The 576,716-nt window shown below is 37.0% G+C and overlaps 5 protein-coding genes and 2 non-coding genes across 14 annotated transcripts in view; 5 read left to right on the top strand and 2 right to left on the bottom strand.

Annotated features, from left to right (window-relative positions):
* sls (sallimus) overlaps window positions 1-48,363 on the top strand; it is a 249,950-nt gene extending 201,587 nt beyond the window's left edge. For 5 of the 7 annotated variants that reach the window (XM_071587293.1, XM_071587296.1, XM_071587295.1 and 2 more), the window contains 30 exons: window positions 4,923-4,970; window positions 5,092-5,214; window positions 7,480-7,632; window positions 8,935-9,107; window positions 9,215-9,408; window positions 10,326-10,644; window positions 11,442-11,754; window positions 14,793-14,903; window positions 15,997-16,129; window positions 16,296-16,475; window positions 16,696-16,949; window positions 17,445-17,714; window positions 18,083-18,349; window positions 19,390-19,504; window positions 19,591-19,745; window positions 19,831-19,988; window positions 20,087-20,222; window positions 20,903-21,044; window positions 21,409-21,684; window positions 21,855-22,018; window positions 22,749-23,033; window positions 23,765-23,812; window positions 28,007-28,161; window positions 29,627-29,774; window positions 31,866-32,174; window positions 32,693-32,797; window positions 36,401-36,595; window positions 37,498-37,703; window positions 41,650-41,749; window positions 46,986-48,363. In XM_071587293.1, coding sequence (XP_071443394.1) covers window positions 4,923-4,970; window positions 5,092-5,214; window positions 7,480-7,632; window positions 8,935-9,107; window positions 9,215-9,408; window positions 10,326-10,644; window positions 11,442-11,754; window positions 14,793-14,903; window positions 15,997-16,129; window positions 16,296-16,475; window positions 16,696-16,949; window positions 17,445-17,714; window positions 18,083-18,349; window positions 19,390-19,504; window positions 19,591-19,745; window positions 19,831-19,988; window positions 20,087-20,222; window positions 20,903-21,044; window positions 21,409-21,684; window positions 21,855-22,018; window positions 22,749-23,033; window positions 23,765-23,812; window positions 28,007-28,161; window positions 29,627-29,774; window positions 31,866-32,174; window positions 32,693-32,797; window positions 36,401-36,595; window positions 37,498-37,703; window positions 41,650-41,749; window positions 46,986-47,197 — 5,447 coding nt within the window. In that variant the 3' untranslated portion in view covers window positions 47,198-48,363. The remainder of the gene's footprint in view (window positions 1-4,922; window positions 4,971-5,091; window positions 5,215-7,479; window positions 7,633-8,934; window positions 9,108-9,214; window positions 9,409-10,325; window positions 10,645-11,441; window positions 11,755-14,792; window positions 14,904-15,996; window positions 16,130-16,295; window positions 16,476-16,695; window positions 16,950-17,444; window positions 17,715-18,082; window positions 18,350-19,389; window positions 19,505-19,590; window positions 19,746-19,830; window positions 19,989-20,086; window positions 20,223-20,902; window positions 21,045-21,408; window positions 21,685-21,854; window positions 22,019-22,748; window positions 23,034-23,764; window positions 23,813-28,006; window positions 28,162-29,626; window positions 29,775-31,865; window positions 32,175-32,692; window positions 32,798-36,400; window positions 36,596-37,497; window positions 37,704-41,649; window positions 41,750-46,985) is intronic. The other 2 variants (XM_071587292.1, XM_071587291.1) reach the window with 2 other exon arrangements.
* A 4,355-nt stretch (window positions 48,364-52,718) lies between these two features.
* On the top strand, window positions 52,719-128,660 carry MnM (myomesin and myosin binding protein). Of its 2 annotated transcripts, XM_071587169.1 has the most exons (10): window positions 52,719-52,877; window positions 61,830-61,984; window positions 103,332-103,463; window positions 104,977-105,257; window positions 113,594-113,816; window positions 115,483-115,815; window positions 121,057-121,250; window positions 123,892-124,064; window positions 125,634-126,025; window positions 126,107-128,660. In XM_071587169.1, exons 1-10 carry the CDS (start codon window positions 52,846-52,848, stop codon window positions 127,636-127,638), a joined length of 3,447 nt encoding a protein of 1,148 aa, XP_071443270.1. In that variant the 5' UTR covers window positions 52,719-52,845; the 3' UTR covers window positions 127,639-128,660. The 2 variants fall into 2 exon arrangements, with proteins under 2 accessions (XP_071443270.1, XP_071443271.1); XM_071587170.1 differs by lacking the exons at window positions 52,719-52,877; window positions 61,830-61,984 and adding an exon at window positions 64,129-64,645.
* Window positions 128,661-134,219: 5,559 nt separating this feature from the next.
* Window positions 134,220-504,354, top strand: LOC139690900 (titin homolog). The gene is made up of 48 exons (XM_071588519.1): window positions 134,220-134,584; window positions 149,102-149,270; window positions 171,706-172,060; window positions 192,492-192,723; window positions 194,219-194,525; window positions 197,559-197,656; window positions 198,698-198,931; window positions 199,847-200,029; window positions 202,374-202,574; window positions 203,307-203,443; window positions 205,382-205,537; window positions 209,755-209,941; window positions 211,422-211,739; window positions 212,722-223,742; window positions 225,660-225,837; window positions 226,296-226,874; window positions 227,978-228,211; window positions 229,435-229,607; window positions 231,402-231,540; window positions 249,631-249,791; window positions 251,135-251,356; window positions 251,986-252,260; window positions 257,826-258,070; window positions 261,650-261,965; window positions 266,000-266,254; window positions 267,592-267,724; window positions 399,340-399,544; window positions 425,647-425,692; window positions 436,906-437,038; window positions 449,986-450,154; window positions 452,106-452,249; window positions 454,329-454,364; window positions 459,101-459,454; window positions 460,547-460,730; window positions 462,439-462,737; window positions 469,782-469,988; window positions 471,005-471,153; window positions 472,303-472,569; window positions 479,391-479,559; window positions 494,676-494,877; window positions 495,259-495,395; window positions 498,109-498,359; window positions 500,359-500,582; window positions 501,571-501,712; window positions 501,809-502,008; window positions 502,536-502,688; window positions 502,814-502,937; window positions 503,880-504,354. Exons 1-48 carry the CDS (start codon window positions 134,569-134,571, stop codon window positions 504,012-504,014), a joined length of 20,454 nt encoding a protein of 6,817 aa, XP_071444620.1. The 5' UTR covers window positions 134,220-134,568; the 3' UTR covers window positions 504,015-504,354.
* TRNAW-CCA (transfer RNA tryptophan (anticodon CCA)) lies at window positions 242,191-242,262 on the bottom strand. Its single transcript has one exon. It is a non-coding gene; the product is annotated as a tRNA-Trp (tRNA).
* TRNAW-CCA (transfer RNA tryptophan (anticodon CCA)) lies at window positions 247,982-248,053 on the bottom strand. The gene has a single exon. It is a non-coding gene; the product is annotated as a tRNA-Trp (tRNA).
* A 9,657-nt stretch (window positions 504,355-514,011) lies between the features above and the next one.
* eIF1 (eukaryotic translation initiation factor eIF1) lies at window positions 514,012-515,774 on the top strand. Its single transcript, XM_071587846.1, has 3 exons — window positions 514,012-514,185; window positions 514,488-514,645; window positions 514,728-515,774. Exons 1-3 carry the CDS (start codon window positions 514,158-514,160, stop codon window positions 514,872-514,874), a joined length of 333 nt encoding a protein of 110 aa, XP_071443947.1. The 5' UTR covers window positions 514,012-514,157; the 3' UTR covers window positions 514,875-515,774.
* A 277-nt stretch (window positions 515,775-516,051) lies between these two features.
* Larp4B (La-related protein 4B) overlaps window positions 516,052-576,716 on the top strand; it is a 64,362-nt gene continuing 3,697 nt past the window's right edge. Inside the window, exons 1-15 of the mRNA XM_071588170.1 lie at window positions 516,052-516,285; window positions 517,885-518,041; window positions 519,375-519,492; window positions 520,388-520,684; window positions 534,677-534,813; window positions 536,997-537,109; window positions 540,835-540,975; window positions 541,166-541,654; window positions 545,201-545,367; window positions 547,240-547,758; window positions 556,211-556,543; window positions 562,778-563,164; window positions 568,733-569,078; window positions 571,305-571,605; window positions 574,531-576,716. The exon at window positions 574,531-576,716 is cut by the window's right edge and continues 3,697 nt beyond it. Coding sequence (XP_071444271.1) covers window positions 516,052-516,285; window positions 517,885-518,041; window positions 519,375-519,492; window positions 520,388-520,684; window positions 534,677-534,813; window positions 536,997-537,109; window positions 540,835-540,975; window positions 541,166-541,654; window positions 545,201-545,367; window positions 547,240-547,758; window positions 556,211-556,543; window positions 562,778-563,164; window positions 568,733-569,078; window positions 571,305-571,605; window positions 574,531-574,760 — 3,969 coding nt within the window. The 3' untranslated portion in view covers window positions 574,761-576,716. The remainder of the gene's footprint in view (window positions 516,286-517,884; window positions 518,042-519,374; window positions 519,493-520,387; window positions 520,685-534,676; window positions 534,814-536,996; window positions 537,110-540,834; window positions 540,976-541,165; window positions 541,655-545,200; window positions 545,368-547,239; window positions 547,759-556,210; window positions 556,544-562,777; window positions 563,165-568,732; window positions 569,079-571,304; window positions 571,606-574,530) is intronic.

The raw sequence follows: 576,716 nt of genomic DNA, 5'->3' as shown, positions 1-576,716 counted from the left end.
TTACTTTTACAGAGGACTCATTTTCAAAAGTATCTCTGTTTATTGTGTACTTTATTTTTTATATTTTATTTTCTTTATTTTGCATAATTGATTTTCTGTTTTACATTTTATTTTCTACTGCAATATAAATGCTATTAATATATCCCAAGCTTTTTTCAACCTTAGCTTTTACATTAGATTTTATTTTGACTATTGCAACTAAATAATTATTTGATATTGATTACTAATTTTCATTCATAGAACATTTGTTTTTATCTGAAGTAACATTAGGCATAAGGAAATTTATCTAACAACTTTGTTGTAATTTAATCATATATCACATAGCTGTGATTGAATTGTGGCCATCAATATTTCATTCCTATGGATATTCCAATGATAATTGCATTTCACACAAATATATCAAGAAGGCACTTTCTTTTTCAATTTATCAAGTAGTCACTTAGAGAACACTTAAAATGTGATGTGTGACCTCTATATTCCTCTAAGACTCAATATATGTGACAAAATGGAATGTTCATCATCCATGTCTAGTAAGACAGCTTTCATTCATTCATTCATTATAAACATGTAATTATGCTACTTAAGTATCCAGTTAGTATATAAGTACAAACCAATGGCAAGTTTTATTAAGGGGCCAGGATTTTGTAACACTGTGCTATCTTCAGGAATATGTGTTTTCGTAAGCATGGTCCGATAATTAGTCACTAGATGTCATCAAGGGGCAAGAGGAAGAAAGGAGAAGAGATTTTAGTGTCCTAAGGAAGTAGTAGTCATTAAACAAATATTTGTTGACCAGTAATGTACCCATTTCAGCATGGGTATTAACAATTTTAAGATAAATATTCATTGAGTAACCAGCTACAGTGTTCACAATGGAGCCCCAATGGGAAACAAAGGAGCTATCAAACTTTCCTCATGGCATATGGTGTACAACTCAAGTTGGATCAAGTATAGTCACGTGGTGACCTATTCAACAAAATTTTTCAAATTAAATCTTTAGGGTTAGATCTGGCAATATCCTACTTCTTTTCTTCCTCCTCTTTCCCTTTGATGAAACTCATTGCACTTTCATTGCATGAGCGGTTCTTGAGGATAGCTGAATTGCAGGAATCACAATAGTGCACAGCTGTGGTAGCAGTAGTGGAAAATAACTACTTATCCTTATTGCTACACAGAATACTGAAGGAATTCCATTGCTTCATATACTCTTGTCATCTCATCCTATCTTGCTGTCACTGAATAAAATTAGCATTAATAATAATTATGTTAAGGGCAAATGTATGATATTACAATAATTGCATATTTATGCAATTTAGAGTTTATTGATAACTCAGAGACAAAAATACTACTAGGTCCTTTTAATTATGCCGGTATATGTACTGCTAATTCAGCCCATAACTTAGGTGTGTATGTATAGCAATCATTACCAGTAATTAAGACCTTCTAACAGCTTTTTCTTAACTTGGCTCTGTTCATTATTTTTTCTTGATTGTCCGGGTATGAATTATTGTAGGGAAATATTTTAAAAACAAATTTAGAGATATGAAAATTTTTTTCTAATGATTTTGATGGTTATCCCAAACCAGTGAATTCTAATTTCACTGAGGAAAAGAGATCTTCAATATTAAAATACCCATTTGCTTCAAAATTGTTCCTGCAATGCTCATACTTGAAATTTTTCCTCAGCGTCTCATCATATACCTGGAAAATACAGAGTTGAGAATTGTTCTGTGGTAATATTCCTGTATTTAGAAGAGCGGCTGGTGCCTGATCAGATACTTTTGCTTATGATCCACTTGAATTCATTTCTTCTTCCTTATTACAGGAAAATAATTGAGTTGAAAAATCTTTACCACATAACTACAGAATCTGAACTTTTAGCATCCATATTCAGAAAGTCATCCAGATCCATTTCATCACTTTTGGCTTGAAGAGGCTGCACCATTTTTTAACTTCAGCTATTCTATAACTGAACTGAAACTATGACTTCATAAGTCAATGAATACTTGTTCCCAGCCTACTTGGCCATTATCACCCTAAGTATCAACATAATATCCTTTCAGCTATAAACACTTTTCCCAGCGATGTTCAATAAGTTTGATGCCCTTTTTATCATAAGAACTGTCTTGCTTCTCAAAATAGCCGTTGACTGACAACATCACTTCTTCACTGTTGGGAAATCTTTAACCACCGAGCCATTTTTTTCTAGTTTTCGAACAGAAAATAATTGGAGGGGGCTAAATCTGGTGAATAAGGTGTATGAAGTAGCAATTCAAACTTTAATTTATGAATTTGGGCCTTTGCAATGACTGATTTGTAAGCTGGTGCATTGTCTTGATATAACAACACTTTCTTCTTAGCCAAATGCGGCTGCTTTTGCTTGATTTCTTTGCTCAAACATTGCAATAAGTTCGTATAACATTACTCGCCGTTGATAGTTGTTCCTTTTTCAAGATAGTCAATGAAAATTATACCACGGGCATCCCAACAAACCGATGCCATGACCTTGCCTGCAGATGAAATGGTTTTTACCTTCTTTGGAGCCAGTTCTCCCATTTGAACCCATTGTTTTGATTGTTCTTTTGTCTCTGGTGTGAAATATTGGACCCAAGTTTCGTCCATGGTTATGAAACTGGGCAAAAATTCTGATTTGTTGCCGTGAAACTTAGCTAAACACTCAGTTGAAACATCTTCACGCCAATGGTTTTGCTCGAATGTAAGCAAATGTGCCACCCATCTTGCACACAGCTTTCTCATGTCCAAATTTTCTGTAAATATGCAATGTAATTCACTTATTGAAATGCCTTCAATGTCTGCTATCTCATGCACTTTCATTTGATAGTCCTCCAGTATCACTTTGTGGATTTTTTTCACTGTTTCTGGAGTTGTCACCTCATTTGGTCGACCAATGCGATGCTCTTCAAGCTTGAAACATATGCTTTATAGATTGCATACTTTCCAATACAGTGATATTTTTCAAACAACCACCGCCACCTCTATGCCAGGCCAGGTACTTTGTGGACTATCCTAATATATCAAATGCGGCAATATTATTTACTTACATAACTTTTGGCTTGCATAAAATCATTGTGGCTGATAAAACATCAAAAAAACTACAAGGATTGCCCCTCTACAAGTCCCAAGTTAAATTGGTTTAGATTAGCAATTATAAGAAAATCTTATTTCATGCTTTTAAATTAATCATTATAATTCTATGTGAAATGTTTTTAAATCAACCCGTGAGCTATAGTAATTTGAGAATGCAAACAAATGTCTAGTTCTGAAATAGCCATCACATTATATCATCATCTGTAGGTACACTTAATGGCCATTTTCAATGTCAACATTTCCAAAAGTGCTTTCATGAAGGCTAAAATTTACCTATTAATATCCATTCTAACTAGAAGATTGACCATTTTTGCTTGCTTGCCCATGCATCATACTGCTCCACCTATTCTTGAAGTAGAGAAAATATTGCTGAATGAATATTTTTTTAGATTTTATTCTTTGGAATTTTTTACTGGGCAGTGTTAAGCTCAAGTACCTGAATCACCTAATGACTAAGTTGGCCAATCAATGTGTGATATATGAATAAATTGTTTTTTAAGTACATAAATGCCTAAATTGTAAATTCGGCTTTTATTTATTTATTAAGTTTTGCTTTTGCAATGAATTCTTTCAGTGCTGTTTATTATGAAATATATTTTTCAATGCTAGCCATGGTTAAAGTAATTCTTATTTAGTATGTATACGCTAATGGTATTGATGAAATCCAAGTTATTACTTTGAATGAGATAACTTTTAATTTCCATACAATTTGTAAAACAAGGCACTATGATTAACTGTTAAACATATAGATGGTTGAAGTTGGTGTTATATATTATGTCTACACCCAACGTGTAATGATTTGTTATAGTTTTAAATGAAATGGGTGTTAGTGACAAGGTTGAATTTAAAGTTATTGGAATTCTCTTGCAGTTACACTATGATGTACTTGCTTCTACTTTCAGTCTTCATATAACTGCTATTGATCAATTTAGCCTGATATTATCATTGTTTCATTCACTCTTAATCAGTTCAATCATCTATTGTATCAGACAAAATTTTTCCATGGGGTACTTAATGTCCACTTGCAAAATTAAACATGAAGCTGTGTATATTTTAAATGAATCCAGTCAAATATTTTGATGCTATTTTTTTACTCTAAATGATTCCAAAAGAATTTCTCCTGAATTTGACTGATCATTTGTGTCTTGATTTATTATATTCCACCTCTGTTACTTGCAATTAAACTAACTTTTATTTGTCTAATTTTAGGTAATTTATGATAAAAAATTTAATTTGATCATCAAGTCATCTTGTTCATATTGCATATGTGTATTTTGGATCTTTCTAGTTGAAATTTCAATGATCTTTCTGAGTAGCATGGTGGTTTAGTGGATAGAGCACTCAGCTGCTGACCTGACGAGCATGGGTTTTTATCTACATGGTACTCCTGGACACCTTTAGCTAAATCCAAGCGGTGTGATTTTCTAAGCACTAGATTCATCTGGGAAACTAAGGAGGAACTGGAAAGGCCTGACCTATCTGTTATGAATAGATAACTTTCATGTGTTTGTAGGCCTTAGAATGAGATGTGCAGTAACTTTTCACCATTTGAAACTGTTTGTGTAATGGATCACTCCAGGATATTAAATAATTTCATGTCCTTCCCATGTTTTGAAGATAAATGTGATTTCCCAAAAAAATATTGTGGTGACATTGTTAAATGTACTTGTATCATGCATGTTTCTTATGTCATAACCTGTTTTACTGTATTGTGTCCTTGTATCATTATGATGATTTTTTTGGGTCTATATTGTAATTTAACAAATGCGTTGCCTTACTTTGTCATTCAACCTAATAGTCTATGTAATTTTCAGAGGATGCTTCACTTCGGATAACCCAGGAAACTGTCTTATTTGAGGATGGTACGTGAAATTTATTATGCTGTACGCAATTAAATTTTTAGTACATTATCTATGCACCTAACATGTTATGCCCAAATGAAAAAAAGTCCAATTTTGAGTTTGATTTTTAACCATTTTACAGATGAAAGGGAGACAATTGTTACAGAAATCAGGGAAGGTGATATGTTATTTGCAATTTGCTCCTATGTTGCTGAAAATGATGAAGCACTGAATTTGGTGGAGGGAGAGAGAATGTATGTACTGGGTAAGTAGTATCATCTTAATAATATTCAATCTCTTTGATAATAATGATGGAACCCCCTACAAATGAAAATATGTGTGATGGCAAATAAATATATTATTATTGTTGCAACTGCTATGGAAATTGGGGTGTAAAAGAAACACCAAAGAGCAGCAAAAAATCAGGACAGGAACATTTATTTTGTCCTGGTAGATTTAGCGTTAAAAAATAAACAAACTCCCATACTTTCCATCTGTTGATATTAATTGTTGGCAGTGTTACCAATACAATATGCAGTAATATGTGATTTTAGTAAGGAAGTAGCACAGATGATGCTCAGTTAACACCATTCATACCTTCCATGGACAGTGGTGAATAGTTGAAGTGGTGTATGAAGTTAGTTTTCCTACAGTATTTCATGACATACAGGAGACACTCCTATTTTATGAGATGGTGTACTTTTATTCAGTGAAAAATATTTTGAACATAAATGCCATCTTTCAATATTTAATGCCATCAATTGAATTGTATTTTTAATTTTTCCTAAAATAATAATTAAGCATCAAAGAAGGAGGGCATGAATTACATCAGAATGAACTCTTCTCATAATTAAGTGTTATTTTGAACAAAAATGAGCATGGTGTGAGGATATTAGGAGAAGGATAGTGTTAAGAAAAGAAAAACCAAGAAAGAGGAGTGAAACGATCACATCACTCACTGTCTTTGTTTTCCTTGTATTAATCTATTTGTAGTTGTTCAGTGATTGAATACCTTCTCTTTAACTTTTGGAACTTTTCTTGTGATTTGAATAATTTTATCCTAAGGATCATTGATGTGTCATGTAAATAGTTTAAAATTGCTGCCATGTCATTTGCAAATAGGTTTTTTTCATGTTCAGCCTCATCAGTGGATTTAGGTACCATCCTTAGCTCTTTCTTCTCCAGGGAAATGAGGATTTCATTCATTAGATCTTCAGTGTTTGAGTGTATTAGGTTCTCTATTGCATCTCCATCAACTCCCTTACAGTAGACCATATCAAGAATGGAATTACTCTCAGTCTCCAAAGAATCAAAGTTGCCAAAGACATTGACCTCTACCTCCGGCCAAACTTTCCTTTACACTCCATTTAAACAGTTTAATGAAAATTATTTCCAGGAATCACAGATAATATCAATGCTCATCTAAGTCTTAAAAGTCATCCAAATATCTTTAACTTTAAGTTTTGTTTTTTTTTTCATCCATATCTCACACAATCTTGTCCAAGACTCAATGAAAATAATAGGCTTTCAATGCAGCAGTATGCCCCTGATTCTTCAGCTGAATCATGGAGGTAGTGTTAGGGTGTAGAAAAAATTTTAATGTTATCACTAAATTCAGTTCTATTAAGAGGGTGACAGAGAGTGTTGTCAAGGTGCAGAGGAGTGGTAATCTTCCTTTCCTAGTGGGCCTTTGATTATGGCTTGAGGTGGAACAGCAAATAATCAGTAAAAATGGCTGGCCATTTAGACCATCTTGTTGGAATCTCATATGACTGGTAAATGTCCTTTGGCATAATTTTTCAATGCACTGTGATCCTTCAATCAGAAAATCGCATCCATTTCTGGAACAACCTGATTTCATCTAGGTTTAAACTTGATTTGGTGAGCTATCAACCAATCTTCTTCCACTAATGTAGTTAAGGATGATGGAAATCCACATTCAGCACAAAATCTACCTCTGCAATTTCTCCTGCGAATTTTAGAATCAGAAATCTATAATACTTCTTAAAGCTACAAAACCAGTTATCACTAAGCATAAAATGAATTCTTCTGTCAGATTATATTTCAATTCTTCATGTCAACTTCTTGCTTTCCTTTGAATGATGGTTGTAGACAAAAGACTTCTGCTGATTTTGGTGTTCAATCCACTCTCTATTATCTCTAATGCATCTTTTGTAATGTTTTTAGGACTGATTAAGTTGATCTGTGATCCATTTTACATTACTTTTAGCATTGCCACGAAATGTTCTTATGGTGCTAATCACTAAGCCCTAATCTGTTCCAAATATCAGTGTTTCTGTTACCATGATCAAAACTTGTAAAAACTCAATTTTAATTTCTAGGGATAGAGATTTTCCAGCCTCTTCCTTTACTTGTCAGAATTACGTCTAATTCTTTGGAGTTCATTCAACTCATTGCTGTTGACTTTTCAGAATAGCAGTGATATCCCAAATATGAAATTGGCAGTGCTTATGATTTTTATAGTAGAACAAGAATGATAATTAAATAACTTCATATATTCTCTTTACAGAATGTCACAACTCAGACTGGTGGTTTGTAAAGAAGCATTTGACTGAAGAGAAAGGCTGGGTACCAGCCCAGTTCCTTAAAGATGAAGTTAGCTACACCCTTTATGTTCAGAAGAAGCTGAATGAAAAGATTGATAAACTACCTGTTCTAGAAAGTAAGTGTGCATTAATGCATAATCCAGGAAGTTACTTATTATTTACTCTATGGTATGAACATTTTATCTCTGAGAAATCGAAAGGGAATCATAAGCATGCTGTAGGTAGGCTTTGACATTTCAGCAATATATAAAAGGCAGATGTGTGAGAAGATAGGAATAATGAGAATAAGGAGGGTCATATGATTTTCCTCCTTATGACTTTACTTATCCCCAATGAGGATAAGGAGGGTCATAAGGAGAATGCTTTAGTGTCTGTGGTGTATCACCCCAGATAGCAATGCAAGCTGCACTCAAACTGATTCCCAGCTGGTCATTTCAATGTGCAAGCTGGAATTCATCAGTATGTATTCAGGGTGAAAGCTGGAATCCAGGTACAGTCCAGCTAAGTTTTTCAAGAATCCAGCTGCTATGACCCTAGATTCCATCGTGAAATTTAACTGTTGGAATTCAGCTATGTTACTGGCTTACTTGTCCAGCTGGATTCCAGGTATCAAAATTAGCATGGCTGCTGGAATTTATCATATTTTATAGCCTATTGTCAGACCTGCACATGCAGGTTTTGTCATGCTTTCTTTATCATAGAAATCAATGTCAACAATTAAAATTATTCATCCTTGGAGATAATATGAAAATTGTTATTGCACTGGAGACCCCCGTGAGAAAATCTACTAGGATTTCAATTAAGAAAGCATTATTATTATATTGCAAGATCTTTTGTTATCAAAACTCACCGATATTTGGGAAATTCTCAGTATAATATTTATATACATGACAAGTATAAAGAGAAATCATATACGACAACTTACAGTATGGTTTTGGGTTGCTTGTAACCAGCTGGATGAGGTGGCTTAAAAACAGCTATATTTAAGCTTGTCTTATTCAGATGGATGTGGTATCCCAGTCCAGCAAAAATCCAAGCTGAATTTAGCTTACATCCTCTATGGAAGAGGATTTTAGAGAAAATGTCAGAGTAAGAAAATGAATCTTACACAGTACATAGTCTTTGCTTTTTCCTCTTTTCCAACAGTCATGCAGGCTTACCTCATTTCGTACATTACTCTTGCACAGTGATCTGACCTCACCTTTTCACAGCAATCTTCCCATACTGTCGGCACTTTTACATCAGTTCTGCAATTAGTTAACCAAGTAAAATGTATTATATAATGCATGTTAGGAACTGTAAACCTATTCTTCTAAAAGTCAAGAACTTAGAAAGCCTTATTTTCTTTGAAAACTTACAACATGATGGTGTTTGTAAATATATTGCAACATATATTATCTATATTTTTCTAAATATAGAGCCTACCACTGAGGAAAATGTATCTGCTCCACAATTTACTGAAAAGTTGCTGCTTAAGCATGTTCCAGATGGTTCAACAGTTCAATTTCAATGCAAAGTTGTTGGTAACCCACGGCCTTTAATTACCTGGTTCAGGCAGACAGCCATCATTAAACCATCGCCAGATTTTCAGGTACGATAAATGTGATATAAGTTATATGATGTATATAGCCAATTGCATCTATAAACCATTATTATTTATTTAATGATGTGCTACAAAAATAAACTATTTACTTGCAGATGTTTTATGATGAAGACAATGTTGCCACACTTGTAGTAAGGGAGGTTTTCCCTGAAGATGCAGGAATGTTCACTTGTGTGGCTAAAAACGCAGCAGGTTTTGCATCTAGCACTGCTGAACTCATTGTTGAAGCTCCACTGTCGGATCATGGTTCTGATGTTGTTGGTCCAACATCAAGAAAGAGCTTGTCCAGGTTTGAATCTTATGCGATTTTCAGTGGTATATTGCTTACTGTAAACACGCCCCAATGTAAATTCTATGCATCACAAAACATACATGAGTGACAAAAAATTTTGGAAAGTACAGGAAGCAATCTGGGTTCATGACCTTTCCTGAAAGCATAAAAATTTCAAAATAAATTCCAATATTATTGCAATAATAGAAAGTTCCACCTTATATTTCATATTTCTTCTGTAAATTTACTCCTTTGTACCCATTCACAAATTATGCCCGAGCAATGATGGAAAATTTTTTTTGCTAGAATATGATGACCTGCTATATTGTAGCCATTTTAACTCACATCAATTATAAAATTGCATGAATCATCAAAATAACATGAATGATGAAAAGTTAAAGACATCTCTGATATACTTGGGGAATATTTTTAATTTTTCTAGTTTCTGGATAGAAGCGTACACCTCACCTTTTTCTTGCTTTGCTCAGTCAATTGCCATTGAAACAGCAAAATATTTTTCCCAGTATTGTATGCATTAAATGGTATATGCAATAAAACCTCCATATTATGAACCTTGATTCTACTAAGACCTCCATAGCACAAACTCTTATCTCGGTCCCAGCCCCATGACATGTTAAATGCATGCAGAAAAGCATCCATACAGTTGACCTCTCTAATTATAAAATCCCTTGATACATAGTCTACATTTTTTTATGGTTTATAGTCTAAATGTAGATGGCAACATGAAATTCACCTCCTCATGATGGAATTGACACAAAAATAAATCAAAAACATATACTTTCCCTGAACTGTACCAGTGTGATATTGTGATTGATATATTATGAAAGTCTAAAATCTAATTTAAGGTTTATCATGGTTCACAGTATGTGATATTAATATACTCTTTCCTGTTATTTTTCAAATAAATCTAACAGGGAGTCATCCTTGGCTGACATCCTTGAAGGAATACCACCAACGTTCTCTCAGAAACCCAAAGCTCAAGTGGTTGATGAAAAGTCTGATGTTACTCTTGAGGTCAGATTGGTTGCAGTGCCTGAACCAGTTGTGAAATGGACTTTTGAAGACAAGGATGTTCAAGAAAAAGAAGGAAAGATATTTGTAACCACTGTGTCGGACATGCACATGTACACCAGCACCCTGAAGATAAAGAAAGTTAAGAAGTCACAGGAAGGAAAATACACAATTAAGGCCACTAACCGAGAAGGTGAAGCAAGCGTATCCATAGTTCTTAAGGTAAGATTGCCTTTTAAAATATTTTGAGGTTAAATTGATTGGCATTGAGCTAATAAGCATTGTATTTATAACCCTTAATAAAAATTGGTATTAAAAATTCAATATTTTTTCAACTACTGATTTGTTAGAACACATGGTATTAAGCATGGGTATTTTTTTAAATTTGAGAATGAAAATATATAAATATGTACTTGTTTTAAATGAGAGTAGTAAGTTGACCATACATGAATATGAACAGAAAAAAAATCTGATAGCTAACATTTTGAAAAAATATTTTAAATGCTGATACCATTTTGAAATCTAAAGTTAGTCACTGGAAACAAGGGAACAATTCATGAAAAATTCCTTTTTCTTTAAATAATAAATTATCAAAATTAATGTTGATTTGATAAGTGAAGGCAGAAGTCACCTAATAATAGACCTGAGGGCATAGTTCACACATTAGGGTATGGGGGCTAGCTCCTTTCCCTGCATCAGCTAAGGTTTCCTGGGGAGATCTAGTACCTGAAAATAATAAGATTTTGTGGAATTGAGGGTGCCTAGAGACATCACCTGGATAAAAACCAAGGTCCTCCAGCCAATAGCCCCATGTTCTTTACCCATTGGACTGTCATATCACAAGCCATTTTATTATATCCATAAATAAAATTAGCAATTTTCTAAATGCATTGCTTAAGATTCCTAAAAAAGTATAAGTTATTCTTCCCCATGTACCCAGGATCCAAAAATGGTTAATTGCTGGTAAGTTTGAATGATTATATTAACTTCATTGATATATTCTGTACAACTCAATTTAGGTAAGGACTAGTGCCAAGGAACCTCCAAATATATTAGAGCCATTACGCAGTAATACAGTGGAGGAGGGTGATAGCGTGGTGATGAATACAACAATTGTGGGTACTCCATACCCACGCATCACATGGATGAAAGATGACAAGAAATTCATGCCACCTGAGGGAGATAAAAATATTCAGATAATTAAAGATGAGAAAACTGGAATGAACACACTAACAATACATAATGCCAAGAAGAGTGATACTGGTCTCTACACAGTCAAGGCTGAGAATAATGTTGGAAAAGCAGCAACATCTGCTACATTAGGGGTGGAAGGTATGCTCACTCATATTTATACTCACATTGTTTATGACATAACATCACCCTTTTCTGTAAATAATCTGTGGTAATAATTTGTAATGTGCATGCAAAGGTTATCAATTTAAGTTTTGTATGAAATAGACCTAAGTTTCTGGATAAATATGTAATGATACTGATTTTATAATTCCAACTGACCCCAATTGCAAATTTATCAGTGCTTTTAACAAAATTTTAGTCGAAATCAAATTGGTTTATGGTTTGATTCTATTTCATAAGAGGCATGAGCCACCTTGATATTTCATGTGACATGGACTCCATTTGAAAATGGATTTGAATGAGTTTGATTCTGTTTAATATAATTATGTTGCAGCGCATTTATGTTCACATATGTGTGAATATGGTTATATAATTATTATTTCATTGATAGTGTGATAAAATTGTAAACCAGGATTTCAATTACCTATCACCTAATTTAAAATTGTTTCCACATTAATTGGTCAACTCTTTTTATTACAGAGCATTTCTAATATTCATTGAACAATGTACAACAAAATAAAATGTTTTCGTTCAGTAGAGTTGAGAGAATATTAGTAGTGTCATATTAGCGGTAGGAAAAATCTCATATACATTTGTCCATTGCCTAGCTTATTGACTGGATTTGGTGTTGTATACCATATCTGGTATTTTTTTACTATGCTTCTAACTTTATATACATGAGCGGTAGAGAGTTGACACATTTGAGAAGAGGATTTAGGTTTCCCTCCAACCACGTAACCTTTTTCACTTGCCTATCCTTATTGTCAATGAATTAATTAAAGCAAGGCTAACCAAATGAAGTCAGAGAAAACTTGATAAGTGCCCTGATTGATTCTCTCACTCTGTTTGGTACAACTGTTTGGTACAACTTAGTATTTACATGCTTATTAACCATTTGCCTATCATTATTTGAGGAACTGAGATCTAGGAAATTTATGGTATTTTGTAAAGGTCCCTGGAAATTTTAATCAATGCCAGCAGATAATGCACCACAGGCATTCAAAGAGCAAAAAAAAGAGCTAAGCTTTGCCCAAGTGCCAACAGTGATTTTTCAGATGCAAAAATAAATGTGTAGCTATCACAAAGGTTCACAGAACTGCATGGCAGGCAGAGGGAAATATGAAGGGAAGGAAGTAGAAAGGCAGAGAGTAGACATAGGGGTTGTGAGCATGAGCAAAATAGGGAAACCAAACCATTAAACTATTGAGGTATTTTTTCTGTTGAGACAAAACCAGAAGGTAGTGGTGAACGATCTCACTTATTGAATCAGTTACATATGTTGACAGTAACTGGAAAGGATTCTTGAGCTGAGCCTACAATGACTTCAATTACTTTCCTCCCAACACATTTTCTGCTGCAAGCCATGCACTTCTGTTTCATGAACCTAAACAGCAGCTGTTGATCAATGTATGTATCTGCAAAATCATTGATCACTGTACCCAATGTAGAGGCAATTACTGGTTAGGTTTGACAAAAAGTATTCAACCAAACATGAATGCAGGTCTCTTAGCTCAGTTTTCATCCAAGTAGTTTACCATTTAAGTCACCATGCCACTGACTGTAAAATAGAATCACATCATGAGCCATTTGCATTTCTATTAGTGTAATATATGATCGAAGAAAATAATATTTGATGGGGCATGCCCAATATACTAGTAAATATGCTTCAATATGCTCTCTGACACTAATATAAAGTATTAATTTTTTTAAACATGTGTAATTTGTGTCTAAAGCTTTTTATAAAATATAATCCCATCTACAAATGAGTGGAATATTAACATTTTGCATCCAGAAAAATATTTCAGCTTTTTGACTACAATTTTCAACTGTCAATTTTTAATTTTTGCTAGATGCTTAAAGCTTTGCTTTTGCTAAAAATTAATTTTGCAGTTTTCTTTGGTGATTTTAAATTTTTTATGATATTGTTTTAATTTTATTTTTTAAGTTGAATATTTTGTTTTAATTACATGAAATGCTTTCTTTCTTCAAATTAATTTTGCCATTTTTTTCATTTAAAATTTTTTTCGTACAAAATTAAAAAGTTTTTTGTGCTACCACTGCTTTTACTAGTCACACTCTTAAATTACAATTGAAATATCTTGCTGTACAGGTGATGATTGATTTATACCATTCTCGCATTGAGTATTTAAGTACTTTCATTTTAATGCCATTCTCAAGTACATAAAAATATTATAATCCTAATACCTCTGCACTATAGGCTTAAAGTGACCACAGTCCAATTTACTTTCTCTAACACTAAATATTACATTGTCAAGTCAATGCAAAACCTATTGTTAGACAAAAAGATATGACATGTGTTTTATACATATGGGGCCCACAGTTAGCATCATTTACGTGTTGTGTATGAGAAACAGTCCCCTTGGTTACCGCAGTAAGACATACCTACATGGTGGATTTAGCCACACTGTGAACAGTCTATACATTGTTCAGGGCTGAAATCTCACAGTACACATTGCACTGTGTATGTATTTAGTAGACTTAGGTACAGTTCCCATCACTGGGAGAAGTGAAAGCAAAAACTCATAAACCAGTTCAGAAGTTTGTATTTTACAGTGGTAACATTTGTGATTTAGCTATCATGTGCATATGGAAGTTAAATTCTCAAATTTAATTTATTAGCTTATATGTTGTTGATATGCCCTGATCAAGAATAGGTAGTGATTGTGAAAAGGTGAATAAGAATGTGGAAAAAGCTAAAAGTCTCCTGCTTCTATCATGGACTTCAGCATTTCCACAACCACTCAGTTTATCCTCTCTCAACTTCATCCATCTTTGAATCTCCCCAAACAACATCTTCTCTTCTCTAACTATAAATAAAACTACTTGAATATTTGACATATACTCTACTCTGTTTATTTTCTTCATTCTTCCCCACACTTGCATCTCAAAAGTCTCTAATTTTATCAATGGCATAAATCAAGTGTCACCTGCACTTGAATAACTCAGCTTATTACTAATGCATGAGCTATGATCACTAACTATTAATTTATTCACAGTTACATGTATTGGTGTTGAATCTTTAATGCCCAGCAATGAAGGGGAAAGAGTTGATGTGGAGCCCAAAGCTATGGAAATTAGCCCTTCTCCAGCAGAGGTGGTTGCAGATGGTATGAAAGACTATAGAGAATTAACGTGATCAGTGGTTAAGCGATAGTTTTATCCTCAATTATTGCAATACATGAATAACAATACATATGTATTGCTTACAGTTAGATTGAAGGGATTAGGTGTAATTTTAGGTTAATATGTATTATGTTTCAAATGTGTTTACAATTAAGCACAGCTCTCTTTCTATAGAGCCTTTTCAAAAACTGACTTTATCATCACCAATCTTGGTCTGATATTTTTTTGTTACTTGCCCCCCTTTGGTGTTATGTCTTCTCTTCATATCAGCATTTCTATATTCAAATCATCATTCATTTCTACCATTCTTTGTATTCCCTTTATATGGCATTATATTCTCAATGTGTGCCCTATCTACTGTTTTCTCCATGATTGAATGGTGTTCAGCTGCTTTCTTTCCTCTCCCATGCTCCTTAATACCTCCTCACTTCTCACTTCTAATCAAGTCATCTGATGCTGAACATTCATCACTCTTTGTCACTCTTCAGTAATGAAGGCAGGGTTAAGGGTAACTATACATTTTAGATTACAGGAAAATTTAATATCTTGATCATATTTTACCATTTTAATTGAATAAAGTGCTCATTTGGGTGATGGTTTCTTACATTTAACCCCGATATATTATGCTGTTAACACTAAAAAAGCATAAATAGAATGTAAAGTTTTTCTTTGTAAATATCAATAAAGAATTATATCTCAGCATATACCAAATAATGCTTCCAATGAACATTGTATCATACTCTTAGTAAATCATTCTCATTTTTAAATGGCTGCCCTTAAACTTGAAACAAATAATTTTTCTTTATAAAATAACTTCTTACGTTTAGAGTTTACTGTTTTATTTTCTTGATTGTGAATTCATAAATCTTATAACTTATTGATTATAATGAATTTTAAAAAATTCCAACACTAATCAGCCAATTAGCTTTTTCCAAGTTCATGACAGTATCTGTACATACGTACTTTATGCGGTTGAATACTCCAGATTCTCATTCTGAGCTGAAAATACTTTTAGACTGAAAAGTTTTTCTGCCAAAATGGAACTTACCTTGATCAATGCGCTTAACTTTCTTTCAGAAACTCCTAAACCTAAACCTGAGGCACCACTTTTCATTGAAAGATTCCAAGAACAAACAGTTCCTGAGAAGAGCACTGTACAATTAACAGCCAAAGTTACAGGTTATCCACAACCAGAAATCACATGGTTCAAGTAAGTTCTCCACATTAATTTACAAATACTTATTTTCTTTATGTATTTTATCATATTTCACCTTTCATGACTATCTGAGATTAACACCTAGAAATGCATCACCAGTTAATAAAGTAGGTCCTATAACTCTGTTCATTGTATTGATTAATCAATTGCTTCTAAACAGGAACAACAAACGTTTGAGACCTGCTCATAATGTAAAGGAAATATTTGATGGGGAAAATATCTGTCTAGAGATAACTAATGCTGATGCAGAAACAGACACAGCAGATTACAAGTGTGTTGCTAGCAACCCTGTAGGAAAGGCATCACATGGTGCAAGATTGACTGTAGATGTAACTTCTGCGTAAGTTTATATTTTCTGAATAATGTCATATTTATATCCATATTTTTTTTGACATTGAAAAAACAATAATCAATGATTGGGATGGATTCCATTCCTAGTATTTATATTAAATGCTGATGTGTCTTGGGTTATTACTAATGCATCAAATGTCAAAGTTACAAATAATGGTTAATGGTCCAAGTTATCGATAATATATGAATCACAAATCGTTTTCTTACAGTGCCTTTACAAAGACTTTGAAAAATATGGATGTGGAGGAAAGGTCCACAATGATACTTGAATGTGAAACTTCTCGCACTGTGTTCACCACTTGGTATTATAATGAAGTAGAAATCACTCGAGTTGACCGTAAAGAAACAATAGATGATGGTAGAAAACATCGTCTGATTGTGAGAAATGTTAATCACAGTGATGCAGGAACTTATGCATGTTCATTTAAAAGCAAGAAAACAGAGTGCACTATAAATGTCATTGGTGAGTATAAAAATTTTGCATTTCCAGTGAGGGTATATAATATGTAAAATCTTATTTTAAAGGATACCTGTACCTTTTCAAGTGTGACCTCAATTCATAAGTTTGGTTGTAATATTATTTAGCTAATGGTGTCAGTACCAGAATTAAGATTATAGCTGCATTCAGGCCATAGAGTTGTCTTATGTCATAAAGTTGATATTTCATTCAAGGGCAATGAACCTATCCCACATTGAATGAACATGTCGAATGTTCATCTCATGTCTCATGAACATGTCATATCTCAACTACATCTCATAGTAAACAGCAGCATTTACTGATTGTATTTTGGTGAAAAAGTGAAAAGTCAATTAGATTTAAAAAAGTAGCATACATAGACATATACAATCTTTACTACAATGTGTAATGTCAATGATATAGTTTTAGCCAAAATTGAGAAACAGCATTTGTTGCTCAGTCAAAAGGCCTATTGGAATATATTCTTTACATTCATGACAGATGCTGGTCCCGATTTTGTTCGCCGATTGCATGACTTCGAAGTGAAAGAAAGGGAAATGGCAGTATTAGAAGTAGAATTGTCTGCACCTGAGGCTGAAGTAACTTGGCACAAGGATGGAGAGCAATTGGTGGAGGATGATACACGAGTGGTGTTTGAGAAGGAGGGAACTGTAAGGAAACTCTTGATTCGAACCACATCAGTGCATGATGAAGGGGAGTACACTTGTGTCTTGGGTGAACAGGAATGTACTGCAGAAGTCACTGTAGTTGGTAAGTATTTAGTGAAACAAATTTTAATATTAGAGGTGTATTTGTTAAGCTTTTAAGTAGACTCTAAGTTATCGTGTTTAATGGTACCCTTTACTAGCCTGTTTGCTAGGATTACTCGCTTTAATCCAAATTTTTCTGAATTTCATATATTTTTAAGGAGAAATGTACCATTTGCTGATATATATTGTTAGCTTTAGTTAACATTAGCTTCATATGCTTTCACCTTGTGGTAAATTATTTATTCATCAAATCATTTATATGCATAGAAGCTCTGATTAGTTATTTAAATATTATCATTCAGAGAATTAACCAGCCTACTGGTAATAAAGTATGTAATAATCTAAAATAATAATTATCCACTTAAACAGAACTCCCACCAGAAATCATAACAAAGATGCAAGATGTGACAATTGCCAAGGGAGAAAGAGCTACCTTTGAGGTGGAACTTACCAAGGGAGATGCCCTTGTGAGATGGTTTAAGGATGGGAAAGAATTACAGTTCTCAGAACATGTTCAGCTAGCCATTGATGGAAAGCGTCAGCGTCTCATGATATATGACTCAGTCCTTGAAGATGGTGGCCAGTATTCATGTAGTGTTGGAGATCAGGAATCATCTGCAACATTGAAGGTGGAAGGTAAGTGTAATGGAAATAAGTATACTGTGATTTCATCTCACCTAAAAAATGCAATAAATAATTTGACTATTTTATAAGTATGTAGTGTATAATAGGTATAGCTCCCTCTTATTTATAGATTATACCATTGCAGCTCATGATTCAATTCAAAATTATCATTTAAGCAAAAAAAAAGGTTGTGATAGAAGGGTAGAAGTGGAAGTAGAGATAGGAGGAGAACGGGCATTATATATATTGCATGAATGGGGACAAAAGTATGAAAATATGAAGAAGTAAATCAAGTAGAATGATATAGGACAAAATGGAGTTAAATTGAAAGGAAGTACTTTCAAAGCTTCGGCTGGTGGACAATAGGATAGTACAATTAGTATAGTATCAGGGCCCATATTATACATACCTTTTATAGATACTGCCTATGATATTTTGGTGCCCTTTCACTTTTAAGAATTTAGTTTCATTGAAAATTTCAATGTTGTACTGTTTTGGATTGGAGAGGGTTAGGATAGGAGAGGCCAAAAGGTTCCTTTACTGCCAAGATATCTTAGACCAGTTATATGAAACCAAATTCTATTCAAATGAAGAATATCAGCTACAGATATCAGATTATAAATATAATTACTTGCATTATAAAATTTTTCGTCATGTTTTTTTTATTTAAGCATTGCATTTTCAAGAATCAAAAATGTATTGATTATGTGTGATGTCAAAGTCAGTTATTTGGTGAATGTTAATGATGCTTCTTTAACTACTTGTTCTAATGCTTCTGAACTTGTGTTCATAAATTTTCCATAAAAGAAACTTCTGAAATACAATGAGAGTGGGGGGATCAGAACTTATTGGCATGATTATTGTGATGCTTCTGATTCTGCATATTCAAGTATTCAAGCATCTGGGATTTAATACAAATTTCACAGAGTCCATGCGAGACGTCTTTTGAAGTTAATTCTATTTTTGCTTTCTGTATTATATTAACAATATCTATCTTGAATTTTACTTACCATTAAACATCTTACTTTTATTTTAATTTCATTCAATCATAGAACCTATGATTGATTTCATCACTCGTCTGCCTGATGTGACCTTGGTTCCTCAAAATACCGAGGCTGTCTTCACTGTTGAACTGTCGCGAGAGGATATCGAAGTGAAATGGCTGAGGTAATCATACAAATATATGTATTTTATGATATCTTCAGCAGTGGCAACAATAATGCTATCACAAATTTATTTTTATTCATACATAGGAATGGGAAAAACATCAAGAAATCAGAGAAATACAAATTGGTATCTGAAGGTGCAGTGAAGAAACTTATTGTAACAAACTGTACTCTTGATGATCAAACTGAATATACATGTGTTGCCGTTAATGTTCGTACATCATCCAAATTGAAAGTCGAAAGTAAGTGGATTATAGTATAGATGTGATTTTTTATCGTAAAATTGTCTAATTTTTGTGCTAATATATAACATTTATTATTCATCAGTACTTGAAACTGACCCCAAGATAAACTTAAATACTCTTCAAAAAGAGTTTAGAGTCAAAAAAGGAGAGAATGTCACATTTACTGTTGACTACACAGCCATTCCACCACCAAAAGATGAGTGGTTTGTCAATGGAAAAGTCATTAAAAAGTCAAATCGGGTAAGTATTATAACATTCTCTGTAAAAAAACAGCAAAAATTTAACCTACTGTCTCAAAATGTTGACTGGCTGAAAGTAATAATCCATTATGTCCTTAGGTGTCACAAACTCTTTCTGAGAGTTCAGCCAGTTTAACCATAAACAAAGTGGAAGATGTTGATGCTGGTTCATATCAAGTGAAACTTAAAAATAATTGTGGGGAAGCCTCTGCAGATTTAACATTGATAATTTTGGGTAAGTTGTCTTTAAATTTAGATGCATGTGTGTTGTAATCAGAGGAGGTAATTAAATGAGGGAAAAATTTTCACTGGTTATTTAGACAGTATGCATTCAAATTAATATGTTATTTATGTTTTGCTCAAATACATGGTATTGTGTAAAATTAGATCACATACTTAGGTAAATTGCCTTTTTAAATTCCTTAGTAAAAACCATAGTGTAAACTCATGCGTAAATATTTCTGAAATCATTTTGTATTCAATTGATTCATATTGAACACCCCATTCCTGCAAAAGCTGATGTGTTGCTTCTCTTCACCTAATGAGTATCGTTATAGTATGTGCTAAAATAAAAAAAAATAAAACAAACACCTCAAGTGACCCATTCTCTTGCAAATCTACTTTAATGAGGGATGGCAAACATGCTCAAAATATCCTTACACCCAAGTGCCATTTTATCTAACCCAATTTTTATGTGTCTGAAAAGAATAAGTAGTATTAACTCAGACTTTAGAAGAGTCGTATATGCTTTTTGGTCCTCTTCAGCTTGTTGAAAAAAGAGGTTTCCATGATATTTTAAATGTGTATGTATGAAGCTGTGAGAACTTTATTTTTATCTTGTAAAACTTATTTCACCTGAGGACAAATGCTAAAATGTCCATAGTCATCTTATAAAAATCTATTTTAACTTTGCAGAGACCCCAAGTCAGCCAGGTGTTCCAGAAATGATAGAAACAGTGGATGACAGTCTTACATTGCACTGGAAGGCACCAGAAAAAGATGGAAACTCTCCTATTATTAATTACATTTTGGAATACCATGATAAAGAGAACTTTTCGTGAGTTATTATTCAGCTTCAGTTTCATTTTTACCTTTAATTCCTACATATTCAATAAAATGTATAGGTTTGTGATTAATGATGTTGTTTCTACACATATATTTGCATATCATGCCATTAATACTGATGTACATATAGCTATATTATTAATATCAAAAACGATTACATATCTTATGATTGCTATGCACCTGAAAAGAACTAATGGAAGTGGTATTTTTTGTAATAATTTTGCTACTCCAATCCCTTCTTAGGCTAATCTAAGATTTAAAAAAAACTGTGGGAAAACAAAATTAGTATGGAGGTATACATTATATACAGGTATGTCCTGAAACTGAAATTCTCCCTATGGCCCTTTATTTTTCAGGTGGAGCACGGTGAATGAAGGCTTCTCAATTGTTGACACTGCTCACCGAGTTACAGGGTTGGATATTCGAAAGGAGTATATGTTCAGGGTAACAGCAGTAAATGAAGTTGGTCCTAGTCCTCCGTCACACAACACTAAATATATTCCAGTAGGTACTCCCATTCCAGTTGAGCCACCTTCCATTCAAGAGCCTCTTAAAGGCACGGTAATTGGTCTCAACCAAAGTGTAACATTGTCATGTGTCATTGGAGGTGTGCCAACACCAGAGATCAAATGGTAAGTAGAAATAAAATATATTGAAAATAATAGTTTAGACCATATCTAATTTAAGTGTAGTGAATTTGGTATTTTACCATCAATAAAGCACGTTTTCATTGAAATAAAATGCCTCTTACTATTTTTATATTCTGTGAGTAATTTCAAATAATTTTCTTGAAATTTCCCAGGCTCAAGGATGGGCAAAAAATAAAAACAAAAACTATGACTTATGAGAATCGTGTTGCTAAATACATTATTGCTAAAACATCTGAGAATTCCACTGCAACATATACTTGCCAGGCAAGAAATACTGCTGGATTTGCTGAGACATCTTGTCAGCTTGTCGTTCAAGGTAAATAAGTTCCTTTTTAGTGAATTAATTGATGTATTGATTTTGGAAACTCATTCTTAACATTAATTAAAGACTTATTTAATAATTGAAGTTTTCAAAAGATAAGTTACTGGGAAATCTGTGAAAAGGAAGGAATCACTGGAAGAGTAGTAGCAATCAACCCGATATGATAGCATTTTTCATGAACTGTACCAGGTTTATTCCATTATTTTTATTAGGATCCTGAATATTTTATTTTCACAACAAATAGCTATTATTTATTTAGACATTACTTCTGGGTTAAAAAATAGTCATCATCCAGGTTATATTTTCATTGTAATATAATTCAATTTTCTTTTTGATTGATAAGTAAGCATTACAAAGTAGCGTGATTAAAGAAATGAAGTTCATTAAAATTCAGTGAACTAATTTTTAGACATTAAAGTAGTTTGAAGTTCTTTTCAAGGGTTCCAGAGCAAAAAAAATCATTTTTAAGATTTCACACTAATTTCCAGCAGTTTATCACGGATTGAATATAATGGTGAAATGACCAAAAACATGAAAATGCCTTTCCTTGGTTATTGTAATGCAGCTTATTCACCTTTATTAGAAATTGTATCATGCAATTTTGACTTAATTACTTAACCCCTTCATTTTATTGTGTTGAATGTATTTTATTGATTATTATGTGCATTGGATTCTTTATGAAATTCTTTTAGGATATTAAAAAATAATGATTTTTCCTCAACAGAGCCTCCCACAATTGAGGTGGAAGAAATCTTAAGGTCACAAAAGCTCAAAGTTAAGGAACAATGGAAGATTGAAGTGAAGTTTACTGGGTATCCTAAGCCTACTGTTTCATGGATTCGAGATGGGCATCCAGTGGAGTCCAACAAGCACTGCTCAATTTATACAGATGAAACCTCTTCAACAATAGCAATTTATTCTCTTGAAAGAAATGATACTGGAGTGTACACCATAAAAGTCATCAATTCAGCAGGTTCAGCATCTGCAGATCTCTCACTTCGAGTCATAGGTAGGTGTCTTATTTGTGCTAATGGCACATTCATAAGAAAATGTATTAGATATTTATTAGATAGTGATCTTGCTTTTTGTCTGACTGATGCATTTTATGCTTCATAGATTATAATTTGGACCCTATTGAGCATTTCTCTTTTTAATTTAATTTTTAGGAAACATTAATCTTTTAATCTTACTCTGATTTTCTTTTACTTCCCCTAAGATAATTGTTTACCTATGGTGTATCCAGTACTGTGTACCTACCGTAGGTATTGATGTCAGTGGAAAACTTTTCATTTAAGAAATAGTAGTGCATTTATTTTAAGGAAGTTTTTCAATTTGACTTTCCTGTAATTGATATTTATTTGCCATCCCATCTCTCAGCCTAAGTTTTCATGTTTAAAATATAAGTGCATACCTGTTTTCACTTCCTCAACTCCTACAAGCTTTCTTCCTTTGCAAATATATAGCTGATTAAGCTCTGTGAGTGTGCAAATGTCAAATACTTAAAAAGATCTCTGAGAACCATGCCAGATGGCTGGAACTCAGCGTTAAAATTGTTGCTTCTTAGTGCTTATTTAATGCCATGTTTATAGGAAATAGAAGCTTACTTTTTTTCCTTTTTCTGGTAAACATTTGAGTTCATGCTGTGTTTATTTGATATACACTGCTTCTTATATCGCTTTTTTGTTAATTGTTCCTTTATTGCAGTAGCGCAATAGACTAATTGTTTTTACTTTCAAATAGATGACACACTTCGAAGGAGTAAATCTCCATCTGTGCAGGAAGCCATTGGTAATGAATTCATTTGCTTTGCTTTGTGTATGTTCATACCCCTCTGTGTGTCTTTAATGACATGCCATTTTCATCTAACTTTGTGATATTTTAGAATTGTGTTTTTGTGGGTGAAAAATAGGCTCCCTCCAAATTTATTATGCAGTGAATGGTATAAAATATGTTAATAAGCTTATTTACTTGTACGAGGGTCATCCGGAAAGTAGTACCCGTTCGTGAAATAAAGACACAAAAGTAAATATTAACAAACATAAAAAATTTTATTTGAAAGAGGATACTTTAAACTACTTCTCAACATAATCTCCAAGCAAATTAAGGCATTTGTCATAACGTGTGACAAGTTTCTGTATTCCTGCTGCATAGTCCTTCGCCGCCAGCTCATTGAGATACGCGAGGGACCCATCTTGCACAAATTTTTGCATAATGCAGATGGTGTTTAACAATTTCATGAACAATTGTTCGAGAAACATTGGGAAAATGCTCACAGATGTCATCAATTGTGACGCGCCGATCGTTCCTCACGAATTCGTCAACTGAGCTCACCAGTTGGTCTGTAATGACAGACGGTCTCCCCGAACGCTCATCGTCGTGTGTGTTCCCCCTCCCCATGTTGAAGTTGCGACACCACCGCCGAACAGACGACTCGTCCATTACATTGTCTCCATACACCTCCTTTAATTGGCGATGAATATCACATGGGCGAACGTTTCTTGCATTGAGGAATTTAATCACTGCCCTCACTTCACAACTGGCGGCGTTCTCAATTTTTTTAAACATTGTAAACAATCACAGAAACAACACAGGCAATGCTAGCGTCACGCAACTTGGCTCAGAGAAGGCAGACAAGCCACTGAAGCTATCTGACCTCGTCCAGCGGCTACTCGCGTCGTCAGCACTTCATGCGGCACGAACGGGTACTACTTTCCGGATGACCCTCGTATGTTACAACTTGCAATGGTGGTCACTGATGCATATCTGTATTCAAATCAAATAAACTTGTGCCACATACACATTACACAATAAGCTAGCCATAGATTTATTTTTGCACAATAATTTATGCAAATAAAATGTATGATCCTTCTTTATTGAACATTTTTTAGAAAATTTTATCATGATTTTATAGAATGTTATAGACTTTTGAATATTTTTGGTAGAGCTATTTCTCCTGAAACTGTAGTTCAAGCTGAACCTAGTCCTGTTTGCTAACTGTAATTTGCAGTAATAAGATAAAAATTTTAAAACTTAACTCTATCAGACATATGACTGACAGTGAAAGTGAATTTATCCAGGTTATCTACTGGCCACAGAGATTTTATAAAACCTCTCTCAGCCATATGGTTGGGCTTTCACATAAGGTATTCGTAGAGAGAAAAGAGAAGACTGAAGAACCTACTTCTTAAAAGTTCAAGCCCAAACCTGTAGAATTTATGAAGGATCTCAGGTTTTCCCAGCGTATGGTATTCAAGAAGTTCTCTCGGGTTTCCCACCGGGTCAGATTGCAGTATACCGACATTTCAAAGGCTGACTCTGCCATCGTCTTCAGGGTGAAGTCATCATCTTCACCCCGAAGACAATGGCAGAGTCAGTCTTCGAAATGTCGGTGTACTGCAACCTGACCCGGTGGGAAACACGAGAGAACTTCTTGAAAACTGTAGAATTTAGTTTCAGATAGTCCCCTTGGTAACATACCTGTGGATCAAATGGTAGACGTAACATACCCAGATGTAAAAACTTGCATATGGTTTTGAATATTGTCCTGAAAATTTCGTTTACCTGTTCAAACCGCTGTCTCCAGGGTAAGAGCAGTTAATAAATGATGAATAATGGGAGTGAGAGTACACAGGAGGGCAGAGAAGTCTGGAATTTGATATGAGGGTTAAAGGGCAATATAAAATTAGAATGATATTGATGCATGGATTGAGCATGGATTTGAATGGCGAAGGGCAGGAGGGGAAAATTTTTAAATCATTCAATTTAGTCCAGAATGTTATCAAGTTATGAAAGGCCAAATATGGGTTTGTTCTAGTGTTTTGATTTGATGGGACTGTAAAAAGATAATACAAGATAGATACTTGAATTTCAAAAGCGTCAAAGTCCAAATTGTGGATAGATGCGTGTTTGAAAGATTGATAACAATAATTGGGGAGGAGGGATTGAAGAACAGTCAGGGTTTCTAGGGGTACAGGAAGAGGCAATAAGGGATGAAAGGAGTTTGAGAATATTTACTTGGAGAGGGATTCTTTTACAGTTGCAAGTAATTATTGGGATATTTAGGGTAGGAGCGATTAAGAAAGGGATGTTGCAGTTTTAAGAATATGTTGAGCAAGCTGGTGACAGTTACTAACATTGCTATTGGTTGGATTGCGGATAAGCGATTTTAGAGCTAGGTATTGCACTGTGAAAGATCATATTTTTAGATGTGAGGTATGGAGTAAGAACTGTTTGTTGTGTAGAATGACATAAATCAAGATCTCCACAAGATAATATGGAGGAATAAATTTTGTTTCATAAGATCATAATTTAAATCTTAGAAGTTCAGTGCATATGGACTTACCCTGTTCCTGGAGTAAATGTGAATTCCAAAATATGTACCTGATATCTAAAATTGAGGTTATTCCTGATATGTGTACTTCCTTATTCTACCCTTGGGTTTAATCACGGTGATTGTGTTTATTAGCCCTTCATTTAATATATTGGGAAGTTCAAACTCCCTCTCCCTACTGTCTATTCTGAGATGAGCACCACCCCCTTTCCAGCCCCCTCGAGATGCATGTATTCTGACATTGTTGCCCTTAATCATTACTATGATCCCCTTAACCTTGTGACTATTATTATGTGATTATAATATTTCATTTCAAGTCAGCATACATTAGAAAACATTTGTACTGATTTTATAAAGTTTATACTCTGCTACTTTTGAGTATTATCGCATAAATTACATGAATGTGCAAGCCCCATTTTTCTGATGAACAGAAACAAATGCATTTTGAAGGACTGATACCAGTGCAATATTTCTTGCAAGACTCACTGGATCAAAGGACATACCACAACTTCAACTAATATAATTTATGAAAAGGTGCTCTTTTATGGCATGTGATGGAATTAATTGATAGCAGTGCTGATATTACAGATAATGCAATAACTGAGGGCCCTCCCAAGCTGGACCCATTGACACTTGTGCTCTTCAGATAGTCAAATGAGCAGGCCTGCTCCTGAGTACAAACAGACACTAAGCTTAAGTATAGATATAATTCAATATTATGGTAGAAAGAATGGGCTCTTATTGATGCTCTATATTATATTATATATTTTCTTAGTACCCTGCAAGCCACTGCTAGGGTGTGTGGCAGAGGGTGATTACACAATACTTATTTTGACCCGAATAGTTTTTACCTTGCTGTGATCAGACGTTATTCTGATCCTTTATCATTTGTTGAAAAAATGACATCTTAAATCTATCTGTTCTACACTTAATCTCTCTAATTTTAATGATATCATTTCACCTCCCTTAGTATGATGGGGTAATAATACATTTTGAACATCATTGCTAAAGAGATATCCTTCCAATTTATGCTAGAGATTTAATCTGTTATTTAATGTTCACGCTGTGAGTGAAACCCAGCATAGTTCCTCTAATAATTTTGATACCCCACTCATTTTATCATAGCAACATTTTACAAATCTGGCTCTTCTATGCTGCACACAATCCAATTCAGCAATCAATCTAACTTCATTAGGATTCCATGTACTAGCAGCATATTCTAAATGAGGTCTAACCAGAGAAAGATAAAATTTCACTTTAACCCTTTCATCACATCTCATTTCACACATCAGTACTCTTATAATATTGAGAAGTGCAGGAGAATGCACCCTTTTTATCAATTATTTTCAACCCTTTTGGCCTGACAGAAATACAATCTCTCTCCCACAGCCAAACTTTCCATCTACCCCACACACTTGCACTGCTAGAAGGTGCTATATTTGGGTTAGCAAAAGTTTCTGTCACTCAAGAATTTATTATTTGTTGCCATTTATATATTATAATATCTTCTTGAAAGCAGAAAAATACTCATATCATGAAGTACCCAACTGTTTGAAATACATTTTTCATTGGTCATCCAACAAATAATAAATATATTGAGTGTTCCACCTATAATTCTTTCAATTAATTGCTAATGGTGGTAATTTTTGCAGACAAACCTGCCAAACCTGAGGGCCCAATGGTCATCAAGGAAATAAAAAGTGAATCTGTCACAATTGCCTGGAAGCCACCGGTGGATGATGGTGGCATTGATATTTATAAATACTCTCTTGAAAAATGTGATTTAGAGAAGAAGGTTTGGATGAAGGTAAGTGAACATTTTAAGCTGAAAAAAATCAATAATCTGTTGGACAAATGGCATTAACTCCTTGGTTAAATGTAATGTGTATTATATAGAGTACGCAGTTGACTTTGTTGAGTAAGGTAGTGAATTTTTTCAACAAATCATTCAGTCACCTGCAGGTACAACCTCAGAAAATGTTGGCACATGTATGCTGAACATATACAAGGCTTCATCCCAACCGTTTATGTATTCAACCTCACATTTTACAGTTTTAAATACTCTTAATAATTCACACAACTGCAATTTCATTTCATTAACTACATAATAATATCATAGAGTATGACTGTTAAATCTGAAGTCATTTATAAAAACCTTAAGTAATATTAAATCTTAAGCAATAGTAAACCTTAAGTATTACAACTATTAAGCAATAAAAACATACATAAGAATTGATTTTGGATGCTGTCACTTATGTGTTTAAATATTAGATTCAGTAAATACTATGAAACACTATAACATGCACATGAGAAATTCATTTTTCCTATCTTGTCATATGGGAAATATTTCAGGCAATCAGGATTTTTCCTCAAGGTGTTTTGATGAGGTATGACCTATCACAATTGTTATAAAAATATCTTTTTGGAATCAACAATTTTCAATTCATTTGCTAGGAATGTAGAGTAGAGCTTCTTTTTACAGGGCTCAGTGCAATAAGTATACATGGGCTCATATAAACCCTGAACGTCATCTGTTTATTTTTACTATGTAATTACTTTCATTAAATTCCAGTGAAGACACTTACCTTTCACATTAAAGATAAATTTTAGTGAGCATTTGAATGTACAAACATTATTTATTTCCATCCTTTCTGCATTTAAAATTAAATTCTTAGTATTTATAAAAATTCCATTTTTATATGAACATTTTTATGGGCTAATAAGTGTTCGTAATAGATTCCAATTATGCCAATTTTTGCTGTGACACTATTTCAATTGCACCGTTAAGCTAGCACATTCATATATTTTAGGTTACCTGTGCTTTGGTGCATGATTACTACTCTAAGACATATATCAACGTAGAAATAATGGTTTAAATAAAGCAATGCAAACACAGTCCAGACCTTTGAAACCATTTAAGCTATGCAATTGAAACCACATTTTTAAATTACGATATTGCAGATTTTTATGGATGGGCGTGTAGTATTCAATTAGAAATGAAGCTGTACCACATCAATGAAAATGTAAAATGAATAAACAAGCTCTTCTTTTGCCAAGTATGTACCTAATTCCCTTTAAAGCTTCTCTTGTGCTGGCTGGGAGAAGTGCTGCTATTGTCTTCGATTTCATCCTCCAGCTGTATGCCAATAAAACATCACATAGAATACAAAAAGCTGTAGTAGAACACAAACGTTAACTGTGTTAAAAAACTAGGTAAATTAATAAAAATGAATTTTATTATTTTTACTCAACTGTTTGAGTTTGTATTACAGGTTGCCGATATCCAAGGGGACATTACGTCTTATTCAGTTCAACGTTTAAAAGAGGGGTCGGAGTACATGTTTAGAGTATTTGCTGAAAATCCTGTTGGAGTATCTGAAGCATTAGAAAGTGATCCAGTTACGGTCAAGTGCCAATTCGGTAAGTACAGTGTTGAATAATGTCCCTAGTGATTCATACATGAGGTATGTAAATATGACCACAAATTGAACTTATTTCGTCATGGAATTCAAATTGCCGTATGTTCCCATCGATAACGCGCGCGTTATCTATACAAAAATGTTCAGATGATCGAAAAAATGACGATGCGCGTTATCTAACGAAAATTGAAAAAATCCAAACAGACGTTTTAACACACACTATATATTATTTGTACCGGCATATATATATGCCTGTATAAACAAACGTATAATTACTTTTATTTCTTCCGATGAAGACGGGCCTGAATTCCGTCGCATTGATCAAGAAATAACGTGTGAGTGATCTTTTTAAGTGTTCTTATGTTGTTTGTTGCTGTCCAAGTTTGTTATTCAACACTTCCGTGTTACTTCGACGAAATCATATATATATACATACATATATATATATATATATATATATATATATATATATATATATATATATATATATATATATATATACATATATATATATATATATATATATATATATATATATATATATATATATATATATATATACATACATACACACACACACACACACCGATTCGCGGCATCTATACACGTTCAAGATAACTATGAAGCCTTCGGCGCGCGGTATCTATACGAATTCATGATAACTACAAAGTTCTGGGTGCGTGTTATACATAAGGTGTGCGTTATCGATTGGAAAATACGGTAAATGGGAACTATAGAGTCTATATTTATATTTAGCTATCAATTGAGGATTATAATGCCTGCATTGCTTCTTCGAAGAATTTATTGATATAATTATGTCATTAGTTTTATTTCATGATTGTAGTAAATAATTGTCTGCCTTTAATGTGCACTAGTGAAACTTAATAGATAAATTTAAATTTTATGATGAATGAAAAAATATCAAGAAAAAGATATTTATTTGTAACTCTAATGCCCTTTTACAATATTGGCGCAAAGAAATTAATAAACAGTTAAAAATGTTAGGTAGTCAGCACATTGTTTTCTCAATGGTTTTCCTTATGATTATTGAAGGTAAGGATAGCATTTAATAATGGAGGCTAACACAATGCATGGCTTAGGTCTCTTAAAAATTTTTGTTTGTGCCTCTGCTAGGTGAAATGAGTGATCATTTTTAGAATCATCTCTTCTTATAATTTATTCTAAAATACATGTATAGTTTTTTAGAAATCTCTTTTCTTCTGGAATAGGATTTATTTGGCATTTTTCCTATTATAGAGAATGAGTAATTTGAAAGAATATCAGTACTAAAGTGACAAGCGTTTCTATTCAAAAGATTTGTAAAAACACCAAAGATCCACGTATGACTTCTTTTTTATGGCAACGACTATAACATTTTCTGATTGTTTTCAATTTTTTCTGGAGAAATACAGAAAACACAGACCGCAAATAGAAAATTCGATGCTTCAACCATATATTGGTTCAACCACAAGAACTTGATTCTTTCATTTTATATGAGAAAAGTAAAATGATGCTTAGTGGAAATTTGTATCTGTATTCTTTGAAATTTCCAGATCTCCTGCTCTTTTTAAACTTTATATTTTTGGTTGAGTCTACACCACATGTTGAAATGTTAATTTTTAATTATTCAAAATCTTATGAATATCTTGTCTAACACTGTTAAACAGAAAATTACATGCTGCTCAGGATAAGTTTTTCAGTATTATAATAAAAAAAAATGGATCCCAGACATGTGGACTGGCATCCAGTAAATGTTCATGGTGCTTCAGATATGTAAATATTTCTGTTGAAATATTGAAGTTGATTTATTTCATGAAAACAATATGTTCCACTACATGGAGAAAGTAGAAATGAGAAATGTTTAGAGGTGAGGGACACCTGAGGATGCCTTTAAATTAAAATATAATTAAGTATAGATACATATTTAGAGTAAGGTTCAGTTCATCGCCCACTTGTGATCACCTCTAAACTAATTTAACAATATACAATCAGTTAAAATTGCTTCAAATGTATATATACAAATTGAGTTCTTCTGGCTAATAAATTTTTATTATCACATTTACTAACTTCTTTGAAATCTGTATTCTTTTAGACAAACCCACTCCTCCTCGCGGACCATTTGAAGTATCTGGGATGAATCATTCTTCTCTCACACTGAAGTGGCAACCACCCGAATGGGATGGTGGTACCCAAATATTGGAGTACCTTGTTGAGAGGCGAGAGGTTGGCAAAAAGGCATGGCAGAAGGTGGGGACCACAGATAATGGCAACATTACCAGCATCCAAGTTACTGGTTTGAAGATAAATATAGCATACCACTTTAGAGTAACAGCTAGAAATGAAGTTGGTTCAAGTATTCCATATTCACAAGAAGAGTCTATCACTGTTGGAAAGAGGATAAGTAAGTTTATTCATATACTTTTTATTTTGACAATATTCTTCCTCTTTGTATCTTAATTAATATGTTGATTCATCAAATTATTTATTGTTAATATTATATTTTAAATTATTACATAATTATTAAGTATTTTCCTGGTGATTTTATTTTGTATTTATTTTATTGGTAAGTTTAGTTCTTATAACTGATATTTTGGATATTTATTCACTGTAATGAATTCACATGTGTATTGTGAATGATCCCTGTGATTTAACAGATGATTGTTCAAGTTCTTTATTCTTTTAATAGCAATTTAAACTTTGAGTTCATGTTTCCTAGAGACAATACAAAATAATAATATGAACATTTGAAAGAAAAGCAACCTTATTTTTGTAGGAATGCTTCCAAAAGTGCTGTACCATGAATTAAATATGCATATTTTGTCATTGGGTGGAATTTTAAAATTGAAATCAAACCAGTCTTCTGGATGAATATATATAGTTCTGTCTTGAAAACTCATTAAAATTATTACTTTCTTATAGCTGCACCATCTCCTCCAACATCCTTGTCAGTGTCTGATATAACAAGCCGCAGTGCTACAATCCAATGGGGACCACCTTTAAGCACAGGAGGAGCTGAGCTTACAGGTTAGTCAATTAATGACTCTTCTGTAATCAATTCATTATGTATAAAAATATTTGTCTGTGTATGTACATTTCTATAGCCGCTTTTGTTGACTTGGTTAAATTATTTATAAATATGCATACAGCTTATTAATATGTATATAAATATAAATGAATAAATAAATAAATAAATAAATAAATATATATATATATATATATATATATATATATATATATATATATATATATATATATATATATATATATATATATATATATATATATATATGCAGGGATGGCACAATAGAACACAAATAGAATAGCAACATTTAAAAGGCCTCTCACATGGTAAATTGTTTGAGCTTTCGGCCTTCTCCAAGGCCTTATTCAAGTAAGACTGAAAATATGCTGGAGAGGGGAAAGGGGTATGGGCAGGGAGGGGAGGTGTGGTGCAGGGAATGCTGGGAGGGAAATTAAAGATGGCAGTTAAGGGTGGGAATTCTGAAAGATCAGAAAGCTAATATATACGCGGATTCTCGAGTTCTCACCTCTATATTGGTGGCTGAATCGGGTAGGGATTCTAGGATGCTAAGAGCAAAACACTGGTCGAATGAAAGGCTGTGGGAATTGGCGTGTAAAGGGATAGGAAGAGAAGAGAGAGAGGCAGAATTGCAGGAGTACCGGTGATTGTTCATTCAAATGGATAAGGGGGTAATGCATTCGCCTATGTAAAAGGAAGTGCAATGTTTGCATAACAAAAGATAAATAATGTTTTTTGAGAGGCAATTAGCATGGGAACGAGGTGAGGGGGCAATGAGGGGATGCAGGGAGAGGGGAGTAGATCTAATAAGTAGACAAGTTTTACATCGGGGGCGGTTGCAAATAGGGTAACTATTAGGAAATTTGTCACTGGGGGGCGCCAAAGGGTTGGTAGATCTCAGAAGGTTTTTGAGATTGGCAGGTCGTCTGTATGCGATAGATGGGCATTGGGGTAGTAAGGATGAGGTCGCGTCATTGTCATGTAAAATTGGAAACAGTTCTTTAAGGAAGGTTTTCAGTCTGTGTGATGCGGGGAAATAGGTGGTGCAAAGGTTGAGTCCTGCGTCAGATGTGGACTTGTTTTTATGTGGTGTGTGTGGTCGGGTAGAGCGGTGGATTTTATTTTGTGGGAGCTTTTCTGGGTAACCGCGTTTGAGGAGTGCAAGATGTAGATTGTCAAGGTATTTATTGAGAGTGGCTGTGGTGTTGCAAATTCAGTGTCCGCAGATAGAGAGAGAGTTAGGAATTGAGCGTTTCGTGTGTTGAGGATGACAGCTTGTGTGGTGTAGGTATTGCTGATGGTTATTGGCTTTGATGTGTACTGAAGTGGCGAATTTATTGTTTTGAGGTGAGATGTTTGTGTCAAGAAAGGCGATGGTAGAGTCTGAAATGGAAGAGGTGAATTTAACAGTGAAAGATGAATTTAAGGCAGTTAGGAAATTATTGAGAGACTCAGAGCCATGTGTCCAGAGAATAAAAATGTCGTCTATGTAGCGAACCCAGAAAAGAGGTTCGAAGGGTTGCTGTGACAGGAAAGTCTCTTCGAGATGCCCATGAAGAGATTGGCATATGATGGTGCCATCCTCGTTCCCATCGCTGTGCCTTTGATAGATAGATAGATAGATAGTGGTCTTTATTTGGGTGAAATTGAGACCAAATGGTCCCTTCTTCCATTTAACCCATCGTCGTATACATATTATATTAGGCATTAAACTTATAGTTACATTCATAAGTACACATAAATACATATAGACAGACATCAATTCATTTAGCACAGATTTGCACATCGAAAAGAAAAAAGTATTTATATATACACACACACGTACACATCCGTACACATACATACACATACACACACATACATATATATATGCATACACATACCTACACATATACATACATATCCACACACACATACATATACACATACACACATAAACATACATACATACACATACATAAATACATTCAAAATTACACACATATACACCCATACATACATACATATACATATATAAATTAAGAATACACCTACATACTATATACTCAAATTAAATGACAGTGAAGATGGAGTACAATAAAATGAGGAAAGCCTAAGCAAAGAATGAGGTTTGTGGGAAAAGCTAGGGAGAGCGTGGCATTGCTCAACTAGCAAAAACCCAGGCAGGAAAAACACCCACGAAGAGAAGGGGGGTGTGAAAAACCTGCGAAAACCCTATTAATTAGAGGAAAGATACATGTACATTGTAACAATCATTTTTACATAGTATACATATTAGTGCCTTTGGTCTGTAGATTAAATCAATTTTGGAAAGAGAATGCATTTTTAGTCAGGACAAAAGTGACAAGATTGAGGAGAAATTCAGTCGAGGGGTGCTGGGGTAGGGGGCATAGAGAAAGATAATGCCGGAGAGGGGATAATCCTTCTGCATGGGGAATAGATGTATAAAGCGAAGTAACGTCAATGGTGGCCATAAGTAGGTTAGGTGTGGATGGAATAGAGACAGAATTTAGATGGTTGAGGAATTGGTATTAGTCTTTCGTGAAGGAGGGCAAGGAGAGTACAAGTGGTTGTAGGTGATGGTCAAGGAATGCGGAGATTCTTTAGGTGGGAGCATTGTAACTGGAAACTATAGGACAACAGGGGATGTTGGGTTTGTGTATTTTTGGGAGGAGATAAAACTGGGATGTTCTGGGGTTTGGGGGTGAAAGTAGGGATATGCCTTGGGAGGTGAGGCCTTCTTGTAGTCCGGCGTGGAGGAGAAAAGACCCAATTTCGGTTTGAAAAGTATGTGTTGGGTTTTTGGTGAGAGTGGTATAGGTAGATGTATCGTTCAGGTGAGCGAGGGCTTTGGAAATATAATCATTGGTGTTTAGAATTACAACAGAGGAGCCTTTATCGGCGGAGGTGACAATGATGTTGGGATTGGAGTGCAGGGTTTTTAGGGCATGATGTTCGTTCGTGGAGAGGTTATTTTTTGGTCTGAGATGTTTTCTGAAGGATTGATTGGAAACTTTTTCGATAAGGAGACGAAAAAAATTTCGACAGGATGGTTACTAGAAAGGGGTTTTGGGTTGTGTGTGTGTGTATATATATATATATATATATATATATATATATATATATATATATATATATATATATATATATATATTATAAAATCAGGAAGGAATCTGTTTGTTTCAGTAAATCTGCAAAGCAGTATAGATAGACATGAGAGCACATGAGATGGTGCATATCTGGGCGCTTCAGTCATTCAAGCCTCCTGGACTCCCTAATTAAAGCCTCCCCCCGGACCATCCAATAGTCGCCTACACATCCCCTGATTTCTTACTTCCTCTCCCCTTCTCACCTCCCCCCCCCCCCACAATGCATATCCTCTCCACTCTCCCTCCAAGAATGGCATTCTGATATTGACGGCCATGCCATCAAAATGTGGACCAGATATGCGGGTATCCTTTCTCTGTGTTCCATGCATAAATATTTTAACAAATTTTTTATATATTTATGTTGTTCCTGAAGAGCATTTCTTTTCAAGTATATTTATACATGGGTTAATTATTTTTTTCTAATTTTACTCTTTTTAGGTTACATAATTGAAAAGAGAATTTCATCTAGTACAAAATGGGAAAAAGTTATCACCTTGGAGCCTTCAGTTACATCTCATTGTGTCATGAATTTGAAAGAAAAGTCAGAGTACTACTTCCGTGTATATGCTGAGAATAGTATTGGATTAAGTGAGCCTGCAGAGACAGATTGTGTCAGCCTTAAGACACATGCTTGTGAGTATAATTTAAATATCTTTTATTCATAAAAATGTTATTGCAAACATTATCATATAAATAATAAAGAATTGAGATAAATATATTCATCGATGTTGGTCCAGTAATGCATTTACTTTGTTAAAACATTTTAGTTACACATACTCTTGCCTATATATACCGATGAAACATTAATGTATATTTATGGTTAACTAGTTGTAATAATAATGTACTGAACAGCTAATTACATAAGGGAATTTTATAGAAAAACAAAGAGTACAAATCTAGCACCAACAGACATGCATTTAACAGTTCCGAGGAACACATAAAATAATTTAATGGCTTGTACATAAAACTAACAGTAATCACTTTCTTATACTTGGGTAAGGAAGAGAGAATAGGATTAGTAACTATAGTCATCATTGCAATAGTTTAACTTTTTATCAACTTCTCCAAATGATATTTGGACAAAATCAATCCTACTTATATGAAAATTATTCAAGAATAAGATTCAGATTGATCTTACCAATAAGTAGTACAGCTTTCTGTATAATTAAATGCTGTTGCAGTATCTAAAAATGAAATATGATGATAAATAGTGTTGAGCTTTTATGTAATTGTAATAATGAGGGAAAACTAAGGTGACAGTGAAACAGGTATTACTCTCTTGACTTTGATCCTGGATAACAGACTCATTAGGCTCCCTTTCAGTCCAAATTGATAATGATATGAGAGTCTGTTCCTGTGTAATAAAACAAAATAGGATTTATCAATGTTGACAATGTTTATTTGTCATATTAACCCAATTTAAAAAATATATGTTTATAAATTGCAACTTTTTATGAAAATAGTTGTTTTAAAAATGTAACATTCCAGCACCAAACTTGCAATGCTCATTGTATACCTCTTCTTCCTTTTCAAAGCACCTCCATCCCCTCCCACCGCACCATTGGAGATTCGTGGTATTGGCCCTAATGCAATTATTATTGAATGGGGTCGACCAGAGAGTGATGGTGGTGCTCCACTTGAAAGTTACACCATTGCCATTAGAGATGTTAGGAAAACAATGTGGATGGAGGTTGGACGCGTGAAAGCAGATGTTCAAAAATTGACCATTAAAGATCTACAGGTAAGGAGTATCAAAATGAGAGCAAAGAGAAGAACCAGTGTAGACGTAGGTTTTAATGCTCTGTTTTAAAGTATTGATATAACTTTGTTTGGTAAAGTGTTATTAAAATAAATTTCAGATGCACAGAAAGACAATCCTTAGGGATTAATTTATTATATCATAATTTAAATTACTTTTTTATGTAATTTTGACTACCTTAAAACTTTTCAAAGCCAGTTTTCCTCCTGTCAGATCAAGTATTTTCAGTAGCTAGCATGATATAACTCAAGTCTGGCCTTCTCTTAAAATTATTGATAATAACTGAGCCAAATATTGCGTCTTGTCATATCCCCAATCACTGCACATGATTTTTATTGAATACATATCTATGCAGATAGGAATTAGCTGGAAAAAATATGTGGATAAATTCATAGCTTGAATATTTATCAAAGTTTATTGTGTAATGAAATGTTCAAATGTAGCTTGAGTTGGAAGTCAGAATATTGTCATGTTATGTGATTTGGTAGTGCTTTTGTGTTTTTACTTCATTTTGATGAAAGGTCTCATGCAGCAAAACTTTGCTATGTGTTGACTTGTAATCTTACAGGGGGTATTGGTTAAATTATTCTATATGAATTAATTTCTTTTCCTGTCATATGTTCCAAAAAAATCAATTTGCATAGTCCATATTTTGGTAACAACTGTATTTTCAAAAAGTATCCTTGGCATTATTGACATCAATGATATTTTTCACTGATGATAAATATAACATTTTAATAATAGATTTAATAAGATGGAAATCAAGAAACTGTGGGAAATGGTGAAACATTAGCATTGGTGGAGTCATTAATTTACATGAACAAAAAACTTGAAAAATTTATTGCTGGAAAAATCATTTGTCTTACCTGGGATCATGATCTAGGTGATAAAATTTCCATTCAGAGATTTCTCAATTTTTCTGTGTCAGAAAGTCTTTTTTCAGCAGAAAATGTTTCAACTGGCTAAAAATATTTTTAAAACCTCATGAAACTCTTTGAAAACTCTGAAAGGTTGCTGGAGACTTCCCCATAGGTCTATCAGAGGCAATTCTGGAGACTTTTAAATATCATATCTGAAAATAATAATATTAATAAACCCTTTCATAAATGAAAATATTCCTTTTAGTACCTTGGAACCATTCTAGTATCATTTGAAATATTACATTTTTCGCTTGAAAAAATGTTTGAGGAATAGAATATAAATGTGAATTTAATGATTTTTACTTTGTGGAATTGCAGGCAAAATCTAATCAGACAATTTGAATTATTTTTATAGTTTGCATTAGTTTATATGAAATGTTATTTGTTGTCTCAGCCGTAACTTTGTGGAATTTGCATAACATATTGAAATGTAATGAAATAATTGACTTTGTAATTCCACACACTTTATTTAAAAACACACGACCCAGGTTTCGACGTTGAACGTCATCATCAGGTGGTCCTCATAGAAGCACGCTGGCTATATATACCTTCTGATCATAGGAGGGGGGGGTTGGTCAGAGAGGGAGGTCGGAGGGGTAAAAAAGGTTACAATGTAGCTGGGAAGAAAAGAGAATTACATTTTTGATTTAGAAGAGTGGTAGGTCTAGGAGTGGGGAGTGGGAGGGATACAAAATTTCGTTGGCAAGATCATCTTTCCAACGGACACATTTCAAAATTTCTAACTGCTCCAAAGCATCGAGCCTTTGACCTTTTTCTTCAAAATGAATAATTTTTGTCACAAAGTCACTTTTGTGATCACTTTCGATGAGGTGTTTTGCAAAGAGGGATGTTATGTTCTTATTTTTTACACATGTTTGGTGTTCTTTAATCCTTTCTTTAAATTTCCGTCCTGTTTGTCCAATATACTTTGTGCTACAATCCGAGCACTTTAACTCATACACTCCACTCCTCTCGTTTTCGGGGACTTTGTCTTTAGTGTGAGAGATCAGGTTCTTAAGGCATGAACGACTGTAAAAGGCACATTTAATTTTTTTTTTTTAGGTAAACTTTTAATTACTTTTTGAGAAATAGTCCCAAGATATAGTATTCTCCGCCATTTGGCAGTGGGATCTTTTACATGTTCGGGGTTGTAAATGTGGCTTAAGGCTATTTTTGTAAGTTTATTCCGGTAAAGTTTATTTATTAGATCTTCTGAATACCCATTGTTTACTGCTAACGTTTTAATTACATTAAGTTCCTTATTTACATTGAATTTTGACATAGGGATAGCGGTCAAATGGTGGATCATTGCATGAAATGCCGAAAGCTTTTGGGTGAAGCAATGCCTTGAAGAGGAATGAAATAATTTTTCATTTTTAATTTCATTCGAAATTTCATTTCATTTGAAATTTCATTTTTAATGGTACCTATTTCCAACAACCCAATGGTTTAGCCATGGGCTCGCCCTTGTCCCCACTCCTGGCCGATATGTATATGGACAATTTTGAAAAAGTTTTGTTCTCCTCAGCCTACCCTCTCATTAATAATGTATTTTGTTGGTTAAGATATGTAGACGATGTCTTCTGTGTGTGGACAGGTTCTGATAGGCAACTAGATCAGTTTCTAGCACATCTAAATTCTATCAATTCTAATGTACAATTCACGTGTGAAAAAGAGGAAAAAGGTTCCCTGAATTTCCTCGACCTATCCATTTCTAAAGACAAAGATGGGTTACAGTATTCCATTTTTAGGAAAGAAATGTATACAGACCAATTAATTAATTCCTCTTCAAGGCATTGCTTCACCCAAAAGCTTTCGGCATTTCATGCAATGATCCACCATTTGACCGCTATCCCTATGTCAAAATTCAATGTAAATAAGGAACTTAATGTAATTAAAACGTTAGCAGTAAACAATGGGTATTCAGAAGATCTAATAAATAAACTTTACCGGAATAAACTTACAAAAATAGCCTTAAGCCACATTTACAACCCCGAACATGTAAAAGATCCCACTGCCAAATGGCGGAGAATACTATATCTTGGGACTATTTCTCAAAAAGTAATTAAAAGTTTACCTAAAAAAAAAAATTAAATGTGCCTTTTACAGTCGTTCATGCCTTAAGAACCTGATCTCTCACACTAAAGACAAAGTCCCCGAAAACGAGAGGAGTGGAGTGTATGAGTTAAAGTGCTCGGATTGTAGCACAAAGTATATTGGACAAACAGGACGGAAATTTAAAGAAAGGATTAAAGAACACCAAACATGTGTAAAAAATAAGAACATAACATCCCTCTTTGCAAAACACCTCATCGAAAGTGATCACAAAAGTGACTTTGTGACAAAAATTATTCATTTTGAAGAAAAAGGTCAAAGGCTCGATGCTTTGGAGCAGTTAGAAATTTTGAAATGTGTCCGTTGGAAAGATGATCTTGCCAACGAAATTTTGTATCCCTCCCACTCCCCACTCCTAGACCTACCACTCTTCTAAATCAAAAATGTAATTCTCTTTTCTTCCCAGCTACATTGTAACCTTTTTTACCCCTCCGACCTCCCTCTCTGACCAACCCCCCCCTCCTATGATCAGAAGGTATATATAGCCAGCGTGCTTCTATGAGGACCACCTGATGATGACGTTCAACGTCGAAACCTGGGTCGTGTGTTTTTAAATAAAGTGTGTGGAATTACAAAGTCAATTATTTCATTACATTTCAATATGAAATGTTATATTGCCCAGATCCGAAGTATTGTAGGGCATTCACAAAATGCAAATCTAATGTATTTTGTTGTGTCTACAAACACTTAATGGAAAAATGATCGCTGTGCAGTGGATCTCAGTGTGTACATGCCTCTATAAAAATCTTGTAGTAAATTTTTCATGAAAATAATACTTGACATTTATGCATAACTAATGTGCATCACTAAAATAATGAGGTAGTATAAGTACTAATAAAAAGGCTTAAGGATAAAATATGATACATTTCTGCTCTCTTCTTACTTATCCATAGGAGGGGCATGAATATCTGCTAAGGATATTTGCACGAAATGAAGTTGGACTCAGTGAACCTCTGGAATCAGATGAGCCTCATAAAGTACTTCGCCCTGCAGGTCAGTTTTACTTAATTCAATGAGGGTTTCAGCGCTAATTAGGAAAGAATTATTTCCTTTGCAAAATATATATGTGGTCTTTTTTTCAAGTTGCATTGAAGTTAAATTCAAATAATTTTGTTAGCCTGCGTAAAGTAATGCAGATACATATTTTTTTAAATAATTTTCTGAATAAATACAGGCTGTCTTAAAGTTTTATTCATAGACATATATTTTTTATATCTACTATGTAAAAACTGAAAGTAATTATCCTATTATCCCATTGATAACAGGCACGTTATGTAATGAAAATTGAAAACATCCAAACATAGATGTATTTTTACTCATACTCATCCAATACAGACATTTATTTATTTATTTATTTATTCAGTATAAGTCCGAAAACAGCACATTTTGGCCTTTACATCGAACTATTAACAATGATAACAATGGTCACATTTACAAACACCCAAGCCCTAGATGGAGGGAAACTCACCCAGGCGGGAATCGAACCTGCGACCCTTAGAATGGCAGACGAGGATGTTACCCCGCCGCCACATACTTTAGACATATTTTTATACACACTATATATAATTTTTATCAGCATATATATAGATTTATATACAGATGCACGGCCTCTATACATGTTCAAGATAACTATGAAGCCCTGGGCACGCGGTATCTATACAAATTCATGATAACTACAAAGTTCTGGGTGCATGTTATATATAAGGTGCACATTATCGATGGGAAAATATGGTTGTTGTAAGCAATTGGTTAATATTCATTATATAGCATTAATTTTTTAATGACACATAGTAACTCCTTCAGCTTGCTCATTAGTAACTCATTTTATATCGGAATATTACATTAATAAAATAATGATACTTCTTTGAGTTGCTTTATATTATTTAAAATTAGAAATATATAATACATTTTTTTAGTTATTTTGCTATTACATAGAGAAATTCTCTAACATGAGTTGCTGAAAAATAAAATTAAACTTTCGGTGGTACAAATTTGTGTTAAGTTTTATACGAAGAATGTTGGAACAAAACTTCTCCTAGTATTTGTTTTTCCTTCACGTGTATCCTCTGTGATTTGTGATTCTAATAACTCTATTTTTTTGCTATCTTTGTGTTTCCTTCTTTTGTTTTTGCAATTTTTCTCAAAGTTATTTTTGAGGAAAAATTAAGCTTGTCAAATTCGATGTGCTTGTCATTCATTATATCCTATCTGTCATTTCAAAGCATGGCCCATATGCTAACATAGTAGATTTACTTGTAGAAAATATTCTGTATATTTGCATAAATCCTTTTCTATGTTGCATGCATTTGTGTGCCATTGACCTTCTTCTCATTTGGTTCCCCCATGATAGTCATTTTCCATCAAGTATGGAAAGTATTTAGAATATAATTTTAATCATGTCACACATGAAATGAAACTGTGAAATTTGTGGAAATCACTGTTATTACAAATAGGAAACCAAACTAGAATCGACATTTTATGAAACTAAAGGAATGAGAAATCTATACATACTTTGAAAACCAATGGATTGTTTGAGAATAGAGGATTAATTCAAGGATAGTATCGAAACAGTGGTTGGCACATCTGGTATGATTTCAACTGTCATAACTTACCTCTAATTGGCAATGAGAAAAGTTTGTTTGAGTTTAAGGCTTGGAAAATCTCTACAATAAGGTACTTGCAGAGTTGTCAAATCTACTGTCCTTTAAAACAATGTCAGGTCACCCAAGTTTCAGTAGCTGATAGCATAACAATGGCATAGTTGACCAACATGATTTGGAAATTGAGAGTAAACCATAGATGGGATTGTACGCATTCCCTGACACTCTCCCCTAAATTTTTACGCCTCCCATTTATTTGTATTTGATTATAGTCTCTCAAAAAATAGTATATTAGACTTCAATCTGGAATCTGTTTCAGAATTAATTGAAAATGTTGAGTATATGTATATTATATTGTACCATTTAAATTTGAATGTCATTGAATTTAAATAATAAAATGTCTTGTCAGATTAGGGGTGGTGTATTATCGTATGGGTTGAGATCATTCCTATGACTCATTAATTAGTACATATGTGTGTTGTGCATAGCATTTCCTAACCATTTTATGTCTGCTTAATTTGTTGCTTTCTTGAGTTGTAATTGATTTACATATATGCATTTTTTTGCATGTATTTCTAAATTGGATTGGTATATTTTTATATTAAGACACAAATATACAATGATAAACATTAAATGGCCAGTGTGTTAGGATTAAAAAAAAGCTTCATTCTTGGTTAAATATTGTTGTGCCCAGTTCCCATGTGAAAGTGTGAGTTATATGGAAGAACAATTCATGGGTCCTATTTAGGTTGCTTTTCTCCACTCTAACATTTTGAAAGTTTACCTAATCCTTTTTTTCTTCTTCCTGCACTGATCTGCTTAATGAGAGAATACATAATGTTATTTTTGATGAGGCCTGTCAGACTTATAAATGATAAACTGATAAAACAGAAATGGTAAACATAATGGAATGAATTCAGGATTATCTTTATGAAAATGGTCCATAATGCAAAATGAACCAAAGCTTAGCTTAATTAGTATGTTTATTGTAGCCCTAATCTACTACTGGATTCTTTTATGCATCTACTTTAACTCTAAGGTCTTCATTATACCAAACGAGCAATGGGAATCCACAAAAGTTGAAATGCTCTGATATCACTTCAAGGTGTGGCCAGAGGAGTGTTAAAGTAAATGTCAGTATCTCATGTTGACAGAAATAAATTTACTGAGTGAAAGTTCACAATTTATCTCTTATTGCATATGCGAAAATAGTTTTTATTTTCTATAACATGAAAATGTAATTACTAAATATTTACATATCTGATAATTTTTGGCTATTTTTTCTTCTTTTCTCTTGTAATATAATTCTCTATATTCTTTGTTGTACCATTGAAACTCTTATTTAAGTCTGAATTATCTTTTCCTAATTGGATTGGGCCAAAATTTTAAGTTCAGTAAGATTTCCCTTATGATTTTATGTTTCTATCACCTTTCAATGCTGAATATAAGTCTTCATATGATTCACTGTCTGGATCACCCTCTTCATTGCTGACTGCTATCTCACATTCATTTCAAGTTTGAAATGCATCATCAAAAGTTATGAAGTGCTCAAAACCTTCAGTGCTGCTGTCTAATCCTTAAAAAAATCTCCCCCCTCCACTTAAGAGTGAAAGTTCAAACAAATATGTAAAGATAGCTAATTGTATTTTATGGTTCCCTTAAAGAAATAAATAAATGGTTTCAGGTTAATGGTTGAGGTGAGACCTGCTTGAGAAGTAATCTTTCTCTCAAATGCCATCCTTTGGTTGAAATGTTGTTGTTTGGTTGGAGTTTACTTTGGTTTATGCGTGTGATAATTGATTCCATTTCCATGTCAGATAATTTCCATCTAACAAGAAATGGGAATACACAAAAATCCTGGAGTATTTCAGGACTAAAATATTTTTTAGTGGACACAAGTTTTCAACAGATATATATTCCACTTAAGGCAGTTTTCATTGCAGCATATTACACTTTTAAATGAAGTAAAAGAGAAGTAACAGAGAATGGGGAAGATTTGGATGGAAAGAGCAAGAATGATATCCCTTGGGTAGAAAGAGATTTTGCCCATTGAGCATGGTAGAAGTTGGTAAATTAGTTACCTTTTTTATGCAGGGGTATATGTATCATGCTACAATGCTTAGGTTATATAGATTCAAATTATAAAAATTTTAATCTAGGTCTTGGATGTGATAGTTTAAGAAGGGTTGAAGATTTGTTACTTTGGAAAGGAGGGGTCATTCGAAAAATGTTATTCATGTATGTTTCATCATAAATGCATTACTTTTACATCTTTAACAAAGAATGATGGATGTGTCATGGACAAATTATTCTCATCAATTTAAGATGGTTGCAAAAATTGGGGCTGATTTTCATTCGCAAATACTTCTCATTAATGTATTCTAAATATTTATGCTAAATATATCTTGAAATGTCAACAAGACATTTGTATAATTCTCCAAAATGTTATCAAGATGATTTAAGAAACCAGAGTCATTCCATTATATATCTGAGAGATAACAAGGGACTAGTCAAAATATATTTCTCTGATAGTGTTCAAACCATAAGTTGTTGTCTCTTGTAATGATACATGGAGATTTGTCAAGACAACACTTAGGCCTCTTTACATAGAATACTCTCAGTAGCTTGGCTTCAAATCTGATATATTCCATGATTTCACCATCTGACAATGAAAAATATTGGGCATAAACATCTTGGCTTTAAGGCAGAAATCTTCTGATTTAGGTGAAGAAACACTCCAGACATCCTTGCTAATCAGTACTATCAGTCATTTAAAACCCCTTTTAATGATTTTTGTTACTAACTATTTTTACAGCATGACCTTCCTGGTGGATAACTGAGTTCCTAAAACACATAAATTGTCATACAATTACTTATGATGCCTGACAGTAAAATGTCTATATTTTTGAAATTTTATTGAAAAAAGGATTTAAAGAATTGAAGATGAAATCTGTAAAAAGAAATGCCAAAAAGGTCAGACAACTGCAAATCATGATGTGATTGCCCATTGGCTAGGTTCTTGAATTACGATATCATGAATCAGGATAAAATAGTGTGAAAAAATGAAGGCGAATGCTCTTAAGAAAACATTAAGTTCAAAACGTACATACGTACATGTTTAGGGAATTCTGGATTTCTCATTTTCTCTGCTTATAGCTTATGCTTTATTTAAATATCTTTAGTGTTGCTTTTTCATTCAATCACAAAGTCAGCTAATAACATGCATGTAGTTGTGTGTGCACTTGCTCTAATTGCCATTATTTGGTTAATTTTCTTTTCTGGGAATTTCTGATAGTAATCTTGGTTAACTCAAAAAAAATTCTTTTAGTAAAACCATGCAAAGTCATGTTTCGTGTACATATTTGCACTGTTAGGTTTGCTAATGTTTAATTGATGTTCTACTCTTACTAGTATTCCTCATGATGGAATTGTATTTCCTTCGCTCATTAATGAAATCAATTCCTACCTAGACTTGATTTTGAGGGCTGTGCTTAGGATATGATCCACTCTAATACCTACTTATAAAAGTAATAATAAAAGAATATATTTTATAATGAAGAATTTTTGTATCATTCATTGAATGCTATGCATAAATTTAACTTGGGGGCCTGTGAATATATTATGAACAGAAATGGATGCTTCTGAGCTGGCCAACGAGGAGATGCGCAGGGAGAGGGAGAAAGAGACACCATCTCTCAGCTTCAGCACAGAGACAACAACTTCCTGGATGCGAGAAGCAGGCATGGATGCTGACATCCATTCATATGCACGTGCTTCTCTTCTCAGGCGGGATGAATACTTCTTCCGTATCTGGCATTATGCTAAACAGTTATTCAAATAAGGAGTATACCCCAATGCTCTTCATGAGCTAATTGTTTGAAAAGGCATATCTTACTCTTGCTTTCATGGCAGTTGAGTTTAATTATTTTACATATCCACATACTTAAATCCTAATGCCAAGCATAAAAATGCTTGCATTGCAAATGCTTTTTTACTTTTCCTTTTTCTATATCCCAAAGATTGTGAATAGTTTGGGTTTTTTAAAATAATTTATTTTAACTTTTATTCACCATTGACCTGCAAGCAACATAACTTTCACCTCTCTAGGTAGGCTACCTAAAGACAGGGCAATGGAGTATATATACAATTGGGAAAATTACCTCTTATTTTTACTCTGGAAGTGTATACATTGAAATGATATACACTAAATAAAAAGTTGAAGGCTATGAAGTCTGGGTAAAGTTAAAATGTGTCACATGCTTTCTGCTGCTTGTCCCAAGAGCCACTTCTATGCAAAGCAAACCCAGGGAGCAGAACTGACTGTGATCATATTTTAAACTTTGAAACAGATGTGCCTGAACAAACAAAATCATAGAGAGACTATTTCTCATGGACCAAAAAATTATTGTTTGGTGTATGTTTACCCTTCATTATTTTTGTAAATACTGGCAATCAGAAAATGATGTATTTTATATCTATCTTTTAGTGATGGAATCTTTTCATGTGATATGTTTTGTTTATTCCATCAAGAGTAAATGAAAAGATGTTATATAAAAAACACAATTTTGATGATAAGACAAAGATATAATTTATCCTATTTTCCCAGGATGCCAGAAATTTTCATAATTTTTATCATAGTAAAGTCTAAATGTGAATATTTAATTAGTTATATGAGGATATCTTCCTATACCTTTGTTGTGATGATCATGAAATTGATTGCCTGTAGAGGAAAATACTGTGATATATTTCTCTTTGTTGTTGCCATCGGAATCTGAGGTTATCAAAACTAACAGAAAACAACTGACGATGATATATTATGACTGAAAATATATTATACAACCTCCACACATTGGACTCTGTAGCGAACAAGGAGGAAAATATAGGTGCATACAATCAATTCCAGTTGCTTGAGTCCACTTGTGGTAGGTCATCAATATGTATTTATAATGTTTTCATTAGTTTTGTGCCATGTACAGATTGAAAAATAAAACCAAGGAAAATAGAAAAGCTTTTGTATTTTTATTATTTTCCTCGTAGGTATTGGCTAGTATGGCCTCATTTATAGTAGGCTTGCAGAATGAGTAAATGGTAAAAGATAATATTCAAATTGCCTGCTTCATATGTTTATGTTGTTTCATATTTGTGATGGAAATTTTTCGTTTGTGACTTGTGATACTCTTGCTGTGCATTGATATGGAAATGATACCATGAAGGATACCAGCTCAGCTGCTGCTGTCATTGCTTATCATCTCATAACACCTTGCATTATAGTATATATAATTGACAAGGATGCAAAAATATGATATACTTATTGATATATACTCAGATTAATTATTTGAACATGCTCAAATGATTTCAGATACAGTCAGAAGCATCGTAAGTTCAAAAACCTTGCTCTTAGGATAGGTCCAGTGAACGAAAAGAGTGGAGAACCTTCTTTATTGTACACAAATTTGATTTTACTAACACCCTAGGTCATCCTGTGTTCCTTCTGATGGAATATTCTCCTTTATTGTTGCAAATCAAACTTAATAACTGTAGCCACATGCAGTGAATTATATTTCAACATTGCACATTCAGAAACATTGATAAAACTCCAAAAGTACCGATTTTATTTAAAAGGCATCCCGTCATACTTATATGCTCAACAAGTTCAAGTTCAAAGTATTAATTTATGCTTGCAATTAATTTGTATGATTTGTTGATATATCCTACTAAAAGTAAGAATGACTATATGTAAGGTTTTGTAATTATCAATTTATTGGTTAAATTAAATTTTCAAATGATCATGAGAAATATAGGCAGGGGTTTTTCCAAACATATGAAAGTTTATTAAGTATCAAAGGCCCTGAATACAAAAAAACAAGGATAGTTACAGTACATTTCTAACCGCTACAGGCCATGAATCTATCCCCTTTTAAGTGTAGCATTAAATATTAATTAAAATTATGAATGTGTACCCAGACCACAATATCCTCATTAAGCATGAAATACTTAACATCTCTAGTCTGCCTTCATTTAAAGCGTCTGGTTTAACACAAGATTGTTGATTCTCTCTTTTTTGTGGGTCTTGGCTCTTTTGGACACCGGTCAAATCTGTATTAGTAGGAATTTACAGTCAGATAGCACATATTAGTCACATTTATTTAGAATTCTACTTGGAGATATTATTTTTGCCTTCCATGCAATTGATACATTTAAGAAAAAAATCATTCCTACAACAATATATGTTCTGCTTCTGGTGAAGATATTCATTAGAATAATTTAAAACTCCCTCTATGTTCATTGTGACATACAAATATATCATAGTTGCTGTAGATAGTGAAATATAATCCATCTTTTACAGTTATGTTAAGCTACAAATTATGAACATTTACATAAAGTTGTAATGTTAATATATATTGTAGAGCTTTGAAGGTGGAGCTTTAGGACCAATGATTACAGTTATTGGTCAGAAAGTTTGTTGCTCGTTTTATTGGATTAGATGGTAATTTTGATCTTATATTTCAAATGATTTACACTATTATCATAAAAAGTTATTTGAATTAATATTTCATCCTTCTTCAGCTTTGTAATTAGGCTTCTTGTCTTATAGTGAGTACATATTGATGCTAACCCATACCATATAGTGTCATAATTATGAAAAAATTCAAATAATGACAAGGTGCAGAATCAGTGGATCGTTGGGACACGAGAGTGAATCAGCAATATTATTTTAAACTTTGCTTTATAGTAAAGCAGTATAAAATAAATTCGATTAAAAACCACTCTCTGGATATCCTTCTGAAGATATCCTTACATTTGCTTCTCACTTTGCTTTGGCGATGATGCGGGTGCCCTGAAGTAGATAGCATCTACATAATTAAAAGTTTATTTAGTTTGGTTTATTTAGTACCCTGTGAGCCACCCCTAGGGTGTGTGGCAGGGGGTGATTACACACTAGATTACCCTCTACCGAAACACCTTTCCCTCCTAGCATGGTCGGACAAACATTACGATTATTTTTATCCCTTTTGATCTGTGGGAAACATGGCATCTTAAATCCATCTGTTATACGCTTAATCTCTCAAATTTTATTAACATAATCTCTCCTACCATAGTACAATGAGGCTAATAACACATTTTCTGCATCATTGCACAAGAGACATACTTCCAATTTATGCAAGAGATTTAATCTGTTATTTAACCTTTGCTACTTGATTCTCACTCAAGCTCCTCTAATAATTTTGATGCGCTCCTTAGTTTATCATGACAACACTTTACAAGTCAGGTTCTTCTCTGCTGCATGTAATCCAATTCAGCAATCAATCCAACTTCATGAGGATTCCATCTACTAGCAGTATATTCTAAATGAGGCCTAGTCAGTGAAAGAGAACATTTCTCTTTAACCTTTTCATCACATTTACCAAATACTCTTCTAATAAATACTAATATTTTCGTTAGCTTGTTCCCATATTTTCCATATATGTTTCAATCAGGAGAGGTTTGGAGTGAGGATAAAACCCATGTATTTAATCAAGTCTACACTTTCTATTTTGGTGTTCCTGATCCAGTAGACCTTTGGGGGGGAATTGCTCTTTTTCGAAAGATTCATTACTATGCACTCTTATAAGCTTAATTCTAATTGCCATGGGTTACACCAGCATTTAGGTCTTCAATCGTTTCCGGCTCAACTTTGTGGAAGTTCATGTTAATTAAATGTAGAATAAAATGTATCTTTCCACTGCCCATCCAACACAGCTCTTGCTCTTGGCACAGTTCCGTGTGTAACAGGAATCTGTAGTGGTTGATGCTGTTTCTAAGGACAGTGGAAAGATACCTTGTATACTTCATTTAATAAGCATTTAGGTCATCTAATAAAGCTGCTTGGAGTGGAGCATTGGTGATTAACCAATGGCAAAAGATTATGAAACTAAAAAATATGTGTAGGTGTCCAGGTGGCACAAATTCCATCATACCTGATTTGTATTAGGATTGTATCCATGGATGAAGGTGAAGCAGATGATCATTGGTTTCTCTGTCAATGAATAGTACTTATGAATGACCTTTATATTTATGACGGAGATTCTGTGTGTGGCTTTTTCTACAGATGAGATATGAGAGTATGCAAAAGCCCATCATCAAGAGGATCGAGATGGTGCGGGGGCTAATGTACTGGCTTCCCACCCAGAGGGCTTCAACCCGGGTTCCCGGGAACCCGGGTGGGACCTCAGAGGGCCCACCCGGGTTCAAATCCTGGTGATGTTGAATATTTTTCAGAGATATCTTGATCCTTACTTGAGGCGCTTAGTGGAGGGCACTTTGAGTTAGTAAGTACGCCGTCCGTCAGATGGGACATTAAACTGCGGACCCCTTGGCACCTTTCATAAAGAGTAGGCTAATGCCGACGCCAGGTTTCTCTCCACCCTTCATCCTTTCCTATCCATCCCCTATGGTGCAGATGACCTCAGCTGTTGGTTGCCTCCTCTCAAAACTACTACTACCCATCATCAACCTGCAATAAAGGAATGCCTAGTATGAAATAATTTTACTTTATTGGAACACATTATTAATTTATGTAATACAGGGAGAAAGTAGTTCTTCCCTGTTTGAAGTTTATGATCACTGTGAACAATGAAAGTCTTCGATGATTGTTTTCATGCTTCTTGTCATTGGCACCTGAAATAATATTTTTACTTTTCATCTTAGTCTGTGCAGAGGTTGAAAAAATCTTTTGTTGCAATACAAGTGTTTTTCTACAGTAGTTTGTTTGCTTCCTTGCTCTGATTAAACATAATATTTAAAATTTTATGTTCTGAATGGCCACATTATAAAATTGGGTGCACATAATTCAAGTCAATCAGTCTTAAACCCTGCACAAGTACATACTAGGATTTGTAATTTACAATGAAAACTAGACTAAACCAAATACATGCTCTGAACACAAGCATTCGACTCATAAAAAATTGATTACATCAAATTTACCATTTAAACACGATTTGATCCTATTGTTGTTAATTACTTATTGTGTTGTCCCATGTTGTAATCCAACTCGTGGAAAAATGTGTATGCATACTTTAGGGAGAAGAATTCACCGTATGCTCCTATTCCACACATATTGAACAACCTAGCATGAATAATTTTTTTCCACTTCATCTGGAATCCTTTTTATGTTTCCCCATGCCCAATTGTGTTGTGCTGAGATAACTTTTGTTGTGATACAAATACCTTGAAATTATATCCTGGAAAAGTTTAGTGTGTGGAAGTGAAAAAAATTAAGTATTGATGAAAGAAACAGCTATGTGATTTTTTCTCCTTTGTATTTTTATGCAATTAAAGATATTCCCACCAATTCTATCATATTGTTAACTCTTACTAGGATCTTATTTTCCTCCAAGTCTACCCCAAGGCCCTCTCAATGTGATTCCATTGTCTGGAGATTCTGTTAAATTGTGCTGGAAGTCACCGTTAGAAGATGGAGGCAGTGCAATCTCTCTATATATTATTGAAATGATTGTATTGAGTGGACATGACATGAACAGGTAGGTACTGAATTTAATTTATTGGGAGGAATGTTAAAAAAATTGTTTTTTTATAGTAGTGTCATCACATTTATTAAAGGAATGCATTGTAATTTAGACTAGTTAACTTTAACCAGTATATTGGTTAACAATCTATATATTTTTTATTTTTATAAACTGAAATCCACACCATAGTTTTTACATAGGTACCTGCATTAAGATAATTGGGAAATCGATGATATAATTACTTTTACAGACATTAAGAACAAAAATATGTGAATTTCTAATCATCTGCTTGGATATTTGCAATGTCAAATTAGAGAGACTGTGGTAGCAATCCAAGCAAAAATTGATAATTTTCCATAGATACAATAATTCAAATAATGCCCTTATGTCAGAGTATGTTGGTTAAGATAACCATTCTGACGGGATTGATCTAATAAAACCCTGGAATTCATAATCTAAAGTTAATTTAGTAAAGAATTGATGCTCTAGGTAGATACTTTATCAATGCTAGAATGATGTAGGTATTTTATAAATAGAGATAGATACAACTGAGGAATGTTCTAATTTACATCATGCAAACTTGGTGTAGGGCAGCATTTCAATGCAAGAATGCAATGGAGGGAAAAAGAGTTTCTAATAATAAATCCTGTTGTTTTTAATGCATATTTCAGTATTAAATCTGTATACAATTTGAATGGCAACTGAGATTCAAGCCAAGTACCGATGATATCTTTAATTACTGAGTGACCATGCTGAAGAAAGGTGTTTAACTTGTAGGTGCGAACTATTTTTGAACTGAAATGGAAGATGGCAACCACATATCAACAAACATAATCTTATTGTTCTTCAAATTTTGTCACTCAACTGGCTCCTGTGCCCTGTGATGTTTGGATTTCACATTTTTATAGGGTTAAGTATTAGGTGAACTCCTACCATAACCTATCAAACCAACCTCCCGGTCAATTACTTTGGTTTTTTTGTCATTCAGACCCTTGCCCTTGCAATTACCTGAACACTAACAGAATTGATGGAGATATTGTTTGATGCTGTTTCTAGCTTATATAGTCAAAATTAGACTATATAGTTGAGTTCATTTGGGGACTATCCTGTGACATGCAGTTAGTCATTAATAAAGTGGAGACTCAAGCGGGTGCCCAGAATAGGGTCCCCTTAATGAACTGCTACTGGGGACATAGCCCCAGATGTTCACCGCCAATCCCCTCAATCCTTCCTTTCTTCTTAGGTTCAGAGGAACCAGGAAGAAAGAATATTTTGAAACTCTGAGTAATGAGTTTAGTATCTAGTAGATACGCTTTCCTCTATTTTGTAATGTGTCTAAAAAAAAATCTGAAAAAATAATGGACCTCCTGGTGGAATAACGGTTTGCCATCCTGTCTTCTTTGTCAATATAGCCTATGTGATATATCTAATCTTCCAAATAGGTTGGTCAGCTAGCATTTCATAGTTATCACAGTAGTTTTCTTATGTTGGTGGATGCCGAATATTGCTGAGCATATAAACTTTCCTCTTGTCTTTCCATTCCATTGCTGTCAAGTCAATCCTTACCCTAATAAATTGTTTATTATAAATATACAGTTAAACATTTCAGTTTTGGTCTAAGTCTCTTGGCATGTGCCTATGGTGAGTTCTTACAGTGAAGTGGCAATAAATTGTCTTTGTTTTAAGATTGTGAATGAGAGTAGGAGAAGGGAAATGTACAGTTTATAGCTAATTCCTTCAACTCTCCTAGTCAGTTGTCTTGCTAAATAAAATAATTCCTGAATTATTTCATAAAATTTTTCATGAATATATTTTCATGCAATCAATCAAATAGTTGTGCCTGCCAAGTGAGAGGGTTTTGAAATTTTATATCAAAATATGTTGGTGTTTTTGGAGATATATTGCTTGAATATCACTCTTCACTTGAAAAGTATGTTTACAATGCTTTGAAACAGTTCCCAAGCATCCCATTGAGTGATAATAATTAGCAAAGCTATCATTGAATTTTCAAAGCGTGTTCTAATTTTTCACAGTCTTCCATTATTTTTACCGAGTTTTATCTGCCCAACATCTATTTTGAGGATGTGGGTTTTGGGGAAGTGTGTGAAAACTAGTCACAACAAATCACCACTTTCTTCCACTTCCTCCTTTATCCGAGGTTGATGTACTGGAAGTTAATTAACTGGTAGGTTACATAGCAATAATTTCAGATTGTAAAAATCATTTGCCTTGACCAGGATTCAAACCCAGATCCCTTGGTTTCCGGCCGAGTGCTTTAGCCAGTTAAGCTGTCAATGCGTGCTCTTATACTCTGAAATTTTGGGGTCTTTAAAGGAACATGATGTTGTGATGAAATACTGTACACACAATGTCACAGGCATTTGTACTCATGTGCAAAGTGCCACAGCCCATGAGGTTCGTCACAACATCATGTTCCTTTAAAGCTCCCAAAATTTCAGAGTGTAAAAGAAGAAACACAACACGGGCAGTAATCTACTTCATTCTTAATATTATATATTTGCATATAAATACTCCAGCTAGGTCTGAGGGAGATATTACATCTAACTTTGGATGTAACATAGTAATATGTGTAATACTATGGTAATATTCAACAAAATACCTTCCATGATCAAGGCATTAGCATCGCTCCAAAAGAAAATCCTCAATAAACCTCATGCAAAAGAAAGCATTTGACACCTATATGGATTAATAGAAAATGGCTATGTATTACTAGTACATATGTATACAGTACTCATATGTGCTGCCTAAGTAAAAATTTCTGACTTGTATCATATTCAGTCTCTTTATATCCATGAACATCTTGAACTGTTTTTAGTCTGTATTAATGTATGTTCTTGTACACTATTGCATTTATTTGGATGATTACTGTGTTATTTCGTAACAAAAAAATAAAAGCTATTATTAATGTAACCTAAAAGCTTTCTCTGCCGCATACACTTAATTAATCAGGAAAATCTAAAATGGTCATCAAATGCAGAAATGGAGGAACACCTCAACATATTCAGAGCAAGTATGTCGAATGATTTTGATGTACTAACCTGCAATTCAAAAGTAATTCAAGAAGAAATTTTTCTTGAAAATACTAAATAATGATGATACCGACAAAATATGAATCTATTATCGAGGATGCATTAGTTTCTCAACTTTTTTTAAACATATTTTTTGTTAATATTACCGAGGCCTAGGTAGTGTGAGATTGTTGGAGAGGTTAGATAGAATAAAATAACGGCAATGAAATCAAAAGACAACTTCTTAACTATTACACACCAATCTGTTTTATACCCGGAGCACAGAATTAAGGCTCACAAAGCTTCAAACAAAACTAAAAATGGTCTTATGGACAAAAAAATAACGACTAATAGGTTACTCGACCTTTCGGCCATTTAAATAGGTACCAATTGAACCACGGACATATAGAACTTTCGTCGCCTCTAATTCGATACAAGTAAACGAAATCATGGTTACACGATCATACCATGGAATGATATTAATTTTTTATAATATTCTTGTAAGTATTATTCTATGTTAAAACCCACCAAATTCATTGCATTCAGTAATTAGACCTAGCGTAAAGTATATCGAAGGTATCGACGAACGATCGACTATCGATGGTTATAGCAATTCATTTTGAAAAGTGGGATAATATTTGGATTGCTGGGAGTCAGATAAATATTTACAAGTATTATGCCTTTTTCATTTGCGGTTTTTCTCTCTGTGTCGATATACTGCGCTTTATCCTGTCTTCTGGTGCGTAGCAATATTCTCTTTCATATTTTCTTTTTCATTCACTGTATCAGTGCCATAATGTCTTAATCGTCGTTGCTCTTCACGAAGTCGGAATTTTGATATATGACACCTAACATTCTTTTCCTAATGTAAATTTTCCAGTAATGTCCTCACTTCTTTATTCAGCTTCCATATCAATTCTAAATAGGTTCACTGTTGTTGTGCTCAAGTGAGCCCCTCTCAGCTTTAATGTATGTCTTAGTCTTCATATTTCTGGGGAAGCTAAAGACGTTCACTTCATATTCCAAATTATCTTTGGGAATAGGAACTTAAAATTAATGTAATGCCAGAAATCATGTTGTAAACATTTGATAGCATGTATATGAACTGCACAATAGAAATTTTATACTGTGGAAAGATATTCTATATTCTGGCAATTATAACTTTTATGTCAGTTGGATAAAAAGTAGCGTAGAAATTCTCTAAATTAATTAAATAAGTAAAAGAATATAGAACATACATATACACAATCATCTAGATGAGAGGAAACAAGCACATTAGAATACTTAATTCAATAACAGATAGAGCATATTATGTTGTGTTAATCATTTAAAATTTGGAGCAATTAATGTTTTCAAGAAAATCGGCAATTTTTTTCATATTTTTCTTGCAGTTTGGGAGAGATATGATCAATTTTGCTTTGGAAGGGATTTTATTCTATATCATTGGAGGTGCATGGTGAGGGCGTTTCTGCCATAGTGTTAAGGAGCAGTTATTGGTATGCACGTTGCCAATATTTTGACTATGGCAGCAATACATTTGATGATTGGTGGGAAAAAGTTTAGAGTTTGATAAATGAGGTGCAGTTTAGTGTGTATAATGAGGGAATGGATGAGTATAGCATGTTTCTGAGATAGGGTTCTATCAAGGAAATAGGAATGTAGGCTTAATAAAACTAAGGGCCATTTTTTGGAATGAGAATTCCATTATTGTAAGGCTATTCTGTCCCCACATTATATTGCCATACAAGTTATGACTAAATTTTTGCATGGAATATGAGTTTCAGGATGTCTAGGAAAGCAATCAATTCCAGCTTTCTAATAAGGAAGGTGCCAGATGTTATGCTGACAATAATAGCCCTTATGTGAGGGAATCAATCAAAGTCTGTGCTATCATGTAACCCAAGAAACTTGATGGCATATGATAAAGTAAGATGGATATCATTTTTCGATACAATTAAATTTTTGCCAAAGGGAAAACACCATACGTGTTTAAAGTTGGCTTTAACCTCGTGGACAGTGGTGCCTCGCGCACGACTACGAATGCATGTGACATTGTATGTATGGTATTTCGTCATAACATCTAGTTCCTTTAAAAGCCCCAAAATTTCAGAGTTTAAGAGGACGCCTCGGTAGCTTAAGTGGCTAAAGCACTCGACCGGATATTGAGGGATCTGGGTTCGAGTCCCAGTCAAGGCGAATGATTTTTACGCTCTGACATTGTTGCATTATGGATATCATTTATTCAGAACAACTGGCTGTAAGATTTTTTTTACGCAGGAACTATAGTTATTGAGATTTTTTGGCATTTTATGGCTTGCATGTTGGCATGGCACTATTCAGTCACGTTAGTAATGGAATTATTTCTGAGCTTAATAACTGCTGATGCGTCCTTTAATTTTAGAAGACATGAGATGTCATCGACACAGAGAAACAAAGTTCTATTTGGGATTGAATATAGAAGGTCATATAAATACCAAAAAAAGTAGTGGTTCCAATATTGAACCCTGGAGGATGCCTTGTTGGATTTCAAGTGGTTTGGAGAAGGTGATTGATTTTGTACCTAATACTGTGTAATATTAAGAATATTTGACGTTCTTCTGCTTGCTTGTCAGAAAATATTGAATCTAGCACTGGTTATTGTCATTAATACCCAGCCTTACTAGTTTGGGGAAGAGCAGTTTATGGCTTTCAAATGCTTTGTTTAAATCATAGAATAAACCATGTATGGTATTTTTTGTTGTCTCCAGCTTAAATTTATGGAATTTGAATAACTTATTGAAATGAAATGAAATTATTGACTTTGTAATTCCAAACACTTTATTTAATTTAAAAGCGTCATACCTGATGATGATGTTCAACATCAAAACCTGGGTCATGTTTTTAAATAAAGTGTGTGGAATTACAAAGTCAGTAATTTCATTTTATTTCAACAAGTATGGTATATTTGCTGTCTAGCATTTGTAAATATAATATAGTAACTGAAAAGCAGCCATGATGATTAATTTACCATTTCAGAAGCCATGATTTGCCACATGTAATAGTTGGTGGAATTCCAAAAAACTCATTAGGTGATTGTAGAAGTTTTTAAAAAAATTTAAACAGACTAGAAATAGCTGAAAATGGATGATAGTTGTTTGAATCGAAAAGAGGGCATATTTTATGGATAGGAGTACCATTAATTATCTTGGTGTAGACAGAGATAAATCCTTCTAATGCATTCCTCATAATTATTGCATTCTTAGTAAAGGATGAATTAATTATATCTACAAGAGTGCCTAATGAAACTATTATCCACTTTCAAAATAGGTATGGTACCTCGTTGAGAACTACAGAATCCATTTCCTTTGAAATAACTTGATAACTTTTTTACGCTTATGGATTGGTTGGAAAAAGAAAGAAAGAGACAGTGAAGGTTGATGTCTTGTTATTTAGTTTGAAAGATCAGAAGAGGGTTTCTCTGATAAATTAGATAAATTAAAGTTGATAAAGATGGCATTTGCTTGGTCATTCTGATGGATTGATGGAATATGGATATTGCATAGGGAATGGTTAATACTCATTTGGATTAATTTCCAAAAATTCTTCAGCTTCAAGTAGGTCTTCCTTTGCCCTGGTGATGATAATTATCTCCACATTATAGCTGAATTCCAACTAATATTATGTATGTGTAATATTATGTTTTTACAATGATGTCTTTTAGGTTTAAATAATATGTTACAGAATCTTTATGATGATCCTTAATTATGTTTACTATCTGTATTATTTCATTTGAAACTTCAATTGTCCCTCTTTCAAGAAATCCCACAGTTTTTGTACCAGTTTCCTCCCTTAGGGCTCATTCTGGATTTTTCCTCTGCTTCCTGGTATTCCTTTCTTGCCATACTGGTTAAAGCTCTTATATTCCATTTTCTTATATTTATTCCCTTAGATATTAGGATTTTACATCTTTAGGTATGCTTAAGGCTTGAGGAAAGTCATTATGTAATATTAAATAGTTGAAAAAAATGTATGAAGATCTTATGAAACGGTTGTTGGATGCCAAAGTCTTTTAGAGAAGGAAGAATATTTATTGTATGAGAAAGTAAATTGGCAGTTTAAAATGTTTGAAGAGGGAATGTATGAGGAAAGAATAACATGGTGCAGAAGGCATTTAGATTGTGATAAGAACTTTTTTAAAGAGAAAGAAAGAAATTCAAGAGGTTTTGAAATAGTTTTCAGGATCCAGCCAATACCTATTTTTAGTTAATAGAATAGTTCAAACAGCCGTTTTTGAAATAAATGCATTATGACCACTGATAAAAGCTATAGTTCAATCTTGTATCACCATAGGTTACTCTTAGAAAGATACTCCTACCTCAGAAGAGTATGTATAATTATTTTTTGATGTGATTGATTTCCTTCTCTGACTGTATGCATTGAAACGTGGGTAGATATTTTCTTTGTTCTTCTTTTCATTCATTCAAGATCTACAATATATCTCTTTTGCCCCACCATTCTAAAATTCAATGAATCATCCTAAAATTCTTCCTGCTTTGACATCTGTTGATAATACCATAGCATTGTGTGAAGAGTGACTAAGATTTATATGACAGAATGAGGATGACTCTAACACCGCTCCCATAATGTACATTTATAAGAGAATTGTTGGTAAGTATTCAAAACTATTTTGGTATATACTTTCAAATCACTAATAACTCTGGATTTGATACATGGTTTCAGAAAAATGTTGGGTGAATTCTCAAAATTATACATTTGCTATCTATTGTTTACCTCATTTTGTTTTACATGTCATCCAGTTCATCTTATAACCTTAATTTTTCTCACTTATTTATATGAAATGGCCTGAAATTATGACATTTCAACTAAATTTTAGAGATTTCTAAATCAGTACAGCTGTGCAATCACTACTAGTTCACTAAAAGAAAAAGATATTGCCTACTGGGAAGAAATCGTGATCATTATGCTTCATCAGGAGACTTCATAAGGATTATTTCCAGATGGTATATAACATTTGATGTGCCTGAAGTTCTAGGTTATGATGGAGAGGAATTTGAGGAAAGAGTTGCAAAAATTGTTTGTATAGAAGCTAACTGAATGCTGCTAAACATTATGTCAAAATGTCTTCATTCTAAGATAATAACATTACTAATCATTACTTTTATTTTGTTTTTGAAAAGCTAGTCTGCAAACATTGTAGTCAAGTTCAAGTCAAGTTGCTAAAGACCCAGTAGTAATATAGCTTTAAAAAAAACCTTTCAAGAAATTCATTCATCAGTTTGCCCTTTATGTTCATATTAAGATGAGATGTAGTGATTATCTTATAATGTCTAAGAATCTGATGCATTTTACGTTCTCCTCTAAATTTTCTCTAATGTTTATGAATATGAGGAATATAATGATTTACTTTGTTATATCAGCCCTTTAAAAACAACCAAAATTAGGTGTATGAAGAAAATTACTTTTCTACAAGATTGGTCGGGGGAAAAGAAAGCTGGAACATATTCTTGAGATAAAGGGGCTTGGCAGGGCAGTTCCTTTCAGTGTTTCCTGTTGTTCCCAGGAAGGTCTGGTTTCCAAAAAATCCCACATTTTAGGTTAGACCGATGGTGTCCGAGGCCTCTCATTCATTTTAACCCCAAACCTCTGGCTAGAAGCCAAATGTTCTACTCACTAGACCATCATAATGCTTTGAAGGACATTATTATTCATTACATTGCGGCTGATTATTTCATGAGAATTTCTCTACTCATCTCATGGAAGAGAAGACCTTTGGGTTAAAAGCTTTGGTTTTATGAGATAAAATGACACCTAATGTAAAAACTTTGCTACATATTTTACGATATAGTAACTTTTAATCTACCAGACCTTAAATGGATTTTGTTTTACCTGGTATAGCAGATTGTAAAATTTATTGACCAGTCTCTGTAATTTTTTTCAGGTGCAAGTTTTGTGTGGATCCAATGTTCAATGAATATATAATCAGTGGAATTCCTGCCAATGAACTACTCATGTTTAGCGTGTCTGCAGAAAATGCAGCTGGTAAAAGTGAAGCTTTACCCCTGAAAATGCCTATAAGAATCTGTCCTCGACTCAGTGAGTTTGACTTTATATCTCTTTATTTATGATTTTTAAATCAAGTGCTTCAATGTTGCTTGGACCAATATTTATTATTATAAAACTTTGGTGAAATATTATGAGTGTCTGACTTAATCAGTATTATCAGAAAATGCATTGATTGATATAATAGGCTTTGAAATAATTTAAAGAAAATGATTAAAGGTGCATAAAAATATCCTTAAGAACAATTGTTGAATTGGGTCATTCTTAGTGATTGTATTGTCATTTTGAATCCCTGCTAAACAGAGTAGGTTTGGTAGGTAAGCTATCCAGTCATTTGCTGCAATGAATGGTGTCCAGAATATTTATTTGATAATGTTTTTTGGTTAGGGCTAGGATTCACCCTAAAACTCCTTAAATTTGTTGTTGTAAAAATAAAAATTGCACAATTGTGGTATATTTGAACTTTTCCAAGCCTAAGATGTTGTGCAATATTGTGAATACTGATTAAATGAGTTGTTGGTAAAATATTGTAACTATGGTTAGTGAGTAGCATATTAACATTAAGGCAGGATTCTCATGACCTTAGCATAAAAAAGTCCAAGGTGTACAATTAAAATCAGTATTGATTCAAGGAAGGGGACTATGAAATACTATTTAGAGAGTACTGTATCATAGATGCAGAAAACTGGAATATTGAGGAAGAGTTTACATATGCATTGTTAGTATGAAGTGTACACACATTGAGGATTTTAGCCATATGGTAATATTTAATTGGGAGGGGGGACTGAGAACTAATTAATAGATCCAGGGATGGGGTTTTTTTTTAATATTGTTAAGAGAGAAATCATTAAGGTTGCAAAAAGGATAGCTCACTAGATTTAGTACCCACCAAGAAGGAATTTTGCATTGAAAGGTGAGAGCGAAGGGAAACTGAAATGGAAGTGATTTGTGTGAGGAAGTAGAAAGATGATGAATCCAGATGCGAGGCAACTTGAAGGTGGGTGAAAATTAAAACACAGAGGAAATGACTTGATGATAGGAGTAGTTGGAAATGACAGTCCATTGAAATTTTAGGACCTGCTGCTGAACAGAACACTAATGGAAAATAAACACACATCTTCTCAAAGGTTTGATTTGATAGAGGGGAGTAGAGAGCACATCTCACTAACAGTCTCCCAGGAAATCGCTTGGATTTTAGCTGAGGTATTCATATGCATCCCCGGGATTTAAACCCATTGTCCTATTTGCAACCGAAGCTACAATGAAATCCGAAAGTGAAGTAATTTTCACATTATTTATTTGTACGGTAAGTTAATCCCCGCTCACGTATGTTAATGTGAAATATTATTGTATTAGAAATTTCTGTGGCATAACGAGTTAGACGCTAAGTATTCATATCGGGTTCTTTAACTCTGCTCCCCTCTCTCCTCTTTACCGTTGCAACGCTGCTATGTGCCATCCTCTGGTCTTCGCGGATTCATTAAGCTTTTCCCCAATTTTCTTCCGCTTAATTCCCCCTCTCTCAGATCAACCCCTCCCTCGTCTGTCCTTTCCCTCCATCTGCACTACTGCTCCTTTCTGCACTCTTGGCCGCACGAGCTTTGGCGCCTTTCCTGGTATGCTCCTAGAAACACAAACCTTAATCGTGTCTGTCGGTCCCATGGCCGCCGATCGCGGCGTCAGAAGTACGACCCAGTAAACGGGAGAGGGGAGGAGTGGGGCGCCGCCGACCGAGAGAATGAGAACTCATGTATGAGAAATTCTGCGGGTACTTTATGACCAAGAGGGAGGGGCAGGGAAGGTGGAAAGGGAGAGTTGTGGGTGGGAACGAGTTTTTAAATCATTCCCGGGGAAACGGTCCAAATGGACCGTATACGACGGCGAGGAATTTTTTCGCATTTCAGACGCAGGAGTTATTTTTGTCTTCTGAAGAGAGATTTTTTAATGGGTTCATTTCCCTTGTAAGTAATTCCTATCTAGTTGATCCATTACCTTGCTTAATACGTTTCGACCGACTCCCAAAAACTGGTTCCTTAACTGACTGTCTCGTCGTTTTTCCTCCTGGATAAGGTTCCCTCTACCGGAGTGCGCTATAACTTCTCATTCGGGCGTCCGCTGCGTTCTATATCTAGACGAGGAGTAGGAGAGATAAGGAAGCAGAGAGGCGGGGGAGAGAGTAGAAAGAGAGTGAGAGAGAGAGAAAGAGCAGAGTTAGGTTTCTTCAACTGCCAGGGAGACGTAACTTAGACGAGTCGCTTGTGATCCAGGAACCGGTGGACTCTCTCCCTCGCACAGTGTGAATTTGGGAGCCCGCGGCGTTGGGTGGAGTAGGTCGAGGATGTTCTGTTATGGAGAGCGGGAGCAAGTGATCTCTTGATCCCTATGCAAGGCGTCAAGAGTGAATCTGAGTGTGTGTGCACGATACTAGGAAAAGGTTGAGTGTGGAAGAGAAGTTTGGATTTCCCTTTCGCCGTCTGCCGAAAAATTCTGCCGACTGCTTGGGCCCGATTTTGCTGAACGTTCTGAAAAGAGTAAAAAAAACAGCAGCAAATGGAAAAGGCGTGAGATGGATTAATGCCACATCCTGGCCACCAAGGTGTTTTTAAGTGATAAAGTCATCTGATCCAGTCATGGGAAATACCACCGCGAGACCTGTAAACGATCGAACATATGACTTCCGAAAGATTCCTGCTGGTGAGTGATGTACAACAAAAAGTTAGTGATAGTGTCGAGAGCGTTTTGCGGATTTTAATGTGGGAAGACGGGGTAAGGTTGAACTGTGGAAGATGCGACTGGGGCTGGGCACTTGCTTGGATCTCAAGAGAGTGAAGCGGAGGCTCAGCACTGCATGGGCTTGCGCCCCTCGGTTATGCTACAAGCATTGCTTGAAACTGAGATGTTTGATCTAGCTCCAAGGCGCGTCTCCGCACGTCTTTCGTCACTTATTCTTAATCTAATTATTTTGAGATTAAGATGAATTAAATTATACTTCTTGGTGTGGAATCATCTTATTTTAAGCAAGCTGTATAACAGGTCCTCTTCTGCCTAGGGGGTTCAACCATTCCAGAGAGCAACAACTTAGGACACATATGTAATCAAATTTTTTGTTGCAATATAAGCATATAATTTACATATCCCTGTATTTTCAATGACGCAGAAGACAATCGTTTACAAAAACTAACCTTTATGACGATAATTATATTTATGTACCCATTGTCATAAATATCCATAATGGTGATAAATACTAAGAAAAAATTTAGAAAATCTCTGTACCGTGCGGAAAAAATATATGAATTATTATGATACTCATACTCTAATCCTAACCATATGCATAGAGTGAGTGCCTTGACTCATGGTATCCTCGGGACAACCCTGCTTTACTTTTATGAAGACGGCTGGGATATCCCTTTCATATTGTACTCTCTCTGTAATTAGGAGAAAACGCGAGGTTTTTAGTTTCATAACATTGGCTACCCTGAAAAGGTACGGCGAGCAGGTTATGTATGTATGTACATAGGATGCATTGCCATTTTGAGAGTTTTATGTATTTAATTTTGTTTTTATCATTAATAAAATAATACCAGTTTTATCAATTTTTCGAGATTTTGTGTTCTGGTGCGTTTAAAATTCATTGTTCTCTAACATTTAAGGGTATCGGTTACTACTGAGTCTAATAAATAACAGCGTAATCGTTTGCGTAAAAAGCAAGTTTTTATTTAATAATGTGGTTTCTTCCGGCACGTCGTAAATTTATTTCAGCGTTTTGCTCATTGTTGTATACGTATAATTTTACGAGTTTTTGCAGGCGCCACGAACATGGCTGGGGAATACGTTAGTTATGATGGAATCTCCACAAAAATTATTCTCGTCTATATTGTTTGTTTTAACGTTCAAATCTGACTTTCAACCCTTAAAAGTATAAAGATGATTATTTTCAAGTATTAAAAATGTAAATATACTTTTACGTCATAAGCATCATTTTTACCTGGAATATCAAATTTTGCATTATTTTTATTTGTGAAGACATACTATTTCATTTCTGTTCATTCCTCAAGCCTATTTATTTCATATCATATGTATTTTCATGTTCAATAGACAAGCATATATGGATGTTTCTATTTTTGCTTTAATAACCTTGCTAGTGGCCGCCGATCATCTGATTTCTTACCTCAAATTCTGCAAATGACAAGGAAATCTTAAAAAAATGTTTGAATCACTTTTAGGTGACAGGAAAATGCCTAATTTATTAGCCATTAACCAATGAAAAAATGTATAGCTGAAATTTGAACTATTGTAATATTGACCTTTGAATAGTATTTCACTGAAAGCAATTGCGATAAACTCACTACGATGTTTTAGTTAATTTATTAGTTCGCCATAGCTCCAATTTAAAATATTTTCGAATCTTTTAATTAGCAGTGGAGTTGCCAATTTTTAATTTTAACAGAAATATGCCGGTCGGGGGGTAAAATTTTTCAGTAGTAGAATTACCGGATTAAATATTTGTCAGAATTATTAGGGATTATGCCTAATAGTACACTATTCATTTTCATTCCTCTGCAATTTTTTAATCTGATGACTCTGTTAATGCTTCTCGCTGATTTCTTGTGTTGTTTTATCCTCGCATGCATATAATATGATACCACTGGATTAAGTGCGTATCCCGGAGCGATAGTAATTCGGATATTAGTCAGGCATTCAGCTGTCATTAGCGATTTGAAATTAAGATTAATCTGAATTTCGGTGAATACGCGTAGCTCGCATGTTAGGCTTATCTAGCTGTGATTATACTCGAGTAAAACAGTACTTTTCGTTTCCAAATATAGCTGTATGCGGAAACGCAAAGTGTTACTTTTAACCTGGTATAATCATTGAGTTTCTCGAAGTAGGTCTTTTGGTTGAGATTTGTTTGGGATGACTTCCCTGATTCGCCGTAAAAGCGAAACAGCTATACTTCACATTTTATAAAGACAGCTGGCATACCAATTTTATTTGTTGAGAGAAAGCACGAGTTTTTCACTGTTGTTGGTAGAATGATAAACTATTTTTAAAGAAGCAAAGACACGTATGATAATTGCAATGGCGGAGAGATGCGCGACTGATGTGGTAATTCGAGTAATTTTGAATAATTGGGTAAATAATGGATCTGATAAGGATATTAAGTAAACGCTCCATAAGGCGAGTGCTATGCGGAGGTTCTCTGTGGTGGGCTGGTTACACTATCTGCGTGTAGATGTAAAGAAACAAATTCAAGGTTATTTCTTACTTCGAGGTTGGCAGCTATTCCTGTTGTGCCACTAACAAATAGCCCGATGCTCTGAATTTATAGATTGATCCAATGGTCCGAAATAGTTCGATACTCTATCATTCTACCGGCTTCATATCCGTTATCTTAATTGCAGATTTTTGCAAATTTGCCGTCTGGATATTTTCATTTTATCGTGATGTCATAAATTCATTGTTTTCGGAAGAAGAAACGCTGTTTTGTTGAAATTAAAGTAAGATTCCGGGTGTCGGGTGACTTTGGTAACGTAAACACCTCCATAGAAGATCCTCTTCCGATGGGTGTTGTTACACATAAGCTTAATGTAATGCCAGATTGATGCGGGAAATAGCACATATTTCCTTCAGTTCATTTCTTGAGTCTGCCTGACGTCAGGTCTGAACATCTTACCTTTGGCATCGACTATCGAGTAGTTAAGAAGGAGAATATAATTTTATCTCAAAATTATGAAATCCCAAATCATGGAATTCCAAAATACCGAATTTTCAAGGGTCACGTGTTTGCCACATTTCACCGAGTTTATGATGCCACCATAAAATGAAAAGGAGAGAAATGTGTAGGGTGTAAGAGTGGGCGTGTCATTCATCATTACAATCATTTCGCTGAAAATGATCCCCTGCGACTGCTAATCTATTGCGCTAATATTTCACAGGTTTTATCAGAGGGTTGCGGCACTGAAGTAATTAATAAATCAGCCCAAATAATTATAATTCTGTTCCTATATTTTTTGGAAAAAATTAAATGTTGTAGTGTAGTGTACGATATCCTTCTTTTCTTGTTCATGACACCCTAGATCATGGATGGCGATTGAGTGCCAACGTTTGTGTTCGTAATAAGAGTATGCTCTTGACTCGCGTGCCAACCATCGAGTGATCTTCGTCGAATTGCCTATAGACCCTCCAAGCTCTGCGTGCCAAAATAATTTCTCTGCTTGCCATACGTTCGCCACCCCCGTCCTAGATCAACCTAACATATACCAAACTCTTCTACTCTAACTCTACCTAACATATACCAGTGCTCTTTCTTCCACAGTGTCTTCTTCCACGTCACACTACTAACACTACCGTGTTTTAGTTTATCCAGGGGCTATTGTACTCGTTAATTATTATCTAATAATCGCATGGTATATATTTACAACAAATTACTTCATTGAATCTGCAATATTAAAATTCTCACTTTCAAATCTGAAAGTTTGCGTTTATCTCGATCAATATGCCTTTAATAATTTGAAATCAAGTTCGTAATGCCTACATGGCATCTTTTCAATGCAGTGGAAATAGGACGCGGAAATATTTTTTTCCTACTTCGATGGCAACACATTGAAATGGTTAGATTAAACTTATATTAAACCGTGGCCGTCCTTATTAAAATTTTTATGCATAAGCGGGATTTATAATGAATGAACAATTTAGTGTTAATTAGTATGATTAGATGGCATTATCTTCGATTATAGGACTTCCTAAGAAATGCCATGAGACAAAAGCTATTTTTCTCTAAAAATCATGGCTAATTCAAAATATAATATAATAAACAGGACACATACATTATACTAACACCAGTACGTTGCCTCTTTTTACTTTGCAAGCCGCTAAAAGCAGCAAATTTTTTCTGGAAGCTGTATGGGTTGTTTTCAAGCCATTCCCAGCCTCCGGAATCGTTCGTTTACCGATGAGCAAGGTAGTAAAATAAACGACATCTTAGCATCACTGGGAAAAAAGTGGACAATGTATAGCACTTTACTGTTGTTTTTCTAGCCTAGTATCACTTCGACGTGTCCATCCGTTGCTATGCTACGTGTATCAGAATATCTCGTGGTGAACTAGATACTTAAAAAAGCACTAAACTTATTTCTTTCAGTTCATCAAGTATGCGCTCGTGCTTTCCCGACGTATTGAGAGTATAAATTCCTCTTGGGTCTTCTACGGGGTTCTTGAGACCTGGGAGTCTTGGAGAACCACCCGGTGAAAGACCCGAGAGTAATTTATGTATTTCAATTCAAATTTTAAATAAATGACAATGAAAAAGTGACTTTTTTACATGAAATTGTCACGTTTTACAAGTTATTTTAAAAAAAGAATGATTATATTTTTTAACAAAATACCTGTACTTCAATGTTACTACAAATCCTCAAATATTTTATGATTCTTCTCAAAATAATCCTTATTGGATGTAATGCTCATGTCCCATCTTTTTTGGGCTCTTCAAATCGCCTCATCAGCCTTCACAATTGCTTCTAATGATAAAAAACGCTTTCCACCACGGCGTTTCTTCCGTTTGAAGAACAGAAAAAAGACACCCGGTGCTAGATCTGTGCTGTAGGGATAATGAGGAACACATCACATTAATTTTACGAGAGAAATTCCGTAGCAATATTTGCAATATGCGGTCGTACATTATCGTATTGCAGCATCCTGACTCTTGCTTGGAAATGTGGTATTTGGCGATTGATGTGGCCTTGGAGAATTTCTTATACCTACGTCCCTAGACAGTCATTTACATTGCTCCATTTAGTGTTGGTACGCCATGCTGATAAGGACACAATTTTAGAATTTTCTCCTTGATGAAAATGTCCCTGAAAAATGGATTGACCGTAAATATCAGGGCAGAAGCCACCACTTTGGCATTTAGGCAAGTTTCACTGGCAGTAATAGCCTTCTAGAGAAACCAATCATCTTCCTATAACATCAACCTCAACTGTGAACAAACCTGGGTGCGGACGAACTGCTGTTCGGGTATGAGTAGTCTCGAAACTCACCACACAAAGCACGTTTCACGCGAAATTTTTCTTGTACCATTTGTGGGTAATATCCAGTGAAATTTTCCATATTTATCACAGTGCTCTTTAACGCTATTCGTTTGACGTTTATTCGTTTTCGCGATCTTCTCTCAAAATGGTAGCAGCGGTACTAATGTATGTTTAACAACAATGACTGCAGATTCCTTTTAAATTGAGTGCCTCCCCTGTTTCAATGTAGCTTCGCGTGTTATCTCTATGGTTGCCTTAGGCGAACTGAAAATGTTTCAATTTGCGATTGCTGCAACTGTCGCGATAATGAAGTTATATGAATGAATTGAAAACCACAGGTACGTAATACTAATATGATTACATTATTGCAAGTTTTAGTACAATTAGTATAGCAATTCAAAATGTTATGATCACTTTTTTATTTAACACTCCTTTGTAGAAGGGTGAGCATTTTTTAGAACTTGTCTCTCCTTTTTAATCTAGATCATAAAATTGAAAATCAGCTAGAATATGAGTATATTCTAACATTCTTTCATATATTTTAGGTAGGTATTTATCTTTATTCGATACGGCAGAATTGTAAATATTCCAAACATTTTGAAACAGCATGCAGAAGCAACTAATAGTTTCAGGCTATGACGGATTTTGTCCACGTTTTTGCATCTTCATGGTTTTCTATAGTTGATTTTCGGGTCCATTTGTTAAGTGAGTGCAGTGCCTAAAGCAAGAAGCTTTATTATGAAAAAATATTTCATGTGAATTATCTCTTCGAATCATATGACGATTAGAATTTTTAGGGATCCGTAGTCGCACGTTGGTACTCCTTGGTGGCTTGTTTCGCCTAACTTTAAACTCTAAAAAATAATAGTTTTAATGATGTAGTTTTAATGGTGGCTTGTTTCGCCTAACTTTAAACTCTAAAAAATAATAGTTTTAATGATGTACTTGCTTCCTACATCATTTGTGTCGACAGCAAATCAAATATGTATTACTTTCATGAGGGAATAAAGAAGTAAAAGGTCCTACGTTCTTTTTTTGCTATTTTTTTAGTATAAGAGTATGAGATCAATACTAAAGATATTTGGTAGCGTTATGCATATGTACATGGAAACTATTACCGCTATCTTATTTCAAGAAGGGTAATTGTGGCAATAAAATATGAATGCTTTATATGCATTATTTGGGCCTTATGACCTATATAATGTGTATACAACTCAATGAGAACCCCTGAACACCATTCGTGCCCGTACAGATATTCTCCCCTTATTTTTGCTTTTAGTTCAGGGGATCAGCATCTTATATTTCTTCAACTTTATCAAGAACAGATATTATATCGGTCTTTATTCAAAGGTTTATCAAAAATCTCTAATCACATATTTGTTGATTTTGTAATTTCAGGAAAAATTTGTGTTTTTTCGTTTGGGGTCATCTGGCGGAATTTCGCAATTTAAAAAACAGTTGAAGATTCTTTAAAATTTAATTTTCATTATTGCTAAATAGTTGGATACATTACATGTTCTATTGGGTCTCATGTGCACGGTTATCTTTATTATTGCCAAAACCTTTCTGGCAGAAAGCTCCGGTTTCACGTGTGAAGTAATGCTGGCGTATTATTCCAGAAAACTGACTGCCGCTGGAGTTATCTCCAGGGTTATGATTCTTGAACTGCTATCATTTATTAGCCACAATATTCATATGCATCACCCATATTTCAAAAGTGAATGAAGGAACGGTTTCTAATTTCCATAATTCAATCGTTGACTTGGCAACAATCATTCAGATCAGCCATCGCTCTCAAGTCAGTATTTGAAAGTATCGTTAGGAAAATTTCAAAATTTGGCCGTACGAAAGTGTCTAATACCAGATAGTAAATAAATCCTTAACCCGCGCTACCTTATTTGTCGTTTCTATGTACCCCCTATACAATATATCTTAGTTCAGATTTGTCTCTTGTGATGCGGGGCAATAGAAGCACCCCCTTTTGACTCTGATGAAATCATTATAGTTAAAAACGCTTATATGAGACGTTTTAAAATGCTTGAAATGTGTTTTTCCAATAATTTCCTGATATCATATCAATAATAATTAGTCTATCGCTTCGCACCTCTCATTTGTAGTCTGTGATATGTCAGTCTCGTAATTAACCTCGTGGATCTTTATCCGTGGTGAAAATAACCTTTGTAATTCTCCACGATTTTCTTTGGGAGTCGCACGACGTGTTTCGTCTGTGTGGCATACTAATTTGCTCCTTTTTATGCGAAGGTGTAGTGAAACACATAATGTCGCTGCCAAATAAAATTATTGAAAAGCACAAAGATCCTTCTCGTTATCGTTATCAATAACTGGAATCCACAGCAGACTCGGTTGATTCATGAATCCTTGTAGTTCTATCTTCAATAACGTGTTTCTCGCATTTCGTTATTGAATTCTCCGTCTTTCTTTTCACGGTCTTCAGAAACTATTGATGGTAGTATGAGGTCAATTAGTTTTTACTTTTCTTCTTATCCGTCTCCCTAAGGCAGATTATCAAACTCTTTCTTGAGAATTTTGCTAAGTACTTTGGTCACATTATTCGCACACTTCAGTAGTCATTCGTCTATTTAGATGTAGCTTAATTTGACCGTGTGTCTAGGGTTGAAACTCTGTAGGATTGCTGTTGTAGCTATCTTTATAAATATAATTCCAGGGGTTTTCATCCTAAATGAAATTGTACGGGTTTCTTTCTACGCTCTGTAATTTGCACCTAAGTCGATGTGTGTCAGGTAGCATTTATGCCATGTGTGAATACAGGGATTTATGTCTCGGCAGCGCAAATGTAATCCTTGAATTTGGCAGTTAACCTGCAGATCATTCATTCATTCAATTAGAAATCAACCTGGGTGACCATTCAGTTGGGAAAAGCTGAACATGGTCTGGAATTTATTTCTTCAAACATTCCGGAAGAAATAAGGAAAAGGGCCATTTTAGTAAAAATGTAGTGAATTTAATGTGCAAATCGGGAATTCCCGTTGAGAGCGATATTCCTTTTAGTTATGAATTTCGTGTCTGCCATAGGACATCGCTCGTGTAGGCCCTGACAAAAACCAAAAGTATATTCGGATCGACTTTGGTTTTATAAATTGTATGGGAAGCGATGGGTGTCGGTCGAGTCACAATAAGTAACAAATCGGGAAAAAGGAAGGCATGATGGTCGGCAATATCAGGAAAAATTCGGCATGGGGAGTCTAGAAGATGAGTTGCCACCCTGACAACCCAAAGTACGAAGATACCTGCCAGTTCTTAATTATTTTCTCCTTCTCACTCTGGCTTTTTTTTAAATTGTATGCAGTAAGCGAAATTTTCAAATGAAAGAATTTTTCTTACACATGGAAGTTATCAAGCGTACATCTGTTGCCTGATTAATTGTTTATGAAGTAAAAATTGCAAATATTGAAAGTGTTAAACATATATTTAAGGAACATCCGATACCTACACTTTCACGGCTTATATGCTTGGATGAAGGCTTCCTCAGAGTGGAGCCAATGATGAAGATTGCGGTCGGAGATATTTCATCCGCAAATATTATTAAAATCACTTCAGAATATCTCCAGCTTCCGTGGATGCTTCCTCACCTGAAGAAGATGGGTAAAACGTAGACAAAACTTTGGCGTAATCTTTAAAATGGGGATTAAACCCCGAGGAGTAAGCTACTCGTTTTTATGTTAAAACATTTATAAACAATTAAACTAATTAGATGAGATCAATTTCAAAAATCTCCTTTTAGTATTATCTTTTTCAGATGATTTCTGCTTTATGAGGTGTATGGGTGTTTATGATTCTAAAATAGTTCAGACTGCATGCTTTTCATACATGTAAAATGTGATTACAACTATGATAACGAAGGTCTGGGTTAAGTTAAATTAGAGAAGAGGGTATTATTAGCAATCTCGCATTATTAAGTGGTATATAGTTTGAAGAAGCTGAGGATACATTTATTCTCAACAAACAACGCAAGTGTATCCATCATAACGGCGCAAGCAGAGGTAAAATTATTAAGGCATATAAAACAAATATTTTTGTGAAGGCTAATTTGGAGTGAAGGGCTTTTGTTTCCTAATTTGCTCGGACGGAGCGTTCATTAAAAACCTTCATATAACGATGTGTATGTGGTTTCATAATGTGATCTACTGTAAGTATCTTACCGTATTAAAATCTAAAAATTAAAAAGAATGAGCAGGTTACGGTATATTACGTTTTTGCCATTTGCTGTTCTGATTTTACGAATCGGACAGCAAAGAAAATGGCGAAGGGAATGAGAAGGATTTTACCGATGGGTGTAAGTGAACATGAGATATGCCAACTCACTCTTGCTGTCATGAATTTTGGTGTTATGATAAACTTAGTAAAGTGTCCAAAATGTTAGAGCAGCTAGGCTGGGAATCACTCACGGAGCGAAGGTTAAATTACCGATTGAAGCTCTTGTATAAATTGGAAGGGGGTCTCTTTAACAGTGATGTTGAAAATGTATTATTACCCCATCGTCCTACGATAGGAGGGATCGTGTTAGTACAATGAGAGAGATTAAGTGTAGAACAGATAAATTTATGATGTCATTTTCCATGAACGATAAGGGATCATAATAACATCGTTCGACCGAGTTAGGGTTATGTCCAGGTAAAATTATTCTGGTATGTATTCACCCCCTGCCACATACCCTAGCGGTGGCTTTTAGGGTATTTAATAAAAATAAAATAAGTATGTAGATGGCGTGTGATTGAGAGCGATTACAGTGAAGCTCGGTGGACGCTCGGCGCGGCGAGACTTATCCGATCGACACACTTGAATACAAAGTAAAACACAAAGTAACACACAAAGTAAACTCTACTCTCCACCAACAAGCTGATATTTCGCACACACAAATAGTAAACGATTGTTATGCACTCAGCTCTGTAAAAGAATGATATATTAATACAATAAAATATAAAACACTAATCGCTACAGCTACAGAACAACCTGTAGTCAGTCAGCTACTATACAACTGGATCGCTGGTAAAGGGCAGGTGAATGGGAAAGATTCAAGCCAGAGATCGCTCAGACAGGCCCGTTTGCATCAACAGCCGAAAACAGAGTGATTAATTTGACCAATGCAGTGCAGAACATTCTCTAATTCATGAAAATATTTTCAGCATTTTTATAGCTGGGGAGATGAGAATGCTGCACACATAACATCAATTTTTAAAGACCAATTATGAGTACTTCAGGTGTTTGATGATAACACCTGAATGCAACTTAACTCAAAGCACTTAATGCAACTTTAATTCCTTTAAAGCCCCAAAAATTTCACAGTTTAGGAGGACGCCTCGATAGCTTAACTGACGAAAGCTTCTTAACTTGGCCCGACGTCGAGGTATACCTAGTTCGAATCATGATGAAGGCGAATTATTTTTACACTAAAAAATTGTTGCATTGTAATGCGCACTTAGCGGATGACTCCGTTAAAAGTTACTGCTGCATATTACACAGTTTCTTGGAATTTATCTATTTTTATATTTGCCCCTAAGCGTTCTGATAAATCAATAGAAAACCATATTCGAACTGTTAAGTCAAGGAAAATTCAGGGCGAACAGTGCAGGGCAAATTCCAGGTACAATCTCGCTCGTAGACCATGTAAGGCTTTCATCTATTTCACTATTCATATTGTTTGGATAATTCTCCTAATTTTGTCAATGTCTAAATGGCATTCCCTTCAACTATGGGATATACGTGATGTACGTAGGCAAAATCTTTCTCGTCAACACTGCACGGTTGGCTATTTATTTGTAGGATAAAGAATCATGGAAAGCATATTTTGTTATTTAAAGAAGTAATTTAGGGATTCAAAACGGCATATGAAACTAAATTTCTGTGAAGAAAGCAATTTGAATACTAAGAACGATATTACTCCATGAATGACCAATATTCTCAAGAATAAATATGACCCTATGTCATCAATTTCCGTTGCAGTGTGCGTGTATACTATAAATCGGTGTATATGCCTGGCGAGTCAGGTACGTCAATGGTTTGAGGTGGGTTTTGATTATTGAGGTGGGTTCATCTACATCTACATCTAAACCCTGCGAGCCACCAAAAAGGTGTGTGGCAGGGGGTGCAGCACCCGGAGGAAAGGGTAAGGGATGAGGGGTTAGGGTTTTTCAAATAGATGGGGAAAGGTGGGGGAACCTGCAAAAAAATATATAAATATACTAGTAAAACCATGCGCAGTCGCTACCTTGTAGGTTAATACTTATTCTGTCGAGCCGACTCCTGGGGGATTTCGATTACAAGCATTCTGGTCTCTTATTGTTCTTGGAAAAAATGACCATTTAAACCTGTCAGTTTGGCAGTCAATCTCTCTAATCTTATATTCTTGATCCCTCCGCCCGTAATACATCGGATGGGTTTGATCAGGGTAGCCTTTCAGTCGATTATTCGGGAAAATTTCTGGAATAACTCAATTTCTTTTAAAAACGTTCAAAGGGCTGCATTAAAAAATGGGGTTTATAATAATCGGAGATATCCGACGTGGATGATATGCATTGTAGTGGTGAAACCGGTTAGTGTTCGGCATTAACCATGCAGGCCCTGGAAAAAAACCGGAACTACAGGAGGGCCGACGTTAGTGATAGCAGTGGCGTGTACAGCGATGAGAAATCACTCTTTAGAAATTTCTACCCAATCAGGTGTGAAATATTTGGGATAAAAATCGTGAAAAGGAATCTAAAAATTGAATGGCGAACCTATTCAAGGATTTCGGAGCGCCAGCGAATCAGATGGTTGGTCTGTTTCTGCATTACCGATCTAAGCTTTTAAGTTATACGAGTATCTACCTGACATCACCTTTGTTTATAAGGCGAATTTACACGCCCAATGCTGCCGTATGGGCGCGATCTAGAGCCTCCAAACGGTGATAAATCAACTGCGCAGTACACCGGCGTAACTCATTGTCGCACAGTTACTTCCATGTAGACAGGTTGTACCGAGTGTCGTTTTTGCTCTAGTTGATGTCTGCGCGAAACACAAAGCTAAAACACTCTGGCTAGTCGCGTTTGGATAAAGAATAAACCAGAAAACGAATTTCAAAGATAGCAGGAGAATGGCGTGAAGTGAGGTACGTAATTGGAAGATACAAAAACCGAGTAAAACCAGTAGCTGCGACGGAAAAACACGCCACAGAATTAGAAATGGATTTCAGAAAACGGTCTAGAAAACTGAATAAATTCGTACGCAATTGAAGTACTAATGGACGAGGCGTCTACTGAACGCTTTCCAAGTGCGCTTGGGAGTTATTCGATACATTTAGTTTCTTGATTCTTCAATAATTCCCGGAAATCTCGGGCATTAATGTTAACTTTGTTATAACACAAAGTTTGCATTAATATTTATTCATTGTTTACGCATTTATTCTTTACAGAGTCGATAAATTAGTGTAATCGCAAAAACTTAGGGGCATAACCCCTTGTATGTCCATCTAAAATTGTATCTTGTATTGCCATCTAAAAGATTGCGTCTAAAAATAATGTAAACAAATTACTGATCCAAGTTCAGTGCTTTAACGAATACGTTGGGTCATATATCTTGGATCATGTGTATGCTACGTTATATGCCTGTGTATTGCCAGGGTACTTCTCCTTCTGGAGAAAAAAATATTTTTTGAATTTTCGCTAATGTGCATACAGTTATGATGTATATTATTTTTAATTGTTGCTCCACTGGAAAAATTTGGCATGTTTTCCTTCTTTCTACAATTACGATGTGATTTTACTACGATTTCTCCGTCTCTTTCATCAACAATGGTATGCAATGCTAGGTTTCATCAATATTATTCCCATTTGGTCCGGCATTGTGTTACTTCCTTTAATTATTTGTGATTCCTCCTTATCATTTCACATTGTAAAGATTCGTGTAAATCAACGGAACAATCCTCCTAACATTAAGAGATTCCGGCAATATTTATTAACTTAATGTTATCTATTTGCAATTTGCCTTCCCTCTATTTGCATTTTTTACAATTCGTCATGCCTTTAATAAATGTAGCTTTAACTTAATTTGTGGATGCTTGATATCTATATATATATGAAAACCATAAAGACCATAATCAACCCGAAAATCGGTTTAGTAGGTGATGGTAGAGTTCACCCCGTAATAAGCCCGACGGCGTGTGAAATTCACACATCAGGGTAGGGGGGCCGGTTCCTTTCCCTGTGCCGGTTATGGTTTCCCAGGAAGATCTGGTACCCGCAAAATCACATAGCTTGGGTGGAGCTGCAGGTGCCCAGAGATGCTTGCCCGGGAATCGAACCTGGGCCCTCCCGGGGTCATATTGTTGGTCAGTAGTACAACGCTCTGCCCCTGGACTACCGCGACCCACTTATATGTGTATTTATGCATATATATATATATATATATATATATATATATATATATATATATATATATATATATGTATATATATATATACGAGGTATATATATGTACGAGATATATATATGTATATATATATATATATATACGAGGGTCATCCGGAAAGTAGTACCCGTTCGTGCCGCATGAAGTGCTGACGACGCGAGTAGCCGCTGGACGAGGTCAGATAGCTTCAGTGGCTTGTCTGCCTTCTCTGAGCCAAGTTGCGTGACGCTAGCATTGCCTGTGTTGTTTCTGTGATTGTTTACAATGTTTAAAAAAATTGAGAACGCCGCCAGTTGTGAAGTGAGGGCAGTGATTAAATTCCTCAATGCAAGAAACGTTCGCCCATGTGATATTCATCGCCAATTAAAGGAGGTGTATGGAGACAATGTAATGGACGAGTCGTCTGTTCGGCGGTGGTGTCGCAACTTCAACATGGGGAGGGGGAACACACACGACGATGAGCGTTCGGAGAGACCGTCTGTCATTACAGACCAACTGGTGAGCTCAGTTGACGAATTCGTGAGGAACGATCGGCGCGTCACAATTGATGACATCTGTGAGCATTTTCCCAATGTTTCTCGAACAATTGTTCATGAAATTGCTAAACACCATCTGCATTATGCAAAAATTTGTGCAAGATGGGTCCCTCGCGTATCTCAATGAGCTGGCGGCGAAGGACTATGCAGCAGGAATACAGAAACTTGTCACACGTTATGACAAATGCCTTAATTTGCTTGGAGATTATGTTGAGAAGTAGTTTAAAGTATCCTCTTTCAAATAAAATTTTTTATGTTTGTTAATATTTACTTTTGTGTCTTTATTTCACGAACGGGTACTACTTTCCGGATGACCCTCGTATATATATATATACGCGACCCATATATATACTCGTATATATATGGGTCGCGGTAGTCCAGTGGGTAGAGCGTTGGACAGCTGACCGGAGGGTCCCGGGTTCGATTCCCGGGCAAGGCACTCCGGGCACCTGCAGCTCCACCCGAGCTTAAGTGATTTTTCGGGTACCAGGTCTTCCTGGAAAACCATAACCGGCACAGGGAAAGGAAATGGCCCCCCTACCCTGATGTGTCAATTTTCACACGCCGTATAGGGCTTAGTACTGGGTGATCTCTACCATCACCTACTAAACCGACCTTCGGGTTGATTACTGTGTTTTGTTTATTACTGTGTGTGTATTAATGTATGTATATATATTTTTGCATATATATGTATGTATGTGTGTGTGAATTAAGTTCATTTATATCCACAGCTCGCGACAAGGAACAATTGTGAAATACGTTCCTATCCGACATTCTTTTGGTAGAAGAGACATTAATATAATAAATGAATGAATCTGTAATTTTCGTCAACCATATACATTACAATTATACTAATATAACTCTTGTAATTGTGGTACTCGCTTCAGATATTATTCCAGTCGTGAATTTTGGTAGGGACTTATTATACTAGCCCAGATTTTAGCGTTTTTTAACCAATTATTTAACCTAGTAGCATCTCTGTCTGATTTCTGTAGCATCCCTTTTTTATTGATGCAGCTGCGATGCCAGTATACCTCCGTCTTTCACGATTTCTCTACTCAGAAGGATACACCGGATCTAGTTCAACGAAGGTTGGGACGTACCCTTGTTTTTGAAACTGAATTTACCTCTATTGAGACTTTTTGAAAACTTCACATTTCTAAAATTTTATCGTAGAAGTTATTAAAACAGAGAATTTTAGAATATTAAAAGCATATATGGAATTCGCAAATTCATCATTATTTCGCGTAGATTCGTGCATAGCAAAAATATTAGTGGCCTTTATCTACCCTATAGTCACTCCACCTAACGATTCCACAACGCCATTTAAAATTAGTGTTCCAGTTGAACGCAGTAGCGTCCGATGATAGCTAGTATTAAAATAGCGGAATATATCATTTCTCAATTAGCTAGTTTTAGCTATGGGCTGTTTTAATGCATCAGTAGCCGCGTGTCCAGAAGGTAGTTGGCAGGTTGACTAAAAACGCCTCAAGGATCGATTTTACGCTTGTTTTGCTCCATTATTGACTTCTAGTAAAACATCAACATACTTTTTGAATATGCATCCATAATATTGATGCTGCTGGAGCTTTGCGAAATATGATCGAGATTTCATTTTAATAATTCCGATTAAACAACGAGCCGTGAAATTCAAGATAAAAACTATTAGCTAATTCACGTTCTTCAATTAATTCATCATTTACCTTTTCTTCACTCTCCTCTCGATTTTCTGAGAGGTAAAATTTGTCGTACAAAAATTAAATGTGTTTTGCGAGGTGTAGTAAATATCAACTTTATTTTTCTCATTATAAACCTATTTTGATACTTATGATTTTGAGACTTATTTTCATTTTGGAAAAAAATGAATATCGAATACATTAAGTCTATCATTAACGGAACACACTGTTCTTTGTATGAGACTGTAATAGGGACTGTTCAGTAATACATACGATAATGGTTGGTTTTGTCAGAAATTTCCTATTATGACGAAAGTGATGCAATGACAATATCTTCTGGCATATGTTCGGTGAAGATGCTGAACATTTTATTTTTCGTGAGTCATAACATATAATGACGATAATTGCAACCTTTATATTAGAAAATGCATTTAAACTTTGATACCAAAGACTCTGCTTGATCGGTTGCCAGGTATGCTTGTTAAACCTCCGGTGGCACAGTTGGAGACTATAATTACGCACAGGCAAGACTCGAGCAATAGTGAAACTTTTCTGTCAACACAACAGCCTTGAGGAACCGAATTAGAGTAGGAAAAGTTACTTTAAAATTGGCTCACACTCTTTAGTCTCCTTAACAGTGTTTCATTTATCAGTCTTGGTTTCATTTAATATAATGATCTGTCATTTGCTTAGTTGGACTATTTTTCATTTTAAATCTCAAAGAGTATTAGCCTAGGATTTTTCTTTCTATGATGTTGGGAGATATTTCAACATGCGGTAGTGCATCATTGCAGTAATTGTGTTGGTGAGATGTAATCGTTCTGGGATCTTCCTAGACACAACTTGAAAACAGGTGGTAAATTATGTTTAAAGGACATCTTATGGATATAGTAATTATAAGGAAAACAAACCATGTGGTAAACAATCCTCATTTTAATTCAGAAGTACATGGTTCTCCACGCTTAAACGCTTGGCTATGTTCGGGACCTTTTCAAATATGTAAAAACTAAAACATTGAGCCTTTATTATGTTATAGATTCAACACTCAAAGATAAAAGCTACTAGCGACCACCGCTTCTCTAACCTCGAAAACTAAGGGGCAGCTTTCGATGTTTTGGAACTTTAATGGTAAACATTTAAAAAAAATGGCGGATGTGGGACTTTTGAAGATAAATTAATATTGTAAATACATACACCTCTCATACTCAAGGACTAAATCTACGACAAGATTTTTTTAATCACATAAATTTAGTAAATGTATGCCTTAGGCATCGAGTGAGTGGCATCACGCAGCTGTTGACCATTTTAAACACGCTTTATTATCGTCATGCTCCGTCGCACTAAAGTGCCCCCTCTAAAAAGATGTCACTATTGATCTGACCTCCCACTTAATTTTTCTTTATTTCGGCCTTATCACACACCTCAGGTGTCGGCGCCAGGTGAGAACGCGGTCCCATCTTTGATCCTTCTTTTTTCCCTGTGTAGGACTTTCTCTCTTCTCCACTCCTCTCTCCCTCAGATACATATTCTTGCTACCGCTTACTGTTGGGGTTGTTCAATAAAGAATGAGCATGGTTTTTTAACAAAATGCATATACTCATCCTCAAAAATTTAATGACCCTTCTCAAGTAGTCCTGTATGTTGAAATGTACATGTAACAGCATTTTTAGGTCATTCAAAATCTCCTCCGCCGTTTTCACCACTGCTACTAAGAATGAAAACTGTAAACCGTAACTGTCCGAGCAGAAGCCAGCACTTCTAGGTTTGCTGTTTTCTCTCAGGATCTAAATGATGTAGGGAAGTTTCATTCGCAGTGATCGACTTCGAAGGAAGCTCCTCATTTTCGTCTAACATCAACCTATAACGTAGTGTTATTTAGGTATGAGTAGTCTCGGAACTCACCGCGCACTTTTCTTGTGCCAACTTTTTTTCAAATATTTTTTACAATTTTCCTTGTAACAGCGTGTGAGTAGTGCCAATAAAATTTTCAATATTTATTATAGTGCTCGTAAAGATTTTTCTGCGAACTTCTCTCACAAGAATATGAGCAAAGTTAAAGCTCACTTCCGTAATAGCTGTGACTGGATTTTCGTGTCCACCTACTTTGAAATTTACTGTCTCCCATCTTAAACTACTTAAAACCATTTGCTTACTGCAGGAAATAACATACTATCCATTAATCTTGCGACATAACATAGGTATTAGCTGACAGTTTGTTCAGCTGAAAGAAAAATTTCAAATGTCGAAGCGTCGAAGGTTTTCTCCATCGTTGCCGTTGACGTTCATATCATGTTTCAACTTGAATTTGCCACCGCTGACATTAGTCATTCAAGTCAAGAAAATGAAACTTGTACTACATGTGCGCCATGTGTTACTTGAACAATTTAAATTTTTGCATAGCAAATTTGACGAATAAAAAATGTATTATTACTTTTTATTGAATAGCCCTCGTAGTTATTTAAATGTGTTTGACCCCGCTTAGTGGTTTTCTCGCGTAACGCAACCTCATATATGATATGCCTAAATCATGTGATTTATTATCAATATGTATCTATTCATGGAAGTCAATGAAAAAACGATGTTCGGATTGTTTGAATAAGTTGGTAGTAAATAAAGGTGGATTTCTTAAAGCGTAAGCGTCGTCGCTTAATGTGGGGAGACTAAATAAATATTATAGAAAAAGCCCGAATTGGGGAATAAGCTCTAAAACTGAATAAAGATTTTCAAAAAACGAAAGTGAGTGAAAAAATTAGAAAACTTTTCCACTATGGTCCAAGAAATGTTTAAAAGCGATAACGTTATAATTCAATTGTTTAAAGCGCACGAGCGCATAACATAATTTGAGTATTCTCACCAGTGTATGCTTAAACGTGTATTCACGGCATGACACGCTGTAGCTAAGCAGTTATACCGCCATAACCCATGATTAATCACTCAATCAATTTAAACCCATGCCAAAAGTTATATTTGATTATTGCAGTATTTTAAACATGCTCTCCGACATTTATTACTTTTCTCAAATTTAAAGTGTGGATTGTAGTGAGAAAATAAGACATTATCGTTCTAGCGCTCGAGCTCGTCCTACGATACGCTCGATCACTCTTCGTATTGTTAGTCGTAACATTACGTACAAGCTTTGACCGCAAGAGTGTAAAAACAGAGTTTTGGTCTTCCTTCTATTTATGTTGTTGTCTGGCGAATGAAGACTTCAAACTGCATTTCTGAAAGTTTCAGCTTGGTGTATGGTTTTAAGAATCCGCCTCAATGGGCCAGGAAGCTTTACTATTCGTGTGCATGTGTGTGAATATATATATATATATATATATATATATATATATATATATATATATATATATATATATATATACACACACACACACATATGTACATACATATATATGTATATGTGTACAGATATAGATATAAGGGAATAGGACAGGAACACACTACCCAAAAGGGACGTGTGGATTCACATCCTATCCTTTTCCCTATTTCCTTGTGAATGAATAAATGTTCACTATTTAGCGGGTTTTCAGGTTTTAATGAATGTGTGTATGTATATATATATATATATATATATATATATATATATATATATATATATATATATATATATATATAACTTGGGCAGCAACAAACAATTTAAGAACACATAAAAAGAACACTCACACGTTATTTCTTAATACCTTCGACGGCATTTAGCTCCGTCTACCTCGGAAGAAACAGAAGTACTGATATATATATATATGTGTGTGTGTGTCTGTGTGTGTGTATATATATATACATACACATATATATATATATATATATATATATATTATTATTATTATTAGGTAATCTACCGGTTAAGGTAGGTTTTTGGATGAGCACAGCTACTAAATAATACATTTTGTGACTCCTAACAAAACACAAAATCCAACATCCTACTCTATATCAGGTCCCTCTTCATCTCTGAGTACTTTCTTCAATCCCTTCATCCCGTCCAACATCCCTATCCTGTTCCTTCTCTTTCCTCGTTTGCCTAACATTCTCCCCTCTATTACAGTCTTCAACATCCCACTGCCGGCCAATACCCCCTTCATCCACTTTTCCTGCCTCCAAAGGATTTCTCCCGACAAACCCCTCTCTTCGCCCACCATACCAAGTACTTCCTCATTTGTTTTCTTCTCGGTCCATTTCACCTTCTCCATTCTTCTCCACACCCACATTTCAAAAGCCTCCAGTCTACGTCTATCCTCCTGCTTCAATGACCACGTTTCCGCACCGTACATAGCTACGCTCCATATCAAAGTTTTTACGAGTCTTTTCTTAATATCCTTACTCAGCGTTCCCGTCATCAACTCCCTCCTCCTTGTGAAAGCCTCTTTGCCTAGCGCAATTCTTCTCCTTACGTCCCTACTACTTTGACCGTGTTGGTCCAAAACAGTTCCGAGGTACGTAAACTGTTCTACCTGCCCTAGTTTTTGCCCTAGTTTTTGCCCTCCTATTTTAATGTTTAGCTTAACCTTTTTCTTTCTAGAAAATCGCATAACCTTTGTTTTATTAATATTGATTCTCATCCCATACCTGTCTCAATGAATTTCCAATTCACTCAGCAATGCTTGCAACCCGTTGACTAACTGACAAACTAAACCTTGGTCATCAGCAAACCTAACTAATTTTACTAATTCCTCGCCCACTTTCATTCCTACCTCCAGTTCCTCCAATGCCTCTTTGATCATTTCCTCTGCATACAGGTTGAACAGAACGGTGATAACGGGCAACCCTGCCTTACACCTCTTCCTAACATGGCCCATCCGGACTCCCCGTTCCCCACTCGCACCTGAGCAGTCTGAGACATGTAAAGGTTGCGGATCCGCCTCCTGTCCCTCCAATCTATTCCTATTTTCTTCAATATACTCATTAGTTTTTCCCAATTCACGCTATCATGAACTCTTCTGCTGACATCCTGACACTTGGGCGTCAATCAGAATTTAGTATGTCTCATTTTTTGCACCTTTTCATCACACTGTATGGTTGATGAATGTCCAGGGTATTCCTCATCGTCAGCCTCCTCCTTTCCCTCCCAGAATATTCTGTGCGAGCAGAAAACCATCACTTGGAACATTTCTATGTCTACATAAGCATCCTTAACCATGGTCATGGTCTCCGAACCCAATTTTCTGAGCTTAATGCACAACTTTATCGCATATAATTACTCCATGGAAAGTAGCATCGTGGTTTCGTGACATTACCGTCGAACAGGGGTCCAGTATAGCAGCAATACACACTCTGTAAATGCCCACAGTTAACTGACTGGGGTCACGTTTTTCTTCCAAGATCTCCCATTACCTTTCCCACCACAAATCACCTCACTCCAGCTATCTGTATTAATGGCCAAAAATCATTCTACTTACTTTTGGGACACCCTATTTTTCTCATGAAGTGAAAATAAGGATAAGTGAAGGAGGAATTTCATTGAAGTTTTTGAAAATGCTAATATCATGTAGAAAGATATCCATCTTAGCATACTCCTGATGATGACTTCAGCAGTGCAACCGAGGCTTGTAATTGAACTGAAATATAGATAATAAGATGTACTATAATTTAAAATTCCATGTTATCATTCCGTGCAGAATCTAGGCTGTAACTCTCAAGCTTTAATCTTTACTTTCACACGAAATGCCAGTATCGGAAAATGGCACGTTATTATAAATTTCATGACATGTGAAAACTCGTTACTAGGAACTCCCTTTTATTCGTGGCCTTAGGGATTCGTGATACTACGCATGTACTACCCTCCAGGATAAATCAGCCCAGCGGCAATTCCATATTATTGTACATTGCCAATGTTTAATCAATAGCGATTCATTTTCTATGGTCTTACCATCCAAAAAATGCTTGAATAAATTAAGTGCTGTAGGTAACTAGTGAAAGGATAAGAAGCTATTCTTTTAATCCAACCTTTTTATATGTATTTTTTTATTTATTCAGAGGCAGTAACTGGGTATCAATCTACTCGTGTTGCATAGTGTCATCTTGAAACTTGGTGTTATTTATACTTCACCTAGAGGCATTTCTTAATATTTGTTCCATTTTAACCTGACCTAACCTATTGTTTCTAATGTTCTCATTCCTCGCAACTTACCCCACACATCGTACCTTTTTAGAGGCTAACGATCCATAATACAGAATCAAAATGTATCATGGGAATCGAAAAGATCACGAATGATTGTGTATTGGTTTTATTGATTGGTTGGCTTTTGTCGATCAGCTGAACCGATAAACACGTGCTCAGAATCGCGTAACGTAACTGGGAAGACGTTCCTATTTGCAGCGAGGATCTAAAATTAGAAATACCACCAATTATTTAGGTCTCCGGGTACCACGGTTGTAATAAGTTCTGCTTCCGCGCATCCGAATCAGAGCAACGTTCGTTCCAATTTTTGTTAAAAAAACTAAGCATTCAAGGAATATTTCGTTAAAGCGCCAAGTTCAAGCAAAAGACAACAACAGGGAGTTATTAAAAAAATGAACGGGCATGTAATAGTGGAGCTGGTGGAGGCGTGAGCCGGGTAGAAAGAGAGGAGAATAAGGGGACGGCGTTAGTTCTGAGAGAGAACGTACCGGTAGAATGGGTGGCGGAGGAGGGCCTTCGCTTTATTTTAGTCCCTCCTCTGTCCTCCCTCCAGGGATCTAGCCGCCCCCCGCCCATCCCTTGTGTCTTATGCCCTCCCCTTTCCCCCAATTTCGGCACCGGCGCTTGGTAGCTGCAAGAGTTGTCCCCACCCACTCTTCCTGAGGGTGTAGTGGCGTCATTGAGTGAGACAAGCGCTTTGGGTCTGAAGGAATCTTGCCACCCTCACCTCTTGGGGGATTACGTCACCAGACTTAGTACCGCCTCTCCGCTTGCGGGCGCTCTCCTTGGCTCGAGAAATGTTGAGCAGGATTTCCCAAGGCAGTTGAAACATTCTTCATGGGCTTGTGGCTGCCATAACTTCTCAAATGATAATCCAAGTAATAACAGTTTATTCTCAGAGGGAGTTCCTTGAGACGATATATTTAAAAAAAATACCCCAAAAGCTAGTATGATTACTAATAATTAGTCCTATATTATCATTGAAACAATATTGCTTCATCGTTCTGAGCCTATCGAATGGTCACGGAGATGTAAAAATACGTTAATTAGATATAAAAGGTGAATCATTTTTATTCCACTAGTTGATTTGTGCCAATTTTCATTTTGCAGACACGTCCAAATTTGTAACAAATCTTTATTATACTGAAGGAATGATGATCACTTTTCAAGCCATTTTAAGCAGTCGGTAGAAGAGTTTCGTCGCATTATGATATTTTTTGTGTGTTTCTTCTTGTGTCTATTCGTCGTCTGAATCAGGTTAGAGACGTCGGCAAAATCAGGTTACTTTCCGATCAGTAGCTGAACATCTATCGTTATAATATCTTCAGTTGCTGTATCTTTAAATATATATATATATATATATATATAAATTCTATATCGTGCTGCATTACACCTTTCTGGACTATACAATTATGCTTAGTGCTTATTTGGAGAATAACCTGGATTTCATTCGAATCGTTTCTATAGCTACTCTTTTTAGTTTTCTGTCATTATTTTATGCACTGCAGCCTCTGTATTCAGTTCAGTAATGTAGAATTTATACAATACCCTCTTTTTTTCCAGTCTTCTTATTTATTTAAAATGACGGTTGGAAACTGATTTGAAAAAGGTTTGTCACTACCGTGTTGATGGCAGTTTTGTTCCAACCGATAGAATCTACGATGAAAGGGAAATATTAGAGTACGTTTAGATTTGCAGTTTAAGTATATTTATCTTGCTGTAATTTGCTATCGGCATGAGCGTATTTTAATTATTTATATTATGGAAGAATTTTACAATTCGTGTAGTTTACCAGAAAACAGATAGTAAAGGTATTTCACTAGAAATAAATGTCAAGCTGTAGAATACTTCAGTCACTCTATTTCATTTATTTGTAATACTACGTTAAGGTTATAGTGAACTATTAAATGGCTTAAAAGTTATTAAGTGTAAATGGTCACCTTTCTTTAGCCTAAGATAACTATTTCTTAACTCAATAACTTGCGTGGTGTGATTCGCATCATCATATCTTGGTCCAAAGAAGTAATTCTCAATTTACTGCTGTCATTAGTAAGAGCATCGCATAGCCTGACTGGATTTCTACCTGAGGAATGAATAATGTGGTGTACAAGTAGGCACAGAAAAATCGTACGAGCCCTAATTTTTTCAAGACAATTTTTAATGTAAAAATATAGGCTAAATTTTGAAAAAGAACCCATTGCAGCATTAATCAAATAGAATTTTAAATTACCGAATTTAATTAACTATGGATTTTTGGATTATACGAGATAAAACTTCATTGCCATTAATCTAATATTGAAGGTTTAATAAGACTAGAAGTCAATGGCATACAGCCTTATAATTTATGATAAACAAGCTTGAAAATGCCTATGTTTTTAATTGCTTAAATGCCTTGTAGAATGTGGAATGATTATATGCTGAATAAGTTTAAATTTTTATCATTTATTCTGTGAACACAGTTAACTAATTTTAATTGGGAATTATAACATTTAGCGTACTTAGCCTCCCTTAGGGAACTATTTTTACCAATATGACCAGTAATTACATTTCTGAATCTCAGAAATGGTATAAAACATTTTTCCTCAAATTCTTATTAATTTGTCAATATTATAGACTTTCCTAAGAGTCTAAGTCGGTATATTTTCTGAATGTACGTGTAGTCATTTTATGATACATGAGCTTACTTTTGTTCATTTTATCTGAAAAGAAAACTCTGCCCAAGATATAGTGGATGTATGGTTGGATTTTTTATTAACGTATTGCTAAAATCATTCTGCCATGCATTGCAAATATTGACGGAAACTATAATACCGTTATTCAAAAGTTTCTAAATCTGTCCGTAAAATGAAATTGATAATTCGGGACTGTATCGATACTGATACTTTGGGAAACTTGATATTATGACCCAATAAAAATGTGTAAAATCTCGATCACCACCTGTGAGATGTGTGGTCTTTTGAGATGAAGTCGTGAATGAAAATCTGGCGTTGACACTAGGCCACGAAGGGGGTTGAAGATTTATTTCGTGAATGTGCAGGGACCAGCTAGTTTGCAGTAGGCAGTGCTTAGCCTCTCGAAAATTCAGTCGCTCTCAGACCCACGCAAAGTTTACGTTTTGAATCTGCGTGATGTGTTCCCAAACCTCCGTTTATTTAGGTCTCTTGATATTCCCTAATGCTTTTATTCGTTCTAGCCTTTTCCCGTTCTAAGTGCTTCCTACACTTCCTCATGTCCGTGTTTCCCAAGTTTTCTTGTTTTTCTCCCATTCATCTCTCATGTACGTTTCCTCTTCTTCTTTTCACTGTTGCCCTTTTCTCCACCACTCTTTTTACGCTGACCTCACGGAGGCACCTGTTAATTATCACTGAGATTGGTCCCGTATTTTTTTAATAATTTTGAAAAAAATGTTACTATCTTCATCAATGTAATTATTGTTTTCTTTTTTGTAGGAGAGAAATGCGAGTTTTATATTCATAAGCATTAATTCGGATAAATAAATTTAAATGTTGAACAGGAAGGAATAGGAACATTGTTTCGGATATTTGCGACTGAAAAGTAGAAAGTTTGGGGATATTTTGGACAAGTAAGGTAAACTTCAGATTCCTTATTGATGATCGCCCGGACGTATACTTTGTGCTCATATAAACTGAAATAGTTAGTCCACATCATTCGTCACCATCTTCGTCTTTTTATTTATTAATCTCCAACAATTATAAAAAAAATGGAAAATACTTACGGCAAGATAAGGCGTTGAATGCTAAAGACCGTGAAGTAAGTTTTAGGATAGCACGTTGACATCTCATTGCACGAGTAGATATGGGCAATACGAGTACTAGCCAACGGTCGACCTTCTGACTGGTATGTGTGCGCAACCATATGGTCTGCCTGGGAATTAGATAGCCTATGGGTTTCTTCATCTTAGGCATTGGATTCGCCCCCCTCGCGTTAGTTATTAACTGGAAGGTATTCAATTCGAAGTGTTTACTACCCTATCATTCATGAATATTAACATCATAATCATCTCAGTGTTTGATCTGTGTATTTACTGTAATAAGTCATAATTATGACATTCGCTCCGAAAGAATATATGTATACAGGGTTCGTCCGGAAAATAAGTGTACTGATTTTTTTCCCGCCGCTCCAGGCGCGCCCAGCACCGCTCTGACGGTCTGCGATTGGAGGGGGGTATGTTGGCAAGCGACGCTGAAAAAGGCAGTCGGCTCTGAGCTGTGGAGTAGTGAGGAGCTCTGTTAACGCGAACCTCCACGCTCGACCCACGTCACGGAACGCGATGCCGAAGTTTTTGGAGCAGCGTTATTCCATCAAATTTGCGGTAAAGCTTGGGAAATCGTCTACCGAAACTGTCGGTATGATTAACCAGGCTTACGGGGAGTCAGCCATGTCCAGAAACATGATCTTTCGGTGGCACAAGATGTTCGTGGAGGGCAGAGAAGAGGTCGACGACGAACCACGGCCTGGACGCCCATCAACGACACTCACCGACGAAAATGTGCGAAAAGTTCGCGATGTGCTGAACTCTGATCGTCGTCTTAGTGTTCGGATGATAGCAGAGCAGTGTAATGTGCCAAAAACAATAGTGCACGAGATTATTAGGGAGCAATTACAGATGCGAAAAATTTGTGCAAAGTTGGTGCCGAAAGTGCTCAGTGATGATCAAAGACTCAATCGTTTGGAAATCGCGACACAACTTACGGATCACTGCAAAAATGATCCGCATTTTTTAGAGAACGTTGTTTCGGGTGACGAGACGTGGATCTTTGAGTACGACCCGGAGTCGAAGAGACAAAGTGCGGAGTGGCACACCCCATCATCACCCCGTCAAAGAAAGCTCGCATGAGCAAATCTCGGATCAAGGCGATGCTCATTGTCTTTTTTGACAAAAGGGGAGTCGTCCACTACGAATTTGTACCTGAGCGACAAACTGTAAATGCTGCATTTTACGTCCAAGTGCTCGACAGGCTTCGAAAACGAGTCGCCCGCGTCCGGCCAGCGATCAAAAACATCTGGCGGCTGCATCACGACAATGCGCCGTCTCACACCGCGCTTGTCGTGTCGGACTTCTTGGCCAATCACGGCGTGGCAACGCTGCCGCACCCGCCCTACAGCCCGGACTTGGCACCACCGGACTTCTTTCTGTTCCCGAAGATAAAGAGGAGTTTGAAAGGAACGCGATACGGGACTTTGGACGCCGTCAAAGAGGCCGTGACGACGTGTCTTCGAGAGGTTCCCGATGATGCCTTCGCGGGAGCGTTCCAGGAATGGGAACGCCGCTGGAACAAGTGTATCGACTCACAGGGTCCTATTTTGAGGAATATTAGCTTAAGATATGTAAAAGTGTAATAAATTTTTTTTCCTGAGCTCAGTACACTTATTTTCCGGGCGAACCCTGTATTTGTCGCATATTAGAAGACTGATGGCTAAAAGTATTACCCATGGTCCCACCAGAGAGTGAAATTAAGGGTAGTAGTCGTATTCTATTCCATCTGTTAAATAGAGTGATCATAAATTTATTATTCACTAAAGTTATGGTGCAAAAATTTAATTTAATATTATATTGTTAAATAAAATATTTGTGCTACAACTTTCATTGAGCAAACTCCGGCATTACAAAAACGAAAACTTCGAAAGGGGAACACCCTTCGCATTTATTTTCGTGAGATAATCGCGATTATACGGTGGGTTTTATGGAACTCACCACGCAAAAACACGTCTCATATGTACGAGGGTCATCCGGAAAGTAGTACCCGTTCGTGCCGCATGAAGTGCTGACGACGCGAGTAGCCGCTGGACGAGGTCAGATAGCTTCAGTGGCTTGTCTGCCTTCTCTGAGCCAAGTTGCGTGACGCTAGCATTGCCTGTGTTGTTTCTGTGATTGTTTACAATGTTTAAAAAAATTGAGAACGCCGCCAGTTGTGAAGTGAGGGCAGTGATTAAATTCCTCAATGCAAGAAACGTTCGCCCATGTGATATTCATCGCCAATTAAAGGAGGTGTATGGAGACAATGTAATGGACGAGTCGTCTGTTCGGCGGTGGTGTCGCAACTTCAACATGGGGAGGGGGAACACACACGACGATGAGCGTTCGGAGAGACCGTCTGTCATTACAGACCAACTGGTGAGCTCAGTTGACGAATTCGTGAGGAACGATCGGCGCGTCACAATTGATGACATCTGTGAGCATTTTCCCAATGTTTCTCGAACAATTGTTCATGAAAACACCATCTGCATTATGCAAAAATTTGTGCAAGATGGGTCCCTCGCGTATCTCAATGAGCTGGCGGCGAAGGACTATGCAGCAGGAATACAGAAACTTGTCACACGTTATGACAAATGCCTTAATTTGCTTGGAGATTATGTTGAGAAGTAGTTTAAAGTATCCTCTTTCAAATAAAATTTTTTATGTTTGTTAATATTTACTTTTGTGTCTTTATTTCACGAACGGGTACTACTTTCCGGATGACCCTCGTAATTTTCCATGCCGGTGGGTGGGTGGCACCCACTGAAATGTTCCATATTGTTTACAGGTATAGTGCTGTTAATGTTATGTGGCAATCTTCTCTCACAATGGTATTAGCGGTGCTAATATTGACTTCCAGGGAAACAGTGACTGATGCCTCTGGTCCGCCTTCTTTTTGAGTGATTTTCTCCACTGTTTAAAAATTTTATGTCATTTTCTGGCAGTCATGTAGGAAAGAACAGATTCACCATGAGTCTTCTGCTGACCCATATGCCTCGGCTGACGAGTTGTTTAGGCGAAAGCAAAATTTCAATGTGGCGTCGCGAGTTTCCTCGACAGTTGTCGTAGGCGAACTTAAGGTGTTTTCAATCGCAACGATTGCTGCTGGCGCAATACTGTAGTTAAGTCTTTTAAATCTATGCCTCCTATACAGCATGTTATGCTAACAATAAGACGCAAAATTACATTTTTGTAAAATAAACTGTACGAATTTCTGTTCACTAACTATTGAGCGGACGCCGTTTGTTACTCAGATGTGCCCCTGCTTCTATAGTCGGGAACCTAACATTAATACCGATGGAAATATGGAATGATTCCAGTCTGGCTTCATGTAAGAAAGAATCCTGTTGTAATAACAACATGAAACTTGAGCGTCTAATTTCCAATAATTGTGCTTATAATATGGTTGCAGTGATTTACATTGCAAATAGGTAGCAAAAAAATCAATAGGGGCGAGTATGTTACAACATTACATGAAAAGAATATGCCGCTGTGACCGGGAGGTTCTTCTCAATCACATTCGGAACGGTGTGTATCCTGTGAACTAGGCTAATCTCTCGTCTTGTAGGCATACAGGCAGAATCATTTTACAGGGGCAAGGAATTCAAAACGAGCTTTATCGACATTGAGTAAAAAGAACAGGGAGTTATTGTTTCCCATGTTGTAAATCAAAAAAGATTTTAGAGGTCCACTCTTTTGTTGCCTTGCTCCATTATTGAATGTTTAGTGTTGCTGCTGAAATAGCTGGAGGAGTTTCCAAATATGCACCACTAATTCATTATTGCTGTTAGCCAATAAGGTTGTTTCCTAAAAATGTTTGCGTGTCTTAATCAAATAAGTTTACTACCTGGTTGGTAAATCTAGAGCCATTCCACTAAATGGCGAAAGTTATAGGTACTACAATCAATTGAAAACTGAAAAACTTCCCAGAAAGAAAATATCGATAGGAACTGGGAATATTTTGAGGTAGCCCCCATGGTATCACAGGGACTGTCTTCAGTGTGCTGCTGCTAACTTTCAGCCTCTCAATTCAATAAAACACATTCCAAAGTTGTGAATGCAAGCCTTTGAAAGTGAAATCGTAATTTAAAATGCATGGCACACAGTGATGTGACACTTCTTTGGGGTGAAGTAATTTTGAAATTATGAATGGAATTGATCTCCACAAACTCTATTTTTAAGTTTTTCTTTTGACTGTTAATCATATTCTGATATGCACTGGACTCACTCCCTATATTATTCCTGCAATTAATAGGAGGAACAAATTATTGCACTCAATTTTAAGTACATAAGTACTCAACTCCAGCGCTCAACCTTGGAAATTTAATGATTGCCTGAGAAAGTCATTACAACTCATGCTGTGGACATTAGAGATTAAAGCACTTGCAGGTGGTAATACGTACATATTAATATTTGTGGAAAGTGCAGACCCTGTGCCTCAAGAGTACACAACACTACATAACATTACAATTGGTAATGCCCTTGCTTACATATGAGTATGCCTCTGACTTGTGCACCATATGCATATGCTGAAATAACACTGCAATATACATGTAGCTTTATTTTTCATACTCATGAATTTGCTGTTGTGCAACATCTGAGGTTATTTTCTACCTGCTAATGTTGCATCATATAGAAACCATGTTCGTGGAATATTAAAGTGCAGGTGGAAATTGCAGTCTTTTTTCACCTAAGTTTGAAGCACCAAAGATTTCCACAAAGCTATGTTTGACACTTTGATTGTATAAGTATATGCAGTTACACACTCTAGTGAGGGCCATCCTTCCCCAAAGGCTTTGGGGAAAAAATAATTGTGTCCCTGCCAGATAGGCATTATAGGCAACTTTTTTCTTGTATTAGCACCCCATGAAGATCTGACCAAGCCCCTCCTGTTATTACCACATGTATGTCCTCGATAATTTTTATTTGCAGAACTGCTAAATTACACATCATGTCTTGTTCTTATTAACTGCCTTTCACTCCATAATAATCCAGTACAGGGGTGGAACATAACAAAAGAAGTCTGAAGATTGACCCTTGACTAATGCCCCTCTCTCCTTCATTCTGTATGGGTATACCACTGTAGAACATAACAAAAGAAGTCTGAAGATTGGCCCTTGACTAATGCCCCTCTCTCCTTCATTCTGTATGGGTATACCACTGTCAAAACATTACTATGAGTGTGAGGTGCTTTCTTCTGCCATGGTGAAGGCGATTTCCAATTTATCAATTATTTTGGGCTGCAGTTTCACTAAACAACCTTTAATGCGCCCCAAAATGAACATCTACATCCATCAATAAATGACAAATAAAGTTGTGGTTTCAAGCTGCCAGGAGACCGTACAAACCAATCAACAGATATAATCATTGCCACTGTTGTACAGATCAAGTAAATGTCAGTGTCATTAGGCTACTCCTACCTGCATTATAGGGCAAGATGAATTGATGATGAATAAAGCAGCAATTATTTGTACGCATGCAGTACAATACAATTAATAAAATATTTATTTTGGCCTTAAGATGTTTCTGAAGATTTTATAAGATTCATTTTTCTTAAGAAAACTCCTCCAATATTCTTGCATCTAATTGGGAAGCTTATCTGAGACTCCTCTCATCAATTCAGAAACTAAACACATTTAAATTGCTTTGTGGAATCCATTGACTAAAATTCTTGTCGATAAGCAATCCTAAATGCAATGCTTAGCAATATAAATTTGCTCCCTGATACATAATCAACATGTCCACCAGATGTCTGCTAATAAAGTGGGATTTTCAAACTCTTTAAATAACTTCAATGTTCTCATCATCAAGCTTTTCCCTTTGCTATTTGAAGTATATGAATACATTTACATTACCCAAATAATTGCACTAATCCAAGTTGATGTTCTTCAATGGAGGCAACTACCCTCATTGCTCAAAATTTTAGGAAATAGGGGAAAGATAAATTATCTCATTTAAGGCATCTTTAAAACCATAAAAACAGTTACCAACCCAAAGGTTGGATTACTAGGTGATGATAGAGTTCGCCTAAGACCTAGCCCAATGGTATGTGAAATCCCCACATCTGGGTATGGAGGCCAGATCCTTTCCCTATGCCATCTATGGTTTCCCAGGAAGTTCCGGTACCTGAAAAATCTCACAGCTTGGGTGAAGCTGAGGGTGTCCATAGAGGCATGCCTGGCGATTGGAACTAGGCTCTCTGGTCAGTAGTCAAATGTTCTACCCCTGGACTACCATGTCCTCCCCATAGTATGAATGAGGGAGGAATTTGGCTAACGTACATCTTTAGATCAGCATTTATTCCTATTCAAAAGAAGGGAATTGCAGTAATTTGTGAGGGCTAAAGGACATTAAGTTTCACATTGCCATTTCCCTATCCAAACTGCCCATTCAGCACTACCAGAATTTTCAAACTGCTCAGTTTGAAAAATTTCATAATTTTTCATGGCATCCTATTAGGAGAGACATCTGCTAAAATCATAATTAAGTTCTGGTGTGCCCTCAAATATCAGTAACATTGAATGATATAATCTGGCGTAATTAAAGACTTCATTGCTCATTTCATTAATAAACTCAAAATACAAAACTTTGAACCTCTGTTGAGAGAATGGCAGAAAATATATTTATTGTCCTGACGAGGTTTACATTTCTACCAAGAATTTAGTTTTTTTGTTTGAATGTGATTGAAATCAGGTGGAAATAAATAACCATGTTATGCGTTACAGAATTGGATAAACCTTTCTAAATCTTAATATAGATATCTAGGACCCGAAAAAAATATAGTGAAATCCCATCAATATTTTTATAAGTATTAATAGGGGTTGCAGCCATGGATGTTCCAATTATATTACAAACAACTATGGCTATAAAATCTTTGTACCATTAGGATAATACTGTATATGTGATCATTAAAAATTCTTGCAGTTCTGAATGTGATGAGATGCTTAAGACACAAAAATATTTTATCATATATTTAGGAAAATGACTGATGCACTACCTCAGGGGAAATGGGATTCAACATTCATATCTTCTCATTCACTTTTAAAACTTATCTCATAAGAAATAAAATGATTCTTCTATCACATAATTTGAAAAGGCATATAAACTCATACAGTTCCAGATCAATAGCTGTATTAATTTGCTCCAAATTTTTATTTTATTTCTCACGTAGGTTCGTTCATAGAAGTGAAGTCATAATTTTTTTTGCTGTCACATATGGTCATAAAATTCCTTTAAACTTTTGTTTTTTTTATGATGCTGTACACATGGATATGCAATCTCTATCACTATCCTCTGTGGTAGTTTTATTATAATAGATACTTGCAATAGAATACAAATATTTTCTTATGAATGCTCAAGAATAACAATTAATATGGAATTAAGAATTCTGTACTCTCAAGAGTCATCCTAAGTGAATAGTTTTCTTCTCAGAAAATGAAAGATATACATTAAAAATGTGTAGTTAATGTGAACTTTGGTCAAATTTGTTGTAGGAACATTTTATTTGCATTTTAAATGCTTTTATAACATGTAAAGTATATAGAGAATGGCATAAACAGTTCTTGGTTTAGATGTAATGTGTTCCTGAAAATCTAGCTTTCCTAATTTCAACTATGGCAATGTAACAATGAATTCTATATTATCTCATTATGTACTAGTATTGCCTAGTACTGTGTGGGAGTGCTGGAAATTATATTAGCGCAGGCGGTGCTAGGAAATACTAATAAAGCACATATAAAGCGTTTGAATGAACAGCAGATTTATTCTGAGTGCTGTGGATACCAGACCAAGGTCAACACGGAAAGATATATTGCCATGGGCGCAACGTGCACAAGAGGGATGAACACTCGGCTGCGGTTGAGAAGTGACTGGTCCCATGTGGGTCAAAATGCTTCCTCCCGGGAGCAGTCCTAGGGTGACACCTCGCGGCACACCCCTGAATCGCACAAACAAATGAACTGTTACATCAACAAATGAACCGCCACATCACCCCCCTTGGTAGATGCGGAGCATACTCTTGCAAAGAGAGAGAAATTGTAACTGGCACTTCACGAAGTGATTGTAAAACACACAAAACACAAAAATTACTTAACAAATGCCAGGTACATAATACCACACAACAAAAAAAAAACACAAATACTGTTATACAATAACACATCAGCAAGTACAAAGTAAAATCAGATAACATACAGGAGATGGAAAAAAAAAATTGAAACGCCCCTAAGTCACAAAGTCAGCTAAATGCTTGGGAAAATGCACTCTTCTCTGTGAACGTCTAGGTTGCGGTAATATGGGAGGCTGCTGAGGAACGGTAGGATTGGTCGCCCTAGGTATGGTAGCAGCAGGGCAATGTGGCACTAACCATGGAGTTTCATCAAACTGGGCACAAGAAACGTCATCATTAACAACATATGCTGGTTTGATGCGGTCAATTGCCACAGATACCTCCCTACCCTGGATTTTAAGCTTGAATGTCTTGGGACCACGTTGGATCACTGGAAATGGCCCATCGTAAGGAGGATCCAAAGATGGATGGAGCCTATCATTTCTCAAAAATACATGGGAAACAGTTTCCAGATCTTTAAACATGAAAATGTTGCGGGCTCCGTGTCGAGAGACTGGCTGTGGCTGGAGTCGGCGAAGGCCCTGCCGTAGGGTGGTAACATAATCTGCAGTAGCAGCAATGGCACTAGTGGAAGGGGAAAAGAATTCTCCAGGAAGCCGAAGTGTTTGGCCGTAAATGACCTCTGCAGGCGTTGCCTGAATATCTTCTTTAAATGTGGACCTCAGGCCCATTAGGACCACGGGCAGGACATCAGTCCATTGGTTGCCACCATGGCAACGGATAGCTGCCTTCAACTGGTGGTGAAGGCGTTCCACCATCCCATTGGCTGCAGGGTGATAGGCCGATGTCTGCAGATGCTTTGCCCCCGTCAACTGCATCAGTTGCCGGAACAAGTTACTCTGAAATTGCCGCCCCTGGTCAGTGGTGATGTGAACGGGAGTTCCAAAACGCGAAATCCACTCCTGGAAAAGGGTCCTGGCGGCAGTTTCTGCAGTGATGTCTTGAATTGGAAAAGCTTCAGGCCACCGGCTGAAGCGGTCAACACATGTCATTATATAGCGAAAACCATGGTTGCATGGAAGAGGCCCAACAAAATCTATGTGAATATGCATAAATTTGGCACTGGCAATGGGAAAAGCACCAATGGGGGGCGAAACATGTCTTGTGATTTTGTTCCTCTGGCATTGTAAACATGAGCGTGCCCACGCATGGCAGTCTTTCCTCATGGATGGCCAAACAAAGCGCTCAGCTACTAGGCGGGTTGTCTGTCGAATGCCAGGGTGGGACAATCCATGCATGCTGAGGAATACCTGTTTTCGGAAAGGCTCGGTGACCACTGGCCTGGCTGAGGAAGTGGACATATCACATAACAGAGGGTGTGATGAACCAGGAAAAGCAACTTTCTTCAAAATTAATGAGGAATTCTGAAGAGAATTGACAAGGTCATGATCAGACTCCTGAGAGGCAGCTAGTGCAGAGTAATCTATGGAGGCAGAAATACTCTGAATGCGGGACATGGTGTCTGCTACGATATTATCTTTACCTGCCACATACCTGATGTCAGTGGTAAATTGACTTATTAAGTCCAAATGCCTAAACTGCCGGGGGGAACACTTCTCATGCCTCTGGGAAAATGCAAAAGAAAGGGGTTTATGGTCTGTATAGATGGTGAAGGTTCGTCCTTCCACCATATGCCGGAACTGGAGCACTGCCTTATATACTGCTAACAGTTCTCTGTCATAAGCGCTGTAACGCGTTTCAGCATCACTCAGTTTCTTGGTCCAGAAACCAAGAGGCTGATATCCTTTGGAAGTGAGTTGTTGAAGGACGGCGCCAACCGAAAACTCTGAAGCGTCTGTGAAAAGGGCCAGGGGTAAAGACACGTTCGGATGTGCTAAAACGGCACTATTGCATAAAGCCTCTTTGCAGGCTAGGAACGAAGTCTCTAATGCTGGTGTCCAGCTGATTGAGTCCTTGCCATTTACCTTGCCCGCCAGAAGGTCGCTAAGGGGAGCCTGGCTATTTGCGGCATTGGGGATAAAACGGCGGTAGTAATTTACCATCCCTAAAAATTGCCGTAGCTGGCGTACGGTAGCTGGTAGGGGAAAATCACGCACGGCGTTAACCTTCTCGGTGAGTGGTTTAGTTCCCTCCTCCGACACCATGCATCCTAGAAACTGTACCTCATTCACACCGAAAACACACTTTGAGGGATTAATAACCACGCCGTGATCCCTCAAGCGGCCAAATATTGTCCGCAGATGCTGCTCATGCTCCATAGGATTACGTGATGCAACAAGGATATCATCTATATATGCATACGCGTAAGGCAATCCCTTTAACACCTCATCTATAAACCTCTGAAAGGTCTGCGCAGCGTTTCGAAGGCCAAATGTCATAAATGGAAACTCAAAAAGGCCGAAAGGCGTTATTATGGCAGTCTTGGGAATATCTGCAGGGTTGACAGGTATTTGGTGGAACGCCCGAACTAAATCAATTTTTGAAAATATGGTACAGCCACATAACCCCTGCGCAAAATCCTCGATATGCGGTACCGGGTAACGATCGGGCACGGTTCTGGAATTCAGTGAGCGGTAGTCGCCACACGGGCGCCACTCGGCGCTCTTCTTCGGCACCAGGTGTAAGGCAGACGACCAAGAGCTAGATGACCTCCGCGCAGTACCTGTTTGAAGCATCAGCTCAAATTCCTTCTTGGCAATGGCAAGCTTGTCTGGTGCGAGACGGCGGGGCCTAGATGAAACCGGAGGGCCAGGGGTGGTCTCTATAAAATGAACCGTGGAGTGCTTGACTCGCCGGGGAGCTCCCGATGGATTTGTTATCTCCGGGAATTCGGCAATAAGGCGGGAATATGGGGAAGCACCACTGACAACTTTCACTTGACTTTTGCTGGAAGAGGCGACGGTGCCCTCAACCGATAGCGTCATCACATTGTCCACCAAACGTTTACGTGCAATGTCCACAAGGAGACCGAACTGGCGGAGAAAATCGGCCCCTATTATTGGCTGCGGCACATCGGCGACAACAAACTTCCACAAAAATTCTCGCCGGAGGCCAAGGGAAAGGGAGAGAGTGACAGATCCGTATGTGGTGATGGGAGTGTCATTGGCAGCGAAAAGCTGAAGATCCGACTTCCCTCGACGATCACTAAGCCGCGTGACTGGGTAGAGAGAGATATCGGCACCAGTATCTACAAGGAATTTGACGCCGGACGCGGCGTCAACGACAAAAAGACGGTTGGATAGGTTTGAGCAGTAACCTGCCGCCCTCAGGCACTGCCCGCTTCGTTTCCCGCGTCGTATGAACAGGGAAGGGTACACTTAGTGGCGTTACTCCCCCAACGGCGGTGGTACCAGCAGATGCCTTGGTCTCGCTGGGAATTAATGGAGGACTGGTGACGGGGTGGGGTTCGGCCGCGGCTGCGGGAACGGGGATGCGAGTGTGGGCCGCGCTCGTTGGCGAGCGCTGCCACTTGTTGAGAGAGGTTTTCTATCTTCTCCATCAGTGCACTAATAACCGGGTTGGGGGCCACTGCGGCAGCGTACGGCGAATGAGTCACCTCCGCTACCTTGTCTGCCAGGGCGGCGAGATCTGTCAAGCTCGTAGACGCCTGGGTGACTAAAATGGCGTGGACAGGACGCGGCAGGCGGCTCAACCAAATTGTCCGTAAAAGGTCGTCCGGAACGGCTCCGCCAGCCAAAGAGCGAAGATGTCGCAGAAACTGCGACGGTCTGTGGTCACCCATGTCCTCATTCCCGAGGAGTTGCTTGATCCTTTGCTCCTCGGACGGCGAAACCCGCCGAACCAATTCTTCTCGCAACCGCTTGTACTTGTCCGTTAAGGGAGGGTTGACGATTATGTCCTCGACCTCTTGTGCGTAACGGGTGTCGAGATTCGCCACAACCACCCAAAACTTGTCATTGTCCTCGGTTATGCCCGCGAGGCGAAAATTTCCCTCGAGTTGGGCGAACCAGAGCTGTGGCTTCTCCGGACAAAATGGCGGCACTCGCGTGGCCACGTGGTTGACGGCGTGTGTATTTTCGGCCATATTCCAGTGAGGATGCTTGATTAGCTAGCACTTCGAAATTTAGATAAACGGCGAGCACTGAAAATTTCCGTTTCCACACAATAAATATAAAAACTTTTCGCGCGCAACACTTGAGTCACCTTAGCGATCACGTCGGGGTCACCAATTTGTGGGAGTGCTGGAAATTATATTAGCGCAGGCGGTGCTAGGAAATACTAATAAAGCACATATAAAGCGTTTGAATGAACAGCAGATTTATTCTGAGTGCTGTGGATACCAGACCAAGGTCAACACGGAAAGATATATTGCCATGGGCGCAACGTGCACAAGAGGGATGAACACTCGGCTGCGGTTGAGAAGTGACTGGTCCCACGTGGGTCAAAATGCTTCCTCCCGGGAGCAGTCCTAGGGTGACACCTCGCGGCACACCCCTGAATCGCACAAACAAATGAACTGTTACATCAACAAATGAACCGCCACATACTGCTTGAGATTTTCATTGTCATTTAATCAGTTTTTTATTATTTTTACGCATAATATTTATGTTATGAAAGTGATTTTTTATGATACATGTTATGAAATTCAATTCATATTGATTGTAAAATATCATTTGTTTCAATTGATGTGATCTTAACGTAGTTGGAATCAATGCTCATTTTTTACCTTTATTTTCAGTAGTAAAATAGTAATGTACTTTTTGACTGCAGCGATCTGTTTAACTTTTTGCAGCACGACCATCACCTCCAGGAAAGCCAGAAGTTGTTCCGGATGCATCACTAGGAATTGATCCCAAGAAAGGCAGTGATGTAGTCAATCTCAAATGGATGCCACCTCGTCACAGTGGAGGGTTTCATTTAACTGGTAATGTATTTTGCTTTTTTAAATATGGGTTTACTTTTATTCTGAAACAATGAATTATTATTGCTTGTGAATATTTTATTATATTTTTAATGGAATAGTTCTTTTTAGCTCTCTAATGTTTTTCTGGAATAGTGTGGTCTTCCTTATAAAATTTAAAAAGTGCCCAGTGTTTTCTGATGGCTCCTTTCAAGAATAAAAATAAAATTTAAGATGATCGTGTCCATGATATAATAAAGGGTGCAGCAACATACCTTCCTGTTTTAAAAGCATTTTGCCAATGAATAATGGAAGTTATGTTGCCTCACCCTGTATTTAAAAAAGATATCTTACCCAAAAGTGATAAAGAAAACTATAAAGATATTTTATTTTGCTGTCTGAAGAAGAACCATTATTATGTGATTTCTGTGACTATTAACATATTTCTGTCTGGACAAGTACCAGACACTCGAAGTAAAAGAATTTTCCAAGCTCTATAAAATCTGGTACAGATTTTCCAAAAAAAAAATTGCCAAAAATTTTTATTTATTAATTCTACGAAAAAATCTATTATAGTACTGCAATATGCAGAAGGTCAATTTCTATAGACTAAAACTTGGAGACCAGGTTTGAAACTATTATATGATGATGCAAACAAGAATAAGCAGGATTTCAGAAACATTAGTTGACCTTATTGATTGTAGTGGTGAACTGACGCTGAATTCATTCAGCAATGAAGAATTGGCATAAATATATAATAAATATGCTGTTGAAAGTATAATCATACTTGAAGAGTATACAGCAACCTAGTTTAAAAAACTGTGTAACTAATATACCATGAAAGATTCAAAATATAAGACTTTAAAAATTTACCTTGATGAAAATTAAAGATCTGAAATAAATAACATGTAAGCTAAAGAATGGGAAAGCAAGCTGAGATAATATTGGTAGGGAATATTGAGCAGAAATTTGAGATATGGTGAAGCATTAGTAAAAGTAATAAATCTATTATTGAGTACTGGGAAAGTTTTTAAAGAATAGAAATGCTCAGCTGTGGTGACAGTCCCATGGGTTGACAATCCTAAGAGAATGGAAGATTTATATGCAGTTACTTTACCATAAAAAATAATTGAGATATGAGGACATAGAATTTGATAAATTCTTTGAGGTGAAAAATTTATTTGCATTTATAGCCTGTTTTTTGGATAAAAATTTCAACAGAAAATGCTTAACTGGTTGTAATATCAACATGAAGAGAAGAGTTAAACAAAAATGTAATTAGAGTTATGCTTAACTTGAAAAGAGCATGTTCAGTGCTCCATTTTCTGTTATATTTTCATTTGGTGGCATCTGTTTTTTATGTTGATATATTGAAGTGTAAGTTATTCATAGCTGTCAGAGAATAGTTTTAGTCTTGTGTCAGTTTTACAATAATGCCATTGGAGAGGTTTTAGTTTTGTGTTTGAAATATTCCTCACCTGACTCATTTTGATGTTAGAAAATTGTTTTAATATTCATCTTCTCTGCAATTTTTCAGGCTATCTGGTGGAGCGGAGGGAGCTTGGATCAGGTGGGGTAGGACCTGGAGTTTGGGTTAGAGCAAATGCTGTTTTAGCAAGGGCACCAAGATTAGCAGTTGCCTCTCTGGAACCAGGGAGGCGATATCAGTTCCGTGTCAGTGCAGAGAATGCTGCTGGTGTGTTGTCAGAACCAAGTCCTCCATCTGAGCCCTTGGCAATCGGGTATCAGGGTGGTGTAGCCACTCCTCCACGGTTCCTCACCAACCTTTCAGACACCACTGCTATTGAAGACAAGAGGGTAAAGAGAAAAAGGGATATGCTTCATAATGGTCTCCATTTTGTTTTGTTGAGTCAAGTAGTTCCTTTGTTGATTTTGAGTAGCTGGCTTGAATCCAGCTATGGGCCTGCACATTTATATTACCTTTATTTAACTACTAATAGTAGAATGAGGCAAAATCAAACTTGTGTCATGTTTCAGTAATGGGCATGCCGTTGTCATAAAGTTTCAATGTTATTTGCAAGTACACAGGTGCTTTCTAGAATGTTTTTAGGACTAAAATAACTCTTGCTCTCCTCTTTTATCTGCCATTCTTGAAGGACCAAAATTCAAGAAACCCAAGGGCTCAAAAAATTCCATCTATGCGTCTCAGAGCAGATTTGAGACATGAACTCCCGAGCTCAAAGTTCAAGAATAATGAATGATATCTTCTCCAGCCCTTTCCATGGCCATATTACCATTTCTTCCATGTAAACTTGAAATATACTGGTGATAATGGACAGGAATGTTTCACCCTCTGCCTAACACTTCCCATTCCAATCTGCCATCTGCTATGTGCACCTGTACAGTCTGAGGCATGTACGGATTTAGGATAAGTTGCCTATCCATCCAGTATTTTGCTTATCCGTCTCTCTATTTTGCTTATCCCTCCACTGGACATAACTCTGGACATAGTTGCATCAAATGAGATTTGTAAAACAAACAAAAAATACCCCTTCAATGTTTGTTCCATTGATAGAATCAAATTTTAGTTTTTAATAACAATCCTGAAAATTTATCCATTCAAATGCTACCAAGAAACATGCTTAAAAATATAATACAATCTTGTGTTATCTGTCGTTGTGTCTTTGGTGTAGATTATTTTCCTGCTCATAAGAATAAATTGTAGCCAGCCGTACGGAGCTGTGCATTCATAGCTATTCAAACTGGATGGTGAGGTAATTCCACAGAAAACAGTAAAACAGCCGCAAACCCCTTTGACTATCATAGTTGCAGTTTTTTCATTTGTTTTCTATTCAATTATGGTAGCTCATCAAATCAAATTATCAGGGTAACTATTTAAACCAGCACAGTATATAAATATCAATAAATTTCACATCTACATCTACATAATACCCCGCAAGCCGCCGCAAGGGCGTGTGGCGGGGGGTGTTAGGTCACCAACCGTAAAAACGAAAAATACCACATGCGAAAAACAACACGGAAAATTACACCCCAGCAGCGCACACACTCATGCAAAACTCCCTCCATCCAATACTCATGCAAACACATACACCGCAAAACAACAAAAAACTGCACCCCAGGATACAGCACGAAAGCCATCCTAAAACACGCAAGCCAGGACACAACAAGCAAGAATGTGAAACATCACTACCACATGAAAATGCACCACAAAACACTCAACCCCCCAAAGAGACAGTAAAAGGAAGGGAATTCGACCCAACGTTGCAGGTAGCAGGAATTTCCCCCCGCCGGGAGGGAAGAGGGACTGAAAGGGAAACTTAAAAACAGATGAACAGAACACGAATGATATCATGCGGAAAGAATGGGTTATTATAACAAAACACATAAGGTTAGTGGAGGAGCATGCATTTAAGTAGAACTAATTATTTTTTAGACACTGAGGGTGGCAAGTGGAATTTTTACTATCTATAATCCTACAGTTGCTATCCCGTATTGTCCGTGGGAAGAAGGAGTCCTTGAGTCGGCTAGTCCTGGCATCTATTTCCCGAATTTTATATGCATGATCCAAGCGACCAATGTATGTAGGAGTACGAATAATCTGCGAGACCTCGGTGCTGAAACATGCGGATCTGAATTTATTTAATAATTTCAGTCTTGCATTGAATCGTCTCTCTTCTAATGATTCCCACCCCAAATCCATGAGCATTTCGGTAACGCTTTGCGTTTTATCGTAGGAATTTTTTACAAAACGGGCTGCCCGGCGTTGAACCTTCTCAATTTCCCGAATGAGACCTTTTTCACTCGGGTCCCACACGCTGCATGCGTATTCTAAATGAGGCCTTACAAGAGCGTGGTAACAACGTTCCTTGACCTTTGAGTCACTTTTGCCGACAATGCGTCTAATGAATCCCAATTTTTTATTTGCTTGACCGCAGACTTTACGTATGTGAGTCCCCCAAGTTAAGTCTTTAGTGAATGTGACACCTAGGTATTTTACCGTATCAACTACTGCTAGGTCACCTCCAGCTAATTTGTAAGCAAATCCCGTTGATCTTTTAAAGAAATTTACCACTGAACATTTATTATAATTTAGAGTCAATCCCCAGTTAGAACACCATTTAGTAATGCAATCTAAATCCTGCGCTAGAATAAAACGATCCTCATCCCCAGATATCTCCCGATAGATCACCGTGTCATCCGCAAACATCCTAATGTTACTTTTCACTTCGCGGTTCAAATCGTTAACAAAAATCAAGAAAAGTAACGGCCCGATCACACTTCCCTGAGGTACCCCCGACGTGACTCGAACGCTGTCGGAACTAGCGCCATCAAGGACTACCCTCTGTTCCCGCTCTGAAAGAAAATCTTTAACCCAACTTATAGCGCCCTTGTTTATACCCGCGACCTTTAATTTATGAATGAGTTTACCATGTGGGACCTTATCAAATGCCTTTTGAAAATCTAAGAAGATGGCATCCACTTGCCTACCTCTCTCACCAGATACAAGTAAATCATGTGTAAATAATCCTAATTGGGTTTCGCAGGAGCGGGTTTTCCTGAATCCGTGTTGATTGTCACTTAAAAAGTTAATATTGTCAAGGTGTCTCATTATTGAACTGACAATTATGTGCTCTAAGATTTTACAACAGATAGAAGTGAGAGATATAGGTCTGTAATTACTGGGATCCTCCCTGTCACCACTTTTAAAAATAGGCGTTATTTGCGCGGTTTTCCAAATCTTAGGTACTTTGCACTCTGTGAGGGATTTGTTAAATATAAATTCAAGGTACGGGGCAATTTTTGGAGCTAAATGTTTTATCACCCTAGCTGGTATATTTTCGGGACCCGGGGATTTGTTGGGTTTAATCTCATTAAGTAATTTTAGAATTCCTTGTTGGTCCACTGTTATTTTTTCCATGGGTGGAGTATGTATTGTTTCTTGGAGATATGCGGTGGCAACATCATTCGAGAAAACGCTTTGGAAGAATGAATTTAAGATGTTAGCTTTAACCTCGCTGTCTGTATGAATTACATTGCTACAATCCCTTAAGCAAGCCACGGTTTGTTTACTCCCATTTACTTCCCTAACATATGACCAGAAAGCTTTGGGGTCAGTGTCCAAGTGCTCGCAAAGTACTTTGCGTTTAAATTCCAGTAAGGCGCTACGTAATTGTTTTTTGGTTTCAATTTTAGAGGATCTATATGTGTCCCATAATTGTGTATTCTCAGGAGATGATGTGTTCACGCCTGCCCTCTTTACCCTAGAGTGTAGCATTCTCTGCTTTCGAAGGGCTTTTCTAACGTCTTTATTGTACCACCTGGGGTCGCGATTTGCTTTAACGTATTTTATAGGTATGAAATCTACGATTCCTTTTTGCATGATATTGACAAATTCTGTCCAAGTTTCTTCCACGTTGGCATGACTTAAGCGGGTTTTGAACTCGGGTAGTGAAGAGTTTAATTGATTGGCAAAAGATTCAAAGTCTGCTTTATGGTAATTATAAATTTTTCTTTTTGGTTTAACAATCTTTTTTATTGCTATGTCCAAATGGACATTAATTGCTTTATGGTCACTCAAGCCCTCATCAGTTGATACACTAATAATACGTTCCGGCGTGTTTGTAAGAAATAGATCCAATATGTTCTTTCCACGGGTGGGCATGCGTACTGCTTGATGGAGGGAGTTTCTTTGAACCAATTTTATCATGGAATTGCAAGATTCGCGATCGCGGGTCCCAGATTTAACGATATTGCTGTCCCAATCTATACCAGGGAGGTTAAAGTCGCCACCAATTATGTTTATGCTGTTATTATATTTACGTGTAAACTTGTGAATTTGATCGTTGAGGGTGTGAAGTGTTTTCAAATCTGAGTCTGGAGGTCTGTAGAAAGAGCATAAATTTATGTTGGGTTGATTGGTCCGTAGTAAGGTGCACCAAACACTTTCTATGTTATTATTTTCAAATGAAACTTGCCTGCTTTCAAAATGACTTTTAACTGCCACGAAAACCCCTCCTCCGGGTCTTGTATCTCTATCGTGTCGGTAAACTTTGAAATCTATTGGGAAAATTTCTTGGTCATTAATATCATTGCACAGCCAACTCTCTGTGCCTAATACTATATCAGCGGAATGAGTTTGGATTATGTGTTCTAGATCCGCTGATTTGTTCTTGAGGCTTCTGCAATTTATAACAAGTATAGTTAAATTATTTTGATGTTGAATAACGTCCTTATTAGTGTCTGACTGTAATTTAGGATGCCTTTGTGGGGAAGTGCGTGTCAGATGTCTTCCTAAATCATTGCCAGTGTTGTCAATGACTTTTATATTTTTATTAATAATATTATACGCGCTATCCCCAGATGTTATTGACCCACTAAGTGACCTGCTCTCTATCCTAAAAAAGGCCTACAGTGGTCGAGTATCCTATCCGCTACCTTACTCGCCGCTTCCGCCGTGTAATGGACCCCAGATCGGTTAAGGGGAGTCCCGCAAGATCGGAGGGTTGGTCTGAGGTCGACGAAGGAGGCTCCTATGTCCGAGCAGAATCTCGATAGTCTCTGGTTTATGCCTTCCACTCGGCTCCAAACCAGAGACCCGCGATCCTCCCTCGGAACGATGCTGCAGACCGTTAGTCCCAGCCAAACCCCCTCGACGCCCTGGACGCGCTTCACCTCGGAGCTCAGTTCCCTAAGGGAACGGAGGACCTCCTCGGATCCACGGTCCGTGACGTCGTTGGTGCCCACATGGGCCACGACCTGCAGCCTAGAGCACTTCGTGCCTTTGACCGCCGCCTCGATCGCCTTCGTCACCTGAGGGACTCCTCCGCCTGGTATACACCAGGCGGTCACCCGTTGATCGGCGCCTACGCGGCGCGCCCTCTCCCTCAATGGGACCATTACACGACGGACATTCGAGCTACCTATTACTACAATTCCCTCCCTTCCCGTTCCCTGACGTCTTACCCTAGGCAGTGCCCTCGGAGTAGGGGTAGGGGCTGCAGGTACGGTGGTGCTGTCATCCGACAACACCTGGTACCTGTTGGAGACGGGGATGGTATCTGCCTCCGCAGAGTCCAATCCACGCCGCAGCGTTACCTTCCCCTTGCCCCGAGAGACAACCCTCCAATCGTCTGACCTACGGACGTGAGACACTCCCTCGTTGGGAGATGGGACACGGGGTAGGTCTCTAATCGCCCAGCCACGTGTAGCATTCGGACGAATCCGTGCACCCATATGGGCGTGGCGGGTTTTCGTATTCCCACCCCGAGCACCATCTCTCCTGAGGGGAGTCCTCCGGCCAGCGATCACCGATCGAAGCTCCCGCACCATTCTCTCCAGCATGACAATACGGGCCCTTAAAGCCGTGCATTCGCCAGTGCCTTCGAGCATGGCAACAGGGGACCTAGATGAAGCCATCCTAATTAAACTACTGAGTTCCCAATAAAAGCTAACCTGTATACACTATGCTAAAATTTCTAATAGGGGTTAGTTAAATTTAGCTCAATCAATAAGTTACGCTTTGTAAGTAAGTAAAGAAAGGAAAGAAAAAAGATGGTAAAGAAAATAAAACACTCACCGATAACCAATTAGATTCGACGGACAAAAACCACCGCAAGCCACTAAGAGTACCCACAAGGAATACCACCAAACTATTAAAAACTAATAACAAACAGCACAAAAACTAAATAAACTAACTATTTCACAAAATTAAAGCTAACACTAAACTACACTTCACTAGGGAAGAACAAACACAGAAGTAACAGCAGGCACGCAGGTAGTCTCAGGTAGGGTCGAACCGGTTCTAGGGAGCGAGCTCGAGCACGTCTGTTCTCGGCAGAAGCCAGGCAGAGAATGACTTTTTAATGAAATTTAATGAATTAATGCATCAAATTCAGTTATTCCCTAGGGCATATCCTGTGTCTGATGTAAATATTGGGAAAGAAAATTTTCTTAGTGCAATTTTGTAATAATATATAAAACTAAGTGAACTCATCATTTTGTACAGTTGTTCTTCTTTGCATTGATCACATGATCATTCCCATCACTCTGGATGGGTTAGAAGATTCAAAGGACCTCCTGAGGTGCTTGAAGTCATATTCATAACTCCCCCTTGCTCTATGTCGAGTACTATGATAACATGAATTTTGAGAACTTCACCTTAAGTTATCCACTTAAATGAGGTGAAGTTTTTGCTAAGCATTTCAGAGCAAGGCTGTATGAAGTTTGGGGTTTAATGTAATCACCCCACGAGAAAATTAAAAAAACCAGACTTGAGGTTACCCTCTAAAAACTCTTCTTTAATATAAGCATAGAAATACTAATGCCTAAAATCTCTGGGTGTCATTAGTTTTCAGTTTTAGCAATTACCCTTATATGATGCTAGGTGTTTGCAATTGTTAGACTTTGTAGGGCAAACATGGTTCTATATTATTGAGTAGGTAAAGCGGCCATATAAGTTTGATTATTACGTTATTGTAAAATAGTATCAAACAGTTAGGTATTGAAAATTTATTATGTAGTAAATCAGCATTTATTTCTTCTGATCACTTATGTAACTTTGGTTTATTTGCTAATGATTCAAGGTTAAAGTAAGTGTCTGACTTTGGTTCCGTAGATATTACCATTCAGTGGGTGTATTGAAGCAATTAATGGTAAGGGGAAAACTGGTTAAATTTCTATTCTAACTTTGCTCTTCATTATTCTGTCATAAAGTTGCTCCCTGTGATTTCTTCAATTTTGGATTTTTACTATATTATGGTATTATGAAAGCAGTTGGATATTGATTGTTTGTTGTGTTGGTATATCGTTAGCACATTTAATTATAGTAAAATCATAACTAAAATACAGTGAAACTTGCCTAAAAAGGGCCACAAAGGGATAAAAATGTTGACCTCTTTATGATACATTTGAACACCAAAGTGAGGTACTGTGGAGAAATCACTTACATACATTTTCCTCTGCATACATAAGGGCAAAAACTGTACAAAAATATATGTACTTATTCTTTATGGAAAATAATTACAATTTTATTTTTTATATCTGCTTGGTTGCACCTTAACTTTGCTGAATAGAATTTGAATGGTTTGATTAATTTTTTAGCATATCTCTTTCTTTTCCCTCTGAACTATTTATCAGGTCCATCACCAACAGATCGCAAATCATGGAGATTTTCCTTAAAAGTTACAGGTTGTTTGTTTTCAACTTCCTTTTCTGAGTTTGTTCCCTATGTAATTTTCCACTATTCTGATGTGCAAATACAGTACTTCCTGTGGAAATCACCAGTGTGATAATCAGACACAAAATGACTGAGTGAGCCTATTCCGTGTTAGAGAATAATGTACCCAAATTTTGCTCAAAATCTTTCAGTCAAACATACAAGTATTAAGCTCAATATTCTATATTGAAGTTGTTGAATGGTTATGAATAATGCATTAAATATTTGACAGCAGATATTAATTAGGTCAGTGGTCCTAATTTTCCCTTATAGAGTGTACATATTGAATTTTAATATTTGCTCAATTTTGTTAAATGCTGGAATTATTTTTTTTACTTTTACAAATAAGCTGTGCAATCAGAATAAAGGAAAAGTCTGTCCTTAAAATTCTTCATGCAGATGGGCCTCCCAGTCAACACAAGTCACAAAAGCTCCAATTTTTCATCCACCTCTCAAAAGTCACCGAGGACTTTTGCAAGCACCCTAAGCTTCATTGCCATCTGATTCTATTTGACATTAATGATTCATCTCTGCTTTGCAGCAAAGTCATTTTTTTAAGCACTGTTTAATTGTGCACTGACTGCCTGCCATGATGCTTATGCCCAGAACACATTATTACTAATATTTACTAACTGACTTAATATTGAGACATTCTCCACTTTGTTCAGTCTCACTACAAGGGATCAGAAAATTTGCTTACAGTATAAAACTTGAACAGATGTATAATTCCAGTCTAGTTTTATACTTGGGAAATATGGTGGGTTCCCAAAGAAAGTGGTTGCTTGCCAAGGTGACTCCTGCGTAAAAGTGGCCTTTGAATCAGGTTTCACTGCAGTTGCTTTAATTATAAGAACTTCATGTAACAATGGATTGAATATGCCATTTTTGGATATTAAAACAATTTTTTTATTGCAGCCAGGGGACTAGAAAATTTCTTGAATTTGTAATTTTATTCTAGGTTGATTTTGTTGTGGATTTAACTGGGACCCCAGCACCATCTATATGTTGGTACAAAGATTCTAATGAAATTTTTAGCACCCGTCGAACTCGAGTTGCCACAGGAAATGGCCGTAGTTCTTTGACTTTCCATCAGGTGGGATTGGCCGATGAAGGAGAAATACGATGTACAGCTACAAATAAGGCAGGACATGCTGTGACTAAGGCATCACTCAAAGTTGAAGGTGAATTACATGTTTACTTTTTGCTGCATTATATTTAGTTCTATAAATCTGATGAAATAGTAATGTCTAAAAAAATTCAAGATTTTCATTAAATGAGTGCATTAGCAATTCTACTGCTACTCACCTCCTCTTTTATAGAAATCCAGGGCTCCCACTAAAATTTCCAAGCATTGGAGGGATATTGAAGTGGCAAATATAATGCCACAGAGTATCACTTCAAAAATTAATCCATATTATCCAGGGATTTTAAATAAAATTTCACTGTGAAACTTTTATTCCAAGAAAGGGAAATAGCAATTATGTACATAGTGTTTACTGATTTTCATAAATTCTGAATATCACTGCAGAAACTTAATTTATGAATAATTTAGACTGTAGCCTCAACAGTTAAAATTTGTCATTGGAATAATTGCTGCAAGATAAATTTTAGTGACATCTCAATTTCATAATAACATGCAAGTTCATATTAGTTGTATGAAATATTTAATTTTCTTAAATCACTCAATAAATAATGCATTGATTTAATTGATTAATTTTAAATTAATATTGTCTTTGAATTTCAATTTTATGCATTGGAATAACTAATCTAATGTACATTTAAACATTGGTAATGATGTAATTCCGAGAGAGAGTTGTCATATTAGTAACTTAAAAAAGCATTCCATTGTTCGCATGTGATGCATTAATGGAATGTATCCCATTGACATAAATCCACCCAAATATCTCTTCCAAGCTGAGAAAAGGCTGTAATTTAAAGCTTGTATTATGTTCAGGGATATAATATTTATGACATGATTCTTTAAACAAAAATTCACTTTTCCTATTAATTCTTGTATATTCAGATGAGTTGATGTCTATGAGTTAAAAGAATTCAGCCATTGCTGCATACCTGCAGATTTTTCAGGGAACTTTATACTGAGGTCAGAAAAAATTATGTACAATTCCCTGAAAAAGAATATCTGTGATTATGATTGATTTTGGATGACATTTAATAGATCAACCTTCTTGCGGTCATGACTAGCCCCCATAAAATGAGGCAAAAATTCTTCTCTGGTGTTTCTAATTGATTGATATAAATTACTTGAGTAATTACAGATCTATTAAGGATTCCATGTGAAAGTCAACATGCTTTAATAAAATGAAGAACTACATTAAGTTTTGAAAATGTAAATGGAGACCAATGACCGTCTAAACCTGCAAAAAATAGTCTTTATCACCCCTTCAATATCCATCAACTTTTATGAATTGTGTAGGTATAAGCTGCATTTTGAGAGAAGTTGGAGGTAGAGTTCCAAGCAGTTCATGTTATGTTCCCTTCCATGTGTATTTACATTATGAAATTTAGGTATTCTACCCTTCTCTGAAGATAGTTTCCTTAACATTTCTAAAAAGTGTGCGATTCCATTTCAGTGAACATTGAGTATGCCAAGATTGAATTTTCTAACTTGAATTTCTTGAAAAACTAAAATGATCACATAATGCCCAAATTTATGTTAATGACTATAATTTTTGCAAATTCACTCTGGGTGGTGAATTACAATGATGGTATAGATAAAATTAATATGATCAAAGAAAATCACCAAGCAGACCAATATTTTTATGGATTAATTATTTGAATTAATTTTCTTATATACCAAAATATTTTTATTTATTTTACGTAATAAAGCACGGCCTCGATTAAGACTCCCACGCAACCTCCACCAAGAACTTGGCCGCAGTGAAGCATCACCTGTAGGTGAAGATGGTCTGCTATTCCACCTTGATGAAGTAATAAAACTGAGAGTGGGTGTTACTGGTCGTCCACAGCCTGAAGTTACATGGTATCATAATGGAGAGAAGTTAACCCCTGGGCTGAAGGATAGAGTAGAAATCACGGACTCTGGAAAGCACTCATCTCTCAGAATATTGGCTGCCCATCGATCAGATCGAGGAGAATACCGTGTAACTGCTGTTAACTTACATGGCCAAGATACAGCATCATTCCTAGTTACAGTTACTGGTAAGACGTGTTTGTTTTTAACAAGAAGTTTGGAATTATATTGTTTTTGTCATTGATTGCATTGTTTCAAAGATATATAATTTGTATATATATATACGAGGGTGGTGTGAAAAGTTTCCGATCTAACAAAAAAGTCATTTTTTCTGAAATTTTCTGAGGTCGGAAACTTTTCAGACCACCCTCACCCGGAACCCTCCAGTCAGTAGTCCAACGCTCTACCCACTGGACTACCATGACCCACATATATATATATATATATATATATATATATATATATATATATATATATATATATATATATATATATATATATATATATATATATATATATATATATATACACACACATATACACACATAGTAATACCATAAATACAGTAATCAACCCGAAGGTCGGTTTGGTAGGTGATGGTAGAGTTCACCCAATACTAAGCCCTATACGGCATGTGAAAATTCACACATCAGGGTAGGGGGGGCCAGTTCCTTTCCCTGTGCCGGTTGTGATTTCCCAGGAAGACCTGATACCCGAAAAAATGGAAGTTAACTCTTAATATGAAAAAAATTGAATTGTTATATTAAAAAATAAGCAGCTACTCATATGTCAATGTTCATTCATCTTTGAATCTCAGAAATTTGGCATCACTACTGCTGAAAAATTTCCGCAGTTATTTTCACAAGGCTTGTCATGTTCCTCTCACAAAGCCATCTTCACATCCAAGTAATGCGTTGCTAATATCACATTTTTGAAAAGGCATTACGGTATGATCTGTTAACTCTCCACCAGGACTTTTTCAATCACAAACACTGGAAATCGACAACCGTTTCATTCTTCCCATCTGTGTGATGTCATGAGTCGGTGCCTTATAATCTTTTTTTCATATTCAACTGGCAGTTTCAGTGAAAGCTTTGACCATTTAGGAGTACATGAACATAAATATTTTTACTCAAATCTGCATTTACTAAATACACCTTTTGCTACCTCTGAGCTCTCTCGTATTATCCTATCAGTCGAAGATGGGCCAAATGCATTTGAGCTTCCTTGTTTCTGTATTCTGAAGGGTAATGCATGACTTTGAGTTTAAATGCAATACTCAATGACAATCTTCTCTCTTAAGATCCCATGAGGTTATCTTCATTTTAACTTTTTATGCAATGCATGGTCTTTGTTATTTTTTGATATTATGGAAATTTGTTTTAAAAGCAGCCATTTTTATTGTCTTTACGATACTTTCATACAACTTGAGGTTGAATGCCTGTAGACTCAGAGTTTATAAGGAGAGATAAAATGTGTCTATTAGCAGAGGGGCAACATCCCCATTAGCCAAAGGCATATTTTAAGTTTCGTGGCAGCACCACATGTGAGATGAAAGTAAACGTACTGCAGTATATTAATTTGTGATTTAATTGGGGGAAGTACTTTTAACAAAATATTAAAACTCTGTTGCATACTACTCACTCTAAACAGTGATATTATTGAAATTTGTAATCCAGGCATCCTGAATTGCCTTGCACTTATAGTTCAAAGTTATACCCATATACCACTGGCCCACTGGCTGATTTTAGAGCACATTTTGGAGTAAAAAAGTTGATCTTATGGGCTGGGAAATTGGTATACATGTAAACATTATTGACAGCACCTTCAGTCTTCAGACACTTATAGATATTCTCAACTGCTATTGAAGAATGTATTGTGTTATCAAAAAAATCATTCATGAATACAAGATATTGTAAGGTCATATTACTGAGAATAGAATTATAAAAGACACAAAATGTGTAAATGGGTTAACAATGGAAATGACTATGAAATATTTAATTCTTGCCTTAATGTAGAATGTTAGTGTTAATTTTTGGGGGGTAAATTACCATATGAGTGATAAGAGCAGATTTTCAGGGTACTTTTCTTTGCCAGCAAAAAAAAGTCCTTTCCATCTAAAAAAACTCACATTTTCTTTTGAGGAGGTAGGAAGAAGAATGGACTTATAAAAAGTTCAAGTATCTAAAGCATGAGACTCTTATTATCCTTGAGCTAAACAATTTTCTTAGTCAAAATAAAAGTTCAGCCAAATAAAATGCCGACAGCTTTATTTTTGCAAAGAATAGTACTTAAAGTAATTCACATGCGCACAGCCAAAAACATGCTGCTGTTAGTCCCCAGTTAACACATACATATTTTGACTATGAAATGATCACCATTATATTGAAGCTACCACTTAGATTATCCCATTAAATGGAAGGCATTTTTTAGGAGAAATATGCAAAGAATAAATGCGAATAAAAGAAATTATAATGGCAAGCCCCTTGTGTGCTGTCATTCTGCTCAGCAGCTCTGGCATTCACATATACTTTCGAGAACTCTATTTAAGCATGCTTATGATATGAGTTGGCTCATTAACTACAAAATATGGGGAAGTGTCTTAAATTTTTCCCTCTTGAAATATTCACAAATTAGCTAACAAGTAAATAATTATCGTGGAGGAATGTATGTTGAGTATCAAATGAAAACTGTATATGTATTAGGGTTTTAAAGGTGTAGGTGATGCTTAATTTATTTTCAGAATTAATTTGGCCTCAATTACTCAAGACTTTCTTAATCTACACATTTCTCTCAAACCATCGACTCTTCATTGATTGATGGAAAGTTTTTCAATGCATTAGAATCAACTTCAAGTGAGACAGACAATTGATATGAGCTTGACATTATAGAACTGCTAGGCTAAGTTGCTAAAAAATCGACATGACTGTAGATCAATGCAGAACAACTAGAAATTTTTAAAAGAATTGGTGACCCTGAAGTGACTGTTGTAATTGAATACTTTTATCATGCCTTTTCCCACATCCTTGAAGAAATTGATTAGTATAGCCCCTCCTCTCTCTTCTTATTTTCCTTCCCTCTTTCTTCATCTCTTTTTCCTCCCCTCCTTGCTGAGTATAAGATAGAATTTTTGTTTTCTTTGCCTTACCCAATGATGATACTAATGCACTGAAACCCCAGTCCTATGATTTTGTAATTTATTGTGGTTTGTAAAGGTTTTCCATCAATCAATGAATTGCAAATCATTAGCACAAAGTTTTGAATGTGCAAATTTTAATTATCTTTTACTCTTCATTTGTGTGTCTGTTTGGTTATTTGACTCTCATCCATTTTCTCAATGTGCTTGAACCAGTGGAGTACACTTCCTTTGCACTTTTCTTCATCACTGGTGTATGCCAACCTCATTTTTAATAGCACAATCATTAATTTCTCGTATTTCCTATTTTTACTGCAATTGAACACCTTAAACCCACTGCGTTTAGTTGACACATATTTACTGTAGCTCATTGAGTTTTCACTTTTTTACCATGATTTTTGGAGAACTGCACCTTTATACTCTTGCCTTTTTTTGCTGCCTTTTTGATTTTTTGATGGGCTCCACATAAGCCAACCACTTTTCTGCTTGCATTCCTACCCTTGTAATTCTTCTACCTTCATCAATTCACCATCTTTCATGAACTTTCTGACAATATTTATTAAATTACCTGTGTGTTCAGTTATTTTTCCACTACTCCCTCTCAATCATTCTTCCCATTCTCCTTATAAAATACAATGCCTTAAATTTTGAAGAAATGTACTCTCAATTTAATTGTAAATGGTTTCTATTGTCTCATCCTCATCAAGCCTATCTGAAACTTTTGGTAGGTCTTGTTAGCTCTCATCCAGCAATATTACATTTTTATTGCATAGAAAAATGGGTACATTTATATCACTAATCGTTTAACCTACAACATCCATGCAATAATATATCACAAATTTTCTATATTCATGGATGTGCTGAACAGCCATGGTGACATTAGGAACCTTTGTTTTACCCTCTTCTTTATTTCAAACTTCCCATTTACGTTCCTGTTCACTCTTACTATTGTCATACTTTTCTGTGATGACATTCAATATTAACTAAATCACTTCATTGTCTTTCAGAAACTTTCATAAATTTCTTATATGCCTTTTTGTGTTTACTCTACAAATAAAAAAATCCACATCACTTTCTTTCTCACATCTACGTCTTTCTGGAGTACATACTTGCTGAAATATAAAACTTCTCTACCAGGGATAAAACCACACTGCACCTCCAGATATTTTTAAATGTAATTTTTTCACTCTTAATGTAATTTCAACACTATTTTCACTGCATGTACCTGCTAGTGATGGAGTGTAGGAAATAGCATGCTGAACATAAATGAATCTCTTTTGATAGGACACTAGCTTGTCATAAATGGTGACAGTTGACTAGGGATATTACTAAATTTTGGTTTTCCTTGTGGTATGTAAACAAAAATACATGAAAACTGACCACTAGGATGCAATAACTATGTATAGGAAATGCTACTCTTGTCTTGTTGGTGGCCTTTCTTGTTCTCCTTTTCATTATTTGTTGCAGTCATATTACCGTAAAATAGTGAAGCTGTTATTTGTGGTATAGGTCATGTAAGGCTGGAATAAGGCTTTCTCCCTATGTTTTATACTCCCTTACATCATTAAATATTTGCACTTTTTGATTTATTTATTGCCATTTTGTGTGTTTTCATCCATATTTCCACGTTCTGAATATCTTCTTGTCGGACAATAAAATCACAATCACTGTTGGCTGTACCTTAAAGTATGCAGTCACCAGAACAGAAGTATACTTGGGAGTTAATAGTGTCACAACTTTGATTTGTTTCTAATACAAATAACAAAGGACTTTTTTTCTGTAAAGGTGAAATAAGTCCCCTCATAACACCCTCATAGAATTTATTCATGGTTGAGTATGGAAATTCCATTTCAAAATGTAAGTCACTTGCTGTGAATATTGCAAAGCTGAAAATTAGTCTTTTTATGAACACGGAATATATCTCCAGTTTGTTATTTGTGGATTCAATTTTATACACTCAAAGAAATACATGTATCATCCTCTTCTGAAGAGATCTGAGGGAATCTTGTAAGTTTTCGAGGGGAGATGCAAAAGTTAAAAAAATAAATAAAGATGTAGTTTGAAGTTGTCTCATGAAAGTAAAGACGTTTTGGAGGGAATTGATAAGGAATCACCACCTGAAGCTGTGCATATATTTGATGGACACCCTGCACAAACATGCTATAAACATCCAATAAACACCTATCTTTTCTCATTCTCATTGTGCCTCACACTAAACCACATCATTCATATTATTTGTGTTGAATAATGTGTGCATATAACTAATAGGCTATGACTTACAATCTTTTGGTAGATCGCCCCATGCCTCCATCTAAAGTTGATGTGCAGCTAATGCAGGTAGGGGACACTGGCAGTAAAGTGAATGAAGAAGAAGATGGAAGGGAGGAGGCAAAACCATCTTCTAGATACTATCTTAAGCTTTCCTGGTCACCTCCAGAGGATGATGGGGGATGTAGGGTTGGAAGCTATATCATTGAATATTATAGGGTAATTATTTTTATGCCATTTCCTTGTAAAATCAAGGATTAAAAATTTTAAGGCATGCCCAAGGCAGTCAATATGATAATATTAATGAATTTCTCGTCAGGTGTAAATGCTTATGGTTTTCTTCAAACTGTTGAAGTGGCATAATTTAAAAGAGAGTTGTGTGATTAATTGATGCTTCTGATGAATTTATCAGTTTTAAACCAGAAACTCAATTTTGTACCCATAACAAAAGCATGGAAAAGTGTGCAGTTAATTTTCCATTTACATTTTTCCTATAATTCTAACTCAGATTTTGATCCAGAAATTTAATCGGTGCACAGAATTTCATCCAAAGTACTTTTTTCTTTTTTTTCTCTCTCTTAAACTTCTCAGGATTGTAAAATTTTTGTTATTTAGTTGCAAAATCAAAAGTTTTAATCCATTTTTGTACATAATTGGCTTCAATAAGACCCATCCCTGCACATTACGTTACCCAGCAGTTGGATTAATGCATGCAAAGAAAGTGTTAGACCAGGTGCACAATAAATTAATTTTTTTGGATGAAGGGAAATGATATCTTTAGTTAATTATCACCTAATTTTGATGGGATTTGTTGAACATAAGCAGAATTGATTATATTTTCAAATTAGTCATGTATTTATAAACATTTTTAGATTAAGCCATTGGCAACTTTCCCAATACTAATACTTCAACACCAGGTTTTAGTTTCAATAGCTTTATTTGCAGTACCTTATGTAAATAATTTATATCTTTTGGTAAATGATCAATTTTAATCTCGGGGACTTAGCTGAATAGCTGTAAGCATAATATAAGAGTATTTAATAATAAAAATAGTACTATGCTGTTAATTACTTTTTATTTTACTATTTTTAAATTTTATCATTCACTTATTTCTTCCTCAGCATCCTCTAGTATAGCTTATAAATGCTGAACATTTTGTATAGTAGATTTCTCTACCAGTAACTCATATCCTTTAAGTGTACTGTTTTTTTTTCTGACTGATTTTCTTTATTATCTGTTGTGATATTGATTGGATTTGAGATGTCGTGTTATTTTTCCAAGGCAAGTTTGATTGTACTACGTGGGACTTGTGTGTCTCCTGACATTGTCTATCTGCACATGTGCATTTTAATCATAATAATAATAAGAATAACAAAATTCTCATAATACCTTTTGATGCTTTCAATACCACATTGAAATTAAATCATCATCACAGTAGATATTTCAACCATTGAATAAATTATTAAATCATTTAGAATTCTATTGAGTAAAACTTCCTCTACTCTATCCATTTCTCAGTCCAAACACTTCTGCTAAGCTATTCATGATTAAATTTTAGCTATATACCTGAATATTGGTCTTGCACTTCTATATCACATGGGGTAAATATGTAAAAAAGAGTAATGACACATTTAGTCCAGAGATGATGATTGGACAGTTCATACAAAAACCTTTTTGCCCTTCCCTTTTCTGAGCTGGGATGGGTTTCAGTTTCCTGTATGGTGAGCCGAATGTCCATAAGGCAGGGGAAATGCATCCATGCTCCCTTTGTCAATGGCAACTCAGGTCAGAAAGCGGTAACCACACTTTACTTCATCTTGGAAGTAAGGGCTCCACAGGATATAGCAGGATTGGGTTGCTGCATTGATATAAGTTTCATATAGGGAGATGGACTGGGAGGGGGGGGGGTGAAGGAAAAGATCTCATTTGAGGTACTTGTTCCGGAGGACGGATCTCAATCATGTTGCTGGCTTCATAACTTTGACCTTTTAAATAAAACTTGGGTCAAGGCCTAGATGCAATTTCTAGTTTGACTATTTATGAATTTTTATTCCACAAAAAATTTGTATATAAATATCAAATGAACAAAATTATTTTGTATGGTTTATACTTGATACTACAATACCACTATGTGGTTCTGATATAACAGCATCATAAATTTCCCCTCAGATTTTGATAATACCATTTTTTTCAATCCAAAACATATAATAGGCTTTAATCATGTGAGTGAAATTAACGTTTTTATTATCAATTGCTCACATGTGCTTGTATAGAAGACTATGACTTAAATACAAAATGATTTATTTTCCTAAAATTTTATGTTTTATAGCTGTAGGAAGTCACTTAAAGAATGAAATGAAACTTACTATGTTATAAATCTGCTTTAAATTTCCCAGTAAAATATATTTACCCATACTTTATGTTGCTGTGTAATTTTTTAATGCTATGTGTCAAGTTTCAACGCAGTAGATATTTTGAATTCACAATGGCCTTGCATTTTATTCATTTCTTTTTGATTTATTACTCAGATTTGTATATCAAGAAGTTACTGCTTGTTTAATGATATGGTGTGGAAAATTCTTAGTTTTGATATGTGCTTCAGTTGTTCTAATATATGTAATAACAGTAAAAAAGTGGGTGCATTAGTTTGGTTTTGGTTAATTTTTTATTTTGGATTTCATTGTTTCTTTTGATTTTTTAACGTTTCTCAGATTGCTTTGATGCTACTTGTTTCTAAAGGGTCTTTTGTGCTATATGTATGTGCTTTTTGGAGCACAGAGAAAAATGATAGTCTTGTAAATTAATATTAATGGTCAAATATTTTGTTCAAAAATGATGAAATATGGAAATTGTTTTCTAGATCGGATGGAATGTTTGGCTTAAAGGATCTACCTGTCGTCAAATATCTATGTCTCTTGACAATCTTATTGCTGGATCAGAATATCGATTCCGTGTAAAAGCTGAAAACCCTTATGGCGTGAGTGACCCAAGTCCTGAGACAAATACAGTTTTTCTGCCTGACCCAAAGAGAGGGTATGTATTGACTTTGTAAAAGTTTTAATTGCATTTCATTTGTATAATTACTATTAGTTTGTTGGACTTACTATTTTAGGCATAATAAAATTAAATGTGTACACATATGAAATCCTACCTGCAACGTTAATCTTACCCCGAGACTATATGATTATAAATGCATTGCTGTTCAAATACAGATGTTTGTCAAGTTACCTAGAAGTGGGAACTCAAGCCCAGAATGACAATGTTACCAGTGTGAAGGGAAAAAGAGAATAATGTTGAGTTATAAGAAAGAGTACTCTTGCTTAAAAGGAAATTTGACACCATTATATCAAAGTTTTGCATAAATTAGGATCCAAAATATTCAGCAGCATATGCAAAACTCATTCCCACTGTGTTTGCATCTCCTTCTGTTTTGCACCAGCCCATTCTGAAGAATTGCTGAAATTACAAAGGTGGTAGCAGCACAGTGGGATGTCTAACACAATACACTTATCCCTGTCCTCTCAGTTGATTGAATTTTCTTGAATCATCTCTTATGGATCCATGTCTCAGAAACTGGGAGCTTCTTTCAGTAATGAAAATATGAAGATGTCACTGATATTTCAATCTTTAAACAGATGAAATATTATTGAAACACATAAAATGACCCAATGGTTTTTCTTTACAGTAATAAAATCACCTTCTTGTAATGATGAGTTTAACTCATTATCTAAAGATAAAAACTACAGCATTGTCTTTAAAAAATGATCCAAATATGTCTGTTCAGCTCTCTTTTGAAGTAGTCTAAATGGTAGTTTGAACTGGCGTTCTTACATCGACAATTCTGTATTGACCTATGTGACCTGTAGTAGCATTGAAGAAATATGTAAAACATTGATCAGTGATTTAATAATGTTTCTGAGGTAAAGCCCTCTCTCAGTTCCTTGGAGAAAATGAACTTCTCTCTAATAAGAACAAATGAATGAATCATCCTGGGGTGGTATACTCTCTCTCTCATCTTGTGCCACTCTTCATCCAATATTATTTCCTGCTCATCACTGGTAGCCCTGCTGTCACACACTATTACTGCTTACATACGACCTCTCTCTGATTGAACACCACTGCTCAGGCGTCACGTTGTGGTCACAAATGACCTTTTTATACTATCTTTGTGGCAAAGAAAAAGAGAGATAAAGGAGATGAGGCCATTTTTTAAACTCCTGGGTGATTTTTACCAACTATTTAACCAAGGCATCTTGCTTTGCAATGGTAATATGCATTGTACATACACATTTAACCATGGGTGTTTAAAGTTTCTGATAATTATTTACATATTTGCTTTAACATGCATATTTGGCACGTTTCAGTTTGAAAATGAGTTATTGTGTATATCATATTTAGTAATATGCCCTAAATAAAAAAGTATCACAACCATTTAGTCCTTCATCTCAATGTGCCTAATTATTGTCCATTAGGATGGTTTCTGTATTGTTGAGCTCATAACCATAATTGCATTTTTGATGATTTTTTTGCATGAACTTGAAGGAATCTTTAGCTGCAGGGTGGATATCATACCTAACATCATTAAAATTATTTTGAATTCAGCCTGATGCATGCTCCAGATCGAGGGCTTGAGCCTGCTGATTCTGAGTGGCTGTTGGAACAAGAGAGGCACCAAGGAGAAGAGGAGCAACGAGAGAAGAGAAAGAGGGATGCTGAGGAGGATTATGAGTGGAGGGATGAAATAAGAAGACGTAGGACAGACACAACTCCTTCCCCTGGCGTATCTCCTATACCTTCTCCATCATGGGGTGGAAATACCAGCCCACGGTCTGACTTTGCCACTGACAAGAAGGGACCTTTCCTTTCTGATGAGAATGATGGTAGCGGAAAAGGGAGAATGGGGAAAGATTCTCCCAGTGGTGGAGCAGAAGGTTCTGAGTTTATGTTGGTACTGGTGCCACCAAAGGAATCAAGCACACTACACGAGGATGTAGGTAAGTTGTTTTTCTAATTTTTTTTAAGTAGATGAAAACCTGACATCTGAATTCAGTATTTTTTGCTATTGATTTCCTCAGGATATTTGGAATACCGAAGGCAATCTACCATGAGTGAAGATCCTAGAGAATTAGAACCGATGGATGATGGTGAAGAAGAGGAAGAAGTTTCTATGGCACCACCAATGTCTCTGTCAGCACCAGTCATCAGTGGGATGGAGGGGGAGGGTACTGATTATGCAGCTACAATGAACATGACTCCATTGAGAAATGCTGTCAGCTCAAGTGAACTTTTGCATGAGAGAGCAATGGCTAGAATATACCAAGATGCTGCTGATGAGGAAGCAGCAGCTGCTTCAGCAAGAAGGGGGAGTGCCGGGGCATCTTTAGTTAGACGAGGGAGCTCTGCATCTGCCAGGCGAGGGTCTACCAAGAGGAATTCGCGGGAACTGGAGGGGAAGATTAAAACTGAGGTGAAGCAACCAAGTCTGAAGGAAGGGGTGGTGGAAGAGGAGGAGGAGGTTGAAGAAAAGGAATACAGGAGAGGAATTCAGAATATAGATCATGAGGAGAAAGATGAAGAAGAATGTGATGAGGAGGAAGAAGCTGAAGAAGAAGAAGAAATTGGAGAAATGGATGAGTATGATGAAGAAGAAGAGTTTAGGCTCATAGAGGAGCGAGATAGGAAGAGGGCAGAAGCAATCAGGAGGCAGGAACTAGAACTAACTGCAAATGAAGAGAGGGAGGGTGGCTTGTCATTTGGTGTTGGTGGTCGCTCTGGTAGATTGGTGATGAATCAGGTTGTGTCACAGTCACCGCATAGTTTTCAGTCATCTGTACCCACGACAGCTGCTGTTCCAAATGATATGAACAAATATAAAAAGGTGTCCCCACCTAGGATGACTCATGAAGGTTCAAGAGATGTGACTTTGAGACAAATTCCAACCACCAGACCTCCTATTCCAGCTCTTCACATAAGTACTATTGATGATTTTTCAGATGATGGGAAGTCATTGGACCCTACATCTGTGGTAATTGGGCACTATGGAGATATCATCAAGGAGGTGACCAGTAGGGTCAGAAGGGCTTCTCCCACCATATACTTGAGCAGGGAAGAACTCAAAGCTCAGGTGGAGGAGGACTTTGATCCCTTTGAGCATGGATTTTTGCTTGGGGAGACAGAAGTAGAACGAGGGTTGGACACGACGGAGCAGAAGATGGTGGATGAGGAGGAGGAGGTAATAAAGGCAGAAATTGTGGAAGAAAAAGTTGATGGGGAAGTTCCAACTTCATATGTGCCAGAAGACAAACCTGAAAGAAATCAAGACCCTGAAACTGAAAATATTGCTGTAGTTGAGGTAACTGACATGTTGGATGTCGTTCCAGTAACACCACCTCCACCTCCAAGGGTCCCAACTCCTAGGGAAAGGGCTGTGGAGGAAAGGGTTCGTCTTATTATTGACTCTTTAACTACAGCATGTCTCCTTGGAGTTGCATCTTGGCTTCTCATGAATGGTTGGGATTTGACAGCTGCGGCACTGGTTGGATTAATTGCTGCGAAGGAGATGTACAAAGCGATCATAAGAAGGTTTCCATTTCTACGGAGGACCTAAATTGAACCAGGAATGAAAAAGTTATGGGTAATGATTTTTTCAATTTAACTAAGTTGGCAAACGGAGGTCTTTTTGAGGTTTCTGTTAAAGTCATCATAAATGCTGCCTCAGAGTTTCAATGAAAGGCTTCTGAGTGTCTTTTATTTTAAAAATACACTATTTCATTGTCCACATTCCCAAAGCTGTGTTTTTATTCTACAGGTTGCTATTGAAATTGGCTTCCTTTCTTATATGTTTACTTTTTGATCCTGTTTTACATAAGAGATCTTGGAAAATGCCTTTCAGCAGTTGATGCTGACTAAGCATTGGTGGCTTTCTGTATTAGAGCCATCAGTGTAAATTAACAGGAGAAATTTCATAAGCATTAACAAAAAGACATCACTGGCTGTCTTTGTCATTGTGATTATTAGGTGATTGGTGGAATTGACATGTTATTTGTTTTCATTGTTATTGTTGAATGGAAATGCTTTCCAGCCTGTTTTTATTCTTGCAGGAAAATGTTTGTGGCATTGAATGATGTGAAAAATATTAATTTCAATGATTTTGCTTGTTCAGCAAAATTTTTGTCATATTTTTCAAAGTAAGGGGCTAAGGTCACTTACAATCGTTTAAATGTTGTCAACTTCTCCATGGTGGCTAAGGCAGAAATTTATTTCCCCTATTTAAAATACTCATTGTTGATTTAACCAACTAAAATATGCAGTTTTACATGGGCTTGAAATATTGTCATCTTATTTTGATGTGCTTTTCAAAAGCTCAGGAAAGAAGTTGGCTCAGTTAGTGTAATTATCTTTATCCAAATAATCTTTTATTCTGATTTTAATTCCATCATTATTTCTTTTTATTTAACCCATCATCTACATATTAAAAACGTTGTTAAAACCTTATCTGTTTAACATCTGTCGTATATTTTGCTTCTTTCTTTCTTATTCTGTAGTGCAAATGCAATTCTATTGTTATTCTAATTTTCGGAATGAATGTACATTAGATCATGTTACTATTAAATTTTACCTAAAGTCATATATGTGTAATGGAAAGAATTTTTATTTTCTTATAAATATGCCCTTGAAAACCTTTTTAAATTTACCATAATTTAAATGCACCCTGGCTTTATAAAAGTAGTGAAAAGTAGAAGTGAGAAGTAAAAAAAGAAAGACATAGAGGTGCAATAATATATGTGTATGCTGAAAACTCTGATATCATGAAGTCGGAACATCAGGAAGTAGTGAAGAAATGCATTCTTGAATTTTGTTGAAAGAAAAATTTCTCTTGAAATTTATTCATTTAGAGCTCATTCGTCTCTCTTTTCCTGATGCACTCATAAATATCCTCAATTAATTGTATAGCTACAGTGAAGGTGGAGGTAAAGGGTGTCCATTAAGTCTCAAGTGGTGAAAGAGGGCAAAAATATACTTAGAAAATATGTCATTCTGCCAGTAATGTCATGAAATGAAGTCCATGGGCCATATAATATTTTAAAGGAACATGTTAAACAGAACTCTGATACTGTATGGGATTTCTTAAATATGACCTTCAATTAATCGTTCATGTTGTACAATTGCACTTTTATGCTAAATATTGTACTGGCCAATCTTGAATTAGGGAAAGTTGTGAAAGTAAAGTTAATTATGTGATGTGACTATTTGGGGTAGTCATTTTTACAATTGTAGTTATTAATTATGGAAAATCTGTGATTCTCTTTTCTTGATATATAATCCATATGCGTTTTAAGTTACACCCATTTGTGTGTAGCGAGCGTTGTAGTGGGGGAGCCGAATGTTTGCTGTATTGACATACACAATAGGGCAGTATGCCTCAAGCTACCATTCATTTAATGATAAGGTTTTTATTGGCAATGAACTTCAAAGCTGCTGACATTCATAGGGAAATTTATGCTGTTCGCCAACTAAGTGATGAGTGACAGTGTTTTGCATCAGTGGTGTTGTTAGTTTAAGAGGGAATGGACAAATGTCCATGATGTCTAAGAACTGGCCATCCGTCAGTTCATCTGTCACAATGCTAGGCCGACCATTGTGGTCCTCATTGTGAACATTAGGGTGGCTATTTTTAAACTGAATACGCCACTGCCTCACTCCACCTTCACTCTTTATTCCATCTCCATAGACTTCAAAAAGTTGCCTTTGAATTTCAAATGGCTTGTGGTTTTTTCCATTAAAAACCTAATCACAGATCGCACTTCAAAACTCGTGGGATTTTCTATTGCAGCGCACATTTTAACAGTTTGCAGTGAGCAAAGTAGATGGACCACAACCTGTACACTGCCACAGCACGATGGGAACTGAGTGTAGGGATGTTAAGACACAAAGATGGTGGCTCTCCCCTACCTATCACCAAGCTGGGTCAAAATGTAAGTTACTTTCTTGATAGCCTTCATATATTAAAAATTAGCATTGGAAAAGAGTGAATAGTTGAGAAATATTTACTATTTACTGGAGAAACTACTGAATCAACAATTAGCTATGTCTATGCTGTGGGCATTATACCTTGAATACTGAGTACTTCAGGATCTATATTTTTATTATAATTTTACAGATAGGATTCTGGAGGAATTACAATGGTTTTTGCCCCTGTAATCTAAGCCATATTGATGGCAAGCAAGATATAGCACCGGAGGACTGGTATTAGGAATTCTCTTCAGAAAAATATCATAGCACTTTCCTCTGCTGATTTTCGAATTATAGTTAATACTCAATGATATCACTTGCAGGAAGGTAGCTTATGGGGGGGGGGGGTTACGTGGTGCATGCACTGAACTTAGCAAAGGAAATTATAAGTCAGGCGATTGAAGTGAATCTGTTTTGCCAAGACAATTCTACTTAATGAAAGTGGCTTTATATCACTTTTGCAAGGCCAGAACAAAACAAAGTCTGAGATCCAGAATGTGCTTCTAGTGGGTATTTCTTGATTCCATTTGGCTGGGGATAGTTTCAATGTTCAGTACCATAGTAAATAGAAAAACTGTGTGGTGCTAAATTATTCACCATCACATTAATGTTTGAAACTTTTTAATAAATTGTCAGACATTATTTTATTGAAATTTTGTAGTCCTTTTATAAATAAATTCGAATTGTACCAATTAATTTTATGTATATTCAATTAAATACAATATAAGCTCCATTTTACATTGTTAAATGACAGTGAAAAATATGTTATATCAAGGTTTATGTGAACTAGAGTAATAGTTTTAGGGGAGGCGACTGACAGCCAAGGTCATTTGTGTTGTTAAGGATGGATGGGAAAGGAAGGGTGGAGAGAAACCCGGCCTCGATATTAGCCTACTCTTGTCAAAAGGCACCAAGGGGTCCACAGTTTAACATCTCATCCGAGTGTTGTCATACTCACTCAAGTGCTCTCTACCAAGCACCTCAAGTAGGGATCGGGATATCACTGAAAAAAAATCTGCTGCCTCCAGGATTCGAACCTGGGCCATCGTGGTAGGAAGCCTGTAGGTTAGCCATCCAACCACCCCGATCACTCATGTGAACTAGAGTTGAGGGGAAAATGGCATGCATATTTTAATATATAATAAATACAAAATTTCATAAATAAAAAATATGATATAATGCTCAATTTAAATGCTTTTTTTGTTACATTTAGGTGCAATGAAGGTATTCAATTGTTCCCGGCTCAATTTTGTGGAAGTTCATTAAATGAAGAACGCAATTTATCTTTCCACTTATGCTTATGCGTCATCATCAAGTCACACCTGATTATGACGCTTAAGCATTGAAACTAGTTGTATGTAAATAAAAAACAGTCGAAAGATACATTGTGTTCTTCATTTAATGGCAATAAAGGTAAGTTAAAATCCCAATAGTGAAAAATTGGATTCTACTTATGATAAGGAAAGGTTTCCTTTATACCATCATGTTTCCAATATGAGCATTTAATTGTTCCAATAATAGCAATCTTATGCTTGATTTTTAGATTTTTCAATTTCAACTTTTTCAATCAATGTTGAAATGAAATAACATGTAACTAAGGTCATTCAACAGGTGTGGTGTCATTTTAAGTGGTTTAAAAAATCCGCTCTGCTGGAAAAAGAAAAGCTCAACATTTTGGGCAATGTATGTAGATTTCTGCATGAGCAAGTAGTCCAATGATAATTTTAAATTTGATTAACATGCCCCATAAATGGCAATTTTGCAGGAAAAACTAATTATAATGGAGCATTGAACATTTTATAAAAACTTACAGTGATAAATAAATCTGGAAAAAGTACAACAAATAAGATGGCTCATCATCTTTGTGGGGTGGTGAAATTTTAAGTAAATTCTACATTGCAGGAGCGCAAATTTGGTCTTTTGATTGCATTGATTTTGTGCCGATTTATGACTGTAAAACAATGTATAAATTCGTGGATTATCACAAAGAGTATATTAACCTTGTGGCAAAATTGCATGGAAACATGGCAAAGTTCCAAAGACAAAGTTGCAGAAATGCAGCCACAAAAAATTTTCTAAAATCAAAAATATCTTAGTGATGATTGCATGCATGCATAAAAACTTCCAAGCTTGCATGTACCAAAGACTTGCCAAATAATTACAGGTATGATAGCGACAGACATTAAACATTTTATGCAGAATTATAACCCCATTGTTTGGTTATTATAATCATGAAAAAAATAAATTATCTATTTTTGTAGAAATTGTATTTATTACTTATTTAGCTTATTCCCTTTGAAGATCCGTGCTCTAATCGATATCATCACCTATACCATATCACCAACTACGAAATTCGATGATATCTTCTCTATATTAATCATTCTCTACTGACCCGTTGCCACATCTTTCATCAAAGGAAGCATCCTTGAGATGGCAACCATCTTGGACCCTTCATTCATTTTCACCCTCTAATCAAAACGTTCTGCATTGATCTTGCAATCATAATTATTCCTCACCACTTGCATTCTGGCAATCTACAGCGAAATTTTGATATTTATTCTTCACTCCCGACATCATATTCTCCTCCATTTTTCTTCCCGTCTCCGGGGCTCCCGATGCTTTCTCGAACCGGTCGCGGGGAAAAACCCTGATTCCTTTGTTCCTCTCCTTTACTAGTCTCCCTCCACACTCGCATCATCCGTTCCTCTCAACTCCCATTCCCTCAGCTTCCAGCGCACCCGGTGGTTCTTCTCGATCTGGAAGACGTCGATCAACGGAAATACACACACTTACGAACTGTGAAAACAATGTGCAAAAGTACTCTACTGTTTACTCTACAACTCTCGTATTTGGACCAGATTGCATTTTTTCTGCGCAAAAAATTATTTTAATCGCATTAATATTTTTTTTATTAACGCCGATTCGATAGCAAAGCGGCTATAAGTGCATGCAATGCGAATTAAGGGAAGTAAATTACATTTTGATTTAAACAATCATTAGAAGCGAGAGATTTCCAGGAGTAGTGACAAAGGGAAGGCTTAATTAATGGAGTCATATCTTGCTGAGACACACGCACCTACTGCTGTATAGAGAAGGTTATTTTCGTAACGATTATTGCAGTCTATAAGCTATTCTAGTAAAGGCACTCGGAAGGAATTCGGACTGCTTTCCTCATGCGTAAAATCGATATGTAGAGAAGTTGATTTGGGAGAAGAATTTTCTTAGCAATCCTTGAAGCCTCAAAACCTGGGAATAGCTGAGGATGGGAAAATCTTTGAAATAACTGTAAAAATCTTTGGAATTGCATAGTAAAATTTAGAATTGGGAGAGTAAATATCTTTTAACAAAATATGGTGTAAGAAGTTAAAAGAGCGATTATCATGAATTTTACTTCATCTGAAATTTTCAATTAATTGAATTAATTCATAGATTAGAGCGGGCACAAATGCAGGTAAGGAAATATTCTTTCAACAGCTTCAATATATTTTGAAAGAGGAAAATATCTCTGACTCTAAACAAAGATTCCTTAACACTTCAAACTTGGAAGAAGCCTGAAATCGGACTTCCAACCATCCTCTTCTATGCTAATGAATCGTTAAGGATCGATCCGGGGGATTAGGGGACCGTGAAATGATGCTCTCATCAAGAACTTTCAACACTTCCTCGGCGTCCTCACCTGAAAACATCCCGAAACAAATAACCACATCCTCTCCTTTCCTCTTCACGGAGTGACATTGACAGTACAACTCGACGCGGGCATTCATTTTAGCTTCACCGTTTTCCCTCTTTATCCTTCCCATGAACGTACATCGCTCATCCGAATTCAACTTTCTTTAAGCGGCTACCGCAACCACTCGCTTCAGACGACTTCTTGTTTTAGAGCTCAGCAGGCGGCAGCACGCGAAAATCCCCCACGTCTTCTCCACTTCCTCCTTTTTCTCTTTCACTTACTCTTAGCCCTGCTCTTTACTCCTCTCACCCGCCCTCCGCCACGCTCCCCTCGTCATTCCTGAATCTTTCTCTCTCTCTTTACTCCCTTCTCCCCTCATGCCACATTCCCCTCTCTCCCTCCACTCTTCTCTCTCACTCCCTTGCGTCTTTTCCTCTGGCTCCGACTTGCTCTCTCTCTCTCGCCCCGTCCACACTTTCACTCGAGGGGGACCGCAACACCGCCCGCCCGTGAACGAGTGAGTTCGTGCCGGCAGCATCTCGTGGAGTGTGGGCGCGCGCGCGTTTTGTCCGTGCGCCCCCGGTGCCAGAGGCTCCAGTGAGTGTTCTTTTTTTTGATCCGACGACGGGTGGTGCCCCCGGATAGCGAATTGTGAACCTTGGGTTCACGGGGAGAAGAGAGGAAAAAGAGGGAAGGAAGGGATCAAACCGCACTTGACTATCGAGTCCGTGCATTCACTCCACGCCCACTGTCGGACCTACTCCGTGAACTTATAACCTCGACACCACCAGTGGCAGGCCTCCCACGGGCTTACCCCGACCTGCTGATGACCGAGGAAGGGGTCAAATTGCTAACATGACTGTGGTATCAGGTGGGTGATGTTTTCGTAATTTTATTCGTTGGCATTTGTCACCGACATTTCTTGCCTCCGACACGTAGGGATATTCTGTTAGGGCCGTTTTGAAACGAGTCGTGAATGTTATGAGAGTTTGAATTATAACGCAGTAGGTAATGATAAAAAAAATGTACATTAATGAGGGAATCCAAGAGAGGCCGTGAAGGAAAGGAGTGGAATACGTAAATCATATCTACAGTTTTTGAAACCCAATTCTTTGTCTGAAGACTTGAATTTTCCCGATATTTTTTCAAGATATAAATGCAGGAACAGGGTCACACTAAGTTGCATTTTACAGTTTGCAATAATCTAATCTCAACCAGATACCGGCCTGAGTTTTCTCTCTTGTTAGTGCTTTAAACCGATCTTCAGTGCTCTCAGAAGAGGATGTCGAAGGGCGACAGCCAAGGTTTGACTTCGAAGTACTAGCGTTAGTCTTCTGTAAATCTCACATTGGAAATTTATAACACACTGCTGAATACCGTGTACTAATTAATATTATAATATAACGAAGTAAAATAATTTCAATAAAAAACCCTTTTCAATTAATATTGCTTCAATCACGTGCTTCGGAGACAATGTGTTAAACGTAATACTTGCCATAATGTCTCTAAGAATATAACACATACCGACAAAGATTTCATAAGAAGTATTTTATGCTTTTAATTCTTTTTCCCCCTGAAATTTTTTAATAGGTTAAAGCTACAATTGTCTTAGGAGTTAATAATGGTAGCTATATGAAAACCTTATGGAAACATTAAAAGCTTGATTCTTTAACCAATAAGTACTCATTTAACATTTGAAGAAACGTTATGATTTCCCGCAATCTCCTCTGAGCAATTAACGAACAGACAGTGAGTGTTACTCCATCTGATTCAGATGCACAGTCGGTTAAATGTTTGCTTTTAGAAGTCCAATTCAGTTAAAAAAAATGATGAATGTAAGTAAACTGTAGAATAATAATGGAGATAGCTTCCAGATGGCCTACCATAACCTCATTTGAATTTGATTCTCCTTAAGATGGCGTAAGTTCTTGTCGTAATGCGTCCCAAACTTAAAAAAAATTAAGTGATTTAGAGTTTATTATAAATGTACTCATATGATGGAGATAGCTATTTATTCAGTAGCCTTGATTTGAAAACTATGGCAGACACAATGCAGACGTCGGCAAATGTTATTTGGCCATCTTGCATATGAAAGAAGTACAAAGTAAAGGCAGCATTTGAAAAATCACTTCTTGCATATGCTCTATTGATAAAAAATATGCTTGTGATTGCAAATGCACGCTATGCTTCCATGTGAACTTCTTTCATTGATACTCTTATGATATATTGTATGAACATGGACAGTTATTAAAAGAGAATAATTGAATTCATTGTACGCGAGATATTATTTTTTTCTACTCTATTGAAGTGATTCATATTCTAATTTTGAAGCCGTGGCTAAACCAAGACACAAGCTTAAATATCCTTCTCTCTAACTAATTTCATGGACTGTTATAATTTATACCGCACAGTTTTACTATAGTTGCAAACCTAACTGGAAACACTACTTTTGCCGTCTCATTTATTACGGGTTACTCAATGGGATTTGATTTCAATGTACCAGTCAGTTAAATTTGGATGGTTAATCGCTTTTGATAATTTTTTAGTTAGACATGCAAGACCAACTTTATATAACTTAAATTTTCAAAGTCTAGTAGGTATTCAACCATAGTAATTGCCATTAGTACAAAGAAGAGTATTAGGAGAACATTTTAGAATCTTTCGAATGTGACACGAGTACTAATATTTCAGACTAATATAAGCCAGAATTATTGCTATTTGTATTGATGGCCTAGCTATAAACAAAGGCTATGCACACTTTCCGATATGAAAACCGGGACCAACAGAAAACGTGTGTTAATGCTAAAGCTAGGGTTTTGATTCATTCCTGTATATTTTGGTGCTATTCTTGCACAATCTTCATTACCAATCGCTCATGGTCATCGACTCTCAGTAGAGTATTTGGTTTTTCTTGCTTGATGTATGCTCTGCCGTTCAGGGCGCAGGGATCGACCGGTTCCTTGGCTCTATCAGTCGTGTTCCAGGAGCGCCACAGTCCGCGACTGCCGCAGCTTCTCCCGCCGAATATTTTTAGCCCCCAGTGGAGGTGACGAGGAAAGAGAGGTTCTGGAAAGGTTTGCAGAGAGCTGCGGAGGGAGGAGGGTAAAAAGAGGACGGAATGGTGGGGAATGGGAAGACACGTGGGTTTTCGTCAAACACGATTCGCCGGCACACGTCTGCGGCAGCTAGCCGAGTGCAGAAGAAAAAGGATGCAGCGACAAAGACGGGGGCTGTCGTTTTGCTTTGTTTCGAATTCATTTTGGCCCGGGCTTCCGCTGTATTCGAGGCTATGGCGGACTTAATTATTTCTTGCGCGGGGAGCCCTTGAACTTATAATTATGACCAACGTTTTATCTTTAGAAAATTCACTTTATTACCTGATCATCATGATAATGTTCAGTCGAACGTTATCATAGCCTGCAGTTTCGTTTGTCTGTATTGTTAAAGAAAATTAGACGCTAGAAAGAAATGCGCTATTTATTTAACTTAGGAAAATTCTTGTGTTTATGAATTGAGTACTATCTTATTTCTCTACCATCACCTACCAAACCGAACTTCGGGTTGATTACTGTGTTTTTTTAAATAGTTCTATGATGAGAGTTTAACTTTCTAGTTGACGTCGAACTTGAAATTCAGCCATTTTAATATTATCTGTGGGTGTAGTATTCAATAGTATTCTTAAATATGACTGCGAGTTAAATTATAAGGTTAAGTGGTGTGGAGCGTTTCCTTTGACTGACTTAGCATGAGACTATTAGTATTCAACTAATGTAATACCAGAAGAGAAGCAGGGATTCATTTGCCTTCCGTAATTAATCGTATATTGATTTCTATTTTCATGGATGGATGCGTACGCTGTGAGAGTCCGATATTGAGGTAATTTTGCTTTATATCTTTAAGCTAAATGTCGCCTTTATCGTGAATTTCTCTTTTTTAAGTAGTTTAAAATCTTGCTTGCCGTTATTAACTGATAACATGAGGTAACTTGTAGACGAGGTTGGCTCGGGATTTGTGAAGCGGGATAGGTAATGTCGGTGACCTGCCTACTTCCAGAGCAGAGGGATCAAGACTTTTCTACGACATTCGTCCCCAAAATTTGGGAAAAATCCGTAGTTAAATGCGATGAGATATGATTTAATTACAAAGATGTCGACACATTTTTAAACTATGTATCATTAATTTTTTTCCTTTGGAAATATTTACCGAATTCTTGACAACCTGTGGGGGTCAATAACCCCTGTCATCCCTCCATCCATTACTGTGCGCCTTTTTTTAGCTTGGAATATTGTTGGTGCAGAATATTTCCGATTTTATGCTTCTTATAGGTCAGTGACAACAATAGTTGTTCTTTTTCTTAAAATAAACTTTTGTTGTTTTATGTTACATGCAGCCCTTTAAATGTGAAGAATGACATATGAGTATACTAACCGTTTACAAAAAACATCATAGTTTCCTTTTTTGCTATTTGTGGGAGCCTCACCCTCGCCCGGGAGCCATTGAAAAAGTTTGCGTTGCACAGCGGGCGTCTATGAGGCTGCATGCTAAACACGTTTATTAGATATTGAGGTTTGCTTTCAACAACATAAATCGTCACGTTTCGTGCGTATCAGTAATTTATAGTTCCAGTTAAAGAGAGATACAGATTATCTTCTCTGTTATCTCTTCATCACACTTTCCGAAGCTGGCTGGTATGAGGCCAGCCAAGTACGTGAAATACTGGATAGGTAACCACAAGATGTTAATATGTCCCACCTTAATAATCAATATCAGTATTTAGTCAAAGATGTTTTTTTAATCGTCATATTGAATGATAAAGAATAAAATGAACAAGCATGAGAGTAGAGTAAGTGGTATCATGAGGACGGGGTAGACCGAGAGTCGTGGGTAAATGTGGCCGACGATTAGAAATAATAGAAGTGGGGAAGATCATGTATGAAATGAGGTGTGCGTGTGGCGAAGACTTACGAAGCAATCAAGGCTGTAATAATCAGAAACCGCCTTACAATTAGGAATTTTGTTACTTTGCGTACCCTGAAAGGGAACGGCGAGTGGAGGGGATCATAGGTACGTGTACTTAAGATAATTGAATTGACACCTATCTGATATTTTTACAATATAGCAAATTTTTAAAAACTGATCTCCCTTCTGCATGTACTTAGCGACTTCACCCAAATATTCATCTTCTTGGTACCACTTTTTTGAATTCGTTGAAAACTATCAATCATAACTGTTTTAACTTATAGTTAAGAGATAATAATATTTGATCAATAAAATGTTACTTCTCTGTTGTGCGGTCTAGTATTTAAATCATCAGCCTTTCTGCGAATCGTATTGCGTTCAATAAAATTAAAAGAGAAGAAAAGATTCATTTGAAGATGAAGAGAAAAATAAGTGGGATTGGAGGAAGGGAAATGGGAGTATGTAGGATGAAGGAAAGATTATAGAACTTCACAGAAGACTCCGTATACATCTTAAAACGAACACACTGGATGAAGATCGTTGAGAAGAACTGTCACTTATGCCGTTTGGGTGTTAAGAAGAGTATAATATCTTTAAAAAATAATGGGTTTGCACGGTTTGCGAGTAATTAGGTGGAGTTTAAGGGGTAAATGGAGGAATAAGGTGCAAGAAGGGCATTTGATGAGAAGCGATTAGGACAGAGGGGTTGGGTACGGAAGAAAACGTTTAAGTTTTGTGAAAAAAGGAATATTCATTATGGCATCTCCATCAGGCAAATTAATTTTTATGGCTGCCATATACAGTTGAGAGACAACGAATCCGTTTTGATGGGGACGGGTGGAACTGGAAGTGGGGGAAAATGAAGCATTGAGAGGGTGGATAATGTTGGTAGTATACAGGAATTTGTGTTTTATGTCGGGTGGGGAATGGTATAAAAGTGATGTAAAAGTGGGAAGATGGTAAAAGATTCGGTGTTTTCCCGGCGTATCAGCTGCGTAAATTCCTCTCGGGTCCTCCACCGGGTTATATCGTCCATCTCGGCCGACGTTTCGATGTCCGACTCGGTCATCGTCTTCAGGGCTTCTGAATGCCGTTTGCCACTTCACTTTCACTTTTAAAGGTCTTTATTTCGGTAAAGTAAAATCTTACAAGAATGTATATAAAATATATAGTTGAAATATAATAAAAACAATACGGAAACCCCGTAGGAATTAACTCCTCTTCGGGGTGGAGACAACAAAATAGGAAAGGCTACGAAGAGGGCAGCGGTTGCGGAATAACCCATTCCACGGTCCAATCAAATAACACCTGATTGGGCGGAAAATCATATATACAGTGTATATATATATATATATATATATATATATATATATATATATATACGGGGGAAAAAGTGGCAAACGGCATTCAGAAGCCCTGAAGACGATGACCGAGTCAGACATCGAAACGTCGGCCGAGATGGACGATATAACCCGATGGATGACCCGAGAGGAATTTACACAATTGGGAAGATGTTCATGGGTTATGTTTAAATTGAATAGTTTTTTATGTACTTATTTTATAGAAGGGGAAAAATGATTTTTAGTATTTAGTAAAGCATTTAATTAAATCCGTTGGTGGATTTTGGATTGATGGGACATTTACAGGGATTAATCAGGTAATCTGTGGAGTTTTTATGGTACTAAAGCCAGAGTACCCACTAAAGTTACTAGCAATTGTTTTTGTTTCCTTTCGCCCTATTTATTTTTCTTGATATATCAACATATTTTGGAAATGAGCAATTCCCATGCATGGCCATTAGGAGAACAATTGCGTTAGCAAAAGTCTTTTACAAATTAGGCGCTGAAAAGAAAAATTGGAATAACAAAAGAAAAATATTAGATAGGGTAGGAGGTGAGAGGAAGCTGTGGTGGTAATTCAAAGGTGGCAGAAATAATGAATGAAGGAGATGCCGTCCCTTGCTCGGAAAAATGCGTGCGGATTTTTTCGCCTTTTATAATTTATTTCTAGGAAAAATAAATTTTGATATTTTAAACACAAAGTTATCGACACAGATTCCATGTTCCTCTCATTATACTCATTTTTTCATGCATTTAATCAATTCCTTATAACACTTGCGTATATTTAAAATACTAGATGTTCTTTGCCATATCTGATCTTTGAAAGTGTGTGTAATATTTCATACAAGTAACTACGAGTTTAGAGTAAGTACTTAAAATGAATAAATTAGAGTAACTAACCATCGATTGATTGTTGGCGTTCCGGTGAATCAGCTGTTATTTGTGCCCATACGATTTTCAGTTCGTAAGATTTATAAAAAAATTTTACTATCATGAGAAGGTCGAAAACACACTGCAATTTATAAGTTAGCTTTGTTAAAAGCCGGATCGAATAACTAATAAAACTATTATTTTTTGATAAATCGAAATTAGCGGCGTTGGTCGCTCGTGAGATTAATTACCAAAATCCCCGTTCCTGTAAAGCATTTTGCATCATCGTAGGAATCTTAAGGTGTACATAAAAATGATGTGTACATATTTACAGTAGGGTGCCTCTTCCTTATAAACGCAGCCAATGCTGCAAGGATATTTTTGATTATGTTTTAGCAATTACGTCATTTTATTTTATTTTTTTGCCTAGAACATGACTTTTTGTTGTATTTGATCTTCATTTTACATTTTCAGCTATATTCACCAACATTAGACCGGAAAAAACGTAATAAACTTCACCTGAAGTTCGCATACCATATTCAAAGAAATATAAAGTAAAAATTTCAATTAATATTTTCGTAAATCACCGCACTATTGTTAAAATTAAAATATTTCTAAAAAGGTGGACCAGTGTGTGGGTACAATGTTTCTAACAATTACCTGAGTGGAGGGCTATTGTTTGCTTTTAAAACATTCCAGTATGCTATAGTCATGTCATTCCGAAAGATGTTTCAAGATGTAGAGTGGATAAATACACGAATTCCGGATTCGTATAGTCATATTCGGGAAATAAGACCCTCTCGATAAGGTGGTGGTAAAGAAATATCTCACATTTCTTATTACGTAAGTCTGCTCTTTTCTTTCTATGATTTATTTTGTCCATCATTCAGCATTGAATATTAGAATACCACGAAAAATCCTTTCGTATCAAGGAATCGAATACATACCAACACATATATATATATATATATATATATATATATATATATATATATATATACATATATGTATATATACATATATATATATATATATATATATATATATATATATATATATATATATATATGTATATGTGTGTGTGTGTGTGTGTGCGCGCGCACACTCCCCAATCCCCATAGCAAAATGTATAACGTGAACTGCGCATCATCAGCCAAAAATGAGAAGTATTTTATTTGGTTATAGGTCCATTTTTGAACATTTATGAGCGTATAAAAATTATCTTTCAATCTACTTCTATCATTTTTTATAAATTTTTGCGGAAATGTTGCCATTATCTAAATAATTATAGATTTTCAATTTGAACACCATTGATAAAGGAGGTGGTGAATATTTTTTCTCTTAAATTAATGTGAGAAATTGTGATTCAGTAGCGATTCAATTCGTATACAGCGTTCTTTTGTGTAATCAATGCACATATATTGGAGGTATAATTTATTTTTTCCTAGGGTATTATATGAATGGTAATATTTATGATATTTTTACTCCGAATGGTTAAGATTTAATGATTTTCTGCAGATTCTGTAGTTTTTCTCCTCAATTGTGGATCTTAGATATATATTTGAATGCCATTTACATAGTGATGATGATTCAATTTTTGGATGATTCGAGGTTGTGAAAGAACAAGGGAAAAGGACTAGGAAAAAAACAAGAGAAAGACCAAGAAATAAGTCCCTGGATGAGATAAAAAGTACTCGGAGAGTAACAACATAAAATGATTTGAAAACAACAATAGTGGAGAGAGATATATGCAACTAGGCCTCCACTTTAGAAGAAGAGATCACCTTTCAATTGGCAGAGTAGTACAACGGTTTCAAGGGTAAAAAGCGTAGTGCATAGCTTCAATTCAACGCTATTTGACCTTTTTCTGACCAAGTGTTTCATGACCAATATACTTGTAATAAGGTTTTAAAATATATATTACGTCTTTAGCAAAATATGTGTGCCATGCATAGTGTTGTAAATGAGTTCCACCTTCGAGTATTAATTTGTCCATTAGTTGCGAAAAGAACTTACCCCAGTTTCAGGGCAATATTTTAATTCCTAATATTTTCCAATTTTTTTCATCATTATTTTATCCTGTATTTTCTTTGTTAGTATGTATATCTTTAAAATCATTAGGCTCATCAATGTAATTTTTATAATGTGAATCAAATGACCAACTTGCACTGACATGATCTCAGAAGGTCGAATGAGAGTTAATTGAAGTTGTTTACTCTCCGCTCATCCTAGGAATTTATTTCGTAAATACATCGTGTGTTTTCTGCCACAGTGGTGAGAGCCAAAATGTACTTGTTGCGGTGCCAGTGTGTACACTCCATCACCTTATTCTACGTTGCCATATTCACAAATACGTGCTTATTCACCGAAGCACACACATGTTCAAATTTAAAGTGCTCTTAAGCGAATAGAAATTTGTCTTTGCCAAGAGTCCTCTAAAATTATTATTGTTCTACATATTTCTTGGAGATTTTATTGTTAATTTTTCAAGTTCTGTTCATTATTCTGCGCAAACGTTTACTTTCAAATGTAAAAAGGATATAATTTAATATTGGTACGGTTGAAACGGTCTATGTATTAAAAGTGCAGGAAGAAAAGTGGAAGGACAGGAAGGTGTCGAATTCATTCAAATATGTTTTCGAGACGATTTTATTCATTTAAATACCTTTCCAAAAAATGTACGACGTTTTAAATGGAGTTGGGCATAACTAAGCTCTGTTAGGATGTCGTCGCGTAGGTTTCGGAAAAAATAGAATGAAGTCTAAAATTCTCCCTCTATATTATTTCTGTGCATTTTTTCAAATGTTCCAGCGATATTCGAACTGCTACCATGTACCTCTGCCAGAATAGTTCAAAAATAGGAAATTTCTAACGTTGGTGTAAAGTTTTGAAAAAATACTCATTAGTTATTTAATATATTCTAAGAAAAACCGTAAATCTATGAAATTTCGAATACATACAGACATTTAAAACGTGTCATTCGATAAATGGCCTTGAAAATCTTAAATATATTCTCCAGATCTGTAAAAACTCTCTATTGAGGTCATACATTCTGGTGCCACTGTTTTTAACCTGAAATTACATTGAATGTTACAATGAACTGTTCTTTGACTCTGATTAAAGTCAAATTTTAGAATCTTACCAACTTGCTTATCGTTAGGAATTCAAGAGTATCCCTAAAAAATAAAATAAACAGCTAAGCAAGACGTTAATTTCCCATTACAATGTAACAATTTCAGAGGGTAAAAATCATTAGCCTTGACCAGGATTCGAACCCGGACCCCTCCATGATCGGCCGAGTACTTAAGCCAGTTTACCTATCGAGGGCCGCAAAATTTCGGAATGCAAAAGAACGCCTAGACAGCTTAACTGGCTAACGCACTCGGCCTCACATCGAGGGACCCGGGTTTGAATTCCGGTCAAGGTGAATGATTATTACCCTCTAAAATTGTTGCATTGTAATGGTGTACATATATTGGGTGACTCCAGGTTTGTTAATACTAATGCATGTTACATTAATTATGTATGGTTTATGCTCTTCCTCGCACAGTTAGTCTATTACTCAAGTTATTTAAATCAAGACGATTGGCGTGTCTCTTTAGAGGCCTCTTAAGAGACTCGTCAGAGAGACAGAGAGAATTGTGGATGATTTACCATCACGTAGGCGTGGATTGTGGCGTTGTCGAAAGAGGTGAAAAAGTAATTTAGAATGGTGAATGGAACGAAATTAACTTACTTGCTTGATAAAAAAAATCGTATGTATTTTCAGTTTCCAGGTAGTAAAACTTTTAGGACGAACTTTTTGTACCACGTACGATATAGGTACAAAATAAGATTATTTAAATGTACATTTTCCCAGTGTTAATTTTTTTAAAACACGTCGTTCATCAAATTATCCGGAGAATACTTTGTAGCAAACGTGTGTCCTTGATTATCACCGTAATAAACTCCAAGGTTTGTTCAAAATATGAGGGTATAATAGCGCTCACCGAATACTAAGCCGAACGGTGGGTGAAGTTTACACGCCGCTGTCCTTGAGTGACCTTTTAATAATGTGCATTAAAATATCTTGGAAGATAGCCATTTCTGTTCATTTTTGGCTACATAAAAATCCCTAATGATGTAATGAGTTGAATAAAAGGAAAATTAAAAATATTTTCATTAGCAAGAATTTTGATAAAAGGACTATAGCAATAGTATTGCATGTTTTCTCAACGAAATGTTTTTACTGTCGTAATTATTTTAATTTATTTTTCCTCCTTTCGTTTAATATGCACAACTACCGCGAATGCCCTATGTTCTAAAACTCGGATTAAAAGTATCTTTCGTTAGTGTTTAATCCTTTAGGTAGTATTTAATCCTTCATTTAACATTATCAACAATGTTGATTTTTGATAATGTCAAATGAAGGATTATCAACATTTTAATGTTGATAATCCTTCATGAAAATGTTATCAACATTATAAACAATCTTAATATTTAAATTTAATAAATCCAACTCGAAGTTTTCGATTTTATTTTATCAAATTTTCATGTTTTACTATGAAACCTGCCGTTTGATTTTTTTAAGACTAGGTGTTTTTGTTGGATTTTCTCCGATTTATTAAACGTGTAAAAGATTTTCTAATCATTCTTTCCAAAACGTTTATTAATAGGCTTCTCATATGTAGATTTCATTCAAATGAAAGCAAACGAATGATTACTTGTAAAAATATATGAAGTATGGATATGTCTTGTTAGTTTCACGTCGTATATTATGTATTTGACCTGACGTAGGTTTAACTTAATGATAACAGTTTTGCCACTACCTTTACATTGCCAATGTACCTGTATGAATTACTTGACGCCGAACAAAAACTAACTTGTTAAATGCGGAAATCATACTTTTTGAGTTTTTATTAATATGTATTTTTTTAGCCTACTGTACTCACTACTAATACTGCGCCATTATATGCCACGAATGAAATATTTGAAATAAAAAATGATAATTGGCTGGCTTATGAAAGAAAACCACAGTAATCAACCCTTATGTTGGTTTAATAGGTGAGGGTAGAGCTCACATAGTATACTAAACCCAATTGTACGTGAAATTCACAACAGGTTATGGGGTATTTTCTTTTCCTCTGCCATCTGTGGTTTCTCAGGAAAACCTGTTGCTCGAAAAATTACAAAACTTGAGTGTCCAGGTTATTTGCCTAGAACGAAACCCAGACCCTACAGAGGGCCGAAAAATAAAAGAAGCACCTCATTAGCGGAGGCGCGATGGGAATTTAACTTGTGCAGAAACTCGCCTGGCTCAACCCTATGTTTTAGATAGAATTAACCGACAAAAATTATGGCATATAATAGAAAATAAAATATACCACTAGCATTTTTAATTATTCATAAAAAGTCCATAAAGCAAGACAAGTATTATAATGGAATCATAACACATAAAAATCACACGAATCAGGGATTGCGATCTTGATGCAAGCTAAACTACAACACTATTTACAATATACTACCTTGATCAAAAATTTCCCGGAATTTATTCAGAAAATTAAAAATACAAGTTTATTCATCTAAATCTATATTGTCCCCTTCAAAGTAATCCCCATCGACTGCAACACACTTATGCCAGCGCTTGATCCAATCCTCGAAACATTTTTTATATTCGGTTTTCGGTATGTCCATCAGTGCTTCCTGCGATTTTTCCATTACTTCCTCTCGGCTGCTAAAACGCGTTCCCCGTAATGGTTTTTTAACTCGATTGAACAGAAAGAAGTCACAGGGAGCCAAATCAGGTGAATTCGGTGGCTGTTGGATGGTATTTGTTGCATTTTTCGTCAAAAAATTACGAATAATGATAGCACTGTGCGACGGTGCGTTATCATGGTGCAAAATCCACGAGTTTTCTGCCCACATTTCTGGTTTCTTTCGGCGAATTGCTTCACGCAAACGTCTCATAACGCCCAAATAATACTCTTTGTTTACTGTCTGGCCTTCTGGCAAAAATTCATGATGCACTACACCGTTGTAATCCATGAAAACCGTCAGCATTGCCTTCTTTTTTGACTGAAAACGACGTGGTTTTTTTGGTCTCGGCTCATTTGGTGAACGCCATTCACTTGCCTGATGTCTGGATTGCGTGTCGAACTCATAAACCCACGTCTCGTCTCCAGTAATGATCCTTTTGATGAATGTGGGATCGGATTCAGCCTCGCAAATCATGTCTTTTGCGACGTCAACACGGTCTCTTTTTTGCATGAAATTGAGGTCTTTTGCTGCTACACGACGGAAACCCAAATCATTAACCACAATGTCTTGGGCGGATCCATAGGCAATGTTCAAGTCCTCCGCTATTTCTCTGATGGTTAATTTGCGGTTATTGACCAACATTTCTTTTACTTTATCAATTTTTTCACCGACTTTCGATGTCGATGGTCTGCCACTGCGTTCATCATCTTCGATTGACTCACGACCACTTCTGAACCGCTCGTGCCACTGGTAAACGACCGTTTTTTTTAGAGAATCGTTGCCGAAACACTTTTCCAACATTTCCAACGTCCGTGCGCCACTAAATCCGTTTTTTACGCAAAATTTAATGCAAGTTCGTTGTTGCAAATTTAAATCCATTTCTGAAATTGTAAAAAATCGCCAACACACACAGAGATAGATGTACTCTTGGCTACGTAACTTTTGCAAATGTCAAGTTATGACACTAAGATTTAAAGGGAATATCAACAACAGATGTACCAATTTAACAAAAAAAAACAGAACTCAAATCGGAACGATGGGAGCGCCACACGGTGGTTATTCCGGGAACTTTTTGATCAAGGTAGTATTTAGAGGATTTATTGAGAAATTGGATACCCACTTTTAATTTTGGAATATAAATTACATTAGAAACAAAGTTCCATATTCTACTTTTTGCTGATAACCAAGTTATCATTAAAAGGTACTTAAGGGCAAATGCAAAGATTTGTCTTATGAAGCCATAAGCACCTCAACTTTTCTAATCGGGGATCGAGATGGTGCGGGGGCTAACGTACTGGCTTCCCACCCTGAGGGCGCGGGTTCAAATCCCGGCGGTGTTGAATATTTTTCAGAGGTATCTCGATCCCTACTTGAGGTGCTTTGTGGAGGGCACTTTGAATGAGTACGCCGTCCGTCGGATGGGACGTTAAACTGTGGACCCCTTGGCGCCTTTCGTAAAGAGTAGGCTAATGCCGACGCCGGGTTTCTCTCCACCCTTCATCCTTTCCTGTCCATCCCCTATGGCGCAAATGACCTTAGCTGTCGGTCGCCTCCCCTCAAAACTACTACTACTACTTTTCTAATCGTAAAAAATGACAGTTTTAGGTTGCAAACCAGTGAGGATAAACATAGTTATAGTTAAGGACAAGCATACGATTTCCAATCATATTCATAGCCTAACAAATAATGTTCACAATGTAGAACAAGTATCAAATTTTCAGTATTCATGAAATGACAGAATTTGACAAAGGAAAAGGTCTTGCTGATAAGTTATATCGTTCTTAAGTTTTTGTGGAGCAATATTGACGACAAACAAATACAAAGAGAGAAACACAGATTAAGTTTTGTAAGATTTTAACGGCCTCTCGTAAGTGTTCTAATTTCTAGATACACCAAAAGAATCAGGAAAGTAGTGCAGACAGCGTAAATGGATATCCTTAGTTCAGCAAAAGGTGTTGATTTTGGAACAAGCTTATAAACTAATTTTTGAAAGAAGATGGTGATTATGATGCCTTTATTTACTCTAATGAAGGGTGACAGCAAACATAAGCGATTCCTCTTATTAAGCCAAATGAAAGGGAAAGTAAAAGATTCGCTCATTTGATTAAAGCTCCTTGTTCAATTGAAATAATTAATCCATTCTACGTATTGAAAGTAGTTTGTGACTTAGAATAAATAAGACGAAGAAAAATATGTCCAAGCTAATAATTTTTCTGGATTAAGGATTACACTATGGATTTGTCGCTATATGAATTCCTTTAATTTGTACGTATTTTGTTGCTATTAATCGGTTAAATTTTGTAAAAACAAATTTTCTATGTAGTTTACGATTTAGGGATAATTTAAGACGTTGAATTTGCTTGGGAACCAAAATAGCTGGAAGATTCATAAAGGGTAATGCTTATTTGTTCCACATTTCTTATAACGAAAGTAACTTGAAAAACATTGTACACAGACGTTTTCTTGATTTATTAATTTCACAGCAACATCTACTGGTGAATCCGAGGAATCTTGCGGCGCAGCCACTGGAAAATCAATTGCACCCTGTATCCTTCTGCCAACGGTCCGAAATGTTACAGTTCGTCGCGGTGAGGACGCAACACTTAGTGTCACATTAGTTCCTGGAACTTCCACTCCTTCGTCTTATACATGGTAAGTACTGTCCGTTTTTGTTTGGCGTCTCTTGGTAGAGCATATCTGTACACATCATACACGTCATCGACACAATGGAATTATCAATCCGCACCTTTTCGTATTCCTCTCGTTTCACTTTGAAAAAGGAGGGAAAATCCAGGTATAAGCCAATGGAGAAATGTTTAAAAAAGCGAATCGTTATAAAAAGGCTGCTCAGCGTATGGGTTTACAGAGAATTGACTGTTACATTATTTGAAAAAAAAGGAACTCTTTTATAATGAAAAAATCGGGCACTACGTTTGTATTCATTCTGTGGCCGTTTGTCTGATAACGTAAATTTTACGTGAGGGAATAATGTACCAACTTGCAGGAATCATGAGACGCTTGGTCTTTTCCATTATTTTGCGTTAAACAAAAATAGCGTAGTATATCTTCTGAGTTGGTGAGTGAGGGGCCGGGAATGGGAAAACAGCGTCTAGGTGCCAGGCCAAGTGACGGGGGCAGATGCAGAAAGACAATGAGGAGGGAATGGAAGAATGGGAACGGAGGAGCAATGACGTTTACGAAAGGGAGTAGCAGTGGTGTCAGCAAGTTCTAGGGGCTTCAACGGAAATAATTTTGGATCTATCTCCTCCTCGGCCTCGCCTTCTCTCCTCCTCTCCCTCATGTTCTCTCAAACCCCTTCGCTCCTATTTTCTCTTCCCACAAAATCATGCGCGTAGACGTGCTCACGGCAGTTGATGCATTCTACGCCTCTAGAGTTTATAAACCTATTCTTGGGAGGTTGGATTGATCTGGTGGTGTTCACCAGGGTGATTAATTCACGACTTTACCGTTTGCTGAAATGTTTAACATGGCGTTTATTTCCCGCATCCCTATCCTACTAGTTTAGTGATACTTGGTGAATTATACACTTTTACCAATTAATATATCTTAATATTCAGAAAATCTATAAGGCTCCTTAACTTTAAATTTATTTCCTTTGCTTTAAATTATCACGCAAATGAATATTTATGGAATCGTGATTATACTTCTAGTTCATCGTTAACGTAACTAAACGGTGCACCCCATTTTAAATTAAACTTATCTATTGCATTCTGTATTGCGTCTCTGTATAGGCTTTTATGTATGAGTTTTTTTACATATTACGTAATTGATGCTCTAATTTCATACTTAATAACTCATATCTTCTTGAAGGGACAGTATTGGTCAGTGGATTGGATGCCACGATGAACTAATTCGAGTTTAGTTAGCCTAAGTTGACTGTTTGTGCATTCTATGTAAATAAGATTTTCCCATTATCTGCTTTTCAATTATTTTTATTGTAATGCCGAAGAATGCCACCGTGCATCAGCAGTTGTGATATTTTCATACATTGTAGCTCATATTGCTGGTTTCAAAGAACCACTTTTGTAATTTTGGAGACTATCTTGCTTTACTTCGTTGTTTGAAGAGGATTTTTGAATGCCCCTCAACTGATTTCATTCATGAAAGGATTGTTTATTCATATATACTTATATTTTAGTTAGTAAGGAAGTATTTTGGATACCTTCGTACAAATTTCCGAAATATTGGGGTGACGAGCTTGTAACAAATGCAATTTATTCACCACATAAATATAAATCATATGAGAAACAATTATACAAGTATTTAAAACTGTTTTTAACTTAACGTTTCTCCTTGAAACTACCATGGGAACACGAAAACTTGGAGTTAAGACTTTGCAATGAATTCCATTTAGTAGCTGTTAAAGTTATAAACCAAAATGGGTAACTAATTGTATCCTTACAGAAACTACTATATCAAGTAAGGCCTCAAATCTATGATCTTAAGTTAAGCCGGTGCACGTTTGACTACTGAATTAACCATTTACCTCCACATCACAAGGACCATAACTCATAATTTAGACTTTAATTATTAATACTTGAATTAGTATTAAGAATTTATACTGCTGTCTCTTGCTGCATGCCAAAATCTCTGTACAAAAGCACCGACATTTTTCTTGAGGATAATTAAGATGCACGCATTTCCTTTTGAAAATAGGATTGAATTGGTCAAAAAGGAGCATTAGTTTCCATTCTGAAAGGTGTTTATTTGATTTTACTCAGCCTAAGTCATTCACTACATTTTAGGAGTTATCGACTTTTGTAGGCTAAATGAAGTTGATTCCATGCCACTTGTTCATAAGAAATTACGCTGTATGCTGTGCACGGCAAAGTTCAAACTCGATTCAACTCCGAGACGTTTCGGTAAGACCACGTACATATTAGCCTTTATACTAACTTGAACGGCGACAGATTTGAGAAAGAAGATTTGGTGAGTTGATTGGAGATCATAGTAAAGATTTCATTCATAGTAACATTTAAGTTACGTAATGCTTCGAAACACTGGCATCTAGTCACACAAAACAGACTACATAGCGCTACCTAGATAAACCTGAATTGGCCGCATTGTATTACTTTAAATTCGGTATCAAAAATGACACCTAAAACTTTCTGTCCCACGTCAGCGATATCCATCAGTGCTTGTTTTTTATGGCTTCATGCGTGCATTGTCCCCTCTCACCTTGAACTTGTGACAGGGTTGAGTTTCGCGCCTTCTTAAAAAATATTTTTACATTCCCCTTTCAGCGGGGTCCTATTTCCTGCCGGTCGTGTTTACTTCTTCCTCCCCAAAATACCCCTTTCACTTTGAGCGTTGAATACATCACATCTTTTGCTGTCACCTAAATGATGACGTCAAGTAATTCTATGTCTACCATTTTATGTGGGCGGAGCTGGCAAAGGTTTTATTCGACTTTGACTGCGCAGGCGTGAGTTTCGATGTTCCTCCATCGCGCATGCGCGCCGATTTTCCCCAAATTCTGTTTGAAAGAAAAATTTTGGTTCCCGCGTTTCATTGTTCACTCATTTCCGAGTTTCCGCCGTTGTGGGCTAAATCTCTCTCTCACTCCGCCCCCCCCCTCCTCAACTTGCATCATTGACGTTCGAATCGCGGTTACCCAACCCCCCTCGAACCTGGAAATCGTCTCGAAAAGCTTGCCAGGTACAGAGAGTAGGCCACCTCCTTGTGCAGATATGCACCTTGCGACATTGGCACCCTCGTATGAATTTGTTGTGCTGACCAAGCTACCCGTTTAACGGGCTGTCACCAAACCTGACATTTCCGCCAGCAATAAGGTGGACTTTGGAATTTTAGAATGAGGGAAGAAGGGCACAGACGGCGGTAGAATTGAGGAGGAAGGGCGGGGAAGAGAGGTAGAGAAAGGAGGGCGAAAGGAAGAGGAGGGAAGGAGAGCAGAGGGGAGGGAGCTAGGGACGCTCTGCCTGGACGTGGGATGGGGAGTGCAAGGAAGGAAGGGGTCTCCTGACGAAAATACTCACCAGATCGGACGTTGAGGGCTGAGGGAAGAAGCAGGAGGGAGTTTGGGGGAGCGGGGCGAGGGGAGAGAGTTTGAGAGCAGACGTGATCGCGAAGGAGCGCAGGAAGTAGGGCCGGTAGGGGAGGAGAGGTGGTGGTCCGTCATTGGGGGAGAAGAGGGGTCGAAGAGAAAGGGAATAAAGGGGAAGAGGGGGACGCCAAAGGGGGTGAGGATGCTGCCGTGCACCAAAGCCCGAAGAAGTTTGTGTGTGTGTCATTATCAGAAGAAGAGGAAGGTTTAAACGTCGGCCGTCGTCAAAAAAGACTTTCGGATTTGAGTGCGGGTGGAGAACTTTCGAAGAGGACGTGATATTTTACTTCTAGTGTATTTTTTGTGAAGGAGTTGTGGAGCGTCGTGCTTGATGAAGACGTTGTGAAATTAGAGTGATGGGAAGTCAGTGCTGCAAGTGTCAGTCGGGAAAAAGTGCAGCGGGCAAAGGGTGAGTTCAACTGAAGGATTTGGAATTAATGAGTAAATGAGAGTTTCTGTGTAAACGGTAATCAACGGTAGTTGTTTCCCCTGAACATTCGCAATCGACTAAACTCCAGAGTTCATTCGGTGGCATATACGATAGGGAAACACCAAGAGAACTTCACATAGGCTACCGCCTCTCTCTGCCGCTATCACTATTTCGCTGGTGTTCCGAAGTGCTAATATCTTATTGGTCGATTAAAGGGATGAAGGGTCATCCATTTCATTGCCGAGTGATTTTTTGCCCTCCCTTTCATCAGTGAATCCCTTTCAAGAGCGTCATTCATTTCCCCTGCAACACGGATTTATGTTCGTGACAAGCTCGCTCTCTACGGCAACGATTTGTTGTTTACATTTCCTATCGTAATATAATTTATTGGAAACAGATTGAAACGAAAAATTGAGTGAAATATAGACAGTTTTCCCAAATCAATTATGAAACAAAACATGTTTCATTCTGTTGCGTGCATTTGACCTTAGGTGCACGGTAGGAGGCGTTGCTGTGTATGATATGATTGTGATGTTTAAATCTTTGGCCATATTGCTTAAGTTACTAACCAAGCAAAGTAGTAGAAGCATTTAGCATCTGAAAAAGAGGTATAATGGTTAAACAAGCAAACAACTGTATTTATTGTACTACTACTTTATATTTTATGTAAATCGAAAGCGGATGATCATAGCTGTCACGATATGTTCTTGATTGACAAAACTCAAGTTTCGTCCTCATTTTTACTCAATTTGTTGATTTTATCTTATAGGTGCCAAAAGAATGAAATTTGTAATTGCACTTTCGATTAGGAATTTTTCATAGGTTAGTGAATCATTTAAGTTATTCGTGAATTATTATTACTTACGATTTACAGCAAAGCAGTAGGGATAACAGAGGCAATGCCTTTGATGAAGAGATAGTAGAGGCATAATTAGGAAGTATATTTGGTTAGGTTTTTTATTCCTTTCCCCAATTTCGCCTACTGGGATTAGCATTTGCAAAAGTTAGATCGTATTTGGTATGTTATTTGTTATGATTGGAATAAAGAGTAATATCTTATTATGTAATAAAATCGTTAATTCAATAGAAGAAATGATTCGGAATATCAGGTAAAATGGAATAATGCTGAGTGATTTGTTTCATTTACTCTTTACAATAATCAAATAGACAAATGTAGTGTAGCTGTGTCTTAGTTACATTTAGGATGAGATATATTCATAGCCACATATCGTTCATTGTTATCTCAACCGAAATCATGCTTGTCTTGTTTATATTTAAATCTTCTTGAATCACCTCGAGTTTTTTTATAGAAACTCTGAAAAGCTTGAGGCAAAAGCTTCGTTAATTTCTTATTGCTTCATGACAACTTGGTTTTGAATGGAAAAGTTAAATGCCATGTCATTTTCAAATTTGAAGAGTATTAATGACTGCCTAGTATATTATCCCTTAGCTGGTTGATATCGTCAGAGCCAGACTTACTCCTTCCATCCACCTTTTGTTCGGCCTCATGGCAAAAACCCGACTGCGATAATTTTAGAAGCCCGCCTTTCAGTCATCGGTTCTTTTGCACGGCAGGTGTGGGTAAGGCGACAGGAATGCAGGTAAAAAAGGCGTCAGGAAAATTTTTCTGGATTTTTTAAAATACCGGAATGTTAAATACTTTACTAGTTTAGTACTTATGCGTTGAGATAGATGACCCTTTCGGAATCGCAGGCGCGATTTTATTTATGAGCTCTAGTTGAATTTCTTCAGTAAATGTTTAAATTGTAATAATAGCTGTTTTGCGTTGAAAAAGTAGCTATGAACCATATGTAACAAAATATTTAAAGTTACACGGATTCATTACAAATACACATTGCATATAAAAGTACACAATACTTAAAATTAATAAACAGTGCAGGTACATGGAATAATAGCAGAACATAACTTTCGTAATAAAGTATTTAATCTTCGATTGTTAAAACTCCAACTTGAGTTAATTTAAAGGAAGGACTATTTTCTCGAAGATTTGTATACCATTTACAAGAATATTAATATTTATATAGGGTTAAGTCGAATTTCAGTTAAACAAACGGAAGTTTCTGTGGTAACTGTCAGCAATGATCGTGTCAAATCCTAGTAAGCAAGCAAGCCTGGTTTTCAGTTGCGTGACATGAATACCTGTTAAAGGTATTGAATTATGTGAGTCTATAATTTCGACCACAAAGGATTCGAAAGGAGAAGAACGAAGAGAGGGGAAGGAGAAGTAAAGAAATTGATTGTACAAAGTGAACGACTGAATATTCGAGGAAAGACATTTGTTCTAATAACTTCCGTGAGTTTCGGGCGTTGGCGACTTGGAAGGATTTCAGTGAACTGATTGATAACCAATGGCTACATTGGTGTGTATTTATTTTTATCAGCATCGGAGTTAAAATGTGCCGAGATCAATCTTTTTCGTCCATTCAAGCGATGGCGTCAATTCTGTGACGCACTAAGATTCCTCGCTCATCGATATATTTGGCAGGGATTTACCCGAGGGACACTATTCACTATACCCAGTCTTTGAGAATGTAACACTCCTACATTATTATCTTTCTATTGCATTATCGTCTTCGCCCAGGAATTAACACTTGCCTGAGCTGCTCTGGTTCTGGAATATGGCCAGTATTTTGCAACGTGTGTATTAATCTGTTTGTAGGTCTGGTATTTTTAATCAATGGTCTTCACGCCTACCTTAATTTTCTCTTATCATCTTCCACTTTTAATAGCTCTTAAGGATAATTCCACCTATTTCAACATGCTTTATCGCGTAAATCTTGAAAGTTGATCAAGTGGTAATTGTTATTATTCCAACGGAGTAAGGTTACGGGCTATTTTACTCTTTTCGACTTTCAAGTTACACGATATTGCATCGCATAACAGACATATGAAGGTTTACGATACCTAATATAACGTTATAGAAACTAGAATTTGAAGGGGTTTTGTTGATTACAGTGATCAGGTCGGTGGAAAACCGGTCTGGATACCTAATGGTCGTCGGTTCGAAGCGTCCCTACTGCACCGATATGAAGTCCATCTCAGTATTGTTTATTTATGTTAAATTATGTGATATAACCTTCAGTGATTTAGTAACCATACCCGAAGTTTTTTTCTTTCACTGGGTACGGACATAATTAGGTGTCTTCCAGTACTGAAAAATACTTAAACATTTCGATAGCGGTAAAGGTAATAGAGGAAGGGAAACAATTATGAGTAGTGATGCTTATTTTTACGTGCATTTATGAATTGATAGATTTGAACAATGCAGATTTTGCTCTCATTACTATTAACCAAATTATATTCGGTAGCTAGAATTTTCATTTAAAGTGAATAAGTTTCTCAGATGTTGTCCAAATTCGACGAACCAGTTACGATATTTGCTTCGATTACCTTAGCTGTTTGAATGGTGTTTTCAGTTAAAAAAAAAGGTTTGTAGGCATGATATATAAAAAGTTATGGAAATAATTTTTATGTCTAGCATATTTTCCCAAAAGTTAATTATTTTGTAAATATTTTTTATTTTTTTCCCTATAATCAAATATACCTTTTGGTCTCAAATTGACTGATGGTTTAGTAAAAAAGCTCTGTAGATGACGTAATTCCCCACACATTTTATTTCAAATAAACCTTCGTAGACAAACAAATGTCTTCACTTGGAATTCAACAAATATGGTTTACGTTATTGTCGCAGTAGCAGCTAAATATGTACTTTTCTCACAAGGTAACTATGAAAGAGGTATTTTTGACATGATATCTGTAGGCTATTTCTAAGTATTAGTTTTAAAAATGGGAGTACCGGAAGTATGGCAAAGTTAGTGGGTTAGTCATATTAGATATTTAAACCATGACAAGGCAGCCTTAATACGTAACAACTAGGAAATTGAAATTTCCATTATTTATTTATGTTAAAACGCGAAAGGTGTTTCTGGATGGATTGAAATGATGTGAGAGAAGTAAACATATGTAGGTCGTAAAAAATTATGATATTTAAAGAATTATTTTAAACCGATTAGATTAAGCCATGGGTAGTTCAGAGTTCGAAAGAACATTAATAAGCTGAACTATCATTACTAACATCCCTCATAGTTTCATTTATGGCACCAGACAACATTTTATCCGGAGAGGGGAGGAATTGGACTTCACGAGTTGAGGTGCTAGTCGTATTCTCAGATAAATGACATCATCAGTCGTCTCCCAAAGGAATTTTATTTTTGGAAAGTAGCCGATTGGTCCAAAAATGTGTCTCATATCAACAGGTGTGCAAAGGAGGTAGCCCCCAGAAAAAAAATTCATCTTCCGTAAAAATTAATGGTAGCGGTTCTCGCCAAAATACGGTTACTAGTTGCCAGAAGGTGACGACGACCATGGATGTGATATTTCTTTATTGAGGTCTATGCAAACCCATGCACTTCATTTTATGCGGTGTATGTTGGGACATGGATTTTAAACACGTACAGATACTATTCTAAAACGGAATATGGCGTGGCTAACAAAGTAGAGTGGTATGACAAATAGATTTTGTTGTTGAGGGTAGTGCTCACGTCACATAAAATTTGGTGTATGAAATTTATGCATACCACCTTTGAGCCTCATATTATGGGTTTTCCCAGAAATATCTGGAAACCGAATAAATCACTGTTTGGGTAAAGGTGGAGTTATCCAAAAGGTGCCTGTCGAATTGGAAATGGCACTCTATTGTCATTACTCCAACACTTAACACACTTGGTCGGGGCACATAGTGTGTCGCTATAGACTACTAAGTTATTAACTATTTAACGAATACGAGGAATTAATATGCTGAACTCCAAAATTTTGAAATTGTTTATACATACTATTGGTTTAACTCCTGAGTTTTATTATTAAGGGCTATTTCGTGGTAGTTGGTCGAGAGATGGAACGTCTTGGGTCATATTTTTTACGTTTAGTGCAATCATAATGACATTTCTTAGTGACTCGAAGTTCCTTCCGACTCAAATAACAGAGAATCGCGAAAATGTTGTTTTAATCTACTTGATTTCTAAATTTGATTTTAATTTTTTTATGCTAAAGATCCAGTAATGTCATTTCCACGCTTAAATAGAGAATAATTGCTGGAGCAGTCCTCTAAAAATTAAATGTGAGGTCACGTTTCAACATTGTGGCAAATTTTGTGTTTAAAAATACCACCAACCGAAGTCTCCTGTTTTTCCTCATACTCATGGATACACGTTGGGTGGTGGAAGTATTAATATATTTAAACGAAAGATTTTGTTTCACTAAAGAATGAGCCAGCCAAATAAACGCATGTCCACTGTTGCATAGCTGCATATTTTACCGCCACCGTTCATTTTATCTCCCTTCTCGATGTCTTGCCTTGGACGGTAACGCTTACATTATCTTTCAACTTTAACTCTTGGATATTTGTACACACCCCATTCACATTGTGGATTGCTTTCAGTGTAGTTCAGCGGACTTTATCAAATATCTAATTGCCTCTATATTTGTATTACAAGTATATCCACAATCATTCTTCTTAGGTCTTTCCTTTACTGGGATGTTACGCATACCAACTGGTATCCGGATGCTCGGTCTCACCACCATCCGGCCCAAAATGGCTCACTCATCGATATTATGGTCCAACTGGCCTACATTTAGTACAGCAAGACCTCAGTAAAACTACCCTACGGATAATTTATTATTAGTATACAACGCGTATACCAAGTATTAGAGAATTTAGACGAGATAGAATGTAGGAATTAACAAAATTTTAAATTGTATTACATTCCACGGCTGAATTTCTCATTGAAATGGCATTAGCTTATTTTGTTATTCAGTCATCATTAGACTTAGTTTTGACGAAAAAAAGATCACAATATACCAAGGTGAATATATCTCCTAACGAATAAAACGGATAAATTACGGCAAATACATGACGAAGAGTATTTACATGCCATTCTTAAAAGCCGAAGATTATTTTTCCTCGAAAGAACATTCGATGGTAAACCTCTGGCATGAGTTTCCTTAAAAATTCAAACAACCGATTCGAAAACTGAATTTTGGACACATATAGAAATTTAATGTGTTCCATATATAATTTTCAGCCTGCCGTTTTTAAATACTTGTTTTCCATACTTTGTCTTCAACCACCATTAAGTCTTGGATGCCATAGGCTCACCTATAAATTGTATACATAATAAACCATATAACCATAAACACAGTAATCAACCCGATGGTCGGTTTGGTTGGTGATGGTAGAGTTCACCCACTAATAAGCCCGACGGCGTGTGAAATTCACACATCAGGGGGGTAGGGGGGCCGGTTCCTTTCCTTGTGCCGGTTATGGTTTCCCAGGAAGATCTGGTAGCCGAAAAATCACATAGCTTGGGTGGAGCTGCAGGTACCCAAAGACTTGCTCGGGAATCGAACCCGGGACTCCCGGTCAGTAGTCCAACGCTCTACCCTGTGGACTATCGCGACCCATATATAAAATAAATAAATATATATATATATATATATATACACATATATATATCTTGAAAAAGTATCGTTAAGAAGCGGTGACTGAAATGTGTAACAAAGGCTAATAATAAACATAGAGAACAAAAAAGGACACTCATGCATCGCTCGACGTTTCGACAGCACTAGCTGTCCTCCTAAGAAGAGTAAATAGTACTGCTCTCAGGTGGGATGAAAGAGAGGGAGCGGAAAGGAGAGGGTTAGAAGGGAGTGGAAGGGGTTGCTTAGGGGAGCCTAAATTTTCACACATTCCCCTCCCTTTTCCGCTGACGAACTTGAAACCGTTCGCGATTCAAATACTGCTTTATCCTCCACCCAGAAACGTTATCTACGTACACCACATACATTAAAAAAATTCAATTTATAGTCTTTCCTGCAACTTTGACCCCACGCTCTAACGTGGGGAAATGCTACTCTCCTTCTATCCGCTTTACTAACCATTAGCACTATATCTTATCTCCTACCTTTTACAATAATCCCATCCCTTCACGTGCGGCCTCTAACCGCTAATATTCTCATAGACACTTACCCCTGCATTTAATCCCTTCCGGAAAGGGCACGCAGCATTAAGGTGAGAACCCGTGAGATGGCCCATACCTCTTCGTCTGTGCATTTGAAATACCCGGGCTCAATAGAGCTCACTGATACTCCATCACCCCTCTTCTCTCACCTCTCCGGCACCATTTATACCCTATACATTTCCCTCCAAACTTTCCCCTTCCGCACCACGTCTCTTGTCCAGTCCGAGAGTAGTGCCGTTTACTCTACTGAGGAAAACAACTTGCGCTGACGCAACGTCAAGCTGTGTATGTCCTTTTTTTGTGTTCTATGTATAATATTGGACTCTTATGATTATATATAAGCTGACCGGAGGGGCCCGGGTTCGATTGCGGGCGAGGCTTTCTGGGCACCTGCAGCTCCACACGAGCTACATGATTTTTCGGGTATCAGATCTTCCTGGGAAACCATGACTGGCACAGGGAAAGGAACTGGCCCCCCTTCCCTGATGTGTGAATTTCATACGCCGTCGGGCTTAGTACTGGGTGAATTTTACCTTCACCTACCAAACCGACCTTCGGGTTGATTAGTGTATATATATATATATATATATATATATATATATATATATATATACTCTGTGAGATCAGTTTTAGTTCCTATTCCGAAAAAGGTAAAGACTACATCTTGTGAAGACTACAGGACAAAAAGTTTGATATCCCACACAGCTAAAGTTGTTCTCAGGATCATAAACAAAAGGATAGAGAGTAGGGCAAATGATTACTTAGGGGATGACCAGTTTGGGTTTAGGGAGGGGAGAGGTACGCGTGATGCCATTGCAGTAATGAGATTATTAATCGAGAGGAATATAAAATATAATCAGGAGGTGTTTGCCTGTTTCGTAGATTTCGAAAAAGCGTTTGATAGAGTGAATATGGAAAATAAGGAGTACATTAAAGAAAATAGGAATAGATTGGAGCGACAGGAGGCTGATCCGCGACCTTTACATGTCTCAGACTGCTCAAGTGCGAGTGGGGAACGGGGAGTCCGGATGGGCAGTGTTAGGAAGAGGTGTAAGGCAGGGTTGCCCATTATCACCGTTGCTGTTCAAAATATGTGTGGAGGAAATGATTAAAGAGGCATGAGAAGAACTGGAGGTAGGAATGAAAGTGGGCGAGGAATTAGTAAAATTAGTTAGGTTTGCTGATGACCAAGGTTTAGTTTGTCAGTTAGTCAACGGGTTGCAAGCATTGCTGAGTGAATTGGAAATTCATTGAGACAGGTATGGGATGAGAATCAATATTAATAAAACAAAGGTTATGCGATTTTCTAGAAAGAAAAACGGTAAGCTAAACATTAAAATAGGAGGGCAAAAACTAGGGCAGGTAGAACAGTTTACGTACCTCGGAACTGTTTTGGACCAACACGGTCAAAGTAGTAGGGACGTAAGGAGAAGAATTGCGCTAGGCAAAGAGGCTTTCACAAGGAGGAGGGAGTTGATGACGGGAACGCTGAGTAAGGATATTAAGAAAAGACTCGTAAAAACTTTGATATGGAGCGTAGCTATGTACAGTGCGGAAACGTGGTCATTGAAGCAGGAGGATAGACGTAGATTGGAGGCTTTTGAAATGTGTGTGTGGAGAAGAATGGAGAAGGTGAAATGGACAGAGAAGAAAACAAATGAGGAAGTACTTGGTATGGTGGGCGAAGAGAGGGGTTTATTGGGAGAAATCCTATGGAGGCAGAAAAAGTGGATGAATGGGGTATTGACCGGCAGTGGGATGTTGAAGACTGTGATAGAGAGGAGAATGTTGGGCATGCGAGGAAAGGGAAGGAACAGGATAGGGATGTTGGACGGGATGAAGGGAGGAAGAAAGTACTCAGAGATGAAGAGGGACCTGATATAGAGTAGGATGATGGTTTTTGTGTTTTGTCAGCAGTTACAAAATATTTTGTTGGTAGCTGTGTCCATCCAAAAACCTACCTTAAGCGGTAGATTATCTAATAATAATTTTATATATATACACACACACACGTATATATGCATACACACAAAAAACAGAGTATTCGTAATAATATTTTATTTCTACAATAAAACAGTTATATAAATTGAGAACATTGAGATCATGTAAGAATAGTAGAATGTTTCGTATCAATGAGAGCAAAACTCGCTCGTAGATTTTAAAACAGCGTGTAAAGGGAGATGAACAGGCAACAAAGTCTGGTTTTTCCTGGCACTGAGTCAAAAAGATCGCAAGCTACCACCCACGCATTTTACGTCTGACCTCTTTTTGCTGAGAAGAAGAAAAATCGTTTCGTTCTTGTACCAGCTGATTTTTCGCTTAGAACATTTTCAAAATCGACATTTGCTTCAAAAAAGATTATTTAGATGTGGAACTTATCAGTTAAATAATATCCAAATTTCTCTTGTTTTTTTGGCACGTCTATTTAAATGACTAGTCTATATATGATTCAATACTATATGACTTTACTACTACAACCGCGTAGTGAGAGAAATTTAGTCGAACGTACTAGAAACACAATTTTCTTAGTTTTGGTCGCACTGAAAGTTTTTATCGTTGGTTATTCTTAAGGTGTTTCATCTTTGGGTAAACTCTTATAAGTATAATTAAGCTAAGATATTGAGTTAACTCAGGATGCCAAGTTTTCCGTGTTTAATGATTCACTAATATTGTCAGGCCTTTCACTTTTGTCTGATATTTTACATTTACTTTTTTGCTAAATTTAGCCGATCTCTGATATTATTACTTTATCAATTAATATTGGTGTACCGGTGGTGTTGTTAAACAAAGTTAGTTTGCTATGTTGACACATTGACGATAAAGAACTTTTTATTAAATGGTGTTTGGTTCTCATATTGACAGAGTAAGATGAGGAATATTACGCCAATATTTGAGGACATTGGTATTTCGCTGTTCAAGTCTTTTAGCCTATATCCCCCAAAGTAAAAACTCTTCAAAAAGGGTTATCCAAGATTTTAAACGGTAGCAACTGCGTGCAGAACATTTTACTAAACAGTAGCACGAAAAATAATAGTTAGTGAGACAGTTGTTTAATGTAATATTTAAGAACTGAGGGAGCGAGTAACAAACAATGCTAACTTACATAATGCCCTACATCTATAAATTCAAACTATTGACAATAATTTCTGTTTCTTTTTCATTAAGGAATTTAATCTCTTGATGCGAAACGTGGGCAAATTTTGTGTTCGTAGTAGTAGTAGTTTTTATGGGAGGCGACCGACAGCTGAGGTAATTTGCGCCGTCAGGGATGGACAGGCAAGGATGAAGGGCGGAGAGAAACACGCTGTCAGCATTAGCGTCTCGTACTTTTAACGAACGGCGCCAAGGAGTCCGCAGCTTAACGTCCCATCCGACGGACGGTGTACTCACTCAAAGTGCTCAATTCCACAAACCACCTAAAGTAAGGATCAGGATACCACCGAAAAATGTCTGCCGCCGCCGGAATTCTAACCCGGGCCCTCTGGGTTGGAAGCCATTACGATAGCCCCCACACCATCCCGATCCCCTTTTTTGTTCGTTCTAAATTGATGAAAATGATAATTATTTATGGTTTTATCACTTTAGCTTAATACGCTAAATTTTGAAAGACTTTGAGAATATTTTGCATTTAAAATGTGGTAAAATACAACGTCTTTGGGATTGGTACCGTTTTTAGCATTTTTCTCCGCTTCATAAAGTAGAAAGGGATGGAAATTTAAAGCTATTCTATTCTTGGGTATAATTTTATAAGTATTTTAATACAACATAAAGGGTAAACTTCTTGCGTTGTACTTTATTAATAATGAAACGTGGATTAAAATGCTAGAGGAACTAATTTTGCTCTGATCGAAAAATAAAATGCCTACATTTTTGAGAACCAATGGTGGACTATGGGACAGGAAGAAGGGGGAATTAAGTACGGTGGAATGCGCCGTGCCACTGAACCCCTCATGGAATCCACGTGCGATGCCGGAGCGAAAAGGGGAGACGCAAGGTATTTTTGGGCTCTTCGATTTTACTCCGTTGCCGCGTGAGAGACTGACTTTATTAGTCGGCTTTTGAGTCATTTCTATTGCATCCTAACTAACGCATGCTAGTTTTGTTTTGGAAATACCGAGTTAGTTTCGGAAGAAAATTATTTTTTATTAATGTTTAGACTTTGTGGAAATAAGTAGTCTATGAATACGGATGGTATTTTATGTATAACTACTAAGTTTATGAATTGCTTGCAAGGGGATATATTTCCACTATAATACTCAAATTATATTCTTGGAAAAATCACAGCCTTTATAAATTCTTCCAGAGTATTTAAGAAATAGCCATAGCTTTAAATTTTGACCTTTATAATTTAAGCAAAGGTAATATCATGAGTAATCTATGGATGGGCGAGGCAAATTTTTATATTTAGCTCAGGTCTTCAGAGAAAATGTACAGTCTACTAGCATCTTCGAATTTTGGTATTTACAAATATTTTTCTATAGATATACATTTTATATTGCTGGTACGTTTTTTGGTTCACTTGAAACGTTTATAGGATATACTCTCGACTTTGTAATAGGATCTTTTAAAATATACGTACAATTGATTTTCATGTTGTGACTAAGAGAAATGTCCTTGAAACTTTTCTATTCAACGGGGAAATTTAAATTAGTTGACTATCGAGATATATGGTGTTGATAGTACAATTAAATACTTTGATCTCCCTTTCGTTTCCTTTAATGGTGTATTTGATTTTGAATTCTTCGGTTCCCATCACAAAAAATCCTTGTACAGCGGCATTGGTAACTGCTGGAAAGATGACGCAGAAGAGGGCCGCCACTGGAAAACTAAGGAATTTTAGAACGGTGTTGAGATGAAGGTATTTAGACAACATAAAGCAAAAGAAGTAGAGGAGAAATAAAGATATGTCAGGGCGTTACGAGGTGAGATGTAAGGATAGCGGTATTTATTGGAGCGATTGTTGCAGGGTAATAACTACAGAGTAGCCAGCGTAAGGAGTTCTGTTAAACAAAGAATTAAGAATAAACGTTTTAAACAGAAAAAGTCAGATATAGAGTATTATAAGAAGTAATAGGAGCACAACAAAAGAACTTGCTTGTTGTTCAGGTTTGCATTTTGACAAATAATCATATAAAGGATGGTGATAAATAAACAGTGTATAAGGTCAATTTGAAGAAATGATTGAGGATTTTTTGGGGAGGCACAAAAAATAGTAGCAATGAACTAAGGCAAAGCGCCGTTGGTTGAAAGGAAATATGGGGATTATTGTTCAGGAACAAGGAATGGCCGCAGGAAAAAAAATCCGGATGAATTTTGTCCGAAAAATGTATTTTTTATAATTAATGTCTTCTTTAAACAACACCATAGATATTACACATGCATACATAGATAGGTACACGTGCAAACGTCGGGAAATAAATGAGTATATCAGCTATATTACGTATATGCATTATGATTGGTTATAGATTTATGAGCAGCATTTAACTTCGCACTTTTTTTCCGGAGGTCATGAATTGAAATGCCAAATTCAGATGGATTGAAAAGAGAAAAAGTGAGATATCATGGATGTCAAATATTTAACTGGTCCGAAAAGTAAAGCAAAATGGGGATGTAGTTGACCAGTGGGCAGAGCGTTGGGCTACTGATCGAAGAGCCGTAGTCGATTCCCGGGACATTCTGCCCAAGAACCCTCATTTTTACCAAGCGTTCGTAATTTTATGAGTGCCAGATATTCCAAGGGTGGCACAGGGTAGCAGAGGGATAGGAACTGTGCCCTCACCTACTCTGAAGTGTGAATTTTACATGCCGTTGGGCTTAGTACTAAGTGAACTATGCCCTAACCAATCTAATCGACCTTCGGGTTGATAAATGTGGTTTAAGGCAAAGTACCCGAAAGTAAATGACAATATCCCAAATGAGAGCCAGGGGTTGGGTTCAGCAGAAGGAAAATAGGACTTTCTTGAAACAAGGATAATAAAAGCAATGAGAACCGAAACAATAAGAACGGTCAATGGGAAAAGGATTTGAAGTCACGGACAACAGAAGGTATGAGTACAAAAAAGGTGAGGGAAGGAAATGAAGGAGGGTAAACAACAAAGCAGCACAAAGATCTGAGAAATAAATTAAGGAAATAAACTAATATGGCGAAAGAAACACGACGCAAAGAGGAAATCGAGGTCATGGAGAGATAACAGAGAGAGAGAGAAATAGGTGTGCTCTGTGAGTTAGTGAATGAACTGCCAGGATATGGGAGAGGAAAATCTAATTACACTATCATATAACAGGTAAGAATAGAGGAAGCAGAGAGTAAGAGGTAAAGAAAACTTAGAAGAATGATATTCCAAAGATATTAGGCCAATAGTTTAGACATAGAAATACACAATGAAGTAGATGGCTATGCCTTTGATCCAGCCCTACATAGGATCAAAACTGAATATTTGCATTAAAAGAAATGAATTTTAAAAACTATGTACATGGATGAGATTCCTGCAAAACTACCCAAAGATTTAAGAAAACGTGGAAGTTAATGGAATTATAAGAAGCATTGATGTCGGAGGTAACTGACCTGAGGAATTTGTTGTAATATTCAATCCAAAAGCAAAAATTGGTAAAGCAGCAATATGCGAGATATATAAGACCTTAGGTTTGATTTCACAAACGGCAAAGGAGGAGGATTTTAGCATCATCAGTAAAAGGATGAAGAAGAGAAAATTATTCCTTGGGGAAAATGAATTAGGGCTTTGGAAGGGAAGTGCGCGTAACGCTGTTTGCAATGAAGTCACTGATAGAAAGGTATATAGAGTATAGCCAGAATGTATTCATTAATTCATGGATTTCGAAAACTCATTGGACTAAGTAAATTGGGTAGAATGAAATGAATATATTGCTGGTAAAAGGAGTAGACAGGAGGAATAGGTGACCTACCACAAACCAGTACATGTCTAAGACTCCACAAGTGCGGCTACCGCATGGAGATTTGGTGGGATAGGCAGTGATAGGCTATCTATTATCACTGGTATTTTTAACATACGCGTGGAGGAAATTTTGAAAGTGGCATAAGAATGACTGGAAGAGTGAAAAAATAGGTGGGGAACTGATGAAGTCAAATTTGTGGTGATTAAGGTTTAGTTAGATAGTTAGCTAAGGAAATGCAATAACTACTGAACACTTGCATAATAACTGTGATAGTAAAGTGAGGAGAATCAATGAAAAGATAATGAAATAAATAAGGTTCCCAACAAATTGGAAGGCTAAGTTGAACATTAAAGTTAGAGTGCATAAACTGTAGTAAGTAGAACAGGTCACTTTTTACGAAATGCTTTAGGCGAAGGTGGAAAAAATAGTAATAACATTGATAGATGAATTGACTTAGTTGAGAAAGCTTTTTCAAAGACGAGGGAGTCGATGGTAGGTACCTGCCATTAGATGGGAAGATTATTATATACATATAGAGGGAAGTCCTCCCTTGGGCTACAACAGTGACGTGGTGGAAGGGCTTGTGCGTTCCGATGACCCCTAGAGCTGTGCTGGCGGGAGCAAAGATAATTGCTTCTGGTAGGGTCGGACCCGGAGCGGATACGGACTCTAATCACGATTTAGTAGCTATACTTGTGAAGTGTTGGGGAGGCGGGTTAGGAAATGAAATGTAGAAGCATTGAGTGGACTGATAAGAAAGGAGTATCAGTAGGCCGTATAGAAAATAATGAGTGAGGAAAAGAAGCTGAGCACTAATGTAGAATAATGGGAATATATAAAAAAAAAGGACATCGAAAGCCGCAAAAGAAACTATAGGAACTGTGGAATAGAACGGCCACGGCGTCAATCTGTGGAAGCGATTCATATCGGAAAAGAAATTCTGAAGTATTTCTTTTCCGATATACGAACTGTTAATAGGGAAAATACAAGTGAACCATGGATCACGGATGAGATGATTACAAACCTAGATGAAAGAAGAAAATGGAAGGATGATATAAAGGGTTGGGTGGTAGGAAGTACAAAGAGTTAAAAAATAACTTGAGACGGGTTACAAAAAGAGCAAAAGAAGCTTGGTGGTAGACGTAGTGCGAGGATATGGAAAGTTCACAGAGGAAGGGTGGAATTGGTGCGCAATATAATAGGGTAAAGAAACTATCGGAAAGTAGTAGGGAAAATCAGTGTTAACAGTTGGAGATAAGTCGGGTAAAATAATAGTTGAAATAGAAAAGATCATAAATAGATGGAAGGAATAAAAAGAAGAATGGTATGGTAAATAATTTAGGCCAGCAAGGTTAGAAATAGAAAGAGGATATGACGTATTGCTTAGATTCAGGCATACTCGACGATGAGGTAGAAAGGGCATTAGGGTAATGTAATCACAGAAGGCCGTGGGAGTAGATAACGTTCCTGTGGAATTACTTCAAGGCTAAGGAAAATGTAAGAGGAAGAGTCTATATTGAATACTTTATAGCATCTATGAGGAAGGAATCCGGCCGGAAGACTTGGTGAGATCAGTGTTAGTTCCATTTCTAAAAAAAGGTAGAGGCTACATCATGTAAGGGTACAGAACAATAAGTTTGATATCCTACGCAGCTAAAGGGGCTCTCAGTTCATCAACAAAAGGATGGAGAGAATGGTAAATGCTTACTTAGAGGATGATCAGTTTGAGTAGAGAAAGGGGAGAGGCACGCATGATGTCATTGCAGTAATGAGGCTATTAATAGAACTGAATATACAATACAACCAGGGCAAATACAACCTGTTTCGTAAATTTTGAAAAGGCGTTTCATAGAGTAAACTGGGTAAACAAAATGAATATATTGCAGAAAATAGGAATGGATTGGAGGAATAGGAGGATAATTCGTAATCTGTATATGTCTCAGACTGCTCAGGTGCGAGTGCGGATGGAGAGACCAGATGTGCAGTATTAAGAAGAAGTGTAAGGCATGGTTGTCCATTGTCACTTGTACCGTTCAACGCATATGTTGAGGAAATGATAAAGAGGCACGGGGAGAACTGGGGGTAAGAATGAAATTCGGCGGGGAATTCGTAAAATCAGTTAGGTGTGCTGATGACCAAGCTCTAGTCTGTCAGGCAGCCAAAGAGATGCAACCATTGCTGAGTGAATTGGAAGTTCAGTGCGTCAGATATGGGATGAGAATCAATATAAATTAAACAAAGGTTATGCGATATTCCTGAAAGAGAAATAGAACATGTGGAACAGTTTACGTATCTCGTAAGTGTTTTGGACCAAAATAGTGAAAGCAGTAGGGACATAAGGAGAAGAATTGTGCTAGGAAAAGATTCTTTCACTAGGAGGAGGGAATTGATGACAGGGACGTTGAGTAAGGATGTTAAGAAATGGCTCATAAAACTTTGATACGGAGCGTAGCTATGTACGGCGCGGAAACATGGTCACTGAAACGGTGATAAACGTTGATTGGAGGCTTTTGAAATCTGGGTGTGGAGAAGGATGGAGAAGGTGATATGGGCCGAAAGGAAAGCAAATGACAAAGTGCTAGGTATGGCGGGCGAGGAGAGGGGTTTGTTTGGAGAAATCATAGGAATACAGGAAAAATGAGTGAAGGGTGTATTGATCGGCCGTGGGATGTTGAAGGATGTAATGCAGGGGAGAATGTTAAGCAGACGAGGAAAGGGGAGGTATAGGATAGGGATGTTGTATGGTATGAAGGGAAAAAGGAAGTACGCAGGGATGAAGAGGTACTTGTAGAGTAGGATGTTGGGTTGTGTTTTGTTAGGAGAAACAAAATATTTATTTGGTAGTTGTGTCCATCCAAAACCTAACCTAACTGGTAGATTACCTTTAATAATAAAGGAAAGATCAGTGAAACTCAAATACTAAGATTAGTTTTGTATGTCCGGATACGTGGTCGATAAGACAAGGGGAAAAACCTACATTGGTAGGTTTCTAGATATGGGTGTGGAAAAGAGTAATAAAATAAAATTTTCAGGAAGAAAAACATAAGAAGTTTTAGACTTGAAATGGGAGAAAAGGGTGCGGGGAGAATTAAGAATAAAGGTAAATAGAGTAGATAATACGTGAAGTTTGGGCAATTATAGTGGCAGCTACGCCAGTTTATTACGGTCTTCGGCACTGTATTATTGAACACTCATCCCGTATAGTAGCGGGGAGTACGTTGGATGAGCGAGTTAGGGAGAGTTCTATTCAAAACCTACCTTGACCGGAAGAAAACGTGTACAAATATCTGATGACAAGAATCTATGCACATTTAAGTCTAATTTTTGGTTTACCCAGTGCCACTGTCTCTATGTCTATGCAACTCACCGTCGTTCTTGGTCACCTCAGAGAGTTGACTTCACTCAGTGAAACTAGACTCAAGGGTTATTTTTTCAACGATTAATAGTGCATGACTGCTACCAAATATATTCAGGAAATACATGTAGCTATATTCCTAGGTTACGATTGGAGGAACGTCTCCATACAAGTGAGCGACACGAAGGCCCTACCCACGACTCAAATCCCTCGAGTCTTATTCTTTCATGTAATTAATTTAATGTATTTGTAGCTTCATTTTTAGTTTCACATTAACAACTCGAGTTTAAAAATTATATAGCCGATGCTTAACTAAATCTACGCCACTTAACTGCAAGGGAAACAAGTTTTACTGATGGTATGTACCCCTAAAAGATTGGTGGCCCACCGTCACGCCCCTGAGATTCATTTATGAATTGCAGAAAGTTATGTAAATACCATTCATAACCATGCCTTCGACTTCCTCAATGCAAATTTTCGGAGACTTGTATCCGCTGGTGGAGAGGGCTAAGAGTACTCAAAATCTGCATGTATTTCGCAAATTTATTCGGAATTCTATTAAAACTTTGGAGTTCGGAGTGGATTTTGTTTCAAGTGTCATATTTTACGCGAAACTGACAATCATTTCATCTAAGATTTCAATAATAATTTTATTAAGGATATTCATAATCATTTAATTTAGAATATAAATTTCAGCAATCATTGTGTTGTCCGTTACTCACCCAAGATGTGAGCGAAAGCTGTTAAAACCTCAACAATAATTGATATTTCTTTATAAACAATTTTCAGGTCCAGAAAACTTCTTTGAACATAAAAGTACGAGAACACTATGGCAGTAACGACGATAATGGTATACCACTATTATCACAGGAAACCCTGTCTCTGTATATACAATTGATTGATTATTGACTGAGTATGCGTATATTTTTAGTTTTTCTATAAACTTTGCTTTAGTAAAAAATGTCATTGTTTTATAACTAGTCCATGAGTAGCGATGTGTTATGCAGATCAGGGATAACATAGTGAAATGACACTCTAAAATGTCTCTTAGTTCCCAAAAATGGTAGTATTTTGTAAATATCTGAGAGAAAGTTTCTCATTATGCATTTTTCTCTTTTTTTAAACCAATGCGGAGTTTGTGCTTATAGTAATTTTGCATATTTTTTCGTTTAATAGAGTGATGCCTCAGGAAACCTAGCGTGTCATTCCTAAAATTAAAATTGCATATTGCCCACCTTAAATACACTCAAATGCTTTCTTTTCAGGAAAAAAGGCGGGCTAGGCGAAGAATATGAGGTGGGCGGAGCCCCAGTCGACCGCTATCGCATTACGGAGAACAACAACGTTATATCTTTGACGCTCCACCACGTGACATGCGACGACGCCGGCGTCTACACTCTGGTTGCTAAGGGGGAGCCAGCGGGGGAGGAACTCCGCTCGTCACCAATGGAACTGAGCGTCTTGGATGTGGACGACGACGAAGACGCAGCTTCCGGTGTGACCTCAGTGGCCGATAAAGGAGAGAAACCTACCTTCCTGAGGACCCTGAGTGACTTAGCCGTCAAAGTTGGAACAAGAACGAGGTTTCTGGTAGAAATCAGGAGTGCTTCGGAGTTAAAGGTTTGTATATTCCTTTATTCTACTATTATTCCTTTTTTTTGTTCTTAGCTTTTCCACTTGTTTACGAACAAACGGAAGGTATCATTGGAATGTACTTATTGGGTTTTTTGCCGAATGGATTATATCTAGAAAAATACAGCGTAGTGAATAGAGTAACGCAGATATTCCACATTTCATTTGAATAATCTTCGATTTCGTTCGAAGTTTCTTGTCCACTATGAATTTTCTTAAGATAAAATGAAATCTGAAAATGCATTTGTGGTAAAAATAGTAGAGATAGTGTTAGAAATCACTGGCCCATTAAATTCTTTGGATTAAACTCACCAATTATCCAGAAGTATGAACGAAATGTGCCACGCAGGTTTAATCATGTTAGGAGGATGAATGAGAGTTGAATCATCAAACACGAAGAAGAAAATTGTGTGGCTTAAGAGGAAGATATATTTTAGTTCGAGAAAATCACGGTTAAATGTGATTGAATGACACTCAAGGGAGATGGTTCAGAAGCAGAAGCAATGAAACAGGGTATCCAATGTATCCAATATATGAATGTGACAAAAGGAAATTGAGTATGCAAGGATAGGGCGGTGTGGAAGCAATCGGTCTAAGCGAAAGTTTCAGCTCTTTACCAAAACCAGGCTTTCCTTGGCAATGTGTGCCCACAAAAGTAATGTCTCTAAGGATTTTCTCTTCACTCTAGGGTTTCAGACGTCACTTAGTCGAAGTATTTTGTATCTATCCATATTTGTATTAACAGAATTAATTATTCATTAAGTATCCATATTAAAAGAATTCTGTTGATAAGAATAAAGTCTTTTAATATGCGTCTTTCAGGGCGTCTATATATACTATATATATATATATATATATATATATATATATATATATATATAATATATGTATATATATATAATATATGTATATATGCATATATATAAATTTGTATATATATGTATGTATATATATATATTTAATTATATATATATATATTTTAATATGCGTCTTTCAGGGCGTCTATATATATATATATATATATATATATATATATATTCCCTCCCCGGACTACAACCTTGACGTGGTGGAAGGGCTTGTGCGTTCCGATGACCCCTAGAGCTGTGATGGCGGGAGTAATAATAATTGCTCCTGGTAGGGTCACCCATGCCAGATAGGTCGAAGATTAGGAGCCAGACGAAAGGTAGTCCACGCAGCGTCTGTTCCTCAGTGAGGCGGCTGCAATGGCGTCTGACCCCAGTGGGGCGGCCAGTAAGTGATGGTGTCACGTTAAAAACACTATTGAGGAAGGCAACGGGAAACCACCTCAATTATCATTCCCAAGAAAAATATGATGGACAATAGAGATATTTTGAGTCCTGGCAACCACGGGGCTCGGCCCAATCGGCCGTGTGTCGTGCCCGGCAGCGGGGGAGGCAAGGCTTCCGCGGTCGTCATCCCACGAAACCCTTGCAAGGGAAAACCAGCAGCAGCAGGACAGAAGACGCAGGGGAAGAAGACCAAATTAGTTAGAATAGGAACGTGGAATGTTAGGACAATGATGAGGACGGGGAAATTGGAGAATGTTAAGCGAGAGATGGAAAGGGGAAATATAAATATTTTAGGTCTATGCGAGGTGAGATGGAAAGATAGTGGGGATTACTGGAGTGATACGTATAGAATAATATACAGCGGTGGGGACGAGAGCCAACGAGGGGTTGCCATAGTATTAAATGAAGAGGTAGGAAGAAGCGTAGTCAACATAGAGCACGTAACGGATAGAATATTACTAGTAGAGATAAAAGCAGAACCGACGAACTTAGTTATTATTCAGGTATACATGCCACCGAGCAACCATAAGGAAGAAGAGGTCGATAGGATATACGATCAGTTAGAGGACATGATCGCGTGTGTTCCTGCAGGGAAACATTTAATAGTGATGGGGGATTGGAATGCGACGGTAGGCGAAGGAAGAGATGGTGACGAGGTCGGGGACTACGGTTTAGGCACGAGGAATGACCGCGGGGAGAAAGCAGTTGAGTTCTGCAGGAGACAGGGGTTAGTCATCACCAACACTTGGTTTAGACACCACAAAAGACGCAGGTATACATGGAAAATGCCAGGTGACTCAGGAAGATATCAGCTAGATTATATCCAGGTTAGACAAAGGTTTAGCAACAGTGTGATAAATTCCCACAGCTTCCCGGGAGCGGATGCGGGCTCAGACCACAATTTAGTTGTTATGAAATGTAGCGTACGTATCAAAAAGATAAGGCAGGGGCGGCGAGTTAGAAAATGGAATGTAGAAGCATTAAATGGGTTGAAAAGGAAGGAATACAAACAGGCGGTAGAGAAAATCATGGAGGGTGGCAAAGGGCTTAGTACTATCGAAGAAAAATGGGAAATGATCAAGAAAGGGTTGTCTAAAGCCGCAATAGACACTATTGGAACCGTTAACGCTAAAAGGACTAGGAAACCATGGATCACGGATGAGATGATTACAAAGATGAATGAGCGGCGAAAATTGAAGAATGTAAATACAGAATTAGGCAAAATGAAGTACAAAGAATTAAACAATAAATTGAGGCGGGCAACAAATAAAGCAAAAGAAGCATGGCGGAAGATGCAGTGCGAGGATATGGAAAGTCTGCAGAGGAAGGGTGAAATCGGTGCGCTGTACAGCAAAGTTAAATCGTTATCGGGAAGTAAGAAAGGAAGAGCTATGCTAACAGTTAGAGATAAGGCGGGTAAGGTAATAGTTGACGCATGAAAGATCCAAGAGAGATGGAAGGAGTATATAGAAGAACTGTATAGTAAAGAACTCAGACCAACAAAGTTAAACATTGAAAAAGAAAATGACGTAGAGGAAGACAGCTTAGGTCCAGGCATACTAGACAATGAGATAGAAAGGGCATTAAGGGAGATGAAACTAAATAAGGCCGTGGGGGTAGATAACATTCCCGTGGAACTTTTAAAATGCTTAGGAAAATGTGGGAGGAAGAGGCTATATGGGCTGATCCGTAGTATTTATGAGGAAGGAATCTGGCCGGAAGACTTTGTGAGATCAGTTTTAGTTCCTATTCCGAAAAAGGTAAAGGCCACGTCATGTGAGGACTATAGGACAATTAGTTTGATATCCCACGCAGCTAAAGTTGTTCTCAGGATCACCAACAAAAGGATAGAGAGCAGGGCAAATGATTACTTAGGAGATGATCAGTTTGGGTTCAGGAAGGGGAGAGGTACGCGTGATGCCGTTGCAGTAATGAGATAAATAATCGAGAGGGGTATAAAATGTATTCAGGATGTATTTTCCTGTTTCGTAGATTTCTAAAAGGCGTTTGATAGAGCGAATTGTGAAGAACTGATGGGTATAATTAAGAAAAAAGGAAAAGATTGGAGGGAAAGGAGGCTAATCCGTAACCTGTACATATCTCAGACTGCTCAGGTGCGGGTGGGAAACGGGGAGTCCGGTTGGGCAGTGTTAGGAAGGGGTGTAAGGCAGGGTTGCCCATTATCACCGTTGCTGTTCAACCTGTATTCAGAGGAAATGATCAAAGAGGCATGGGAAGAACTCGAGGTAGGAATGAAAGTGGGCGGGGAATTCATAAAATCAGTTAGGTTTGCTGATGACCAAGCTTTAGTTTGTCAGTCGGCCAAGGGGCTGCAAGCATTGCTGAGTGAATTGGAAATTCAGTGCGACAGGTATGGGATGAGAATCAATATTAATAAAACAAAGGTAATGCGATTTTCTAGAAAGAAAAAGGCTAAGCTTAACATTAAAGTAGGAGGGCTAAAACTAGAGCAGGTAGAACAGTTTACGTATCTCGGTAGTGTTTTGGACCAACACGGTCAAAGTAGTAGGGACGTAAGGAGAAGAATTGCGCTAGGCAAAGAGGCTTTCACAAGGAGGAGGGAGTTGATGACGGGGACGTTGAGTAAGGATGTTAAGAAAAGACTCGTAAAAACTTTGATATGGAGCGTAGCTATGTACGGTGCGGAAACGTGTTCATTGGAGCAGGAGGATAGACGCAGACTGGAGGCTTTTGAAATGTGGGTGTGGAGAAGAATGGAGAAGGTGAAATGGACAGAGAAGAAAACAAATGAGGAAGTACTTGGTATGGTGGGCGAAGAGAGGGGTTTGTTGGGAGCAATCCTATGGAGGCAGGAAAAGTGGATGAATGGGGTGTTGACCGGCAGTGGGATGTTGAAGACTGTGATAGAGGGTAGAATGTTGGGCAAAAGAGGAAAGGGAAGGAACAGGATAGGGATGTTGGACGGGATGAAGGGAGGAAGAAAGTACTCAGAGATGAAGAGGGACCTGATATAGAGTAGGATGATGGATTTTGTGTTTTGTAGGAATAATAAAATATTTGTTTGGTAGTTGTGTCCATTCAAAAACCTACCTTAACCGGTAGATTACCTTAAAAAAAATATATATATATTATATATGTATATATATGTATATATATTTGTGTATATATGCATATATATATATATATATATATAAATTTGTATATATATGTTTTTATATATATGTATGTCTCGTATGTTGCAATAGTTGCGGTGAGCATGTTGTTCTATTTTCCGATTTTGTGTCAATTCCACCTGAGGAAGTGGTAGGTATCTTTTATAAAGGAGGGTAGGGAGTGAACTAAAGGTTGGAGATAGTGGTCCACGAAGGCGGAAATTCTTTCGGTCGGAGAACTACGCGAGGAGACTATAGGGCGGCCTGGGTTGTTGTGTTTGTGGATCTTAGGAAGGATGTAGAAGTGAGGGGTGTGAGGTTGGGAAGGGGAAAGGAGGGAGATGTCCCTGGGGGAAAGATTCTCCTTAGGGCCGTTGTCTCGGAGGAAAGCGATTATTTCTTTTTGGAATGCGGGGTTACCATTCCTACACCCACAAGCGTGCCTCAACCACAGACTCCCAGCCTCTCTCAATCTGTACTACCAACTTCCCAGGCATTCAGTCTCTCAAATTCATCCTCAAAGACCTATTCCCCATCCTCAAAAATCACAACACTTCCTCCAACCTTCTCCCCAATTGCCCCTCTGTCACCTTCAAACGTCCCGCCAACCTAGCAGATATCCTCAAATCCACCAGGCCACTCTCAAAATCCCCTCACACCCCCAGAGCCATACCCACTCCATGTCATCGAGCAAGATGCAAAACCTGCCCTATTTTCACCACTCCACCCCACTCCATCCCACCATGTAACTCTCTCCCGCCCTTCCCCTATTCCTCTTGCACTTCCAAGAATGTTGTTTATCTTCTTACCTGTAAACTCTGCCCGTCCTTTTACATAGGCCAATGTTCCACACCACTTAACATTAGGATTAATAACCACCGCGCCTCGTGCAATCCCTCCTCCCCGTCCGCGGGTCTTCCCATCCCTAAACATGCTTCCCATCATAATACCCCTTTCAACCAGTGTTACAATGTTTCCGTCCTAGCGTCCCTTCCCACATCCGATAACCCTATAGAATTAAAAACTCTTGAAATGGCATTCATTTACTACTGTATGGCCTATCAGCATCCGGGCCTCAATGTCGTTCACTGATGGGAGTGGCCTAAAATTGTTACTTTGTGGAATCAAAGCATATCGGGGGGTGGACAGTGTGTTTTTCCGAATGAGTTTTGGTGTACGTGGCCTTTGTTTTGACTCACGTGGTCTTTATCAATACTTTGTGGGTTGAAACATGAGTCTCGTATGTTGCAATAGTTGCGGTGAGCATGTTGTTCTATTTTCCGATCTTGTGTCAATTCCACCCCTTCCCTCTCCCTTTCCTCTCCCCAACCATTCCTTTCACCCCTCCTTCGCCTCCCGTTCTCCCCTTCCCCTGGCCCCCTTCCCTTTCTCTCGCACCCCTCACCTCAACAATTCCAGCAGTAATTACTTCTATATCTTCAGAGGAAGACGGATTGTTTCCGTCGAAATATCAAGAAAATACGTGTGAGTGTTCTTTTTTTGTGTTTCTATATTGTGTGTTACTGTGTATTATACTATTCGGCACTTCCGTGTAACGTCTACGAAAGCATATATATATATATATATATATATATATATATATATATATATATATAATTTGATTTTTGTAACATATCTACGTCCGCGTGCACATATTCGATTCGCCCCAGTGGGATCCACACAGATCCTGTTCTGCTGAACGATCTCGGAGAAATTTGGACCTTGAAGAGCTTACGGCCCGTGCCGAGTCTTTTCTACGAAGCGAGCCGCTACTAAAAGGATATCTGTACGAAAGTCGTAAGGTTCTCTTTTCCGAGGGAAGTCCACACGAAGAAAGCAAAGGTAAATAAAGATCGGCTCAGAGTTCCCTTCGTTTTGGCAGCTCGAACAAATGAAGTCTCGGAATACTAAGGGGGCTTTTTTCCACTCTCGGCACGAAGTAAGTGCAATCACGGCGAACGAGTGCGAAAGCAACCTTAGATAGGTGACTCTCGCAATGGGCCTCAGACCCATAGCAAAAAAGCGGCCTTTTGCTGTGTTCGACCATGGCCTTAGGGTCGAATTGAGTTCGTCTTGGCCAAATGGCTGGGCTATAGTTTTATAAATAAAAAAAGCCCTCAAGTTCAGTTATTCTTAAACTATTGACGTGGTTATATATAGAATGATAAACAAGTTAGTTCATCAATTCGAGCGACTCCATTCTCTCCACGGGAGAGAATGGAGTCGTTTGAATCTAATTTGGTGGCGCTGTTTCATATGTGAAAAGCTGAAATGGCTTTTTCTTTTAGTCTAGTGCAACAATTGAATTAGGTAAGGTGTAGGCATGCCTTACTTGATCTTTCTGGGAAACCATAGGTGGCAAAAGAAAATTAACTGGCCCCCATACTCTGATACGTGATTTTCACACGCCGTTGGGCTTAGTATTCGATGAGCCTTTGCCTTACCTACCGAATAGACCCTTGTGTCGGTAACTGTGATTGGCGGTTCGATAGGTTTGCATAATTAATAGATATAACTCTTAAAACCTGGAAAAAATTATGTGAATACGACCCAAGCCTGCCAAATATTTTTTATTTGGATCTAGGACAAATTAAATATCTTAATTGATAATGCAGAAGATACAACGTCCATTTATTATGGTATTTCAAAGTTGATCGATTTAAATACGGTAAAATGGATGCATCTATCGAAATATTTTTGACAAAGTGTTAATTTCGTTTATTATTTATTCAATGAATATTTCCGGAAATTAATTTACTTTGATAAAGTAAATTCAAAGTAAAAAACAATGAAGATATAATAAATAAATCATACAAATACGTACGAAACAGTCATGCATGCAAATAATAGTCGCACGTAACTGAGTTCTAAGGCTCGAGCGCAATGTGGATCAATTATATTAGTGGAAACTACATCAAAAATTGAAGTTGATCAAGAAAAAGTTCCAATAAGATATCATGGGGAAATTAAAGAAGTCATGGGCTAGATATAACCTGATATACTTGAGATATTGGCTGACAGGAAATGACTAAAATTTGGCATATTATGACAATTACTCTTAGTTGGGATATATTAAACATATTTGTGATACTAAACTTCGGTTTGTAATTGATAAATATCCACAAACAATAGAAAAAGTAAATTGAATGGCAAATCCTGTTGAATGAAATTGATTTACATTTAGATTCTTACGAGGCATACTTACGATAGATATTCTTACGAGGAACTCTACTGAAGAAATTGTAGTGATTTTTCTAATGAGCCGAATTTAAACTATTTTCTTTCAAAATCGTTTATTTTTGTGAACTCTGATTCATTTCATCGAAATTGTATTGTGTACCAACATTTTATTCGAAAACTATGTTATTGATTTTATATAAGGAAAGTAGAATAAAGAGTCATCATACATTTTTATTTGCATTTAATGCGAATAAACATTAATATTGCATTAGAAAATTTTTTATTAATGTTATACGTTAGATCATTAGCTTAATGTATATTATGCATATGGTAAAAATTTCATTTTTTTAACTCCAGTATCATGTTAATGGCAGCCGTTGCATGTTGAAACATGTTCAGTTCGCGTACAGCAATGGCGGAGGCAAAACAGGACATGCTGCATTGACATTTTACTTTCGCCTGAACAACTCGTTAGTCAAGGCCTATTTCATGCTATAGAATGATTACGAGGAGGCTGAGACTTCCAACAGAACATCTATGTGATGGTTGAAAATGTTTCAAGTAGACGAGACAATTTCAAAGGGAAATGAGCCCGGAGCTCCAGTCACTACTCTGCAGCTATTGAAGAAGCTCGTCGAATAATGTTAGGAGTACACGTACTGTCAGAAATATTGCAAATTCAATTTTGGTTTTCTTGCGCGGTGGGCACCGGGGCACGCACCAATAAATTGATTTTATCTCAGGAATAGCAATATGAAGTGTGTTCATCACCCTCCACATAGTTTATATCTAACCCAATCTGACTTTTCCTAGTTCCAAAATGTAAAGAAACATCCTTGTGGAAAACGTTCATCATTATCAGTAGCAGTTATAGGTGAACCAAATACGTTTAAACTTTTTACGGCTGTCACTAGGGTAATTCTGAAGTCAAAGTAATGAAACATGTACCGTATGTAGGTTATTTATTAAACTAGCCACATAAAATAAAATTGTTTTGCTCAGTACATTTTTTAATACAAACTTGTTAACTCATTGATCAGCCTTCCTAATGTTATGTGTCAAAATTCAAATTGGTAGTGTTAGCAAAAATTATGTGTCATTCTTGACCTTAAAGAAAACATTAACATAAAAATGGGGCGAAAGGTGCGTTGCCATTTCTGAATTATCATAATAAATAGAAGTGTACTGATATGAGAGAAACTACGTGTCATTTAGACATTAAAAGGACCTATAAATATAATGGGTAAAAGAAAAGGAATTTTCTGTAGCTGTTGGCATTTGTGGGAATTCCATTCATTCCTCACTTGCTTTTGTTTTTTGGAGACTATTTCCATCACTAGTAAGCGGACTCTCCTTCCCCCTAGTTTCTTTTTCTCATCGCTCTCTTCCCTCTCAATTTCTTTCTCTGGTAAAGCGCTCGGTAGTTTCTTTCTCCCATCATTCTGAGATTTTATTGTATTATAAAAACATAAATTTGATTCTTCCTAGCCAAAGCTTCCAATTAAATTCTTTTGTAAACAGTTTGCATATTTAAATGCATAATACATTTTAGTGATAACAAATAAAATAATGATAACTATCTACTAACCTCCATAGTATATCTATTGTGCTTCATTAGATACGGCCAGTCTGTAGTTAGACTCATAGTTGGTCTACGGGAAACCATTCAACACTGTTTCAAGAAGGTCCCCTCCACAGTGCTCTTCAAGAATGAAATTTCGCATCGTCACTTGCCCCCAGGCCTCTCTATCCACAGCTGCTTCATTCAGGCTAACATATGATCTGAAGTTCATCTAATCCTCCATGTTCTTGAAGAAAGCAGCTTTGGGACGTCTTCTTTGTTTCTTCCTTACTACTTTTCCTTCAAATATGTTCTAAAGGAATCGGTTATGCCTTAGTAAATGTCTAGTAAACTAGTTTTTATCTTCTTTGTCCTATTGTTGTTAAGTGAGATCTATTTTCTTTCACTTCTGATAACAATTTTTTATTATTTTCTCTTTTTACCCAGCTTGTTTTTGTTAGTTTTTCACATTTCCATTTCCTCAAGCTTTTTTTCTTTCCGATTCGCTGATTGTCCATGCCTCACATCCAAAAATAACAATACACGCCAAATGAAAGTTAAAAAAAAATATTTTCTGATTTCTATGCTTATATGGATAATGACTGGTAAATTCTACTTGTTTTGCCAGAGCTACAGGGTTCGTCCGGAAAATAAGTGTACTGATTTTTTCCCGCCGCTCCAGGCGCGCCCAGAACCGCTCTGATGGGCTGCGAATGGAGCAGGGTATGTTGGCAAGCGACGCTGAAAAAGGCAGTCGGCTCTGAGCTGTGGTGTAGTGAGGAGCTCTGTTAACGCGAACCTCCACGCTCGACCCACGTCACGGAACGCGATGCCGAAGTTTTTGGAGCAGCGTTATTCCATCAAATTTGCGGTAAAGCTTGGGAAATCGTCTACCGAAACTGTCGGTGTGATGAACCAGGCTTACGGGGAGTCAGCCATGTCCAGAAACATGATCTTTCGGTGGCACAAGATGTTCGTGGAGGGCAGAGAAGAGGTCGACGACGAACCACGGCCTGGACGCCCATCAACGACACTCACCGACGAAAATGTGCGAAAAGTTCGCGATGTACTGAACTCTGATCGTCGTCTTAGTGTTCGGATGATAGCAGAGCAGTGTAATGTGCCAAAAACAATAGTGCACGAGATTATTAGGGAGCAATTACAGATGCAAAAAATTTGGCGGCTGCATCACGACAATGCGCCGTCTCACACCGCGCTTGTCGTGTCGGACTTCTTGGCCAAGCACGGCGTGGCAACGCTGCCGCACCCGCCCTACAGCCCGGACTTGGCACCACCGGACTTCTTTCTGTTCCCGAAGATAAAGAGGAGTTTGAAAGGAACGCGATACGGGACTTTGGACGCCGTCAAAGAGGCCGTGACGACGTGTCTTCGAGAGGTTCCCGATGATGCCTTCGCGGGAGCGTTCCAGGAATGGGAACGCCGCTGGAACAAGTGTATCGACTCACAGGGTCCTATTTTGAGGAATATTAGCTTAAGATATGTAAAAGTGTAATAAATTTTTTTTCCTGAGCTCAGTACACTTATTTTCCGGACGAACCCTGTATTCTTCTGTTAACCTTAGTCTCATATGTATTTTCGTTCTTAACAATATGCACGTGTATTTATTTTATGCATATATATTATATGATTAATGAAAGCAAACTAACTTGTGTATAACAAGGCTTGTATTCTTTATTTCTCGTGCCACAGCCGTTATGTAGACAGCAAGCACCAAAAAATATCGATTTTTACCGAAAAAAAAACGAAAAAGAGGTCAGTAACAACTTTAATCAATGTCCATAGCACTTTAAAAAACACAAATTGCTATTTATCACGGAATATGCCTTGAATGCATTCGAATTTTGCGGAAACTTTGGGTCGGAAAAATACCTCACGATTCTTCTGAATGGGAAAAATAAATGTCGGCATTTTTTTGCGATGATGGCCAACGTAAGACATCTAGGAAAATGATAAGTCGACATAACTCTCGGCGTTGCTTCAGAAGTGACAGGTTGAGCTTAGGGACGGTCGGAATAAATCTTTGGATTGGCCATTTTATGTAAAGAAATACGCCTTGAAAATAACTTTAGGAGTGTGAAGGCTGTGAAGCTAAGCTTTGAATATGGGCCAAAAATGTCCGTTTCAAAATTTTTAGTCTTAAAAGCTCAAGCACCTCTCATCGGATTGCGATTAAAATTACATCAGAAAAATTTCATTATATGCTATATGAAAATATTCCTTTGTCTTTATATAACGTAGAATGAAACATGATTTAAGGTTAAAAGTTACCGAATAACTTATAATAATAATAAGGTTAAGGTTACCGAGTAAATCAATCAAAAATCCACGCCATGATTCTCGCTGATTGACGAACGAAAGTGCGCGAAGTAGCAGAGGCCGTGGGTGTGTCGACCGGAACGGCAATTAATATTTACATAATAAATTCTATTCGTAATCCGATGAGCTGTTTTCCAGATATTTACGAGGGCGGTTCAATAAGTACCCGTGTTTGACGACAAAGGGCGTTCCTGAGGGAAGTTTATGTTATCATCGTGTGCTGCCATCCATCAAACGACGGTGAAACACATTTCAGACTGATTTAAAGGTTAATTTGGATTTGGCAGCCATTCGAGTAAGACGTGTTTCGTGATTTTCGCTAAGATGGAAAAAGAGCAGTATCGTTCGGTAATTCGCTTTTTCTTTTTGGATGGGAAGAAATGCGAGGAGATAAAAGCATAGTTGGATGCTGTTTATGGGGACACTTCGCCATCTATGGCCACAGTTATATATTGATGCAACGAATTTAAACGTGGGCGAATATCTGTTTTTGATGAGGAGCAACCAGGACGCCCGGCAGACGTGGTTACCGAGTAAATCAATCAAAAATCCACGCCATGATTCTCGCTGATTGACGAACGAAAGTGCGCGAAGTAGCAGAGGCCGTGGGTGTGTCGACCGGAACGGCAATTAATATTTTACATGATAAGTTGGCGATGAAAAGATTGTCGGTCCGATGGGTGCCTCGATTGCTCACGGTGGACAGCAAGCTGATCCGGCTGTCAACTTCGAGGCAGTGTTTGCAGCAATTTAAGCGAAATCCGATGGTGTTTTTGCGTCGAGTTATCACTGTTGATGAAACCTGGATTCATCAATACACATCAGAAACTAAGCAACAATCAAAACAATGGATTTCTCCCGGTGAATCTGCTCGTAGATGGATCTGATGGATTTTGGACAATATACTTTTGAAACAGATATATGACAATTTTGGGCATCTTATTCATATTTCGGTTGATATGAGTCGTCTCTTGATTAAAAAGGTCCCTATTAACTCACTGTGCCCTTCCAGTAGTATGTGTGCTTATGAATAAATTATTATTAAAATCATAGAAAATATTACACATTTACGTGTACCAGAATGTAAACTTCATATGAAGTAAAGATTATTTCTCACCATTGCATCGATTAATATAGTGAAAACGTCTATTGAAATTTTTGTTAGTTAGAATATAAATAGTTTTCATGGATAGTTATTACTAAATTGTCTCATAAATGTGGTGGAAAAGATCAAAAGAGAATATACATTTATAATTAATTTCATGTTTGAGTCATGCATATGTGGTAACATAATAGCTTGTGATGAAAATGTAAATATACCATTGTAAGAATTCAAGAAAAGTCAGTAAGAGTGTAGGAATAAAAACCACAGTCTATTATAAGGTTAATGCTTTCAAAGATTAGGGCTCGAAGAAAAAATTTAAGAATTAAAATAGAAAATTTAGGTAACCGGGAGACTGCAGAATAAACAATGAATTACCCCACAAAGCAGGTGGAGAAAATTCAGAAATGGAAGGTAAAATAATTGTTTTAATTTCATGGTTATTCTTAATGATACATCACTAATTTCAAAGCATGAAAGATGTAATCAAGACAGAGGCATTTATTGCGGTTTCCCAATCACATGCCGATTATTGCGTTCGGAAAGGAGTTTCTTCGGTAGATAGCATTTGGATTTAATATTGAAATTATTCGAAAGAAAACCCAACTTAAGGCATTCACGAAAAAAGAGCTCAAAGGTAAAAAATTCATTGAAACTTTTCTCCTCTATCAGCTACGCTACAAGCCGTCAGGCATAACATTCGGCAGTTGGATAAGAAAACAAAACAAATTCGGATATGAAAGGCAAAACGGGAAAAGTGAAAATAAATGGATTTAAAGACGATCATTCAAATAGGAACGATGACTGAATACAAATACGTTTTAAGTTAAAGGTACAATATCACTACTCTAAGGTAAATGTACTTTACTTGTATTATTAGACTTTTATTGTTATTATAGTTCGTGTCGTCACCTCATCTGGCATTGGGCATTTCGTATGCATTGTTCTCGTTGCTGCTGAGAAGCTCCTTGCACCTAGAATATCCTGAACATTAGAGAAAACTTCCTCAAATTGAAACTTAGGCAGTTAGCCTTGTATTTTTTGCATCATTGTGCTAAGGTATAGGCGGAGTCTCTGAGCTCGCTTCTTAAACAGATAATGAAAGACTTTCTCACTATACATTTCATTTTATGAATATTTAAACTAATTTGGGTTTGTCTTTAATATGCTTATATTTTTTCACTTTTGCGCCCATCAAACGGTTTAAAAAAATAATATAAATAACTTCAACTATAAAAAATAAACCGTTTGGTAAGTTTCTATTTTATAACATAGTGGTCTATTTACACCTATATATGGAGCAAAACTTAGGACAATGTGAGTTAAATTCTCTTAAGGCTCTCAAATATTGGGTCTGAAAGCCTGTCGCCAGAGACATGTATTCTCATATATATGCCTTTCATGATACTCAAAATAATTAAAAACGATGGTTTAGACTCTATATGTATAACTTTATCGAACTTAATCAAAAATTCGAAGTCTTCATCTTTCAATATTTGCCCAGTAGTGACCGCATACTCTTTGCATTTAAATTGAAGTCTCAACAATTACGCCTAGACTTAGCTAATGGTGTACCCACAAAATCGATTTCCTTGAAACAAATATTGCAGTTTAATATTGCACAATATATTGAAGTAAGCTATGACCATTTTAATTAGGGCGTTTTTTCACAGAGAGTTTAGCAAAATATATAATTTTGTATAGCAACAATAATAATGTTTCAAATATTTTTGTAATATTGGAAATATTTGTTTAAATATAGAAATAGTGCTTTGTAATACTGAATCACTGTTATAATTAACTATTCATGCGATTTGCCTACCCCGATTCTATCAGAATTCACATCAATTACGACCCTCAACAGGGGTTGAAGCCAATGAAGGAATGTCTTTGTCAATAAATTGCAGTATTTGCTTTTCTTCTCTTATTGATTTTTATCAAATGAATCAATACTAACCATATGAAAACTAAGAAAAACTGAAAATTAAAACTTTGCCCGTAATAGATCGTGAGGGAATTTAGGGAAGCCATCTATGGATATCCTACAGAGAATGATCGCATTTGACGATAATAGGTAATGGAAAACAATTATCTTTTTAGGAAAATACATTTTGTCTGTAAGCTCCATGCCCTAAAATGTGATTTCCATAGATATTGGTTGGACCAATATCATCCCTAAAGTTAAATGGTTAAGTATAATAGGTTATAACGTTATTTGTTACCTAAATCTTATCTTTGAGATGACTTTCAATAATTAAGAAAATGCGACATATCTTATAAGATCGTGAGCATTTTATTGGTCACTTAACAAAAATGCGATGATTTGAAATTTGACAGGAATAAGAATTGCCAAATTTTGTTTTTTTTTTAAATTATACATTCGTTCTTTGGCCATCGAATTGTGCGTAGTCTAAGACCTTCACATTTGAGTTACTTTTACATAGATAGATGCCCGTACATTGACCTAACGGAATTATCTTTAACGTACTCCCTCTGCCTCTGCGAACCACACTTAAAGCACAGGCCTCTTTTAGATGCTTACTTGAGTGCAAGGCTAGCACGAAATTTAGTACTCTACGTGTTGCCAGAAACATGCCGATGAGTTTATATCCGGATAGATATGGTAATGCTCCAAGTATTCATCCCTACATCCAGTTTTATCGCATGCTCTCGAGAAGTGAACACATCTTTCGGCATAAGTATTCCGTTAGGAGTAATGTCTTATTCTAATCAACAGCCTCTCGGATAATTTATAAAAAATAACTAGAACCTCTTGTTATACTCATAAAGAAACTCTCCATATTTCGCTATAACCTTGAATATAAGTGTGGCAATTAGTAGATACAACGAATGGATAGGAAAATATTTATTAGAGATGCCCACCCGAACAATTCACATCAATCCGCCCTACTCCTCTAACGAACCTGACCGCGAGGCATTTTGGACCGAAGCCGCTGAACTGCATTGCATACTGCTCTTGATCCTCTTTCTTAAACGCAGTGAAAAAAATAAAAATTTTTGCCTTCGAATTGATGATTAAATTTAAATGAAAATGTCAAAACAGTGAACAAGATTACTCGAATATATATAATTTAATCTACAATGAGATATTCTATCAGTTTTTTTGATAAATTTGACCACCTTATTGTGATATTTTATAATCCATTTTTTGGAATTTTTACTTACCAAAGGTAAAATATTATTGGTGAAATTTATTGACGTAATTCACATATTCCTTGAATATTTGATTACCTTTATTATACCAAACAAAATTTATTGTTTCTTTTATATTATACATGAAAATCATGCGCTTTTAAAGAGATTTTCCTCTTTTTAAAGAATAGGTTCGAAACAAATTTAAAGGCATTCATGTATCCCGCCACAAAATACATTATTCTGGGATAGCATTTATTTTGGAGTCATCACTTGCCTATTTTCTCCTCAATTCCCCCATCTCTCTCGCACTTTTCTTTTTCTCCGAGCCATTCCTCTTTCTTCTTTTCTTTGCCTCCTTTGTGTCTCTCCGTACTTTTTTTGTTGTATGGTGCGGATGCCAGTGGCTCGAGGGTGAGGCAGTCGCGCGTGTTAAAGATAGAACCTTGAGAGAGAAAATGTAGAGAGAGGTCGATGGAATAGAAAACGAAGGGTGAAGAGGGTGTCTTCGATGTCGCATTTGTGGGTGTATTTGTGTTCGTTGACTTGGTCAAAATACCTCACCTTTATGTCCCCTTCTTGATTCACTCTTTCGACGAAGGGTGATAGGTAGGAATAAAGCGCCAAAGATATATTTCTCTATAAGTTTTGCCAAGCATAATCTTTAATGATTTCAGTGAATCAATTATACATCATGCAATTCTAAACTAGCTTTAAGATTCGGTTCTATGAGTTGAAAGTTTTTGACTAATTCGGGAAAAATCAATTATCTTCGAGAGAAAGAAACCTTCCCCTGAAAATGTTCACCCCCAATTTTATCACATGAAGTCTCACTTCCTATTTTTAAATATTCATTCCTTATAAACGCAGCCGACCTGCATCTGAGACTCCAACGCGGTCCTTGAACTAATTCTCTGTAGCGTTACGACCTCTTAGGAAATTAAATGTCTTTGCTGACTGAATGAATTCGCAGATGGTTCATGAACTCGTCAAGTCATGAGATATTTCCGTCGTGAATTTATGTAATTTAAGATACTGAGTTTTGCCATTCTAAGCTGTCTTCTTGCTTTTGCCACTGGGTTACTGCTAACTTGATCATGTCATCCTGAATCGAGTTTTAAACATTATTTCAAGCATAGTTGTGTTAATTAATTGGGCCCAAAGAGGGAATGTCTAGTTAGTGTAAATAGTCAGAAAGAACGTAGCGAAGGAAGACTGCTTGAGTGTTAATGATCAATCCATCACCGACTCATCTCCATTTTTTTGCTATTTAAATTTTATAACATATTAATTAATTAACCAAATTAATTAATTGGTTAATTAATCAACATCTAAGTTATATTTATAACATAATTAATGTTGCTTGAGTCGTTCTATTTATACACATATTTCTTGAGTTCCTTTTAGTTAAAAATATCCGTTGAATGCATAACTGCTTGCATTATGTAAATAAAATTAGAAAATATGTCGTTATAGACCAAAGTTTACATGGAGTCGCAGGAAGCAACTGTCAGGTACAATGATTGTATTATTGTGATATCCGAAAAATATTATTTATATTATTGTATTGAATCAACATTTACAGAGAAATCTTAGAACATACATTTAGTATTTATATTAAAACTTCTTATTTTTTATGATTAGATATTAAAGTGGACTTAGTGTGCAGCGCAAATTCTTCAAGTCCACTCCTTTGCCATATTTTCCACATTTTTATTTAGTAGCCAGAGAATCTTTTAATATTTTTTAATTTCATTGCATCTCATGAAGTGGAGTTATTTTGGACTAATTTCCTATACTTTAAATTCCGTTCACAAGTTTCTCTCCGTTTTGAGCTGATATGCACTTTCAGTTCATTGTTAACAAGAAAATAAAATGTCTGTGCACAATGTGGATGATGGTCTAATTTAATCAAGAGTTGAAAATACCTTCTCCTTAATTAGCATATTTTAACAAGAATAAATATGTGACCAGGTAGAAAATGCACTCCCTTGTGTTTATTTATATTTTTATGTCATAATGTTATAAAAATGCCGCGTCATTATTTCTAATTCTTTGTATACATGCTACAATGTTATTGTCATGAAATGAGTTAAATTTGAATGCAGGAATAAATATGTAATATTAGAAAACCCAAGAAATGTATTAGACGTATTTTATTCTGTTACCATATGAAAAACTTTGTTTATGTTGAACTGTGAAATTTTTTATCTTTCTAGACGTTTGAAATACTTGTAAAAGTTTTGCGTTTGAGAAATTGAAATTAGAATTGGAGAGAACTGAAAGTTTCTTAGATAGTGGTGAATAAACATGGGTGCCTTGTGTAAGTACAATTATATTATTCAATATTTTAAACTACCTGCACATTATAGGAACATTCATTCAAATAAATTACATTAGGCTCGCACTAAAGGAATGAAAGTCGCCAGACGTAAGAAAGCTTAATGAAATATTGAAATGAGAGAGAACAAGCGAGAGCAGGAGGAACACACTAATTATTTGGAAATTATTTAAAAGTTAATTGGGCATAGTAAAGGAGTCATTAGGAGAATTATTGCTTTGAAAAATCAGTTATATACTAGAGGAAGGGAACTGATTACAGATATCCTAGAAAAGATCTGAGGAAAAGATTAATGAAAGCTATAAAATAGAGCTCATCCCTGAAGAGCTCAGGAACATGACCTTTGAGGAACGAACATGAGCACAGGTTAGAAGACGGCGTATCACTTCACGGTTGTTATTTTCTTCATGTATCAATGAAACGTTTTTTTATGTTATGAAAATACAGATCTTTAATTTTCGAGGATGAGAGAGGGGATTAGCATAATCTTACCAGAGCCATATTTAATTCTGAGGCGAGAACTCATAATTTCCGATTATAGGTTATCTTCGTCCTACTTAAATGAGGCTAAAATAAGTACGCACACAGGTCAACTTACAAGCTCTCATAGTTTGCATAGTGTTCTCCTTGGAAGGAATGCATTTCAACGTTAATGACATACTTGCATTTAGTAGCCTATGATTATATAGATTTTTATCAGATATAACTTCTTTCATTAGCCTTAAACTTTTATTTGTGAGATTAAGTTGATTTACGATTCTCTCTCGAATTTTCTTCAATGTGATTTTACGTGCTTTGAAAATTTCAACGTTGGTTTTTCGGAAGATGCCTGGTTATTCATGATAGATCCTTCTCCCATGGGTTAACGGTTTACTCATCCTCTTGAATCGAGTCCAAATGTTTTTTCAATTACATAGACGAAGACCTTGCCCTCCCAATTTTCCTGTATCTTTTCTCGTCTTATGTAAGGAGCTGGCGTAGTTCTTCCGACTCAGTTCAAAGCTACGTAATTTGGAGATTCTTACTAAATAGCATCCACCCACGCTAGTTCGAATGAAGACGCCCTTAATAACTCCCCTCACCCTCCCTACCATCATGTGTGTCCACTACCGGCAAAATGCAAGCGCAGAAACATCTATTCTTGACTGTTGAAGAATTCCGCTCCTTGGATACTCATCATTTCGAGTGCTCATTCGGAGAAGAGAGTGAGGATATTAGGGCCGTGGAGATATGAGACTCATTAAAGAGGTTTGGAGTTCTTCCCAAATGGTATTCCAGGCCTCAGCAATTCATATTTTGAACCTTTAAAATCCTCGATATCCGTAGCAATTTTGGAGAATTCAATTTTTCATTCGGATTCTGTATTCAAGATCCGCATGAAGTACTAGGTTTCTGTTCTTTAAACTTTCTTTCATTTCTGTCGTGTATTGACATTTTCCCCATTTTTGGAACACGTAAAAATAACTTCAAAATTTAATGTATTTTTAGCCATGGGTACTTTTTGGGAAGAAATTAATTCAGAAGTTGGGTTGGAATATCGTCACTGGTTTCCGTAAGATATCATTAATCAAAAATTGATGTATCTAATGTAATTTAAAAAAACAAGTGGGAAATTAACTTCATTTAAATGAAACAGGTCCCTAATATGCCATCTTAGTTTTAACTTTTCCTCGCAATTGTATATCGTTTACCTTAATTAAGTGCTTCAAGGGAAAAACTTCATCTGTCGGTTGAAGAGCCGTGGATCTGTTGACCTTTTGATGCCATTTGTTAAGAACAAGGTAATTGTGACACTGAGTTTTTCTTGAAATTCTCTTACCTAAATATCGTACTCCCGTGGCATTATTAAGCTATTCCTCGGAGATCAAATAAATTAAGCTATTGACTGTAACGAAAACCCCTGAGTGGTGGTAACATTGAGGCCAATGGAAAAAACTCTATCTTATCATTCTATCTATTTTGATGAAAAATGCTTTCTGTGTGAATGACTAACGGCATCCTAATAACTAAACTCCATAGAAATTCACGGAATTTAGTAATATCGATCCAGTTGACTTCACTAAGAATCATCATTAAAATAATTAGTTTGCCTTGGCTTCAATATCAAACTATACTTCAAAATTTAAGGAATAAATTAACATTTATTATGCTGGAGGCGTGTTAAAGAGCAAATGAAAACAAAAATATTGTTTCTCCTTATATCTTAGCAGTCATATCTTCAAAGCTTGTAAATTCTAACAATACCTTAAAGTCAATCAAGGTTTCTGAACAGAAAATTTACCTCTTTGTATTATAATTTAGGTCCGATGGTTGCACGGTGAGCGTCCCGTAACTGGCGTGGGTGGAGGAGATTCTGCAGTGGGTGTAGCCGAACAAGATGATGAAGAGGCTTCGAGGTTCCGCTTACTTCACGAAGGGAACTTCTTCTGCGTAGATGTGTCCCCCGTAACTCCTGGAGATGGCGGGAAGTGGACATGCGTCGCCGAAAACAGGAGTGGCAGGTCCTTGTGCTCATCCCACCTCAACGTACTCAGTAAGTGTGTAAGGACAAAATGATGAGTCCAAAGATGATGTATTCCGTAATTACAGCAGTGACCTCTCGAGACTCCTCGAGCAAAGGATTTTATTTCACAACTTCCAGAATTAGCTATTAAAACTTAGTTTCCTATTTACAATTGATTGGGTGACTTTGGAATTTAATGCCAATATCATCCCCCTACTGGCTACACGAGTTGGACTGTGGGAGAAAATACCTCTAGAAATGTTATGTTGTCATGTCATTACGTTTTCGTCGCTGGTGTAAAGCCAAGATAATTGAAAAGGATCAGTTCTCATTTTTCTATTTGTTATTTGTAACCGTAATGACATTATACAAAAGTGCAATTAGTGCAGATTATTATAAGATAAAACCGGTACAATTCGTGATAATAATAATCCAAAATGATCCAAATAAAACCGGACAAAATGATACGTAGAAAGAAAAACTTACTCCGGTTAACAAATCTTCAAAAGAAAAATAGCTTGAACATATAGAAGTTAATAGGACATGCACTCTTTTATTACACAGGTGCATTTTTGACCCGATGAAATTATTGATTTCCCCGTGCTTTGGCTGTTTAGAAATCACTAATAAATTGAAAATTATCCTCCCAAATAAATTTGTGTAAGTAGGTACTGGTCTAATTCTTACACAGTTCCGACATAATAGTACAAAACATCAATAAAAAAATCGACATCAGCGGGTTGCTTCCGCGTTATTCCATTTGACAGGAGATGGTTTCGCCAATCTGCTTAGGCCCTGAAGTCGACAGGAACGCCAGCGAAACGGTCGTCTAATCAAGTGGATCAACGCTGGATCAACCGAGGTACTGATGACACCAAGGTATCGGGTTGCTCCCGCGTGGATCCATTTGATTGGAATACGATGTCGCCGGCGTTTCTGTCGGCCTTCATGGACGTAGGAGACTGGTGAAACCATCGTCCAACCAAATGGATCAACTCGGAAGCATCCCAACACGTTGGTACCATCAGTGCCTCGTCGCGAAAGGCTTTGATATAAACCTTAAGTAAGGGCTGCCATTAGTGATCCAGAATCTGTGTTTTTGCATGAGATTAGAATACTAGGTAATTTCCACAAAACATTTTATTTGATGCAAATAGTTGCAACGCATAGACGTCATTTTCAGGTACCTGAGAATGACACCTATGCGTTGAAACTAGTTGTACCAGATAAAAAGTTTAGTGAAAATTACCTAGTATTTTTCATGCATCCGATAATGAATTTCCACGCAGTCAAGTCTGATAACATCGATGTATCTTTGTTTCTGTCCACACTTTTCTTTTGGTCACATTTCACAAATCCAACCGAAATGATTGGGTTTCTAAAGTGGTGTTTTGTATATCCTAAGAATGCGACAAATAAAAAAAATATTCTAATATATATGGTATGAATGTGTTGCAGTAGTGGGTATGTGCGGAGCCTCTTAGTGCTAATGTCGCATTTAATGGTGCATTATGTATTCTTGCAGTTCCAAAAGCTTATAAAGCGCCACAGTTTCTCGAGGAGCTACGCGCGGTCCTCACGGAGGCTGGAACTGTTTCCCTTGAGTGCAAGGTGGTGGGGGTGCCTACTCCGCTCCTTCGGTGGTACAAGGATGGACGCAGGATACGTGCCGGAGACGTGTTCGCGCTAACTGCGGCGGCAACGCACGACGACCCTTCCTCCTCACTCGGCACATACACATGCGAGGCAGTCAACTGCATGGGCAGGGCCCGCTCGTCTTCCAGGGTGTCGGTGGTGACGGGGAAGGAGGATGCGGGAGGAGCCACGCAAGTGTGAGTCTAGCCGAAGCCGCTGAGGCCTACCCCAAAATTTTTGTCCTTGAGCGCCAACTATAAATTACATCACACCCAAAGAAATGCTTCTTTTGCCTCTCCCATTCCTCTTCGCCCCCCTCTGCCCATTCACTCGAAGTCAATTATGGGTGGTCACGAACTGCCAGTCCCAGCCTTCCACGTGATCGTGAGGCGAAGGTGAAAGCGATCTGATTAGACGAACGGAGTGAGTTAACTCAGTGAGCTATGTGGTCATCGAAGATCACTGTTACGGATTCCGCTGTCAACGTGAATGTTAAGTGTTACTTAATATGTTTTACTTAGCTGCATTTACACTAATGCCATCATTGGACTGAACCAATTAAACATAAACCTTGAAGTATCGGAATGGTACCAATGATTGTCGACATTAATTGGGGTTCGGCATTAAAAAGGTGCGGTTTCGATAACCAGAAATGGCTGAGTTTTGGAGAGTGGCTTCCTACGTCTCTCGCTAAGGGCACTAAAATGCAGCTTAAAATGTAACCGCCATGTCTACTTTCACTGGGAGAATGCATATTAAAAAGCTCAATTCTTTCATCAACAATAATAATTCGGCATCTGCGAGCAGAAAAAATGCTCAAAGTCACGCCCCGTGCTAACCATAGTCTACAATAATGTGTCCATGCGTAATCTGATCGTTTCTATGTGAATTTATAAGCCTTGTTATCTAAATTTTAACGGTTTTACGCCTAATTTTCAACTCTTGATATCACTGACCGAAACTAATGCTATTTTTCAATGCCTAAATTAATCCTAGATTCCCATTAATCCTATGTTACTTTGTCCTGTCCTGATATTTATAGATGTACACGAATTTCAATATTCCTAGCGACCCAAGAAGGCGGAACTATTTTAACAGAAAAAAATGTTAAAAGATAATATGACTTTAAGATGCTAACTATTACTTTTTTATGGACATTTTATGTGATTTCATACAGTCAAGAACAACGAACGTATCAATATGATATTCTAACCCTCATTATTCAGAGGTGTTTTAAAATCATGATCCCACTTTAGATGCAATGAAATCTTAATATCTTTGCAACTTCACAAAAATCCAATTGTTCACTTAAAATATTCATTCAGCGTTAGAAAATGTTTGCTCAAGTGATATAAGAAAAGGAAATTATAGCATTAATATTCTATTTTTTGACAGAGTTTGAACAAAGGGTAGAAATCACACCGTTTGATGTTTCAAAATGTTCCTATTTTGTGAATAGGATTAATATTATGGGGTCGAGTGAAAATAAAAATTCAATTTTTTAATATGAGATGGAAAATTTTATGTCCAGTTTCAATTTTGCGTTCATTATCTTTCTATCTTGAATTGCTTTCTCTTTTTAAATGCCTTCTGTTTTTATTAACGCCTGGAGAAGAAAATACAAGGAATTTTGGAGGTCTATGGCCTTGGCGCAGTGCCTGTTATTGCTGAAGGTCAAACTTTTCTTTAGAAGCTGGCACACTTTCACTGGCTCGATAAAGAAAGTGGAAAGGTGTCTGATCGTCTTTCTGCAACTTAATTCTATCTCGGAAACTCTTGTGTCCAGCAATTAGCTACAATTATATTTGAATTATATTTCGAATATTCAAAGCTGATTAAGAGCACAGCCAGTCTAAAGTATAATCTCGTAGAGCCTATATTTTCAGAGATAGAAAATGGAATCCGATTATTAGGGAAATTATATTTTTTATATTTCGGCTCTATTAACTTGGAAAGGGAACTTTTTTATTTCCTTAGAACAGGAGTACCTACTCTATTCATCATAACTCACTAATGTTGTGCTGATTGACTATGTGAAATACTTTACATTGGAAGTGGGAAATGAGTGGTCAAAGATGATTAGGAAAAAGTGACGAAATATTATCGTTAAAATAGATTTGAGAATACTTCAGCGGAGAAAATTAGTGGTCTGACGTATAAGTGGAAAGAATTAATTGCCCGCCTCCCGCAATTGATAATTGGGAGGAATGAAATGTGGAGAAATGGCCTCTTTAATCGGAAAATACAAAGAACTACTTTGTAGGTGACCTTTTTCTGTTTCTATGAATATTATATTATCTATATGTAAAAAGTGAATGTGCCATATAGTAGGAAAGTCACAGGCCCAAATATACGTCTCGAGAAGTGTACGAAGTTGTAATTCCATGGCTCTCATTAAAATAAAGAGAAGAGAGGGAAGACAAAATATTAGTTTGAAACCACTTCTCCCCGTAGAATAAGCCGCCTGAGCCATACACATGCGTAGTTCTAGACCAGAAGTTCTCAACCAGAGGGGAATTGCGACTACTATCCAGCTACATGTGAGGGTCTGAAGATAAAGAGTATCATAAAAATTTTTATTGCTCCTAAATGTATAATAATCTACCAAAAATATTAAAAGTAATAAATATGCAATTTTATAGGCGAAATAAAATATTAACAATTTTATATGCATATTATTTTATATGCATTTTCATTTGTTTTCGAAAATTATGGTTACATTGGTTCTAATGTTAACTCTGTAACATACCTAAATATTTACTGTACACCAGTTGCCAATCAAAGGTCAAGGTGTCAACTATTAAAATAGGTTCTAAAATAGAAATCTTATTGAACTTTTGACCGGGACACTTTGATGATTTTCAATCTTTTATTATGAATGTGATTTTAAACGATCATTTGAGTAACAGTTTTTATTATTTTTTATTAAAACGGGCAAATTATTTTAAAGTTTTCATTAGACATAAAATTAATTTCTCTAATATATATTATCCCCATCTTTCAAGCTTTCATGCACGGAAGTGTAAAAATGTCGTTACCACTTTTTAGCCTAATTTCTACGCATTGCAACATTTCCCTATCAACTAATACTCAACGTGAATTAAGTGTGTCACATGGGTGTCATTCTTTAAGTCAGTTCATTCGTTTGGCATATTAAGTAATAGTAAATATTTTGATGCAAATATTTATTTATTTTATGGAACTACAGTATCCTTCTTCTTTTTTTGCAGTCAGAAACTTCAGACATCTGGACCTCCTCCTGTATTCGAAGAAGGCTTACGAAACGAAATGGTGAAGATTGGAGAGACAGTTATCCTGTCATGCAAAGGTAACTGACGATTGGTTGGATTTAGTAACATAGCCCTAAAATTGGCAAAATTTTCTTCTTATAAAAATGTTTTGCCATTTTCAGTCTGTATAAAAATAGTGCAGCCCTATTTGTCAGATATTTTTCTTTCATACGCCAAAAAATGTGTTTTTTAAAAGGAATTTTCGCTTTCTCAAGACTTATCGAAATAATTGGGGAGAATGTGATCACAAAGCTTTTTATCAGGTATCAGTTTCATTGACATGGTAGCTCTAGGGTAGATGTTTGTTAATTACTGCGGAAAGGTTGTTGGGGTAAGTCTGGGGATGAAAGAATTCAATAGAATTTTCGTGGGTAGAGTTTATATCTTGAGCTGATTGCTCAATGAGCGTAAAATATTTGTGAATCAGGGAAGTGCAGTTAAAAACAGGATGGAGAATAAAATTAATGCTGTCAATCTAAATGCTAATATAAATGAATCATTAATTATGTGTGATTTATTTATCCCAGCAACTTATTGACCAAAGTAACACCGGTGTGTGAGAAAAAGTAAGTTTTATGCCGGCACATGAAAAGTTTTTAATTCTGAAACATTCTCAAATGGGCATTGCCAGTGAATGAATTGAAAAAATTGTCTCAAAATAGTTTTGAGAAGATAACGTTACAGCCGATGAAGCTGAAGACAGGAGGTGATAGTACTTGAGAAATAAAAACAAAACCTCATGAAGTAGTCGTGATTTAATGACTACTATATATTAGAGAAATTTCTGAAAGGACTTGATAAGTATAAAGGAAAGGACATAAGGAAAAATATAAACGTGTGAACTACAATTATTTTGATATGCCGGTGACACTATCAAAGGAAGACATAAATCTTAAGAAACAGAAAATGTTGCTTGCTTTTAGGTGTCTCCTAGTTGTTATTTTCGTCTTATAGAATCTGATTTAATGCCAGATTTTCTTCAACAGAAAAATTTATAAATACAGGAATAACTATGGGTTTGTTGAACCTAACTGCATTTCATAGAGGTAATGACTTTTTTCTTTCTTGTGGATGTTTAGTTCGAGTCCCCCCGTGGCCTCGTAGCATCGAATGGTACAACGGCACCAGGCGTGTGGATCCGGAAGCTATTGTAGAGGGTATAGAGCAAAGGTACCGGGCAAGCGAAGATGGAATGGGCAAGTACATGCTGGAGATACGACCCTTAGAGGCGTGCGACGACGGAGAGTGGAAGGTGGTGGTGATGGCAGAAAACGGTGCAACAGCAATCTCCAAGGCTCACGTATGCATGTCCAGTGAGTAACATGGCCGATTAATATTCGAGCTACAGATTATGTTTTATAAAATGAACGGTGATTGGCTTTTAGGCTCAACACTTAGTAGAGTCCAATGGTGAATGAATTGACAACTATTGCAGAACGGGATAATACATTTAGCTTCGGAATATAACTGGAAACCTGGAATCGCATATACGTAAACATTGCTAATGATTACTACTAATAATTATAATTGGATTATTTTAAGAAGCATTAAAAAATATAATTTTGTGAGAGAAAAAAATCCTTTATGGTAAATGCAATGAAGTGTCTTATGTCACCGGTGTCAAACTTTATGGCCAGAAGAGGAACTTTACGGCATTAGCGTGCCAACGGGAGCACAGAATTGAAAACTATTATTTCACAAAGGGGTTTCATTGAAAATTTCTCAAATTGAATGTGGCATTTATTATTCTTGAAAATTATTTACCTCTTTTCCGTATTTTTCATATATTTTATGAAGATAACATAATTTATGATTCTTAGAGACATCTTTAGCTCTTAAAGGAATATAAATCTAATAAGCATATCACATAAACAGAGACCTTCATTGAATATTTTCAAATATCATATTGTAAGAAATGAATGAAATATATGACTTTTCCATTCACAATAGTGCGTGATATTTAAAAATATTTATAGTTTTCTGTTGCTCATAATTTTTTCAATTAAGATTACTAAATTAATAATTTTATTCGCAATTATTTCTAGTTACCCACGTTTTTAACCACTCAATATTGAAATAATATTGACTGGTGAGAAAGTAGGTGATGGCACTAATAGAATCAATTATTTGAAGTTGTAAAACTTGTGAAATTTTTAGCCCAATGGCGTCTGATTTGGCATAATTGATAAATTTGTTATTGAAATTATCTTTTTCTTGTATTTTTTCAGTACCAAAGAATTATAGAAAGCCGCGTTTTCTCGAAGCTCTGCGAGCAATCCTATCAGAAGAGGGGCTTGTCTCTTTCGAGTGCAAAGTGGTTGGATTTCCTACCCCGCATTTACATTGGTTTAAGGATGGTCATGAACTCAAACCAGGTGATGTGTATCAACTCACGGGTACAAACTCATTAGGTAAGTAGCTGCTATTGTTTATTGCACTGGTCCCCATAACCCCTCTACGTCAATAAAGGCTTTTTCCTTCGTTTAAGATGCAAAGAGGCAGTTGCATATTTACTTCGGACTTATCAATACCTATGTTGGATATGGTTTCACCATTTTTTTAGGAATCTAATCTCCATAATGGCGGTTCAATAAGTACCCGTGTTAGAAATGAAGAAACCATTTTTTCAAAAACATTTTTTTATTTTTAAACATAGTCCCCTTTTGGAAAGATGCATTTCTCCCAACATTCCGGCAATTTTTTTAACCCCTCAAAAAAATAGGATTTGTCGAACTCTCCAAAATACGAATGTCTCGGCGATAACTTCCTCCTTTGAGCTAAACGTTTTCCCGCGAGTCATTTCTTCATGCTAGCGAATAAGAAAAGGTCGCAGGGAGCCAGATCGGGTGAATACGGGTGATGTGGCAGCAATTCATAACGTAGTTCATGCAGTTTTCGAAGTTGACAGCCTAATCAGCTTGTTGTCCACCGTGAGCAATCGCGGCACCCATCGGGCCGACAATTTTTGCATCGCCAACTTATCATGTAAAATATTAATTGCCGTTCCGGTCGACACACCTACGGAATCTGCTACATCGCGCACTTTCGTTCGTCGATCAGCGAGAATCCTGGCGTGGACTTTTTGAATGATTCCCTCGGTAACCACGTCTGCCGGGCGTCCTGGTCGCTCCTCATCAAAAACAGATGTTCACCCACATTTAAATTCGTTGAACCAATATCTAACTGTGGTCATAGATGGCGAAGTGTCCCCATAAACAGCATCCAACTTGGCTTTTATCTCCTCGCATATCTTCCCATCCTTTAAATCAGTCTGAAAATTGTTTCACCGTCGTTTGATAGATGGTAGCACACGATGATAACATAAACTTCCCTCAGGAACGCCCTTTGTCGCCAAACACGGGTACTTATTGAACCGCCCTCGTACTCCTCAGCAAAAGCATTGTGTATTCCTTTTGTAAAGGACTCATTTCGGATAGTCACCGATACTCTTCAATCCGGAAAAAAAGTGTATAAAAAAATGAAGAATGTTCCTACTACAATTTTCTGTGGCGCAAGTGGCTGGCCTCATGGAAAAGGTCAAAGGTCACTCAGTAGGAATAATATTTTCCCCAAAAATTCGCATTTAGATAATCGACGCCATTAATTTATTTTTCATGGAGATAAATTAAACTAACTCACACTGGTTTAAAGCAAATATGTTGTCTCCAAGTCCAGATTTAATATGTTGTGCTTTTACTTTGAAATGTCGAACTCTTTTTACTCACTTTAATAGTGAATTTGTAAAATACCGAGTTAATTTTGGAGATAATTTGCTCGCAAACAATCAACATTGAAAATTTCTCACTCTGCTTATAGACCCAAGATAATTAAGTGACTTTTTTACCACGTCACGAGTTTTGCCTTGAATTGAAAGAAAGAAGCTCGAAAAAGTATGGACAGCTTTTTCATGGAAGCCATTCATGGTGGGTTCACATTTTGCAATATGATATGAAGAAGATTGTAGATATTTTTGGGGCAATCTTTCGAGAATAGACTCTCACTTCTGTTTTCTTAAAGAGCACATCAAAATAATTATTTTGTTTTTATGTTAAAATGAAAAACAACTCATGGATATGGCACGGCTGGTAAAAAGATAAAGACATTTTGTATCTATGTTATAATCATAAAAAAAGGGCAAAAATATTTCTCCGGAACCCATTTGTGTATCAAGAAATTCAGTATCAACTGTCCGACGTTTGGCAAAGGACAGACCTTATATTTTACTTTGGAGCACTTTGGTAATCCTTTGTATCGATTCTTGTATTTCATAGTTTTCTGCAGCCTTCACTTGTTCAATAAAATATTACATGACCTTATTAAGCTCTCTTGAGTATTAGAGAAAAAACAGTATCAAAGTTCTAAATACGTTTTACTTATAAAATTCTCACTTTCAAAACGTTGGAACTAAAAATATTTGTAAAACTGTTCCCATTATTTTGATCTGGAACTTGCGAAACACTCACAATCAATATGAGATAATATTATGAGGTAAACTTTCATTGGCCATAGGATTCTAAATCTGAGTTTTTATGCTAAGTGTATGAGTATCAGTGGCTTTCTTATCTTATATAAACCATATTAAGTTTTTTCGTTGGTCATGCCTTGTATAGCAGTATCAAAATATTTTACAAGAGAGCCCTTTTTTATTTGATCTCATTTCTTCATTGAACGATACAAAATGTAATTTATGCTAAGATAAAATCTAATTTATAACAATCCTTAAGGGAATCTGATCAATCGCGGACATCTTTCCAGGATCATACTCCTGCATAGCACGCAACTGCATGGGAGAGGCAAGTAGTAGCGCAGAGTTGACTGTGGAGGACATCCGAGCACAGCTGGATGAAGAGGAACGACGGGCCCTCATCTCCGGCGACGACCAACCTCCAAAATTTACTCGAGGTCTTGCTTCCTGCGAAGCAAAAATAAACGAAAGTTTCCGACTGTCTGTGCAAGGTAAGAAAGCGAAAGGAGCCACTTTAATGTTGCGATAGCATCGGATGAAAGATAAATTTAATTGGACTTGACTCCTTGGAGCAAACAGACAAAATATTTATACGCAATGTTCCACAAATCACGCTGTTTTAACCACTTTTCACATTGTTTCTTCTCATTCCTTGACCGACTATGAAATGGGTCTTAGAGTAGAGTGTCTTAGGTCTAAATTTCTGTCACCGGATATTGTTGTCAGGCAATTCACCTAATCAACTAGGTATTCTAATCCTTTAAGACACTCTTTTGATTGATTCCTGCTGTTGGGCAAAAAAAATACTCTTCTATGAGTTTTAATCTTTACTTATTTATGATAATAATAGATAGCAGTAGCCCTAGATAAAAATAGATATTATTAGTACTATATACATGTAATCACCATGAGAAAAGGAAAAGATTTAAGATTATTTTCTTTCCACCAAAGGAAGATGTTTTGACGTTCAACTGGCTCAGAGGCCTGTTTTCACTCTCCTCTAATACACGTGGTAGATTGAGTGGTTAATTGCTCGCCTGATTCGAGTCGGGCCGGAATCTTGTGTGTTTTATTCTCCGAGTTAACTGGAGGAATTGCCTGCAACTAGAGAAAGTATTTTATACATAAATGAGCACTGTAAATTAGATCTGCTAACTGTGATTCTTCATTTCCAATGGCGTTAATTTTATTCAATGTAATTGAAACTTCTTATTTTATTGCAGTAACAGTATCGCCAGAGCCCAAAATATCTTGGTACCGAGATGATCTGCTGATTGAAGAATCAACGAAATACCGCTTATCGAAAGAAATTCTGGGTTCTTTTCATCTGGACATTAATCCAGTAGAGATTGAGGATCAGGTGAATAAATTCACATTATCTCACATATTTTCAAAATTGAACTTGTTAAACTTTATAAGTTAAACACTTAGGTTAAGTAGTAAGTGTAGAATTGAAAATCATATAATAATTAAAACAAATATGTAAAAATGAGAAACTTTAATTTCACTGAATGGTAAAAAGTTGAGTACGCATTAATCAGGGCTAACAGAGCAGGTCAAAATTCTTTGATTATCGCCTATTCCTTGTAAAAATTCACAAGAGGATTTTTCATTTATTTCTATTCAATCATTACTCATGAAGAACGCTGCGTCTTGTTGATGCCCTTAATCTGGAGGGTCTGGAGCGGTGAACGAGAGGGCTTTCAATTTATAAGCAGCATTGACTTAGCCGCGAGTGTCGTATGCTTTTGCAACTCCTACACACAGAGTGCATATACTAATAGATTTCAGTGAATTTAGGCCTGAAATTTCCATTCAAATCAAAGCAGTTCTTTTGATTATTGATTTATATTTTTTCCTGAGAGAAAAAAACAGCAATGTCATAAAGGATCTCAGGTTTTCCCGGCGTATGGTATTCAAGAAGTTCTCTCGGGTTTCCCACCGGGTCAGGTTGCAGTACACCTTGTTGTTGTACTGCAACCTGACCCGGTGGAAACCCGAGAGAACTTCTTGAAGAGCAATGTCATATTTTCTCCCTTATATGAAAAACCTTTGGATGTATATGGGTTGAAAATTTTATGCAAGTGATCATTATTTTCCTTTAACATTTGATTTTTTAAATAAGATAAGTTATTATTCCATTACCCTCTATTTCCTCGTGCTAAGTGAGTACTCTTGCTGAACAACAGTGATACGGGTGCCAAAGATCTGGCACCCTTGCCCTAATAGTCTGATACTGCGGTTTTTAGAGGTCCTGGCTAGAATATCATTGCTTCATATTGTAATTAGCATTCATGTACTGAAAATAATTGACATAGAACCTCGAATAGCTAGGTTGACTCTTTCACAAGTACTTTATCTGAAAAAACCATATCAGCAACAATATGGGCATAATATACTATGAATATACAGTGAAAAAATAAAGGAAAAGGTTCCCCACGTACCTCCTTGGCACCAAAAATGAAGAAAAAACAGCAGAAAACCACAAAAAGATGAAATTGAAATGACGCATCCAATATTCTGAAGTTAAATACGAAATGTTGGTGACCAAATTGGAATCTGATGTTAACATAGATTTGGGTGAAATTTCACTGTAATAGTAGATAGTAATCTCATTTCATGGGGTATGTATCGGTGTTTTCTCTTGTCAATGCTGATATAAAATGTTGCGTGCATAGTTATTTTACTTTTTGCTTAATTTTGTGTGGTGATGTAATGGTTCTAATATGACACTTAGAGTAACTAATATCCTTTTTTTATTATGATTTTAGAGAGGTTACCGTAATTGCCATTCTTAAGAAACTTACTCACTGGAAACAATCTTTTTTGCATTTATGGCAAAGTTCCACTATCTTGCTATTTAATTAGTGATTTCCTTTTGGCTCTCCATTTTACATTTTTTATGGAAAATGCTTATGGGATAAATTTGAAAATATGCTATATTTTTCACCTAAAATCTATTTTTTTTAATGATCCAAACCATCATAAAGTTAAGCCCAAGTGGCACTAAATGTGACTCTAAACCTAAAGTTGAGTGACAGTCACCTGCGTCGACTATGTTTTCAAGTGATGACGTTTTGAAGTACTTTCCTGATGCGACGTACAGATAAAATGAAACACAGCAATGCCACAATTAATATTTTTCTAGTACTGTGTGGCATCATCAGTTGATCTGTTAAAAGTAAAAAACTTGCCCCTTTTCATATTTTCTGTACGATGGAAAAATTCTACCAAGTAACTGCTAAAACAGTTTCACATCATACAATTTAGTTTTTAAAAGTGCCTTCTTTTATTTCAGGCTGAGTGGAAATGTGTGGCCATAAACGAAAATGGTGAGAGCATTACATCATGTTTTCTCCGCCTCATAATCCCACGGCAGTATAGAAAACCAAGATTCCTTGAATGCCTGCGCGCCATCCTTTCCGATGAGGGGGCAGTCAATCTGGAATGCAAGGTGAGGAAAGGGTTATACACTGTACATATGTGATAGAATATCCATTAGCCTAGCATCATCTATATCTACATAATACCCCGCAAGCCGCCGCAAGGGCGTGTGGCGGGGAGGTGTTAAGTCACCACCCGTAAAAGAGAAACCTGTTTCATAATGAAACGAAGCGAAAACGAAACGAAAACGAAACGGGAACGAAATGAAAACAAAACTAAAACGAAATGAAATTAAAACGAACACCGAACATAACTTCTCCATCATTCAATAAAACTAAGTAACATTATTTTGCCATTGCATCTCTAGTGTGGAATTACCCCTGCCACACCCCTTAATGGTGGCTTCCAGAGGAGAGAATCTGGATGAAAAATAGATTATTCAATGATGATTCAAAGGAAGTCAATAGTTTTATGATCCCGACGAGCCTGTTTTCGATCATTCGACAATTTTCATGATTGGAATCGAATCTTCCACATGGATCCATTTTATAATAATTTTTTTATTTCCATTGTTTAAGTAAAAGTTTTACCATGGAGCAGCAGCATAAGTCCATTTAAGGAGCTAGCTGCCCACTCGCTTCGCGACTGCCATCAAATATTCATTTTCTTATTGATCACTCCCTTCTTCCCTACCAATATTGAGGCAAATCTGTTCGATTTGTGAATGAATAAGCTTCAGTCATCAAGTCAGAAAAATAATTAAAATCATTGAGTTATGCATCACAGGACAATTGAAACAGGCATGAGATGGTATTATATACAATATATTTGAATAGATACGCCTCTGCATGTGCAGATTGGTATGAATTTGCTGGCCTTGCATGCGATTTCATTCTCTTTTATGGGCCGTGACCCAACACCCCCCGCCACACGCCCTTGCGGGGTATTTCAACACCTGCATCTATATAGAACCGAGCAAGGGTGCGTGGCGGGGGGTGAAAATGTCGTCGTCGTTCTCTATAGTCGTTGGAACGTTAAAGTTCTTGCCTTTTAAGATCCATTTACTAAAATCTAAAGATTAACCGTAATTAGTTCAAACAAAACCTAATTGTATCTCTAAATTTCTAATTTGTATCTCTAAAAAGTATTTATGTATTCAGATATATTTTTAAATATCCCATCTTCAAGATAGATAATTACAACAACTCTTTCCCCTTAGCTCTGTGGAATCAGTCACGCAGGCTATTAACTTTGGAAAAACCTCGGTTGAAGCCCATCTTATATATATGTTCTTTTACTCAACATTTTGGGAATTTTGAGACGATATAGTCACATCATCAATTTTGCAATGAGGGCAGCCTCACATATTTTTTTCATTTCATCAACTTCAGTATGTTAACTAATTATGTGTGATTAACAATAACCACTACCTTCTTACCAGTTCCTTCCATATAATAATATCTGATTAATATTCCTCAATAATTAAATTAATTCGGATCATCAAGCCACCTTCCTATTTTTTTATATATATTCTGCAAGCCACCACCAGGGTGTGTGGCAGGGGATGAATACACACAAGAATAATTTTACCCGAACACAACCCTACCGCAGTTGAACAATGCTATTATGATTCCCTATCTTTCGTGGAAAAAATGGCATCTTAAATCTATCTGTTCTGCACTTAATCTCTCCAATGTTATTAGCCTGATCTCTCCTACCTTAGTACGATGGGGGAAATAACATATTTTCAACATCATTGCTAAAGAGACCTCCTTCCAAATTGTGCAACAGCTTCAATCTGTACTTAAACCTTCGCTCTGTGAATGGTTCCCAGCCTAGCTGCTCTAATATTTTGGATATGCAACTAAGTTTATTATAACAACATTTCAAAAATCTAGCTCCTCTACTCTGCATGCGATTCAATTCAGTAATTAATCGAACTTCGTGAGGATTCCATATACTTGCAGCATATTCTAAATGAGACCTAACAAACCGCAAATAACATTTCCTTTTGACCTTTTCATCACATCTACGAAGAACTCTTCTAATTAAAAACTCTTTGCGTGGTTGCAAGCCTCTTTCTTGAATAGAATGTGATATCTTCGTCTGCATTCTTTCCCATTTAGTTCATTTCCCATAATTATATTCAGCAAGACTTTAAGCCCCAAATTATGCCAAATAACTTTCTTCGAACATCTCTCTTTTCAGCAGCGTTTTCATAAGATTTCTTGATTCCAATTTACCTGATCTGTGCGTTTTACCTTCATCATTCCTGTTTAACAGTTCATTTCTATTATTTATTCCTATTTCCTTTCCATTTCTTGCAGGCAAAGGAAAAAACTTATGTCTTGAAAATGTGCTTTCTAATTGAATAGCTTAAGTTTAGTGCTGCAATGTTTATCCTCTTGTAAGAGTTACCACTTCCCATATTCTTTCAACCATATGCTAATTGCACTTCTCATCAACATTGGACCTACTCAACTATTAAAAAACTTTTATGGTCTCAGGTTTGATCTTTGTTTCCAAGGTCCCTGAACCGCATTATGAAATTTCTAGAATAATTTTACCTTTGATTTTCATCAAAATGGAATGTTTTAAAACTGTATCCTTATTAGTAATTTTCTTTTTCATAATCCCTTCTTTTTCTTACACTATAGCAATTCTGTATGATAGAATGATATTTTCCCCATTTATATAAGTTGAGCAACTTTTATTTAGTTTTATTCATTGCTATTACTTATGTTAATGTTAAACGCAGTGGTTTTTAGTTCAAATACTTTATTTATTTGTCTTTAATTCTTCACTATTGAATAGAGGTTTAATTACAGCTACTTGATCTTTATATACACCACTTTTCTATCACTAAAGCACGCAGTCATGTTCTTTTGAATTGGAAATATTCTGTTTCTAATGAAATTTTTCTTCCACCCTGTGAATTCACTGAATTTTTACTAACAATTTTGCATTCTCTTCTTTATTAAGTAATGGTAGGATAAAATGGCTTCGTCATCAAAATGGCTCTCTTCTAACTTGAAACTCCTCCAATATCTACCCATTATCAGTAAAATACTATATTTCTTTCTATTGCGTCTTTGTTTTTATGTTATTTCCAGTTATTTATTTACATCTTGGATTAAACCAGTTTTCATCTCCTTTTCCTGAATATATTTGAGTGTCCGTTTTGTGATATTTTTCTTCATTTATTCTTAATTTCCATACTTCTCCAGCTTACAGTGGACTAAACACACAGACACACCAGACCTCCTACAATGTACCATCTGCCCAGCCTTCTATATTTGCCAATTCACCTCGCCCCTTAATGTTATAATCAACAACCATAGAACATCCTGTAACACATACTTCCCATCTGCCTCCCTCTGAATTTCCATTCCCAGACATATAGCTACCCATTACGAAAATTTTGACAGCTGCTACATAGTATCCATTATTGCCTCCCTCCGGCAAACAGCCACAGCAATACAATGAAGGGCTCTAGGGTTAGCTTGTCTTTTAGTTATCTTTAGTTTTGTTAGCTATCTTTTTAAATCCTGCCACCTCCCCCCCCCCCCGGACTTGTTTCCATTACCTGACAACTTCCCCTCAACAACCCATCGTCGATTAGATGTACCCTTCTTTTTAACAGTCCCTCCACCCCCAATATTCCTTTGCTCCCATCAGTAACTTCTTATACCATGATGAAGGTGGTTGGGACTACCAAAATGTCAAAGTGAGTGATGTTTATTTTTGTGTTTATACTTTTTTTACAACTATAGCTAAATGCTAGAGTGTATCAATGTATTAGAGAATGCCATGAAGGTACTATCTACACAAAAAATATGTGTGTGTGTGTATATATATGTACATACATACATATATATATATATATGTATATATATATATTTATATATATATATATATATTTATATATATATATATATATATATATATATATATATATATATATATATATATATATATATGTGTGTGTGTGTGTGTTTGTGTATATAATATGTGTGTGTGTGTATATATATGTACATGCATACATACTTATATATATGTATATATATATATATATATATATATATATATATATATATATATATATATATATATATATATATAAATCAGTCACAAAATATTTAGTTGGTAGCTGTGTCCATCCAAAAACCTACCTTAACCGGTAGATTACCTAATAAATAATTATATATATAGAAATACATATATATATATATATATATATATATATATATATATATATATGAGAAAGGTATCCGTAAACTATTTCAGGTAATTGGAGTGCCGCAGCCAACACTGACTTGGTACAAGGATGGCAAGGAACTGAAGGCAGGGGATATACATAGAATAACATCAGGTGCCGGGGCAGATGGCACGTGTTGCCTTGGAACATATACCTGTGAAGCGAGAAACTGTATGGGTGTTGTTGCATCCTCTGCCTCTCTCCTCGGTTTTGAAGGTAAGGCTTGCATGTTCAATGGTAGAGCTAGTTGTTTAAAGTTTGAAAGGTAAGCAAGCATACTTGCTGAGCATCTAAATGAAATCTTGATGTTAAATGAATGTGAAGGCAAGTTATTCGACTTAGTGCAGTGCCAAGTTTCGTTTAACAAACTCAGGGTGTTAATTCTGGTGTTGATTTATTTTATTTGATGTATTTATTATTATTTTTATTTTTTATAATTTTCATTTTTACAATATTCAAAATGGTAAATCCTTTGTCGTATTTTCTAATTAATATTTTATAGGCCTAGTTAAGGGAAAGGAGTTTCTACATCAAATGGTATCCTCAAAATAATGGTTTAATAAATGATAAGATGGTTTCCTCAAAATATTTTACGTTAAACCAATACCAGGAAAAAGTAGATACATAGAAATACATGCACTTTAACAGTGTAGACTTCAAAGATGAAACAAAAAAGATTTTGTAATTACATTGATTCATCTCACTATTTTTCACAACTGAATTCTACTAAGATACAAGATATGAAATACTCAGTGCTGATGACAATCGCCCTTTTAAAATACGGCATCATTCAGCTGAAACTTTTATTTTTGTAAAATTATAGCATAATTTTTCTTTTTAGGCATGGCAAACATTCTCTCTTGTTATCAAAATCTCAGATCTCAAGAGGCAAAGTTGGTCTGACATGTGTGGAATCACCCCATGATTACCTTACTAATCTGGATGCCCTTTTCATATTTGATTTAAAGTCATAGCCCTATGAACTTAAGATTACATTTGTCAAAATAATACTTGTCAAAAATATTGAGTAAATTAATCATATTTATTTTATTTCTCTTGCGGTGCCCCATTATCGTCAAAGAACTCTTCAGTTATTTCTTGTATGAAGAATGACATCTATGTTTGAGAAAGTGTTCTTGCAAAATATTTTACCAGCATTTTATGATTTATTTCCACCAAAAGGTATTTTTAGATTAGTTTACATTGCATTAGATTCATAATACACATACCTTAAATGAGTGGTTCAAATGAAAAACCAGGTATGTTCATGTTTTTTATTTGCTACAAAATGGCTACTAGGTCATACAGCTGCAATACAAAGTGGAACTTTAAACTTAAGATTTAAATTCCTAAAGAATATCCCTTCTCATAAAGAAATAAGATTACACAAACTGATGCAGAGTTGCAGAAATATGACCGTTCAAATATAGGTATATTTCCAAAACTCGTTATTCTCATCGCAATGGTCCAGATCATTGTGATTTATTTTTCAAATATTACGGATTGTATTATTAATTTTTCAAAGTAACGCTATCATATTTTTTATTTGTTTTTAAAAATCAAATTCCAAAGCTAGTGTCTTAGAAATTCACACTATTTTTTTGAAAAATCTGTTTCAATGGATAATGAGTTCCGCAGCTGTAGAGATTAAAGATAAATGTTCTTACAAATTTTGTTATTGTTAATTCCTTTCCAGAGAGAGCAACAGTTAAAGGTGCCGCTGGAGCAGGGACCCAGCAAGCTCCAGAAGGACCTCGTATTGCGCGGTATCCTTCTCTTTCAACAATTCACGAAGAACGTACCTCCCAAATGCACGATTCGCAACCCTCTGCCTCAATGGCGACGGCCATCGGTGACGAAGATGAGGCGGAGGATGACGGAAGAGCAGAAGTGAGCTTTTCTTTCGACGGAAGGGAGGTTTCTGTGTCTTTGTACGAGACCCCTGATCTCACGGAGGAGGAGGCATTACAAATAGTGGAAATGTTTGCAGAGGAGCTCTCGGAACATGTCTCCGGTGAGTTTTAATCTCAAATTCTTGTTCGGAATGCAATACAATTTCCTCCATCGATAGAATATACGCAGTTCCTCAAGATTGAGTAGTTCGTGATTGCATGAGCTCGTATTTTTCTTTTTTCATTGCATTAAAATAATAATCAACCGGTTGCATAATTTCATAAGTTTGTAAACATTTTTAAAAGGGAGAGTCAACCATTTTAATGCAATAAGTTTATTTCTGAAAATTAAAATTAATTTTTGCCGAAATAAATGAAAAAAGGTGTCATAGTTTAATTACTCTTTTGAATCTAGCATTTTACGTGGAGAAACGCTCGGTGAAAGATGACGGGAAATTAATTTTCGATTTAATTTCAGTGGATGAAAATTACCTTTTTAAATTACAGCTTGTTACGCTACTTTATTTGAACACGAAGATTGTAGAGGGAAAATTACACTAATGTAATGTTTAAGATTTACCACATTCTTTTCCCAATATTATATTAGTACCATAAAAGTACTTTGGAGGGGGTAAATTGATCCTCTCCTTGATCCCACGGGGTATAATATTCACTCACGGGGTGAACTTCATTTTAATATGGATAACTGGTGATTATTCCTCTGTAAATAATTTATAGGTATATTTGGAAGTCATAGTATTTTTTGTTAACCAGTGATTAGTTCAAGATGTTATATATATTTATATATATATATATATATATATATATATATATATATATATATATATATATATATAACATCTTGAACTAATCGCTAGTTAACAAAAATAATAACAAAAAATACATTTATATTTAGAATGGATTGCCAATTCTCACGGAGGCTAAGGGTATTATTATTTGGTATTACTGAGGTATTATTTTTTTTAAAACCAATCGATTAATATTTCATGTTAAAAATGTTGGCCTTAGTGTGCTTCTACTAATATGCATGACGTCATAAAGCTTCCAAGTTCACCAAATATAATTACCTGTTCTCTTTTCTAGAGCACAATGTGGTGGAGCTCCCATCATTACGTTTTGTCAAGGAGTCCTCGGCCTCCGGCAACATTCTCATGGAAGCTGTAGTTATAGACGTCCCGGGACCAATGGAGGACACAGTAGCGACGGACGTAGTTGGAGAATTGAAGACGGAGGCTGATATGGACGAATTTTCTATGGCCGAGGAAATACTATCATCTTCTGGGCGTACTTTGGCTTCACCTTCAACCCTTCCTACATCCCCTGCGTCTCCTGTATCGCCTTCCTCCCACGATCCATTTGATGCCGCATTTTTGGAGAGAGCCCTTGCACCAACCGTCCCTTATTGGAAACCAGGCTCCGAAGACGAAGCTGATGTTCGACCAAAGAGCTCTGACGATGCAAGCTTCCACACTGCATCCCAAATGACGAAGGAGAGAATGGCAGCAGCGGCAAAAAAACTTTCCGATTCACTAAAGGCGGCAGAGGAGTCTACTCTTGATGATGACGACGAAGGTACCTTTGTGAGTGCTCACGGAAGTTTCGGAAAAGGTAAGGATGAAATGGCTTTTAAAGTGCATGCTTTTGAGGAAATCGGAGAAGCAAAGAAGGCTCCATACTTAGAGACAAGCTTTGAGAATGGGAATGACAAGAGTAAACATTCTGCCAAAGATACGAAGAGAAAAGTGGAGGAAGAGAAAATCGATAACGGGCGATCCCAGAAGGCAGCTAAGTCCTCTGCAGGAGCTAGAAGGAGAGTAGAGGAAAAAATGGGTGCTGAAGAGGAAACATCATATCATCCGGCATTCTTTTCTGAACTTAGCTCAAGGCAGGACTTAAAGACACAGGCGAAACATGCCATTGAGCCTCATGTTGGTATGGAGATAGAAGAGCAGTTGGCCCTTGAAGGTGGAGTTCAGAGTCTTTCTGAAACGGAACCATTATCTCTCCTAAAAACTACGGCAGAGCCGTTTCTCACACCCCAAATGGGAGTTGCAACACTTCAGCAACAGGGTATGCTAGAAGGAATATCAGAGCGATCCTATGGAATCAAATTATCTGCTATGAAAGCTAAGGCGAGTTCAGAGGTTGTGCCTCAAAGAGGAGTTGCCGTTTTAGAGCAGCAGGATATTTTGGAGGCGTTGTCCGAAAGATCAGATAAGGATAGCTTGTCATCCTTAAAAACGGAAGCCCAAGCAGGACTAGCATCCCAAATGGGGGTTGCAATCGCCGAACAACAAGATTTACTTGATGAGAGGGGAAGGTCAATGGCCGAGATCACACATGCTTCAAAGAAAGGCGCTGCGGCTAAAGTTGCTTATGAGTCTCAAAGAGCTCGAGCTGCTGCAGTTGAAGAACACGGGCAGATCGACGTATCCGCTGAACCCATTTCAGAATCGGATTCACTGTGGCAACTTGAAACACTAGCTAGTCAAGAGGAGGTCTCCGGTTTGGGAGTAGCAGTGGCAGAACATCAGGCCTTACTGGAGGCGAATGTAGAGCCTATGACAGAAAAAGATGGAATTTCGGGGGCGAAAACGGTCGCCCATAGTATGCTTGAATCACGCAAAATGGTAGCTATAGGGGGGGAGCAGCAGATAATGGACGCAGGAACTGAAAGTATGGCGGAATGGAGTCTGCCATCAGATAATAGGACACATGCAATTTTGGCTAAAGAGACGGAGAGAGGAGTGCCGATTGTTGAACAGCAGGCTCCTCTTGAGGCAGATTTGGAGGATATGTCAACTTTGGCATCTATATCACCGTTAAAAACATTCGCAAAGGGAGAACAAGTGGTTGCTCGTGGAATAGCCACCACTGAGCAGCATGCTATACTAGAAGCTGGAGGAGACACGCTTTCTGACAAGACATCGATATCACAATTAGAATATCATGCCCATTCCTCCGAAGAATCAGCTCGAGGTATTGGGATGATGGAAGAACAAGCACTACTCGAAGGTGGGCTAGAGTCGATATCGGAGTATAAGTCTCTCTCTCAACTTAAGTCGAAAGTTCTCTCTGGACAAGAGCCTGCTAGGGAGATAGCAACCGTAGAACAACATCCATTGGTTGAAGAAGGCGCAGAAATGTCTGATATTAGTGAAATTTCGAAGCTTAAAACACAAGCACACTCCAAGGAGGTATTTCCAGCAAAGGTACTAGCGGTTGCCGAAGAGGCAGATATAATTGAGGTCGGGGCTGATACACTATCAGATCAAAGCTCAATTACTGGTTTGGAAACCCTCGCACAAGGGCTTATTGAGTCCGAAAAGGTTTACGCCACAATAAACAGACAAGAAGCCAAAACACATGAGGGGAAACCCACCTCGTGCACAGAAATGGTGGCTCAAATTGAAACTTTTGTCAAAGGCATAGAGAAGATGGTCAAAAGTTTATCTTCTGTCTTACCCTTGACTTTAATGGAAGCGAGATCATTTATTATTCCTGAAGAGAATGCAACACAGAAAATTGAATCTCTTGCCAAGTGTTTATTGAATGCAGCGGATGGTGTTCAATCAATTCTTTTACAGTCAATTCAAGAGTCAGACGCCACTGCTCTGTCCAATATTTCTACCATTATTAAACTCGATTCCTTAGCTAAAGCTGTGGAAGAGTCAGCATCATCATTAACAAATGGCAATCAAGCTACTTTTTTGGAATCCCACGCAACCAAAAGTTCACTTGGTACGTTACAACAACTGGCTAGGGAAGCACAGGAATCATTGAGTGGAATGGCTCAATTATTGCAAAATATACCTTTAGAAATGTCAGTCAGTATGATATCCAATGAAAATGCTTCGAAAAAAATGGAATCCATGGTGGAAAGCATAAAATCGTCAGTTAATGTTTTGGCGGAGGTCCTTCAACAAGGAAAACATGGTGATTTTGGTTTATCTGCGGAAAGCACTGAGTTAAGCATTTTAAAAGAGACAGGCAAAGAGAGTTTCGAAAAAGAAGCCGATATTCAAGTAAAATCTTCACCAATACCCAAAACTGAAACTCAGTTGCTTGCGGTAAGTACTTCTAAGCTTAACTCAGTCGCTAAAAATGTAGAACAGTCATCACAGGCATTGGAGTCCTCAATGGAGTCGTTCATTTCAACCCTTGGCTCAAATGCTGCTGAGGATTATGTTTCAATTCCAGAAGTCATTGCCATAGCAAGGTCAGTGAATGAATCAGCTAAAGGAGTAGCTTCCGTTATACAACGAGCAGTAATAGAAGAGGAATCAGAGAAGGATTTGGACGTGGCTACAATAGCTCATTTAGAAGCTCATGCTATGGTCGTAGAGGAGTCATCAAGGAACTTAGCAGCCGCCTACAGAAAAGCTGCCGTTGAAGCTCGGAGACATGAATACTCCGCAAATATGGCTGAAATGGCTAAAAACGTGAAAGGTACAGTTGAAACGGTTGCAAATGCTCTTAAACAAGTAATTTCAGATGCAGACGTTAGTACGGTTATGAAAAAGTATTGCATTTTGAAACTAAGAAATCTCGTCAAAGATTTAGACGAGGCTGCTTCAAAAATATCAGCAATAGTTGATAAACCTGAAGCACAAAAGGAAGTTTGTCATTCTCCTGAAAGATTAGAAAAGTTAAAAAACCTATCTCACAAAATGGAAAAATCTGCAAAATGCATGTCTACAGTCATGCAGCATGCAGTAATGAAAGCTAAAGACCACCCATCAGCGGATCGGCATTTTATAACACAGATGATTGCTGTAGCACAAAACATTCTAGACTCTACAAATGATGCCAGAAATTTAATGCTGTATTCGGCAACAGAAGGTGATCTTGAAAGTGTTTTGGATGAGATTGGTATTGCTCACATCGTAAAATTCGCTCAGAGTATTGAGGATTCAGCAAATAAAATGGCTAACATTCTGGAAAAGAATGTTATACAGGAAGATGTCATTGACTTAACAGATATCACAACGATGTCCAGAATGGAAGCACTCGCTACGAGTGTAAACCTCTCCGCCAAAGAAGCGGCCACAGTACTGCAGCATACTGTCGTTGAGGCAGAAGAAGAAATTTCACGGAAACCCTACATTTCTAAGTTGGTTGCTGTCGCTCAAGAAGTCCAGTTATCTTCGAAACACATTGCAGAAGTGATTGAGAACGCAATTCAAGTGGCAAATGTAAGTACTGTGCTAAAGAAATATTCTGTTTTAAAGCTGGAGAATATTGCAAAGAGTATCGAAGAATCTGCGGTTCGCGTAGCTTCTGTATTGGAACTAACGGGAGAGGAATCAGAAGTTAGTGAAAAAATGTCGATTTTTAAGCTAGAAAAAGCAACTAAGGGAATAGAAGAAACCAGAAAAAGTATTGCTACCGTTCTTGAGCAAACAGCTCTGGAGACAGGAGCTCAAGCAATTCCAGAAGCGAGTCCACTTTTTAATTTAATAACTTTAGCAAACACTGTGGACGAGTCCGCTAAGGTTGTGGCGACAGTACTGCAAACCGCGTCCTTAGAAGCTGATATAGGGCAGTTTTCCAAAGAAAACTCCCTAGCCGAATTGGTAAATCTGGCTGAAAATGTCGACAGAACAAATAAAGATATTGCCATTATTCTTCATCAGGCAGTAATGGAAAATGAAGAGTCGACCATGTCGGAGCAGGAGTCTGTTTCACAGCTCGCAAATCTCGCACACCATGTAGACGAATCGGCCAGAGTGGTAGCCTCCGTCCTGAAAAAAGTCACTATGGAGAAAGAAGAATCTTTTCTTGCCAATGAAGAATGTTTGACAAAAATTATAGATGTTGCGCAAAACCTTCAAAAATCTGCAAAATGTGTGGCAACTGTTCTTCAGCAAGCAGTTTTAGAGGCTGATGGTAGTACATTATCTGATCAAAATTCGGTCGCAGTGTTAGAATCCATATCCAAAAGTATATGTGAAACAGAAAGAAATGTCTCAAATGTAATAGATGAAACAGTAGCGGAAATAGAACAAAAGCCGAGCAAATCACAGACGGGCAAAATGAATTTTGTCGCTGTTAGAATGGAAGAAGCCGCCAAAGGGGTTGCATCAGTAATACAAGAAACAGTGATGGAATTAGGCCCTGCAATGCCAGAGAAAGGATCTATGGCTGAATTGATCGCACTTGCCAAAAATGTTGAACAGTCTGCAAAAGAAGTTGCAACTGTGATTACTCATACTGTTCTACAGGCTGAGGGTGGAGCGCTGTCTGAAGACAAAACAATGAGTCAGTTAGTTTCACTAGCAAATAACATAGATGAATCTGCTAAAGGAGTAGCTATTATTTTAAACCAGGCTGCTGTGGAACCAGGCTCGATTTCACTCTCTGATGAGAACTCTGTTTCTAGGCTTAAAGTTATAGCAAAGAATGTGGATGCTTCAGCCAAGGGCGTTGCCAACGTTCTTCAACATGTAATTCATGAAGCGGATTCAGTCTCCTGTGAGGATAATGACTCTATTTCTAAGCTTACTGCTGTTGCTCATAGTGTAGAAGAGTCAGCAAAATCTGTAGCTAGTGTGATACAACAAACTGTAGTGGAAGCAGCTACTGAAAATCTATCGAACCAATCGTCAATAGCCCAACTTGAAAGAATAGCAAGAAAAGCTACTGATTCAGCCAAAGCTGTCGCTGTTATTCTACAGCAACCGATTCAGGAACCCGAAACTGAACCCATTGTTACAGAAGTTACGAGCGCTAATTTGGATACACTTGCGAAGAGAGTTGAAGACTCAGCTAAAGGAGTGGCTACGGTTCTCCAAGATGTCGTCATGGAGACAGAAAACGTTAGCGTTGTAGATAAGATTAAGCTGGCTCAGTTAGTCAGCCTAGCACTGAGCGTAGAAGAATCAGCAAAGGGGGTCGTCAGCGTACTCCACCAAACCCTTAACGAAGAAGAAATCAGCTGTTTTCCGGAGAAAACTTCACATCCTCAGTTGGAAGCACTTGCTAATAGCGTTGAAGAATCTGCTAAAGGAGTCGCTTTAGTACTTCAGCAAGTAATCGTAGAACCAGATGTTATCTCTCTTTCTGAAAAAAATGCAGTGTCTCAGCTTCAGATATTAGCTAAATGCGTTGAAGAATCCGCCAAGAGTGTGGCTACCGTTCTTCAAAATACCATGGTTGAAGCTGACGTAGCAGTTTTTTCAGACCGGCCTTCTTTATCAAGCCTTGTTGCTGTAGCCATGAATTTAGAAGAATCAGCTAAAGGTGTTGCTACGGTTATCCAAGAAGCTGTGCTTGAGGCGGATAGTGGTAGTATTTCGGAAAAGGCTTCGATTTCCCACTTAAAGACTCTTGCTGAAAGTGCTGCGGAATCTGCTCGGGCTGTTGCTTCTGTATTACAAGAGGTGGTTTTCGAACCAGTTGCAGAAAGTATTTCAGAAAAGCCCCCACTCTCTAAACTCATTACTTTTGCTGAAGGTAAAGAAGAGATAGCCAAGGCCGTCGCTACAGTGATCGATACAGCTACCCTAGAGGATACGAAATCCCTTTCCCAAAAAGAGTCTCTAAGTAAACTAATGGCAAAAGCTGGTGTGGCCGATGTACCTGTGAAAGGAATAGCATTATTAGAGCAGCAGACCGTAATGGAAGCGGAAGATAGTACTTTATCTGATAAAACATTTGTGTCTCAAATGGAGTCCATTTCTCCAGAACTGGTTTCTCAACAGAAGGACGTTGCCATGGCGGAACAACAATTTGTTCTTGAACCTGGTCTTGTCTCAATGCTAGAAAAAGAAACTGATCTTTCAGGCACAGCTACAGTTGCAAAGGAGATTACCATATCCCATATGGGAGTAGCAGAAGCTGAAATGCAGGTACCGCTTGAACCCGGATTAGATTCACTATCTGGAATGTCAACATTAGAGTCTGCTGACACTTTGACATACCAACCTTCATTCGGAGTTGCGGAAGCAAGCGTCCCTGGTGCATTACAGGCAGGTTTATTGGAATTACCCGTTTCACAAGCCGAAAAAACTACAGCGGAGTTGAAAGAGGTTTCCAATAGGTTATCTTTTGCTACTGTAGAGGAGAAACGTCTAGCATTACAGGCAGGCATTGTACAAGAACTTGATGATGGAACTGAAGGAATTAAATCGATCGGCACACCTGCTGAGGCTGCACTTTCTGCAATGCCACAAGAGGTTCAGTCCAATGGATTGCTTAGGGCTATGAAAACGGCTGCACCCGAGACCCGAGTAGAAAGTACGACTATTGCTTCGACAGAAACTTCCGAAACAGATGACTTGGAGTTCCTTTCTGCTGCAGATAGTGTAGAAGCTGTACCAGTTGTAAGAAAGGGTTCGCTCCAAAGCTTTGCATCAGTAAAAGGAAAAATCCAAGAATTTCTTTCTGCAGCAGACACGCTCTCACAGGTAGAGAGTATAGAGCGGCTAGGAGGAAAGGGAACTTTTGACGAGGAGGATGACGTCACTCTTCATGAAGATGATAATGAGTTGGAAGAACTTGTGGAGGACCTGGCGGAAGAATTTTCTCCTTCCCAAGCATCCGGTATCCTAAGAGAAAAAGATGCAAAAGGAACTTCGAAGCATGAAGAGAAAAAATGTATCTCTAACATTTCTGACACATCACTTGGAATTATGATCGAAAGTAATCCTGATGTAGCTCTTGCATCTGCAGAGGAAAGTTTGTCAGAGGGTATGAATAAAGCATCCATAGAAGCTGTAAAAAATCGACTCGCGCTTGCTGAAATGAGAGATGAAGGACAAGAAGGATTTGAGAAAATTGAGGAAATAAGTGGGCAAGAGTCAGGCAAGGCTAAAGTAGTTGAACTACAAGGAGCAACGAGTAGTGAGGATGTAGTGGATAGCGTTGCGATCCTTGGTAGAGATGTTAAAAAGCAGCATGAAGGAATTTCGGAGGTTCCGGAAGTTTTGGAAAAGCCTAAGGAAAGCTTTAAAGCTTTTGAAGAGGAAGAGGTGAAAAAAGAAAAGAAACGCGATGAAATGAGAGAAACTGCAGACAATAAAGAGACGGGAAAGGAAACCGTGCAGCTGGAAGAACAAATAAATAAGAAGGCAGAGAGAACGGAAGAAAAGGAGGATAGAGAGAGGATGAAAGCAGATGTTGAGGAAAAAGAAATCACGAAGAAGGGAACAGAGAAAATCCATGAAGGAAAAGAGGAGGTAGAGAAACTTGAAGCAGTGAAAAATAAAAAGGAAGAAGAAAAAATAAGAAAAGATGAAGATGAGAAAAAGGATAAGGAAAAGGAGGGAAAAGAGAAGCTGAAGGTTGAGGAAAAGAAAAAAGAAGAAGAGACGAAAATGAAGGAAGAGGTAAAAAAGACACAGGAAAAGGAGGAGAATGAAACACTGAAAGTGGAGAAGATGAAAAAGGAAAATGAGGAAATGAAGACGAAGAAAGAGGAGAACAAAAAGAAGGAAAATGAAGAGAAAGAGAAGCTGGAAGGTGATAAAAAGAAGGAAAAGGAGGATAAAGAGAAACTGGAAGCAGAAAAGAAGAAAAAAGAAAATGAGGAGATGAAGAAGCAGGAGGAGGAACAGAAAAAGAAAAAGGAGGAGAAAGAGAAGCTGGAAGCTGAGAGAAAGAAAAAAGAAGAAGAGTTGAAAAAGAAGGAAGCGGAGAAAAGAGAAAACGAAGATAAAGAGAAACTGGAAGCGGAGAAGAAGAAAAAGGAAGAGGAAGGAATGAAGAAGGAAGAGGAGAAAAAGAAGGAAAATGAAAAGAAAGAAAAGCTGGAAGTGGAGAAGAAGAAAAAGGAAGAAGAAGAGAAAAAGAAGCAGGAAGAAGAAAAAAAGATAAAGGAGGAGAAAGAGAAAGAGGAAACGGAGAAAAAGAAAAAGGAGGAAGAAGAGAAGAAAAAGAAGGAAGAAGAGAAAAAGATAAAGGAGGAGAAAGAAAAAGTAGAAGCTGAACAAAAGAAAAAGGAAAAAGAGGAGAAAGAGAAACTTGAGGCGGAGAAAAAGAAAAAGGAGGAAGAAGAGGCGAAGAAGAAGAAAGAGGAGGAGAAGAAGAAAAAGGAAAAAGAGGAGAAAGAGAAACTTGAGGCGGAGAAAAAGAAAAAGGAGGAAGAAGAGAAGAAAAAGGAGGAAGAAGAGAAGAAAAAGAAGGAAGAAGAGAAAAAGATAAAGGAGGAGAAAGAAAAGGTGGAAGCTGAACAAAAGAAAAAGGAAAAAGAGGAGAAAGAGAAACTTGAGGCGGAGAAAAAGAAAAAGGAGGAAGAAGAGAAGAAAAAGAAGGAAGAAGAGAAAAAGATAAAGGAGGAGAAAGAAAAGGTGGAAGCTGAACAAAAGAAAAAGGAAAAAGAGGAGAAAGAGAAACTTGAGGCGGAGAAAAAGAAAAAGGAGGAAGAAGAGAAGAAAAAGAAGGAAGAAGAGAAAAAGATAAAGGAGGAGAAAGAAAAGGTAGAAGCTGAACAAAATAAAAAGGAAAAAGAGGAGAAAGAGAAACTTGAGGTGGAGAAAAAGAAAAAGGTGGAAGAAGAGAAGAAAAAGAAGGAAGAAGAGAAAAAGATAAAGGAGGAGAAAGAAAAGTTGGAAGCTGAACAAAAGAAAAAGGAAAACGAGGAGAAAGAAAAGCTGGAGGCGGAGAAAAAGAAAAAGGAGGAAGAAGAGGCGAAGAAGAAGAAAGAGGAGGAGAGGAAGAAAAAGGAAAAAGAGGAGAAAGAGAAGCTGGAAGCGGAGAAGAAGAAAAAGGAAGAAGAAGCTATGAAAAAGAAGAAAGAGGAGGAGAAGGAGAAGAAGGAAAAAGAGGAGAAAGAGAAGCTGGAAGCGGAGAAGAAGAAAAAGGAAGAGGAAGAGGCGAAGAAGAAGAAAGAGGAGGAGAAGAAGAAAAAGGAAAAAGAAGAGAAAGAGAAGCTGGAAGCGGAGAAGAAGAAAAAGGAAGAGGAAGAGGCGAAGAAGAAGAAAAAGGAAGAGGAAGAAGTGATGAAAAAGAAAAAGGAAGAGGAAGAAGTGAAGAAGAAGGAAGAGGAGGATAAAAAGAAGAAGGAAAAAGAGGAGAAAGAAAAGCTGGAAGCGGAGAAAAATAAAAAGGAAGAAGAAGAGATGAAGAAGAAGGAAGAGGATAAGAAAAAGAAGAAGGAAAAAGAGGAGAAAGGGAGGCTGGAAGCGGAGAAAAAGAAAAAGGAAGAAGATGAGATGAAGAAGAAGGAAGAGGATGAGAAAAAGAAGAAGGAAAAAGAGGAGAAAGAAAAGCTGGAAGCGGAGAAAAAGAAAAAGGAAGAAGATGAGATGAAGAAGAAGGAAGAGGAGGAGAAGAAGAAAAAGGAAAAAGAAGAGAAGGAGAAGCTGGAAGCTGAAAAAAGGAAGAAGGGTGAAGAAGAGAAGAAGGTGGAAGAGGAAAATAAGAAAGAAAAGGATGAAAAGCAGAAGTTGGAAGCAGAGAAGAAGAAATTGGAAGAAGCCGGCAAATCGAAGGAGGAATTGGAGAAAAAGGAGGAGAGGGAGAGTTTTGAAAGAAAGAAAGAAATAAAGGATGACGCTTCCAAGCCGAAAGAAAAGGAAGGAAAGGAAAAAGAGGATGATGCTCGGGCTATTAAAGAGAAAAAATCCGAAAAACTTGAGCAGGAAAAACTGCACGATGGGAAGACAGTTTCAAAGAATGGAAAAGTTAAAGAGGAGATGAAGAGTGATTCAAGGGTTAAGGACGATGATAAAGGATCTTCTGCAGACGTGAAGGTGTCCGATAGCGGAACGGTTCAAGGGAAAATAGGTGAAGCTAACAAAGGAGCTGAAAAGAAAAAAGTAAAAAAGAACGGTATCAAGAAACGTAAAGGCTCGAAGGAGGAATCCCAGGAAGAGACATCTAATGGCGACCTCACGGTCGAAAAGTCAAGGAAAAGCATTAAGGGAAGTGATGTGATCGATCAAAAAGCTAAGGAACCGGCTATATTAGAGTCGGATAAGGTCGATGCCCTGAAAACTGACAAAAAAATAGAGTCGTCATTAGGGAAGGGACCATTAGAAGTATCCTCCATGCCCAACGGGGGTGCCCACTTGGATGCTGATAGTCTGCAGTATTCCAGCACAGTATCGACAGGGTCAAGTGTCTGGGATACTGTACTTGCGCCGTCAGAAGAAAAAATTGAGGTGAGCATTTTAAGCGTCATTTAAAACATTTTACTCTATATATTTATGTGCATGCTTTGCGTTTGTTCTTTAAGGTTTTCTCCATTCTTTCCAAAACCTATATCCTTCAAAATGTGTTTTCTCCTGTTGTCCCCTTTATATACGTATGTAGTTTATTCTTTTTACTATTTGTTCCCTGTTGGACGGATTTTCGTTTATGAATTCATGTATGTGAATTTGTGTGCACAATTTGACGTTTAGGAAGCAAATGATTGCTTGCGGAATGCTATGCTATTGCGATACTTTTTATCAATGCATTTCTGTCCCCTGCATCTATCAAAGTGAATTCTAAGGCGAGGAGTAGTTAATTTCTTATGCTTTTGCAGATTATATTGGTCATTTTTTCAATTTTAAATGAAGCTATCTGTCAGTACTTGTGTGTGATTCTATCAGCGTAAATAAGATATTTTAGGTACAGAAATTAAAATATTACCTTTAGGGGCAGAAAAGCTTACCTATAACGGTTTTCCTTTGAATTAAAAAAGACTATTTGAAATTAACCAATGCTGGTATAATATTATTCTGATTTCTAATGAAGACCAATATATTTCCACCCAAGTCGATTTAAAAAAATGAAAGTATTTAGCTATGCTAACTTTTTTTCGACTTAAGATAATAGATAAGTAATAGCTCACGTTTTCCAACATATTAAGGTACATGTAGCTAAAAGGACCAAAGTTGCCATAAAAAATACCACCCTTGTGATCAAATCCGGATATATCTCTGCATATGGTGAAAAGATTAACGTGGTAGCGTGATTAACGTGGTGGTGGGATATTTGTTTCATTAAAATCACTAGTTAGTAGTCAACGCCATTCAAAAATGACGTTGAGGTGTAATGAGTGCACTTTTTGTAGCGGAAAAGAATGCGATTAAAGAAAGTACTATTATGTTAATTTAAAAGGCACCTCAAATTCAAATCTACGAGACCCGCAGATATGGGCGCTCCCCACTTGAATATTAGCGCTTAGCTCGATGCATAGCAAAATTATAACTACAAGTATAACGTCTGTAAATGTTAATAAATAATATTTAGGATAATTATTGTATAGTTAAGTCGGTTAAAAATCTTAATTCCGATGAAAACCGCACTATATTTGTCAGGGATTCGTTACAGAAGTTATCACCGATATGAGGATGTAGTCAATTGATATAATTACTACCAAAATTCCATTAATATTCACTTATTAAATGATTTAGCATTTAAGTCGTCATCAAGCGATTTTTTTTGGAAATGAATTCCAGAAAGTTAAGAAAAAAGTCCAATTTATTTTGTATGTATTAAATGGTATTCAGCGGAATTTGGTACAAATGCAAAAAAAGTCTATAGAATAGTTCATTCCATGTAAATCTAATTTTTTCCTCTTCGTTTTACTTCAAGTTTGCTTATATTAAATATAAGATTTAAAGATGAGAACTTTAGGGAAACTGCAAAGCAATTGAAATTTTACATCTAAAGCGAGTCTATCCGAACCAGCGAATAGTTGCTAAAAATTCTACTACTCATAATTGCTGAACTCAATGCTAAGCAATCCAGATCTTGTAGCAATTTTAAGTTATTTTCAAGAGTATGAAATAAGCTAAATTGGTCAATTGCTAAAATTTACAATGCATTATCGGTTAATGGCGGAAAGAAATGATACACTGCTTGAAAAATATTCAAGCCGAGAAAACGGAGTTTTTAGTTAATAATTATGGCTGTAGGAACCCCTAAAAACTGACGCACAACTTAAATGATATACTTAGATGTGAATGAAAATACTAACCACTTCAAATTCCAATGACATAGTGATAATTTAGACTTAATGAATTTGTCATAATTTCATTGAAGATTTGCAATATGCCTACTCTAATCCTAGTATTAATATTTTTATGCAGAGAGCTGATGTTTTGTATCGCAAAAAGCCACGTTTTGAAACGCATCTAACCGACCACACTGAAGCTGTTGGCTCATCGGTGAAGTTAACATGTAGCGTTGTGGGCAGCCCTGACCCCCAAATTACATGGATGAAAGACGGCAAACTACTATCCTTGGAGACAATGCTCAAGGGAGTAGGTAAGTAAATTCGATTTTTAGCTTTTTCTACTTTTGCTTATCGAATTATCAAGCCTGAAAGCCTGAAAAGGCTTAGAGGTAGAAAGATATATTTGTTTGATTAATTTAGAGGAGAAGCTATATAATTTATGATACAACAAAGTAATTGTAAATTTTTAAAGTAGTTACCATTTTATCACGCTGAGTTTATGAAATTTATGTATTAAATAAATTAATTTAATTCGTGGAAAAATGTAAAAATAAGAATTATGCCTATGATCAAAGGGAAATATTTAATATTTATCAAAGCATTAGAGCTGAAAATAACGCATTATTTCAACATATTATGATGAAAGAGAAAGAGTTTTAACAGGTGGAAAAATTACGTTACAATATACATTTTCTCAGGATTCGCCACGAATAGTCTCAAATGGATATTAATAATGACCTTAAATGCTTCCAATTTAAATGCTATTTAGGTTCAAGCGGAAAATCTCGGCGAAAGTACAAGACCTCAGTAAAAGATGGTGGAATTGCAACGCTCACAATAAACGACGCTCAGTTATCGGACGAAGGGGAATATGCCTGTGTGGCTCGTAATGAACATGGCGAGATAGTCACAGTATCATTCTTGAAAATCTACGACTCCCAGCTCCCTGATGAAGAAGTGGCTACAGAAAAGATTCCTAGAACTAAAGAGGAGATTGCAGCTACGGCAACAGCGGTGGCTTATGCAGTTGCTAAAGAGGAAGAGAAAAGGGCGGAACACGAAATCCAGCGGCACGAGATGATGGCGCTAAGTAACGCTCGTCGTCGGTCCCTACCGCCCTTGTATAGAGCAGCTGTCAAAGCCGCGGACTGGGAGGATACGGGCCGGAGGCGTGGGCAAAGGTTCCCATCTCTGTCCGGTTACATACCCCCCGCGGCACCATGGGAGCCCTTGCCAAGAGATAGTTCTCTCGAGAGGCCCTGGCCAACGCACGAAATGGATGACCCAGGCTGGATCGAGACACCCAAGATGAGGCGCCGTCATCGAACTCCCGTCATCTTTGACTCGGGTTAGTTTGCCTGATGGATTCTATCTTCATTTCATGTCCATTAAATGCATTCCTCCTAAAAACTTAAGTAAAATGTGTTCCCTTAATAAGAGTGTGAAATTAAGGTAATAGTAAACCACAAAAATGAAAATGATGGCTTATGCGTTGAACAGAATTCCGTATAGTGGGGTAATGTTGCATATTTTATAGAGTACCCGACGTTAAAATATTTCTTCCAACGTCGGTAGTTCTTAAAATTTCTTTATTCTTCGCAATTTAATCAGAATAAAAAGTTGAATTTCCACACGTCTCTATGTAGGTGCATGATTATTTTTTTCCCAATTGGTAAAACTGTGATTTTGGATTGAAAAAAGAAAAGAGTGAAATCATAATTTACTTATCAGTATCCACAAATTCTATGTTTCAGTAGATATAGCTCTCAGGTATTTATTTTAAATTTATTTTACCAGTTTTCAGGATTTTATTATCTTTCTTTCCTTTTTTTTACTTAGGTATAGAATATATTTTAATAAAGGTTTAAGATAAGAGTGTCAGCTTTCCTGTCAGATTTCTTTCCATTAATTTGCTGTGTTTGGTATTATATTAAGTGAAACACTGTAACTGAATTTCTGTTTCCATCAGATTGCATCGGTTACTGCTAAAATATTGAATTTTCGATTTTGGGTATTCTGACGGAAACCTTCTCTTGGTCATGTTTAACCATCTACAAAACTATTCTACTGTACTTGTATATTGCTCGAATTGCCCGAAGAACTATTTGTTCAAAATTTAACTTTGCGAGTCAACTTCAGAGGTGAAAAGAGAAATTGATTTCATTGCATATACGACTATTATCCAGAATGTATTTGTTGAAAAGGTTTTCTATTGATATTTGAGGCTGAACAAAATGTTCTCGAACGCTCAATAGAAAGTTAGAGGATCCTTCATCCTTTTGAGTTTTATTAATTTTGGAGCTTATTTATCAACACATCAATTCTATTTTATAGATTGCTAAAATATCCTTCGCTTAAAACACAATTCTTTTCTGTTTCTCATTTATTGCTCTTAATTTTCAATCCGAATCGCCACCAAAATTCATTTTCATTTGCCTGTTTGTATTGAAGGGTCACATGAAAAGTTGGAGAGACTGTCTGGGACGCCTTACTGGGGTATGGCTCCAGATTCTTTGTCTGGCTCCAGGACGGACGGTCACGGACCAGCAGGCCATGGGCGTCGTCGAAGTTGGACTCATGGAAGACCTGCAATGTTCGTTGAACGCCCGACGAATGAATTGGATGTTTTAGTTGGTGAAGACGCTGTCGTTTCATTCCGAGTCACTGGAGAGCCAAGACCCAGAGGTAAGAAAGACGTAGGCGTGTGATTGTGAAAATATACACCCACGATCAGTTTGAAAATAAGTCGTGTTGAAACAAAAATTAAAAATGCAAGAGAAAATTATTGATGTGTTGGGTCCTTTATCTCATACGTAAATAAAAATTTATCCATGTATCTTTTCCATTAAACCTTAATTTGATGTGTCAAATCTTTCGTTGACCCACTTGTAATTTTTAGTTAACAGGTATAGGTATACAGGTAACAGGTACAGGTATATATATAAATAAATATATATATATATATATATATATATATATACCTGTATATATATTCATTCCCATTGAAATAGATATTAGGAAAAGGGGTAGGATCACATATTACAGACGAACACAGGAGAGGTGGGGAAAGCGGAAACGAGCAGATCACAAGTGTAAAAATATTTCCTTGACCGGGACTTCAACCACGGCTCTTTCAGACCGGTAAGTCGAAAGAGCCGTGGTTCACGTCCCGGTCAAGGAAGTATTTTTACACTTATGATCTGCTCGATTCCGCCTTCCCCACCTCTCTTGTGTTCGTCTTTTATATGTGTTCCTATCCCTTTTCCTTATATCTATTTCCATGTATATGAATATTTATTCGCCATAAGGCGAGTTTTCGTGTTTGAATGTGTGTGTATGTGTGTGTATATATATATATATATATATATAATTTTATCTTTATTTCTTCAAGTTCTTATGGGTTCCTAATAACACCATCCTATCCCCTAGAATTCTGGTTTAAAACATTAAGCCTATCATTTTGCGCCATTCATATTCCCTATAATTGATAACCTGTTTATTTAATTTTAGAACACACTCAGAAACTCACAAATATTTCTACGTTTATCCATTTTACTATTCTAAATATTTTAGTCATCACTCTAATTGCTTGTGTATGTTTTCATCTTTCTTTTATCATCATCTTGTGTATGTTTTCATCTTTGTTACCTGTCTTAATCACCTTGATCCCGCCTGATTGATATGGCCCTAATGAAATTTAATTATTTTGATATTAAAGTCTATCAAACGGGTCTTTATTTTTCACTTGAAGGTTAAAATGCGGATGTATGCTTGGGTCTTAAAATATTTGTAAATTATTTCGCGTTGGTGTTAAACATTTACTAATAAAATTCGTCACCCGGAAATCATACATGAACTCAGCATTATCTTCCCCTGTGCTACTGACGTGCTATTTCATATATTTTCAGTGACGTGGCAGAAGGGCACAAGAGACGTTACCGATGGATCGAGGTCTTTGAGAGAGACTTTGGACGATTATGTTCGACTGACCCTTAAGAGGGTCATGCCCGCAGACGCTGGGACGTACCATATCCTCATAAGGAATGCGTACGGCACAGATCGTGCGTTCTTTACCGTCCGGGTAAGTAGTATGGCAGCAGATGTGACATGCAGATTTTAGGGTGTGCATTCATTTGGAGAATAGAAAAAATAGCAATATGGAAAAAATCATTCAATGACGATTTTATCCAATTTAATGGAGAAACCAATCGCCGTTATTTGTAGTTCCTCTGGACTTAGTATATGCGACATTGTTTCTTTTATATTTAATTCAACCTCCAGATTTCAGCATTAAGGCAGATTAGAGATCTTTTGAACACGTTTAGAATATGTTCCGAAAAAGCAGGACATCTGAGAACTATTTCTTTCTTGCTGATTCGATATTTTGGAAATACGCATTTTGTCTGTTCACCAATTATCATATCTTCCAGTATACTTAATAACATGTTGTATAAAATGGTATTCACATGTGGGTTCTTAGTGCTTTTTCAATGTGGTCGCCATGGAAACGGCATTGTAGGCACCCGCTAACCCTTCTTTATGCGGCGAAAGCGAATCCATCCTCCCCTGGAATAGAAAAGGTTTCTAAAAATCTGTATATTTAGGAATAAAGCACAAGGAGGATATTATTTCGAGAATACTTAACAATTTCCTCTTGTAAAGGCACATAGAATAATTTAAAATAGATTTATAATCTTGTAATAGACCTGAGTAATTCAATGAGTAAATTAGTTATAATGTCCAACATACTCGTATATATTTCATTTATAATTTTTTTAAATTCCGTCTCTTCAAATAAAGACTAATAAAAATTTGTTTTTAAGTTAAAAACCTGCACTCAAATTTACATTTTTCAACCATTGACCTTTGTCGCAATTAACTTACAACACTCCACTGGCAATTGTATCCTCCTTGCAGGCATCTCAAAGTAAATAAAAAATTGAGATTGATATAAGAGCAATCCCTCTCTGCAATATAAAATTGGAGTCCAACAATATGAGAGGCGCAATATGCATGCGTATAGTTTACATAGTTGGAAGTGCAAATTGTAATAAGCGATCTTATGCACCACACAACACCATGGGACGCACATAGTGCAAAGAAATATTGAAGTAGCAATGAAAAAATATATAATTACAATGGAGCGCAAGATGTTTGTTAATATTAACTTAAGGTATGGTGTTAACTCACGTACCAGTTACAATCAGTTGGTCTAAAATTAAACGAGAATTTACTCTCTCTTTTTAATGGTGATATAAACAGAGGCACAGATAAACGTTGAAAATTACCGTTGGGTTGACGTGGGCATAAAATAAAATTCATCATATAACTTACTTCAATGCAACAGTTTCAGAGTGTAAAAATCATTCGCCTTGACTGGGATTCGAACCCAGATCCCTCAATATCCGGTCGAGTGCTTTAGCCACTTAAGCTACCAAGGCGTCCTCTTAAACTCTGAAATTTTTGGGGCTTTTAAAGGAACAAGCCTTTGTTCTTAAGTGGCTTAAGAACAAAGTGGTAAGCTTAAGTGGCTAAAGCACTCGACCGGATATTGAGGGATCTGGGTTCGAATCCCAGTCAAGGCGAATGATTTTTACACTCTGAAACTGTTGCATTGAAATGCACATTAGCGGATGACTCCGTTAAAAGTTACTGTTGCGGCATCTCCCGCAGTTTCTTTGGGATATAACTTATTTGATCCAAACACGAAGCATTTCTCCACGGGAGAAAAACAGCATAATGAGTGAATTACCTGAACATAAATTATTTTTGAGGTGAGTTGTTCCCAAAATCTGGTCGGGTGACCGCTATTCATATTTTAATGCCATAATCCATGAAATAGTTGTAAACGTCGATGATTCATAACTTCTGACAGGTCAGGCAAAAGGCGCGCTCTCTAACGCCTACCCGTGCCACGGAGTGGACCTCCAGTTTGGAAGAATCACAAGGCGAGCGCATCAGCCGTTCGAAGACCATTTTCAGGGAGACTCACCGCGAGAGATCGAGAATCAGAGGTAAGGATGTCATCTCTGTGTACTGAATGACAAAATCCCATTACTTCATAAAGACATATAATTTTTATTTCCTACCCTAAAGTGCAAACTAATATGTAAAATTGCGAGCCGCTCTACGGGATTTATTTTAAGAAAATAATTCGTGAGAGTTCCCGGTGTGCCATGCGTAATGCATGATTCTTCATTGCCTCCTTACATGTGCGCCCTTGCGCGACTGCCTTTCGAATTGTTGATGAACTTTACAAAACCGTCAATGATATCTCTTTACTTCACTTGAGGTCGGTTTTTGGAACCGTTTAAATCAGTAATCAAGGATACACCTCCGTCTAATTTTCATAAGAGATTGTTTAATAAAATCAGCTCTCATATTTGTTCGATATTAGTTGTCGTTATAGATAGATTTGAAACAGTCCCTGAAAACTAGTGTAAATAAATGCCGAATTCCGAAAAACTTAATATTATTAAAACCTCTCTGTCTGATACTATCTACCTCTCAATATTTCATTGATCAAGGTGTTTTGATTATTGTTATTAACGGTTTTAATTACTTCTTTGTTCGATATTTTGTCATAATTTCGGTACTTTTAGACGTACAGAATTTGTTGTTTGATTGAGTCTTCCTTCAATATAAGTTCAGCAACGCGACTTTTTTGAGTTCTTCTTTCCACTAACATTCTTCAAAATTTCGAGTTAAGATACAATTAAAAAAATTTAAAGAATGATTGCTGTAATGCGGGATACAGTATTAGAAGGGGACGCGATCGATAGATAAGGCCATTTGCACAATTTGGGATAAGTGGTTATTTAGATTGAGATATGATATTCAGGGAATAAGGGAAGGGTCAAGAGAAACCCGCTGTTGGTCTCATGATCCCACTCTAAACGAAAGGCGTCAAGGGATCCACAGTTTTAAACCCTATCCGGCGGGTGGCAACCTCTACAATAAGCGCTCTCTATAAAATATCAAAAGTCGGGATTCCTCCAAAACATTTTGCCACCACAGGAATTTAAACCCGGGCCCTCGGAGAAGGGAAAAAATCACCAAACTGATCCTCCTGCTGAAGATAAAATCTCAAATCATGCATATAAAATCATACTTACCTATTATATCATTTAATACATTTAATAGTCACAATGTCTTCCGTCTCAGAATTCCTGTTTGATTGATTCTATCGATAGTAAATGATGGACGACTCGAACGGCATTTTACGATATGGGGAACTACCTCAATGCATGTGTGTGTGTATATATATATATATGTATATATATATATATATATATGTAATGTATATATATATATATATGTATATATATATGTGTGTGTGTATGGATAATCACAGGCTTATACAGGGTGCGGCAACATATGCAACTTCCTTTTTTCAAACTCAAAACGCTTTCGAAAAAGGAAGTTATGCTGCTGCACCCTTTATATTTATACGCATTCATATATATATATATATATATATATATATATATATATATATATATATATAGTGTGTGTGTTTTTTTTAATGTTCTCTTACTTACTAAAAGACCGTATGTAACATAGTGGAAATCAACTTTCTCAATCGTAAGCCTGAAGTTTTTCACCTGCGCGTTGGCTCCCTGACTCAACTTGGCAACTGGTAGTCATATGCTTGGCACTAAATGCAGGGGAGACTTATGCTCGGTTTCTCATCATTCCTTCTCAACCCCAATTCCTCACGATTTTGCAGTTCTCCGACTCCCGTGAATATATTCGTTTTTCTCTTTACTTACAGAAATCTATTATTAAAGTCTACATATTTACTAACTAGCCGTTTCTTAGCTGACTGGTTAAGTCATATTTTTACATGATGACTTGGCACACATACACTTCTATATCTAGAGCATTTTTATTGTTAGCTAATATTCTCCTGAAAAATAGGTCAATTTTCTAAATACGACAGTAAGACGAGTGTCAACTGTACGTAGGATAAAAGTTGCTAAGTATTTTATAAGACGTTAATGAGCAAGAGCATTTAGTTTTGAAAGATTTCCACACATGTTTCAATTTATAAACGCTATATCTCATTATATTTTTCATTATTTTTGTCCAAAGCAAAATAACATTTGAACAGAATTGGAAGGTTCGTAAAAATGAGATGATTTTTTGTCTGGGATCAAAGTTGAATTAAGTACAATGGAATTGAAAACATTCCTTTGTAATCTAAGGGTCACAATAAAATATCTAATTCAATTCTGTTAAATTTTTAATGGCTACGGAGAAGTTTTTTTGTTTATATTTAATATTCTATACGAGATCTTCAATTTAGCGATGTCAAGGAGTACATAAACATTGCAACACATGAGGTAAGGTAACAAGATAATTTTCAGTTAAATGTTACCAATGATTTAGAATGTAGTTATGCTGTCGTTTTGTGTTCTCCTGCTATTGCCTATCAATCGATATTTCAAGTCTTGGTTTCTTCACTATTATAATTTTGTTCCTTCTCCTTTCTTTATTTTTTGTTTTACCCGTGGAAAACATGAATCAGTCAGTAAGGAGAAACAGTTTATTCCTTTCTTGCTTGTATTTATTTTTCCTTCATCTGACTCTTTTCCCAATTTTTGTATTCTTCTTCTGCCTTTTACCACTTATTTATGTTGTTTCTTTTCTCCAGCCTCCTCTCCCATTGCCTCCCGATATGCTAGAGTAGTAGTAGTTTTGAGGGGAGGCGACCGACAGCTAAGGTCATTTGCGCCATAGGGGATGGATAGGAAAGGATGAAGGGTGGAGAGAAACCCGGCGTCGGCATTAGCCTACTCTTTACGAAAGGCGCCAAGGGGTCCGCAGTTTAACGTCCCATCCGACGGACGGCGTACTCACTCAAAGTGCCCTCCACAAAGCACCTCAAGTAGGGATCGAGATACCTCTGAATATGCTAGAGTCTCCACATTCCATGTCCACTCTACTCCATATAAATTATTCCGCGATCGAACGCATATAATAAATTCATAAATTTATTTGGCGATTACTTAACTCTTTAAATGGGTTATCCGAAGTGGGGGAATTCCTCCTCGGAAAAATTAGATTGTCTTATTTTCATTTGTCGAAGGAAACAACGGCTTAAAGATGGCAAATGTTTCCAGATAATATGCAAATGAAAATAAAATCTTTGATGACCACTCTATTTCGGTGATATGAGTGAGATTTGAACAATACCCTACGGCTATTGTTTTTTTTAGTACGACTTCAAAGAGATCAATTCTCATAGCGTAGTTGCCTCATCTCCCATGACTTCTCTTCCTTCTCTCTTCGAGCTCCTTTGTCCTCTCTCCGTCTCATGCTTTAGTCTTCCTCCTCTTTCCACGGTCCTTGCTTTCCTCACAAACTCCTCTCTGTCCACTCCCCCTCTTCATCCGCCTCTCCTTAACCTCTCGCGATGCTGGGCTGCTTCTATTCCTGAATGTGTTACTCTTCTTCCTCTCTCTCTCCGCCCTCTGCGGCCCTCGCCCACCTCCAGCGTGCCTCGCCGACCTTCTGCCGCCTTTCCACCTCCCTCCCTTCCCCCCCCCCTTTCCCGGCCCCCCACCATCCTACGCCACTCTCCCGAATTCTCCACCTTTCCGCCACGGTTCTTGAACGACGGTGGCGAGGCAACACCCACGCCATTTCGCCGCCTCGACTCCATCCCCCAAAACGACTGGTTTTAAGGGTCCGGTGTGTGTCTCTTTACACCTCTTTTTCCAGCCTTGTCACTTCCGCTGAAAGAACTGTTTCTGTTTTGATTATCTCATAAATTGTTATTCCCTCCGAGGAGGTCAGTGAGAAAGTGTATCCACTTGACGCAACGATTAAATGGCCGTAACTTCTACACTTCTTGAATATGACATATATTCTCGTTTACACCTGATATTAACTGTTTTTTGACTTTTGTATTGACATTTACAGTAATGTTGTGCGTTCAAGTTTAGTTGAAACCTATTTCACTTTGTTCTTTAATTTATGACATGTATGTAATTGTTTTTGCTTAAATTATCAGTTGAGGAGCATTCGACTGCAGTGTGATAGAGGAGATTATATTCTTAGGAAAACAGAGTTTGGACAAGCCTCTGGTGACGACAGTTAAGTCAGTGCGTCCTTAAAAACCATCTAATCATGCATGCGTTATTTTTCATTTTCAATGGGGTATATCCTACTGTCTAATATCTCCTAATGCCCAATATTTCCTTTAGGTCTCATTTCGGTGTTACAAGATTTAGACTTCATGAGTTGTCTATCATGGACAAATGTCGTCCATTTCTATTGACAGAAGTTCTCCTAGGGATTTTTACTAAATTTCCTTTGCATTACTTGCTTCAGATCAACTATTCGCTAATATACGTCCGATATACTCGTGTTTTTCTTAATAAAAAGAATTCTTAAAGGTGTGGCCAAATGAATTTCACGAATATGTCTCTCGGTTATTTTGCTCAATTATGAGAAAAATACCTATTGTAAGTGTAATTCGTTCGTAGTGCGGTATCTCATTACTTGACTTGCGATCCTTACGGTCTCTGCAAAGTTTGATGTAATTTTTGACCTAGGAAAATCTCTTTCGGGCTTTTATTAACTAAAGAAAACCAAGTCGTGATAAGCCGGGTATTTGGGGCCGCTAGTTGGTGAAGACGTTTCATACTGGAGTGAAAACATTTCGTATTTCCACGTTAAAGTATTTTTACCGCAGTAAAATGAACCTTGCGACGGTGTGGGTTAACGTGGTGCCCATGTCTTGCGTAACCGTTATTAATAATCCGGAGGAGGAGATTTGGGGAAAAGCAGCTTTGAAATTTCGCTGCACTTGTGTTCTTCACGTGAGATGCAACAGTAGTCGGGTGAGGAATGAAATGGAAAGGGGTGAATTTTGAGCGGGAAATCGTGAGGATGAGCGGGACGGAATGAGTGAGGGGACTAGATGTGGAAGAAGGGGTGGGCGCGATAATCCTCAAGGAGTAGAGTTGGCGAGGGGAGTCGGGGGAATAGGGTAGAAGAGAGAAAAAGAGAGCGCGCACGCGTCTTTTCTTCTCCCGCTGCCACCGGTGGGGGTTTACGCGCTACGGGAAAGGAGTGGGACCCTGGACCTGAGGCACTCAGTGAGAGTTTGGGTACGGCAGGGGACGGAGTGAGTGTGGGTAGTGTAAGAGGAGGAGGGTGAACGGGCGAGTGAGGGAGCAAAGGAGGCGGCGAGGAGGGAGAGCAGTGCGTGCGAGTGAGTGATACTGGAGAAGAGGAATAGCCGTGTGGGTGTGTGTGCGTGTGTGTATGCGTCCCCGTGTGTTTTCATCGCCGTTGACATAAGCGCACCCAAGGGGGAGCAATGCACCTTCCCGCGATGGAGGCGACGGAGGACGGCTGCGTTGTAGTAATGGGATCCCTGAGGTTGCCTTCCCTCAGGCTGAGGGAGGGCTGGGCTGCGCACCACATCCTCTTCCCTCTATGCCCGGACGAGGACGAAGGTGAGGGCGCTCGGTGGCTTCCAATCAGTCTTACGGGACGTGCGTTTATGAAATTGGGTGGCGAATGGGGTCTAAACCCACCGCTGGGTTTATAAAGGTTCTTTTTTTAGGTCAACTCCTTCTTCTTCTCCGCACTTCCCTCGTGTTGTGTGTTTCTTTGGCATTCCTGATTTTCTTCATGCGCATCATACACCGGTCACTGATGGGCCTGCAGCAGTCAAATATAAGTTTTCTTCAACACGAGAATAGCAACAAATATTTTGGTTACCTCAGTTTTAAACTTACTTAGTGCATAATATCTCAATTTGGATTGTCGAATCACAGGGAAAGCATTATCAAGGCTAGTGCTCCAACTAGTGGTACGTTTTTGCACCTGATGAATCAACTGAATTCTGTAAAAACACGATTCCTAAACCATACAGGTTATGTTAGTTCTGGCTATGGCTGCCCAACTACACCAGTAGACCACAAAATATAATATATATTTTATCACCGAACACTTCGAAAGGCCAAGGATTACATTATTAATGTGGCATTGTTCATTATTTAGATCACTTTCGTTTCTTAAAATAAAGACTTTTAGGCATCGTACATATATTTCGAAATCACAGGACTCAAGCCAGACTAAACAGGTTCTATGCTCTCAAATGTCAGTGGTTGGCAATAGAGCACATTAAAATGTAATAATTATATTATTTTACTCATGACTTAAACTCTCTTTTCTTCTCATAATTCCAGAATATTCATGAATAATGAATTATTTTATCTAAAAAAGGGGCGGGAATTTGTACTTTGAATGATTATTGAATTGAATGAACAGCTAACAAATTACCTTAAATTGTCAAACCTTTCCACGACATTTTTCATTGCTCCCATTTAAGCGGTTTTTAATTTAAACAGATCATCCTCTAGAATTTCTCTACTTTAATGGTTAGTATGGCAGACCACGCTATTATTTTAACGTGTGAAAATAAAAATGTCTCTAAAGCTTTGTGCGATGATACAGTTTTTCTTTCCATAGATTATTCATTTAACTGCTGGTATTTTATGCCTAACCGAAAATAACATGGGGATAGGATTGTAGGACAGTGAATCCAGGCAAAACATACGAGCTGCCAAGATTATGAAATCTGAAGTCAATCCCTAGTGATAGTGGAAGTGGTTCGGATTTGGTGTAGCTTATTATAAAAGATTCTTTCGATTCCTCCAAAAACTTTCTCTTAATTCCTCGATAAAAACGAATTCAAGCGGTGAAGTCATATTCCTTGTAATAGATTTTATCAATATTCGGCATATTTTTTTGCAGAACTACACAGGATCTATACTTTTAAACGGTACTTCAACCGTGTATTCATTAAGTCCAATTTTCCCATGGAATTGATATAGCACGATAGTTGTTATTTTTATGATTTTAACGTATTTTCTCCATATTATTTTATATCAGGATATTATAAAATGAATGAATTTGTGGGCTGATTCTGTAAATATTACTTTTAATTCGCACACAAATTTTAATTCCAAAGGCACCTATGATATGATATCCAAACAATAACCTCGACCCAAAAAATAAATGCACTGAAATTGCCTGTACTAAAAATCATGTGTTGTAGGATTCTTAGAAAAACTTAGATAACATTCATCCGACCCGCATGGTAAGAAAAGATTAGAAATCAATTAACATGCTGATAACTTAAACTTACCACTTAAATTAGTGATATATTAACACCCCTAATCATATGAAAAAGTTCGAAAGCATTCCGATGCAATGAGGGAAACAGAATAGCGATTTGATAGGTATTAATTATATATTTTCATTTGCTCATTTCGACATTAAATGCTGCGAAGAAGACAGATACACAATAATTATATGCTATCAAAAAGATATTCGTCGTAATGTCTGTAATTTTCACAGCTGCATAAACGCATACTATGTTTCATTAAACGTGAGTAAAAAGAACATTAAGTTACATTTCTTGGGAAGTAAAACTTAACCAATCCGATTTTGTAATTATTCAAATTATGTCATCCATACAAAATTAGTCATTTCAATTTTTATTTGCTTTAAAATAAATTTTTTGAAAAGTCTCATTTCCTTTGTTATATACGCTTTAGATGAATTAAATATCTTAATTTTACATTTCCTGTTTTATTCAAAGAACATTGTTTTGAATGTGACGGTTGCAGTATTAGAATGTACAAAAACAGAAAGGGAGTCAAGTAAGTATGGGGTGCACTCCTTTGGTTCCTGAAGTGAAAAGAACGTCTAATGTAAGAACATTATTTTTTCGTAAAAAGTGACAGTTTTCGAGCGTTGGGTTTCATGATAACACAAGCCGTTATATTGCAAATAATTAGAAATATCAAACATTTGCTCATGATTTTGTGACATTTAATCTATAAATAAATTAGTTTTGGCCCAAGTATTATTTTGCGGACGTATCAAGGCTAAGGGCTTTAGAAAAAATTCATTTTCATTTCGTGCAAACTCGAGAGAAATGTTAAAAATGATTTGGTTTATTTAAAAATATTTTTTAATTCTAGTTATTAATTGTATGCATTAAGGTCTAGATTTATAATATCTTGTTTAATCCAATCCTTAGTGAATGTGAACGTTAACTTGTCGTGAAAATTACTGAAAAATCTGATTTTATAAACAAAAAATATAGCTCATTAGTGGTTGTGAATTTATATCTAGTTTAACTAAGATCATGCATAGATAATGCAAGTAATAAAACATTAAGTACCTCAAGAGTATGCACTGTGAACATACTTGTGACTATCATAATGGAATGACCCTGTTCTTTACTTCTAATAATTTTCATCAGACATTTGGGAATTCTTAAAAAAATAAAAATATGGCAATAATAAATTAAAGTACTGGATGATAAAAGGGATTGAGAGCTTTATGGTGGACATTCATGTTATTATACTATGCAGATACAGTCTTTCATGAAAAAACTTTAACGAGAACAGTAATCAATCAGACAATGCAAATTTTGTAAGTTGAATTTTTGCTAAAGCTAAAAGTTTTAAGAAGGTATATTCATCCTTTTTCTTTGAGAATATTGCAAAATTATTATATTCAGAAGAAGTTATCCTAATGAAATATCTTACTTTTGAGAGAAGTTGATGTACATTTGCAGAGAATACCGAATAGTGTAGTGAATAGAGAAGGGTAAAGGAGATATTTTTTATAGTTTAGTTGTTAAATTCATAAATACTTTGACCTGGGTGCAGTAACAGGCCTTTTAGCGTGCATTAGATAATTTTTATCGCGACTTATTTTGATCTATCATGTAACATTTTAATGTATGGCTAAAACTCAGATTTCATATATTTAAGTTTATTCGACGAGACTTTGAGTCTTCACCCACTATTTGAGATCATGAATTATTATGAATATTATGAGGCCAGATATCCTCTTATCTTCCCGGTTGGTCTGTTAGAATTTGCTTAAGATGTCTGAATAATTCAAAAATCGGAAGTAGGACCTTAAAGTCTGAGGACTCATGACCTATAGTACTTCTATAGTAGATCTATAGTACTTCCTACCCACATATACACTCACAAAATAGTTTTTTATTTCATAAGGTTTTCCTCTGTTTAAATGGTATGGAGTAATATGTTATTGAAAAATAAATGAGACCAATAAAGGATTTATAAAAACAGATTAGGAGAGTTTCTTCAAAAGTATGTGAAATATGTTTTATTAATGTACGTGACCCACTGCTGACAAAAAAAGATTTTATGAAAAGTATAAAATTGAAAAAAACCGATACGTGCACTTCACAAAAACATGGTTTGCTCTTTTTCATACTTCAAGGCGTTGTGGAAATAAATATTGTAGCAGAATTGTGATTTCCATCGGGGGATTGGGTTTGCTTCATCACTGCCATTTATTTCGGCTGCGTTTGTGAAATATTATTCAGGGACGTGAAAAAAATATCAGTGGGAGATGCACGATGAGATAAAACGAAATCACTGTCAATTGACACTGATACTGTTTCGTCTGACTTGGGTTTTCAACCATTGGTTAGCCATATGGAACTTTCATCGAGATATCGTCCGGGGTATGTTGATAAGGAATCGGAGATGGGTGGCGGCGATCACAGGAGGATCTCCAACTCTTGAACAGTATCGATATAGTTTCGGGGAGGATGTGTAAGCAAGAGTGAGAGCGTTTTTGGGTAGGAGGGGTAAAGCCAACTGGATGGCCGCGCGAACCCAGAGAGTGGGAGGCTGAGGGATAATTTTGGCGCACCCCACCGACTTCTTCCCCCGTCCCGCACCAGAGCAGGCGGAGGCCTCCCACACGCCTGACTCCATCCATTCCAGTCCGTGGCCGCCCTCCCCTCCTCCCTCCCCCCCTCCCACCTTCCCCCACCCTCTCTTCGCACGCTCATTACCGTCATCTTCCCCTCCACGTGCTCACTATTCGACCCCCTCCTCTCACAAATACTTCCCCTTCGCGCAGTGTCCCGAGAGATGAAGGGCGCGATGTTCCTTCGTGTCGCGAATGTCTTCCGTTTTATTTTTACCGTACGTCATGCGAATGCACCGCAGATGTTTCGTTCCACACTAACCCGGATACTTATATATAAGTTTTCATATATAATTGCCTTTTGAAGTCCTTATTTTGGTTAAAAAAATCCATAACTGTGTGGATTAAAGCTAAATTAGTAACCTAACGACAACATGAACTGACATTCGATGAGATTACAGATATCTTATATATTTTTAGAGACTTTGATGTTTATTAATTGATGCTTAGAAGGACTTTATAATCTAATAGGAAGACTATTGGAGGAACGAGAACTGCCTTGACTTGCATTGTTCAATGGCACAAGTACATTTAAACAAATGTTTAACGACTATGACAAATCTTACCACTCAATGCTTTTAAGGCTAGCGTTCTTCGAGGGGCAATTTATTCAGGTTTATAATTGACTCCCATTGTACGACCTTCAAGAGGATCTCGTTTATTTGATTTAATCGCAATAAATGCGGTTTTTTAATTTCTCCTTTGCACAAGGATAAATTTAGCTCGGTCAATTCGTAGAACCGATGAAAATGGGCAAATTCATGTTCTGAGCCGTGAAAAGAATTATGACGAATGTAAGATGTAAACACAGTTGGCGTATATGGAATATATTAGCAGGTTATTGAGGCTAACGTAGCAGGGTGAAAAAATTTTGACCCCGACGTGATTTGAACACGCAACCTTCTGATCTGGAGTCAGACGCGCTACCGTTGCGCCACGGAGTCGTCATATAAGCGTGGGAATTCTCAATTGAAGACTACGAGGTTTTGCTTAAACAAAGGAATTTATTGACCGGTGCGCTCGGTGACACTCGGGTGGAGGAAGAGGAGAGTGAAAGGGGGGGGAGACGGAAGAAGTGATGTGTGATGTACCGAATTTATGGCTGACTTTTTGAATATATCTTTATCAAGGAGGTGCATAGTAAGATAATTTTTATCTTAAAATTAGCTTATGATATATTTATTGCTTTGTTCTTTTCGATATTATCTTTTTTCAATTAGCAAAGTTTTGTTACGTCATTTATCATCTAACTTGTTTACGCTAAAATATTGCTCGAACGAGCTGATAACCTTCGCATCTATTTTTCAAATCAGCTATAGTATTTTTAGCCACCGAAGTGACCTAGCTTACATGCATGAATTACTATCCCCAAAAGCTTATTTTAACCCTTTATCATAAATAACCACATTCCAGTCTTCGACCTAAAGGTCGGTCTAATGGGTAAGTTCACCTGGAACTAAGCCTTATTGGGTGAGACGAGCATATTCAATATTGGAGAGTCATTTTTCTTATTTTTCTCCTCCAAGAAAGTTGTAGTACACAAAGAAATGCACGACTTGGGTTTAGCTGGGAGTGTCCGGTAGCAGAACTCGGAATTAGCGCAGGACTCTACGGTCAGTATCCAAACCAACTATCCACAGCGCTCCCACGCAGTGAACAGCCGTGGGCGCGTGCGCATGTTGCCGCGAAAATAGAAATGTACGAACTGATGTTTTTGCTGAAACCAGGGCTCTTTGTTATTCGTTTCTGTTGGCGTAACTTGAACTTGGAATTGATTTGTTATTAAGTGAAATAGTATTATGGTTATCACAGTTGTAACTTCTCATGACTCGGGTTTTGTCATCAACTGGTGAAGATTCTGAATCCTAAGTTCCCATTCTCTCGACACTAAAAAATCCCATCCGTCTATCTCACTTGTCTCACTCTTCGATTCGGGTGATAGATATCTTTCAAGTACCGAGGAAGTTTGATTCATCCTCAAATTCGTATGCACTTGAGGAAGCGTCCGTATGCTAACTCGCACGGACTAAGCGAAGTGATTACTTGAATGGTTGGTGTTTATGTGGAAATTTTAACTTTAAGATTAAACTGGAAAAAATGAGTGAAATGATAAATCTTATGTAATTCAATTAGATAACAGATTAGTAATTATTTTGGCAGTAGTAATAATTATCATGCATTATATTCACTACTGGTTTATGCTGTAAAAAAATTATTTTCGCAAAGTTTTGACTGAATTTCCATTAATGGTGCCTTTAATCTTTTAGACTTATTATTGATGGATTCAAAGTTTATTATTTTATAATCTTCTGTCAATAGACCATCAGATGAGAGCATTCAGTCGAGGAAGAAAATGACTGCCTCAACGGAATGAATATTTAAAGCCAGAATAGGTTTGTTGTTCTATATATTTGAGGAATACTACACAGCGTAAAATACTTTCAATTATAACACCTTTAATGCATTGCAGTAGTTCAATGATAGTGTCAAGATAAATATTCAATACTTATCCAGTTCTAATGTATAGTTGATATTCAGTGCCTTATACTTCGGATGACTGATAGCAATATTAAATCATCGAATCAGGAGATAGATAAAGCGTAAGATAATTTCTGTATGCTATGTTCACTAAAAGTTAGTTTATCGGGTAGATGACCGACAACGAAGGTCATTTGCGCCATTAGGGATGGATGAGAAAGAAAGGGTGGAGAGAAACCTGGCGTCGGCATTAGCTTGCTCTTATCAAATGGCGCCAAGGGGTCCACAGTTCAACGTCCCATCTGACGGACGTCGCACTCACTTAAAGCACTCTCCACAAAGCAACTCAAGCGGGGATCGGGATACCACTGAAAATATGTCGTCTCCAAGATACGGACCCGGATCCTCTCGGTGGGAGCGAGTACTTTAGCCACCGTCCCATCCCGATGCCCCCTGTAACATTCTCCTTTTCTTCGAATACCTAATGTTGAATTTCCAATTTCAATTATTTTCTGTCGGATAAATTTTCATTGAATTCTCTGTATAGGACATGTATCATTTTTAGTTGTTTTTTAATAACCATAGATTTCAGGTAGTTAGTATTCCGGTTGTTATTTATGATTCCGTTGCTATTTGAACAGCTAGCTAACATCTTGAATGGATATTGTCTCGGTTATATTTCATCGTAGCAGGTTGATATTAATAATTCCTCATAAAATTGGTGCTAAATTCACCAAAATAACTGTGAAGTTGTCTGTACTCTTTTTTGTAAACAAGAGAGTTTTTGATGTGATCTTATAACCCATATCTGTAAATCAACCGAAATGGCAGAAAATCTTGGATGCTAATGTCACTTAACTTCGGTTTATCAGTTTCAGTTAATGCCAAACGCATTTGCAAGCAATGAGTGACGTCGGGAACGTGGAGTAGTTTTCCTCCACTCCGTCGTTGGGTCAATATCAGAAAAGGCACACAAAATAGTCGCCTGAATCTCATAATTAACGATTCGGTAGAATTACCCGAATCCTTATATCCATTTCTATTTTTCTTTTAAATGTTTCCATGAATAAATATAACTGTCTGCCATATATTGCGCGTCACAAAAATGTACTTAACCGATTCATTTATTAGTCAATATATACCTAACTTCAGTTATCAACTCCAAGGTCGATTAGATAGGTGAGGGTAGGGCTCACCCTTAGCTTAGACCAAATGCGTGTGATATTCACACATCAGAGTAGGGGGGTTAGTTCCTTTCTCTGTGCCAGGAAGACTTAGAAATCGTAAAATGACACAGCTTGTGTGAAGCTGAGGGTGCCCAAAGGCTTCTCGAACCGGGTCCTCAGTAGCCCAGCGCTCTACCCACTGGAGTACCACGTCCCTCAGTGTATACAACAGAAGTATAATTGTCAACCCTTTCCCTTTCGAGCTCTATCGTATTTTTGTTCCGAACGAAGGATTGGAATGTTTTGGAGTCTCCTTTCTGGCAGCCCTCCAACATTCTATCGGGCGGGCTTTGAGGGCGTGCGGAAAGGAAACAATATGAATGGCGACTATCAGAGACTTATTTCTCATTATTGAAGTTGAATAATGATCATTGTGTTTCAGAGTGCTCTAAACATTTGCCTGTCACCTTGAAGTCCTATTATTATAAAAGCTATTTGTTGGCTTTTTTAGAAAATATTTCACGTTTCGTTACTGGTGTAGAAATCGGACAAAATAAGTCATGGTCTATAATAAATATAGCTGAAATAGTTACTGCAAACTGTTTGGAAGTACTATGGAATAGGGCATATTATTGGTGTAAAACACTATTGCGCATGTCTATAAATGTCGCAGCTAAGACTGTAGTTTAAATGCATCGTTCCAGTTGAACGCTAAATGCCAAGTAATCATCATCCAAAACAATGATGTGCCAACCGAAAAGGTGTTGCGTAGTAAACAGGAGACAAAGAGTAACAACTCAACGGAGAAAATATAAAGGTTGGCAATGATTGGTGCCAAAGGAAGAATTTCAATTTGTTGCAGCCTACAGGTGGTAAGATGAACATATATATATATATATATATATATATATATATATATATATATATATATATATATATATACACGATGTGCGCGCCTTAATTTGGATTGATGATTGCCAATGTTTCAAAGGCGAGTGTTTGTAAGGATCTGATCAAGGTTGTTACTCAATCAATTTTGAGGAACTCAATCAAAGGCATTTAGTCCATTGCTGCTTTAGAAGTGCGAGAGGTCTTACCTCTATCTGAGGTACTCTCCTAATCCAAAATTTAGGTGGATTTTTCAAATCAGTGAATCATAATATCATATTTAGCATGTGTGGGATATGATATGTCTATACAGTCTTATCATAGCTGTTTTATTTTATTGTGGGGAGCACATACCGGTGACCGAAGGATATAGTTTGTGGTGCGAAATGCTGAACGGTTATCAACAGACTTTATCCAACCACTAACTTCGTTAAAATTTTAAGCATCCCGATCAGTGATATACGCTCACCATGCCTCTTTACGTGTTATACGAAACGGTGAAGAATGCCTTGAAGGCAATATGGGATATGTTTGGTAGCAGCAGATGTGAGTAATTAGTCAAATGAAAGTTTGGGTAAAGATCATGACCACCCCTGGAGTAAAGTTAATGTGTTGGCAATATATTTCCTTGCCTCTACAGTGATCGAGTGAAATTATTTGAAAATTGCATTTTCTCTGTCCCCGGAAAAATTGGTAAGAAAACAATGTTTTCATCGTCTGAAAATGTCTCTGCTTATGGGAACAGCATTTGAATCATTTCAGAAATATCCTAAAATTGAGCATTTTCATAACTTGCCTGCACATATCCCAAATGTATCTTAAATCTGAATATTAAATTTCCTTTTTATTACTGATTCAATTTAAGACAGGTTCCCCAAAACAAAACTGAAGCAAATATTCTAGTCTCTTTCATACACTCTTGCTTCGAGTTTTCAATGACTCAATTACATTGTATTTTATTGCAGTCTATCTGTTCTCAAATCTCGTTCCTCCAATCGTTGTTATTACCATACCGTGGATCCTCAACATGTATGGCGTGCACAGTGTTACAGCTATTGCAATATGTTGCGATAATTTCGTTGTGCTGTGGATAGGTCTTCACTACATGGCTTTATTTTCCGTCTAGCCAGTTCACTTCACCTCCGGCACGCGAGTCTAAACCATAAACCAGTATCCGTATGCACCATATGGATCATGATCATTGTGGCACGTGGAATTTGCGACATGAAATATATTTTCAAATGGTGTCCGTGTCGTAATTCTGCTGTTTCTAACCTTGAATTTATCCGTCGCAGATATGACGGTAATAATGTTTCTGTTTTATTGCAATGTATTTTATTGTCCAGTTTCCCTTTTCTTATATATTTTTATAGTCACTGTTCAGTCAATGTATCATAATCTTCAGGGTACTCATCGAAAATAATAGCTGTTGAACATGCACTTTACATGAACGAAGATTTTGTAAAGAATATGGGAAATATTTTGGAACTTGTGAATATTACCATTCTCGCTACCAGAACACGCTCCAGTTGGATGTGACAAGGCCAGACCTAAGCTAGAACTCGATTACCTTCTCATGCTGCTGCATGAGCTTGTTGAAAGCGCCTGTTTTTTCCGAGTGGAATTCTGTGGTAAACTGGATTATATGATTTTACCGCATGGTCAAGTCTCCATCGAGCATTTCGGAAAACTGGCTGTCATTACATGTCGGTACTACTGCATCGTTCGATAGCATATTAGATCCATTACAGTGTTGTTTACAGAGAGAGAATTTTTAATCCAGAATAAGAGGATAAGAGAGAGCAGATTTTCGTGGAAAGTGGCACACATTACACACAGGGGGTTTCACTGGGACGAGAATCTTATTCTCATTGTGACCGCGATTTTTCTGAGGCAATTCCGTCTTCGCTTGACTCATGTAATCTGTAATACCTCTGGTTTGGGATTGAAAGACTCCACATATTTTTACTGTTTCAGGCACGAACTAAAACCTAAAATCTTATTTAGAATCTGTCGCTTGAAAAAAAAAATATTGGCAGAGGCGCTCAAAAGCGGAATCCAGCCCACACTGAGACAAGTGTTAAAAAATCATGTGGTTGTTATGTATAGAAAAAACCTCGAAAAAAGACGTTGACCCCGACGTGATTTGAACACGCAACCTTCTGATCTGGAGTCAGACGCGCTACCGTTGCGCCACGGAGTCCATATGGTTTTCTAGTTAACTTGGAGAAGAAAATGTTATTTTACTTGCACGGCCGACTGCATATAGCATATTGAGCGACCCCACCAGTTCGACAGCAACAAGTGGTCGATCGTCAGACTCCGGATCGTGGAAATCGAGTCACGAGGCGGGAGTTCGAAGTACTGGAGCGTTTTTTTAAAATAAATTTTCCTATTTTATGGATTTTGTCCTGCAGTTGAAATTTGTAGAATAATAACCATTTTATTTATACCCATTTGGAAATAACTGTTGCCATTATCTATCCTGGGTAAGAAATAACCAGTGATGATTATTGTAAACAGTTGACTTCGTAGTCATTGCTCGCTGACCGTCAAAGACAAAGTCTCCAATAAATATACATAAATAATATGTTATTTTTTATGATCTCCCAATATTGACTGTTCATTCATGTTCTTATGCAAAACTCCTGCAAATTTGTGTGATCCTAGTATTTAAGAAATTTAACTGTATCACCCACTTATGTCACACAGATATTTAAATATGAAAAATTCGCCCAATAATAATCTCTTTGAGAGAAAGACTAGTATATGATTTCCCTTCCTCGGCATCAATGTTTTTCACAGGTATTTGGCCATATGGCAAAATGAGGTTACTGTCATTGGAGAACGGTCTCTCACCTCTCTGTTTGCCTCAAGTGATACGATAATTAGATTTTTGGGATTAAATTAATGAAATATTTCACATCCAATCGAAAACACAAATTTGGCATGTGTTCTAAAGATGGACATAGTTGCAAGGTTTCTTTATCTTTTCAACGGCATTCATATAACATATTCATTTAAATATGAGAGAAGATGTTGCATGAAAATGTAAGTAAATCTCTTCCTCATTAAGACCTACGATATTGATATTAATAGGGAGCTTTAACTTTGATGAAAATAATTCTTCGTACAGGACCCAAGATAAATTTGCAAATACTTTGAGTGTACCTAGGAGCAGAAACAGACCAAGTAATCCAGAGTTGTTCATGATTCTCGGAGTTTTAATCGATTTTTCATTGTTTTTGAAGGGAGTGAACAGTGACGGTTAAAGCAGCACGCCCGCGGTACTAAAACCCTGGGTGTTGGCAGGCGGGAAAATTGCACATCAGACAGACTTAGACATTATATGGCACTATGGTGCACGTGGGCATGGTATCGAAATACATCCTCCACGTGTGATTCACTATCTGTAAGCTGTGACATATTCATGATCTAAATTTTCACGCTAATCACTTTTACTTAACCTTTTAAATGTGCCCTCATTATGAGTAGGCATTGATAGGTGCTGTCCACTTATGATGAAAGAAGAGCTCCTGTACATTATATTTCACCAAAATCATTTACATCCGATAATAGAGAACTTGTTTGTGGAAAAATGATTCCATTCATGTCATTGTTTAGCACTGAAGGGATGAATTTCCAGATCTGAGGCCTGTATTTTCTTTATGTATTATCATATGTTTCAACGCATAAATTAATTATTGTACTCGCAGCATGATTGATTCTTTATCAACATAAGCATGGTGATTCACCAATTATTTTACATTAATTTTCTAGATGTTCCTGGACCCATTGGTGGAGAGCCAGTTGTAACAGACAGTGGAAGGAATTGGGTGACGCTTTCATGGCCCAAACCAACGATACGAGCCGATGTTGCCCCTGTCCTTGCCTACCGCGTGGAAGCGTGGATTGTTGGCGAAGGAGCGAGATGGGTGGAAGTGAGTGTCGCAATAATCACCGAGCATAACCAAGCTATAAGTGTTTACGTACCATGTACTCTGAATTTTACTTCAAAATCATTAATGCGACCATTGATGCCCTTCCAGTGGGGCATTTGATTAATTCTTCCAATTTGCCAAATTAAAATTCAGGGTCGTGAATATTTTGTATATGAGTGGAATATTTTTTCAGTGATAATTTTTGCATTTCATCAAAAGTGTCATATCGATTCATAATTGATGGTCGGCCACCGTTACGGTATTTAAAATTAATATTTCAACCAACATATAGCTGAAATATTTGATTTACGGAAAATAAACATGTATGAGCTCTGTTATCGCGGTAAGTTCTGACAGTGCCTTAAAAATCCTACTTCCTTAATGGACTTTTTGGGATTAGAATATATTTTTGAGAACTCAAATGGCTGACATTAACACATCCACACCCGACCGCAAAACGTAAAATTATATCAGGATTTCATAATTCAGGAGACGCCTGACGTGGGATTCGTATCCAAGGTATTGTCTACTGCGACCTTACCTTAAGGTCTGCGACCTTAGCCGGTCTTATCCAATCAGACATCTTTGTGAATCCGCAAAATATTAAGAGAGGGCAGAAAGAATGGATGAAAAAACTAATAAGTAAAGAAATTCGGCTGCAATGGAAATTTATATAAGGGTATGCGAGGCAGCTGAGGATAGATTTTCGCTCGGAAATTAAACAAGTTTGAAGGGAAGTTTCAAAAACGACAAGACTAGTTTTCCCATATAATTAAAGAGACATAAGGAAAAATAAATGGATTAAGTTTTTTTTTTGAGGTTGTGAACAGCGTTGGCGAACATTTTTCTTTAGGTAAGACGTGTATCTGAAAAGTATATTCAAGAAATTTCAGCCTTAAAATCACCATTTGAACCTTAGTTAATTGTGCGTGAATACTATGGAGATGGTAATTAGAATTATAATAAAAATCTATCTTCGAACTCTTCTTAGTAATAAATTAGAAACTAAGAAAAAGGGTAAATTTTTAGCTCCATAATTTATTTTATATTGTGAATTTGGACTGCCCGAGGACAGGGATACTCAGGTAGTATGTTTGGGAGAACTTGAAATACCTCTAAAAGTGGGTGTGAAAGTCATGAAATTCAAGTATATAGTGAAAGGAAGGCATGCTGAAGAAAGTAGTGCAATGGAAGCACTCCTTCTAAAGGATACATTTTACTGACACGGAAAAATGACTGGAAAACTTCGACAATGACAATACTCGACGTCCTATTACTATTATGGCTGGTAGTTTTGTTATAATTCAACTACTCGTACTTAGGTTATTGTTATCTAATTCTAGCTGGGCATGTCTCCCATCGCAAGTTTCGACGCATTTGGCCTTCAAGGAGGGCGAGAATACCTCTTCCGAGTAACTCCACGCAATCGCTATGGGTGGGGAGAGTCAGTGACGACTGCAGCGCCGGTGGCTCTTGGACGAGCCGTTCAGCTGCCAGAGTTCGTTAGCATCCTTCCGGGGCAGATGAAGGTCTTGCGAGGCATGGCCGTCAAACTGGAATGCCAGGTAAAAGTAAAACCGTGTTTTATGGAGTTATGATTAGTTGATTTACAAATCGTCGTCGCTCACTTGTATATATGATCCAAACCCTTATCTCTGTAATCCGAATGTGCTCAAGTTGTATATTTTTTATGTTGTACCCTCATTTACAATGCTTATTTTCATTTAGTTTTTGTGACTGATACGGTTCATTTTTCAATTCACATATTTAGCGTAATTAGTTTTAAGTAGCATGGTTCATTATAGCAAAAACTGAGAATAATTATAAAAGCATTAGCTTTGACTGATCAATCTTAGAAAAATTTCTCTTCAGCAGTTGACGGTCAAATTAGTTTGAAGGGGCTAGAATATAGAGGTGAAATTTTTGTAATGCGGTTTTGTTTGATTTTGTTAGATGATATCTTTTTTTACAAGTCTTGCTCATTGAAATGATTCAAAACCAAATGTGTATAATCTAAAAGAATGTTTTTCCAACAGATCATTTTTTAAAGTGTCTTTGTGAGAAATAAGCCATTTCGAGATCAAAAAGTGGAAGTAAGTTTTAGTAAAGATAAAAGTAGTATTCGTAGGGATTCTCTGTGTTATGAAGTCAGTTGTCAGCAAAACTAATCACTGCATTCCGTCCACTACACCAGGTTCGCGGCGAACCCATACCAGAGGTTCGTTGGTATCGAGATGGTTTCCTGCTCTCAGACAAAGACGGAGTAAGCAAGATCGAATGGCAAAAGAGAATTTCGACGTCTTTCGATGGGTCCAGGTGCATTTTGTCTATTCCCGAAGTACGTGAGTCAGACACGGGGCGGTTCATGTGCGAGGCATCCAATGCCGCGGGCCGAGTGTCCACCTTCGCCCGCCTGCTCGTTGTTTCCGATCCTAAAGTGTGGGCTGCCGACGGTAAACTCCGCAGATGGTAAGTCACAGATTCCAAAGATTTATCGGTAGTTCAGATCAAAATTAGCTCCATTTTACGTTTTTTAGGTCTCAAGGTTCCGTGGGTCAGTTTTATTTTATTCTCCTGGACATTTTACTTATTTCTTTGAATATAAATTCATTTCAGTAGGTAGTTTAATATTTTTTGGATACTCCGTTTAATTTATCAAATAGTAAATTTTAATTGAGATAAAATGAATATGCATGTTTTTGTCTAAAAGTCACTGTCAATACCATAGCTGGGAACTAGGAAATATTGTCAGCACTCATTGGAATATATATATATATATATATATATATATATATATATATATATATATATATATATATATATATATATATATATATATATATATATTTAAAGGTAATCTACCGGTTAAGGTAGGTTTTTGGATGAGCACAGCTACTAAATAATACATTTTGTGACTCCTAACAAAACACAAAATCCAACATCCTACTCTATATCAGGTCCCTCTTCATCTCTGAGTACTTTCTTCAATCCCTTCATCCCGTCCAACATCCCTATCCTGTTCCTTCTCTTTCCTCGTTTGCCTAACATTCTCCCCTCTATTACAGTCTTCAACATCCCACTGCCGGCCAATACCCCCTTCATCCACTTTTCCTGCCTCCATAGGATTGCTCCCAACAAACCCCTCTCTTCGCCCACCATACCAAGTACTTCCTCATTTGTTTTCTTCTCTGTCCATTTCACCTTCTCCATTCTTCTCCACACCCACATTTCAAAAGCCTCCAGTCTGCGTCTATCCTCCTGCTCCAATGAACACGTTTCCGCACCGTACATAGCTACGCTCCATATCAAAGTTTTTACGAGTCTTTTCTTAACATCCTTACTCAACGTCCCCGTCATCAACTCCCTCCTCCTTGTGAAAGCCTCTTTGCCTAGCGCAATTCTTCTCCTTACGTCCCTACTACTTTGACCGTGTTGGTCCAAAACACTACCGAGATACGTAAACTGTTCTACCTGCTCTAGTTTTAGCCCTCCTATTTTAATGTTAAGCTTGGCCTTTTTCTTTCTAGAAAATCGCATTACCTTTGTTTTATTAATATTGATTCTCATCCCATACCTGTCGCACTGAATTTCCAATTCACTCAGCAATGCTTGCAGCCCCTTGGCTGACTGACAAACTAAAGCTTGGTCATCAGCAAACCTAAATGATTTTACGAATTCCCCGCCCACTTTCATTCCTACCTCGAGTTCTTCCCATGCCTCTTTGATCATTTCCTCTGCATACAGGTTGAACAGCAACGGCGATAATGGGCAACCCTGCCTTACACCCCTTCCTAGCACTGCCCATCCTGACTCCCCGTTTCCCACCCGCACCTGAGCAGTCTGAGACATGTACAGGTTGCGGATTAGCCTCCTTTCCCTCCAATCTATTCCTATTTTCTTCAATATACTCATTAGTTTTTCCCAATTCACTCTATCAAACGCTTTTTTGAAATCTACGAAACAGGCAAATACATCCTGAATACATTTTATACCCCTCTCGATTATTTATCTCATTACTGCAACGGCATCACGCGTACCTCTCCCCTTCCAGAACCCAAACTGATCATCTCCTAAGTAATCATTTGCCCTACTCTCTATCCTTTTGTTGGTGATCCTGAGAACAACTTTAGCTGCGTGGGATATCAAACTAATTGTCCTATAGTCCTCACATGACGTGGCCTTTACCTTTTTCGGAATAGGAACTAAAACTGATCTCACAAAGTCTTCCGGCCAGATTCCTTCCTCATAAATACTACGGATCAGCCCATATAGCCTCTTCCTCCCACAATTTCCTAAGCATTTTAAAAGTTCCACGGGAATGTTATCTACCCCCACGGCCTTATTTAGTTTCATCTCCCTTAATGCCCTTTCTATCTCATTGTCTAGTATGCCTGGACCTAAGCTGTCTTCCTCTACGTCATTTTCTTTTTCAATGTTTAACTTTGTTGGTCTGAGTTCTTTACTATACAGTTCTTCTATATACTCCTTCCATCTCTCTTGGATTTCTCCTGCGTCAACTATTACCTTACCCGCCTTATCTCTAACTGTTAGCATAGCTCTTCCTTTTTTACTTCCCGATAACGATTTAACTTTGCTGTACAGCGCACCGATTTCACCCTTCCTCTGCAGACTTTCCATATCCTCGCACTGCATCTTCCACCATGCTTCTTTTGCTTTATTTGTTGCCCGCCTCAATTTATTGTTTAATTCTTTGTACTTCATTTTGCCTAATTCTGTATTTATATTCTTCCATATTCGCCGCTCATCCATCTTTGTAATCATCTCATCCGTGATCCATGGTTTCCTAGTCCTTTTAGCGTTAACGGTTCCAATAGTGTCTTTTGCGGCTTTAGACAACCCTTTCTTGATCATTTCCCATTTTTCTTCGATAGTACTAAGCCCTTTGCCATCCTCCATGATTTTCTCTACCACCTGTTTGTATTCCTTCCTTTTCAACCAATTTAATGCGTCTGCATTCCATTTTCTAACTCGCTGCCCCTGCCTTATCTTTTTGAAACGTGCGCTACATTTCATAATAACTAAATTGTGGTCTGAGCCCGCATCCGCTCCCGGGAAGCTGTGGGATTTTATCACACTGTTCCTAAACCCGTGTCTCACTAGGATATAATCTAGCTGATATCTTCCTGAGTCACCTGGCATTTTCCATGTATACCTGCGTCTTTTGTGGTGTCTAAACCAAGTGTTGGTGATGACTAACCCCTGTCTCCTGCAGAACTCAACTGCTTTCTCCCCGCGGTCATTCCTCGTGCCTAAACCGTAGTCCCCGACCTCGTCACCATCTCTTCCTTCGCCTACCGTCGCATTCCAATCCCCCATCACTATCAAATGTTTCCCTGCAGGAACACACGCGATCATGTCCTCTAACTGATCGTATATCCTATCGACCTCTTCTTCCTTATGGTTGCTCGGTGGCATGTATACCTGAATAATAACTAAGTTCGTCGGTTCTGCTTTTATCTCTACTAGTAGTATTCTATCCGTTACGTGCTCTATGTTGACTACGCTTCTTCCTCCCTCTTCATTTAATAGTATGGCAACCCCTCGTTGGCTCTCGTCCCCACCGCTACATATTATTCTATACGTATCACTCCAGTAATCCCCGCTATCTTTCCATCTCACCTCGCATAGACCTAAAATATCTATATTTCCCCTTTCCATCTCTCGCTTAACATTCTCCAATTTCCCTGTCTTCATCATTGTCCTAACATTCCACGTTCCTATTCTAACTAATTTGGTCTTCCTATCCTGCGTCTTCTGTCCTGCTGCTGCTGGTTTTCCCTTGCAAGGGTTTCGTGGGATGACGACCGCGGAAGCCTTGCCTCCCCCGCTGCCGGGCACGACACACGGCCGATTGGGCCGAGCCCCGTGGTTACCAGGACTCAAAATATCTCTATTGTCCATCATATTTTTCTTGGGAATGATAATTGAGGTGGTTTCCCGTTGCCTTCCTCAATAGTGTTTTTAACGTGACACCATCACTTACTGGCCGCCCCACTGGGGTCAGACGCCATTGCAGCCGCCTCACTGAGGAACAGACGCTTCGTGGACTACCTTTCGTCTGGCTCCTAACCTTCGACCTATCTGGCATGGGTGACCCTACCAGGAGCAATTATTATTACTCCCGCCAGCACAGCTCTAGGGGTCATCGGAACGCACAAGCCCTTCCACCACGTCAAGGTTGTAGTCCGGGGAGGGATATATATATATGTATATATATATATATATATATATATATATATATATATATATATAAATCATAAACACAGTAATCAACCGGTGCCCAGACTGCCTTGCCCAGGAATCGAACCCGATACCCTCCGGTCAGCAGTCCAACGCTCTACCCACTGGACTACCGCCGTATATCGTATATACTATTACACATATATACGATATACGGCGTAACACGGAAGTGCCGAATAGTACAATACACAGTAACACACAATATAGAAACACAAAAAAAAGAAGAACACTCACACGTTATTTCTTGATATTTCGACGGAAACAATCCGTCTTCCTCTGAAGATATAGAAGTAATGGTAATGTAATGGTAATGGATGTAGAAGTAATGATTACTTCTATATCTTCAGAGGAAGACGGATTGTTTCCGTCGAAATATCAAGAAATAACGTGTGAGTTTTCTTCTTTTTTTTTGTGTTTCTATATTGTGTGTCACACATACATATATATATATATATATATATATATATATGTGTGTGTGTGTGTGTGTGTGTATAGTATATATACATATATATATATATATATACATACATATATATATATGTATGTATATATATGTATATATATATATATATATATATATATATATATATATATATATATATATGGGAGTGTGTATATACTCGCACATATATAATGAAAAAGGTGCTTTATGAGAATTATGTACAATTGAAGTCGATCTTTCATGATGATTTATTGTTTGTCCTAAACATTGAGCAAATATAGTATTGTTGAAAGTAAACTAGCGTAAATTTTTCTATTATTTGTGTAACTTCGTAAAGTGTTTAGTCTTTTTTATCAAATAAATAAGTTATTGCTTTCAGATTATGTGTATAAATAATGCGCTGATAATCGCAGGCACCGGAAGAAATTAAGATGTTGAATAATCTTGTGTCGAAGCCTTCTAATTGATCCTGTAAATTCTGTATTCGAAGTTTTTCAAGTTTTAAATAACTGTCTTTTCATTCGTTTTTTTCATATGGCCTGGTAAACATTTTAACCATCAGAATTTTGAATAAGGCAAGGCTCTTCATAAGGCACACAAAATAAATATAGTAGTTTTTTATGGGAGGCAACCGACAGCTGAGATCATTTGCGCCATTAAGGATGGACAGGAAAGGAGGAAGGGTGGAGAAAAACCCGTCGTCGGCATTAGCCTAATCTAAACGAAAGACACCAAGGGGTCCGCAGCTTTACATCCCATCCGACGGGGGGCGTACTCATTGAAAGTGCTCTCCACAAAGCACCTCTCGTAGGGATCGGGATACCACTGAAAAATGTCTGCCACTGGTTCCTGATTTTTCGTAACGACTATGATAATGCTATAATACGAGCTATACTGAACACCTACCGTCCGCACATGCTGGAAATATGCAAAGGTTTTAGTTTTGATAAGCTATTAACTGTTGTATATTGGCATCCTAAAGATTACTAACCTCTTTTTCAGCGTTCAGTAGGTGTCAAATACGTTTATGATGAAATAGAATCGATTAGAATTTATGACTTACCTTTTGGCATGAATAAATTGACTGCTTTCCTAAATATATTGCTATTGTAGAAATTTAGAATTATGGTAATATAGTTGAATCAGCATAAATAATTCTTGCCATTGAATCATGCAATTAATTTGTTTCATGAAATTATATTTTTAGATTTGCGATTTCTTTCTGAAAAGGCAAATATAATATTAACAATTATTTTATTAATTACTAAATAACTTTTGGTTTTTCTGTGACTGTGAAAAGTTTTTCGAGACTAATGAAATTGTCTTTTCAGGAGAATGCAGAGCGTCGGTAGGGATGGAGAAGGAGACGGAGAGGTCGTGGGGTCTGCGTCCGTTTCTTTACCTGACGGAGAAGGAAGAGACTTGGGAGGGGAATGCCCTCCGCAGTTCACGATGAGACTTCGTGATCGCAGAGTACAAATGACTTATCCTGTGAGGCTCACCTGTCAAGTAGCTGGGATACCTAGGCCAGAGATTGTGTGGCAGAAGGACGGTGTGATAATCAAGCCAGATGAAGGTAATTTTACCTGGTCTTACCGAATAATTCAAAAGTTTTCGAATTATTATAGAGTAATTTCACTTTGAGGATAAGTTGATCCTCTCATCATGGCCTTGAAGTCAGGGAGTTCTGACGTAACGACATCGAGTAACCGCTGTCGGTTTCTCGAGCCTGCATTCGAGTCCGTCTCTCGGCGGTGCTTTCAACCGCAAGCCCAAGGAGATTTTTTGTTCGTAGACGATTATGAGCGCTCCCCTGGAACTCGTTTCCAAGTTAACTGAAATACAATCTGCAGCTGTTCATCGCGCAGTCTAAAATCGCTCCTTCGTTTGGGATCGGATGGATAGTTTGAATTAAAACAATGAGAAGTAGAAGGTTGAGGCTTTTATGAATAATTAGATACGATAACAGAGATGTACTCGCGAAACGATCCAGTTTAATGCTAAAATAAATTTAATAAATAAACACCAAACTACAGTAACAACCCAAAGTTTTGTTTGGTGAACGAAGGAATAGCTCATGTCGCAATGTCATACGACATGCATATGGTTTCCGCGGCATAAGAAATTCACGAATTATGATAAAGAGGGATCCTCCCCCTGTGCTGTCTACAAATTCTCAGAAACATGTGGTAGCCGGAAAACCACACAGCTTTTGGGTGAAGCTGAGGGTGTCCAGAATCAACCGGATTTGAACCCGGGCCCTCCGCCTTGTAGTCGAACGCTCTTTCCACTAGGCTAATTTCCCCCCTCCATTGTCCCTCAATACATTCAATGGTGAAATATATTTTTTCCCTTACACAAATTACGCTCAAAGTAAAACGTGTGCAAATGTGCTGCATTGGTCTGGGCATCTGCAGTTTCCGTATCAAAGAACTTCATTAAGCTATTTGATTATGTGGCTGGCTTAGTGCGGCATAATTTTTACTTAACTACGACAAAATACAGTAAGTCATCAAACCAATTGCTTTTTAATTACACCTGGTTCGAATATGATAAAATATTATCTGGAAACTCATGAACCCCTTCAATTTCTAAACTATTTCTTCATGAAAATTTTGTTTGACATAGTTTAGTAATTTGCTGTCACCAGTAATCAAAAACGACATATTTTTTAGGGCAGAAGTGGATTGATATAAAAGGTGGGCTCACGAAAGTAGGATGGAAAGTGCGGTCAGCAGAAGAAAGTTTTTAAATCTTGAATTATGGAAAAAACTTCAGAAAAATGAAAATGAAAAAAACTCGTTATCTCACTTTCGTTTCCACTCTCCCATACACTTGCCGCCCTTGCTATACAGAATTAATTTCAAGATTTAAGCTCAAATATTTCTCGGCCTAGTGGACGTAACTCAATTGAATCTTATTAAATAGACTTTCACTGCTAAGGTTCAATGAAAGATCACCAAAGAAATTTAATCTGACTCTGAGTGAGATTTTTTGTCGGGCTCTACGCCCTGAGGAAAATCATTTTTCTCTCAATGGCATCTGAATGAAGAATTTGCACAGTAGACTTGAGAAGAAGGGTTGCTCATGTAATTAAATCAATAATGAGATGCTGACCTAAGTTAGGAGGTAATTAATAATAGTAAGGTAAAGGTAAGGTACATAATATTGGTCAGTAGTTATTAGTAATGATCGGTCTAAATTCAAGAAGTGTTCATGATTTTTCATTAAATCAGGACCAATTATTACATATTAGCCTGTATTCACTAAATCTGTAATTAAGACATCATGAGGATAATATCTACCATATGTCATCAATGAAATAGAACGCAGACTCGAGACAGTAAGTCTCACTGGAAGTCTCTGGAAGAGACTGGCCGGGAGGACTTATAATTGGCATGGAATACGGAGGAGGATTTTATTCTGAAAATAGGTATCTCTTTTGTTGGAGTAAGGAAATGAGAGCACCGGTATCAACAAGGAACTTTAGCATACGGCCAAGTATCATGCCTTAATTATCAGTCCGACTTCTGGTAATATGGCTACGATTAGCTCGTCCCCGACCTTGTGGTCGGAGTAAACAAGTTTCCCTGTGATGCATGCGTTTTATTTAGGGAGTCAATCGGGCGGTCGTCGGGTTTGCGAAACAACCCACCGAGAAGGAGCGGACATTCTTTGGGAATGCGAGTTTCCTCACCACACTGAAAACAGGTCTGCAGTAAGGAGCGATAAAAGCAAGCAATATGACCCGATCAACTGAACTGATAACATTGGCTTGTGGTATGGGGTGACCGTGTATCCCTGCGTGGTGTATGACCAGTCTCGCCGGAAGAGGAGTTTGTTTCGTAGACAAGAGTATTAACCTTTCTTTGTAGTCTTTTGGAAGGAATAGGTAGCCAAAGGCACTTGATTATTGAAAGCACAAAGAAGCGCTGTGGACCGAGTGAATCGCCCCGAGGAAGTTCCCGAGGATTATAGAGTGATGGAAATTAATCTCAGCGATTCTATCGACTTCATTTCTCATGTTGGCTTATTCAAGTGACCCAAGTTCTTTTGCTTCGAGAATGTTCCTTGGGTTCCGAGGAATGACCATGCGTCAAATGGTCATCGACGTTTAGTCACCAAGGGCTTAACCATCGTTTCATCACGATAATAGACATTGGATATATAAAAGCAAAATGAGTAGTCCACTAGTCAAGATAGGATTTGACTACATTTCTCAGTCCCACTTAACACGACCCAAACTAAATATTATATACCTGAATTACAATAAACCATTCTTTTACTCCACTACCGGTCTCTCTTCCTTCCGTCCAACGTGGGTATTCTTTTCCTAAGTGGTTTTCTCTGCATTTTATCCTCCATCACAGTCATTTATTAAATTTTATTATAAAATTATAATAAAAATAAATTAAAAATATAAATAAAATAAAAAGTAATTTATTAAATTTACGACTTTCTCATGCAAACATTTAAATAAGTATAATGCCCACACCAACCACAAGGAGAAAATATTAATATTTTTACGGGCAGAAAAATTATTTAAATTGTAGTCTAAAATTATTAATTTCAAATATTTTGAATTTGTAAAGAGCTTAGAAGGGATTCAGTGGATTCCCATGCAATGTGTTCTCCGCAATACTTTCTCTTGCATAGTTTTACTTTGCACTTGTTTGTAATTTATCAGGATTATGTAGGGAACTGTATGGCAATATAAAAATTGTGGGAATGGTGATGCCATATAAAAATTCGATGAAATATATTTTTTTAACTAAAAAAATGATTCAATGTATGTATTTTTTAACGTTCTGCGCTCATTTAAGGAAAGCTGTACGTTCTGGTCTTATATTTACGTTTCTTCTTTTTTTCATTCCTTCAAAATTTTGAAGATAGGCGCTATTATTGTATTCTGAATATAATGTAACCTCACAATAAAAGCACCCTGAAACAAAATAAAACGTTCAGGGTTAAAATGACTGATCATTATTGGCTATCCCCATTTCTTATTTAGTTGCCTGCTATAGCCATTCCTCAATCATGTTGGCCTTATTTTTACTGTACATATTGATTCATTTTCAAAAAAGATATTTCTCAAAAGTAGTAAGTAAAGATTAAATCAGACTATTTACCTATACGATTCTCGTATCTCTCCTAGACGACCGTTGGGCTATCACCAAGGATGAGGAGCGATTCCACACGCTCGAGCTGAGCCGCGCCGCCGTGGAGGACAGTGGAGAAATATCAGCAACGGCGCATAACGCACATGGATCCGTATCGTGCCGTTGCCGTCTCGTTGTAGACAAGGGAATCAGAGCCTATGTCGCCCCTGAGTTCCTGTTCCCATTGGAAGGGGAGGTTGGACCAGGAGGTGGACCGGTAGCTGTTGGGGATATGTCTCTCAAAGTGCCGGAAGGTGGAGAAATACGGCTGCTAACCCACGTCGAGGCATATCCGTCAGTTGGCGTCATGTGGTGAGCACTTAAATAACTTTTCGGTACAAAAATCACGATTGATCATTTCCTGAAAATTTAATTATCATGGCCAAAATAAACAGCTTTTTAATCAGGTATATGATATTTTCAGAGCCATTAAAGGCCTTGAAGGTAGTTATTGAGGTACTCTAGCGCACACACTCTATCTCTCTCTTATAAGAAAAACGGATAGGAACACAAAAAAGACGAAACCGGAGAGGTTGGGATGGCGGAATCGAGCAGATCACAAGTGCAAAAAGATTTCCTTGACCAGTACTTGAGCCACTGATCTTTCCGGACCGATTCTCTAACCACTTGAGCTATCGAGGAAACACTATATATGTTCCTATCCCTTTTCCTTATTCTATTTCAATGTGAATACGTATGTTCGCCAGACGGCGGGTTTTCGTGTTTGAATGTGTTTATATATATATATATATATATATATATATATATATATATATATATATATATATATATATATATATATATATATATATATATATATATATATAATATATTTATTATATATATTATATATATTATATATATAATTCTTCGAAATGGAACGCTCTTCGGCGACCACACAAATATATAAAAACACAGGTGTAGATTTTTAAACCATAGAGACACAAAGAAAGGGCACTCAAAATAAGTTGTTTTGACGTTTCGACGGCTCGGCCGTCGTCTTCAGAATGGCGTTCTCGGGGAAGAGCAGAGAGTACATATGCGGGGGAAAGGTGAGGGAAGGAGAGGTAAGGGACCAATGATAAATGAACAAGGGGGTGGGGGGGATATGTAGGCAGCCATATGATGCATTCAGTGGGCTTGGTTCAGTCCGGGCGGTTTAAATGACTGGGCCACCCAAATATGCGCCATCTCACGGGTTCTCACCTCTATTATATTAGCAGCAGATTTGGGAAGGATTTCATTCACCGAAACGATGAAGCAGTCATCAAAAGATTGATGGTTGGAAGCAGTATGAGTAGGGATGGGATAATTCAGGAAGGTGGGAGATTTGGTGGAATATCGGTGGTTATTAATGCGGGGGGAAAATGCGGTCGTGCCCTTGCGTGCGGTGTATATATATATATATATATATATATATATATATATATATATATATATATATATATATATATATCCCGCACGCTAACCCGAAAACGCTAAGCCGAAACCCTTTCCGTCAAGTGACGATTTACTGCACGTGTAACACTATTCCTATTCTAATATCATTCATATTCTTTAATTAAAGCGATGACTTGCTCTAAGATTGATTAGACCATGCTTTGATTATTATTACCGAATCATGATCATTTGAGATATAATATATTACCTTGGATCAATTATCAGGTAATCTACCGGTAATGTAGGTTTTGGATGGACACAGCTACCAAATAAATATTTTGTTTCTCCTAACAAAACACAACCCAATATCCTACTCTTCAACAGGCCCCTCTTCATCTTTGTACACGTCCTTCCTCCCTTCATAGCATCCAACATCCCTATCCTATTCCTACCCTTTCCTAGTTTGCCTAACATCCTCACATTCCCCTCTATTACAGTCTTCAACATCCCACTGCCGATCAATATGCTTTTCATCCATTTTTCCTGCCTCCTTATGATTTCTCCGAACAATCCTCTCTCCTCTCCCACCATACCTAGCACTTCCTCATTTCCTTTCCTTTCGGTCCATATCACCTTTTCCATCCTTTTCCACACCCATATTTCAAAAGCCTCCAAGTTACGTTTATCAGCCTGTTGCAGTGACAATGTTTCCGCGCCGTGCATAACTACGCTTCATATCAAAGTTTTAACGAGCATTTTCTTAACATCCTTACTCAACGTCCCTGCCATTAAATCCCTCCTCGTGAAAACCTCTTTGCCTAATCCAATTCTTCTCCTTAAGTCCCTACTACTTTCACCATTTTGTTCCAAAACACTTCCGAAATACGTGAACTGTCCACCTACTCTAGTTTTTGCCCTCCTATTTTTATCTTAAGCTTAGAATTTCTCTTTCAGGAAAACCGCATGACCTTTGTTTTTTTATATTGATTATTATCCCATACCTATCACACTGAATTTCCAATTCACTCAGCAATGCTTGCATCCCCTTGGCTGCCTGACAAACTAGAGCTTGGTCATCAGCACACCTAACTGGTTTTACGAATTCCCAGTCGACTTTCATTCCTACCACCAGTTCTCCCAATGTTTTTTTAATCATTTCCTCCACATATACGTTTAACAGTACCGGTGATAATGGACAACGCTGCCCGTCCGGACCCTTCGCCTCCCCATCTATCACACATCCTGAGCAGTCTGAGATATGTACAGGTTGCGGATTAGTCTCATGTTCCCTCAGTCTATTCCTATTTTCTGCAATATACTCATCAATTTTTCCTGATTCACCATATCAAAAGCCTGGTGTGCGATTGGTGGGCCACTGGTGTAGAGAGAAGTCTCTCGCAAGCCCTGATTGAGTGTGAGTGCTTGAGACTAGCAAGGATCAATGCTGTATAGTATATCCAAGCTATAGAGTACGTGATTAATTTGCATTTATTTCATTTTATTACGAGTGATCGGCGGGCCGCTGGCGCAGAGATAATCCTCTCGTAAGCTCCTGACTAATCAGTGTTTGACAAGGGCGAGGGTCAATAGTACGCCTTAGCCAGGACATATTTTGGTTCTAAACGTTTGCCTTATATTTTTATTTTTTTTATTTCTTATTGTGCAAAAATTTACTTTTTATGTATTTTAAAGTATGATGTAGACGTGGTACGATGTTGATATTGTTTGACTCCAATATTATGTGAGCAGCAGCTGTTGCAAGTAGAAACGGATTTAGTTCGCCTACGGGAACGGGAACTGCATTGAAATTTTGCTGTTGCTAAAAATATACCGTCATCCCAGGCCTATGCAATGCTACAGAAGGGAAATGGAGAGTTTGATCTTCCCTACAGCATAGCTAGATGATGTAATTTTTATAATTTTTAGAGAGAGGAGATAATTTCGAAATAGATCCGTAGCTCCGGACACTCTTGCGAAAATATGCATGAACATCTCTGCTGCCATTGTGAGAGAATATTGTCGAATTGCGATAAGAGCAACATCAGAAATAGTGAACATTTAATTGGGCGCCACCCACCCATTGGTGAAAGTAAAATTGTATATGAGAAGTGGTTGTCCGCTGTGGGTTCCGAGACTGCTCATGGCCAAACGCAACAACGTTCCCGAGCAGGTTTGTTCCCAGTTAAAGTTTACTAAACAGGAAGATAAGGAGTTTATTTAAAAGATGGTCACTGCAGATGAACCTGAGATACATTATTTTTTGCCATGAGTTCAGACAGCAAAGTTATGTGTGGGAGTCTCCGACATCACCATCACAAAAAATAAGAGAATGTGGCACTTTCTGTTGAGAAAGTGCATCATTTTATGATATTCAGGGAATAGTAAATAGACAATGTCGTAATAGCACACATGACTGACTGTAAATTGGACGTACTTGGACTAAAGGGATGAACTGAAAATTCTCTAAGGTCATCTCAATCGCAAAAGGTCAGCTTTCATACCAACAGGCTGATTGCTTCAACGCAGTCATGCACGGTCACATATCGTAAATGTTGTTGCTCAATACCGATTGTTTCTCTCGAAAATCAACGTGAAGTGTGGTCTTTCACACCGATCGCAAGTCATTGACTTTGTGGGATTAGATTGAACATTAATTTTGTTATATGTTTGTATTATTTTGGCTAATCATTCAAATAAGTGATACTAAAGTTCACTTCTTTTATAGTTAATCATAGTAATATGCATTAGAAAATGATTACTACTCATAGTTTTATTGATATCTACTTAGTCATTCTATAGAAATTGTGCGTGGTGTAATGAAAAAATGGAAATCTTTCCTTTGTCTTTCGTCAATATTGAAACCTTATGACATTATTTTAAAAACATTATTGATTGTGAATTTGTATAAGTGTATCTAGTTATACAACTATAAGTGATCTGGTTGGAATATCGCTTCCCTTTCATAGGCATAGGGATGGCGTTCGCCTTCGACCTCGACGTCAAACTATAATGACTTTGGAGCGTGACGGCCGGGTAGAGTTAGTTGTATCCGGCGCCACTTCAAGAGACTCCGGCCTTTACGAGTGCACTGCTACCAATGAGGTTGGTAGAGCCACTACTTCTCTTCGTGTCGCTGTTGTCTCTCCAGACGAAACAAGATCTGGGCGCAGCGCTAGCACGCCGTTGCGACCAATTCCAACACTTCTTTCACCTGATGTTCCGTGAGTGCAGTTATTACGGAGCTCCTTAGTTGTAGTTTTAGTGTTCTAAGTCATAAATAAATGATAATGCACTATATTACAAGCCATGGTATTTGAAATAGACGGGATAAATGATGCTTAAAAATAGAAAAATTAAATTTTAGAAGCCAATTTTCTCTCAAAATTTTTAAATCATCACGATAATCGTCGTATATAATGACTGTATTTTTCTTGTTCTCTTTTTCTTAGAATTCTTATCCGATACGTAATTTTTCAAGGACTGTCCATAAAATACGACATGCATACTTTGGCCTTTTATACCCCTCCTCTCCCTTCGAGACACAATATTGAAAATGACCCGTTGTTCGCAGCTATTCCATGTTGAAATTCTCGCAGAAATTGAGTTTCCCCGCAGGGAGTGAACTTCCCTGAGGGTGAAAGTGAGATTTCTCTGTAGAGATATTCCTTACATGGACTTCAGAATCCCTTAAATGAAATCAGCTGTTCATGCAGAGAATTTATTTCCCTTCGTGAAATTTTCTTCCACGCTGCTTGGAAATATTACACGAAACTTAAATATATGTTCACCAGTAGTCAAACGTGTAAATAAGTGAAAATTGGAAAATAAGAATGCAAATTAATATTAAGCGTGAGGAGTTTCTCTCGCGTCAGTTCAGAAAGGGACATTTCCCCGCAGGGTTGCCACCTGGTGTTATGTAATTGCTTCCTAATATTGCACCACCCTGATACTTTTCCTGCCTATAATTTTTAAAATTTGGTCTCCTCCTCCCTTTAATGTTCCGTATTTCCTCGAGCTGTAATGGTAAAGCCATTTATTCATAGGCATCTGTTTTGTACAAAATTTCTTAATCTTCTATGTATACTTTAAAAGGGTAAGGGATTACAGAAACAAGGTCGAGTAAACGCTTGTGACCTTCTTGTTTCTAATCACCATACTGACGTTTGTGACCTTATTGTTTCGGCGATCTCTCCTCCCACCATGAGACACTTTTTGACCCCGCCCTTCTTTCATTGTGAAGTAATATGTGTTTTAAAAATTCCATCTGGATATTAATGTCTGGCTCTTTTTCGTCAATCCCAAGAAGTATAAAAGACCCTAATTTAAGAATAGGGAGTAGCGTGCCAAATAACGGCTGTTGAACCGCTTTGGGCGAAAAAGAAAATTCTAGCGTTTCATATTTGTTTTTGTACAGCAGTAATTCTGATATCGTGCAAGCAAACTGCAATCAGGTCGAAGTGATTTAAATTTGGCAAAATTATTGGAATAGTCTTGATAGATATTAATTCAATGTAATTTAAGTTTTTGTTTATATTATTTTTTAACCTTGGCTTCACAGATACTCGAAGGTTCCCATGTTTTTAGTAAAACCTCGTTCGACGGAAGCCGAAGAGGGAGATACGGTGATCATCCACTGTGAGGTCATCGGTGACCCAAAACCTGAAGTCATATGGCTCCGGGACTGGCTAAAGGTAGGTCAACGTTTTCATTTTCCCTCTTTTAGGACTCTATAAATATCAGGGGATAAGTATTTCCCCCTCATTCACTCAAATGGCAACATGTCTCCAATATTCGTACCATTCGTTTTTTGTGTTTAGCTGAGCTTCTGATTTAAGTTTCGACATACGCTTGGCTTATCATTCTCCCTCGATATCGGTCCCTTATAAATGCAAATGCATCAACTGATTTTCATAATGATTTTAGCGTTAGAATCTAAAGAAAAAAGTCCTACATAGTTCTTATGTTGTAAGAATTTCTTTGTTAATATCAAAGCGCATGAAGAACTAGTTAATTGTTATTTAGCGAAGAAACCCCTCAGAGGCTTTTTTTTTGTCCAAAGAAAGATGCAGATATCAATCTAATAATTGCAGAGGGTGAGATTTTGGGAAGGGGGAAAATAGAATGTCATCTCTTAATAAAGGTTCCCCCGTTGAATGCCTGTTGGTATTTTTCAAGTACATACCTCCAAAAGTATGTGGTGGATTTATGAGAATATGGATTCACTATTTCCTTCTAAAGGCAAATTATCACCAAATGTGCGCACTAATGCACAACGAAAAGAGTAATCATGAGTTTTTGAACAAAGTTGTTTTAACATAAAAAAGTCGAATTGGACTGATAGATGACTTAATCGTTTTATTTTTTTTTGATGATTCAAATCCAATCTCTTGCCTTCCACCACAAGCTGTTCAGTATTTTATGCGAAGAAAAAACTTCTGAAGGCCGGAAAGCTGGGACATATTCAGACATTTTGGAAACACAACTTCCACATTTTTTGCATCGTAAAACGACGCCGAAACTGCCTCAACACCATTTTGTGTCATTCCCGACGCGATGGGTTGTCTTTACGACACTGCGCGAAGCTCCCGCTCCTCAAAAGAGCAGATGTACAGGGTCAAAAGAATCCATATTTTTCTCGCGTAAAAGCGGTTTCTCTCCCAGCGCGTGCAGGGAATGACAAAAAAATTAACTTTTTCTCTGAAAAGAACGACAAAAATATCGCCCTCCGCCTTTGCATTTCCTCTTACTCTGTTTATCTCCTACTCTCCTCCCTTCTTACCAGTACCTACTTGGTATGAAGGGCGGCATCTGTTCACTAAATTCCTTTTCCTCCAGTCAGGGAATGCACACTGGTCTTCTTTCAAACGCTAACTGGGGTAAATAAGAAAGATAAGGATGGAGCTCATCCGTGCATCGTCATTTTACGATGGATGAGCAGATGAAAGAAAGCTGTTGATGGAAGGCGAGCGAGAGGAACGCAAATCGTTCGGCGTTTCGCAGGGGTCACGGGGGTGTTCCCCTCTTCAAGCATCCTGTGAAAGTTCCTCCCCACCCTCTCCTTCCTGCCTCTCACTTTCCCCGCATCTTGCTCTCCCGCCTTTATTTTGTTTTCATATACAGTGGTGTTTCTGGTTTCATTTCTAGTTGCTGTTTTGATGTTGTTGCTAGCAAGTCCGCGTTTTGATTGTATCCATGTGGGAGCATGAACCGTTCGTTATTAGTGCCTGCTGTTTTTCCACTCAAATAATTTAAATTCATAGAACGATAACATCGTAGGTCTAACGTCGCGGAAGAAACTTCATTTCATTCAGAATTCCTCATTTATATTCACCTTCGAAAACATTCTTTATCAGTCACTGGAATTCTTGAGGAAAAGGCGGTCCATATTTATGGACAGATTTGTTTCGAAATTTTCTAACTCCATCTGTTATGATTTCCTTATGGTAGTGCTTAGTGTATATGCGCTGCATTAATTGAGGTTATTTGGAGTTAAGCATACATCCTTTTTAATCTAATTAGGTACATCTCAAACCGCAATTTGATACACGTCAAATACACCACGGTGATACCCATGACGAAAACGACAGCGTGCGGGAATCGTCACCAGTTTTACTTCCTCCAGAGATACAACGCTATATGCCACGCACGTTTTGAACATTTGGCGTAAAAGCGAAGTGATTATTCTCACCATGTCCGCTGGTGGCTGAACAGGGATTCGTGATAGCCCGGAGGCCGCCGCTGTGCCGCCTTCGCGCCAGTAATTGCAGCTTCGTTTCCCCGGATACTCACATGCAATGGTATCCAGCAGAAAAATACTCATTTTCTGTGTCAGAAAACCTTGTTATCGGGCTCGATTCCTTGTAAAAATAGCACCATTGTTGGTGCTTCAACCATTACGGCTTTGAGCATAAGAAGACACTTGTGAGCCTTTTAAGTTATTTATAGTTAAATATTTTATAGTTAAAAGCAAATGTTGGTTTTCATAAAAGTTTTGCTGGGGCTATACATTCAAAACATTCTTCTTCGTAATTTTAAGACACACCGGCTACTAGGGCTAGGTTTAAGTTAAAGTTCAATCAGTAAATGAAGATAATTTTAGTCTTTTAGACGACCATAAAAAGCAAATATTTCTTTGGTTGCCTCTCTTCACTGCTATGGCATAAAAATGAACAGCTTTATTGTGGGTCGGTCTGCGTATCATTTATGATACCAAAATTTTCATTTTGACGTCAGCCTCTATCAGTTTCATAGGTTGAGACTTCATAATAAATTAGGTAGTATATGGCTGCGTAGATTTTCGCGGCGGTGGCTTGAAGAATTCTGCGAGAGAGTTCTCCGAAAGAAGAACTTGGCTTGAAGAATTCTATGAGAGTCCTCCGAAAAAGGACCAATCAGAGAGCAGCACCTGGACGGGACCACCTATATAAGGACGGCCAAAATCTGAGTCCCTCATCTTCGACCTGAAGACGCCGGATGAAACTTCGGCGAAACTGTTGTCGGCTTCAAACAACAACGCGGTGAAAACCCGGACATGCAGAATTCTTCAAATTAGGTAGTTTTCATCCTTAGTGCATATGTTAACCTCCATTCTTGAAATATTTTACGGATTAAATTGAACGGTCCTCTCCTTATTGGCTTACTTAAATTAAGTCCCTTCAGCTGCAAAATGTTGTCACAACACATCGTTTAAAATCAGGATCCTTTCTCTATTTCTCTGTCTACTTTTAAAGTAGCGTAATATTATTTTTTGCCTTTGACTGAATCTTCGGAACAGTTTATGTACCACTGCTACGAATAAATTATTTATTTATCAACGAGAAATCAAATAGAAGAAAAATAAATATACATGAGTGAACATTAGGTCATCTTGAATAAGTATTCTTTTGAAAAAATTGGTGGATATGATTGCAGCTAGATAAAAAACTCATGATATTGATGATTTAATCACATATGTATAATAATATCACCATATGTGTTAGGTCCATATAGGTATCCCCTGTGGATGTTTTATTGGCATACAAAACTACACGAATTGCCTACACACACATACGGTTTCTATGTTATGTTCTTTGTACCCACGTAGAAAATTTTCCATAAGATGTCAGTATCAAGTGTATGGACATATATATATGTATACCTCCAGCATTTCTGATACATTGAAAATCCTCTCACATAATGGAACATTCATAGGATAAATTTATCTATATAAGTACTTTTAGCAAATCTAGCAAATTAAGATTGCTAACAAATTTTTCAACGTCGAAACACTTTCTAACAATGACTCCTTCATGTCCAGTCCCATTCATTGTTCATGTAAAACTTGGTGAATAGTCGCGGATTATAATGGTAAATCGGAAAGTGTACTCGTACCCTTTCTCCCATTAAATCGCTTTGTGATTCATCAAAACTGCCGTGTCAGACGGTCACCCAAATGATCTACTGAATATTAATGCCATTAAATGCTGCTTCTTAGCTACTACGTCCCCATTATACTACAAATCGTTTTAAATTATCTGTGGCTTAAGGGATACCGACAAGAATTATCTGGAGAATCGCTTCCTGCTGATTGAGCGAGTGAGTTCAAAGTAAAATGTGAAAGAATGAAAATGAAAAAACTCTCTTCCATCTATTCGCATAAGAAAAATACGGATGACTGCTCATTAAAGTGTTTTCTTATGCTAAAATGTTCAGTCTGGAAGGTATCATAAAACAAAATCAAACCATCACTTTGTTAATAATTCCGAAAAGGCATACTACAAATGTTCAGTGCTATCATTTTATGATGATTATGTGGAGTAATGAATTGCTAATATTTAGTTTGTGTTTATGAAATTTTAGTGCATTGGTGATAAATATTAGATAGCTGAATTTTCTTGCGTGGATGCTTACATAAATCTGTGGTTATTAATTTCAACGGCCTTTATTAAGCCGCAACCGAATTTTTATCCCAGGTTCTTTTCCTCAATGATTTAAGAGTGATTATCTATTCTATTTTTTCTCACTACCTTATTCTGTTTCTGGCAATATGTTCATAGAGAAAGTCCTAAGTAACACTGGAAACAACTAATAATTATTCAAAGAGCATTTTTTTCCAAAAAAAAGCGATTATATAATCCAGCTGCTTGAAGAGGACTTGTTAAGTCTATTAATTTTTAGTGATACGTAATAAGATTTGTACCTATAGCTAGCCATGCATTTGCTGTGAATTTGAAGGGTACTGCAATTACTTGACCGTAAATAAATATTATTAGTTATCTCTTAATCTCTTATGCGGGGAAAATTTATGGTATAAATTAGTTATTTGTATATTATGCCTGTTAGAGACCGGCTGTGTTCATGACAAGGAACGTATGTACCCAGATTGGAGACATGAAAACAGAACATAAGTTATTAGAAGATTCTGGAAATTAAATGCCGATTGAGAAAAAAGGCCAAAATTTTTTTAAGTTTTTGAGCTGGGTGCTAATTGTTAAAGGGATATGTGATAATTTTAAGGAAGTTTTTTGTCGATTGTGTAAAACTTGAAGCTTTCCATTTTTAATTTCCACTTTTTTGTGAGGTATCTGATATCCACCTTCCACTTGTGCAATGCTGTGCGGTGCAATTCGAGTCCAACCGAAATCCTTCCAAGTAGTTCTGAGAGAGGTATTTTATTCTCACCTCTTTACATCGGGCGATTTGGACGTTGAGTCAGTGAAACTCTTCGGGCGTTGTGAAATGATTTTTAGTGCAAAAAATTAGGAACTCGGGAGATATTTGTCCTAAAAGATGTGACTTTGGCAGTGATTTGGTATGATTAACATTCTCTAATTTATATTAAATTATGCTAAATCCATTTTTGGTAAATACATTAAGCTGAAAATTTTTATTCATTTAATTAGTATTATTTACCAGTCAGTCCAGCTAGTCAAAATGAACACTCAGACTTATTTGATAACTTTTTATTATTTTTTATTGAGAAATCTTAAAAGAAAAGTTGACCAGACGCTAGATGTAGGTTATTCAAGGGTACAGTAGGTTCTACATCAAATTGGGCGCGCCTAGGATAAAATTTACTTAAGATGCAAATATGCTACATGTTCAATTTTATTTTAATTTCTACTGTTTTTGGCGTAAAATATTTTTACATGAAGTAAATCTTTCTGTTCAGATAAATACTTTTACGAAGCGCATTATTGCAATATATTTGGTAGAAATTTTTAACTTGTAAAATTATTTGTTTTATTGATAATGAAGTAGTTTTTATGTAATTTCCTCCGAACATAAATGAACGACATCAACGCGAGTTTTGCAGGCTGCATAATAATGATTTATTTTGTCGTATTTTTTTAAACATACCTGTATATATATATATATATATATATATATATATATATATATATATATATATATATATATATATATATATATATATATACATACATATATATATACATATATATATATATATATACATATATATATATATACATATATATATACATATATATACATATATATATTTATATATATATATATATATATATATACATTTTTTTGTGCGTATGTGTGCACCCACCGATCTTTTTAACAAAATATGAACTAATCGCCGAACAAATTATGGAAACCTTGATGAAAAACGAAAAATATTTCAATTTATACATAATGAACGCAGCAAAGAATCATCTTTAAAATAGGACTGGGTGTAACACTTTTTCTCATAACTCTAATATGGACACTTAAAGCGATAATACTGGTGTTTTATCGAATTAAGTCATTGTAACTCATTTTCTCACGTGCAATTATTCACATTTGCCCACCTCCGGCGAGCATCGGGATGAGAATGGGAAAATTGCTCGCTACTTGATTCAGAACCCGTAGAAATTATTCATCAGTAGCTAGTCAACCGATAATTACTGCGATTGGCATCAAAAGATTACGAAAATAACGTATGGCCACTATCTGGCGTAATTATCTTGAACCTTTTGAAAGGCTCAATCTAGATCGCGGATCCAACGAATAACCGAAGAGGGACAACGACATTCAATGCTTTTTTTCTGGGGAGGGGATACGTTATTTACTCAGGCGGCCCTCTGATATCCCTCTCATATCCCGCAAACCACACCCTTGCTCGAATTCTTGGGCTCACGCTGACTTGCGAGAAACGGCCTATGGTTATATTTGGACCGCACGATCCTCAGACATCGGCTTTAAAAACCTTTTTCTTCCTCCCACGCTGTGAGGCAGCGAAGTTTAGTATTCCCCAGTCGTTTTTTCTTCTTTTCCCCTCTTTTCACGGAAACTTCCCATTCATCCCACATCCCACTTCCCCTCTCCTTGTCTATTCGGTTTCCCATCGCCTCTTCCCACACCCCTCGTCCTCAGCCGCCGTCCCCCAAGCCCCCCTCCCTCCACCCCCCCCCCAACCCGCCCACCTTCGCAGCGACTTCACCCTCCCTTATCCTCCACTCATCACACATCGGCAACATTCCTCTTCATGATCCCCTTAGGGTAACGACGCCGGAGAGGCTCGTCTCGCCGCTTCGAACTTCTCACTGCACTTACTCGGATGTAAAAAACCTCGAGACTGGTATTGGGGGATGAATTAGTCATTTTTTTTACTTGTCGAACAGGTGAGTATGCGTAGTCACAGCTGAGCCTGAATCTTTCGCCTGCTACTTGGTCTCAACGGCCCTCGATGTAGGTTAGTTCCTTCATTTTGAGTTCACTCTTATTTATTATAATTAATTGGCCAGTCACATCTCATGGTTTGTATCAACCTGTGAATGCATCTCACCTCCGCTAATGATAGTACGCCCAGCTAATTATCAGATTAAAAAGTGGTTTATTATTTCCCCCGCCTAGTGGAGCTTAATAAAGTTTTAGAATGTTTGACTTAGGTCCTCTGGAAAAAGTAGGTAAAAGTATTATTTTTTGTAAGCGAATTTGATAGAAAACGGAAATAATCTAGGATGGTGAGAACCTATGGAAGGGTAACAGTTACCAGGCGGAATAATGTTATTTTGTTCAAACTCTGGATACACTATATCAGTTTAGTATAGTATGATTTATTTTTGGGTTGAATGTTGTAAACGTTTTCTCGGATCACCAGAATCTTACCTAATATAGTAAGATTACTTCTATTTATATAGCAAAAAAGGCGCATAATAATCAGGAAAGTCGTCCAAACAATTATAAAAGAAATGTGCCTGTAATTGAAGAATACTAATTATTCAATGTCGATATAAAATTCGATTTTTCCGACACTTAAGCGTGGATTACTTCTACCTAAGCGATTGTTTTACAAATTACTTTTTTAATCTTTTTATGATATTACTGTTTTACGTATTGAAAATGTGTAATTTTCTAAGGATCATTTAATTTTCACAATTCCGTATTCTTTATAGTGACCTACTTTTTTATTAAAATGGTTCATCTGGAGCGAGAGCGTGAATATATTATAGGAGTAAAGGATAAGTCAATCAAAAACATTTGGGACCCCCCCCCCCCTGATATACAGGCGTGCTTTAGAAGAAAATTAACAGCCCCGTAAAACTTAATACAAAAACGGTCACCTTCGCGATATTCTTTCAACAAAAGGTGTGAAGTCACTCCTTTGTAGCGCTTCAATTTACCCTTACTCAGTCGTCGCCGTTCCTTTCTGCTCTTTTCTCTTCTTCTTTCGTTTAATAGTCTCTTCGCCGTCTTTTACTCGACTAGGCATCTCGTAAATCGTGTGCCCGCATTATAATTCCTCGAATCGCATGCTTTATACTACGCTTTGTTGAGTAGATGCAGGTCTACTCCTCTCAACTCACCGCCGTATATATTGCTGGGATGCGGCTTTTCTTCTCGCTCCACTTCCCACGAAAACATTTCTCCTGTTCATTCCTTGAAGCGACTGGTGAGTTTAAGAAATACTCGCCAACCAACATATGCTGTGTTGTGTCACAGTGATAATGGGAGCGGTGTGCCAGAATTTAAATGCTAGGCAGGAATGGAATAAACAGTTATTCTCGATCCAACTGTGCCCCTTTTAAAATTATTATAGGTGTCAATCAGTAGCATGATATTTCTTGTATTAACTTGATGTGATAATTGGATTAATTTTCTGAACTGTGAGTTCGAGAAAAAATATCAGTGGTGTCCGGAATACACTTATCCTATCGAGATTTCCCCAAAAATTTGGAATCAAATTTAAAAAATCCTGGATAATGCGGATGCATAATGAGTTACAATATTTAAATATTACGGAAAATATGAATTGCAATCCAAAATAAATCGTTTTAAAACAAACAGGAAGGTACATTGTATTCTAATGGACCAAAAATATTTGCAGTTTACCTCATAGAAGAGAATCACGACTAGTTTCGATGCACTGCATCATTTTCATGTCTTGAACTTGAAAATTATGCAGTACATCCAAACTAGTCTGTATAAAGATTAAATAAGATGTAAAATTATAAATGCATTTTTTCTGTAATTTAGTGATTTTGGAAAATCAAAGGTTACATTGCCTATTTATGACGATTACTCCTATGTCATATTTAAAAATTGGAGTGTATGCATGTGATCTGTTAATCTTCCATGCATTCATTACGGATAGCACGTCAAACGGAAACAATTTTTCTCTAGTGACTTGTTAGGATTAAAAGAAATGGATAGGTGATATCTATTTGTACGAAGTGTGCGACAATAATATGAAGCATGCTAAAATTCACCCGCCCATAATCAACCTATTCCACGCCCACAACCTATGCGAGCGTCATACGCAAGCGTGGAAGAATATGAACCGAATTGGCGCCAAGTCGATTAGCATGAATGACTCAATCCAACTATCGCAATATATGCCAAATAGGTGATTTTTAATGATTTTTTTCTAAAATTAATGTTAATAAGATGATTTTGTTCAATAAAATTACTGAACTTGCGATCAAGGGGTGTGTCAGTCTAATGTATATATTATTCTGCTGAAAATCCGGGTTCGATGGCCGGTGAATGATACTGCTTCTTTCAGTTTTTCCCCAGCTGTAATTTTTGCATATCGGGTCTTCCTGGGAATCCGCAGATGGTGTGGGAAATGGAATTCAATCCCATGCCCTACGCAATAAGATCATTCTAATTCCTTTGGCTGAAATATGTCGACAAAATTTTTAATCGACGAAGCTTTTTTAATTGCTAATTAATTTTGCTGATCCTCATTTCTCTTTCTTCTGTGTTATTGTAGAATATTATTATTTTTTTCATGAAATTTCGCATATACGCTCATATGATTAGTATTTATTTTAATGATGATTACTATTGATAATTGATTATCACTGATTCTACCCGGTTTAGGTAAGCTTTCAATGGGCCTTGGCACTACGCACTACTGTAACCCTAAGTTCCAACTTCCATGCTGCCTCACCCTATATACATAGAAATTAAGACAATTGAAGTTAAAAGGCAATATATGTATAGGTCTTTCATGTGAAAATCGAACGAATTCTCAATGAAAACCTTTTTCCCGACAAGTCAAAACTCTGTGGTTTTAGAATGGAATATCCACAATAACACCGTCATGTAACCACCTTGTCACTTCATTGCTTTACATGAATTTGCATAGTATATTAATAAATTTTATGTTCCTCTAATTTCCACATTTCAAATTAATAAGAGAAAATGTCTAATTTATATAGTCACGCTGCAATTTTTCTGTGTATATTGCGTATGATAGGTAAACATCTGTTTATGACCGAACTTGTTTAATAAAAGCATACGGTATAAAAAATTTTTTTAAGCTACCTATTTCTATCAAATTTTTAAATGGCAATAAAAAATTTTTAAGTTGAGTCTTTATTTCAGTGTGTAGCTTGTAATAACTCCAAAGAGCTTCCTCACTTTGAATATAGTTAAAATTATCCCACGTCATATGAACTGGCTGTAAAAAGAGCATTAAAGTTTTTCATTCCATCTCGACGCCCCCCAAAAATCTTTTCAATTAATTTTTTTTATTTGTGTCTCCTGCATTTTCATATTTTCCTTTTTCATATTCCGTACTTTGTGTTACTTTCATGCTCTTTGAAGCATACCTTTCATAAACCCTGTTTTCCTTTATTCTGTTGATTATGCTCTTTACTAGATACGAAATAATCTTATAATGTAATTTTCCCGGTGGGTGATCCAGTATATAAATATAGTATGTTCGAGGTTTAAAGCACCTCGACGGTTTGAAACACATCGTACGGGACCCGGTACACTCTTCGCCCTGCCACGTCGCTGGACAGTGTCCTTGAAGACTATCTGCTCTTTGTTCATTCCTTTACACTTCCATAATTGATTTCTGTTTTTTGATTGATCACTCCAGCAATTCCATGAAAAACTGAAGACCGTAAAAGGAAAGGTGAAAATCGGGCGTAATATATTATATTAGGAAACACGCTCCTGGCTAAATCAGCCATTCGATTATATAATAGAGATCATGGAACCCAATAATACTTAGACTTAAACGTTGGTGACATCGAAGTTTGCAAAAATCCAAAGTAATTGCAGGGTAAATAATGGAGGTTCATATGTGTATAAGGTATATGTACATCAGCTTACAGAGTTTAAATTTAAGTAATTAGCAATAGATACATGAGAAGCGGAGATGAATTTAAAAAAAATCTAAAGCCGTATCTGCTGCAGCTCCAAAATATATTCTGGTAAAAGAGATGAAATGCCATTTAATTATTTTTATATGCACATATTTTTTTACTAGTGAGTTCCAAAATGGAAAAACATTATTCATATGAAATATTGAAAGTTTTCACTGCATAATTGAAATAGGGAAATATATGGAAAATAATATTTTTGTAATATTATTTATAATGCATAGTTTCTCTCTTTTGGTTTAGAAGCTAGTGTTGTCTAGCGGATAAAAGCAACTTAGGTATCTCATAAAAGTCTATTGGATTTGCTGCATCACTTAATTTTAGATTAGTTTCGAACTTGTTGTTTTCTCTTGAACGTTCTACTGACCGGAGTGTCTTAGTTAGGAACGTCGTTCGTTCATTAATTTTTGATTTTGAAAAAGAGCGTTGTTTGAATGGTGATATAATTAAATTGAAGAATAGTATGCTTAGACTCTCTGACATCCTAAAAGAATAGCATGTGTTTCTTATGCATGCATTTATTTTTTAACCATAGATTTAAAATTTCCTCAATGATCCATGGAAATCATCATGTTTAAATCTTTTTAAACTTCTTCGTATTAAATTGACTTTCAGCAGTTACGTTGTTTTTTATTCGCTTTTTGAAATTTATTTTTAACATCCTAAATTTTCTCAAATTTAACGGTGTGGTTGCACTGTTTCGCCATTTTTTCTAGAATGCATGCCGAGGAGTATAGCAAACTAAAATACGGATAAAATTATAAATATATTTCTAAGGCCCTTTGAAATATCAGCACCTTTTCTTAATTACTTCGCTAGTTTTTGAAACGCAGGGAAAAATCGCATTTGATGTTATAATTGTTATAATTGATAATAGTCCGATGCAAAGGCCAAAATTTGCTGTTTTCGGACTAATACTAAAATAAGTAAATAATAACTATTTTAGCAAAACCATACTGCAAGCTCCTCCCCCGCCATCGGAAGACAATACATTCGGCCTTCCACCAAAAAGGGCGTATTTCTTCTTTGCACCATTTCCTTTTCCAGCTCGGCCTCTCCCCTTTTTCATTTTTTTAATCCCATTGTGGCCAACTCATCTTCACGTATGACAAGCTCCATTTTGCCTCAAAAGGTAGATAAGGATCGTGCTCAACGTCTCATTCGCACGTCATCAGCGGTCTTCCCTCTCCACCGCCACCTCAACCCCCGCCCCTCTCCCGAAGGGCATGCGTGCAATGGGGGGAGGGGGTGAAAGCGGCAGCGGACTGTGCGAAGCGAGTGGGATGGAAAAGAGGAGGGACACGAAGGCTTCCATATCGCGAAAATGAAAGGCCATTCGACGGAGACAGCCGTACACCGTTTTGGAGTTCGAGTGGGTGCGCTGAGGAAAGTTTCTGGACGAATTCGCGGGGAGAGATGTATGGGGGAGGGGGGGAGGTGGAGGCAAGGCAGGGTGAAGGCAGGGTGAGGGCAGGGACTCGTGGGGTGAAGTAAGGAGAGGTCGAATGCTATGGCGAGACTCAGCGGGATGTTTCCAGCCATCGTTCATCGGGAGTGTTCGAAGATGATTGATCGGGACAAGTGAGCGATGAGTGAGGGGCCGACGAAGAGAAAAAAGACGAGGGAAATTCGTGATAAGAGGGAAGGGTAGGGTTTGGGGCAGGGTGGCTACGAGGGTGCGGTCGACGGAGATTTGAGAATTCAAGTCTGTCGGCGATGATGGGTCGGTTGTCAGTGTAGTGAGATCAAATGTGGTTGGTGGTTTTGATATGAATTCGCATGCCATATGCCCATTTCTCAAACCTTGGCCATTTAGTCAAGAGTGGTGCTTGTCGGTTTTTTTGCAGGGCTCTCTGTCATTAGGACATGCATCCCTAGTCGTCAAGTTCTCTGCGTCTCGTGGCAAAGCTGCTTGCGGCTGTCACCCTTGAAATGCTATTCTTTCGGTAACCCGATATTCAGTTGAAAGAAAAGCGAAATCTGTCGATAAATGTTTACACGGACGGTTACATCCAGCTGCAATAGTATCCAGCGACGAATCACTGGCATTCGATCGCCGGTTCGTCTAAAAACTCAAAAAAACGTCATTAAATACTGTTCTTCAAAATTGAATAAATTATAATTTTAACCCATCGAACTTACGGAGAAAATACTAAATAGCATTAATTAAAATAGAGAATCTTTTATGACTTTTCTATTGGGAAAGTCTTTCGGTAATGCTAATGTCGCAAGGCCATGGTTCTTTAGCTCATGAATTAAGTCTGTTTGTATTAAAATTCGAGTTCATAATGTGACTTGCATTTGTATTGTATGTTTATTTCAATCATGCTTCCTTCCCATACATGGTAAAATAATGTCATTTAGCAAGGATACGTAGAATTTGACAAATCTGTACGGTAGCGACATTCAATGGGATCATTGAGTGAGATCCAATGGCAGTATCACGTGGTAAGGAATGCATGTATAATTTTGTGAAGGTGTTAGTACTAATGCTGACCACATCTTGGATGAAAAGGTTGCCAGCCATGACTCACAAACTGCAAAATATCTAATATTTTGTGGACAGTGCAAGTATTATGTATGTATGAATAAAAATATATACTATTCGTCCAAAAGATAACGTGTGCATGTGGAACTTATAAGAAAGTATGCCATAATTAAGGGAGAATAAAATATAAGTGTTTTATTTTCTCAGCAATATAGCCAATATTAATTTTCTTAGCATAATAATAAGAGTAATTAAAGCGATAAGTGAAGGGAAAAATAATCTATGTAGCTATAAAATTCCATTCTTATTTCAATTTCACGAGTCGGGTTTCCAATTGTTACGTTATCTTCAAGTAACGAGAGAACATTTACATTTGGCGTACACCTATATTGCACCTACTGTACCTGCTTATTAAGAGTATGCAGACCAAATTTGAATGATCACTTGTCACCATAAGTTGACATAATACGTCAGAAGCTGGGTGATGAAAATATAGTGACCGTGAAGTAAATATTTAACGAAGTTTTTTTTTCCTTTTCTTCTATTGACAGCATTTTTGTGACATAGATTCCAAAATCAAATGGCATTTCCAAGATAGTTTTCAAGATGAGTTTATGGGTTTTAGGTATTCATAGAGATATTTAGAGATTAAGATGGGGAGTAGAGACTCGGTAATTGGGATAAAATTCAGTTATTACACGTAACCTTCCATCCTTCCCCCAGTCAGATAGTACGCTCTCCCTCCCCTCCACTCCACCTCCGTATCTCCCCAATAACCGGCCCCTCATTCCCGAGTTCCAGCTTTCCATCCCATGGGCCAGTCCCGAGCATCCACTTGTAAATCCCGTAAACTCATTTCCCAAAAAAAAACTTAAAACGATGAAAGGTTTGTGGAACTAATGCGCTGATAAAAGTTTTAAAAAGTTGGCAAAAATTTAAACAGATGGCAAAACATAACTCTCATTTCCAATTCTAAACCGATTAATATATTCTAGGTTTTTAACTTCCGTCGCAGTTACAGATTGGAGGACTAGTCATTGGAGTAGTTTTCCTGGGTATTTTTCGTGAGAGATGTTTGTCTTTTTAAATGTGAATGTTACTTTAAGAATAGCATAGCCTTCCTTTTTCCTAGTTCTCCGCGAATTTTTCTGTATTAATGTTACGTAGTACAAACGATTTAAAGTTTCTTCCGACTAATTGGTTCATAGCCAATCATTAGAATTTCAATGCTCATGCACGTATTAGTAGTGCACGATGAATGTCATTCTTCCTCAGGGTTTCGAATCATTTCAGCAGTGTTTTCAAATTATCCTTATAGCGCACAATTTTTTACTTCTATTATCAATCAAACAAACAGTTATTGCCCATCATTTCTCAAATTAATTCTTCGTTACTTTTTTATAAATCGAATTTTTACCGCATCTAAATGATATGACTCGACACATATCTGTTGCAGCTGATTTCTATATTCCCAATTGTTCTGTCCTGAAATAAGGATGACCTTTTCGTTCGTGCTTATTACTAATGGGTAGGATCACCAAGCCACACAATGAAGTTTCAGATCGATGAAGAATGCCAAGGACCGTTAGAAAGAGGGTGAGGAAAGGGAGACGATCTCAAGGGCCTATCAACTATTTCCGTGACAATGGCCATCTTTTCAACTTGGAGAGACCGAAGACGAGCACACAATAAGGCACGCTCCTTCCCTCCTCCTGTAATCCTTCTCCTTAAATCTTTAAATTCGATTGTTCTCTTTGGAATTGTCATATCCTCCTCTCTCTCCCTTTAATCTGACTTTTTCACATCCGTCACCTTTCGCACGGCATCAGTCCCCACGTCACTCCAAGAGAAACAAAGAGTATCCTAAAAACTAGGGAAGTACGACGCATTCACATAATCCTACGAGCACCATTTCATTATGTGTAATCGCTCTTGATCTCCTACCGACACCTGCAGACATTTGTCGACTCCCACTTCATTTCAGCGCTCCTTATTCTGTTTACTCGCCATGTATTTCTGACGTCATTGCGGCGTAGTGTCCCTAATTGTATAGGGTGTATTGTGTAACGTTTTGCCAAATTCAATTTTAAGTTGCGTGCGCGAGAACCAAATAACTTTATTCCATTCCCCCATGTTCCCTCTCGCCTTCGCTCTCCTTATGGCGGAAGCGCACGCCCGTCACTCACCAGCCATGCCACACGCCTGTCTCGCTCGGTTTTTTGTTCGCCCATCCCACGCCCTTTATTTTCCGGTAGTTTTCAACGCTCTCTCTCTCTCTTCCATCGCATCTGGGGGCAAGTGATACTGGGGTGAGTGGGCGTTAACAAGTCGGTGCCGCAGCATTACAATCCCACCTGCTTCTACCATTATTCCAAAAAGCACACCGCTTTCCATCTTCCCTCCTGGCACTTCGTCCCGCGCACCAGCACCGCTATCCTCATGTTAAGCTACTTGTTTTATTGCGCTAGATTTCGTGCGCTTTCTCCATGGACGTTTTTATGATGACGCGGAATATTAGATTAAAAATTTCTCCTTGAATGGTGCACTTTATCAAATATCATGGATTCCAAATAAGAGAAACGCAGATTTTTTTTATTTTTGAAATGCTCTGAATAGTTCTCTGCCATTTACATCTCAAACTCAAATGGCAATTGAAGGAATCGGCCATTCGAACATATTTCTTCCGCCGCACACTCATTGTCACCACCAAACGAATTATGAAGTCCTTCTCCGGTGAATATGGAATTGTAGGAAATATTCCTGGCGACCAGGACACAAAAATTAAGTTACTTTATCAAAAAAATTGGGGAGAAAAAGAGAATTCTGGAGGTAATCGTGGGTCCGGAATTTAAGACATTGGATCAGCTGACATAAGTTGTGCCGTTTAAGGAAATAAATAATAAATAAATTATGCTATACAATCACCGAAGATATGGTACCCCGCAACAGGAGCCAACGAGCAACATGAACAAATCTGAAAAATTTATTACATATGACTCGGTTCTATACATAAATGGTCAAACTTCAAGCACTAAGTGAACAAAAACTCTTTCTTATATTTATCTCTAAAATATTTTTTTCTTTTAACGAGGATATCACTATCTAGGATTGCCATACTACTCAGTTAAGCCTTCCATGTCCTTAGTATTAACGTGTAGCGTATTATTTATTGTGTTTTCTGCAATCGAAAATAATGAACTAGATCGTGAATGAGTACCTAGTCTGGCAATTTTGCCGAAGTTAGTTCATTTCAAAATCATTATCTAGAGAATCTAATGGGCGTGATTCTCCAATGTGTGATTTCTGGGTTCTAGATCTTCTTGGGATGTTGAAGCTTAATAGCCACAAGAAGGGGAGTACTCTCATATACCCTGATTAGTGAATTTCACACGCAGTACGCCATAGTACCAAGTGAGTCCTACAAAGAACCTTTTGGTTTAAGGATGTGGTTGATATATATTATCGGTCAACATGATAGGTTCACAGATAATAAGACAGTCTTCATCCAGAAATGTTGCATGTAGATAATTCACCCAAGGACAAACGCTCTTTCTTCTAGGAACCACGAATCGTTCGTTCGGAATAATCACATTTTAATTGTTCCATTTAGCTATTCTGTTTCAACGACATACACATTTAAAGAATGATTCGATTTACCTTAGGACAAATTTAGATGCGCTGCACATGCTTTAAGTTAGTTTTATAACGTTAGATTCAACTGTTTCCAATGCCTTGAGATCGGATTCAGATTGCCATTTACACGTTGTCACATGATAATGATTTTTAATAAATCACAAACCAAAAGTCTCAAGAAAGTGAAATTAAAAACAAGCTGCTATGAAAAGATGGAAGCCACGGATACATTGACAGGAAAATTCAATTGATAAGCAGCCATTTTGCGTTGATGAATCCTGATCACCCCTGCCAGGATAAGGCGATAGGGCGGAAGTGATGAGCCGACGTACTCGTACGTAGGCGTTTGACTTTATTTGAGGCCTTTCGGCAAAGATGTGGGGGCCAGCCAACAACTGGACGGAAGTTTCTCCTCCGGATTTAGCTTGAAATCTCCTGTCATGTTTGATTGACTTCCTCCGTATCCTCTCAATCGATCTTTCTCTTCTTTTATTTATTGTCTCTGCTCCTCCCTGGCACCATCAGCAACCCAATTTATTTTCTTTTTCATTCCCATATTTATTTAAATTTTAAGATGTAGACATTGCACAATGCTCTCAGTGACCTAATTACCATTTTAAAGATGTTATTTCAAAGGAGTTGTTCGTTTACCACAAAGTGGATTGTTTTCGATTTTTTCTCCATTAAAATAAATCAATTCTTTCTTCATTTGCCGCCGCCGATTACAGTGACTATTCTTAAATTGATCTTGAAAATGTTCACTCTACCCAGTCAGTACCTCTTTTATTGGAATTTAATTTTTGAAATATAATTTTTGCGGTGTGCAATCGTAGTTTTTCCTAATCATTTTTTTTCAGTGCGTAGAAGGATTAACAGGGCGTAGTTATGCAAGGCGTGGAAACAGGGCCACTGAAACAGGTTGATAAACGTTGCTTGGAGGCTTTTGAAATGTGGATGTAGAGAAGGATGGAGAAGGTGAAGTGGACAGAAAGAAAAACCAATGAGGAAGTGCCAGGTATGGTGGGCGAGGAGAGGGGATTGTTGGGAGAAATCGTAAGGAAATGTGTTATCTCAGGCGTAACTTTATGGAATTTGAATTACATATTGAAATGAAATAATTGACTTTGTAATTTCACACACTTTATTTAAAAAACAAGACCCAGGTTTCGACGTTGAACGTCATCATCAGGTGGTCCTCATAGAAACAAACTTGGTAATACCAAATTAAGGAGGCAGGAAAAATGGATGAAGGGCGTATTGATTGGCAGTTGGATGTTTAAGAATGTAATAGAGGGGAGAATGTTACACAAACGACGAAGGGCAGGAGTAGGATAGGGTTGTTGGACGGGATGAAGGGAGGAAGGAAGTTTACAGAGATGAAGTGGGACTTGTTGTAGAGTAGGATGTTAGGTTGTGTTTTGTTAGGAGCAGCAACACATTTACTCGGTAGTTGTGTCCATCCAAACCCTACCTTAACTGGTAGATTACTTAAAAAATATAAACATACATGTATTTTTACATATACAATACACACGCACATATTTAATAAATGATATCCTTATCTTTAAAAAACATTTTCAAAAACCTCGTTATCTATTTATGAAGAGGTGGTTTAGTTAGGGAGTAGGTGCTTTAGTGTGGATATTGATTGTGGATTTGAAGCGATAATTAGTTTTACCTTTCACACCAGCTCGTTGAACTTCCTCCTGCCAATTATTCATCGTTTAAAATTTTGATTGATATATTATTGAATCCATTCTTTGATTGAGGGCATTATAGATTTTTTTAATGCTAACTGATTTTTTTTATATGCTAAGATGCATATAGATTTTTTTAATGCTAACATCACATAGAATTTTACTAATATATTATTATATTTTAAAATGAATATTTGGTAGATAGGAAATCTCCTAGAATGAGAAACAGTCGTGAGGACTAAGACTGTGTCAATTACTTATGGTAATTTTCAAAACCCTTGGTAATTTTCCACAGAAATATCTTATATCTAAATGCTTCAAAGTAATACAAATATTTTGATAAATAAGTGTAGAAAATTACCAAGTGTATTTCAATCGTCGTGAGTAAATTCCACACGGTCTTAGTGCCTCCGATTGATGTTATCTGTATAGCTGGTAGGTATGGCTAAGAAGTGAGTTAAGGGGCCGTCGATACGATAAAGAAAGAAGTACTTAATCCTAGAATTAGTTTAGTTTCACTTTGAATGTTATTTTTGGCAAAATAAGAATATTTCTTATATATTTTCCTCCAAATCTACTCAGTCAACTGCTTATATATATATATATATATATATATATATATATATATATATATATATATATATATATATATATATATACTTGAGAATTTCCTTTACCACATCTCTTTTCAAAGTGCTGCTTTCCAGGTGATCTGTATTACTGCTTCGTGCCCACAATACTTTTTCTTCATAGGTCAATGTAACGTGTACTGACGTGTGTCTTGTTCGTCTCAGAAAGAACACTTATCGGACAAATTTATGGCGCTCGTAATACGCACACCTTTTTTATTAAAGGGTTTCCATCGGCATTGCATCTCATTAAATTTAATTGAATAGCGTGGTGCGTAGTGGTTGGACGGAATCACGATCGAACATCATCGACTTGTAACTCGGCCTTCAGGGCGGCCATTTTGTGGTAACTGACGCTCCATAATATTGAGGTCACGTTAAAAAAAATGGTCATCCGTCTGCCTCTGATATTCTGTCTAGCATGCGATTTGACTTAACCGATCGGCGGGCACTATCATATTCTTTCCGAGTGGTCTTCACTCCCAGTCAGACTTATCTATTACATCTTTTTTCTCAACCAATTTTCTCCGCACCGCGCGTCCTCAATCCCAAACATCCTCTCTTTATCATCCGAGTTGATTCCATCGCTTCGCTTTGTAAGTGATAGCCGCCAAAAAAAAAACGATCTGAAGTCGATTCATAGACATAACTCATCCCGAAAACTCATGATCTGTCTGCCAGGAATCCTGCATCCACCCGTCTCCATCTCGAATGCACGACCACCTCTCTCTCTTTCATTCTAAACACTGCTCCCTCGTGCCCTTCCCCGCTTTCTATCCATATGCCACTGCCTTCTTGTGTACGTCCGCTTCCTTCTCTCTCACTCTTTCTTCTGCCAGCCCCAGAGGGGAATGTGTAGCGCTTCTTTGACTGCCCTTACGAGATACTCTCGGCTAGTCCCAGCTACGAGGTCCTGTATCCTTCCATTAACAACCTACGTTGCTACGGATCCTTCTAAGAGCCCGTTGGCCCTTTTTGTTGACATGCTCCTCTAGCTCTATTATCTCCATCTCTTCAGCTCCTTTATTATTATGTGTGGTCCGTCCGTTCGGCTCAGTTACTTCTACCCGTTCCCTCACTAGAATTTCACCTTTGAACTTTTTCCTTGTTACATTTCCTCCCCCTCCTTAAACTTGTATCTTTTTTTTTCGCGGGGACAGCTTATCCTTCATCTACTTTCGTTCCCATCTCTTTTCCATCACCCGTCCTCCGTGGCTGTCTCCTTTTCTCAATCAATCCGTCGAAACAGAGCTGTTGCGGAAAGAATATAGAGGGTCTCTCTAAGCCCATAATGCATTGGAAGCAGAATGGAATGCATTATTCATAGTTCATTTCATTCGACCCCGGTTGTGCTTTGATGTATTGTCCATTTATGCAATTAATCCCTCGGGGAAGATTAATCGTGAGTCAGTGATGGAGATGCGTTATTTATTTGGAGGCGTTAACCTTTATGTCCGGTTTATCCAGACGGTTCCCTTTTCGAAGCGTGTAATAAGCCAATTACTAGAAGCCCTACTGAGAAATTTGACTTGAAATGGTCAAAACCGTCCCGAGTGGAAAATTTTACTTTTATTTCTTAAGGTTGTGACAAATACGATCGTAAAAACGGAACGGAGGAGTGTTTTCTGTCATTAAGGGTGATAAATATCTCATGTGCCTATTTTTGGTGGAACATTTGGCGCTTAAAGCAAGTAATCCTCTTAGCTGCTCAACTAAATTACGTCATCAGCAGAACACGCATTCGAATTTCGTCATCGGTGAATTGTATTTTTTTTCTCTCAGACAGTCCCTATTCCACTCCGAACCAAACGTTTAATTTAACTTACTAAGGCGAATTACGTCGTCAAGGACTGAAAGATTTGTAATAGCATAAGATCTTTGAATGCATGCATAGTATTCTGTCGGCACTTTCATTTCAGCATCAACGTCTTCTTCTTCTTGCTTCTTTGGGTGCCCTTAACAAGGCATGGCTGCAATCTTTTTGCCATTTCCTCCCGCTTTCGTAACTCAATTATCTCCACTTCCACCCATCCTGCCGGCCGCTCAACTTGAGTCCCCGTGGGCAGCGATCTCCGCCTCCTTTGCGCCCCACCCTCTTTCCATTTCCTCTGCCTTTAACCATAATAGATCACTTCAATCAACAACAAGTCCCATTCCCGTTCCCCTTCCTCCTATTCAATCGCATTGCCCCTCTCTAATAATGCCCTGCACACTGATCTCTTCGACCCTCCGTCGTAACTTCCCAGCTCTCTTTTCCTGATCGAATATATGTCCCTGCAGGCTTCGATAACCTTATACGTTAAAATACTATTAAAATCGAATCGAGTTAGCTGGCTCTTCAGTATATTTCTGCAGGAATAAAGTGAATATCCACAATCTGTATTTCTCTTGAAGTTAAATGCCTGGTAGGTTTTCGATCTCTTCGCAATCCTCTCGAGTTTGAGGAACTCATTCTCTAAACCACACAGTCTTTGGGATGAGAAGTTGCCATGTTTCATTTTGAAAAAAAATTTAGATTTGTATAAATTATCTATTATTTCCCATGTTAAGGGCGTGTATTTGTTCACCAAGGTAATTAGACTAATCTTTTGCCATACATGGAACGGCTTTGAGAGCTTAGGTAAATGTTCGTTTGAATTTTCAATTAAAAAGAGGCGATCTGGACTCAAAATTTAAATAAACATTTTGTTATCCACTAATTGTTTTTAAAATTGATGAATACCATGATCGTATTATTAAGGTTTGATGACTGAAATTATTATATGGAATATATAATAATGTAAGGAATTATATATTGTATATCCTATGTTATCTCATTGAAACGTTTTGAAACGTCATTTTCTTTCAGTATTATTCATAGTTTCTTATATAGAAATTTATTTAAAAATAGTTGAATGTGCATTACATTTTTCTACATATATTAATGTTCATCATTGTCATCAGTATTTCAAACGTAGGATTGCTTTACTGCAATCCCTATTCTACTCTATTTAATACCAATTCCCTCAATCCCTGATACCTTCTCCATTTTACGTCCTTCTTAATTTGTCCTATGCACATGTCTCCTAGTCTTCCTGGTGGAATCTTCCCTTCTATTTTTCCTTCTATTATATTTCTAATCAATCCATTGTGCCTCAATGTGCGTCCAATCCATCTATTTCTTCTTCGCCGTAAAGTTCTCCTTATGGTCCTATCCTCTTCTGTTTAGTTCCTCGTTCATTACTTTGTCTGTCCATTTAATCTTCAGCATTCTCCTCCAGCAACATGTTTCAAAGGCTTCTATTCTTCGCTGGTTCACTTTTCCAATGTTCCAAGTCTCGGAACCATAGAGCGCCATGTTCCACACGAAAGTCTTGACGAATAACTTCCTTATTTCCAGCCTTAGGTTTTTTTTAAACCGGAAATTTATGTGTGTAATGAATATGAAAAAAGAAATGTGCAGCAGAAAGGCAAAATATATGATTTCATGGCCGTGAATATTCTCCTTTTACTGATTAAATACTCATACTTGCTTAATTTTTCATTTAACATGACTTAAATTTTTATGAGAAAACAAAATTTGCACTTTTCCACAGATTTATTTGTAACGTACAACGCGTTTCGCTTCATCAAACCATCTTCAGGCACAAGACGCGTTGAAACGTGTTGTACCTTACAAATAAATCTGTGGAAAAGTACAAATTTTGTTTTCTCATAATGACGAACTTCCACTACGTCTCGCCTGAATCTGTTGAATAAACTTAAATTTTGTTGTCCTCAGCGCATAATTGTAACGTGACATTATTTGCTAAACTCTCACTTGATATAGGCCAATAATCGTATCGTTAATGGATCGCACCGTAGTATTAATGCATTCTTTTTGACAGCCGTGCTGAAGCTACCTTAAATGAAACACTAAACAACAGGTCTCATGATATAACCCTACATGAATACACATAATAGTAGAGAGCTCATAAGCACCACTAGAGCAATGTGCACTCTCGATCGGTTTGAAAAAATGTAGTATAGTAATATGTCTTATATTTTACCTTGTATCAAAATTTTAGTCCAGATCCCAAATCTGCACTAATTCATTTCTTTAGTATGTTAAACCTAAAAGGGAAATATTATGCACGGACTTTATTTTCCCACGTGTTCTATGTAAGAAGAAAATCTTCTTCAAAGCCGGACTCGGACTACATCCAGTGAACTCTCGAATTTTCAATACAACCTAAGCAGTTTGTTAAAGGAAGCTGTCTCAGATTCAACTCTGTGACATTTCTTCATATTCTTAAGAATGGTAAAAAGAAGCTACATCAACTGGCAGCGAAAGGTTGTGAGTGATAAAAAATTGTGGATTTTTAAAATGCTGAATTCTTTTTCTATTCCTCAGCTAATAAAATGTTATCTTCGTGTTATTCTGGAAGCGATTTAGAATTTATGTCAGCTTGTCGGATCTTGCAGTTTGTAGGATAAATGTATATGTTCTCTTGAGCATATAAGCTCAGCGATTGCCAATTATCTAATATAGAATCATTCCACTACCATATAATAATTACACTAACAATCACAACTGTATGTGATAATTATGACACTCTTTGTGTAAAACGTCAATGCCGCAATCCTTATTTTCACGTCCAAGAAATTTTCGATAAATGTTAATGATTAGATTTTAAATAAAGTCATATTCTTAAAATCAAGTGGATATCTTAAAGGTGATCAAAAGTTTTAAGAGATTCCTTCTTTAAGTATTACAATTTGCATTATAACTTTGAACTTGACTCGTTTGTGACAAGGTTTATTCATAGCAATGTCATTCTTTCGCTAATGCATATCTTCCGCTAACTACTTAACGTAGTCAAGTGGTATTTATCTTCGTGAACTCTAATTCATTTAAGAGTTTATGTATCCTCTTTTCTTTCGAACATATGGTTTACGATTTGGTGGGAATGGGTGAGCTTGGGTGTGGCTGGGCGTTGAGTAACGGGAGAGTATACTATAGATCTTTGGAAGGGCGCGTACTTTTTGTGGGCGCAAGACGTTCGTTCTATGTCGCCAACTCGAGTCGTAGCCGCAGAATTCCATCGCAGTCCTTTAAATACAAGGGCGCATATTATTTGTTTTTCCAAAATATCAAGTTTTCCTAAAATAAATTAAGCGGATGATTCGTTTCGAACTTTTATCTCATTTGCCAACTTTAAAAACGATAATGAATGCAAAGGAATCATTGAAAATGTCTCAAGCTTTAAATTTTCCTTGCGTTGCAGTATTGACTTAATATTTCCTCATCAAATATTGAGTATACCCATATTTAAAGGGGTTTTATTAATTGCATATATTTGGTTCTAGATTTGCAATAAAAAGTTTAATCGAAGCATTAAACAAAATCAAGTATTTAATTGGATGATTTTAACGTTTATTGAGGGTGATGAGTTTTATGGTTCATTCCGTAGTATAGAAATAAATTTCGCAGTAGATAAAAGGGAGTTCTTTTCATTCTATCGATCGAAGTAAATGACAATTCTTCAGATTGCATACGTTTGAGGCGAAAATCTGACGATTTGATGTAACTTACCACGGAAGAAGGAAATGACTCTTAATCGATTTGGATTTATTATTTTTAATCCAGCGCATAAATAAACATAATCCACTCGACTCTTCAATTTTAGCTGGCATCGACGACCCATTATCTTTATGGACTAGCTATAACTAATTTCTAATTAGTTTTACTTACGACCTTTGGGGGAATGTTATCTTCTCCCATCGGCTTTCCCGACTCCATCCGTTAATTCCACTTCACGATCAAAAAGCAGCTCTCTTACGTACATACTCACTACCCCCCCCCCCCCTTTCTACCACTTCACTGCGCTACCCCTCCGACCGACCAACCGCCCACCCCTCTCCATGCGCTGCCCCTACACCCTCCTCCCCACCCTCCACTTTCCCACACCGACAGCCTCACCCCACTCTTGTCACGTCCACTCGGAACTCCATCGTCACTCTCTCCAACCATCCACGTCTTCCCTCCCGTACTCTCCCCTCCCGCCCGACTCCCCCGAACACACACTCTCTCTCTCCCTCTCTCTTTCTCTCTTATTCTCTCCATCCTCCTCCCGTCCCCCGGTCGTCCCCCTGCTTTCCCTCCTTCTCCCCCCTCCCTTCCCGTTGCCGCACCGCAATCAGGGAAGGTTTTGAGAGGTGCGCGTGGAGGAGGGGGGTTGTGGATGGGAGAGAGAAAGAGAGGGCGAGAGTAGATAGAGAGAGGAAGGAAGGGTAAGGAGGATAGGAAAGAAGGGGGAGAATATGGAGAGACAGCGAGTGCAGAGGTGGGTAAAGAGGAGGAGAGAGGAGGTAGGGGGTGGGTCGAGAGTGAGGGAAAGGAATGGGAGGGGCAAGCGGGGGTGAAAGAGTAGAGGGAGGGAGGGTGAGGTCGGGAACGGAAGGGGAGGTTGCGAGTTGAAGGAGGTGGGAGGGGCGGGGCGGGGGAGGAGGGGGGGGGTGAGGGCATTAGAGTGAGCGGCGCTTTCAGTGCCCCTTCGGCAGGCCTCCCACACGGACGCGTCAAAAGAAAAGGCGCCTACTGACCACGTGAGCGGCGGTCTATTATACCGCCAACACCACCATCACCACCGCTCGGTCCATCTGTCACCGCTACGGCCGTTTTGCCACCCTCCAGCGGCCCGTCTGATCCCCTTTAACACGTAATCCTCCGACTACGCTCGAGTGACTCGCTGAACGCCCACCTGCTAATCCCTCGCCCCGCGGGTCCGCCCCGGCGGCGCTATGCGAGGTCCGGTTGGTTGGTCAAAGTTCGAGCCCTCTTGGAAGTGCCCTCTCCAATGATTGTGTGGTTGTCACTCGCCTGAGACGAGGTACTGTCATTGAGAGCTATTTAATAAGCCCTTTTGCCTCGAAATCGCATTTCCCTCGGCCTCCGGGAAAGGACCCGGACTGTTTTGTAGTGCGCGCAAGGGGATATTGCCTTGCCTTCCCTTGCCTTATTTCGGGCCACCTGTTGCACCCCCAGGGGAGACGTAGCGCGAGGGAGCAGTCGGAGACCCAATAAGGTATGCTCACAATCTTTCCGACATTCATAGAGTCGGAGTTCTCGCACAGGTTTTTCTGTGTGAGTGGGTATTTATGATCGGATTCGCTTATGGTTTGATTTTGTAATTTTGAATTATTTTGCAACATCCACAAAACTCGGGAATTTGGCAGAATATTTTTGGATATGAGCATTTCAGAAGTAAAATGATTGCAGTCAGTTCAACAAAATGTGTACTTCTTCTAACTTATTTGTATTACTTTTTATGTTTCCAATTATTGCAGTGCGCAACCATTTTCTCATGGCTGGAGAAATGTGTACTTAAGTTTTTTTTAAATTATAATGCTTAAATTTGCTCATGTATGTGATTATTTCATTGATCATTCGTAATGCATATAGCTGGGGGTTTTCATTAAGTTATTCCATATTCTGTGACTTTCTATGAATATATACTTTCAAAATATACTTAAGCGAAATTTTTATCATTTTTCCAGCTACCGTTCTTTATGTTTTTATAATTATTCGATAAATTTTTCTCTGTCCTTTTATCGTTGCGAGTGCCATTCCCCTGTACTCGAAAACGTTTGGCCTAAGTAGAACATTAATATTGGAGGGAGTTCTTAAAAGGTATTGTAATACACACTATACGTAACTTAGGTACGGTTGATCATATGCCACCAAGATAGATAGTTGTAGTTTATTCAATGGGCTACACATCATTTTTGCGACCCATTAGCAACAAAAAATATTTTCCTGATACATATTTCTAAATTTTAAATAACTCCCAATGTAACCACGACAAAACTCAAATCCCATCTGTAAGGATTTTATTATGGTTATCATCATTTTAATTATATCAGCCTAAGATTACTTTATATCCTTAACGTAAATTTCAATACTGAATGACTTTTTGCGTTATGCTTACGGTACTACTTAAGCATCCTACAAAAGGCCATTCAATGTTAAAAGTGATCGCAAGGATATAAAATTAGTCTTTGTTTGATGAAAAATTGTATTCATAAGCATTGTTTGCATATAACCACATTCATCCATTATTTATGTAAAAGTAACTTGAACCTCTCTGACTAAGAGTGTATCTTGTCACGTCCTTAAGAGAAAAGGTTTTCCTTCCACTGCGTCCGATATGAAACCAGTCATAATTCCTGTGTAATCAAACCTTAAGTTAACCCCCTGTGGTAGAAGAAGATTTTTTTTATTGAGCCTTGAGCCGATTGCGAGTTTTCTCCCTCCCCTGCTCCTCTCGGGTGTCTTTGGAGACATGAGGCGTGGTCCCAAAACCCTCTCCCATCTCGAGTGGGCAAGCCCACCTTGGGAGGAGCCGGGGCGACCAGCAGACAGTTAAAAAGAAGCTCCTTTGACAGCCCTCAATTCTTTATCTTGCGGCTATTTCCTCTTTACCCTGAGCCTTTATGTCTCCGAGGAATGCATGTGAGCGAAGCCCGAGCTACGGACGTAAATTGAATTTAGGCGGGTGTGTCATTCCGAACTTCTCATGAATCGACTGAAGTCCTATTTATATCTCCTTATCTTCCTCTTCTCCCGCCCTTCTCGCACAAGTTTTTCTCTGGCTAACAAATCTCTCGGGTAATTGAAGGAAAAATCATCCTTTATAGCAACACTGAATGATTTGAAAAAGAGAGCCCATATATTCTTCATAATCGTAGATAATCCCTAAGTCTTTTGACGGTTATAAAACACCAATGCTATGAATGCTATAGGAATTAATGTTATGAACTTTAAACTCGTGAAATTTGTCTTCTCTCTGTTGTTATATTTGTATCCATGGCATGCATATGCATTTACTAATATACTATAATTTATACTGTATTTCGTCGAGATATGTACCCCAATTACGAATCACAGAATTATTTCATAATGTTGTTCGTAAGTAGCATATAAATAATTCAGGAAGATAATTACCACGTTATCAGCACCCATGCTCTCCAGAGCTTACCTGACTAAAAACCACGTCGTATTTTCGTTAGTCCTCAATAACTGTCGAATAACTCAAACGCAGTAGTATCTCTATGGCAGCCATTTACTGTAGTGAATGCGCACAGATTAAAGGCTCGCCATGGCGAATGGTATAGCGCACCAATTTTAATGAGATATGAGAGACTTGCGTTGACAGCGAAGATGGAGTCGTAATCATTTGTGGTCAGAATTACTGGCAGGACTTTCTAAAGAACCTCTCGAACACTTGATCTGCCAAATTATGAATTACGCCTTTAAGGGCCCTTTTCAGGGAAGAGAACGGAACTAATGGTAATTTTTGCTCATCTATAGCTGTAAATCTTTGGAATAAATTATGGTTTTAATGAGTTCGTGGATTCTAATTTCTCCCTACAGCCACGAATAATACGTAGGGGAGTGAGAATAAGGAGTCAACGCTGGATTCACATTGATTACAGCGTTGGTTCGTACAACTTATAATTGGAAATTGATTAAAACATCGCCATCAGAAAGATGAGGAGAGCTCAAGTGAGGTTGATTATCTACTGACTAAATTCATGAGTCTATAAATGAGGGGATGTAACTATTTCAATATATATCGAAAAGATAATAAAGAATTAATATGCACGAGAATTTAATGGGTGAATTCGGCAAAGGACAGGATACCAAGAAACTCGTGTGCCTCATTTCTTTATGCCTATCAATTATGAGAAAAATTATGAAAAAGTGTATAAAAACGCATATCAGAAGATGTAGAAGACATATCAAATGGATAAATGTAGGCTTCCCTGACAACTAACCTTATATAAAGCAGGGATGAAAACGTAGGCATGGTTACGAAAGTATCAACTGCGTATTTTCCATAACTATTCGATATATCAGCGCTCTATCGGTACAAGAAATAGAAGGGAAATGATTACAGTTTTTCGTCATGGTGTATATACAAGTATATTATTGCACTTTAATTAAATATTTTAACGGGAAATCATGTTTGTATGTTTGCAGCTCATGAAGCTTTAATTAGTTGGAAACTCATTTACTTATGAAAACCGAACGGGAAAACTTAATAATTACTTAATGGAAATAGGAATTATGGAATTAAAATATATACCCATTAGACTTATTATTTTAGAATTTTCGTGTAATTATCTTTTCCTTGGCATAGTTAAAACCAACACTTCTCTCAGGTGGGTTCATCATTTAATTGGGCCTTAAAAATAATTTTATTTTTTGTAAAAAATAATTCCTATTTGAGAGTACGTTTCCCTTGCATATTATTTTTGAATAAATTGCACCCTTTGTATTGGGAATAAGATCAGCGTTTACACCGTTCCATGGATATGTATCATATATCTACGCACAAAATTTAATTTGATACCCAATGCCACATGCTTATCTGACCAGCCAATTTAAAGCCTGCAAATTTTAAGCACTTTGGCTGGATCGTAATTGAAGACCTCTTCCTACCCGAGCTTATCGAAGCTTTTACGTACCTCCGACCTGCGTCGCTTATTTCGCTCTTCTTCCAGCCCCTTTCTTCTCCATCGCGCCAAATATAGAATCAACTTTCATTGATCCTGTTGACGTGTAACTGCCAGAATTTTTTCCATTAGCTTCCTTCTTCATCCAGAGGTTACGTCTCAAATCTACTGTATCATTAAATATAGTTAGTTCTCGACTCATAAAATTGGTCGTCTCGAAATATTGATATCTTCTTGGCGGACTTTTACGGTCTTACGGATTTTCAAAACTCTCTTCTAAGTGTATTTCCCCACTTCCTATCGCGCCGAGGTGACAGGGTTGCCCATAGATCCTAATCGTATTTATTGAATAGGCCATCGAGGCGCACATAAGGTGTTTCTTTGGCGGGGCGAGCACGCCACATTTATCGTCAGGGCTGGAGGAAATCTCCATTATTCCTCTTCCCCAGTTCCGCTTACTTCTCTTCTTCTCGTGGATTTCCATTTCTTCTCATTCTAACAGTGTTTGTACGATGTTGAATACTTGGCAAACATTGAAGTATAAACGAGCGTCAGAGTAAAATAAGTCGCCTCAGGGAGCCTGTTACCAATAGGTTAACGCGTCCTGTCAATGCTCGTAGCTTGGAACCATCTTGGAGTTACGACTTAGACGAGGCCTGTTGTACGACTGCGACCGTAAACATCGTGAGCGCGAATTGAGGAGTAACAGGGAATTCTGAAGACGGCCCGTTATCCCTTTTGCGGCCGGAATTCACTGAAAAGAAGTTCACGGAAAACGCTGGATTTAATGGTGAAGTAACGTCTTCCATGGCTGGAATAAAGTGGCTTTTGCAAAAAACCCCGTGGGAACTGCCTCTGCCTTTATGGCAGCAGGAAAGAGGGTGTTTTAGTTAGTTTTGATGGACCTGTATTTTCGATAAATGTATCTCATAATTTTTTTTCTCGGGTAACGTTTTGGTGTCTATTGCCTAATTTATATTGGTTGTCTCTTCTGTTTACTGCCCGGAAGATTGGTCTCTTAAACCTGCCCCACATGGCCAAGAGAATGAACGTGAATTTACAAAACTTTCCTTCTACTGCAATCGCTTTCCATTTGACTCGAATAAAAATTCCGGAATGAGTTTGTATTCTTGTATTTGAGTGAACTAACTTTATCATCATTTAATTGTAATATTTTTTAATAATTGAGAAGTAAAAGCCCTTCTATCATGCATGATATGTGATGATAATACATACATGACAAGCGATGGTAATAATACGACAGATTCTAACCTATAAGTGGAAAAAGTAACAATTTATATCTTCCAAAAGTGACAAATTTTTCAAAAGAGTAATTAATTTTAGCTATTAGGCTTATCTGTTTAGTTCATTCTTAGATTTTAATGCCTTGATAAATATTATTTTTGAGTGGTGCGAATCATTGTTGTAGGCAGTTCTCTAATGTTTTTATTTATCCAGTTATTTTCTCAGTGCCCATGGTTTTCATGGTAATTATTAGTGCTGTACTTAAAGAATGCATTATTCAATTCTAAACGCGCGCTTTTGAAGGAGAATGAGACATATAAATCAAAAAAAGTCACATATTTTTCAAGCCTGAGCACCGTAATGCACTTAAAAAATTAAATATCTCGTATCTCTTGGAAATGATGAATGCCGCGTGTGCTCCATAAAATTTCCCTGTGTGTGCAGCTAGCATGTTTAAAGTAGTTCAAACGTGGTCACAGTTACGAATTATACTTAGGCAGACGTTATTTCTGCGCATGAAACGCTTCAATTCGAAGGATGATTTTTTGACGCCGTGGAACAAATTGTTTATTTGTGGTTGCGGTGATAACCCAGGGATAAGAGGAATCAAATATGTATTTGGACAGGTCGTTCAAGGAGGTATTATTCTTGGTATTATATCTGAAGCCCATGAAAGTAACATCCTCTTTTGTCAATTATACGTCAGGCATTCAAGGATGCCTAAGGTTTACATGCAGTTCATGTGACAATAATGCGTGAGATATCCCATTCTGGTTACTCCGCAAGCTCATTGGTCCTCAAGGAAACTCATGCGACATATCCACCAACCTCGGACGAGACGTTCCAGTCTATGGGTCAAGCCTTGGTTGTAAACAGAATTGGCACCTTTGGAAATTCAAGACTTCTTCATTGATGCTGTTTAAAGTCACTTTCTTCTCAAATTGAAAACATATATTTGCATTCGAACCATTCATCCCACATTTTAAGATTATTTATTTTGTTGAAATTCTGTATCATCTCCCCCATGATTTTTTAATCCGTCTTAAGGGTGATTATAACTTCTGTCCCAAAGTTCAAATACCTTCACCGGAGAGGAATTGGTTTAGTATTTCTTAGAAAATAGATTATTCTTCGGATTCTTTTGCGTAGACATTATTTATTAATAAGTTTGTATCCACGAAAGTGGACGTGGTAGTACAGTGGTAATAGTGCCGGGGTTCATACCCGAGGACCCGCGTTTGATTCCAGGTGATACCTCTGGGCACCCTTAGCTTCTCTCAAGCTGTCTGACTCTTCGGGTACTGGATCACAGATCTACCTTGGAAACAGTGACCTCACCTCACCCAAACTCCCCTCAAACAAACCTTCAGGTTAATAACTGCGATATTTATTCGCAAAAATCGCAGTCTCTTGAGGAAATAGTAAACGTATAATCAGAATTCAATCGACTACTATGCTTATTAGGCCATAATAATATAATATGTTTACATTAAAAGCGAAGACTTGGTTTCCACATAATCCGTCCATGAAATTCAGCAGAAGGTGGAGTAGATTATCTATATTTATTAAAATTATCTATTTCATTTGCAGTCCATCCATCCTCACTTTCCATGATTCGAGTTTTTCTAAGATACATTATGATACGTTTGCATTGTAAGAGCAAAATGTATGCATTAGTATTCCAATCTGAGAATTGATAGGAGAGTAACAAGGCCAGTAGCGTACCAGTGTGATATATGAGCATATGCTTTAACTTAGCAAAATACAGTGCTTAAAACTTTCTATAGAAAAACTTATAGAAGAAATATTGCGCGAAAGAATACAGGAGGAAGCAAGTAGTAGTAGTAGTTTTGAGGGGAGGCGACCGACAGCTAAGGTCATTTGCGCCATAGGGGAAGGACAGGAAAGGATGGAGAGAAACCCGGCGTCGGCATTAGCCTACTCTTTACGAAAGGCGCCAAGGGGTCCGCGGCTTAACGTCCCATCCGACGGACGGCGTACTCACTCAAGTGCCCTCCACAAAGCACCTCAAGTAGGGATCGAGATACCTCTGAAAAATATTCAACACCGCCGGGATTTGAACCCGCGCCCTCAGGGTGGGAAGCAAGTACGTTAGCCCCCGCACCATCTCGATCCCCAGGAAGCAAGTGTATGAAACACAGTATCAAATGAGATAATAAAGGGATAAAATGTTGTCATAATAAAAGTTGAAAATACTTAATTGCATGGCTCATATAGTTCGCGTAGGAGATAAAATGTTCAAATAAAAGTTCATAATTGACCTCGCAAGGAAGCATACCCAGAGAAGACTTAGGTATATATGAAAACATGCCATTATAGAAGATTTTTTAACATGGCTATAACTGTATTGAATAAATTAAAAACTCCAATAGCCGTAAATAGCCGTAAACAGACTGTTTACGGCTATTGGAGTTTTTCATTTATTCAATACTACTAGCCGTAAGAGCTCAATTCAATCAATATGGCTATAACTGACTGGGCGGCAAGAGATTGATGGAGATAAGATGCAGATATCGAGAAGAGCAAAACCAAAGAGGGTTGTAGTGCTTAAGATAGAATAAGATGGTTTAATTTCGCACGATGGTCAGTCATTTTTATACTTCCTTCGCATGATTTACAGTGCAAAAAACATGAATCACCATCATGCAAAATGTATTTCCACCAGTGCGCATATTTTAGCGCCTCCTGATGACCTTTTTATTGCTGTTTTGACTCCAATGCAACAATTTCAGAGTGTAAAAATCATTCGCCTTGACTGGGATTCGAACCCAGATCCCTCTATATCCGGTCGAGTGCTTTAGCCACTTAAGCTAAGCACTCGACCGGATATTGAGGGATCTGGGTTCGAATCCCAGTCAAGGCGAATGATTTTTACACTCTGAAATTGTTGCATTGAAATGCACATTAGCGGATGACTCCGTTAAAAGTTACTGTTGCGGCATCTCCCGCAGTTTCTTTGGAAGCTGTTTTGACTGTTTCTGTCAGTGGGCATGCACTTTATTTTCTTGTGTCGGAGCATTTCCCGCAATTGTTATCCGGATAAGAGGTCAAAGATGTAAAAAGAAGAACATTTTACAAATATCGAAAAAATGGAATCATCTCCGGTGACAGTTTCATCGGGTTTGTAATTTTCCCAACACGTCCATAGAAGGTATTTTCTTCCTATTGAACTCCAGCCTTGAATTGTAACAGTAGTACACATTATTGTTAGTTTCCTTACCACGTTTTGACCATTTTGATAAGAAAAACCATTTCCATACGCGTGACTATGTTATACGAGGGTTAGAAACGGGATAACTTTTTTCCATTATAAAAAGGAGGGAGGTATTTATGAGTCTTAGATACCATTAGATTTTGACTTGCATTTTTCAAATTATTTCTTCTTTTATTCGGTTCCTTATGCACCTCATTTTTTCTCATATAAATTTAACACGTGAATAATTATTAAGTCGGATATTTTATGCATGCCTAATAACACCACTCGATTTATGAGGGAATTGAAACTTATTTTAGTTTACCACCATTATATCGGGTACAGATTGCTATAACAAATTGCAAAGTTATGTATTTGAAGGCAGCTGTATTGTTTCCTGAGTGTTTTTGGCATCTCTGCAGTGCAGAAATCCCTTTTTATGCCTCGGACATATTGTGGTGTTCACGAAGGGAAAGCAAAATTTAAGAGTTTCATTGAGTTTACGCAATTAAAATAGAAGTGTTTATGTCTTTAAATCGTCAAAAAAGGTACTAAATTAGTAGTCAACCGAAGATTTACCATTACACCATGTGTACATACGCTTTGCGTTACTATGATAATTAGTATATTGTAGTCTCGATATTGGATTGTACTAGAAAGGTAGGAGAAATTATTAAAGTAGACATTTCGGACGGAACGAAAGAAAGTACGTAGAAAGTGTGTAGGTATGAGCAAAGTTATAGTATAATTTAAACTGTTTTTGTGTTAAACAGTGTTTGAAGCGTTACAATTATTCGAAGTTCGCGGAATTTTGTTTAAATGGCCTGGCATAAAACTACCTATGACTTCTAGACTATATCTCATAAAAAATATTGACGTGGATGATTCAGCGTTGCTTAGCTATGGTTGAAACCATATTGAAGCAGAGAGAAAGAGTTTTTTCATGCGTCACGTGATTGATAATATTTTAAAGTATTTTAATGTTTTGATAATATCGGACGGTGAAAATTTCTTGGTTTTTCCACGTAGCTAAAGTTATAGGCACAAATTTTGATTTTATAGCTATTTTATTGGCCCATTTTCAATGGCCAACTGAAATATTACTGAAAATATACTGAATGCTACATAGTTATCTCTCAGGCAAGATACCCTTGTTGATTTTTCCTAAATTTCAACCGAAAAAATTATTTTAACTGATAAGAACTTTCAGCTTGCTAAAACCACAATAGAGTCAACTTAACTAAATAACTCACAATTAAATATATTTTTTTGTATCCTTAGTTAGTTTTTTTGGGTAAGTTGTAAAATACCTATAATTTTTAATTACTTAGCTCGGTATCCGAAACTCTATTCAGAGTCAAATGACGACGCCTTGAGGATTGGGTCAGATAATTTTAATTTAAAAAAAAGGTTTTATTTTTAACAATTTGTATGACCCGTTTTCACGGGGAAATTCATGCTAAAATGACAATTGAATCGAAAAATGACCCATTTGTTTTAATTCAGTTATTACCACATGTTCTCGCTCGGAATTTAGGGAAATGAGGTATATTTTCTCATTTTAGGTTTCCTTTTATTATTGTGGTGGAACTCTGTTTTTCACGGTACCAATAAAAAAATTCATTGCACGATTTTTGTTTGACAAATGTTTTCGTAGTTTTACTGATTGATGAACAGAATCTCTGTGACACTATTTTAATATTTTACCAGGAAAGTTTTATTGAAAAATTAGGTTTTTAAAAGCTGGGCTCGCCGTGAGCTAAAATTATATAAACCCGTTAGAAATATCAAATTTTGAATATAACTTTTCTCATGGCATGGATTCTGCTTTCCATTGTGAAGGGTGGCCTACAGGGGAAACTGAATGGTGCTAATTCCGGCGATGCAAAAAGTGAACCGTACAAAAGATTTCTTTACCTCTCCACTATTTCACAAAGTCACGCAGGAAGTCATTTCGTTTATTTTAAGTACCGTAATCTTAAAACAATCACTGGAATTTAAGCGTGCCTTGTGACCCTTTTTTAGACAAGCAGCGCGTGATTTCTTTGACTTTTTCAGAGAAAACAAGGCGGGAAGGATGGTCTTAGACTTTTGCGTAATGATGATTGTGCTCAATATTAAAACTTACGACACACTCGAAAGGATCTTAAGGGAGGGAAATGGGACGGGGAGTAGAGGGGGAAAAATTAAAGCATTTTCAACGAAATGCATCTTCCTTGGGAATAATTGAGACGTCTTTAGCGAAGCCACCTGGAGGACGAGGCGTTTTATTTATTTTGGTCTCGCGGGTGGAGCCCCTTCAGTTCCCAAGTCAAGTTGACTTCAACTTACTGTCCAACCAGATCCCTGATATAATCTCCGGGGATTGGCTATCTGCTTCCGAATGTCAAGAGAGGCAAACATGTGTGCCATATGCTCCGATCTACTCGAAGACCTAAGTGCGGGAGGGAGAGAGAGATTCGAGAGGAGGAGAAAGAAGGAGAGAGAGAGAGCTTTTAAAACACACTCCACTCACGTTATCGTGTCGTAAGCACCGTTGACTCACCTGTCGGAGCGAAAGGTGGAATGAGGAGGTGGGACGAGGGGCAAAGGTATGGGGCTTTGAAGGTGAGGGAGGCCGGAGGGGGGAGGAGGGGTTCAGGGGATTGTGGAGCAAATGTACAAAGTCGAATGTGTGCCCAAGCGGGGAGCGCAGAGGTTAGAAGAAGTCCCAGTTTACATCTGGCGGAATTTTTCCAAAGGACGTTCGCTCATAAACGGGCTACAGATCTGGTATGCACGGCGCTATAAAAAGTAAAAAATGAACCAAGATTAGATGCTAAAAAAGGTACAGCGTATATACGGTTTTTAAAGTGGGAATTCAAGACGGAAAGTGAGAATTAAAACGAAAGTAGCAAATGTGATTTCCTAAAATTATGAAATATATAATAAAACGTTAATGGTCACGTGATGGGAATGATATTAAACATGAACCTAATCAAATACAGTAAGATTTTTTTGATGGTTTTCTTAATACTTCTTCCTTTCGGCTAAGGCTAACGGTAAAAATTATCTTTCATTATGGTACGAAGTGCTCTTTTTGGGAATCCAGAACACGAGTTACTTACTATTTTCACAGCGCCCTCATTCCGTTTCTTCTAATAAGATAACTAACGGGTGTTATGTTACGTCATTGGGACCCTTGAACTCGCTCTCTGATTCCCTCTCTTACCTTTAGTAAGTTTGGAAATAAGTTGCTTGCCTAAGCTGACTGTCTAAAACTCTATTTTCTTTTAATGGAAGAATCTTTTAGGCATGTTTAAGATGGATCATGAAACTATAAAAACTTAGATTTTAAATGGTTAAGTTCTCACCAACGATATTTCATATGGAATGTCTGATCATATGAGTGAGACCTTTTTTACTGTGTTATCTTTGGCATGAATTGGGAACGCGAATCTATTTGACTAGCGTAACTTTTGCAAGTAAGACAATTGTTTTGTGAAGATTTGGTTATTAAGAATTTTCTTCTTATAAAATATTGCATATTATTGGACAATTAGTATATAGGATTGCATAGGCAGGAAGTATTATTATATTTATGATATTACTGCAAAGTATTGAAAATATCGTATTATTCCAATTCGGTATTTTTCATTAAGAATAAGACGAGATTATTTGATCAGGGTTGCGATTTAATTAATTAAATCAACGTCCGTATTTGTTATTTTGAACATTTATGATTCATACATGTCTCAAAAAAATGAGGGCTTTCGTGGCGAACACTTTCGTAAAAATATTATTTAGTAGTCTGTACTTTCAGAAAGTTAATGCGGATGAAATTTACTAAGCTGATATAATATGTCTGCCTTCACAAAATAGTGTGTAAGTAATGAAGATGAAAATTTCTTTTTCATTAATTAAATATATCTTTGCGTGACTATCATTTAAGGCAACGTTTGCTTTTTAAGGGGAACTTATTTGCTTTACTATACAACTTCAGGCTGAATTAAAGGGATATTTCAAATGATTATTATGATATTTGAATTCCTTGCTTTGCTAAATGATGTTTAGGAAAATGAAACCTGGTAAAACCACCTGTGCTCTCAAAATTCTCTCCTCAGCAGAACTGTGTATAAAAAAACATGCGTTATTATATAAATATCAACCGCAGTGACCTTTTAAGAAGATTGTCCCCTAGGGCAGATTTTTATACGCAATTTGACGTTGAAGAAAAGATGATATGAATGAAGTCTTGTCAGAATTTCTAAGGGCGACCCATTTCAGGTGCATTAGTGAGACATGTCACCATTAATCATCCACCCCATTCAGCCTTCTATCTCCTCTGTCATTTATGACGACTACCGCGACGATGAGGCAGCCTTTACCGCGACAAAAAATGTGGAAAGACAAAAACTTATTGGGGAAATCCACACTCATGCGGGTTATAACCCGCATAAAGTTATCATCTTTCACTTAATACCTTAGTGCACTTCGACAGGGAGTGCAATTTTGAAACCTATCCCCCCCGACAGCTAGCCGCTGCATCTGTGGGATCGCCGACGAGAAGACCACTGCGCCGCCTCCGCCTTCTCTCCCAGCCTACAAACTCGCAGACGCACATAAAACTCAAAAAAAAGTTGACCCATTTCTCCAGGAGAGGAGGAGGCCTCCTCCCCGCCGATATCAAAAACCCATGCGGTTGCCGATTTTTGCCTCCCCCGTGCCTCCTCCTCTTTCTCTCCCCCCCCCGCCGTATTTATCCCCCGCGCCCCTCTACCCCCCTCCCCACGTCCCGCAATCCCTCACATCTTTCGCCGGGCCACCCGCCTCCCTCCCCGCCCCTCCCCCCTGCCCTCTTTCTCACTCACCTCCGTCCCTAATCGTCCGTGGCGCCCCATCCCTCCCTCCGACCCCCTTCCCGCAGACACTCACCACGGCGCGCCGCCGCCCCACCCCACAGCGGCCCCGTCCGGGTGACACCAGCTGCGATCAACAAGGGCGCTACCGCCTCCCCCGATCACTTTGTCGTCTCCTCCCCGCAGCCCGCGGTGCACCACAGCCGAAATAGTCGAGTAGCACGGGCAAAGTCGCCAAGTGCACGACCCCATGGGTGTACTCCGGCCCCACTTAGGTCCTCCTCTTCCATCGCTGCCCATTCCCCTCGTCCCTCTCTCTCTCTCGCTCGGCCTTCCCTACTCCCCCTCCTCTCGGCACCTCACTCCCGAGGCGGTCCGTAATCTTCGGTGGGGGTGGGGTTGTGAGAGAAATGCGCGCGTATAGCAGCTCCCTCGAGCCTTCCGCATAATATCTAGTTGGGATGGGAGATTCCCCTCCCCCACAGTGTCCTAACCTTCCCCACCTCCTCCCGCCCTACCCTCACCTTTCCCCTTCTCGGCATGCCTCCACCTTCCCCCCTCCCCCTCTCCACGATCCGGCACGCCAAAGGACTCCAGCAGAGGCTGGGGCGAGTGTGAAGTCGATTGAATCGGATCGAGCTGGTATGCTTCGCTGATGCACAGGCGATGCCGTACCTTCGATAAAACGGATGGTACAAGTCCATTTCAAACGAAGGGTGTAACGTATTTCAGTAAGGTCGAGGTCTTTTCTTGACTCACGTTTGGTCGTAGATTATTTTGTATAGTCTCTTTTCTCGTTAAAAGGCGTGAGGCGTGTGTTTCAAAAATATTCCCCTGTCTCGTCGAAGATTTGGATAGTCAATCGCGAGCGTGAAATAATCCATTAAAATGGATTCATCGATACTTACCTTTCGAAACACAAGCAAAGTTTTATCGTACGGAGAACATTTTTTAGTCATTGGTATGTCCCTTCAGTATCTAATTTTCTCTCCCACAATCCACATCCAAGTATCCTTTGAAAGACCAATATTATTCTCTGTATAGTAGGAGTAATACGAAAAAGTCGTCCCCTTAGTTTAAAAAAAAATCTTTTACCACATTAATTAGTTTGTACTATTGCATTTTTCTTTATGAGGCTTTACTGATGATATTTTAGAATAAATTTTTATTGACTGTGATTGGCAAATATTTTACTTCCTTCCAAATATGTTTTATCTTTTTGCACTATTCTTTCCGTCGTTAGCCCAATAGGAATGATACGAAGATGGTAGGGACCATGGGAAATAAACGCTAAGTATGTCTATATAATGATTTTAAAACGTGGTCTACATTTGTTGGTACTAATGTAATGGATAATCTTTTTTATTACAGGAATAGCCAAATATAATATTAATTTGACTATAGTGTAACAAACGATGCCCCCTACGAAATATTTTTGGAGACACACGAAGATAAATAACATCAATAGTTCAACTCGAGCCGTTGATATGATTAAATTGGAACTATCACAGTATATAATTCATGCCCGCTGCGGCAGTCTAACCCGTTAAGTTTAGATTATTCGGGGAGAGTAAACTGATTATTTGGTAACCGGGTATTTTTGTCGATTCTTCGTCACATCGCCAATTTATATATGATATATTAAACTTAAATTTTGTTGCGGTGGTTACTTTCATGGTACAACAAAAATTGAGATATTGTGTTGAAAGGATATACGAGGATCTCGTATGCTCCCTCCTTAAGGCCTGAATCAATTGCACTGATGCATTTCTTCGGTTTTCTCATTTAACCAGGAACTAACTTCCTCGGGATAATTTTCTGTTAGGTGACCTTTAAGATCCAAAATTGGATTATGTAATCATTCCTGTTGAAGAATTAAAAAGTTAAAAAATTATGACGACCATTACGGTCGCTGCAATTTAACTGCAATCATCTCATGAATGAAGCGTCCCTTGAAATATGCGGTTTTGAGTCACGCATCCATAAAGAGTATGCAGGGCCAAATAAAAACTGTGGCCGGATTCTTCGGCTAAGATCACGTTAATGGATGGTTGGGTGTTTTTCAGTAGATAACACTGGTGCTCGTAATTATAGTGATGCATGCGCTGCATGAATTTAAAAATCAATCGAATATTTTACATTCAAACGGCGCGAGGAAATGATTAAGAGACATGCGTCTTGCGTCCTCCAATACAACCATGGTATGTAAACGTCGCTGTTAATCTTCATTCAGACATTTTAATGTGGTCACTTTCTAGAGATATAAAACATTAGTATTTTTGCCGAGCGTAATCGCCAGTCCAGCGAGCATTAATACTCATTTTTCTGGAAAAGAGCCATCGCTGCCTTATAAATGCCCCGAGATACATTTAACCACTTGAATATATTTATATCGCATATTCAGTTCAAAGCAAGAATGGAGAAGGGTCTACAGACGATGATAGCCTTCTTCCCTTGAGCCTCCAGCTGAGGGAGCATTTACAATATCCGTAGGCGGCTGAGCTACTATGTCTCCCTGTCCAGACAACCTATTCCTTCCTTATACCCATACTAGCTGTAGAGATGAGGAGGACAAATGTCTTTCGCTCCTCTATCCATTCTTTTCTGTCGATGGATCTCTCCATTAAGGGCGTGGAATTCGATATGGGCTGTGTCACAACTAATTCTATGCTTTACGAGCGTTGGGGCGGAATAAGTTATACAATGCTGAGAGGGGGACAGTAAAATTACCAGGAACTGTGTTTTATTTCTGTTACGTGCTTTACGAAAATATGTAATGTTTCTCTATCGCGCCTCTATCTCTTTCTGAACTATTTAACACAGGAAAACATAATTGCAGGAACGACGCTTTGGAAACATTTCCAAAGAGGTGATGAATTTGTGATATTGGACAATTTTTAAAATTTTAGTCATTAAGCCAATGATTGAAACATTTGATTTCATTCTCATACTCTCCACCGTTCTATTTTTCATCCATCTTAGTTATAAAATTATTGGTGATATCAATATAGATAAAATTTGCTTCCAAATTAGGATAAATATTTTCGTCCTTCATATAAAATACCTATTAAGCCTACCCATAGTTTGGCTGAGAGAGAAATGTGAAGTATCCTCTTTGTGTAAATGGTGGTCCGAGGTTGATATCCTACTATACGATATAGTTTTCTCAAATCTCAGTGGCATTATTATGAAATCAACGGAGCTCACCAGCGGTGGCACTTAGCGTAGTGTTCTGCTTCCGAACTGTTCTCGCGGAACTCACAAGCGCACGCTCTTTTCACATTCGTATTATAATACACTACAATTAGTAGGAAGCACTAGCAGAGGCAAACGTGAGTTAGTGACAGTTAGGGAAAGAAATTAAGAATCGAGACATATCGTCTTTAGTCTGCCTAATATCTGACAATCCTATAAAAAATTTCAAATAATAAAATATTTTTAGGTCTGTATCTATTTGGAGGCATATTATGACTGTGGCCAATGGCTGTAAATTAGAGTAAAGAGCACAGATCTAGGGTGAAGTTTCGCTTTTGAGGTATATTATAGTATTTTCACTCTTTGAATATGAATTCAAACCGGATGATTTTGGAATAATTTTGCATTTAAGATTTACTTCGGTGTTTTGAGAGATATGGCGTGTTAAGAAGACAATATCCGATGAAAAAACTATTCTTTGCAGAGCCAATGAAAACGTCAGGAGAACATTCTGTCTTACGTTATGCACAAATCGCTAGCCTCGAGAACATTTAAGGAAATAAAAATAATTCTCCTTTTAAATCGACAACCACCGCCTTTGCCTCTAGAGCGAGGGCGGTTCCGCTTCAAGGTCGAAACTAATTGGAGGTCTCCGGAGCTTATTGGCGCCGTCTCAATGCGTCCCACTTTTTCTTCTGTCTAGCCAATCCACATCCACACGATCTTTGGTCAACACCAGAATGAGATGAGTTGAGAGCCGACCCGTAACTCTGTCACTTATTCGGGTGTTTCGGCCAAAAGAATGGATTGAAGGACGCTCAATTCTGAGTGGACTTTTAAGGTTATATCCTGCTACTCATCAAGCCACATCACGTGCACACTTTTCTTCACCTATCATAACATATTTTTAATAATTAATAAAAGGTGCCTTCTATGGGAAGAATGTCAGAATGCGGCGTGAGTGAAGAAATTGTAACACAAAACTTCCGATTTTTCGAATACCCAGCGGGAAACAATGTAACTTTTTACCTGTTGGGAGCATACAAGGTGCTTAACTGACCGATTTTATTTATAAGATTGATAATATTATCACTATATTTTATGTTGAATAGCAACTCAAAGAAAGCCTATTACATTTAGGAGAAAAAACGGGGAAATCAAGTTTTACGATTGTAACCGCTGGCTAACCTTGTGCTTCACTTAAGGCTTTAGAGGTATAATTATTAATTCCTCAAAATATAACAGTTATTAATATGGCTTTTTTATGGAAATCATTAACGCCTTCTTGACGCTGACATAAATGAATTTCGGTTACATTTGCTCTGCTAAAAATATGCGCAAATATTTCACCATACATAGCGCTAAATATAAAATGAAATACCAAATTAGCACAGATGTCCTCTCATGAAAGAAAATCTCAAAATTAAAAAGTCACTGAAGAATGCAAGCGAACTTTAATTTTTTACAGTTGCTCGCCGTTTGGAATATTTTTCGGTGCGTGAAACATTTGATTTATGAGATTCTCTTGTTTACTACTTATTATGTAAGGGAAAGAGAATATTTGCACTTTATCTTGGGACCATAATGAGACTGTTTCCTTGACTCTTGAGCCAAGTTAACCTTTTATGTGTTATCTTCGATTTTGATGATGATTTCACCATTCTGATCTAAACACGCAGTCGAGTTCCTTAGTTAGATAAAAAATAACACGATGTAACTATAACGGCAATCACGGATTGCGGGTAATTGCAGACGGTCTCCGTGGAACGCATACGTTATCGTCATTAATGGACAATGATTACGCTAACACCGTTCATCAAGTGACGCACTAAAGAACGCAACGTGACGCGATGTTCCTGAAAACGCCACGAATCATTAGAATTGATGCACAAGATGGGTTTTTGATAACTATTCTCCAAAAGGAAATCACATTATTGATAGCGATTGAGCGCCAATAGAGATCCACTGTTGCGACCTTGATTTGAAATTCGTTTGTTGCGTCACAACCACAGAAAGGGTTCCGCAATCCATGGCGATGGAAAGGCAGGTGTTACGGAAAGTTGGCTTTCAAATGGAAGGTTCAATTAACAGTACTCATTCTTCGGAATTCGGATTCTTAAAACTCCTTGAAAGTGGCGCAAAAGGGTTGTTAACGCCTCCCCCTTACCACGAATCATCAGTTATACGGTACTCTGCGCTAACTATTATACTGTTACGGAGCTGAGAGTTTGTGGCAAAGCAATTTTGGGGGAGTGTGTCCACAAAAGGCATAGAAGTGTGCGACGGATATATTGATATATCTATGAGAAATTTTAGAGCTGGTGGCTTCTACGTGCCGTCTGAATCCCATTACCTCGTTAATCTGTCCCATTACATTTCATTTTGCAGCTCTGCACTGGCCTAATTAACAAAGCCCATCCGGCCTCACGTCCAGATCCAGAGAATACGCTGGACTCTACGGTACGCACAAACAATGTCGTTTTATATGATATCTCATCTGACAGACCGGCATGGAAAAAAGCGGTCCACCTCGTTATGCCCGGTTTCACGCCCCGTCAATCAAAGAACAAGACAAACTATACTCCACAGTATCATTCCAACCACAGGGTTGCTGGAGTAGTGGTATCTAAGAAATTTCAGTATTGATATTATAACCATTGAAATAGCTTATAAAAATGTAATATACATTTTTATCCAAAATGTTGAAGCGTGTTGCCACGATGGCATTATCGTTGAAAGATTGAACAAGATCGTCACCATGAGGAAAATTTGCACATTTCCACAAATCTGTGGAAATGTGCAAATTCCACAGATTTGCAAATTTCCACAGATTTTCCAAAAATTCCACAGATTTCCACAGAATCTGTGGAATTTGCACATTTCCACAGATTCCACAGAAAAATTTGCACATTTCCACAGATTTGTGGAAATGTGCAAATGTTTCTAATAATGACGAACTTCCACAACATCTCGCCGGAATCTTTTGAATAAGATCAACATCTATTTTTATTTACCTGGGATTTTGATGGATCCGCCATGGATCGTTGATCTATTTCTAGATGCTCGGTAACTTTTGGCGTGGCGTAAGCGACTTAATCTTTTGCGACTCGGGCTTCGGGAGAGGAAATCTATTCATTTGCATGAAGATCTCTCAAAATTTTTCTGGCTGATGTCACACTTTGAAGGGCACTCATTATGGATTAAAAGAGGAGTCATAAATAATGATTAAATTCCTCACCTTTCCCAGTTAAAAAAATGGTTGTTATTTCAGTCTTTCAAGGCTGCGGAGAGAGTCCGAGGCAGGGTGTGAGGATGGTGGTATGGGGTGGAGAGACGAAGGGAGGGGAAATAAATAAAACGCGGGAGAAAAAAAAGTCTGACTCAAAAAGATTCCAACGAAAATCCACTTTTGTCTCTTTCCCCGGGTCGGGTGGATGAAAACGAGTCCTTCCAGCCTGGTTCGCGACGACCTCTTGGAGCTCCGAATACGGTGTCTTTAAGCTATCAGCGCGGTGGGACAAATGTGACAGGGAGGGATGGTCAGCGAGAGACGGACGGCGTACGGGGTGGGGAGGGAGGACGGAGACGTGAGTGGGTAAGGGAGAGAAAAGAAAGAGAGAGAGGCGAACGGACGTGAGTGACCAGCGGAATGAACACGCGCGCGCACGAGCTCACACAAAAAGGCACGCACACGATCTCATTCAAGTTTTACGAGACGGAGACCCCCCCACCCTCCTCCCCAAACTTAACCTTTGCCACATCCCAACCCACTTCCCATCACCCACTTTTTATTTTCCCTCTCGTCTCTTTCTAGTCGCGTCCCCTTCTGTTTGTACTATTAAAGGAGCTCGCCTTTCAAAAGGTCGCTCCAGAGTGGAGAGGACCAATAAATTTATAGAGATCCGTTCCATGAGGAAGGCATAAAAGAGGTCTTCGGGGTTCTGCAAAAGGCTTAGAACTGTTACTGTCGCGGAAAAAATCTCCCCCTCTTCCTTTCTCTCTCTATACTTCTTTATCTTTCGCGGCCGCTTTATTCCACGGAAAACAGCGGTCTTCTGCGGCATATTCATATTTCCTCCGGATGAAACCTGCCTTAAAAGCATCTGTCGGAAATTTTGAAAATAAGTTTGCAAGGGAAATGGGAGTATAGTTAGCTTGATGAATGTGCATTTCGACTCACAAAAGGCATTTACATTTTTATGGCTGCTGTTGTGGACAATTGCTATTTTTTTATATATATATAAACATGCTTGAAATGCCCTCGAAAAATTTACATGGTAGAAAAGAAGTAAGAACGGCTAATGCATCAAATTATGAAGTGATAATAAGTATGCTTTTAGCCACCAGAAACTTTTTTACGATGGTCATTATAAAAAATTAAGGGAATAAATATTATTGAAGCGTTAGGAAAATTTCCCCATTAGTAAATATGAAAAATTTTAAGGTGATGAATGATGCACGCAATGCTTCCTAGTTTATAGGCTTATATTCTTTAAGCAAAGCAGTTGCCTTTTCGTGGCTAAGGCCTTCTTACCTTGTGCTCATCTCCTTCGGATATCCGTTGCTTACCTTCTTTGCCATGTTTTGATCCTTCCGAGGCAGATGAGACAGATCTAATCGAAGATCTTGCTCTAATTTCTCTCCTCCCTCCAGAGGTTTTGAAGGGGTGATGCCCCTCTAACCCCGAGACGCATTCCATAATATCGTGTCTTTTATTCTGTTATAATAAATTGTTCAAATTTTAAAAATTGGAAAAATCCGAATAAAATAGTTTTTTTTTAAACAGTAGCGCAACATTTTAGTTCTTCTCTTCTTCACCCCCCCCCCCCCCTCACCTCCCGATCATAATTGTGGTCGGGATCTAGCCACCCATTTCTCAAAAGTCAACCCTGAATCCGTCTCTGTCTTGGCGCAACATCTTTCTGCATCTCCTCTCTTACGCATACTCGGGTTGGGGGTTAGTTTCTAGGTGATTACTTTCATGCTATATCCCTGAGGTAGGCATTTATTCCATTTGATCTAGTTCACTGAAGGGACTTTGACTGAATGGAAAATATTTATAATTTTCAATCAGTATTTAAATACTCTAGAATTTAGTGTACATTTCTAAATATTTAAATGTCAAATATGTGGAACGATATATTTTCAGATGATTTGAAGGAATGGATAACGAAGGTGTTGCTACAAGAAGAACTTAAAGAGTCTTCTTTTTGTTCAAGTTAATATTATATCCTGTAAGCTTTTTTTTACGGATGTTTCACGGAAACAGATGAGATAGTATTTTCGCCCTAAGCTTACAGGGTTCGTCCGGAAAATAAGTGTACTGAGCTCAGGAAAAAAAATTATTACACTTTTACATATCTTAAGCTAATATTCCTCAAAATAGGACCCTTGTGAGTCGATACACTTGTTCCAGCGGCGTTCCCATTCCTGGAACGCTCCCGCGAAGGCATCATCGGGAACCTCTCGAAGACTCGTCGTCGACCTCTTCTCTGCCCTCCACGAACATCTTGTGCCACCGAAAGATCATGTTTCTGGACATGGCTGACTCCCCGTAAGCCTGGTTAATCATACCGACAGTTTCGGTAGACGATTTCCCAAGCTTTACCACAAATTTGATGGAATAACGCTGCTTCGGCATCGCGTTCCGTGACGTGGGTCGAGCGTGGAGGTTCGCGTTAACAGAGCTCCTCACTACACCACAGCTCAGAGCCGACTGCCTTTTTCAGCGTCGCTTGCCAACATACCCCCCTCCAATCGCAGCCCGTCAGAGCGGTGCTGGGCGCGCCTGGAGCGGCGCGCCCAGCCCAGGAGTCAGTACACTTATTTTCCGGACGAACCCTGTATATCAGATTGAATAATTTGTAGCAGTTTTTCACCCAGTTCTCTTTATAGTTTGTCATTTTATTTTGCAACGCCTCTCATTAATTTTCTTCGAATCAAACACTCCATTGTCTTCATCTTAACATCAATTTCCTTTCTGTTATTGGTTTCGCGAGGCTCTTGTGGATTGGAGTACACCTAATTGGTTACATTTTAATCTTTGCCTTTTTGCCATCTAAGTTGAATGCAAACATTTAAAATGCTCTCTTTTTAATTTATCACAGGCATAATACATATTTTGTGATTTCATGGGCATCTAAATACCTGTGACCAAATTTTCAATAACATTTTGTAATCATAAGTGCGGGAATGAATCCTATATTCTCTTTTGACATGTTTTCTTTGGGGGTTGTTTTTTTGTCGACTGTGTGAGTCACGGTAATTTAACGGTATCTCTGAAATTTTTCTCACTCTCCTGCAGATTTTGAATTACATTGGAAAGCAACTCTTGCTAGTGTCCAATTAACAAATTTATATGTGTACTAGCATGACATGGATTTGCAGGACGACCCTGTAAAAGCGTTCTTTATCCCCTAAATTTACTTCATTTTGAATTTTGAGGCATTGTAGCAATATCTGATATAAATCTATTTTTCAGTAACTTTTTCCGATATATTTTATATAAACCGTGCATGTACAATGCTAATATAGGATGGCATATGGATGATAGGAGGCCCATAGCGTATTTCAATATTTTGATTACTTCTCTTGGAGTGTAATGAATCTGTGAAATTTATCGAAATTAGCATACTATATCCGAAAAGGGATGTAAAATTTAAATAAATGAGCTGCCCAATACCTGCCCGGCAACTCTCATGCCTGCCAGCTTACCGAACTCGAAGGAAGCACGTTACGGACTCAGAGTTACGGATTTAAATAGCACAGGAATCGTTTACTAAATCCTTGCCAGGAAAAGGCCATGTTCTCTTTTACGCGCCATGCGCATTTTAAGAGAACATAACTTTTTCCTATTCGATTCCTAAAATTCTCGCTTTTTTTCTCCCTCGGTGTTGGAAAATGGTTGAAAAAACCTGTGAATAAATCTTCCAGCTTCTCTAACGAGGGCGTTGGCACAATGAGACAAGCCGAACAGTAAAAGAGAAACTTATGCTAATACCCTGCGGAACTGAATCTCGAATACCACGAACTCGAGAAATGGTTTGTTTCGCAAAGGCAAGAGGACGTTCTTTTAATTAAGGAGGCAGCGAGAGTCCCGGCACTTCTTGATTGACCTACCGGGGAAGACAGTTCTCTCCCTCGGTGGGACACGCCGATACCTCCCTTGGCCCGCATTTTTCGCTCGAACTCCCCGCTTACGGGGAAGACAGATAAAGTGGCTCCACGAACAGAATCAATTAAGTGCTGGAGAGGAACGAGGGACTAACACCGCAATGGGGCAATTAAAAGTGGCCGGACGCCGCCCACTCCGAGAGGCGCATCGCCCTACGACCGACCATCGACGTGCCCACCGAAAATCGCTCACCACTCCCCCTCACACGGCACCACCCCCGCTCTCTCGCTTTCGTTCCCCCATTCCTCCTTCTCCGTTTCCAACGGTGTGTTTGCCACGCCGCTTCCCTCCCTCCCACTTACGCACTCGCTCACCCCCTCTCCCATCATCGCCGTCTTACCGGGACCTAACTCGGGTTGGAAGCGAACCCAGGCCGCCCCGTCGACGTCGCCTCCCGGGCCAATCTCCTTCTTCGTTCATTTTTCCACTCTCTTTCCACCCGCTCTCTCACCTCACCTCATTTGGTTGCTCCGGGTGGGTGTGAAACCTTCCTTAGGCAGTTCATATAAAGAGGGCGAGATTTGCGATTGATGCGGTGCTTCGCGGGTTTCCACAAGGGCGTTGCGTCCACAATAGTCGACAGTCGTGTAAAAAAGCGGAAACAAAGCGATTTAAAAGGATATTGTGTATTCTAGCGTGGGTGTTTCCCTCCTCTCGCGTTGTGGTCACGAATTTCGCTAGGGAATTGTGGGATTCTTTGGATATCTCAATGTGTATCTCTCTCCCTCGGTCGATTTCTCCCACAGCTATCACCCGCGGCGGCCATTACGACGCAATGCGGGATTTGTATTGTTCTCCAGATATCGAAAGCCTAGCACGCACAACTAAGGAGAGTTCATTGAAAATGTTTCGAAAGGATTTGACAGAACCTTTTTGAATCTATCAAAGTTGGGTTGCAAAACAGCTTCGTGCTGCTAAAGCAACCGCTATTGCACGTGATTATGTGTCCGCTTCTATAAGCTACGACTCAGTTTGTATGAGTTCTCGTGATTTGTACTCAACGGAATTTGCCCATCATAATAAATGGTGTGGCACTTGTTGCTTGCCTGTCGCACAGTATGCGAATTTGAAAGTTTTTTTATTACATTTATGACTTTTTCGGACGTATTGCAAATCCATGCCATTTGCTAATTGCCATGTAACTTAAAGAAACGGGCTCCGGGTCCAAGTTTCCATTCAACGTTCTATGGCACAAGTAAAAAGATCAGATAAGCTTGATTTTTGTTGATACCAAAATTTGCATGTAAAAGAGTTATTATTGCTATTGAGAATATTATATTCTCTTCAAACTTGATGCACGCATATGTTACGCTTTCACCATTGTCGTACTTCTTTTCGCGTTCACCTCTAAGTGCTCCACAATTGTCAATACCGCGCGGTGCGCTTCACATTCCAACAGAAACAGTTCTATTGTATATCAATGGGTTAAGTATTGTCCTTGAACACAGGGAGTGAGCCCGTGTCATTGGCAATGGGATCATTTGCTAACCTTATGTCTCTATTTCGTTATTTTGGCAACAGACCATCCGTTGTTTCTATTTAAACATTCCATTGCCTCCTAACCTCGCCTTCTTATGCGTGCCTTCACTCATGTATGTCCTCTAATTTCTCCCCCTCCCTCTCTCAGCGCCTCTTTCGTCACCTCTCTTCCCATCCCAGCACCTTGATTCCAAACTCCTCCCTCCACCCACCCGCCGCCACGGCTCGTGTGTCAAACTCGGCGAGTGGATCCCGCTCGCTCAGCGAAACACCACCTCCGGAAGGGCACGCTCGCCTGGAAGGACGGCTTTGGGTTCCGTGCCCAGTCTAACCTCTCGCGCGCATCGTTTGCCTCGGGTAGTTCACAAGTGGGGGTCGCCAATCCTCCTCACCCCCCCCCCCCCAGGGATGGTGGAGGGGTGGGGGAGCTCGCGTGCTCGAGAAAGAGGCAAGAGAGAAAGAAGAAAGGAAGGAAGACCTCGAAAAGATGTATAAAAAGCACTGCGCATGCGCGCGTGGAATCGCGATGTGCTGAAGACTCGATGGAAAAAAATAGCGGTCGCCGCCTTGGTTATACTTTGGCGAAGAAATCGGCAAGAGCGGTTTAGTGTTTGCGGAAGGGTTACCCGGGACCACACCCTGCTTCTTTGTTGAATTTGCCTCGAGGCGATGCTACGCCCTGGGTAATCAGGAGTGGTCCATTTTCTCCGTGATGAAGGTGGCGATAGGAGTTCTCATCATCTTCTGTTAAGCTCCAAGTTTATGGCTGTCGTTCAGGCTGTTGTTTGAAGGAGTACTTTTTTCGTGTCTTTGTTCTCCATTAAAATGGAACGTTGAGGTTTCCGTTCGCAGAAAATACCACCCTCCCAAAGGACTTCCGGGACTTACACTCAACAGCAGTCTGCAATTAGGCCGTAAGTAAGCGGGTTTTTTTCTTGCTATTGAAGAATTTGTCTTAAGTTGTTCTAAAACACTTTGAAATGTCGTTACGTCATGCAAAAAGTGCTCCACCACTGTTGTAATTGAAGTCAAAAAAGGTTTTTCTCTGAACCATAAGTCTTATAGATATTAATGTCCCGTTATTACGTTAAATGTTTTTTTTTACTTGAAAGACACACAGATCACTATTTCTTTTTGGGCTATTAGTATATTTATTGTATACTTAATTTGGTTTCTTTAAAATTCTAAAAACTGTGTAGTGGCAGAAAGAGTGTTTAAACCTATTAATTTATTGTGGTAAGGCAGAAACAAATTATCTTATTTTAAAGAGTTTCAGCAATTGAGTTCATGTTTTTTTCCGTTTACCTTACCGTAGAGGCCGTTTTTTAAATGCCACTCGAATCAATTTATGTCATTTAAATTTGCTCATACACACATTGTTTGAACACCCTCAGCATAGTACGTATCTATGTTTATATTTTAATGGATGTGATTTAGAATGCCTTATATTATGTCATTATTACTATTTATGGTATCCTTTGAAATAGATTGATGTTTTAAGACAGAGGTTTTGTGTCATAGTGGTTTCGAGGAATTTGGGTAATGTCAGCAAATGTATTTGTCACACCCAGAAATAGCAAAATAATTAACTATTGGTGCAAGTTGGTGGGCAAATTATCTGTTGAAACATGGATTAAAGTTGATCGTTTGATAGTTGGTAATGCGGAACTTTCGTATAAAGAACACCCAAGCAGCTTTTGGGATATTTTTGAGTGGTTTCCAGAATGTTATAGACCAATAAAACTGGACAAGTAATGAAGTGATAAAGGAAATCGAGAAGAAAAATGACACCAGTTTTTCACGGAGATATTGGGAGGTGCAAAGTTCTGTGAAGCATGTGTAGTAAACCATGGTTGTGAGATAAATTCTGATCTTCGCACTGAAGTTGTGTGTTGAGGAGCACTAAATGGATAAACAAAGCGCAGTTTTCGACGCGAAAGTAGGTTCATAAGATAAGGTTTGATCTTAACTTATACTTAGCCTTACGGCGTGTGAAGCAAATACATCCGGTGTGAGAGGAAAGTTTCTTTTTTGACGTGTCTCATCCGATTTCCCAGGAAGTTCTGTTATCTGGAAAATCGTACGGTTTGGGTGTATTTAGAGGAGTCCAGAGGAAATAACTCTGATTTTGGCCCCTTGACGTTTTGGGTGATATACAAAGACTGCCCATTTGAAGCCATGTTGTTCCGCATGTTGATTGAGAGGAGTTAAACTTCATAAAATGAAAACATATGTTTGATATTTTTCGAATATTTCTTTCGTCAAAAACAACGGCAAGAATTATATAGCTTGAAAATAACTATTAGTATTTTCAGTAACAATCGAATTGAGTTGAACCAAGGACTGCATGAGTCCGTATTTTCCCATCGAGTATCAATGAAAATTAATGCCAATGTCCCACCAGGGTATTATTATTTCGGAAGTTTCAGATCACTGTGCGTTTTCAGGAGAATATTTCTCTAGCATTTTCCACCATAAATAACTATTAGCTCAATGATTTTTCCCCATAAGAAGCAAATAACTTCTAGTAGTTAAATAAGGTTTAATGTTTATTTTTTATGGATCGTTTGTTCATCTTGGGAACTGCGAAATGACAATACCTTTTTCGCTTCAGTTCTAAATTTGTTTTATATTAATATAAAAACCAAAGCTATTAAAATTTAATATATGAAACACCTTATTATCTATTCCAGAAAACCATGTATGTCCAGATATAATTGCAGTTTTATGCTCCTTAATACGTGTTTACGATAAAATGTCGAATCATTCTCTGCAAGGGGAATATCTCTACATGGCAAGTGGAATATCTCTAGATGGTGCTGATTGCCCAGGCCTTTTAAGATTTGCATTAAGTGAGCAGTAATAAGAATTTAGTGAATTTGTCATTAATTTTCGTTTTTATTGTTCATTCAGTGTACACAGCTTTTCGAGGCAATTTGAAGATTCTCTTGTGGGAGGTACACAACCCCGAAGGAAACGGACACTTCGAGGGATATCGAGTTATTAAAGAGAAAGGCTGGAGATGGAAGGTTAAAAAGAAGCTCACTGTGGCGTCAGCATATGCTTAGCCTTACATGTGTCTACATTTTTGTCTTGTTCAGCATCGAGCTACTTTAGCGATCGTATTCACACATGTTCTTTGACAATTCACAATAAGGAAATTATATGAAAACAAATACGCTGCTCTGAGATATCAAACGCAGTTCGCGCCATCTCCTAAAGTTTAACTTTGTGCAACTGACTCCAGAAATCCGTACATAACTCTTCTCATCTATCCCTAGAGAGTATTTTATTTATGTTTAAAGATAAAAAAGAATGATTTTAATACCCATTGTTTAATTGATTGCCAAAAAAATCATTCTAATGATTTGTAGATTTTAACATACTACTTTAATACGCTCTTTTTACTGCTCCGCCCCTTTTTTATCCCATGTCTCATTCTGCCATGGATTCACAGTTCACGACCATATCCAGCTACCCCTTCCGTCACACCAAACTCATATTTTATTCATTAACTCGAAGAATACACTCACCAATTTACCGGTATGCCACGTTCGCTCTAGCACCCTTCAATCAAAAGCAAAATAAGGGAGCATAGATCAGGTGTGGAGTGAATGATATCCAATAATATCAAATAATCATGCCGCAGACTCCAAAGATAGTGTCTTCGCTGGTTCAGTGTCGTATCTTCCCCTTCTGACTCCGCCCACGTGGATTGGTTTGAAGTGCTGGGGATAAATCGAGCCGACGCTGCCGCCAAAGAAACAATTTGGCCCGTCATAAGGGCTCGTATGCGTTGGTGTGCGTGTTGCTTCTTCGCGTGATGAATCCATTCCGAAACGCCCTTCCTCCTCTTTTATAAGGAGAGAGCGACCAGTAGAAGCTGGAGAGAGAGAGAGAGAGAGGAGAGAGCCACCTCGACCCGTCAAATTAAATTCCCCTCCATCGCCTTTGGCGCCAACGCTCGCTTCATCTTTTTCTCCCGTTTTCCGTTCGGTTTGTTGAACAGTATCTTCCATACGCAAGGAATCTGTATAATTTTGGAATTTCTTTCTCTGTGATGCATGCTAATACTTTTTAACACTGTTCAAGCGCGCCGTAGCTATATTTTTACAAGTAAAATTCCTATAATATGAATGAGCTTCAGTTCAATTCTTTTTCTGCGACTTAAAACAAAATACCGCATCAAGTAAAGTTTTTCGCAAGAATAATTTTAGATGAAAAATCTCTTGTTATTTTAGCATTTGGATTTTAGTTTTTCTTCTCCCAATGCTTCCCATTGCTCAAATTTTTGAGGAGTCAAAGAGGAAAGTGTTCAGCCAATGATTGCAGACAGTAATTTGTGGTCTTCTTTTATCTTTTAACACAGATTTGTAAATTTTCATACAGATAATTGCAAGAAAGCACCATCCGTTTTAAGTACGTCGTCATGTAGTATATCTGACGAAATCATAAATTTTTAAAGTTATTTCATTTAATAATTGAATTTTTAATCGTTAAAGTTTACAAATCCACTTTACAATGGCTGTTATTTTAAGGAGTAATTTGAAAGTAACTTCCATTAGGAAATTTGAAGATATTTGACACATAAATTTGAAGGCTTTTAAAATTATAACTTTTACAAGGTTATTGATTGAACTGGAGCTCAATTCACAAAATATCATTTTGTCTCAAAAGCTTATTGATATTTCTATTGGATCAGTTGGCAGTTCATTTGAGTACTTGATTCATTACACGAATCAGTTGAAGGTGTGGAGACCTTAACGACCGCCTTGGGCAAAAGCAACCTCATCCAAGGACCCAGTGCTCGATTATGAAGCGGTTTGACTCCTCTCAGAAGCGAGAAAATGCCTTCCGTTACAAAAACATTAGCTCTAGTACATATAACTTCAGTTAGTTCTTCAATTCTTTGAGATTAAATGCTTGATTCTGCGTCGCAGATTTCTAAATCGATGATGACTGTCGACAGCGTAAATTCTTTTTATTAAGAGCTTCTGAGTGTTTTTTGTGCGCCGCACATCACGAGGTTCAAGTCTACTCTAAATTTAAGCCCCTCTAGATATTCCCTTACTCTATAACCGTATTTCACGGGTTTCCATGATGCGCGTTAGGTTGTCAGTCGTCTTTTTCCAGCACATAAAGCAATTTTAGATCTGGTGTTTACATTCGTTCCATCATTTAGCTAAAAACAACTTTTTCTTCCTTACTTCCGAACGTTATCTTAAGGGGCTCCCCATTGCCTCACCTTGCTTCCTGCGTTCTTTCACAGAACCTCCGAAGTAGCCATGTCGGAACGCCGTGGTGGTTTAGGAGCTGGTCCCGTCAGCTTCATCGACTCTCACGCGCTCAAACCATGAGACGGGGCTCGGTTGCGTAATGCCCAGTCGGTCCTCTTCCCCAAGTAATTCGAAGGACTCAAGCCTTCATTTCTCTCCAGCCTTTCCTCCCACCCACCTCCTCTCCCCCTCTCGCCATGGCCATCACCTCCTTCCTCCTGTCACCCAAAATGACCAATCGCTCTCTCCCATCCATCACACTCAAGAAAGGCGACATACCTGACACGAATATTTTAGAGGCGACTAGATCCCTTTCCTATTTTTAATCTCTTCTTCTCAGAAGTCCTCATTCCTCGTTCTCCTGGCTCTCGTCTTCAGGTAGATGTGACACATGTAATGAGTTAGTCTTCGACGACCATATGGGATCAAGGAGCCTGGATACCAAAGTCATGTTCCTTCTGGGGAGTCTTGGGCAGAAATTTAGATCTTATCTGAGAATAATTTAGAGGCCTAATAAAACTATGCGAGCACCTGCATCAGCTTTATAGTAAATATTTCGTAAAGAGATCGTCAAAGAGGGTGCGAAATGGACTTTACAAAAACTTTCCCCATTATTTAATGGATAGCAAGTCCACAATTATTGCTCTATTAATTAATCCCGGAGCGGTGTTCACTTAATTACTGTCCTGTATCATAATAAACCATAAACAATGTAATCAACCCGAAGGTCAGTTTCGTAGGTGATGGTAAAGTTCATCCAGTACTAAGCCGGACAGCGTGTAAAATTCACACACCAGGATAGAGGGGCCAGTGCCTTTCTCTGCACCGATTATGGTTTTCCAGCAAGATCTGGTACCAGAAAAATCGCACAGCTAGGATGGAGCTAAGGGTGTCAGAAGTTTGCCCGGGAATCGAACCCGGACTCTCCGGTCAGTAGCCCAACGCTCTACTCATGGACTACCGCGAAACATCGTATCATATTAGATACTCCCTTATATTTTTTCTAAATTTATTGCTGTTATCAGTTCAACACTCTAGCCAAATGTATATTGTAGACGTATCATGTCAATAATATAATGTTATATTCAATGTTATCTATAGGCTAAATGGATTATGAATCCATCACATGCTTTGAGTATTTGAAACATAGTCGAATTATCATAAAATTTTCATCTTCGAATGTGTAATTTATGTCAAATTTTAATAATGGCTATCTATGTGCTTGTATTCTGATCAAACTCCATGTTCCCTGAGATTAAAACCATCTTTATATAGACAAACCTTAAAAAAGTCTGGTAGCTATTAAGAGCGACAGGAAAGCAAAGTTGGGCAGTAGAAATTTCTCATTACAGTAAAAATCTTTGCACTTTTCAGAAAAATCCTTGCGCCACTTTACATTTATCATGGCGTTGACAGTTTTGTTTTGGCCTAATTCCCGGTAAATAACAATTAATAATACCGTCGTCTGAACAATTGTGATCCATTGTCCTACATTTATCAGCTAGCTCTTATTTATTACCTCTCTTCCAGTTACTTCATGCGCCGTGATTTGGCCAAAGAAGTAATGAGTTTCAAATATATTTTCCCGGATGGCGACCGGTGTTGCTCTGTTGTTTCATGAGCATGATGGAGCAGCAAGCATGGCACACCATGAGTCAGTTTACGTTGTCTATAAGCTGTCGTTGACGTAATATAAAAATCGCACCTTGCGAAATCTAGAGAACTGATTGAACGACATGGTAAAAGATTTATTGTCGTGTGAAAACTTGGTATGAGCAACCTGCAAGTAGTTGTAAATAAACTTTTAGCTTGTGAGAAACTGGCTCCAGATATCGAACTGAAAAATTCTGTTGGTTATGTTAAGAAAAACCATTGCGTTAGGATGATGTATAATATCATCAATTCATCTATTTAGAATAATATATACTTCACGTTTAAAAAAATAGATCGACGCAAAAAGAAAAAACATAGCATTATGGTTGTTGACTTTTGACGCTAAGGTGTCTGTTTGGAGGAATCAATCGGTATGCATAACAACATGAAGTTTTCGTGCACATTTATTTTATGTATACATACAGATTATTTTGGCTGCTAAAAGCCAATTTTTAACCCACCAATAGACTTTTTAACGATTCAATTGCCATTTAAAAATATTAATGAGTTTTCATTACATCTCTATTATCCTATAGGGCTTTTAGTAAAATCAAATATACTTAATTATTCTAATAATAGACCATGAAGAAACGAAGATAAGTTGAATATGGATTAACAGCAAAATGTACTTTATGTAGCGGCTTATAGAAAAGCTTTTAACTCTCCAGGAATCTCGTAGAAAGAAACTTTTTTTAAACTAACTAAAAATACTTTTTTTCTTCTGAGATGCAGCACCGCTGGATGATCAAATTTTATGCCTCAACCCTTTCAGTGGATGTACATCTTCCACTTCACGGATTGTCTTCCTACCCTCTCCACTTAAGCAAGGCTTTCCTCAAATATCACGTTTCAGGAGGTCGTAGAGACAAAAAATAAAAATGTTTCAACTCGAATAATCCAACCGTCGCACAATGCAGTGTACAAAGGCCGTCAAAAGATCTTAATCACGGAACGTTTGCGAGACGGTATTTTAACTTCCTGCATTCTTGTGGAAACATCCACGCTCCTCTTTCTTAATCTCCTGAATTTTTTTCAAATAGCCTTCCAGGTGCGTAGCCTTTTCCCCCCTCTCTTCTTCACCCCGACCACCTATCCTCTCCAGACACTTGTCTTTTCTCTTTTTCTCTTCATCTCTTTTTCCTCCCCTCTGTCTTTATTCCGTTCTCTCTCTTTCCAGTGTGAGCTAATCTCAACACCCACTCTCACATTCCCACTCTCTCGGCAGCCTTCCCATTCCTCTCCCCCATTAAATACTAGCCCAACCGAATACCCACTCGCCCCAGCCCCGAGTGAGGCTATCGTTCGTCTTTTCGGGCGTGTCCCTTTGTGTGTCGAAGGCGCTGTGCGCTAGACAAACAACTCCGCGTGTGCCAGCACTTCGTATCGGCCCTCCAGCTGAATGGTCCTCTTACCAATCATTTCGAAGGAAACGGGCGCGCGTATAAAAAACACTCGTGGAGAAACGGCGACACAAAAAAAATAGGTAAACAGTCTCATTAATCGCCGAAATTAAGTGATTCCGATTGCTTATAAATATATGCCGCTTCCGTGTAAGCGGCCTTCTTTGTCAGCGGCTACGCCCACCTCTCGACTTTTCCCATCTCCTCACCCCATCTTTACTCTCCGAGCGTTTTATTTCAAGCAGCGTTATCTCCTCCACTGCCTTCTCCTCTCTCTCTCCTCAGCGTTCCTCCCACTTCAGTTCTGCCACCTCTCAGCAGGATCCCAAACGGGCTTGACTGCCCGTTTTCCTCCAGTCCCGGCCTCTTGTCCGTCGTCGTCTCTCCAGGTTTTTTTTTTCTGCCAGCGGAGCTCGAAATGTATTGGAGCCCTTGCGCCGTCAAACTGTGTGCGTGACTCTGTACTACTAGGCCCTATAGTCCGAAGGGTGGTCAGTGAGGAATCTCGCCCGATTCTCCAATAACTTGAAAAAGTGGGAAATGAGATCTCCCGTGGATACCTGTAATGCGTGCAGACAGTTATATCACAGAAAAGCGAATTATGCCGCATAAATGTCTGTTGTTGAATGCCCATGCAGACTAATATTTCTGTGGGATAGGGCTCAGTTCATCGCCTTTTAATATCGGGATCGCTGGAGTTCGACTTTATTTGATGCAACGTATTCAAGAATATTAATGTGGCGTCTTAATAAAAACCTTCGATGCATTTGAGTGTTATTGTACATGTCAACGCTACTTCTTTGTTAGTGTATAGATGTATGGGTAATATAAATATATATATATATATATATATACATGTGTGTGTGTGAATGTATATTTTTATTTACCTGACAAGTCGTCCCATCTAATCAGGGAATATTTATTATCTTCCTTTGTTTGATTGGCTATCGGTATATTCTGCTCAAGTTTATTTACTTGCAGTAACCACACGGCAATAAAATCTTAAATGTCGAAAGAATTTAATTAACTGGAGAGGTAGTTGCCCTTTTCACATGCTTTAACGATACGGGTGTTTCTATGGTATTTAATCTATTGGTACATATTTTTTTAATTAACACCCGAGAAGCTTAGTACAAATCTTAAAGTGTCTGCGTGCGCATCACGAGCTGTGTTTACTGGTTGACATGAGGATGTCACTCTCGGTAAACAAGTACAAATGAAACTTTGTGTCAACTTAAAGGATCAGTTTATTTAAAACGTTATTCAATCGTTGTATAAACACAAAATTTACGTTAATTTTTTGCGTAAGTTCGAAGCTCGCCTACGATGTATGTTCCGTCGATTAGTGTGAAGTGAGAGAAAATGAGTGAACTTCCTCATTCGGCCATTCCTGTGAGCTATTCAAGCTATTTGGCTGCACGCGTTCATCATAATAGTAATTCTACAAAAGACAATTAAGGTAACTGTGAACTCTTTAATTAACACCCGAGAAGCTTAGTACAAATCTTAAAGTGTCTGCGTGCGCATCACGAGCTGTGTTTACTGGTTGACATGAGGATGTCACTCTCGGTAAACAAGTACAAATGAAACTTTGTGTCAACTTAAAGGATCAGTTTATTTAAAACGTTATTCAATCGTTGTATAAACACAAAATTTACGTTAATTTTTTGCGTAAGTTCGAAGCTCGCCTACGATGTATGTTCCGTCGATTAGTGTGAAGTGAGAGAAAATGAGTGAACTTCCTCATTCGGCCATTCCTGTGAGCTATTCAAGCTATTTGGCTGCACGCGTTCATCATAATAGTAATTCTACAAAAGACAATTAAGGTAACTGTGAACTCTTTGAATGAGAATGCTCGGCAAAGAGGAATAATTGAATAATCAGATGACTCTGACCAAAGATCATTTAAGTTTCTTAATACCACTGGAATTCTATTATATTATTACACTAGTTATCCTGAGCGGGAAAGACATACAGTCTTTAAAACCTGACCATGGAAAAACAATGCTACCTCAGTGCCTTGAAGCATGGGTCTCGGTATGAGGGCTAAAATCTAAGATTCGGTATTTACTTTCCCGGAGCTGAATATTTAGGATATTGAGGATGAAAATTTTCGGGAATGAAAGATTGTCGGGAAAGAAAATACTGTAATTTATGTAACGGTAGGCCTTGTTGGAAAGTTCTACCATCCAGATCCTCAGCCTTCATTAAGAAGATGACTACATACGACAGGTTTTCACCCACAAGGATTGAACTAAAATGTGCTTCTATTTTGATGGGCCAAGCTCTCAGCATTGGTTGTAAAAATCTCCATAATACCTGGTGTTTAACGTTCCCTTTTCCAATTATTTTATTTTTTATCTTTGACCAAGATGAGATCTTTCTGAGGCAGAGAAAAGTATCACGAGTTAACAGATGGAACAATAACTACTCAATCTCACAAGAAATAAAAGCATCCAAATTTTAACCCCTAAAACGTTGTGTGCATTTTTATGTTTCGTTATCTGAGTTATAATGTTGCTTTGAGCCGATAATACAGAGTATTTTGGCCACTGTCCTACATTAAATGATTATTTTATGAAAATATGTCACGAGCAAACCTGCACTTGGAGGAAATGACATCACCTTCGGGCTGAGTCAAACAGCGTATGGGTCGTGCTTTGTACCATCAAATGTTTTAACACCAATGCCTTAATTTACCTCGGTTTCTGGCTATGGTGCGGTCACTTTCCTTTTAGTTTTACTCATATTGATTTTTTTAAGTTGCTCAGAAACAGCATATCAGATGAGCATATTTTGATTTTGGTGTATTATTTCGCCATCAGTTTATCCAACGTTTTCCTACGAAAATGATTGCTCTAAATCGATAGTAATTGCAATATTATTCATTATGGATTTCACTTAATGTACAAAAGAATAACGGATTATGACATTCATTACACCATCTTCTTTGTCTATGCAGTATTCTACAAATGTATACGTTTCTCTATTCGATAAATTAGGGTTTGTCCCAATTTTGTTGTGAAACTTTAACCAATTAATAATGGAAATTATCTATTGGAAAATAACAAGTGGAAATGTTCACTATTGTTAAATTCTTATCATAAAAGGACCCCTGAAGACATATACCCTCCAATACAGGAGGCTAAATATCTTTCTTTTAGACCCATTGCACAGTTTTTCCTCATTTACATAAATTCATGCATGCTTTTCAAATATTTTACCATTTAAAATCCAGTAGTTTTCACTGTAGAAACATTATTTATCATTTTTTCCACTAACATATCCGCCTTAGATGAATGGTTAGCATATGTGATAGAAGAATAGGGAAGGAAACCACAGAAGGACATCTTTGAATTCTAAGATTCTAAAAAATTAAAACAGTAGTCAGCGATCAGTAAACAGAATGAGTTTTCGAATATATTTTTAAAAGTACGATTTTACACTAGAAGTGAGAGAAAGCATTTTAATCTTTGCCTATTTTGATCGCTTCTTTGGCAAAAATAGTATAAAAATCAAATTCTCACGTGGGAATCAATGTGAGTTGAACCAGCCACAACCTCTTGTGGCGGAGCTTTCGTTGCAAAGTGACGAATTTCATACTAATTAGTGGCTAAGTGGAAGGTTGCTCAGTTGAAAACCAAACTGAAAATTCAGTCAAATTCCAAGAAACTACCGTAGATGCCGCAACAGTAACTTTTAATGGAGTTGTCCGACAATATGCATTTTAATGCAACAATTTCTGAGTGAAAAAATCATCAAGGTGAATAATTTTTACGCTCTGAAATTGTTGCATTGAAATGAAAATCCAGTGTTGAAATGCAATTATCAAAATATTACGTGCCCTTTCATGTTGAGGATCGTTATACATGCCAATTAGGGATGTAACAGTTTACTTAGGTAACTATTTAATACAAATCTCCCATTTTTTATAAACTTGCCTTAAGCATGTCTGTGAACAGGTATTGGTCGATTGACCTCTCTTAGGCGCGTTTGTATAATAATCAAATGTAAAAAGACCTGTGAAATTTGATATTCTAAGCAACTCTATGATTTCCCTGGCATTTTTCTTCAATTTACTATGATGTATTTTTGAGTTGTGATTACCTCACAATAATCTATGGAATATCACAGAATTCAATTTTTTCTTGAATTAATATATCCATGCAGGAATTAACCCCATCTACATGGCGATAAGCAGGGTATAAATTCATGAAAATTCCTCGTATTAAAGATGCCACATGTATTTTCTCGCACAAGGCCATTTTTTCTGGTGTTAAATGTTGTATTATGCGTGGTTAGAAGTGTATCAGTGCTTATAGCAAGAGGTTAACGAAAATCTACCCGTCTGATTTTAATGGGAATATAGCTTTCATAAAAATTCTATTCCAGTAATTTTATTGCAAATTTGATTATAATAATATGAATAGTTTTCGACCCTAAGGAAATGTTGCAGGTTATTTTAGAAAATTAGTAGTCATAGTTCAATTACAATGTATTACTCAAAATGTTGACACACATGCAGTAAGTTGTGGCTAAGTTCACATTTTAAATGAAAGTGCTTTTATAACGAGATGAATACCTTTCTCTATATAAGTTTCAGAATATTTTAAAATTTAACTTGCACATCATTAAACTGAATGGCAATTAAATGTACCCATATTTTTTCTAGCTAAAACATCGGGAACTATTTGTTTGTATAAAAAATCATAGAAATTGCTCGTACTCAACTCCCTGGATCACAAGTATCTTTGATAGGAGGTTATCAGAGTTGTGACCTATGTTGGTTTCCTGTTGGTTAGATAATTAGCTTCCTCCTTGGTAGAATGCTCTAATAATCCTGCGAATAGGTATATTGACCTCGTGGGAAATTGAAATTTGTTTAATGGGTTACAATTCCTGACTGGACTGAAGTAATGAAATTAATATACAGATATGATTAAGAGTTATCTTAGAATTTAGTACCGTAATGTTAAAGGACCGAGTCAGATATTTTGCCCCGCATGTACGTTTATTTTACCGACCTCTATCAACTTGGAGTTAATGCATTGCATGAGCGCGCAGTCACGTAAACACGTGAGTTTTTATATTTGTGCTCGTGCGTGCGACGCGTATATTGTGTTTTATGTTGTGCATCAGTAATGTAGTACTCGGTTGGTTTGAGGCTTCATATGTAGTGAATGCCAATGCAAACGTAGATGTATGCAAGAGGGGCCTGTTCCTTCACTGACTGATCGTGCTTCCCGCTGTTTCGTTTTTACGTTCTATATAGATACAAATCATTGACTGCCGGCAGAACAGGGCTCGGCCTCTCCTCGGTAATCTGTATGCAAGTCTCCTCAGTCCCCTCGCCTACGATATTCATCATCTCTAGTAATGACTCGCCATTCACCTTTCCCGTCTTGATACAAATATATCTTCCCGGCAATTTTTTAGCACTCTCTTTTTTACTTGTTGCCTTTTTCCATTCACGTACGTTTTTCCTCTAGGTCAGCATTTTTAGATCCTTATTTTCATACCGTTGTAATTAAATAATGCTTATTTTTGCATTCCTTACATTTTTGTGTTTCATTCGAGACATTATCCCTCACTATCTCGCCGAGGTTAATTTGTTACTTCCTCTCTTGAGCAAAAAATAAAATCAGGAGACCGGATTTTCAACCTTACGTATGTCTTCGGTTACTAACTTGAATTTAAAAAAAAACGGGAGTTCAAACTAGGGGTTGATTTTATCGGCCGCATATTGATTTTTTCCTTCGTCAGTGTGAAGTCGAGATAAGCGAGTTCGATTTGGAAAATCTTCCATTGTAAATTTATATTTCTAGTGATCACATTGGAAATGTATCTAGTGCAGTGACGCGAACTCGAAAAAAAAAACGATTGCGCTAGGTAAACCATCGAGACAAATAATGTTTCCATCGGAATTGAAAGATTTTTTACGTTGTAAAATAATATAATTTGCCTTAGAGAAAATGCATACACGACAATTACATTTACTTAAGGCTAATAGATCATAAATTCAATTGAATACCCTTTAAAATTTGGATGTGCATATTTGTAGCATTAAATTAATTCATTGCTGAGCCTCATGATACATTGACGTTGTGATAAACGTGGGCAAGTTTTCTATTCCGCCATTCTGGCGGGAAAAGGTCACGCTAGTTAACTGATTCCGACTCGCATGTCTTCATCAAAGAATGACGAATTTAAGAAGCGAATTCGCCTATGTCCTCCCACTGCACGCTTGCAAAATCCGATTGCATTTCCGCCACTGTCGTGTCCTCTTCCTCCTTGCTGTACATTTGTTTTCCATTCTTTTCCAATCTGTTATTGTAATTTATTTCCCCACCACGCATTATCCGGATCTAAATTCTTGTTTCCATTCACATCGAATGTCGGACGCTCGGTTGACGTGCTCACCTGTATCCCAATGAGGCTGAAATTGTAAGTGGGTGGAGGGGGGGTGAAGTTAATAGTACTGAGAAGAGGAAATCAGGAACGTACGTGGGAGTAAGAAAAAATGCCTTCCTGTCAGAAAGCGTATGGGAATGGATTGCCGGTTCCGAGAGCATCCGTCTGACTTATCACTACCTTATGGACATTGCGCTAATTCATAGAAAGGGCTGAAAGAGGAAACGCCACTCAACGCATCATACTAAGAATAACAATGATATTTGTAAATCGTAATGGTTTCAAGTGGTTAACTAAAGGTATGAGTCCAATTATCACTGTGTTCATTTTTACCACTCTGGAAGCCTGGAAATGATATTGATTTGATTTAACTCAAGAACAGTTTGATTAATTTACTTCACCCTCCTCTTAATTTATTCCTTAATGAATTAGTAACTATAAATAACCCTGTAACTCCATTATAGTCATTTAATGTATTTGAAAGCATATGAATATTTTTTCAACTCAGGCTATGCTCTGTCGCCTTTCGCGGTCTTATCGCTCAAGCCTCTAAAGCCAACTTTCATGATGCGGTTTTTGCACATATCAGGCCTTGCATATACAGTGACTATCATAATACCTACCCCTCAACTGACATGTCATATTTTGTAATTGCTGAGTTTTTTAGAGGTTTAACTGATGTTTTTAAGACACTTTCAATTTGAAATTTAAGCTTGAGTGACGAGTTCCTATGTAATTGCATCTGTGAGTTAAAGCAAAATGAGTGCTTCACTGTGTGATGAATTTTAAATTCAGAAAACCTCATATCCTTATAAAGTGTCTCGCAAAATTTCATGCATGCTCTTGAGAAGTATCTCAGTAACAAAATACATATTATGATGGCAAGTAGCGCGGAGATAATAATTACTTAAACGTCCTTGCACATAATTATAGTCCTACATAGTCGAGGCCAGAGAGGTAATAAAGTTTACTTCGAAAAATATTTTTCGTCCTTCCTGTACTTTTGATTCAATTGCCAGGACACATCTGTTTCATAGTTTTCATCACTGGTCGAGTGAGAACTTCAGAAAGACTGATACCCATCGTATCAAGACAAAATGATTACATAGCCTTTTATGGTACCCGTTATCCCTCTGTGTAATAACGTCAATCCCCGGGGTTATTTATTGCACGAAAGCAATAAGCCGAACAAAAACTGGGTTGTATGTGTACTATCATCTTAAACCAAATTTCAAAGTGACAAGTCCACGATTATTAATTATTGGACGAAGACCGAAATATGTATTATCAAAAGTAGAAAGAAGGAAGGAATAGACAAAATTAAGGAGGTTTGACCTTATAGAATTTCTGGAAGATGAAAAGAGAAAATTGGTTATTTTCTGGAGAATAATGTATAAGGCGACCTAATAACTGTTGAAGTTTTGATTGTGCTCTAATATTATCAATTGGAAATATACGATAGCATGTATGTATATTTATGTTAATTTTATGAGCGTCAACTATCAGGTTTTGTCTGCAGCTTCCAGAACGTTCATGCAATTTAGTTCATGATTTGGACAGTAAACATGAGAAAGTGGTGATTTCAGTGCCTTTTTTGATACGATTTGGTATTCGTCAGTCTATGATTAACAGTTTTCCTCGTTATCGCTGGTGCACATATGTATTTGAGAGTTAAACATTGGGAAGATGCATCATTTCTTTCTCTAATTATTTTAGGTCTTTAGAGTGGTTACGTTAGTATAGGAAAGGTTTCAGATTTGTTTGGCGATACCTTGGAAATGCATAAAAAAGCGATAAAGGATAAACGTAATGAATTTTGAGGGATATTTGTTATGTATTGGATGGGATAATAGTGTATGTTTCCCATATCCGTGCACTATTTGGCAACAGCAGGGTTTGGAATCAAAAAGTTCGAAAGAATGGGGTCCTTGTTCCAGTCGCTGAGTATCGATTTATTTCTAACGGTAAATCCACAGTGGATTTCGTATAATCAGTACTGGTATGGGCAATAAGAAAAAATAACTTCAGCAGGAATAGTTAAAAAAAATATGCATTAATACCTAGAGTAGTGAAAATTTCTCTGATAAGATTTTCGCCAAGTCATTTACAGATTAGATTCGATTTTTTAATGTTCTTCTTCCTATTATTCGTTAAAATAAACTTCTTCAACTATTATAAGTGAAAATAATGTAGTAAGGACGAGCCCTAGGTCGTGCTTGAAGATCATGTATGTGATAAACATGGGCTCCTTTGTTCATTTCATATTTAAAAGTTTTTTAAATTTCGTTATACACTAATGATTTTCGGATATTAATAAAATGTAATAATACACGGCCACAAGATTATGTGCGATTAAAAAGTCTTATTTAACTATAATATTATATGTTTATTGATACAATAAGAAAGTTCTAAAACGATGTTTTGCCTTATCGAATTTTTATTTCTTGGGCATATAGACATTATTTGTGGAAATATCCGTAAAATGACTCAACAACGCTTTTCTCTTGGTATCAAAATGAATGTGTATCTTAGTGATTTAACCGCCTCTAAAATATAGTGCAGCTGTGAGATTAGTTGATGATGATATCCTATTTCCTCATATAATGGAATATCGTCTCATGGTTTCTGCACATTTTGGGAATCAGGTCTGATAAAATCAAATATAAAGGCGAGTTTGAATGGTAAGTGAAAGGGGAAACAACTAGTCAGGTAAAAAGATATTGTATGCAAATGCACTTTCGCACTTACTTGCAAAAATAAACCGTCAGCTTAAAATTGCTTTGAAGATGAATTACATGCTGAGGGTTCCAAGATATTTTATGGGTCTATATCTATGAGAGAAAGACCCGAAGGAATTAATTAATTTAGGAGAACGTTGCTGGAAATTTCGGTCATTTGGAAGTGGGAGAAATTTCTAAAGTTATATAATGCGAAAATTATCTTCCCTTTACTCAAGCGCCCTCCTTGGCCTAATTATGCCTGTTTAAATACCTTGGTTTAATTGTCAAATTTAACGAGAAATAAAGGAAAATTAAGACTCTCCATCACTCTATTCTTACAACAATTGGAAAATTTAGAGGAAAATATTACTTAAGTGTTGTTTTCAGCAGCCTGATTTAAACGCATCTACCACTGTTATATGCCACAGAAACTTTGTTCTCAGATATAATGCGAAACACCTTAACGCACTTTGTTCATAACTAATTAGTGTTATATCATTTAACGCCTTATTTATGTTGATGCAATTTATTATACATTTTTGGGCCGTTTGAATTCTTAGATTTGCTATGGTATTTGAATGAATAACTGATAGTAGCAATATTTCACTCGATAAATTTTATCCAATGGAATGCTACCATCAGTTATTCATTATATTCGTTTTCTACCACATCACGCCTGAAACTACTCAATTTGGCCATGTTATCTGTTCTCATTTTCCTTGAACCAAATTATATAATAATTTTATACTTAGTGTGAAATATGCTTCCATGCAAAAAGCAATGTAGTCATGTAGTCGTTCGAATGAGCATTTGAGTGTTTTATATAAAAAAGGATAAACGGGGTTAATGCATGAATAAAATGATTTTAGAGAAACCTTTCATTGAAGATTTTCCATTGTAATAATTCAAGAAAATGGTGAATTTAATTTACATTCGTATAAATCCTTTAATCTTTCATGAAAGATCAATTATTTCGCATATAAGGTAACTCTTGCGGTCAATTATCTGTAACATGTATTTTAGAAGTGATTATGAAGATTATATACAGCAACAGCTGTCAAACGTAAGACTGGCTTTGATAGTTTGTGAACATTTTCCAATTGCTGCCCACCTACCCGGGGAAATATTTGGATGTTGGACTCAGCGTGAGATGTTTTTCAGCCGACTGCAGGTAGTGATTCGTAATCAAGTATTAGGTATTCTAGTAATAATGCCACTACGGTAGTCATAAAATTCATCCTACCTTCAAGCAAACAGCTTAAAATTATGGAGCAATTGATTTTTCGCATTAGCTCAGAAATTTTGCGTGTAATCAAACGCCTACTTACGACCGTTAGTTCCCCCTAAAGACGTTTTGTAAATGGAACGCGGGATATTTAAAAATGACCTCGCAAGGAATGTAGAAATCCACTCTTGGAGAGGTCAGGCAAAAAAAAGTTTGCTTCGGAAGCTAAAACGTTGTTGAGAGTGGAGTGGAAAAGGTTGAAATCAACCGTCCTGAGAACGGGATGCCTCTTCTGACGGGTAGTTTAGTGGCACCATATTTCCTTTTCCTCTACTGCTCTACATCCTTGCGTGTACTTTGGGGTCCTGAAAGGGGCGAGGTATGTCGTTTTTCACTGCACTTATCGTTTCCTCTTTCTATGACCCAATAATTACCAGTATTGGCCGCAAGAAAGCATGGATTGGGTATAAATGCGTCCAACAAGAGAATGGGTTTCCACAACTACCCTTCGATGATTTCCATGTGTTCTGCTCTTTAGTCTCTTAATCACTTTCATCCAATTCCTATCTACCTTTCATTCTTCGTATACAACCATCTGTTATATTCATTTAAACATTTATTCCCACTTAACTACAAAGCTGCTCAGAGAGAAGGTATTATTGACCCTGAACGGTAATGTTTCATTCGTAGAGGAAATACCTGCCTGCATAATTGTGATCTATACAACTACAGCAATTTTAGAATGTTCACTATGAAGCGTATCTAACTTTTTACATAAATTTCTGTTATTAGATTTAAAATGGCCGCATCTAATATTAAGCGAGCCACCACTCATATCACTGAAGAATTGAATAGAATTTTTATCATCTTTTAAGTCAACACAGTTATGGTTAAACATATGGATACTATTGATAGGCATTCAAAGGCAAGAGATATAACTCTAACGGCATTAGATAAAAATGCTTAAGTTTCATTTTGTTATTATGCTTATTTAAAAGGGTCTTTTATTTTCTACCATTCAAATTCGAATCGTGATTTTCCTCTGGCGACTTTCTATTCCGGAGAATTCATTACGGTCTTCAACGTGTGATCGTTGCTTGAATATTTGGAATATGTTTTTTTAATGCAAATTTAGTCAACTGAAAGTTAATAAATCACCTTTTTAGCAGCACGTCCCCTAATTATCCCGGGCGAATGATGACGTGCTGTGGGTCTCATGTCACTTTTTGGAAACCATGCCACCCGGACATTAGGTGGCGTTATTAACCTCTCGACTGCTTCCTCCCTGGCCCTCGGTCTTTCACGAGTTTCTTCCCTCCTCACGTCTCACGAAGATAGCCACCACGAGATACGCGCGGAGAGGGACTGGATGATCGAGGGAAAGACCTGCTTCTCCCTCCCCCCCTTCCTTCCCTCTCTCTTCTCTAAATCGCGCGAGAGAACGGACGAAAAAGATAAAGCTACACATCTCGTGCGTGCATGCGCTCATGCGTGCGTGCGTGTGTGTGAACGTAGCTCAGCTCGCGTCATCGATTCCAAAGTTGAGAGAGAGAGAGACAGATATATATAAAGAGAGAAGGGTCCAATGAGTGGACAAGTTGTGCCCGTAGGCGGCAGACCACTGTACCCCTTCCGCAGGTCATCGCTCCACCCCGCTGTTTTCGGTCCGGTGACGACGGTCGTGTCAACGGCTCTGTCCTATGTGGGACCTCTGCAGCGGAATACGCCAATGATCTCACCGGTGGTCGAATGAGGGCTCGCCCGTCCCCCACGTTCCCCTTCCCATCCCACCAACATACACCTTCCCCACTCTCTCCGGATTTCTCGTTTGCTATCCCTACCTCACTGCTCTCTCTCTCTCTCTCTCTCTCACACACACACACACACGCCAGCTCTCTCTCCCTTCCGCCCCTCCGCCTCTCCCTCATATCTCGCGGGCAGCATCGGCGGGCTGGTCTTGCGCCGGACTGGTGGGTATCCAGAGATAGTGGCCATCCAAGGATGTGAGATTGAGGGAATCATTTATTTTTAGGGCAACCCTATAGGGAAACATAATGCAGTTTAAGTACTCTCTGGTATGTGTGTTTCCACGATAAAAAATCGGTAATTCACTTGTCCTGATTGCTCTTGTTTCCATCTACGAGTATATCATCCCTATAAAATTCGCGTCATGAATGCGATCAATCGTATTCATCGATAAGTACATAGAGTCTTAAACCTTTGCATCCCAAAAAATGCTATATTACTTCTTTTTAATTTTAATTTCGTTTGAGAAACAAATGATCAAGAATGTTTGCTTTATTTGAATTAACGGCGACGGCAATGTATCGATTTGGCAAATGTTAGGAAAAATTTCAGTTCCTTAAGAATAATGGGGAAAACTGTATTTTTTTATTAAAGTTCAATCTCTCTCTTAATTTACACACACACTTTTAGTTATCGTGGTCAGTTAATTGTTTAAGTTATGTCACAGTCATCACTTTATGTTTATGAATTTTATCCGCAATTACGGATAGCACTTTTCCCCAGCGACGTTTACCACAAAGAATTTTTTCAATTAATGTTTTTCCATTCGAATGTTAATCAATTATGTTGTTATTTTCTTAAAAATATACACTAACTTGAAATCCGCTTAATAAAAAAATGATATACCTTTCAAAGCGTCTTTAAGCGTATAGTTTTGCAACATACTTTGGTATTTTATTTTTCTGGTGAAAAATGTTGTAATTTACCGGTCCATTTACATTTTAACGAAATTGAGAGTTGAAACGCTAAATAAAACTGTTATAATCATGAACATAATTGAATTAACCATTCAATAATCATTAACGATATTTATTTTTCATATTATTCATATTATATATAATTTTTGTTCATATTCTGTTCACTGTATAAAACAGTTACAACTTGCAAAATATTTTAACTAATTTTTTTATTTCATAATGAAAATAAATATTTGATTAGAGTGATGTTCCTGAAGCAATGATATCAAAAATTGTCTTTAGGTATCATACAGTTCTCAATTTTTTTTTACTCTTTGGCTCGTCGTAAATAATTATAATTTGTATTGACTTACTCATTTTAGTTATTTAATAGAATATATATACATTTCTTCATAGAGACTTCATATCCAGTAATACGATGCAAGTAAAACCTCTTCTTCTGATATGTATTAATGTATTTGTTTTATTTGTATTTGTATTAATATATATGTTTTGTAGCTTTGCGCGTAACTCAGACATCTCCACAGACGAACAGCTAATGAATTTTCTCAAGTCGCGATTTATTGATGAATTTCATCTTAATATTCATTTAATAATCTCAAAATTTGTTCAAAACTAAGGAAATTATAGTTAATATAACATAAATTGCGATACGCATCACATCAAAGTGAATTTTATTTGATTTCCTGAATGACATCATTATTCCTAATTTCGGTAATTTAGACCAACGGCATATTCAATCTCCTATTTAGTAACTTACTTTTACAAAAATAGTTATGTTAGACCAATCGATTCAAGTGACCTAAGATGTTACGGGTATATATCCTGCTCAATTCAAATAGAAAATTAGATGTTTCAACTTCCAATCTCGCATTAAAAGTTTGTAATTGTAGAGGGAGCATTTATCTACCAGACAAATTCCTCATTGAGATCACTACGTTATAACTCATGCCAAGTTAACTTTCACGACACCCATTTGAGTTCCACGTCGCGAAAATACATTCCGAATAAATTCAACCGAAAATTAAGTCTTACTGAATACATACATGCATTAATCATGCTGCCTGACTGAGAGAAAGAGAAAGACTCAGGTGTAATTTTCTCAACGCTCTTTTTGTTGTCGATTTCGAACATAAAGATTGTGCCCTCGTCCTGCATACCTTAGGTTGACCTCCGAGAAATGTAGATAGAGAAGATGGGTGGAATATGCATGAAGACTTAATAATGATTCACAAAATGAAACCGTATTTCACAAGGAAATAAAACCATCGGTATACACTGAAGCTGCAAATTTATAAACATTAACAAAAAATGTAATAAAAACTTGCAACATTGGAGAGAAAATATTAATTCTCAAATGAACCTGCGATGGAAAAAATAAATGTTTTATTCATTAAATAATTTAAATGCAGTATTTTATTACGTCTGCCTACGCACTTATCTAGATACTTGTTCTATGTATATAACAAGCTATTTATACAAGAATGATCCACTTGGTAGTAGTCATGCGTCCAAATTTCAAGCAACATGCATGAATTTTTTCTTTCTCCTTTCATGATCATTGTATTTATTTTTTCGTAATGAAAAATTTTATTTACTTCATTTCGTTCGACCAAATAACTTTCGGGTGCACTGGTAATGTTTAACTGTCCCCGCTAAACAAAATCATTACACGATAAATTTTGAACAATTAGCATTCAGCATTCATCAGTGTTTTGGGATATTGCTCAAAACTTCAGCAATAGAAAATCATATTTATGTATATTATTTGCGAAACACTGTCATTATTCCACAGAAAAGATGTTCAGTCATTCTTTATTCTAAATTCTTCTTATATTTAAGTTAATATTGTAGGGATGATGGCGATTCATCTATAGTATTCTAAAATAATAACATATCCTAATATAAGCACCTTATCGATTGATTGCGTTTTGGTGGATATTTGATGTGTACTGATTACTGTTGACATTAATCTGACAGAGCTCATTAATAATTTAAGTGTCATTTATTTTAATTTTAATGTATTTATTTGGGTCACACTAAAAATTTTCAATCGAAAAAATAATCGTTGTAAGTAGGTGGAGCAAGAGCGGTACATTCATTTTTCACAAAATAACCAAGTCCTAAAGAATGATGTCGTAAATATTACGTCACGTATCCAAAGTTCCTCCAATCCTAAAGATCAAGAAAAGTAGGGCGGTCGGCCTGATTTACTGTGCCCTAGGAATGCCAATGATGACTATATTTCCTTGGAATGACGGGAAATCTGGGGCAAGGGTTTTAAATATGTTATGTGTCAAGTTTCATCAATGCTATCGTTATTAAGTTTTGCTAAGGGCGAAGAAAATTGTTCGAAAGAAAAAGATATGTCATTGCGAAGTGACGCGGAGACTTAATAAATGACCTCTTTAGACATCGCTTTTCCTGTTACGCTCAATTGTATTTTATTAAATATATGTTTTTTTTCGCTCGTTGATGCCTATGGAATTGGCCCATCCTCCTGCTTGACAACCTTTCAAACGCCGATTCCCCCTCGACGGTCCCCTTTCTCCACCCCCACCTCCACCGCGGCATCCCCTTCACCTCCCCCCGTGCTAACGATATCCCTATAACCTACGTGGAGCGACATTCTCGCATCTTTCTCCTCTCCCGCGTCATAATCCTCTCTTCCGCGCACGCCCAGTCACACGTTTCACCGCAGCCTCCTGTCGTCCTGACCTCTTCTCTCTCTCGAGCGGCACCACCCACCCTCTCCCACCGGCACGGTATCCATGCACTCTCGCATACTATCCTCCACCTTTTTCCTTCCCCCCGTCCTTCCTCCCTCCCCGCAGTCCTCATGGTGTGCGTTCCTTCGCACACTACCCTCAATGCGCCGCGTTCCATCCCCCCTCCGGTGGGCGTGTAATCTATGAGCACACGTCACACGGGGGGACGTGTATTCGTCGTCTTCAATCCCAACTCCCTCCCACCCCATATCCATCCGCCGCCTCTCGCCACCCATCCCATCCTCCCGATCCCCTCCCCTAAGCCCCTACACCCACCGTGTGGTACATTAATCCGCGGGCCTATGCGTGCGTGTGTGCGCGCGCGCTCGTGTGTTACTCTGTCGCTCGGGACGGGAGTAAGGAATGCCGCAGGAGTGGTTCGCGAACCGGTGAGAAGAATGGGGCGTGATTAATTGATTGACCACTGTTTTCCATGGGCGGTGGGGAAGATGAGGGCTCCGCAGTGCTCTCGGACGAGGGTCTCGTCTCAGCGGGGGGAGAGACGGGAGTGGGTGGTGTGGAGGGAAATAATTTCTTTTGCGACACGGAACGTGTGAGGCCTATAGTGAATAAGCGTCAGTAAAAAAGGATGGCGGAGAAGAATGCGGGTGACGTCTGAAATCGATTCCGCGTGCATTTCGACCCGTTTATATCCATTCTCGGTTGTCATTGCTACGTTTTTGTGGGGTGGCACAGGTGCCAATTGGTGTCCCGAACAAATCCGTTGGGATGCAAATAAGATATCACGTACTATATATTCACGTTCCATGGGCCGAACTGTGTGATGTCTCTGCTGTATTCGACTTCAAGTGTTACAGATAGGATTCCCGAGGATTTGGAAAACAGTTATTATAGCCATTCCGTGAAAATGCATATTTTATGTAATTTTTATATTATTTTAACTTTGTTAGTAGGGTCGTTTAAATAGGTTTTGGACGAACACAAACTCAACACATCTTCGCTTCTTAGCAATGAGCCAAAAGACAACTCAACCCTGCGCTGCAATAAACCATGCAATTCCGCACACATTCTACCTCTCTATGTTCCGTCCAACAGTCCTATCTTTATCGTTCCTCTTTCTCTCTTGCCTAGAGTTTTCCCCTCAATCACAGACTTCAACATCTATTACCTCTCCAACTGCTCTGCATCTGCCTTTCCTGCCTCCTTCGCATTTTCCCCAACAAACCCCTCTTCTCTCCCGCTATGCCTTGAACTCCCTCTTTTGTTTTCCTTTCCGTCCAATTCACCTTTCCCGTTCTTCTCCACACACATTTCAAAAACCTACAATTGACGCCTATCATCTTGATCCAGTAACAAAGTTTTCGTTCCGTACGAAACCACGCTCCATAACAAACTTTTCACTAATATTATCTTAACATTCGCACTAAACGTTCCTGTCATCAACTTCCCCCTCCTTGTGAAAGCTTCTTCACCCAATACAATACTTCTAGTGTCCAAGCTGCTTGAACCGTTTTGGTCTATAATACATCTACGTCAAGAAAAATTCCACCTTCTTTACTTTATGACTTCGTATTTTAAAGTTTAAATTAGTTTTCCTCTTTGTCAAATACCTTCGTATTTTTGCATTGAGTCTCATCCCATACATATCGTACTGATTTTCTAATGATCAGTAAGTATTTAAGCTGACTGACAAACTAAGTTTGATCATCTGCAAACCTAACTGATTTTATGCACTCATTACTGACTTTCATTCTATCACTAGTTCTTCCCATGCTTCTTTAGTCAAATTCTTGTACGTATACGTTGAAAAGAATTGGTAATGATAGACATCCCTATCTTACCCCTCTTCCTAACACTGCCCATCCCACCTTTACATCCTCTACTCGCACCTCAGCAGTCTAAGCCCTCTTCGAAACTCAAACTGACCTTTGCCTTAAGTTAACTACTACCTTGATCAAAAAGTTCCCGGAATAACCACCGTGTGGCGCTACCATCGTTCCGATTTGAGTTCTGTTTTTTTTGTTAAATTGGTACATCTGTTGTTGATATTCCCTTTAAATCTTAGTGTCATAACTTGACATTTGCAAAAGTTACGTAGCCAAGAGTACATCTATCTCTGTGTGTGTTGGCGATTTTTTACAATTGCAGAAATGGATTTAAATTTGCAACAACGAACTTGTATTAAATTTTGCGTAAAAAACGGATTTAGTGGCGCACGGACGTTGGAAATGTTGGAAAAGTGTTTCGGCAACGATTCTCTAAAAAAAACGGTCGTTTACCAGTGGCACGAGCGGTTCAGAAGTGGTCGTGAATCAATCGAAGATGATGAACGCAGTGGCAGACCATCGACATCGAAAGTCGGTGAAAAAATTGATAAAGTAAAAGAAATGTTGGTCAATAACCGCAAATTAACCATCAGAGAAATAGCGGAGGACTTGAACATTGCCTATGGATCCGCCCAAGACATTGTGGTTAATGATTTGGGTTTCCGTCGAGTAGCATGCTAAAGGCCTCAATTTCATGCAAAAAAGAGACCGTGTTGACGTCGCAAAAGACATGATTTGCGAGGCTGAATCCGATCCCACATTCATCAAAAGGATCATTACTGGAGACGAGACGTGGGTTTATGAGTACGACACGCAATCCAGACATCAGGCAAGTGAATGGCGTTCACTAAATGAGCCGAGACCAAAAAAACCACGTCGTTTTCAGTCAAAAAAGAAGGCAATGCTGACGGTTTTCATGGATTACAACGGTGTAGTGCATCATGAATTTTTGCCAGAAGGCCAGACAGTAAACAAAGAGTATTATTTGGGCGTTATGAGACGTTTGCGTGAAGCAATTCGCCGAAAGAGACCAGAAATGTGGGCAGAAAACTCGTGGATTTTGCACCATGATAACGCACCGTCGCACAGTGCTATCATTATTCGTAATTTTTTGACGAAAAATGCAACAAATACCATCCAACAGCCACCGAATTCACCTGATTTGGCTCCCTGTGACTTCTTTCTGTTCAATCGAGTTAAAAAACCATTACGGGGAACGCGTTTTAGCAGCCGAGAGGAAGTAATGGAAAAATCGCAGGAAGCACTGATGAACATACCGAAAACCGAATATAAAAAATGTTTCGAGGATTGGATCAAGCGCTGGCATAAGTGTGTTGCAGTCGATGGGGATTACTTTGAAGGGGACAATATAGATTTAGATGAATAAACTTGTATTTTTAATTTTCTGAATAAATTCCGGGAAATTTTTGATCAAGGTAGTATTTGTTCTCCTCTCCATTCTTTTAATGAGACCCTGAAGTACCACCCTAGTTTCGTGTGAAATCAAACTTATTGTTCTAGAGTCCTCATATATGGCTGACCATCCCTTTTTTGGATGGTAAATCACCCTCATACGAAGAAATCTTCCAGCCACATCTCTTTTTCTAATTAAAGCTACGCATTAACCCAGAACAATTCTCCTCGTCTACTTAGACCCTAGCGTAGTTCTGCGGGATTATCATCTATCCCACAGCCTTATTTGATTTCAATTCCCTGAATGTCCTTACTAGCTCGTTATCAAGTGTGCCTGGACTTACGCTATCCTCATAAACGTCATATCCTCCTTTTGAGTTTTTGCATGGATTTTCTCTTCTTACTTCCTGATAGATATTTCACCTTTCCATCCAGTGCATCCATTTTAGTCTTCCTTTGCAAACATACCATATCCTCTCCTTGTGTCTTCCACCGCACTCCTTTCGCACTATTAGTTTCCCACCTCAGTTTATCATTATATCCTTTCACTTTCTTTTACATAATTCGTGTCAACATTTTTCAATTTCCTTCTCTCAACTTTAATCCGTGGTTTCCTTGTCCTTTTCTTATTAACGGCCCCTATAGTTTCATTTGCGGCATTCGTTATCCCTTTTTGAGATACTCCCACCTTTCTTCTATTGTAGCCGTCTTCCTTTCCTCACTCATTTGTTTCTCTTCTGCCATTCCTTTCTTGCCGTTCGAGTCAATTTTTCCTCATTCCATTTCCTCAGCCGTCTTCCGTTTTTTCTTTTCTTGAATTGCGGTTACATTTAATTTGTATCTGAAAACGTATCCGCTCCCGGGAAACAGTTCGAATTAATAAAGTTGTTCCTAGATCTGTGCCTAGCCGCGATATAGTCTGATATATTTCTGATTCCCCAAACATTGTCCATATGTACTTACACCTATTGTATGTTTTAACCAAAAGTCCATTATGATTAAACCCCGTCTCCTGCCGAATTCTATTGCTTTCTCCCCGAGGCCATGCCTTGTTCCTAAATCGTAGTTCACTAAGTCACTATGCTTGTCCCTTGGCGTACCCTCGCGTCCCAGTCCCCTATCACTACCAAATGTTTCCTTTATTAATTACCGCTATTATTTCCTCTAATTGATCGTATACTCTGGCCATTTATTTCTCCCTATATTTGTATGGTGACATGGCATGTAGGCCTGAATAATAACTAAGTTCGTTGGTTCAAATTTTACTTCTATTAATAATATTTTATCACTCGCTTCCTCCATGTTTACGATGCTTCTTTCTAGATTTTTGTACAATATTATTATCGCCCATCGCTGGATCTCTTCTCCTCCGCGGATATTGCTTCATAATTATCGCTCCAGTATCTCCCTATCCTTTCATCTAACCTCGCGAAAGCCTATAATGTCTATATAGGATACTTATAGCTGTCATCAAACTGCTTTACGAAAAATGGAGTGGTAAAAAATAAAATGCAAGATTGATCGGAAGGTAGTTGAAATATTTTATATATCTGAAGAAAAAATTTTTAAACATTATGAAAGTACAATTAAAATGTGACTCACGTCGAGGTCGTAGTCGGCGTTGAATTCTTGTATCCATGCAGGATGTTCATCATCAGCACATGCATCACTAGTCAACCGAGGCAGCTTCGCACAGTTGGTCCTTTGCACAATCGTCCTTGGTCATCTCAACGAAGCCCTTCCCAAGGAGGGTCTGGTAGGAACCTTCTTTGATCAAGAAAAGTTGAAGGGTCAAAGGACATCACTTTGGCGCCTTCCTCCTGTCCCCCATTCTAAGATCCCCGCGTCATGTACGCCCTGTTTCTCAAGGTCTTAAGTAAAACTCACGGACGGCTTTCCTTAGAGAAGTCATTCAAGACATGCCAAGTTATGAGAGAGAAGATCACACGAGTTTCTGCAATGAAGTTCTTCCATAGTTTCTAGAAACAATTTGCTTAAGTATTTGTTGAGGTTAGGGCACTACCTGACATGAGATTTTGTTTAATTTGATCCATGTCATTTAGCTTTTTTTTACGTTTTCAACGAATTGATTCAAATAATTTATAATAAAATCAATGTTCTGGCATTTGTTTTAGATGCTCCAATTTGGATCGTAAAATAATGAAATTGACCAAAAACAAAACAACATAACCGTGTATAGATTGGGGTTCAAATCCACAAAACTAGAATAGCCATGCTATTTCGTTTCCCAAGAGCTGATCTTGAATGGGTAAATCCTTTTTTGTTTAGCCAACCTTGGTGGATTTCAGTAGATACTGATGACACGTAGCAATTTTCTTGGACAAATGCTAAGTGCTTATTTTTTTATAAATACAGGAAAAAACTAACTAAATGAGTGTATTTAAGAAGTCTACTAATCTAACGATATCAGTGCGATCGAAAGGAAATAATTCTTGAGATATTAAAATTTGGGGTTTTCTAATAAAACCATAAACCATCGTTTTCATTGGCTTTTAATTCTCGTTAGGGTCTCTAGATTGAAAAATATGTTTTCTACTCAGCCGAAAACGTTTGGAGTAACAATGTACAATGTGGAAGGTGTTTTTCTTTTGTCCATTGACTAAAAATCGATGGGCACTCTCCATTCACCTCAATTCTCGACGCACGCACAATGCTACATTTTCGACAAGATGGACAGAATAAGTAGGGGTGCACTCCCGTTCTTAACTGCACTTTCATTTTGAAGGAACGAGAGAAGCATGTGTGAATGCTTCCATTCGGAACGAATTCTGGATGCGACACATTTTTAAGGTGCAGTTTTCTATGCGTTTGTGTGAGAGCGCTCGCGACCTCTTGACCGGCAATATTTTACGCGAAGCCAGCCAACTCCCTCTTTTTCCTCTTTTCCCGGTGACCTTTTGGGTAGTAGCGCCCCATCTCGGCGGCGCCTTCGTGGAGTCTTGTACTGCCAGACGGTCGCCAGCAGGGTCTCGAATCGCCTTGAGTCCTTCCTTCGAAAATGAAAGGATTTCAGGAGGTGCGGAGCGTAAGCGTGATCATTTGGAAAGGAAGTAGGAGGGGTCATCAATCCTCATGCCCAATCCCATTGTGTGACGTCAATCACGCCTCGTCCTCCTCTCTCAAAGATAACAGGCGCACATTTTACGCAGCTTTCTCTCCTCTTCTTTCAATATAGGCCATTTTCCATCTTACTCTCTTTCCATTGTTTTTTCTCATCCATGTAATTCTCCTCATTGCCGTGATACGAAGACCTTGAGGTACGCGTCATCAAACATTGGACAAACAAATGTAGAAATCTATGCATTTCAAGATTTCATTAGTAAATATCTGTATGAATACTAATTTATTGATTGCGTATGTATTTGTCTTCGACTATAAAAGATCTCCACCGAATGAAGTGTAAGACAAGTTCGTGTGTCCACACGGTAGACTGAAATTGCGACGAGAGTTGTGTTTCAGGTGGCCTCAATTGAGCCATTCGATATTTTCGAGGTTCTTACACATATACGAATATTTTATTCAGTCGTATGTATCGTAAATTTCCCATCCCTTGGATTTTCGCCGTTTATATGGACGTCTTTTGATTCTCTTCCATTTAAAGAAGGGAGCACACCGTGAGGTTTACCTTACCAGAAGATGATACTCTTTACGTAAGGCATTGAGACGAAAATGTTGGTCATGGTTGTCAGCTTGATTACTTTTATAAGGGAAACCTCGGAGTTGTGAATCACTTTTCATGCTTTTCAACCGGAAACATACTCCACAAAGGGGACGATACGATATTTTGAGCGAATGACAACGAAAATCTCAGAAGTTTTTGAATTTATTTTGCACATGCAACTATGTACATGTGATGATCTAATTAACTCTTATTCTTACTCAATTTAAATGCGGTATTAAAGATATTTTTTTATTTTTGTTTTAGATAATGCTGATTCATATTGACAAACATCACCGCCATTATAACATTTAAGGTTTTAGAATTTTGCTAAGTTATCAATTCATGTGTTCCAGAAAATCTTTTACTGTCGCTTTCTTAAATATATAATGCAATTTTTCAGCAGACATGCTACGTATAGTCAATTTCAATGCGCGAATACCTTGCAATTCTATGAATTTTACACATATGTGATTTTCTTTTCCAAAATATCGATAATAAAAGTTTCTGAAGGTTGGATTTATTCTTGGTTTTTGGTATTTTTCTCCCGGTCTTAGTTCCTCATACTTTCTCACTGCTGCGATTATCTCTTCCATTACTCAGCCTTAGTTTGAAGGCTGCCAGTAAACTCCCGTATACTGCAAGAAAAACGTTTGACTTAATAATTTTCTTTTTATCTTTAGAATTCAAATTGCCATGATACCACCAGGAATAAAATCTATATGTTTCATTTCATGTAACTCTGTATTCACCGTAAGATTTGTTCCAACTATGAAAAACGTTGAACTCGAACCATCTGATAGTCGTGGAACTTGGGCTGTCTTTCATTTATTTAAGCTTTCCGCTGTGATAAAAATCATTTAATTTTCTTGAAATAAAATATCACCGATCAGAATGTAGATTTAAAAAGAAACCCGCTGACCTTTCTGATTCGGATGTATTTAGATTTGAGTACTCTCATGCATTCGCTGCATTAAAATATTTCTAGCTAATTATGAATAATTGCATCAATTTATGATGTTAGAATATTTATAACTATTATTACATGCGAAGCGTCTTTCTGTCGCATTATTTCTGCTAATTACTCTTATGGCATTATTTTGTAACAAAAATTAGATAGAATTGCGCATTGTGACACCACTACCTCGTATTTTATCTGCCCTTAGCCATTCGATTGTATGGATTCATTTTTGATGATCTTCTGTCCAAATCATCTAAATAACGGTAGATTTTCCTTTGGAAAAATGAATTTCATGCCTTAGAAAATTTAAAGAGACTCCATTGGCTAATTAACGTAATCATTTGCGAGGATATTATGTTTTCATGCTTTCTACTTGTAATAAATATGTGCCATGTCAAATATTTGGCAATTATTTTCATAGAACATGAAGTGAAAGTAAAGAGTTTGTGACCTACACGACCTTGAACGCAATTCATCACCATTTTCTTAGTTGGAAAGAAAAAAAATATTTAGACTGATAATTTTAATTGTGTTAACGAGGTGAGGTAATATAGGGGAACGAATTTGATTCGAGTTCTCTCCTTTCCCATACTTTCCGTATCGTGCGTGACCTTGCGGGTTGTGGCCGCGGCCGGGAAAGAGGACAAGGAAGGCCCCGCATCGCTCTCACAAATTGTCGACAAGAGCATTTGATGGAGCCGAGAAATGGCTATCACCTGGTCATTGTACGTAGATGTTCCGAGAGTATTCTCTGCTTTCTGGAATATTCTCACGGCAAGTGTTGAAGATAATGACTAAGTGATTGCATATGCTATTCGAACAAATGACCTCAGAAACGACTCACGGCACATTAGTGCAGATTATAATTATTTGATTTTGACCCTTCATTTTTAGTAATTTTCGAAATCAGTTCACACCGTTGCCAGTTATACGAAAAATCATCCGCCCAAATCTAACTCTGCCCTTGAAGTGATGTATGTGAAACCGCATATTTATAATATCTATGCTTACGTCCGCGCTTCCTCAATAGTATTCGGCGGAACTATGGGGGTAAATCAAGTGTCAAAAGGGAATCTTCGAAGAAAGATAAGTGCTAACGTCAGAGTATATCTTTATTGGGGAAAGCTCCTGTTTCGGTGGGCCACGTATTTGCCTTTGAAATCTGTAACGATGCATACATTTGGAACTGTTTTTCTATTTTTGGTTGATCCGCTTGCTTTCGAGTATGAAATATTTTTTTATATCTTACCAAAATATTTTATCATCACACCTCTCCATACTATCCTGTTCCCTGTCAACCTCTTCGTTCCCTCATAGCTCCGTGCACCAGAATGTCCCATTACCTGCTTCTTGTGGTTCATCCGTGGCCTTTCTCTTTATTCTTCCCCACTATATTCCCCTCGATTATGGTATTCAGTAAGCTATTGTGCCTCAGGGTGTTTTTAATAAATTTATCTCTTATTCTTCTAATTGTATTCCATAGGATTTCCTCTTCACTCACTCTTCGAAGCACTTCTTTATATTCTACATTATCCATTGATTCAAATCTTCTCTTTTCTGTTTTTCTTATCATTCATGCCTCACAATCGCAGAAAAGTATACTCCATGCATCGGTTTTTATGAACAGCTTATTTATTTCTATGTTATATTGCTATTCTGCAGTCTTATATCATTAACAAACACACTTTTCTAGATAGGGCCAGATAAAGAGGTGTGATGATCCCTCGACGTAATTTCCAGACTCCATAGTGTCCGATTCGGATGCATTCAAGTTGCCTGTTGTCAACTATTACAAGGACCATCAAATCAAATCTCTCCAATCTTTCAGATAAATTAAAGTAGAATTTAATAACAGAGACGAAAACTGTGTACGTATGACTTGTACCACTTGAAAAGGATGCAGTACAACGGAACTAGTCGGAAATAAATTTTTATTAAGTGAAAAATTGTAATAGCCTTCGTCTCTGTTACTATGAAACAGTTCCACCACATCACACCTGAATATATAATTTATAAAATAGAATTTCATTGATCGAGGTATTTTTGAAAGGACATCCCTGTAATATGTTGGGGTTATGACCATGGACCACAAACCAATGTTGACTGATATAGTCGTAGAACTTCAGATATTTGTCAACGTCATTTGAAATTATCCCTTGGATTCAATCATAATTTTCTTTAAACTCAATAAACGTTAATCATAGCTATCCGTGCACATTCTTTGTCTTAATTTTGCACTGCAAATATAAAAGGTACGATGTTGCTGAGAATTTGTAAATCGAATTGATATAGTAAAATTTAATACAATTAAGGATGAGCGATGAAGACCAGCAAAGAGAAACTAACCACTAGACATTTTGCGTACAGTTTTTCCGACGGTAACTTATTTTTACATCACCTATTCATCTTGTTCAATCCTTATAGAGACGCAATGGAAAATATAAATATGAGAAAATAAAGTCGATAATCACGCGGGAGAGTAGAATTTCGATGAAGCAATGATGAGGGTGGTAATGAGAGTTCGTGTCGGAGTGAATGGAATGGCAGGCCGGCGCTCAGCTCACTCCCAGGTGTCATCTGAAATTGATTAATTCCCTTTCGCTGTTATTGCGTGCGTAACGAGATTGTTCATCTCCACGCCCAGAATGTGTACTCCGCCAATAGCAGGTCTCGGAGAATAACCCAGTAGCTCTCCCAGGATGTCTCAAGAGGTTTCCTGAGTTAGATTTAGAAATTAGCATCTTAATTTACAGTGGCAAGGTAATTCAGTTGGTAGGGGGGTTCGGCTCCCAGTTAAAAGTCCTCGGTCATACAACTTTTGACAGCTTAGTCAAAAGTCGGAGTGGTGCGATTTTTTTGTTTCAAGAACTTAGAGGGAAACTAGACTGTGGAATAGGAAAAGGAACTGCCCTGCCCATCGAGATTTAAAGCTCAATAATGGGTTAAGTTACATCTTCACCTGTAAAACCAAACTTTGGGTTGATTAATGTGATGATGATTAGGTTTCCATTCTCTGCCAGATTTAATATCACATCGCATAAATGTTATGCATAAACATATCGTGGGCAGGATCAAAGACTTTTGGGATGGTCGAATGCAGAGGATAAACTTAGTTGGCGTTATTTCTAAGGCAGTCGTAGTCACAAATAATCTTATTTTCCGACGATGAAGTAGTTTACAGATATACCTGTAGTGCTGAGGATGAAGTCGTATTGTCAGATAACCCAAATGCAATAATGTGTTGTTTCAAATGCTTGGCAATGAGAATCAAACTTAAAAATGTGCAGTGATGAATTTTTGGAATAGAAGTAATTATCTCCTGAACGCCTACTGCATCGGAAATACCAAAATAAGAAATGTAGTCTCTGCTAAATACGTACTAAGTAGTTGTTACCTTTACTCACGACCTCTCCTGAATGATATATAAAAATAAATATATATATATTATACATATATATATATATATAAAATATCTTCGAAATGGAACGCTCTTCGGCGACACACAAATATATAAAAACACAGATGTAGATTTTTAGAATATAGAGACACAAAGATAAATAACAAATTGTGAGTGTCCTTTCTTTGTGTCTCTATATTCTAAAAATCTACATCTGTGTTTATATATATATATATATATATATATATATATATATATATATATATATATATATATATATATATATATATGAGAAACATGTAGAAAATCTAGCAAAATATAGAATTTATTGGAAGAGCTCTCGGGAAATGTAAAGAGAAGGTTACTATCTTCTGCTAGTTGGACCTCATTAGAATATGCTTCTAGTATATGGGATCCTCATGCTGGTTTAATTGTGGATTTAGATAGCATGTAGCTTACAGGAGCTATAAAATTTGTGATGATAAACTTAGTGCCATATCTAGATTATTAGACACACTTCGTTGGAAATAATTCTTGAAGCGAAGGTTAAATTATAGGCTAAATCTCTTGCATAAGTTGGAAGCAGGTCTCTCGAGCAAATATGTCGAAAATGTATTATTAGCCCCATCATACTACGGTATGGGGTCATGACAATAAGATTCGAGGGATCAAGTGTAGAACCGACAGATTTAAGGTGAAATTTTTTCCAACGAACAATAATGTAGCAGAATAACCGTAAGCGGACACAGTAGGGAGAAAAAGTAATTTTCCATTTTCATTGTACATGTATATTCCTGTAAGTAGTCTAATTTATTGTCATCATTACATAAAACCTTAGTTTATTGTCCTTCTTGTTACTAGCAGCTTGTCTGGTATGCGTAGAGAAGAATTTCAGGCTCAGATAACTTAGTTCAAGAAGCCACAGTAATAAATTTTCACGTTATTAGAATAATTTTATATGTAATTGCGACTAACAATTGTGAAAAACTTAATTTTTAATATCACATGCTTGGTGTCTAATCACTGCCTGCCGTACACCCTAGCGGTGGCTTGCAGGGTACCATGTAGATGTAGATCACTTTTACTTTGTACTCACCACATTTATGTCGCTGACTCTACTTCAAGTATTTATTTACAATGTTTAGAGATAATTTAAGAATGCAAATGAGCAATTCATTGTGCAGGTTCAAGATTATTTTACAAGCCTTTCAGAACCGCACGTAATAAATGTTAGTTTTTAAGGCGCAAGGACTCTTGAAAGACTTTTCAATTTTACCTTAACCCATTTCAAAGGTATCTTCGCGTCAAGTTTATCCGGTATTTAATTGTCCTAAATTGATGTAAGAGTGAATTTTTATCCATAGGAATGTACTCTTGGATGACATTTACCTCCCTGACTTATGACCGATTATTATTTGTGGGCAGAATGATCATCTGCTGCGCTCTCCATGCACATTAGAAAACTCCTGTATCGTAAAAGACCCACGCGTGATATAATGTAAGTGAATTTCGACTCATCGTTTTCATTGCCGTATTCGCTCACTCCAAAATCCAGTGTGGCAATTTCCTTCGGTATCTCTGCCGCCTTTTCTCTCACTTCTTGGCCATTCCAAGGAGCTCCCCCAGTCGCGTGAAAGGGTTGCTTCACTTGGGCCGAGGAGGTCACCGCTTCGGAGCGTGAGCTCAGATTTGCGTGTCGCGACACAGTGGCGCTTTCATCTCTCACCACCACCTCCTACGTGGCGCCAAGCACGCCCACGGCCGCACCCATTAGATTTTTTAGTGCCCCCCCCTCCTGTCCAAACGATCCAAACTTATTCGAGAAATGACAAGAGACTTGAGTTTATGGGCGAGACGAAAATGCACAAAAGCGGAACAAGGCGATTAATGGTGATCTGAAACAAAGCATAAGAGAAATAAAGTGAGGTTGAATTGATAACATATCTTCGGAATGGCTTTGGTAATCCACATCAGAGGTTAAACCCTCGACGATAATTTATTATTTGAGTCTGCTATGATGAATGACGAAGTTATCTGAACTATGGTTGTCATCTAGGGGTTAATGTCCAGTGATGATTTCTTGAGCGTCGCAGTGAATTATCAAACAACTGCATCAAAGTATTTCATAGAATTAGGGCAAGTTCTTTGAATTATTTTTTCTCGTTCGTTCTATTTGGACACATAATTGCATTTGGGGGATATCAGGCTCTCTCCACCGGAAAATAATATAAAAAACTAACGAAAGCAATCGCTGCTCTTGATTGTAGTATGTATTTTTTTTATTTAAGTAGCGCTTAGTAATTCATCTTCTGTATTATTCCATGGAAAATGCGTCATAAAAATGCCTCACCTCCCCTGCAGAGCCTATTATCTGATTCCTCTTAATTAAATTCCAGGCGGGATCAGGTCGTTGTCCTTGACATCTTACATAATTGGGTCACGGGCTTCAATATGGTTTTGGGAGCTGTCGGTTTGAGATGCAAAAGTGATAATGCCTGTGACATAGCTGGAAATTATTGCGAACAATGCGCCAAAGGGAGAAAAAGAGCGCAAGAGAGGGACTCGAAGGGAGCCGCGGTGAAAGGGAGGACCAGGCACTCATTCCATTGTGGTCTGCCGTGACGCTCTTGAGGGGGACTTTGGGCACCCACCCACCCTTGGGAGGGAGCGAAGTGGGGCGTCGCACGGCCGACGCCAGCCAGCTCTGCCGTCCTTCCCGTCGCCCTGACAGCCGCCCCACCTCGAGACACTTGCCCTCCTCACCTTTCTCCACACTCCTCTCTCTTCTCTCCGTCTCCCTGCCCCATCCACTCTCCCTCTTGACTTCTCCACATGAACTCCTGCCACACATCCAAAGCTGCGCGTTCCAACCCGATCTCGTTCTCCGCATGCCACCAACCTTCTCCTCCCCCCACCCCCTACGAACCGGACTCCTAGACGGCCGAAAACATTAATCACGGTTCCACTGATGAGGTTATAAAGGGTTCACGTTACCCGAAATATATATATTATAATGTCAATGAGGGTTGTAAACATGTCAGTCGTTACTAAATCGTGAATATTAAGTGCCAGTTAAGGAGTCCCTGTGGGTGGGATATTATTTTTCAGGGATGGTTTGGTCTAGCGTAAAAAAATCTCAGGTGTTTCACTGTATATCCCGTTGTGTTTATTGCACGCATGCGTCGCAATTAGACTCTAAAATCTTGAAAAATGTATCCAGTGTATGTATTTGGCAAAAATATAAATGTATCTACTCTAGTTTTACGATATCATATAACTGACGTTGAAAATACTCCTTAGAGAACCGTTGGATAGAATCAACATTTGCGGTTCTTATTTATAGTATCCTCGGTATGTATCCATCAAAGTTCCTCTGCCATAATCAGTCTCGGCACATTCTGCCGATCGCCGCATCATACTCGGAATATTTTTGCATTATAACACAAGTTGTAAGCGTCGGATAAAAATTTGTACGTAAAGTAACCAAATCGTTCTAATATAATCTAATTTATGATTAGATTAATTTAAATTGAATTCAATTATTGTAAGCATGAAGACATCACATTCCTTTCCTGATGTTTTGCAAATTATTCCTACTAATGCAAAAACGAACTGTTTTGCGATTGGCTTCATCTTCCAAAAATATAAACTAACTAAGCATTTTCCATGTTCCACATTATGCCACGTAGAATCTACTGTTTTCAAAAGGAAATTCGGAGAATTTTGGTACACTTATGGAGGAAAATATACGAAAGTAAAGCCGCATTTTGTACGACGACATACCGTGACTTACCTTGAGTCCAATCTTAAAATGGTGCTCAGGATCTGAGAATTGGACCGGCCACGGATGCGGGATTATTATATTTATTACTTCAGTAAGTCACATATAACTGTAATCGGTTTCTCAAGTCGTAGTCTCGAATTTTTATTTTCCTTTTCCCCGCACATTTTCCAAGTGGTGATTCTGCCATTCCAACCGAAATGGCCGGGGAAGAGCCTGTCACTAAATATCGGCCACTAAAAGTCGCCTGGTCTGTAATCAAATGATGCGGAGGAGAGGTTTTGCGATACCATAAATTGGCCTAAAGACAGAGCGTTTTTAAATCGTATTGAAGGTAAAAGAGAATTCAAGATATTTACCGTACTCTTTTATAGGCAGGTGCATGTTCCTCGATACGTCCTAGTCACATTGCTTTATTCTTATTTGCCACTAGCAGTTACGACGGCACTAATTAATAACTTGTGTGCTTTGGCTTTAGGTAATTTGGTGGAACATCAATGGTTTTTCAGCTATCGAATCCATTGAATGACGTAACAGTTTGATGAACATGATTAAATTTACTTCTCCTTTGGAAGGCGAAATCCTAAATACGGATAGGAATTAGGATTTTCTGAAAAATAAAATCTGCACTTTTTCTAAACGGTGAGAATAACAACAATGAGTCTTCTTTTTTCCTCGTATTGGATTTTCTAATGAACCCTCCCTTGAAAATCTTAGTTTGTACTACCCTCCAGCTTATTTTGCACGATTTCCAGATTTCACGAGTTAATCCTGTATATAAATAACGCATTTATTTGCTCATTATTATTTTTTTGTCGTTTCGTTGCCACCACATTTTCATCTACATGGTGCCATGCAAGCCACCATTACGTCATGTGGCATAAGGTGATCCACACCAAGCAAACATTATCAAAATTAAGTTTTGTTAAATGTTAGTCGCCATTTAAAATATTTCAAATTAGGAGGTCATTGTAGTTACCGAGACATTAACTACCTTATCTAACAGTAAGTGTAAAATACCTCTCTACGCATGCGAGACGAGCTACTATCAACCAGATACTTTGCCAAGGCAGAGACTGTTCAGGGTCGGCTTTCTGGAGTTGACCAAATGGTGCCCATAACCATACCTCACGTCACTCATTTTTCTAGCGTAGTTCCTGGCTGTTTGCACACCAATATAGCTATATTGCACACCACTATTCATAGTTTTCCTTTTGCTATACGTTTTTAAGATATTCCAAATTGATCGTCGTCTTAATGAGTCTATTTATATCTGTTTTTCGTACCGTTCGGAGCCATCAATAAAGGGCGGTAACTGATCATCAACTTGACGATTGGCAAGGCTTTTAATCAAACGGAAGGGTCAAAGGTTTCTTTAGGCATTCTTCTCGTCGGCAGAAGCATAAAGAGGCAGACAGGCTTAGGCAGGGGCACACCTAAACGGTGACCTCTAGAATACCTTTCTTTTAATTTTAATTACTCCTCCTAGCATATTAACCTTTGGTTCGTTATTTTCATGCCAGTTACATCAAAATGACAAGCTTGATTCTTAGTGCCTCTTTGTTACCTTACGTGCGTGAATCATTGTTGCAAATCCAAAGTCAATAAAATTGGTCCAGTAATGTGCCCAGTGACCAATAGATAAGGTGGGCATAATTAGCGCAATCGCGAAAAAGTGCTACAGTAGAATATTTTATTTTTTGCAACTTCTGCTGTGGATTTTAGCAACTCAGATCTTGACCAGTTACAAATTGTGGATTTTTGCGTGCATAGACTATATGCCAGAAATGTTTCGAAGCACCTTTTGGTAAAACTTTGTATTTTTTTATTTCTACACTTCTATATGTGTTATGTCCTGATCCAGTGATTTGGATTGATTAATAGGATATAGCATAGAAAAAAGTTGGAAATGGAAGAGATACCAAAGTTGGTTCATTGTAAAACCTTATGATACTTTAACAATCCAAAAAGATACAGCAGGATCTCATTTTTACCAGTGTTACATGCTTTTTCCTTAGGAGATGCTGGTTGAATTCCTCATTAAAAGCTATAAATACTAAACGGCATATTCTAAAACAAACAAAAATCAAAATTATAAATGGATAGTGAGAAAAGGTGTCAGATTATCTTGTAATCCTATAATTTCATTCTTTTCGATTAATCAATATTTGCATCGCTTTTTTTAATGTCATTTCGAGACTTAGCTTTTGAATAATTTTATATTTGAGATTTCATGCCTATAAAAATGTAAATTAGAAAGAATTTATTTTAGACTTTTGGAAGTTCATTTCGTAAATTTAATATTTAATTTCCAGTTTTAAGGAGTAATTTATTATTAATAAAAACCTGTGTCAATATCCTTATGTTCGTCTAAATGGGCTTGACGCTAATAAAAAACAAGCCATAACTAAATAGCACTGTATGCTCTTTAATACCCTGATAAAATCATGAATTTTTTTTAGAATCTTTATTAGTTCAGGACTCCGCCAAAAAACGTTATATAACTGGATATAATATTTTATGTAAAAACGAAACGTAACATTAAATAAATCGGTAGAATATTTGACTTAAAAAAAGTTTTATTGCATCATGTTACAAACATAAACGTTGGCAGGCGGTTTGGTATTCACGTTTTGAACTTAACGAGCAAATCTGAACTTCAGTGCAGAAAAATTATACAAGAGTGGTCTGAGGCGATTTAAAGAGAGTAGGAACAAAGAGAAACTTACGGTAACCCAGTCGCAGTAGTTTTGCGACTCGAGGAGAGGACTTCTTGAATCGAATGCTTCAAAACCTTTGGTAATTGGGTGGTTTTTCCGAATCGAATCCCCTCTCCCTACCGCTCCAACTAGACGGATATCTCCACATCATCTGTCTTCCTGTCCCACACTCCCCCACCCACAGACTTTCCGAAGGAGACCATTTTCTTCTCCCTCTCTACATGCCCCTAACCTCCTCCTTCTATTCTAACATCCTCACCCCGCCATGTCACTATTTTTCCGACGAGCAAATTGCCGGTGTAGTGAAGACAACGATCCAGTCACCTCGAGCGTGAATCCCCTTGTGGTCCCCCTATAAAGGACCGGTCCTCGACCTCCTCCGTTCCACCCTTTCTCATTCTGCCCACTCCGCTTTATCCTCCGTTAAGATCGAAGTCAGCCCCTTTGCTTCCCGTCAACGGGTGATTCCTCTTTCTTTTGTTCATGTTCATGGTTCTTTTTACTGAAGAAAATAAGATTAGTAATGATTGCTCGTGCTAACTACTTGCGCACTGATTCTCGAAATGTTTATAGCTGGCACGTCAAGCTGGCTGGCAGGTAAACCGAGAGTATTGGAAATTGGAACTGAAATCGTCCCGGTGCTCTGACCATTCAGTTGGATAGTTATAGATAACTTTCTCTCAACTTAAAATTAGAAAAATATGTGTCGTACATTTAGGACCAAGAGCACTGAGGTATATTTGATTTTTTTCGTTATCTAAAATCACGTTTATTAATTTAACATAAATTGTTCTCCTTTTCTCCCTATAAATAGTTAAATTTTAACATAACGCAGAATATGTTGCTATTACTTAATCTTTCTGAATATGAGATAGTGTGTATTCAATTAAGAGATTGTGGAGGTGTTACTTGTGATGAGCTCTTCCAGGAATTGTTCAATTTAAGATATTTCTTTAATTGCACCCATATTTTGGCCGATATACTCATCTGAATTCCTTTTCGTAAGAACATGTATGCTCTAAAAAGTATTATCTACAGGTAAGAGCAGTTAAATGAATTTCATCAAACGATTAATGGATTTTCTATTTCAATTTGACTACTTCATGACAAATATTTTACAATACGAAAACTTTTTTCAATAATATATCAACTTTTTATTTGCCGGAGGTGCATGCTTTTTTTCATGCTTGTTTTGGCGTGTCATATCATACTGTGGTTTACCACTGCTATCTTCCCTGATTATACCTTTTTCCTATCAACCATCCAAAATGTTTATTTCGTCCACTGCAGAAATGTAGTATGTTGTTAATGTAGTAAACCTGTTAAACTACGTGTGATTCTCCGCCTTCGGACTGTGAAGTAGCAAATAATAGAAAGGAAACAAAGATTATCATGCACATGGAATTATACGTAGCTTACAAGGAAGGGCTTTTCTAATTTTCCATCATAACTATGGACTAAGAGGTTAATATGTGAGGGCAGGGCTTACCTCGTACTTAGTTAATTATTGTTTCATGTTACGCACTGAACGTGCGAGTGCAAAGCCCCTTTTGATGATAAATCTGGTGCCCAGAAAATCGTGCAGCTTGAGTAAAAGCTGAATGTATTCCGAGGGGTCATTCAGATTTAGTACCTGGTCCCTTCGATCGGATAATTAGTGCTCTACCCATTCGGCTATCCTATCACTCTAACAAATGGAAAATTTACCCTTTGCCCTGAAGCCACCATGAACGGGGGAGCCATCGGACTGTTGTACGAAAACACTAAGGAGGCAATAGTTTTCGGCGTGGGGAAGAGCGATAAATGCTGAGGAGCGTTCGAAGCTTTAGTGCCCGCGCTTAAGAGTGGAGTGCTGCCGGTGTAGTGCCTTGTGTTTATGTGAGGGCTAGCGCGTCTGTGTGCGTATGTCGCGAATTCTCTACTATCCGCTTTCTCTCCTTATAAAGTGACCCGCGAAACCTTCCCTCTCTCCCCTTCCTCTGTCTCTTCACTGCCTCTCCTCCTCCGAGGCCGATCCCCCACTCTTTTCCCTACTCTCGCCCTCCCCTTCACCCCACAACCACTACCACATCTCTCCCCCTACCTCATGTGCTTTCCCCTCGAAATCCTTCGAACGCGCGCCGTACCTCCTCCACCTTATCGATGACGTCTTTCCCAAGCATTTGCCTCTGCCTTTCTGGACTTCCCATGATTTCCTTTGCGCAGCCAGACTGGCTCTGTGGTCGTTTCCCTGAAGTGGGAGTGCGGGCGGTCTTTTTTCCTATCGAAAGAAAAGAGATGGGACCGAATGGGGCTGTCGTTTTCCTGCAAGAATAAGTCGCTAGCATTATCGAATTATCCGAGATGTCCAGTATTTCCCCGTCTTTTTTTTTTTGAGATCTCCCAACTCCAAAATATATAAATATATGCACTCATCAAGCCATTTTCTCTTTTCTGCAAGAAAAATAATAGTAAATGCTGAAGAAAAAATGAGTATAAGGTAGGGAAGATTTAATTTGTTGTAAAATATTTTTTTAATGTTCATTTCATACATTAAAGTTTCCAATTTATCAGCCTTTCATGAGAAACATGGCAAAAGTGGTACATGAAGGAAGAAAATACTTAAATTTAAAATATTTGTTCACGAATATTGTGTGGAAAATTCGAATTATACATTAGAAAATCAGTATTTTCAACTGTAGTGTTTTTCATGCCGTCCAATTAGTCGATTTCCTTAGCGAAACTGATTCCTTATTCTTCCAAGTTTTCTAAAAGATTTGTCGATCTCGGCCGGATTTCCTAATGGTTAGCGAAGAGATATGATTCCAGACTAGGAACTTGGGACATTGGAGTGTTTGCAATGCGCGTGGTTTCTTCGCTGTCGAACCTGGTCGAATCAATCAATAGATTAACGGGGTGACACGGCATGGCCGCCATTAGAATGCTTCCCAAAATAAAAGTTAAACGTCATTAAGTATAGCAGTGACCAAGAAATTAGCTTTACTAACTCAAATTCTATCTTTCTGTGCAGATAATACCTTAAAGTCTCCCAAAGAATCCCATTACCTTCTCTCTTACCTGTGTCTCCCTTCCCACGCATGTAACACACATTTGTAACAAATGAATGGGAAGCGGGATTCGGTTAAGGGCGGTCAAGAGTTAAAATGACATCTAGGGAAACCATCTATAATGAACAGAAGTCTTAAATTGCCACTAAATTAGGTTCCTTTCCTGCTGAAAAACGTTCCAGCTCCCCTTCGAATCTCTATCTTTCATCAGTTGATGGATGCATAAAGAGTATTTGAAGCACACGGGAGTGCGTCTAGGGACTGATGCGTAAGCAAAAGGATTTTTTGGTATAGATTTGTGAAGATGAATTTTTAAGTTGATTATTGTAGTGTGAATAAGTATTTTGTAGTATTGATAACAGTTAATGTCCGTTTATGCCTTAATTGAACTCGTTCTCTTCTTTATTCACAGGTAAATTTTCCTGGCTATACACTTTTGGTCTTTTCATTTGCTTGGAAATTCTTGGCAAAAGGTATTTTTAAAACTTTAGTTTTACATGTGGTTATAACTTAAACTGTTTTGAAGATGGAAGTAATATCCCTACATGCTGATAAAATCTTGTTAATAATTTTTTTTGGTGATCACAATCATGACCAACGAAACTTTTAATATCAGATATAGTTATACAACTATGCATGTTGCTATTGCACTATCTCGGGGAAAACGTTCTCTATTAAAGGGGCACATCAAAATCGTCTGTTGTTATTTTTTTCATAATATTTCCATTATATATGGATAAATATTACATGTGAACATAGTATAAATTTATTATATTCACGACCGTCACGTAGGGACTACATCACAATATCTACCGAAGTGGTGTTAATTCCATGGCTATAAAAGGGATAGGGAAAAAATATGAAGTGGTCCGCTCAGTTTTTTCATTTGGTATGTTATTTAATTTAATGTATGCACATATCAGAATATGAATTTGAATTCTTTATGGGCTATGTGTTGTGATAAATTTCTATGTATCAAATTGCACATACGATGCGAAATATCCAAAATCGTTGGAATATGCAGAATTCCAAGTTCTAACAAATTGATCCAAGAAAAATCTGAGGGCTTTGGTAATTTATTCAATTAGTAATACTTTTTCTCAACACAAAGGAGTTCTGATGATATTATTTTAAATCCGCGCATTATTGGAAAGTTAATAACGGCCTGAAATGGTTTTCATATCACTGCTTCACAGCTGATGGCGATAATCTACATCTACATCTACATAATACCCCGCAAGCCGCCGCAAGGGCGTGTGGCGGGGGGTGTTAGGTCACCAACCGTAAAAAAGAAAAATACCACATGCAAAAAAACAACACGGAAAATTACACCCACAGCAGCGCACACACTCATGCAAAAATCCCTTCATCCAATACTCATGCAAACACATATACCGCAAAACAACTAAAAAACTGCACCCCATGATGCAGCACGAAAGCCATCCTACAACACGGAAGCCAGGACACAACAAGCAAGAAATTGAAACATCACTACCACATGAAAATGCACCACGAAACACTCTACCCCCAAAGAGTCTCTAAAAGGCAGGGAATGCGACCCAACGTTGCAGGTAGCAGGAATTTGCCCCCGCGGAGAGGGACGAGGGATTGAAAGGGAAACTTAAAAACAGATGAACAGAACATGAATGGGGTCATTCGGAAAGAATGGGTTATTATAGCAAAACACATAAGGTTAGTGGAAGAGCATGCATTTAAATACAACTAATTATTTTTTAGACGCTGAGGGTGGCAAGTGGAATTTTTGCTATCTATAACCCTGCAGTTGCTATCCCGTATTGTCCGTGGGAAGAAGGAGTCCTTGAGTCGGCTATTTCTGGCATCTATTTCCCGAATTTTATATGCATGATCCAAGCGACTAATGTATGTAGGAGTACGAATAATTTGCGAGACCTCGGTGCTGAAACATGCGGATCTAAATTTATTTAATAATTTCAATCTTGCATTGAATCGTCTCTCAGCCAATGATTCCCAACCCAAATCCATGAGCATTTCGGTGACGCTTTGCGTTTTATCGTAGGAATTTTTTACAAAACGGGCTGCCCGGCGTTGAACCTTCTCAATTTCCCGAATGAGACCTTTTTCACTCGGATCCCACACGCTGCATGCGTATTCTAAATGAGGCCTTACAAGAGCGTGGTAACAACGTTCCTTGACCTTCGAGTCACTTTTGCCGACAATGCGTCTAATGAATCCCAATTTTTTATATGCTTGACCGCAGACTTTACGTATGTGAGTCCCCCAAGTTAAGTCTTTTGTGAATGTGACACCTAGGTATTTCACCGTATCAACTACTGCTAGGTCACCTCCAGCTAATTTGTAAGCAAATCCCGTTGATCTTTTAAAGAAATTTACCACTGAACATTTATTATAATTTAGAGTCAATCCCCAGTTAGAACACCATTTAGTAATGCAATCTAAATCCTACTCTAGAATAAAACGATCCTCATCCCCAGATATCTCCCGATAGATCACCGTGTCATCCGCGAACATCCTAATTTTACTTTTCACTTCGCGGTTCAAATCGTTAACAAAAATCAAGAAAAGCAACGGCCCGATCACACTTCCCTGAGGTACCCCCGACGTGACTCGAACGCTGTCGGTTCGCTGTCGATAATAATGATCGTAGACCGGCTTTAATAATGATTTAGCATCCCCGTGATTGATCATCGTTGCCATTTACAGTCATCTAGAGGTATGCAGTTCAAAGGGAACACAGGGGGACCTGTTTGGAACCAAATTAATAATTAGAGAGATATACTTTGCCACAGACAGAGTCAAGCACTCGCTCTTCCCTCGCATTATACGCAATCATAACAACATTGAACTCAAGAGTATGAAAAAATTAAATTAACTTGTATAGTATAATATAACGAATTGGTCGAAATAAAAAATCACTGGATAATTGTTGAAGGCATGTATGTGTGAGATAGTTTTTGTTTATAAGCTAACATGTATTTAAGTGTATGAGTAAACTAATAACTCTGCATGTATGCCTGGTGTCCTAACAAACCCTGCCAAATGCCCTTGCGGTGGTTTGCTCGGTATTTTGTGGGTGTAGATAAACCTTCCAAAGCCTCCATGAGGGCATGTAGCATGGGGTATTAGGTCATCAGCCATTTAAGTAATTTATTATTTGAATGGCTTTCCGTATCATTTTATTTTTGGGAAGTTCAAATAGGCACACATTAATTTTCCCGCTGCTATGACGAAGAATAGTCTGAGGGAAAAAAATTCCTTATATCGATCGGTTCGGCAGTCAATATCTCCTAAATTGTCTTGCTTACCAATATGATGCTGCGCTAAATCATTCCCTCTGTCAGATTTAAGTGAAAGAATGAATTATGCTTTTCTAAAATTTTGTTGTGCGTGTAATGTTCGTATTTGAAAGTCACTCAACTCAGACTCTCACCTAACCATTTGTCACTTCCTACTCATTCATAACGAATTTATACGATATGGGTCCCTTTTCACCGCTTAATTCCGTAAAAAGGTCCTTTACCGTAAGGACCCAAGCACTCGACGAGTATTCGGTTTGAAGTCCAAACCAACGTGAAAGAGCGTATTTCCCCAAATTTTGCATTTGACTAATGCCCCGAGACCGTGAACTAAATTTAATGCAGTTCCTCAAATGTTTCCTGCGTGTTTTCTTCATGCTAGATCGAGTGGTAATACCTCGTGTATTGCTCTATTCGTATGCCTACTATTCCGTTTAGCTTTGCAGGATTATGGATTACTTTTCTCAGAAATAAATGCCTGCACATTTTTAAAAATATTTCATTGGAGACGCTACTCATAATACCAACCACCAATATTGCTGAGATACCAATAACGTGCCTCATAATCTGTTTTATTGCTTATATCTAGGCAAATAATCATATCACCTGCGAATAATCTAATGTATCTGGCTACTTTAAACTGGATGGCATTGATGTAAACACGTAAGAACAAGGAGGGGATCTTACACTCTTTTATGAAGAGATGCTCGAGGCTACTTAAACAAAATCGGAACGAAGTGCATCAATTATTACTTTTTGTTTGCACTTAAACTAAAAACCAGCAACATAGCTAAAATGTATTGCGAGGGGAGATGACGTGGAGAATTAAAATACCTGTAAGCTGAAAGGTGTAAGCTGCAAGCGGAAAGAAAGAGAGTTTTCTTTCTCAAGAACGCTACCATTAAGTGAGTTTAAGAGATAGCCGATATTAATTCTTTATTAGGAGCTATCCCAAAAACTAATACAAATTTGTCCAATGCGTGCCACAGCTTTCAAGTGCCGAGTTCAGCGTTGGAATAACTACTGAAAAATAGATGAGCCTTACATTGGGAAAGACCTAGTACGCGTTCCTTAAAACATGTTTTCCAGGTTTACAGATTTTCACAGTTGCATGAAGTAAGTCCAACATGTGGGATTTATTGCCCCTACATTGCTAAATGAAAAATATTACTTACTTTGTATGCTTTAAATGAAAAAATAGTAACTTTGTGATTCTACTGAAAATTTATTACGATACGACCCGGGTTTCACATTCAACGTCATCTTCAGACCTGAAGATCATTCAACGTCATCTTCAGATCTGAAGATGACGTTGAATGTCGAAACCCGGATCGTATCGTAATGAATTTTCAGTGGAATCACAAAGTTACTATTTTTTCAATTCCAATATGAATCAATTACAAAAAGTTAAGCCGGAAACCATCAATTACTTTGCATGCATTCAACAACGTAGATTTCTCGAAAACGCTCTGTTCTTCGGAAATAAGCTAAGCCATAACTACCTTATTGCCGCAAGCATTTTCATTTAGTCACAGCCTACTTATGTAGTAGTATTTTAGCAAACATATAGGTAGTCATTGGCAATGATTTTTATGCTCTCTTTTGCGTGATTGCTTTCTAAAAGAAATTCTTGATGCATGCGAGTCCCATTTCTTTACAATCTCGCGTAGTCTGACTGATTTGCTTTCTCTCTTCGTTATCCTTACGTGCGCCATAAAATTAATCTTAAATCACTAAAATATCCCATGGAAGGTAGAGTTTATCTATTTTTAATGTACAGTTTACCGCTTGAGAAAATTGTAATAGGCCAAAAGACAGCCCTTCGTGTGCAAACGCTCACAAGTTTAGTGAATGGTATAACACAACTTGGTATGATAAAACACAACTTGCTCGCTTTCTTTTCTGCGTCACAGTTTTACGGTTGAAATTTTACTTTTAGACATACTAGTTTAGGAGAGCTATATTAACCTCTCAAGCCTTGTGACAAGCGACAAGGCTACCCAAATTTAATATTCACGATGGTGCTTTTTTTACATTTACTCGTGCTGACACCGTGTTATGAGGTTGGTAGCCCGTGGAAGGAACCGGAGAGCAGCAGGAGGGAAAACATTTCAGACAACAAGGGGGAGAAAAGTTAAAAAAAATAATAAAAAATAAAAGGGGCGAGGCGGAGATGAAAGAAGGGGGAGAGGACCTGATGTGTAGCCCCTCGCCATCCACAGAGCACCCACTCCCCCTTGGCGAGGAGGTCGGTGGGAGTGAGGGTGACATGGGAGAGAAGCTACAGTGGGTGAGGGAAAGGAAGGGAAACGGAAAGCATGGCAAAAGGTAGGCGAGGTAGGGCACGAGAGATAAGAGGTACGAAGTATAAGAGAATATGCGAAAAAAAAGTTGGAACCATAAAGTACGATTGTCCAAAAGTAGAGAAACCAATAGGAATGCGCTCTTAGCCATTTTGTGGTGAACAGCTCTGTAGTTAGCGCAACCATTGAAATTAAAATAGTAACAATTCCTAAAAAAGATCTCCTCCTAGCATACACTGAATTACCACGCCAAATGACATTAGCTTCAGCACAACAATAATTCACAAACGTCCATTTTGTACCAAACTGGTCCACGCCGCATTCTCACAAATGGTCAACGTAGCATCGCTATTTGGTCCATCATCGTACGCCAGGGTGCCTTCTATTTTGGGTCATAATCTGCGGGTGAACTAGGACAAAAATACTTTACGGGCGTTGGGGATCGTGTTGTTTTCGTGGGCGAGGGGGAGGGGAGGCGTGAGTCGAGGTGTGGTCCGGGAGAGAGCCGAGTGTGCGGAATGATCGTGGGCGTGAAATTCAGACCGCCCCCTCGCGTAACTCGAGTCAAACCGCACGAGCGAGCATTCATACGCTTAGTTACCACAAAAAAATTCTCTTCCCAACCTCCCCGACCTCCTCTACACATCCCTTCAAAAGTCACCCTCTGCCGTGCTCTGCCTGCCTGCTCCTCCCCGGGCCCCATCCACCCCCTCGCCCGTCGGGCTGTGCGATATTGCGATGCGACGAGACCGCGATGGGCGGTATTCAAGTGATTCCCAGCCACGAAGCTATGCGATTTATTACCGTATTTTATATTTGCTACGTCCATTTCAAATATCGAACCTCCCTCAAGATCTCGAAATTATTACGGTTGAAGGATGTATAGGTAAGAAAGGAAGCGACGAACAGGACATAAACTATGAAATAGAAGGTTCAGTGCTAACTACGCCCATTCAAGTTAAATATTTGGGAGTAGTTCTAACACCACGCCTTTCATGGGGAGCACATATCAGAACAATATGTGGATCCGCATTAAAGAAACTCGGCTTCATTAAACGGGTGGTGGGGAAATGTGATGAGAAAGTTAAAGTGAGGTGTCATTTTTATCTAGTTAGTCTCATTTGGATTATGCTACAAGTATTTGGGCCCCTTGGGAGAAAATTTGGTTAAAAGAATGAGATAAAGTCCAGAGAAAATCCGCCAGCTTCGTTAATAATTGTTACAATAAGAACATAAACGTGACCGATCTCTTAGTGGATTTACGCTAGGAGCCACTTGAAATACGAAGAGAACAAGCGATACTTAGACTTTTAGAAAGGTTCAGAACAAACGAGTTTAATGATGAGACTAAAGGAATTATAATGGCCCCACACTACTTCGGTAGATCAGACCACAAAGATAAAATAAGAGAGATAGATTCCAGTACAGATATATACAAATACTCATTATTTCCCCGAACAATCAGGAATCATAATAGTAAGAAACCGAAGTCATTTTAGGAATATTGAAAACATTTAATCTACATGTCGGAACAAAATTAAACATTGCAAAGACATCAAGTATATTTGTAGGTGCATGTGTATGTTGGTTGGTGGCTTGAGTATTTGCATGTGTGTGGGTTGTAAGGGTTTTTGCATGAATGCACAACATTTTTTGTGCTGTGGATTGTATAAATTTGTGACTTCAGCATGCGTTTTTTTTCTTAATTACGGGTGGTGCCCTAACACCCCCCGCCACACGCCCTTTGCGGTGGCTTGCGGGGTATTAAGTAGATATAGTAAAATTAAGTAAAATGGATCTTGCTACTATTGTCCACAACGCGGATGGAGGTCGTCCATACAGAATCAAGGCATATCGAAACACGAGAAAACATTTACATATCGCATAACCCTCATATGTCTAATTTAAAAGTGATATAATGTATATTATGCTGAGTTGTGTGAAGAGAATGTGAAGTATGATGTTAGATATGAAATGTGATATCTTCAGTAAATATCAGAATGACGATGCGTTGCAATTTCTCGCTATCCAATGCATGTCGCCCCGCGGCCCGTCTCCACACCCTCTCGTCGTACCTGAACCATATCTCATATCCAACCGCTGGGCTACAGGTTTCTCGAGACCATGGAGCCAACTTCACCTCTTCTTCTTCGTCGCAGACATGCCCCAACTCTCTCTTCTACCTCCGTTCCGTCCTTCCCACCACATCTCACTCCCACCATACTTTTCCTCCAGCGTCCCCACAGGTCCATAAATTTTCTCCTCTCCCCCAAGATAAGGTCCCTGATCTCCTCTTATAATCCTCCTGCCCATTCCTTTTCAGCCATTGCCCACCCAACAAGCCCGAGTCCGAGCTTCCTAACCTCTTTTCTTTGCTATTTCAATCATACGCGCATCTTCTTCCTCGTTCCTTCGACCCTTATTTCGTATTTCATCGCTTACGGAGTTTTGCATTTGGACAAAAACACTTCGAAAAATAGTCGCCATTCACTGAGGTAGATAGCATTAAGATTTGATGACAAATTTCCTTACGTTGATGTTTAGGATCAAATTGCGGAAAACAGGCTAAATGCGTTTTACATGTTTCATTGAAAATTCATAACTCGGGTAAAAAATATAGCGTCCCTATAGGCAAAGCTATTTTCACACTTTTGTAATTTCCAACTTCAAAAAGAACTTAATCCTCTCATCATATCTCAGTTTTTTAGTCGTCATCATTTATTTATTTTAAATCTCCTATAAATTGTCTTTCATAGTGTTCATCACCCATCGTCAGTAGTTAGGAATCCAGAGTTTAAAGGTTGACATTTACACATCTCCATCTCTTGCTCTTCTAAGTTGACTTCTTCATTATTCTTTGGATTTGCATTTTTCATTAATGTTTGCTATGCGTCGTCAACATGTCGATTGCGGTTGTTCGATCGATTCCCGGATCATTGCCAATACATAATCGAAGGTCACTTGCTTCCACTCTATTAAAAAATCGTAGAAAAACAAGAAAGACCCTTCAAAAATCCTGCCGCAAAGGTCAAAGCGAAAGTAGAAATTTGTAAAGAGCTGGAAAATGGAATGTAGATCCCAGATTTTTTTCAACTGAATTTCTTTTATTATTTTCATAATGATTTGGACTTGTGTGTTAACCTTTAACGAAAATAATTGTCTCTTATGGATTCTCGTTATTTTTTTGTGGCAATTTTATTAGACAACAGACAGAAAGGACGATAGCGAATTAAAATCCAAATTCAGTGGATGTCTTCAGACGGCCGTCAAACTGCGATTTTTTTTGTAATGGAAGATTGAAGCATAGTGCATTGAATGAGGAACCATCTATATGTATTATAGATCTCTCCTGTAAAGTTTTTTACTACTCTTATCATTACGAAACGTATTATTTTTAGAGAAAAGAAACTCTATTAAAATTCTATGGCACAACTTTTTTTACCTAAGACTATATGTAATCCCACCATCATATCCAAAGTGACTCACGGCCCTTTGAACCAGCAATGTGCTCTTTTGCGCTCACACTGCTCCCTTCCTTCTTCCGTTGCTCCCGCCTTCGTCGGATTCTCCCTCTCCCTCCCCCCTTCTATCGCCTAAATTCACCCTCCCTCCAGATTTTCGAGCGGTGCTGAATGACGTCAGCGCTATTGTGCCTTTTCCGACCCGAAGCTCGGGGTTGACGAAAAAGTATTGACGGTATGAGACGAAGCCTTTATCATGTCTCTAGATGTGCCATTTTTGACTCTGGGTATTCATGTGCCGTCCTCTCTTCAAAATTTTTTACTTCTATTCTGGCCGTGGGTACCGCATTTTATTAATTTTTGAGTGTTTCTTGTCAGGTGCTCAACGATTTCATCATGAACTGGTTGATTGATAACTTAATGAGTGGTAACTTGAACTTCGTTTGAAGAGATCCTGAGTTAGAAAGTTTAGTAGGGAATATTTCTGACCACCTTGATTAGTCATCAGTTTAAATTCCAAGGATTCGTTTCAGTGAAGGAATTCGATGGATGCGAATTACAATAATTCATCGGTATTGTTAGTAATTAGTTCTTCATGGTCGGAATAATTTCCTTCCTTTTAGTGAAATCTTTTCCGTTCCCTTTCCTATATAATGCAAGGTTATATAATCATACTAAACTCCTAAAATGAGTAACTTCCAAAGAGTTACATGTACCTATATGATGAGAAGTTTCTTTCTTCTTGAGAATTAAGAGCAGGACTGATGATCATTAAACGTTATCATTTTAGTACTTAAAATAAGTTTACTTAGCAATAAAATGATGTCTCAGTATGTCAAAGCATTTGAATTTTTTTTAATGATTCAAAGAATGTAAAATAGTCGTATTCGTCAATTTTCAGTAGAGATGCTGTGAGATGTGATAAGAAGGGCCCCTCCTTTTGTCACTGAGGATGGCGAATTATTACGAAGAACCGTCCGACGATAAATTCGTAATAAATTCTATTAATCTAGGATTTCCAAATCTTTCTTTTTCTACGAATTGATGAGAATCGCTCTTTAATGTGCTAATGGTTATATCTTTCTTTTACGCAAGTTTACATTTTTATATATTCAATATTTAATATATTTATTTATAAATCGCATTAGTAACGCTCACTCCTTGTGAGGAGTATGAATGTAGACCCTTCTTATTAGCTAAGTGAATCATTCACCACTGAACTGTACAAGCTTGAATAACCCTTTATAATATTTCTAACCAACTCAAATTATGAAACTCTAATAGCAGTATTTCATAGAAAAACATCTGCCGTAAATCAAAGAAAGCTTAACTTACAACATTATAACATATTACCACCTGAGATTAAATATATAAGCTCCTAATAAAATTTTTTGCCCCATTCTATCCTCACTATCGAATTGAAGATTTTCATGCTTTATTAATTCCGTCCTTTACACTCGTGAGCGTTGATGTTAACCGAAAATTATTCCTACAGGCGTCACTTCATATCATCTCTCGTTTAACAATGTTCATCTGTCTGATCCATTCCGTCAGCTGTCGTAATCGCGTACATATCGGAAAGCTTTTAGGTTCCTTAAAATAAAACCACTTCTCCACCTTGTCTACTTGTGACCTTGGGTAGAATGATCGATAGGGATCGAGAGTGTGGGCGGAGCAAACCGATTGCGATTCAAAAAGCGTGGGAGTTTGCCCCGCTGCTATCAAGCTGCGAAGTTTTTGCTGCTTTAGAGACCTGTAATGGAACACGGGAATCGTTTGACTGGAGCACGGTTTGAAAGCAGATAAAAGGACGGAGATAATCTGATGCGCAGTGAGCAAAACACGGGGAGCTAATGAGAGGAAGATGCATTTTTTTTCGGTTCAATCCAGCTTACGTTATTCCAGCACCCAGCTCTAATTAGTAAGGGTTATCTTTTTTCTGATTTTCCCAATCTCTCTGTACGGTTTTTAATCTTTCAGTTTTCTTGATGGCATACCACTGGAGTGACAATTTTTTAAAAATGTACGCTAGGGTTGTTTTTCAATGCTGGTGAACAATATTTTGATGATTGCATTATATAAGTTTTCCGGTTGCGGTAGCAAATGATTTCTAGTAGAAGTTAATGTATTATTTTCGATACAAAAATTAATGAAATGTTAACATCCTGATCCTAACGCCCAACATGATATACTTTATTGCGGTTAGTTAAACATTGTTTAATTGTAGGTGCATTAATTTAATCATTAGCGTATTTATATTTTACACACATTACATCCGCATTTTAGAAACATTATTTCTATATAGTTTCCAGCTAAGGTGTAAAGAAGTATATTTCGATAAACAGAAAGTGACAGGTAACGTTAAAAACCGGCTAGGAATGTTTGTATTAAATTGTTAGCTCATTTTATCTTATCCTTGAAATTTGAGTTTTGTTTAAGTAGTTCCAGTTCATAAGTTTCCCTGGTGACTGTAAAACCAAAATATAAATCTTCCTTTTTGCAAGCCAAAAATAAAATTAGTATGCATATAATATCCCCGATGTATATCTATTAATGACTTAATGAGTCGTTAAAAAACACTCCGCTTATCAATTACTATGCTCTTATAACTGAAGTGGGTTACAAGTACACTGTAATTTGATCCTTTTCAAAAGATAGGTCTCTCCTTCAAGGGGCTCAACAATGCTCGCGAAAAAATTACGTTTCCTGTTTTGGAGAGATAAAGCGCAACATCTGTTTACATGGACTACGTTTTTCCGACTGTACTCCAAGCGGTGATATTTTAGCGGTGTTAGTAATACAATTTAAACTTAGCCGTAAAATGTCACTCCCATCTATTCGCAAGTCACTCTTAAAGCTATCTGCTGATTACACCTTCAATTTGAGTGAGACATTCAAGAGGTGGTAATTGGACGGGATTTTGCTCCGTTAAACAAAAAGAAATCTGGCGTTTCCCCGGGAAAATAAACATCTATTTCCTCTCTAATGTGCATACATATACTACCATTTTATTACTTTCAGCTGCACATAACTTATATAATGTGGAAGGAATATTAGTTCATTCATCTTAATAAATACACATTTTCATCGTAGTGTGCTTCATGAGGAGTATGAATCAGAGACCAATTATTTAAGCTGTATTACCTAATGACTCTATTAAAATGTATACAGACACATTCGTAGATAGATAAATAACTCATGTGATTTCAGTTTTAATTAATTTCTCAATTTTTTATTACCAAGTGCATATGAATTATTTTAAGTCCTATTTATATGGGTTAGGTTGTTACTGGTATGTCCACCGCTGAAGATGATTCTGTTGCACTCTCCCATTAGATGTTTTATGGTAACTTTGACCCAATTAACGCACGCTCTTATTTGCATTTTAATATTCGGTATATACATTTAACGAATGGAGTGCCCATGGCAAAGACAGGAGGCAACAGTTGCCATTCTCTGGAAGCGCTTCGTTGCTCAGCCGTGGAAACAAGGAGTTCATTGAGCAAGGTCAAGTGTAGACAGGGAATGATCCGTGGTTATAGCAGAGTAAATGTGTTGCGGGACCTCTAGGGTCTTGGCGAACTTGGAGAGGTAAGCGAGAAACGATAGGACCAGTATAACGAGCTAAAAGCCTCTCCGAGGAAGGAGATCGGAAGGATATCGAGGAGGGAGAATGGAAGTGGGGAAGGGAAAGAGACAGCGAGAGCCAGATAAGTGTACGAGACACCTGGGTCTTATATCACCATAGGGGACTTTGGGATCTCCACGCTTAATCGGGTATTGCCGTGAAAGACCTCGTGGCAAGTTTTATCTCGATCAGCTTTGGGCGGATCGAAGAGGGGGCTAAAGGGGAGAGGGAAGAAAAAGTGCAAGTTTAAACGTGTCCCGGGCTCGCTGAGAAGTCTCGTAATACTTGGGGAGCTTCTCACACGTTCGTCAATTCCTATTTTGAGTAATCTTCGCTTCAAAGCCTCTTTTTCGTGCTCCTCACTTCTGTGTCGCAGTAATTTGGGCCATTTAGAAAATAGGCAAGGAGTTAATTTTATTCATTCTTGTCTAGCTAATCACTTTTACTGCAAACAGTAGAGATGCGAAGGAGAAGGTATCCTTCGGTCCTTGTACCAGGGAAAAGGGAGAGGTGTTTCGTGCGCATGAGTGGACATCGATGCAGTGCGTTTGAACAAAATTATTTGTCAGGTTTATCCATGGTTTTTTCGTTTTACTTTCTGTTTCAAATGTGTATGCGATTATATAAATCAATTTAGTTCTTAGATTCCCGATTGCTGTATGTTTATTCTTATCTTTTGTAGGAATATACAAGATCAATTTGATGTTCCTCTTTTGTGTAAATGGCAAATCTGTTTTTCAATCCAAAGAAGTTTTCTCCAGTATATTCGTCGGGCCTGTTACGCTTGACCAATAATAGTAATGGGTTTTCGTGGAGCTCGTTATTAGCAGACAGTGGAGGATAAGTACCCTCCTCTGAATTACGTTCGCCGTCATATAAAATTATGATTTTAATTAATCGCGAGAACTCTACTTGAAAAATAATGCGCCAAAATTGTCAATTACAAAACTTTATTTTACTTTCGTTATGTGAAAACAGTACGCGTTGGCCATATTGCTGTTGGTACAATTTGTTTGATTGTGTTGCCATTTCCTTATTAGTTTGCCCTTTCTTAAGCTTCAAATCCATTCTATTCATCTCTCAAATGGTTTTAAAAAAATATAAATTTACCACCCTTTTGCTTTTTACGTATAACCATTTCGACGGATTAGACGTAAATTTATGAAAAAAGCAGGAGTATTAAATTCGTATTCTTCTTTTGGAAACAAACGGAAGTCCTTTCGATAATGGCCTGAAGTCAGGTTATTAAAAATATATTTATTGCATAATGTCCTCAATGGTACTAGTGTAAGACAAATTAATGGAGCATGAAATTGAAGCAAAAAAAATTTATTCATGTCAGTAATATTCGTACACTATCACTACATCATGCGTCGTTTGTTCAGCCCCTAAGAATAACCTGCAGAAATATACAGAGAACCTCGGTGAAAATGAACATAAACAGAAAATAGTTGCCCAAATAAACTTGATTTTTTTGGTGAAATTACCTTAATGTCTAGCAAAGATGAAACTGGGGTGATCTCTCGAGCCTCATCCCCGCCTCGCCGCGGAAGTAGAAGGTTACCGTTCACCCGTAACTTAAAATATACCAGCAAGCACAGTGAACAAAGAATGTGGTGAATGGCTTGAAGGGGTCACATACGTGGTCGTAGTGAAATCAAGTTTGATGAAATCTACCAATGTTTTTATAATTTCCTAAGGTGCGAATCCACAGAGTACCTTGTACCATTGAGATGATACTGTAATTTTCGGTGCCTGAATATCGGTGGAGCGCATTATAAACCAATGTTTATAAGAATATGGTAATTGAAAATAAAATTTTATAATGACAGAAAAATGTCTCCGCCTTTATCAAATAATCAATCATATAACCAGGAGAAATTTCAATGAATAATGCTTTCAGTAATAAAGAACGATTAAATTTCTGTTTTTATGTAATTTTAGAAATGGATTCGGTTTTCGTTGGGAAATTTTCAATTAATTTATTTATCTAGAGAAAATTGAAAACTTTTTTTCTCCAAGTGCAACAAATATGATAATATGTCTAATGTTTGACCGAGCAAGTAGTAAATGCCGAGTGACGGTAAGTCACTCTGATAGAAAATCCAGCCCCCTCAAGTGTCCAAAGACGTCTACCAAAGCTTTGGCCAAACAAAGCCTTCGTTGAAATAACAATGAAATCTGTGCGTCAATCCTACCTCATTATCATTTACGGAAGACTTCATTGTTCCTTGCCATAGGAGACGCATCCGGCAGGTTATGAGATCGCTTGCGTCACTACCTCCGGTGATTCGCAGTATGAGAGGAAATCCTTCCCACCTATGCATATTACATTGCTGCCAATGCATTTTTGACGCACTGAAATATTGATCAAGGTGATCGGAATTCATTTCCGTCAATTGTTGTTAAGAGAACATCACTAATGGATATGGTCGCAATCTCCGTCTCATCAGACTTTGTTTAGATTGAGTCAATGGCCATACCTTTGATGGCGTCTCTCTTTTTATTATTGAGTTCACTTGCCACTTCGTTCAGAGTAGAACGCTCTCGGGATGGCTTGTGCTAGGTAAGCATTTAGAGGAATGCCTAGCAATGTTTGTAGCCTGCTCAGGTGGTTTTTCCGCCGCCAATTGGAAAGGGATAACTAAATATTACGAGAGGTTTGTTCTAAAGGTCGCCCTTTCTTTTTGGTTTGCCTCCTACTCAGTCCACTCGGTCGTTGCGCTGAACTCTGACTTTCTTTTTGAAAGTCTTGAAACATAGCTTGATTTTCCGAAAATGATTTTTTTACACTTACATTCGCAATCTCGTCTAGTCCATCAGTTATTCGTGATCCGTCTCCCTTCCTCTTTTAGGTGATTCCCTGGCGCAGTTGCTGCACACTAATGTCTGAAAAATGCCAAAGGTTGCTGACATTCGCGAATTACTGAGTCATTCGACCTTAAATTCAAGCCAAAAGTGGTCATGCCTCACTCTTAAATTTCAGTTATATCCTTCTAACGCCATGTCATACCGTTTTTGCGAGAGGTTATCGTCAATTTGCTCCCACATCAGATTATTTATCGTCTTGTCAGTGCTCAGCATTCGTATTTTCGGGATTTACGGTTTAAATCCGTCTTCTTTCAACTCATGAGACGTCTTTCTCCCTAGTTACACCAATTGAACGTATAAACACGCATGTATTGTAAATTTTTTATTAATTACCTATAGTCTAAAACAGTATTTTTTCAATTTTGCATGGTACGTAGTTTGCCCTTTGTTTAACTGTTCACATATTGTTAAAATGAGTTCATAATGGCATTTAAATTAGTTATTTCTTGCTCTTGTTCCAAACTTGTACATTCACACTCAGGCCGGCATAGTCAGGAGGTTTTTGGGATAAAACTTGTACTTTTGAATCTCTAAATATCATAGTTGAATAGAATATTATATGTCTCTTGTAAATTAGTGGCCATAGTAAGTTCTCAGTTCATTTAGATGCATTTTAAACGTAGGTTTATAATAAGAAATACTTGTATCGGATTTCGTATTAGCATTCATTTTACGTTTACCTCGCGCCTCCTTCAGTGATTCATTTGAATACGTTTAAATACCAGTGTGCATTCCACATAACGAATGGAGCGAATGCAAGCTGTAATCATCTAATATTTAGCCCTATAACATTTTATTGGCAACCGATGTACCGCCTCATGTAATGGGTTTATATAACGTTACTTGACAGTCATTTTTTGTACTTTCGTGTATGTTTTTATTTTAGTTGAGCTTTTCCTCAGAAGAATATTCAATAGTATTCGACATTGCCAGAATATGGCGGTCTCTTCTTCTCCCATTCATCGTATGTTTATTTTATTGCTATGTATGTATAATTTGTGTAATTTATCTGTAAGTTTAATATTTTAAATGTGTGACTAGGGGTTGAGTGGTAGAAGAGACTCCATAATCTCAATATTTCCCTAAAATAAAAACCACCATCTATTTATCTATGTAAACGCTCGCGTGCTTTTCATGTTTACTTCACCAGCACACACCTCTCTCGTTTCCCAGATAATACAATACAGGTTATTACAGGCTTACAGGTTAATACAGGCTTCCCGTCTTTGCTTTGCAGGTTGTAGGTGTTAGAACATTCAAAATTTATACTATTTACCCCTATATAGGTATTTTAAGGTATTCCGGACATGGTGTAAGAGCATATGAGCGAGAATTTAGGGGCACTCTGACATTTCACCGGTCTTAAGTATCCCAATCATGACAACCGACTTCGATGTTTTAACAAGAACACACTTCTTCAAAATTAATGAGTTTTGTAGTCATTTTCCTAAATGTTATCTATATGCGTGTGCGTACGATTATATGGGCAGCACTACAATACATCCATAAGTCTTACAACACATAACACAAAGGTACTATAATTAGAATAGAATGATTAGATAATGGGAATAATGGAAAACTGGAAGATGGCACATTATTGTGGATAATTGTAATGCTTCATCAATTTCAGCAATAAATTCTGATTATTTTTAAGAGATTGTTTTAAATATGGTGTATTTCAAAAGTATTTATTTTAAACTTTTACAATTTTTATCAAATCTCTTTGAACTTCAACTTGAACAGCAATTCAGGGAAAACAATCTCCAGTTCTTTTGTTTCACATAAATTCTGTGACTGCAAGGCGACCGCATATAATACAGGCACACGCGCCAAAAATGTTTAAGTAAGTAAAAGTTGTTTCCAATGAAAGTAGGTGTTCATCTACATATTTATTTCAGTGATACAAGCGCCAAGTTTTCCAAAAATACTATACAGCAAATACAGGAGTATCACATGAAAATGCAGGAGGAAATTTTGATCGCCAATACTGCCGTGGATACAATACATATCGCTAGATATTGGAGGGAAGGGGCTGCTAACTAGGGAGTCAACTGTGGGTAAATGGTTTAGGTATGGGGGCACTAAGAGTGGGAATAATGTGAGATTCGTATTATGCGGATTGAGAGTAAGAGGAAGGTAAAAATACATCTTGACCGCGAATAGTATCCGAAGTCACTCCAATTCTATCCTGAATTGATCTGAGTTAACATTTTGTCCTGTGACATGGGTCACGATCTCTTGAATTTAATTATACGCAACCCAATATTATTGAATTTGGCCAATGTTTTAGCAGCAAGTCGGTCAAAAGATCTGAAAATTCGTGGTGGCGCATTCAGAAACAGGTTTAAATTTTTAATGGAGAATAACTGATTATCCTTAATTATAATTGTGTCTAAATGTATCCAATTTGAGTGAGTGTGTTCAATTGATCATTATTCTCAGTGGTGGGAGCCCAACGGAATCTTTAAAGTGTACACTGAAAATATGGTTGGAACGTTATTTTCCTTCGAGACTGAAAAAAGCGTGTACTTATTAATATTCAAATAATGTGATGTATTGTAGGGTTGTTTTTCGTTGCAATTTGAATTTAATGGGCAAGAGAATTATAGCCTCGAGGAAGATTCGCACCTTCAGGTGCTTACTCTATTCCTAAATCTTAGTTTTACTCTTTATCACTCGCAAAAGAACTTGTATGAAATGATAATATTTGCTGCTTAACATCTTAATCATAATTCAAATTGCGTACGACTTTGATAGAAAAAAATTATTATGAAAATAAACCCTTTAAATCCACCCATATCCATTCTCTTCTCATCATTTATATCAAATTTAGAAATGTATCAACGCAGCCGAATATTAAACACTAGTCCATGTTTAATTCCACCACTTAATTACGAAATTCCATCACCATTCCACCATTTCATGTTATGTTAGTTTATTCACCACATAAGCAATTTTACTTATCAAGAAATAAAAATCATCTTTTGTCCAATAACTCATCGATTTCGAAATGTCTTTTTCGCTGTTTGTAATGTAACCTACGCGCTTAATTGTATAGAGTGGCCTCTGTCATTATTTGTGAATGTGGCTTATGGAATTATCTCCATAAGATCCATGGCAAAAAAAATAAGAATGGTTACGACTTGCCTAATTGACCCAGTAAAAATCTTCAGATAATCCATTTGATCGCATCCGTTGAACTTAAGCACCTGTTGGTATTACTCCTTGTGGGGCCATATATGTTTATGGACTTCGATTTTTGTAAATGAAGCAAAAATCAGGAAGAAATAAGTTGACCATAAAAATGCCCAATACACTATGTCCTCTATTATGACTCCATATAACCGCATCACCACCGTCGATTGATGGTTATAGTTAGCTCTACTTGAGGTTTTATCCCATATGGGCCTAATCCATGTTTGGCTTGGAAAGCATCTACATGCATCTTCACCTTGCCCTGTAAGCAAAAACAGTTGCTAATTACAGTAAGATGTTTGATGTTTCAACCGAGTAAAAATTGCACATTTATAATGAAATTGACATTATGGTTAGATAATATTTATTCTTTAAGTAGTTATCGAGTGTAAAATATTATGTATAATTTTTTACATTTTTGATCACTGATTGTAAGAGGGAAAAAATCCTTTTATTGGTTTCTTACGGTCGTATTTTTCCATTGTGGTTTCGGCTAACTGCTATCGGGGCGTTAGGGTTATTTTCGTATTTCTTTCAGTATATTTGCATTTTATATTTTATGTTCCGGCGGCATGGAATGTCTGAGCATACCGTTCGTCCTGTGTATTTTTTGGAATCAAGATGATGTAGAATCTCCCCAAGTCCCCATTTTCACCGCAATCCTTCGCGAACCACTCCCTGCTGCTGCAGCATAGTTGTAAACTTGCTTCACGACTCCATCCCACGATAATGCAGATTATCCCGGTCAGGCGGTAAATTCTAGCCGTCGGCTGCCCCCTCCGGAGTGTACACTGTCGGAATATCCATCCTTCGTCCGTCTTGTTTCGCACATCCCATCTGCACCGTGGGATCTCGCCGCCACTTGGTAGCCGTCGCTGTGGGGATCGCGGCAAGTCTTGCCCACGTCCCCCAGTGCCTCCACAATCCGCACCGCACCCAACCCCCCCAACCGCCTCCGGACTCCTGCAGCAAGACGCGCGCTGGCACTCGCCTCCCCCGAGCCAGCTGACTTCCATGTTCGAGTCTGACCCCAGTTTTACCCAATGCCATAATTTCCGTCGGTTAGGTATGCACCTGCGAACGAGTATTCGGATCGACAACGAGTAGCGGGATTACTTTTTACGAATGTATCAGAGGGAAAAGTATCGAATGTTTCAACGTCTGCGTTGCATCACCAATGTTTACTCAAAATCTATGAATTCACAAACTTTCCACTGGCTAAATACGGCCGCAAAATTAATCTTTTCAAACCTGTACGGCATTTTAAAGTTACGGCCTCGAATTTTGCAGCCCCAAGTATAGGTACCATTTCTTTAATGAGTCCATCATAAACGTAGGGTTAATTTGATTCGACTTGGTTTGATAACTCTTTTTGTAGTTTTTTGTGCTAAAATTAGGGTCTACTATGCGTGTATATTAAAATAAAATGCATGCCAGAGAAATATGTTAAAATATTTTTTTTCTTTCACTCCTTCATCTATCATCGATCTGATCGAAATCTTAGGGTTGTCCATTTGGTGAATTTAAACAAAGAACAATCTGTGAAAAAAGGACTTCAGGTGCTGTAGTATAGTATAGAGGTCTTCTGCAACCCTTTAAGTCGTTACCGTCATTCTAGGAGATGCTTTATTAGTGCACTCGGTTGACTGAATCTGACAATGCTTTCCTATTTATAATTCCTGCATTTTTCATTGTTTCATTTTTAATTATATTCAATGTAGGATTTTTAGTAAAACTTTCTTTTTATTCTCCTCATGTGATTCCTTTATAAATAGTATTTTTTGATCTTCTGTTATTGCATTGCTTCCCTCCTTCCATAATTGATGTCGTCATTGACAGAATCGATTCTTTTGAAGATATTTCCCTTCACCATATCCTTACACCATCAATTTTCAGCACTGTGATTTATCGTAGTCGGCAGTGGTTTCCCATGTCTCAGCTCCGATATTGTGCAAAGCCTTCTATTGTTGTGACGCATATTCTTTCGTTTCCCCTCTATAAATCCGATGGAGTTGTATTCTTCTATGGTTATCCAAGACCAGATTGTTATAATTTTTCCCAAATATTCCACTCCTCTCTTTAATTTGCAACCTCAACTATATCAGTTGAAAATTTGCTGTCGGAACAATACTGAAGACTGATGAGTTTTGAGTATGCTTCTAGTTGGGTTAACAGAGATAACTGTGTTAGTTTAAATGGTGCTTTCTGGCATGCAAACTTGATCGTTAGTAGGCTGTATGGTATGTTTTAGTATTTTTACGATCCTTGCTCTATCTGCAACTATTTTGACAGTTGCAGATGTTTTTTAGTCAGTTGTGCCACAACCATCGACGATACGTGAATTTTTAGTCATGATGGGAGATATAATTTTCGAAAATATGATGCACGAACAATTTTCAGGAAATAGAAAACACAATTTTCAGAGCATATTGTTTTCTTAGATTAATCCTGTGAGGTTATTTAAAAGCCATGGTTAAAGGTAGCTACGAGTATTAGATTAAAACTAATCATTATGTAAAGAGATGCCGTTAAGAATTAAGGGCTATTATAATGTGTAAGATAGACAGGATGTTACTAACAAATCCAAAACAATGGATCAAAGGCTCTCGTATAAAGGTTGACACAATTTTACATAAGTACGGATCAAGACATGCTCCTTTTCTTTTTCCCCATTCACCAATGTATATTTTTATTTTGATGCAAATCGCTTCATCTTAGTCTTCAAAATTGATGCTAAAATTTAATCCTGTGCGTATTTTTGCTTGAGGTTCATCATTTTCAGATTTGTTTTAGTAAGGCCTGATTCAATTTGAAGAGATGCATTAAATGATTCGGACAAATTCTATGGTGTTGATTATTGGATTCTTCTCCGCCTAGAAGAGCAAAACAGCAGCTGTATCTGACGTTTTCTGTTATTTACCACAATTTTTTGTGCTTCTTCTATTATTCCACCTCAAAAGCGAGAGCGAAAGAGTTAGAGGAAAGTTGCTCCATTTGAACCTGTTCCTTCGTCGTGAACAGCATTCAGTTCTAGTACTTCCGGGGGAACGCAAAAAAGGCAAGAAAAGGGTAGGGAATTACAAAAGGAGCAGCTACGCGTACAAAGTGTTTGCTAGTTAGTAAACTTCGTTTTGTTCCCATGGGCATTTTCATTTACATCTATTAAGTTTTGCTTCGCATAAATTTGTAACACCTTTGCAGAGATACAGTTTTTTCCGTAATCATTTGGTGGCTAAAATCCTTTTGCTAAATGTTTTCTGTTCAGATCTTATTTACTAAGCGTCATAAATTCTCTTGATTGCACTTCTACCATCTCCAGTTGGCTTTTAGTTCAAAATATTTGCAGTAAAAGGTATGCATCGCTTGCATTTTCCAATAAAACATTTTATGTTCCGCATTAAAATTGCCAAGTAATTGCCGTAGGAGTCATTACAAGAAACTGTAGTTTAAATTATAAAAGAATTCTATCTATTTTCCACACCTACGAACCACCTTAAAACACTCGTAAACCACCCACCATAAAAACGTCACTTGACTCAAAATATATTTTACTCATTTTGCACTGTAGGTCATAATCTTATTTGATCATAGGTATTCCTTTCTGTTCGAGAAAATAGGTAAGCCTTACTTATTTATGCGAATAAATTTTTAATCCTTATAATAATTATCTCTACGTATTTTTGGTGCAGCTATTTCTTTAAGTTTAATTTCTTGAAGCAAAGCAAAAAAGCCGTCGTTAGATGTAGAGCTGCAATTCTTCCTTTTATTTACTGCTCCTCGGGAGGATAATATTGTTCAAAATAATCATTTTACTTTTTTGGTGTTGTATTTTCTTCTGGCATGTGCTCTGAGAGTTCTTTTTACATTCCAGTCTTATACTCTCGGGAGTAGAGGTCAATTGGTCAGCAGCTTGAGAAGCTCTCTGAGGAATGTCTTTCCTGCCGTGTTGCACCATCTTGTGAATCAAAGATTAGATCTCAGCGTACAATACGCATGATGCTTTTGCCAGCCATTTCACCTCTATCTCTTTTTGTACACATCAGTCCTTACACGCCACCCATCCACTCCTCCACTCTTTCTGGGAATTCGCTTCCTCGCGATAGCATTCTATTTAGTCCATTTTAGTTTACAACATCTTCTTTATCAATAGTTTAAGCACCTTTTACGCTGTCTTACTAGCATGTCGCTATTATTTAATTTCGTTGGGCTCTGGACATGATTGCTTGCATCATACGTCTAATTTTTTTGTTTTAGTAAAAAATAGGGATGATTGTGCAACATTTTTAAATTAATTATGGTGAAAAAATTAGGAAGTTTTGAAAGTTTTGTGTTAAATGTACAAGAGGCATTTAGCTTATTTAAGAGATTTTTGACCTATTGCTTATTGCTTCACACGTGAAAAACATGTACTTAATTTTTTTAAAGTCAAATAATTCATGTCCATTTTATGATTAGTTCAAGATATTTTAGTTGCATTTTGAATTTGCTTCCAATACTCGTTTTACATATAGAGAAAAAAACCTTAAGTGTTTCAATTTTTGGTTTACTCTCAAAAGCGCTAAGGAATAATTTTCTTTTATTCTATGGCTGATCCATAAGAATCATCAAGTTTTTAATAATATAATATAATTTTCCTCATCCCCTAAATTTGACTGGTCCTTCTAAAAGTTGTCACTCAGCAATCAGTGGGACAAGTGAATGCAATGCACTTGTTTCACGTTTTTTTCCAATCTTCCACACTGACATACAAGCTATGGAACTAGAGACATAGACTGGAAGCCATTTTTTGATGGCTCCTTCGAAATCATTGCAATGAGTTTGAGAAAAACAAGTCTGCAAAATGCGTGCTGGGGTATTATGTTCATCTTATCATATTAAGATTATAATTAGCTTTTCCTTCGCGGTGATAAGAGTTCACATTAGTGGCACTGAACAACCTAGGTTTATTTGTTAATGTGAATTGTTCGAAGAAAGATATATTTAAATATGCCAGTACTGTAGCTCCTCTAATTTTATCCTTGTTTTCCTATTTGTCGATATACTGTTAGTTTCTAGTAGTTCCCTTCTAATCAACTTCTAGGTGTCTAATCTAAGCTCTTGAATCTACTACGACTAGGTCTCATTTCTATAAAAGCTTTTCCTTTGCCTTTCTAAAATTCTTAATCTTGCTTTATCGTTTTGTGCATAACAATGTCTCGTACACTAGTTTTTAAACCAACCCCGCAACATTTGATGACTTCTCATATTAATTTACCACAATTATGACGGAACTTAATCGATTTTTTTCTGGATCTTTGCTCCTCTCTGTGGATTCCAAATGCTATTTAAATCTACCTATTCCAAATGCATCAGCAAAAATGCATACACGTTTTTATTTACGATTCATAAACCTCTATATAACCGATGATCAGCAAAACGACCATAGGAAGGAGACTGGATTGGACACGATATGGGTGAAGGATGAGTAGGGGGAATTGAATGGGGGGTGTTGGAAGCACGGGTGGGGTTGCTAAACTCGTTTCTTACAACGCGGCACTCGCTCTGCTCTTCCTCCTCCCGCAGGCCATTGCACAGGACTGGCAGTCTTTAGGAGCTCCAGTCTGTTCCCTGGTCTGTGAAATTCCTCGATTGTAAGCACCCCCTTCGTCTGTTCATGTCTCCGTTAACCTTCACAAATCTTCTCAAGTGGTCGTGGAAAACAAACTACGGGATGCCCAGCGGTATGTCCTTTCAAACGACGAATATGCTCGAGTGAAGGAGAGGGAAGGGGAAGTGATATATCTGGAAGATGAGCGGAGGAAGCCACGGAGAGAAAGAAGTTGGAATATAAATCAGTAATAAGGTCCGATTTTCATCGCACATGTGTGGAATGACAAAATTGTTGGCCACAATGTGTCTTTAAGGATAAAATATGTGCAGTGTAACTAAGGTCCACTTTGGGCTATAATATCGTGAAACAAGTGGAGAAGATTTGTCAGACTTTGTGCATTAATGTAATGTCATCTTAATTCAGTAATCCATTTTAATCATTTTAAATCCAATGCTTAGTATTATTAAGTTCACTTAGTTGGATTAAAATACGGAATGCACACGAGTTGAAATTGCGTATGGTAAGGAGTTTTTGCAGTAAATTAGCTGTTTCTACAGCGGCATTCCGGCTTATGAAGACTAATTTCTTTGCAATTCTAATCACAAGTTATTTTTTCGGGTGAAATTTTTATTTAAATGTTCTAAGCGAATTCATTATTTGAATGAAAACTGTTAACCCTTCATCATATTCTTAAAAATATGAAATGACCAACAGAATATTTAGGATCACTTAATTAATAATATTTTTCCCTCAATCTTTTTATCTTCTTTTTGTGTTATTCGATACCCGGGGACCTCTGCCAATTTTAATTTCTTCTTTTTTGTTGTTTTCTTTGCCACCAATAATCTTTATCCTTTCTCTGTCTCTTTGTTCTTTCTTCGGACCACTTTGGGCTTGTTTCTTCCTCTCTCGCATTTACGTTGGAATTACATTTTCCCTTCATTAGTGTAGTCCAGAATGAAACCATGAATATTGTTATAAATGTTACAATATTACTTTAATTCTTATCGTGTATGGTCTAAAACGGTCCAAAGAGATGAAAACACCTTCAACTCTTGGTTGTCCTAATTTACACGTACCTAAATAATTTTATGTGGGTACTTGAATTATTATTTAATCTGGCTCTCTATTCCATGGTTGTAGAGTTTTGAATCCTCGGATGTAATATGGCTTCCAATGTATTCGACATTAAAATTAATGTTTTGAAGATGCAACATTCCTTGCGTCCCAATTAGAAACTAATATTTTTCGTTGCATTTTCACTCATCTCCTGCTGCACCTACTCATTCGTTAAGGTCAAGTCTTTGCGACAGTGGGAAACTAAAGAAAAAAATCGCAATTTGTGTGTTCCCTTAACCGGATTCTAACCTTCTGCGAGGATGGAATACTCGCGATTTTTGCTCTGCTTCTCAACTGGACTTGAGCGCCGCTGACCTGTTTCAGATTTTTTCTCTTGCGCCTCAATCTAGAAACGATTTTGCCAGGTATGTCACTCGTGAGTATCACGTTAAGTGAAATTGAATACCTGTCCTCTCCGCAAATTTTGAAATATCGTCTTTATCACGCATGTGAAGTATTCTTTTTAATAATGGAAGCAAAACCTGAAGTTAACCTGCAGCGTGCGAGCTTCAATATACGTATTATTTTATATATATATTTCAATATACGTAATATATCTCGTATTATTTTCGTTGTATTCTTTATTCTCCTGTTAATTCTTTCAAAACCAACGCGTTCTAATTGGCTGTGTCGATCGGTCATCAAATGACGTACCAGTTAAAACTCATCTAAATAGGAATGTTTTTGTCGTATCTAATATTGTCGAAATATTTAGTATTTGCTACTAAAATAGATTATTTTAGCAGTTAACTTAAGTGTTGAAAGAGTTTTTTATAGTTCCTCCTTGGAAACATAATATTCGTACCAATGTGTTTGCATAGAATCTCTCAGCTACAGTTTTTACGTGCATAAAGTCATCCCGGCACACGACCGATATATCACTTTTTCCTGAGCCGCAAATTCTCTCCTAGCGATGGTTTTCCTCCCGGTCTTCAACTCATTCAGCTCACCTTGTGCGTGAGTGTGTGTGTGTGTGATATGTGTCTGAGCCTCTTCCCCGTCCCTTTCCAGTGTCCTCTCTCCTTCCACCAGCCCCCTCGCATGAGTCACTCTCGACTTCCATCCCCTCTCCATGTGCACCGGAGCGGCCCCACCAAGTCGCTGTAACCGTGACACACTTCCTCCAGTTTATTTTTACTCTTTCGTTTCGCTCTTTCTCTCTATCCACTCCTCTCCCCCCCTCCCCCGCCAGCCCTCCTCGTCACGCCCCTTTCCATCTCCATCACCTTCCCTTTCATGCCCTCTCCCTTTCAGATCTCTCTTTTTTTAACCATTATTTCAGAAAATGCGTCCCTCATTCCCAACCCCTCCTCCTTCTTTTCCGCTCCCTCGCAAGCAGGGCCGTACAAGCGCCTTTGGTCACTTGTAGACTTGACCAGCATTAGGGTAGTCTACTTAGATAACGTGCCGGACTTCGCCCTCCCTCACTTAATTTTCCCATTCGCCGCTGAAGGTGTTTCTTTTCCAACTAAGTCCACCTCTCCCTTCACCTTTCTTACTTTCATTCCTTCTCTTCGCTCTCGCGTTGCACTTCAGCCCACCCCACTTTGCCCTCCACTTGTACAACCCTTCCTCTCACGAGACAACTTTTCTCTCCGAGGGACCAATTTATTACCGACTCTCTTGAATTACACTTTCGTGAGTGTATATTTCTTCCCGCTGTCTCGTACTTTGGACTCAACCTGCGATTTGACGCACCGCCACCCTCCTCATTAGAGTGCATTTTTGCCTCTTATCTTCGGTCCAATCGTAGAAATCGCGTGAGAATCAGTTACTCATGTTTTCTTTCAAAGAAAGTAAAGAGTTTTTACTTCATGGATATCCTCTGATGGATCAGTCTTTTTAATTTTCAGTGATCATTTTGGGGATGAAGCTATCGTTTCCACGAATAATTATTTTTTGATGAACTTTCTCATAATTTAATTATGAAACATATCGTGATGGTATTTAAAAAGATGTGTATTGTGAGAGTATTAACATACTGGTAAATATAATGACTATGGAAATATAACTTATCTATGAAGTAAATAAAAGTGTCTGGCGTCACTTGGTGGAAATTCTTCATGTTGAACTTAAAATTAAAACGCTTCGCTTTTGCAAATTAAAAAAAATTTAATGTGGAAAAGCGAAGTGTTTTAATTTTAAGTTCATCTATGAAGTGTCAAACTAAATGCTCTCAAAATTATATGCAACGCAAATTCTCAACAAGAGAAAAAATAACATTCATGAGCATCCTTCCAGTAAGATACCCTACAGATGCATGTTTCCCCTGACATTAGGTGACATTTCATGATTTTCTGCGAGAAAATTGCAATGAATGCCAACGAAGGGCAGCCGAGGCACAACTCAAAAATTGGGTTAGATTAATTTTCAAATATAGCATGCTAAACAATCATATCAAAGGTAAATGCCGAAGAATGGGTTGATATTCATTATGACATCTTTCATGCTAGTTTTCCGATTGAAGGAGTTCCGTCCTTTGGGCTCTTCTTATGTGGAAAATGATCGTTGCATATGAGTAACGGAAACTTTGTTACATATGCTAAGGGGGTTTGTTAAATAATCACTAAAAATTCTGCAACAGAAAACCAGTAAACCGATGAAGGCATTGGTTCGAATCACAGTCCATTTTTACTGCGCCTTTCCTCTCCCCCCTACCTTCCACGGTGACCCCCCTCCTTGGCTGCTCCTCGTGCCTTCCTCCCTCTTAATGTCTACCACGAGACGAGTCTTTTATAGAAACCCCCCGACTTGACTCTCATTCACTGCTGTTGAGTCACTGGGATCCGAAACCCATCGAAAAATCGAGCTCCACCGGTTCGATGGGATAAAATGGTAAGGGCAGGCTACGGAGCGAGAAAGGAGGGTGCGGGGCCGGGGGGGTCGAGCGGGGAGGAGGGGGGGAGGGAGCGGGGGAAGAGCACGTAGCGAAGGGGACAGACAGTTGGGAGGGAGCGGTTGCAGTGTTTCTTGTGGGCACGAGAGAGATGAAGGGGTTCAAAGAACGTTAAAGGAAGGGAGAGGGAAGAAAATAAATAAACATCGAATGCCGAAAGGAGCGTACGAGTAATATCCTCTTCTATTGCGGGAGAGTTCTCATTCCCTCCAAATCATTCCCAGTCCAATTCCAAACTCTTGGTAGCGATTGCGCGACGTTCTCCCACCCCCGACACTTCTATTCCCCCTCGTATCCCTCCCCCCGCGTGATCCGGTTTTTCTTCATCTCCCCCTTACAGCCGTCGTACCTCTCTTTCACCATCCCTTACACCTTCCCTTTGACTTATCTCCATTTCGATTTTCTTGTCCTCCTGTCCTCCCCTCCCTTTCGGTGTAACCTACCTACCGTCCGCTCTTGACGGCACTCTGACCCTTCCTCTAATCACCGCCTTCGACTTTTCCCCACGTCGTTCCTATTCCTCTTTCCCTTAGTCTCCTGTTGATGCCCTTTCTTGCACCGTCTCGTCCCTCCAATTCTTAAACAACCTCCCTGCTCTTACCCTCATGATGAGCATGACCTCACCCCCTTCCACCTCCCTAATTCTCCAAAAATTATACCAAGGGCATAAATCACCTGTAAAAGGCAATTTAAAAGGAGCTGCTAAGTTTAAACGAAGAACTTATATATGCATGTTCACAAAGTGGTTAAAATAATAGCGAGAACAATTTATCACCACCTCATCCCCAATTTTGGTATAAAATCTAGTCTACAATTTTGTGTAGACTAATTTGTTAGGTGCAATTATCCAATGGGCAATCGTTTATTGATCTGAAACCGACATACCTTGTTTTATGCTAGTTTTCTTGGAAGACTATCAATTTGCGTCTGAGTACTTTCTTAACTTCTCTAGTGGCACGCTGTCGCGTTGGATCACACGTATGCACGCGTGCATGGGAGCAAAGATATACTATACACGGTATGGCTCTTTGTGACAGGAGGCCGAGTAGAACTCCTTTTAAAAGTAATTTCCGATAGAAAGTCGAACGTGAAGAGAGTAAAAAATTCAAAATAGCCTAACTAGTGCACCTTAAGCAAGTTTTAGTGGTATTTTTAATAGCACGTATTACATTGATTAGATGCTCTGGCTTCCAAAACCAAACTGGAAAGTGAGGGTTTTTCATCTAATTTCGAACCTTACGTCCCCGAATGGAGAGCCTTTGAGTCGAACTCTTTCCAGGAGACACGTTACCGTCTCTTTTTAAAAGTTCGCTGATGCCTGCCTGCGGTAAGTTTTACTCTATCCTTCCTGCTGTGCTGCAAAAAAAAACATTTTCTTTAACACCAATTATAACTCAAATGCCTTCAGTTGTTGATCACCATTCCCCATAACGAATGCTGAAACGTCTCGGTTTACCATGTTTTCTTTTCAGATGCATGATGAAAACTCGCGCTTTCATCATTGGTTGGTACCTGTCACTTCTCTACCGTTTTAATTGGCTGTCGGTGATTTTCATCAGCTCTTTTAACCTTACTCGAGATTAATGTCATGCTCTTCTCATGGATTTCTCTGGTTGCATCGATGAATTTAGTCATTTTGTACTTATATGGATATTCAACAGGCCTGCGTGATTACCCTTTTCGCAGAGAACCCGCCTCTGGGAGCGACCCGGATTCAAATTCCACTGATGGCTCCAGGTCCAATAAGAAGGGACCCGCCGGTGTAATTTTGCTGATTATGAGTGGCAGTTAGTTTGGGAAACGATCAAGAGATGATGGGCCATTAACCATTGATGGTGGATACCCCTCTCCAATACGTGATTTTGCTCGTCATGTGGTTCAAGATGAGGTGGTCTCTGCGCTTTCACATGTCAAGTCCATCATCAAATTCAAGGTTGATAGTCAGTTTTGAATAGTCAAATTCCCGGAATCTAGTTTGTCGATAGAATGAGCCATGACGTTTAAAATCTTTTTATGCTGAATTCAAGTAAATCTGCTAAATTTTTCCTCGAAATTTGGAAACCTGATTAGTGCGTATGCGAGTATCATCTGACCATCACGCAGTAATCATGATCCAGAATTCCATGGCATTATTTGCTAAAAATGGAGAAATTGGGTGTTACGCATGGTGTACGTACAGTATAGCATGGTATTACTGTCCGATGCACAGAAGAAGGCACGTTTTGGCATTTTTACACGTATGGCTACTCGATGTTTTATTCTTTTCACAAATTCTAGTTGGCCGTCAATGGTGACATTACAATGGTTGTTGAATATTCTAAGGAAAGTTGATGGGGTATATATTTATAATAATTATGAATTGTTATCACCATAATTTTTAAACACGATATTTCTGCTTGCCTCACCTCACATGTGTCCAAGCTCTTGTTGTTTTTTAGGTGATTTCTAAAGACTTTTGACATCCAGCTCAACGAGATTGTCTGAGGAGAGATCATATTGGATGCGAAACAAACAGTGCCTCGCTAAAGTTTTGAAGACTTTGGTTGTCTAATGCAAATACCTTTCAGTGTAAGATATTTTACAAAATTACGAACAATTCTAACGAAGTGTGCGTGTTTCAATGCGCCCCGTGCGCTAATTGTCGCATTCTCGTGCAAGACCGTGTTTTTTATTTAAACAGAATGAAATGTATAGAAAAAGGAGCCAAGTCAAAGACAAGGGCGAGAATCGTGAAAAAATTCGTTCCAGGTTTTGAGGTTAGAATTCTATTTTTTTTCTTGTTGTCATAACAGGTTCCGTGGTAATTTTATACACCTTATAATATTAAATTTCGCTGGTGCCCTCGCAGTTTTCTAGCCTATTTTATGCAATTTCTTCTCGCGAATTTCTCAAAAATTATTTCCTTTGGTTTTTCATCAGAGACGGTCTCTTTTTCAGGTCGTTTACTTAATATCTCGCATCTCTCTTAAGCGCTCTAAAAATTCCCTTCCATTGATGAAGCCACGCCCAGGAGGAATTGCCAGTCGGATGAGGTGTGGTGGACCATATTAAAATTGGACGCTGTCCTTCCTTGATTGGATGCGTTTCCCTTGCCACTTTGGGTTATCACGTGATTTCAATTATAGGTTTACTCCACTTGTGCTTGTTTGCGTAATTGTTGGTGTTGGTTCTTCGCCGAGATACCATCAACCCCGAGGAAATGTCCTTAAAAATTATGGTTAGTACATCATCCGACGTGATTTTTATTTTAACAATTTCACATTGCAAAAAATATTACATCTGATAGAGTGATTATATTTTTCAATGCTGTGCGTGGTGTCTTATAAATCAACGCTGTGGGATAAATTGGGATTAATAAACTTTCCTCGACATATTGTATATGCCGGATTTGCTCTCCATTTAACTCATTGTATATTTAGTTCTAATTCGATATCTTGTGTGTTTTCGCTATCACTTGTCTTGTTCTTCTACATCTATACAATAATCCGCAAGCCGGTGCGAGGGCGCGCACTAGTTGGTGTTAGAGTACCAGCCATTCATGTTCAAATACGAGTTCACATATGCATATCAATATACTTTGGCTCATCATACAAAATTGCACCCGCATAGACACACATGTACGTACTTACACATGCATGCGTCGTGCAATTATTATTATTGTTTGACTGAATCATTCAATTTCGCTTTTGCAATAAATATATGTATTCGGGTGCTTTTGTTCGATTCTGTTATGTCTCCTAAATGGGTTTCGAGTAATGATTACTCTATGACCCCGAAAATTGAGGTCACTTACGTAATTAATTTTGGCCAAATTTTCCTTGAATTGGTGTTCAAATGGATAGTCTGCCGCTTCATAAATGTTTCATATAGGTATGGGCCTTATTTTTCACTGGTGATTGCCCTGCGCTGTGCAGTATCTTTTACAATTTACAGCGACTGAGAAACTTTTTTCGTAATTACCTGTGGCCCCCTCTACTAAAAATATCTGGCGATAAATTTAAACCATAGCATAAATAAATACATTTTATTCGAGGGTGCATTAAAATTATATGGAAAAAGAATTAAGAATATGATTGAGCGTTTATACCATTGATTTACCAAAAATCCGATCATTTCTCTTTCAACTATACATTAGTTTTATTTTGTAATATAATTAGTTTTTTACCGTTTACAATTCAAATAAATAAACGATTTTTCACGTAGTCGTGTATTAGTGATACATCTTCTCTGTTTGTGGACATAAATATATGAATCTAGACAATTTTAGCAGACCCCCTAGCGGGAAGCGTAAGAAAAGATGGTCTCTGGCACTTTTTTTTAAGCTTCCTTGTGTATTCTTTGTTGCGGCGTTGATACACATTTTGTAATAAGTCATGCACTAGCATAAATCTCCTTCGCCGCGGGGATCTACACCCACAGATCACAGCGACTGATCTCACCGCTCCTCCACTAGCTGCGTCGTCGTTAGCGATATTATTCTCATCCTGACTACACCCGAATGACCTTTTTTTAACGATCACTGGCAAAACGAACCTTTTTTCACGCTGTCGACATAATAGGATTATCTTTTCTTATTTTTTCTACGGCAGCATTTATTAATGTAATTTATGTTTACATTTCCTTGCGGTTTTCCATTTCGCGATTTCGAATTAATAGGTGTTCATTACTTTCTGTTCGGAAAATATTTTTCGACAGAGTAGGAATTGACTGCAAAAGGTATACACTTATTAAATCTTAATTTCATCTATTGTTGACTTCTTCTCTAAGCACTGTTGGGAAATCAAAGTCAAATTCCTAATTTAAGGTAAAATGGAAGAAATATACTCATTATAATCAGTAAGTTCACTAGTGCTGTCGAAATTTGAATCTTCGACAGAATCGCTTGCAAGGAAAAAAATTATACGAAATGCTAATCGTAGGATGATCTGGATTCAGTTAGGGAGGTCAAGACTGTCCATTTCATTCTACTTAATGTCTGAAGTACTATCCATGGAATTTCAATGCGTAACAAGTGCTTTGAGCCCGATGAAAACTGTCGATCTATCATTTTTCATTAAAGTCTCACAAAATATCCATGGTAATATGTTGACATAGAGCTACACAATGTTCAACCCAACAGTTTTAATCACCCGAATTGAGGTTGAAGCCCATAGTGAATATGGGAAGCAATGTTAAATGTTTCACGTATGATCAAATGAAATGGCAGTAAGAGCCTAGAAGGAATGGAAGCAAGGCCTGATAAAATGTATTTGCGGGACTAAAACCCACATGGGTAATTTTTATTCACATCCTTCTGAACAAAAACTTTTCTTTCCCGAAATGCGTTTTTTTCAGATAACAGCATGATAATGTATTCAATAATACTGACATTTGCGCTTTAATTGCCCTTTTAAATTAATTATATGAATTTTAGCTGCCAGTTTCACTCCTATGCTACCCCTGAATAAAATTAAATAATTGGATATTTTATACGGGGAAGTTCAATTGTTGCAAGTATTGCTTATTGATGATAAGTTATTTGACTTGGATTTTTCAATGATGCCTTTAATTGATGCATTTTCTTAGCGTGAGCTCTAGATGGCATTTTGAAATTATCTGTAACCATGGAACTGCTACTCTTATTGCCTTTAATCCAGCCGAAGGGAATTTTGTCTTTCGTTCCTTTCAAACTTTGGTTGTGATGTTGGAGGCCAATCGAAGATGGTGACCGCTCTAACGCCATTTTCCTTAGTTTTATGAGATCAATGCTTGGGAAAACGTATTCGTGAGAGATAAATGTGGTAATTTTACGCTAAAAATTACCTCAAAAAAAAAACCTTTTGAAATGCATGAGTTCTGAAATGAGTTCTTGATGCGATCTTTGCGTAAAATCTTGCCCCGTATCGGACGCCTACGTATTCTCTCGTTCAAAGGATTTAAACGTCCATGCTATATCTTTAATCACATCCTCCGCTCGAATGGTCAGCATCCGCCGCTGCTCTCCTGTCGGCGCTCGACGATCACAGCCTCTCCCAATCCCAATCAACACGCATGCGTGGGCATATTGCCGTCTCCCGCCGTTCCAACGTTTTTCGCAAGCCTCTTCACTCCTCTTTTCTCGCCGAGTCGAATCGATGCATATCTAATTTCGATAAAACGGTCGACTCCGTTGCTGCCGTCGTTTCTCCTATTCCATCGCAGCCAAAGGAGATTCAGAGAATCGGAGGACGAGTTTATCTTCCGTTCCCCTACACCGAGAGCTATTCCCTCCGTATCCATTGTTTGCGGTCCACCTGTTCTCATAGCCATATCGTTCACCTCAGCTCAATCATTAGCAGAACCACGTGAACCACTGAAGTCGAGAAACTTTTCCATTTTCCTTGGACTCATTCAGTTTTTTCGAACCAATGATCTTAGCCTGCATGTTAGATCGAAGATTCAAAATATTTACAATCTCTATTTTGAGTGTCATTGAAAGAAATGGGAATATTTTAATGTTGACAAACGGTGTACTACCTGCTTCAAGTGCATATATTTCGAACATGCAGTATCTGACGACTCCACTTTACCATTGCCCTTTAAAATGACGCTTGGTCTCTACGGCTGTGCTCAAGCCTCACACAGCCACTGGTCGAGAACGTTAAATCACGGAAAGCACCAATTTGAGTAAATTAAGTTGGTTTTACAAATTACAGCCCCGTGGTTCCGGGCGTGGATCTGGATAAAAGTATTGTCGCTTGTTTCTTTGGTTTTCTTATGTTTCGCTTATTCCTTTTTCTTTCATAAACCTTGTTCCCTCTTATTAGAATTCTTTATTTGCTTGTTCACCTAGTGTACCTGAATGTGTTTTGATAAAGGGAGTGACATAATTTCAGGGTATATCAGAGAGAATTACACATTTTTGCTGGTATTCTTGAAGAGATAACTCTAGCACTTTTATACTGCGAATATTTTTCTGTACAGATGCATGGCTGAAAAAATTCTAATAAAAGAGGAAAGACTGTTGTGCACTCTTAGTTCAAATTTTCTGACGAATTTATTCCGAGTTTCAGTATGATTGAGCACAACCTTACAATTATCTCCACTTCAGGGAGAACATAGAAAACGGATTTTTGAAAAAAATTGAGTGTTAATATTATTTACTGAAATATTCTTTAAATTCATAGTTATCTCATAGAACAACGCGTCGTCGGGGGCGGTGTATCTTTTGATTTTAGAAGTCGGAATGGAATTTTGGTTTTATTAAATTCCCTGCGCGCTGCGTATAAAATTACTGAAATTCCATCCATGGGTAAGTACTAATGCTTCTCTTCTCCTTCCCACAGCCGGACTACTATAAAGACGCGCCGCACTTCCGTCGCGTGGGTGGTGGAGCTGAGGGCGAGGAAGAGGAGGCGGGCGGCGGGGGTCACGAGTACCGGCTAGAGATCCCGTGCGCCCGCCTCGACTACACGGGCGCGTACTCCGTCATCGCGCGAAATTGCCATGGGGAGGCCAAGGCTGTGATCTCCCTGCAGATATACGCCAAAGGCAAGTGAAGCTAAGCAAACAGCACGCATGGCCATCGTCCACGTTCTCATCACCTCCCCCCTCCCCCCCCCCGCCTGTCATCGCCTTAATTGACATTTCCCTATGGAGGGAGAAAGAGGCGGAATGAATCGCGCCTAGTTGCGTCGCGGGCTGGAGATTTCGCAGAAATCGTGAATTGGCGGCCTCTTTCGAATTTGGTGCCATTTTGTCGACAGGAAACAATGAGTCGCTCTGTGCTCACTTAGGAGTTATTTTTGCCGAGGGCGATAACATTTCTCGCTTGACACTATATCCTTTTTGGGACTCGATTGATGTCTCAGAAAAGATTCAGGACCTCGTAAACCACTTTCTCACCATTAAGCATACTTTTTCTTTCTCTTTCTCTCCCGCCCTTTCCTCTTTCCCTCTCGACATATTGGCCCTTCAACGATGCGGGAAGAATTGGACGTATTTCGGCGTGAGGTCATTCGCAGTCAGACAGGCAGATGGTTTTTCTCGGTCACGTGACTTAGGAAAAACATTTTAAAAAAAGGGTTTACAATAGCCAACATCTTCTATTTTTATTGTCCCACTCCAAATTATGTAAGTAGGAATTTTGTAAAAGTTGGTCACATCCATTTGTTTGTGACTTGGTTTTCAGCCAAGTCCAACCCTCAAAAATGGTCTGCCTTTGTGTTTCCCATTGTCATTTTGCCTCAGCCACGCATCTTTTTGATTTTGAGTTCGAGTGCTTATCCGAGCATAATTATGGCGCATAAATATTATTTTTCTTAATATTTAATTCAAACAGCGCAATAAAATTCATTTACCTACTCCTGAAATAATTTTAGGACTCATTGGAATGTTTTTGCAAATATGGATAAGTTATTAAATTCCCCAACCATTGATTCGTTTAAATAGCATATCCAAGGCAGGGCGCTCCGTGCCTCCTACGCCCAGCGCCCCTCCCAGTCCGCGCTCATGCACTTGTTTCGTCCATTTACGGTGCGGTCACTTTGTTCATCCAGATGAATCCCCGGCTCGCCATTCAATTTTCCATATAGAGACAAAATGTGCACGCATGTGCATCTGATAAGCAACCGATTTCCCATTATGACCTCTCTATACGACAGCCCATTGGAGAAGAATTCTGCGGTGATTTTGAAATCGTGTCCTCCATTTCTTCTCAAAAAAAAGCTACATAAAGTACGCAACGCTCTAGTGTGATGTCATCTCGGCCCATATACGATTGGGTGTTTTTCGTTTTAACTTCCTGATGCGGAAAATTACTCTACCGTGTTTGTCGAGAGAGCAGCCTCATGGCCAAACAGTCCCAGTCTGACACTTATTTTATTATTAGCGTGGGCAATTCTTGACGAGTGCCTCTGTCACAAAATATGTCTTTCTCACTGTCTCCCTCTTTTCTCTCTCCCTATCTCTATTTCTCTCTCACGCCCTCTATATGGAAACTATTTTCACATTTCTCCTACACGCACATTTTTTAGAACTTCTGTGATCTGACACATATAATTTCACAGTCTTAGAAATTCTGATAATATCGCATAGATATTTTAAAAGCGACCACTAAAAATCTAACTCCTGCTATAAAAACTGCATGAGTTAGTTTAACTTCATCTAAAATACAACTGTTTCCACAAGGGTCAAAATAATCATTGAAAATGACTCTCATCTTGTTAACGGAGCACGTTAACATTAATTTTCAACATTTATCGCAGTTATTGGCTGAGTTATGACTGCTTTTATATTTATAATGCATGCGAGCGTACGTTCAATTAAACCTAAATGTGCCAATTATACAAAAATCGATCTCTTTAAAGCTTTTCTCAGATCAATGTCAGAGTTGAACTCTCACACTTAGATGACCGTGTCGAATGTGGATATTATATTCTACTTAAATAATAAATCTAAATTTACCAATTTTATTTTCTATAGTGCTTCTCGTAAATCTTCTTGATAGTGTGCAAGGTAGCCGTGCCAACCTTGTTTTGGAAGAAAATGTTATCGTTCTCGAACAAATCATTTTAGCAGTCTCTGCACCAACTCGAATGAATTAATGCTCGCCGTGAGAGAAAATTTATATTATTAAGTTGTATCTCTATCTTTTAACTTTGTTCATTAAGGTATCCTTCCATTTCCTCAATCTACCAAATTTCTATTTCTAAGAGTCTGTTTCCATCCAACCTCTTTTTCTTCTCTGCTGTATCCTCCCTCTCCCATTCCTGATTTCCCCCTTGATTTAAAAGGAAGAGATTAACGATATTCTGCGAGGCCATGTTTGGGACGATTACCAGCCAGGAATAATTACGCTCCCTAGGATTATAAGACCTTTATCCTCGGCTGCGTTCATACGGTTTAGCGATCACCATATTGGTTAAATGCATTATACAGGTACACCTCTAACATCTCTATGCCTTCCACTTACTTCCAACGTACGAGCCCATTTTGCGTCCCATCATTCCCGTTGCGTAAAACGCTTGCCTTCTTAATTCCTCTCCAATTTAAGTATCACTCGGTTGGTGCGCGAAACTGCTATGTTAATCGTTAACTCGTGGATAGTCGAGCTTCTTAATTGCATGATTCCCTTCCGTTGTTCCTCGTTCCATCATTCGGATCTATTTCTCCGTATCGAAACTGCTCATTCGATGACCTCACTCCTGCATTGCAGATCACGCAATAGATGAGCTCCTCGGAGAGACGACGGTCTACTTTGAATCTTCCTGTGCAATCTCCTGCTTCCTTTGATGCACCCGCTGCGAACCTCAGCGCTCACGTCTTAAGGCGTGCGTTCTGACGTCCACCTTTTCCATACCATTCCCTCTCAACGCACAAATCATAGATGCCGAGGTGTCACACCCCCTGCGCCATCTCTCACGGAAGTCATGAGGAGGGCGAAGGTCTCCGACGCAGTAGTCGAGAGAACGCATGGACAATGCTAGCGGCCCGATGAGGACTGCGGGGCAGGGGGAAAGGAGAGGGGGGGCGGGAAAAGAGGAGAGGGCACTGCGCGGAAAATCAAGTCGATTTCCACATTCCAATGATTCCTCGTTGGACTCTCCGTTTTCCTTACCATTACCCAGGCCTTTCCTGCCACCCCTCTACCCCCCCATCCCTCCCATTACACTCGCTTGCTTTATGCAGGGAAGTGCAGCGCACGTTTTGTTTATCGGTTTAGCATAAGACCATGCGAGGGATAGCATGCTTCCCAGTCGTAGAAAAAGAAAGAGACAAAGGGAGGGGACACGATAAAATATTCTCTCTTCGATTCCATGCTTGCCTCTAGCCAAGTTTTTTTGCTGCACGTGCTTCGGACTCTTACGTCGAGTAGGGAGATTACGAATATTAATTTCGGCCGCAGCCTTCTATTTTTGAACGCAAAACAAATATTCCTTGAGATGTCGTTATCCGCTTTTGTGTTTTACGAATAAACTTGCTGGTCACCGCTGACAAGTCCACTCGTTTCGCTGAAATAATGCGTACCCAGAGGATTGATTCCTTGATTTTCATGATAATTCAATTTTTTGTTTTTGTAAAACCCCTTTCGCTGTAAAACAGATGCTGTGAGCAATAAACTGAGGCAGATTTACATGAGAACCAAAGTTGGGTGAATCGATATGGCTGTGTTAGCATTTATTTTTAAAATGATAAACTCTTCATGGATTTTGAATTGACTTCAAAACCACATGTACAGCCCGTTCTATTCATGTCAATAATGTTGAGTCGATAAATAAGGAATATATAAAAAGTTCGGGGGCATATATACTGATTGTTGAAAGATAAAAAGGTAGCATTACACTGCGGCATCATCCGGATAATGTATCTCTAACTTTAAGTAATTCCAATAAAAATTATTTATTCTATTTACGAAATTGACGAATATTTTTCATTATGTTACATATGTTTTAAATATTGGTAAAATATGATTAACAGGCAATGCAAATAAAATTAATTCAATTTTAAGTTAAAGTATTGATTTCTAATTTGTAACATTTAATTAAAATAATCTGACTAGGTTACATTTTGCAGTCCGTAAATTGTCAAAATTATTTGCATTGGAATCTTAAATCATAGAAGAATGGGTTATAATCGAAATTAAGACAAAAATTCCAGGAGTGTCTTATTTTAATAACTTTTTAAATAATTGCAAAAGTAATACCAAATCTAATTTTCAGATCTGAAAGTGATATATTTACAACTGTACGAAACGTAAAGTTAAGTGCTGAGCCGGCTGCATTTTCATCTTGATCTATCTACAGATGACGTGGTACTTCAATAATGGGATCCATCGTCTCTGGAAGCAGATGAAGCCACCGGAGAAGCGATATATATCATACCCTCCCTTTAACTGGCGTCTTGTCTACAACAACTCTTAACATTACTCCCTTGAAATTCCTCACATCTCATGATATTAAGCTGGATTTAACAACCCTGGCGTTGAGTGATTGGAGCCATGCCACCAGAAGGACAGAAATGCCATTTGCAAGCCCCAAGTCTCAATTGACACCCCTTTTTTCGCTTGCGTCTTAGGAATGCGATAGAGCTCGAGAAGTATAGGGGAGAAAGAAGATGGGGGAACTCGGACGAATTGAAGGCGTTAACAAGGAAGAATAACGAAGGGGGAGGAGAGGATGGGAGAGGCTGGAGGCTCTTCAACACGCGAAAGCTCGAGCGAGTGCGTTGGAGACGACCGCCTAGATTCTGTCCGTTCTCGACGCATCCGTCTCCATCAAACCCCGTTCGCCTATCATCTTCCGCGGGATCGCCTTAATAATTTCTCGCCTCAACGGCGTTACCGCGCGGCTTTGGCCTTCATTCCCTCGACCAGCGAGGGGAGGGGATGGAATGGAGGCAGGCGATGGAAATGGTGGTCGAGGGGGCGGACGAGGGGTGTGTCGGAGGGCGCTCTGTAGGGGCGGGATGCCTTGGCGGGGGTTCAATGACGCAAGGGTCACTTGTGCAGAGGCAAGTGCACGCGGTCATTACTGCCGAGCTTCGAGCATCCTCCTCTCTCCTCGATCCCGCCCCAAGTGATCTAAGTGAACTCGAGCCTTTTTTTTCTCAACTCGCTCAGAACAAAAGAGTTTTTTTTATTTCTCTTTTGTGGATTTACTGATGCGTCACGCACGAGAGAATTTTCTTCGAGAAATTCAATTGTTGCTAACCATCCTCTTCCCCCAACCTCGGTCGTAGAAAGTCTCGCTCTATGTTGCTTTTAATGTTCGCTGCGGCCATTATTTATGCTTTTTAACGCAAAGAGATATTTCAAGCTTGTGGATATGGATTCCCAGATAGTCAAAATGAGGCTAACGCGGAATAATTTTCTCCAGCAAGAAACGACGCAGTCTCGTTTGCCAAGTTTCTAGGCATTGTTTTCAAAGCCTCACACCGCGGTCGCAGTTGCAGAGTCGGAAAGAATGAAAGTCTCGTTCTATCTACGGGAGAGCAGAGTTACATTACTATTTCCATATTAGGTCTACCGAACTTATGGCTGGGAATGAATTCTCGAGCAAACGTCAGGTGTACGAAACAACAAATAGTGTATGCAGATGTGAGCGCTCTAGAAAATTGATTCTCATTCTTTAGTCGCGTTAAATCGAAGCATCGTAAGCCTAACCACCTTTTGACTTAAGTGGACTCCTGAAATTGAATCTGTACTCATGATTCACAATTTTATTAGCGTCAATACCTGCATTAAAGTTAAGACATATGGGTCTCATAATGCTTTGATGGAAGCTTCTTATGACAGGAGAATACTCATTCATTAGTTAACTTCGTACAGTCTGGATCGTCGGGTTGCCGGATGCCTTGAAGCAAATCTTTGAGTTAGAATTCAAAATGAGCATCTTCTGTAGCTGTATGAAGGGCAAGAGAACCGCATAAAAGTCATCGTTTCTTGAGCTTTATTTGTATTTGAGAGCGATTTCAACTGTCCGTTGTCATGCATTTATTAATACGTAAAAACTACGACAAAACAAACTCAAATGTTTAAATTAATAATAATATTTTTTCCATACCATCATCATCTTTTTTAAGATATTGATATGCTTACTTAATTTCCGATTTCTCTTTTGCATTGAGTCCATTTTTCCAGTGTTCTTCACTACCTTACCCGAATTTTTTCCTACTTAAAATATTGAATTATAAACACTACAGCCGCAAAAGAAATCAACCCTCATTTAAAGATTTTAAAAAATAATCTGAGATACCATGTAAATTGCCTCATAGCAAGAATGAGTTGCTTCCATATTTTCGTCGAGTATTACGCAAAAAGGTTGATTATTTCAGCAATCAGTATATTTGTTAGATCTAAGGTAACTTTAATGATAAGAACTGCGAAGTTTACTGCTAGGAAAATGAATTTTTCTTGCATGATCTACACCGATTTTGTTTTAATCAAGTGAAATTTTCGAAAATAGAAATAACACTATAAATTGTGCCAGGAAGCTACCAATTTTTATGGGATTATACTACTCTACCATGTAGACTCAAGTTTCCCACCGCGGGATATGGTAGAAGCTAGAGTAAAAGATAATGCTGAATGTTTTGAATTTTTTACTCTCATGTAGAAAAATAAAAACTCTGCAATGTCACAAATTAATACTGTATTTTCCACTTCCACAACAATGATTTAATTAGTGTGCGGAATCATCAGGTGAATACTATGTATCAGTAGAAAATTAAAAATTAATTTGTGGAATCGCAGTATTTTGATTTGTCTGTACTATAAAAAAATTCCGCCTAGTAGTAGCTCAAACAGTGTCATTTGCTTGACTATTCGATGAATGTTTAGTAAATTATGATCAATTTCAAATTTACTCCCTCATATTTGATGAAAAATGTGGAGTTTTCCTCAGATCATTCTTCTCTGCCAGATACGGCATGATACTTATGCAAACCTACTCACTATCTGATCAAATGTACGACTTAATAGACGGAAAACTCGCACTATCAGTTCCTGTCCTCTTCCTCCATCCAAAGAAATAATACGTCTGATCTTGACTTTACTCGGTCAAAGCTTTTAATTAATTTTATTAATTTCCATTCCTGTGGACTCTAATGGAAATCAGTTTTGTTATTAGAATCTACCTAATATATGTAGTACTGAAAACAATATTCCCTAGTTTCTTCTAAGGCAAGAATTAATTCAGATGATAGAATTTTATTATGGTAGATACCGAGCTTAAGTAATAACTGAAACTTGTTTCCATTAATATTCTTTTGAAATCCAGGGAGCAGATCTCCTTTCAATAATATTATGAATTTTGATTCCACTTGTATTTTATATGCTTGTCTATTTGCATTGGATGAGTTAGCCTATCCATCGTAGATATTTCAAAAAAATGTGTCCGCGTTGCTCACAGGATAGTGAAAAAGTATTTAATTTAGGAACACCAAAGATAAAGGTGCGTCGTTTTTAATAATTCATCGCCCTTTTCCTACAATTTTAATTTTTTTATTAAATGAATCTGGTGCATATTGCTTAGTGTGCTTTTATGTTAATATAGGCAGTAACTATGTGTACAAAAATTACATGAGTTGCTAAAATTGTTGTAACACAACAGCATGTATTCTTTAATCGTCTAAGCATACATGAGGGATATTATTTTGTGATGTTTCCATAGCTTTAAAAGGTAGGTAACTAAAATAATATATTCTCTTAATTTTAAGAGTAGCCCTCATTTCGTTTATTGGTCGTATGTATATGTTTTAAGTAAGATCTATTTTCAAATATTTTCTGATTTTGAGAAGTGAAACATTGGCATTTCAAGCGTTAAAATTTCATGATTTTAACTACTTTATTACTTTCAAGTTGAGTTTTAAATAGTCGTTTAATCATAAAAAATGTGTGAATACTTCTTCATATTTCCTCGCATTTTCATGATACCCAGCAATGGCTTCTCGAGCGTGTATTTTTCGAATGTTATCATCAGAATTCAAACGCAGTATATAGTATGTTGAATAATGCCCCTGCTTGAAATATTCTTTGTCGATTCACGTATCGTGACTTGGGTGAAACATCTAAATGTGTTCTCTTGAAATCCCGTCACAGTATAGGGAAGACGCTTTTGAAGGCAGTTTCAGACGAATGCGGCACGTGCTTTTGTTCACCGATGCATTTCGTATGCTGCGTCTGTATTCAGCAAGGACTCGTATCATCATACTTTCCACTCAGAGCACTGTGAGCGCGTAACGTGCCACATAGTTTTTGGCACGGAAATCCATGGTTACTTCTAGCAAACGCTTCCTATATACACTTACCTACCTGTAAGGCGCGTGATAATCTTAAAACTATTCACCAGTCTTTCTGTGACGTTTTCTCCTAAAATTGTCACAAAATCTTATCCCACTATGGAACTCTATTTAAGTTAATTTCGTGAATTCAGCTATTGCTAATACAAGCATTTAGTGTACTTTCTCTTACTTTGTTTTCTGTACCATCTGTACACTGGTAATGCCGAAACGTGGTGCATTTGTCGATATATTCAGCGGAGAAAAGATATCTCATTGTTGCTCTTGCCAAAGTTTCATGACATTTTTTCTGGCATGTGTTTCCGCTTGAGATGTACTAGACGACAAAACATTTCCGTGTCTGATGAATACGTCCCGGTAGGAATGGTATCCAGAAGCAGCATTTGCATGCATTTTTCTGGTGACGCATTTCAACTCATCCTTGAAAGCTACGGGTAATAGAAAGAGTGATTCAAGCTCGTGTAAATCAAATAATTACTTTTCATTACACGTCGTTCTTTTACAATTTCTTGGATATTAACGTGGAAGTTTGCATCACGTGGCAGTGAGTTGGACGCACGTGGTAGCGACTCATTTAGTAAGTACAGGGCAAAATCTAAGATCCTTCTTCTGGTGAGTGTAGAACACGGATTCTAAGGATGAACATCACCTTTAGAGAGCAAAGGAAATTGGCCACTGAAGACCGGAAGGATTTATACACGTTTGAAAGCCAAAGTAAGTTATTTTGGATAGTTTTTTTTTATTAGTTCCTCAACAGTTTGAGTGCGTATTGCTGTCCGTTTTACTGGCTGAATTTTCCAAACTCTCGCGCATATTACCATGGCAGGGATAAAATTTGCAAGCTGCAATAATGGCCGCGGCGAAGTTTGAACCAACGGACTAAACGTTGACTGGTGGCTCGTAATGTTGCAATACTATAGCTTTCTCAACAAGCTTCGAAAGTTTTTTTATTCTACAATTTCGACGATGCATGGGATTCGCTCATTAATCTAAAATCTTATGGTTTTATTATTTCTAGTAGTTGTATCTCTAATCCGAGGCGTCCACTTAAATTTGGAATGTCCGACTCGTATGCTGAAAATAATTATATCATTTTCTCTCTGCAGCCTAACACTCCTTTATTTTCCCCCTTTACTCTCACGGGCGAATTTTAACCAGTTTGTATCGTTGTATATTATCAATGGAGCGTATGTACAAACGCATTGCCTGAAAATCATTTCAATTGAACTATCGATTTGACAACAGCTGAAAGTGAATTAATTCTTTTCTATTATTTAAGTTCATTTTTGCTAACAGATTTGCGTTGATCGTGTATAGCTTATGATTTCTATAAACTGCCAAACGGGACTCGTTTTGATTTTAAATTAGTATTTTCGTTATAAATATATCCTAGGAAAAACTTTATAGGATTAGTTTTTTTTTAAAGACCATCGACTGACTGCAGTCTATGATTCATATTGTGTGGATAGTTTTAGCCGTTAAAAGTGTCTTCTCGAAGGTTTCGGTACTACCTGAGGGCATGTGGCTGAACATTTAGACTATTTCTAGTATAAAATGTACCTGATCTTAATGAATTCTACGCTTTTTACTGATAGGTTGTGCACTTTTGAATTTGTCGTGATAGTCCCTGGTCAGTCAAAGTTATCCATTGTTATAATGTGAAACTAAAACGACAAGATTTCTCAGTTTGGGGCATTTACCATGCTTTTTTGCTAATTAAATATCTTTTCTTTATAGTAATAACTATTTTCATCGGCATTAACTCGCTCTGGTGCAGAAAAAATAACTAATTTTAATTTCTCTCTTAGCATTAAATATGTGATTTTAGTTTAGGAAACTATTGAAAAATAACAGATAGATTAGGAACCCAAAGAAAGTGACTGTTGAAGTACCCTCTCTAGTGAGGAGTGATGGCGTTGAAAATCGTCAAAGGTTCTATTTGAAAAAGAATTATTTCAAAGGAGCAGTTAATTTTTAAAATGAATGAAATGATAGGCTTTATTGGACAATTTTTACAAAGTATCAAATTTAACTCTCAAGTTCTCAAAGTGGGGATAATAGTACAATGGTAAATATTCCTACTCGTTCATCGTCGGCCCTTAAAAATAATTATAATTCGAAGCAGTTCAAAGTATTTTATTGTAAAATTCTTGAAATTAATGTAATTTTATATGGCCGTTTGTACACGGGGTAAAAGAATTTATCTTCGTAAGGCAATGACGGCAACAGTTGATGTCCAAGGAATGTGCGCTTATGACAAACCAGATTGACGGGATTGTTGGAATTGATATAAATGACTTCACACGAGGAGTTCGACCTGTAAGGTGTACTACATCTGTTTTAATTATCTTTATATTGAATTCCCTTGACTTCACATCTAAAGCACACTTCACATCTTTCGTTGTTACAAAAACTGACACATTTGTGCCAAGTAAGATAAGATAATACGTTCACGTCTCTTCACTTCACGGATGCATATTAATAAGTAGAAGCTAATCCATCACGCTTGTTTGCTTTTCTGCCAAGTGGACGGATCTAAAATTATAAAGAGCTAATCTATTCATCAGAAATACCTCGCAACTTGGCATATGCAAAAGGCGTGGTCATTTCTACTGATTTTAGTACATAGCCCTTGTATTTGATGAAGGAAATACACTTTCCTAGATTCCTGTAGGTTTTTTCAGTGGCTTTGATATTTAGTAACGTATTATGTGAAAGGAATTGGAATGAGCATGTCTAATAATTTTTTTTAACTTACCGAGACCTCATTAATGTCCTAAATATTCGATAATATTCACTATATGTATTCACATATATCATATATAACTGATGCAATAACCTTCTGATCATATTTTCAAAATAAATCATATTTATTTCAGTAATTTTGAACTAATAGTTAAGATTACTGAAATTTATTTCAGTAATTTTCCTCCAATGGAAATTATGTTGAGTTACTCATTTTTAGTTAAGAGACGGAGTGCGCCTAATTTTTTATGTGTTTCTTACTAATAGGAAATTGATAATGTTCAATGGAGATTTTCACACAGAGAATATGCAAAACGAAAAACAGCAGATGTATTTGAGACCGAGAATAAAATAGCAGAAGCCCGTTGGGCTCTCATGAATGGGTTTACGGCTGATAAATCACGAGGGCACGATCCTACTCACAGAGTCCCGGGGGTTGCTCCTTCATACTATTCGCAAATTGTAATTTAACCACGCTAAAATATTATGATTCCTCGTCATAAATTTGCATTTTATTACTTCCTCCGACCAGTTAGATATTACAGAGTGAACTTGCTACCTGCTATAGGTTGTCGGTTAGTTATCCGCTGCAAACCAGAAACATTCCACCTGGATCTCGGCTGGTTATTTTCAGTTCTCAGTGATTTAAACTTTGCCCAAAATTCGCACGAATGCAGCATAAAGTCACTTACATTTATTTCATGCATGTATACCTATACGCTATTTTTTCGTGATCGATGTTCTTTTATCGATCGATTTTATATTCAATATCGCTTTCTTTTATGCCTGGCCACCATCAGATCATGCTATTTTCAAAATAATCCTTTGCGAGAAAAATGTTTCTTGCGCAAGTAAAACTCAATTGCAGACCAAATTATTACATTAATAAGCTTTAAAGTACGAATGTTTTTCTTTTTAAAACGTTATTATTTTGATATAACTGCAAAACAATCTCTTTCTCATTGTGCCAAAGAATTTAATGTTAGCATTCCGAAATCATTGTTCTTCAGTCATTTAGTATTTGGTCAAATTTCTCTTTCTTATTTTTATAAATACATTCCTAGTGTTTTGGTTTGGTTTTGAATGCAGTTACAAGCATTTATAGAATCATCCTTACATCCGTTACATCCAGATGCGTTGTCCGTAACTTCACACATATCCCAAAGATTCCGACTTACTTTAGCTCTTCGTGAGCGTATGATTTGAAATAAAAATAACGTATCACACTTGACGTTCAAACATCTATTCGTTCAAAAAATATCGTTTATGGTCTTAGCATTAAATGAATATATCTATTTTTACGAAGTTTTCGTAATCAAACGAACTAGAGTTTATCACAAAAAGGGGTTCTCAATGCTTAATTAAAGCTAAAGGTGCACCTCCAATTCTTCCCCTCTGTCAAAAGACTTGCAAAATATCCATTATCGCCCGTCACATACAAATCACATGCCTTTATCTTTTCGATCATATAAGGAGGTTGTTTATCATTTGAATATTGGGATCCGTCGGAGTAATTTGAAAGATGTCACGACCAAAGTTCTCAGGGGAAAATCATCTAATGGTGTCTACTTTATTTAGCATGCAATTCACAAATAAGCAAATAAAAGGAGGATATTTTAATTATTATTACTAAAACTTCCTTCGCAAAATCGGGCAAATATATTAGACCACCTTCTTCCTCCTTGCTCTTCAGCGCAAAGCTCAGAGTAAAAATTAATATTCTATGAAATCAGTCTTTTTCGGAACTCTGAGGCAATTTTTAATTAAATTAATAGTTAACTTTCAATGATACGACAAACACTATCGTTCAGTTATATATCTAAACGAATGCATAGCAAATTGTTGGATTCAAATTATATTTTCACATTAAACAGTGGTTTGTGAGCATTACAGTTCATGTCAAAAGGTATCTTCTTACAATGCAATATCAAAATACTTCTTCTAAAATGCGTTGTAGGAGATAGAGTAACTTATTTCTAGAAGAGAAATAAAGCATGAAAATTTAAAGGAGAAAAGTATGATAACATACTGGAAAGAAAAAAATTCCGTGAGGTAGATGAATCATCTGGTTGATGAATGCGAACTTTTTTACTGTTTATGTGCCGTATTACATACAGTTGTATACTAGGCGTTTGACTGAACATTTTAAAACTGTATTTGTTTCTAAACCGCAATTAATCAGTAATTATTTCATTTTTCAATATTTTACCTTCCGCTTCGTCTTTCGTTCTCTCTCTTCTGCTCAAAACGTGCTAGCACCCTCTTGAATACGAATCTCCTTCACGATTCATCCCACTTTTCTCCTTCTCTCTCTCGCAATAAGCCAATCCTCCCGTCCGAATTCCATTCACCCTAACCATTGGTGTCATCATTATTTTTAAACGTAACCACCCAGTCCACCCCGTGCGTGACTCGCGATTCATTTGTTTTCTCTTGATGTGTAGAGAGGTAAAGTGAAAGAGGAAGGAACAAGATTTTCCTTTAATTTTTTACTTCCCTTCGTCCCTTACTCCTCCTCCCCTTCTTATTCTTTTCGTTTTCCCTCGTGCACTTGGGCCGTAAACGGGCGCATTTAGCTTTCCAACAGCTTTGATGGCCGACGTGGCATGGTTGGGCGTGTCGCCAACTTCCTTCGCCGTCCATTGCTCATTTGTTTCCCTTTTTGTTTTGAACGATCGGATGTTTGCGAATTTGAATGGAGTTGGACTCTCATTAGCATTCGGGCACCCGCGAGACGTTCAGACGCCCGCTTTGATTTCCTTTGCTTGCTATACCAATATCTCATTGGTATCAGGTTTGGCTATTTCAAACCAAGCTTTGTGACTTCGGGATACTTTTATGAAAGTTGCGGCAGTTCTCATGTTCATTTTACTGCCTTCATAAATTCAGTTGGGTTCATAATGGATAAGCGAAAGTAAAAGTTATAACTATGGCCTTCCAAACCGGCATCTGTCTTTGTAGCTTAACTTCAGTGGAGAGTGAATAAGAAAGGGTTGGGACCTGAATCTTTCTTTTCTTTGTGAATAATAATGGCGGATAATAATTTAGCATAAATATGTCGTTTCCGATGAGAGAATATGGAAAGCTATCGGTAGCGAAGTTTTTTCGTACACATTACTCATTTACTTCCCGAAATTGTGGTGAAAAGATATTCTTTTTAATGATTCAGTTTTATCGTCATTTTTCTTGCGGTAGTAATCTGATTGCATAAATTGATAGCTAATTAACTATACGGAAAACTATCTCTCCTGATGTTGCCGAGATACTTCTATTTTTCTTCCAGAATATTCGCTCAATTTTGCTTTACCTTTTACTCATTTAACTCGTTACTCGGGGAAAGCTCTTTCACGTCCTTTATTACCGTTTCCGTTGTTATCTCAGTCACTTCATTACAAACGCTTCTCAATGCTATGACTTAAGATTCAATATCTTTCAGAAAGTGGTAGCGTAATTTTTGTAAGTTGACGCAAACCAATGATTTGTTGGCATGTATTGCAGTTCTATTGTACGCCCTTATCAGCCGATGCCGAAGTAATTAGCCTTCAATTGAGATCGCCTGTGTGCCTGAGAAAATCTATATGGTGCGAATGAAACAAACTCTATTCACGTATGATTATTTATTGGCATACTTTCAGAGTATATTCACGAACGCTCTAGAGGATACATCGAATGAAATAAGTAATCTGGGGAGCGAAAGTGCAAATCATGCATTGTTATTAATGTACTATTACTGTTAGAGGGAAAAATGTACGAAACTGAAGATGACGGTGGGATCAAAATTGCTCAAGGGAAAAGAGCTTAGCACAGTCTCAGCATGAATAAGTCATTATAAAGATGGATCAGACTGAAAAATGTGAATTGAGACATGAGTGCATCACCATAGTGGTCACGACAAGGAAGAGTGAAATGTAAAAGGCAAATGAATATATTCGAAAATAATTCTATGCTATCACAATAGCTTTTTTATGACGAAAAATTCGGTGAATCAGCTTTATCCATACCTTATGATAAATTATGGATAATGTGTACACAACCAAGCACTCCGCTTCTCGGGCGTCAGAGGTCCCCGGCGGCGTCGATTACGTATATAAATGGGATATAGAATTGGAAGGAAAGCCACTCGTGAAAAATGGTGGTGCCCCGCATTTAGAACTCTTTTTATTGAAAACAATGCGTTGATGGGAGGTCTTAGTGGTGTGGGACTTGGGTCTGAGGCCGTGCGGGGAGAAGGGAGTAGATAGATCGGTTGCCGGTATGCTGGCGGGGCCCTCTCAAGCGGTAGTATATGGGCGCGGTTTTCGGCGAGTAGGTGGGGACGCATAACAGAAAAGGAATCGTGTCTTACGTTTTTGGTGGAAGGAGGGAGGGAGGAAGAGCATGGGAAGGATAGGGTGAGCATGCACTCGGGAGTGGGATGATAATTTAGGAGTCGGGAACATCCATCGCTTCCTTTTCCTCCTCTCGTATTTTGGAACCACTCGCGGAGGAGAATGTTGTCTCTCCTCGCCCACTCCTTTACGCTGACTTACGGCTGAAAAGCGTGGGTGGCAAAGTGGGCGTTAGTCCTCGGAGCTGGGATAATTCGGTGGTGGGACCACCGCTAGTAATCGCTAGCCCTAATCCAGTATGGAGAGAAAGACGCTGGGTTTGGGCTTGTTTCCTCCCCGTTGCCGTTTCAGTCTTTATTTTTCCTATTCTCCAGGATTTGTGGAGCACAAAGGATAAATAATAGTTCAATCATGAAAGCAAGGTGTATGAAATTCGAAGGCATCAGCGTTAAATTTCCACACAAACAAGTTCCAGGTGGTTGGAAATTGGATATCTTTATGACGTCTCCTGAACACATTAACCCATAAAAACGGATAGAGAAGATAACTTAAGTTATTTCATGAGGTTGTTTGAGATAAAAAGAAAGAATTATAATCAGTGATCACATTTATTTGAGTTTATGTCCAAACGAGTTATAGTTTTTGAGAATTACTTACAGGCTTCAACCGCATGTGAAATCTTTTATTTACCAATTATTTGTCATTAGGAGAATAGGTTTCAGCTTTTCCGAGCAAATTTTAAATAACCTATTTCACAACTGATCGTCTGATATTTCTATAAAAGATATGACCAAAATAATGACTCGTACTTGACTAAAATGATAATTCGCTCGCACTAATTTTTTCCATGGGTCTAAATATTTCATATTTCGTATGTTTTTTTCATATTTTTACATCTATGCAAAATTCATACATAATTTTGAAACATGCTATTTGTTTCCTAAGACTTCTAATATTCATAGTCTATGTCCACATTCAACCTTGAGTTTCTCGTTGCGTTCACTCATTACCTATCTCCATCCATTCTTCTCAGACATGTATATATCGTTCTGGCGATTAGACACCCATTATGTCAATATAATCAAAATAGCACAGTACACTTTTCTCATACACACCTCATCCCTACTCTGTCTATCTCATTTTAACCAAAATCACTCCTCAAGTAGTCCATGCTTCCACTTTAAATCGAAATGTATGAACATCCTGATATAACCGAGTTTCAGTGTCATATAATAATGTGAGTAGGAGCACACACACGCACGTTACACGCACGTTTTTGCTGTCTTAGAACATCATTCAGATTTAAATTATTTCACATATTACCAGTAACCTCACTTTGGCACACAGCTACTTTCATTTTGAATGGATTAACCCATAAATTCATTTCCTCTGTTACCTCTAAAAACTCCGGTACTTTCCATAGATTTTTCGCATTCTCAGCTTGTAACACTGCATCATCTGCAAATAGGAAAACACTTTTACAACGGTAATCATTACCCCTACCTTATTCAGCAAGCCATACCTAATAGATTTATCCATAAAACATGGAAGAGCCACGGTGACATTATGTGTTATTGTATTGTACCACATTTCAAACCATTTACTCAACCTACACTTCAGTTTTATACTTATACCGTGCAATTTTCATATATACTTTTGTAGCATTCCAGAACTGTTCACTCACTAAATATCTCCTCAAATTCTTCGCTAACTTACATATATTTACTGGACTATGTCATATGCATTCTCCAAATCAATAAATGCTCCATTAACTTTTTTGTGCTTATCTATGAATTTCTCAACTATTTGCTGAAGAGCAAATAAGTGATTCTTACGTTACCAACAAGAGGTATAGCTATATTGTACTTTGTCTAATTTTATCTTCCATACTATTTCAATCAACCTTTCCTCTAATAATATCCCCAGCTATCTTAAACCACAACTTTCATAGTCTATGATACAACCTTTCCTTCATGCAAAGGTATTATTGCAAATTATGCTAAAATTATTCTCATAGTTTAGCTCAACAACAGTTCACAAACCTTATGTAGACAATTCGCTCGTAAATATATAAGTAAACTGCCTTTTCACTTAAGAATTTCGCTAAATATGCCTTTATGCTTGCACATTTTCATTTATTCAGAAATTCCAATTTTTATCATATTGTGACAACCTCTTTATTACATACTTCAGCCTATTTTAATTCATTTTTCCCACTTAATACATTTTATTCAAATTCATAAGCCTCGCCCTGTCTATACAAATGATTATATTCCATTCAACTATCTTTGTATTCATCTTATACAACATCACCACTCTTATTCTTATTTCATCCGTATCTGTACCGTCTCATTTCTTTGCAGTTTTTATCCATTTCCAAAGTAGCATCTAATTTCCTTCATAATTACCATTTTTTGTTACTTACTTACTCTATCGTACTTTATTCGAAGGGAAAATGCATGAAACATTATATGCGTTAGGAGTTTACTCTAAATAAATAGAATAAGTTTTTCCATTTTTCCTGTTTTCATGTTTTTTGTGCTAATATATGTCTCGGTTGTAAATGAATAAACAGTGGCAAGTAATAATTGTAGTTATTTTCTCGGGGTTAACAACATTGGAACTTCAAGAGATATTTTTGCCGCCTAAATATTCCATTATAAATTCCGTTTCAAACCATTAATCATTTGAGGGTACGTATTCGATTATTCTATCATGTCATTACGTGATAGAACAGGGCTTTATTGGTCAACCAGAGGTACATTTTTCACAGTTATAAGTCATCATTCGCGTTCTCATTTATGCCTTATTTAGAGCCCTCTAGTAAGAATATATTTGCGTGAAACGCATGCTAAATTTTATGTTAGAATTTCCGCACAGGTTTAGAAAACTTTATATCATGTTTATGATTGATTCGGAGAAGTTCTTTGCTTGAAACTTTGAGCAATGAGTCTCCTAAACCTCAAGGAGCTATCTACACCTTAGCTCTATTATTTTCCCGGGCAGGTTGGTTTAACGAAACACTATTATCTTCGTCTTACGCATTGATTGAACATAATATTTCCTGACTTTGTTTCTTGGATCACATTTGGAGTCTATTTCCATAAAATTACTTTATTTATTCATTTATTTCACGCAAAATACCAGATACGTAGTTTCGGCACCCCGCGCGATCTCGGAGATAGGTATTTTTTTCTGATGGACACTCTTTAACATTCCCTCCCGAAGCCGTAGATTATAGGATGCGATAAAAGTCGCGGGTTTGAGCAAGGCGTGGGCAATGCGATCAGTGGGCGTACCGGAGAGTGGAGGGAAGAGCCGGAGCGAATGAGCGAATGTGATATGTGATATCAGCAGGGGAGATTTGGCTCTGGTTGAGAGCAGCGCCACGTAATGGTGAATGAGGAGCTGGTGAAGAAAGCTCACGCTAAAAGGAGAAGTAAAATTAGTACGCAATTAATCTAATCACGATTCCAAAAAAAATGGATCTAAAGTGATAGGACACCATATTTCCGAGTGCATATTTTGCGTGGGATTTGGATGAATTAGGAAAGCTTTTTTTGCCTTTGATGCGGACCAATTTCAAGGATGAGGCCAGCCTCTGACGCAGATTCAGTCTGAATGGGTAACCTTTAATGGTTAGTGATCAATAATAATTAATGTCAATCTTATTTAATCGAGTGTGATAATTTGAGATATATAATTAGATAGAGGGTAATTTCATTGGCTATAAAAATATTTTCGCCAAAGAGTGCTAAAGATAGCAAGGCTCAGATATCGGCGGTTTTGTGAATTTGGCGGTGATCAAGTGCCAACTTCAATGTATTATTTTGCTATGTTACAGGGTTAGAGGGGGAAATCGCAAAATTACTCGTCAACAGATGAGGTAGAACATTTTTCAGTATGAGTGTGGTACTAATCAATGCTAATTCGTAGGTCTACAGTTATTATTTGAATTTCTGATTACTCTTTAGCTGAGGATTTACCCACTTTGTAAAAACCTTCAATATCCTATTGTCATTCGCATTCTGAAAATGCGTGATATTCCTCCTACCTCGATGTATGTGCCCGCTGAAGTTATCTTAATGTAAATGCATTGTGATATGATCAGAGTAGAAGTGCCCATAAATTTAATTTGTATTATGTTTTCTGCAAAAATGTTGTTACTCACAAGCTCACTTTCGTTTGGAATTGGAATTTTACGTCGCACTCATGTTATGTACGTAGCCTAGGCTATTCGCGCTGAATAATTTTCTAAAATATGAAAGCATTTCCCGAGACATGAGAGCTCTTGAGGTAGAAGCTGGCGTTCCGTTATATACGCGTAACTCCGATTGCCCGTAAAATTCAGAGAGGTGAAATAGAATAATAAATGTAACACTTATAATCTTATAGATCTTTGGAGTACACATAAGAGATATTCCATCTCGTAGTGGTGTTTAAACAGTTTGTTTTAATGTGTCAACAATTTACTATGCTTCGTTGTGAGCTGAAAAAGATACTTGTGGGAAAAGAAAACTCTGGGCAAGAATGACGATCGTCAAAGCTGTATCTGGTGTGGAATTCAGTGGCAACTGTCAATGTGAAGTACATCATGGCTAAGAAGGGAGAATGGAGAATGAGCACGAGTTAAGAGAAAGATGTCTGGAATCCATTCTGCAGGACGTTAACTCAGGCCGAAATGCTAATTTAATTAAAATGAAAAGGAAGCGATAGCTGGCCTTCAAATAAAATATGAGAATACGTGCTCTTCCTGGGGATCAATTTCCTTTACTTTTTTTTTAATTTTCTTGCATTATGTTCCATGTTTTTCCCTTCCTTTCGAAAGTAATATAGAAACGGATTCTCGTACAATCTTTCCCGATCAAATGTTGTAGTTTCCCATCTATCCTTCTGCGTGCCTCCGAGTATAGTGTAATGAAAGCGTTTTTCTCGTTATACTTCCAGATTTTTACTATTATTTCAAATAAATATACTGATGATATTTAGCAACGCGTAGTAAAATGAATGAAAGTTACGTTGAAAATAATCACAATGAACTGTTTCATTCTGGTATATTTTTGCAAGTTTTGGAAAATTTTCTTAAATCTCGTGCTTAAAATTTTTTAAAAAGAAAAAGGATTTCATCTGAAAATACGTCTATTTAACTAGCGGTGGTTGTAACAACTTTGCCAACAAACCATATGATAGCATATATTATATATATATACGATATATATATATATATATATATATATATATATATATATATATATATATATATATATATATATATATATATACCACGATTGTACGGAAAAACTCATACGAGCGGCACAATAATTGGCTGACACAACATAACACAAATAGAAAAGAATAGACACATATAAAAGAACACTTACACGGTAAATTGTTCGAGCTTTCGGCCCTCTCAGGGGCCTTCTTCAAGAGAGACCTCTCTTGAAGAAGGCCCCTGAGAGGGCCGAAAGCTCGAACAATTTACCGTGTAAGTGTTCTTTTATATGTGTCTATTCTTTTCTATTTGTGTTATGTTGTGTCAGCCAATTATATATATATATATATATATATATATATATATATATATATATATATATATATATATATATATATATATATCTCAAGATCTGAAGCTGTTCCAACTCAACCGTATTCTGTTTTGTTTTAAGATTAATTGTCCAGTTTACCAAGTGGCAATATTTTTACTTATATTCATTATAGTATAAGTTTTCCACGAATAAGTTAATTTCTATTATTTCTCAACTTTCTTTTCTCTGTGCCAACGTTTCATTGACAGTTCTGGATTATTTTAAAATTCAATCATGCAAAATATATGGTCAACTGCCGAATTGTAAGTGAATGATATTGACGTAATATAAATGTTAAAAGTTTCGTAATTGTAGCAATATTGACCATTATTTTTTTATTAGAAGGCCACGGTTGCGACTATTGCTTCTCTTTATATTTTCCACGCTTTATGAACAGGGATGAGGAAAACATGAAATAAATGATTACAAACGTTCTTTCTCTTTGAGTTATTTGAATTTTTAGCTTAAAATCGTTTACGTGTCCAAGTGATCTCGGACAGTCTCGATAAATTACTTTAACCAGTTTGCGCTTCAGAGATTTATGATTTTTTTCAGCGGTACCATTCCACTCAAATTCCTGATTTAGGAGATTTTTGGCGAAATAAAATGGCAGGAATTAATTATCCTTTCCATAAACTTGACTAAAAAGATTTATGCAATGTTGCTTATTGATGATTTATGATTTTTTTATGCCACCAAACTTCTTTCACTCCACTCATTCCATATTTACGCCTCCCCTTCCGTGTACATGTTTTTAAGTTTCTTTCTGCATCTGTTGGAATGTGTTTAACCATAAGAGTTTTAGCGCCATTTAAATTGAAATATTTTTTCACATGCTCGTATTTTAATTGGACCATTTTATTTGATCTAAAATTGCATAAACCTTTTTAGATGGGGTATCAGAGCCTTCGCCCAGAAAAACATGTAAAAATGTGCTCACGGGTAAACTCTTTTTCGAACAGTTTTCACGAAAATAATGAATTCATTAGGGAAGCCTATAAGCATGAATTTATTTTTTATTTATTGTTCGTAGTTTATACACTGTAATTGTGTTTAAAAACTTCATCGAAAAATCACATAGGTACTAATTAAAGAAAATACTTAATAGAAGATACTAATGCTATATTAACTTTTTACAGTACTCCGTAGAGCTGTTGGACGCCGATATCTTACTATTTTACTTATTTACAGATGGCTGTTTACGTTAGTATGCCGACTACAGATAGCACAGCTTGAGAGATTATATGGTAAAATAACTTTCTTCTCAGCAGATATTAAATATTTATTTATGGTATTCATAAAACATTTTCATCGTCGAGAGCGTTGCACTTGCTGGTAAATACGCGAGAGTACATGGTGCTTACGTCATACTGATAACTTTCCCGTCAAGTATCGCCTTCATCGCTTTATAAAGAGAGCAAGAGTACTCGAGGTGCATTTTGGAGGATCGTTATCAGCGGTGGTAGACGGGAACGAGTAGTGAGAGGTGATGTGGCGGAGGATGGGGAGAGTAAAAAAGGAAGGCGGGAGCGGGAGATAAGCCGCTCCCATAACGAGAGAAGGGAGAAAGAAAAAAATATATATTTATGGAAGAGAGAGAAGAGTAAATGACGAGTAGAACGAGTGTGAGAGGAGATACATATGCAGAGAAGGATGGAGCGGTCAAGGGCCGTTCGGCGAGCTTGCTTTCCCGTTAGGAAGGTCGTTTGGAGGTCGTGTATCGGGAGGATTGCGAGGGCCCAGGAGGGCGTGGAGTGGGGATGGATGGAAGGAGGAGAATGAGTGGTTTAGAGGTAGGAATGGGATGATGGAGAGGAAGCACTTGGCTCTCAAGGCAGCCCCCTAACGGATGTACAAAAAATTATACCGTGGAGCCGGTGAATAGGAGGCTGGGGAGGAAGCGAATTTAAAATGGGTCGTGATGACGAGGATGAGTTGTAAATACGTGGCGCCATTGACCAAAATACCCAGGCGTCATTTTGTCGAGGGAAGTTGATAATGGCAAACTGCTTCATGCATTCTCACTCTCCTCCATTACCTTACATCACAGGGTGCAAGTCGGGCTGTTTCAAATAAATGATGAATAGCGAATTGGTACGAATATGATAATAATATCTCCGTAGTATCTCCGTATAAGAATATCATAATAATGGACTCCGATCAAATACTTCGTAATAGCGATTGAATCAACCTTTTATTTTTTGAAATCAACTGTTATATATTTTCATCTAAATTATTTCCCTCATAATTTTTTTTACTCATTAATGGGTATAGATATGTCATTCCTTCGTACACCGAAAAAATTGATTCATTTTTATTTTGATAATTTTTTGGTGAGTACGGAAGTCTTTCGTTTAAGGAATGGCTAGTTGTCACCGCTATCGTCGAAGATTTCTATCAGCAATGGCAATCAATGTTTAAAAGAAGGCTACTCTCAATCAAGGCTAACCGCGCTAAACTATTCTTAATAAGAAGAATTTTATGCACGTTGCAAGTCAATTACCACCGAATCCTGTCGAAGAATAAGTCATAAATTTAACTATTCCGATGTGGTGGAATTCATGATAAATTCGTATTGATATAAATTCATAAGTTGAATTAAAATGTGAACCGTCAATGCTTTTATCCTTTCCCCATTAATGTGTGAGTACCTTTAAGGCTATGAGTGTCACTATGCTTACGTATTACTGAGTCGTTTATCTCCGTAAGAATTTGTGACACGTCTAATATTTCAATCATCCTTTGCATTTCTTCCTTTGCGATATTTAACGATATAGCAATTTCAGTGCGCATTTAGAGATTGTATGAGTCATAAATTCGCACGTGTATTATCTGGTTCGTTTATTATTCGGCGGGAATAAACTAATTTGAAAATATTTTGGGCCAATTTTATTTATGTTATCCAATGCGTGATTTGAACATTTTTTGAAATCTATTCTTTAAAAGCAAAATTCTAAAAAGGTTGCGTTGTAAAATGTGCAGATGATTGTATGTGTCACGCAGAAGAATATGTATCGGAACGGCAAATCTAGTTGGGCCCTTTAATTTAAATTAAGGCGATTATGAAATCTATAAAAAAATTGATGAAAAGTAATTTATTTAGTTCAATGTTTTTAAATTAGTTTTTCCACCGTGATTATCGGTTATGGTTTGCATTGATAATCTTGGTCGTGTAGTCTTTAGCTTAAACAAAAATTTTCCTCCTTTTTAGTCGCTCGTTTCACATTAAAGGATGTTATTTATGACACGCAGTAATCCGACTTATTATAATGGGGGTGCATGTGCAGTGTGACGTTTGATTACAACTTCAGTTAAAATTGTTTCCCATTGGTCTAGCCAGTATGAAATATTTTTCTTACACTGGACCATATTCAACATATGTTTTCACTGTGAAGCATCGTGATCAGTACGTATTTGCTATCTTCGGCATATTGGGCGTAGTATCGGAGTTGCTCAGCCGGAAACTCTTCCAAACATTCAAGAAACTTGATATTTTTCAACGGCAACGGAAATTTTCTTACGTGAAGGAGACTTTTACCAGCTGTACTCGGTCACATATGAACCCTGGCTGTCCCTACCAAAGATTAACCCGAACAGATGGTGTGTTGAAGCGTGAGTGGGGGGCCCGTACCAAAAGCCACGAGAGAAAGTTGCGAAAGAAGGGGCTTTTGAGGAACGGCGCCGCGGAAAACAGTTGAGAGTCAGAGCGGGTTTTGCGCCTTTCCGATGTGGTCACCGCCGTCACTTGTTTCTCCCTCTCCTCAATTCCGCCGTACTCCTCTCTCCCTCCCTCCACCCCCTCCCCACTCTCCCTCTTTCTCTCGCCTCTTCTCTCCCCCTCCTCTTCTCCCCCACGGGTAAAATCCCTCGCCCGACTCCGGCCGCCCCATCCTCCCCGCCATTCCCTCTCCCCGCGGTCCAAATCACGTAAGAGTCGCCACCTATCACGCACCTCTCCCTCACATATCCCCCCCCCCCGCCCTTGCGGCCACACGGCAAAGCACAATGGAAGGAAGGGCGACTGAGGGAGGAGTTGTGGGAGGAGGAGAATCAGATGGCTCCGCGAAAGAAAAAGAAGTAGAGTCAAAAAAAGGAGAAGGGGGCGGAATGGGAGGGGCAGGAGGAATGATGAATAACGGGAAGGAGAAGGCGGAGTCGCCGGGAGTGGGAGGAGAGATTGAGGGAGAGAGTGATTTATTCGTCCACCGGAGGCGGTCATGGTGTGCTCCCTCCTTCTCCCTCGCCTCTCCTTCCCGCGGCAATTAGATTGCTCTTCGCCTTGGACCGTCTGCCGCCTCACACCTTACGAAACAAATTTTTGCCGTTTGCATTTTTGTCGGTACTTCTGACCCCGACGTTTGTTTGCCCGCCACATATGTGCTTTAAACTTTTTAATGAAGGCGAAAGGAGTCTTCCTCATCATAAGCCCAACCTCGCCTCCAATCCCAATCTTTACGAACGGTAGAGATGCCGGGTAATTACTTTTGCATCCAATTTGACATTCATTTGCCCTGCGTCGTTTCTAAATGCGCGAATTTTTTCTAGTTTACCGGCTAATTAATTACTTCTCTTCACTCAGGCGGTATTTTTTTCTTTGCTAAATGTTTTAAGGCGTAATTATTCGTGCCTTCCTGAGAACTCATGACTTTTTAATTTTACAAATTAGAGCAATTTAATGTATGGTTTTTGCTCGTTAAAAAGGTATTAGTTTCACAATCAGAAAGGCAAAACTAATATATCCTGCAAGTAACATCTGCGTTCTTCTTTTGAATAAGGTCCTTATAAAGAATCATTTTACTACCTTCAACTTGGTAATTATTATGTAACCTTGAGTTTGTGCGTAATGTTGTAGACCATTACAATGATTCATTCGTTATTCAGTTCTTATGAAGATACGATGCATTGGCGAGTAGAACATTTTATTTATTTTTACTTATAGACTTTCCAATCATTTGATTAAGTTGAGTAACAATTTCTAGAAAATTATCATTTAATTAATTTAAAAAATTAGATATCAAGCTTGACTGAATCGCATTTTTATGCTATGAACTATTTGTAACGATACTTTTTAGGAAATCTATTACGTAAACTGCTATATAATATCGACATAATTTGGTAGTGGTGGACATGAAATATTAATTCTCTTTTGACTACCACAATGCTTTTGTATTCTAAAATATGTACTCTTTTTTTGCAGGGCAAGGAATGGAAGAGGGCTCTGAGCCTAGAACTATAAGGCATGGGTGAGTTGACATTTATATTTAAACATAAAGTGCTTTAGTTTGAACTCATTAATCACCCTCCAAAGTTTTCAGAGTTCATGATTGTTTTATGTACATAATCGTAATGCAGGAAACACCAGTTCAGAGAGATTTTCAATACATGAGGGTAAACCTAACCTTGTGCCAAATATATTACCGCATGTAAAATCAAGTTAGGGATGCATTTTATTCCCTGTTCCTTATATCGCTTCCCAGGTATTTTGTGAATACACAAGCAATCGCGTTCCTTAAAATACAGCCCACCACATTAATTGGGCAATGTCGATGGATTCAAAGAGTGAATCGACATCAGACTTGTTGATTATTAATTTGTCGCTTGAAATAATGGCATTCGTCGATAACGATCGACCGGAGAGATCGATTGATGGCGAGTGTTCCGGATATGTGCTTATTATTTCTTAATTTTTCCTTTACGCGCTGTATCATCTGCCATCTGAGACGCCCGGTGACAATGTCAATGAAAGACTTCACTGAGGTTGCCCCCGAAGAAGAAAGAAAGGAAGAATGTTAACTATTTTATTTATCATATTTTTAGATACTAAGCTGTGATGCTTCAACATGTAGATGAATATGACATGACAATAGTCTTATTCATCTATATATTATGCGATATATGGCAAATAATAAACATCATTTCATTATAAATACGATTTGAAAAAATAATTACCAAATGTGTATAGGTTGATCGAAAATAATATATAAAGTCAACTCTTATAGAGTAAAAGTAATATCTGAACTAGTTTGCAGTGTATTATCCCGTGGCATTAATCAGGTGGTGATTATCTGCGTTCACCTTCTAACCCAAAGGCCGCAGGTACGATTTATCGATCAGACATGGGTGTAGATTTCAATCTGGCAATTCGTCGTCCGGGAAATTTGTTGGCAAGCCGATTGGCTTATGAATATGGTTCCGTCGGTGCTCTGGTTTTGGCACTATTGACTCAGGAGATGAGCTTTTATGAAGGAAAAGACATATATGTATATGATCTACTTTCATAGAAAAACAAGATAAAAATAGGTCGCAAAGAATGTCAGAAAGTCCTTCCCTTATCTAATGAGATTAGAGCATTAAAATCTCGTCGGTATTTTGTGTATGGAGATGACAGAATGATATTATGAAGCAATGCTTCGGTGGTAGTGGGAAAGAAAGCATTAATACGTCAAAAAAATGTTCACTCCTCAGAGGAGCCATTTATTAAAATAATTCTTATTGACAGCCATGACTACCCTAAATTTATTATATATCGTGTTACAATTTTCAATTTGAACCGCCGTTCAAATACACACCTGCTCTCTAGTTACGAGAACATAAAACCTCAAATAGGCAGTGATTTGTTTGAAAAAAAGATATACTTAGAAACAGTAATGGAGTTAATATCATACTTGGATACTTGTTTCTAAATGAATCTAAACGAATTTATCGAATTCTGTTATTTGACTTTTCTTGTCTCTTTGAGATGACGTCTTGAGAAATATAAATTTCCCCCCGCTGTGGAATAATTACCAGGATCATTTTTACGAATGTCGAGTGGTCACGAAAAAAATACAGGTGGAGAGACGTGATACTTAAATGAAACGTTCTCATATCGGTCATGGTTTCCTATAGCCCCAAGCGGTTATATTCCGTTTTCGGCAGCGTCAATGAAATCGTTACAGCGAGGCCAAAACGATTCTGAGCTGAATTTAAATAATTAATTCTGCAAAAAAAGAAGTTAATTCAATGTGTTATTTCAAACTCTCTTCGATCACAGCCTAAGCTCTAGTGTTATCCTCAAATCTATTAGAAAAAGGCGGATCTTTAAACCAATGCTATTGAAATTCCGTTAATATCTTTACAGGATTGAAATCGTTTTTTCTTCAATTTAAAAGGTGGGAACAATTTCGTATCTCCTACCGTTTCCACTTGATGTTATTTCCATTTTAGCAATTTCAATGAATGCATCCTGAAAAGGATAAATATAATTTTCCCTTTCAAATAATATAGGTTATTCACCTCTAGCTAATAATTTTGCACTTTACTGGTATCCAAATTTAGAGGAAGGAAAAATGTCCCCATCCACTTGGATGTACGTATCTCTGTGGATACTATCTCGTCAGTACTTTTGACTTCATATTTATCTGGAAAATTCAATCGAATATTGAAGAATTAAATGTTGCCCATTTTAGTCATTTAAATTTTAATACTCCTAAGAAATTTTACAGCAATTTGAGTTATTGATAGATGATACTTTTTAGTCATATATGTAGTACTCTTAGACCGTCAAGAAAAAATCAAAAATCTGTTTGACTCACTCAACATTCCGACCCGGAACGGTGCTCGAATCAGTACACGTGCAAATAGATACACGCAGAGATGGGGGGTGCGGGAAACGCTATGTTGGCTATCAGAGCAGTAATCTCTTTCTGAAGGATAGTTAATCGCTTAGAATAGTGAATGCAGGCCTGAAATATTATTAGGATACGGCTTTGACTGTGGCATTCTGGTAAAAATGTGCCGACAATAACCTGTAGTGGAAAATGCCACGTGTGGCACAGACGTTTCACAGGTTGCTAACTTGCAGACTCTAAATTTCAGTGTTAACACAACGCGAACAAAAGTCTCGGAGGGATAGTTGGTGGCAGTCATGATTGGTGAGAGAGTTCGTAAGATTAACTCGTCAAGAAATGGACAAAGTGTTGCTACGTTAACGGTTGGTACCCGAAATGTGAGGAGTGAGAAGCACCCGATTGAGAGACGAATATATGCTCTCTGTGTGTGAACAAAAATTTGCAAGGGATTCAAGGTTGTTTGAGTCCAAACGGAATGATTTGGCCACGAGTAGGCGATATTTTACCCAGCAGTCGGACTGTAATCTTAATGCTGAATGAGAAGGCGAAGGTGCGTGTAAGGAATTCAAGTTACTGCACACGATATCGCTCTTCAGTTGGTATTCGAAGATTCATAATTTTACCTTTTTCTTAGCTATTGGACGCCAAGACCGACAGCGTGAAGGGTGAATTATGAGGATAACAGAGAAGTTTTGATGAGAGTGTCTTCTCGGGATATAATACTATCACGAGGCATGGCTGGTTTGGTTAGTGACAAAAGATACCCCTCTGAAAAATTGGTACGACCGTAAGTGACCACAGAGGGAACTATAATGAAGAAAACCTTTTTATTACATAAGTTAAAAGATTTTTTGCTAAATGGCATGGTTTAAGTGTAAACCTATTCATTTTATGCTTGGAAAAATTTTGATTTCAAGAGCATTCTTTGTGAATGGTGAGAAAAAGAGTGACGATGAAGTATTTGGGGGCAGTGAGAGGTGCTGAATGTGAAGCAGACTACAAGTTAGTGGTTTGAAAAGTAAATGTGGGGATAAAATGGCAATGCAGCAAGACAGATTAGATCGCAAAGGTTTTGAGTTGAGAGTATAAATGGATAAGCTCTAAGTAATAAGATGGAAGTATATGAATGATAATTATTTGAACTCAAATGAGGTGGAATGAGGCAAATATACCAACAACGGAATTATATATGTGCTGGTTGGGAGAGTATGAAAGGAAATCTTTTTGAATGCGCTGAAAATAAATATGTTAAAAGTGTGGTTGGGAAAATGAAAGGTGAATCCTGAAGAAATAAGAAAGAGAAGGGTTGTGGTAGTGATAAAAAAGAAACAAGAAGGATTACCGTCAAATGCCGTGAAAGAAAAGGCCAAATATGAATGGAAAAAGTAGAAAAAATACAGAATGATTTTGAAGGAAATCTAAATTGTTTTGGATTTGGTTGTAAAGGAAAAACTTCGATAGGACTAAGGGATGAACGCAAATACAAATAAGAGTGATGATATTGTTAGATGAACGGAAGAGAACGGAGAGGGAAAGTTGAGAGAACAAGGTTTAAAAAGAACGGATGGAATGGAACGCATTTAGAGCCTAGTTGAGAGTGTATTCTCATGATATCAACGTAAAATAGTCGTAATAATATAATTTGATAATGCTTTGGAGTATAAATATGAGAAATATGGTGTGGAGTAGGAATATGAATTTAGGCGGTGGCAATTAATGAAGAAAAATTCATTGGCTAAATGGAAATGACAATGCAGCAGCATTGAGAATGTTTAAAAAGGGCAAATATGCAGTTTAAATTACTTAGCGTAGTTTTTAAATGTGTTAGAAATTACTTTATACTCATATGTGCGATTTTTTAAACTTTTGTTTTCAATTTTTAGTTTTACCGCACTATTGCGAGAGTATATGAGTTAGGATGAGCAAATTTATCGAGATTTGTGAATTAATTTGGGGAAAATATTTCGATAGCACTGGATTCTTGACGTATTTTTCTGTAAACATAATGGGAGCACCAAAAATAAAATTACTCCCCGAAACTATTTTAAATTGTCCCTCATAACACATTTCAACAAATTCTCCAAACGAAAATGGGTTGAAGGAATAATTTGAAATATTTTGATGCTATAAAAATCAAATTCGAAAGTATTCAAAAAAAGGTAACGACCTCGACTGGTCTAGAGTTAAACAATCTGTTGGAATAATTAAAAGTGGCCCAATTACCTCCTGGTAGTTCCCTTTATAGATAGATGAAGTCATACCACCATTCGTTTTACTTATATCAAAAAACTTGTCCCTGTATCAGTATTTGTTCCACACGACGCTATCCTGTACCTATGACACTTTCATACAAGGCCTATATAGTTTCTGTGGTTTTTTGAGGCTTCTTTTGCTCCTCTTTTCGAGAGGCTCTTCTTTTACATTCACCTGTGACTTTTTCTGCCCGCTCCTTCCTCTCAAACCATATGCTTCCCTCTCTTATTTACATTTGGTGATTCGACTCACCAATTCTGTCAGTATGGCTGTACAGCCGAATCACGCTTTTCCCATGCGTACATGTTACCGGTATAAAAAATGAGCATGTAATGAACTATATGCTCTTTACTATTCCTTAAAATATTATTCACCTTTTTTTAATTATGCACTCATTCCTGGGGACATACGTAACACCTGTCAATGAGGTAAAGAGAGCGGACGACTTACTTAACGATTGATGTCTGTCAGTTCTTTGCGCGCTTGTTGCTCTTCTTTATTTTATACATCTAAACCTATCAAGGAAAAATCTTCAAAGACAAGCATTTCAAAAGAACAAATGTGTTAAATACATAAAAAGCGAATTTCATTAAGACTAATGATGGCCCAGATCAAGTCACAGGTTCACCATGACTTCATGGATGATATTATCCATAAAAGACAATATGAAGTCACTACCGAGGATCTGATGGCAGTGGAGTAGATTATCCAAATAGTTGAAATGAAGTTCACCGTATTCAAAGGAGTTAGTACTTTATGATCATAATGGTCATGGTTTAAAGAATTGATAAATCTGTCTATATTCAAGTGAGGCAGTATACTCTGAATGCAACATTAATATAATAGTTCAAACCGTGTATTTTACTGTAAATCACGTGGAAAATTATGCGAAAGATTTTCTACCTTATTCTTCAAGGGCCTACAATGATTTCATTCGATTGAGGAGATATCGTCTGGTGAATGTAGCTTCATAACCCCACAAATCTCGTTGCATATATTTTTATTAGCTCATCCTTATCGATTTGTTATAAGAATTAATCACAAAATACTCTACCGGGTGGTCTGCCCTTCGATAGTAAAATGCTGGACGCGTTGCACGTGGTGTGAATGGCGTTCACTCACTAAGAGTATATATATTCCAAATGGGTGAAATTCCTAACACAGAACCAGATCTTCGGGTTCTTGGCGATGGGTTTCGGTAGAAATGCTGGAACACAGTGGCTGTTCTTCTTTCATTCTGAAGCCAAGCAAAAACTCCTGTTGCACGAGGCACCATATTAAATGACCCAGTTTCCCTTAGTCGCTGAAATTTTAAAGAGAACTGATTCGATCGGCATTCTTCTGTTCAGAAACCCCCCCCCCCAATGTTATCATTCCCGCTGCAAAGCACGTATACAAATACTATATAATTTTTTTACTATTCGAGTATGCACGAGGAATTATTGTAACTCATTTTACATAAGGAAGCAACTGAATTAATGCTTTGTACGAGTGGGCGGAATACGGCCTACGGTGCAATCACCTTTTATCATGAAAGTATGAATTTAATGACTCCTGTATAGTAGTGGACCATCCTGAAAGTCACATTTTTATGATCTTTATTCTTTGTTTGCTGTATACAATATCGAAGTTATTTAATTCCGACAGTATTAGAGAGTAGGGAGATAATTAATCCAAATCTGTCAAATGAAATTAATAGATTTTAATTTTATATCATGAGATGTTACTATCCTAGTTTCTCTGTTGGTCTAACAACACCTACTTTCTTCTTCATGAGTTCCGGCAAGTTGTAATCTTAGGGGAAGGGAAATTGAAGTACGAAGCTTCCTCTCTTTAATGAATGCCTTCCTTAACCCTATTCTCTTTATATTTGTCTATTCTTTCCGCACATATTCTTGGTAATTTTTAATTGTATTTATAGTCAATATATCCTTAAACCGCGTCTCCTACCTTGTCCAATGATCCCCGGAGAACATTCTGTCTTCCCTTAATACGGATAATTCTTGTCAATTCTTCATGTTCTCTATTCATGAAAACACTCGCTAAAGGCATAAAACTCTGAAATACAACAATTGGTGTGATAATGTTTAAGATTTTCTTTTTCAGAATGATTTATTCTATTATTATTTTCTCGTTTATACAACCGTATTTTCGAATTCTCTAATTACCCCCGTTCTATAATTGTCATCTTTTTTCTACTATCACCCAAACTATTGGCCGATCTGAGTTTTATTTAGATGCTTCTCAATTTCCTCATGATTACGGAAGATATAAATAGCGGCTAAGTTTTCAAAGGTCTTCTTTTGTTTTTATCACTATGCTTCTCCGAGGTATTTCTCTGTTTTCGTAATTAAACGAATGCCCTTATAGCTCAAATCACGATTCACTATTGCAGATTTTTCATCCCACGTCTGAACATTCAAATTTGCTATTATTATTCGATTTAATAACTTCGCATATTGCTACACATATACTACATACATATGGTTTAGTAATAAACTAGTGCGGTTTATATTCTTGCATTGTTGTTAATCAATATTCAATGCCCAGTTTGCAAATTTTCAATAATATCCCCCGTACATATTGTGATAGAAAGATAAATGTTTGGAGTATATACCAACACGCTCTTCACATTCATATCGACTGAGTGGTTGCAGTAGGTACATCTACATAAAACCTCGAAATCCACCACAGCGGTATTTTTTGGCACACCACTTTTATTAATACACACATGTGATTATAACGTTAATTTATTCAAGAATCACATGCGTAATACTTGCAAATACATAATAATTGCAGAAAAAGAGGAAGACTTCTGGTCGCCTTGGTGCGGATTGTGTATTTCAAATGTATTTACAATTATCGCTGAGCGATAATTTTTTATTGAGATATCTTCACGAAAACACTTAGTATTGATAACTAAGATGCAAAGGTTAACTTTGGGGCTAGCTTCGTGTTCTATAGCAATCCAATTGCATCAGTCAGTATGACGAGGTTCGTGCGCAGTGATTTATATGAAACATTGGTATTTATACTCTTACTCCTGATAATGGAGTACATCTGAGGTCATCCATCTTTCTCTTGGCCATTGCACCAAGACCCCGAAGAGGAAGTTGATGCAGCGGAGGACAGTTTAACGGCTCAGTCCATGGTAATAAAAAACGAAGCACACGCGCATCTCCGTTTCATGGGAAAAGTTCTCGTTAATTAAGAGAAATGAGCATTCGAAAGAATGTTCTTTCGAGGAAAAAATCCCACTCTTCTTCGTGTCCTTGCGATTGAGTTAAACTTCCCGACCGTGTTACTTCCTCCGCCACTGAATCGCTTGCTCCCGTGAAGTCGGGAATTTTTTCCTCGGTCTCACGCCATCCATCTCACTGCTTGATTAACTTTTTGTTCATCTTTGTCCTTTTCCGATTGTTTATCTCATCCCTTATTAGTCTTGGTTCTCTTTATTTCTTCTTTGCTCCCTTCTTTTCAACCCTCTAAACGGCTCCCCTTGCGCGCACTTCCTTTGTATTTACTTTGACATCTCTTTCTTCGCTATCTTTTTTTTCTCCATCTTGTAAGGTTCCCATTTGCTTTAGCTCGATCGATGCAACTCCCTAGATTGTATCCTTTGGCTCTTCGATGAACATATCTAAAATCTTTCACTTATGGCGATGTTATTTCATTGCGAATTTACCGATCAAATCTTTGTTTGCGCCAAATTTTACCGTTCAATTCTCAATGCTTTTTCTTGGAGTTTTTATCATGAAATGAATTGCAAAGATAACGCCATTGAAATACAAATTTGACAGAATTAACTTTAAAATACTAATTATAGCTTAACTTGCCCTAAGTTTTAAGCTAATGCCCATGGAATGTTCTTCATTCCATGAACATGAACTTCCAAAAGTTGAGCCAGAAACCATCGAATACATTTGAAACTAATCTTTGAAAAGAAATATCAGTTAATTTCCTCAAATTTTGTTAGCATAAACGAGCGAATAATTAGTTAATTTTTTTAATGTATCCTCTAAAGCTATTAGTTCAGAATACCTAATGCTCATTGTTCTTTTAAAAATATATTTACGGTTGTAAACCTGCGCTATTTAACGAATGTTGCTGAAAGGAAATCACCTAACATGGATTATTCAACGTTGCACAAACTAGAAAAAAAATCGCTAGTGAATATTCGGCGTTTAACATTACCATTTCATTTTAAAAATATCCAATCCAAAAACATATGATACTTTATCAAAGCTCAGTAGTTGTGAATTATAAACAAGTAAATTTTCTACCTCAATGTACAATATTCTCCTTTACGACATCATCCAAATCTAATCGCAATTTCGTTTACAAAGCCTAAGGTACAAATATCATTCTTGACTTTTCTTCGTATCAACCTTTGGGATATGTTTTTAAGACCATGTCTTTTAACTAGCTGCTCTATTCAATCTTGATTTTTTGTGTAAATAATATTTTGTGTCAATAACCTTTCAATTCAAAACTCCAAGTCGTTACTAACATTCTTTCGTTTCCGGGATGTTGCATTGCAATCTCACTCTAAGAGAAGCATTTCATTTGTTTCGCAAGATGCCTCTGTAGTGACTGTCGAATTAATTTCAAATAATTGTATTTGTAGAAGCTACACAAAATGTCGTGGTATGATCGCCGCTTTGTCGGTTCTCGTTACTATGTAAAAAGCATCTTTTGTCGTGCACCTGTTCCACCCTGTCCGCTGCCGTGGTATGCACCGTCACTCACTGCATTTTCACCCCCCCCCCTTGACAAGAGTCCACCCAATCTCTTTCTCTGCCACCTGGTTAAACCCCCCACCCTCACTCTATCGCGCCCCACTCCATATTCCATGTCACTCGCTCGCCACACCCCCTTCTTTCCATATCCCCTCCCACTCTATCTGGGGCGGCACCCGCCTCGCTTTCACAGTGACAGGCAGGCGTGGATGCGCATCGATTTAGACCCGAGATGGTTATGGCATGATGTCAACAAAATATGTTGGGCTAATGATGGAGGAAAGGATATTGATCTTGGTGTCCCGGCAGTGCTCCTGTTGTCTTAGTTCAGCCGACTGTTACACTAGCGTCTGCTTAGTGTATGAACGTGGTTCAGGTGCTATTCCCTATCGTTTAATAATAATATGGGCCTTATTTATTTATGTTGAATTTATGAACTGATTAAAATGTGATATTGATTTCAAATTGATGTGCTAAAGGTCTCCAACGATATATTGTATGCGTTAGTTTAGAAAGTTACTAGTCATGTGTAAAACATTGAATATTCAATTAAATGTTTTCGGTAAATCTTTTAGCAACGTTTGTGCTTTAAAATAGCGATGGCTATTCTTTGTGAAACATCAAATTTTCTTACTTATTTTTTAGCACTAATAGTCACAAATTCTTTTTGGCAAAATATTTTTGCCTTTCAAACTACACCTCAGATGCATCTAAAGTGTAGTTTAAATAATTGAATAAATGCAAATAAGTTTGTAGTTTAATAGTTTATCTATTTATGTATATGCAACCATTTATATTAGATATAATTGCAGTATGCATTATATTTCCACGCTAATATAGTCACCATTTCATTCGGTCACCCTGTAAGTCATTTCATGTGAATGACCTTAAAAATCAAAAGTATTTGAAATTTAATGCATAATTTCAGAAAGTACTTTAGTTCACATACATGATCATGAATTAATATTCAACTTTTGTGCTGAGGTAAGCCCATATACGTCTTATATTATGAAATTTATTGACTCAGTTAATTATTGTTAACTGACCCATTTATACCTGTCGATAGCTCACCAGACGTGGGGTCTGAATCCGATTCGGTTTTGGCCAACGCGTCATGAAGTAATAGCCTTTTTGAGCTACTAGTATGTCAATGGTGTAAGATGACTTCAACTGTTAGAGAATTAAAGGTCAATTACTAATTCCGGACAAGTCTTTACAACGCCGCCAGTTAGTTTAAGAAATCACTGGCATAAACCCAACCAAAGAAATCTTCGGGGACTTTCATGAACTAATTGCGTTGAAGAAATCAGCATCTCTGGACGACTTCCGCTTAAATATACTACCGAACAAACAATTAGGTCTGTAACTTCTTCCTTGACGCTCCCTTGATCCATTTGTTAAGGTCACTAATTACACTCAATGATATCATAATTAAAAAGCATTTTAGTCTCGTATTCATGTCAGTGAATTGTATTCTAAAGAGCCATTCAATTTTATTAATGTTATTTTGGGTGGTAATATGGGGATCAATCATTAAGGCCACCAACCGTGAGCGTTTCCCTGACTCACTCCTACTTTACCATGCCGGTGTTCCTGCCACACCCAAAACGTTACTCAAAAATAAATCTGAACATCTAGGCCAAAATTATCGAAAATTTGTTCTGCTCTCATTCCATACCGATGTTTCAAATGTATGAAATCCTTATGCCATTGCCTCCTCCTTGGTTACAACGCCTCGTTCCTTCACTCTAGTTCTTTCTAGTACCTTTTTTCGTCTGCATTTAATACTTCCTTAAAATTTTCAATGTTTTTTTCTCTTCCCTCACAATGTTATACTCACTGGTGGATGTGAAGTCGTGTATCTACGCTTCCTTGGGTTGTGCGTCCTCTACGCGATATCCGTTGCTGCGATGGTGATGCTGTGACGCTGGAGTGCCAAGTTCAATCAACGCCTCCTCCATTAATCCGCTGGGAGAAGAGTGGGAAGGTAGGTGTAATTGGGTAGCCACTGGTGAGATCTACATCAGGCGTCCTCCGCGGACGTTCCCGCAGGCATTACTGTGGAACTCTTGATCCTTATCGGAAATCAAGTCCTCCTTTATAACCTTTCTTAAAATTAAATCGTTTTATTCTTGATTACCAAACGTGACGGTATATTAATTCAAAATGCTTCCATCAAAGTGAATTCAAATTAAAATGCCGTCGTCAAAGCAAAAATCAAATTGAAACTATTTTCATAAATCTTTCTCCGCTTACGGTTCAGGCAGTTTTATGCTGCAGTTTTACCGTAAACTGATCCATTCCGTGATATTTTTATCTGATTGTGTCTATATTTAGCAACAATGATCAACTTTCTGGAAGAGAGAGTCCTGTGGGAGAAATTAATACAAATCTGTGAGGATCAAATCAATTAACTGTTGAAGTAAATTGATTTTCAAAAATTTATCGTGAGCATTCTAATTTCGTAGCTCTGGTTTTAATAACGTACACTATCTCTCTAATAAATGCCCAGGAGCCCTAAAATAAAAATTTGCCAAAATAAGTATGCAATCGACAATATGTTCAGCTTAATGCAGCGCGAGACACATTGGTGCGGGAGATGCAACGGCGGTGTACTCTGTTTATAAAATTTGGCTCCTTATCTGGCATTATAAGTTCCCCATTGTGATTCCAGTCAGATAGTTTTTTTTTAATTTCTACAGAATCCCATCAAGGTTTCAAATAATGTACGCACCTCATATGATTGATCACATTGTGATTTTCCTTATTCCTCTTCAAAAATTACGTTATAACTGTTATTATATGTTGCATTTATCAAGAAATTAAATCTGATATTATATTAGCATGACCCTTTGTTCAAACGTAACTTAACTGGGAAGCCACTACTGTGGAAAACCAATCCTCAGGTGTATTTCAGTCGTGGCAAATCATAAGTATAGGATAGATGGGGAGAATCAGACAAATGCGCCGTAAACATTGGTCTAATGCGTTGAAAGTTATCTTATATATCAAAGAGTTGAAGATAAAAAATATATGAGAATTGGGGAAATAGAGTATTGTTTAATAGATCAAACGAAAAGTTACAAAGTGAGAATGTGAGAGTAGAAAGCTTTTATAATTCCAATCGATTGTTCTTAATTCCAAAAGACACTTGAAAGGAATCCCCAATCCAATCCAATGGCTTAATTTTTAGGTAATACTCCATAAAGAAAATGTATGCTTTAAGTTCTCTGCATTGATCTTTATTTTCGACTAGGTGTACTGCATAGCGTTATTTTCAGTTCCTTATTGGAGAAATACGTATGATAATGTCAGTACTTCAAAATGATGTAATATCGTTAATCCAGCCGTAAAAAAACACTATTAGGGAAACACTGAAAGGGAGTTTTTCATTGTGTTTTTGTTTAATTTTCAGCGTCGTTTAACTTATTTCTCCATCTCAATTGCTTTTTGTTTGTTCTATTCATTTGTTTCGTATATTGAGCTTATACGACGCGGAATAAATAACCAAATTTATAATCATTGAGCATATTTAAAATTTAGGTATTCAAGGTATTTCGTCAATTAATGGGACTTGTGGGCTGGAAAAAGTGCACTCTTGCATGAAATTTTGAATCTCTTGTAGAAGATCACTTCTGTATTTATTCATGTTGTTGATTTTTCGAACAACGTCGGTTGCATTATCCTTTAATTTTTACCGTGTGTCGCAAATTTCGTTTGTTTAAATTTTGCAAGAGTCCTTACGAGTCCTTGTGAGGATTTTTTTAAAGTAAGTATTGTGGGGTAAATCAAAACTCGGTGTAAGAGGGTAATGAGTAAGACTTAAGTTGGTCGCGACGAATCAAAGTAAATTATTCCATTTCTAATATCAGTTTCTGATTGAAATAAGACTGATTTTAAAGTTAAATAAAAATGTAGTCAAAAATTTAATTTGCACTTTTCTTGATTATTCGTTGAGAAACGGCTACTTCGGTGAGTGATGGAGTCCTATTATATTATTACCATATGCTCAACTATAATGCTTGGTAGTTAATTGATACTCCTCTCTAGGACGGAAATGAATTTTATTCCCTAATTTTCATCATCATGTCGCTGTTAATTAACAAAAAAGGTAGTTATCTCAGTTATTAATTCCAGTTTCGTCCCCAAAAATAACAACTAGCATCATGCAAATCAGTATAGCATTTATAGCGATGGCAAACCTGTACACAAAGTTTTCCATTTCCTTGCTTAGATTGTCAAATGGTTGCCCCGGAGAAAGATCAAAAGACGGAATCTGAGGGGGATTCAGACAGAACCCCTCTCTAACATGGTCGCACTAATGATTCTGAGCCCAGCATTTGGTCCCGCGCTATTTGTACACGTCGAATCTTGCGAGGGAAGTCTAAGTCGTTCTCTCAATTCGCCGTAATCCCGATTCTTATCTCCATTTTCGGTCAAGCTCTCTCTCTCTCTCACTCTGCGGCTCGTATTCGATTATGTAGTGACCATGAGGTGAAAGCGGGCTTGATTTTGTTTGCTGTGGGCGTAAACAATGAGGAACGACCTACGCCTAAAAATAAAAAATAAATAAAATTTCCAGGTTAGGAGATGATCCACTATGCATATACGCCCACGGTCTCGAGAGTTTGGCTCGTGGGTGGCTTTGATGTAGAGCGAGATTTTTTATTAGGTTGGTGGCCGAACAGTAAATGGAGAAAATATCTTTTGGCAAGGTTTTGGAATAGTTAAGTAGGTTAGGCACAAAAATGACATTAAATTGTATGGAGATGCTAAAAGTCTAGGTTAAAGATTATCCCGAATAAATCTGTGGTGAATTTTAGGAAGGCTTATTAAAATCAGTCCATTAATCTCGTGTTTTAAATGCATATTTATTGTACTACATTATAAATCTTACAAATATGTTTGATAATTGTGAAAAAACTGAATAAGCAGTTATTCTCCTCAAAATTTTTAATAGAGACATCATCTTTATTTATGCAATTTTTATGCTATCGAAGGCAAAAAATTTTTAATATCATATGTACGAATAAATAACTTTTGTCATGTATGTATTTCTTAATGTTCAAAGTAACTTTATTATTTATTCAAAGATATGTTCGCACTAATATAATTTATAAAAGCTCTTCATCATAATAGGTGGACTGTTACAGTTCTGGTCTTGTGAAGATTTTAAATGCTATCGATATATAGTATCTTGGAAGCTTGGTTACCATGCCAGAAAAAAAACTAGATAATTCTTTCAAAGTTATAGTAAATGATCCAGAATAATATTAATTCCAATATTTGTTCTCACAGAATGTCATTTCAGAGTTTAGGAAGCGTTGTTATGCTTTACTTCTATGAGTTCAACTAATGTATAGCAGTTTTCAAAGTATTTAGAAGAACTATTTTTGTAGAAAATGACCTCAACTAAAATATAACTGAACTTTTGATAAATGTTGTTTAAGCCTGAAGCTATTGAAATAATCATTAAATCTTGCTTTAATTTTTGTTAGAAGCAAACTTGGGCAGATAAGTTTGCCGAAGAGTTTACTTCCACTCATCGGATTTAAATTTCAATACGCATGTGAGATACAGAATTAAGTCCATTGGAATTCGGTTCCCACTGTGATCTTTCTACTATCAGAAACAAGGCTTTAATATTCATGAAAAAGCTTTCACAGAGACACCACCACATATTTATAGATTTAATCAAGTCAAAACTACTATATAGAGCACGTTCATGTTAAAATAATTTAATAGTGATGACAGTTTTTTGAGATGAGGCGTGATAGATTTTTTTTACTAGATATCGTATATATTAATTGCTTTGATATATATATGTATGTATATATATATATATATATATATATATATATATATATATATATATATATATATATATGTATGTATATCAAAGCAATTAAAATATACGATATGCATGTATATGTATATACGATATAAATACATATTTGTATTTATGCGCATATTTGTGTATGTATATATATGTATTTATATATAAATAAATATATATATATATTCATATGTATTCCTATCACCTTGATTTAAGCATGTTTTTTAATTGTACTCAAGCAAGCGCTAAGCTACGTACAAAACCACACACCATATCAAAGTTTTAACCAGCCGTTTATTAAGAGTTTTACTCAACGTCTCTGCTACCAATTCCCTCCTCCTTGTGAAAGCTTCTTTGTCTGACGCAATTCTTCTTCTCATGTCCTTAAAACTTGGACCAATTTGGTACATAATACTTCCGTTATACGTGGTCTGTTCAAAAGGTTTCCGAACCGCGGTAATGAGTTCTTTGAAGGAGCAGCGTTGTTCTGTGAAAGTCTGCGTGAAACTCTGCAAACCCTTCAATAAAACTTTAAGGTTTAACTCTGCAAATCATTCACCGAGACTCTTGAGATGCTTACCGAGGCTTATGGTGAGGATTCTATGGAACGTACCGCGTGTCATGAGTGGTTTACTCGGTTGAAAAAAGAAATGGCACACGGTGGAAGACGACTAGCGTTCCGGAGGATTATCAACGTCGACTGATGACCCCCACAATGAGAAAGTGAACGATCTCATTCGTGCAAATCAACGTTTGCCTATCAGGGAACTTGGATAAGTGTATGGTATCTCGATTGGCTCGGGCTATAAAATCCTGGTTAAAGAATTGAGGATGCATTAAGTCGCTATCAAATTGTGCCTCGCCTGATGACAACAGACCAGAAAAAAACATGGAGTGCAACAATGTCAGAAACTATTTGATCGAACTGAAGAGGATGAAAAATTGCCCTATATCATAAAAGGTAGTTATGGGTTCATCGATAGGATATCCAAACAAAAGTGCAATCTTCACGACAGATTGTTGAAACATCGCCCCGCCCCAAAGAAGCACAAGTTCGCCCGAATTTTAAGGAGATGTTGACTGTTTTTTCGATGCAAATGGGATTGTGCGTAAAAAATATTTACCTAAAGGCCAGAAAGTCAATATGGAGTGGTAATGACTTTCCAATGCACACAGCAATGCTTGTAACTCCTTGGCTGCCTGACAAACTAAAACTTGATCATCCGCAAACCAAATTGATTTTATGAATTGTCACCGGATATTCATCCTTTTCCCCAATTCATACCATGCTTCTTTAATCATTTCCTCCATACATACGTTGAAAAGTATAGGTGATAATGGACACCCCTTGCATACTCCTCTCCCCAAAACCCCCCCATTTCGGCTTTCCATCCGTCTCTCGTACCTGAACAGCCTGAGATATACAGGGTCGCACCCAAAAGTGGTAGGACTGATTTTCTCTGGCGCGAACGGAGCGGAGGAGAGGGGTCTGCCTGTATATGTACATGTTGCGGATATGTTTTCTATCACTCAAATCAACTACAACTTTACAAGTTTACATAAACCTGTAAGGTATCTCGCGAACCTCTCCTATATTTGTACTCCAAATTTTTTGTCCTAAACTAATTGTTCTTTAGTCTTCACACATGCTACCTTTCCTTTTTTTGAAATGGGAGCTAGCACTAATGAGACGAAGTCTTCCAACCTTATTTCTCTCTCATTAATACTAAAAATTAGTCCATAAAATCTCTTCCTCCCCCCTTTTCCCCTAAACATTTAAGTAGTTCCGAGGGAATTTTGTTTGCCCCAATGGCTTATTTGATTTCATTCCCTGACTCTCTTTTTTATCTCGCCATCGAGTAAGCTATTCTCATCCAAGCTATTTTACTTAATATTCAGCATAACGTATAGTCCATATCTATATTCCTTCCGTTTGGTTTTTTTTAATCTTCCCTGGTCCAGTTATTCATATTCCTGACTGACTTATCTTTGATTGTTTGCACGTATTTTCTCTTTTTACCTCCAGACAGTGCTTTTAACTGTACCTTCCTGTAGAGCGTACAAATTTTAACCTTCCCTTGTAAACTTTCTATAATTTTGAACCGCGTCTTCCACCACTCTCCGTATGCTCTATTTATTTCCAATTTTAGTTAATTATATATATACACACACACATACATATATATATATATATGTATTAATATATATATGTATATATATATGTATATATATATGTATGTATATATATATATATATATATATATATATATATATATATATATATATATATATACGTAGATGATGTGGAAGCACTCACGAGATCAATATAACATTTGGACGGCACAATAGAGCACAAAATAATCTAATTAATGACTAATTTTCTCCAGTTTCACAAATTCACGGAAAACGTTCACCATTGATGGCTGCCAAACAAATACTAAGCAACGTATCGTCTTCAAACTTGAAATATATGCTTTATAGATTGCGTATTGTCTAATACAGTGATATTTTTGAAACAACTACCGCCATCTCTATCTAGGCCATCCCCATCTAGGTCAGGCTGATTACTTCTGGGACCTCCCTCGTATTCCACCAAATAGGTCGATTTTAATGATTTTTTCACTTAAAATTGATGGTGTAACAATCAAATTTGACCATTTACATTTCATTCATTCAATCTATAACAGTTTTAGTAAACACAATTGTAGTTTTATTCTTTGAAAAAATATTAAGGCATGTGTTTAACTCTGCATATAGTAGCGAAAAGCCATATGTTCGGTAAAGAACTGCTCTTTGATGCAGAGGAACACGTCATCGGTGTAACTCACCAGAAAATGTGTTTGCATTCAACAGAGATGATTATGTCTTCTTATTTAGATATGTTCTATTCATTCGATAAGAATGATGAATCGAAGTATAAAACTACAATAGAGCATCGATAAAAAAGCAAAATAATTTTCAAAGCATCATAACGTATTTGAAGAGCAACTTTCGCTATTAAATGTAACTTGGGGTAAAACTTGCAACATCCGGCCAAAGAGGTGGAAAAATAATAGCGGTAGATGATACTCTTTTAACATTTCAGAGATTTAATTTTTCCTTCGTCTGCTATCTTCATATTAAACGTATATATGCGTGAAATCCCCAATATTTTTCCTATGTAACTAGGCAAACAATATCTATATTTAGCCCTATTTTGGCTTACTGTTCTTGTCGATAAGTACACCATTTTACTAAATTTCAAAGCAGGAATGGCCGCGCAAATAATTTGGGGGTAAAAACTGTTAGATTATTTGAGGGTAGGGAGTAACTTATAGATGACGAGATTGCCTCTTACACTTTAGGTTCACAAGTATGGAGTTTACATTAAAGAAAATGGAGAATGTACTTAGATTGGGTTATCATCAACCAGCTTTACTGGTACGTATTACCGGTCGATAGTTTAGATAAATAAGAGGATATGAACTAGCTACACACTAAGTCGACGAAACAGGCAACCCACTTAAGGGCCGATAAACGAGGGGGGACCCAAAAGTAACGGGAATTGGGCTGCGCTGGGGAGCAAGAGTGGGGGAAGCCTTTGTTCGGCCGAGCATACGTCAGGCTCATGCCACCTGCATCAGTATGCGCAGCACCGTTGCTGTGACTGGATCGGTCCATCCGTGAGAGTTGTTACAGCGAAATAACATTTTTCATTTCGGCGAAAAACTTGATGGCGGATTATCAAGAGCAACGCGCTGCAGTGAAATTTTGTTTCCTGTTGGGGAAGTCGGCCGCGGAAACTATTGTAATGCTCAAGACGACTTATGGGTTAGCTGCCCTAAGCGAAATCAGAGTCTATGAGTGTTTTACATTTTTAAAAATGGTGAAATGTCAATTGAAGACCAACCCCGTTCAGGCCGCACTTCAACGTCAAGAACTGACGAAAACATCTATAAAATTGATGCCCTTATTCGTGAAGTTCGCCGCAGAACCATTGATCAACTCTGTGAGATGTCTGGAGTGTCATGGAGTTCAATTCAGAGGATTCTAGAGCAGATCTTTGGCACACAGGCGACTGGTTCTTTCATCATGACAACGCGCTTGCTCATACCGCCCTCTCCGTGATGCAGTTTTTGACAAAAAACGGTATGATATCGATTTTCCACCCTCCCCCCCCTACTCACCGGATTTAGGTCCCTGTGACTTCTTTTTGTTCCCCAGACTCAAAAGGGACATGAAAGGAAAGCGTTTTGACACTGTGGAGGAGGTAAAACAAAAATCACTAGAAGGCCTAAAGGACATCCCGATAAACGAATTTCATAAATGTTTCGAACAATGGAAGCATCGTTTGGAGAAGTGCATTGTGGTCAATGAGGAATACTTTGAAAGAGAACAAATTTTAATGTAAATATATTGAGAAGTAAAGAATCTATAGCAACATTCCTGTTATTTTTGGGTCCCCCCTCGAATGACTTTGGATTCTATCTCTCTTCAGTTTCCTAAAGGCTATTTTGATGCAATTCAACTACCGATTAAATAAATTTCAGAATTACATACTCATTTTTTTCTATGGGTTTATTTGAGGAGAGGAAGATGATAGTGCCCGAACTACACGCATCTTTCCTTAGGAGTTGTATGTTTCGTTGAATGATGAATTAAATGAGTGCCAGAGTAACAACTTTCCGACACCACTTTCATTAAAAAAACTGACTGTAAATTCCATTCAAGAAATCTTCTTGGAGTTTCCTCAACCTAGTTGTAACGAAGTCCTTGAATGTCCTCAACTTTTTTCTTAGATATAATCGATCGTAATTTATTTGAACGTAACACACAATCCTCTTAAAATTTTAATTTCTTTGAATTTTTTAAACTCTATAAATCGATCCAGGCTTATCTAATAAAATATTCCTTTTACCTTATTCAAATTCTCCAATTATTTTTTTACCAATCTTGAAATTGTATTTTTCCCATGACAATTAAATGTTGAGATTTAGCATTGATCTCTCAGTTTGGGCAATGTGTGTGACCAATTCCTGGAAGAAAAAATCAAAGTAGGTAGGGTAAGTTGCTGACTAATGTAAAACGTGCAATAAAGCAGAAAATATTGAAAAGTTTCATCGACACGAAAATGTTTCATGGATTAATCTATCCTGGACTTGAGTCCCATTGATGAACGACGAAGTAAGTCCGAAATCAAGTTTGTTGGCATAATAAATCTTTAGAATTGCACTCCCGATCATCCTTTTTCTCTTCAAACTTTATTATTATGTTTTTCTCAATTTAATTGACGAAATTATACATTAAATATTCAAACATTTTCCTTTTCGTAAATCACGAAACGTAATGACGACTCCACCCTGTTCAAGAACTTTTCGAGTCTCACTCAATAAGATTGATGGAGATTGAACGTGGTTTTCACTAGGGAGTTTATTTCGTCCTTTCTGCTTCCCGACTTAGATCCGTCCCTATTTACCCTTCCCCGCCCCCTCGAGAAACAATAAAAAGTATACGCCCCGTGAATGCGGGCTAGCATCGCGGAGGTTGTGCTGTGCGAGTTGCCTATCCGACCGTGAACAGGCGCCCCTGCTACTTTCACTGGTAGAGATAAACATACGTATCGATGCATTCCGTTGGTTTCATGATTTTCCTTGTTTCATTTTCTCGTAGTAGTATTCAGAAGAGGCGACCGTCAGCTAAGGCCATTTGTGCCATTAGGGGTGGGCAGGAAATAATGAAGGGTGAAGAGAAACCCGTCGTCGGCATTAGCCTGCTCTTAACGAAAGGCGTGTGGGGTCCGCAGCTTAACGTCCCATCCGATGGACGGCGTACTCACTTCTAGTGCCCCCCACAAAGCACCTCAAGTAGGAATCGAGATACCACTGAAAATATTCGACGCCGCCGAGATCCAAACTCTGGCCCTCTGGGTGGGAAGCCGCATTCTCTCGTATGCGCGAATTTAACAATTTAAGCATCTTATTAATTTTTTTCCTCCACGCCACAGTTATAGAGTCCATCCTGCGTGATTGATCTGTTGAGTGTAAAAACAAATCGCGACCATTTAGCCCGATATCAAACTCGTTCGCCAAGGCCAGTTCATTCCCCGCTTCATGCATGAATGTTCCCGTGGATTTTACTTCATCCTTTTTTATAACCTCATTTCTTGGAGTACCGTTAAAGCAAAACATTGGCAAACTTTTGCATCAGAAGCATCATTTTCATATTAAGTTGGAACTCCACCTACATTTCGCTTCAGATGATGATGTTTTTTACCTTTCACATCATATTTATGCATATAAGTGCATGGTAAAGACTTATTCTACTAGCTCTCTCAAAATGATTTGATAATGGTACATTCCTAGTTTATAAATCAATATTTTATCGATCAGGTTAATCCGGAAGCCTAATCTTATCAGAAACAAGACATTTATTCATTGAACTGAAATAGGTTTCAATAAGGTGTATGTATACATATATGTATGCATATTTTATTGTATATACAATAAAATATCGAAATGTATACAAATATTATATTTCTTTATTGATATATAATCGTATAAATCACTGCATCAAAGTAATGGAATGGGATGGGCATTTTGTAGGAAGGCAAACAGGTCATGCGAACTCCACGCCATACTTTCTATAAATAATTATTCATCTATTAAAATTGCAATTCTGATCCATAATAAGGAACTGGTTGTCTATACATCGAAACCTGAAGTTGTAAAATGACAAAACTTGTATTTTGTAGAAACATTATTTTTTTCCTTTCTTGAACACGAAAGGTTGGTTTTTTCATACATTTGAGGCATTGTGTTACCCTCATTTTTGTTATCGGAAAGAAAGAGAAACATATACGGTTTAGATACAGTTAACCATATGCTAGTAAACCCGAAAATATATAGAGAAATATCTGTACATTTGAAAAGTTGATATTACATTAATGAAGATATTTAAGGTCATGGGGAGAGGTTATTTTGCCATCCCAAGACAGTATCACATCTTGATTTCAAGGCCAAGGAACTCTCCTCTTTTCACTGCTCTTTTGGTTCCGTTATTCATGCTATCAGGATGGTCCACCGAGTTCTGTTTTTAATATCTCTATGGTGAATAAAACATCAAACAAAATTATTCAATACATTTTATAGAGAAATAAGCCATGAGGAATTTATGTAGCATTCTAGAAGAATTTGGAATGACCGTGACTCCATAGGAAACAATAGAGCATGGTAACACCGGTCTAACCGAATCGGAGATGAATAGTCACGATGTATATATGAACATACGCACACGTATTTATTTCCAAATATTTTTGCAACAACAGTTATTTTATCACAACTGAAATAAATTTACGGGATGACCACTACCAGTTTGTTCCTGGGTCTTCATGAGATTATTGTGGGTGATAGTGTATGTACATGTTGTAACCGTTTATAATCCTCTGCTCTTATTATGAAATGACCAATATCAAACCGTATAATGTAATCACATCAATGTTATTTTTTGGTTACGGAGTTTTTCCATCGCGTGTATTCTGCCTTGAGTGAAGCAAAACAACTTTCTTGAAAAGGCTGATGCGTAAAGATCTCTCGAGAGGAATAAATCATCCTCGCGGAACAAATTCGTCGTTTAGCCTTTCACTCACAGAGAGAGAGGCCGCTTCACCGCCTATCCTCCACGCCTGTTAAAAACAGCACTGTTTCTAAGGCCAGTGGAAGTGGGTAGCGCTTAGCATCTTGGCTAATTTCTCGCTTTGGACAGCAATAGGTCACAGTTAAGTTGATGTTCCGATAGCCATTCTGGAGCAAGAACCAATTTCTCTCACAGCTTGTGCTCGGCAATAATTTACTTTCATTCTTGGGAGTGGTTCTCAAGCGTATCCCTCTAGGAAGATTTATTAGGAACGTCAGGTTCGCTCATCATGAATTTCTTTGGTAAGGCATACTGTCAGAGAGAAGATTTTCCATATCCAAAATGTAAAAAAATGTTAGTTCTTCATAAAAACAGTCGTTTGCTTCGCGTATCGCATCGACAGTAAAAATTAATTGTATCTCGCATAAAAATTTTAGCTTTTCAGGTATCATAATCCGATGTATATTATTATAAGGAGGAAATATAAGAGTAGCTGAATACCTCTACTATTCTGTGAATATCGACCGCAGTCTTAAAATTCAATCCTATGTTACTGAGGCAGTTGAGCTCTTATGTTATGCGCAACGTCTCTATATTATAATTTTGAATATTTTATGGAACCCGTTAGTTATGCATAGCCTTGTTTTCCAAACAGTATAACTCTTCGTCACGTGAAGATTATTTGAATATTGATTTGCACCAGCTTAAATTCTTTAATTTTAATTTTGTCTTCTGTCGTTTATTGCTTCCTAATTTTAAAACCACAATCATAAGCCATTTATTGCTTCATAGTACAGTACAGATAAGGTTTTTGAAATAATAACTTGTCATAAAGAAATTTTAGAAAATTTTTAATGCAATCATACATTTATGGTAAATACAATGGGGTATTCTTCTAGCCTTTGTAGTTGAGACACGACTATTGATTGATTGATTGTATTCTTAAATTCATTTCTCGAAATTTTCTGACCTTTACTTGCAAAATTATCCACGTTTTTGTAAGCAATGTATTCTTTTATAAAATTTTTGATCACTTGTCCCTTTTTACATAGTTTATACTGGCGTGTGCCAGGCATCCCTTTTATTTATAATCCATTGCCCGCTTCTTGTTCCCCATGTTATTTCTGAAAGCTTTATAACTTATTTAGTTTTTCAACCAACAATTTATTTTCTTGTGTTATTCTTTTCAAATTTTGTCAGAGGAATTTACAGTTTCATTAGTTTTGGACCAAACGCTTAGTGAAAACTAATTATCATAAATGTCCATTTTGCGTAAACCGTTGACCTTTTCTTTAAGATGAGATTTGCAGGAAGAGAGCGGCAATATTTCTTCAGATATTCTTATAAATGTATTTCTAACGGTTTCATGTATCCCCGTTTCGTGTTCTTATCATTTAATCATGTTTATACGGAGTACCGTGCCTCCTAACAACATTCATACATTTGTTTCAGTTCGTTTTAATCCATAAGGTAATGTTTTCATCCAGGTACTCTCACTGGATACTGAAGAAGTCTATCGCTCAGATTGGGATCCTGCTTCTGGAAGGGCGCGGCTGAGCATAGCCGAAGTGTACCCAGAGGACGAGGGAGAATATACCTGTGTTGCCTTCAACGACCTCGGAAAAGCCCACACCTCAGCGTGCCTCCTCGTTGATGGTATGAATAGCCAAAGTTGAGATGAACACAAATCATTGCTCAAATTACTGGCCCAAATCTATCCTGCAGGAATCTTTGCTACGTTTTTAGTCGAATCAAATGGAAAATGTGCAAATTTTAATTATGTTATAATCATATCTGCCATATGACGACACTTATTGATATTTCATTCCATATTTATTTTCTCATCTCTTGCTGCATCCTTGGGTGGTTCAAATACAAATCTTAGTAATAGCCGTAAATTATAAATGGCACAAGAAAGAGCAAAATGATGAAGGCCCAAAGGATATTTTTACAAATCATTTTTTTTACTTTCTTATAAGGTTATAATCCCACGCAGCTAAAGTTGTTCTCAGGATAATAAACAAAAGGATAGAGAGTAGGGCAAATGATTACTTAGGGGATGATCAGTTTGGGTTTAGGAAGGGGAGAGGTACGCGTGATGCCATTGCAGTAATGAGATTATTAATCGAGAGGAATATAGAACACAACCAGGAGGTATTTGCCTGTTTCCTAGATTTTGAAAAAGCGTTTGATAGAGTGAATTGGGAAAAACTAATGAGTATTCTGCAGAAGATAGGAATAGATTGGAGGGAAAGGAGGCTAATCCGCAACCTGTACATGTCTCAGACTGCTCAGGTGCGAGTGGGGAACGGGGAGTCCGGTTGGGCAGTGTTAGGAAGAGGTGTAAGGCAGGGTTGCCCATTATCACCGTTGCTGTTCAACCTGTATTCAGAGGAAATGATCAAAGAGGCATGGGAAGAACTGGATGTAGGAATGAAGGTGGGCGGTGAATTCATAAAATCAGTCAGGTTTGCTGATGACCAAGCTTTAGTTTGTCAGTCAGCCAAGGGGCTGCAAGCATTGCTGAGTGAATTGGAAATTCAGTCCGACAGGTATGGGATGAGAATCAATATTAATAAAACAAAGGTTGTGCGATTTTCTAGAAAGAAAAAGGCCAAGCTTAACATTAAAATAGGAGGGCAAAAACTAGAGCAGGTAGAACAGTTTACGTATCTCGGTAGTGTTTTGGACCAACACGGTCAAAGTAGTAGGGACGTAAGGAGAAGAATTGCGCTAGGCAAAGAGGCCTTCACAAGGAGGATGGAGTTGATGACGGGGACTTTGAGTAAGGATGTTAAGAAAAGACTCGTAAAAACTTTGATATGGAGCGTAGCTATGTACGGTGCGGAAACGTGGTCATTGAAGCAGGAGGATAGACGTAGATTGGAGGCTTTTGAAATGTGGGTGTGGAGAAGAATGGAGAAGGTGAAATGGACAGAGAAGAAAACAAATGAGGAAGTACTTGGTATGGTGGGCGAAGAGAGGGGTTTGTTGGGAGCAATCCTATGGAGGCAGGAAAAGTAGATGAAGGGGGTGTTGACCGGCAGTGGGATGTTGAAGACTGTGATAGAGGGTAGAATGTTGGGCAAACGAGGAAAGGGAAGAAACAGGATAGGGATGTTAGACGGAATGAAGGGAGGAAGAAAGTACTCAGAGATGAAGAGGGACGTGCTATAGAGTAGGATGATGGATTTTGTGTTTTGTTAGGAGCAATAAAATATTTGTTTGGTAGTTGTGTCCATCCAAAAACCTACCTTAACCGGTAGATTACCTTAAAAAAAAAAAAAAAATAAGGTTATAGGACATTCCACTTTTTAATTTACCGAAAGTTTCATTTTTATTATGCCTACAGAAGTTATATTCTACAGTTTTAGATGTGAATTGTCGATTTACCTCGTAAAAAAAGCTGAAATTGTTTAATTTTGATAATATAGTATAAAAAATATTAAGAATTTTTGTGAAGTAAAATGTGAAAGTCAAAAGTGAATTGTTCCATAAACCTAAGTAAGATGGTTAACGGTGAGGATAGATACCCTTGAAATTATTCTTGAAAACTAATTGAAATTTTTCACTTAATTACATCATTATATCTTATGCATTACTCCAGTGCCCGAAGAGAAGGAAACCCTTCTCACTCGACAACTCACGAGACCACCGGGACTCCTTCTATCTGCAGCGTCCACTCCACGCTCGACTCCTCGGGGCACACCGAGAGCCACACCTTCGCGCAGCAAATCGCCTTCCATTCCACGTAAGTAGGCATGTTTTTGGGTCCTAAATCGCTTTGCTGGGTCATTTGTTTTATGAAAATGACTCATTTCTATTTCCTTAAAATTATGGTAGCCTCGAGCTATGCCATATATGATCGCGTCTATTTTCAGGGTGCAACCTGCTTACCCTTTTTCGCAGTTTCCACGGAGATGCGAATACAACTTTATTTTCCTTTTGGTTTTACAAACTTCAGATGAAACGGATTAATAATTTAATTATAATGCCATTAAGTTGTACCAGGCAATTAGACTTTGAATATTTGACTACAGCTTATGCTTTTATGACTTATACATGAAATTAAGCCGAAGATGGCAAAATTTCTTGAAACCCGTGTCGTGGAAATAAAAAGCTATGAGTATATTTCTGCTATTTATACTGTTCACGGTAATAAAATAAAATAGGTTTCAATTTATTGATGTTTATGAGTTTATCATGCAAGAGATCGAAGTGATCGGTTTCACTGCATTTTAACTGTGTAGTGCAACAGTGAATTCAGCTTTTGTATGATGGGATGTTTTACTATTTTTATTTTCTATTGTATGTCTTCCGTTTTTAGTGGCTAAACAATATGCTTAATGATATATATATATATATATATATATATATATATATATATATATATATATATATATATATATATATATATATATATATATATATATAATTTGCAAAGAAATTGTATGTCTCCCTTGAAATAAGAGCACAATCAATACGCATGAATACACTTTTAACCCGCATTCCAAGCAGGTGCTTATTCAAATTAATTATCCCGCTATTTGTGATACCCTCCGAGTTAATTAAAAGGGTTCCACCTTGAAGTACGTAGTTATTCCTCCCCGCTGATCTTTCAATATGATTTCCCTCTTTATTCTTGCTCTTTGATTCTATCGCCATTCTACTGCAAAACATACAGCATTATCCATCCAAAATACCCCAATTTCTTACTTGGCGATTGACGTCGTGTTCGTAAATGTAGTGTCTTAACAGTGTGTATACACTGTATACACTCGGTCAGTAGTTATGTAATATTGCGAGTTTTTTTTGCTGAGGTGGTATTTTAACTTCATTTACTAATTAAATTAACCCATCAGGTAAGCCACTTCTTGGTTCCATTCAAAGAATTATAAAGGCTAATTGAATATTCAAATAATTTTTTATGGGTCGACGTTCTTCTTGAGCGTCAGAATTGAATGTCATTCAGAGAACCAAAAAGTGTATGCTACATATTCTAGCTCGTTACACATTTCGTCGGAAACAGACTCTTTGGATACAGCTGGTTTTTCATACTTGCCAGAATAATAGCTAACGGTAGAAGTTCTAAATTTTCAATTCACCGAAAAAAGGATAATCCAAACCTTCTATACTCCAATGCTGTAGTATATTGACTTATGTTGTATTTTTCTATCATATTTAACAATGTTTTATTAGTGTCAACTCATTTTACTTGGGTGCGTCCATCCACGGAAATAATTGGTAAGATGGTAATATGTGCTTATGTAGCCATGCAAAATCACTACATCGGTTAAATTACACCATGTAATGTGAAATTTAGCATTTTCCATCATTTATGAATGGTGTAGGTGTATAAGGTGTGATGAACGTTTTATCCATTGTAAATTATTTAATTTGGCACAATAAAAGTTATCATGCATAGTTATGAACAAAACAGTAAGATTGCCAAATATTGTCTCAATTTATATTTTAATTATTATAATAGTTTTTAAAAATCAATTCGAATAATTATAATGTGAAAATAATTGTGCATTGGCGATTAAAATGTATGTATTTTTATTAAATGCGACTGTGATTAAGGCATTTCTTCCTCAATCTGTTTCTGTTAGTGCTAATTTGTATGGACATCTTTTCAGCATTTTTATGGCTTCCTGAATCATGATAATAGTAGTAGCTAATCATTTACAATAACATTTCAAGCACTATTTTGAAAACCACAGACTCTGTTCCCTCATTACGTTGTAAAATCGCTTTTAGAAAACATCTTGCCCTGTTTCTTACCTCTCCTTATTTACCTTGCATTTTTACGCTTTTGTTTTCATTCCAGGCGAATTTGGGCACCTACGTTCAGAGAAATCTCAAGGTAGAATTTACTTTCTTCCAGTTATCTTTCTATTTCCCTGCACGATACAACTTCCCTTGTGACTTTTTTCAATTTCTAACACGTTCCACGGCTGCCTTTTTTCTGCTTTTCCATTGTTAATAATATTCCATTCTGGTGAACTAAATGAAGTATCATTGAAAAGTGGTCAACATAACAAGTTCTTAAAATAAAAGACGGATTGAAAAACTTGAGCCAAAGTCAGTGTAAAGGAAAAATAACCCCAAACATGATAAAACACTTTTTAGTCCATATATTTCAGTCGTACATTTCCGTTTGATTGAAAAAGAGTTTCTACTCCAATACACGAAGATATACTCTGCATAATGTCAATTGCTCCAAAAATATTTCAATCTCTATCATTATTACCAATACCTTGTAAAATAATGAATCTTTATTGTCTCCCTAAACATTGAGATTTATTACAGATTTTAAGGTTATGTATTCTCTCGAAAATAATTTATTATGTATTTAGGTCTGTTTTATTAAGTTTTACATACAAAATGTTAATGAACCGTTTTGTTGCCGTTGAAGCATGGTTCTTACAAACCATTAAATTATAGAACGAATGAGAATGAAAGAAAGTGCTGAATAATATCTCCTCGCTGAAATGGTGCTTCATATCCATCGCTGATTGGATATTTCTCTTAGTGAAAAGAGTGCAGATGGTGGAGTAAATTTTTGATTACTGATTAAGGTTCAACCCAAAAATTTAAAATGGACCAAATTCATGGGGAGAGAAATAAGCAAAGTTAATTGAATGGAATGCCTCCATTTTTGTTTCGTCACGTAATCGGAGATATATTCTTAATGGTAACACATACATCTATTCTATCCCGCATTTCTCTCTTCTTCCACTCCTTATTTCTTGCTAATACTGTCACCACGCCCATAGTGTATGTGATCGATTCCTAAGTAGTACACTCTCACATCATTCATTAATCTCACCCCACCTAATCCTTTCCGTTGCTCCTCGAATCTTTCTTCAATTATTTGTTTATTTTATTTCTTCATTACAATGCAATTCGGCAATCAGCCGGATGGCAAGTTACCGTTCAACCACCCATCCAAAGGTACATTTAACTAATCAATATTTATCCATTCATCCACTTTTACATTACGTTCAAATTTCTTTGGAAGAGGTCATCTAATCTAATTCAGTGTTCAAAACCTTTTCTTCCAAACTTTTTATTCTGCTTTCCTTATTTTCCAAGTTTCAACTTGGATATTAACTTCGCCAAGGAGGCTATATAAAATTACATGCCGTGAATGCTTCCTCTTAGGCTGTTAAAGTGAACATTTGGGTAAATACAAAAAATGGATATAGGCATTTTATGAAGAACAATAAATTCTCTTTTACTTAACATGAGATTCAGCTTTAAGTAAAGCCTAAGTTTCTTTTCAAATTAAATCTCTTTAAATCAGAGCCTCAAGTAATGATTTGTAGAAACTAATTTTTCAATTGTTAAGATACTGCGAGCTTCAATTTTGCTTCTATATTTGTCCATTTTGTTTAACTCCACAAATGAGAAATTTTTAATTTCTCCGAATTGTTATTGCATTTGAACAAAGTATTTCACTATCTGGGTAGTTACATGTCATATTCAGAATTTATTTTTATTTCATTAGATCTTTCTTAATTTAGCGCTTAATGACTTTAAAATAATTCTGCTATTAATGTAAATACTTTGATGAGTATACCGTCATGTATAGAAACATTTCATTGTCTTAGTTTATCATGGAAACCCGTTTTTAATGGAAGAGCTTTTTTTCTCAATTTTAAATAATCGCCTCTATTTGATCCTTTCCTCGAACTTTCTAATAGACTTTGCTAACAGCGGTTTCTCTTAGCACTAGTTCATGAAAACACCGAAGAGATTGCCAAAGTAATACCATTGTCTTTTGATTAATCATGCACACAAAAGTACCAGCAAGTCCTCCGTGTTCAGAATTTGGGACGCTTACGAACTGCGAACGTTTTCTGACCGATCACATAGGGTAGGCGTTCCAGCCCACGCATGCCACGCAGTCCAATTTCCCCGCTCGAACACATAAAATACGAGTACCCTCAGGTCTCTTGGAGCCGTGTGGGTAACCGATTATCAATTTTTCATTCTCATAAGTTCCATTCGTGCGTCCTACCAAGAAATCCTATTGTTTCACCATGGCAATTAATACGCAGCAATTGAGGTGCGTCGAAGGAGGAGGCTGGACTATTTCTGACAGTTTAACTTCTACCTATATGTGGATTAACAAGCTCTACCACATGGCGTAAAAGTGTGTGCAAGCCTTCCAGATATATTCTAAAAATGACAGATAGAGAGGCCCAGTTTAGTCAACAGTAATCGCGGATGAATTATCACCAGTGACACAGTTTTCATGGTTTATGTCGTCCTTTTTTTTGCTATCTTGAATTTAATTCTTGAATTCCCTTCCTTTGAACAGTTTTGCTTATAACCGTATTAACAAGGGGTTTCTCTCTGTGTACTCCAGTGGTATCTTGTTCACGACCTTCCCGTATTGAAGGGAAATTTATGACGTGTTTTTGTGAATGTGTTGCCTTAGCTTTCTGTTATATTGTGTTTCTGTGTTTTTTGTGTCATGCGAAATTTTCGTTTAGAGTTAAATATTAAAATACTACAATATATAATTTCTGCAAAAAAATACAACCACTCCGAAAACTCGGTTTATTTATAATTGTTGAATTTAATTTATTTACCATAGCGAATGGTTGCATCGTGTATTTAAGTTGAAATGCAAATTTTGACTGCCGTTTTGTGATAATGTTCTTCTCTTTATATAATTTAACATTATATATATTCCATATTTTAAATCTAATATTCATCTCGAAGGAATATTTTTCATTTAAAATAAAATAGGTCATTATTATTTTAAAAGAAAAAAATAGGTTATCACGATCATTTACGCAGTAAAATATCAAGGTAACAAGAAAATAATGGGTTCTAATATGCTCTCATTATTTAACCATGTGATAATTATGTTTGATACGTATTATGCCTTACCCACTGCAATGCATAAAGGAAATTATAACTAAAAGAATAAAACTCAAGAAATGGGAAAGTTGTCTGTTGTTACCTTGCAACCCATTTTGTAAAATGCATGTATAGATCAAATGTAGATGAATGTAACTGAAAAGGCTTTAAATGATGAAGCTCATTAGTACTTGTATAATGCCAAATATATGATAATATATAATTAGGAGCTTTGAGAAAAACTTATTTTAAGTGTACATTTATTGATTCTGCTGTGTAACCTAAATGAAAAACACATCTGAGGAATGACTATTTCATCTGCTTTGATGCCATGGTTTTTGGGTGAACCGATCAAAGATTTAGGACCCCATGAAGCATTTTGAGCTAAATGTGGTCGCTAAGTAGGACAAAAAGTAAGAGCAATTCGGTACAGTTTTAGTTGTTTCGCCTGCATTATGAAGCTTTAAACGTGTGGCAAATATGAAATGTAATTTATCTCTGCGTATTTCATTCATTTGCGAAACTCACTTTTTACAAAATTAGATTAATGACGTTATTAATGATTTGCATTACTCTTAAATATTTTATTCCACCAGAGACAATTGTTTCTACATCAATTTCTAGGATATCAAAAATTTTTCCTTCTTGTGATGCTAATTTGAGGTAATATCCCGCTATGAGAGAATGAATCACGAGTTATCTAAAATCGTTTAACAATCAGGTAATACCTCTCCTATGGTTCCTCTTCCCCCAATACAAATTATACTTGATTTGGACCCCGTCCCAGCACTTGTAGAAACTTTATCAGCCGGATTAATTTTGAGATTGATTATATATTTTCTATGATATAGATAATATTATCGCAAATTATGTTGACGTGGCCGATATCAAGTTGAACTCTCGCAGAGAGAATGAAAAACAATCGGAGCTTTCTCCTCAATCATTACCTTTCCATTGTCCCCCTTTTCGTTTTCAAGGGAATTCCCATCCGTAGTGCAGATATTTTTGAGAGAATGATTCAACCAAAAAATTATAATGCAGCTAAAATTTATAGAGAAACTGAAAATTCAGGGGTTGGCTATTCCCCTTCCCTCTTGCAACTCAGTTTCTTCACCATCACTCAATAAAATTCATCAGCGTTTCATGCATCATTGATAATAGAATTTTATGTGCTGAGCAGAAGCATTTTGGTCATGTTCTACGATGAGGGAACATACAAATGCATTGCAGGAGAGAATTGGATAGATAAGGAGAGCGATATTAAGGCACTTCAAGTTTTGTAAACTGTAGCCGACGTTTTTTTTAAACTTAGCGTAATGGAGTAATGGAATGTTTTAATAAATAGGATCGGTATTAAATCTTCCTCGTTAATTCATTTAATCTCACCATTGCTTATCCCTATACATAGTTTGCTATTTTCATGCTTATGATGACTATCGGTTATGAAACGCTCAATGCAGGGTAACCATTTATGTATGAGCATATTATTTTGTTATGCTGTACTAAATTCACAAGAAGCGAAACGTACCTACGAAGTGCGTGCTGATACCACTTGGCTTAACCGGTTTTGTAGAGTGCATTAACCTCCAGGCGGGTGCTTCCCATATTTTCCAAATAACAATGGATGAGAGCATGTTATCCGGTGACTTTCAGCTAATGCAGGGCAATCTGTTGCTCCAGCTTTACTCAATGTCTTGACACTCACCCGAGATGTCTCTCCGGCAGGGCGACGGGGCGAGTCTGAGGCGAGGCGACCCGGCGGCGGCTCCGCCCTAATCCACCCACGCCACCTCCGCGTGACTGCCCCCAAATTCTACGCAGTGCCTCACAACCGAGTGGCCGAAGAAGGCGAGACGGTGAGGTTCACTTGCGCTATAGCGGGTCATCCGCTCCCCTGGGCATCCTGGGACAAGGACGGACTGAGGATAACGCCAACGGCGAGGTTATCCCTGTCGGAGAAGGACGACCTGAGGATTTTGACCCTGTCAGAGGTGACGACGGAAGACGCGGGCCTCTATAGGGTCACGATTGAAAACGAAGTGGGCAGGGTGGAGGCATCCGCCAGGCTGGACGTAATCGGTAAGTTTCTTGAAGGTGGAGTGAGAGAGAGTGCATTTCCATCAGAGATGGTGTGCTCCGTATCTTGTCTTTTCCATCTGGATTACAGCAAACGGCCTCGTAACCAGAGGCTACCTGAGAACCCGTTTCCTAGATGAAATGGATTCAATTTCTCTTGCGGTAAAATGTTCTGACGATATTAATGATGGTTTTTCTATTGGTCATTGTTGTGATTTTGTAGACACATTCACTTTAATTGCCCACGATTGAAACAATTCCTTATTAAACAATTCTTTATTCCATTTCTTACATTGAATCATAACTAAATGTAAAATTATCTCCTTTTCTAAATTCTTTAAGCTTTTGAAGCAAAATGTTTTTCCAATGAAAGTATCATTTCTAGTATTTTTTTCTAACCAGATTTACAATAAATCTATGTTGGTGAATTTTTAATATTTTCAGTGAGTGCTTGAGTTTTAATCTATCAGTTGGAAATGCATATCAAATGTAACAGCTAAAACATATTTACTCAGCTTTCAGTATCCATTCAATAAAACGTTAAGTGAAACCTACATATATGTCCTTAAAGTTCACAATTTTCTGAATAACGTGATTGTAGCCTATTCTTACCGAAGATTAAGAGCATTCATAGCATTAATTTCCATCGCAAAGTTTCGGAAACTATACTGAACGATATAATGGAAACTTTTTAATTTTGGATTTGGGTAAAAGGAAATACTTTTTCAAATATAAAACTCTGTAATTGATGAATGCTAAGAATAGCTGGTAGTTTTTCTGCACATGAACTACGTTGAAATAACTTAACGTATTGGAGAATTTTCTCCACGTTCAAATTTGTATTTTTTTGTACGTTACCTTTATAATTACGCATGAGTGCATGTCATCCATCTATTTTTAGCGCGCTTGTATAATTTGTAATTTTTTCTGTGTCCAAGTCGATATTAGTGGGATTGTATCACTTTCTTAACATAATCTTGTTTTATGGTCGATTGACACCCACTTTTCCATAAATTATAATTTAGCGTCCTCAAAGGTTCACGTACGGGAGCATTTCTTTTCTCAATGTGAGGTATCTCTCTTTTCCTCTTTAAGGGAGCGCCTCGAGGCGTAGCGCTCGCGGAGGCATTCGCGCGTGGAGTGCCTCACCTCGTCGGGGCTACTCCCCTTCCTACTACAGCAGGAGACTAGCGCCGACGGCGACACGTATCGGCGGCGGAGCGGCCTTCGCTTGCGACATCCGCAGCACCTCACCGTACGGTGGCGCCGGCTGGCTCAGGTGGGGTGATCTACTCTATGTCTGGACTGGAAAATAGACCTACACTGATTGCTCCTTTCAAAAAGGGTTTTAGTTCATGATGTTCTAATTCCCTGTCACCCAAAGGATTCGGTATTCTGTCACTAGATTCTTGAAAAAATAGGAAAAAATAATTGTTCCCATGTTAATTTTTTTACTATTCTTAACCATCTCTCTGGATGGGTAGTGTGGTTTTTAGTTAAGAGTGCCTAACTACAGCCTACTACGGTGGACCATCCCATTTGACCTTCCTCCCGTTACAGTTTGGATTGGGTCTCTCAAATCTCGTACGATGTGACTGAATTCTAATTTTCAACTCGATTTGATTTTAACATATGTAACCGATGATTAATGCAATGTAATAATAATTTATTTTCAAAGAGGAGTCAATCCTCTCTCAATTTGTTTTTCTAAATTAAGCTGTTTTACTGATTGGAGACGCTGATGACGTGATTTAGGGGCGTCATTTGATTCAGGGTTGATTTAACATGTATGTATCATCAATGATTTTCGTCTCACCTCCATGCCTTTTTATCTGTGTAACTCCTAATTCAAAGTATTATAAGTAAGCGAATGAATTTCAAATATCCACTTTAGATTTATCAAAGATTCAAATTTATCAAATTATCTAGATTCAGACCAACAAACCTTTGAGTTATATTCTTTTCCATATGTAAAAAGGGCAGGATCAAGTTCATAATTTCATAATTTCGTAATCAATTTCATTGTTCATTGTCAATATCATAATCAATTTCGTAATTTTATAGTTAATTTCATGATCAGTTAGGTAATGATAGTGATATTAAGTTAAATTTGAGCCATTGAGTGGGAATCACGAAAAAGTGTCGAAGCTTTAAGATCAGAAACTCCATTCCCGTTACATAATTTCAATAACGTCATCTGGCTTACATGTAGATTTTTTAGGAAGCATCTAATGGTGAATTAACTTTAGTGCCAGCTGAAAAACGTGATATAGAGAGGAATTCAGGTGAGATACAAAGAATTCACACGGTTAAGTTCCTTGTGCAAACAAATTAAACGGAAAAGCTTAAGACTTACGTAATTAGAATCATCCCTCAAATTTTTATATCAATGAAGTGGTTTTGACCTTTCGTTTTTCTCGTGATTACTTTTCGCTCATGCTCATTCTCATTCGTATTCCTAATTTTTTTACTCATAGTTTTGTTATATTGCAGCTTTTACCCCAATGTGTCATTCCGAGTTTTTCATTATTTCCTCTTGTAAGGGTAATACTTCTTGGAGTTATTTCACTTTTTCCCAACGCTTTCATTAGTGTTGCGTTGTGATTCATTTAATGCCGTTGGACTATAAAAATAATTCATTGTTAGATGGAGTAGAGGGAATTATTTCCATGGTCGGCCTTATCCCTCTAATTTCCCTTTTCAAGCAAACCAAACCTGGTCCTTTGTCCGTTACAAATTTTAGTGAAGGATACTCGTGTCATGTAGCTGAGGGAAAACATCTAGGCCAAACCCATTTCTTCGACGTTTTGGATTAACGAGAAGTTGAGCCTTTGAGATGGTAATGCTTTCGATGAAGAAATCTAATCATTCAAAAAAGGCGGTCTTTCCCTACATTTTCTGCCATATTTCAGATGAGTTCAAAATTTTGGAGACACCTGTGCAGTTGATTTTTACCTCTTTATTATATTTATCCTGCCGAAACTTAGGAACGGTGAGCCAATCACGGACTCGAGCCACTTTAGGATTTCCCGTCGTGGACGCACGGCGATGCTCGAGATAGAGAACGCTACTTTCGAGGATGCAGGAGAGTATGCGTGTCTCCTCCTGGAATCCGATGGTAAGACTGAAGAAGGGGAGGAAGCTCCGAGCACATCCGCAAGACTGACGGTACTCGAGGCCGATGACTCCAGCGATGAAGATCGCCGTCCACCGGTGTTCATCAATGGGTTGACGGCCACGGTTGCCAGAGAGGGAGCGCCGCTGGAATTGATCGTTAGATTACAAGGTACGGTATTGTCATTTTGAAAATTCTAATTGATTCAAAAATGTTTAAATCATGTTGAGTAACTTTTCATCCCGGCCGAATGTAGTGTCACGTGCATTACCAGTCTATCGGAAGAGAAGAATCCTATATACCCTTATTTTGGTTGGAATACATCCTGATATGATTGGGATTCAAAGGCTGAATTTGAAAACAAATTGGAAATATAACCCTCTTAACCTGTAATCTAAATAATAATTCACTTTCGTATTTCATTGAAAATTTAAATAAATTAAAATCCAGTAACCACTAGGTGACAATCGTAAGCAAGTTTCAGTTCAAATGAGCTTATTTGAATTTGGAATAGAATATTTGGAATTATGGAATGTTCCTCCAGATGTAACTTCGCAACAAATAGTACACAATTTTAAATGATTGCATAACTTACAAACTAACTGCTCTTAAAATCCATTTATATCAAAAGTGGCCGTTGACCATTAGTATTTAAAAGAACTCGAAACGTCCAAGAAACGCTGATCAATCTAATAGTGTAATTTCAATTTCCTTTTTGTAAACTTTGTGTAAAACTTAAGGGCCTAGTATGTGATATGTAGATGAGTTTAAATAAGTATTTTTAAATTGAGCACTACCACGCATATAACTATACGATGAAAAGTTACATATCAGCAATATTTACCAGCTTCAAACAAAAATTAGGCCATTCAAAAATTCACTTTCATCTCCTGGGAAATATCGAAAAGTTATTGTATACACACGTTTTATTCTTGTGAGCTTTCATTTATTGTTTTCCATTTAATGTATGTTAATTAAATTTAGTTATTTCTCAAATTATCAATTACTAGAAATATCTGCCGATGGTAATAGATCTTCGACTTCATAATGAAATATCAAGTATTCAAGTTATTAGTCTGGCGCCTTGTTCTTAGTCCAACAAAACTGTAATTACCGCAAGTCACTTTTATTTTCCACCGTCTTCTCCCACAATACCAAGTATCGATAATAAATGTATATTTGCTACCGCCCATTTCGCCGTAGCAAGGTTTTCTCCTTAACGCAGGAAATGAGTAATGAGAGGATATCCTACCGCAGTAGGATGAGAGTTGTAAAATTAAGTGATTTATGCTTACATGAAGCAACCGCTCCCTTAATGCCAAAGAAGTTTTAGAAATAGAAATTTGACATTACTGCCTATAAAATGCCTGTTTATCTAAAACTCTAAAAACATGAATAAGGATATCGATTAATGATTTTTGTTGAATTTATTTGATCATCATCAAATACTAGCGTTTACTTTCAGTATTCCTTAGATTAAGTCCAGCCATGTAAAAATCGTAGCTTTCATCTAAAGAGTTGCGTTTCTAATAAATTCTCTGTAATATAAGATACTTCTGAGTCACATGCTAAGTATAACACTAACCTATGAAACTGTCAAGTGAGCATTGTGAATGCAAAAACTCTGTAGAAATTCTATAGAAAGTTTGACTGAGAGGAAATAGATTTTCCTTTAGGAAATATTAGTAATGTATCAACATTATTCATTTATGTATTTATATTATATATATAATATTTATTATGTATATATATATAATATTTATTATGTATATATATATATATATATATATATATATATATATATATATCTATATATATAAAGGAGAGTGTTTGTTTGTATGTATGTAATTTATTTACTTTTTTGCTGTCATAGAAACAGCATTTTTCCAACTATGCCAGCAGGATACTTTTGCAAGAACACTATTGTATTCAGAATTGCCGAGATATTATACGTGGAATACATCAAGGAAAGTCTTTTGTAGAAGAAAAATGGGCAACTTTGATCCTGAGAATAATATTTATTCATGTGACGCATTGGGCCGAGTCTACACAGTCCATCCTAACAACGCCGAATGTTATTTTTTAAGAATGCTTCTACATACCATTAGAGGACTTCGCTCATTTGCAGAATTAAGAACGGTAAACGGAGAAATATGTGAGACATTCAGAGAAGCTTGCCAGAATTTAGGGTTGCTAGAAGGAGATCAACACTGGGATGACTCATTGCGAGAGGCCAGTTTGATTTCTCTTCCGGGACAAATCCGAATTTTGTTTGCCATCATAATAACCTCCTGTAATCCATCTAACCCAAAAACAATATGGGAAAAATATAAAGAATCAATGAGTGAGGATATACTGGCTAAAGTTCGAAGTGAAAATCCTACATTGGATATTACGTTTAACTCCGACATTTTTAATAAAACTGATTATTTTGGAGGAAAAGTGTATCACCATGGTCAACAAGACTTTAGTGGAACTCGGTCTTTTTGCACCTGTAAAAGATCAACAGGGTGTATTTTATCCAGATTATATACGTGAAACTAGCTACATTGTCTTAGACTTAGAAGCATGCATCGCGGATAAAAAGCCACTTCTTAATGAAGATCAGAAATTCGCGTACGAAACAATAATGGATCAAGTAGATAAACAAGAAGGAGATATCATTTTTCTTGATGCTGCTGGTGGCACGGGAAAAACATTTTTAATTAATTTAGTTCTCGCTGAAATCAGGGTTCATGGAGAAATTGCTCTAGCCGTTGCATCTTCAGGTATTGCAGCGACATTAATGGAAGGAGGAGGAACAGCCCACTCTGCCCTTAAGTTGCCACATAATATTTCCCGACAAGAAAATCCCACATGTCATATAAATAAAACAAGCGGCCAGGCACAAGTTCTTATAGAATGTAAATTGATAGTATGGGATGAGTGTACGATGGCTCATAAAAAATCTCTTGAGGCCCTCAACGCAACACTTCAAGATCTTAGAGGAAACTGCAGTTTAATGGGAGGAGCTCTGGTACTCCTGTGTGGAGACTTCCGTCAAACTCTGCCTGTCATTCCAAAATCGACTCCAGCCGATGAAATTTATGCCTGTTTAAAACATTCTGTTCTATGGAATCATGTCCAAGAAATTAGCCTTAAACAAAACATGCGAATCCTCTTAAGAGATGGGAATGCTCAAAATTTTGCAAATAAACTTTTGGAGATTGGAGAAGATAGATTAATTATTGAAGTATCTGGTATGATAAAATTGTCATCAAATTTATGTGTATCGGTGAAAACTGTCCGCGACATGATACAAGCAGTCTATCCTAACGTTAATCAAAATTATAAAAATTTAGAATGGTTGCGAGAAAGAGCCATTCTTGCTCCTAAGAATGATGATGTTAATGAAATTAACAAGGAGATACTAGCCATGCTGCCAGGAGACGTGATTGAATATAAATCGGTTGATACCGTAGTGGATGCTGACGAAGCCGTCAATTATCCAACGGAATTCCTAAATTCACTTGATCCAGCTGGATTGCCACAACATCGCCTTATACTTAAAGTAAGATCTCCAATCATTTTATTGTGAAATTTAGATCCAACAAAACTCTGCAATGGGACACGATTGTGTGTGACAAAATTAATGAAAAATATAATCCAGGCAGTCATTTTAACTGGAAAAGGAAAAGGTGAAATAATTTTTATTCCACGGATACCTCTAATCCCAACTGATCTTCCCTTCAACTTTAAAAGATTACAGTTTCCAGTCCGGCTAGCTTTTTCAATTACCATTGATAAATCACAGGGGCAGTCTTTAAAGTTTTGTGGTGTTGATCTAAGATCGCCATGTTTTAGCCACGGGCAACTTTATGTTGCTTGCTCCAGATTAGGTCCGCCTAAAAATTTATATATTCTTTCTCCTGGATATGAAACAAAAAATGTAGTTTAGAAACAGGTGTTAAATAAAAAAGATTCTTAAATTTGTATGAAGTAGTGTATTATTGTACTTTATAATTTGTTGTTTTTATTTATGTAGTATATTTATATTATTGTTTCTCCCTAACCCGTGCAAAGCCGGGTATTCAGCTAGTATATATATATATATATATATATATATATATATATATATATATATATATATATATATATATATATATATATATATATATATATATCTGTGTGTGTTCTATTGTGCCGTTGAATTGCTCTCGTAAGTGCTTCTATATCATCGATATATACGTACACACATTCAAACACGAAAATCCGCGGAATGGCGAACGCGCATTCATTCACATGGAAATAGATATAAGGAAAAGGGATAATAAAACATTGGAGACGAACACAGGAATGGTGGTATACTATATATAAAATGTGTATTTTAGTGTGTAAGGTTACGTTTTTTCTCCATTCTAGTGTCTGTACACTCTTTGACGTTGTGATTTCAGTAGCAAAAGCTAATTTTGTCTCTTCATAGTCCTTCCGTGGTTTATTCCCCGGCAACTACGGTTATCTCTGGCTGCAGGAGTCTGATGATCCTTCGTGTTCCTTCACCCTAGTTTTATATAGCCTTCTAACATTCGCAGGTGGCGAAATAGATGACCGGGGTCATAATCTTTAGGTTTTCTTTGACGTTTATCGGGTTAGCTTTCATAGTGGCATGCTAATAGATATTTCTGTATTCGAGTATTCGAGAGCTCCTCCTGGATATTGATATGGAAACGAAGGGCAAGAGGGGGTGCCCTCTAACAGACTTGAGACTTTTCTTTAAAAATTATTATAGTCCAGTGATCAACAAGAATTAAGAAAGAAATTACCGGTAAAATATCCATTCAGCGATCACCTAACTGGTGCATAAAGACATGAGAGAATGTAGATGGTACGTTCCTAAAGTAAAGCAAGTTTTTTTAGTAATTTATTTAACAGACTTGCACAGACACTTAAAATTCTTCAAAGTACTATCCCTGGGCCTCAACATATTTTGTCAGCAACTCCGCCATGACCGGTACCGGGGACGGGGATCTCTCGCAAGGTCTTCGTCACAGCTGATTTGATCTCTCCTATGGACGAAAAACGGGCTCCTTTCAGGGATGCCTTAATTCGAGGGAACAAATAGAAGTCTGCTGGGGCAACATCAGGACTAAAGGGGGGGGGGCAGCGTTGGCACCTGGTGTTTGACCAGGAACTCCCGGACTCGGAGCGCGTTGTGGCAAGGCGAATTGTCGTGATGGAGTTAGAAGTTAGCGGAGATGCCTTTTCTTGCTGTTGAAAAAGACAATGAGCATTGTTTTCACGATTAATTTTCTCATTCTTGCCTTTTTGGGCTTGGGGGACTGGACGGTGTGCCACTCAGAGCTTTGGAGTTTTGTTCTGGGTCGTATTGAAAAACCGAGGTTTCACCATCAGTGATGGCGTTTTCCAAATAATTAAGCTCATTTTCAATAGGTTGCAAAAGTTCACTTGAAATTTCCCCTCGGTTGGTGTTTTGGTCGTCTGACAACACCTTGGGCACGAGCTTGGCGCACACTTCCCTCACCGCTAAATCTTCAGTAACAATGCGAAACACAACAGCAGACGATAAGTTCCGTTCATCGGCAACCATCTTAATACTCAATTGACGGTCAGGGTCCAACAATTGTCGGACGCGAGCCACATTGTTGTCGGTTTTGCTGGTTGACGACCGCCCAGAACGTTGTTCGTCGTGTCCCTCTTCCCGGCCCTCCTTAAAGGCCTTTAAACACCTCGAAAATTGTGATTAGGGCAGAGCAGAGTTCCCTTAAGCCTCGCGAATCATTTTTTTTGTCTCCTCAGGAGGTTTTTTTAGTTTAGCACACATCTTTGCCGCGTAACGTTGCTCAATCGTCGATTCCATATTTTTCGTGACACGGTCGGCGCGCAGAGGTTTACAATAATTGACGTACTCCACCTACTCCAAGTAATTCGATCCCACTCCGACCAATAGGAACGGCGTGGAAAATTCAATTGCATTATTTTCGGAACGCACCCTGTATAGACAGGTAACCTCTCACTTCCGGCACTTCGCACGGAAAATAGCAAGGCATTATCAGCCATTGAAACGTCGGGTTTGCAATTATCATCATGGTTGGAGACATGAGAACTCTTCACTCAAACGATTCGCCAGGAAAACTCACTTCATGTATCAATTAGATAAGTTGCTAGTCCAACATTCAAACAAGATATGACTTGGACCTGCGACCTTTGGTTTACCTGGGCAGAACATTACTGCCCTGGTTAACTCGACGGGTAGTTTAAAAGAACTGCTTTAAATGTTATCATTTGGGTTTACTGCATTCCGACGGTTGATGTGCTGAATGTACATACCAAGAACGATAATAATGTTCGTACGTTGGTTTTTGCGGCGTGAATGATAATAATGTTGATGAACACTGACGGTGAATTTTGCTGACTAAATACAGAAATGTTTAAACTTCACACCGATGTATAACGTGTTTACATATGGCTATAAATATATATTAAATAAAATATATTAAAACGATAGGGATTTTCTGCATGCGACCCACTAGTCCTACACTCATTGTCTGGCCCCTTACAGAAACTTGACCGGTAATATGTTGTATTTATCTTCACAAGAGGTTCCTAGAGCCCCACTTAGCGTTCGAGATCTCGCAACAAACGGCTATTCACCTCTTTGATCACATAAAGATACTACTGAATCAAACCATTTCCTACCACAGTGATGCGAAGGTATTTCTGATCTGTAAACCCAGGCCTCTATTGAGGCAAAATAATAATTATCGGAGAAAGAAAAGATAGTAGCAATTTTCCACTAAATAAGTATCTAATGGAAAATTTTTATTATATTTTCTTTATAATGTTCCAATTCCACCACATCAAGCCTGAAACTACTCAATTTAAGAAATTATCGGGTAGAATGGGACAAACACTTCGACTGTTACGGATGTGCTGTCAAAAAATAATCTCGGGACAATATTTATACTGTTGCGTGAGAGAAATGTTTTAATATCTTGCATTAAAAAGTTTTTCGGAAGGTACTTACTTAGCACCTTTCCTACTATTCCTGGAAAATCACAAAATTTACCATATTGATTATGGAAAGAAGGTTTCATTAAATTGAATAAATGGTACAGGGGATAGCGATAGTCCTCAGCTCATTAACTAAACCTCATTAGCTGTTGACGTAAAGCTGATTATAATTATATATTTGCTTCCGTGGTTACAATTTCGTAGGTACTGGACCAATTGATGTTTCTTGGAACAAAGAGGGTAGAGAACTTCCGGACTGTGCGGACTTCCGACACTTGGATCTTGGCGATGGAAGGTTCGCACTCCGTCTAGCTGACGTCTTCTACCCACAAGATGCCGGGACATTCAGTTGCACCGCCAGGAACGCCTTTGGAACGACTGAGACGAGCGCCTTTCTGGAGGTTCTGCCAGGTATGCGTCCGAAGAAGTGGTAGAATTGAAGAGAAAAAGTAAGAGGATGTAGAACTGGTGACCTTTAGCGACCATTTAAGCTCGAGCATAAGGAATTCAAGATGCCTCTAGGGAGGGTTAAGGGTTTTCAAACCTCCAACAGACCTTATGCAATCAATCGAGCAGGCAGTTACTGTCAATAAGTTCCAGAGTTCAATTGAATCAATTTAGTCCAAACTTCACTGACAGACGTGTTCCATTCAGAATCAAACTGTCAATTGCTCGTTCCTCCTCAGTTCTTAGAAGAACCAAATGAAATAACGTTCGCAAAGTGTTGCAATAATGTGTTCTTTTATATACTTAATTGAAATGCCTACAAGTAGAGCAAAATTTCATGAAAATGAGGAGAGGATGAGTAGGACAATGAGGGGGGATGACAAAGATGACAAAGAATATATAATAAGAATTTTTAGCTTACTTATATTGATAAATAATGAAAAAATCATTTTAGTGCGCTTAACAATGTTTTATAAATATACTATTATTATTTAAAAGAGTATAAAATATTTGGCAAGTGTTCAGTTTATCTTATTTTTGTTAAAAATATTGTGGAAATCAGCACAACACCTCATACTAAGTCAGTTGCTGAGTACTCATGTAATTCATTGCAAAAATTAGTTGCTATATATAATGTTTTAAAATATTATCTGACTCTCCCGGGATTTGAACTCAGTGGTGTAACTGACAGTCTATCCGACCAAAAATTGAAGATTTTGATTCAAATGAAATGATTTTTTTTCATGGCACGAGCTAGAGTAATTCTAAAAGCAATGAATTTACATGATGATCGCGCATACAGCACGCAACATGTCATAAATACTTTCCAATATGAAAAATATATACATTACTAATTAGTGTATTTTTTCTGTTGGTAGACTTATTTGGATTTGGAAGGTAGACTTTATTGGATAAGTTATCACCTCCCCATTATTAAATATTTATCATTCGATGGAAATAATATCTTTCTTTTTCAACAGAATTCGGTGATAATGAAGACTGCATCGCCGCCTATAAGGATGTCAGCGACTCAGAGAATAAGGAAGAACGGTTGGTTGCCAGTACGGAGAGTACTGTAACAACAGAGCCCACGGATCTTCCTTGCTCTTTGTCTACAAACCGTAATACGGTGAGTAGACACATTGTTTTACTTCCAAGTAGTAGTGTTATGGCAGCAATAATTTGTGACTGTATGTTCTCTCTTAAATTAAACTTCGTCCTGTTAACGCGAATTTCTTGCATCAGCAAGAGAAATGAGTTGTTCCAAAATGGGTAAATGGGTCAAGGTTGAAATTCGTCACACCTTTCCTCCAATTGCCAAGCTAACTGGCAGATTCTAAGGCCCTAATTCTTCCACATCAAATGCTATATTAATATTGATTCCAGCCTGTGGTTGCATTTAATTTAATATTTCATTTTAGCACTCACGCTGGTACAAAAGTGATTTTGTTCGTCAGTCATTCGTTCTCTAATGAATTAATCCATTAGCAGTAATTTTTCAATTTTAATACAAACGTTACAGTTGCCAACATTGATTCTTCTGCATAAAAAGGATGGTTAAAAGGGAAAGAATAGTAAAATACTAAGTTTTTCAAAACTGTTTCATGCAACTGAAGGGGTAAAATAAGTAATGAAAAACAGAACTTTCAATTTTATAGTATTTATGTGACTATATACGCTGTGTTTAGTATGCTAAAAATAATGCTTTTCAGTATTTTACGTACCGAGTGTGAGATGACTAACATGTTCATCTAAATCATAATTTGTGGCTAACGTAATGTATTCACCATATTTATTCACATTAATTTTTACTTATTTTACAATGATAGTATTCCAGTAATTTTGGAAGATATTTGTAACAATTAAAAAGTATCAGTCATTAATATGCGTCTAGTAATACAGTTTTTTAAATGAAAACCAATTGGTGTATAGTTTTTTCTTGTAAATTTCCATTATGATTACATAAACACACGCCCGAATAAAGACAAGCTCGGAATTCCTATCAATTAGATCTCCCTGTCCTGATACTATCGTGCCTACTGATATTAGAAATATGTAATATTTCACCAAATAGGGTTGGGTGAGGGGTCATTTACAAGTTACATCTCCAAATAGTTCCCTTTATCATACGATTTGTGAGACACCCCCGCGTTTTTCTAACAGCATTTGGATATGAAAAGACAGTAACGACTGCTGACTTCTCTTAAGTGTACCTGTCAAAAACTGCATCGATCTGGTCGAGGTTGCTTTAATTGGCATGTGAATTCCGTCCACTTAGGGACAAGACGTAGGAGCGAGTATCGTCAGCAGGGCAGCCTTGACACCGACAAAGAGTGACCGCCGGTCGAGGTCCTTCCGGGTGACCATCGCACCGGGTCCCGGAGTCGAGTCGGACGAGACAGAAGAGGAAGTCCCCAAGAAAGCTGACTCACCGGCGAAACTGACCAACGGCCCGTCGGACACCGTGGCTCTCCTCGGGGAGAAAACTCGCCTCTGCGCCTACTTCACTGGGAATCCTCCGCCGACGGTGCGGTGGCTGAAAGGGGTAAGTACGCCTTCGATCACCGGGTATCGAGGCGTCATAGGTGGCTAAAAAGGGAACAGAGTCCGTTTAAATTAATGGTATTTGGCTTCGCAATTTTTGAGTGAGAGGTGAAAACGAAGGGAAGCGAGAAAACGAGCGGAAGGTGTGAAAGAAAAACCTAACGGATCCGAGAAACGTTAGCCGAAGTGCGAGTTTTAGAGCGCATCGCTAAAATCAGTTCAAGGACGATCGGGATCTCGTCATCGAATTTTTTCGGCAGTCCGTTTTTCCACCGTAATTTAGTGGGCATTCTGTGCGGCATGCACTCGCAATCACCCAGTGGCAAGTATTCAGAAGCAGACTTCTCCGGCCAGGTGTTTACGAATTCCTCGTTATTTCAGCTTCAGTCGACCACTGATAACATTGACCGTGCAATTGATTGGTTCTCACCTGTCAGTGTCCCGTTTGCCTTCCGCCTGTCACGAATATTTTTTCGTATCTTCAGATTGTGCAAGAATTCCGGTCTTAATTAGAAAGCGGAAATCCCCGGAGCCGTGCAAGAGAGGAATATGATCTTCGGTAGCAAACGTTTGCGGGTCTGAACAGTTTTGTTTCCGAAGTAAAAATTTATGTAAATTATCAGCACCTTAATTATGTAAATTTTGTTATTATTATGTTTATTGATTTGCATTATTTTCCGAAATAGTAATTTCTAATTTTCTTAAGAAGTAAGTCTTCGTGCCCTATAGCCCAAAAATGATTAAACACTTGACAATGATAACCAAAATTAATTTGAGTATTGACAACTTACTCTTGATATATGATCTTTACACTTTTTTTAATAGTAAAGGATGCTTTTTTGCATCTTTTTATTACAAAGGCATTGTACTATATATTTACATTATAAAGAAAAATATATTTGAGAGATCGGTTTGCGAATTGTTTGGTATCCTTTTTTCAGCAAAATTTTTATTTTGTTAATTTGATGATGACGCAGCGACGTTCAGAAGTTTTACTGAAAAATACAAATGACTATCAAAATACGTGTGTGAATTTGAAGTATCTCAATTGCTAGCCCCTTTACTCAATGCCCCAAATCCAACGTTCGCGTAATGAGTACTTAAGTTTGGATTGTTATTGTAGTTAGTATAAGTTAAATAGTTATTCGTTGTTTAGTGCAAGAAATGTGTTTCAAAGAGCTTTTTCAATGAAAACTTGCGTGCAACAAGAGAATTTTAAGATGAAAAAGTTGCTTCATGCGTGCCAGGTGCCGCAAAAATTCATTAGTTAGAGTAATAGAAATTAAAATTAGTCCATTGTAAAGTTCTATAAATTCAGTTTTGAAACGATGCTCACTATTATTTTTTTCATCTTCAAAGGCAGTATACACATAGATAAGCAACTACGTTCTGCGATGAATATATTCTCGTTTAAAGTTTTGGCAAATATTATTGTCTTTGAATAGACATATCATTCGACCACCTTGAATCACTTAATGATACAAAAACGTTTCCATTTTTGCTACATATTCAATAAGTAAATACTTAGATTTTTCCAAAGAAGTAGTCATGAAATATGCAATTTAACCTCTGATTTTCCTTTTGCTCAAATTGATTATTTCATGTTAAAGTTGGAAACTTTAATTTACTTAAAATGTCACTCTAACGCCATTTGCTTTAAAGGCACTCTATCAGTTTCAATTTATCTTATTGATTACTGTTTCCCATAACAATTGTGAAGAAATTTACAATTCGACAACTGTGTATGACTTCATTTTAGCCCTGATTTTCACTCGACCTCCAATACCCAAAACCGAGTCACAGAAAATTAGGACTGTTTATTATCGCTGATGCATCAACTTTAATTCTAATGACTGCTATTGAATCTGACGGATCTGGCGCAAACACATTCAGAAGGAAAACAAATAGCAAAGGCAGCAAATGGCGACATTTGATTTACATTTTTTAGTGAAAACGACATCGTTAAGAACTCATAACTTCGGCGGAAAAAATCAAGTTTTACCTGAAAGACCATTTTCCTCAAGATTGAAATTGTACCTAGCAGGTATAACTGTATTTTAAGCTCGCATTGCTTTAAAAGGTGTTTTCCTTAAATGACATTTATAAAAGAGACATTTTCAAAAAGATTTTCCGAGACATTATCAAGACATACAAGAATTCAAGGGATTCCCAATTTTTGCTGAGTTATTGCACTTACAATTAATAGCGACCTGCAGCTTTTTAATTTGAATTTGGACTCCAAAAATATTGAACTCAGTCGCTGCCCATTTTTCTTCGTTGATTCGATAAACTCAGGGAGAAGGAAAAGTGAAGCGTGATGTGTTCTCTCATCCCCCGTATGATCCACACCCGCGACTCCTATAGAATAGATCCCCCACTGCCCAAATAATATTCTGCGATTGACACTTCCTCTGTGGTTGTGGATAAATTTAAAGACTTCGGACAGTTATTCAGACTGACTCGATTTTTCTTACACATCTTTGCTTAGGTTTTCCAGCCATCCTTCGATGGATGTTTTTGATATGCGATTGATTTCATTTCCCTCATTTTATATATATTCGGCCCTTCTTGATTATTTTTCTGGAATTTTCGTATTTATCCTTTGGTTTATTAGATCCAATAATTCCTCCATGATCGTTGACTTCGTACCTGCCGCTTTCCATCTAAAGTTCTGCGGCTTTTATATTCCACTTGCGCTGCTGCATACCATGCGTTTCATTAATTCAATGCCATTATCATCTTATAAAGGTTTACCCAGCATTCTTTGGGAGTTCTAACCTAACATAATGCTTCTTGGGTATTTTCACCTAACAGTTAGTCTTTCATTGTTCTTCTCAAATACTTCATTTCATTTTATCACTTAGTCATTACTAAATTGTGACCACTGTCAACATCGGTGCCTTAGTAATTAAAGGGAGAGAAAATTAATAAAATAAAGTTGAAAGGAAAGAGGAGAGTTATTCGCGCTGAAATATCATAAAGTTTCCCAAATTTCAACCCATGAATTAAAAATTTTGTGGCATTTTGTCATGGTAGATCGCGTAATCTTTTTATCTTTTGTTCTTAATATTTCTTTGAATATTTTTCACATTTTTCATTACAAGGTATTCTACCAATTTAAAGTTAAGCATTTGGACGATCTCTAAGGACTATTTGCTACTGTCTAACTTTTACCTAAATTATTTTCTTCATATCTTGGTAACTCCTGCCTGCCTTCATTCCATCCAAAATGCCTTCTCACTTCCTTTATCCAACCCGCTTAACTTATGTCCTCCCTTTAATCAGGGCCTTAATCACACAACCACATTTCAGTATTTCCTCCAACCATTTTCTTTGCTTTTTTCTGATTCCCTACAGTAACTTCTTCTTTTCGTGTACCCTATTAAGATCCTCAGCGTTTATCGTCTTCTCTGCCCAAATGATTCTCTACATTCTACGCCACACCCATATCTCAAAAACTTGCAATCGACGCTCATCCGCTTTCCTCAAAAATTAAGACCCACATCCGTTACGTTGTAGTCTCAACTTTCAAGATAAATTTGCCAGCGGGAAGTTCTTTTTCGTGGGTTTCAAAAACAAGATTGCGGTGAAATTAAAGTCACCCACTTAAAATAATATTGACAAAGATATCAACTATTAAATTTTAAAACCATTAATGCATTAAATAATTCAAAATAGAATGGGAGGTTTTAATGCGTGAAAGAATGGTAGACGCACAAGCGATAACTTTGGACGAAGTTCATCCCTTAAGATAATTAAACAAGCGAGTTGTACTGATCTTCGAATATTAACTACTCGTATATTAAATGACTAACTAATGATAACTCATATTTCGACGCGCCTCGTACGCAAAAGGATTGACCGGAATGAAACAGTTGGGTGCATTGCTTGAATTCACGTGTCATCTTTCCGTTTCCTTTCTAGGTACCATATTTCGATGCCTCTGAAGGTCTTATCTTTTATGGCACCAATTCAGGGACTTCTCCTCCCATGCTATCGAGGTGCTATAGTTGGGTTTTTATGGTAGCCATCGTCAGCCGTCAACTTTTGTGCTGTACGTACATTGGGTCATATATAATTACGTCTAATCATGTGTGTGACGTTCCCATGAATACATCATTAGCTCTGTGCAATCTCCTGTTTAGTGGTTACTCTATAGTATTGTCTTCAGCGGTATGTAAGTGGTAGGTAGCAACATACTACATAGGTAGTTACCCCTTTTATGGAAACAAGGAAATGCCGTATTTTCTTCCACTTAAAATTCGTTTTATACCACCCAAACGATTTATTATTCGAAGTATTTTTATTTATTCACACAGTAGTAGATGATTGTGTATTTATTATGCGAGGACCTATTCATTTTCAGTGGTGATCTGGGTATCTATTTGCGCCACATTTTGCTGTTCTTCTATTCTCTTCTATTCTGCTTTTGAGCGAGGTCGGACGAATGCATTAGATTACTATTTATTCATATATCCATGTTTTATCTGTTAGCCTATTTTTAACCAAAAGATTTAATTCCATGGAATAATCAAAAGCTACTTTGAAGACATGTAGGAAAGCTACAGGAGTAAAGGAGCAGGAGAATGGTGAGGAGTCGGAAATAGCATTATATATTTTATTCATTAAAGGAATAGTGTCCATATACCCGCATATCTTGCCTTATAACGCGTTCCTTCTTCGTATTGCCACGGTAACGAGTCCATTCGTCGAGAATCTCACAGGACCTTTCTTTTGAAGTAAATTATGAGTAATGAGTAACCTGATTTACAAGAATGATAGAGTGTGCTACGTAATGGGATAGCGGTAATAAATTCGCTTTAATCTAATCTAAAGCTTTACTGCACTGATAAATATAGCTAGAAGAATTGAATCCATCATTTGGAATTTTAATTAAACATGTTAATTGGTGAGCCTCGTTTATCTCATATCCTTATTACATATATTAGAACTTTATTTTTCGATAACTGTGTTAATGGTATTTATATAAAAGAATTAAAGAGTATAACTTGCTCTGTGAATAATTATGCAAGGATCTATTGGCTTATGATTGATATCTATACTCGTACTCGTTTATAAACTAATATAATGTCTTTTACTTGAAGTTAGCCACACAGATGACACATTTTCTGTGTCATCGTGAGTTTTCATCCACCACCTTCTAACCCGAGGGTAGGTCAGGCAGGTAAAGGAGAAGTCCTTAGGTACGTGAAGCCATACAGAGTAAAATTTGAGGCGTCACTTAGCTACCTCAAATGAGAGGATATTTTTAAGAAGTGAAAAATGTAATTTCCAAATATTGTACTGCTTTACTTTCATATTACGCCCCAGAATAAACTACTCAAACGCTTAGATGTTACAACAGCTTTGAAATTTTACAATTTCTATGATTTGCATAGGGCTCTTATCGTTCATACTTGCGCTTTCTCCCGAGTTTAATTTCTATTCTAACTGAACGCAGTGAATATGTCGAGGTGTAGACTCTTTATTGAACGATCAAAAGAAAGCTTAAGGCTAATAAGGGCAGGGTTCCTATTAACAGTAAATTTATGACAGGAAATAGGTGCTGGTTTCTGCAAATAAAATATATCACGATATTAAAAAAAACAGGATCCAATCTTGGGCTAATCTCTTAAACATCAAGCATATTTAGAAGAGTATCTTTCATTGGTTTAACGTCAAAGATGGTGCGGGAATTGTTCTCCATCTATAAATACGTAAACGGCTAAAATGTGAGAATGCTATAAATGTATAAACGGGTGGGCTCCAAAATGAACAAAACAAATACACCTTGGTCCAATCTGTGCAGGCCTACTATTTGCAGTAAATTGATGCAGAGAATGAGTGCAGATTACAGCAAAAAAATAATTCCATTATCAAAATAAACAGACCTATCTTGGGCGTTTTTCACATCCAACTCCCATCTTTTGAGGAGCACCCTTTTTTTGTTTTTGAACTTTCTATTTTTGCCAACATTTCCCTCCGTCTAGTATGTAATAATGGGTCTTTCATGTGACCGGTTTCACGAGGTATACATATATGAAGCCTCTTGAGCTTGCGCAATTTCTCTACCTATTTTTCTGTCGCTGTTCATGTAAAGAAGATGTATTGACGAAATACTATTTTTCAGGTTATTTTAGACATTAATTTGTAATGATATTCCAGAGTTTTAATATATCATTATTAATTCTGGGCAATACTTTTTTTTAATCTTTAAGTCTTTCATATTGATTTTAAACTCTTGAAAATTACTTTGCATTTACATAGATTTTTTTCTTTATAACATTTGTTACTGGGGCTGAAATCAAACTATTTTGAAAAACTTCTTAGTATTCATCCGGTTTTACATGCATGCATCTTAACTTTGACTCTAAGGATTTTATCTAAGAAGTCTTCAGAGATAAACCATGCTCATTTGTGGGTAAATTATTTTGTTTCATTTGAAAGTTTAGCCACAGGAAATAAGCCCCTTATGTTTGAACAGTTTAATGAAAGGAAAAATTTTATGTAAATTCAATATTCCGAAGTCTTCCTCATGACTTGAAGCCATTTCAATCCATTCTGTAAGATTACATTTTTTCATCCATAGGCTATTTTAAAACGTATAAATTGTTATACGTTGATGTTATTCAAATCATTAGAGAACTACCTCTTTTTAAGATATCATATGATTAACATCAGTTTTAATATTCGGCAATCCGTTTCCCTGAAAAATGTTTACCTTAGTCTTGTAATTATCTATTAGCCCAATATAGGTAAAGAGTTGCTTAGAAACAAAGAGATATATTATATAAATTTTCTATTACTTTGGTTCTCGTCTAGGGCCGTGAGCTGGGTATTGGAAAAGACGATCGTGTACGAGTCGAAACTACAACCGGCTTGTCGTGCCTCTACCTCTCAGCAATCACCGCCGACGACAGCGGAAAGTATGTGGTGTCAGTGGAGAACTGTCTTGGTAGTGATTGTCACTTCGCATCACTTGCTGTGCAAGGTAAGTAAAAATTCAATTGAAAGTAGTAGTAGTACTATTTAGGGGAGGTGACCGACAGCTGAGGTCATTTGCGCCATAAGGGATGGACAGGAAAGGATGAAGGGTGGAGAGAAACCCGGCGTCGGCATTAGCCTACTCTTTACGAAAGGCGCCAAGGGGTCCGCAGCTTAACGTCCCATCCAACGGACGGCGTACTCACTCAAGTGCCCTCCACAAAGCACCTCAAGTAGTGATCGAGATACCACTGAAAAATATTCAACACTGCCGGGATTTGAACCCGGGCCCTCTGGGTGGGAAGCCAGTACGATAGCCACCACACTATCTAATATCGTAATAACCTTAGCAAATATAATGCATGTAGGTAAAAGTCACCTTTATATAATCCAGTCAATGTATGGGCACATTTGTTTACTGCTATATGAAATATTCATAGATTTTATAAGATTGGAGTAGTTTTAGCATATGCCATCTAAAGATTAGTGGCGTATCCCTTAAAAGCAGTGCAGTTCTTAAAGATTATCACACCTGATCCAGCCGTTCCGTCCCAGTCATGAGCTCTTTCACACATCTTATGAAAGCTTCATGTTTCAACGGTGAGTCACTAAACCTCGCCGATTTTTACGTAAGTTGATAATCATCGTTAGATCCACGGTTATAATGCTTTTGTAATCCATTGTCATCCCGGAAATCTCAAATTACGCCCTTAATCTTTTTATCGGAGAGGGAATGCGGCCAAGTGGGGAGACAGCGAAGGAAAAAAATGTGAAGTCCGGGGTATGAAATTTCGCTCACACCTCCGATGCAATTGCCGCCTTGCTTTCAAGCTCGCGCCTGACGTCATCTCTTCCGCTCGCATTGACAGTTCAAACTGCGGAAGTCTTATTGAGCACGCTTAGTTGATTGGTGAGAAAGAAATACAGAGAGAGAGAGACACTGGTGGCGATTTAAGGAGCTTAGGAAGTCCGAGTCTTCGTGAGTCAAGTACGTCCTATTTCTAGACGACCTCCACAATCGAAGTCGCGTCTATTCTACCTCCCTCTCCAACCCGCTCTCTCCCTTTTTCCTCGCAACTCTTGGTCTCCATCATCATTCCCTCTCCACGCTACCGTGCCCATATAGGGTCTTCCAGTGTCATGAAAGCGTCTCTATATGGCACGGCGATCTCTCCATCGTGTTCGTTTTTTCACGAGACTATTAGTGAAGGAGAGTACAAACTAGTCGATCCAGGAGAACCATTCGCGTCGAATTCTAAGAACAGATAGCGTCGGAAAGTCAAAATATTATTCCTGTAAACTAAATTAATCAGAGTAATCACGGGGGAAATTCGGAATGATAATAACAGGGTAATGCGGCGGAGAAGTAAAATGTAAATTCTTTGTCAATGAGCTATCGCGAGTCGTACTCATGTTAAACGACTTTCTTTGCATTCGTATTTGGTCTTTGGATTGAAGCCGTTTATTCTCGTTGTCATATTTGAATTTTATAACCAATTAAAATTGACGGTCCACGCCAAGATGGAATTTTGCTCATACTTTTCGGTAAATAATGTCCATCCGTTAAATTACTGAGTAATATAACGTCAAGGGTAACGCAAAACACGGGAATGTTATAATTCATAAATTTCCTCTGCAAAGCAATGCTATTGTGAGCATCCCACTTTATAATAGCAATGGAATATCCATGTAAGAATGCACCCACTTTGACTGGGGGAAAAAGGATGTTATTACTCCAAGTCAGCCGCCATTCTAGATATGGCTATGTAGTACACAAGACGAAGGCGACAGAAGAGAGAATTTCCAAATGTTATGTCATGTTGGTAGTGTACAAAAAGATGCTTTCTTGCTTTTATCTCACAGCTAAATTGGATTTCATCATTTCATTCCCATGTATAACAATGCCTTGGTGACCCTGTTTCCCTTGTATTGCAGATAATTTTTATGAAAACAGAATTGAAAAGGAAAATTGCAGCTATGGCGGAGACCTAGAAGTAATTGCTGAAGCTCTTGGATAAAGAACAAAGTTATAGAAGGGGCCTCTAAAAAGGAGAGGAGAGAAAGATAGGCTACACTAAGATATAGTTTAAGAAGCTAATATCTTGAAGTCTCACGTCAGAATGTCCATAAATAGTACAAATCAAAGGCACTCACAACTCTTGTGGAAACGCATTGTCTTTGATTCTTTCTTCGTGCTTTGCAAATAGATTTCCACAAAGTATCGGCCTCAAACATCAGCTAAATTAAGAAAAAGTGTTACATTAGTGAACTCGCAAAGCGTATTTCGAAGAAGTATTGGATTTTAAGTATTAAATAAGTAGTATTGAAGTATTTACATATGTTCTAGTCTGGTGACGTGGTGCAGGGAGGGATCTTGTCCGAAGGCTCTCCGGTTGAAACTGATAGCGAATGTGAGACGGGCATAATTTTGGAATTTTTAAGGGGAAGGAGAAGACAGCTGGAGGAATGGGCCCTCCTTCCTACATTCGGTGAGTGAGTCCACGACCATTTGGGCTCATAAACCAATTTTCGTTTAAAAGTAGGCTGCGAATGAACTAATGCTGATGTTCGATTCCTGAGATTTTCAATCGGACCATAATTGCCCTGGACAATTTCTAGTCTTCTATTGGTGTGTGTGTGTGGCGGCCTGAGGGTTCTACTTTGGTGTGAATATTTATGACTTGAATGGCTCTCAATTCCAGATTTGCCAAAAGATTATCAGATTCGCGCAGAAATTCTAAATTTTCCTATGCACTAATCTTGTACTAGGTAAGGATCATGAATCATTTCCATCATTTTTTCCATTGTCTCTATCAACTTAGTATTTCTTATGAAGATAAATAATTATGATTTGATGTAAAATTACAATTTTCAAAATCCTTTCTCCTAACTATTTACGATATTTATAAACGAAGGCTGTACCACGCGCATAGTCTGCAAAGGTTTTCATATATATTTTCTACTTATAGGGAACAATACTTGCACGTACATACCAATGGAGGAATTTTCATTTTCTTCACTGTTTTTCATTGGTGTCATGGCAAGAAAAGTGATAGTTACCTTGTTTTCATCTGGCTAAAAGAAGATAAGAAGTTCTTTTAAAAGGATTTCAGGTATTTTTATGCAATCTATAGGATTTTTATGAGAAAAAATCGTGGTAAATCAGCCAATGTGTTAATCGATCAGTCAATAGAAGTCATCAGATACGTGCATTCGGGATTTTTTAACTCTGTTCTGCATTGTATAAACTCAGTTAAGAGTAAAAAGTCGACACATTTAATCATTCTCCAGCATTAGGGAATCAAGTATTCACATATAATTTCCATTTTAAGATCCCCTGGAATATGAACAACTCATAGGCTGGATTTCTCTCGGAATTGTCTCTTTTGACGATGGAAAACATATTTATAGCCTTATTGACCCATTTCAACGCTTTAATTTGCTTCCTATTGATATAATAAATTGTTAAACCTCTTTTTAACACAGTTATATTTCAATGTTAGCATTCATTCATAACTTGATTACTTTTCAATCAAATAGACGGATTCGTCTATTCGCCGATTCGATCGGCTACTGGATCAAGTTGGAGGCTACCGTCGCGTGCCGTGGTGACGAACGGCTTTTACAATTTGTAAAATTTCATAACCTGGACTCGCTTTTGTTTACTATTTCGGCACCTCAGTATTTTGTTTACGCTTGTAATTTGTGAACGAAATTTATTTGAAGGTCTGCGCGTTATATTTCTTTTATTTCCTCTCAAGGAAGAGCTGTAAGTGTAAAATTAATCATGGATTCAATAGAATTTTAATAAACTTAGTTGTATCACATAGTTGTTCTACACCCGATGAAATTATATGATCATTTTTCTTAAAAATGTAATGATTTTGTCTCGATAGCAATGGTCTTTTTAGGATAGGATAGGAGTAAGTGGAATAAGTTCAACTACGAGTTTCACTTTCCTTCGATTGCGTGGATAAAAAAATATGATCCGTGCTCTTTCATGGAGGGCAAGAAGGGAATGGGAAGGAGGCCAGGGGGATTGGAGGAACTTGCTCGGAGGAGGGAAGTGGAAACGATAAGGGGAATGAGGGTCGTAAGGGGAAACTTGAGAGGGTCATCCGGAAGGAATTCGCAGCGCTGGTGGTCGAACTCCGACTAAGGAGGCAAAAGGTGCGTATTCTTTGAGCAGCCGGCGGAGTGAAGCGAGTAAAGAGGTAGACCCGCAAAGGATCTCCTCGAGCACAGACCGAAGTCGGGCGGACGCGCACCTGTAACGCAGTCGCCCGAGTCTCTCTCTCTCTCTCTTCGGAGAACCCGCCGCGAAGGACCAGATAGCTCGTCGCTTGCAAGTTTTATTTTCAATTTTCTCCTTTCCCTGTCAAATATCAGCTGGGAGTCGAGCAATTGAAAACACGGTGAATCGGCTGAGCGATTCTACGACCCAGGCGTCTTTCCGAAGCTGCCGGCAAGAGATCCGTGCCTGCGAACGCCCGGAGCGAACACTTTTATATATAAGCATAGGCGAAGTTCGTTTTCATTTCTTTGGAAAATTTATAAATTTGAAAAATGCAAGCAGTAATTACGCAATTACCTCAAAACTTCCCATTTAATGGCGATAGAAATATTTCATCTGAGTGTCAAATTAGATCCAAGAGGCCATCGTTGGAGTTTGCTCCTCTGAAGATATGTGGCGGACATTGTAAGTATTGATTGGAGTGTACGGAATTTAAAAAATAAGTCCATAGCGGCGACTTTTTAAATTATATTTTTGGGCTAACTTGGGTTGATGTTATTTTTGGCCAAGTTTACGATGTCAGCACATCAGACACAAATAATGGCCGTTAAACGTTTTTATGATATATTTCATTTCATTTTCTTCGCCCTTATCCTTTGAACTCAATCAATCTTTTACAAAAATAATTAGTAGCCTGGGTCTTATTCTTGCTTTAAATGTACTTCTTCCATGAAGAAGTACATTTAAAGCAAGAAGACTTGAAGAACTTTCTACGATCACAACAAAAAAGTGTAAGTAGTGGTTACACCTAGGGTCTGTCTAGATAGGTTAGGGTCAGTCACGAAAAAGTCCCAATATGATTTGTTAAATGCTGACTTGTGATCTCCTCGAAATGTGTTCCCATCTTTCTTTGAGAACTCTTTTACTCTCTGATTTTTCTTAATTATCTTGTCCCAATGTTTCATACACCAAACCCATGTTAGGGTGTTTTCCATTAAATCATCACCTCTGAGCTCGTATTACTAAATTTGCTTCAATCGCAATTATTCATAAATCATTTATTTTTGCGGCACCCTTTTATTAGTTTTCCTTACTGCTCTTATTCGGTATATTTCTGGATATGTTTTGTCAAAAACAATGAAGAGACTCAATTTAGTTTTAATAATGTGAAATACAATTTCTAACAATTGTAAATTTTTGCGGCACACTGATTGTGTAAATGTATATCCGGTTTTTTATGTACCTGTATGTATATAACAGTGCAGCAGTTCTTTATTTGAAAGTAATTAGGTATAGAATTTGAAACTTCGATGCATCGTGGTACTAACTTTTTCAGAACATATAGTGTATGTGTTTAATATCACGTTAATGTTTATTCGATACTTCGGTAAAATTTTTAATTCAGTAATAGTCTGGTCGTCTGTCGTCTCTTGTCTCTGGTCCAAGTTTTATGTCCTTAAACCAAAATAAACTGGGCTTAGGATTGAAAAAATGGTGCCCAATAGCCTTGACGCTTCGAAAATCACCAATAAACTTAGGAATGAAGAAAAGTTATGCAAAATTTGTTTTTGAAAATTGTTAAAATTTAGCTAATGTAAAATGCATGAAGTGATCGTTTGGCAGCTTTCACTTGTACTCAATTTTAACAATCTTATACACAATGTAAACCAGCCTTTGTTCGAGTACCTTTCTGCTTATACTGATTCAACAAGAAGAAATAATGTACAAACTGGAATTGGAACCTGATAATTCCAGAGCGAAATGGACGTACGTGGTCTATGTATTCGCTTCAAAGATTTAGTTCGCGCTCCCGCCAAATCAACTCGAATCGCTCGGTGAGATTGATGTTCCGATATAAATGCGAAAACCGATGGGCGGGCCTAAGGGTCGTAAAAATGGTGAAAGTCTCGGCAATGAGCGAGACAAATAATTGCTATTTCAAGGTGATCAGAGGACCTGGATAAATTGGACGACTTCCGAGATGTGTGAGACAAGAATTTGGGTAAACCACAATCAGTAACGCTCAGATATTATACCTAAATTGAGACACTTTCTCAAAGAAAAACATGAAACTATAATTGAGATTATCTAAGCAGCTGCTTATTGATAATTTTGAAAATGCATATTATAATTTGTACTTTTATTAAATATCGGGCAATGTCTAAGCAAGAAAAAATAAATTTTTAATTTCTGCTGCTTTTTTATCGCCTGAATAATCGCTGATGTAATCCTATTATCAGTTTTTAAGATGTTATTTACGTTTAATTCATAGCCTAAACGTGTATATGACCATGTGAGAACTATTGTATGGAGGCATAGAAATTTCTTGATGCGACTTTCTCCGTCTGTTTTAAAAATAGTTTTTCCTTTATTAGGGTAACTGTCGTTTCTGCATGTATAATCTTAAGGAAGCTCGTCTGGGAACTTTGGAGTAACCATTATTCTCAAAATCTCAATTACCGTACACGAAAAAAATTAAATGTCATTATATTCGACCAATTAATTTAGATTTTTTTAACTAAAAATACTACATTTACCTGAAAGAATGACCAAATGTGGGGAATATAACAATAATTTTGATCAAAATTATACCTTATGCTTTTAAAATAAATTTCTACAATTTAAAAAAAATCTTAAAAAACGCTACTGAACGATACATCAAAGAATCAATAGCTGCGGGAGGTCAGAGTCTGAAGTCGTCAATAAGTGTAGCTTTTATGAAGTACGCAAGCGAAGTCTAACTCAAGATGGTTATCGTTATAACAGGTAAGCACAATCAGATGATTTTCCGACCGTGAGTGTCTACATTGTGGTTCATTTCTACAGACGAGCAAGTTCAATATTTCTTCTTTAAAATTAGCTCCTGCGTAGTAAATTTTAATATAGAATAAGACTAGATTATGTTTAATATCCAAGATAATATGGAAGTAGTAATAGATGTAACATGGCATCGAGAAAATTTATTGTCTCTAAGACAAGCATCGGTTTTGATCGTTTTTTTTCTATTTTTCTCTTTTTCGGCGCTGGCGAAGTGAAAACCTCAAAGCTTATAATCACGAAATTCTGGCGAACATTTTACTGGCTATATATGAATACCGTCGCTCTAAATAAACCTTGTACCACGGATAGTTATAAACATAGCTTGAATTATGGTTGTATATTTTAATAGTTAAATTTCACTCATAATTCAAACAGTGATTTTATAGGCAAGACGGGATTTTTGTTGCTATAGCAATCGAATGAAATGGAGAAAAAAATGATGGTATTAATTTTTTTAATTATTTGCTAATTTTGATATCTATTCGTTCCCATGGATCGAAATGAAGCTCCCGATTTACGTTTGCACAGTTTTTCTTTCAAGATTTTACTATCACTGATGTTGTAACTCTTGGCCAAAGTCCGCAAAATGCTCGCCGACTCTATTAATGAGAAAAACTCTAGGAAATAAGAAAAATTAACATTCAAAATAAACTTACTGACTTTCAGAATTAATTTAATGCATATGGGCTCTATTTATTCCTCGTGCTTGGCACTCTTGATTCCTCATGCAAAAGTTTACATAATATGAAATTTCCTAGGTTTGATCCTGTGTTTAGCATCTTGGCACTATATAAAACTTTTAATTGACGAAGATTCCTTCGATTTTTAATCCCTCAATTATTCAGTATCACAAAAACAACAAGCAGGCATCACATTCACATACATAAATAACCGTCCAAATTATTCCGATACACCTCGTTTTCTTTTGATAGAGCGACGAAAGCTTCGACTTGAAAAACGCAATTTTTCAAACGGTTTGCCTGTTCGGAAATTAGGCCTTGCGAGTTACGTATTCACTAGTTGGACCCATATTTAAATGCACTGTCAAATAAAATTGTAAAAGCTAAACCTGCAACCCATGCGGAATAGACATCCGGCTTTTCACCTCATCGACTGATAGTTCAAATCCGAGTTATGTGTACAGATATCCCAAGTTAAATATATTGTGCATTATTTTAGCTGATAAATCTGTTTCATCCTGTCCATCACGATATAATCCCTCGTACAATATTGGCTCAGAGTTGCCACTTGCATTTTATATAGTGTCCTTTCATTTCAATGAAAACTGAAATACCAAAAGCAAATAGTGAAATATTTTATACAGGCTTGATTTTTGCTATGGCACACCGTTTTTTGACGTTTTTTGGTTTATCTCGCCAGAGGCTACGTGTAGGGCGAGGTAAAAAAAGTGGTTCACCTGGAAAATGAGGGAGTATCATGAGTCTCATTTAATCCTCAGAGACTCCTACTAAGAATGTTAACATTAATATCGAGAAATTTTAGCTAAAAAGAGATTTTAAACAAGTTTGAATTTAAAATAGAATATTGAAGTAACATGTCTAGTAATCACAAGGCTTAAAAGTTACAAATCCGGTCGAAATTCTGATACTTTCAGTGACCGACTAAATCTCCACCCCTTATTGGGGCTCAGCTCAGTAGACGATCAACTCCGCATAGGTCCACATCAGAATTGAATTACGTCTAGTGCATTTTTCCTCGGACTAATTCCGGTACGTCCAATCATCGAAGAGTTTTCATTTGTATTGATTAATTTTTCTGCCTCAGTTCAAAATTCAAAATGGTTAAAAATAGTCCCCTGGCTGGGAACGACCCTACCCTTGCTAAATTAATGCACCCAATTACCAGAAGCCGAGCGAGATTTGGACTCTAGAACTTAATTTAGGTTTTCGTGTTACTAACCTAATCCAATCTGCTATGTAAATAGACATAAAGGTGTTCGTAATTAGTATGGTATAAAGTGTAAAGTAAATTACAGTTAACTTGCGCAAGAGGAAGAGTTTTTCCTAATCATTTTCCATTTTATCAGACATGATAAATGCAAAATTATTTCTTCCTCCAAGAGATATATTCCTAGCCTAAACAACTATCATAAATTTAAATAAAAATTCCAGAGGTTCCGCATGCAATCAGGATTAGAGTTGATCATAAATCAAGACGTGATGCATGTAATGTGTAGTTCAAGTAATCTTCCAAATATATTCCACCAGCCACTTTTAATGTTCTTCGCTGCCTCGGAACAAAGAATAAATTCAAAAAAATACCAAGAACACCCTCTAAGCCTGTTTCTTTTCATCAATATCAAATTATTGGTGTTATTTACATCAAGGTCATTTCAATCTATTGATTAATAGACTTTTTTGAACACAGTGTCATTTATTTTGTTCTTTTCCTGGATTTATGTTAAAAGTACGGAATTCAATCAACAAATTAGGCATGTGTATTTTGTCAAAGCATTTAAGCGTTCTTCATAGGAATCTGTTAAACCTGGTTTTCCTTGATTTATTTTTTCAGATCATTTCTTCCGAAAATGGCCCAATATCCTCGCCGTAAAAGTGCCTCTTAAAACAAAAAAACTTGCTAAATTTCCTTATGAACTCTGATGTAAAGCAAATGTGCAACAGTATTTTAAGCTTATATTAAAGCCAATACTTCTGAGAGAAATAAATCTACTATTTATGAAAATCAGTCGGCGAATATTCAAAGTTAACCGTAATAAAGTCGTTCTTCATTGGCATTGCAATAAATTTTCTTTTGTTCTCTTTCAAAACGATTTCATAGTCGCTATTTAAGCGTGAGAAAGAGCTGTTTCAGCCAAGAGCAACGGAGCAATATTTATTCAACGAAGTATTGTTTCCTAATTTGGTGTGTTAAACCATTACTAATGACAGAATAATCTCATATTTTAGGGGTAGTCTCCACCTCATGAACACAAATGGTGCCATAAATTTCGTCGATGAACGTGCATGATTACTCACTTTTCTTGAGATGGATACAATTTATTTCAATTTTAATGCTTGTATTCTGAAAATGCAAAGTCAAAATATATGCAGAAGTCAAAATATGCCAATTGTTCTATTGTAAATCACAGCGTTTCTTATGTGGGCGACCAGAGTTATTACTCATTAAAAAATGGTAATGCAGTTTAAGCAGTTTCCATTGTATATCTTTTATTTGAAGTGCTATATTTAGACTCTTTTATTGGCAGGGATGCGTCATAGTTGTTTTGTTTCATTAATGTAAATTATTATTAATTTTCACTTTATTCGTTGTTCGGTAGGGTAACTGATAAAACTTCAAAACGGCACTGGCTATGGGTATCGCGCCATCCTAGTATGTTAAAAGCAAGCTGAGAGGGGTTTTCTTTTACCTCCTCTCCGTCTCTCTCTCCACCCCCACCCCTCTATTAACCCTTTTCTTGTACCCCCCCTCTCTCTCTCTGTCATTCTATATCTCGCGCTTCTGTTGCTTGTCTATGGGTTACCGATATTGTTGCGCCACTAATGGAGGAAGAAGAGCGCAGAAATCCTCTCGGATTGGTAATCATAGAAGAGGGAGGGAAGAGTATTTGAGTCGTGGGTGTGAAGGGAGGGCAGGAAGGGTGGGTGGGGGCAAGTGAGGAAAGAGTTACGTGAGGAAAGTGTGAGGAAGGGGGAAACTACTGTTCTCTCCCAGAAACAAAAAGAGTTGGTATGCTTACTGTGTATCTGTTTAGAAGGAAGGGAACCGGGCGGCAGGCTGGAAGGGGAAGCGATGCGCATGTGGGTGGTAGCGCCAGTTTGTCTCGCATCGGGATTGGGAAGCGTCAGTTCGGGGGTGGAAGTCTCCAAGGTAGGAAGGGAATTGTTTGGTTTTACTGACGCCAGGGAAAGAGGTAGTGAGGCCCGCGGTGAGGACGCCTCCGGCGTGACACTGGCACTATTTTCCGTGGATTCTGATGGTATTTCAACCCACTTCCTTTGCCTTTCACGCTGGGAAACGTCTCGAATAGTACGCATTATCCCTCTGCGTTCTGCCGATGGCTGCCCTAAATACGTGCGCTGGTGAGGAAGAGAATACAGAAGGGGGAAAAATCGGTAAGAAATTTTTGTTGATTTCTTGTTTTCGCCTGCATTGTGTCCTCATTCTCGCTCTCAAAACAGAAAAGTGATAATTTGTAGCCTGGTGTAAGTGGAGTGGCTTATCGTGGCCTCGTCTTTCTGGCCTTGCTTCTAAAACGAGTTATTATCCACAGTTGAATGGGTTGTAGGAGAGAATCTCGTCCATGCACGTCGCACATGTTCTGGCCCTCTAATTCAAAAGGTAAAACCCAGTGCGCAATATCAGTAACGGGAGAATTAGTTGCTCGCGCTGTGTATTCTTTCTCATGCAAAAACATAATATTACTACATTGTATTATTCATATTCTCTATGAAGGTTATCCTAGCTATATCTAAATAAGAAATTTATAAGGACTTATAAAATAGGCGGACAGGTCTAGGTATACTTATACTCGTAATTATGCTGATTCACCAGGAATGTTGGCCGTCAAATTTCGGTTTTCTGAAGACTGCCCAGAGCGAGAAAAATATTTTAATATTAAACGTTCAAAAACATTATAGTTCTCTCGCTATGAGTCGATGCTTTATTTGTTGACTCATTTCGATATAATTTTACTAACTAAACGTTACGTGATGAGCAATCCATTAGTTCTTATCCTTTTTGTGCTTCATAAAAAACTCCGATTGGTTTCAGTGTGTCAGTCTGTCTTCTCGTGTCGATATAATTTCCAAAACCGATAAGTTTTGCGTTACCTAATTGGACAGAAGTTGACCTAGAAGATAGTTAATCTGAAATCATTAAAATAAGCCAATTTTATCTAAATTTTTTTAATATTGTGATTATGGTTATCCCCAATTGGGCAGGGCCTTTTGAATTCACCGGCCTTTCAAGATTCTGCCAAGGGAACATGGTACAGTTGCAACATCCCAACCCGATTATTTAATTTCAATTAGTAATTTTTGTTACTAATTCCATGTAATTAATAAAAATCTGTAGCATTCAAAATCTCGGAAATTTAATGAGGTATTTGAATGAAATATTTAATAGGCAAAATGATGTGTGGAGGATAACATAGTTATGATGATATGTGGCATTCACGGTGACGCCTTCTCGATGGATGGATACAAAAAAATATGTCATATTAACGTGATATTCTCGATACAGATAAATGTGAGAATGATCAAACAGTTATCAACCAACGTCAAATCAACCCAATTAAATCTGCAACACATGATTAATCCACTTAAAAACTTAGATGAGGGAAATATATTATTTTTTAAATATGAAACTTGATTTAGAAGAGAAGGAAAAAAGGAAATCTAATCTCTCTTTAGAGCATCATGGAGAAGGGAACACGAAAAGACCGTCTGCATGGATCTGTGTGAAACCTTTCGTACTGTGAGCTGGAATTCAATGCTGCTTTTCTAGAGGAAATTTTAGTTTACTAAAAATACAGCATATTGGGATTTCCAAATAAAAGTAGGGAAAGATACATTTCGACATTGAGAAAAATTGTTCAACATCGACATCGAGGTCACCAATGATGGGAGAAGCGAAATTTAAATGGTGAGCAGAAGAGCCTCAGCGAAGGAGGCTACTATCGGAAGAAAAAACTATCAGTGGAATATCAAACTAACTAGGATAAAAATATGTAAAATTCATTTTTAAATGTTTTATCCGCGGCTTTGAACCGTACAGTGGTGGCAGGTGGCTAGAACTTGCCGCCGTTCATTTAAGCGGAAACAGTTAAGTATGTGCCGAGTATTTCCTTAATTTATGAGTATGTCCATAACAGTACGCATGCATCATAGGAATTGACGAACATGAACCAATTATGAGATAATGTAGATTAGCAACAGAAAGTGGGATTAAGTTGCTCCCGCGGAAGAGGTTATTTCCCAATGCTAGCGCAATTCAAGGAAAGCGTACATGATGCACATCCTCAAATTACTACAAATCACAACTAAGCTAACTCGCACCCTTCGTGTTAGCCGGACTGCGCGCTTACCTTCGATTGAGTGCTTAAAGCAAAACAACGCTTATAGTTCCGCGGTTCTTCTTGTAAAAGCAGAGTTTAAACTAACACACTCTTCGAGAAAATGTGCTCCTAAATTTTACGTTTCACAGCGTAATTAATAGAGGGAAATTCGAAGGTTAGCATTTGAAACAACGAAAAATACCATTTTGAAATATTTGTAAAATGTATGTAAAACTTGAGGGCATAAAAAAGTAAGCAGAAGGTTTTTCATTATAAGTTTCATCGAGTATTTCATCATGTAACGATAGTTATGACTGAACGATATTGATACATTGGTAAGTGTTAACTATTACTACCAGACAAGATTACTGTCATCAAGATTTCCTCAATTTTCTATTTATGGCAGTAGATATATTTTAACCGTAAATGAAAGCGGTGATTACCGTAAGTTTATCGCTAGCAAAATTACCCATGAGATTTTGTACGTTTATTGTGCAAATATATTGATTAGTTTCAATAAAATATCCAAATTAGAATTTGTTGTTTTAAGAGTTAACGCAGATAACTAAAGCCGATCAGTATTATAAATCTAAGTATAAAATATCAGCCAATTTTGTGGAAATTAAGAACATGGAATTCTAGCCTATTGGTGAGCCTATATGATGTACTTATATTATGTTTCAAAGAAAATCGATAGTTTTATTGCATATCGTTTATTTTATAAGTAGCCTCTCCCATTTCATCCAAATTGTGAATCTGAGAAATTATTCAACCACTTGGTTTATGATGAGTCGTATTCCCAAGTTTAATTTTCTTCCATGTATCTTTTATGGTGACTCAAAGCGTAGAGAACAAGCGATCACTGTACTTGCTGATACGAATTACGCAAAACAAGTTTAGAGGAAAATCGTGAATAACCAGTTCCTACCGTCGGAGGGTCTCGTCGCAATCCATTTCATCTGCTTTATGTTTCCCACCCACTTCAAACTTACGCTTATTTCCTTTAAAGAAACGATCACATGTTAATTGCCCAAAAATAAGTACTGGTTAGCTTAAACATCATTCGTGTTGACAGTTGATGCCTCGACGAGTCAATTATGATAATATTATATCGTGTAGCCTACACAATACTACACCATATTAATATGCTTTTCCGATTTTCGTACAAACCCATGTTTTACAAACGAAAACTGAAAATGTAGTAATATATCATGTATCCTTGTGTACACCTTGTTTTCCGCCTTCATGTTTTTCGTGAGTATAAAATAGGATATGCATATTGTAAGCCCAAATATATTCTACCTATCATTATTCCTGCCGTTCGCCGACTTACCTACGATTTATGTGCAGGTAGTTTCAAGTCAGAAAACTGCGATTTTCTAACAAGACAACGTGCTGGAGTCGGGCTTCAAGAGGAACGGAGAAATCACATCGTAACACCATTTATTGTAATTGTGGGGCTAATATAACCTTCAAAATCATTTTATCTGGACATCTGAGTTCTTGCAGTGGGTGGTGTATTGGCTTCCCTCCCCTGGGGCCAGGAATGGAAACGGCTGTGACATAATTTTTCAGTGGTAACCATATCCCTACTTGGGTGCTATGTTGAGCGCACTTTTAGTGCCGTATTCATCTCGGATGGGGTGTTAACTTATGGACCTTTCGGCGCCTTTCGTCAGGAGTAGGATAATGCTGACGTCAGGTTTCTCTATGCCCTTCCCTACTCCCTGTAAATCTTACCGCAACCAAATTATCCACCGATCTCTAACGACGCAAATGACCGCGACAGTCGATCGCCTTCCTAATTTACTATATTACTCTTTCTCATTTTCCTCTCGGCGTCTATCTGCCTCTGCTTCCCTTCGACAGAAGGTAATTGCATCACTTCGCTCTGTCGACTGGCAATCATCATCAACACAGTGGCACAGTGTATCATTGGTGTTCACTAAAAATCTTAAATTCCACCAAGTGATGTCCAAGTCTGTTCATTGTATTAGAATTTGTCCTCAATAATTTTTTTGTTCTTCCATAGGTCCTCCAGATCCACCAGGAGGTCGACCATTTGTGCGACGCAGTGGTTTGGGTAATGGAGACTTAAATAATGCTGTTGTATCATGGTCGAGTGCTCCTTATGATGGTGGAAGAATTGTTACAAGCTTCTGCGTGGAAATGAAGAAGGGACAACTTCAGGGAGGTGGTTGTGAGGAGGAAGAATGGGAAGTGGTCGCTCAAAGGTGAATTTGAAAAACAGAATGAAAACAATGAAAAATCATTGGTAAAATGTTTTTAATTGGAACCAATTACAGTAGAATTTTATCTTGTATTTTGATTAAAAAATACCTCCTGATGTCCATGGTGAATGTATTTTGCAGTAATATGCTAAAACTTTTGCTGGCTTGTTTTATCTTATAAATGGTCAGTGATAATTACTTTCTCCCTAGTTATGCAAAGGAGGCAGTTCCAACATTTTATACTTTTGATTGACATGTTATATCTGTTATTTTGCATCAGGTTCAAAAATGCTCAAAGAACATTTGGAGATTATATTAGATGATGATGATGATTTCATTCAATAGAATTAATTGTATCATTAATGCATATTAATTAACTTATAGGTGTCACTCGCTTTCATTTGTTGTCACGGGATTGAACCCTGGAGAGGACTATTATTTCCGAGTGCGGGCAGCAAATGTACATGGCCTTAGCCAGCCATCATGCGTGTCACTTCCTTACAGACCACCTTCATTGGCAGGTGAGTTCATCTAAGTATTCGGTTGGAGAAATAACTTATTTTTAGCACTAGCTTTCCAGTGAAGCTTAATTATAGACAGTTAAATAACATGATTACATAGTTTATTAATCAGTATTGAGAAAATGCACCAATTTCAGCCCACTAAGCTGAGTGGGCTGAAATCTCATGGTCAATAACATGTTATATTTCCATTTAAGTGTTAACACACATTAGTGGAATTGTTAGTAGTGTTAACACACATGTGTAGTAGCTGTAGTGTTAGCACACATGTAATAGTTAACACATGCACACTCATACCTATAAGGATATATTCTAAGGGCAGTGGCCCACCAAATGTACATGATGGAAAAAAAGAAAAAGACTGATATTTGCTCCCTCAGGTATGATAAAGTCATGAGTACTCCCTCACTAAGTTTTGTGCCGCACATTGATAATTGTGAATCAAATTCGTCCCAAGACCTCAGCACTCTGGGGTCAACAAAACTTGAATGAAAGTTTATTTGAGCATGATTTACAAGATCACTGCACAGCACAAACCTAAGCCTGAGAATGGGTGTATCTGTTAGTTTTTGAGCCTCTCATACTTTTTTGTGTCCCCAAAAGATGATGGTCTTAGACATTCATAGTTATTTTATAATATCTACCTTTACCGCGAAACTCAAAATACCATTCCTAAGGGAGATAAAAAGAAAAATTCCACACATATCTTTAAGTTCTTATGTGCAATATAGTAAAAATATAAATTTACAGACTTTATACTGGGTTACTCATCCTGTAAACTTCCACTCAAACTATAATAACCCTCTCTGAAATTCAAGCATAGTGATAAAGTGATTTTTTAATATCAGCAATCCAGATATCTTGATCCAAGAATTAAGATCCTACAAGCATTTTAGAACCGGCCAATACTGCAGTTCAATCATGCACATATATCTCAGGTCAGAGCCAGTCATAAAAATACTTGTTCTTAAACTTGAGTAGTGAAATATGAAACTTGATTCCAAGGAAAAGGAGGTTTGTTCACCTGTTCAATGTTAAAAGTTTCATAGAGCTTAGTGCATTTTGGAGAAACCTTTAGTTTCACAGACCATCAAACTTTAATGGTATCAACTTTGGATGTGCATGGAGTAAAACCTTGATTGTTCAACTCCACTTAATGTAAAATGTTTCAACATTACAATATGTAGCTAAGAGCTGTCCCCAACCAAAAGCACATGACTTAGCATGAATTTTAGTGTAAATAAACCAAAAAAACATTTACAAAGAATTTCATAGACAATCTGGTACCTATCATGACTCACTGAAATATTGTTTATTTTAAAAGTTTCCCCAAGTTATTGCATCCCATTAAACACATATGTATTGTAAATTCCCCAGACTAATAAATTCTTTTTGCTAAGTTAATATTCATTGTAACATATTATCAAATATAATACAAATGAATACTGCATCTGGAACAAATTGAGTAGTTTCGGGCATGATGTGGTGGAATTTGAATATAATAAAGAATTTATAGTAGCAATTTTCCTCAAGATAAGTTAATTTTGCAACCAGGTTTCGATGTATTACATCATCTTCAGGTCCCTGAAGAGGATGTAATACATTGAAACCACATCGTACAATTGAATCAATCTACTGGAAAATTGCTACTATTTTTTCTTTACAACAGCATCCTGAATTGATGTAGCTAGTAGGAATTTCTGCATATGTTCTTAGTGCATAATGTCATCAGTGGACCAACTTAATTCTAGATTCCTCAAAAAGGGGAGAAGTGTGCACATGTATGTGGGTCGTGGTAGTCCAGGGAATAGATGGTTGGACTGCCGACCGGAGGGGTCCGGGTTCGATTCCTGCGCAAGGCACTCTGGGCACCTGCAGCTCCACTCAAGCTATGTGATTTTTCGGGTACTAGGTCTTTCTGGGAAACCATAAACAGCACAGGGAAAGGAACTGGCCCCCCTACCCTGATGTGCCAATTTCACACGCCGTCAGGCTTAGTACTGGGTGAACTCTACCATCACCTACCAAACCGACCTTTGGGTTTATATAGTTTATATATATTATATATATATATATATATTTATTTATTTATTTATATTTATTTATTTATATATATATGTATAAAAGTGGGTTGCGGTAGTCCAGTGGGTAGAGCATTGGACTGCTGACCGGAGGGTCCTGGGTTCGATTCCCGGGCAAGGCACTCTGGGCACCTGCAGCTCCACCCAAGCTCAAGTGATTTTTTGGGTACCAGGTCTTCCTGGGAAACCATAACCAGCATATACATATATATATATATATATACACACATATACATATATGTATATATATATATATACACATATACATATATGTATATATATATATACACATACATATATGAATGTATATACATATAAGTATGCTTATACATATATGTGTGGTGAAATTTATATTTAAAGCTTTGTGCCCAAAAAATGACTGAAAATATTTCATTGGATTTTTTTAAACAAAATATCTGATTATGTTCATCTCTTAGCATTCTCAACAAATGGAATCCTCTTCATGAGAGGGTCTTCATGATGTCTTAGTAAATTAATGATAGCTTTTCCATTGCTTGCTTAGCATCAGGTTAATAAAGAATTTATTGTTTATTTTTCTTATCACCTTTTGGGAATTTTTCTACTCTTCTTTGAAAACATACATGTTGTTTACCTTGGTTAATTGATTCCAGAAGATGGAACAGAGCCAGAAAAATCAGTGAGGGAGAAGGTTTCGAAGGCCTGGGAAAATGGAGTTGGAAATGAAGGATTAGCAAATGGCACTTGGGAAGGTAGTAACTTGAAACATCCTGATTCCGATAATACCAAAAGAAGAAATCTCTATGTAGAGGAGGATGAAGAGGATAATGCAGACTTTAGTCCACCATTTGCACCACGAATAGTTTCTCTTGAACCAGGAACTGAATTTCGAGAGAGGTTTGAGGTTAGTGCATGTCTTTTTTTATTCTCTACATTTTGATTTTTTTAAATATCAATTTAATATGTATGTTCAAGTAAAATTTACAAATCTCACCAGATGTCCAGCTGCCATCAAGAGTGTTAGCAATAAATGATTAGGATATTAACACAAATTCCTTGCTGGTAGTAAAACTATATAATATTGATATGCATTTACTTTCATTTATATTACCACCAGTCCTGCTATTTTATAATGAACCAAGTAATATCAAAAGTTTTATTTTATGCAAGTAGTATTTTCAATAAACAACTATTTCTAATGAAAAATAACATCATAATATTCCATTAAAAATTCTGTTAGCTCATAAGTTTTAATTAGAACCTTAAATTTTCTGAATTTTTCTCATAAAATGCAATTGTTTTCAAGCATTTTTAGTTTATTAGATTTAAAAAAACGATATCTCAAAATAAATGCCTTAAAAATTTAACTTTTTTGCTGGGCTCAAATAGTTGGTCTATATTATTTTGCACCAAGGATATGGTCTTTAATATAGTCCCCCAGAAACAATTTTTTGCATTAATTTTCAATTTTTGGCTTATTTGATCAAAACCTGCCCCAATTTCATCTCCCTGCACTAATCCTCCCACTATATTTTTCTTTGCCATCAGTCAGTCGCTCAGTACCTAAATGAATTAGTTGATTATCTGAACGTTATGAAACTATGTAAATTGATCCAGTATTTCATTTGTTGATTTTTTTATATCCAAAAGCATTTAATTTAATCATTCCAAGGTGAATTTGAGATCCCATCTTTATTCAGGGCAACCTAAATTGAACAAAACATTTCTTCTTAGTTTTAGTTTATTTATTTATTAATTATTTCATATCTTTATTTTACATTGGTAAATATAAGGTATGTCATATAAAAAACAAGCAATGTATCCATACATTTTGAGAAATGGTTATAATAAAAAAATAAATGGCTACAGCTTGTCATGCCTTGATGAAATATTCTCATTTGGGTCATAAAAACAACTCGTGATTGAGAAAAATGTTTACCTAGATTTAAAAATCTGATATTTAATGCTATCTCAATGCTAACTGGTAAATGCTCATAAATTTTAATGCCAGCATACGGTCCTTGTGGAAACAATGAAGTGGAATGCTGTATTACATGCACCTTCTTTCTTTGTATTGTGGCATAACAATGGATACTCTCATATTTTTAAATAGAGATGTTTTCTTGAACATGCATACAGCATGATATATGCACAAACATCTTACAGGTAAGATTTCAAAATTTATAAAATGAGGTCTACATTGTCTTTTTGGAATTTTGGCCATATATCTCAGAACCCTTTTTTGCAAGATGAATACTTTGTCAGCCCCCATAGAAGATCCCCAAAAGATAATCTATAATACACTCAAGACTCAAAATTACCAAACGAGGCTATTTTTAAAACTGTTTGATCTACACAACCTTTGATAGGTTTCTTGTGGCATAGGAATTTATGGAACGTTTACTGAATAAGGGCTTAAATATGCTCATTCAAGTTTGAGATTTCATTGATTATTACTCCTAAAAAGTTTTATAGGCATGCTATCAGTTTTAATGATGTTAAAATAATTTACCATCCATAACCCCATTCTTTGTTCAGTTTAAAAATATAAGTCTGGCAATGAACTCTAGCTTATCTTGAGTTCTGTGGTGAAACTCAGCATTAGGTTTTACATGTTCAGCCTTAGGGCAATGCAGGAGTCTGTAGCTTTTTAGTAGTGTCAAATAATGATGTGTCAGCCTAAAGGAGAAAGAAATGTGGTTGCTTTAAAAATATTATATAGGTACGTAATGCACATGCCACTTCTCTGACTGTCATTGTGCAGGAGTTGAAATGTTCAGGTGAGTCATGTATGGTAAGCTCCTTAAGTCAGATTCACGCAATAATTCCAAGTGACCTAAATATATCATTTTTATAAATTTAGATACCTTAAAAACTAATCAGATCTTATTCAAACTCTCAAGGTAATGGAAGAGCTGGGAAAAGGTCGCTATGGTGTAGTTCATCGGGTCCAAGAATTAGCAACAGGACAAGCTCTTGCTGCAAAGTTCATCCGCTGTGTGAAATCAAAAGATAGGGAAAAAGTTCGGGAAGAGGTGGAAATTATGAACTGCCTTCGACATCCAAAGTTACTTCAATTGGCTGCTGCATTTGAAAGCCCACGAGAAGTTGTCATGGTGATGGAATAGTAAGTAGCACAAAAAATGCATTTATAATGAGATTTAACATATTTTTATCATTCCCATAGAGGTTTTAAAGAGATATAGATAGATAGATAAGATTTATTCACCATGGAACAATGCATAATTGTATGGGCTTCATTAGAGTTTCAATCAAATTTACAGGTGCTTTAGATTTACATATATACAAATTCATACACATATGGATGGATTTAAATTACATAATAATGGGTATTAAAGATTTTAAAAACAGATTTCCCTGCATTGGCTCTTTCTATGTATTCTTGGGCACCCTAAAAAACATTATTTACAAAGAATTCTTTGAACATTTTTTTTTAATTTATTTTCTTGAGGAAGTATTTGTTTTAGCTCTTTAGAAAGTCGATTAAAGAGCAGTTTTCCTGAAACTTTTGGGGTTTTTTGTAGTACTGGTACTTGGCAATGGCCATGATAAAGATTATCCTTACCCCTGGTATCATACTTGTGAGCATCCCTATTTCTGATCAGAAAAGGGGTTTTGGTGCAGGTATACAGAATCACATTATGAATATATATACAGGGAATAGTTATGATTTTGTCACATTTTAAAAACTCCCTGCAGGATTTTCTTGCATTTAGTTTAAATATAACCCTTAATGTACGCTTTTGAAGGGTGAGTATTCTATTGACGTTTCCATGTGCTGAACTCCCCCAGCAGACAATGCCATATCAAGCTATGGACTCAAATATACCGTGGTGTAATGGGATTAGTGCTTCTGCATAACAATAGTTAGCAAAATTTTTGACAAGTTTTTTAACAAATTTTAAGTTAGCGAGATTTATATCTATGAATAAGGGATATTTAGGATGCTCTTGAGTTAATTTGAAATCAAACTTGCAGGAATTTAAGTGCCTGGCCTAGCTTTTCATTTGAAATGCATTTGTAAATAGCACAGCCTTGAAAGCATGCCTACTTAGTCATGAGAGTTTTACTCATTTTACCTCTTTATCCCACAGCATTTCTGGAGGGGAGCTTTTTGAAAGAGTAGTAGCAGATGACTTTACTTTGACAGAAAGAGACTGTATCCTGTTCATGAGACAGATCTGTGAGGGTGTAGAATATATGCACTCTCAGAATATTGTACATCTTGATCTTAAGGTAAGAAATATCTTCCAAAAATTTCAAAAGGTGGCATTATCTACTTTTTGAGATCAAGAATATATGTATTTTTTTATCTTTTAAATCATCTTACAGCCTGAAAATATTATGTGCCGTACGAGAACATCACACCAAATAAAGTTAATAGACTTTGGATTGGCAAAAAAATTGAATCCAGATGAGCCAGTGAGAGTATTGTTTGGGACCCCAGAGTTTATACCACCTGAAATCATTAATTATGAGCCTATTGGAGTATCATCAGATATGTGGTCTGTGGGTGTAGTTTGTTATGTTCTGTAAGTAATTGCCATTCTATGTCAAGTAAAATTGATGATATATCATATTAGATTGTTTTGGTTATAAAATTTACAAATTAAGCAAGAATTTGACAGTGTTCGAATCATTTCTCTTGGCCAGGAATCCTGATCAAAGCAAATGTTTTTTACACTGTTTTAATTTTTAGCATTTCAGTGCACAAAAAAAGATGACCCCATGAAAGTAACTGTTGCGGCATCTCTTGCAGTTCTTTGAAGTTGCAAATTATGTTAATCAGTTAATACTTTTAAAGTGACATACTATTGATTGCCCTTAAAATATTTAACCTAGCATACTAATTTGTACAGTAACAACCCGCATTAGTCACATTAAATATGACTTACCCTTCTTTCTATTTAATTTAGGTAATCAATAATTAAAAAATTCCCTATTTCCACAAGTTCCTTTCCTAAGTCCCTCCAACAGTTAAATTTCTTGAGAAATTTGCAATATTCATTATTTCATATCTTCTTAATTAGAGTGTACATTTCCTTATGTTTATTTTTAGGCTCTCTGGTTTATCTCCCTTCATGGGAGATAATGATGCTGAAACTTTTGCAAACATCACAAGGGCTGATTTTGATTTTGAAGATGAGGCTTTTGAGGCCATATCTGAGGATGCAAAAGATTTTATTAGCTCATTATTAATAAAAAGAAAGGAGTGAGTAGCTTCATGATACTCTACTAAACATACTTATATTATAGTTTGATTGATTTGAATTGGTTTTAATCTGTATTAATTTATCTTCATGAGTATGACTAGTGACATGAAATCTTTAATTTTAGGAAGAGGTTAACTGCCTCACAATGTTTGACACATTCTTGGCTATCTTCACCTGAGAGGTCAATCAAATACGTTACATTGAGCACTGACAAATTGAAGAAATTTATAATTCGGAGGAAGTGGCAGGTAAGACTTTTGTTTGTGCTTACAATACAGTTTGCAATTTACCCTTTAATATTTAAATAATTTTACTGAAGTAATTACTGTATTTCCTATACTAATATTGACTGTTGTGATAAATTTAACTTGTTTTTTCTTAATCATATAAGTATATAGCTGACATTGGAAAGATTAGGATAGTTAGTAATAAACATTAAAACATAATTATTGAATAAGCTTCACTTAAAATAACACTTTAAAAAATTCTGAAGTGAATTAGTTGCATTTTGTTTTAGCATGAATTGTTTTGCATGTATGTTGTTTGCAACCCTATGCATGTATGTTTGCAGAAAACAGGCAATGCCATACGTGCTTTGGGACGGATGGCAACTTTGTCGGCCAGAAGAAATTCCACAATGGTCTCTTCACCTGGCCCACAAGCAACCTCTACCCTGTCCTCATCATCTGGAGGGGGAGGGACGCGCCTGAATACCAATGAACCACATCCTTTGCCAAGCCTAAGTGAGAATCCTCCATCAACAAATAGCACAGAAAGTGCTCCTAGTTTCACTTATCCAGGGGGTTTTAGCCAGGAGACAAGTGGCACTGGTGTGAATTGGGATGCTAGCAATCGTTCCATAACCACTAAAGGTCCACCAGTTGGAAGGTCACGTTTGTGTAGCGAGAGAAGCGATAGTGGTATTAGTGACTGCTCAGTCTCTGCTGGCTGTGCATCATCCATGCCTGGCCAGCAGCTGACTGAATGTTCAGTAATTTCAGAGGCTGAGGAGGAAGAGCCTGTGAGGAGCACATCAGAAGTAATCAAGGGAGATGCAAGTGTTTCAAATTCTCCTAAAATCTCTAGTTTATGTTCCAAAGACAAGAGCCCTAAATTGTCCTCGCCTCCCACTTCCTCCCCCATAACTCTCAAAACTCGTCCAGTATCGACCGTCTGTTGCTCTTCTTCAGCACCTCAGTCAGCAGTGGCAGTGGCAGCAGCAGCAGCAGCAGGTGGAGGAAGGAAGACAGATGGCCTCCGACAGCAGAGCTCTGTTGACTCCGGGGTTCATATGGATGTGGCAGTGGGGCGAAGTTCTCGCCTAGGGACTTCTAAGAAGGGGGTGTCGACCACAGCATCTTCTGACAAAAACAAACTATCCTCTAGGGAATCACCAAAGAAAAATGGGTCTTCAAAATTGGTGGCCTTAAACAGTACTAGACGAAAGGTGGATTCCCCTCCCAAGCAACAACTCTCTGCCACTGTACATAATAGCATTTCAAAAAACCCAAAGTCTGTACAACCCATATGGAAATAATTGTGGTCTCAGGCCTATAAAGACTTATATATCTATTTATTCAAAAATATGTTTAATATGTCAAAAACCAAATTCTGTAAAAAAGTGACAAATGAAATAGAACTATTATTTCTTAAAAAATATTGATATTCATCTTAGTTTCATTTTCCAACACCCGCAAGTAATCAATATGCAAGCTTAAAACAATTAAATGTGATGAAAATTAAAGAAAACTCAACAAGTGGATGTGTTGAACACCATCAATAGCATTATGTCCTAGCATTTCAAATATTATGAGTAATATAAGCACAACTTATAGACTCAATCATACCTGCTACTTTGTAGAGCTGCCATGTTGAGACCCAAACAGATATGGCAACATTCTGAAAAATACCACAGCAATGTTTAGAAATATTCAGTAATTTCATAAGATTTCCTAATTCCTAATACTTTAAAAAATCTAGCATAAAAGCAACAGTACTGAGAAAAATCCTAGCACTGGGTATGACTCTTTTGCTCATGACTGAGATAAATAAGTGTAAAAGTACTCTAACAATCAGTATACTTTTACAAGATATAATAAATGGTCACATTTAAAAGTTGAACAATAATCATGATAATTGTGCAGCTTTGGATATATGCGGCTACCAAATTCTTTCCCAGACAATGCTGTTATTTATATTTCATATTGGGAAGGTAAACATGCATCAAAGTACTTCAGTTTTTTATCATGGCAATGATGAGTGCTTAGGTAGGTGCCTATTTATTAATACAGGGTCCGTACAATAAGTAGAAAGACTGGCTCCAAAAATCAAAATTTATTGCAGTTATCAATACAACTACTTAATAATTTTCAAAACACATTCCACCTGCATCGATACACTTAGTTTGGCGCGTCTACCACTCGTCAAAAGCCCGCTGGAAGTCGGTTTCCAGAGAGCCTTTGTCATTGCCGCTTGAACCCTCTCAATGGAGTCGCACCCATATCCTTGGAGCTCCTTATGAGCCATACTTTGAGGAAACAATGTTGTTGAGAAAATCTTCATCTTCTTGCACGCAGTCCAAAATATCTTGTGAAATTGCCACCCGCGACAGTTTTTGTTCCTCACTCAAGGCTTTTGGCACCAGCTTCGCACACACTTTCCTCATCGCAAGATCCTCTGATACAATGGTGTGGATAGTTCTGACTGAAAGACCGGTCTCCTCACTGATAAGAGCGATGATTAGATGCCTGTCAGAGTCCAAAACTTTTTTCACTGTGGCCACCTGAGCATCACTTCCAGCGGTCATGGGGTGTCTGGCGTGGTGCTCGTCTTCAACGAGCTCCCGGCCTTCCTTAAATATTTTGTGCCACTCAAAAACTCTTGTGCAGCTTCAGGCATCATCCCCATAAGCCTGTTTAATGAGTTTAATGGTTTCTGACATGGATTTCCCGAGTTTAACGCAAAACTTCACAACATAGCATTGCTCGACAGTGCGCTCCATGATGGCACAACGACACCACAAACAATCACACATCACAAAAATCCACCTCTTGTCTCAACACATGCTCGGAGGCGACTGAACTAAAGTGTGCCTGAGTGGTGGGGGACCCCTCTACCGAGCCGACCGGTCGGACCCCCATCCACCTCCGATTGCTCAGTTGAGGCTACAGCAAACCAGTCACGATACTTATTGTACAGATTCTGTATAGTGTATGATATCTCATACCTACTTAACTCTTATAAGACTTACTTCAGAGTAAGGTAAATGATAGAAAGACAATCTTTTATCTGCTAGAGATGGTTAGTCATAGAGCAAATAATGCTAATTCAATGAGTTTCGCACAATTCCAAGAATAAGAAATAATTATTATATGGCTCTTGTGCCTTTAACTCCAGAACATACATGTAGATATCTCACACTGGATAAAAATTTTACTCTGTTCCATAAACTCAACCATTTTGTCTGTTTGTGGAATAGCATTGTGTTGTAAAATGTTCATTCAAAGAAATTCAACACACACTGTAAATAACAAATAACTATTTAAGCAGATTCTATAATATCAAGCTGAATGACAAGAATTTCAATCTATAGTTCAGATGGTATAATTCTTTGGAAAAATTTATTAAATCACAATCCAGGGTGACTGGCTATTAGATGAATTCTGATTCCATTCCACCTGAATAATAATCAGCCACGACCTAATGTTTGCTACATGTGGCTAGTGAAGAGTATTTTCTTCCTTACAGCAAACTGGAAGATGGTTTTCATTATTGGAAGAAGAGAGACAATCGATTCCAACAGATGGTGGACCCAGACCTTAAGACTTCTTTCACTGAAGTAAACATTAATACCTCTGCTGCTATTGTGAGAGACGTTTTTTGAGTGGTGCTAAAACGACTATCAGAAAAATTTTTAATTTCATTGCATATCGCTAACATATTTGTAACAGAAAAATTGCACAGTAGACATGTTTGTACAGGGTGAGTTCAGAAACTGTTCATTCAAAAACAATAGGATTTTGTGTGAAGGTTTATTCGCTGGTGAAGTTCATGTTACAGGAAGATGAGGACTTTTGAAGATTAACCCTGTACATGAAACTTAGCACCTGCATCATTCATCCTGAAAAGTGTATAAATCATTTGCCTTGACTGGGATTCGAACCTGGATCCCTAAATGTCTGGTCGAGTGCTTTAGCCAGTTAAGCTATCAAGGAGTCCTCTTAAACTCTGAAATTTTGAAACTCTGAAATGCATGGAAAGGCATGGAAAATGGAGTTTCTAATTTAACTTATAATGCTTATAATATCACTATATATCGTAGACAGCTCTTGTCAGTTTCATTCAAATTTTGAACTCCCAGTTTCCTTGCACCTTGTTCTTGATTGTCCTACTGAAAATTCTACTCCAGTTAAGGTTAATTGGAGTAATATATGTACTTATCAGTAATAAGTTCAATTGTTATTTCCTAAGCATAATTTGAAATTGCAAAGAAATTAAAATTAATGCTGCATCAATAGTATCACAAAGAACATCAATAAGTTTTTTTTTCGTACTTCACAAAAAACTGCAAACAAATATTTCTCTACAGCGTAGCAGCATTTGGGAAGCCAATACAAAAAGACAAATTCTTGAAAGGCTTTTTATATGTACTTATCCCTTGAAGACCAAAGGACAAGTGCAAATGACACATTAAGGAGGGTGTGTAACAGAAAACCTATCAGTGGGAGGTGGAAGATTAGAGAAGAATGGAGGGCTGCGGTAAACTGGCATCAGTTGTGGTGAGGTAACATCTGTAGTAGTAGTATTTTAGGGGAGGCAACCGACAGCTGAGGTCATTTACACCATCAGGGATGGACAGGAAATGATAAAGGTGGAGAGAAACCCAGCATCGGCATGAACCTACTCTTTATGAAAGGCGCCAAGGGGTCCACAGCTTAACGTCCCATTCGATGGACGGCATACTCTCTCAAAGTGCCCTCCACAAAGCACCTCAAGTAGGGATCGAGATCCCGTTGAAAAATATTCGATGCCACCTGGATTTGAACCTGGGACCTCTGGTGGGGCAACCAGTACGATCCCCTGTTCCATCAGTGCCTGATAACAAAAGAGGTTTTGGGTTCAATTCTTGCCTAGGTGAATTCCTCCCACCTAGTGCTGGGATGTTTTTGTTTGTCATCATTTCATGTTAATAGACTGATGCAAAAGGCCAAAACTGGCTAATATGGGATTGGTACTGAATAAAAATGCCCAACTTTAGGATTGAAGTAATGACAATGAGGATGATGGATTAAAGTTTCTGGTAGAAAAGATCTAAATTGATAAATTTATAAATTTGAAGGTCATCAGCATGAAAAATAAGTTTTATCATTGAGGCAGTGAACAATATCATAAGTGAAAAAATTAAATCTGTGTAGACAGATAAAAGCCCTGAGGCACTCATGAGGGATGTATATATGCACACAGAGGTCTAAAAGAAGTTGATAAAATTGAAAATGTAACAGTCTGGAACCTATTGTTGGCAAATCTAGACAGCCAAAAACAGATACAGACATGTGAGGCAATAGTAGGTAATTTATTGTGTGTTGGTAATGATACAAAAAATAAAAAGACAAATGGATAATCCACGTAGAAAAGAACAGATATGGTGAGCTCTCTTTTTTTGAATTATCAAGGACTTAAGTTCAGCAGAAAATCAATTTGGAAAGAAGCTCCTTTTAAAATTGCATTTAGGAGATACAAATCAATATCATTATATATGATATCACTTAAATAAGATACTGCCCCATCAGTATCTATATTAATCAATTAATTCCAGTCAAAAGTGAATAAGAAGCTGTTGCTACATAATTAACTTTCATGAATTTGTGACCAAGAATTACACTCACTTGAATCAAAGACATCATTCAGCAAATTATCCCAATCAGTAGTGGGTGATAAAAATCAGCCAACATAAGAAATTCACCAGCCATCATCAGGCTAGTATTAGGCACATTGGTTCACATTAAATCTAATGCCCTATTTTAATCATTGGGTTTATTATTGATCTGATTTATTATGAAACAGTTTTTGAATTATTCTAACCACAAAACTACTTTGGTCAATCAATAAAATTAATTTGAAAGACAATCATTGTCCCTGAAATATTGTAATCTGCCCAAATAAGGAAACATACATCAAGGCATGACTGAAATAACCCAGTTAACCCATTACAATGCTGTTCGTCGATACAAACCATTGCATTAGGAGGAAATTGCATAAAAATATTTAGTAAGAAAGCTAGTTTTCATAGCCACAATGCAGTGATCAGATTAGAAAAAACTAATTGGAAAAGGTGAGATTCTTGTAGGAACTGCAACCAGAATACCACTACTGCACATCTTATCTTATAACTGTCCTTTATATGGACACTAAAGTAATCTTTATCATAGTTCAGCAGAGCTAATGTCTATATCCAGCCAGGTTTTGGTTGAGAATACATGTAACATCACTATTGAATAGAGGTAGTGATAAGCATATTGTGTATGATTTAGGTCACCCACATTTTGATATTACTGCCTTAGTGGTCATAAAGCTGACATTTTTTATTCTTTTCAACAATGGAAGGGGACCCTTCCATATACATGTATGCCCCTTTGGCATACATGTTTGTGGATAGTAAGGTTATATTTATCATCATCAATTGGTCTTAAGAGTCTGGTGAAAGTTAGCCAAGTCATGCTGATGAAGAGTGCAATCAACACTAACCTTGATTTTTAGTAAAACAGGAAATATCCAAACTCAATTTCTTCTCCTTTGCAACATACATTAATAAAAACCGACTTTGAAGGGCCTGTTTAGGTAATCCTGCCCTTTTTAAGTTCTAATCACTGAAAAGCCATCTGAGAGAATGCTAATGACACTGCGAGGAAGTTATTTCTGCAGTTCATGGTCATTAGCAATATGAGTCTGTGATGTCCTGTCTTTGGATTTAGAAAAGCCATACATATCAACACCATACAAATCAACACCATTTATATCAACACCATACATATCAACATCATACATATCAAATGCTGCATAATATGCATACCACACCGGTATGCATATTATTTATTTATTTCCTTTATGACACAAGTGCATTTTCCAATATAATTCGACTTGATAGTAACACATTATTACAAGTAGACAAAAAAAAATATTCAGATAAAAAATATAATTCAATTAAGTGAAGTAATTAAAAATTGTAAAAGGGCAATGGTAGGCATTTTTAATATTGAGAAATACGAAATGCAAAGAATATGTAATGAATTAAAATTGTAGACCCAATGAAAGCATGCCAAAATATTAAGTAATCAAAGTTTTAGCATAACAAAAGCAATAAAAATTAAGAAAACAGCAAATTTGTATACATTTTATGAGTTGTCATGACCATTAGGTGACTAATGCAATAGAAGTTAGGTTTTCATCATGTAGCTTCTATGACAATAAAATTCGGAAAAAGGCATTTCATTAAAATAAAAAATATTAGCAAAATGCATAATCTTGATATCAGAGAGTGGTATGTATAGTTCCTGACATGGAGTGGAACACAAAATATAACCTGATCCCTAACATTCTTTAGATGGGATTCTAAAGTTGGTACTTGTTCAGAAGCATCGGTTGGTTGCATGATTAATCAATCTGTAAAAGAAAAAAAAGACAACATATTCTTCTTGAATCATGTACTCGTGGTAATTCTAAATCAAGTACAAAACTTTGATAGTCCGACGAATGGAAATTAAAATCTTTGTATGAAAAAATTAACAACTATGAATTGTACATCCTCAATAATATGAATATTCTTTAAAATAAATTGACCAAATACATAAATTATATTTCTCAATAGATGTAACAAGCAATCAACAAAATAACATTAGGCAATTCGTATTTTTAAAATCCCTAAAAATCTCAAAATAAACTCAAGTATTTTTAGAACCTTATTTGATTAAGAGAACATAGTAGATTGAACTGTAGGAAAATAATCAAAGATGGTCCTAAAGTCCTTAATATGATAGACCTTTGACAAGTTAAGACCAATAGTGGATCCCTAGGGAAAAATGACTGATATTGTTTTTGTGTAAAACTGCATGTAAACACATTTGCCAATAGATAAGATGATGCTATCATATTACCAAGACATGAGTCTATCAAGGCTACTCTGGACAAAGAGCAGCCATTAGTTGACCTAGTTGCTAATCATGTTTTTAGGACGTCTTCATAGAGCATATATTGTGATGGCACAATCTATGGACAAGCATTATTGATAAATAAAAATAATATATTCTTCTTTTTTATCCATCCCATCATGGAATATATTCATGGTGTTAATGTTCATAATGTTAATCTAGCATACATACTATGTGAATCTCATGTCATTTTGTCCATTATCTCCCATAATTTAGGTATACATAATGGAAATGGTAGCAGTCGTGGGATGGGCATGAGGAGGGAAGAAAGTATATTGGCAAACTTATCAAGTCAGATTTGTGAATGACATTAAGACCTAACTTACCAGTCAGCCAAGGGATTGCAATCATTGCTTAATACTGAACAAGTGTGTATATATAGATTGAGAATCAACCATAAGAAAAAAGGTAGCTAAAAAATGAGGTGAATGAGAGGTAGGAAGGATATCTTAAAAAGTATTCTTCTGCAACTGTAGCAATAACCTCTGGCCATGTGCTTTTGGAGCCAACAGTTATCTTTTTCAAATTGAAATAAAATTAAATTATCATTAAGACCAGCTTGATTTAGTTCTCTTCTCAGGTCCTAGTGTTGAAAATTCTTGTGCTGAAGACAATCTTTTGACTGTTAAAATCTACCAAGTCAAAAATTAGCTTCTCTTTCGCCTTAGTAGATGGTAGTTGGAAAGAGAGGGATTATTATTAAAACTTAAAGAATTATTATTTAGATTCTGCTTATTATTCTCTAGAGTTCATTAACAGGGATCTGATTAATTCCTAGCTTGACACAAATCTTTTGTTGATATCTGTAAATTTGCACTTTGTAATAAATTGCATTTTGTATGTTTTGACTATCTCTCATATATAGCACAGCCTTAGAGGACTGGCCTACCCTTTACAAAAGTTACCTTTAGGTCCAGAGTTTAACATCCTATTTGAAATGTGGCATAATCCACTTGAAATACACTCTACATAGGAACCTAAGTAGGGATTGGGATACCACTGAAAATTTTGCCACCCCCTGGGATTTGAGCTCGTATCCTTGTGGTAGAAATCCAGTTCCAGGCACCTTACCATCCTTACCATAAATATCAAAATATGAATATAGTAAGATGTCTCTATTCTCGGCCACAATATATATGCTCAAAGTTTTTCTCCAGGCCTCTGAAGAAATTTAATCATCCCCTATATTAGATATATTAAAAAAAACTATCCAGTAAATAGAGTTTGAATATTTAATTCTTTCAATAATTCAATTAATATGATTTGGTTGAAGCAAATGATTCAATTTTTAAATCATACATAATTAACCAAGTTACCACACTGAACCAAATCTATTTGTAGACTTCATTACGACTTATTATAATCTAAACCCATGATCGAAATTAATCAGGATTACTGATGAACCAGCATCTTGATGGCCAAAAATTAATGATAAATTGAAAACATAAATTTCCTTTATGATGAGAATTTCTAATGATATGACTTTTGGTTGGCTGGAGTTGTTTATGTAAAACATTAATTTTATGTTCCTTCCATTGAGTGTGGTTGGTTAACACTGTTTAATGATGATGCTTGTTGATGATCCATTATTTCATTGTGATAGGTTCAATACTTACTATTGCTTGGCAGTTTTTTCCTCAGTGATTTAGATTTACCCCATTTATCGTGAACTGTGGAATTAGGTGCTTGGGTTAGGTACTATGTAATATATGGTGCATGAGTAGTCCAAGGCTATATAAAAATCTTTTTAAAATATTTCTTCAAAGAGCAATTTCTATTCATAATGAAAAGATTATGGTATATAAAACACCCTCATTTCAGTTGGGCAGATAAAAGAAACTAGTATTAACAGTCTGCGCGAAAGAGTGACACTACCACCAAATAAAGTTATAGTTCCTTTTAGTCCTTATGCTTAAGATAGGCCACATAAATGCTACAATCATTGATGTAATTACCAAGAAAACTTATATTATTCTGAAAAAATAATTAACAGCAAGTTACTACTACAGTAGAACATAATGAAAAGCAAAGCACAGAACTGAAGGAATTAAATCCCTAATATTAAACATAAATTCAATCACTTTCAAAGCCATAAAACACTTTTTCATGAGAATTATCATCAGTAAAGATGATGAAATCATATTCATTACCTTTTCCCTCATTGCAAGTATCACTGTCATTAAATCCTATATCATATTTTGTCCCACAAGGCGCATTACCATACTTCTTGACACACTTAACAATTATTTCAAGTCTTACACCTTACCAACATTTATTTACCCACTCACACACTTGTTAATAGCGGGTTCCTTCATTCTACCTGTAGGTGTGGCTAATATGGGTCTCCCACCCACTTGTTCCATCGTTCTCGTATATTTTGCTTAAATGGTTCAGTCACTCTTGCATCTAAAGGCAAGCGAAATATTAGCGTTTGCTCTCATGTTTACAGTTTCATTGAAACAAATGAAAAAGATAAGAACTGAAAAGTAATTTAATTTCCCTATATGCTTAAATATTTTTCAATTGCGAATTACTTCATATTTTTCTTTGCCCAACTCAATATATCATATTAAAGTTATTCCATTTCTCTTCAATTGTAGCAGCTATGTGTAGCATTGAAAGTGGGCTCTGCTCATGTATAATGTAAAAAGTAATTAAATATGTATGATGCCTTGCCAGCATCCCTTGGATGAACACCATAAGCATGATTTTTACAACATTTATGGCATATTTGAACTTAATAAATAAGATAAATATTTCACAAACGCGCATAATAAATTTAATTATTTCTACGTTGAAATCGGAACCACCTCTACACTCCGACACTTGCTTATAAGCTTGTCAAATAATTACTATTTTCAGAATAGTTGGCATAAGCTTTCAATTTATTTTGCCATTAATGTATCTTAAATACTATTAAATATATTTTACGTAGATTAAAGTTCTATTTAGTAGGAGTGGTCACGTTAAGATAGTGGTTATATGAATTTACAAATTATGTCGATTTTAAAACTTATATGGAAACAAGATGGATTCCCATCGTCATTGGAGTAACTCTATAGTTTTAATAAGAAGGCCACAGCAACGTCATCCTGTGTGACGTAAGAAGGAAGTGCTCATCCGGGTCTTTTTCTGAAAGGTAAAGTCTGCGCAAAAGTTTGGGTTAGCATCCTTCAAGAATCTGTTGTCATCTGTGAGATCGTTCCACTCTGGTATTGCACTTTTGCAGCTGTATAAAAAGGAGTGATAAATCTTATCTGTCGTATGTCCATCCAGAATCTCTTCTCATTCGGTAAGTTACTGATGAAAGGTGAAATTGGTGGGTGTATATTGATTCAAAATGGCGTATTTTGTTGTGGTAGATAATTCGAGATTAACTAGGTTATTTGTGTTAAGGGAGAGGTGAGCATTGTAGTAAAATATGAGCTTCAAATTTGTATAGAAATTGATTACCTTTGGAGATGAATAAATTAATTAGTTTGACGATGGTCAAACGCTGTGTCATGATTTCGAAACTCTTATTATACGTCACCCAGGCGGGGGAAGTAGCTGACTTTGTCTGATGGCTTTCTGTTGCGTATTTTGTCTTTTCAGACCCATTTGCAGATGCAAACAAGGGTGCAGATGAGGGTGTCCAAGATGGTCTTGTTCATATAAGAATTCAGCAACGCAATGGGCGAAAAACTCTAACGACTGTGCAAGGGTTATCATCGGAGTATGACTTGAAAAAAATTGTTCGAGCCTGCAAAAAGGTGAGCCAGTGGTTGGATAATTAGTGATGCGAGTATGTATCAATATGAAATTATTAAAATGCCGTAATCCTTGTATGTGCAGGAGTTTGCTTGCAATGGGACTGTGATAGAGCATCCCGAATACGGTGAAGTCCTACAGCTACAAGGAGATCAGCGTGAAAACATCTGTCAGTGGCTTACCAAAACTGGGTTGGCCAAATCTGACCAGCTTAAGGTTCACGGATTCTGAAGGCCCAGCCCAACAATACAACCAGAATATTTCTGTCTAGCTTGTCATTTCTTACCGTCAACCAATGAATTAACAGTCTGTATTGTGCAACATTGCAGCCCTTTCATGCAAGCTAATATATTTCAAAAGTTAAACATATCTTTTATTTCGAAATGAGCAAATTATCCTTTGTAGTTAATCAATCTAAACTGTTAAGGTGACGTTTGGAGTAACTCCGGTTATAGTTGAATCATTAAAAAAATTGTTGGTTTAAATTAAGCAATAAAATGTGCAAGGCCTTATCATTTTTCATGTTTTCAGCTGTTTTAAAAAATCTTTGTTCAATTGTGTAATCTAATGCCTCGTCTGTTTGATTTTAACCCATGTTCTTCGAAAGCTAGCATGTATCTTGGGGCAATAGATGTCTTTAGAGAAATTATGTGAGCTTTAGGGGGAAGCAGGTGGGAAATTTTGTAATAATTTGGAAGGACATGTAACATATTTCTTTCCATAATCGTACAATTTTGATATTGTACAAGGATCTATTTTTGTATAGACTGATGCTTGTCTACTTTTCAAATTTCTTTTTTATGCCGTTACTTTCCACATGATCTATACATTTTCTGTGCAGTATTATTTATGTTTTCACGATAGCATTTTAGACGACAACATGTAATGTCATGCTCATGAATAAGACCTGTGCCTTTAGCAGCAGCAAATATCTTTCAGCATTTTCATATTTTTTCTATTATTTCTGATCTGAAATTGTAGCAGTTTACATGTAATTTACTATGTTAATTAATCACAAAGTTACTTTACGGTCCCCCTATTGTCCTTAAAAACTTGATGCAGGAATGTAAGATCTACACCATATTTCGTGTATCGATTTAATTGTTCCAATAAATTATTGCAAACTGAAAATGACCTTTTACTGTTTTTAGCATCCCAGATAAAACTTAATTTCTGTTTTTACACTGCGACCAGTGGGGGGAGACATCGGTGGACTAATCTATAAGAGGGGCGGGGCGCTTAAGGGGAACATCGGGTTAAGGGTCCAACTCAGCGAGAGGGCGCCGTAGGCTTACTAGCGGAGAAGGGATGAAATAACGACAGGGCTCCAGTCGTTACAAGGGGGAGCGGACTCAACAGGTTTCCGTCCGTACGGCATGTTGTTGACGACTGACCGTCGGTGCGACAAATGCCCCTCTCTCGCAGGCCTGATAATTCGCAAACCTCATCAGTTCCAAAAACAACCTCAAGTTCCTCTACCAAAAGAACAACCATCCCGAGTAGTGCGACTCCTGTGCATTCTCAGGCCCGACAGCCCTCCACGAGCAAAGATAATAAACAAGATCCTCTTACTGCCTGCCTGGATGCAAATGGCACTTACATCTGCACCGCATACTCTCCTCGGTGCTACATAATCCAGAAGGTAAGGTACTGAACGTTGAACTAAATGCGGTGAGTTGGATAGTGGAGCCGCTTCTATGTACCTTATTCACAATTGACAACCATTCCCTGCTATTTGTGGTGGAAGAAGTGGCATTTCCGATATTATCCCACTGGAAACTGTTCAGTACATTTAGCCAATGAGCAGGCATCGGGCTTATTTTTAGTGGGAGGGGGCTTACCATATGGACAGACCAATGTGGTAGGTGGGGCGGTTATTTAGATGTTGCTTTTCATAAACGGAAGCCCCTGCACTGTAATGTTTACTGCTCGAAGTCAAATAATATCAACATGCACTTCAATTACATATGTCGTTTCTTAAATATGATGTTGTATTTAAGGTCTCGCCCGGGAGCCATATTGGATCGATATCAGTTCGTAAAAAAAGTACTGCCGCTGTTCGGGAGGTGAGAGGTTCACTGGATAAAACCTTTTTGCGTTGCAGAAAAGTGACGCGTGGCGTTAAAATATTTCTTTGTATGAAAGCTTTTGAACCCCCTTCCTCTGCTCATGAAAATTGTGGAATATTTCCCGACAAAAATAAACTGGCCGTATTTAGTCCGCGTGTAATTTTTAATGTCTGCTAGAGCTTCGATCGGTCTTTCAACCCCCAAGAGTTACTCTTTCATGGCATTTTGCCTTATTAGTACCTTCGTTGTGACATGAATTTGTGGAATACGTTTGATTTACTTTGTTCAGTTGTAGTATCTTCGTATATAAAGTGAAGACCTCATGAAAGAAACCTGAATTTAATTCTGCTAATACGGTACTATTTACGAACGTGCGGTTCGGCCACTACTGCGTATTATAACTGGTGAACTAATTCTGAAGTAGAGGTTGAAATATGATAGGGCATTTGTGTATGAATTAGCTCGTTATGATATCTGCCATTTGCTGATATTTATTAATTTCGCGTAAATCGTTGGCTCGATTATTCTCTTCAGTTTTCTATCATGACCACCCTGTGATAAAATTGCTGAAGGCGTAAAACGAGAAAAAATCAATTCTTCATGACAGAAGGCCTTTTGCCATTCCAAATATTTAAGGGTGTACAATAATATTTTTGCGAAAAATATTCCCCTTTCACATTAATATCTCCGAAGAAAAGTTTTTCTTCCTATTCTAAATTGGATGATTATCTTTTGCGCTTGCGCCCAATCACCTGGTTGAGGTGGCATCTTCTGTCTGCTACGTAGTAAAACATGGGGTATGATTTGAGCCTTCACAAAGTTTGTATTTTGCGGATTTCTCCGAAGTTGAGAATACGAAGCAGGACTTAATGAATATTTTCGAATGATTATCGTACACATTAGCTTGGTATTCGAAACATATATCAATGATGTAATAACTTGTATAAATAGGTGATTGATTTATATGCTTGCGAGTAAATCTAACCAAATATCAAGTAAATCAGGACTTAATAATCTCGCCTGGGTATAAGGCTCGTGGTAATAACCATTACAATGTTGTTTGTATTATCCCTTACCGTTTTAACAATGTGTCTGTCATTGGGAACTTTGAACATAATCAATGCACTTTTGAACACAAGTGATTTTTTCTAAAGCGTGATGGAACATTTTAGGTAACACCCAATTTATGCAGCAACGTAACTGCGGCAGTGCATGCTCCTGGCCCAGACATATTCCGTAGTGGGAAGATCAACGACGGCACTATTGTCGCTGATGTGGACTCCTTTACCTGGGATTTTCTGGATCCAGAATGCTCATCTTATGAAAGCGGTGGGTAAAGTTTCAGCGTAAGATTTTGGAATCTGCTTGTAAAACATTTTATACTTCATTTACTGAACATAAAATTACTTTCGGAGCGAATTAATTTGGCTGATAGATCAGAGGAAATTTCTTCGATTACTGCTAGTATGGTTTTTACATGGGTTTTAGAATTTGACTTGGGACGCTGCCGTAATTACTTTGTGTGTAGTTTGATTACCGTGAGACGTGGGTACCGCCTTTGTGGATGCACATTATTCTCTGCTAAAGTGGGATATTTCGCTGAACAATGACTATGTAAGGATTTTAATTTAGCCATCGACTGCAATACTATATATTAGAGACCATTCAAAGATAACAGCGGGAATAAAGTCGTCAGATGATCTCCTTCCATCACCATAAGAGGGCAGATTTATACAGAGGCGTAATCCCATGATGCAACTTTCCTGTGGCATGTGCCTTCTGTATCGGCCATTTTGAAACTACTAGTAAGAAATTGTGTCGACTAAGAAAACTCCTTAATTCGGTAAGATATCAGCGATTTATGCGTGTAATGCTTTCTTTCCTCACAAATTTATGTTGGAAATGCATGATGACGGTTTGATTGGTGAAACTATCTCAATAAATTGTGCATGGCCTCCAGTTTAGCCACCTTGGAATTTGCTATCTTCGTTATTGGAAGTGTTAAGTTACGTATGGTTTCCGAATATTCACGAAATGTGTGCGGCAGAAAAATTTTGAACAATCAAAAATAATCAATTTTTGGTACGATTCGCCCTGATATTTTGGTGTGACTCTATGTTATAGTAGAGGTCTGAATATTGACGACCCGAGATGCACATGTTCTGTGGTAGAAGGTAGATTCTGTTATATCAGGGGAATACGAATGGCTCGTTTTATCGAAAATATTTGTGTTAATTGCTTTTTATCGTTAACCTCGAGCAACGGTGTAGCTCAATCTTGAGATAGTTTTATTTCCGTACGCCGAAAATATGTATACACGTGTTAAAGTCTTATTTTTAACTTGGGAGTTTATGCTAAGCTTTGTTCTTAATATTCAGGGTTGTCAAAGTTTTCAGCAATTTATCTGGTCGTTGAATCGCACATGTGATAGAAACTTCGTGTTAATTTTTAAGCAGTTCCGGGTGAGAGAAAGTTGTTTGCGCGGATGTTTCGTATATGTTTAATTTCATGTGAAGTCCGCTTATGGTATACCCAGTTTTGTCCATGCTAACAATTTGACCTCCGTTGTTGTAATTACTTAAGATTCGTATGGCTTTACAAATGTTTTTACCATTATTGGATCCAACGTGTTCTACAAAATTCACTTCATTTTACTGCATAGGTTACGTGTACATGAATGGGGACGTTGGGAAGCTGCCATCAGGGGTGGCCTTGGTTTCCACCCCTGAATCCTTGGCATTGGCCCCATCCACTGGTATCAACACTGGCTCAGACTACAGGTAATGCTTCCAATTGCCGAATGCACAACCCGAGTAATCCGTAGCACTACGTCAGAAATCTAAATATTTACTTGGTGTCCTGAATTAAATGAGATTAATAATGTTAATTTTTGGTATGTCTAATTGATTCTTAATCACCAGGGTATCAAAACTGGCTTGGACTACAGGTAATGTTTCTAATTGCCAAGTGCATAGCTATAGTAATCCGTGGTTCTATGTTTGAAATCTGAATATTTACTTGGTATCCTGAAATAGATTAGGCTAAGAATGTTAATTTTTGGTATATCTTTTAATCGCCTGGAAAAACTGACTTAGCTGCAAAAAGTTCATTCCGTGCATAAATTTGTATGTAATGCAAGGCATAATTTAAAATGCATTTTATATTAACTTTGTATTCTGAACAGAGGTATAGTTTGTTTCATGAAGTGATTCTATTATCTCAAAACATCTTTTACCTGGAAAAGTATTCATGCTCATAGAATTTGAAAATGTTTTCAGTTACCAGCAAATATGTGAATGATAGGGTATGGTTGTAAATCCAGGCAGTAGTTTTTCACATTCATCATTTGGATTCCTTTTCTTACATTTTCTTTAACTTAGAGGCTTCATTTAATAATTTTCAATTACCAGGATTCATCCATTTGAATTTTCTATACTGCTTTAGAATTTTTGCTTGCAAATGCTATAGATGAAGATATTCCAGCATACATAATGCAGACCTATAAAAGTTTCCTATTTTCAATGTGTTCTCTCTGGTGAAAAACAATATGGCAACTTAGCGAGTTGTTTCCTTCAATAGCAGCTTGTGTAACATTTCACGATAATTATTAGTCCTGAAATTGTGTAGATAAATCTTAATTTATGTAATGGAGTAATTATCACTTTGCTCACTTAGCTCTCTGAATGGAGTCATTTTGGGAGAACCTGTTGAGGGAACTTATGGAGGGCGCCACAGAGCTCCAAGTTTGCCTGGGTTGGCCTCCTCCAGTTCAAGATCCATGCCATCATCATCACATAACTCCAAAACTCTTTCGGAGGCTACTGGACATGGAGGTGGAGACTCTGTTGCAGCAGAGTCTACCCCTTCATCATCAGCATCATCAGGGTCGGCTGTATCAAACACATCCTCTGATATTCCATTGGAAACACTCAAGCAAATGCTTTCTTCTCAGCTAGAATATTATTTTTCTAGGTAAGTGATGCTCAGCTAAGCAGTATGTGTCCTCTAGTTTTAGTTACTGATCACACCCCAGAATGATTCAATTTTACCTAACAAATAGGTGGATCCATATGTTTTAATAGTGTAATTGTGATGTGATAAACTGGAAATAAGGTCGAAACTGATTATTATATTTAAAAGGAATATTTCTGCTTTTCCTGTTAATCAGTCTGGTCAGTTTTGATGTAGAATTTATTTTGGTGCGTGGTAGTGAACATGCATTAACAAGTTACGCATTTAGTATCCATCATTTTTCAAGGAATCCAATGGAGTAATTTGATGTGGAGAAAAGTGAACGCTTCCGTGTGTCTCTCTTCATTCACTATGTGCCATTATTTATTTGCCGATTATCAAACCATGACATCTTTACCATGAAATGTGTAATGGTATAGCCAATAATGTATTGTTTCAACTTCTGCATTTTTTCCTACGTAGTTTTTGTTGCATTGTCGTTGTGAAATTTCATTATCAAGCTAATTGTTTCGTAAACAAGAATCACACAATAATCTGATTAAGTAAATTTTTAAGGCTCCCAATTTTTGACTAGTTTTGTCCTTTGACTATACTACATTCCTACATAGTACTGGTGCATAATGATGATTTCTTTTCATTTTTTTAAGAAGATGCACCAAAAATAGATTCCACTAGTATGCCACAAGCTTTTTGATAGGTAGATATTTGTTAGCATTGCATTATTAATTTTATTTTTCAGGCAGCAGCTCAAAGCATAAGACTTATAATGTATCGTGTTTCTTACTATCCTGTTCAAATATACATTCAATGACTTAATTGTTAGGATTTCCAGCGCATAGAATAGTGCACAGGGGTAGAAGTAAGCTGAGTTTGAGCATTTCCCAAGAGAAAGTTAATTTTTTTAAATATTTTACATCCCTTTTATCGACTTCAGTTCTTATCCCAAAGATTTTACTCAACTGCTGTCTCACACTGACATGTTTTCTGGTGTCAGTGAATTTCTTTAGCTGATATGTTTCATTTGTTGAAAAAAATCATATACCAAGGTTAACAATATGCAGATATTGATCAGCAGTGGACCTTCATTGATTCAACCCCACACCAACCATTTTTAACAAGCATAATTCTGTGAATGTTTTTACCATATTTAGCACCAACCAAAATGTTTTTAACCCAGAGTAAATCTTTGCCAATCTTAGCATAAGCTTTTGTCCCCTCCTAGTAGATATGATAAATAGGACTTCGTCAATCTGGACTTAAATCTGTAGTGTTAAACTCTTATTTATATAATTACTGGCAAACTTAACATTTCTCATGATTAATCTACCTGATAATTTAAAAATGTTGAAGTAGTTCTTCAATGCAAACATTTTGGATTAAACTTATTCAAACATTTAACCATTTAAAAAAGTATTTTTTTTTATCACTTATGAGTACAGGAGTTTATAAGTGGAATCCATGGAAAACTGCCCAAGTAATGTGTTGACTGATTAAGTTTTGACTTGTAATTGTTGTTGCAAAATGCCACTTTTTTCAATCATATCGAACAAGACACCTTGAAAGTAACATGGCTCACAAATATTTCTATTCATCTGAAAACATCTGAAGCCACTCCCATTATGAATAGTAACCCTCAAATGTTTGTCATGGGTCAACATTCTCACACCTGTATTTTTGGAGTTTCCGTTTAAAGTAGGTTGATGTCATTCTTCATTATATTCGAGGCTTAATTGTCTAGCATTATAATTACAAAAGTGTTTGAATTGTAAATGCATAGTAACATACAATATATGTATTCAATTTTTGAGTTATTACTAGTTAGCATAATTTTATAATTTGTCAATTGCTGAAATGATTGCCTAGGCAAGAAAGCTGTTTTCTTGTGACTTGTGTTGGTGCTGGTAGCCACTATATGACTTCCGTCATACCCTGCATATATAATGTTTAGCCCCTGGGTATGTAAAGGCTTCAACCGTCAGTCAAAAGAATCTTTTTTTTTGTGAGACTTCTTACTGGATATTTAGCATCACAGGAGCTGAAAAGTTTTAGCAGGAAAATGTTAAATTTTTGGGTTAAGTTATGAACAAAATGTATACATAATGGTGGTAATGTTTTGTACTATGCCTTAGGCTATATAAAGACAAGGAGAAAATCCACTGAGAAGAATCAACCATTCCAATCCATTCACAGCAAATATGGGATGGTTGCACAGGATAAGGTGTAATTCACAAAATATCAAATTCTAAGTGCTCAGATTCCTGCTTTCATGCTTGGCAGCAAAAGCAAGTATCCTGCATGTGAAGTTATGAGCAATGCACTTCATGCAATAAAATAGAAACCAAAAATGCAGTAATCAACCTGACGGTCTGTTTGGGAGGTGATGCTAGAGTTCAACCAGCACTAAACCTGACAGCATGTGAAATTCACATGTCAGGGAGGTAAGGCCAGTTCCTTTCCCTGTGCCGGTTATGGTTTGCCATGAAGATCTGCTTCCAGAAAAGTCACATAGCTTGAGTGGAGCTGAGGTTGCCCTGAGAGGCTTGCCTGGGAATCGAACCAGAGCCCTCCAATCGGTAGTCCAATGCTATGACCCTCTGGACTACCGTGACACATATCATGCAATTGCAGTCTTGATTTTCACAAAAACTTCTTACAGCTCATATTTTTGCGTAGGTAGTACTGCATTACTGCTTGGTATTTGTCCTGTAGTATCCACACAGAGTAGGCTGTTTGATGATGCAGCAGAAATTACACTCCCCAAAAAACTGAAGTAGTTAATACATAATGGGAATACCTTCTCTCACAAGTTTTAAATTATGATGAAATTTGATTGTGTTGGAACTATTTGCTTAACAGAATATACATTATCATTCAAGCAAAGTATAGAGAGGTAAAGCATAAGTTTAATGATACTATATTTACTTCATTATAATCGTATTATGGTTATATTTAGTCATATTAAAAAATATCCCTGTGGAAGACATGTTTCCAAGTGTCCTGTTAACAACTTGGCTTCATGCTTCCTGTTTAAAAAGCAATATATTCCTGAAACAATGGAAATCTCTTTTGCTATTCAAATGGAAAGATCCAGTGGCGCCCTTTACAAATACTAATGTAATTAGGAGAGGTTAGTATCATTTTGTTGGGATCTCACTGACACGTCTAAGAGCAGGTGCATGACCTTTTTAATAACCTCTGCCAATTTCAGGCATGCAGGGCAATGATTGTGAGTCCCAGGTCAGTAACTCCCTTGTTTTCAGTATATTTTCTTCAAAATTTCATTTGTTTGTGTGCTAATAATATGTTCTAATTGTCAACATTCTGTGCAGAAAGAGAGACATTTTTAGCATTAGACTGCTTTATTGAAATGATTTCTCTTAGCTACTTGGAGAGCATCCACTTAGTTGGTTAAGTTATGGTTATTTATTTCAGCAATATGTATGATCCCATAATCTAGTTAGAGAGTGATTTTGCATTTAAAGAATATCCACATAGTGTAATTAGCAGAGCTCTTATTGTTTTAGGCATACATTTTGAAATGTTTTTTAACATTTCTTTGTCACTTGACATGTTTAAATATAAAACTATGTTAGATAAAATATGGCTAATTTCTGAAAATGAGTTTTACAAAACTTGTTTTCTCACCTGGGGACTTAATTAAAGGGAAAGGAAAAAAGTTAAGGCCATATGCAGACAGGTGGCAATAAGTAGATGTAATGTCCATGGATAATTGATAATTTTTTTGGAATTCAACAGCTTTTGAGTAATCACTCTTTACATAACTAATTAAGATCACTCTTCGTGAGCTTCTGCATCGAGTTAGTGATATGTGTCATGCTAGAAGTAGGGGAGACCCTTAGCCACATTTATATCTATGGTAAACATCTTTGTTGCCTGTGATCGATAGAGGTATCATTAGTTTGACCATAAATGAATAATATCAATATAATCAAGCAAAGTAAGCTGAATCAGTTCTAGTTTGCCCAATACTCCTTGCTCTGGCCGTCCTCTTTTTAGAATGGAGTGAGACACAGGGAAGAAAGCAAAGGGAATTCTCACCTCTGTAATGGTATGGAGTGTAAGAACATATACTTGTGCATGTTGCTGGTTCATTATAATTGTTGTTCTTAATAATAATTATGATGGGGCGAAAACAATTGAAAATTCAAAGAACACCTTAGATAAAAGGAATAGGAAGGTATGGACTTGCAAGCTAATCCGGCAGCTTGTATGAAAATAAAAAAAGACTTAAGATAATGGAATCCTAAATAAAACAAGAATTGCATTTGTAGCGAGTAATGCCCATGCACAGTTTATTGCCTTATGAATTCCCTGTAAAATAAATTTTTAATATTGAGGGATAAATATTAAAGCCATAGTGTGTGGTATTATTGTGAGGGGTCCAAAATCTGTGTAGGCATGGAAATCATAAGATAGTGTTGGAAATGATAAAGCATTTAATGACTGTATATTCCACCATCCAAGCAATCTGTGCTTTTCATGACATATTTGTTTCATTTGGAAAATCTGAATTCTGGATCAAAATTATCATTTCTGGTTGATTTTGTGAACAGCAGTAGAAGAGTGTAGTCCTTAATATTAAATGTTGTATCAGCAGCATATGTTAGCCTCTAATTAAGAACACAAGTGGGGTTTGGCACCAATTAGCAGTGTTGACGAAAACATCAAGAAATGAACTGGATTTGAGGGAATGGAATGCTAGGTTAATTTGTCTATCTGGGTTTGTTTGCCCTTGTGTATTAGTACAAGTTTTCAAAACCTATCTTTAGTATAATTATCCCATCAGCTAATGTAGACTAAGTAATTTTGCATTTGATATGCAGTTCCATCGTTTTTAGGCGTGAATTTACTAAGTCAGAAATTAAAGTTAAGGAAAGTTCTAAACTTAAAATTTTGGCATTGGTAGATAAGACAACCCATTCCAAGGTATGCTGACTTCTAGCCAATGGTTCACCATATCATATTAACCATGTTCATTGTATCATCCTAGAACAGACAAAGGTTTGCCAATAAACATTTGGTATGTGTGCATATAAACTTGTAAATGAATTTTTAAGAAGGGAAAAATCAACATTGTAGTAGTGGTTACAAGAGTAAATCATCATGGCATGTCAAGGCACCTGACAACTCTAAAGGTGTGCCTTTGTAAACCACTTTCTGGTCAGAAGTGAGGCATTAGAAAAATATTGTTCCACTATTTCTTTCATATTTCATTGTTTTCAATTTATAAAATTCAATCACACATTAACCACATGTTGAAGCTAAATTGGTTTATTATCCATTAAATAAGCTGAAGTATGCATCAAATTTACTTGTAAGTGATAGAAATTGTAAGAGTTTTATCAGGATTTCGTAGTTTATATTGATGTTAATGAGAGAATGAAGCAGCTGTGGAATGGTTCTATAGTATTTTATTCTGAAAAAATTATTGAGATACCTCCAAAAAAAGGGTTTCTCCCATTTTTTTATCCTCCCTTTTCCTTTCACCTCTGCAAGTGCTAGCCTTTTTTACATTTTGAAATGGTTAATGTCTAACTCTCTTAGCTCTTCTGCCAAATGTCTTGGGTCCAAATTCACTATTTGAGATGAAACTTTTTAAAATGAATTTAAAGGGTAAGGAGAAATTGGAAGAGTATTCATTTGCTTGTATAATGTGGTCCACTATACAAGCAAATGAATGCTCTTCCAATTTCTCCTTACCCTTTAAATTCATTTTAAAAAGTTTCATATCAAATGGAGTTACTTGGAACATAAACAACTTGCAACATATTGATAAATTGTCAGTGGCATTGACATCCCTGGCCTGCTTTCAAAGGTAGATCCCAGGCCACTCAAAGGGATGATGGAAGGGTAATATGTGTAAGTGGATCTCCTGCAGGAAAAGATATCCCCTTAAGCCAACATCCTGAACGTCAAAACGGTGTATGGGTTCACATTGTGCATTTTGAAATTCATAAAGGTCTTTTGGTGGATCAGATCCATATTTGCCAGGTGAATAGTGTGCAGTAAAACAGAAATTAATTTTCCTAAGAAAAATGGAAAATTTCTTAGAATTTATGACCACTCGGGAAATATACTCTCTGCAAAATTACCATTTACATAATGTAAATTGAAATTTTGTGGGTATTGCAATGTAAAATTACTACTCAAAGAATTAAACATTTTCCCTGTACTGCTGGAATAGAGTTGACAACTTCTTTGTGAGGTTGCATCTTTGTCGTTTGAGGAGGTTCCAAGACATGAGTCATTGATTCATAGTAACTCGAGCCCTAGCACTTTTCCTTTGTCATGCTTTTTTGAGGCTGCATGTCCTCCCTTGCATTTCAGAAGCATAACACAGATGTTTTCCCTGATGACACAGGGTTCTCTTGCAATAGATGCTTTCCCTTTAGTTGGACGAATACTTTGCCGAGTAGTCGCTCATTCTGAACAAATTTCACCTCCTCGCGGTGGATAAGTATTCCTAAGCATTAGAAAGCAGCGACGATGAATTTTACATCAAAACTGACGAATTTATTGACAAATGTAATAGTGGTGATATTGAGTTATCTGAGAATGCGTATGGAGATAATGAATGAGTCGCTGGTCCAAGTGGAAGATCAGGGTGAATGTACTGACAGTGATGGTGAATTCATACCGACAAAATGAAGACACAATTGTTTATTCAAGTAATAGTGATGGAGATATAGGTGATAGCATTGTGCATTCGGGCATAAGGCCCAGTGAAAGTGGTATTCATATTGGAAAACAAGAAAAAGAAAAGTGGAATGCTGTATCTGTGAATGGCCTGAAGCCTAGCAGAATCCCCTTCTCCCCTGGTCAGTTTTGTGTTGGACATCAAGTTCCTTCTGGAAGTGCCACACCAATAGAGTTTTTTCAGTTATTTTATGCATTGCTACAAAATATAACGGAAGCGACTAACGAGTATGCTAGGCATAAAATTAGCCAGAAATAACTATCCGGCAATTCACTCGGAATAATAGGAAAGATGTGATGATTGAGGAAATAAAGGCTTTTCTTGGCGTAATACTAAATATGGGTGTATTTAATCACCCTAACTTACAGAGTTATTGGTCCATGGATTTTGAGTCTTGTATGCAATTTTTTCAAAAGAGAAAGCTTCTTGCAAATATTTTGGATGTTACATTTGAAAAACGATCAAAAGTCAAGTAAAGATTTGAGAACAATAACCGAGAAGGTTAATTGCCTCTTGTCATACCTTGAAATGAAATTTAGGGAGAGATTCTTCCCTGAAAGTGAGATTTCTGTTGATGAGGCTGTAATTGGTTTCAAGGGAAAGATACGCTTCCTCACGTATAATCCTAAAAAGCCAACAAAATGGGGTATTCGTCTATATGTCCTATCTGATTCCAAATGTGGTTACGGACATTCATTTGTCCCTTATTATGGGTGGAGAGCAACTGAAACATTGGTGAGACCCGATCTCCTTTTACTAGCAAAATAGGTTAGAACTGCATGAAAGACTGAAGAACTCAGTATCTGGTTCTCAAGGCTATCATTTCTTCTCTGACGGGTATTACATCAGTGTCACTCTTGCAAGGGAATTGCTAAAGGAAAAAACACACTTGGCAGGGACAATAATACCAATAGGGAAGACAATCCACCTGTGATCAAACATCCAAAGCTAAAGAAAGGAGAGATAGTAGCTTACAGGGATGAAAATGTAATGCTCCTTGCATGGAAAGACAAGAGGATAGTCACAATGCCCAGTACGTGGGGAAACTGCAGAGACTGAGTCCATGGAAAGGAGATTTTTTGGTGGTGGGAATGAAATAGTTTTCAAACTCAAGGTTGTGATGAACTATACAAAGTTTATGGGGGGGGTTGAGATAGCTGATCATTACACAAGCTCGTACTGGCTCATGAGGAAGACTCTAATATGGTAGCGTAAATTGTTTTCTGGGGGGTTGAGGTCAGTGTTGTGAATTCATATATATTGTACAAAGAAAGCCATCAAAGAAAAAATGAAAAATCGATCTCACATGTGAAATTCATTAGGAAACTAGTACAAGATCTCGTTGGAGAATTTCGAGATGGTACACAAACTTTCAGGGTTATATTATCATCCACTAACATAGAGCAACGTTTAGATGGAAAACTATACAATCACACCCCACCCTAACAAAAAACAAAGGTTGACGAAAGAGATGATATATATCTGTGAGACATGTGAATGTAAACCAGGTCTTTATGTTGGTTAATGCTTCCAAAAATATCATACCATGAAAAATTATATAGTTCGAATTGCGGTTTATCAATAATTATGAAAAAAAATCCAAATAAATAAGGTTGTATGAAAAGAAACTCCAGTTTTTCATTCTAGTGCCACGCTTAGTAAATTTGGGGTTTTTTTTTTAAATAAAATCCTGAGTAGACTGAGGCAATCAAGAAAAAAAGCACCAGAGTGCAAAGGGTTAATTGGGTTGACATTAGTTTGACAAAATGAACAAAGTCCTTGATAAATAATTGTGCACTTGATAAATAATAAGTTTGCTGCACGACCATTTTCTCTTGTGGTTACGTAATTGTCAATATTCCACGCACTGACGTATGCTTTTGATAATTTTCCAGCATATTTGGTATTTTTTTTTCATACATTTTCTCATTTTGCTGTTTTCCAACATCTCAATTGTGCTACAATTTCTCCTTGTGTAAACTCCCATTTTTAGATATGGTAAGGTTGCCTCTAGTGTTGCTGAAGTTCCCGATAAATGGAAACTTTAGTGTCAACTGAGGCGTATAACAACATTGCAAATCAATTGACACCTACCTTTACTCAGTTGGGTGAGATATGACTTGCATACATTAAAATGTATATACGATGACACCTAAAAATGTTCAAAGCCACACTGCCTTCAATTTATATTGATTTCCATATAAATTATTACAGTAAATACCATAGATTTCAGTTTCTGAGCCTGGAATTTCCCATCTTCTTGGGCCTCAGAATAGTGATTCATTTTTCACCATGCTTGACAGTATTGACATTCGCAAGTTTTAATTCTCTATTCTGCTATGGTAAAATTAGTTATCATTGCCTGTTAAGGTATAATTTTATCAGTTTTTCAATAATCATCAAAGAAGTAAGCTGGCAGATTATTAATCAGAACTGTGAAGTACATTTTTGTTTTTCCTTTAGGAGATTTGTTAAAAAAATCATTTGAATTCCTTGAAAATGTTGACTGACCTAATTTCAGCTTATTCATTATTTTTATGATTCTTAATTCTTCACAGGAATTGAAAAATAATAAAGGCATACATACTCAGTAGTCAGCAATTGCTATAAATTATTAAAGAGGTAGGTGGAAATGTTGGACATGCGAAAAAATTTCATGTTTTATTTAAGCTATTAGACAAGAGAAAGCAAACTCCAAGCAATAATATGAACAGGACTCTTTAGCTAATGTTGCTATTTTCTCGAAACCTGGACAGCATATTATGTCAGTGTGGAACTTTAGCAATCACACATCTTGGGAGTTGTATTTAAGTGAAGAGAACTTAAAAAGTAAAACATTTTTCTGCATTCATTTAAACCCTCAATTGTTTGGAAAGTCAACTTATCTGCTTTGTCGGTGATAAAGAAGAGTTTGTAATGAGCCAATCAATGGTTTTTATGTACATCAAATATTTGAGTCCATATTGCTCAAAGAGTTTGTTCCATTAATTCATTGAGAAGGCTATTTATGTAAATGTATTACACTTGTTGAGTTAAAGGAGCTGATAACAATTTATGTTGCATATAATTAGTAAAAAATCATAAGCTTTTAAAATATTTTTTCCTGACCACTATTTTACTAGCAAATAGATTATATATTTTTTCATTGGTCCCTTTTAGAAAAACCAGATGTCAACAAAAATGCTATAATAGATATGTAATCCTTGGCAAAGAGTAACATAAATTGTTTCATAAACCACCTTGATAAAATTCAAGATAGGAATGTATTTACCCTCACTTGTGGAAAATGAGCAGCTGTTGTGGCTCGAGGATAATTTTCAGTCACAAAGCTTTCCTTTTAACTTCCTTCTATGAAAAGTTATTTGCATTTGAAAAGCCTTCGCTACTGCCTTGCTCATCAAATGTGCTTATTCACATAAAATGGAATTGTTTTTATTAATTATGTATTATTTCATTTCTCATTATCTCATTCTCAATTTGAAAAAACAGGATAGAGGATCATATAAATACGAAAATTCTAATGTTTGTTTTTTGCATCGCTTTGATGACTGGATTGAGGCACATAGATTTATCGAGTCTAAATGGACTCTACTTAATGGCAATTTAACAACTTATTATATTGTAGCTCTATTGTAGTTGTCACTATGAAAATCATAATTGAACATTCAGCAATGAACGGTAATTAAATATCAGTAGTGGTTATGTCTATGCAAATGAGGTGACCATTTAGGATTAAGGAGGTGAGAGGTACCTGATGAAATGTACATTCAAATTATACACATTCAGGAGCATTACACTTATTTTTTAATTCTAGTTCTCAGCAATTCGTTTTACTAAAAATTCATGCTCTTTATCAATAAGAGATCTGCTCACAAACCAAACACTTTCACGCCATATTCCCCAATACATCTCACTAATGTGCCTTTTAAGGACTGCAAAACCTCAGAAATAGGGAGATATTTTTATTATTGTAACCTACATTCCATTCTATATATTTAATAAATTTATTTGACACAACACAAAAAAGGGTAAAATAAAGACAGGTTTAGGTGGATTTAATGGTTATTAGCACCAGAGTATTTTTTTAGACTAAAGGGTCAAGCTTGAAGTCAATATAATTTTGAAATCAACAGTTAATGACTGCATTCGTCATTCTGTAGGGAAAAATTGATCATTGTTAATATATTTTAAAATTTAGCTGTAATCCAAATTCAGACAATTATTTTGAGCAATAAACATGAAAATAACAAGGGCAATCACTAGCACATAAACTTTACACGTGGAACACAGTGTTAAAGTCTTCATAGAATTAGGGTCCAGAATTAAGAGCAATTTCTGTGGATATAATTAATACATTAAATGAAACCTTATATTCGCATACTATGCATTTTATAGTTTGAAAGGGAGAGCCACCCAGTCAAATGAAAGTTTTGTTGTTATCTAACTTGTATTATATGTTATCACTTTTAAGTTGCATCGTTATTCTCTATAGCTCTTGAACTTGTAATGCTAATAAATATTATAATATCATCTTTCTAGATTCGTTCTTTATTTACCATGTACAAAGAACATTTAAATACTAAAGACATGTACTGAAAATCTTCACTGTGGCCAAGATGGTGAGGAAGGTACAAAATGAATTCTCATTCTGGTTCTCCTGAGCCAGTCAGTTCTGGTTCGACAGTTGGTGCCACAAGAACTAAAGATGATTGTTATAAAATGTTGCAGTTATACAATGATATTGTTTATTTTTGTTCTATGTATTAGTCTTTGCCCTGTAATAACCAGTGTTTTACTTTCCTTTTCACAGCATTTGCTGACTGTAGTATCTTTCAATCCTTAAGTATTTCATTAAATATTAGAGGTAAATTTACCCCCAATTTTCTTCTGCCTTACTTTGTATGGTATTTTTTTATATATCCTTAAATGCCCCTTAATGGCAATCCCTTGTATCATGTATGTGATAATTGTCATTAATATATTTTCCTACTAAAGTGACTTCTAGACAGACTGTTATTCTGTGGAATTCTCAATTATGAAATGATTTAGAAGTATTTACATCAATATCTTTCCCATCTCCTATTTTCTAAACCTGTTTTGTTTTTATGCTTAAAGGTGATATGACAGGACTATTAAGGATTTCATAATTTCTATTCATGCCAGTGTAATGAATCTTTTCTGACCACAAATATCATTGGTTGTTCATGGCCTTGGTATTTCTATTTTATGAACAATATTAATGATTTATAGAAAACAACTGGAAAATTTACCGACCTATCCATTGAAACACCTGAATCTTATATTTGCTTTGTAATATGAAGATATGATTTGATTATATTGCTGATATATTTTCTATAAGTAATCAAAATAATGCTAACCCATCTCATTCATTGATGCCTTATATTACCTGAAAAAACATGAAACTTTAATTAATGTAATGTTTTTTCTGAGGTAATTTGCTAATTATTGCCATATTTGCATGAGATGAAGTACATAATGAATCCTATCTATCATTAATTATCAGAGGTTACGAAATTACTTGATTTTGCTTTGAACTAATTTCTGCTGGGTATTAATAATAGTATTTTTTCTTGAAAATTTTCAAAATAATGGGTCTCATACCTACTTAATTCATATGATGCAGCTGAAGTTATTAATATTTTTCTAATGGAAGAAGTAATATGTTCATGTAAAATAGTTATTCACCAGTTTTTGCTGCTTTGCTATTTCAGTTCAGGAGTGTTTTTCAACATCATTCAATCCATTCTATTGAATTTTGCTGGTACAATTGTATCTGGCATGTTATAAAACTAAAACAAAATATTCTTAGGTTTTAATTCTGGTACATTTCAGACTGATCTTTCATTTCTTCAAAGAGATGAAGGTGAAGAGTAAAAATTTACTCACATTTTGACTAAGAACCTCTATTTTAATGCACCCTCAGGGTGGAATAAGTAGCTAGCATTTGTTGTTAAACACACATTGGTGGTTTCCGTGGCTATTAGTGGGACGATATTACAGTATTTCATTCTTTTCATGATGCTGTTCACAGAGCATTACATTGCAACAATAGCAGTTTTATTTCCAACCATGTAAACTCGAAGGCTTCAAATACAGAAAATGCCACATCATGCTAAGTATTATAACAGCAGTGGTTGTTTTTAAAAATGGCCAGTAAGAAGGAATATGTTATATGAATCATAGCATTGTGTGTACTCTTTTTGAAAGTGATAGCTTGAGCAGTAGTTAAGATAATTATGTACGTGAATTGAATTTTTAAATGTGAATCCAGTAGCAAAATCACTAATGAAAATGTGTTTGGCTCTCAGCATCCACCTCAGAAATTGGAGTTGGCTGCAGCATTAGTGAATAGTTACAAAAAATTCATAGTTTTAATTTTTTTGTTTTACTTGAAATATATCACATATATAAATAGGCAAAGAATTTGGTTTTTTTGTTCTAATCTTAAACTTTGGTAGTTAACCTATAATTGATTGGATTGTGACCAATGTTATCATTTAAGAATGTGACTACAACACAAAGTAGTAAGTTGGTAAGAGAATGATTTGTTACAACACATGAAGTTGTTAAAATTGTTTTGCATGGTAAATTCAAAGAAAATTAATAGTTCTTAGAACTGGGCTCATTTATTGTTGATTACATTAAAATACATATCAGACATTTTTAAATGTACAAAATGGTAATTTAGGTTATGGAGGTAAAAGTAGAACTTAAAGAAACACAAGCCAATGGATGAGCTTTGCTTATTTTCAATTGAATTATGGTCTAATTTTTTGCCTAATAGTTTTCTCTTGTGAGGCTTGAATTTTAGGCTACATTATTTATCTGCCGCTATAATTTGAGTATTAAAGATTATAATCCCATTTATGTTATTTTTGCTATATTTTATCCTTTGTAGCCTACTTCTCCTCACAGCACATATTAAAATTGTCATTCAGAGAACTTTTCTTCTTCGAGTCTTAAAGCTCACAAAGTTGGCTTGAAAGTATTTGATCTAGAAATGTGGAGAAAAGTGAAATTTTAGGCTGTTTAAAATTCATATTTCCAATTGTTTTGGAGGTAATTGCTTGATTTTTTTCATAAAAAATACCCATTTTCTTCAAGTGTCATGTTCAATGAATAGGTCTATAGTTTTAGATATGCAATTTAGCAGGCAATGACTTTTTTTGCATGGCCCGAAATGCTTTGCAAAAGTTATTATATAGAGGTCACAAATTAATTGAACTGCTATTTTTCCATTCTGTATTTTTCAGGGAGAATTTGGCAAATGATACATATTTGCTTTCACAAATGGACAATGATCAGTATGTACCCATATGGACTGTGGCCAACTTCAATCAGGTGAAGAAGCTAACGAAAGACATCAAGCTGATAACAGAAGTACTGCGTGGTTAGTTTGGCTCTTTTTATCCAATTTAGCATGTTCAGTATGATGTTAAGCATTAAATTGTGTTTTACATTTCTACTAAATCTATGACTAATGTCCAATTATTTTATAAATGCTTAGAAAATGGGATATCTAATTACTGTTACATTTAAATGCATCTGACCAGTAACCGATACACGTCCGATAACCTATCAACTACAAGTTTAGTCGGAAACCTATCAGTGCAGAGAAATATGGCCATATGTATAATCATTTTGTTACACCTGATAGTGGTTAAACCTTGATCTCCTTTGTTGTCAATATGGCCACATATTTTAAAGCTAGTTCATTTTTCTTTGTTATAGACTGAAAACTTTCCCTAAGTTTTCATCAAACTGAGTTTCATTTTTATTATTTCTGATGTAATTCAAACTTTTAAACATTCTTTGGAGGGAGAAAGATTCATCAAGTGGGATATTATGTCTGTTAGGTTTCTGGACATGATTCTAACATTTATCATATTATGTTGGTAACATTTATTAAAAACATAAAAAACGTCTATATCCATACACTTATAGATGTTAAAACCAATGCATAAATAAAATCACAAGTGACTGTGGCCATATCTACTGTGTACAGAAGATTAGAGCCAGGTGATTGAAATATTCTGATCAACAGAAGCATAAAAAACTAAACAATATTTACTGGCCAACACAATTTGCCACCTTATTGCTTTTTTTGCTATGATTTGTGAGTTGAAACAAGACATATGTTTGTGTGCCCTTCTATTTGCTATATAAAGTAACTTGCAGCATAACAAATATGAAAAAATAAGAGAATGAATACCGTAGAATTTTCTTGTTTTGTTAGCTTTACTTTGCTTTGTTAGTATTGGCACTCAGCTGTTCTATACACCCTCCAAGTTCAATGAAAGTGCCGCCAACATGGTGATTGTTTCAAACCTGAATTGAACTAAGCTTTTGTAATTTAGAATTTTCTCAAGAAAATAACCTATGGAGAAGAACATCGTATACAGCGATGGTTAAAGTCATCAATTTCGCGAAAGAAAAAGGAAACTGTGAGGCTACCAGGATTTATCCATTAATAAATCTTTTAAGTCAAAGTTGCATTCTAGTTGAGAAAAGGGGATACTGTCTGTTATGAAAGACTATTCAGAATCGGGAAAAATTAAAAGTGTCTTCCGAAGAGAACCAAGCTGGTGGATCTTGGAAAGTTGGCAGGGTGTCAGATGGGCTTGTGTTAAAAATGGATTTGAAAAAGCTTAAGGCAATATTTCAACGCCAGTGCTAGAAGATGAGGAAGAGTTAACTTATGAGAGCGGACTCAGTGATATGTCTGAAGAGATAATAAATGCACTTAATTCATTTAATTGTGAATCAGGTGATGAATTTCTTAGATTAAAGTGATCTACCTATCCTATCATGTATTTATACCTGCATGTATATAATACTATATACTCAGCATGTACGTTAATTACTATGCCTTAGAATAAAGAATTACCATATTTTCCCATCGATAATGCGCACCTAGAACTTGGTAGTTATCATGAATTCCGCATGCCCAGGGCTTCACAGTTATCTTGAACGTGTATAGATGCTGCACGTATATATATATATATATATATATATATATATATATATATATATATATATATGTCTCACTTGAAGAAAACCTCTGAGAGGGCCGAAAGATTGAACAATTTACCGTGTGAGTGTCCTTTTAAATGTTGCTATTCTATTTGGGTTCTATAATTACATATAGTGTGTGTAAATATGCCTGTATCGGATGTGTGTTAAAATATGTGTTTATTTTTTTGTGCCTCCGAACATTTTTGTATGGATAACGCACACTTAATCGATAGGAAAGTACGATACTACATAATAGAATACGTACGTATGTAAATGTTTGGATTTTGTCACTTTTCATTGCATAGCACAAATTGTCATTTTTTGATCATCTGAACATTTTTGTATAGATAACATGGGCTTATCGATGGGAAAATACGGTAATTTAAAAAATAAACAAAATTGTTTATAATTAAATTTCATTATATGAAGAAACACTATGGTTGTAGAATAAATTTTTCTTTTTGTGGTGTAATTTATTTAAAAATTTATTACTGGAAATATGTGAGAGTTTTTTATCAAAAATTTTATTAACATTGAATTTAATTGTCACCATTTTAGAATCACCAAATGTTCAAGTTGATGAAGAAGGTTTAAAAGTGAGACCAAATCATAAGCGCTGCATAGTTATCCTTCGTGAGATTCCTGAAAGTACGCCCATTGAAGAAATTAAGGTAAGAATATTATTTAATACTGCTAAGGTGTTATTACTTTCAGTATTTTTTTTGTTGATGTCATTCAACAAATTGATTTTTACTACTTTTGCTTTTATTTGAACATATTTTTGCATTCCCTTATTATTTTGGTTAAAAAACTAAAATTCCTCTTATAAAGAGACATTTCAGCATTAATGAGTATCGTGGAATCTTTTATTTTTTTAATGTTACATCTACAGCTATTTTAAACAAACCCTCCGCTTCAAAAAAATGGACTAATTTTATCATTAATTTTTATCCTTCTGCTTGATTTTTTAAACATGATTCATTTTCATATTGTTAGAATGTATATAAAATATGTTTGGTGAATTTGGATGCTCCTGTTTGAGGCCATGAGTATGGCACTTACTATTGATTAGACATCACTCCTTGGAATGCATTGATTGAAATCCATGAATATGAAGGCTTGAAATATTTGTACCTTGAATTTTAAAGTTAATGTTTTAGTGTGTAATTATGCATATTAAAATAATTTAATGTAAAGTAGATTTAGTCATGTTGCATAAGTAACATTTTTTTCCGAGACAAAAATGCATATATGTCTATATCAGCTAATGCTGCATTGAAAAAATATATAAGAAAGAATTATGAACAAGCAAGTGAGACAACTAAACAACCACCTCAAATAAAATATGCTTGTTATGTTCGATCTCGAAGTTAGTATTGCTCTCAAATGTCATATCTACAGATACCTTGATTTTCAACATCTGTTGACTCGTGATGACCAAAGATTAAAGACTAAAACGTTAAAATCTGGCTGTCAATCTCTTTCTGCATGGCAAGGCTAAAATGGCAAGAGGATGATTTTTTCTAATCGTAAGCAATAATCCTAGTAATGCTTCTTGTTTTCTGCCTTTAGTAGCATATTACAGTATGTAGTTTGATAACAAGGTGGTTAAAGTCTTGGTTCATCTTCTTTTTCTTCTTCATGTAAATAAAATGGATGTTATTTCTTAAAACATACTTTTCGTTCAGGGCCCTAGCAAGGGGACATTATCACATCTATATATCTCTGATCAAAGAGATTTCACCATTTAACATTTTAAACCTCAAATTTTTATCTCACTAATGTAAATGGTATTGTCATAATTTTTCTTGTTTATTCTGCTGTTACATTTAATATTTAGCTACTTATCCAGCTGCTGATTGATCTCTATTAAACATATAAATTTAAAATGGCATATGTTCTGACGCTCAGAATTATAATGTTATGGTTAATTCCAACAGCATGATTCCATACGACATAATTTTACCAAGTAGTTGTATTGCTCTGGAATTAGCACCGGGAATGGTTCAAATGTCCCTTTTTGCCAAGGTCATGTTACTCTGAAGAGTAAAACTTGTCTTTTATATTTCATATTGCTTTTTCATAATGCCCCTGGACGTGCTGAAAAATGCTAATGTCCAAGTACTAATCCAAGTACTGTTTGTCCCACTGAATACTTTATCAACTTAAAAGTTAACACGTATTTTCATTGCATTCAAAGTTTTTTGCAGTTGGTAAGTTAGGTCAGTAGATAGGTAAATACATGTCCTTTAAATGTGTATTTATGAATTAAATCTTCAAAAAATTAAGCTCTAAAGTTAACTTTTGTAGAATGCAAAGTTTTTCGGATAGCAGTTTCACAACACTTTGTGGTGATTTCAAAGAATGTACCTTTCACGTCTTGTCTTTGTCTTCTGTTCAATTTCATGAATGACTGTTATGATGGCAAATATAGAATGTCCATCCCATGGATATGAGCCATATAATGTTATACTTTACAATGAAATTTCTTGTTCTTTTTGTGGTGTATCTGTGGAGTAAATCATCTCTGGTTAGTCTCTCCATTGCTGCTGATGTTTCAAAAACCAATTCTGTTACTGTCCTTGGCCGGTTAATAATTAAAAATTTTATATTTTCCAGTGCAATTTTATTGTAGTATATTCTAACCACAGCTTTAAACATTACTCATCACATAATCTGGTTTTGTCATTATGGCTGGTAATCAAAATTTCAGTCTGTTGGCTCGACCCAGCTGTGGGCACATCGAGTTATGTCATTTTTTCTAAGTATTTTGAGTGGAATCTGGCACCAATACAGAAATTGCCAACTCAGACTGTCTGAAAATGGCATTTTGTGCTTTTAGCCTTTAGCTGAATATTACATATGTATCTGCAAGACTGCCATCGGATGCTACTTCTGGCCATCCCTTAAATGGCAGTGAATATAAATAGTTCGTCATGATTTACTGTTCATTGTGACTTGGAGTTAAATTGTGAATCACTGCATTGAGACTTTTAATTGCATTCTGATAACTACATAAATACAAAGTTTCAAAGATGATATTCTGGAGTATATCATAAACTATATGCTTATGCCAATACGCAGAAATTATAAACCTGCATCCTTAAAAAGGAAGCAAGCACCAAAGACATCAGCAAATTTGGTTGATGTTAACACTTAAGAGATTTGAATAAATTAATGGGTATTTTACTAATAATCGGTATTGTTCCCAGCCTAGCTCCTGTAGGCTGCATGCATTCCAATTTGGCAATCAATATAACTTCATGAGGATGCTATATACTGCTAGCATATTCTAAAGAGGCCTAACCAGTGAAAGATAACATTTTTCTTTAATCTATTCATCGCATTTACCTAGTACTGTTCTAATAAATCCTAATTTTCTATAAGCTTGTCAGTATATCCAATGTATATGTTTCATCCAGGAGAGGTCGTGAGTGAGATTAATGCCTAAGTATTTAATCATTCTATTTTGATGTTCCCAATGCAGTAGACATACAGGAGGGTTTTCTCTTTTTTTTCAAAAATTAATCTATGCACTTTTTAAAGTTAAATTCTAATTGCCAAGTGTTGTACCAACATTGTATAGCATTAAGGTCATCTGCTTAAGTTGCTTTACCCTTAGGAACTTCACTTTTTGAGTTTCATAGTGTTCAGTAAATTAATGCAATAATCCAAGAGCTAAGAATGAATACAAAACGTACTAATTTATATGGTGGAGGAAACTTCAATTAGCACTGCCATCAAATAACTGCTCTCAAATATCTCTCATGGATCTTAAAACAGCATGCCTCACGGGTAGGTTCCGCCGCCATGCTGAGGCCAATGCTGGTGTGACCCATGCCAGGGTTAATGTGTTAAGTGATCCATAAGTTGCAAAATATTCCTTAAAAGTACAATTATTTCTATCACTAGTAATGGTATTTTTCTTTAAATTTATTGGCCTGGCTTAATTTTTATTTGAATATGTTGTGAAAATCATGTACTAATATCTTTAATTTTATTATTAGCTTGTAACATTTTAATACATGAAAATATACAATTTTATTCCTTCTACCTTCTACTGTTTAATAAATATCCTCAGAAATGTAAATTTGTGGATTCACTGTAAATGATGAGATTTCATTAATTGCAGTATTGAGTGTTTTAAAAGGAAAAATTGTAGTTATATATTTTCATTTGATCCTTATCCTACTTATCATTTGATCTTTCATAAATTCCATGCACATTTTAAATTTGGTCAGCATATTTAACAGTGACAGCATTCCAGATTTACAAATGAAGTAACACTTTAAATTTGTTTTGTGTTTTTTGAAGGAATGAGTTACATCAGCTTTGATTAAGCTTTGAGATATTATAAATTTTGTCATTTATCTTTACTATTTATTTACTTTTACAGGGGTTGTTTTCTGGTAAAAATTGTCCAAAGTGCATATCATGTGAGTTTGCTCACAATAACTCATGGTATGTGACATTCGAGTCTGATGAGGATGCTCAGAAGGCACACAGGTTTCTAAGGGAGGAAGTGAGAGAGTTTCAGGTAACTTAACCTACATATTTTTCGTTTAGTCATGTTAATTCTTTGATGATAAGGAGCTCAGCTCAATATGCTCCTTATTCTTTAATATTCTTCTTATTTCTGGATTAGTATTAATCATTTTTGGATATCAGTGAGATATTCTTATGATTAAGTTATGATTTCATTGATAAATGCATGACTTTGAATTCAGGGTAAGCCTATTATGGCACGAATCAAGGCCAAACCAATGAACCGCCTGCCTATTCCTCCTGTTGTACCATCACTTGGAATAATGAAAAATGGATACAGAGCTGGAGCAGGGGGGGCAGTGGGAGGTGGGGGTGGTCCCACTGCCCCAACAACATCTAACACCCCTGTGGGCCCTTCAATGTTGGTATATGATCATCACCACCACCACCATCATCCCGTGCAGACTGGTCAAGTTTTACCATCACCTTCACCTTCAGCTGCTCCAACATCTGTTGCCTCTCCATCTGTGGCTGCTGCTGGGCCCCCAATACCCTCTGCTCCCTCACCGTCTACGTCCTCTTCTTCAGCATCCAATTTTCAAGCTCCTCAACACCAACAAAGATTCCTGTATGCTGCGGCTGCCGCAGCTGCCGCAGCGGCAGCAGCAAATGGAGGAACCTCTATTCCGCACCCTCCTAGTGTCAACTATGGCAATCAAGTTCATGTATATGTAAGTACTCGATTATTTCTATAGATATGGATACTGGAAATGAAGTGCACTGTAGAGTGTACTCAATTTATGTTAAAAATAATGCTTTTCAATTTATTTTGAAAATGATCAGCAGTAGAAACCCCTTGTTCTCCATATTTTGACCACTTCCACTCACTCGGAGCCAACAACAGGTGACTGATCCCCCTGCATCCTAAAATTTTGTGCTATTAGCCATGCACTACATCGGTGTGTATTGCAGCTTTCTCACATGAACATACAATGAGAAAAATTTTTCCAACTAGTCTTATATAAACATTTATTCAGACGTTATTTCTAAAGAAATATTTAATTTTGCATTTTCTCAACTTCGCAATGCATCAAACTTAAAAAAAAATCTGTGAAGATATTATAAGACTAAACAGTACAATTATGAATTTATAAGTCACTTTTAAATATTGTATGTGACAAGATGACATTTTCTTCGCCAACCAGCATAGGGGTGTGAGTAGAAGAAAGAATGAGATTGGAGATGCCTAATTCTAACCTGATGTGGATTTTCTTACTATTGAATCTGTGTTCCTTAAGAAAAGACCAATCATTGATGTGAACTGATTGTTGATGTGCAAACTAGATCAGCTATGCTCATCCTTTGTTTCCAATTTTTAATGATTTTACTTTAATTTCTACTGTTTTTATTTTTATTCTTGTGTCGCTTTCTTCTTTGGGTTTTTCTGTTGGGTCAATTTTAAAAGTATGCACAAAATATTATATAACTTTGCCCAAAAAAATCATTGATAGTATGTTTGGAAAAATGTATTATATCAAACAATGCTAAGATGCTGGTAGAAAAAGTGCTAGAGACAAACTGCAGTAGCAGGTGTGCAATGAATTTGGGAATTCCCCTCTTCTCGTCACTCAGTATGCGGGAGTTGCTCATTAAGCAAGTCATTTTGGGGACCAATATTTTTGCTCATGTGAAATACTCAGTCTGAGGTCCTGGATAAGTGAGGTTCCCCTGTATTTGCTCCTAGGTTTGAATTAAATTTCCATAAAATGAAAAGGCTAGTTTGGGAATTGAAAGATAGATATAGGGGGCCATGATATGTACAAAAGCAATCATACCGACTAAAAATGCAGACCACTGACTTAAGATAACATACAAAATTTGCTGAATACTCTTATGAAAAGTTTTCCTGGAAGCAGTGGTTGGCTTTGACTGTTTATAAGGCTATATGTTCATCACAAACGTTTCTAGGAATGTTGTTGAATCATATATGAGCAGTTAGCGAGCATTAATGAATGAATATGGTGTAGAGTAATTTTAGGTCTATAATGCAGATTCAATAGGCATGTGCTCAAGAGCTTTTTCAAAAAATATACAAAATTTACAAAGTGGACCCAAGGTTCTCCGATGGAAAATCTGCAAAGAAAGGGTGTCTACACTACTATGTATAACATGTAATAAATTGTAATAAATACTTTTCTGTATCAACCAGTATCTTGAAAATCCAAAATATTGCATTTTTATCAAAATAGTAAAGAAAATTGCTGAACCAACACTAAGAGCGATAGTCATTGGTCAGCAGCTGATGCTCCATTGAAATCATTCATCTGTTATGGTATCACTAAAAGATAATGGAAGCCAAGTACCATTAATCCAATTGTGTAGCAGCAACTAAAATTTGAGTACATTTTGGTGGAGGATGGTAAAATTAAAGTATGCAGGAGAACTGCAATGACTGTGTACTGCGGACCTGCACCTAAAAAATACCAAGGAAAACTTTTCAGAAGTAAAGCTCCTCTTTATTTAAAACTAGATCAATTAGTTATATTAATAATTGAACCAAAATTGGATAAATAAGATAGTTAAAGTATAATCATTGCAGTTTTTATTAAATGCGCATGATTTATATTGGCCTAATTTTAGGAGAAAACCTGTGGTGTATTCCATTTAAATAAGTTTATTTCTTACTTAATTCAGATCTACCTGTATTGATGCTTTAGGCTGTAATGTGGCCAATAGGATCACCAAATATAAAGCCATCAACAGTTATAAAATTAGTGGGGGAAAATATTCCATGCGGTTATGTAAGTCAAACTCCAGATGGTTTGGATTTTGCCTAATCCAAACAAGCCCTGGCCCCATATAGTCTAGATTGGAAAGTGTTAACTGTGTGTACACTTTCAATTGCTCCTGATTCCATAATGTCCTCTTATTTAAAGGGAGAAAATTATTTCCAAGTGAAGAAAATATGGTATATGTGAAGGTGTGGCAATGAAATAACTGGACTAGTGCTACAAAGCATTTTATTGATCACCAATTACATCAGCAAGTTTATCGCCTTCATGGTACTCTCCTTGCCTATCCCAGCAATGCTTCATTTGGATTTTCCATTGTATAAAGCAGCACTGGAAGTTTTCTTCTGTCAGCTTGTTGAAAACCTTTGCATCTTTTGTGTTCACCGGTTCCACGCGGTAAAATCTTGTCCCCATAAGCCTATTTGACCCTACAAAATAATATGAAGTCACTGGACCAGGTCAGGTGAATATGATTGGTAGTCCAATATGGTCATGCCGTATTTTGCAAAGAATGCCTTCATATACAAGGTAGAATAGACTGACGTATTGTCTTGGTGAAGCATCCAGGAAGTGCTCCTACACAAATTGGATCTTCGTCTCCTTTCTCATTCACGAAGGGCAGTCAGAACCTCCACGTAATAATGTTTGATTGACTGTCTAACCTTCGGGGACCCAGTGAACATATACAATTCCACACGTCTAAAAAACAATCATGACTGAATTTTGGTTTGTTCATTTTCACTTTGTTTTGCTGCATTGAGTTTGGGCTCCTCTAATGCATTAATTTATTAAGTAATCACAGTCTAACAATTCTGGATAAATGGTGATTAAAAGGTCTGCACAAATGTTTATTCTTGATTACTTTTGCGCTGGAGTTAAAAGTTGTAGCACTATTTTGGTGGAAACTTTGTGCCAAATTTAATGGACACATGCTTTGTTAATTACTAAGATTTCAGCCAGAGCTCGAACACTGAAGATGATGACTTTCAGAGATCATGCTACCAGTTTTCTGGATGATGTCATCTGTTGTTGATGCTGGGGTCATCCAGGGCATGGATCGTCATCGGTCATTTCACGTGCCTCCTCAAATCTTTTAAGCCAGTCAAAAAGTAGTGCGATGATAAGCATTTGTTTCTGTACACTCTTATACATGGCATGACCTTCTGTAGCAGTTTTCCCTAGTTTCACAAGAAACTTGAGGTAAACTCAATGCTCCATCTGAAAACTTTGCATTATTTCAACAAGATGCTAGCTTAAATGCAGACGATTGCTACAATGGGACTGAGCGATGTACTACCGTGCCAATAGAGGTCAGGGTGGGGAAGCATCAAGAGGCACAGACATTCAAATCAGCTGCGGTACGCTTGCAGTTTGCTTTTCCCATTATTCAATTGCCACTATATATCTGTCTCACTAATCTTTTGAGTGTATTCAGTTATAATTTTAGAAAAATATGTGCATTTAATGAGATGTTAATATTGTCAGACCTTCCAGCAGCATCAGCCGTTTTATGCACCTGGCATGCTTCAACCGTGGCCACCAGCTGGACCTGCTGCTGCATACTTTGACATTGGGGGTGTTTTTTCTGTGAATGGGCTAACTCCTCAGACATTCAGCAAGACTCAGGGATCACGTTATCCCCCTAAAAACCGGTGAGTTGTCATCAATTTTTCTAAAATATTTATTTCTATAGTCTGAAGTATAAGGTAGAGCTTTAGCTCATTTTTGTAGCTTTAAAATCCTTGATGCCTCCATAGCTTAACTGGCTAAAGCACTCAGCCTGACATCAAGGGATCCAGGTTGAAGTCCTGGTCAAGGTGATTAATTTTTATGCTTTGAAATTGTTGCATTGTAATATCCTCTTTGTTCAGTATTATCCGGTGTATAATTAATTATCTGGCTCATGAAGACTTGCAATAGAAGTAAAAATTCTCCAGGGTTGATATTTTGGTGTTTCCAGGGACCATCATGAGGGAGAGACAAATAAGAGAAAACTCCACGTAAAAATAGATGTGTGGAGAACTGAATGCCCTAGAAATTGCGACTAGACCTCAGATAGTGACTCTGAACTAACCTCTTTTGACATTGTCATCAACATTCTTTTCCTTCCCTGGTCGTGATCACCTCGTTAACAACATAGTAATCAGAGAATTTTTCCCTCTCAAATGCCTGTATTGATTTTAAGAACGTAACTCCTAGTTTTTGACAGCCAGTAGGTTATACATTGATGTGATTATCATCAGATTGGCAGCATTTAAATGTTAGTGAGTAAAATACCTGTATTGCCTCTTTTTCAACATTAGTACAAGTGACTAAGGATAAAGGACAGAAAAAAGCTCTTCCATGTATGTATTCATTGGTGTACACTTCTAAATTTTTTCTAAGCTTTTGCAATTTATTTTACAATTAAGTTTTGAAATGTGCTTTGATTGTGATATCCTTGTTTGTCAATTTTTGATATCGCTATGTCATTATGTGGCAAGATAATTCGCTCAGAACATTTTTTGCTACCTCCATTGTTTCATTTAGTGGATTCAATTCCACACTTCTGTCCACAAGATGGAAACGGTCTATGCTAGGCCGTCCATTCACTGAATGTATCTTCATTCATGGGAATCTGTGCCAAGTCTGAAGGATAAGTTCTCAAAGGTTTGTTAAACAGTTTTATTTCTTCCTCTCTCATTATTCTCCAATAGAAAGTGAAATTGTCCAAGTAAGGTGTTAACTATGAAAGAAATTCAAATTTGAATAAGAATTACAGTAAGGTGATGTCATGTCACTACTGTTCTTCAGTCTAGCCGTAGAAAACGTTTTGGCACACTGGAAGCCTGAGGAAGTATATTCAAAATGTCAGTCCTCGGAATATGATGGTGGCGTTGATATTATCCTTGACAGCATGAAAAAATTTAGAGCAGGAATTTAGTATTTTAGAAACGGCACTGAAAAGATTGGTCCATGAGTTAATGTGAGTACAAGAAATGGGTGGGAACTTAGAGGCTTAGACCGCAAGAAAAGGAAGCAAGGTGTTAAAATCATAAAAAATTCAAGTTTATACTTGGGATGTGTGATGAACTGAATGAGCATTGTATCAGTGGAAATAAAGATAAGAATAGTCACTGCAAATGATTGTTTTACTGTTGTGTGTTTATCAAAGCAGCAGTGAGCAGAAATATTAATGTTGATCTATTTATACATATATAGTCTACTCAACATAAAAATTACAATTTACAACGACAATACTTAAGAGGAGAAAAACCCTATTAGATGAACTGAAACCTGGTTGGAACTGAGCCCAAATACATTAGAATAGCAGACAAGGGCTCCAAGCCTTACTAGGGATGTAGTAGTATACACAGTTATTGTCAAAATAACTCAAGCTTTCATTTTCACCCATATAATTCATTTCCACCTGGTCTATCTTCCATAATTCATGGCACAATGTATTCCATCCCTCCCATGAGCTAAAAAAAAATACCCATTGAATGATCATATTGGTAATAAACGGGCCAAATTTTCTATTAAAGGAATAAACGCAGCCAAGGTGGAAGTGATCGTGGGAGTGTGTCATCATCAGATGGTTCATCAGCCTTCAGGCACCACCATCATCACCACCACCACCAGCAGCAGCAGTTGCCATCCCAACAAAATGTGCCTGCATCTGCTGCTAGTTCTCATTCTCATCTTCAAACTAGTCCTGTGACAACGGCAACGAACACGAAAGTCCCACCTACTCCTTCAACTACTACTGCTGCTCCAAAACAACAGCTAGTGACACCAGTGTCAACAACTGCCATTGTCAATTCAGTTTCATCCTCCTCATCATCGTCATCTTCATCATCTTCCTCTACGCCACCTCATCACTCTCATAGCCATCAGCATCATTCCAAATTGCAGGAGGGTGGAGGTGGAAGTTTGCCAGTTGCCACATCAGAATCCACACAAAGTTGTGTTTCCTGTGTGGCAACAGTGTCTACACCTAGTCTTCCCTCCGGAGAAGAAGAACGTGGAAATGTTGCCGTTAATAAAGACCCTCTTCCACAGAGGTAATATTTGTTACTATTTTGGTCATCCCTCCTTTCATTTAAAAATTATATATCTCTTATTGTAGTGTGTCGTAAATTCAAGGAATGATAAAATGGGTAAAAATTCTTCAAAAATTGAATAATGAGTGGAAGTGAGTGGGTTAGATTTTTAGATACATTACATGGAAGGAATCTCAAAGAAATATTTTAATGGTTCATAGAAAACTTGAACACTAGATAAATCAATGGCACTGTTTCTGAGGTTAAAGCATAGCATGAGAAAACATGGATGATTGGGTTGGTGTAAAAAGGTGCTTCTACTCAATTGGTAGAACCAATATTTTATTAGTTGCATATCATTCGTAACATACTCAGTACCATTTAAAGTTCAATGATTTGCGATATAATTGAACAATTAATAATCCCAATAAGTCTAGAGAAACAAGTGGTGCATAAGGACTCACCAAAGATTAAACTTTTACACCAAAATTTACATTCTGAAAGTGCTTCCTGCAAAGTAAAAATTTTCATAATAGTTCCAACCTTCTGTTTAATCTTGTTGTGCATCTTAGGAATTATATGACATGAAAATGTTTTCCCAACTGTCATTGTTTTCCTAGTTGGAATTTGTGTAATTTCCTGCAAGTAGTTTGAATCATATTCATCATTGTCATAATCATTGCTTTGGGATAATAGTTGTGTTAATCCACCCATGGGTCTATCATAAGAAGCCCACAAATTTCCTTATCAGCAGATGCAAAATTTTCCACTGCGGACTTTGCACCTCAGTTCTTGCCTCAAATTGTTCCCAAGTGGAAATCTACACATCCATTTTCTTATGAAATTTTACAGTGTTTAATGCTCAAAGTTACATTTTCTATTCCTGCCACTCTTCTTTGGTGATATTGTCCATAGCTACATTAGTGTTTTTGCAACAATATCCAATAAAATATATCCAGGTACAGTAAACTCTCAATTATCAGTGGAAATGGACGCATAATGAGGCAATAATGACCGAAATATGTGGATAACAAGGTCATGATATAAACTAATATATACAGACACTCTCTTTCAGACCTTATGGTTCATTTGCATTTTTTAGCAATGGAAAGCTCATTTTTCTGACACTTTTCAAAGGGTAGCATCATAGTTTTACAAGAATCTGGAACCATCATCAAACGAATAGCAGAACATAATTTCCTCTGAAAGCTTATCCAATTATGTAGCTAGGAAATAATAAAATGACTGGTGAAAGATGAATATCGACAAGGATCGCTATCGTAAGGATACAGATACATATTAATTTGTCATACGGGTTAAAATTATGCAGTATACATACATACATACATAGATAATGTTTTTAAAGTTGCATAGTAAAGCTATATATTTGCTTGCCTTTTAGGAGAAATTTTTGGGGCTAATGAATGTGAGGGGAAACAATAGGAAAGTACGGTTAGTACAGAAATGGTTAAATTAAATATATTCACCCATGCCAGATAAAGGTAGTAGGTGCTGCATCTGTTCCTCAGTGAGTCAGCTGCTGAGGCTTGTGACCACATTGCATGATGGAGTCACATTAAAAACATTATTGAGGAAGGCAACAGGAAACTGCCTCTTATTATTTTCAAGATTTCTACGAGGAACAGTGAGGAGAAAATCAAGTGTTAGTAACTATGGGACTTCGCCTAATCAGTTGTCTTGTTGTGTCTGGGAGTGGAAGAGGCAAGGCTTACTCGGTCATAGTCTCACAAAATCCTTGCAAAGCAAAGCAGAAGTGACTGTAGCACAGAAGAGGAACAAATTAATTAAAATAAGTCCTTGGAATATTAGGATGATGTTGAGGGCAGGAAAATTAGGAAATATGAAGCTAGAGATAGAAATGGGAAATATAGACATGTTAGGGTTGTACAAGGTTAAGGAACGATAGTGGGGATCACTGGAGTAATAGCTAAAGAGTAACATACTGTGGATGGATAATAGGAACACAAGGAAAACCCAGGAGATACAGGAAGATGTCAGTTACACAACATTATGGTTAGGCATAGATTTAGGAACAGCGTGATTAATTCACAGTTTCCCAGGAGCAAATGTGGACTCAATATAATTTAGTAGTAATGAAGTATAGCATCAAATACAAAAGATAAAATGGGGAAGATGGTTCAGGAAATGGAATGTAGAAACACTAATCAGATAGCCAAGAAAGAAGCGTCCGTTGGCTGTGGAGGAAATAATGGGTGAGGAAAGGGAGCTTAGTACATGAGGAAATATGGGAACATATGAAAAAAGGGATATTGAGAACCTCTTAAGAAACTTGAGTTGTTAATAGGGAAAAAAATTAGGAGGCTGTGGATTCAAAATGAGTTGATTTAGAAAGGTAGATGAGATAAAGAAATGGAAAGATATGAACTCAGGGATAGGAGGAGGTATAAAGAGTAAAATGAGGCACAAAAATATACAGCAAAAGAAGAGCGGGGAAGTAGTAGTGCGAGGATATCTATAGTTAACAGAAATTAATTGGTGCACTATACAGGAAAGTTAAAACCCTGTCAGGAGGTAATAAGGGGAAATAGTGCTGACAGTCAAAAGATAAGTCAGGAAAAATAGTAGTTGAACCAGAAGAAATTCAAGAGAGGTGGAAATAACTGTATAATAAAAATTAGCTAGGCTGGACAAGCAAGAGAATGACTTATGATGAGGATAGCTCAGTGGATCTTACTCAATGGTGAGATAAGAACATGGAATACAATTAGGATGTATACATTTGTTATGTAGATTTTGCAATGGTTTTTGAAGTGAAGTAGGAAAAACTAATGACTATATTGCAGAAAGTAGGAATAGATTCGAGGGTTATGAGATTAATCCCCAGCCCGCATGTCTCAAACTGCTTGGGTGCGAGTTGGGGATGGAAAGTCCAAAATAGCTGTGTTAGGGAGAGAAGTAAGACAGGGTTGCCAATTATCACTTGTGCTGTTCAACGTGTATGTGGGGAATGGTAAAAGAGCCATTGGAAGTGCTAGGGGTAGGAATGAAAGTCTGTGGGAAATTCATAAAATCAGTTAGGTTTGCTGATGATCAAGCTTTAGTTTTTCAGTAAGCCAAGGTGTTGTAAGTATTACTCAGTGTATTGTAAACTAAGTTTAATAGGTATGGGATGAGAATAAATCTTAGCAAAATGAAGGTTATGCAGTTTAGGGACCAATATAGTAGTTCATAAACTTCAGAAGATAGAACAGTTCACATATCTTGGAAGTCCTTTGGACAAAAATGGTTCGAAGTAATAGGGGCATTAGGAGAAAAATGTATCAGGCAAAAAGCTTTCACATGGAAAAGGGAATTGACGGAGGGGACTTTGAGGATATTAAGAAAAGGATCATCAATCCTTAGGTGTGGTTTGTATAGTGCAGAATCATGGTCATTTGAGCAGTATGTTGGAGGCTTCTGAAATGTAGATGTGAAGAAGAAGAAAAAAGAAGTAATATACTGAAAGGAAAAAAGTGCTGGGCATGGTGGAGGAGGGTAGAGGATTGTTAGGGGAAATAAAAAGGAGACAGGAAAAATAGATGCCGAGCTTTTGATTGGCAGTGGGATGTTGAATACTGTGATAGAGGGGAGAATGTTAGGCAAATGAGTTAGGGAACGGAAGGTTGAATGGAATGTAGAGAGGTAGGAAGTATATGGATTTGAATGGGGCTTATTGAGGTTTTGTTTTGTAAGAGAGAGAGAGTTCTTGTTAGCGGACTGCTGTAAGACTGGGCAGTGAAAGAAAGTAATATATTTTGAGACTTTCAAAATTTTCCATTTGCCATGAGGATATTTAAAAGTTAAGGAAATAATTATGCTTTTTAAGTTGCTGTTGGAAGGAGAATGCTAGGGAAGTAACTAGAGATGAGGCATGTTGTATAGTGTTAATGAGGAATAAACCTTGAGGACCTAATGAAGATATAAGTACAGGTAGAAAGTATATTTAGTGTGAATTTGTCTAAATAAATTCCAAAGCATGTTGAATGGACTAAGGGCAAAGTCCAAGATGGTAGCATTGGCCATTGTCTTGACTTTGTGTGGTAGGTCAGGCTATAGTTAACCATTGAGGTTTTAGTTATAGGTTTTAATATCATTTGGAGTTATATCCCCCATATTCTCCATTTATATATCACATCTGTTAACTGGAGGTATTACCATAAAGACCAACACATGCACTAGAATGAAATTTTTCTTTTGGGTTTTTCATTACTTTTAATGCAATTTGTATATGACATGTCAGCCTGATACAGTTGAACTTCTCTATTGAAGCATATTCAATAGAACTGGTTTATATTCCAAGGACAGCTCTTTCCTATCCTTATTTCTGAGATTTTTTGTATCACTTGCTACTAAATTTACCCCAGTTTTAGGATTATTGCCATAAAAAATCACAATTCAAACTATTACAACTGGAGACAAATGTATGTGCTGTGTCATTGGTTTGAGGCTGTAGCAGTGATTGTTTTACACACCCACATCTCTATTCTGCAATCTTGGAAGTGGAGACTTGGGTTGCTTTGTGAAAGATTTTGCTGGCTTAGATTTCTTGAATCTCACCTTTGGTTCCTTTATTTTATGGAAATGCCAATATTGGAGCAGTTGAAATAGAATTTCAATGTTTTCTAATGTGCACATATTAGAACTTGGTCATAGATCATTTATATGACCATGTGTCGGAAATGTGCTAAAATAAATGACATTTTTTTTCTTTTTGCTTCCTCTGGGAAGTTGAGAAAAAAATGGTAACACCAAGCTAAAAATATATAACTCCAATTGTATGCTTGCATCATGTATGCAGGTCGGCCAATCTGCCTGTGGAATTTTAGCTAATGGAAAAATACTGTTAATTTAAATATGCTGGTAAAGGAGATGGCGGTTGTAATAAAAAGGTCAAGAGTAAGGTGCACTAATTGGAATTTTGTATTGTTAAGACTATTCATTTTAGTTTTGGAAGCAGTTCAAGTTCTGCTTATGCCATTTCTGGTGTAAGTTATTGTGAAAACCAAGAAGTTCTGATTGCTGTGACACACTGGTGAGGGGATGGAAAGGAGATGATTCACAGATACTACCCACTCTTATATTCCAAACAGTGGTTGCCCATGTGATTTTAATTGCCTTTAGTGCTTTAAATCACAACCTGATTTATTTTAATTGGACAGTAGTTATTAAAACACTGCATTTACATTAGTTTCACTGTTATAGTATTTTTGATGGAATTAGGCAAGTGGGTTCCTAAGGAATCGCATCACATCTCTTTGACCCACAGAAATTTAAGGTTTTGTTTCTGAATCATATTGTATCAATCCCTTCTATGTTTCCATGTAGACAGCCTTGTGGAAATATTAGATAAAAATGAGTCCCATTTGCCACAGAAACAAAAAGCTTACATGAAAGTGATGACTGTATTTTATTTGTTTAGCCAGTCATTTCCAGGATGGTTTCTGGCCTGGAAAACTTAAATAAATGGGTAACTCCAGGAATTTCTGTTTTATAAGTAAGTAGGTTTTCTGGAAAAACTGATTTTTAGCAAATGTTAAATGAAAATTTTTCCACTTATTTGGAGCCACATAAAGTTAATTCTCCTCCCAGTGGTGACATTATGTTGTAGCATTTTCTGTTTTATGTCGATTTTAATTTTAAGACCCAAGTGATTAGCCTGTTTTGTTTTGTGCAAGTACTACCTTAGTTGTATGCAAACTCAAACTTATGGTTTTTTAGTCTTCACATGCCACGACTATTCTTATGTTGGCATGGAAAGCAATACTGGGCTAATGCAGTCTTCTGGCCAAATACCACCACATTCCAGCCTCCCAGTGCTCTCAAGTGTTAGTTTTCAGGTACACACTCGATACTTCCATCAAGTTGATTGTATACACATGAATACAATCTGCCTATTTTGTTGACTGCTTGTCTGCATGTGCATCTGGATTTCCTCGAGGTTGACTAGGTTTTACTTCTGGGATTCTGTCATTCACCTCTTCTACTACACCCTCGTTCTTCCTATTTTCTTATTCTGTACTACGGTTAGCTCATGTTGACCATACTCATGTCCATTATTTATTACTCTGTACTGTCACTCCAATTAACCTTGCCATATTTCCATCTCACCTTGCGAAAGCTTAGCATGTCTACATTTTTCCCTTTCCCTTTAGTTAAATAGCTAGTAAAAATTTGTTGACTCCACTGGAAAATATTCTTTTTAAATATTTAATGTTCGTCTGTGAAGGAGGGTTAAATCATTGCATCTTCTTTTCATTGAAATGTGAGCCAACAAGTATGAATTGTGATCGTATTGTTTATATATCTTTCATTAAAGGGCATCCTAGAAAACAGAAGCACTTCCTTATGTATTAAAAATCAAATATATTGCCCCATCAGTGGCATTTCTATAAATTGAAGCTAAAGCAATGTGTGAAAAACAATTGAAAGACACTCAATGAATACCAGGATCAGTTGAATGTTGCCATGAATATGAAAGCAAGATTGGAATATCAATATGCTGGTCATCTGTGCTGGAATTTACGTTCAAATGATATGATTTTGAAATTTCTGCAGGGTAAAAAATGGAATAACATTTTCAGTATCAAATTAACAAATTACTTCAGATAAGAAGTTTTCATTCAGTGATTGTCTTATTGCCAATCTGATGCTATTATGTAAGCAAATCAGAAGTACCCTTAGAGGTATTATTGCTTATTCATATGGGTAAAGTCATGCAATCTCTGATGTGCTATATTCTGAAGTTGTGTGTTTCATCTTCTTGTAAATATCTCATTACATATTTCCATATTTGAATGACTCACTTAATGAGTGATTTTTCGCATAATGAGTGATGCAGAGAACAGAATTCCCAGAGTGATTACAGAACAGAAATGTACTTAATGATAAATCGTGAGTTGCATTTTACAAAAATTCATATCATTAGCAAAAACATATCATTGGACAATTTTTGAGTAAAAAGAAATTAGGTACTTAGTATTAATGATAAATTTAATTTAATTCTTTTTTGTTTTTACGATTTAACCCTCTTAGTGCGGCGGGCTGATATATCGGCTTTTGTATCCCTGGCGAAAAGTGCAGCGGGCCGATAGATCGGCTCTTGCGTAGGCTATTGTTTATATCGTTGTAACTTATGGTTTTTTCTTTGATTATTTATGGTTTTTATGCTATCGATAGGTTGAATTCCAAAGAATTACATTACTAATTTTTTAATTTTTTATAAGCAATTTTAAATGCTTTTCAAAAAGTATAATTCCTGCTATAATTTTTCGTTCAGTTTTCTACATGTCGGGAAGCTTAGTCTAATTGTTTGCTCGTTTTTTTTTTTCTGAGTGGTCTTTCCACTATGAAAAGCCACTGAAAGGCTACTAATCTGTTTTCATCTGTAATCTTTTGAATGTGTTATGGTGTGGTGGTGTTGATATAAAGCTGCTTATTCAGACTTTGTTGATACGATGGAAATGAGAGCACTGCTTTGTAATCATTTTGGTTTCTCTTGCCGTCCATCCGATCTACTCAATTGCACCCTGTGTATTGGATTACATTGTCAGCAGTTCTCTGTGAGTTAAAACATGGTTTCTTTCTGCCTTTAGATTGTAAGCACATTGCCGCAGTCTCAAGGAAAGGGGAAAAGTCCCAATTTGACTCAGTGAGATCAGCCTTTTCAACAAAATCGATCTATGCAGAGGCTGACAAAAAAATTGGCAATTCACTGGTTTTTCTTTATTTATTTATAATATTTTCTACATGTCTTTTTGATTCTTTATTATATTTAAATATCGTAGTTTTATTGAAAAATGTTTTAAAAAATATTAGTATTGTGTCTAAAAATGGAAATATTATTGCTAAAAAAATATTCTTCAAATTTATAATACTGTAATAATTACATTTATTTCTCAGATGATAAAAATGTAAACCATCATTATTAACTACAATATTTTATTTTAAAATAAAAAAACTGCATATGGATATCTAAACAAATAACTTCATAATGCTTTTTTCCTAAGGTGATACATTTTCTTAAATTGCCCTTCGCAATTCTCACTAGTACCCCTGGATTCCCCGCCGCACTAAGAGGGTTAAGGTTAATTTCCAGTTGCTTCATTCCATGGCAGTAGAAAAGATGAAAATGGTCCATGTTCCCTAACAATGCATATTTAATTTTCTGTGATTAAATCTTGTACGAGATCTGTTTCGGCATGGAAAGCACTATTGTATTTGTCATTAATTTATGTGCAAAAAGTTTCACTAAATTAGTATTTTGCTGTACTAGAAAAATTGGTGAATGAATTATGCTCATTGCACGAGGTTCCGCTGTATTAGCATCTCATTTCATTGTACATTAACGGTATTATTTCCGAAATGTAGGGTATACATGGCATCAGTTATTTTCTTCATCAAAAAGGAACTTGCATATTAAAAACTCCAATTGTAAATTTTTATTCACAAACAGGAGTAGGAGGAGAAGAAAAGAAGAGGAGCCTATCGGCAACACAGCTGTATCTGGTGTTGGAAAGCCACCTTCTAGCCCACAGCCTACGCCTGGTACAAGGGAAGGCCCTTCCCTGCCTTCAGGAGTTTCTTCCAGTTCCTCGGCCACACCTCCCAATTCTGGGGTCAGATTGCCTGTAATTCCTGGTGCTCAGTTTGACCTGGAAGCCACTGCCTTTCCACCTTTGCCTGGATCTGATAGTGGTAACATGACCAATGTTGCAGGTAGTAACCAGGCTAATGTTAATGGTCACATAGAACCTGCAGTGGAGTCAGGGCCTCCTTGGGAAAACAGGTGAGTTATGTAGAAGCTTGCTGTCATAGTTTTAACATGCCAGAAATCCCAAGTGGTAACATTTTATGAATCAAAAGATATCACAAAAGGGGAAAAGAGTTTTTTTGAAAAGGAATTAATTTTTACAAAAATTTAGGGATTTCCCTTGAGATTGGTAATTTAAGGATGACTGTGTAACCAGGGAAATGGAATCTCACTTTCTTTATAAACTATGGAAAAAGAATAGGTAACAGTCCATTTTTTGTAAAAAAAAACCGCGGTATGGGGAAATGTTTTGTCAATGCTTATAATTTTACAAGATCTCACAGGATTATCATACAGTTAATATTATAAACAGCATTTAAATTCATTTTTTATAGTAAATCTAAATATCAAAGGCCTAATGCTAAATTTTGAAGTATGCCTTGTCATCTAAGATACTTAATCAAATATACAGTGGAAGCATGATGTTACAAGAGCTCGTGATCCTTCCGGAAACACTTGCTTTATTGAATTCTCATCATTATCAATGTGGTTAAATACTCATACATTAGCTAATTATTTTTTGGGGTGATATTGTTAATTATTGTGGGAATTTTGTCATAGGTATGAAGATATCAACCAGGAAAATTAAGTTGTGGTATTTAATGACGTTAGAGGATATCCATAGCATGCATTACGATAACATGTTTATTAGTTTTTGGTGGTCATACTGAATTTGTTTTATACCGCTAAAACATTTAATCATTGGCGAGAGGTTATGTATCACATCTTAGGATGGGTTGATATTGTTATCTATTAATACAAATACTTAAAAAGTTTTGAGATTTTTCTTTTTTTAAATTAATTTTTAACTTGTAAATACTCATAATAATTCTGAGGTCATTCATGTTTTGGAGTTTGCTATAGATCGACTCAGCTAAGTGTTTACTTATTTTTAGTGTAGGACTCTTGGATTCACCAATCACTGCTGGCTCAAGCTTCTCATCTGCATTTGTGATTAATAAGGCAGTGTCTTAGTTTGCTCAGAAAGTTTTCATGACCTTGTTCCTCTCAGAAGCACAGTTTTTTTGCTGGCAGCACCATTAAAAAAAATTCTCTCATTAGCATTGAAAACTTCTTTTTGGCTATGCCCTTCAAGAGTTTTATTCATTGCTGACACCTTCTACCTAGTTGTGGTCTCAACAGTAACACTTCTACCTTCACCGCACATAGCCTCGTATACAAGATTGTGACTATTTTGGAAACTGTCCGACCCACCAGTGGATGCTGTGAAATCTTCAATTTTCTATCTTGTGGGATTTTGCAATGATTTTTCTCTTGTTCTGATGCCATTCACACGGATATTTGGTGATCCATCTCTTAAAAACCACTTAATGTCTGCCCTAATTTGCATATTTCAGAATGTAGTTGCGATTTTTGCTATTCTATTCTGTGTTGAGGCCTGCAATCTTAGATATTTCATCAGATCATTGTTCCATCATGAGAACTAACTTATTCCAAATTTTTTATTTTTACCTCAATTGAAACTGTTCTTTCTTCTTGTCGGCTTTGCATTGTCAAGTAGGGAACAATTTACATTCCCAAGTAATTGAGGAAAACTTAACTTATTAGAATCTAAGGTACCTGCCCGTTCGAATAATGCAAATAGCTGTCCAACCTCAAAATTGTTTGGATAAAATAAAATTGTTTTGGAATCAGTGTAATTTTGGTGCAATAAAGCAAATTTAATTGCTTGTAAATATTTAGGAACCTGTCACTGTTATATCTGTTGCATCAAGGCAGTGATCCCATATGTTAGTCACCAGTTTTTGCATTGTTCTCTCTTCATCATGTTACGGTCAAAGTCATTTCCCAATGCCTCATATTTTCAACTTATGTGCAATAAAAGTTGTCTCCCTCAGGTGTTATTTACAATGCATAAATTAAATCAGACTGTGTAATCATTTCGTAGGACATCTTTTCCTGACAAACTAAGATTAAGTTCAAGTAGTTCACATTTCTAGTGCCTGCTATTTCAAATTCTTTACTAAAACCATTTATATTACTGCTCTCACCCATCTTTTTTAGGTGTTCATTTATGAAATAAAGTAAAAAATGTTTCTCATAAAGGCTGATGGGCATGAGTAACTGTTTTAGAGATGTGAATTTTTTTTAAATCCAGCGCTTAGTGTTGCAATTAGCTGGAAAATTGAAAACGAAATCCTGTAAATACTGGAAATTTTATGTGACATGGTGAAAATGTTGTAAACTGTGGGAAAGCATAAATCCGGTAATGCAAATATGGAGTTTCACTGAAGTTGCTTTCTAATGAAATTAGAATGGTTAAATGATGGAATAATTATAATAAAAACCACAATATTTGAAATTGTATCTCCTTGCAAACACATGTACAGATAATATTTTACTGGGAGAAATAGTTAAATGAACTTCCTTAGGAAAAACATATTGTTTTATAGCATGAAGTAAAATCCTAATAATTTATTTGGTTAAAAAATTTTTGAATAATCAATCAAGCCTGGGAAATAGCTATATGAACTATAAAATCATAACATTAATGAAAACCTCTGGTGTGATGGCTGGCATACTGGCTTCTCACCCAAAGGGCTCGGGTTAAAATTCCAGAGACAGTAGATTTTTTAAGTGGCATTCTGATTCCTACTGGAGGTGCTTTGTGGACAGCACTTTTAATGAGTATGCTATCTTTAGATGAGACTTTAAACTGTGGACCTCTTGGTGCCTTTGTTAAGAGGAGGGTGATACCAATGTCAGGTTTCTTTCCTCCCTTCCTTTTTTCCCATCCATCCCTAATGTTGGATATGACCTCAGTTGTCAGGTGCCTCCTCTGAAACTACCGCTGCCAGAATATTGTCAAAACAAAATATTTTTTAAAGATTTAATTGAAAAAGTTGAGTGTCTTAAAAATATATTCAAAATCTGTAATGCCTAAATGGTATCATTAAACTCCACAGTGGAAAAAATATTTTCAGTGCTATAACCTATTCATCATAGTTCTCCAAAGCAATTTTATTCGTGTCATCAATTTTGTCATTTTCCTCTCTGTGTTTGGACTCATAATCTGATTTTGTCCATCCACACAATACAATCTTTAGAGCTATTAAGTATATTTGAAATAGAGCACTTTCTCTAGTTTTCGAAATGGCATAATTGGGGATGGTATTCAAAGAGTCCAGTGCCCAGTTAGCTGTAAGGCAACTGCAGGACATGGCTGCTTAATCCTACGAATTTTTGCATCCCCCTCAAGCATCTAATCGCACGGGCTGCCATCAATCTATCCTTAATGGTTTGTTAACTGAGGCATACAGTGGCTGAAGTTGACTAGTAATGCCTCCTGGGATAAGTTTTAGGCTAGTCTTTGCATCATTATGCCCCACTTCACTCTTTCACAAATATGACCTCTGAATGAGGCTGACCCAAGCTTAGATGGTAGGTTAAGAGTGCCCAAAGTGTCTCTTCTACCACACCACTTAAATCCAGGAGTTGCTCCATTGATCTTTCCTGTTCTTGTATATGAATGTCATTAGGGAATTTATCCATAGGTATAGCCTTACATGTAAAAATAATGTAAGGTCGCAGTTGCCTTCCATCAGTACTGATTCTCAGTATGCAAGTATTCTTATTTTTTACAACTATTGATTGGGCACCCTTCTTTGCCACTGTGGTTGAAATAGGCAGTCAATGTATAAATTCATTTCGCCAGCATTCCCCATTTAGCCTCTAGATAATGTTGTCATCAGTACCATTTAATTTTGTAGCATTGTGGGCTGTGAGATTCACTTGGTTAAACTGTGGTACTATTCAAGCAGTGTGTCACATTGAAGTGCAAATCAGTTCCTCTTTAAACATTCATATCAAATAACCTCAGTTGGCTTTGAAGTCAGTCCTGGTCATAGTCCATCCATTTCCTGGACTTTTTCAGAGTCTACCAGTGAATCATATAGCAGGACACACCATCCTGGATAAACTCATGCTTACAAAATCCACAACTCTACTGTGGTAGGAAATATCCATATACATGCCCCCTCTAAATACACTCCATTATGTAGAGGCATTCTGGAAATGTTCTAGCTGGGCTGTCCCAGTCTTACAGATTTTCGCTCCATATTATACTTTCTGCCGCTGCGAATCCTGTGTCATCACATATCAAGCAATAACTATTTTTAAATCAGCATCAAAGCCTGCCATTGGTGCTTTTTCAAATGATTTCAAACGATCAAATTGAATGTTCTTCTTTTGATAGAATTCATTGTGCTATTTTACCCAATTTATAGAAAGTATTTATAGATTATCTTTGAGAGAAACTTAACTCTAAATAATAAAAACCTATTGTATGTCTGTCTGTCCATCACCACATGTGGTTATGTATGTAACCATGAATACAAATATTTAAAAATCTATTAAAATAAAAAGCATGTGTGTGTATGGTTGTTCATGTTTGTTACTTTTTTCACCTGTTTTGTTTTGAGTTTCTTTGTTGTATCTAATTGAAAGAGGATTTCAGTAATTTTTAGGAATTAAAAGATTTAATTTAGGTAGAAAATGAGAATCGTTTGCAAAATGTTGAAGCTGCAAGACAATACCGCTTACGATGAAGGACTCGGAAGAAACTGAAATTCATCATTTATGGGATGCTAATATATTTACAACAGGTTTCACTAGTGAGTAAATAAATCCTTTGAAGCACTAAGAGAAGAATCAACTGACTAAACTGAACTCAACTGACTGAAATGCATGCAATGAAACTGAGAAATCAGAAAAGGACAAACATGAATATATTTTCTTCTATAAAAATGAGAAATATCATTTTATATATTTAAGCAGTAGACATTTTACTTCATTAAGTACTTATTAATTGATGGTGGATTAATATGGAAAGCTTTATATTCACTAGTTTTCTTCGGGTATCATTCTTATATTTCAGATACGGTTGATAATGGCCACTTGAATTGTACCTGGGTTAGAAGTACCAAAGTTGGTAATATCCACTTAATTACCTGTTAACATGCATGCCTTTTCATTGGCCGTTCCCGTGGTGATTTCATTATCTATATTTACGTTTGGCAACAGCAGTGCCACACGGTTGGGGTTATTTCTTGAAGCTGCTCTTGTCTATATGTGAAAAATGTTTCTTTTTCTTTGTAGCAGTAATTGTTAACAACTGAGAATGTCATCTGCCCTCAAATGGGCTCACTTTTTCCTTGGAAAGGCTACTTTTTATCCTTTTTGAAAAAATTGTGATTAAATATTTTTATGGAACAAATGCAGACCCTCATCACATTTACTACCAATTTTTCAGGCAAAAAGTTGGAGACTACTTATTTTCGGAGAATACAGTTTATGATAAATCTTTTATAATTTCTTGGTTGATATTTTTGGCTCATCACATAATATATCCTCAGCTAAGGTCAGATTATCTAGAGTCTTATTATGAAAGGAATTAGCTTGTGATTATGTAACTACCTTGAGTAATAATGAGAATATTTTATGGTGAAATGTGGGATTTTAAGGAACTTCAGAAACTTGTTATAATGGAATTCCGCTCCATTCAACATCACTGTTTGAGGTGTATTAAAAAAGGATCTCCTAATTTGTCCAAATGGAAATATTATTTCTTGGAAGGTTTTCAGTGGTAAACAATAATTTATGCTATTGAACCCCCATGAGTTTTAGGAGTTTCTGCAGTTGCAATGCTTTCAATTGTTAGTGACATTTAATGTTGCTCAATTATTAATCAAATTGCCTGTGGCTTTTCTTAGATTTAAACAGTACATTGTATGGAAAATTTAATGAAATATACATCCATCTGAGTGCAGGAACCCAGCTTCTAAATGATTCCGGATTCACAACATTTTATTTATGTTTTTGGAGTAGCAACTTTCCTAAATTTTACCATTTCATAATTTAGCAACTTTTAATAATGTTTTTTCAAAGAAAACCAATACAAGTAAACAGCAAATTTTATGGACAACTAGAAGTTCTCATTAGAAACACATCAGTTTCATATGTAATGCCAATATGCATATGGTATATATAAAAACACTTGTGTTTTTTATGTTTTTTAGGGACTATACATATTTTGTTCAGAATACTAATTGTCAAGCCACTTCTCAAAGTTCTGATCATATTTTATTGAAATTAAATTATTATGCTGTGTTCAGTACAATTTGTGGCTGTCATTATCTTGGGACATTGATCATAGGTCCTGTCAATGTTGTTTTTTTATATTTCCAATAGGCTTGCAGATGTGGTGAAAGGAACTGCCAAACCAAAAACTGCTGCATCAGCAGCACCTCCTTCATTAATCCCCTCAACTGCCCCACCACCTGCGCCTTGTTCAGCGACCTCAAAGGAGAAGGATGTAGGCAGTGACACTGTATATGTTTCCTCGTCTAGTAGTAGGCTCACTACTGTGCCCTCTCCTCCTCCTAAATCATCAAACTCACCATCTCCATCCCAACCTTCTGCTCATGGTCCTTCAAGTCCTTTGTTGCATAGCTCTTCTCGGATGAGAAGCAATGAGCAAGGTTTTGGTTCTTTACAAGGATTGACTGGCAAAAAGGAGGCAAAGGAAGCTAGTGTTGGTACTGATTCAGTGCTTACTCCTCCTCCTTCACCAGACAAGTGAGTTCTATTTTTTACATTAATAATGTGAATTCATAAGCTCTGAATGTATGCAAAAAATAATTTTAGGAAGATCCCATTGTTACTCAAGCTAAAGACATAAGCTGCTGCCCGTGCAAACAAATGCTGAATCTTAACTACTCTTTATAAACTACTTCCATTCGCTAGAATGAAAGTAGAGGAAATGTTGGGGAGCAATCCAAACCTTTTGTGGTAATATTTGTAATATAAAAACATGATAATTTTTATAGCAAACAAACTCATGTCATTTTAACAATTTAAAAAAAATCATGGAAACATTTGTACATCAGTGCTTCTAAATCCTCATTGGTGTGTTATGGGAAAACCTGAATGAGGGTTTAGGGTAGATTTTCAGCAAACTTGGAATTGAGTAACTAGTTAATTGGGAAATTCCAGCCAAAAATGTTGCTTTGGAAATATTTTGCACACATTTTTTTATATTTGAACCTATTTGCCCTCCTTCCAATGAACCAGTTGTTATATAAGAAATATATATTATTTATTGTTATATTTATTCATCATTTCTTTATGAATGGTCACAAAGTTCACATTCTGTCATTTCTGCTCTCCTAATAGCTGTTTCACATTTCATTTCAATGGCACCATTTTTTAATGTTTCGCATGAAATGACAAAACATTAATACTGAAATATATCCTTGTATCAAACAAAAATATTTGCCACGTAAGGTGTCTCTGCCATCTTCCTATTTGTAAATGGGGTTGTTTCCTACATCTGAGTGAATTAAATTGGATTAGTGGAATGTATTGCCCCAGCATAGGTGCATTAGTCGGATGCAAATGGTTGAAAAGAAATCTTTCAAAATGAGGAAATTGTTTATTTCCAAGTTGGTAGATAGTCCATTTTTCTCACGGGAAGGTAACAATATTGATGATGTGCTAGGGACAGACCTACTATTGTTAAGCATTTCATTTCCATTTTTTTGTATGCCATAATTTTTTCCCAGGGATTAGACACTAAGTGATTAGTTAATAGAGTAAAGAGGATCGTAAAAACTGCAGGAACCTTGGATAATCTTCCAAAGGTAATTAGACCATATTGGTGGGGATGATAATGTATGCAAGATTTGTTCTACAAGGAATAAATCAAACTAATCGGTCTGTGGGAACTTGATTGTGTAGATTTTTTGTATCAAGTTTCATTTCAAGAAAAAAACCAAACTTAAAGTGTCATATTTCCCTCAATATTTGTTGCCCGTTTGATTGGCATTTTCCCTTACTTGAGTGTTAAAACCTTATGGGGAAGATATTCTTAGCTCATCACCAATGCAACAGCTCAGCACCCTAGTGTCAGTATTCCGTATTTGCCACCATTCTCCTGCTTCCTACTGTGTTAGTTGTGGAGAAGTAAGCATCCCAATCCTTGTGAATCATGAGAACATCTCATTTGGTTCCCAACCTTCAAGCAGAAGTTTTTACTTTTCTTTTCACTCAGTGTTTTTTCACAGCTGTTAGTTGAGCAGGATGACTGAATGTCAGCTTATTCTCATTTGGGAACCTGTTGACCATTCAAAAAAGTTTTAGGCAAGTGTTGAGATCAGTGTGTAGTATATACTTCATCTTTTTAATGTTAATTTTGAAAGGCAGCTATGGTTTGCTGCAAGTATTTTAATTCATAGCAGTCCACATTACTATATCAAGATTCAGGCCTTAACCCTCATAGCTTCAGGGTGAAACTTTGTTGGCATTAAATTGAGATTATTGTCATTCATCAAATGGCTTAATAACAATAATCAAAGTAAGAAGGTACAATAGAATTAAATAAAACTGCTTAACATGTTACATATTGTTCATCCAGTATGCCTATTATGTGTAATGAAGTACCATCAACCCAACTGTATACACCATGTATATACACGCAGGCAAAACGGTAGCATTATGTATTAATACCATATGGCTGTGGGTCCATGTAAGTCAGTAGCTTGCCGATACTCAGTATGTTAAATAATTCTTGACTAAACTCTGTGAGCCATGATTTTTGTGGCTCTTCTGGAAAGGAATCCATATTACTGGTAAAAACCACATGAATTTGAAAATGTAAGTTGTTTAGCATTACTTGTGTACTCATATTTGAGGTGACCCTTGAGGAGGAATTATTTCCCTGTAATCACTGTACAAATATTTAATTTCTATTTAAATATTTGATGTCACCATATTTGGAAATTTAAGAACCCTTTATGGTCTAAGGTATTGTATTTTTTCTAATTTATTTCAGAGTTTAAAATGCATGTCTATGTAGTTGATGAACAAATACTTTTTGGAGCAATTTATTGCCTCCTTAAACTTGGGAGGCAACATTATGATTAGTGATTAGTACTATTGAAAACATGTTGGGCCGGTTTCATTCAGACATTAGTTAGTGAGTGTTTTTTTATGATGGTATTGAGTTATTTTTGGTAATTTAATTTTGTAGTGGATATCATATTTGATAATGATATTTTTCTCAGATAATCAAATAACATTGTTTGATGTGAATTGGCACAAATTATGTGTGATTATTTCTGTAGTGTGCAGGTAATGCAGTTGTACAATGAATTACTTTTAATTCTGCAATGACCGCTTTTATTTTTTCCGATGTAATATTATTTTTGTGATCTCCTTGTGCATCTTAAATATTTTTTGTGTTCTTATTAGTCTTAAATTCTTTGCCTCTTGTGTTGCTGAAGTTCCTCATAAATTAGAACTTAAGTGTCTTTTGAGGCAAATAGTAAATATCCATTCCCGTAGTGTGCACTGTTTGTCTAACTGTGCTCTGTTTAGGGAGTGGTACATTACTACTTATATTTGAGCACCATGTTCGCTCAGAAGTGTCAGGATATAGTTACTCTTAGGATGAAATACGATTAAAAATACTTCAGAGTTTGGATGCTAAAAGATTCGGCTGTTTCTGTGCTTAGCAAAACAATAAAGAGTTTTTACTGTCTCGGCAAGAGTGGATTGATGCCGCCATTTCCGAAAATGAGTTAAGACCATTTTTTAAAGATTATATAAATACTTAAAATTACAAGAAGCTCTCTAAACAATTACCATTAATTTTAGATTACCCAGTATGCTGAATTAATAAAATATTGTATTTTCTTAAATGGGAAATGCACACCTAGGTAAGTCTGAAATATTTTCATGATTTTTATTTCCAAGATTTGATTGTCACTCCAAAATTATTTGAATTTCTTAAATCATCGTTTCACTGCATTGAAAGGATATATGCTGTTGGTCCAAAAAATTACAAAAGCTTAATGCAGTACAGATTTGAAACAATCGCCATGTAGGCGGCACTTTCATAGAACTTAGGGGGGTTGCCTTGAACAGCTGAAAGCCAATACTAACAAAGTAAAGCAAACAAAACAAGAAAATTCTATTTCACACATTCTCTTATTTTTTTTAATATTTGGTTTGCTGAAAGTTAATCTATATAGCAAATGGAAAGGCACTTTTATGTTTCTTACGAATCATATCAAAAAAAGCAATAAGGCAATATATTGTGTTGGCTAGTAAATATTGGTTTTTTATTTTTTTATCCTTCTGTTGTTTGGAATTAATTTCAATCACCTAGCTGTAATCTTCTGCATACTTACAGTAGATATAGCCACAGGTAATTATAATTTCATTAGTCATTGGCTGTTACTATCAATTAGTGTATAGATATAGACATATTTTTACTCACAATATATATAATTTTTACGCACATATATATGTATATATACAGATGCACGGCATCTCTGCACATTCAAGATGACTATGAAGCTCTGGGTGTGCCGTACCTATACACATTCATGATAACTACTCTACTATGAAGTTCTGGGTGTGCGTTATCGATGGGGAAATGCATTATATTCATTACTGTATAGTAATCATCTCTGTAGTATTGTTCATTAATAATGTTTTCACCCGCAGATTGGCATATACTACCTTGATCAAAAAGTTCCCGGAATAACCACCGTGTGGCGCTCCCATCGTTCCGATTTGAGTTCTGTTTTTTTTGTTAAATTGGTACATCTGTTGTTGATATTCCCTTTAAATCTTAGTGTCATAACTTGACATTTGCAAAAGTTACGTAGCCAAGAGTACATCTATCTCTGTGTGTGTTGGCGATTTTTTACAATTGCAGAAATGGATTTAAATTTGCAACAACGAACTTGTATTAAATTTTGCGTAAAAACCGGATTTAGTGGCGCACGGACGTTGGAAATGTTGGAAAAGTGTTTCGGCAACGATTCTCTAAAAAAAACGGTCGTTTACCAGTGGCACGAGCGGTTCAGAAGTGGTCGTGAGTCAATCGAAGATGGTGAACGCAGTGGCAGACCATCGACATCGAAAGTCGGTGAAAAAATTGATAAAGTAAAAGAAATGTTGGTCAATAACCGCAAATTAACCATCAGAGAAATAGCGGAGGACTTGAACATTGCCTATGGATCCGCCCAAGACATTGTGGTTAATGATTTGGGTTTCCGTCGTGTAGCAGCAAAGTTGGTGCCAAAAGACCTCAATTTCATGCAAAAAAGAGACCGTGTTGACGTCGCAAAAGACATGATTTGCGAGGCTGAATCCGATCCCACATTCATCAAAAGGATCATTACTGGAGACGAGACGTGGGTTTATGAGTACGACACGCAATCCAGACATCAGGCAAGTGAATGGCGTTCACCAAATGAGCCGAGACCAAAAAAACCACGTCGTTTTCAGTCAAAAAAGAAGGCAATGCTGACGGTTTTCATGGATTACAACGGTGTAGTGCATCATGAATTTTTGCCAGAAGGCCAGACAGTAAACAAAGAGTATTATTTGGGCGTTATGAGACGTTTGCGTGAAGCAATTCGCCGAAAGAGACCAGAAATGTGGGCAGAAAACTCGTGGATTTTGCACCATGATAACGCACCGTCGCACAGTGCTATCATTATTCGTAATTTTTTGACGAAAAATGCAACAAATACCATCCAACAGCCACCGAATTCACCTGATTTGGCTCCCTGTGACTTCTTTCTGTTCAATCGAGTTAAAAAACCATTACGGGGAACGCGTTTTAGCAGCCGAGAGGAAGTAATGGAAAAATCGCAGGAAGCACTGATGGACATACCGAAAACCGAATATAAAAGATGTTTCGAGGATTGGATCAAGCGCTGGCATAAGTGTGTTGCAGTCGATGGGGATTACTTTGAAGGGGACAATATAGATTTAGATGAATAAACTTGTATTTTTAATTTTCTGAATAAATTCCGGGAAATTTTTGATCAAGGTAGTATGTCATTCACTATGTCAGACAAATGGCCTCTCATAGAGAATTAAGCACAATTGTTTTTAAATTGGTGCCAATATGACCAAACATGCAGGTACTCAAGTGTGATAGCTTGTGAAATGCTCATTTAACTATTAAGTTTTAAATTGGATTAATCGATGAGAATGACTATTGTATTGAGTTAAGTCTAATGGATTTTATCTATTTATAAATGGTTCATACGAAAATTGATATCATTCATTTTTTACAGAAACATAATCTCTGTTATTTTGCTAATTTGTAACTCATTTCTTCAGGCCTGTTCCTGTTGTCAAGTGCACAGCTGACAAATCCACGAAGACTGAAGATATTTTTATGAATGGCAGTTCAGGGACCAGCCTGTTGATAGGTGGTGCTCCATCGAAGCGGTCATCAGAAGGCCTGGGAAGTGGTTCATCTGGTTCTAGTGGTGGGCATGGGAGAGGCAATCCACGGCCTCTTCCTACTACTACAAATGCTGCCACAATGACCACATCCGTAGTTACTGAAACCGCCCCCTCAAAAATTGCTGCTGGTACTAATACAACTGCAGCTATAGCACCCATTCCTGGTTCTTCAGTGGCATCTGTTGGAACTTCAACAGTGTCAAATCCTGCTGCAGTGGTGAGTTATTATTATTTAATTTGTTATGTATTTGTTAATTTAACTATTCTTGAATATGGGACCTGTATATGCAAGAATAAAGTGATCAGATACTATTATATGTCTGATTATTTGGTATTCACATTATATTAAGACTAAATATATCAGTATTCCTCTATGTATTGCTATCTGGTGCAATCAGCCGTGCTATTTTTAGCTAGTTTAAAAATCTTATTTGTTAACTTAAAAAGGAAAGGGTATCTTTCAGGGTGATAAGTGGCCTGGGAAAAGGTGGGTTTGTTCCCTGGAAAAAAGTGTTATTTTTATGATAAAGTATGAGGTATGAGTGAAGTAAATAAAACTCTCCTCTCTTCTCCACATCCCTACCCCACTCTAGTGAAGATGAGATGATACATTGAAACCTGGTCATAGCATCAAACTTATTTAGTGGAAAATTGCTACTATCCATTTTTTATGCTCATATTCTACCATGTCACATCTGAAACTACTCAATTTGTTTATCAGATTAGTTGCAGTTCATGGCACTGTTCAAATTATTGCAGAAGATGTCTTTTTATTTATGTTATCAGAATTCAAGGAGTTAAGCATTCAAATCCATCATTGATGTTTCAGTAAGCATTTAGTTAACCTACCAAAATTGAATACCTAAACAAGCATATGTTAGACAATTCTATAATTTGTTGAAGTGCATCAACTTTCGAAAAATCTTCTGCAAAATCCTTCTCAAATGTGTTCTGATTGAGCTGCCAAAAATACCTAGTTCAAAAATTATTGGATTGAATGCTGAACGTGCAAAGAATACAGGGAGGAGGGGACAACAAATTGTGGAGTTATGAAAAAAATAGCAAAATATCCATTTTTCTTGGAATATCTTAGAATTCACCTTGAAAAGATCAAGTTAATATGTTCCAAAGGTTTTCTTGTCTGTTTTTGGTATATTAGAAAAGCATTTGATTACACAAGTACAATGAAACTGTCACCAATATAACGAGAGATGAAGTAAGTTATGACCTTATTCTCACAATTTGAACATACTGGAGTAGCACTGCTGTGATTTCCTGTTAAAATTACTTTGAGAGTTCAATGTCTCAAAATTCCTTGCCTCTTGTGTTGCTTAAGTTCTCCATAAATTAGAACTTTAAGTGTCTTTTGAGGCATACAGTAAATTTCCATTACCTTAATGTGCACTGTAAATACAATGGTGTACTGATTAGGAAATGGTACATGGCTAATACAGGGTCGTCAGGTATGTTATATATTTTGCAAGAGGGTAAAGAATGTGCATCACTTGTTTGGATAGAAAGAGAATTCATGGCAGCCGAGTGTCGGACTATGTAAAAGCTACCCACTCACCATCACCACAAAATGTTAAGAATTCTACCGGTAAAGAATACGGAAATGTGCCATGGCATGATGAGCATTATTTAGATGATTTGATGTTGAGAACTCAAATGTAGAATGCCAAAACTGCCTGTCTGGTACTATCTACCATTCATGTAGGTGTGCCGTAAAATTTGGTAAAAAAAAAGGCGCCATTGATATGTTGCATAGTCCAGGATCCAAATTTGGTACCTTTCAATGGCTGGTTCACTTTGATTCATCAAAGCTATCTTGCTGTGATTTCAGTATAAGTTAATATTTAAGCTACTATTTTTAACCCATTTGATACATATGTTATTTTAAATGGTTAATAAATTCTTGCAAGGCTTGCTGTAGCTGCCCTTCGGTTTCAACTGTGTCTTATTAAAACTATAGATTCCAATAATTTGTCTGAATCCTGATTTCTTAGATTTATTTTTTTCGAGGAAGTTAGTGTTTATGCTTAAACGCTACAATCTGTGTTAAAATGCAGCATATTATTTGTAGAATAATATGTTCATTCTGTTAATTTGCATGCAGCTTGGCACCTTTAGGTTATAGTCTTGCCAGATTGATGGCACCGACATGGAGGATTATGGCGTCTTTGTAGTTTGTTTCGAATAAAAAATTGCTTGTTTTACATCTTCTCTTTGTGGAAGAGATCTTGTGCAATAATAAATGGACTTGATTAAAAAGCCATCATCCTATGCCATAAAACTCCTTCAGTATTAATCAGAATACTGACTACATTTTATATACAGGTATTAATTAATGGTTTCACGGTATATGTAATTTTATGTTTATTCTGTACTCTAGTATCTGAATTTGCCTACATTATTCACAATTTTAAATAATTTTATTTCACAGCAAAAGCATCATGAAGTTGTTTCTGGACCTTCAGTGGGTGCATCTCCTCCCACGTCCTCAGCTGGGACCACAGCTGGTGCAACTGTGGCTCGGCTAAGCTATGCTCAAGTTGCTCAGAGCCACCGTGAAAAGGCAGAGAAAATGAGTGAGCAGAAAGAGAAGAATGCTGGATTAGAAGAAAATGAGAAATGTGCTGATGTGTCTAGGAAAGAAGGGAGCCTTACAAATAATTCTCAATCTGGTTCAAGGCCTCATGAGAAAGCCAATAATACTTCTTTTTCTCGTCATGGTGATTACAGGGGTAAGAATATTTTATACAAAACTGTCGGGACTTGATTATGCCTAAATTGGCTGTATTCAATATTCTATCAAACTTTGTCTAAAAGACATAATTAATGTTGGTGTTCAATGTCAGAATGTGAGGAATTTTCCTCCAACGTAGATTTGCTCTCTCTTCTGACAAACTGTGCTTTAATTATTTGAGCATGTAATTAATGTCTTTTCCTTCTAATGAGAACAAATTAGGTGAATTCATTAAACATTGATAATGGCAATTGTAATTTTTGCACTTGCATCATTTTGAAATAAAACAGCAGGAATAAATGAGTAGTACTTTGTAGAATTGAAAGAATGGTTCAGCATAGTTTCAATAGCTACATAATTGTATTTTATCAGGTTGAATGCAGTTGACAGAATTAACAATGTGGAAAGATAAAATAATTATTTGATAGTTACTTCAGCACAACCTTTGTACACTATCAGCAGCAAAATATTGAAGGAACGTAATAAGTCATAAAGGCATATTTCTACCCCTAAGTTAGGATTCCCGTGTGTTGATTTCAACTTGTCATAAAGTTTAACCTTAGATGGCACATTTTATTGACATTTATTTTATGTTCAGAATTCCAGATCATTAAAAAATGTGTTAACCAGAGCCCAGTTTAGGTATAAATAAAAACTCCAAACCACAATTCTGGTTATCTTTCTGTTGTAACTAGGATTTTATTTAGGTTAACTCTTACAGTTCGATAAGTATTTAAATTATATACCATGAATGTTTATCATACATGGGTGAACATTCAGCAGAAACTGTTGAATTAATTATGTGAGGAAACAGTAGTGAAAATGTTGTTACAAAAATTTTGGAAAAACGTTATCTTATAAAAACCTGTAAAATACCTGAAATCACAAATCATCTAGAAACAGAAATATTTTAAACCCAAGACCATATAATTGCTGGCCTTAAGTAAAATATATTCAAAACCTTCAGCCAGAGATTTATGTTTCAATTTATGATTATTATTGTTTGGTAGTTAAACTAAGTAGGTCTTGGTTAAAGATAGTGTATGCATTCTACATTTCTTAACCTTTTCTAGGAGACAGAACCTCGCATCCTAACAGTCCAATAAACTATTCTTTTATTCTCTCTCCAATTATTCAAACATCTTTATGCTTTTCATACCGTTCTCTTACTTGCCTGGCATCCTCCTATCTATCATTATCTTAAGCATTTTATCACCAATCAAAGCAAGCTGCATCCATCTTTTGTCTCCTCTCCCTAAGTTACTTGTGTTTATTTGGTTTTCATTTGTGGCTTAGTAGTTCCATTTGTGGTTTTCGATAAACCTTTCTTGATATGTTCCAATTTTTCTTCTTTTGTACCAGTCTCTCTGTCTGTGCTCATTTTAGCTACTGCCTCCTGTCATTCTTTTCATTTGTCTCAGTTATAATGGTCCATTTCTTCATCTTGTCTTCCCTGTTTTATCCTTTTGTATCTTAAGTTACACTTTTGTTTCTAAATTATGATCTGAATTGAATTTGGTCCTAGAAGACTCAGGTTACACTTTTTAAATCTGTTTGAACATACTAGTCCAACTGGTATCTCTTTAAATTCTCAGCAATTTTTCACGTGTATCCGTCTATTTTAGTGTTTAAACCAGGTGTTTGTAATGATTTCATTTTTCTCCTGCAGAACTCGGATGGCTTTTTCCTTATAGTCATTCCTTGTTCCTTTGCCATATCCCCTTAGAAATTCTTTTTGGATATTCCACTGAGTAAGTCTTCATTCTGTTATATGTTTGGCTCAGGCTTCATCTTCCCATCAAGAGTTGACCTGAAGATGATGTTCTAATTAAACATCGAAACTTTGGCCAGAATGGAGACTCATTAAATAGAAGACTTGGGAGAAATTTTTATATGTAAAAGAGGGGAAAGTCACCAGATTCTACTTCGTATCTCCTTAATTTACTCTGCACTCTCCCTTCTCATTATTCCATTTAGTATTAAATACTTTTATCCACCCAATGGGTATTTATTGGCATTTCATATTGTTACTTATTGGCATATTTCATTGGTTCAACTATTACTGCTGTTAGTAGTATTCTGTCACTTACCTACAATTATGTTGACCATAATTTTAATACCACTGCCCCATCTAGCAGGGTCTCTTCTCCACAGATAATTACCCTTTATTTTTTGCTTGTTTCTCTGCTCACACAGCTCTAAAATATTTATTTCCTCCTACCATTTTCTAAAATATTTTCTAATTTCCCTCCCGCTGACATGGTCCTAAAACAACAATGCCCTATTCTAATTGATTCAGTCACCTGCTATTTATTTTTGTCTGCTACTGCTGCTTGTTCAACTTAGCAAGGATTTGATTTGATGATGAGCCTTGCATCTCCTATTGCTGACCACAACACACTGCCCCTTAGGCTGGGTTCAGTAGTTGCGAGGACAGATACTGATACTTACGTTTATTTTAAGGTCATGGGATAAATAATTGAAGTATCCCTTTGTCTTCATCAGTAGTGTTTTTAATGTGACCCTATCACTAGCACAATGGATAACTTTAGTAATCAACCTAAGAAATGATTTGATATGTGAGAATAGAACATACCTAGTATTAAACCCAATGGCATATGGAATTCACAGATCAGGGTAAGGGGACCTGTTCTCTTTCCCATGCCACATGTGGTTTTTCAGGAAGATCTAACCCCTGAAAAATCAAACAAGCTTGGGTGAAGCTGAGGGTGCCTAGGAAACCAACCCAGGTCCTCCAATTAGTAGCCCTCTATCTCTGGACTTCTTCATCCACTGCAGATAATGACTATCAGAATAGTCCAATTAAATCATTGAAATTGATTTGTTGTGCTTGTAAATACAGTGTTTGGTTGTAGGATATTAAAAATAATATATATTCCTCACTTAATATTGATCATTTCAGACTACCGTGATGGAGGTGGCTCTTCAGTTAGACTGAGTAGTGGTGGCCGTGGTGGTGGAAGTGGTCCACGTCCTGTACAGTTTGGCAGGGATCAGCGACAGCATCATGGTGGTGGAGGTAGTTACCATCACCATAGGGGACAAGGTGGTTCAAGTGCAGAAGGGAGCAGTAACACGGGTCGTGCATCACGGTTTAGGGAGCATGTGCCCCAGCCTAGGTCTCCAAAATAGGTGACCAGGAATGCTGTGTGCATTGGCTGTTTGTTTGAATTAAGTGGGAGGAACTCTAGGTGTATGTGTGGAATTGTCCTTCCTACCATTTGTGGCTAAGCTGAGGCTAAATATATCGCTGCAGAAGAGGATGAGCAGGCTAGAATGTTGGTTTCATTTGCTCTGAAAGTTTGATTCGAGCTCCTCCACTGCCTTATATTGAGAAGATGCAGTCGGATGCAGGATAAACAAAGAAGCCTGCCAATTTAAACATCCTCTTCTTTTGCCTTGCTTCCATCTGTAATACCAGAGTTGCAATCTTCATTCTTGCTACTGAAGTGTGAAATATGCAATGGTAGCTCGTGTGGTGAGAAGGCAATTAAACTTTGGGGGGCAGAGTCACCAGTTGAATGCAATTGCCACTGAAATTTGCTGCCTCAGCGTCTCTGCAAGGAAGATTTAGAAGTCTCTTGCATGCGTTTGTGATATATGCTACATGCGCATGAAATATTTTCTTTTTGATGTGCTTATGAGCACATGTACCCATTATGCAATTTTATCAAGTCGGTTGCCTCTTGAGAAAAAATGAGGGTAATTTGCAGTTGGGCCATGCTATACGAATTAATGATTATTTTGTGAAGGACTGTTTCAATCGTGATACATGAAATATATAAATATATATATTTTTTTCCAGTGGGGTTGGAGGAGGAATAGATGTATTTAAAGGCTAAATGTCAGTTTGAAATGTAGGTATGGTTTGATTGGTCATGGGTGAAAAGAGGTTGTTTCCTTAATAGATAGGAGATGTTTTTAATCCCCTTTCAGTCCTCCACCAACCTCAGTGACTTAGTTTGTGTTTGTCTCCCCTGGTTTTTTGTTGTGTATAGGCATTTTGATGGCTTACTGTTGGCCATCAGTTTGTTGAGCTAGCCTGTTTGGATTGATGCCAGACAGTAGTTGATCTGGCAGTTCTTGGCGTTCAAAACACCACTGCTATCTTGTCTGTCAAAAAAGTTGAAGACCAAGATGCAAAATGTATATAACACTATATATAAAGTGCAGCTGGTGCGGAGGTTGTGTTTGTGATAAAGGCAGCAACATGCTGGCGATTAATTGGCCAATTTCTTGTAAAAATACTAAATACTAGGCTTTTGTATTAATTATATCAAGAGGAAAAACCACAAATTATATTGTTATTGGAGTTTCCTTCCAAATGTAGTGGAATTATCTTGGGAAGTATGATTGCCAAAAACACTGCTGAGAGGATTTGTTTTCATATTTATAGGGTGAAGCATGAGGTTGTAATATACCTAATATTAAGGAGCAAGTCATTAGATTAACTGATGTGATGCTTGATTATAAGTGTTCTTTAAGGGCACTAGGGGATGGAGATTGACTTGGGAGTGGTATACTCCCTCATGTGGTGCTTTTTTAATCACCTTAGACGTATCAAACATATTCTTTCTCCAAGTATATTCTTTCCGATCATGTCTCAATTCACTTCGTTCATTTCATAAAGTTTGAAAAGGAAGCGTTAAAGGTATGTTATAAAAGATGTTTATTTCAAGTCAATTTTTTTAAACTTCATTTGGCATTCGGTGCCTGATAGAAAATATTTTGAATGTTGTCGGAAGCATTTTTATTATGTTCTGCTTAACTTAGATTGATGCTTGGTGGATCTGCTATCTCTACATGGAAAGGAGCTTATCAACCATAAAATTATGCACACTCAACCTATTTAATCAATTATAAAATATGCATATATATACACTCATAGTAATGCCACTGTGAGGTCCACACAGTAGGAGAAAATATTTTGATTCCTTGAGATTAGTGGTGGTGAAGTATGCCTTCGGAAGGTAGCTTCACTGCTCTAAGTGTGTTAGGAGGTTGAGAAGGCTTGATGACCTTCTTGGTATCAGAAAACATATTTTTTTGTGATGTGTAGGATACTTTTTTGCAGTATAGCCAAGACCT

Source organism: Hetaerina americana, unplaced genomic scaffold (genome assembly GCF_022747635.1).
Source record: "Hetaerina americana unplaced genomic scaffold, ioHetAmer1.1.p SCAF_3, whole genome shotgun sequence".
Lineage (NCBI taxonomy): Eukaryota > Metazoa > Arthropoda > Insecta > Odonata > Calopterygidae > Hetaerina > Hetaerina americana.
The sequence above is the reverse complement of the archived record's forward strand: the minus strand, read 5'-3'. Positions and strand labels throughout refer to the sequence as shown.

Bases quoted from the DNA above. Each gene is read 5' to 3' on its own strand.
- eIF1 (XM_071587846.1), top strand. From the start codon at position 514,158: ATGTCCATCCAGAATCTCTTCTCATTCG. The intron at 514,186-514,487 runs GTAAGTTACTGA...TTGTCTTTTCAG, and splicing joins CCAGAATCTCTTCTCATTCG to ACCCATTTGCAGATGCAAAC. The intron at 514,646-514,727 runs GTGAGCCAGTGG...TTGTATGTGCAG, and splicing joins TTGTTCGAGCCTGCAAAAAG to GAGTTTGCTTGCAATGGGAC.
- MnM (XM_071587169.1), top strand. From the start codon at position 52,846: ATGATTGTATTGAGTGGACATGACATGAACAG. The intron at 113,817-115,482 runs GTGAATTACATG...TACGTAATAAAG, and splicing joins GGCATCACTCAAAGTTGAAG to CACGGCCTCGATTAAGACTC. The intron at 121,251-123,891 runs GTAATTATTTTT...ATTGTTTTCTAG, and splicing joins ATATCATTGAATATTATAGG to ATCGGATGGAATGTTTGGCT.
- LOC139690900 (XM_071588519.1), top strand. The intron at 209,942-211,421 runs GTAAGGCTTGCA...ATTCCTTTCCAG, and splicing joins CTCTCTCCTCGGTTTTGAAG to AGAGAGCAACAGTTAAAGGT. The intron at 251,357-251,985 runs GTAAAAGTAAAA...CCACTACACCAG, and splicing joins CCGTCAAACTGGAATGCCAG to GTTCGCGGCGAACCCATACC.